Source organism: Theobroma cacao, chromosome 6, assembly GCF_053813885.1.
Source record: "Theobroma cacao isolate CCN51 chromosome 6, ASM5381388v1, whole genome shotgun sequence".
Lineage (NCBI taxonomy): Eukaryota > Viridiplantae > Streptophyta > Magnoliopsida > Malvales > Malvaceae > Theobroma > Theobroma cacao.
In genome coordinates, this window is record NC_142644.1 from 31,153,982 (window position 1) to 31,684,530 (window position 530,549).

At 37.1% G+C, this 530,549-nt stretch overlaps 117 protein-coding genes, 2 long non-coding RNA genes, 5 other non-coding genes and 6 pseudogenes across 170 annotated transcripts; 61 read left to right on the top strand and 69 right to left on the bottom strand.

Moving 5' to 3' along the window:
- The first annotated feature begins 4,994 nt into the window (after positions 1-4,994).
- LOC18597191 (WRKY transcription factor 6-like) lies at positions 4,995-7,647 on the top strand. Its single transcript, XM_007026072.3, has 6 exons — positions 4,995-5,467; positions 5,561-5,659; positions 5,775-5,939; positions 6,026-6,412; positions 6,505-6,618; positions 6,714-7,647. Exons 1-6 carry the CDS (start codon positions 5,126-5,128, stop codon positions 7,386-7,388), a joined length of 1,782 nt encoding a protein of 593 aa, XP_007026134.3. The 5' UTR covers positions 4,995-5,125; the 3' UTR covers positions 7,389-7,647.
- Positions 7,648-9,980: 2,333 nt separating this feature from the next.
- Positions 9,981-11,711, top strand: LOC18597193 (wall-associated receptor kinase galacturonan-binding protein). 2 transcript variants are annotated; one of them, XM_007026074.3, is made up of 4 exons: positions 9,981-10,717; positions 10,799-11,011; positions 11,230-11,271; positions 11,430-11,711. In XM_007026074.3, exons 1-4 carry the CDS (start codon positions 10,156-10,158, stop codon positions 11,555-11,557), a joined length of 945 nt encoding a protein of 314 aa, XP_007026136.3. In that variant the 5' UTR covers positions 9,981-10,155; the 3' UTR covers positions 11,558-11,711. The 2 variants fall into 2 exon arrangements, with proteins under 2 accessions (XP_007026136.3, XP_017979154.2); XM_018123665.2 differs by having other exon boundaries at positions 9,990-11,011.
- A 153-nt stretch (positions 11,712-11,864) lies between these two features.
- Positions 11,865-13,377, bottom strand: LOC18597194 (putative pectate lyase 16). Its single transcript, XM_018122682.2, has 3 exons — positions 12,643-13,377; positions 12,459-12,562; positions 11,865-12,371 (listed from the first exon to the last, which is right to left on the bottom strand). Exons 1-3 carry the CDS (start codon positions 13,369-13,371, stop codon positions 12,017-12,019), a joined length of 1,188 nt encoding a protein of 395 aa, XP_017978171.2. The 5' UTR covers positions 13,372-13,377; the 3' UTR covers positions 11,865-12,016.
- A 928-nt stretch (positions 13,378-14,305) lies between these two features.
- LOC18597195 (stigma-specific STIG1-like protein 1) lies at positions 14,306-14,764 on the bottom strand. The gene has a single exon (XM_007026076.2). It carries the CDS (start codon positions 14,762-14,764, stop codon positions 14,306-14,308), a length of 459 nt encoding a protein of 152 aa, XP_007026138.1.
- Positions 14,765-15,954: 1,190 nt separating this feature from the next.
- LOC18597196 (uncharacterized) lies at positions 15,955-16,708 on the bottom strand. The gene has a single exon (XM_007026077.3). The coding sequence runs from the start codon at positions 16,686-16,688 to the stop codon at positions 16,218-16,220; it is 471 nt and encodes a 156-aa protein (XP_007026139.3). The 5' UTR covers positions 16,689-16,708; the 3' UTR covers positions 15,955-16,217.
- Positions 16,709-23,103: 6,395 nt separating this feature from the next.
- On the top strand, positions 23,104-24,404 carry LOC18597197 (FBD-associated F-box protein At5g22730-like). Its single transcript, XM_018122878.2, has 2 exons — positions 23,104-23,898; positions 23,982-24,404. The coding sequence occupies exons 1-2, from the start codon at positions 23,104-23,106 to the stop codon at positions 24,402-24,404; spliced, it is 1,218 nt and encodes a 405-aa protein (XP_017978367.2).
- Positions 24,405-24,693: 289 nt separating this feature from the next.
- Positions 24,694-25,415, bottom strand: LOC18597198 (uncharacterized). The gene has a single exon (XM_007026079.3). The coding sequence runs from the start codon at positions 25,391-25,393 to the stop codon at positions 24,923-24,925; it is 471 nt and encodes a 156-aa protein (XP_007026141.3). The 5' UTR covers positions 25,394-25,415; the 3' UTR covers positions 24,694-24,922.
- A 3,412-nt stretch (positions 25,416-28,827) lies between these two features.
- LOC18597199 (FBD-associated F-box protein At5g22730-like) lies at positions 28,828-30,243 on the top strand. Its single transcript, XM_007026080.3, has 2 exons — positions 28,828-29,670; positions 29,764-30,243. Exons 1-2 carry the CDS (start codon positions 28,828-28,830, stop codon positions 30,241-30,243), a joined length of 1,323 nt encoding a protein of 440 aa, XP_007026142.3.
- Positions 30,244-33,939: 3,696 nt separating this feature from the next.
- LOC18597200 (FBD-associated F-box protein At5g22730-like) lies at positions 33,940-35,260 on the top strand. The gene is made up of 2 exons (XM_007026081.3): positions 33,940-34,704; positions 34,787-35,260. Exons 1-2 carry the CDS (start codon positions 33,940-33,942, stop codon positions 35,258-35,260), a joined length of 1,239 nt encoding a protein of 412 aa, XP_007026143.3.
- An 868-nt stretch (positions 35,261-36,128) lies between these two features.
- LOC18597201 (stigma-specific STIG1-like protein 1) lies at positions 36,129-36,719 on the bottom strand. Its single transcript, XM_007026082.3, has one exon. The coding sequence runs from the start codon at positions 36,686-36,688 to the stop codon at positions 36,215-36,217; it is 474 nt and encodes a 157-aa protein (XP_007026144.1). The 5' UTR covers positions 36,689-36,719; the 3' UTR covers positions 36,129-36,214.
- A 1,275-nt stretch (positions 36,720-37,994) lies between these two features.
- Positions 37,995-38,560, bottom strand: LOC18597202 (stigma-specific STIG1-like protein 3). The gene has a single exon (XM_018122879.2). The coding sequence runs from the start codon at positions 38,537-38,539 to the stop codon at positions 38,144-38,146; it is 396 nt and encodes a 131-aa protein (XP_017978368.2). The 5' UTR covers positions 38,540-38,560; the 3' UTR covers positions 37,995-38,143.
- An 817-nt stretch (positions 38,561-39,377) lies between these two features.
- On the top strand, positions 39,378-40,610 carry LOC18597203 (cytochrome b561 and DOMON domain-containing protein At5g35735-like). Its single transcript, XM_007026084.3, has 3 exons — positions 39,378-39,752; positions 39,844-40,098; positions 40,191-40,610. The coding sequence occupies exons 1-3, from the start codon at positions 39,492-39,494 to the stop codon at positions 40,482-40,484; spliced, it is 810 nt and encodes a 269-aa protein (XP_007026146.3). The 5' UTR covers positions 39,378-39,491; the 3' UTR covers positions 40,485-40,610.
- Positions 40,611-41,003: 393 nt separating this feature from the next.
- LOC18597204 (Putative pyridoxal phosphate-dependent enzyme, YBL036C type) lies at positions 41,004-43,158 on the top strand. The gene is made up of 7 exons (XM_007026085.3): positions 41,004-41,357; positions 41,499-41,565; positions 41,833-41,879; positions 42,049-42,136; positions 42,424-42,557; positions 42,644-42,742; positions 42,838-43,158. Exons 1-7 carry the CDS (start codon positions 41,067-41,069, stop codon positions 42,910-42,912), a joined length of 801 nt encoding a protein of 266 aa, XP_007026147.3. The 5' UTR covers positions 41,004-41,066; the 3' UTR covers positions 42,913-43,158.
- Positions 43,159-43,290: 132 nt separating this feature from the next.
- Positions 43,291-45,703, top strand: LOC108662624 (Tetratricopeptide repeat (TPR)-like superfamily protein). The gene has a single exon (XM_018123976.2). The coding sequence runs from the start codon at positions 43,334-43,336 to the stop codon at positions 45,566-45,568; it is 2,235 nt and encodes a 744-aa protein (XP_017979465.2). The 5' UTR covers positions 43,291-43,333; the 3' UTR covers positions 45,569-45,703.
- Positions 45,704-47,643: 1,940 nt separating this feature from the next.
- LOC18597205 (peroxidase 29-like) lies at positions 47,644-49,101 on the top strand. The gene is made up of 3 exons (XM_088807702.1): positions 47,644-47,878; positions 48,067-48,424; positions 48,516-49,101. Exons 1-3 carry the CDS (start codon positions 47,663-47,665, stop codon positions 48,911-48,913), a joined length of 972 nt encoding a protein of 323 aa, XP_088663828.1. The 5' UTR covers positions 47,644-47,662; the 3' UTR covers positions 48,914-49,101.
- LOC18597206 (glycosyltransferase BC10-like) lies at positions 48,951-52,850 on the bottom strand. 3 transcript variants are annotated; one of them, XM_018123978.2, is made up of 11 exons: positions 52,685-52,850; positions 52,297-52,577; positions 52,096-52,212; positions 51,901-52,001; positions 51,717-51,788; positions 51,466-51,547; positions 51,024-51,104; positions 50,593-50,634; positions 50,267-50,326; positions 49,917-50,063; positions 48,951-49,587 (listed from the first exon to the last, which is right to left on the bottom strand). In XM_018123978.2, exons 2-11 carry the CDS (start codon positions 52,567-52,569, stop codon positions 49,408-49,410), a joined length of 1,155 nt encoding a protein of 384 aa, XP_017979467.2. In that variant the 5' UTR covers positions 52,570-52,577; positions 52,685-52,850; the 3' UTR covers positions 48,951-49,407. The 3 variants fall into 3 exon arrangements, with proteins under 3 accessions (XP_017979467.2, XP_017979468.2, XP_007026150.3); XM_018123979.2 differs by having other exon boundaries at positions 52,297-52,592; XM_007026088.3 differs by having other exon boundaries at positions 52,297-52,597.
- Positions 52,851-53,340: 490 nt separating this feature from the next.
- Positions 53,341-60,731, bottom strand: EMB2369 (tRNA synthetase class I (I, L, M and V) family protein). Of its 2 annotated transcripts, XM_007026093.3 has the most exons (21): positions 60,215-60,731; positions 59,754-59,898; positions 59,601-59,657; positions 59,036-59,155; positions 58,831-58,935; positions 58,485-58,708; positions 58,331-58,397; positions 58,095-58,249; positions 57,619-57,883; positions 57,310-57,504; positions 57,135-57,214; positions 56,730-56,792; positions 56,489-56,570; positions 55,964-56,041; positions 55,791-55,892; positions 55,497-55,669; positions 55,206-55,383; positions 54,879-54,956; positions 54,176-54,307; positions 53,701-54,066; positions 53,341-53,584 (listed from the first exon to the last, which is right to left on the bottom strand). In XM_007026093.3, exons 1-20 carry the CDS (start codon positions 60,613-60,615, stop codon positions 53,824-53,826), a joined length of 2,943 nt encoding a protein of 980 aa, XP_007026155.3. In that variant the 5' UTR covers positions 60,616-60,731; the 3' UTR covers positions 53,341-53,584; positions 53,701-53,823. The 2 variants fall into 2 exon arrangements, with proteins under 2 accessions (XP_007026155.3, XP_017979311.2); XM_018123822.2 differs by lacking the exons at positions 55,206-55,383; positions 55,497-55,669.
- A 2,617-nt stretch (positions 60,732-63,348) lies between these two features.
- On the bottom strand, positions 63,349-68,784 carry LOC18597208 (lysine-specific demethylase JMJ26-like). The gene is made up of 13 exons (XM_007026095.3): positions 68,539-68,784; positions 67,250-67,803; positions 67,044-67,153; positions 66,854-66,953; positions 66,419-66,551; positions 66,278-66,341; positions 65,479-66,175; positions 65,037-65,366; positions 64,314-64,724; positions 64,103-64,175; positions 63,929-64,014; positions 63,726-63,845; positions 63,349-63,639 (listed from the first exon to the last, which is right to left on the bottom strand). Exons 2-13 carry the CDS (start codon positions 67,796-67,798, stop codon positions 63,556-63,558), a joined length of 2,757 nt encoding a protein of 918 aa, XP_007026157.3. The 5' UTR covers positions 67,799-67,803; positions 68,539-68,784; the 3' UTR covers positions 63,349-63,555.
- A 538-nt stretch (positions 68,785-69,322) lies between these two features.
- On the top strand, positions 69,323-70,381 carry LOC18597209 (NAC domain-containing protein JA2-like). Its single transcript, XM_007026097.3, has 2 exons — positions 69,323-69,895; positions 70,147-70,381. The coding sequence occupies exons 1-2, from the start codon at positions 69,344-69,346 to the stop codon at positions 70,201-70,203; spliced, it is 609 nt and encodes a 202-aa protein (XP_007026159.3). The 5' UTR covers positions 69,323-69,343; the 3' UTR covers positions 70,204-70,381.
- Positions 70,382-71,039: 658 nt separating this feature from the next.
- Positions 71,040-72,857, top strand: LOC18597210 (uncharacterized). The gene has a single exon (XM_007026098.3). The coding sequence runs from the start codon at positions 71,238-71,240 to the stop codon at positions 72,360-72,362; it is 1,125 nt and encodes a 374-aa protein (XP_007026160.3). The 5' UTR covers positions 71,040-71,237; the 3' UTR covers positions 72,363-72,857.
- A 188-nt stretch (positions 72,858-73,045) lies between these two features.
- On the bottom strand, positions 73,046-78,946 carry LOC18597211 (hyperosmolality-gated Ca2+ permeable channel 1.2-like). Its single transcript, XM_007026099.3, has 12 exons — positions 78,521-78,946; positions 77,944-78,273; positions 77,521-77,673; positions 77,234-77,369; positions 76,528-76,629; positions 76,229-76,348; positions 76,045-76,125; positions 75,403-75,743; positions 75,073-75,318; positions 74,160-74,484; positions 73,840-74,073; positions 73,046-73,629 (listed from the first exon to the last, which is right to left on the bottom strand). Exons 2-12 carry the CDS (start codon positions 78,255-78,257, stop codon positions 73,366-73,368), a joined length of 2,316 nt encoding a protein of 771 aa, XP_007026161.3. The 5' UTR covers positions 78,258-78,273; positions 78,521-78,946; the 3' UTR covers positions 73,046-73,365.
- Positions 78,947-81,465: 2,519 nt separating this feature from the next.
- LOC18597213 (chitin elicitor receptor kinase 1-like) lies at positions 81,466-86,323 on the bottom strand. The gene is made up of 12 exons (XM_018123625.2): positions 85,328-86,323; positions 84,443-84,476; positions 84,321-84,328; positions 84,040-84,198; positions 83,504-83,700; positions 83,280-83,369; positions 82,968-83,064; positions 82,717-82,868; positions 82,542-82,633; positions 82,304-82,442; positions 82,102-82,200; positions 81,466-82,011 (listed from the first exon to the last, which is right to left on the bottom strand). Exons 1-12 carry the CDS (start codon positions 86,121-86,123, stop codon positions 81,847-81,849), a joined length of 2,028 nt encoding a protein of 675 aa, XP_017979114.2. The 5' UTR covers positions 86,124-86,323; the 3' UTR covers positions 81,466-81,846.
- Positions 86,324-86,459: 136 nt separating this feature from the next.
- Positions 86,460-87,860, top strand: RBCX1 (Chaperonin-like RbcX protein). Its single transcript, XM_007026104.3, has 6 exons — positions 86,460-86,713; positions 86,820-86,914; positions 86,999-87,116; positions 87,233-87,249; positions 87,331-87,393; positions 87,480-87,860. The coding sequence occupies exons 1-6, from the start codon at positions 86,563-86,565 to the stop codon at positions 87,561-87,563; spliced, it is 528 nt and encodes a 175-aa protein (XP_007026166.1). The 5' UTR covers positions 86,460-86,562; the 3' UTR covers positions 87,564-87,860.
- A 55-nt stretch (positions 87,861-87,915) lies between these two features.
- On the bottom strand, positions 87,916-93,469 carry LOC18597215 (malonyl-CoA decarboxylase family protein). 3 transcript variants are annotated; one of them, XM_088807324.1, is made up of 16 exons: positions 93,188-93,466; positions 92,926-93,014; positions 92,743-92,833; positions 92,527-92,653; positions 92,242-92,425; positions 91,411-91,555; positions 91,217-91,307; positions 91,025-91,083; positions 90,873-90,950; positions 90,589-90,672; positions 90,022-90,203; positions 89,261-89,389; positions 88,987-89,059; positions 88,593-88,678; positions 88,262-88,346; positions 87,916-88,139 (listed from the first exon to the last, which is right to left on the bottom strand). In XM_088807324.1, exons 1-16 carry the CDS (start codon positions 93,269-93,271, stop codon positions 88,107-88,109), a joined length of 1,620 nt encoding a protein of 539 aa, XP_088663450.1. In that variant the 5' UTR covers positions 93,272-93,466; the 3' UTR covers positions 87,916-88,106. The 3 variants fall into 3 exon arrangements, with proteins under 3 accessions (XP_088663450.1, XP_007026167.3, XP_017979117.2); XM_007026105.3 differs by having other exon boundaries at positions 92,242-92,431; positions 93,188-93,464; XM_018123628.2 differs by lacking the exons at positions 87,916-88,139; positions 88,262-88,346; positions 88,593-88,678 and having other exon boundaries at positions 89,043-89,178; positions 92,242-92,431; positions 93,188-93,469.
- Positions 93,470-100,005: 6,536 nt separating this feature from the next.
- Positions 100,006-108,996, bottom strand: LOC148762296 (transcriptional corepressor LEUNIG_HOMOLOG-like; annotated as a pseudogene).
- Positions 108,997-109,737: 741 nt separating this feature from the next.
- SRF8 (STRUBBELIG-receptor family 8) lies at positions 109,738-114,930 on the top strand. 2 transcript variants are annotated; one of them, XM_088807529.1, is made up of 16 exons: positions 109,738-110,231; positions 110,697-110,839; positions 110,931-111,002; positions 111,100-111,165; positions 111,255-111,326; positions 111,432-111,503; positions 111,951-112,022; positions 112,129-112,194; positions 112,273-112,338; positions 112,427-112,734; positions 112,925-113,178; positions 113,278-113,549; positions 113,678-113,813; positions 113,934-114,073; positions 114,185-114,341; positions 114,472-114,930. In XM_088807529.1, exons 2-16 carry the CDS (start codon positions 110,763-110,765, stop codon positions 114,622-114,624), a joined length of 1,983 nt encoding a protein of 660 aa, XP_088663655.1. In that variant the 5' UTR covers positions 109,738-110,231; positions 110,697-110,762; the 3' UTR covers positions 114,625-114,930. The 2 variants fall into 2 exon arrangements, with proteins under 2 accessions (XP_088663655.1, XP_017979382.1); XM_018123893.2 differs by having other exon boundaries at positions 109,739-110,231; positions 110,697-110,829.
- A 901-nt stretch (positions 114,931-115,831) lies between these two features.
- Positions 115,832-119,593, top strand: LOC18597219 (O-fucosyltransferase family protein). The gene is made up of 10 exons (XM_007026113.3): positions 115,832-116,365; positions 116,552-116,641; positions 116,769-116,868; positions 116,960-117,021; positions 117,135-117,223; positions 117,476-117,596; positions 117,697-117,840; positions 118,000-118,334; positions 118,461-118,701; positions 119,145-119,593. The coding sequence occupies exons 1-10, from the start codon at positions 115,937-115,939 to the stop codon at positions 119,451-119,453; spliced, it is 1,920 nt and encodes a 639-aa protein (XP_007026175.3). The 5' UTR covers positions 115,832-115,936; the 3' UTR covers positions 119,454-119,593.
- Positions 119,594-119,682: 89 nt separating this feature from the next.
- ALE1 (PA-domain containing subtilase family protein) lies at positions 119,683-123,567 on the bottom strand. The gene is made up of 10 exons (XM_007026115.3): positions 123,383-123,567; positions 123,033-123,177; positions 122,538-122,935; positions 122,305-122,400; positions 122,123-122,192; positions 121,619-121,901; positions 121,167-121,507; positions 120,804-121,071; positions 120,436-120,708; positions 119,683-120,354 (listed from the first exon to the last, which is right to left on the bottom strand). The coding sequence occupies exons 1-10, from the start codon at positions 123,562-123,564 to the stop codon at positions 119,942-119,944; spliced, it is 2,469 nt and encodes an 822-aa protein (XP_007026177.3). The 5' UTR covers positions 123,565-123,567; the 3' UTR covers positions 119,683-119,941.
- A 552-nt stretch (positions 123,568-124,119) lies between these two features.
- On the bottom strand, positions 124,120-127,149 carry LOC18597221 (chromatin remodeling protein EBS). The gene is made up of 5 exons (XM_007026117.3): positions 126,883-127,149; positions 126,100-126,442; positions 125,932-126,000; positions 125,698-125,833; positions 124,120-124,409 (listed from the first exon to the last, which is right to left on the bottom strand). Exons 1-5 carry the CDS (start codon positions 126,980-126,982, stop codon positions 124,383-124,385), a joined length of 675 nt encoding a protein of 224 aa, XP_007026179.1. The 5' UTR covers positions 126,983-127,149; the 3' UTR covers positions 124,120-124,382.
- An 813-nt stretch (positions 127,150-127,962) lies between these two features.
- On the bottom strand, positions 127,963-131,428 carry LOC18597222 (Ribosomal protein L4/L1 family). 2 transcript variants are annotated; one of them, XM_007026120.3, is made up of 9 exons: positions 131,273-131,428; positions 130,768-130,922; positions 130,624-130,685; positions 130,131-130,257; positions 129,566-129,714; positions 129,175-129,282; positions 128,965-129,084; positions 128,618-128,791; positions 127,963-128,361 (listed from the first exon to the last, which is right to left on the bottom strand). In XM_007026120.3, exons 2-9 carry the CDS (start codon positions 130,871-130,873, stop codon positions 128,260-128,262), a joined length of 948 nt encoding a protein of 315 aa, XP_007026182.3. In that variant the 5' UTR covers positions 130,874-130,922; positions 131,273-131,428; the 3' UTR covers positions 127,963-128,259. The 2 variants fall into 2 exon arrangements, with proteins under 2 accessions (XP_007026182.3, XP_088663187.1); XM_088807061.1 differs by having other exon boundaries at positions 130,768-130,942; positions 131,273-131,415.
- Positions 131,429-133,405: 1,977 nt separating this feature from the next.
- Positions 133,406-138,749, bottom strand: STM (KNOX/ELK homeobox transcription factor). The gene is made up of 4 exons (XM_007026123.3): positions 137,993-138,749; positions 137,313-137,556; positions 134,473-134,717; positions 133,406-133,940 (listed from the first exon to the last, which is right to left on the bottom strand). Exons 1-4 carry the CDS (start codon positions 138,368-138,370, stop codon positions 133,737-133,739), a joined length of 1,071 nt encoding a protein of 356 aa, XP_007026185.3. The 5' UTR covers positions 138,371-138,749; the 3' UTR covers positions 133,406-133,736.
- Positions 138,750-144,415: 5,666 nt separating this feature from the next.
- Positions 144,416-147,598, bottom strand: LOC18597225 (plant UBX domain-containing protein 4). The gene is made up of 4 exons (XM_007026125.3): positions 147,223-147,598; positions 145,455-145,740; positions 145,141-145,236; positions 144,416-145,008 (listed from the first exon to the last, which is right to left on the bottom strand). The coding sequence occupies exons 1-4, from the start codon at positions 147,372-147,374 to the stop codon at positions 144,622-144,624; spliced, it is 921 nt and encodes a 306-aa protein (XP_007026187.3). The 5' UTR covers positions 147,375-147,598; the 3' UTR covers positions 144,416-144,621.
- Positions 147,599-148,357: 759 nt separating this feature from the next.
- On the top strand, positions 148,358-149,093 carry LOC18597226 (uncharacterized protein At4g22160). 2 transcript variants are annotated; one of them, XM_007026127.3, is made up of 2 exons: positions 148,358-148,848; positions 148,937-149,093. In XM_007026127.3, exons 1-2 carry the CDS (start codon positions 148,403-148,405, stop codon positions 148,983-148,985), a joined length of 495 nt encoding a protein of 164 aa, XP_007026189.3. In that variant the 5' UTR covers positions 148,358-148,402; the 3' UTR covers positions 148,986-149,093. The 2 variants fall into 2 exon arrangements, with proteins under 2 accessions (XP_007026189.3, XP_007026188.3); XM_007026126.3 differs by having other exon boundaries at positions 148,359-148,854.
- A 2,437-nt stretch (positions 149,094-151,530) lies between these two features.
- Positions 151,531-153,202, bottom strand: LOC148762297 (uncharacterized). Its single transcript, XR_016026998.1, has 4 exons — positions 152,979-153,202; positions 152,133-152,361; positions 151,873-151,933; positions 151,531-151,771 (listed from the first exon to the last, which is right to left on the bottom strand). It is a non-coding gene; the product is annotated as an uncharacterized LOC148762297 (long non-coding RNA).
- A 1,279-nt stretch (positions 153,203-154,481) lies between these two features.
- Positions 154,482-159,620, bottom strand: LOC18597228 (P-loop containing nucleoside triphosphate hydrolases superfamily protein). 2 transcript variants are annotated; one of them, XM_007026129.3, is made up of 14 exons: positions 159,283-159,620; positions 158,648-158,796; positions 158,203-158,364; positions 157,829-157,959; positions 157,577-157,721; positions 157,192-157,463; positions 156,914-157,038; positions 156,777-156,820; positions 156,437-156,568; positions 156,218-156,295; positions 155,540-155,622; positions 155,332-155,454; positions 154,956-155,016; positions 154,482-154,859 (listed from the first exon to the last, which is right to left on the bottom strand). In XM_007026129.3, the coding sequence occupies exons 1-14, from the start codon at positions 159,398-159,400 to the stop codon at positions 154,680-154,682; spliced, it is 1,803 nt and encodes a 600-aa protein (XP_007026191.3). In that variant the 5' UTR covers positions 159,401-159,620; the 3' UTR covers positions 154,482-154,679. The 2 variants fall into 2 exon arrangements, with proteins under 2 accessions (XP_007026191.3, XP_017979412.1); XM_018123923.2 differs by having other exon boundaries at positions 158,203-158,374; positions 159,283-159,612.
- A 1,545-nt stretch (positions 159,621-161,165) lies between these two features.
- Positions 161,166-162,620, bottom strand: LOC18597229 (serine/arginine repetitive matrix-like protein). The gene has a single exon (XM_007026133.3). The coding sequence runs from the start codon at positions 162,438-162,440 to the stop codon at positions 161,385-161,387; it is 1,056 nt and encodes a 351-aa protein (XP_007026195.3). The 5' UTR covers positions 162,441-162,620; the 3' UTR covers positions 161,166-161,384.
- Positions 162,621-164,531: 1,911 nt separating this feature from the next.
- Positions 164,532-165,156, top strand: LOC148762298 (uncharacterized). Its single transcript, XR_016026942.1, has 3 exons — positions 164,532-164,613; positions 164,903-164,961; positions 165,058-165,156. It is a non-coding gene; the product is annotated as an uncharacterized LOC148762298 (long non-coding RNA).
- A 3,677-nt stretch (positions 165,157-168,833) lies between these two features.
- LOC18597231 (pyrophosphate--fructose 6-phosphate 1-phosphotransferase subunit beta) lies at positions 168,834-173,461 on the bottom strand. The gene is made up of 16 exons (XM_007026135.3): positions 173,124-173,461; positions 172,782-172,943; positions 172,549-172,670; positions 172,137-172,190; positions 171,948-172,054; positions 171,739-171,844; positions 171,525-171,588; positions 171,221-171,309; positions 170,831-170,962; positions 170,508-170,678; positions 170,288-170,403; positions 170,078-170,189; positions 169,845-169,929; positions 169,428-169,472; positions 169,229-169,297; positions 168,834-169,131 (listed from the first exon to the last, which is right to left on the bottom strand). The coding sequence occupies exons 1-16, from the start codon at positions 173,314-173,316 to the stop codon at positions 169,055-169,057; spliced, it is 1,704 nt and encodes a 567-aa protein (XP_007026197.3). The 5' UTR covers positions 173,317-173,461; the 3' UTR covers positions 168,834-169,054.
- A 2,869-nt stretch (positions 173,462-176,330) lies between these two features.
- Positions 176,331-176,986, top strand: LOC18597232 (transcription repressor). The gene has a single exon (XM_018123015.2). It carries the CDS (start codon positions 176,346-176,348, stop codon positions 176,811-176,813), a length of 468 nt encoding a protein of 155 aa, XP_017978504.2. The 5' UTR covers positions 176,331-176,345; the 3' UTR covers positions 176,814-176,986.
- A 599-nt stretch (positions 176,987-177,585) lies between these two features.
- Positions 177,586-180,546, bottom strand: LOC18597233 (uncharacterized). Its single transcript, XM_018122681.2, has 6 exons — positions 179,932-180,546; positions 179,578-179,730; positions 179,264-179,437; positions 178,624-179,132; positions 178,286-178,496; positions 177,586-178,167 (listed from the first exon to the last, which is right to left on the bottom strand). Exons 1-6 carry the CDS (start codon positions 180,512-180,514, stop codon positions 177,740-177,742), a joined length of 2,058 nt encoding a protein of 685 aa, XP_017978170.2. The 5' UTR covers positions 180,515-180,546; the 3' UTR covers positions 177,586-177,739.
- An 819-nt stretch (positions 180,547-181,365) lies between these two features.
- On the bottom strand, positions 181,366-184,333 carry LOC18597234 (uncharacterized). The gene is made up of 7 exons (XM_007026139.3): positions 183,680-184,333; positions 183,437-183,586; positions 183,199-183,315; positions 182,924-182,965; positions 182,290-182,834; positions 181,991-182,201; positions 181,366-181,907 (listed from the first exon to the last, which is right to left on the bottom strand). Exons 1-7 carry the CDS (start codon positions 184,263-184,265, stop codon positions 181,480-181,482), a joined length of 2,079 nt encoding a protein of 692 aa, XP_007026201.3. The 5' UTR covers positions 184,266-184,333; the 3' UTR covers positions 181,366-181,479.
- A 1,007-nt stretch (positions 184,334-185,340) lies between these two features.
- On the bottom strand, positions 185,341-187,655 carry LOC18597235 (uncharacterized). The gene is made up of 7 exons (XM_018122699.2): positions 187,524-187,655; positions 187,276-187,428; positions 187,034-187,153; positions 186,903-186,944; positions 186,304-186,815; positions 186,000-186,213; positions 185,341-185,894 (listed from the first exon to the last, which is right to left on the bottom strand). The coding sequence occupies exons 2-7, from the start codon at positions 187,337-187,339 to the stop codon at positions 185,470-185,472; spliced, it is 1,377 nt and encodes a 458-aa protein (XP_017978188.2). The 5' UTR covers positions 187,340-187,428; positions 187,524-187,655; the 3' UTR covers positions 185,341-185,469.
- Positions 187,539-188,099, bottom strand: LOC148762299 (uncharacterized). Its single transcript, XM_088807681.1, has one exon. The coding sequence runs from the start codon at positions 188,097-188,099 to the stop codon at positions 187,539-187,541; it is 561 nt and encodes a 186-aa protein (XP_088663807.1).
- An 852-nt stretch (positions 188,100-188,951) lies between these two features.
- Positions 188,952-192,212, bottom strand: LOC18597236 (Plastid-lipid associated protein PAP / fibrillin family protein). Its single transcript, XM_018123795.2, has 3 exons — positions 191,387-192,212; positions 189,916-190,111; positions 188,952-189,468 (listed from the first exon to the last, which is right to left on the bottom strand). Exons 1-3 carry the CDS (start codon positions 191,869-191,871, stop codon positions 189,154-189,156), a joined length of 996 nt encoding a protein of 331 aa, XP_017979284.2. The 5' UTR covers positions 191,872-192,212; the 3' UTR covers positions 188,952-189,153.
- An 877-nt stretch (positions 192,213-193,089) lies between these two features.
- Positions 193,090-194,662, top strand: LOC18597237 (Tetratricopeptide repeat (TPR)-like superfamily protein). The gene has a single exon (XM_007026142.3). The coding sequence runs from the start codon at positions 193,097-193,099 to the stop codon at positions 194,495-194,497; it is 1,401 nt and encodes a 466-aa protein (XP_007026204.3). The 5' UTR covers positions 193,090-193,096; the 3' UTR covers positions 194,498-194,662.
- Positions 194,663-195,779: 1,117 nt separating this feature from the next.
- On the top strand, positions 195,780-197,378 carry LOC18597238 (uncharacterized). Of its 3 annotated transcripts, none has more exons than XM_007026144.3 (2): positions 195,780-196,170; positions 196,379-197,378. In XM_007026144.3, exon 2 carries the CDS (start codon positions 196,449-196,451, stop codon positions 197,064-197,066), a length of 618 nt encoding a protein of 205 aa, XP_007026206.3. In that variant the 5' UTR covers positions 195,780-196,170; positions 196,379-196,448; the 3' UTR covers positions 197,067-197,378. The 3 variants fall into 3 exon arrangements, with proteins under 3 accessions (XP_007026206.3, XP_007026205.3, XP_017978196.2); XM_007026143.3 differs by having other exon boundaries at positions 196,392-197,378; XM_018122707.2 differs by lacking the exon at positions 195,780-196,170 and having other exon boundaries at positions 196,324-197,378.
- A 6,156-nt stretch (positions 197,379-203,534) lies between these two features.
- On the top strand, positions 203,535-205,275 carry LOC18597239 (1-aminocyclopropane-1-carboxylate oxidase). Its single transcript, XM_007026145.3, has 4 exons — positions 203,535-203,727; positions 203,810-204,036; positions 204,142-204,475; positions 204,770-205,275. Exons 1-4 carry the CDS (start codon positions 203,620-203,622, stop codon positions 205,058-205,060), a joined length of 960 nt encoding a protein of 319 aa, XP_007026207.3. The 5' UTR covers positions 203,535-203,619; the 3' UTR covers positions 205,061-205,275.
- A 2,034-nt stretch (positions 205,276-207,309) lies between these two features.
- On the top strand, positions 207,310-207,447 carry LOC148762300 (small nucleolar RNA snoR111). Its single transcript, XR_016027253.1, has one exon. It is a non-coding gene; the product is annotated as a small nucleolar RNA snoR111 (small nucleolar RNA).
- A 74-nt stretch (positions 207,448-207,521) lies between these two features.
- On the bottom strand, positions 207,522-209,790 carry PFA-DSP4 (Phosphotyrosine protein phosphatases superfamily protein). Its single transcript, XM_007026147.3, has 5 exons — positions 209,249-209,790; positions 209,050-209,143; positions 208,118-208,175; positions 207,992-208,035; positions 207,522-207,892 (listed from the first exon to the last, which is right to left on the bottom strand). The coding sequence occupies exons 1-5, from the start codon at positions 209,464-209,466 to the stop codon at positions 207,707-207,709; spliced, it is 600 nt and encodes a 199-aa protein (XP_007026209.3). The 5' UTR covers positions 209,467-209,790; the 3' UTR covers positions 207,522-207,706.
- Positions 209,791-210,347: 557 nt separating this feature from the next.
- LOC18597242 (E3 ubiquitin-protein ligase COP1-like) lies at positions 210,348-217,131 on the bottom strand. Of its 2 annotated transcripts, XM_018123359.2 has the most exons (14): positions 216,386-217,131; positions 215,591-215,668; positions 215,122-215,277; positions 214,134-214,487; positions 213,499-213,656; positions 213,265-213,330; positions 212,848-212,926; positions 212,171-212,326; positions 211,933-212,031; positions 211,751-211,855; positions 211,457-211,636; positions 211,195-211,305; positions 210,950-211,120; positions 210,348-210,555 (listed from the first exon to the last, which is right to left on the bottom strand). In XM_018123359.2, the coding sequence occupies exons 1-13, from the start codon at positions 216,779-216,781 to the stop codon at positions 210,953-210,955; spliced, it is 2,106 nt and encodes a 701-aa protein (XP_017978848.2). In that variant the 5' UTR covers positions 216,782-217,131; the 3' UTR covers positions 210,348-210,555; positions 210,950-210,952. The 2 variants fall into 2 exon arrangements, with proteins under 2 accessions (XP_017978848.2, XP_088663145.1); XM_088807019.1 differs by lacking the exon at positions 210,348-210,555 and having other exon boundaries at positions 210,643-211,120; positions 216,386-217,129.
- Positions 217,132-221,729: 4,598 nt separating this feature from the next.
- IM (Alternative oxidase family protein) lies at positions 221,730-225,059 on the bottom strand. 2 transcript variants are annotated; one of them, XM_018122482.2, is made up of 10 exons: positions 225,009-225,059; positions 224,768-224,918; positions 224,475-224,667; positions 224,266-224,359; positions 223,889-224,004; positions 223,576-223,684; positions 222,919-222,987; positions 222,470-222,541; positions 222,339-222,386; positions 221,730-222,083 (listed from the first exon to the last, which is right to left on the bottom strand). In XM_018122482.2, exons 2-10 carry the CDS (start codon positions 224,911-224,913, stop codon positions 221,854-221,856), a joined length of 1,077 nt encoding a protein of 358 aa, XP_017977971.2. In that variant the 5' UTR covers positions 224,914-224,918; positions 225,009-225,059; the 3' UTR covers positions 221,730-221,853. The 2 variants fall into 2 exon arrangements, with proteins under 2 accessions (XP_017977971.2, XP_017977972.2); XM_018122483.2 differs by having other exon boundaries at positions 225,003-225,031.
- A 1,050-nt stretch (positions 225,060-226,109) lies between these two features.
- On the top strand, positions 226,110-229,374 carry MRB1 (transmembrane protein, putative (DUF3537)). Its single transcript, XM_007026156.3, has 5 exons — positions 226,110-226,783; positions 227,482-227,931; positions 228,023-228,323; positions 228,415-228,540; positions 229,008-229,374. The coding sequence occupies exons 1-5, from the start codon at positions 226,382-226,384 to the stop codon at positions 229,019-229,021; spliced, it is 1,293 nt and encodes a 430-aa protein (XP_007026218.3). The 5' UTR covers positions 226,110-226,381; the 3' UTR covers positions 229,022-229,374.
- Positions 229,375-230,044: 670 nt separating this feature from the next.
- On the bottom strand, positions 230,045-230,494 carry LOC18597245 (non-specific lipid-transfer protein A pseudogene; annotated as a pseudogene).
- Positions 230,495-231,590: 1,096 nt separating this feature from the next.
- Positions 231,591-231,947, bottom strand: LOC148762301 (non-specific lipid-transfer protein AP10-like). Its single transcript, XM_088807698.1, has one exon. The coding sequence runs from the start codon at positions 231,945-231,947 to the stop codon at positions 231,591-231,593; it is 357 nt and encodes a 118-aa protein (XP_088663824.1).
- Positions 231,948-234,012: 2,065 nt separating this feature from the next.
- On the bottom strand, positions 234,013-234,384 carry LOC148762302 (non-specific lipid-transfer protein 1-like; annotated as a pseudogene).
- Positions 234,385-238,093: 3,709 nt separating this feature from the next.
- Positions 238,094-238,450, bottom strand: LOC18597248 (non-specific lipid-transfer protein AP10 pseudogene; annotated as a pseudogene).
- Positions 238,451-240,137: 1,687 nt separating this feature from the next.
- Positions 240,138-240,509, bottom strand: LOC148762303 (non-specific lipid-transfer protein 1-like). Its single transcript, XM_088807682.1, has one exon. It carries the CDS (start codon positions 240,507-240,509, stop codon positions 240,138-240,140), a length of 372 nt encoding a protein of 123 aa, XP_088663808.1.
- A 1,397-nt stretch (positions 240,510-241,906) lies between these two features.
- LOC18597250 (RPM1-interacting protein 4-like) lies at positions 241,907-243,611 on the top strand. The gene is made up of 4 exons (XM_018122986.2): positions 241,907-242,090; positions 242,354-242,848; positions 242,963-243,166; positions 243,315-243,611. The coding sequence occupies exons 1-4, from the start codon at positions 242,067-242,069 to the stop codon at positions 243,348-243,350; spliced, it is 759 nt and encodes a 252-aa protein (XP_017978475.2). The 5' UTR covers positions 241,907-242,066; the 3' UTR covers positions 243,351-243,611.
- A 1,468-nt stretch (positions 243,612-245,079) lies between these two features.
- On the top strand, positions 245,080-249,357 carry LOC18597251 (EH domain-containing protein 2-like). 2 transcript variants are annotated; one of them, XM_007026163.3, is made up of 16 exons: positions 245,080-245,226; positions 245,313-245,392; positions 245,738-245,806; positions 245,900-245,957; positions 246,247-246,302; positions 246,392-246,434; positions 246,519-246,580; positions 246,807-246,920; positions 247,129-247,231; positions 247,329-247,378; positions 247,701-247,829; positions 247,916-248,167; positions 248,251-248,330; positions 248,412-248,538; positions 248,622-248,765; positions 248,853-249,357. In XM_007026163.3, exons 1-16 carry the CDS (start codon positions 245,142-245,144, stop codon positions 249,036-249,038), a joined length of 1,638 nt encoding a protein of 545 aa, XP_007026225.3. In that variant the 5' UTR covers positions 245,080-245,141; the 3' UTR covers positions 249,039-249,357. The 2 variants fall into 2 exon arrangements, with proteins under 2 accessions (XP_007026225.3, XP_007026226.3); XM_007026164.3 differs by having other exon boundaries at positions 246,395-246,434.
- An 868-nt stretch (positions 249,358-250,225) lies between these two features.
- On the top strand, positions 250,226-252,019 carry LOC18597252 (tropinone reductase-like 3). Its single transcript, XM_018122985.2, has 6 exons — positions 250,226-250,405; positions 250,694-250,810; positions 250,948-251,082; positions 251,301-251,426; positions 251,515-251,616; positions 251,696-252,019. Exons 1-6 carry the CDS (start codon positions 250,262-250,264, stop codon positions 251,843-251,845), a joined length of 774 nt encoding a protein of 257 aa, XP_017978474.1. The 5' UTR covers positions 250,226-250,261; the 3' UTR covers positions 251,846-252,019.
- A 345-nt stretch (positions 252,020-252,364) lies between these two features.
- LOC18597253 (tropinone reductase-like 3) lies at positions 252,365-254,238 on the top strand. Its single transcript, XM_007026169.3, has 6 exons — positions 252,365-252,595; positions 252,783-252,899; positions 253,106-253,240; positions 253,480-253,605; positions 253,698-253,799; positions 253,898-254,238. The coding sequence occupies exons 1-6, from the start codon at positions 252,452-252,454 to the stop codon at positions 254,045-254,047; spliced, it is 774 nt and encodes a 257-aa protein (XP_007026231.1). The 5' UTR covers positions 252,365-252,451; the 3' UTR covers positions 254,048-254,238.
- A 645-nt stretch (positions 254,239-254,883) lies between these two features.
- On the bottom strand, positions 254,884-257,774 carry LOC18597254 (Ubiquitin-specific protease family C19-related protein). Its single transcript, XM_018123633.2, has 4 exons — positions 256,895-257,774; positions 255,728-255,883; positions 255,402-255,613; positions 254,884-255,210 (listed from the first exon to the last, which is right to left on the bottom strand). The coding sequence occupies exons 1-4, from the start codon at positions 257,633-257,635 to the stop codon at positions 255,018-255,020; spliced, it is 1,302 nt and encodes a 433-aa protein (XP_017979122.2). The 5' UTR covers positions 257,636-257,774; the 3' UTR covers positions 254,884-255,017.
- A 3,979-nt stretch (positions 257,775-261,753) lies between these two features.
- Positions 261,754-265,679, top strand: HT1 (Protein kinase superfamily protein). Of its 3 annotated transcripts, none has more exons than XM_018122642.2 (4): positions 261,754-263,083; positions 263,792-264,247; positions 264,962-265,222; positions 265,422-265,679. In XM_018122642.2, exons 1-3 carry the CDS (start codon positions 262,667-262,669, stop codon positions 265,208-265,210), a joined length of 1,122 nt encoding a protein of 373 aa, XP_017978131.2. In that variant the 5' UTR covers positions 261,754-262,666; the 3' UTR covers positions 265,211-265,222; positions 265,422-265,679. The 3 variants fall into 3 exon arrangements, with proteins under 3 accessions (XP_017978131.2, XP_088663170.1, XP_007026235.3); XM_088807044.1 differs by lacking the exon at positions 265,422-265,679 and adding an exon at positions 265,307-265,400; XM_007026173.3 differs by lacking the exon at positions 265,422-265,679 and having other exon boundaries at positions 261,757-263,083; positions 264,962-265,400.
- Positions 265,680-268,754: 3,075 nt separating this feature from the next.
- Positions 268,755-269,745, bottom strand: LOC18597256 (uncharacterized). Its single transcript, XM_018123722.2, has one exon. The coding sequence runs from the start codon at positions 269,599-269,601 to the stop codon at positions 268,972-268,974; it is 630 nt and encodes a 209-aa protein (XP_017979211.1). The 5' UTR covers positions 269,602-269,745; the 3' UTR covers positions 268,755-268,971.
- A 920-nt stretch (positions 269,746-270,665) lies between these two features.
- On the bottom strand, positions 270,666-273,861 carry LOC18597257 (putative carboxylesterase SOBER1-like). Its single transcript, XM_018123721.2, has 6 exons — positions 273,535-273,861; positions 272,717-272,769; positions 271,805-271,928; positions 271,600-271,721; positions 271,036-271,143; positions 270,666-270,953 (listed from the first exon to the last, which is right to left on the bottom strand). Exons 1-6 carry the CDS (start codon positions 273,803-273,805, stop codon positions 270,864-270,866), a joined length of 768 nt encoding a protein of 255 aa, XP_017979210.2. The 5' UTR covers positions 273,806-273,861; the 3' UTR covers positions 270,666-270,863.
- Positions 273,862-274,866: 1,005 nt separating this feature from the next.
- Positions 274,867-275,928, bottom strand: LOC18597258 (mediator of RNA polymerase II transcription subunit 11). The gene is made up of 3 exons (XM_018122688.2): positions 275,772-275,928; positions 275,566-275,682; positions 274,867-275,347 (listed from the first exon to the last, which is right to left on the bottom strand). The coding sequence occupies exons 1-3, from the start codon at positions 275,823-275,825 to the stop codon at positions 275,165-275,167; spliced, it is 354 nt and encodes a 117-aa protein (XP_017978177.1). The 5' UTR covers positions 275,826-275,928; the 3' UTR covers positions 274,867-275,164.
- Positions 275,929-276,036: 108 nt separating this feature from the next.
- LOC18597259 (mitochondrial pyruvate carrier 4) lies at positions 276,037-278,259 on the top strand. Its single transcript, XM_007026177.3, has 5 exons — positions 276,037-276,194; positions 276,943-277,041; positions 277,239-277,291; positions 277,604-277,677; positions 278,065-278,259. The coding sequence occupies exons 1-5, from the start codon at positions 276,140-276,142 to the stop codon at positions 278,114-278,116; spliced, it is 333 nt and encodes a 110-aa protein (XP_007026239.1). The 5' UTR covers positions 276,037-276,139; the 3' UTR covers positions 278,117-278,259.
- A 556-nt stretch (positions 278,260-278,815) lies between these two features.
- On the bottom strand, positions 278,816-281,919 carry LOC18597260 (golgin family A protein). Its single transcript, XM_007026179.3, has 3 exons — positions 281,400-281,919; positions 280,024-280,197; positions 278,816-279,215 (listed from the first exon to the last, which is right to left on the bottom strand). Exons 1-3 carry the CDS (start codon positions 281,766-281,768, stop codon positions 279,069-279,071), a joined length of 690 nt encoding a protein of 229 aa, XP_007026241.3. The 5' UTR covers positions 281,769-281,919; the 3' UTR covers positions 278,816-279,068.
- A 1,176-nt stretch (positions 281,920-283,095) lies between these two features.
- LOC18597261 (Formyl transferase) lies at positions 283,096-285,438 on the top strand. Of its 2 annotated transcripts, none has more exons than XM_088807084.1 (5): positions 283,096-283,763; positions 283,997-284,108; positions 284,334-284,510; positions 284,654-284,780; positions 284,983-285,438. In XM_088807084.1, exons 1-5 carry the CDS (start codon positions 283,379-283,381, stop codon positions 285,016-285,018), a joined length of 837 nt encoding a protein of 278 aa, XP_088663210.1. In that variant the 5' UTR covers positions 283,096-283,378; the 3' UTR covers positions 285,019-285,438. The 2 variants fall into 2 exon arrangements, with proteins under 2 accessions (XP_088663210.1, XP_017978101.2); XM_018122612.2 differs by having other exon boundaries at positions 283,101-283,763; positions 285,011-285,438.
- Positions 285,439-285,981: 543 nt separating this feature from the next.
- On the top strand, positions 285,982-286,096 carry LOC148762304 (small nucleolar RNA snoR109). The gene has a single exon (XR_016027315.1). It is a non-coding gene; the product is annotated as a small nucleolar RNA snoR109 (small nucleolar RNA).
- A 410-nt stretch (positions 286,097-286,506) lies between these two features.
- On the top strand, positions 286,507-289,322 carry ATCES1 (Alkaline phytoceramidase (aPHC)). Of its 2 annotated transcripts, none has more exons than XM_018123480.2 (3): positions 286,507-287,152; positions 287,789-288,134; positions 288,460-289,322. In XM_018123480.2, the coding sequence occupies exons 2-3, from the start codon at positions 287,881-287,883 to the stop codon at positions 288,971-288,973; spliced, it is 768 nt and encodes a 255-aa protein (XP_017978969.2). In that variant the 5' UTR covers positions 286,507-287,152; positions 287,789-287,880; the 3' UTR covers positions 288,974-289,322. The 2 variants fall into 2 exon arrangements, with proteins under 2 accessions (XP_017978969.2, XP_017978968.2); XM_018123479.2 differs by having other exon boundaries at positions 286,510-287,218.
- Positions 289,323-289,788: 466 nt separating this feature from the next.
- CDS2 (cytidinediphosphate diacylglycerol synthase 2) lies at positions 289,789-295,612 on the bottom strand. 2 transcript variants are annotated; one of them, XM_007026183.3, is made up of 12 exons: positions 295,452-295,612; positions 293,904-294,094; positions 293,497-293,750; positions 293,216-293,367; positions 292,796-292,937; positions 292,377-292,533; positions 291,637-291,684; positions 291,459-291,545; positions 290,827-290,955; positions 290,663-290,719; positions 290,233-290,316; positions 289,789-290,119 (listed from the first exon to the last, which is right to left on the bottom strand). In XM_007026183.3, exons 2-12 carry the CDS (start codon positions 293,976-293,978, stop codon positions 290,033-290,035), a joined length of 1,272 nt encoding a protein of 423 aa, XP_007026245.1. In that variant the 5' UTR covers positions 293,979-294,094; positions 295,452-295,612; the 3' UTR covers positions 289,789-290,032. The 2 variants fall into 2 exon arrangements, with proteins under 2 accessions (XP_007026245.1, XP_007026246.1); XM_007026184.3 differs by having other exon boundaries at positions 293,904-294,089; positions 295,452-295,606.
- Positions 295,613-300,224: 4,612 nt separating this feature from the next.
- LOC18597268 (umecyanin-like) lies at positions 300,225-301,627 on the top strand. The gene is made up of 2 exons (XM_007026191.3): positions 300,225-300,599; positions 301,138-301,627. Exons 1-2 carry the CDS (start codon positions 300,428-300,430, stop codon positions 301,515-301,517), a joined length of 552 nt encoding a protein of 183 aa, XP_007026253.3. The 5' UTR covers positions 300,225-300,427; the 3' UTR covers positions 301,518-301,627.
- Positions 301,628-301,665: 38 nt separating this feature from the next.
- Positions 301,666-306,803, bottom strand: RAP74 (transcription initiation factor IIF subunit alpha RAP74). 3 transcript variants are annotated; one of them, XM_018123365.2, is made up of 10 exons: positions 306,568-306,803; positions 306,352-306,487; positions 306,061-306,219; positions 305,505-305,650; positions 304,992-305,362; positions 304,298-304,410; positions 303,489-303,617; positions 303,008-303,223; positions 302,655-302,906; positions 301,666-302,043 (listed from the first exon to the last, which is right to left on the bottom strand). In XM_018123365.2, exons 2-10 carry the CDS (start codon positions 306,439-306,441, stop codon positions 301,951-301,953), a joined length of 1,569 nt encoding a protein of 522 aa, XP_017978854.1. In that variant the 5' UTR covers positions 306,442-306,487; positions 306,568-306,803; the 3' UTR covers positions 301,666-301,950. The 3 variants fall into 3 exon arrangements, with proteins under 3 accessions (XP_017978854.1, XP_017978853.1, XP_007026249.1); XM_018123364.2 differs by having other exon boundaries at positions 306,352-306,803; XM_007026187.3 differs by lacking the exon at positions 306,061-306,219 and having other exon boundaries at positions 306,352-306,803.
- A 1,840-nt stretch (positions 306,804-308,643) lies between these two features.
- Positions 308,644-312,891, top strand: LOC18597269 (fumarylacetoacetase). Its single transcript, XM_018123699.2, has 14 exons — positions 308,644-308,953; positions 309,249-309,327; positions 309,542-309,600; positions 309,693-309,817; positions 309,954-310,028; positions 310,202-310,277; positions 310,366-310,465; positions 310,560-310,619; positions 311,042-311,112; positions 311,237-311,299; positions 311,487-311,551; positions 311,761-311,857; positions 312,377-312,502; positions 312,612-312,891. Exons 1-14 carry the CDS (start codon positions 308,750-308,752, stop codon positions 312,672-312,674), a joined length of 1,263 nt encoding a protein of 420 aa, XP_017979188.2. The 5' UTR covers positions 308,644-308,749; the 3' UTR covers positions 312,675-312,891.
- Positions 312,892-313,057: 166 nt separating this feature from the next.
- BAG5 (BCL-2-associated athanogene 5) lies at positions 313,058-314,433 on the top strand. Its single transcript, XM_018123700.2, has one exon. The coding sequence runs from the start codon at positions 313,177-313,179 to the stop codon at positions 313,828-313,830; it is 654 nt and encodes a 217-aa protein (XP_017979189.2). The 5' UTR covers positions 313,058-313,176; the 3' UTR covers positions 313,831-314,433.
- On the top strand, positions 314,433-317,037 carry LOC18597270 (mannan endo-1,4-beta-mannosidase 6-like). Its single transcript, XM_007026193.3, has 5 exons — positions 314,433-314,834; positions 314,928-315,125; positions 315,276-315,398; positions 315,733-315,944; positions 316,369-317,037. Exons 1-5 carry the CDS (start codon positions 314,433-314,435, stop codon positions 316,778-316,780), a joined length of 1,347 nt encoding a protein of 448 aa, XP_007026255.3. The 3' UTR covers positions 316,781-317,037.
- A 363-nt stretch (positions 317,038-317,400) lies between these two features.
- LOC108662610 (uncharacterized) lies at positions 317,401-318,067 on the bottom strand. Its single transcript, XM_018123652.2, has one exon. It carries the CDS (start codon positions 317,829-317,831, stop codon positions 317,526-317,528), a length of 306 nt encoding a protein of 101 aa, XP_017979141.1. The 5' UTR covers positions 317,832-318,067; the 3' UTR covers positions 317,401-317,525.
- A 2,252-nt stretch (positions 318,068-320,319) lies between these two features.
- Positions 320,320-322,778, bottom strand: LOC18597273 (acyl-CoA--sterol O-acyltransferase 1 pseudogene; annotated as a pseudogene).
- A 383-nt stretch (positions 322,779-323,161) lies between these two features.
- LOC18597274 (Ubiquitin C-terminal hydrolases superfamily protein) lies at positions 323,162-327,289 on the bottom strand. 2 transcript variants are annotated; one of them, XM_018122953.2, is made up of 10 exons: positions 327,175-327,289; positions 326,346-326,708; positions 325,988-326,232; positions 325,580-325,664; positions 325,278-325,463; positions 325,027-325,194; positions 324,710-324,928; positions 323,971-324,139; positions 323,670-323,844; positions 323,162-323,577 (listed from the first exon to the last, which is right to left on the bottom strand). In XM_018122953.2, exons 2-10 carry the CDS (start codon positions 326,676-326,678, stop codon positions 323,484-323,486), a joined length of 1,674 nt encoding a protein of 557 aa, XP_017978442.1. In that variant the 5' UTR covers positions 326,679-326,708; positions 327,175-327,289; the 3' UTR covers positions 323,162-323,483. The 2 variants fall into 2 exon arrangements, with proteins under 2 accessions (XP_017978442.1, XP_007026259.1); XM_007026197.3 differs by having other exon boundaries at positions 327,140-327,281.
- An 812-nt stretch (positions 327,290-328,101) lies between these two features.
- Positions 328,102-330,768, bottom strand: LOC18597275 (Immunoglobulin E-set superfamily protein). 2 transcript variants are annotated; one of them, XM_018122956.2, is made up of 6 exons: positions 330,409-330,768; positions 329,849-330,131; positions 329,658-329,724; positions 329,100-329,318; positions 328,890-329,014; positions 328,102-328,393 (listed from the first exon to the last, which is right to left on the bottom strand). In XM_018122956.2, exons 2-6 carry the CDS (start codon positions 330,110-330,112, stop codon positions 328,319-328,321), a joined length of 750 nt encoding a protein of 249 aa, XP_017978445.2. In that variant the 5' UTR covers positions 330,113-330,131; positions 330,409-330,768; the 3' UTR covers positions 328,102-328,318. The 2 variants fall into 2 exon arrangements, with proteins under 2 accessions (XP_017978445.2, XP_088663559.1); XM_088807433.1 differs by having other exon boundaries at positions 329,849-330,764.
- Positions 330,769-332,390: 1,622 nt separating this feature from the next.
- LOC18597276 (sulfate adenylyltransferase subunit) lies at positions 332,391-333,704 on the bottom strand. The gene is made up of 3 exons (XM_007026201.3): positions 333,456-333,704; positions 332,892-333,113; positions 332,391-332,760 (listed from the first exon to the last, which is right to left on the bottom strand). Exons 1-3 carry the CDS (start codon positions 333,636-333,638, stop codon positions 332,539-332,541), a joined length of 627 nt encoding a protein of 208 aa, XP_007026263.3. The 5' UTR covers positions 333,639-333,704; the 3' UTR covers positions 332,391-332,538.
- A 2,609-nt stretch (positions 333,705-336,313) lies between these two features.
- Positions 336,314-340,079, top strand: LOC18597277 (SWIB complex BAF60b domain-containing protein). Its single transcript, XM_007026203.3, has 6 exons — positions 336,314-336,992; positions 338,021-338,132; positions 338,249-338,420; positions 338,524-338,711; positions 339,043-339,187; positions 339,765-340,079. The coding sequence occupies exons 1-5, from the start codon at positions 336,469-336,471 to the stop codon at positions 339,166-339,168; spliced, it is 1,122 nt and encodes a 373-aa protein (XP_007026265.3). The 5' UTR covers positions 336,314-336,468; the 3' UTR covers positions 339,169-339,187; positions 339,765-340,079.
- An 87-nt stretch (positions 340,080-340,166) lies between these two features.
- LOC18597278 (uncharacterized) lies at positions 340,167-341,756 on the bottom strand. 2 transcript variants are annotated; one of them, XM_018122960.2, is made up of 6 exons: positions 341,453-341,756; positions 341,087-341,344; positions 340,842-340,953; positions 340,661-340,742; positions 340,495-340,546; positions 340,167-340,394 (listed from the first exon to the last, which is right to left on the bottom strand). In XM_018122960.2, the coding sequence occupies exons 1-6, from the start codon at positions 341,492-341,494 to the stop codon at positions 340,254-340,256; spliced, it is 687 nt and encodes a 228-aa protein (XP_017978449.2). In that variant the 5' UTR covers positions 341,495-341,756; the 3' UTR covers positions 340,167-340,253. The 2 variants fall into 2 exon arrangements, with proteins under 2 accessions (XP_017978449.2, XP_007026267.3); XM_007026205.3 differs by having other exon boundaries at positions 341,087-341,756.
- Positions 341,757-341,836: 80 nt separating this feature from the next.
- Positions 341,837-345,174, top strand: LOC18597279 (ER membrane protein complex subunit-like protein (Protein of unknown function DUF106, transmembrane)). The gene is made up of 8 exons (XM_007026206.3): positions 341,837-342,102; positions 342,193-342,286; positions 342,575-342,694; positions 342,799-342,847; positions 343,107-343,206; positions 343,344-343,405; positions 343,585-343,643; positions 344,707-345,174. Exons 1-8 carry the CDS (start codon positions 341,951-341,953, stop codon positions 344,809-344,811), a joined length of 741 nt encoding a protein of 246 aa, XP_007026268.1. The 5' UTR covers positions 341,837-341,950; the 3' UTR covers positions 344,812-345,174.
- A 2,353-nt stretch (positions 345,175-347,527) lies between these two features.
- LOC18597280 (uncharacterized) lies at positions 347,528-349,117 on the top strand. Its single transcript, XM_018122961.2, has 2 exons — positions 347,528-347,681; positions 348,341-349,117. Exons 1-2 carry the CDS (start codon positions 347,667-347,669, stop codon positions 348,791-348,793), a joined length of 468 nt encoding a protein of 155 aa, XP_017978450.2. The 5' UTR covers positions 347,528-347,666; the 3' UTR covers positions 348,794-349,117.
- Positions 349,118-349,731: 614 nt separating this feature from the next.
- UPL5 (ubiquitin protein ligase 5) lies at positions 349,732-354,433 on the bottom strand. Its single transcript, XM_007026208.3, has 3 exons — positions 352,333-354,433; positions 350,713-351,302; positions 349,732-350,371 (listed from the first exon to the last, which is right to left on the bottom strand). Exons 1-3 carry the CDS (start codon positions 354,176-354,178, stop codon positions 350,108-350,110), a joined length of 2,700 nt encoding a protein of 899 aa, XP_007026270.1. The 5' UTR covers positions 354,179-354,433; the 3' UTR covers positions 349,732-350,107.
- A 2,334-nt stretch (positions 354,434-356,767) lies between these two features.
- Positions 356,768-356,839, bottom strand: TRNAG-UCC (transfer RNA glycine (anticodon UCC)). Its single transcript has one exon. It is a non-coding gene; the product is annotated as a tRNA-Gly (tRNA).
- A 445-nt stretch (positions 356,840-357,284) lies between these two features.
- LOC18597282 (F-box protein CPR1-like) lies at positions 357,285-360,036 on the bottom strand. Its single transcript, XM_007026209.3, has 3 exons — positions 358,794-360,036; positions 358,302-358,381; positions 357,285-357,618 (listed from the first exon to the last, which is right to left on the bottom strand). The coding sequence occupies exons 1-2, from the start codon at positions 359,999-360,001 to the stop codon at positions 358,342-358,344; spliced, it is 1,248 nt and encodes a 415-aa protein (XP_007026271.3). The 5' UTR covers positions 360,002-360,036; the 3' UTR covers positions 357,285-357,618; positions 358,302-358,341.
- Positions 360,037-360,642: 606 nt separating this feature from the next.
- Positions 360,643-363,372, top strand: LOC18597283 (inositol transporter 4-like). Its single transcript, XM_088807083.1, has 6 exons — positions 360,643-361,163; positions 361,262-361,332; positions 361,409-361,744; positions 361,816-361,923; positions 362,066-362,671; positions 362,819-363,372. Exons 1-6 carry the CDS (start codon positions 361,028-361,030, stop codon positions 363,290-363,292), a joined length of 1,731 nt encoding a protein of 576 aa, XP_088663209.1. The 5' UTR covers positions 360,643-361,027; the 3' UTR covers positions 363,293-363,372.
- Positions 363,373-364,113: 741 nt separating this feature from the next.
- On the bottom strand, positions 364,114-366,278 carry CPR1 (F-box and associated interaction domains-containing protein). The gene is made up of 3 exons (XM_007026211.3): positions 364,823-366,278; positions 364,550-364,652; positions 364,114-364,425 (listed from the first exon to the last, which is right to left on the bottom strand). Exons 1-2 carry the CDS (start codon positions 366,001-366,003, stop codon positions 364,613-364,615), a joined length of 1,221 nt encoding a protein of 406 aa, XP_007026273.3. The 5' UTR covers positions 366,004-366,278; the 3' UTR covers positions 364,114-364,425; positions 364,550-364,612.
- Positions 366,279-368,761: 2,483 nt separating this feature from the next.
- On the top strand, positions 368,762-371,912 carry TDT (tonoplast dicarboxylate transporter). The gene is made up of 6 exons (XM_018123064.2): positions 368,762-369,314; positions 370,014-370,491; positions 370,572-370,615; positions 370,702-370,797; positions 370,892-371,405; positions 371,492-371,912. The coding sequence occupies exons 1-6, from the start codon at positions 368,889-368,891 to the stop codon at positions 371,524-371,526; spliced, it is 1,593 nt and encodes a 530-aa protein (XP_017978553.2). The 5' UTR covers positions 368,762-368,888; the 3' UTR covers positions 371,527-371,912.
- Positions 371,913-372,996: 1,084 nt separating this feature from the next.
- On the top strand, positions 372,997-373,627 carry LOC108662574 (Cystatin/monellin superfamily protein). The gene has a single exon (XM_018123067.2). It carries the CDS (start codon positions 373,142-373,144, stop codon positions 373,508-373,510), a length of 369 nt encoding a protein of 122 aa, XP_017978556.2. The 5' UTR covers positions 372,997-373,141; the 3' UTR covers positions 373,511-373,627.
- An 833-nt stretch (positions 373,628-374,460) lies between these two features.
- On the top strand, positions 374,461-378,817 carry LOC18597287 (Mo25 family protein). The gene is made up of 11 exons (XM_018123066.2): positions 374,461-375,024; positions 375,306-375,467; positions 375,618-375,736; positions 376,212-376,286; positions 376,565-376,658; positions 377,009-377,068; positions 377,386-377,454; positions 377,580-377,678; positions 378,041-378,085; positions 378,203-378,305; positions 378,398-378,817. Exons 1-11 carry the CDS (start codon positions 374,905-374,907, stop codon positions 378,472-378,474), a joined length of 1,023 nt encoding a protein of 340 aa, XP_017978555.1. The 5' UTR covers positions 374,461-374,904; the 3' UTR covers positions 378,475-378,817.
- Positions 378,818-380,101: 1,284 nt separating this feature from the next.
- VTC4 (Inositol monophosphatase family protein) lies at positions 380,102-382,949 on the top strand. The gene is made up of 12 exons (XM_007026217.3): positions 380,102-380,304; positions 380,435-380,490; positions 380,612-380,662; positions 381,011-381,091; positions 381,222-381,325; positions 381,410-381,494; positions 381,600-381,654; positions 381,751-381,794; positions 382,017-382,085; positions 382,164-382,264; positions 382,340-382,396; positions 382,652-382,949. Exons 1-12 carry the CDS (start codon positions 380,292-380,294, stop codon positions 382,746-382,748), a joined length of 813 nt encoding a protein of 270 aa, XP_007026279.3. The 5' UTR covers positions 380,102-380,291; the 3' UTR covers positions 382,749-382,949.
- Positions 382,950-383,143: 194 nt separating this feature from the next.
- Positions 383,144-385,629, bottom strand: LOC18597289 (Auxin-responsive family protein). Its single transcript, XM_018123065.2, has 3 exons — positions 384,463-385,629; positions 383,792-384,046; positions 383,144-383,708 (listed from the first exon to the last, which is right to left on the bottom strand). The coding sequence occupies exons 1-3, from the start codon at positions 385,072-385,074 to the stop codon at positions 383,376-383,378; spliced, it is 1,200 nt and encodes a 399-aa protein (XP_017978554.2). The 5' UTR covers positions 385,075-385,629; the 3' UTR covers positions 383,144-383,375.
- An 8,584-nt stretch (positions 385,630-394,213) lies between these two features.
- LOC18597290 (ARM repeat superfamily protein) lies at positions 394,214-397,274 on the top strand. Of its 3 annotated transcripts, none has more exons than XM_007026219.3 (3): positions 394,214-395,706; positions 396,110-396,200; positions 396,737-397,274. In XM_007026219.3, exons 1-2 carry the CDS (start codon positions 394,381-394,383, stop codon positions 396,170-396,172), a joined length of 1,389 nt encoding a protein of 462 aa, XP_007026281.3. In that variant the 5' UTR covers positions 394,214-394,380; the 3' UTR covers positions 396,173-396,200; positions 396,737-397,274. The 3 variants fall into 3 exon arrangements, with proteins under 3 accessions (XP_007026281.3, XP_088663554.1, XP_007026282.3); XM_088807428.1 differs by having other exon boundaries at positions 396,743-397,274; XM_007026220.3 differs by lacking the exon at positions 396,737-397,274 and having other exon boundaries at positions 396,110-396,704.
- A 282-nt stretch (positions 397,275-397,556) lies between these two features.
- Positions 397,557-399,756, bottom strand: INT4 (inositol transporter 4). Its single transcript, XM_018123686.2, has 6 exons — positions 399,621-399,756; positions 399,446-399,516; positions 399,028-399,363; positions 398,843-398,950; positions 398,139-398,744; positions 397,557-398,030 (listed from the first exon to the last, which is right to left on the bottom strand). The coding sequence occupies exons 1-6, from the start codon at positions 399,754-399,756 to the stop codon at positions 397,557-397,559; spliced, it is 1,731 nt and encodes a 576-aa protein (XP_017979175.1).
- A 3,024-nt stretch (positions 399,757-402,780) lies between these two features.
- Positions 402,781-407,094, top strand: RABA5A (RAB GTPase homolog A5A). Of its 5 annotated transcripts, none has more exons than XM_018123118.2 (5): positions 402,781-403,022; positions 405,083-405,166; positions 405,459-405,604; positions 405,742-406,196; positions 406,488-407,094. In XM_018123118.2, the coding sequence occupies exons 4-5, from the start codon at positions 405,794-405,796 to the stop codon at positions 406,820-406,822; spliced, it is 738 nt and encodes a 245-aa protein (XP_017978607.1). In that variant the 5' UTR covers positions 402,781-403,022; positions 405,083-405,166; positions 405,459-405,604; positions 405,742-405,793; the 3' UTR covers positions 406,823-407,094. The 5 variants fall into 5 exon arrangements, with proteins under 5 accessions (XP_017978607.1, XP_088663354.1, XP_017978606.1 ...); XM_088807228.1 differs by having other exon boundaries at positions 405,091-405,268; XM_018123117.2 differs by having other exon boundaries at positions 405,091-405,166.
- A 508-nt stretch (positions 407,095-407,602) lies between these two features.
- On the bottom strand, positions 407,603-411,410 carry ACR11 (uridylyltransferase-like protein). Of its 2 annotated transcripts, none has more exons than XM_018123116.2 (10): positions 411,064-411,410; positions 410,475-410,541; positions 410,256-410,384; positions 410,033-410,127; positions 409,178-409,262; positions 409,040-409,099; positions 408,716-408,771; positions 408,375-408,480; positions 408,187-408,304; positions 407,603-407,899 (listed from the first exon to the last, which is right to left on the bottom strand). In XM_018123116.2, the coding sequence occupies exons 1-9, from the start codon at positions 411,204-411,206 to the stop codon at positions 408,218-408,220; spliced, it is 828 nt and encodes a 275-aa protein (XP_017978605.2). In that variant the 5' UTR covers positions 411,207-411,410; the 3' UTR covers positions 407,603-407,899; positions 408,187-408,217. The 2 variants fall into 2 exon arrangements, with proteins under 2 accessions (XP_017978605.2, XP_007026289.1); XM_007026227.3 differs by having other exon boundaries at positions 408,187-408,255; positions 411,064-411,406.
- Positions 411,411-411,786: 376 nt separating this feature from the next.
- Positions 411,787-413,207, top strand: LOC18597295 (putative yippee-like protein Os10g0369500). The gene is made up of 3 exons (XM_018123122.2): positions 411,787-412,133; positions 412,235-412,343; positions 412,817-413,207. Exons 1-3 carry the CDS (start codon positions 411,991-411,993, stop codon positions 412,898-412,900), a joined length of 336 nt encoding a protein of 111 aa, XP_017978611.1. The 5' UTR covers positions 411,787-411,990; the 3' UTR covers positions 412,901-413,207.
- Positions 413,208-413,920: 713 nt separating this feature from the next.
- On the bottom strand, positions 413,921-418,263 carry LOC18597296 (RNA-binding (RRM/RBD/RNP motifs) family protein). Of its 2 annotated transcripts, none has more exons than XM_018123113.2 (5): positions 417,863-418,263; positions 417,568-417,702; positions 417,026-417,248; positions 414,940-416,134; positions 413,921-414,478 (listed from the first exon to the last, which is right to left on the bottom strand). In XM_018123113.2, exons 3-5 carry the CDS (start codon positions 417,245-417,247, stop codon positions 414,465-414,467), a joined length of 1,431 nt encoding a protein of 476 aa, XP_017978602.1. In that variant the 5' UTR covers position 417,248; positions 417,568-417,702; positions 417,863-418,263; the 3' UTR covers positions 413,921-414,464. The 2 variants fall into 2 exon arrangements, with proteins under 2 accessions (XP_017978602.1, XP_017978604.1); XM_018123115.2 differs by having other exon boundaries at positions 417,026-417,270.
- A 2,923-nt stretch (positions 418,264-421,186) lies between these two features.
- On the top strand, positions 421,187-425,247 carry LOC18597299 (Tetratricopeptide repeat (TPR)-like superfamily protein). 2 transcript variants are annotated; one of them, XM_018123623.2, is made up of 4 exons: positions 421,290-421,827; positions 424,143-424,287; positions 424,599-424,720; positions 424,822-425,247. In XM_018123623.2, the coding sequence occupies exons 1-4, from the start codon at positions 421,484-421,486 to the stop codon at positions 425,075-425,077; spliced, it is 867 nt and encodes a 288-aa protein (XP_017979112.2). In that variant the 5' UTR covers positions 421,290-421,483; the 3' UTR covers positions 425,078-425,247. The 2 variants fall into 2 exon arrangements, with proteins under 2 accessions (XP_017979113.2, XP_017979112.2); XM_018123624.2 differs by lacking the exons at positions 424,599-424,720; positions 424,822-425,247 and adding an exon at positions 422,142-423,574 and having other exon boundaries at positions 421,187-421,827; positions 424,143-424,275.
- A 170-nt stretch (positions 425,248-425,417) lies between these two features.
- On the bottom strand, positions 425,418-428,359 carry LOC18597300 (putative serine/threonine-protein kinase WNK11 pseudogene; annotated as a pseudogene). Its single transcript, XR_016027058.1, has 2 exons — positions 428,181-428,359; positions 425,418-427,409 (listed from the first exon to the last, which is right to left on the bottom strand). The product of XR_016027058.1 is annotated as a putative serine/threonine-protein kinase WNK11 pseudogene (transcript).
- On the bottom strand, positions 427,488-427,578 carry LOC148762305 (small nucleolar RNA SNORD96 family). Its single transcript, XR_016027275.1, has one exon. It is a non-coding gene; the product is annotated as a small nucleolar RNA SNORD96 family (small nucleolar RNA).
- Positions 428,360-432,768: 4,409 nt separating the features above from the next.
- Positions 432,769-435,074, bottom strand: LOC18597302 (zinc finger CCCH domain protein). Of its 4 annotated transcripts, none has more exons than XM_088807099.1 (8): positions 434,943-435,074; positions 434,811-434,846; positions 434,651-434,732; positions 434,094-434,519; positions 433,852-433,998; positions 433,606-433,713; positions 433,192-433,300; positions 432,769-432,856 (listed from the first exon to the last, which is right to left on the bottom strand). In XM_088807099.1, exons 4-7 carry the CDS (start codon positions 434,458-434,460, stop codon positions 433,296-433,298), a joined length of 627 nt encoding a protein of 208 aa, XP_088663225.1. In that variant the 5' UTR covers positions 434,461-434,519; positions 434,651-434,732; positions 434,811-434,846; positions 434,943-435,074; the 3' UTR covers positions 432,769-432,856; positions 433,192-433,295. The 4 variants fall into 4 exon arrangements, with proteins under 4 accessions (XP_088663225.1, XP_017978879.1, XP_017978878.1 ...); XM_018123390.2 differs by having other exon boundaries at positions 433,238-433,300; positions 434,635-434,732; XM_018123389.2 differs by having other exon boundaries at positions 434,635-434,732; positions 434,943-435,073.
- A 48-nt stretch (positions 435,075-435,122) lies between these two features.
- LOC18597303 (tRNA (guanine(9)-N1)-methyltransferase-like protein) lies at positions 435,123-437,031 on the top strand. Its single transcript, XM_007026245.3, has 3 exons — positions 435,123-435,603; positions 435,779-436,138; positions 436,609-437,031. Exons 1-3 carry the CDS (start codon positions 435,202-435,204, stop codon positions 436,816-436,818), a joined length of 972 nt encoding a protein of 323 aa, XP_007026307.3. The 5' UTR covers positions 435,123-435,201; the 3' UTR covers positions 436,819-437,031.
- Positions 437,032-437,367: 336 nt separating this feature from the next.
- Positions 437,368-437,439, top strand: TRNAT-CGU (transfer RNA threonine (anticodon CGU)). The gene has a single exon. It is a non-coding gene; the product is annotated as a tRNA-Thr (tRNA).
- Positions 437,440-437,846: 407 nt separating this feature from the next.
- On the bottom strand, positions 437,847-441,168 carry SCL13 (SCARECROW-like 13). The gene is made up of 2 exons (XM_018123383.2): positions 441,019-441,168; positions 437,847-440,018 (listed from the first exon to the last, which is right to left on the bottom strand). Exon 2 carries the CDS (start codon positions 439,720-439,722, stop codon positions 438,076-438,078), a length of 1,647 nt encoding a protein of 548 aa, XP_017978872.2. The 5' UTR covers positions 439,723-440,018; positions 441,019-441,168; the 3' UTR covers positions 437,847-438,075.
- An 8,229-nt stretch (positions 441,169-449,397) lies between these two features.
- Positions 449,398-450,204, bottom strand: LOC18597305 (NADH-ubiquinone oxidoreductase). The gene is made up of 2 exons (XM_007026248.3): positions 449,952-450,204; positions 449,398-449,773 (listed from the first exon to the last, which is right to left on the bottom strand). The coding sequence occupies exons 1-2, from the start codon at positions 450,103-450,105 to the stop codon at positions 449,610-449,612; spliced, it is 318 nt and encodes a 105-aa protein (XP_007026310.1). The 5' UTR covers positions 450,106-450,204; the 3' UTR covers positions 449,398-449,609.
- A 4,218-nt stretch (positions 450,205-454,422) lies between these two features.
- On the bottom strand, positions 454,423-455,478 carry LOC108662467 (uncharacterized). The gene is made up of 2 exons (XM_088807683.1): positions 455,182-455,478; positions 454,423-455,091 (listed from the first exon to the last, which is right to left on the bottom strand). Exons 1-2 carry the CDS (start codon positions 455,476-455,478, stop codon positions 454,423-454,425), a joined length of 966 nt encoding a protein of 321 aa, XP_088663809.1.
- A 2,307-nt stretch (positions 455,479-457,785) lies between these two features.
- LOC18597306 (uncharacterized) lies at positions 457,786-458,469 on the top strand. Its single transcript, XM_007026249.3, has one exon. The coding sequence runs from the start codon at positions 457,897-457,899 to the stop codon at positions 458,299-458,301; it is 405 nt and encodes a 134-aa protein (XP_007026311.3). The 5' UTR covers positions 457,786-457,896; the 3' UTR covers positions 458,302-458,469.
- Positions 458,470-459,301: 832 nt separating this feature from the next.
- Positions 459,302-460,706, top strand: LOC18597307 (major pollen allergen Ole e 10-like). The gene is made up of 3 exons (XM_007026250.3): positions 459,302-459,479; positions 459,577-459,828; positions 460,469-460,706. Exons 1-3 carry the CDS (start codon positions 459,356-459,358, stop codon positions 460,501-460,503), a joined length of 411 nt encoding a protein of 136 aa, XP_007026312.1. The 5' UTR covers positions 459,302-459,355; the 3' UTR covers positions 460,504-460,706.
- Positions 460,707-462,388: 1,682 nt separating this feature from the next.
- LOC18597309 (CASP-like protein 2B1) lies at positions 462,389-465,133 on the top strand. The gene is made up of 3 exons (XM_007026252.3): positions 462,389-463,087; positions 463,194-463,326; positions 464,689-465,133. The coding sequence occupies exons 1-3, from the start codon at positions 462,864-462,866 to the stop codon at positions 464,938-464,940; spliced, it is 609 nt and encodes a 202-aa protein (XP_007026314.3). The 5' UTR covers positions 462,389-462,863; the 3' UTR covers positions 464,941-465,133.
- A 704-nt stretch (positions 465,134-465,837) lies between these two features.
- Positions 465,838-471,308, top strand: NAR1 (ferredoxin hydrogenase). Its single transcript, XM_018123867.2, has 11 exons — positions 465,838-466,219; positions 466,474-466,547; positions 466,834-466,987; positions 467,569-467,755; positions 467,943-468,069; positions 468,805-468,982; positions 469,099-469,148; positions 469,222-469,393; positions 469,638-469,764; positions 469,892-469,983; positions 470,664-471,308. Exons 1-11 carry the CDS (start codon positions 466,097-466,099, stop codon positions 470,814-470,816), a joined length of 1,437 nt encoding a protein of 478 aa, XP_017979356.2. The 5' UTR covers positions 465,838-466,096; the 3' UTR covers positions 470,817-471,308.
- Positions 471,309-471,384: 76 nt separating this feature from the next.
- LOC108662381 (uncharacterized) lies at positions 471,385-472,809 on the top strand. The gene is made up of 3 exons (XM_018122616.2): positions 471,385-471,887; positions 472,252-472,405; positions 472,617-472,809. The coding sequence occupies exons 1-3, from the start codon at positions 471,633-471,635 to the stop codon at positions 472,667-472,669; spliced, it is 462 nt and encodes a 153-aa protein (XP_017978105.2). The 5' UTR covers positions 471,385-471,632; the 3' UTR covers positions 472,670-472,809.
- Positions 472,810-472,913: 104 nt separating this feature from the next.
- On the bottom strand, positions 472,914-475,300 carry LOC18597311 (structural maintenance of chromosomes protein). Its single transcript, XM_007026255.3, has 5 exons — positions 474,623-475,300; positions 474,258-474,476; positions 473,879-473,977; positions 473,554-473,658; positions 472,914-473,441 (listed from the first exon to the last, which is right to left on the bottom strand). The coding sequence occupies exons 1-5, from the start codon at positions 475,151-475,153 to the stop codon at positions 473,217-473,219; spliced, it is 1,179 nt and encodes a 392-aa protein (XP_007026317.3). The 5' UTR covers positions 475,154-475,300; the 3' UTR covers positions 472,914-473,216.
- A 515-nt stretch (positions 475,301-475,815) lies between these two features.
- On the bottom strand, positions 475,816-477,040 carry LOC18597312 (serine acetyltransferase 1, chloroplastic-like). Its single transcript, XM_007026257.3, has one exon. It carries the CDS (start codon positions 476,921-476,923, stop codon positions 475,952-475,954), a length of 972 nt encoding a protein of 323 aa, XP_007026319.3. The 5' UTR covers positions 476,924-477,040; the 3' UTR covers positions 475,816-475,951.
- Positions 477,041-479,147: 2,107 nt separating this feature from the next.
- On the top strand, positions 479,148-484,750 carry ADA2B (ADA2 2B). Of its 5 annotated transcripts, XM_088807689.1 has the most exons (14): positions 479,159-479,523; positions 479,657-479,735; positions 480,481-480,536; positions 481,307-481,485; positions 481,770-481,835; positions 481,981-482,106; positions 482,194-482,269; positions 482,505-482,568; positions 482,652-482,698; positions 482,843-482,947; positions 483,211-483,421; positions 483,548-483,758; positions 483,903-484,169; positions 484,387-484,750. In XM_088807689.1, the coding sequence occupies exons 2-14, from the start codon at positions 479,683-479,685 to the stop codon at positions 484,576-484,578; spliced, it is 1,653 nt and encodes a 550-aa protein (XP_088663815.1). In that variant the 5' UTR covers positions 479,159-479,523; positions 479,657-479,682; the 3' UTR covers positions 484,579-484,750. The 5 variants fall into 5 exon arrangements, with proteins under 5 accessions (XP_007026320.3, XP_088663817.1, XP_007026321.3 ...); XM_007026258.3 differs by having other exon boundaries at positions 479,148-479,735; XM_088807691.1 differs by having other exon boundaries at positions 479,148-479,735; positions 484,284-484,413.
- Positions 484,751-485,474: 724 nt separating this feature from the next.
- LOC18597314 (uncharacterized) lies at positions 485,475-488,219 on the top strand. The gene is made up of 5 exons (XM_007026261.3): positions 485,475-486,248; positions 486,480-487,090; positions 487,301-487,488; positions 487,708-487,771; positions 487,861-488,219. The coding sequence occupies exons 1-5, from the start codon at positions 485,630-485,632 to the stop codon at positions 487,900-487,902; spliced, it is 1,524 nt and encodes a 507-aa protein (XP_007026323.3). The 5' UTR covers positions 485,475-485,629; the 3' UTR covers positions 487,903-488,219.
- Positions 488,220-488,378: 159 nt separating this feature from the next.
- LOC18597315 (uncharacterized) lies at positions 488,379-493,857 on the bottom strand. Of its 4 annotated transcripts, XM_018123421.2 has the most exons (7): positions 493,484-493,857; positions 492,687-493,228; positions 491,028-491,122; positions 490,823-490,939; positions 489,893-490,708; positions 489,388-489,607; positions 488,379-489,228 (listed from the first exon to the last, which is right to left on the bottom strand). In XM_018123421.2, exons 2-7 carry the CDS (start codon positions 492,970-492,972, stop codon positions 488,753-488,755), a joined length of 2,010 nt encoding a protein of 669 aa, XP_017978910.2. In that variant the 5' UTR covers positions 492,973-493,228; positions 493,484-493,857; the 3' UTR covers positions 488,379-488,752. The 4 variants fall into 4 exon arrangements, with proteins under 4 accessions (XP_017978910.2, XP_017978909.2, XP_017978911.2 ...); XM_018123420.2 differs by having other exon boundaries at positions 492,687-493,857; XM_018123422.2 differs by lacking the exon at positions 493,484-493,857 and having other exon boundaries at positions 491,028-491,114; positions 492,687-492,813.
- A 726-nt stretch (positions 493,858-494,583) lies between these two features.
- LOC18597316 (uncharacterized) lies at positions 494,584-495,537 on the top strand. Its single transcript, XM_007026268.3, is given in 3 exon segments — positions 494,584-494,764; positions 494,767-494,882; positions 494,884-495,537. Coding segments are annotated over 3 exon segments (582 nt in total). The 5' UTR covers positions 494,584-494,724; the 3' UTR covers positions 495,310-495,537.
- A 387-nt stretch (positions 495,538-495,924) lies between these two features.
- Positions 495,925-497,763, bottom strand: LOC18597317 (TPD1 protein homolog 1-like). The gene is made up of 3 exons (XM_018123009.2): positions 497,487-497,763; positions 496,744-496,851; positions 495,925-496,483 (listed from the first exon to the last, which is right to left on the bottom strand). Exons 1-3 carry the CDS (start codon positions 497,572-497,574, stop codon positions 496,146-496,148), a joined length of 534 nt encoding a protein of 177 aa, XP_017978498.2. The 5' UTR covers positions 497,575-497,763; the 3' UTR covers positions 495,925-496,145.
- Positions 497,764-500,403: 2,640 nt separating this feature from the next.
- Positions 500,404-501,228, top strand: LOC18597318 (uncharacterized). Its single transcript, XM_007026272.3, has one exon. The coding sequence runs from the start codon at positions 500,506-500,508 to the stop codon at positions 500,869-500,871; it is 366 nt and encodes a 121-aa protein (XP_007026334.3). The 5' UTR covers positions 500,404-500,505; the 3' UTR covers positions 500,872-501,228.
- Positions 501,229-502,458: 1,230 nt separating this feature from the next.
- Positions 502,459-503,470, top strand: LOC18597319 (uncharacterized). Its single transcript, XM_007026273.3, has one exon. It carries the CDS (start codon positions 502,598-502,600, stop codon positions 503,333-503,335), a length of 738 nt encoding a protein of 245 aa, XP_007026335.3. The 5' UTR covers positions 502,459-502,597; the 3' UTR covers positions 503,336-503,470.
- A 2,834-nt stretch (positions 503,471-506,304) lies between these two features.
- Positions 506,305-509,444, bottom strand: LOC18597320 (putative protein FAR1-RELATED SEQUENCE 10). 2 transcript variants are annotated; one of them, XM_018123861.2, is made up of 5 exons: positions 509,275-509,444; positions 507,922-509,025; positions 507,394-507,837; positions 507,216-507,306; positions 506,853-507,103 (listed from the first exon to the last, which is right to left on the bottom strand). In XM_018123861.2, the coding sequence occupies exons 2-5, from the start codon at positions 508,939-508,941 to the stop codon at positions 506,985-506,987; spliced, it is 1,674 nt and encodes a 557-aa protein (XP_017979350.2). In that variant the 5' UTR covers positions 508,942-509,025; positions 509,275-509,444; the 3' UTR covers positions 506,853-506,984. The 2 variants fall into 2 exon arrangements, with proteins under 2 accessions (XP_007026336.3, XP_017979350.2); XM_007026274.3 differs by having other exon boundaries at positions 506,305-507,306.
- Positions 509,445-510,172: 728 nt separating this feature from the next.
- On the top strand, positions 510,173-511,325 carry LOC18597321 (two-pore potassium channel 1-like). The gene is made up of 2 exons (XM_018122883.2): positions 510,173-511,065; positions 511,190-511,325. The coding sequence occupies exons 1-2, from the start codon at positions 510,173-510,175 to the stop codon at positions 511,323-511,325; spliced, it is 1,029 nt and encodes a 342-aa protein (XP_017978372.2).
- Positions 511,326-515,909: 4,584 nt separating this feature from the next.
- LOC148762306 (uncharacterized) lies at positions 515,910-516,803 on the bottom strand. The gene has a single exon (XM_088807123.1). It carries the CDS (start codon positions 516,349-516,351, stop codon positions 516,064-516,066), a length of 288 nt encoding a protein of 95 aa, XP_088663249.1. The 5' UTR covers positions 516,352-516,803; the 3' UTR covers positions 515,910-516,063.
- A 3,005-nt stretch (positions 516,804-519,808) lies between these two features.
- MAP70-5 (microtubule-associated proteins 70-5) lies at positions 519,809-523,769 on the top strand. Its single transcript, XM_018122573.2, has 11 exons — positions 519,809-520,039; positions 520,580-520,665; positions 520,890-520,955; positions 521,043-521,216; positions 521,307-521,477; positions 521,568-521,723; positions 521,826-521,972; positions 522,236-522,307; positions 522,412-523,014; positions 523,121-523,269; positions 523,476-523,769. Exons 1-11 carry the CDS (start codon positions 519,940-519,942, stop codon positions 523,492-523,494), a joined length of 1,743 nt encoding a protein of 580 aa, XP_017978062.2. The 5' UTR covers positions 519,809-519,939; the 3' UTR covers positions 523,495-523,769.
- Positions 523,770-525,402: 1,633 nt separating this feature from the next.
- On the bottom strand, positions 525,403-527,870 carry SVR7 (pentatricopeptide (PPR) repeat-containing protein). The gene has a single exon (XM_007026285.3). The coding sequence runs from the start codon at positions 527,728-527,730 to the stop codon at positions 525,628-525,630; it is 2,103 nt and encodes a 700-aa protein (XP_007026347.3). The 5' UTR covers positions 527,731-527,870; the 3' UTR covers positions 525,403-525,627.
- Positions 527,871-530,549: the final 2,679 nt, after the last annotated feature.

The following is a 530,549-nucleotide window of genomic DNA, read 5'->3' on the forward strand; positions in this document are numbered from 1 at the left end:
AAATTTGAGACTCTAAAAGTCTCAAAGATGACTTGTCCGTAATAAAGAATAGCTTTCAGGTTCTTGTACGAAAACCTTGAGCCTGCCCTCCTATTGGTTGCAACTTGATTTTAGTATTAATGGTTAATTTTGTAACGATATGGACCTAAGCGGGTTTAGATTTAGAGTTACCATATTTTGTATATTAATCTTGTTGATGTGTTTACAATACAATAATTGCTCGTCTTAAATAGGTCAAATTTCTAATAAGATTATTTTATCTATTTGTATAATTCGTTGATAAATCTATATAATATAAATTTATACAAATTAATCATATTTATATAAAATATCAATTGTGTCATATCGTATAAATTTAATCCAATTCATTTGATTAATCATTTTATATTTGTATCTAATCATATAACTATTAAATACTTTATATTTACATAACATGATTTAAATACTTTAACACTGATTGTGATGTTTAATTGGTAAAGATAGTAGAAAAGGTGTGAATAGTATAGTATTATATAATTAACTTATATTAAGATATTACACTCGAGTATTTAATTTATTAATTGATGTATACTTTTTTATTTCAAAAATAAAGTTTCAATCTTCTTTTTTTTCAATTATTAAAAAAAACTTACCTTAAAGCACTGTTCTATGTATTTATATTCTTATAACAAAAATTTAGCCCTATAATCATGGTTGTCCAACCTAACCACAGACCAAATTTCTACGTCATGGAAGTGAGCCACGTGGGTAACTTCAGATGGTCAACGTAAATCTCAGTCAACTCTGTCTTTTTTTCTCCATTGTTGATTTCATTTTTATGTTTGGTTTGAAATTTTTGATAGTTTAGAGTGAAGGGGTGTTGACATCTGACATGCTTTGTTGGCTGCTTCCCTAAGCCGCATTTATATTACTAATAAATGCCCTTTCTTCCTTCTTTATTTTACTATTTCCTTCTGTTCCCCAATCACAAAGTTGATTTGGAAGTGCAAACAAAGACTGAATAAAAAATTAAGTAAACAGGATTAGAATTTAATACTACAAAATACAAAAATTTAGTAATTCTGTGTAAATTTGTGTTGTCGTGTGGTACTCTCTGTTTAGATAAAATATTTATAATTATATGAATAAATATGAACATAACATAATTAATTAAATATATTTATATTTATAGTTATATGAGTATATCCATTAACCCATTAAGTGGTATTTGATCAAAAGTTTGATGTATATTGAAAAATATATTAACTTAATGATAATGCTGTGAGGGCTTTCATATCTTATACCATTACAGCAAACTCAAGCAAAGATTTTGAGTTTTAAGTTTTATAATATATATTTCTTTTAAAAAAAAATCTTTACATCTACGTACATATATATATATATATATAAATTTATCATAGAAGGGGTTTGAATTTAAATTAAGTTAAACATATTAACATATATTGATCGGCATGCGTAAAAGAAAGAGGTGTGTGTATATATATATATATACTTTAAAGCTGTAAAGTAAGACCAAGCAAAGTTTTGGTGCGAGAGGACTGAATCAATTGAAAGAAGAACATGGATTGTCGTTGATCTTTGAAAGAGGAGCGTAAATGTTGCAATTAGGAAGTATTACCTGCACCCGTTGACTACTACTAATATTTTGGACGTGAAAGCAACATTACTTTGGACAATAATTGACACTTTTTTTATATCTAAAAAAACTTGTTTAGATATATTTCGAGTTGATTCATGTGCTTGGGTGCAAGCAAGGGAGGTAGGAAATGAGTACCAAGGATAATGATTCAGCCCAAATCAAAGCGTGGGGGGGAAGGGAGAAAATTCTTGTACAGTTGCCTAAAGCTTGCAAATAGACTTATCTCTTTGGTCCTATGTCTGTGTATTTCGTTAGAAAATTAAGGAGAGAAATAGCAAAGGCATGCAACTAGAGTATTATATTTACAAGTTTCCAGTTATGAAACTCTGAGACAATTTGTAATTTGACCTCAATTTGGTTTTGGTCTGCCAAAGTAGGTGGGTTTCAGTGTGTTTTCTTCACGCACGTCTGCAGAGGGAGGCGCCTTTTTCTTTTGGTATACATCAGACATAGCTGCCATGTATAATTACTCTTGACTTTGATCATTGTTCGCAAAACAACCAGTTGAAGAGAGAAAGAAAACTTGAACATTTCCCATAGGTAGAGACGCAGGTTTTGACTATAGGAAACCGAAAAAAGGTGAAAAGAATAGGATTCACATTTGACGCAATATCCTTTCCGTACATAATATTCATATATTTTCACTTTAATTACAAATGCCGATATCTGATTCCTTGATAATGTATAAAATGTATACATCAACAGTATATTAAATATAAATTGACCCAAAAATAATTAAATCCAAACGTTTATTTATAGGCACGTTTTAAAGCTGTGCCGATAATCTAAGCTTACTATGAACAAAACACAGCTTTTTTCCTTTGTAAAACTTTTGAATGGAATCTTTTTATGGGAATATTCCCTTTTTTTCCCCTTAATCTTCTTACTTTGGGCGCCGTATGTTGACAGAAACCTCTTTACTTTGATTCTTTTTCTTCTTCTCGTTTGCGAATTTCTCAATAAGACAATGCCCATGCATGGGAATTTTGCTCGGCGTACTGCTTGCTGCATTCCAAGTCCAACCCATGAGTTTGGCTAAAGATGGGAAAATTCTCACAGAGAAATAGATAATAGACATTTTGCCGTACGATATCATACCAAAAAAAGGTGCAATTAAGTCCTTGGAACGAATCAAATTGTCAAATATATGCCGACGCCTTTTCCTTTTGTTTTTCCCCATTCTTTGATGTTGAAATGTCCGTCGGGCAAGTCACGGTAAAGAAAAGAAGCTACCCAAAAGGCACCATAAAGGAGAAAAAGCTATCCAATGGATGTTAAAAGAACAGTCGACCACATTTAAAAGAAGAGAAAGCCGTGGAAAATTAATATATTTTTTTGGGGTGAAAAAAATAATGCAGGTGAGAATCAAACCATGCACCTAATCTCCTTGCAATTATGTAAGTGTTTTTGATTCTTGCAGCCATTACTTTGTTCTTTTCCTTGTTGTCGCCATCATGCGTCTACATTTTCATGACAATTGGGCAGTTTTAAAAACAGTGGAAAAATATATCCAAAAAATCATAAGATTTTTCTACTTAAATTAGTCCTATCAATTGCACTTGAATATTTAGTTAATTGATTGGTACATAATTTAAAAAGTAAGATTTTAATTAAAAAAAATCCAATTTTGTTATAGATGCGCTCATAACTGTTTAATTTTTTAAGATTTTTTTTAACTGTGTTTTAATGTATAATTTTAATATTGAAACATTTTTTAAAAAATTAGAGAAAATAATCCTACAAAATTTTTTTTATTTTGAAAGTCACGATCGAGTAATATAAATGTAAAACGTTAAAAATTATTGAAGTAAAAAGTCGGATTAAAATATAAATAGTTAGGGAAATTTTTCCAATGAAAGGTGGAAGTTTATATGGTTTTCTTGCACGATATTATCATTATTTGAGAAGGAAAAAAAATAGAAACAAGAAATATATTCAATATTTTTATTTTTTTCAAACAAGTTATCTATTTATTCTTCATGAAAGAAATAATGATCACACATGCCCACAGTATGGATCATGAAACCAACATTTTGATTGGTGGAAGTAAGATTTTTTTTTTTTTGGTTTTTTAATTTAATAGTCAAAATGATATAAATGAAAATGACTCACCTTGAGCTTTCAAAGGACTTGAATTTCCCTATTTTGAAGTTGACATTGATTTGGCCATCTTCTTATCCTTCACCACAAAAAATAAAAGAAAACAAAAATGAAAGTTCAAAGAAAATTTTTTAGTTATGTGAATTCTCGAATTCAGACTAATTATCGATTCGTCTATATATATTTATAATCGGTTTATTTATTTTGTTGTGAAAACAATTCATAATCTCTTTTATTTGAACACTTTAATTGTAGAAATTTTCCACCTTTGATTGAACTTGATGTTCTTTATGTAAAACTTGAATGAAAAGGAAAAGAACTGCAAGTTATATTAAATGAAATAAAATAAATAAATAAAAGAGATGAAAGTCTAAGCAAATGACTCGGTCCCACCGGTAAGCAGTCAACAGAGATTAGATCTGAAACGTGGGAGTGGTGATGCTACGTGGGGCCAAGGAAAGACCAGGACACTGTCCCACCCGGTCACCGGTCACAAGAGAGCCGGGCCGTCAAATTCGTTGACTTGGCTTGGAGCTTCCCCCGCTTTCCCCCCTGCTTTGGTCTTTTTTAATCACGTGGAACGCGCCGCACCCTTCGGGACGGTGGATTTCTTTCTTTATTTTGCTTTTCCTTTGATTTAAAGAACGAGTCAAACTCTTTCTTGACGAAATGTAGACGAAACCTCTCTCTCTTTCCTCTCTGCCCTTTTCCCTACTTTCCACCGCTCTTCGGGCCTATCCGTAACCGTTTATAAATAATCTTAAATTAATAATTTAAGTTGAGTTTTCGATATTGATATTATTAATAATTTTATGATTAATAATATAGATTTAGATTTTTGACTTTGATATGAATCAGCTAAGAGGAGTGTTTGTTCAATTATTTTCAATTGATTTTTGATATCCAAAATTTATAATTGAATTACCCGAAAAAACTAAATATTTTAGATATTGAAATTTTAATGTTGATAGATATATGCTACTAAAAATGTTACTCGAGCTTTAAAGTAAGACAACTAATGTACAACTCTTTACGACTAATTTGGTCAATGGTGATGGCCCCAAAATGGAAATTTACTCTACATTTCTAGTTTCTACAAGGTGAAAGGTGGGACCGGTGCCAGCTGGCAAACTGACGCACCATCTGACGTAAAAACAATATCAAATCCCATCAATTCCTGAGAAAAATCCAAAAATTCTATCAGTCTATCTGGTCTACGTTCCAAACCCTTTTTATAGGCGAGCCCATTGCACCGGTAAAAGACTTCACAAACACATACATTCAATCTCCCTTCTCTCTCTCTCTCTCTCTCTCAACGCCATCTTCCTCTTCTTCCAAGCTCTCTCTTTTCTTTCGTCTCCTTGGGATTTCTTTGGGTTTTTATTTATGGACAAAGGATGGGGGCTTACCCTTGATTCTGATCCTGGAACTAAATTCTTCCCCAACAAGACCAACTCCGGAGGACCTTTCTTCAGGTTGAAGCAACAGCGAGACATGTTTCAGTTCCCCGTTAGCCTTGCTGGCTTCAGGGAGGACCATCAGGGCACCTCCTCGTCCTCCTCGCCTTCTGGTCAGGAGAAGCGACCGGTGGCTGTTGATGAGGTCGATTTTTTCTCTGATAAGAAAACCAGGGTTGTTGTTGGTGGGGATGACAAAACGGGTACTGTCAGCGTCAAGAAGGAGACTTCTCATGGTGAAGCCGCTCCAGGCTCTGATTTGGATGTAAATGTAAGTGGTTTAAAGAAACCATTTCCTTTGAATTCTTTCACAGTTAGACTGAATTATTGTTTGATATTTGTTTCTTTTTGTTCTAAAACATAGACCGGGTTGCATCTTCTCACTGCTAACGCTGGAAGTGATCAATCAACGGTTGATGATGGGGTATCGTCGGATATGGAAGATAAGCGAGCCAAGAATGAGGTAAGAGGATGATACTAAAAGTCTTTTACTTTTTCTTTTGTTTGTTGGTTCTTTTTGAATCGACAAGCCCAAAGAATCTTGCCCACTGAATGATTTTGTTTCTCTTTATTTTCAGCTAGCGCAATTGCACGTGGAGTTACAACGTATGAATGCTGAAAACCAGAAGTTGAGAGACATGCTTAGTCATGTCAGCAACAATTACAGTGCTCTTCAAATGCATCTTGTTACCTTAATGCAACAGCAAAGGAATCAGGGAACCGAAAGCACCCAAGAACATGAGGTAATTAATATTCGATCTTTCCATATGTATATATATAATATCAGTGTTAATTCAAAGAGCTGACTTGAATTCTTTGATGTCTTCAGGTTCGACAAGGAAAATCTGAAGAGAAGAAACACGACGTGATAGTGCCTAGACAATTTATGGATCTAGGCCCATCAGGCACAGCTGAGGCAGATGAGATGTCTCATTCTTCATCAGAAGAAAGAACACAATCAGGGTCGCCTCCAAGCAACGCTGAAATTGCATCCAAGAATTATGTCAAGAGCAAAAATGAGATTTCTCAGTTTGATCAGGAGACTTCTAGTTTCCGAGATGGCAAGAGAGTTGGTAGAGAAGAAAGCCCGGAATCTGAGGGCTGGGGTCCTAACAAAGCCCAAAAGTTGAATCCTGCCAAGCCAGTTGATCAATCCACTGAGGCCACCATGAGGAAAGCTCGTGTTTCAGTTCGAGCTCGATCAGAAGCTCCCATGGTATGTGTTACTGCTTTAATCACTTGTGAAGATTTGATTTGAAGTTATTGTCAAATTGTTGTGAAACTAATTGATTGGTTAAACCGATACAGATCACTGATGGATGCCAATGGAGAAAATACGGACAAAAGATGGCAAAGGGAAACCCCTGTCCTCGAGCTTATTACCGATGCACTATGGCAGTTGGTTGTCCTGTCCGTAAACAAGTAGGTTCCAATCTTTTTTACTTAATGGAGTCTTATTTTGAACTTATCTAGATTTCAAGGCCTGAAACTAATTCGTTTATGATGGTAATTCTCAGGTTCAACGCTGCGCGGAAGATAGAACAATCTTGATAACAACTTACGAGGGCAACCACAACCACCCTCTTCCTCCTGCTGCGATGGCAATGGCATCAACAACAGCAGCAGCCGCTAGCATGCTGCTTTCAGGGTCGATGCCCAGTGCAGATGGGATCATGAACCAAAATTTGCTAGCCAGGGCAATCCTTCCATGCTCCTCAAGCGTGGCAACGATTTCAGCTTCTGCTCCATTCCCAACTGTAACATTGGACCTTACACACTCACCAAACCCTTTACAATTCCAAAGACCTCCCACCCAATTCCAAGTCCCTTTTCCAGGCCAACCCCAGAACTTTGCGTCTGTAGCAGCCCCTCAATTGCCTCAAGTCATTGGTCAAGCACTGTATAATCAGTCAAAGTTCTCAGGCTTACAGTTGTCTCAAGACATGGGGTCTGCACAGTTAGGCCACCAAGTCCCACATCCACAACTGCAGCAGCCTCAACAGCCCACACTGGCTGACACAGTAAGCGCTGCCACGGCTGCCATCACTGCTGATCCCAGCTTCACCGCCGCTCTCGCAGCCGCCATCACCTCCATAATTGGTGGTGGTGCTCACCCAAATAGTAGCAGCAACACTTCCAACAACAACAACAACAACAGCAATGCCAACACCACCACAACCAGCAGACAATAAAACTCAGCGGTTTTTCCGTGGAAAATTAATTAGAGACAACCTTTTTAACCTCTTGTTATTAATTTTTTTTTCGATGTTCTTTCATTGGGGGATGAGAAGGAGATTACATGTTTATATTTTTTGTACTTTGCTGTGGGAGAGGGGTTAGAATACGTACACAAGCTTCATTCTTTCTTATCATTGTTTCACTTTTGAATAATTTCATTCAGATTTTCTCAAAGTAAATATACAAAAAACATGAGCATAATGTCCTTTTTCAGTCTATCTTGTTCTATTCTAATCTCAAACTTATCTTCCAACTGCAACGAAGAAATATCTTCACAGCATAATACAAGAAAACAAAAGAATAAGACAACGTTATAATTCCCACAAGGAAACAAAACCAATAATTTCTCATCTACGTGGAATATTCTCTGTTCCCAAACAAGTCAAGAAAATACGGCTACCACTCTTTGACACGTAAACCATTTGTACTGATGAGAAGAACCTGAGGAGCTTAGACAGACGACTTTGGAATGAGACTTCCAGGCAACAACGTCTTGCATTGAAAGAAACAAAAACAAAAGCAAAATGGGGATGGGATATGGGGTCAAATTCGTTCAATGAAGAAGATGTTGGACGGTAGTTTCGTGGGATTGGGGGGTGGCGTGGGGTGTAATTATTTTATTAGACAAACTCAGATACGTTTGTTGACTTTCCGTGCATCCCAACTTGGTTGATTGATTGACATCAACCATGTGTTTGAATATGGAAACACTAAGGAACGTGGAACTTTGTGGGTCGCACCGTACCTCATCCACCGTACAAGTATAGTCTTTCTTACGCTATTTACTTTGGAGTTCATCACGCCCACATGCTTCCATGTGAACGCAGCCCTGTTCATTTATTGCCTCTTCTTCTCTTTCGGATGTGTTTCCATTCGAGGGAATTTCAACGGTGTACTTGTGATCATTCAGTATCGTACAAAATGGGAAACTTCTTGTGTATCAATTTGTATAATGCACATATTAATGAGGGTTTATTCAATCATTTACATCGTTGTCTCGACCTGTTATGCAGCAGGTCTTGCTTACATGCAAAGGGAAGATTAAGAGAGAAGCAAAAAAACCTTGAACAGATGCCATAAGTCTCTTTGATTTAGCCAGAAGCCACTTCTTCCAAGAATTCCCTCCTTTGATAGAATTCCAGCAGGATCTACACACTGATGATCCTTTATTGAAGCTATTCACATTCACTAGCCGAGTGAAGAAGTTGGACCAGATTATCTGCCTTTGTATTTTCCGACCAATTTTTTTTTAATGTTTATCATTTAGACTTGAATGAATCAAATAATAACAATATTGATTTGGGATTTATCATAATCTTTTTATCGAGCAAATTAATATTCTAAACACTAACGAAAGGATTGATTCAATCAATTAGATATTGTTTTTCTCGATCGAAAAAGATCTTAAATTTGAATACCAAGGACCGGTCGTTGAAGCTCTCTGTATATTCACGGATTTTAAATCTGTATTAACAAGAAGAAAGAGTATGAATATTTGAATAGTATAAATGGCAAGTATGGGCATGAATTCAAGCCGCCTAGCTGGTGTGTTACTTTTTGGCTTCTCTCTCTCTCAAGTACTGGTCATGGGGAAGACAATCAATTTTATCATGTCACATGAAGTGTGCTGGCGTTTGTTTTTTCAAACTAGTAATAAAGTTTTGGCAACTGCGTGCATGCATTCCGTGAGGGCATTGGCGATTTAGGTTTCAAAGATTAATATTTAAACTTTATGGATAAAGGTAGCTGTCATATGTTATAATAATTTCAAGGCTCCATATTGAATGTTAGACTTAAGTACAATATAGAAAACTAGATTTATTTTTTGGTCATTAATTAATTTCTCTTTTCCTGTTACTTTTTTCTAATTTGACCGACCATGTTTTTAAAGAGTGAAAATTGGCATAATTCATTTAACACATGTTTGTAACCGGAACATGTATATAAAAAGAAAAGAGAGTAGTGCAATTAATTATATGTATATATGTTCTTTCAAATAGAAAAACAAAGAGTTCTACCAAAAAGGATTATATAAGGAAGAGGGCTACCTTTCCATGAAAAGAGAAGGAGTAGGTAAAAATTGTACTATATAACTACAAGTAGAATGGGTACATCACCATACCATTTCACCGAGGTTTTTCACTTACACTGCAAAGGGCCCATTCTTGTAAGGTTAGCGGTAGACTTATTTCAAAATAAGAAGTGTCCTAAGGCCCAATTGTTGGTCAGGGTCCTGTCCATGAAGGAGGGCTTTAGCCCAATATGCTGGAACTTTCCAATTCCTTTCCTGGTTTAGCCTTGGACATGAAAGTGAAGTAGGTTCACTTGCTACAAGCACTGCAGGGTCTTGATTGTATATAATTTTGGTTGAAGTTTGAAAGTAATCAGAATAATGCTGGAATCCTGGGTCCTTCAAAAATAAAGTGATGCTAGAATCAAACATCCTGCAGTCTGCTTTAATGACATTCACATGCACATCAATCATCATGTAGTTCTGGTATTCTCAAAACCTTCATAAACCATAAAGCACAAAAGCAAGGTATATGTCAAGGAATACAAAAGAAAAAGGAAAAAAAAGAGAAAAAGACTATAAAAGAAACAAACATATGTTCGACAGATTCTTTCTCTGTCATTGAGACTGCACTTTATTTTATCTCATAGATTGCTGACCTTAAAACAAATCCAAATCCCACCAGGGAAGCTAAAATAACTTCCACCATAATGGGTTCCCTGATCTTCATCTACAAACCTACTGTATCACAGCATAAAATTTCTTCATTTCTCTGGTTATGGTCCTCAATCATTCCGTTCTTATTTCCATTTCTTAGCCTGATAGAAGCTCAAGCAAGCCTTTGTAGAACCACTTGTGGTGATATCCCTATAAACTACCCTTTCGGGATTGATGATGGATGTGGCAGCCCTTATTACAGGCACATGCTCGCCTGCTCCGACACTGGAAAGCTTGAACTCCGAACACCCTCCGGCAGATACCCCTTACGCAGCATTAGTTACTCTGATCCTCATGTTCTCGTCACCGATCCATTTATGTGGAATTGTCAGGATGGTGATAACTTTCGTCCGACTAGGCCTTTTAGCCTTGACACGAGCACACATTTCTCACTGTCCTCTCAAAACGACTACCTCTTCTTCAACTGCAGTGAGGATTATGTGATTGTTGAGCCAAAGCCTATCTTCTGCGAGAGGTTCCCTGACCGGTGCGATTCATCATGTGATAGTGCTAGTTATCTTTGCAGGCATTTACCTGAATGTGCCTCCGCGCTAGGTGGTAGTTCTTGCTGCTCTTACTACCCCAAAGCAACAGAATCCTTGAGGCTGATGCTGAAGTATTGTGCTTCGTATACAGGTGTGTATTGGAGAACTGTTGGTACAAGTGCTGACACTCCTTATAACCAGGTACCTGAATATGGAATTCGGGTTGATTTCGTTGTTCCGGTGACTACACACTGCCTTCAGTGTCAGGATCCATCCAAGGGAGCCGGAACATGTGGATTTGATACACAAACACAGAATTTCTTGTGTCTTTGTAAGGAGGGAAACGTCACCTCCTATTGTAAAGGTATGTTTTAGGGCTGATATGGACATTCTTAGATTTATTAGGAAGTAAGATATATATCACCATTGAAATTTCTTCTCTGTTAATTACTTAGGTACTTCTTTTTCTCTTGACAAGGATGTTTAGCCTTGACAGGAATGTCTCGCCATGAAATGTTCTTATCATTTTCTATTCAATCACACCTAATCCCCTTAATAAGTTGATTTTAATCCATTTTGCAGATCATAAAATTTCTGGGCACGGAAGGGCTGGAGTCATTGCAGGTGAAAGTTCTATACTTTGATTTAGCATTTTGCGTTAATAGTGCTAAACTGCTAATGATCGGCGGCAATTAATTAAAATAAATATGATCTAGGTGAAGAGCTTGTATGTAAAAATACAAGGATTAGGCCCTTTTTTTTATGATTTCTTATTGTTGCAGGGACTGTAAGTGCAGTTTCAGCTGCTGGAGCCATAGGAATTGGGGCTGGTATTTGGTACTTGAAGAAAGTGAGAGCTAAAGCACCTGTAACATGTGGGGTTCAAAGCAATGAGAATAGGCTTTTCTGAAGAAGTGTGAGCAAAAGTGAAAGCAACCTCACCTTTATTCTTTTCGTATTTTAGTAATCTTTTTGAACTTTAAGGGGAAACCTCTTTGATGGCTTGTCTGTTCTTTCTTTCTTTATAGCAATAGAAATTTGAGAGAGCTGAGGATTCGCTGCGATTTTGCTGCCATTTCTTCCTAATTAAGCATCTCTAACTTTCTTTATTTGGTTCAAACTGAACCATTGAAATAAACTATTTTATACTATAAGTAATACAAAAGACAAAAGTAAAAAAAGAGGAAACAAGAGTAAAATAATGTCTGCCGCACAAGTTTCATCATCCCCATTGCTTATATGCCATAACTCTCAGCTCCAAAGAAGATAATGGAGTTTAGAACTTTGGAAAACAATTGTAGAATGGACACCGAGAAAGAAAGAAACAAAAGTGGATATGCAACAACAGGAGGGAAATGAGTTTAAAGTTTTAGCATGCTTTGCCAACAAGACAGCGTAAAGGACCAGCATCAGATGTTAAAGCAGGAACCATGTATCCTGGAGCAGCTTTGAACGATTGAGCTCGAGTATAACGAGGAGCACAACTTCCATAGCCAGATGGAACAAAATAAGCACCGTTCTTAAAGACATCCTTTGAAGACTGCCATGTCCAATTTCGCCAATTACTTGCTTCTCTCTTGGTAACCTCCTTGGAAGCAGAGTTATCCGGAGCTATGAAGTAGTTTCCTTCGCTGAAAATGGTTGGATTGGCGCTGCCACCGATGGCGTACATCTTCCATTCATCATACCTGTTGTTGGCAACATGGGCGTAGCCTATCCTGACCCTGCATGCCATAGCCAGATTATTTTTTTATCAGGAAAAATGGTTAGAAACTATAAGTAACAGCAACTTTGAAACCTGTCTCCTTTACCTTGGCATCCTCTCAATGAGTCCCTCGCCAAACCGGTTAAAAGCTACCGTAACTTTCATAACTTTGTCCGCAGTGAATTTGTCACTGTGTCCTAACAACATCACCTGCAATTGGACATGATTAATTGGTTAAAAGAAGGCTAATGTTTGAATTACATCAACACAGGGAAAATCATAATGCTGACTTTATCATGTTGAGTGAAATAGTTATTAGAGATTGTGACAGCGGTCGAAGCACGAATGACATCAATAAGGCCATCGGCAGAACGGGCTAGGTAGCAGTGATCAACCCAAATGTTGGAAGATGCAAAAATGCTGATTGCATCTCCATCACAACCTCCACGTTTCCCTACATGCGTAGGGGAGCTCCTGACCATGCCAGCTTTCCCTGGCTTGCAATCATAAATGCTAATCCCATGTATTATAACATTGGTAACACCTTGAACTGTTATGCAGGGTCCGTATGCAATCTCCACTTTAGCCCCTCTGCCATCTATAGTCTTGAAACTATTCACAATCAGTTCATTTTTGAGCGTGATAACCATATCTCTGGCGAAAATGATCCAAAGAGGACTCGTTTGAATAACACCATAACGAAGTGTGCCAGGTGCAGGGTTGATGGGGTTATCGTAAGGATTTGTAACTACGTATATTGCTCCATATTTCCCTCCTATTGCTGCCTTGCCAAAGCCTACCGCACAATCGGCCAAGGCCCTGCGATTGGTAGCCCAATTGGACCTGGTTCGCCAGCAGGAATCTATTACATTCATAACTTTCTTAGGAGCAACGCTGGGGACATAGTCTGCTAGTGGTTTCGAGGTGTAGCCCTCTAGTGAATAAGCTGCTTGCGAGGTCAAAGCAAAATTTGACAAAAGAAACGAAAACAACACGAAAGAGGTAAGGGAAGCGGCCATGGCTGAATTGGGTTGTGCAATTTGAGACATATGGGGCACAGAGAGAATTAAAGTAGACAAAATCTTGTGGGAGAGATAAGTAGGTGGCACACACGATTCAAAGGGAAAAATAGTTTTTTAGTTAAGTTTTGTCTGGTAAGATTTCATTTGCTACACAAGACATGGTTGCACGAGCCTAGGTTCATTGACTTTTGCCAATGCTAATCATTTTTCGTTCAGTTTCTAGATACGGGGAAAATATAAGTAATTAGTATATAAGATAAGGACAGCTTTTTAAATTATGAAAAAGAAGTACGAAAAAAAAATCTTTTTATTCTTTTAATGTGTTTTTTTGTAAAGTTAGAAAATTTTAATTATATATTTGATGGATATAAATTTTTTAATGAAAATTAAGAAGAAAGATCGATGATTTCAAAAATGAGAAAAAAAGCTCATAGTATGAATTACAAAATGATATAAAAATCTATAATACCTTGGATTCTTGTTTTATTTAGTTTGTCCATGAAAGTGTTTGTCTTTTTTTCTAATTCATTACTTACTTTTTCCGAAAGTTATATTAATTTAAATTAATTAATTAAGTGAAGAAACGTAAATTAATTTTGACGAAGTTAAATTAATTATGTTAACACTCCACAAGTTAACTACATATAATCTTTCTTATACAAAATTAAATTTAACAAACATTAATTCTATGTATAGATAGTAAGTAATTAAAAAAATTAAGATTTATTCCTTAATTAAAAATATATAACTTTTATTTAAAAAAGTATTGGTACATGCTTAATTTCATCAAACATAATAAAACATTACATATGGTGAGCAAATAAAAAGAGTAACTTAAACATCTGCCATCACACCAATGGTGCTTCTTCCTTTATTTATTAGAGATTTTTAGCTAATTTATCCTAGAAGGCTTGAGGTCTGCAGCCAATTTTCATGCATAGCTGCACATCCCGTAGAGACAAGCGTTTCCATTACCACAACTGTTGTTGCATCCGCCACAGTGCTTCGAGTTGGACAGTGGGTTCACGCACTTCCCTTGGCAGCAAATCTTTGAATACTTACACTTCTTCCCGCACTTCCCACAGTTGAATCTGTCTGTCTTCAGGTCTACACATTTTTTGCTGCAGCAAGATGGACCCTGGCTGCCCTTGGTGCGACAGACCTTGGGGTTTTTGTCGCATGTCAATGCAGCACGAGAAGAACTCTGGGCAAGGAATCGACCTGCTCCTCGGATGGAGGTTGGCACTCTGTCCGAAGTTTCAGTTGCATTCTTATCATCACCATTGTTGAGGAATGGTTCTTCTTTTGATGGTGGTGTGCTGGCGGAGAGAGCAATGGCGCCCAAGGCCATCACCATAGCCAACATAAAGAAAAGCTTGAGGGATTTCATTGTTTAGGATAAAGAAGCGGTGAATTTGAATATGAATGCTTTTGGGATGGAGAAGAATGTAGGCCTCAAGGGGTATTTATATAGAAGAATCGAGAAAGAAATTGCATGCATGGTATATGAATTCATGTGCGGGTTAGTCTAATTCAACAGGCAAAGAAAATCGAAGTAACTGAAATTAGGCCTCTTGAATTAATAGTTAGCAATTCAACATTAATCAGTTGAAATGTGGGATGAGTAGCTAGGTAGGCAAATCTCCTCTTTGCTGTCGATTTGGTAGTAATTTACACTTCTCACACAGTTTGTTACCCTTTTTTCTGTGGTCGGGCAATTGAATTTGCTCTGTTTTTTTTCAATCAAAATAGTTGTAAATTATCTATTGTAAAATGAAAATTAAGCTAGCTAGGATGGAAATATATATAATCAAATTGTATACAATAGATCATTGTCATTACCCTCTGACTGGTAAGTATATTCATGATTTTTCATTTGTTTCAGGCCTCCTAGCTGTTCTATATGTCCAGAAGAGAAGCTAGTTTTCCACAAATTCCTTCAGGTCTGAAGTTTTTGGAAGAAATTTCAATTTATTCTAAACCCTGTCCTTACAACATGAAACACCCAAGATGAAAACAGGGTATGACCTTACAACATGAATCACACCAGAAAAATGAAACCCTAACAATGGATTGATGAGGGCACGAAGCCCAGATGAAAAAACCAGCATGAAACAGAAAACAATCCAATGACCATGAAGTTGCTTAAGCCAAGAAAAGGAAGGAACGGCAGTAATAGATCATCATCACTTCATCAGCATCAACACTTAGAGAGCTTAAGTAGTATCAGAGCAGCCTCGGGTACGGGAAAGATAATACCAGTTACATACAGATCATCTTTGCTCAATGTTAGAGAGACCTCATACTATATATATAACTCAAAATTGAATGAACATTCCCTACAAAAAAAATTGTAGTTATATTATTTAGATCAAGACTCTTTGTTTAGTTGTTTAGAGCTCCATGACATCTTGCTGTTGGCTTTGCTCACCATTAATAGTTTTATTGGTATATGATTAAAAGTTTTTTTTTATTGAATTAAACCTTTTTAGTATAGACTAAAAATATTCATGTATCTTATAAATATTTGATTATCCTTGTCAATCGATAAATCTATATGCATGTCTTAGATACATATAAGAAGAAGCAATTTTACTCCTTAAATTTAAAAATTACATAAAGAATTACATCCGTATTCCATATATATTGTACCAAGAATATTGTATACATGAAATCATTGAAGCAATAATTGAATTAAAAATAAATCTACATCCGGTGAAATTAATCCGCCGAAATGTGATGGCTCACCCTTATCTATAATTCAATTGCCTGTGACATAAACATATATGCTAGCTTGATCATTTGATCAAAAATTCTTGAAGAAGGTCTGCCGAAGTTGGTTTCTATGCGTAGCTGCACATCCCATACAAACATTTGCTTCCTTTGCTGCACTGATTATTGCAACCCCCGCAGTGTCTTTTGTGGGACATTGGGTTCACACACTTCCCTTTGCAGCAAATCTCTGAGTACTTACACTTCTTACCACACATCCCGCAGTTGAGCCTGTCTGTCTTCACGTTCACGCATTTCTTCTTGCAGCAATCAGGCCCCGGACTGCCCGCCACACGGCAGACTCTGGGGTACTTGTTACATGTCATCACGGCCCGAGGTTTCTGAGCAAGAAACCGGCTTGCTCCTCGGAGAGAAGTTGGTTGTTCTTGGCCGTCTGCCGACGGGAGAAGATCATCAGCTACTTCGCTTGCATCATCGTCATTGTCAACGAATGGTTCTTCTTCAGATGGTGCTGCGGCGGAGAGAGAGATGGCCGAGGCCATGAGCAAGGCCAACATCAAGAAAACCTTGACAAGTTTCATGGTTTGCTTTGATTGGGATCGATAACTTTTGGTTGTGGAGCAAGAATGGAGCGATCTGAAGGTATTTATAGAAAAGAATTTTTGGATGCTTGACATGTAGAAAACGTAAACGAGTTGCATGGGTTCGTTTTCGTCGATGCTGTCATTAGTGGGATGGTCCAATTCAACGGCATGCATAAAATAATGAAGTAAACGAAGTTAGGCCTCCCAAAGAAAATTTATACCGCAAAATTAGGCGAAATATTTCATCCATTTCTCCATCACTTCATCAGTTTCTCTATTTCTTTTTCTGCTGAATTGTTGACAAATTTAATTTGAGATTAATTGGTTCTTGTATATATAATCCATACGTTAATTAATTTAGAAAAAAAAATGAATAAAGAGTGTCGATCCTTTTTTTGAAATTAACGTAATTATTCTTAAAAAAGACATTATGCATGCTTAACTGTGGACTTTTTGATTAAAGAAAACATACAAAAGGGCGCCGTTAATAGCAGCCAAAATATTATAGTAAAGAAGAAAGGTAAAGATGCAATGCGTGAGAGCTTCCTTATATGAGACCGCCATAGATTTCTTTGCTCCAAAATTTTCCATCTGAGCTTACAAATCTGTTACAGAAGCACTCTGCTTACATTTCAACCTTTGACTTGTACGCATAAAACTAACTTTGTACGATTGATTGCATCTCTTTGACATTGCCACCAAGATTAGACATTTACAAACAAGAATCGAAGTCTCTTACCCAAAACATATATCATGGAAGAGATTTAAATTTTATTTTTTAAATAAAAAATCATGTATTAATTAATAAATTAAATATTAAAATGTCTTTTTTATGGAAATTTAATTTTTTTTGTTACTAGAAAAGTTGCATTCTGATTGTTTACGTACTGAATGTAATTCGAATGACAGCATTTCAATCCAAAAATTCAGAGTTACCTTGTAATTGTTTGCGTGCTGAAAGTAATTCGAATGACAGCATTTCAATCCAAAAATTCCCCACCTGGAGCTTGTGCCATTGGAAAGTTCTGGTTTTTTAGAGGAGATGATTTTTTTTTTTGCTCAAACAAGTTGCATTATTTTTTTTTTAAAGATTAAGATTCATTCAGAAAAAAAAAAAAAAGAGAAAATCCTCCTCCATAGAGCAAAGTAAGCCGGTGATTTGTACCCTATGCCTGGGAGCACAAGCAAGAATATTAGCCAAATCACCATGACTCCTCACACAAAAAACCACAGAAAACCCCTGCCTATACAGAATTCACAAAAGACCACCCTGGAATATATCCACAAAGTAAATATCCCCACACCCTGTGAGTATTCACATAAGCCCTTGCCAGGCTCAACAAAAGGAACCCAAACAAATTAAAACACGTAGATTTACACCATCAAACCAAGCTATTAGTTCTCCCATCAGGCCAGAAAAACACACACGTCAAACAAGTGGTATTATATTAATTAAAATGCCGGTAAAAAGTCTCACAGTTCAAATTCTTTATCTGTTACTAAAAACATTTATCAGAAGGTACAAAGAATCCCCTTCTGCAATGCCAAAAATTATTAAAACTCGGCCAAGATCCTGTCCAAGAGCTTTATGCTTGATGTGAAATGGCCAATGGGGCAATGGTAGCAATACTTCCATTTTATGAAATCAGTTACTATTGTTAATGCATTGTGTAGACACTATATTTTTAGCTATTGATATTTTTTTTTTTATCTTTGTAATTTTTTTCATTTATTTTGGATTATTAAGTCCAAATTTGAAATTGAGCTTACATTGCTGTTAATGAATTTGGGTTTCATTGGACTTAGCAGATTAAATGTTTGGATCCATTAACAAAAACAGGCCCAAGTAATGGATTTGAAATTAAACTGAATCAAACAGATTAAAAGGAACTTAAACCAGCAAAATCAAAATTAAAACTAAACAAACCCAAGAATATTCTGGAAGCTAAAAATAATAGTGAAATGAAATACGCACCCTGCCAGGCACCAAGAGCGCCTTGCCAGACGCGGAAAAATCGCGCCTGGCAAAGGCGCTCACGCTGCCTGGGAAATGGGTATAAAAACCCCACTGTAGCAGCAGCAAAAGGAGAGAGAAATTTTTCAACAAAGAAAAAAAAAAAAAAAGCAATAACAAAAGTGCCGCCGGTTAGGAAAGGAGGGAGGGCCTCTAAACGGTGTCGGACGGCTGGGGAAGGAAAGACTTTTCCTTTTCCCCAAGTGGTGCGGTTGGAGCAGATCATTTGAACCCATGCCGGACCGGAGGCAGCCCTTGAAGCCCAGTGGAGCTTGAACCCATTTGGAGCAGTGGGTTCATTGAATCGTTGAACTTGTGGTATATTAATTTTTTATTTATTAGTTATATAATAGTGTTATAATAGTTTTTTTTTATATTGTCTGAAATTTATGTATATGAAAAGTAAAATATATGAAAGCTAAAAATGAAAATCTTTAACGTAATAGATGCTAGAATTAGTGAGTTAAATATATATAATAATAATAAATAAATGATAGAAATGGGCCTTTAAAAATGAAAAGGAATTGAAAATGAGAATAAAATATATTTGTCATAAATGAAAATAGATCCTATAGGCAAGAAAAAAAGGAAATATTTATAAAATAAATTTATTTAGATACTTGTAAATATAATAAATATAAAAATGCATGATACAAATAATTATATAAAAAATGAAATAGTTATCTTGAGTAATCTGATGATAGAATTTCATCCAAAAAATGTAAAGAGTTACCTTTTTCGGGGTGAATTTCTTAGATGCGAAGTTCGGGATGGATTTTTTTCGAAGCATTGGGATAAATCTAAACTCTATACTTCAATATCTATTAACTCAAATAATCATTTTTTTAAAAAAATGTTATAGAAATAAATTTTTATAATGTTACATTTTAAATTTAAATTGATATAGTTAGTTAATTAGCTCAAATAAACATCACTAAATAAAACTAATTTAATCATTAAAAATTAATTAATTGTTTATTTGATGAATTATATAGTTAAGTAAAATATATTAATCCATAATGTTAATTAAAGAATATAGATTTGAATAGAAAACCCTTAAAAAATGTATATAATAAAAAATAAAAAATATAAATATAAAATATAATATTAATAAATATAAACAAGGTAGTAAATTATCCTAAAATATTAGACACATTATTTCATGAATTACGAATCAACTAAATTTATAAGCTCGTTCATGTAGATATCATTGATAATTTTCGCCTATCATAACATGTCACGTTTATCTTGTTAATGAGACGAGAATTTCGATGATGGGATTTCCTCGAAGAGCTCGTAGAGATGAGTTCTTTCGGGGATATTCTTACGTGAGGAAAACTTCGAGACTTTACTGAAGCGTTAGGATAGTTTACGAATAATTTTTTAATAAAAGATTATCGCTCTCATTATTTAAAATTGAACAAATCATGACATCATTTTATGACGACATCATTTTATGACTGCATCATGTGCATCCGTGACACCGAATAAAAGATTCAATTTGCTAATATAATAAAGAATTAGTTAATAAATAAGGATTAAGAAAATATAGAAATAAAATAAAGGGTAGGCTACAATAGGATAACTTAAGGTTAAATAGTATCGTTCGTGGAACAGGCGCCACAGGGTGCTAAACCTTTCCCGTGCGTAATTACACTTCAGAACCCATCTCTAAAAAAAATCATAAATCAGTTCTCGTTCTTTCAACGGATCTAAAATTAATTTAATATTTCGTCGATTAGAATCGAGTTAATAAGTGACCAATCTTACCTACAAAAAGACGATTGGTGGCGACTTCGAACCTATTTTTATTTTTTCACGTTATACGATTGGGTTCCTAGACTTACTCGTTATGACATATTGCATGTTATAATTTGAGTAATCTAAGTCTCTCCTTTCCTTTCATAGACTTAAATTTCTTTTACAGTTTGTGACATTTAAAATAAATAAATAATGAAAATGTGTAAATCCAACATTAATTGAAGAGTGATAAAGTATATGCTATAATTAGTGGCATATCCAGGAAAAAAAGGATGTCATATATTAATTCGCATTAAAACTGACAGGTTTGCATGCTTAAACAGTGAACAGCAAGGGCCATTAATGGCAGCCAAATATTGTAAGAAATAATTGGCATCAAATTAATAAGACAGGTCAACATGCACTGCATGACCATTCTCTTACAAGAGACTTCCATAGATTCTTGTCCAAGTATGCCAAGATATCCAAAACTTCTATCTTAGCTTACAAATCCGTTACAGAACCACTCTACTTACATTCCAATCTATCTTCGACTCGTAGGCACAAAAAAATTTGTACAATTAAATTAACATCTTTTTAACATAATTTTCGATTCATAAATCAAACTCGATCCATCTTAAAATTTCGAATAATAGACAAATAAAGAGAAAATAAATCAAGTTGATTTTGAGATCTATAAATTACTTTCCTAAATGATTTATTCTTTAAGTAAAATTGATGAAGATGGTTATGTTAAATTTTATGTATATATATTTGATGAAACAATTATTATTTATTTTTAGTTCCTAAGAGTGGGACAGAGATTTAAATAAATATCGTAGATTTGTGCCACCGAAATTTAAATTTAAATAATAATTTTAAGTTTGTGCCATATTATTTTTTCTTTTACTTAAAAAACGGGTATCTTTTCGTAACATGACAATACCTAATCATGAATAAATATGAAAAAAAAAAACCATAAATGCATGTAAGGTTTTCTTGATAAATAAATATAAACATAACTTTTCACATAATAAATAGACACAACTCTTTAAATCATTTTCATCGATAAATATACTAAACTTTTGTTTCTTCAAAATACCAAATACTTGTCCAGCCAAGTAACGTTCATTGCTTACAGGGTTTGCCAAAGACAGATCAAACAACAACAACAACAACGTTGTTGAGCAATCTTACAAGGTAAGATCTTGGTTTAATCCTTTTATCTAGAACACAAATCAGAACGCAACTCAGTGTTTCTCTTTGCTAATGATTCACAGTAAGACTACTTTGAGAGGCCGACACTGTCATCCAAAATCAAAACCCTCGAACTCATTTTTTTTCCCCAAGGTAATTCGATTTGGCTAATATATATATGTCCCTTTTGTTTTATTTCGATGAATGGATTTCCAAAAGTTTTGATTTCTTTTTATTCCTTTTTGTTAAATCATTTTTAATCATATAATCATTGAGGTTAATTATACACTAAACAGTAGAGATATATGTGTTATGCTTTTCAGCCATTTCTTGTTTTTGGTCCTACTACTCCTGTTTCGTTCTGGCAGATCCTGCTTTTTCAGCCATTAGTTGAATCCATTTCTTGTTTATGTCTTCCAGCCATTTTGTTTGCTGTTCTCTCTATGTATACAGAGTTTTATGCTGTTGCTATAAGCGGCTGTTTTGCTCACTTGTACTGTCAATGATTTATAATATATCTCTTTTCTGACTGAGAAAAAAAAAACAATAGAAATAAATTCATAGTGTTTTTCATTAAGAAAGCTATATATATATATATATATATACACTCTTATCGTATCCCAAAAGGGCTGTATATATGGAGATTTAGTCCTTAATTTTTTATGAAGAAAAGTTTTGATTTTTAGATTCATGTGAAAACTCTTTTTCATTATATAAATCTAATTATATCTTATTCTTTTTTTTTCGAAATTGATTTTATTGACCACCTTACTTGAACAGGATCTTATTCTAAAATTTTAATATGAAATCTGATATCTGTTTTTTTTTTTTTTTTTATGAAAAGTTGATATATAATTTTATTAAAAGATTGAAAGGGTGGAGAGTCCATTCATACAAGGCTAATAGATTAGTAAAGAGTCACATGAATAGACACAACTTAAGAATTTTTACAAAATCGCTATAAGCCCTCTAATGTGAAACACTTTTTCTTTTATTAATCTGTCAATCATTGGACTTGGTTCTTTGAAAACGTGTTCATAGTAAATGTCTTGGATTTTACTAATATAGTTTTTAATAAGGTTGTAGTTGAATTTTGTTTTTAAAGGAGCACGATGTTTGTTGGTGGTCCATAGAATCGTGTTTTTGGAATCACTTCCTATGATCAATTAGTAGAAATTAACCCAAACAAAGAGATAAAAGAAAGAGTTAAATTAATTATAACCGTTAGGTCATTCTTTTGAATATATTACGTGAATGCTTTTTAAATTTTAATTTTTTGTATAAGATAGTTATAATTAATGCAAAATCCATACACTTGTGGAAAGAAATAAATGGTTTGAAATGTGACAATCCAAGTATTTCTTAATTATTAAATACATTGTGGCAAGAGGAATTAACATTCAAGCCAAAATAATTTTATCCTGTCTTATTCGTTTTTTTTTTTTTTTTATGTCACATCAGATGGAAAGGGGATGTGATAGAATAAGCAACCTGCCTGATCCACTTCTTGAACACATCCTCACCTTTCTTCCAACGAAGTATGCAATTCGAACCGGTGTTCTGTCAAAAAGGTGGAAAGATTTATGGGTTTCACAGCCCTACATTTCCTTGAGCCATGATGGATTAATTGGTAGAATAGCCGAATTTAAAAATTTATCGGTCCGTGACCGAACAGTAAAAGTTTCAAAGTATAAGAACTTCTTCAACAAGGTCTTGCTTCAACCCCAAGCAAAAGTTAAGAAACTTCAAATTTCAGCCCCAGAAAGACTGGAGGCTCTGGAGTTTAATAGATGGTTTCCAGCTATCATGAAGGAAGGTCTTGAAGAGCTCGATCTCGACTTTGCAATATTTTGCGATGCACCAGTGAGCATCTTAGCTGTATGCAATACCTTGGTGACACTGAAGTTGGATTTTGGAGCACTTTCAGCACACAAATTTCCCAAATCCTTCTACTTCCCTACCTTGAAGACCATGCAGCTATGTGGTTTTGTCTTGGCCAACAACTTCACCCATCAACTGCTGCAATCCAAAAATCTCGAATCTTTGATCTTACCCTACTTTATGTTTGACCTTATGTCGCGTGATTCGGTGCCAAATTGTTCTGATCAAAAGCAAGCTTTGCCCAATCTTAACTATGCTCAGATGAACTGCCCTTACACCTTCCGAGGGGAAGATAGTACTCGCTCCTTTCTGAAGAATATGATTAATGTGGTGTCCAATGCAAAGGATTTAAACCTATCATTGTCGATCATGGAGGTAGGTTTGCCACTCTTATCATGTTTTGTTTCTCCACTGCATTGATTATTAAGAATTGTCTTGTTTTTCTTTCCCTTGTGCAGTATTTAGCCCATGATGATCTGCCCGAGTTCAATAATCTTAAGCACATCAAACTTCACCTTCAATCTTTTCACGTTAGAGCCATGTGTTACATACTCCAAAAGGCACCTAACCTCGAATTTCTTCACATAGAGTTTGTTCGACCTTATGGCAATGAGCCATTGATGCTAGAAGAACTGCGTTCTTGTTGTTCACGAGCAAACCTGAAGGTAATCCAAATGACGAATTTCATTCTAGAGGAAGATCTTGTTCTGGAGCTTGTGCAATTGATTTTTGAAAGTGCTGGTTCCTTAGAGGGTATAGTCATTGAGCTAGTTGAACAACCTAAAATGAATAACTTTCTGCGATGCCAGAAATTGTTAAAACTTCCAAGACTATCCGAGTGCAGTATACTGCATCTAAAATGGGACTCTAATTACTCTTAGTAGCTTATTACCTTCGTTAATGACATTGCATGTTGTAATTCATTTCCATTTTATCGTGGTTTGTGGTATTTTAAGAACATCATTTTATTTTCATTATTGACTTAAAATTCTCAATATAATAGTTCAAAACTTTTTAAAATTTTTTCAAGTCTGCTTTATGAATACTTTTACTTTATATGTTAATATATATATGAAAAGGAGAGAGACATCACACTATATATATCTCAAAATTGAATACCAAAAAATAGTTATATTATTTAGATTAAAACTCTTTGTTTAATTGCACAAAGAACTAAATAATTATATTACTTAAATTTAAAAATTGTATAAAGAACATCTATATACGTGAAATCATTGAAACCATAATTAAAGTAAAAAATCAACGTATATTTGGCGAAATTAATCCACCAAATTGTGATGGCTCACCCTTATCTATAATTCAATTGACTGTGACATAAACATATATGCTAGCTTGATCATTGGATCAAAATTTCTTGAAGGTCTGCTGAAGTTGGTTTCTATGCGTAGCTGCACATCCCATACAAACATTTGCTTCCTTTGCTGCACTGATTGTTGCAACCCCCGCAGTGTCTTTTGTGGGACATTGGGTTCACACACTTCCCTTTGCAGCAAATCTCTGAGTATTTACACTTCTTACCACACATCCCGCAGTTGAGCCTGTCTGTCTTCACGTTCACGCATTTCTTCTTGCAGCAATCAGGCCCCGGACTGCCCGCTACACGGCAGACTCTGGGGTACTTGTTACATGTCATCACGGCCCGAGGTTTCTGAGCAAGAAACCGGCTTGCTCCTCGGAGAGAAGTACGTTGTTCTTGGCCGTCTGCCGACGGGAGAAGATCATCAGCAACTTCGCTTGCATCATCGTCATTGTCAACCAATGGTTCTTCTTCAGATGGTGCTGCGGCGGAGAGAGTGATAGCCAAGGCCATGAGCAAGACCAACATCAAGAAAACTTTGACAAGTTTCATGGTTTTCTTAGATTGGGATCGATAATTTTTGGTTGTGGAGCAAGAATTGAGCAATCTAAAGGTATTTATAGACAAGAATTTTTGGATGCTTCACATGTAGAAAAGGTAAACGAGTTGCATGAGCTCGTTTTCGTCGATACTGTCATTAGTGGGATGGTCCAATTCAACGGTATGCATAAAATAATGAAGTAAACGAAGTTAGGCCCTCCCAAAGAAAATTTACACTGCAAAATTAGGCGAAATATTCCATCCATTTCTCCATCACTTCATCAGTTTCCCAACCCTTGCATAGTTTGCTTGTTAGAGTCTGCGGTTGAATTGTCTTTTCATTGAAAATTGTTTTCCTTTTTCTGTTCAATTGTTGACCAAATTTAATTTGAAATTAATTCGTTTTTGTATACATAATTCGTACATAAATTGATTTAAAAAATTAAATGAATAACAAGCGTCGATTTTTTTTTTTCAAAATTGACGTAATTATTCTTAAAAAGACATTATCCATACATTTTAAGTTAGCATCAACAGGGACAGTGAACTTTTTGATTAAAGCAAAGATACAAAAGGGTACCGTTCATAGCAGCCAAAATATTATAGTAAAGAAGAAAGGTCAACATGCAATGCGTAAGAGCTTCCTTATATGAGACCGCCATAGATTTCTTTGTTCAAATATGTGAAAGAAATCCAAAATTTTCAATCTTAGCTTACAAATCCGTTACAGAAGCACTCTGCTTACATTTCGGTCTTTGACTTGTACGCATAAAACTAACTTTGTACGATTGATTGCATCTCTTTGACATTGTTACAAAGATTAGACACTTACCAACAAGAACAAAAGTCTCTTATGCAAAACGTTTATCTCTGATTTTGTCAAATCGTTCCTTATGAAATTTTTTTTTAATAATTTGAGAAGAGAGATTCGAACCCTATTCTTTAAGTAGGAAAATTATACACCAACTAATAAACCAAATACTCGATACTCGTTCCTCATGAAATTTGATTCCCTTTTGTTGCTAGAACAGTTGCGTTCTAGTTGTTCACGTATGTTAATTCCTGAAGCTAATTCGAATGACAACATTTCAATCCAAAAATTCCCCATCTTGAGTTTGTGCCATTGTTATTGGAAAGTGCTGGTTTCTTAGAGAAGATAAATTTTTTGTTCTCAAACAAGTTGTATTATATTAATTAAAATGCCTGTAAAAAGTCTCACAGTTCAAATTCTTTAACTACTGTTACTAAAAACATTGTGAGCTCGAAGAAGAAATAGCTGCAAAGAACTTTGTGATATTCCCAAAAAACAAAACAACTTTGTGATAATAGAAATAGTTTTAATGACATTAATAAGATATACTATGTTTTTTTAATCAGAAATGATAAATAATAACCTAAAATATTCTAAAAAGGACATTTTGCATGCACGCTTAAACAGTGAAAATCAACAGGGCCAGTGAACTTTTTAATTAAAAGGGGTGCCATCAAGGGCAGCCAAATATAGTAAAGAAGTAGTTGGCATCAAATTAAGGAGACAGGTCAACATGCACTACATAACCATTTTCTTACACGAGACTACCATGTACTCTTTGTTCGAATATGTCAAGGTATCCACAATTTCTATCTTAGCTTACAAATCCGTTACACAACCAATCTGCTTATTACATTCTAATCTTTGACTTGTAGGCACATAATCATTTTTACAATTGATTAACATTTTAATTTTTAACTCATCTTCGATTCATAAAAAATATTCGAATCTAAAACTTTCAAATACTAGATAAACGAAGAGAAGATAAATCAAGTTGGTTTTGGTTTTGAGACGTATAAATTATTTTCCTAAATACTTAATTATATATTTCAAGATACATCAAAATTTCAAATTATTTGAAGTAAAATTAATGAAAATTGGTTACGCAGCTTATATGTATATTTGATGAAAAAATTATTATCTACTTTTAGTTCAAGTGGTAAGAGGAGGCGGAGAGTTAAATAGAAATCTTAAATTTGCGCCACGAAGATTTAAATTCAAATATAAATCTTAAGTTCGCGCCATATTACCTTCTCTTATAAAAAAAAAAAAAAAACATGTATTTGTTCATAACATAATAATACTTAATAAATAAACATAAATTTAAGTTATTCTGGATAAATAAATTGAAGCAGGACTTTTCACTGGATAAATAGACACACTCTTTAAATCAATTTCATCTATAAATACTAAACTTTTTTGTCCTCAGAATACCAAATACTTGATCCAGCCAAGTAACGTTCATTGCTTACAGGGTTTGCCAAAGACAGATCAAACAACAACAACAACGTTGTTGAGCAATCTTACAAGGTAAGATCTTGGTTTAATCCTTGTATCTGGAACACAAATCAAAGCCTAACTCGTGTTTCTCCTTACTAATGATTCAGAGTAAGACCAGTTCGAGAGGCCGACACAGTCATCCAAAGTCAAAACCATCAACCTCATTTTTTTCCCAAGGTAATTCGATTTGACTAAATATATGTCCCTTTTACTTTTTCTTTTGTTTTATTTCGATGAATGAATTCTCAAATGTTTTGATTTCTTATTATTCTTTTTGGTTAAATCATTTTTTAATCATTAAATCATTGGGCCATACAGTAAACAGTAGTAATAAATTCATGGTGGTTTCCATGAAGAAAGCTATATACTTGATCGCTTCCCAAAAGGGCTGTATATAGAGAGAGATTTAGCCTTCAATTTTTCATGAATCAAGAAAACTTTTATGTTAGATACATGTGAAAACTCTTTTTCACTTCTAAATCTAATAAAATCTTACTTTATAATTTTTGTTATAAAATCTGATTTTTTTTTTAAAAAAAGCATATATTCTGATCTTTTTAATCTAACAAATTGAAAGGACAGGGAGCTCATTCATACAAGACTAAGAGATTAGTAAAGAGTCACGTAAGTAGACAAGAACTTTACCAAAAAAAAATGATAAATTCTTTTGAGAGAATCTTTATTGCTAATCCGACAATTATTGAGTTAGATTCTTTGATAACATGTGATCATAGGAATCCGGATTTTATTCATTCAGCTTTCAATAAAGTTGTAGATGAATTTCATTTTCAAACTAACATTGTGTTTGATGGTGGTCTATAGAATCGTATTTTTGGAATCATTTCCTATGATTAATGAGGAGAAATTTATCTAAATAAAGAGATAAAGAAAGGTTAAGTTAAACATAACCGTTAGATTATTTTCTAGAAAACATTATGTGAATGTCTTTTAAATTTTAGTTTTGTCAAAGGAAATAAATGATTAGAAATGTGACAATCCAAGCAATTTCGTAGTTATTAAATACATTGTAGCAGGTGGAATTATCATTCAAGCTAAAATAATTTTATCTTCTTTTTTATTCCATTATTTTGTTACTTCGAGTATTTTATTAATTGGTACAAAGTTCATGCAGATCATGTCAGATCAGATGGAAAGGAGACGTGATAGAATAAGCAACTTGCCTGATTCACTTCTTGAGTATATCCTCACCTTTCTTTCAACAAAGTATGCAGTTCGAACTGGTGTTTTGTCAAAGAGATGGAAAGATTTATGGATTTCACATCCTTATATTTCATTGAATGATGACGGGTTAATCGATAGAATGGCTGAAAGTAAAAATTTATCAATCAGTAAGTGGAAATTTTTTTTTTTGAAGAATGAGATCCGTAACCGGAGAATTAAAGTTACAGAGTTTATGAACTTCCTGGACAAGGTTCTGCTTCACCCACAAGCGAGAGTTAAGAAGCTTCAACTTTCGTCCCAAGAAAGACTTGAGACTCCTACATTTAGTAGATGGTTTCAAGCTGTCCTGAAAGAAGGTCTCGAAGAGCTCAATCTCAACTTTGGAATATTTTGCGATGCACCATTGAGCAGCTTAACTACATCCAATACCTTGGTGACATTGAAGTTGGATTTTGGAGCACTTTCAGGACATGAATTTCCGATATCATTTTGTTTCCCTAACTTGAAGACAATGCATCTAAATGGTTTTCTTTTGGCCAACAACTTCCCCCATCAGCTACTGCAATGTCGAAATCTTGAATCTTTAATCTTACGCTACTTTATGTTTAATCTTATGTTGCATGATCCGGTGCTAGATTGTTTTGAACAGAAAGAGGCTTTGCCCAATCTTCTCAATGCTCAAATGGACTGCTCTTACGTGTTTCGCGGGAAAGATAGCGCTCGCTCTTTTCTGAAGAATCTGATTAATGTGATGTCCAATACAAAGAATTTGAACCTATCATTATCTATCATGGAGGTAAGGTTTCCTCTCTTTCTTGTTCTATTTGATTGTTACTTCATGGCATTGATATAAATAAATAATAGTCTTGTTTTTCTTTCTCTTGCGTAGTACTTAGCCCTTGATCGAACGTTTCCGGATGATATGCCAAAGTTCAATAATCTTAAGCACATAAAGCTTTACCTTCAATCTTTTCATGTTGGAGCAATGAGTTACATTCTCCAAAAGGCACCTAACCTCGAATCTCTTCACATAGAGTTTGATCGACCCTATGGCAGTGTACATGATACAGGGATGCTAGAACAGTTGCGTTTTTGTTGTTCAACTGCAAACTTGAAGGTAATTCGAATGACGAATTTCATTCTAGAAGATCCTGTTCTGGAGCTTGTGCAATTGATCTTCGAGAGTGTTGGTTCCCTAGAGGATATAGTCATTGAGCTGGTTGAACGACCTGCAATAAATAACTTTCTGCAATTGCAAAAATTGTCAAAACTTTCAAGACTATCCAAGGATAGTGTGCTGCATGTGAAATGGGATTTTGGTTACCCGTTACGCCTTTTGTTACTTCCTTCATCAATGGTTGTAAATTGAGTCATCTATCTCTCTTTTTCATGTTGTAAGCTTAAGCTCTCAAGCATCTATAGTCTTGAAACTATTCACAACCAATTCATTTTTGAGCTTGATAACTATATCTCTAGTAAAAATATACAAAGAGGACTTTGAGCTACAATATGATTCAAAAATACCTATAATTATAATTTTGAGTTATAATATGAAAAAATAACTTTTCATATCCAAATTTTTAAATAATGGTGTTTTTCATTTGTTTCACAACTTCTAGATTTAAAACTATTTTTCCAAATGTGACTTTATCAAAAGACATATTTTTCCCCATAAAAAATCATTGACAATCCAATAATTACAACAATCATATGTGACATAACTTTTCAATTACTATGACTTTCTAATAATCACAACTTTTATATGCGTCGTAATGTTCTATGTTTAGAATGTTGTAATGTTTTCTTACATATAATAAAATACCAACATTGATTGAATAAAAAAAATCATAACTTTTCATACAAAAAATATAATTTTTTATTTATAATTTTTCAGACAAAGACTTAATTTTTCAATTTAAAAATGCACAAAAAAATTATTTTTCTTTTTTAATGCTGGTGAAGATGTCAAAATCATCTGAATTCATTTTTTTTTCTTTTTTCAACATGGAAGATATCTTCTGAATTATTAGCCTTAGCATAACCAAAAACGACACCGCTCTAGTGGCAAGGAGAAGCTTGCAAAATACGGTGCGTTTCGCAATGGAATTCATTAAACGTTATTATAAGACAAAAAAGCAAACTCTACATAAGTGTTTGGATTAGGCAACAAACATCAAAACAGGAAATATAAGAAAGAAGATATGGTCATTGAATTAGTATAATTATGTGTACATGTTCCATGACAAGCAGGCTTGTCAGGGCTTTGCCATGTAAAATTATTTTTCCCGAAGATAATTCGATTTAGCTAATATAATTAGTGAACATATGGAGAAAAAAAGTTTCAGTAAAGATTATATATTAATTAGCATTATACTAACATATACTTTTCTACATTGTATTATTTAAAAAATTTTAGGTGAAATTTAAATGTTTTAAATATTAAAATAAATAATATAATATATATCATTTCAATTATTACAATGAAATTATCTCATTTAATTATTCGCATTACAATGAGATCATCTCATGCATTTGCCTATGATATAATCATCCATAAATTTACAAAATTAAGTTAAGTTATGATTGGTTTAGAGAGAGTGTGTGTGTGATGGCCCAGGCCAAAGCAAATTCTACTTTCATCATCTCGACACACCAAGGATTGGGAGGTAGAAATTCTTTCACCAGCTAGCATAGAACATGTTACCATGATCCACCCCCATATTGACTACAAAATCTGTGAAGAAATTGGCTTCTCTATAAAGATAGACGCTGATATTGAATGAAATTTTTTTGTGTTCAATTGTTGTAAATTTAATTTGATAATTCTTCGATTTTGTATAAATTGTTGACTCATAAATTGATGGAAAAGATATACCAATGAGAATGCTCGATTTTGTTTTCTGAAAAATTGATTGGATCTAATATATATATATACTGAGCAAAAAAAAAAATAATAATAATAAATATATATATATATATATATATATATATATTTGAGTTATAATATCTCGTATTCCCATCCAAGAGTCCAAGTAAACTTTGTGATGATAACATAGTTTTAATGAAAACAGTAAGACATGGTATATATTTTTTTATCAGAGACTATAAATAATACACTAAAATATTCTTTAAAAAAAGAGAGGATTTTTTGTACCCTCAAACAGTTAAAATCGACAGGCCAGAGCCAGGGCCAGTGAACTTTTTAATTACAAAATGATAAAAAAAGGGTGCCATTAATGGCAGTCAAATATAGTGAGTTGGCATGAAATTAAGGAGACAGGTCAACATGCAGTGCATAACCATTTTCTTACACGAGACTACCATGTACTCTTTGTTCAAATATGTCAGGGTATTCATAATTTCTATCTTAGCTTACAAATCCGTTACACAACCAATCTGCTTATTACATTCTAATCTTTCACTTGCAGGCACATAATCATTTTTACAATTTATTAACATCTTAATTTTTAACTCATCTTCGATTTATAAAAAATATTCTGAATCTAAAGCTTTTAAATAATAGATAAATAAAGAGGAGATAAATCAAGTTGGTTTTGATTTTGAGACGTATAAATTACTTTTCTAAATACTTAATTATATATTTCAAGATACATCAAAATTTCAAAATATTTGAAGTAAAATTAATGAAAATTGGTTACGTAGCTTTTAAATATATATATATATCTTAAATTCGCGCCATCGAGATTTAAATTTAAATAAAAATATACGTTCGCGCCATATTACTCTTTATCATTTTAAAAAAACACGTATCTTTTTCATAATACAATAATACTTTATGAATAAACATAAATGTAAGTTTTTCTTTATAAATAAATATAAATATATCTTTCATTTGATAAATAGACACAACTTTTTAAACCAAATTCTTCTATAAATACCAAATACTTGGTCCAACCAAGTAACGTTCATTGCTTACAGGGTTTGCCAGAGGCAAATCAAACAACAGCAACCTCGGTGAGCAATCTTACAAGCCTTCCTGGTAAGATCTTGGTTTAATCCATTATCTATCATACAAAAACTTTTTATCCATCCTAGTAACGTTCATTGCTTACAGGGTTTGCCAAAGACAGATCAAACAACAACAACAACGTCGTTGAGCAATCTTGCAAGGTAAGATCTTGGTTTAATCCTTTTATCTAGAACACAAATCAGAACCTAACTCGTGTTTCTCCTTGCTAATGATTCAGAGTAAGACTACTTTGAGAGGCCGACACCGTTATCGAAAATCAAAGCCACCAACCTCATTTTTTTCCAAGGTAATTCGATTTGGCTAATATATATATATGTCTTTTTTTGTGTTATTTCGATGAATGGATTCCCAAAAGTTTTGATTTCTTTTTGTTCCTTTTTGTTAAATCATTTAATCATTTAGGTTTTACACAGTAAAGGTATATTCATGGTGTGTTCCATCAATATATATATATATATATATATTCGATCACATCCCAAAAGTGTTGTATATATTGATTTAGCCCTCAATTTTTCATGAAGAAAACTTTTATTTTTTAGATACATGTGAAAACTCTTTTTCAGTTTGTAGATCTAATTATATAACTTTAATATATTGGTAAAAAGTCACGTGAATAGATAAAAGTTAAGAATTTTTACATAAATTAACTCGATTAGCTCTCTTAAGCAGAACAATTTTTGTTTCGATAATCTATCAACTATTGAGTTTGATTCTTTGAAAATGTATTCAAAGTAAATGCCTTGGATTTTACTATTATAATTTTTAATAAGGTTGTAGATGAATATTATTTTTAAAGGATTACGATGTTTGTTGGTGGTCCATAGAATTGCATTTTTGAAGTCACTACTTATGATTAATGACTAGAAATTTATCCAAACCGAGAAATAAAGAAAGAGTTAAGTTAGTTATAACCGTTAGATCATTTTCAAAAAAAAAATTGTAACGGTTAGTTTATTTTTTTTAAAATATTATGTGAATTTTTTTCCTTTTGAAAAGCATATATATAATATTATGAATAGATTGCAAGCTAATATCTTATCCTATTCTTTTCTCTCATCGTTTATGTTAGATCAGATGGAAGGGGAACGTGATAGAATAAGTGACTTGCCTGATTCACTTCTTGAATACATCCTCACCTTTCTTCCAACAAAGTATGCAGTTCGAACCGGTGTTCTATCAAAGAGGTGGAAAGATTTATGGGTTTCACATCCCTATGTTTCCTTGAGGGACGACGGGATCAATAACCAAACAGTTAAAGTTTCAAAATTTATGAACTTCTTGAACAAGATCCTGCTTCACCCCCAGGCGAAAGTTAAGAAGATTCAACTTTCATCCCGAGAAAGACTTGAGTCTCCTGAGTTTATTAGATGGTTTCAAGCTGTCATGATGAAGGATGATCTAGAAGAACTCGATCTTGGCTTTAGAAAAATTTATCATACACCTCAGAGCAACTTAACTGTATGCAATACCTTGGTGATATTGAAGCTGGATTTCGGAGCATTTTCGGGGAACAAATTTCCGAAATCCTTTTGCTTCCCTAACTTGAAGACCATGCACCTAAATGGTTTTCTTTTGGCCTACAACTTCCCCAATCAACTACTGCAATGTCGAAATCTTGAATCTTTAATCATTCGCAACTATATACTTGATCTTATGTCTCATGGTCTAGTGCTAAATGGTTCTGATGATCAGAAGGAGGTTTTGTCCAATATTAGCAATGCTCAGATAGATAGCTGTTACGGGTTCCACGGGGATGTTAGTGATCGCTCCTTTTTGAAGAATATGATTAATGCAGTTTCCAATGCAAAGGATTTGGACTTATCATTGTCTATTATGGAGGTAAGGTTGCCATTCTCTCATGTTTTGTTTTTCCATGGCATTGATTATAAACAAATGTCTTATTTTTCTTTCCCTTATGCAGTACCTTGATCGAGTGTTTCCAAATGATATGCTGGAGTTCAATAATCTTAAGCACATCAAGCTTTACCTTCGATCTTCTCATGTCGGAGCCTTGGGTTACATACTGCAGAAGGCACCTAACCTTGAATCTCTTCACATAGAGTCTGATGGACCCTACGGTAGTGCACATGATGCATTGATGCTAGAACAGCTGCGTTCTTCTTGTTCGAGTGCAAACCTGAAAGTAATCCGAATGACAAATTTCATTCTAGAAGATCCCGTTCTGGAGCTTGTGCAATTGATTTTCGACAGTGCTGGTTCCTTAGAGGATATAGTCATTGAGCTGGATGCACGACTTGAAATGAATAACTTTCTGCAATGCGAAAAATTGTTGAAACTTCCAAGATTATCCGAGGATAGTGTACTTCATCTAAAATGGGAGTTTGGTTACTCCCATCATTACTTTGGTCACTCCCATAGTTACTACCATCCTTGAATGACATTGCATGTTGTTAATTTTTTCTTTTTGAAAAGTAAAATTTCATTGGAATCAAGATTAACTCTCCCTACAGATAATATAGAGAAGATTTGAAGTCTTTATGCTCATACATGTAAGGCATATAGACTTAAAACCTCAACGTTGCATATACAAAAATCTAACATAGAACTGTCTCCTGACACCATCAACAAAACCCCCAGCCCATAAATGTTTACAATTAAGCCAAACAACACACTAAGGCACATAATGCAATCTAAACACAATCTCAAAAATTAGCAACATACAACTCAAACTTTACACATTGTCAGATAACCACATCGCATTGCTTGTTGTTAACTGAGTAATCTATCTTTTCTTTCCATTTTATTCAATGGTGAAGGTTGTGGTATTTTAAGAAAATCGTTTTATTTTGATTATTGACTTAAAATTCTCATTATAATTGTTTGTAACTTTTTTAAATTGTTTGAAATCTAATTTACAAATAATTTTTTTATGTGTAAATATATATAACATTTATTTTTAATAAAAATTAACTAACTAACAGATAATGTTATGATTAGTTGCATAACTAGAAAAAGTTTTCGTGTGATCATATATTAATTCGTATTATACGCATGCATATTTTTTTATATTATTATTACAATAAGGTTATCTAATGTGTTATAATTCCGTTATTATTTTTCTTATTTACCTTTTATTTTGTAAAAGAAATATTTAGATACTCCCCATCTCGATCATAAAACAATAAATATTCTTATACCAATACCAATAATTCATAGCATCAAAGTTGAGATGAGACCAAATGAATTATTATTATTATTATAACAACTTGGATTCCAGTATATATGAATTTTGGAAAAAGTTCATCAAAGAAACAATAGTGATGGACTCTTGCTGAGTTCCTTAGCTACTAATAGATGATAGAATAAAAGAAAGCAGAAGCCAGCCAGCCTAATTAGCATAGCTGCACAGCCCATAAAGGCACGAGCTTCCCTTCTTGCACGCGTTGTTGCAGCGGCCGCAGTGGTATTCGTCAACAGATGGGTTCACACACCTCCCTTGGCAGCACATCTCCGAGTAGCTGCACCTCTTGCCACACTTTCCGCAGTTCCCTTTGTCTGTCATCACGTTGACACATTGCTTGTTGCAGCAGTCCGAGCCGGGGCTTCCCCTGGCGCGGCAAACCGTGGGGTACTTGTCACAGGTCATTCGAGCTGGTGCCCGGGGCCCATCAGCAAGGAAACGACCAATTCTTCCCTGATGATAAGATGGCTCCTCAGTTTTGGGCAAGGGAAAATGATCATTGGGGTTCTCCTCATTCGTAGTTGAATGTAGTTGGGCAACAGTTTGCACCGCTGACAGGGTAATGGCCAAAGCCACTATGCCTAGTCCTAGCCAGGTAAACATAATCTTTGATGATTTCATAATGAAATTAAATGTGCTTAGAGGAAGAGAGAGTGGGATATAAAGATATATTCTTTTGTTGTTCGGAAATGGAAGTATGGTGAAGTATTTATATGCAGAAAACAGGGGGATAAGAACAACTATTTCCACAGTGGGTGTCATTATCAGTAGCTCAATGTGGAAAGTTAGGCACACGATTGAGAATCATATTTGAAATATGTTGGGATCGAAAATTGGAAAGAGGAGTAGAACCAAGAAATTGCCTGGAAAAATATACATATATCGACTCATTGAAGCTGCAGACGAAACTTCCCTATTAAAACTTAGACTCAAATGACATCTCTTAGGAAAACAAATATAAAGTATATATAAGGATGAGCAATTTTCGGTTCAAATTTAATTAACTAAATTAATTGAATAAATTCGATTAAATTGATCTACTAAATTAGATTGTTTAATTCGGAGGCAAGTGTAATTAAATTAATAAATTCGAATGGTTTCAATTTAATAAGATTTTATTGGATTAATAGAATTAAATGATTCACAGTCCTAAACCTATTATATAAAAAAATTGGACTTGAATGCATCATACGATTAATATGATTAATATTTCATTTTCGATCGATTCAGTTAAAAAAAATTCTTAATTGAATTAATCGATTTAATCGTTTACTCATCCCTAATTAATTATATATCCCATATATACCAATTAAATCAATGCATGATCAACTCTCCTCTGCTAAGAAAAAAAAAACTTCCAAGCCAAATTTAGTTGTCAAATTTGGAAGAGTTACTCAACTAAGGGCATTTCTTTTCGTGGCCAAATGAAACCCCATAGCCCACGTTGCTAAAATTCCTAAGGCAAATGACTTTCCGTACTCTGATTTAATTCAATCTGTTAAAGAAGCACTTAATTTTTTTTTTTTTTGAGAATTGAGATAATAAATCTCTTATTTTCCTTTCCTTTGATTGATACCATACGCCTACCCTTTTACATTTCTATTCTGATTTTTAGTTTTGACTTCCAGTTTTTCCAATTTCCAATTCCTAACATTTGGCCAGTGTTTGGCCCTCCTGCAATGAGGATTTTGAATATACTTTTCATTAAGGAAATTAAGTGCCAATTTTCTTTCTCAAGTGCACCCACCGGTAATGTGTTTCTCCCCCCTTTTTAATAAAAATAAGGGTATTTAATTGAAAATTTTAGCCCAATGTCTGGCAAAATGTCTTAGGAAAATTTCCCATTATAAATCTCTTTTTCTTTCTTGTCAGTTTATTCCATTCCCACGCTACCTTCTGAAACATTAATATATATAGAGGATTAACTAAAGCATTATGCTTCTTAATCGATATAATTACCATGTGCTATATATTTCGTTTAGTCAACACAATACCCTGCATGTTCTAGCAAAAGGTTTCATGTGTGACGAAGAACATGTAAAAATTGTAAGGTAAAAAAGGAATATAGCAAAGAAATCAAGCATAATTGCACATTCCGTAAACACAGAATTCGCCCTTTTTGCACCTCTTGTTGCAGCCACCGCAGTTTCTTTTGTCAAATGAAGCATTGACGCATTGCCCTTTGCAGCATATTTCACCATACTTGCACTTGTACCCACACATTCCACAGTTCATGCGATCTGTCTTCACGTTAACACATCTCTTCTTGCAGCAATCGGGTCCTGGGCTGTTCGTCAGACGACAGATGCGAGGAAAGTTGTCGCATGTCACATTGGCTTTGAGGTTCTGCTGAGCTAGGAAGCGGCTCAGCCCTCGTAATGAAGTTTGTTTTTCATCAAAGTCAGCTAGACTTGTTGCAGCAAGGATAGCAATTGTTGCTGAGAGTGTGAAGAAGATCGTCAGCAACTTCATTGCTGTGTTAATGAGGGGGAAAATATGAGAAGCTGGTGTTGGGATTGGTTTATGGAAGGAGATGGGATTTTATAGACATGTTTGGAAGAGAGTTGACATTAGGAAATTGAATGTACAAGTTTTGCTTTATGGTGTGTGGTCTTAATTCAATTGACTGCTTGTAAATTACTGAATGTCTCTGAAATGAAATCAATTGATTGGATGTGAAGAAAGGATGCTTCTCCCATTGATTATGCATCTCCATTTCAAGTAAGATGGAAAACAGTTCATATAGTACCAATTTACCATTATTCAGTTAACCCATCAATGAATTTAGCCACTTGCTTTATCAAACTTTTAACCAAAGGAAGATGAAGAGAAGGGCATCCTTGAGACCTATAATCAGGTCAAACATATTTAATTTCAACCCCCCACCATATCAGATTCAATTCATGGTTTTTGAGCCTAGTGAGCCTCTTCCACCATTGGCAAACTCCTAGGCTTTTAACTTCAAATCAACTTTTTGAAAGCCAAGTTTACATGTTTGATCAGTTTCTTCACCTATTGCCAATTATGCTTTAACAAACTTGTTTGGAAAAAGAAGGGAACAGAGAAAAGCATGTGGAAAAACTAGCTAGAAAAGCAAAAGCCTGCTAAAGATGAGAACAATATCTTATTGTTTGATGCTATTAAAGCTAGACATGATTCCCCAGTTTGGTAAGAAAAGCACATATTCTAGACAAGCCAATAGTACATAAAGTGAAATGTTTGTACATCATAGATGTGAAACAAGTTTCGATTAAGACTGAGAATCCCATATAGTTTATAATAGCACTGCAACTATTCTGTTAGTGGGGAGCAAAAGAAACTGTTTTCATTGATTGCTGTTCCTATCACAATTCTAACAAGCAGCTGAGAAAAACAGTTTTCAGAAATTGATATTTATTGTCTTCCCACTGAATATATAAAGATCATGACCTTCTATTGCCTTGTATTTCTCAGTTTGATCTTTCCTTTGCCATCAATCTCTGCCCAAGTTTCTGTATGCAATGAGGAGCTCTCTTTCGCAACATTGGTTGGAAAAAACCAGGAGTGGCAAGTTGACAGAACTTTGTCAGATATGGAGCACCAGATACAAGCTGCTTCAGTTCAGAGCACGGAAACTGGAGCAACAGCAGGCCTTAGACCATGGAAGGGTCAAAGAACCTTGCGTCACCGGCATCACCTAAAGAATGTATGTAAAATTACTGAATGTATATAGTCCCTTGTGGAGATTGTAATTAATCAAACAGTGCATGAAAATGATTTGCATGAGACTCTAACAGGTGCATGGCATTCTGAACATCTTGGGATGGGGGTTTCTATTGCCCACCGGAGCAATAATTGCCAGAAATTTCAGAAAATTTCCTTTGAAATGCAATGAATGGTACAATCTATACGTCCTGTGTCAAAGTTCTGGGTACATAGTTGGTACAGTAGGATGGGGAATCGGCCTATGGCTGGGGAATTCTTCAAAACAATACACTTTGAAGACACATCGCATTCTAGGAATCATCATATTCACATTTGCAACTCTACAAGTAAGTGCAGACCTCCTCCTTTCTTTCCGTTAATCAAGCAACAGATTCAGCTTAGATTTTCATCCCACCAAATTTTCTTGTTGTGGGTTCAGATGTCAGCCCTGTGGCTGCAACCAAAGGCAGAAGATGAATGCCGCAAGTGCTGGGAGATATACCACCATCTCCTAGGGTATGCACTGATTGTTCTCAGCATAGCCAACATATTCCAAGGGATCAGCAATGTCAAAAGCCATGCTGCAGAGAAATGGAGGTGGGTTTACGTTGGGATGCTCATTGTTTTAGCTTCAACCGCTGTAGCATTGGAAATATACAGATGGATCAAGTCCAAAAGTCCACAGCAGATGGCATTTGATGAGAACGAAATCTATGCTTCAGAACAAATCTAAGCTCTCCTTTGTGTATACTTTGGCAAGAAGCGGAGGAATTAGGATCTTAGCCAACTTTAATCATTTTTCAGTGACATTATTCAAAATATTTATGCTTTCAATAACAAGGGAGAACCCTTTGCTTAATTTTGTAAATTTATTCCATGCTCTAAGAAGTGGTAATACTAATTTAAAATTAGAAAGTCTATATAGTATTAATAATTAGAAATGTCAAAACTTAAATAATATTTAAAAATGAGCATTTGATTGGTTCGGTTTTATAATATCAAAAATCAAAATGATTAAATTTTTATAAAAATAATTGAAACTGATCTAATTATAATAAAAAATAAAAAATAATCGAAAATTACTTTTTTCAATTTGTTTAATTGGTTATTTCGATTTAAATGAAGGTATTTTTGAGGTATATTTAAAAAATATTATTAATATTTATATAAATATATTTAAAATATATACTATTCATGATCCAACGCACCGCATTATCCCAAGCTTAAAACGCAACCGTCTTGCCTAATGTTGACGCTGAACTGAGGAAAAGGAAAGAAAAAGACAGCGAGGGAAACACGATCACAAGAAGCGCTGATGAACAATCCAGAAGAGTGCGAGGCCAACGACCTGCAACAACGAAAACAACAAGAACCAGAGATGGCAGCCTCATCGGCGGCGATGGATGGGGTGGCAGCAGCGGCTATCCGGTCTGTACTCCAGAGAGTCCACCAGGCCGCTGAACGGTCGGGTAGGGAATCGCAGCGGATCCGCGTGGTTGCCGTCAGCAAGACGAAACCCGTCTCTATCCTTCGCCAAGTCTACGACGCTGGTCATCGCTGTTTCGGAGAAAATTACGTCCAAGAACTAGTCGAAAAAGCCCCTCAGGTTCTTTTTTTTGTAAAAGCATCGAATTTGTCAGTGTTTGTTGCATACAAGAAGTGATTTTCTGTTCATTCATTTAGAATGAAAAACACCAAAGTTAGAGACCTTTTTTGTTATTAACCGTTTTTTATTGTGCAATTGCAGCTTCCAGGTGACACTGAGTGGCATTTCGTTGGGAATTTACAGAGCAATAAAGTGAAGCCTTTGATTGGTAAGAAAGATTCGTAGATGGAAATTCAATGCTTACCCTTTTGTTCTAGGAACTAAAACAGTTGGAAGATTAGTACTACTTTCTTTGTGGGTTAACAGTGTTTTGTTGATTTGGGATTTGAATCATGTTCACATCTTAGTTTATTAGTTTAAAAGCTGCCCCTTTTTCATGCATGTTAGAAAGAGAACTTCTACTTCACTTGGTTTTCCTTGTAGTTCTGGAGAGAAATGTGTGGATTGTATTAACTTATCATTCATTGTTGTGCAGCTGGAGTGCCAAACCTTGCGATGGTGGAGACTGTAGATGATGAGAAGGTAAGTTAAGGTGTTATAAAGCACTCTGTTCCTACATATCAATAATCATTATGGCATAACAATTGATTGATAATGTCGAGAACATTGGTCATAATGCAGTCAAATATTTGTTCTTTTTTTCATCACTCATCAGTCATCACTGAGCACCTTGCTTTTTCTTTTGTGCCAGATTGCAAATCATCTTAATCGTGTAGTTGGCAGCTTTGAAAGAAAGCCTTTGAAGGTCTTAGTCCAGGTGAATACCAGTGGAGAGGAATGTAAGTTTATTATATCATGTTAGCATCAAATATAATGTTGTAGTATTAAGGGTTGCATATTCAAACTTATTCCCATGACTTTGTTATCGAATTTACCAGATAAAACTGGTTGTGTTTTTACAGCCTTTATTTCTATACTATGTTCTATATGTATGGTGCTAGAAATAGTAGAAAAAGACTCTTGATCATTGGAGATGAATATGCTGTGTGATTAGGTTGCTTTCCTGTAGTTTACTTCCTTCAGTTAGTGTGTTCTGAGATTATTGCTCTGCTTCATATCATTGCAGCAAAATCTGGTGTTGAGCCTTCAGGTTGTGTGGAACTTGTGAAACATGTTAGTTTGAACTGCCCGAACCTTCAGTTTTGTGGATTGATGACAATTGGGATGCTTGATTATACATCAACCCCAGAGAACTTCATGGTGGTTGCCCTTTCTATTTTGGTTTTATCTTTACTTCTTTTTGAGTGTTTCTTTATTTTTCTTACAAGACAATTTGATATTGGCAGACATTAGCAAATTGCAGAAGTGAGGTCTGCAAGGCACTTGGAATACCTGAAGAGCAATGTGAACTATCAATGGGCATGTCTGGTGACTTTGAGCAAGCTGTAAGGATTATTTTCATATTACTATCTAGCATTACATTCTTTTAAATGGGCAGGAGAGACTGTTCATCTAATGGATTCTCTCATTGTTTTTGCAGATTGAAATGGGCAGTACCAATGTCAGAATTGGATCAACCATCTTTGGGGCGAGGGAATATCCAAAGAAAACATGAAACTAGCTTACTAGTTACATGACAAGCACGTTCCTTTGATCGTCATTGCATTGTTATAGAAAGGGTTGTACTCAACTCGATCCTCAGGATGTTATTTTTTACACTGGGTTGATGTGGTTCAATCCCAGCCTGTACGGTGGTTGTAACCATATATTGAAAATGAGAAAGTACACTGATCTTGGAAGCCATGGAACTTGTTTATTCCATCCAAATGATGCTAATAAACTGTATTCAATTGATCTGAAATTCAATTCTTGTAGTTCAATTGAACATTTAACCCTCTGGCTTGGTGTAGCGTTTACCTTACTAACATGATGAAACGGGTATAAACCATGAACTAGACATACAAGCAAAGAACTAGTCTTTGTAAAACCTTCCCAAGATTCAACTTTGGGTGCCTTTCAAAAAGATAGGATGAGTGATGAACAAAATAAGATCCGTTCCTACCAGCAGCACTAAATCCTTCAATTCCATCATCAACAACCTCTCGTCACAAGGGTCCTACCATGAAGTCCTCGTCACCTACACGACCATGCTCAACTCTAGCACTCCTGACTCCTACACGTTCCCCAGCCTCCTCAAAGCGTGCACGTCTCTAAACCTCTTCTCCATTGGCCTTTCCGTACACCAACAAGTTATACTTCGTGGGTTTTCTTCAGATTCTTACACTGCATCTTCTTTGATCAATTTTTACTCGAAATTCGGTCACACGAAACACGCTCGCAAGGTTTTTGATAAAACGCTAAACAGAGATGTTGTTCCCTGGACTGCCATCATTGGCTGCTATGGTCGTGGTGGTGACGTGGGCAATGCGTTTTCTATGCTTAATGAAATGCGATACAATGGGGTTGAGCCTAGTCCGGTTACTTTCTTAAGCTTGCTCTCTGGAGCATTGGAGGTAGCACAAGTGCAGGCTTTGCATGGATGTGCGGTTTTATATGGCTTTGAGTCCGATATAGCTGTGGGAAATTCGTTATTAAATGCGTATAGTAAATGTGGGAGCATTGGGGAAGCAAGAGGTTTGTTTGAATTGATGGACCAAAAAGATAAAATTTCATGGAATTCTTTGATTTCAGGTTATGCTCAGTTAGGGAATGTTGAAGAAATTTTGCAACTTTTATATGCAATGAAGATAGAAAATATGGGACCTGATCAGCAAACTTTTGGTTCTTTGGTTACTGCTGTTGCAGCGCAGAGTACGCTTGATATAGGAAGGGTGGTGCATGGGCAGATTTTAAGAAGTGGGTTTGATTCAGATGCGCATATTGAAACAGCACTTATGGTTATGTATTTAAAATGTGGGACAACTGATGCTGCATATCAGATTTTTGAAGGGGTATCACAAAAAGATGTGGTTTTATGGACAGCAATGATCTCTGGGCTAGTGCAAAATAATTTTGCGGACAAGGCACTGACAGTTTTCTATCAGATGATGAAGTCAAGAGTAGAGCCATCTACTGCCACCCTAACTAGTGCTCTTGCTGCATGTGCACAGTTGGGTTCTTTTGATTTAGGGACCTCCATCCATGCTTACATTTTAAGGCATGGATTGACAATAGACATTCCAGTCCAAAACTCTCTGGTTACCATGTATGCCAAGTGTGGTCATTTGGAGCAAAGTTGTGCAGTTTTTGAGAGGATTAATAAAAGGGATTTGGTTTCTTGGAATGCAATAATTTCTGGATGTGCCCAAAATGACCATTTATCTAAAGCCTTGTTCTTCTTCAATAAAATGAGGTTAACCCTTCAAAAACCTGATTCATTAACTGCTGTCACCCTGCTTCAAGCCTCTGCATCTACTGGGGCTCTCCATCAGGGAAAGTGGTTCCACAACTTTGTAATTAGAAGTTGTCTTAGGCCATGCATCTTGGTGGATACAGCTCTGGTGGACATGTACTGTAAATGTGGTGATTTAGACGCTGCCGTTAAGTGCTTTAGGGTGATGTCACAACAGGACTTAATCTCATGGAGCACAATCATTGCAGGATATGGTAGTCATGGCAAAGGGGAGATGGCTTTAAACATGTATTTTGAGTTTCTGCACTCTGGAATGGAACCAAATAAGGTGATTTTCCTTACAGTTCTCTCTGCCTGCAGTCACAATGGGCTTGTGGATGAGGGTCTGAGCATATTCCAGTCAATGGCTAGAGATTTTGGGATTCAACCAGAACTTGAGCACCGTGCTTGCATTGTTGATCTCCTTTGTCGAGCTGGAAGGGTGGAGGAAGCTTACAACTTCTACAAGGGGAACTTTTCAGAGCCCGCTGTTGATGTTTTAAGCATACTCCTTGATGCCTGTCGGGCAAATGATAACCTGGAACTTGGTGATGTTATTGCCCAAGATGTCATCAGGTTGAGGCCTGCAAGTGCAGCGAACTATGTTCAGATAGCACACTGTTATGCTTCCATGAGTAGATGGAATAGCGTGGGGGAAGCATGGTCCCAAATGAGGTCTCTTGGCTTGAGAAAACTACCAGGATGGAGTTTCATTGACCTGCATGGTACAGTTACTTCATTTTTGTCTGGTCAAAATGCACATCCAAAACATGAAGAAATAGTTGCAACACTGAAAACTTTGAGCTGGGAAATGAGTGAAGTGTGCATGAACTTCAAGATGCATCAAATTCTTGATATATTCTTAGAAACTCAGTCGTAGATGAATGGGTTTAATGAGAAAAATTGTCGAGTATTTTAAACATAAACTGTTGGCAAAGAGGTCTACAAAGAAGATGTTCCCTATTCTGCTTCCTTGCAATTAATCAGGATATTAAATGCCTCTGAGTGCATTCACTTGGTCAAAACTGAACAGCAACAAGATTCTCGTACTCAGTTGTTCAACTTCCGTGAACAGGGAGAGAACAGAGAGATGAAAATGACACTGGAACACAACAAAAGCGGTGACAATGGCAAAGGTTAATATGTACGACAGGACACATTATGGGACTGTACTGGCAGTGAAGTAAGGTTGGTATTTTTGGCTTCAATGCTTCTAAACCCAAATAGGTCTTTTCTTTATTTATTAGGGATCATAAATTTCAATTTCTACTGTCAAATTGAAGAACATTTTAGCGTTCGGTGGTCGGGTAGGAAGATCGAATTAATTTCCAAGGTTGGAATTTACTGATATAGTTCTGTATTCTAAAAAATTAATTGCAGTAATAAATTAGTCTGAAACATCCACACACATGAGGGCTAAGACTTTTTTCCGGGGTATATGGTGAATCACATGTAATCCTTTCCTTATTTGTTATACAAAATTGGATGTTGCAATAACAGATTTAGAAAGTTTTCCCCAACTGTCAACTTGTTTTGACCCTGTGCTGGGACAAATTTCCAAGCAATGAGATTAGGAGTGTGCAGCGGTCAGTTGCAACCGATGCAACCAACCGCCACCGTCGATTTTTGTAACCGACGGTTGCTATTTGCAACCGTCGGTCATGCCAATTGGCCTCGTCGGCTGATCGGCTTTGCTCTCGGGGGGACTCCTTCCCTCCCGAACCGATCGAATAACTGGCCGGTGATTGTCTTGGTTTTCATGGATGGTGGAAGTATAAAAATGTCCCTCATTACATACTTTCCCTTTCGCTACCCATAAGGGTAACAGAGTAAATTCGTCCTCAAAAACCCAAAACTTACCTTTCACTTCTGCAGACCGTTGGAGCCTAACTCTCATATTTTCTCCCTTTCCCTCGACAGCCCGACGCCCCTTATTTTCTCCTTTGCCTTGCCACCTCCTGCCTCTCTAGCTGAACCCTAGGCCAGCAGTCGTCTCATACAGTCATATTGGTGCCTATTACCGGTGCTTCTCACTCAAATCAAATGGAGCCCACTGTCTCCTAAAATCACATCGAAATCGATCTACCCGTTTATCGCAAAAACCGATCGAAATCGATTTTGAGGGGGTTGCGGTTCGATCGATTAATTTGGTGAAAATTTTTGATCGATTTTACGAAAAATCGACTAAAACCAACCCACAACCGACTTTGCTCACTCCTAAATGAGATAGAGACTTGAGGTACGAGGCATGATGGGCCTCCAAGGCCACCTAACACAGACCCACCAAGCTCTAAATTTGTCAAAACTCGGAAGAATCAAAAAACTGTCACTCTCCAGCAGTTCAATCCAAAGGAAATTTTCTTTCTCAATTGAATTTTTTTTTAATTTAGGAAACAAGATTCGAATGATATTCTTTAAAATAAAGAGTAGAAATAATCATTGTTATAATCTCTAAAAAAAAGTGGTGAATTTCACAATTCATATTAGTTGTTTATTAAAATACGATTGAATATTTAAATATTCATATCATATTTAATTTATGAGATTTTTTTTATTAAATAAAATCGTAAAACTCGATTGATATATAGCATGATAATCACCATGTGCCAAATGCACAGTCTAATATTTTCTGTATGCATCTTTAGGTGATAGGGAACCTTCTAGTAAAATACCACGCACCTGTATAAATATAAAAGTATACATTGCATATATTTTTATACAAAGATTTTCTGGCACCGAAGGTACAAATGGGGATCACTTGAGGACAGTTATTGCATATCAGAAGTTGAATTTTGGGCCCAACCTCAGTAATTGCATTTGAGTCCTTGCTTTCTCAAAAAGCCATTATTATAATAAGCAGGATGGAAGGTAAGGTCAATCCCTGTGCTACGTTCCCAGAATCACATTTTTGTATATTAATATTATATTTCATTTGCATTTGCCTACTTCAGAGACTGGGGGTGGAAAAGAGAGGATGAGGAACACTTGTTTTATGTTGCTTCTGGGAACAGCGTTAGGGGTAGGGATCTTGGTTGGAGTTTGTAAAGCTCAGCTTGCTTATGACTACTACAAGTATTCATGTCCGAACGTGGAGAACATTGCGAGAAAAGTTATGCTCGGGGTTGTTTTGACCGACCCCACTGCACCGGCTGCTTTCCTCAGGCTCTTGTTTCACGACTGCCAAGTTCAGGTATTTCATGTCTTCTTTCTTCTAACCATCTAAAAAGCCTTGGTTTTAATGGCTAATGGCGATCCATGGTTCTTTCTATCTACTCTGGGTCGAGAGTCTTGGATGTGCTAACTGTGCCAGTCAACCTTGACCCCAAAGCTTCTTCGCAGCCACTTAGCTCACTTTTTCTATTATTGGTATATTTACAGGGATGTGATGCATCAATCCTGTTGGATTCTGGAGCTCTGAAAGGCAACTCTGAAGTTGTTTCTGGAAGGAATTTTGGCATTAGAAAGCTGGAAACAATCGAGTATATAAAATATATACTCGAAGCAGTGTGTCCAGGGCAGGTCTCTTGTGCAGATATCATTGCCTTGGCAGCCAAGGAATCAGTTTCACTCTCGGGAGGACCCAATATTCAGATCCCTCTTGGAAGAAAGGACTCTACCACTTGTAGTCGCCAAGCAGCTGATACCCATCTTCCTTCACCTGATATAACAGTCGATCAACTACTCAACATCTTCATGTCTAAAGGCTTAAACCTCGAGGAATCAGTTGCCATCATGGGTAATGAATCAGGCCGAGCTTCAGTGAAAGCTAGAAAGCTTTTCGTTTTATGATCTCCATGATTGTGACTTTGCTAATGTTTTTCTTGCAGGAGGGCATACCGTAGGAGGTGGGCACTGCATAAACATCGCGGGCAGATTATATGGTCGACATCCTGACGACCCGATGAATCCTGGCTTTGAGGGCTTGCTCAGATTGTATTGCCCTACCAAAACTCCACTAGCCAACCTCACCATTGTGCCCAACGACAAGACTCCCTTGATCTTTGATAACCTGTATTTCAGAGATGTTTTAATGGGAAAGGGCCTCTTCACTGTTGATTCAAGCATTTCCAGAGATCCACGCACTGCACCCATAGTCAGACAGTTTGCTGCCAACGTTAACCATTTTTTCCAGGTATTTTCTTCTGCATTCGTGAAGCTATCTTCCTCGAATGTCCTTACGAAGGAAAAGGGGCAAGTTAGAAGGAAATGCAACCGAGTGAACTAAGAAAACAAACGATAAACAGTAGCATTCAATCCCAAAATAAGTGTAAAGCTTAAGTCATGCTAGAACATGACTAACTAATATTTAGATAGGCCAAATGCTGGTGCTGTTCATTTGGAATATCTATAAACATTGTAATTATGGAGTTGTTACACTAAAAATAATTATAGAAGATGTCATAGAATTGTCAAGCTTTTCCTAGCATGTGAACAGTATGATCAATCAGACTTCTCCGAACATTTAATTGGATTATGATACTGCTCCAGCAATGGTGTATCCTACTCCTGCAATATCTCTGATCTTCCAACTCTTTATCTTCTGAGTCAAACAGCATTATCTGAGTCATGATATTCTGTTTTGAACTAAAAGCTATTCTGCGTATATGATAGTGTGGTATATCAGCAAAACTTTAGCAGGCATTCTGCTTGCCACCCGACTTTCATTTTAGAAGTTGATGAGCTGAGAGTTAGAGTTGTTCAAGAAATTGTGATTGCAGATCATGAGGAATTGCCTAATAATGCAGAGGCTTCGAAGGGGCCAACCACCCCCTCGCTCAAGAGGCGCATGGCAGCTCCTCGGGAGAATTTCCTTGCAAATAAAAAGCAGGGAACAGATGTAGAGTTAGTTTGACACCACTCTGTCCGGAATTCACTCTCATAGTACACATGGTTGATATCCTGTTCAATTAAGCAACACAATAAAGCATTAGTAGAAACTGGGGACATAAACATGCAAAACAAGGACCCAAAAGAGGGGCCCAATATGAAATAAGGTTTCATTCAGTAAATAAATCAATCTAGAGAGATTATAAAATCAATACATCATCAACGGCTAAGCAAACTTGAGAATCATAAAGATCAAAGCTTAACTAACAAGACTACTTAAAATTTTCTATTTTTTGTTGAAGTAGAAGAATTCATATGAAAAAATATCAGGCCAATACATCCTATAACTTGTCCCAGGCCATGTAAAAAGCAACAAACAGTAGACGAGGCAAAATGATAACCTTTATTTCCTTTATTTTTTTTGGGCTTGCATCTGCATAGTTGAACATAACAGGATGCCAAGCTTTGTTATCCATTTTTGCGGCAGACTGATTCCACAGGGTATAGGTCAGTGTTCTTCGTTCTAGTTCACCTTCAAGCTCACTCATCTAACAAGAAGAGAGAAACAAGGACTAATTAGAACACGTGGTTCCAAATATAACAAATCATGAAAAGCCAAATATAAGACTGAAGAGACCAATTTTACTTATTCAACAACAGAATTCGACTAAGACCATTAAAAGCCAAGAAAAAAAACCATAAGATTGTGGGGGAAAGAAAGTAGGAATAGGACAACTGATTCATTACTTACCGCAAACAATGTCTGCACGTAATGTTCATCTGGGATACAATTGTGCTGCTTTTGAAGTTTCTGCCCAATCAATTAAATAGAAATTATCAACACATTATCAATCACAATATCTGAAACAACACTGAAGGGTATTTGCATAACTAAAGAAAAGTACACCACATACAGAAATCAGATCTCTCTACTAAATCAAAGATGTAACAATAACATAACAAAGAACACTAAAACTGAACCTAATAATTTTAGCCCCCGATTCTCATTTCAAAGAGGTAAAAAAGGCTGTGACCAGTGAGCCCAGTTGCATTCATTAGGGGATTGAACTCACTTACAATATTCAGCTTTCCTTTACCAGTGTCCATAGGAGGGCGTCGCTGCAAACCAAGAAGCAAATCCAAATTTCAGATTCAAGCTCTGTATGATCCAATTTATGAGCACATGATAACAAGAAATTGAAAAACACTAATAGGGAGTTGTGTATGACATCAAGTAGACACCCTAGAAGACTATTTTAGAATAAAGTTTCCTTTTTACCTAGCTTTAATTTGTTTGATAAACATCCACAAACCCTCAGTAAGCAATTCAGTAGATCAACAAAAGAAGACCTATATATTATCATAGCATTTATGCAGCAGCACTACATGCCAAAGAAGAAGGGGAAAAATGACCTCTAAAAGGAGATTCATTGTGGATAGGAATATTTAGCAATAACAAGGACCGATGTCCAATTGAAAATGCAATCATTAGACAATCAACTGCATACCTTGCAGAATTTCTTAAAGACTGGAAGAACAACCTCATCATCTACGATGACTTCTGCATGACTCCTTAACAAAGAGATCCACTGCGAATACAAGTGAAATTCAAGTGACACAATAAATAAGTGTACTGAAGCTCATACAAATGCACAATGATGATGACACAAATATGAGCAATTCATCCATTTGGCTGCTGAAATAAGTTGGCTCTGAAACCAGGACAAAGAGGCAAATAGCTTTTTAATGCAACAGCAGTTCTCAAAGTTAGAGCCAGTTATACGGAACACATATGATAGATAAGAGACAAGATATTCAAAACATCCTCTGTTTCAGACAACGAATTAGACAGGGCTTTTAAGAGGTTCTTTTAAAAATTTGAAGTCTGAGATCAATCCACCTTTCCTTTCATCTTTCTTAAATGTAAAATCATAGCACAAAATAGATAACCTGAGATCCTTTTCGCCACTTCTCCTTCGGTATAACAGGAGACATTTTTGGGTGGTAACGCCCATCCTTTGCATCAAGAAAGCTGCAAAACAAAAATTTAATTTCTTCAAATAAAGACCAGAACCAGCTTAAAACAAATACAACTCCTTTTCTTTCTTTCTATTTTAATTAAAACCATAAGCACAAAATTAAAAAATAAAAATAAAAATCAATGCTTGGCACCTCAAGAATGAAAAAGGCTCGCCATCTACCTGTCCACGAAACTCCTAGAAGAAGACATCAGATATCTGTATATATAGCTGAAGTTGTACAGAGGGACACAACTGCACAAATATAAATTTGTCAAATTGTTATAAAAAAATACTTTTTATTCAATTAGTTATAATAAGTTAAACCCAGAAAAAACTAACTAATTTTAAGTTAAACAATACAAACCTGTCAGAGAGAAGAACAAATCTTTGATTTGCTGGATCCTCAAGAGCAGATTCAAGCAATAATCTTTCTGCTTCTATCATACTCGATTCTCCCCATATCACCTGCAACGCACGTGACATACACTTATTGAAGCTTTGACCAATCAAAATTCTTATTTTTAGTTGTTTTTGTTTTTCGTTTTCAGCTAGTAATCACCTGAATGCTATTAGTCAATTGCCGATCGTAAAAGAAAAGCGACCGCGTAGTCGACTCGTCGAACACGAAGCCAGGAGCCGAGTGTATATAAATGGAGAAATTGGCCACGTCAGCATTCTGTAACAAAGTCCCCACATCAAAAATTTGCTGAAATTTAGCAAAAAGGAGTAGGAAAAAGGAGGGGAAAAGAACAGAACTGACCTCGAAGAAGCTGCCCCAGAGAAAATCGAGAGGGAGGTTGAAGCGGGCAAGGAAGAGGAAGGCGATCTTAGGGATACCGTCGAACGTACCGCCAGAGATTCGAGATCTCACGCGGGCGGGACGAGACAAAGAGTTCGGGGAAGAGAGGTCGGGCGAGAAATGAAGTCGCAGGAGAGCGACGAAGCAGAGGGCGACGGAGAGGAGGATGACGAGTTTCCAGCCCAACCAGAGGACTTGGCGCGCTGGTACTGGAGCTGGGAGCTTCTTCATCATGCTTCTTCCTGCGACCGATCACACTTGGCTTAAAAAAAACACCATCTTTCCTATTATTATTACCAAAAATCGATCAAAATTTATCAATTCAGCAAGAGAAAGGGAGAGAAAGTACATTGAACGGTCTTATAACCGTTTTGACCGAGACAGACAGGAAAAAGAAGGCATTCAGAAATTGTGTGTGGAGTTTTCCTGCGGCTGGCTGTCTTCTTCTCTGGTCCAAATGCTGAACAGGGAAGTTGGGAACCAAGTACATGTTCTCTTCCTTACAGACAGACCGCCATCTCAAACGTCACCGTACGATTATTTAAACTATATGCCTGATTTTGGGCCAGTTGTTGGGCTGGTCGGCGGCCCATCCCCATTTAATTGAGTCAGAAGCTACACTGTGCACTCAAAGAATTATAATTTATTATTTTTTGGTCTTTATTTGTTTTTTTTTTAATTTTTACAGAAATTAAGATAAAAATTATTTTAAATTTTTTTATAATATAAATATTCAATACTTTTTAATATAAAAAATAAAAATACATCGAAAAATAATTCAAATACTTAAGAGATTATGTGTAGTTTGCTTCTAAGATTAAACCTCATATTTTAAAATAACAAATTCAGATAAAAAATCTTGAAGGTTCAAAGGACCCTCTATGATTTATGTCCTGTGTCACAATTTAAAAAAAAAAATTGTGAATCTCATATCTACTATATATTAAAATACTAAAATACATTAAATATTTAAATATTTATATTATTTTCAACCTATGAGACATATTTTGTGGGATAAAACTGTGAAACTAAAACTGATAATACTTTACAAGTTAATGTACCAAGAGTATGATACAAACATGTGATTTTCAATTTATTTTTGTCTACAAAATTTCTGGGACATACAATTTAAAGATCACTTGTTGATTATATACATGGATGCCCAACCCAAAGATACAGGTACAATTATAAGCCTTTTGCCACAGCCGGTAACTTCTTACAAGCAGACAATCCTCCAGGGAGCTGTTTCCTGAAAAGTAGAAGGTAAAAATGTTCAAAGCTAGTGCAAATGCAATCTGTTTCTTTTTCTGACTTCTCTCGTGTGCAACAATGGAGAATTTGATTAAAGACATAAAGCACTCGCACCTCTACTTTTTGACATTTGCATTCTGTTTGCAGGGTAGATGCCAAGTTGGAACAGCAAAATGACAATGTGAACTCAGAGCTGTTTCTCTGCACCTAAAAATGTGGGGCACATGCCTGTGAGGATTATTGGACGCCCACCTTGACGTTTTGACGATCCAAGATAACATTTAAGATCTTTCCAGGAACAAAGATTTTCTTTTTGATAGGTTTCCCATCGAGATACTTTGAGAGTTTCTCGTCTTGTGAAGCTAATGTGAAAGCATCCTCCTCTGAACATCCTTTTTCAACCTGAATTGTACCCCTAGTCTTGCCATTTATCTGGACCGGTAGGACAATGATTGATTCCTTCAAGTATGTAGGATCAGCCTGTCATCGGAGCATGAACGAGATTATGAGGTGATCACACCCCCACTGTCCTACAGGAAGCGACCCTACAAAGATAAGCTGTGAATATAACTTGGGACAGAAATTATACCTTAGGGAAGGGCGCATATGCTATTGAATCTTGATGACCAAGGCGAGACCAAAGCTCCTCGGCCATGTGAGGTGTATATGGTGAAAGCAACAAGACAAATGCTTCGATAATGGATTTCGGATGTTTATCCCACTAAAGATGTGAAGACCAAAAAACAAACAAAAAATCAGATCGTGAATGAACAAAGTCAAGCAACAAACAAAAACCTGGTAAATAATGGAAGAGGCAGTCTTCCAGACATCACACAAAACGTGGTTTAACAGGATGTAATTAAACACAAATTAAAGAAAATTTTCCAATGCTTTGCCCATAAGTGTGAGCTTTTGCGAAGTAGTACCTAAACAACTTATGTAGGTAGATCACAAGCATGTTCAACTTCACTACAGAACGATAGATTGCACATTCTAGGTTTAACATAAACCTGACTACCCCCAATGATATCACAAGGTATTTAAAAGCCAACAAAAAACTATTCCTAAGCAATTGCATATCAAGCTCATTAAGAAAAGGAAACCCAGGGAGGAAGAGCTTTCTAAAATGAACCTCCTCCAGACTCAAAAGAGGACTTCCAACATTATTAAAGTATTCATGTCATTCATTCCATGTGTACTAAAACCAGTATAAGCTCTGCCTTGTACCATTTAGATAATCAAGAAAGAGACAATAAAAAACATCAAGCTCCAATTGTACAATGAAATAAAACCTTATATGCTGCATTAATGAACTCCATCATTGCAGAAATTCCAGTGTTGAACCTTGTCCCTTCAATTTCCTCTGTAACCTGTGAACAAAAATTAATCATCAGTCAGAAGCTAATAAGGAATCTTAGGTGTCAAAATTCATGTTACTTGTGCACTCCTAAACTGATGAAATACCCTTAATGGGCACATTGACAAATATGACCTAATCTGGACAAATTCCTGGGTTAATTTACTCAAAGGCTTTGAGCACATTATAAACCACCTTTAGTCCTGCAGCTAGTGCATATTTCTTTGCAGATACGACAAAGTCATAGTGTGTAGAAGATAACCTTAGCTATGCATTTATGGAGAGCACGAAGCTGTTCCATGGTAGGTTCCTCATCAGTAACCATAGTTCCATCTCTAAACATACCATGAGGTAAAGGTGAGCCAACAATTAGCCTCCAAGTTCTTCCCAAAAAACGATGGACTCCTTCAATGCCACTAGTATTCCATGTTTTTGAGTCTCTATAAGCATTATGCAATAAAATGCACAAGTATGTCAAGAAGGCATCTTTGTTGGTTTCCATCTTTATAAATAATGATTAAAATATACTAAAATAAATTCAACCAATGATTACCGAAATGGTCCCATGAACATTTCATATAATCTAAGAGAATCTGCACCATATTCAGCAACGACATCATCAGGATTGACGACATTTCCCCTACTTTTACTCATTTTATGAGCACGTGCAATCAAACAAATGTTCGGGTTATCTTTCAACACAAAATATTCCCCAGACTTCACAACCTACATAAGGATTCACCAAATATGACAAGATGAAATGCCAGAATTGATAAGCCTAACTTTGATACTAGTAAATGAATAAAAATAGAAAGCAATTCATAGCAAAACGTGTCAAAGAACATACTCTTTCCTCAGGAATGATTTCTTGAAAGTGTTCACCCAACTCATTAGCCGAGTCTGCAGATATATAGTTTCCATCTGTGCCTTTGCAAGCCACATATTGAACCTGCCACTCCAACCATGAGATACGCTTCAAATGGAATTTTCACTTTACTATGCACAAGCAAGTATACTTACTTCCCCAAGAATAATTCCCTGGTTTATGACACATTTGAAAGGCTCTTTAGTCGATACGACACCAATGTCATACAGAACCTGATACATAGAATTAAATACAGAAGTATCAGTAACATGTAGAAATAAAATTAGACAGTTTTGCTCCCACTCTTACACAGCCCAGAATCGAGTTAGTACTGCGTGCCTTGCTGGATCCCTACCGGAATCTGCCAGCCATATAAGACAGCAATACCCTGGCTCGGGAGCACTAAGCTTAAAGACACCCCATCTTTTAGGTTTAGGCTCTAAATATGTTAAATTGGACCCTATGCTAGCCCAAAACAATCAGAATTAATAGCAATCCTGACTGTCTTTCCATAAGGTAGACATGATTTTCATTTAAGATAGTAACATGCATTGGAAATACAACAAAAACACATGCTAAATCATGTTCCATAGACAGTTCTACATGTAAAAGTGGCCCATGGCAATCCCATTGCAAACTTTATGCACATAATTTACAGAAAAGACAGAATACAGACTAACCTTGTGCCAGAACCTTGAGTAAAGTAAATGGAGAACAGCATGCTCAGCACCACCAACATAGATATCAACTGGGCTCCAATACCTGAATGTAGAGATATATTTAAGGAAAGCAAAGAAACCAAGGCAATAAAATGCACACAAAAAAACTTTCTTAGGTTCTTTACAAATACCTAACAAAGAAAACTTAAATTTCTTAAGAAAATTTTCTACTTAAATTAATCATATCAAAAGACAATCTTACATTTCTTTTGCCTTATCGACTAATTCTTTGGAGTTTTTGGGGTCCATGAATCTCAAATAGTACCTGAACAAAGATGGAAACGGTATGAGGGCTCAATATTTCCACTAACTCATATGAATTTGAACAATTAAAGACTACATTAATTTCTACATGAAGCCAACAAAAGAATTCTCTTACATGTCAACAGAGATTCCCAACTGACCTGTGTCGTATTCCTCAACTTTAACTTTTAGATGACCTTTATTCTTCAAAATGATATTCTTCTTTCATTTATCTTATTTACCTCTTCATGTGAAGGATCTCAATGTTTCCAAGAAGAAAAGAAAAAAGGGTAGAAGAGGCAACTACTGCAGAGGTAGTTTAATTATAAAATGGAACTACAGATGGTAATAACAGGTACTTTACCAGCAAGAACCAGCCCATTGTGGCATGGTGTTAGTTTCTCGTGTAGCTGGTTTCCCAGATGAAGGATCTATGGTTTTAACCTGAGATAGATGAATGAATCTGATTAACGCATGACTAAGCATATCGCTAGTACAAATAAAGGATAGGAAAAACAGAACCAAGAAGTAAGATGTACCCATGACACTGCTTTGGACAGCGGTGGTTCCCCTGTTCCAGTTGGAGTAAAATCATCCAATTCAGGAAGGGTAAGGGGCAGCTCAGTTTCAAGAACCGGAATGCTCTCACCACTATCAGCCAAGAAGATGACTGGGATAGGTTCTCCCCAATAACGTTGCCGAGCAAAAAGCCAGTCCCTCAACTTGTAGTTCACCTAACAGATAAAAGTCTAACTGTTTAAGCAAAGAACGTCATAAATTATGCATAATTACAATCAAATCCCTGGCTTTCACTGACAAACAAGTTTCAAGTGACCAAGAAAAGGCACCTTTTTCTTCCCATTTCCAGTTTTCTCAGCCCACTCTATAACTTTGTGAGCAGCTTCTTTGCTAGAAAAACCATTGATGTCAAGGCCCACCATCATGTTGGAAGAATTTATAACAATGCCTTCTCCTGAATAAGCCTTCCCAGACTCAATGCAACTTCCAACATTGGGTGTCACAACCCATTTGATTGGAATAGTATACTTTGAGGCAAACTCATGGTCACGAGTATCATGTGCAGGTACAGCCATAATTGCTCCTGTTCCATAACTGCACAAACAAAAATATGTATGTTTCTTGCATATTGATAAAATCCCCAAATACTTACTAACAGTTTGATTATCTAATTTGCATAAATATCAAGTAATCAACTGACACAGATTCTGTTCTAGACAAAACAGACAGATGGACAGCATAAATGCGTCAACCAACTGATAACAGTCATAAAAACATATGAAATGGGGAATCAAGTAAAACACACCTTCCCAACACGTAATCTGCAACCCATATTGGAATTGGTTCCCCATTTGCTGGATTTTTGGCATAGCAACCACCAAAGACTCCAGTTTTCTCCTTCTGAAGTTCAGTCCTCTCAAGATCACTCTTTCTCGAGGCAATGTCTTTGTATTCCTCCACCTGTGTTGTAAGATTCATTGTCTTCAAGTTACCAAAATTACTAAAAGAAAAATACAGGGTAGCAAAGAAACAGTAACATACACTTTCGCTCTGTTTTGCGGATACTATTGATGACAACAGGGTATACTCTGGTGCCACAACTAAATATCTGCATACAGACAACTGGTAAGAATAGATCATTCTCCAAAAACTATTATTGAAATAAAGACACATAGGAATAGAGTGCGAGAAGTACGTTGCACCAAAGATGGTATCAGGCCTGGTAGTATAGACAGTAATTTTCATGTCTGTTTCCCTTCCATCACTGTCAAGAACATAAAATTCCATTTCAGCGCCCTCTGACCTCCCTATCCAGTTCCTTTGCATTTCTTTGATACTTTCAGGCCAGTCAAGTTCATCCAAATCTTCAAGAAGACGATCGGCATAAGCAGTAATTTTCAGCATCCATTGCTGCATTGGCTGCTTGGTAATAAACAATGACACTGTAAAATTATAAAACATTCACAAAAATTGGGAATAAGAAAAGTATTTTAACTTGGGAATATGGGCCACCCAGCACACAAATGATTAAACTAACATACCTTTCTGATAACAGGATGACCCCCACGCTCACTCACACCATCCACAACCTCCTCATTTGCAAGGACAGTACCAAGAGCTGGGCACCAATTAACCGGTACTTCAGCCTGAGCTCAGAATTTGACCAACCAACAGACCGGGCTTTTGGTGAGGATGTACAAAATTAATAATAGGAATAATGAACTCGGAACTAGTCATAAGCAAAACCTGATAGGCCAATCCTCTCTTTAACAACTGAAGAAAGATCCATTGGGTCCATTTATAGTACTCTGGTTCTATGGTGGATATTTCACGATCCCAGTCATATGAGAAACCCAATAATTTAAGCTGCAAGTAAATAATTAGCGTAAGAGGTTCAAGCTAACCACAAAGATGATTGCAAAATTGGCAGAGCTATCAAACTAACTATCTAAGGTGATCAGAAATTGGCAGACAAACAAGCTACATATTATGAAGACAATTATAACCTCTAAGGATGGTGCTATCCAATAATGGCAAAAGGGCTGCAAATGACCAACGGGGAAGCTTCTTAAATGGATTGTATTTATAACTCTCTGGAAGTGGGAGGACTATGACCACACATTATCATTCTTTTTCTTTTAATAAATACATTATTAAATCCTCTCTCCAAATCTAGTTGATGGGAAATAACCATTGAAGCTAACCAAGATGAAACATAAAGATGTGACTTTTAGAATCTCTACTAAAAGCAATTCGTCATACAATTTCACATACATTTGGTCTCCAAGTACAAATAATAAAGAGTAATAACCTGGGAACGAAAGCGGTTAATGTTCCTCAATGTTGTGAGTTTTGGGTGAGTTCCAGTCTGCGAACCACATTATGAAAACAATTAATAAACTAAAAAAAAAAATCATGACATTGCAAAATGTTGAAAATCAAATATCATGATTTCAACTCAAACCTCAATTGCATATTGCTCAGCAGGCAAACCAAAAGCATCCCATCCCATAGGATGTAACACATTGTAACCCTGCATGCGTTTGAACCTCGCAAGAATATCTGTGGCAGTATAACCCAGTGGATGCCCAACATGTAACCCAGCTCCACTGCATCATTTCCATCCAAAACTTTTACCACAAGGCTTCACTCAGAACAACCAAACAAAAAGGACAAAAAGGGACCAGTAAACAGAATGCAACTCTCAAACGACGCAGTTCCCAAAACCCAGCATATTTGTCAAAGGAACTCAAAACTATGAAATTCAATCAACTAAACTGCACAAACATAAACTGTACTAAATAAAAATGGGTTATTGCCAAAAGTGTTTTAAATTCACAAGTCTTGGGAAGTAAAAAATAGAGACCACCAAATTTTTTGAAAATAGTACAAATAAAACGACTATAAAAATAGATAACAAAGCACCTGGGATAAGGGAACATGTCAAGGACATAATATTTGGGTTTAGAAGTGTCAACATCGTCTGGTGTACGGAAGGTTCGGTTTTCCTCCCAATAACGCTGCCATTTGGGCTCAATTTCGTTAAAAGGATATGCCCTTTTCACCACCACTGACTTCTGTTTTTGCTCCTCTTCAACTTCACTCACTGAGCTCCTGATCCTACTTCTACTAACACCAAAACAACCATGGGCTAAAAGGGTATGTTTCTTACAGAGAATGGAAGCAAAAGACGATGACCTTCCAATGTGGGCGGTGATGAATTTTCTTGGAAATGGAAGTTTTTGACCGCTGGAAAAGATTAATGTAGGGTGGTGAAGAGGAGGAGAGCGAGGGAATGGTTGAACTTTAGCATGGGTTATGTTCATTTTCTGGTCATAAATCAAGGTTCCAGGAAGAGGAGCAAAGAAGAAGAAGAAGATTGAAGAGTGGCAAAGGGTTGAAAGAGGGAACAGAATCGGGATAATGTTGGCGGTTAAACTGATTGGTGGTTGTTCTTATTCTCGTTGCTCTTGTTTTGATTTGGGCCTCAACATCTTCAGGCAGAATTTTCTGGGCTAGCACGGGCTCTGTTTCTAATCATAAAAAGCCCAGCCCGTATTTCCATTGGATCGGGCTCGTTTAAAGATTTTTAAATTACATAATAAGGGCTGAATTTTTTTTTTCTTTTCATATAAGGGCTGAATTACAAGAATTCACCTTTAAATTGTGGCAATACTACCATTTTAATCAGTTTTTTTTTTGGTCGAAATAAAATATAAAGTAATGAATGACAAAATCAAATGATAAGGACTTATTTGAATATAATAAAAAATAAAAACTTAATTACATAAATAGACAAACTTCAAGAGATTTTATTATTCAATCCCTTTACTTCAACCATGTCCCTTTATGCTCTTCTATATTGTTCTTACCTTTTTTTCACTTTTTTCCCTCTCAAGATTGGGTACTACTCAACCCTAGTCGTAGAGCTCATCGGGCTTCATACCATCAAAGGCGTCCTTGGTGATTACTTTGAAAATTGAAAATGCAATTTTCTTGGTCACACTCATAAATTGTTATGCATATTAAGCATAATTATAGGGTATTCATTAAGGTTTGTCAATGACATGGGATAAGGGATGTTTTAAAGTGATATTGGCTATGGACAAACAAACTGTTGTAGAGGTGATTCGAATGGAAACATATAAACAAAATGTTAATTCAGATTTGACTTTAATTATTAAAGATCTCTTAAGAAAAGAATCGCAAGTCAGTATAAGTAAATATAACAGGAACATATTATTTTGATATAAATATACTATTTTTTATCTTTTTTATAAATATGATTATAATTTTATACAAGAATTACTTTAAATTTAAAAAGTAAATTAAGCAATAAGAAACCTTTATGAATACAATAGCTTGGGATTTTTATCTTTGGTAGAACTCAATTACTTGTATCATACTCCTTGAATATAGGAATATTGCAAACAACCTAGTAGGATTCTAAAAAGAAGGGTAATTTTGTCATCTCATAAAATCATAAAAACCCTAACCAATGATTATTTGCATATAAAAGGGCTTCCAACCCTTTATTATTTTGTATCTAAACCTTAGAATGAGTAGGTTAGAGATCTAAGACCTTTCATGGGAGCTAAGGAGGAAAAAGAGTAGTGTTCTCTTTGTATAGGGTTTGGAAATGTTGAAAAGGTAAGTTTTATGCTTTTTAATTTTTTTTTTAAATTAGAGAAGGAGATTCGAATCTTATTTTTTAAACAAAGAGATCATATATTCTTTTGAAAGATTTTAATTTGCTTGCTTTGTACTTTTGTAATGTTGTTTTCACTATTTTAATTTCTTTCTAATTTCCTTTTAAGATTACATGAATTTTCATGATGAATCCATGAAATTTTTTCTTAGAAATTTGCAATATTTTGATCTAAAAATAAGTTATGTATTACTTGATTAGGTGAAAGTGTCGTTTATTTTATATTTGATAATAACAATGATGCACATATATGCAAATACGTACACACATACATGCAAACAAAATTTAAATATTATTTTTATTTAATTATTATTGTATCACTTATTTGATATTTGATGGTGACAAAGATACACATATATGTATACAGGTACATATCTACACATAATACAAACATAAAATTTTTATATATTATTAATATTTAAGTATATACGGTACTTGAACATTTGGCTCATTGATTGGTGCATGATCCTTTGCCTAGAGAGCAGGGTTTGAATCTCGTCATCCAATTATAAAATATATATATATATATACATTTGAGCATTTGATTCATTGGTTGGTGCATGATTTTCTATCTAAAGAATAGGATTTGAATCCTTTTCCCCTAATTAACGAAAAGTGTATATTATTAATATTTAAATATTTTTGTATCTTGTTGCATAATACAGATATATGCATACATGTATATACAAACATAAAATTTAAATATTATTAATTTTTAAATATTTTCGTACTATGGTATTGCTGATACATATGTATGCATACAAAGTACATACCTACACATACGTACAGACATAAAATTTATATTTTATTAATATCTAAGTATTTTTGTACCACTTATTTGATATTTGATGGTGTTGATATACAAATATGAACACACTACATACCTATACATACATAAAATTTATATGCTATTAACATTAAAGTATTTTTGTACCACTTATTTGATATTTAATGATGACTACATACCTACGCATAAAAATTATATATTATTAATATTTTAATGATTTTTGTTATAGGTATTGCACTTGAATCTTTCTTTATTGATATTTTCTTACTTTAAATTCGAAATATTTTCAAAAAATTTGACATATAAACGAGTGAGAACTTTTACAAGCGAGAATAGGCGAGTTAAAGGATTGTCAAATGTCCACTATGCTATTTATTTTTCATTTGTGAAGTTGGAAATTCTTGTATATAGAATAATATCTTATTTAAATTTAATTATAAATTTAAAAATTTTACAATTGAGTTAAAGGGTTGTTGAATATCTATTATGTTATGATTAACTCGCTTGTGAAGTTTAAAACTCGTGTCAGGATGGTCACGAGTAAATAAATAGCAGCATGAAAGCTGAAAAAAATTATATTTACTTACTCCAAGTGCCCAAAAAATTTACTATTAGGTTTGTTTCGAGAGTCGAATTTTCAAAAACTTATGCCCGGGGCACGACAAAAAGATATGAGCCCATAAGCTTACAAAAGCTAGTATCCGACCCAGATAGTCTTTGTTACTCGACCAACATAAGGCCAAGTCGGATTGTTGCAGGTTGGAGAAGCTCTCAAAGGGCTGAATTCGGAGTTGATACCAGTTCTTCTAGTTCTTTGATAGCTCGTTCTACTCCATAAATTATCATTTTCTTGATCTGCTTACATGGAAATGAGGTTTAGCAAGAGAAATAATAGAGATCAAAGACAGCAAAAGTGTAATAACACCGATGAAAGGATGTACCTCAAGTTTGTCTTCTCTGGCTCTATGGTTCTTGGGAAGCTGGCGGAACTCCTCAGTTAAACGCAGGCACTCCTTGATATTCTCCGGGGACACGAAGTCCACAGCAACTTTTGTGCATGACTGCGGAAACACAAACAACGATGAGAGACTGCAAACAGAGTTGTATGAGAACATATAATGAGGATATATGAATGTATTAATACCTTCAGATTTCTAACTTGGTGTGGACATCCAGCAGGAATAAAAACAGCTTCCCCAAGATGTTGTTCAAACGTCCATGGCTCAACTCCTAGACAGCACAAAATCATTCATATAAGGAACCCAGAGAGTCAATGAGGTTTTATATTTAAACATGAAGGTGCATTTCTTGTACTAACCAAATTCCTCCTTCAGTTTCCTTTTGTGCTCCATAGTTAGGTAAAATGATTGGTCGTGAATTGGATGGATTACCTAGTCATAAACACAACCATTAACAATTGCAGAGCATTTGAGGAAAGTCTAAGAGGGGACAGGAAATCTCAGCCTTCTTAAGGAAGGATAAGAGCTGCTAACTAAAAGAAAAATCTTAGTTAGATGCTTATAAATTACCTGTTCAACTGGGGAGCAATAGGTATGCCTGAATTCTTTAGAGTGCTTCCTAAGATAAGCCTCCAGTTTAGGAACATCCTCCCTCCTAAAAATGTCCCACAGGGCACCACCTGTCTCCTTTCTGCTGGTGTAGAGACCTGGAATTCTAGCTCCAAGTTCATCTGGGGAGGCATCAAGTATGTTATTATCAGAGTAGTGATCTTTCTGATCTCTGATTTCCGGGGCATCCATCTTATTTTCCAGATCACTACTTTCTGCATCAAGGCCTTCTTTAATTGGATGCTTGTCTAATCTCTCTCTCTCTAAATGTTCCTTTTCATCCTGTGCCTTGTGTTTCATTTTCAATTCTTCTATTGCAGCAAGTTGCTCTTTGCTTAAGGCTACATCTGCAATATGTGTCAAAATGTTTACCTACACCAATTGATAATAAAAAAAAAGGTCATTAGATGTAATAACAAGTAGTTGCATTGAGGTAGAAAACAAAGCAGTGTATGAAGAGACAGTAAGTGAAGAAGTTCTAAGAAGATAATCAACCTATATATTCCTATATCTGAACAGTCGCAACATGAGGCAACCTCATACTTTTACTCATACAATTGATAGACAATTGTATAACTGAAACTCATTCGTATGACCAACATGCAAATACATGTGCAAGGATAAAAGCAAAAAATAATGAGTATAATCTTAGGCTACTAGATTTTGTGGCTGATTAAGGCATACCGCATCTGACATGTCACAATGAAGCTTCGTCACAGAGTCCCCTCTTCCAAGCTCCTCTGCAATCCCATAAGCAATATATGTTTTTGGCCCCAAGTCTGGTTTCAGGACGCCTGGTGGCAACTTCACAGCAAGGTTAAGGATACCGGACCTAGGATCACTGTATTCTTGAAATGGCAATGCACTAATAAACTCATCACAATGCCGAGGTAAAAGATCCTCAAACTCATTAGATGGGGGCCAGTCCTTTAACTTGAGCATCTCAGGCCAGAAGTTATCATATCTTCTCCCTTCCATATAGCCTTTGAAAAATTGACGCGTATTAATTTCCACCTGTATACATATATTGACAAAATCAGACTTCAAACCTAACCTAGCCATAAAAGAATGCTTGAGAAAGAAAAAGTAAGTGGTCTAAAAGCTGGGAGGGGAGAACAGAACTAACCTCACAGCCAGCTAGACAATCAATAGCCTTAACTTCAGACATATCCAAACTACTATCTGAATCCACTTTTTCACATAAAGCACGCCACGTGACCATTGGTTCCCAGCTTAAACCAGTTGAATTTGCAAGAGCATTCTGAACAATAACCGGTTCACCTCTGGCCCAGTGCATTTGAAAGTGAGAAAGGTCTTCCCCTTGAATGTCACTTGAAGTTGGAGAATATAAGCAATTGTCGTTAGATCCTTCTCTAGAGGCCACCCTCTGTAATGTCTCTCTTCCTGATACTGTACATTCATCCTTCAATATTCCTTGTCTAGTTTTGCAGATGCTCAACATTTCCCCTCCCTTTGCTTCCAAATTTGATATCCATCCCACTGGAAGGATTCGTTTAAGCTCCAATCTGCAATCACCACAACCACCCATTTCTCTTGGAGGACAAGTAATACTTCCATCATTATTGGCTTTCCACTGAAGTGATGGCTCAGACTGAGCCTTAGCTGATTCATGAAGATAAGATTCTGGTAAAGGGTCTCCACCATGAATATAATTGTAACCTCTGTTCCTGTATTGATATGCAACTTCATCTCGGGTAGAAAGGCTTCCCTCCCGAATTTCTTGACAACAACTAAGACAGAGTTCATATGAACATTTTGGGCAGCTACGATGAAGGTCAAAGATCGAAGTTGCACAGTGGTTACTGTTCCAAAGAGATGAAAAAGTGGAGAGATGATCAATGACATTTTGTGAATAACAGATACAGTCACATAATAAGTTGTATGCTTATGTAGAGAATGCTTACCAATAGACACGCTCATCATTACAACAAAAACTCTCTGGTATTTCAACTGCAGATGGCAGCAACCCTAAACAGAGAACCTTTAATCAGAAACTAATTGAATTTCATAGAGTGCTTGCAGCCACAGTTTGGAAAAAGACATACCACGAATGTCAGCCTCAACCTCTGTCTCCTGATTTTGCATTTTGCAAATTTGTTTCAGAAAGGGAAACATTAACTCAATCAAGTATTTCAGATGCTTAATCTTTTCCTGATCTGTGATGTCCCTCTTTGATGTCTGTAGATTAGGAAGAAAGAATTATTAGGTGACAAAAATTTTGGTATTTCCCTGGCCCATGCTAGGAAAAATTTTAATCAAGTTTAACAACCTAAGAAGCAAAGACATTAACATTTACGCACAGCACCACCCTGATGAAATCTGTACTAACATATCAAGATCCTTTCTCTGTATTCTAGCAGGAACACTAGTTATCTTGGTTAATCTGTTTACCACACCATTTAAATAGACAGTTTGTCATAAAGAATACACCTGCGGCCTATACATAATTCAATTCTGGTTACTTAAAGAGAAAAATAAACCTTAATCAATCCACTTGAGTGCAAACAGATGCTGCAATTGCAATTCCTGCAACAAGAAGGGCACTGCTCTGCAATTTTTTCTTCTGGTATATGGGGATACCTGTAGACACCACAACCGAAAAAAAAAATGAGAGAGACTTTAAGATTATTAAAAGTCAAATATTTAAGCCCATTAGGTTAAAAACGTTACCATTGTCTGATACAATGGATACAATACACTTTGTCTTCACATTTCATGCACGGAACAACAATTCTCCTTTCAGTCATACACTGATGACACTTGAACTTATCTCTCTTGGCCTGATTAAAGCAAAATTCTGATAATTAGTATTTGAGAGAGTTATAAAAGCAAGAAAAGAGAAATTTCAGTTTTAGAATTAAAAAGAAATAAAATACCTTAACATTTTTCTTTGTGCATCTATCACTGCTGCTACCATCACTTTTCAGATGTGACGACAACGACCCTGAAGATGATGATGACAAAGACGATGAAGAATGCAATGAAGCATCAATAGGATCACAGTTATTCTTCTTAGTCTCCTTAGGGCTTTTTTTGATCATCACACTGTTTGAATTTCTGCTTTTGCTTCGTGCTTTCACGTTCATAAACACAATAGCTTCCTCATCCCATCCATCTGATACATCTTCCTCCTCAGAAGTAGTGATCTTGTCTACTCCATTCCAATGCCTCTTAGGAATTTTCTCATCCTCTAAGAATTCAATTTCTTTACTTAGCTTTCGCTTCTTTGATGGATTTTTCGTTTGTCTTGATAATTGCCCTACATTGTCCTTCCATTCAGATATTGTCCTTTTATTTTCACGGTGGACTATCACAGGCTTTCTTTTCTTTGATGCATGCCACGAACTTAAGGGTTCCTTAATTATCTGCATACTTTGACCAGTATGACAGTTCAACCGCTCTTGCTTAGCAATCACCGCCGCCATTCTCACTGCAGAGATAAGAAAGTTAACAAAGGCAAGATTATATTTTATCAGAACCCAGCAAAGATTCTTCTTACTATAATACAACTAATGCTAATCAAACTTCAAAGAATTGGCATTCTTATTATTCTTTTATACGGAAAAAACTATTCATTAGTATCACTCAAGGAATGGAAAACACAGAAAAAGTGTAAATATCTCGTATACTTTCTAGTAACCACTTTCAACAAAAACAATGGATACAAAAGCAATTAAACTCAATAGATTTTTTATATATAATCAAAAGAAGCAGCAAGCAACCAACAAACTTAACAAAGTCAGCCATGGATTCAATGTGACTATCAAGCCAAACTCCTGCATTATATCTATATACATTGTCTGGAGAATTACTATACACATAAACCAGCTCAAAATCAACAATCAAAAATCCCAGCCTAAAAACTCAGAACCCTTTCACATAAGACAAAAACAGATGACGGAACCAGATGCGTTGACTCAGGTCAAGTCAGCTGAATTATTCGTTAAAAACCCAAAAATATCATTCAAAAAGAAATATCAATGTGGATTAAGATTCATCAACATTCAGAAAATTAATATCAATTCGAACATCAAATTCAAATTCAAATTCTTTCACACGTAAATCATTACAAAAGAGAATACCAAACAATAAGAAAAAATTGAGATTCTTTAAAGAAAACCAAACGGGAAAAAAAAAAGTATCGATCAAAGCGTCTGAGACTGACCTGTTCGGCGAAGACAGGAGAAGAAGAACAAGAACCAGCAAAGAGAAACGCACGCAGGCTGGGATTAAAAAAATGGGGTTAATTCTTGGCAGTAGGATTGACCAAAAAATCTCTTTGAAAGCGATCGACCAATGCAATTAACAAAAAGAAAACAAACAGACGAGATGATTCCGAAGAACGAAAATTTACGTTTATAAATAGAGAGCATTGAAATAGGTAAAAGGTGAGTTACGTTGGGCCTGGGGATTTTGTGAGAGAGTGGATCTTCGTGGACGACCTGTTTGTTTAGTAAACCACGCTATTCCAACTAAGATTTGGATTAGACACGTCAGAAATTCGGAATTAAGAAATAAAGATGACTGTATTTAAGGATTTCCTTTCTCTTTTTTTAATCCATATTTTAAAATAATTTATACTAAAAATTAATATAAAATACATCAAAAGTAAAATTTTTATCTTAAATTTTTAAAAATTAAAAAAAAAAAGATAAGAAAAAGTATAATTCAAATTTCCAAAAATTTTAAAAATCATGATAAATTTGGTTTTTATTTATAAAAGGATATAAAAGTTCGCTTTAAATATTAGCCTTTTTGGGAGGGAAAATATATGGAATGTTCTGAATATTCGGTGGCAATTAAAAGAAATCATTACTTGTATAGTAAGTAGCCATGCAATCTCTCTCTCTCTCTCTCTCTCTCTCTCTCTCTCTATATATATATATATATGTATATCTCAGTGCTGGGTTTCTTGATTAAGAAGAGAGAAAAGCTTGTTCTTTGATGGACTGCGGTTCTCCGATCCATCAATGACGACAGAGGTTGCACTTAAATCTTTGTTTTCTTCAATCGAAGACGAGCTCTTTATCGAGTACCATACTCAGTCAACGACCACAGAGGTTCCAGTACTTGATGGCGAGCCGGACCTGGACTACTATTATGATGAATCAATGATGACAATGGTTCCGTGGGGTTATCGGTTTGTTCCGACGGATGAGGACCTGATTCTCCACTACCTCTCCAACAAGGCAAAAGGAGAGGCGTTACCTTGTCAAGGTATCACCGACTGTGAAATCTATGGTGATGAAGACAAGGAGCCATGGAAGATTTTCGGTCGGACCTCAGCCGAAAAGTTCTACGTGTTCATCAAGCTGAAGAAGAAGGGTAAGGGAAAAAGGATAGAACGAAGAGCTGGTCGTGGGACATGGAAAGGTCAGAGAACCGATCCTGTAATGGATTCTGAGAATAACCCTATAGGTTTCAAGAAACTGTTCGTCTTTGAAATTAAAGATGAGGATTCCAACAATGTCAAGCGATGTCATGGACATTGGTTGATGTATGAGTACTCACTTCCTACCGAAGTAAGTTTCCTTTTTTTACCACGTTGTTCCTACTTGTATAAAATCTGATATATTTAGAAGGTATATGATCAATCTGATATTGGGGGTTTTGTACATTTTTCACTGCTTTTACAGATTGAATTTTGTGATAGCTTTGTGTCTTGCTTGCCTATGATTTGCTACTATTTTACATTGATATGTGATTTTATTATTATTATGAGAACATTTATGCAAGTTGGACAGCACTAATTATTTAAATTTTTTTCTTGTAGACTGATTATGTACTGTGTGCCATACGCAACAAACATGCAACAACAAAACCGGCGTAGAGGCAGCATTGATACCTGAAACAAGAGTTTGTTGTTAAAGTTACTTGCAGCAAAGGAGGGGACAAGTTGGTGTCAGTACTGAAGGGGTATTTGATGAACTGGGTCTTAATGTTGTTCAAGCAAGAGCAACCATTTCTTTTATATAGAAGCCATTGTAGTAGCTTGAGACCAGACCAGTCAGGAGCTGGATAATTTTAAAAGCTTCAAGCTAAATTTTTAAATGATAATTTTTTATTAAAATTAAAAAATAAAGTTCTTTTTCTGGAGTTAAGGAAGAGCAAATGAGGAAAAAAAATTCATAAATGAATATTATAAATTGAAAAAACTAATTAATTTTATATATAAAAAATAATTATTGGATACTATTAAATACTTATTATCTTCAATTTTGTGAGAATTGTAAAGTAATAAAAAATTAAAATTTATTAGATAAAAAATAAAAAAATATATCATTTTCTTAATTATTTTGATTTTTATATATTTTTAAATGAAAGCCTTTTTTATTCAGCCTGTCACTAGAATTGACTGGTAATTAATTAGTGGGCTGAATCTCAGTCAATGACCCTTTGAATTACTTGGGCCAAATTCTGACCCTTTAAATTCATCTGAAATGATGAGCCCATCATTTACAATGAAAAATTCCAAATATTTATAAAAAGAAGTATATTATAAAATTCACAAATTATAATATTAATTGTACAATTATAACATAAATATAGACAAGCTTATCTAGTGCCATCGACCCTTGGTTGCGCCTTCGGTTGCTATGATAAAGACTATGGTTCCTTTCGCAGTGAAGGGTTTTTGTGAAGGTCAATTAAAAATACTGTTTATAGAATTAAAAATATAATAATTTAATGTTAATGAAAAATTAAGAATTTATATTTTAATAAAATAAATAAAATGATTTTAAAAGTTGTTGCAGTACTTCCAAAGAAACATTACCCATTTTCGGCTTTTTGCTTATCTTTCATCTCTTCTCCCTCCCTTCTCTGACGTATTTGCTTTGTTGGAATTGGAAAAAAGAGTCTCACATGTTCTCCAAGGCTCATCTATTACTCAAACTCCGGTGTATTGTCTCTGCCTCGAAACATCAGTTGTCAACAGTCACTGCTGTTCGAATTACCGCCACCTATTCGACGATATGCCAAAACCAAGCTGAAAACCATACGGAAGCAGCTGTAGAGCCTCCGAGGGACTCTGCGGAACTTTTCAGGAAATGGGGTTGCAGCGAAAATGATTTAGGGCAGATCTTTTCTCGCCAGCCTGCTTTGCGCCATGCTCAAGTTGCTCCCCTTTTATCCAAACTCAAGTTGCTCAGTGACTTGGGACTCACCGCTTCCGACATTGTTACGATGATCAATTGTCGCCCTCGTTTCTTTTGTTCTCGTATCAATCATTGCTTCGACGAGCGGCTTGATTTTTTCCTGACGCTTTTCGGGTCACGAGAAGTGCTGCGTAAAGCCCTTGTTAGGAACCCTTCGCTTCTTACATATGACTTCCACGGCACGATCAAACCAGTCATTGCGTTGTATGAAGAAATGGGCATTGCCGGAAATGATTTGATTGCCATGCTCATCTCGCGGCCCACGTTGATTCCTAGGACTTCGTTTAATGACGAGAAGATGGAATATATAAAGAAAACAGGGGTTTCAAAAGGTTCCAAAATGTATAAATATGTGGTTGCTCTCATTGGCATCTCGCGGATTGAGACTATACAGGAAAAAGTGACGAACTTGGAGAAGTTTGGGTGTTCAGAGGACGAGGTATGGAGTCTTTTGGGACGGTCTCCCCTTATTTTGACGCTATCAGTTGATAAGGTTCAAAGGAACATGACTTTTGTTGTGGGCACCATGAAGCTCTCTCCAAAACTGGTGCTTCAGTACCCATTTTTGTTGTTCTGCAACCTGGAAGCTGTATTGAAGCCACGGGTATTATTGGCTGGGAAGCTAAAGGACATGGAGCTTCACCCACAGATTAAGGGAGCAATGATGTTGAGGGCACTTAGGATGAAAGAAAGTCGATTCTTGAGTGCGTTTGTTACATGTCATCCAGAAAATGTGGCCACTGAATTGCTAGAGTTTTATAAACATGCTAAATGTGTCAAACGATTGGCGGAAGCCTCAAAGATGAAAGTGCGTAAAGGATTTCCCTTTTGATCCATGGATGGTGACAGAGGCTTCATTTGAATTTTGCTTTCTTTGAAGATGAGCTCTTTATCAACTACAATGTCTTCGATGATCACTAAACGAGCACAGAGGTTACACTTGATCAGTTTTTTCGAATCGAGATCCGATTTGATGAGGAGCTGGAGATTGATTATGTACTCTGTGAGATTCGCAACAGAACTGGCATAGAGGCAGCATTGATACTTGGTCGGGCACTAACAGCAGGCCCGTATGCTGGTAACAACTGCAATATGGGACTGTATCTGATGCAATAATGTTATGCTGCTTTTATAGACTCCGCAACTTGTCTGAGATTTTTTCAGGCAATTCCTTAGGTGGGGATATGCTGCTTTTATAGACTTCATAGCTTTTCTATGTAACTTCCTTATTGGAGGCAATGCCTCCTTATGTACTGATCCATATTAATCAGAAACCTTCACAGGTAATTAATAAAATTCACATATGAATTAATACCTTTTGAATTAATATCGATTCATCCGTGAGTGATCAGACAGTCGAACAATGGTAAATAATGATATTCTATTTGTATTATTAATTGTATGTATTTATGTGTACATATATACACATCCATATCATTTGTTCAACACAAGCATCACCATAAAAAATTCTTTATGTTTAGACAAAACCTCCATAGATCAACATCAAATATGTAATTCTTTGGCTTTAAAAACTAAGAAATTCCTTTAATTGCACTACTGCAAATTCATTAGTCAACATATCAGAAGAAATCTCAAACAAATAACCTGCACAATATTTACTCCATCATCCTCTAAAAGGCCTAATATTGGAGTTCTTTCCATTGATAGCCACAAAATTCACAACTTGTTCTCTTCACAGAGTCTCAAAAGACCAACTCGTCCCTTTGGGTACCTCTTCTTCCGCTATTTACAGTGCCACCCTCTTCACTTCATGATGTTGCTCAGAGTCTAATATACAGTATAGTGCCAACACCAACTCGTACTTTGTACCTAATTTAGGGCTCTGAATGTTCAGGAACAGCCTCCGGCAACGATGGTGAGGATGCACCACTAATTCTGCTAGGCACTGGTGTGTTCCTTCGAGATTGGCGTTTTGTGGGGACCAACACACTCTCATTTTCTGACTTAAACATAAAGTCGTCGCCGTCATCATCATCTTCCTCTTTGAAAACTGGATGGACATATGCATTATGAAGATAAGGTTTCAAATTGAGGTTTGGTTCCCTTGCACGTTCCAAAGTGTCTTTCATCATTGCTTCCTGAAACACATAACAAAAAAACATAATGACAATGATAACAAGGAAAGCAAAGGTCAAGCAAATCATCATTATACATAATGTACATAGATTATGATGTGGCAGTCATTCACCATATTCATTAGAAAATGATTGAGATAAGAATAGCAGATTGAGAAAGCTTGTTACAAATTGAATCGTTTAAAACATATATAGCCCAGCAAAACAACAAACCTGTAGAGGATATCTAACAAAAGCAGGTTCATATCGGGCTTTGCAGAATCTGTAGAACCAAATGGTGAGGACAGCAAGAGCAATGAGAAATGGTGTTGACTGAGCAGCTTGCATTGTACTTAACAATCCTATGAGAGTGATTTGCGAGATAAGCAATGCAATTATAATGCGTCCATGGACATCAGGCCAGAATGCTGCAGCACTCTCATACTCTTGATTGTAGACATTAATGATCTACATTTTCAAGGGGAAAAAAAAATCAGACAGAAGCAAAGATTCATTTACCACTGTAAGGAATATTCCATATCTAAGTTCTTTACCTGATGACGGAAGACAACATAAGCTAGCCCAAAGAAAACTATAATGAAAGGAAGCAGAACAGGTGTGATAGTAGCATAAACCATGCCAAGTAGAAAATACAGTTGTATACGAGGTTCCCCGGTGTTGAAGCCTAAACTTCCCGGATCCATTGCCTCCTCCCTATCCTTTTCCGTTTTCACCAAGAAAAAATTCTTCAAGTGATAAATTATAAGTGGTTTCAGCATCAAAATCTCTGCTGCTATTCCAGCCCATCCATCGACCATGATGTAAGTAATGAAAAAAGTTGCTCTCATTGGTACAGCTACACCAATTGTCTTAGGAATTCTGCAAAGAAAATAAAAAGATGAAAAAAAACTGTCTATGTTGTAATGAAGCAAATTTCGACACCAAAAACAGAACAGAACAGTAAATGCAACCCAGACTGATGCAGCTAAATATATACAACTCCATCACAAATTATATACATTCCAACTTTTGAAAGGTATGGTACAAAAAATTGTAAACTTAGAAGTTCATCCAAGATTCAGGTCCATAAAGGAATTTCCTAATGATTCCATAAGAAATATCTTCACCCAGTGCAAATTAAATCCTTAAAAATCTAGCATATGGTTTCTGCTAAATAATATAAGTCACCTGCCAAAAATCTAGAAATATGCAATTTAGAAACCCATTCTATGCATAAAATTGTAATTACCCAATTAAACTGTAACTGAGATACTCTGTCTGAGTGCTAGATGGTTTCCTTGTAAATGTATCCACTTTGATGGAGAAACCAAACTTAATACCATTAGAACCAGTCAACTGAGAATCTATACCAAAAGCACTATCATCTGACACTAAGCACGTGAGGATGCATAAAAAGCAATTGCATCACTTGAAGCAGATATACAAAGATGAAAATGGAATACATACTCATTTGCTGATTGCTTAACAAATGTGTTTAGCTGTTCCAGTGCACTGCCAGCAATTACGCTGCCGAGGAATACATTCACTAAATTGAAAAGATAGTATCTAGTTGCTGATCTCCTCTCTAAAGATGATATTGATGTAAATCCTTCAAACTTGGACATAATCATCAATATAGTTGGCAGAAAAATGAGAAAAAGCTTCAATACGATACCAGGCAGAAAACCTTGGATTACCGATTTTATAAATTTTCTGCAAAGACAAAAGGGAAAATCAATGGTTATAGTAATGCAATCTAAATAATGACTCAAGACTTGAAACTAAAAAGGAACTCACATTTCAATTAGGGGCTTTAGGAATGGTGCTGCTTTCTCAAGGCCCTCAATGCTGGCCAGAGCTTGTACAGATGCAATTGGGATCATGAAAAAGAAAGTCAGGAAAAAGAATGCTACAGCCATGATCAGCCTCCTAACTGCTAGTGAGACGTATGGAATTGCCAGGTTTTGCCAATATACATCACGTGGCTCAGATGCCCACTCTGTTAACCACAAAGTTGGATTCCTGGATTGTTGGGTTTGAGCACAAACAGCTGCACCCCACCGAGATTTAAAGGAAACAAATGCTGCTGGCATTATGCATTTAGGATCTTTCTTAACCCTCTCTCTCTCTTCAGCTATCTGAATATGAAAATGAGCAATGCACATCATCACCCTTTGAAATACAAACGTGGAGGAAGACAAAATGCAATAACGCAAAGCAACTCATTTTCGATAGAAGATCATCTGATACAACAAAGACAGATATTGCTTCTTGGGGTAGCAGCTGTTTCTAATTTTGAAAGCTTAGGCTCAATAAACTAAGCCAATCTAGAAAATAACTGAGGCTTGGATGCAGCACATAAGAACAGGCTTAAATCTTATGAACAAGTAATAGCAAACAATCTCAAAAGAATGTGCAAGTTGAAAAAGAAATACTTACTTCCTTGGATAACTTCTCAATTTCAGATATGTGATGATCAATTGCATCAACTTTTTCACCCCGGAGCCCAAGAAAACCAGTCTGGTAGAGAGAATAAGCTTATCAAGAAATAGAAAATTTAAAGCAAAGCTGAACATCAGAAAGAGGCCAGCTCTTAAAGCAATGAAAGACTGCAGTAAGTTACCTTCATAAAAGGCCTTTTTGCACTATTTCTGGAATACTTCAGTTGGTAATAGTCAAGCCAATTCTGCTTACTTTTCCTCTTCTTCACCAATTTAGCAAGTTTGTTTGCATTGCATACCGCCTGCATATATTTTCAAGGAGAACTATATCGTAAATGAATTCCATAAAAGGCCTTCCTCATAAATCGTAAAATGAGTTCTATAATAGACATCTTTGGATGGGAAGTATGGGCAGTAGTATATTGACAAACTAGAAGAAGATACTATCATTATTATTATAATAAATGCAAAACGAACACACCTGATGTGTAAGATAGGTATCTGGGTGATTGACCAGGAAAAAATGCTCCACAGACTCACTGACAGATTCATCTGGATCTGGTGGTACATTCCTAACAAGTACCTACAACAATCAAACTCCATTCAGAAGCATTTTAAATAAAAAACCTCAATCCAATAATATTGCTCAAAGTTGAAGCACTAGCCCCTCAGAGATTTGTAATTTAATTAACTTTCAGCAGAAGAATACATTTATCTTCGTTTAACTGCAGTAATTCAACTAAACCACAATTGGAAACCAGAACACCTATCAAATGATATCATTAACCCTCAAGATCAGTATAATCATTAGCGAAATTCACCTTCCAAAAATGTGTCTATGCTCGAATAAAACAAAGTAATATAAAGGAAATCCCTGACTTCTTCAAAGTATATGGCAAATTGCAAATTCTGCATAGATAAACAACATTTTAAGGCCTAAAAAATCCAATAAATGATAAGTTGTTCCCACTTCTCTCAAGAACTTCACTTATGTCAACAAGATTCAAGTCAATGCTAACAAACTTAAAATGTTAAACAAAGAATTTCCAGAACGAAAAGCCAATCAACAAGAAATCATATCTCCTCGAATTTACGATAAAGAACAAATATTACATGGAAAATAATACATAATAATAAAAGTATATATTTAAAATTAATTTTAATAATAATGAAAAGAATGATCTTACAGTAAATTGGTCTGGCCGGCGTTTTTCTGATGCAAGAAATTGCAACCGCATAGCAGCAACTGTCTCATACTCCTTTAGCAACACATAGAATGTCCAGAAGGTAAAGGCATAAGCCACTACAATATGAGTCCAAAGCCTACAACACAGGATTAAATATTATTCCACAGTAATATTCAGTTATTTAGAAAAGAAAGAAAAAAGGGAAAAAAATGTTATAACACTAGAATGAGTTCATCTGAATTACAGGTTAAGATAAAAGAAGTTGGCAATGACAGAATATCTCCTACCTATCTGATCCACGTCGAATGTTTGAAATCGAGAGCTTATCAATGTCACTTGAAGTTACATTCTTCAGCTGCAATTCCAATGTTTTATTCGTGTAATTAACTGGCACTAAGACTGCCCATGCAAGGAACGCGATAGGGACAAAAATCTTTAGCCTGCAGGCAAAATAACAAGAGAGCAATCAGAACAAGACAACAGAATAAGATGAAAAATGATAAGGTGGTTCCATGTCTTCACAGCATAGAAACAAGTTTGACCAGCAAAGAAACACCACAAAGGTGAATAATTTGCCTAACATTAGCTAACGCATTTCATCAAAATTCCCATCATCTTAACCAAAAAAAGATGAAAAATTTCAGCAACGAAGCGATAAAGTAAAGCTAAACATGAAGAATTAAGATAACAGAGACGGCCTTGCAGCATACCCTATCAAGTAAATGCGCAAATAAACAGCCGAATCCAATCCAGCGTGTTCAATAAGCTCGGGTTCTGGCATTTTGAGTGCCTCAGGCATCCAATGCAAGAACCTCAAGTAGGAACGGAAATCCAAGTTGACAAATTTCCTCACAAATGCTCCAGACCCCGAAGGACTGCTTCTTAAACCCTTGAGATACCATTTCGGGAAATAAACCCTGTCGTTGAAAGGTTGAAGCCTCAAGATGGCAAACGCTAGAAAGAATACAACCGCACTTAGCAGATTAATGCCTGCTGCAACCCCTATATCTCCTAAAGTTGCCATCTATACAAAATATCCCCTGCATAAACAAGGTAATTCCAAATCAGGAAATCTACCAAAATCAAACAGTTAAACAGGAAAAAATCACTACTTTTCCGTATAAGAATAAAAAGAAAGTACATTTCACTAGTCAAAACAACTACTTTCCAAACAAAAAAGGAACTCAGTAACATATAACTATGCCAAAATTGGAAAACAAATCCAATCCCAATCACCACAAATCATCAAAAAGGAGCAAACATTCAAGCAGTAATAAAAATCCTCACTTGCTCCTATTTTTCGATGTCTTCGAGTGAAAGAAGGAACAATCTTTGGGCTCTCTAAAAAGCAAAAGAAAGTTTCTTTCTTGGTTTTTGCAGATCAGAAGTTGAATTAGGAAGTGTTCGGATCGCTTCAGAACTCAATCAAAGCAAGAACATTCCTCCGCTACTTGGCCAGGGAAAGTGAAACGCACGAAACCCAGAAACCAAAAAGAAATCCTTTCTTTCTCCTCGATAAGATAAGCAGATAAGAAGCCAAAGCAAAACTAAAGCCAGAAACAGGTATCGTGTAGAAGCCCAACCAACAAAAAGTAGAATATCTTACAATAATTCGAGGAAGTCTTTTTCTTTCTTTCAAAGATTTGTTCTGATCAAAAAGAGGACCCGGAAATGGTTACTACACTGTTCGTTTTGTTCGGTTTGGTTTGATGTTACGTTGTCCGTTGGGTCACTTTCTTTTATTGTCTGTATCCAAATCGACGGGTTTGATTTTATTTTTATTTATTTTTAATTAATGGGGAATGGTAGCCTTAAATGTCGGCAAGCTGCCACGTGGGTCTCCCAACGGCTACTTTGTATAAGAACAGGGAGATTTTGGTTTTGACTCGCGGTGGAGGGGCGTGGAGTCACGGATGAGCGAGATTTGAAGAGAATCCGAATCAATGGCTAAAGCGATTGATGTGGATTGGCTGTCGGCGAGTGTCGGATTGGGATTTTGGGTGATGTGGCCGCGTGGATATAGCGTAAGGTGCGTGGGTACTGTAAGAAGAGGACACATCAAGGATTTAGGTTGATGAGATTTTTTTTTTATGTAAATAAAAAAAATAAAAATAAAATCGAGATAAATCTCTTGTCATGTGGGTCACCGTCACAGTCGTATTGAGAGTTTGACACGTAGATTCTAAAGTAACCATTTATCCTACACTGAATTATCCTCAAACAAAATTTTCTATATTAAATTATTACAACTCAAAATCTAAAATATAATTTGATATAAAATAATTAACACATTTATTAAATAAATCAAATTAAATTTTGTATAACATCATAAATTCTTTTAAATACATTTAATTTGTATAAATATATATCATAAACAAAATAAACAAATCATATTATATAAATTGATATAAAATATATGAATTAAAACACAAAAATATCATGCTTATAAAGGTACAAAATACGATAATTTTAACTTAAATTTGGTTAACATTGCATTAACAGTTCAATGCTTAACATTGTTGCTGTGTTCTTGGTTACCCCTCTTAAACTTTAAGATTAGCTGGCAATAAAACATGTTTAGTTGAACATTGGGAATTTCCTGAAGCCGGCGGTGGGCAGGATGCCGAATGCAGGCCAACGCCGCCAATGAAAATGACTGTATGCATTAACGGCCAAGAACGGGATTTTGTCAAACTTATCCAATAGAGGAACGGGGTTGGTGCTTGGGCACAGAAAAGGTGTGTGTTGTTGCGGTGGATGCCGCGTTAAACCCGTGGCTAAAGCTTAGAACTCTTGAACGGGAGGCCACGCTGAATACCGTATGGCCGCACATTCAGAAATGAACAGCGGTCAGTTTACTTTGCTTAATTTCTAATTAAATTAATACCTAGCCATCCTCAAAGGATAAAATTTTCACATGTGCTGATTATTTATGTTCATAGTTCAATTAAGTCAAAAGTTTGTGTCATGGAAGCCAGCTTATTAGTGATTTCTTTAATTAATTCATTTTTTTCATTTGGATATTAATTAATTTATAAAACAATTTTAAATTAACTTTCGATATTCATAATTTACAATTGAATCGATCAAAAAATATTTTATATAGTGCTGATAACTAGCTTAATACGAAAGTAGAAAATTTAATTAATTTTTTAAAGTCAGAAGACTGTGTAATGGGAGCCAGCTTTTTTTCTTTCTCTAAAATGAATACCAACAAATTTCTAAATCCATGACTTGAGTTTGGTCAGGTGGAACGCTGCCTTTCTTTGATTCTAAGTTTTAACCTTATGCATGGCCAAAAAAACAGAGTTAAAAGCCAAAAAAGGAGAATATTTATATATGGTAAGGGACAGAATTTTCTTTTTAATTTGGTCAATAGAGAGAATCAATCAATAATCCCAAAATGTGCATTGTCATATTCAACAAAATAGAAAAAAAGATAAAAAATTTATCTTTTACTAGTATTTTTTTATAATAACAATACATTTAATAGTAAGTAAATGTATCATGAGTCTTGATATGCAGTCAAATTATAAAACTCAAAAATTAAAATCGAAATGATTTCGTTGAATATATATTTTTAAAATCCTACTTTAATTTTATATATTTAAAGATGAATCGAAAGAAATCTTAAATTCATAATCATCATACATAATTAACAAAAAATATCTTTAGAGAGAGAGAGATGTGATTACATAAAGCTTATATTCTAGCATTTGGGGGCCATATATGTCATATAATATTTGGTATGCCATCATGTCTTAATTGGAAGGTCATAAAGTATATACCATAATAATGGACTTTACAATCTGTGGGTTGGTTGGCTAGCTGTTCGTCATCTTCTTCCACTTCCTTTTCTTGGGCAATTTCTTTTTCTTCATTATTTGAGTACCCTATAGTGGTCTTTATCTTCATTATTTAAAGATAGAATAAAGAAAATGGAAGGGGAAACAGTATAAAGAGTAAGGAGGAAGACGTGAGATCATGTAGCAATGCTACTTAACGTTACTTGAGTTAGAATTCTTATATTTGAAAAAAGGACAAATCAATGGTTATGGTTCCCTTTCTATCTGTCTCTAATTCATTACAAAACAGCGATTGAAGAGACATAGCAGACCCACATCTGCAAATAAACACGTGATCTGCCCATCATGGATTTTTGTTTAAGCCTTTTTCAAGGAATGGGGTGCTTTCGATCTTGGGAATTTCGACATGAATGTGTCACTGTTAAGTTTGTATGGTTGGATTTTCTCACTCAAGAACATGAATTAATGATGCACAGACAGAACCGGGAAGTGTACAATCTATCGTTTAGCTCAACTACCATTCTCTCCAACCTAAAGTTCCTCTTCAAAACGTAGAGAAAATGGAGCGTATGTGTGTGTAGCCATAATTATACAAAGATTTGCTGACCACTTTTTCAATCATTCCTCAGCATATACATAGATTCCAGCAGACCCAAAATTTTTTCTCAAGGAAAAAGGAACAGGAATAAGTGAACTGAAGGTACTGTACAGTACTTGGATACAAGTATTCACACATGTCAAGAGGGATCTAAACGAGAAAAGGGTACTTCTATCAAGGTATCACTGGTTAACTCTGCGGTGGCTAAGCTACCTTCCTGGCATCAGGTTGATTAGAGCTTTGTTTTCGTACAAGGAGCCAACATCCCAATCCTCGCTTGAAGATGACAGTGCCATGAGTGCGACAACGATGGATCTCATGCTTGGCCTCAGCTGGGGATTTTCCTGCGTGCAAGCTCTGGCAAGACGTGCCATCTGGTAACCAAAAACGGACGTGACAGCTTGTTAGATTGATAGAGAAAATAAGTCCATACTATCATTTGCATACCGGGATCAGAATTATACCTTGCAGACTGCATCGAATGAGTAGTCATTGCCTAGCCTAGGGTCAACAAGTTTTTGCAGATCTTCTCTTGGATCAGGTTGATTGAGAACATCTTCAAACTGCGTATACATCAAAATGAATTAATCGAAACAGGATCATGGGGGGACTGGAATATAATACTAGTAACTTTAGTAGGGAAAGACAACTGATAATTGTACATACCAAAGCAACAAGTCCCATCGATTCAGTCACTTCTTCATTGGTCTTGACGATAGCTTCCCTGGCAGATATCAGTTCGAAGAGAACAACTCCAAAAGCATACACATCTACCTTTGGGGAAACTTCACCATACTGAGCATACCTACAGACAATGCCACATTGAGACAAACAAGTTTCGCATGCACGAAAGCCAAAAAATGATACTATATAGGTATGTATGTATGCATGTATTCATACTTACTCTGGTGGCATGTATCCGAAAGTACCCACAAGACGTGTTTGCAATGAATAGTTTCCAAATTCAGATAGTTTTGTCAGCCCAAAATCAGCGACCTGAGCACCAATATATACACCCAATTAGTTTGTAAAGCATCTGAGTCTATTAGTGTTTGCTATATAGAAATTTATTCAATAACCTTAGCACGAAAGTTCTTGTCTATTAAAATATTTGCAGACTTAATATCACGGTGAACGTAGACAGGCACAGTGTGTTCATGGATGTATTCAAGCCCTCTAGCTGAATCTAAAGCAATTTGCACCCTTGCTGACCACGGCAATGGATCTCTCTCTGAAAGAAAAACGTTTCACCAATAGAATTCGATTGGGTCCGAGTGAAAATAAGATGCTTATCTTGCATAATTGAAGTCATAAAACACTTGTTTCTCACCTCGCTGCTGGCGCAAATGTTGACTTAAATTACCATTCTCGATGAACTCATAGACTAAGAATAAGGAACCTTCAACACAGTATCCTATTAAACGCACCTGCATGAGATTTTGGTATGCAGTCGCATAAATGTTCATGATCACATTGATCAGATGATCAAAGACTACTTGAAATATTATTTGAGGAGAAACAAATAACTAGCAATCAAAGAAGAGTGAATCCTAAATGATGTCATAGTTCTACCAGTGCCATTGGTATAAGTAAACTGTTGTCCAAATAAGATATAGGAGGAGGCATATGGAAGGCAGAATACCAGGTTAAAGTGATGAACATGTGTTAAAACCCTCAATTCAGCAAGGAATTCCTTTGATGCTTGCATATCCATCTTCTTGATTGCGGCTTTCTGCATGACAGGAGAAAAGTTGGATTCATGATGGGACAAACTTAGTTTGCAGGTTTAAACATGATGATCCCTACAATAATAATCCTCATATCATGATCTAGGATTCTCTAAAATGGAAACTTAGGACAAGGTACCTCGCCTCTTAGTTCTGCAAGGTAAACAGATCCAAAGCCTCCTTGCCCGATCTTATTAGCAATGCTAAAGTCATCCGTTGCCTTGGCAAGCTCTTCATATGAGAACTCCACAGATTTGTCCACTGTGATACCAGTGAGGCCTGGAGAAGCAAAAAGAGCAGTTGTTTCGGAATTTTTCTGCAGGGTACTTCCGGAACCTAAATCATCAAGACCACAAGATACAGAAGATTGATCGCTAATGAGATGCAAATTTCAAGCTTGAATTTAGCTGTCCATTTTAGAATCAATGTTTTCACAAGAACTATGCAAAGATATTCATAGTAAACACTTGTGCAAAGAAACCATTTGTCTGCCCATCAAAACCTGACATTTGACAACAACCTTAAATAATGGTTACAATTAAACTATTGCCTCAGCATGATTTTCTGGTAACTTGTCCCTCCTAGCTACCTCACATAATTAACTTACTTCCCCAGTTCAAAGCAACTTTAGCTTAGAATATGCATCAACTGAATATAAAGAGAGAAAGCTCACACCTCCATGTTGAATGTAGTGGTCTGGGGATGCTTCTAGGAGTAATGATGCTTCCACCACTTTCTTCCTTTTGTAAAGGCCAGCGTATATACAAAATCCCAAAGTTAAAGCCCCAGCAACTCCTGCAATAGATATGCCAGCGATAACTCTACTCGAGATTCCTGGTTCAAATGCCACAAGTTAAGCTCAAGACAACATCAAGAGCATCCTTGACAAGCATACTTAAGAAAATCAACGCAAGAGGCTTGAACATTAATAACTAATACGTAGAGACTGATCCTACCAGTTGTGCTGCAAGACAGAAAAATCAGAACAACAGATAGAGTCATTAGATGAACTGAATAATTAAATGGTCATATTAGCATAACAATTCAGTCAGGCGAGACATGAAATACCATCTAATACCTGATCTTCAACGGTGGAAAGTTTCCAGTTTGGTCTGCAAAGGAATAAAACGCCCGGCTTATTAATGAAAACCATCTTATGATCAGAATGATACTCATTAACGTTATGACAGAAGAATCTCCACTATATTTCATAAGAGAGATACAAAGAACAAGAATTTGGCAATTGAAAATACCATAGCATATTCCAACATCATCTTCTGACAGGCCAGAATATTTTAGAATCCTTGGAGAACGACATAAATGATAATTCAAAGAGCAGCATTCTTTTTCTCCTACTGTTGTGCATAACTTAACTAATATCTGTATATATTCAAGAACCCCATGTTTAAATAGTCATTTGCAGGGGTAATTTTTCCATAGATTTCACTATCTGTAAACAGGGATTGGGCCACCACATTGAAAGTGATTATAGCATCATACCAAACCATGTCAGGATTGATTAAGGGAATTGTTCTTATTCAGCAACGGGAACAATGCATTAAAAAAATAACTATAATAACTAATGATTGGAAGGCGACAAAGCAACCCCGATCAGTGGTTTTCTCTCTCTGTAAACTCCTGAGTACTGTGGTTTCGTTGATTGAAAAACTTTAAGAAAGATTAATTAAGTTTAGACCATTATAAAATCTTTGTTATGATTGAAATCTAATCAAGTAATGCAACATACATGTACTTGTATGTATGTATATACGTATGGATCGAAATATTTTATCTGCCAAGAACAAGACAAAGTGCCGAGACTCATGCCGTAGAACAAGGGAAAGTGTCAAAACTCTGAAAAACTCATTCCGTGTTTGACAAGGCCAAGTGGCCAAGTGCCAAAGTGATCAGAATTTCTCCATATGACACAAAAATGCATGAAAAGCTTTGAAAATTGACTAACCTTTTGCCGGCACAAACAGGAGTCCAGTCCCCGCACTGAAATTGGACCCTGGATTGTACTTTTCCAGCAGCTCCGCGGATACGTTGGACTCCGCTGCAATGAACGATAAATTCTCACCTGGACGGAGAGGGTACGTCGTGAACAACCCGTAGTCTTTTGAGACTTGTCTAACACCACATGAACAGTTAACCGTAACATTGATCAGCATGTGATCAGGTATTTTCGTTGCATCATAAACGTTCACCCTACGCACCCAATCCGCCGTGGTCAGGTTAGCATACCAGTCGCTAGCAATCTTGTCGTAAGTATCACCAATCTGGGTGAAGTAACTAAAGGTGTGACCCAAAAAATCTCCATTCAAGCAATCGCAAGAAAAGGGTACGTTGATCCTGGTCCCCTTATCAATTTTATCCTGACTTGAAACATGGGGATTGTACAGAAGTATCTCGGAGATTTGCTGGTTAAAGATGGTGCTAATGTACGTGAGGTTTGATCCTTCCCATACATAATAAGAAGCAAAGGCAAGGCTGCAGCCAGTCCTACAGTTGGCTTGGACTTGGACGAATAAGTATAGAAGAGTATGAAATACTAGCAAGCGTTCTGTTGGTGTTTTCCTTTTCGAGAACATGACCACTTTGTAAGAGAGAGAGATGATCAGTTTGGGGTTTTGGAGATCATCAGTGATAGCAAAAGCCAAGAGGCGAATGGGATTTGTTGGTTTTGGCGTTTGGTATCTACCATGTAGGCGTATGACAGCTTGGTTTTTTGTTTGCTGTTGAATGTGGACCAAAGGCATTTAAGTATTTTTTTTTCAGCTTTGTCTATGATTCGTTTTCCTTGAATTCTTAAAACCATGTTTTTACTGTCAAAACCAAGTCATGTTACCCTTTTTTTCCATTTTTCCATTCCTCATCCCTTCGGCTACGATTTGCTTCAGGACTCAGTACTCAGGAGTCAAACCCAATAAGGGAATGGGTCCTGACAGATTGGTTTTCTGATTGTTCTGCCAAGACAAGTGACCTTTCTATGCCACTGCATATGATATAGAAGGTGTACTTTCCACGTGTAGATGGCAGATATTTTGGCAGTGAACTGAAGATATTTCAGTTCAAAACTGAGGTTTCAGGCTTTTAACTTGGGTACTACCGCCCAAATAAGAAGAGAGCTTATCCCAAAATCAAAGAAGCGACCCGAGGAGTCTAATCCTTCTTCACAGTTCGATATATCCATCATCCATGGAAACCCTTGCTGTTCTTCCACTCACTCAGCCCCCCTTTCTCCCTTCAAATCCAATGAACAAGGATACGGGTTTTCCTTCTTGGCCATGCAAACAAAGAAGCTCCTACTCTTCCACCCGCTTAAACTGCCAAAAAATGTTTGTCCCTGGTAAGTATTCCTTCCTCAAATCCTTTCTCTGTATGTATGCATTCTTGCCCAGGGTTGTCTTTTTCCTCTCCTTCCTAACTTTCTCGTGATGAGAGTCTTTATGAAGGATTTGGAGAGGCATCACCAGAGGCCAAAGCAAGCAAAAACCTCCACAATTTCTTCAACTACATAGCAGTTAAGATAGTCAGTGCACAGCTTCAGGTTCTTTTCTCCCTATTCTGGTTATCCTCTTCTCTATTTAGATGATTTCAATCTCGTAATAACCCGTTGATTTCGCCGGGGCAGAGCTATAATCCTGAAGCTTATAAGGAGCTGATGGAATTCCTGAATACCCACTCGCTGAATGATGGGGACAAGTTCTGCGCCAGCCTGATGAGGGAATCCTCAAGGCATAAAAGTCTAGGTAAGACTGCATGCTGCCCGTCTTACAAGTCAGAAAACGTTCCATATTCTTCATATATTTCCAGAATTTGACTGTTAATTAATGAGTTTGGTTTTCCATTTGCAATCACTTGACAGCCCTGCGAATCTTAGAGGTATGTTGCTGCAAAATTCTTCTTTTGTCTTCTACTTGATTCCTGCTTTGATTTGCTAAAGCTTTATTATGTTTCTCATAGGTCCGATCTGCATATTGCAAACATGATTTCGAGTGGGACAACCTGAAGCGCTTAGCTTCCAAGGTCAGAAAAACATTTTGTTTCTCTTTTGATATCATTCTGGTCCCTGTTGAATGGTTCAAGAATCGTCGGGGTTTCTTTTTTTTCAGATGGTGGATGAATCCAACACGAAACTCATGAGGGAATATGTTTTAGAAACCAGTCCTGCAACTGAAAAAGAAACCGGCAAGTAATCGGGACTCTCTACTCCGGGCTCATCCAGGCGTGGTTGGGCAGTTCCGATGTAGGAACCATTCCATAGAATCATATACAGAACCAGATTATTGTATTTAGAATATCCGGTATAATATACAGAACGAATCAAAATACGTATGGAAGTATTAGCTCATCCAGGCGTGGTCGGGCAGTTCCGATGTAGGAACCATTCCAGAGAATCATATACAGAATCAGATTATTGTATTCGGAATATCCGGTATAATATATAGAAAGAATCAAAATACATATAGAAGTATTACTTTATTCGAGGGAAATAGATTCTAAACTTATTCTTTTTGCCTTTTAAGTAAAAAATTATACATTTATCACTAAATTAAATGTTCGAATGTTTATAGTAGATAAAGATGCGTGTGTAATATCTACATTTTCCGAAGAACAGCAAATTGTAAACTCCGAATACACAGGTAGCAACAGCAAGTATCTTTCTATGAATCTTTGAAGAAACAATTATATAATAAGTTGGTGGCTGTAAAACCTACTTGCAATCTCCTTCAATCATCCTAATCTGTGCTTGATTCATTTTCCGTAAATGGCTGGAACCATAGCAATAGCAGAATCAAGCATGGAGGTATACGTAAGATAACCACTATTTAACAGATCAATGATTATCCATAAACAGCGAAAGTTCGTAATCTTGAATGCTTTTCTTAAATACCTGAACATATCGTCTTACATCAGAGGAACAATGGATGTGGCCTGAGCTGAAGTATGAGTGAGCATATTCTTCAATAGTCTCTGGCCTGCAGGTCATTACAGATCCAATAAAGTTAGAAATTCTGATAAAGTTAGAAACAAGATTTTGTTATGAAACTGTAGAAGTTCATTACAGATCCAATTTGCACATCTCTTGAGAAGCTATCGAATTGGGCAGTAATAAATTGGGAAGCACCATGAGAGAAATTAAAGTTTCTTCACCAAATGAGGTGAAAATTTTTCTAAAAAAGAAAAGACTGATAAACAAAAGCCGGCTGTGATAGAAAAATTACCTGTAGACATAGTTTACCATGATACCTGCACTTTGGCGTAGGCCTTTTTCTGATCGGTCAGCCATCCAGTTTATTCTTTGAACCATCTGTTCCATATTATTAAGTTATTAGAATCTGACAGTACAAATCAGTACTTGAACAAGAGAGAGGAATTCGCATCTTCAAGAACATGTGCTCTCTTGGTTCCCAATTGTTTAATCCGTTAGTGCAGCTAATTTTGTATTATAAAAATAGCATATCACTTATATAATCAATCTTTGCACCTAAAGAGATGACTGTTCCGAAAGAAAACCCCTCGTGAAACTATTTAAGTAGTATGGAGGAAGATCTAGAAACTATTGATTCTGCCGCCAAAAGGACTTTGCTGATCTATGATTGAAACTGCATTACATACCGCTCCATTCTGCAGATGGAAGTTTGCAACAGAATCTAGAGCTTTTCCTCTCTTTTTCTCTTGCAGAAGGTACCTAATTTTGAAGAATCAGCATCAATCAATTTTACCCGAAGAAACACAAGCTCCATATATTAAGTACAGAACCAATTAATTTGACTCCCTCCAGTTCCATAAGTTTCCATGTTTCAGTCCCTTGTACAACAAGAATTAAAGCAATTAAAGATGTGGCTACTTGGTCAAGATAATAGACAGCAATTTTATTGGAGAAATATACCTTGCACATAGCCGCATTAAAGCTGGTTTAAATGCTGAAAGCAATTTCGAGGAATTAGTCCAATCATGACTTGTAGGTGTCAGCAAGTTTAACATTATTTCCATGCCATTTTTTCCAGCAGCAAAATCCCTGTAACAGATTATGGCAATATGCACACTCCATAAATCACATTTCAGAAGCACAAGACTGAAATATGAGAAAGCCTAAATAGAGTAATACAAGATGAAGAAAGTATCTATCCATATTCATCTGTTGAAAACTTCTTGAAAAAGCGATAAGTATGCAAGGTTGAACAACAGCACGAAAAAATAAGAAGTGTTCTGGCGATGACAGGCTTTTGATCAATAAGGTTAGGAAATACAGACAAATGATAAATCGAACATACATGTTAGCAAAATCCATCATACTGTAGTTCCAAAATGTTGATCTTCCCTCTATTTAAGTAGTACCATTTCAAAAAATAATCTGAGTGTTGGACTATCACAGATTTTTCATGCAAAGCAATGAATCAATAGCTCATAAAATTTTCACAACTCAATGTGCTTTATTGTCACTCTATTACCTAAGAACCACAACAGTCACAAATAGGAGAAAATTATATGTAGGACAGGGCTTTGCTTTGTCAACAGCAGATGAGTCAACTTCCAGTAAAAGCAATATTCCAGAAGGCATGGAGAATGATTTGGTAACTGTTGATCTTCAGAAATTCCCTTCACACACACACACACAAAAATATCTGAATGAACACATATGAAGCTTACCCAGATGATTCTATGAGTCCTCTTTCTTCTTCTGGTTCAAGTAAATTCTCATAGAAAGTTAATCCAGATCTATCAGCTGATGAACATGATATGTCCTCTGCTTCACCAAGTTTCGATTGAGATGCCAACTTGGACAAAAGCCACTGCATGAATCCAGGGATAGGGCTAAGCGTAGCGAACACCTAAGCAGTAAGTGGAAAAGAAGTGTCAGTAAGCATGGTCTGAACCAAGACTTCAGATAAATAAACAGTAAAATACATGTGACTGTCAAATATTTGATAATATACATGTATCTTGAGTTGCAGATGCAACATGGTGCACTGATCATCCTGTATGATGCCATATTATATTATCGAAAACCTATTGAAATTCCTACTGTGTTCAAGATTGAACAAAGGCAACATACTAACTCATAATGCAAAGAGTTCAGTATAACCACCATTTTCAAAAATTAGAAAAAAAAAAGAAACTAATTAGAAATCACTAAGAGAATTCTCACTGAACACGCAAAAAATAATCTTGCAGCTCATTTGATTAAGTAATCTAATAAGAAAAAGGAGTACTTACAGAAATATGTGGCATATCTCTTTTCACCAATGTAATAACCCTTTTAATAAGAAACTTTCCAAGGTTGATTCCTGCCAAGCCAGGCTGCAAAAAGTCAGAAGTAGGAAGTCAGGTTCATGGAAACAGAATATAATAATTTAACTAGGAATAGTTCGTCAGTACAAGTAACTACACTGTATTATCAATACACCATATAACAAGCTGCCCTGATATCATTCTTTATGTTTCATGTAGTTAATATCATTTACAAATAAAATAGGTGGTGGGGTGGATAAAATTAGTACCTGAGTTGATGATATGGAGTAAAATAATGCACATGTTGCCTCACTTTCAAGAATGGGAGGGTGATCCCACAAAACTTCCTATCATTCACAAGAATATTAAGAACAAGAAGACAAAGGGGAAAAGGAATCTAGTACAGCTAAAGAGAATTGACCTGTATTGTCTGTGCTACAGCCTTCAAAAGTGCAACTTCAATAAAAATAAGGGGTTCACCTGAAATAGAGAACAGTTAGAGAGAGAGAGAGAGAGAGAGAAGAGGAAAGGTGGATTAAAGGCTAGTAAACATGTTCCCCCTATCCAAACACACACAAAACACACCAGGTGAACAGTGAAAGGAACTAGTTACCAGGTATGGCTGAATGAAAATATCCAAAACAACGACGACCAACTCCCAGCCTTCTCTTAAGATCAATAAGGTTGCTGATTGGATGCACTGCCTGGACAAATTATGGTTACTAGATAATACACAGGCTGCACCTTGCAAAATCTATATCCATGAGAGGTTAAACCTAATAAGCAAGAGGGAAAAGAAAAACAAACCTCATAAGCCACAATTTTCTCCAGCAAAGAAGCAGGATCATCCCATGTAATCTGATGGAGCTCTAAAGCAGCAGGACTAAGCCAAGTACTAAGCTTCTCCTTCAGATAGGAATCTAATGCTCGCAATGAGGAAATATTTTCTTCTCTGAAATTTACAAAAATTTCAGCTCCTTGTGTACATTTCTTTTAAATAAGTTTCAATTCTTCAATAAATTAATATACAACTGAGTTTTGAATACACAACAAGCAACAACACTAACCATAAACCGTATAAAGAAAATTTTTAAAAATTCAGCTCTTCTACTTTTTCAACCTTCTGGCATTCCAATTCCAAAAACCAATCCTGTTCATGGTAAAGGATTTTATAAAAAGGCAAATGCAAATTATCCAAGATAGCACTTCAACGAAGGTAATGATGTAGTCATAGCATCACCTAAACCTCCCACCAAAACCTAAGATATAAAATTGTAAAACAAGGAAAACAATATTAGTGCTTACTTTCTTTGCAAGAACCATGAGGCTCCATCCTATAAGAGCTCTTACCTAAACTCCACTCAAAGGAGAACAAGATCAATGCCCAAATGATGGACTATGATACAAGATCTCTCATGCCCTTAGGAAGTTCCATAGAACTTTAGTATGGGATCTGTCTTGATGACTTTGTATAAGAAATTAGAAGTGAAAAACCTCCTGAGCTTAGGATTTCTATAACATCCTTTTCAATTAACATGTTTTCAACTATTGATAAAAGAAGGTAAGATAAACGTAAGAATATGACGATCAAATCAAGATAAATTAAGGTGGAAACACGTAAAAGGACTATAACCTTACGCGAGAATAGATAATATATCAGCCCGAAGGATGGTCAAAACCTTCAGCCCTCCAGGGTGCGTGTTGAGTCGCTCAAAGAGAACTTCATACACTGGCTTAAGAGAATGTCTCAAATTTCTCTCTATGCGATAGAAAGTTGAAAGAAAGCCTTCATCTTCAACCCCTCCCGATTGAGCTTCATTCCCTGAAACTAGAAACCTCTACACCACTCAACTCCGCTAAACACGAAAATAAGTGTTCAAAAAATGAAAACATATTCAGGTGAAATACCAACAGTAAACTTACCACCAGGTAGCTGAAGTCCAAGATACTGTTTTATAAGTTCACGAACTTGAGTCCTGTTTAGATCATACTCTTTGGCAAGCGTCAGCAATAATTTGCGGCGGTTCTCAAAAGAAAGGCTAAAATAGCCCTGCATTATACCACATAACATTATCAAGCACTAACCGAAACATGAGAACTCAAAGATAATCACTAATCGCTTATTGCCTAATTCTTCACCTCAGAAAAATCATTAAGTACAGCATCAAGAACTTCTGTTTTATTCATTGATATAGCTGAGTGCATCGAATCTCGTACAACCTCGAACGACCTAGTTAACAACAAAAAAAGAATCCGAAACTTAAACTTCAAGAATTCTCATTTGAGATTGTATGCCGGGAATGCTTCGCAAGAAATAAGGACCTTTGCTTATTGAGTTTTTCATTTCCATCTTCAGTAGCATGCGGTGCTTGGTTTCCTTGAGAATTGGATAGCATTTGATTAACCTCATTCTGTTGTGAAATTAATTCAAACTAAATCAGCAAATTCTCCTATTTCTAATCACAAATTTATTAATCTCGTGATAAATAAAAATGCTTAATCAAACAATTCAACCAAACAGAGTACGATCAATCAAACAAGAAAAATTCAAATTAATAACAAAAAAGAAAAAGAAAAAACTTACAGATAGAGGAGAAAGAGCAAGCTTGCTTGGATCGTTGGGTCTCATTCTGGCTCGCATCAAAATGGCCAAGGCTTTCTTGTTCATTTCAATTATATACAAAATTAAATATAAAATTTAATTTAATTACCATAAGCGTTTAGTTTCCGCTGTGTCTATCCACACGTCGTTTTCCTCGAACCGCTTGACTCTTCCCGGCCAGAAACAGGGAGAAAGTGAAGGCGGACGCATGCCTTCACCTCTTCAAATCCGGGAAACGACAGCGTTTAGGACACACGAATTCATAAATGGTATTCAAGCAAAACGAAAACGGTCCAAAAATTTCGCTCCCTTAAAAGAAAAGATCAGCGAGGGAAAAACACAAAAACCCCGCGAAAGATAAAAAAAAAAAATTTACCGCACTCCTTCTAAGGTAAAAAGTAAAATATGAAGTAAAACATTAATTGATGTCCACACCAAGGAATTCAAGAGATTATTTCACATGATTTAATTTGATGGATGATGTTCAATTGATTCTTTCTACGTGCGAGAACTAATGACACGGTCTTGTCTACAAGCAAAAACTTCCTTGGATCCATCACTTTGTGTCCCAAGCAATCAATCAGTAATTAATTGTGTCCCAAGCAATCAATCAGTAATTAATTGTGTCCCAAACAATCAATTAGTAATTAATACCTAGAATGGAACATTAATCGAATCAACATATATTAAAAAAGTTTTTTTTTAAATTGAAAAAAATATACAAAATACAAAATTATTTATCAATCAATTAATAAATTAAATATTCAAGTATTTAAATAAAATATTTTAAATATATTATATATAATTAATAATTAAAATTAATATACATCGATTTTAAATTTTTTAAATTTTAAATAATTTAATTTTTAAAATTTATTTTTCGGCTAACATGTTCAATTAGGAATCATAAGTTTGGGCCACATGGCATTTGGGTTTACTTGACTGTAGAGCATAGATTTGCACCCATTTGATTGATTGGCCACGTTGTTCATATAATAAATTGGAGTAGGCTTTAAATCCTTTGCAGAATTCTCTTTATTTGTCAAATGTCAATTATAAAAAGAAGCTTTAGTTCCTTTTCCTTTTTTTTTTTTTTCTCTTTTTACCGTTGCGCCTAGTGTGGGTTCGGTGAGGTTTGGAGCCGTTGAACCTAACTGTTAAGGATTTTTCCTTACAAGGTAGCCTAATAAAGTTTACCATGACCACTTGGTCCATACCCCATATGTTTTCAAATGAATAGGATTGACTTAGATAGTCACCTCCTACTTCTTTTAATATAGTATTTAAAATTTTGCTTTAATTCAAAAAATTATAATGAATAATGACATCACATCACGTAATCAAAGAATTCTTTTTTTTTTTCTTGCATATTCATATAGATAATAATGTGTTTGCTTTGATTCGTAATGTTGTAATTTTTTTCTTCTTTGGAGTTTAATTAATTTTCTGACATAAATGGAAGGTTTGTAGTTCAATCTAATCTGTATTTGATTATTAAGTTTTGGAACCTTGGAATGACTTATTAAGTTGTTTTCTTTACTTATTTGTGGGCAGTTCAAGCGCTTCAGGTTATGTACACTGCATTGAACAGTCCTGCTAAGTTAACAAATTGGAAAACTAATGGCGGTGATCCATGTGGAGAGTCATGGAAAGGGGTTACTTGTGAGGGCTCGATCGTCGTTTCTGTTAGTGTATTTTTAAAATTAAAAGTTATTTCATATGATGAATAATTATCATTAACTCAAAAGTTATATCACGAAAAGTGATATAATATATCTATTAGATATATACATATTTTCATATGAATAGTTATGTCTCTTAAAAAATGACATTCAAAATTTAGAAGACATGTTAAAAAGACATCATTGCTTAAAAGTTAAAATGAAAAGTTATTGTTTCAAGTTATAACTTAAAGGTTATAATTTATGAGATGAATAGTTGTCTATTCATAAGATGTCTATTGAAACAATAACTATATCTAAAAAGTTGTGTTGGTAAAAATGTAAATATATCTTTTAGAAAAAGAGGTATCTTCATGAAAGGATTGTGTTCTTGAAGAAGAGACACTTGGAAGCTTATATAAAGGGTTTGTTGTCAACTATTTTGACACAAAAAAAAAAATCAAAAGCAAAACAAAAGCAAGAGCAAGATAAGTGTTGTGTTTTATTATAAACATAAACACTTAAAGCTCCCACCATGCAGAAGATATTCCGAATTCTTTATAATCTATTTGCTGCAGAAAGTTTGTTCTAAAGTCAAACAACTTTACAAACTCTCGGGTGTATCTAACGGTCTACCTCGTAAATGTAATACGAAAATTAGACGTTGGCTTCATTATATTCTTGAGACTATTTGCATTATTCTCCTTTACATACCAAGTGGTGGAGGTGAAATAAGTCTTAAAGATAGACGTTTATTTGAAAGGCTCGGCTTGAAGCTAATTTTGTTTATTCTTGAATACCATATAAAATCCCTCATAACACCAACAGTTTCTGTGTACAATAGTGTATATTTCAAATGTAGCCATTTGTTTTTGAAATTTTGAAGCTCGATCAATTTATGTTTTGGTTAATGGGTGGCTGTTGTTGTTGTTATAACAGTGATATTTCTGGGTTAAGACTTTCTATAACCATGGGATATTTGCTGCCATTGATGCAGCATCGAGATGATACAGTACCACCTTGCAAACACTATGAACAACAGTAGCAAGGATTAATGGCCCAGCACCCTTATAAAAGGCCTTCACGCCCTCAGATTTGACAACTTCTCATCATCATCCTTCTGCTTACAATATCTAATGGATGACAAACCAGCTTGACAGGAAGATCAAACGTAGCGTTTACTATAGCTCTGCCCAAATAAGTATTATGCAAAAAATAAACATTTCTTAACTGTTTAGGTTATTCCTGTAACCATAAACTAGATAGATGACATTGAAAAAGGATAGCAAAAAATAATGATGGTGGAGAGAGAAGAATACATATTGGAATGAAACTGTAGTTTAATAACATAGAAGAAAAAGAGGAAATTATAAAAAATAATCTTTTTTTATAAGAACATTTTAAAAATAATCATTAAAATAAATTTAACTGTTTTTAGCTATATTTAGTCATGACTTATAAAAACTCTCTTGAAACTATTTTAAATAAATTTAACCATTCATCACAATTTCTCCTTATTTGTGTTTCTGATTTCTCTCTCTCACCATCCTAGTCTCTCAAATTTTATCGATTTCTCTCTTCAGCATTCGTCTGCTATGCTTTCGATTTCTCTCTCCTGCATTTTTAGATTTCTCTTTTTTACACTTTCAAGACATTAAGCAATAGTTTTGATGTGCTTGAGTGGGTGGCCATTTGAAAATTTTAATTTTTAGGTATTTTTGGTAAAACTAAAACGGTAGAAAAGATCACAGATATTTGAAATAGCTTTTAATTGAATCAATTTGAGACCTAAACACTAATAAATTAAAAAAATTGAAATCTATAAATATAGGTTTTCAAAGGAATTTTTTTTTATTTTTAGTTGAAATAAGTGTTTTTGATAAGAAAATTTATGTTTTGATTTAAGAAAATATGTTAAAAACACTTTAATAGGTGCCAAATTGTCAAAAAAAAAATAAATGAAGAGAGTTGAGAGGATTTGAAGTTTTTGTTTGTAAGTAATAACATTTTAGATATGAAAGTGTAACAAAATATTTTTGAATATGGTGTGTAATAATAATATTTTTTTCAACATAGTATGTAACAATAGTATTTTTTTCAAAATGGCATGTAACAGCCTTTTTTAACGATGACATGTAACATGTTTTTATACATGGTGTGTAACAATAATATTTTTTTCAACATGACGTGTAATATGTTTTTGTACATGGCGTGTTACATATTTTTGTACATGACGTGTCACATGTTTTTGTACATGACATGTCATATGTTTTATGTTTCTGTACATGACGTGTCACATGTTTCTGTACATAATGTGTAACAACCTAACCATGGCATGTTACATATTTTTGCACATGACGTGTAACATATTTTTGTACATAGCATGTAACATATTTTTATATATGACATGTAACATCATATCGTATAATTTTATTAAGAGTAATTTTGTCCAATTTGATTAAAAATAATTAAAATTATAAAGAGAGTTATTTTTAAAAATATCTTATCTTTAATGGTTATTTTTAAAAATACCTCAAAGAAAAACGAAAAACTCTCACTGACCGAAACTCTCACTGACCCGTGTTTGGAGATACAAAGAGTGACGCCATGGCGTTAAAAGAGGAGATAGCACCTTCTCCACACCAAGCTGAGCAAGTGCCATTGTATATCCACGGAACATTCCAGCAATGCCATCTACTTTCCATGTTTTTATGCACACATCAAGTGTACCATTAAACTGCCAGCCGGTAGTTTTGACATCAGTTGCCATGCATGTTTGAGCATAACGCAATGGATAAGCAAGAAACAGATATACAGCTGAAGAAAGAAAATCCGCCAATTTTTTCTGAAAAGTACTCCACCGGCTCTCTTGACTTTTAATGTATTCATCGAATTTAACCTTTTGGACCTGTTGCACATAAAGGCGTAAAATGTTACAAAATACTAAATCATGAGAATAGGGCAGCTTCCTATAGGACAACTTTGGTGGAAGTTTCCTGGCCTAAAATATGTGTCGAGGCTTTTGGAATGTTGCCTCTCCAAAGGGAAAGGATACCTTCATTTCTGATTGTTCTGTCAAAGCAGTCAAATATTCCATTATATGGTTGGGTCAGCCGACCTGACCTGATCATCTCGTTCTGGTTTTGCATCAAGAGCTTCACACGCTCAAATGGAGCAAATGCTATCCTCAGAGTAACTGTTGCAGCCACCTCAAACAGAAAAGGGGCTGGTCCGGGGTCTGACCCTTTTTGCTGTGAGGGCCATCTCTATCTTTCTCCAATAGGGCACTTACAAACGTTGGTGTAGATTTCCTGTTCAACAGGGCACCATCCCCATGAAAATTTTGCACTCTTGGAGTGTAATTAAAATGTCTGACTGGGAGGTCAGGTTGCCAATGTATCTTTTGAGATACAGGTGGATGCATTGGCCCATGTTCCATGCTGCAATTCACTCTTTTAACCTGTAAAGAAATAACCATACGGATAAGATTTTCTTGGTTTAAGAACCCAATGAAGCACATTCATAAGGATAACGTATAGTTGAGAAGGTATTGCCAAAATACATATAAAAGCCTCAAAAAGTTTATGGACAAACTCATGTGTCATGTCTATGTCCTGTTTATTAAGAAGAAAGATGAGTAAAAACTTGGAACAAGGAACATGAAGCTCAATAGCATATTCGTCTTCTATAGAAAGAGAACACCAAAGGTTTCTGAATATCATCTGCACGGCAAACTATCCAAACGGAGACTAAGGAAAAGGAAAAATGATCAAGATTTGCTCAACAACCCTCTAACGTACCATTCTAGATCAACGTGATTGGAGCCAATTAAGATTAATTACTAGTATTCTCCTACAAATCAGCGTGTTAGCATTCCAAAACTACTTCTGCTTGGACAAAGTGTTAGGTTTCAATGTAGCTATCTAATAAAGCAAGAAAAGAACAGAACAGGATTGTGGCTTACGTATATGACCAAGAACCGATGCAAACATTCACTAGAAACTACAGAAAAGAAGAGAAACCAATATAATTCATGTCAAGAATCATGAATGGCATAACACAACATTTCTTTTCCTACCCAAGTAGGAAAATTTCACGTCCAACCCAAGAAACGAAAGTTTCGAAACCAACAATAAGTTCTCACATAAGATTCAAGTTCAGGAATCGAGTAAAGTAATTTAGCAGCTACTTACTCTGTTTGATTCTTGTAGAAAAGGAGAACAATAATTAGAGAAAGAAATGCATGTGCCCATGTTTTAGATTATTAACGTCCATTCAACAAGAACCAAAAAAAGGTCTAAAGAGAGGGATAATGAGAAGAGAAGCCAATACGAAGAAAGATACTACCAGTTATTACAGAAGAAATTGAGCAAGAAAAGCAGCAGAAAGATGGAGAAAATACCCAGTTTTCCATTTGAAGCATAGCTTACTTGCGCTGGCTGAAGTAGGAGAAAGAAAGGAAATGCATACAAGACAAATGGCCGTACAATGATATTCCTCGTGCTATTCATTCACAATTGTCCTGTACGGGCATGCTCTCAATCTGTCTTGGGCTAGATGAAGATGATGTTAATGGAAGTTACACCCTCAAATAACTTCGATGAATTAGACCAACCTTTCATGTTGACAAAGAACAGAACATCTTAAATCCATGTGCTAGTCTCTTTAGGACTTCATTGCTTTGAGATGAAAAAACGGAGTAACTTTCTTTTGAGGAGGTTAAACTATTATATGCTTTATTGGGCACAAATAATCCCCAAAACAACCAGTTTCAACACTCTTTCATTTCCTATGTAAAAGGAGAGGATCTAAAGTTCAAAACTTAGCCAACAAGAACAGAAAAAAAAAAAAAAAAAAAAGGGAAAAAAGCAGCATATTATGCTGCAGTTGTGTTTCATTCTTCTAACTTTGGTTGTAGTTTTTTCAGCCTGTAGGTAATATGATTAGATATGAGTATATAGTCCATCTATACTTTTCAATATTTTGCCACTAAAAAGGGCGCATCTTTCTGCTCTGCTACTTGTCTTGGCTGTTTACTCTACTTGCTGCTGCCATTAGCTTCTTCATTCCAAAAAATGCTCCGTATGTACACATGCCACTGGTTCCAGCAGATGCATGAATTCTCATGAAAAGACATCATTACTTCCAAAGCTTAACACACTGGTCATGGCTTGCGGAGGCAACCATTTCAGTCTGTAGAGAATCCGCCAGTGAAGAAATTAATCCCCTGTGCGCTTCAACTGTCCATGTTTTATTGCTCTCAAGTGGACTTCATAATTCAAGAGACTGACAAAATTCGAACGATTAGATCTCATGACAGAGGAACATCAAGCACAAGATCACAAAAATAACATCAGCAAAGATTACAACAGGCAGGCAGAGAGATATACTGAACATCAGGCCAAGACAGCAGTAGCTGTTTCAGCCCGTTGGAATTAGCCAACCTTGTGTTTTAATGCAACCAGTAGTTTCTGTTTAGTTTATTCTTAACCCCCTTTCCTGAATAAGAGGTTCACTTACATTTTTGTGTATATGTTAACACATCAAGACATGATAAACATCTATACCAAAAATGGCTTGCAAGCTAGTTATTACGTTTCCAGACATATGAGAAATAACCAGCATTTGTTGAGAATGCTGTATATAAACAGCATTTAGTAATACTGACAACAATAATATTTTGAATACTTTACCTGGTAGCCACCAATAACCAAGAGTAGTGAGTACACTGGATGAAATGTGCAGGACTGGAACTTGTTGCCTGTTGAACACAATTCGTGTATGCATTCCCCATCAATCATTGACCAAAGACGTGCACTGTCTTCACTGATGGAGGCAATATAGTTGCCACTTGGATCCCAGCAAATTGAAAGAACTTCTTTGTTATGTCCCTGAAAGAATACAAAATTCGTTCAGACGGTAGGGAGACAATGGACTTGGATGCATGTGAGCAGAGCTCTAATAACATATAAAGTGAATCAACCTTTAAACAGAACTGGGGGCTTGTCAGTCTCAAAATCAATTATATTGACAACATTTCCTGAAACAGTTGCAATTAACTTTCCTAGTTGAGGCTGGAATCTAACTTGTTTAGTAGCTCCCTGCAGTCAACTCACAAGGAAATAAAGGTAAGTGAAAGCAGGGTTTAGTTTGAGAACATAGAATTCTAATGGGGGTAACACCAGATGTAAGTTTGCTAACAACAAGTACCTAAATATTTTCCAAGAAAAATGAGCAGGTAAATAAAGCTAAGCCATGCAAGACAAGGAATATTTTGATGTTAAACTTCCTTTCAACAAAGATTTATTTTATAGAAAAGTATAAGCATTTAAAACTGAAAAATTCTGAAAAGACAAATTTTAACCATTTGCAATTTTTGCTAATAAGCATAAACTGCCTTTCAAAAAGTCTGCTGAAATGCATTGACAAGAAGAGACTTTACAAGAGATAGAAGCATCACCAAATTTCACAATCCACCACAAATTTCCAGGAAAATATAATTAGACATCCTCATAAGTATAATGTGATTTAATGCTGTATTATTCTCAAGAAACTAAGAAAACCAGGAACTTTTCCAATCTGAATTATAAGTAAACTTTGATGTTTCTGAGAAATTCGAACAGATACAAGGCTCAGGATCTGACCTTAGAAACATGCATGCAAGAACGTTGGTTGACATTCCACAACCGCATCTCATTATTACTATCACAGGAACAAAGGAGATCCAACTTTCTAAGATGGAAATCTAATGACAACACCTGTTCAGCATGCCCCACAAGCTTGCAAAGTGATTTGCTTGGCTGCATTAGCAAAGAAATGAAGACCTAACATTTACTCTGTGGTAAACAATTTTGGCTGATCATAAGAAAATAAGGGCAACTAGTCTGCCTGTCTATAACACCAAAAAAGGAAAAACAGCATCCTATAGAGACATGAATCGCATACAACGGCCTTTTCTTCTTCATTCTGAACAAGCAGGCAGAAATTTAGAAAAATACAAAATAAATATCTGAAGTTCCAAAGGAAAATGCTTACTTTCGTAGAATCCCATATTTTGACAGTTTTGTCAAAGGAGGATGTTGCAAATATAGTTGAACTTGGTTTTAAAACGAACTTCAGTAATGAGATGAGAATGGCCTTCTGAAGTTCTAACAAAATCAAGAGTTTCCATATTCCATATCAAGACCTGCCAGAAGAAAACTATAATCAACTCTAAGCCTGTACTACATATTGTGAACAAAAACCTGTATTACTAGTTGATACTACCTTCTTTTCATGTCCAGCACCAGCTAGAAACTTCCCATCTGATGAAAAATGGCAGCACAAGACTTTGCTTTTGCTTGAGTGAAGGCAACTAACCTCTCCAAAGGTGAAGCCTACACCAGTGATGACATATCATCGTGTTAGGATTACTGAGCAATATCTTAACTGCTATACTGACACAAGTGAATCCTTGCTGACAGAGTTCATGTTATTTTCATACGACCAAGCACAATATATATATATATATATATATATATATATATATATATAATATACACCAAGTTTGGTGGAAAGGGATGTGAGAGAAAGCTTTCATTGTCAATCTGGATTAGGGGGTACAACCAGATATAGTCTTCCCACGCTATTAAGTATTTTTCTGCAATACAACATGGTTAGGGGAGGCTAGCAAAGATTTGGGAAGTGCTTAGGCAGTCGGAGGTGGGTTGCACTTTCTCTACTGAATAAATCAATCATTATAAAGATTGATGTATATTATCTTCGTTTCCATTGCATCAGTACCTATTAAAGTAGACCTGCAAAGCATTTTTCTGTCTAGTCCTAAAAGAATTACCTTTTTGTTCGATTTCATTGGAAGGGTTATAACGGTGTCTTAAAACACTGAAAGGTGTGCTTGTACTATCAACATTATCATCATCATGGGACAGAAAGGATTCAACAGTGTCATGAATCATTATAAAACTACAATGCTGTTGCTGCAGCATATTATGTTGGTTTTGTTGTTCTTCAGTTTGCATCTGCTGGATCATCATCTGGTTCATCACCAATCAGTCACTAATGAGGAAAAGAATTATGATAGTTTTTTATAAATGAGAGTTAATGAGCTTCTAACAAATAAAACTAACAAACACTAGCATTCAAGTTAAATGTTACATGCAATTACTCCTCCAAGATCTCTTTATAATTTATGATCATCATATTTATTGAAGGGAGAGGGTTGATTCTGAAAATATTGTCATGCATCTCATCATGGAATCTTACAAAGGGTATCTACTAACACATCCATTAGATGCAGAATACTTCATTTTTACAAAAAATAAATAATAATAACCTTTTAAAGAAATCAACTGCCCCAAAAATTTTTAAGACACTGTTTCAAGTGACCTGTCTGTTATTCCCATTTATTTCAATCTTAGGAAGTTTCGGATTACGGTAATTGAATTTGGCAGAGCTTCCAGGAAAGGTAGGGGTCAGGTTTCTGGGCATATGTGACAGCCCTTGAGCTGATATCTCAGGTTGAGACTTCAATATCTGAAGTTGTTGCTGACAGTTTGATGCCTGAAAGAGTAAATTTAAATCTGATAGGCTGATATCCAAACCATGGTAAACCAGGCTCAACTACAGAACTGTTTGTGAAAGTTTAAGCACACTTCTATTCACACTAGGAAGGACTTAACATTTACTAAATCAACAAGATCACAAAATTGGTGCTAGCAAGGCTCCAAAAACAGCTACTTAACATGCTACTTACATCCAAAGGCCATCCATTAAGGGGTGCTAGGTTGATTGAGTCATTCAATCCTGAAAGAGAAAGACCATGCATCAGATATATCTAACATATATGATGTTACAATGCCAACAAAATAAACAATCAAGGCCAACACTGCGTGCATCTCCTGTCTTGTCAGAATAAAGCACAGATGAATAATTCATCACACGTCCTTGAATAGTATAGCATAACTAGAAATTGCAAAGGTCATGTGATACGATCAGTTTTGTCAGCATTAACACTGCATGAACTCAAATCAGAAAGATGGCCAAGCGAACCTGCAGTGTCAGGTCCAGTTGCTGGAAGTATGCCTTTCTGTGCCCCGTAGGGGGTGAGTGGGTTTACAGGAATGGTTCTCCCCAAGGTAATGCCTTGGCTGTGTTCCTGCACATTGATGAACATTTTATATTCACTGACATTCATAATAACTTGGTGCTCTTGTGAACACAAGTAGATACTTTAGAACATACCCTCTTAACTTGATGCAGGGCAAAATTTATCTGTTGTTGCTGACGGCTGATACATGAATGAATGTTAAAGAGAAAAACTTAACTCTCAATTTAGCAATGAAGCATATTACCATTCACCAGCATGAATGATCATGCATATACTTCCTTTCTTAATCCAGATCATACTTTTTCAATAGGAAAAAATTTTCCTATAATCGATTCTAGTTTCAAATTGCAGTGAATCATGAAATATTTACCAAAGGGTGAAACTCTTTGTCTATTAAAAAGTCGAGTATTTCCATAATAATATCTTAGTTTTCATAATAAGCTCTGTGCTGGTATAGGGGAAATAAAGAAGCCAAAGTGACTGTCAACTGATTGTAATTATACAAACCTTTTACTTGTTAAAATTAGAAGTTGCTGTGCGAGGTACGGTTATATATAAGATCACCCCAAAGCTAATGTTTATACATATTGCTATATATTATATGAATTTAATTTAATAATATCCAACCCTTTTATACTTACAGAATAATAAATGAACAAAACAAACCAATATTTCTTAATTATAAACATACAAATTATGAATGATAAAAAGTAACAAATAATTACAGAAGGATGAAATTTCACGTTAGCTCAAAATTTCAAGGAAAAGATTAATGATACTTATGATAATTTTCAAGGACTGGTATATTCTACGGTCTCAGCTCTGTCAAAATTGTTTTCAAGTAACAGAAACACATGATCCTAAGGACCCCTTTCGAGAGGACGCATCGATAGCTAATGGTACTTCAGAGAATGTTTTATGGAGCCATCCGGCCATTGATTATGTCAGGAAAAGACACTGCCGAGTCAGCTTCCAGCAGCCTTGCCAACCCTACGAGAGAAAGTGAAGGCGGACGCATGTTTTGACCTTTTGAAATCCGGGAAACGACAGCGTTTAGGACACACGAATTCATAAATGGTGTTCAAGCAAAACGTAAACGGTCCAAAAATTTCGCTCTCTTAAAAGGACAGATCAGCGAGGGAAAAAACAAAAACCCGCGAAAGATTAAAAAAAAAATTTACCGCACCCCTTCTATGGTAAAAAATAAAATATGAAGTAAAACATTAATTGATGTCTATACCAACGAATTCAAGAGATTATTTCACATGATTTTATTTGATGGATGATGTTTAATTGATTCTTTCAACGAGAACTAGTGACACGGTCTTGTCTACAAGCAAAAACTTCCTTGGATCCATCACTTTGTATCCCAAACAATCAGTTAGTACTTAATTGTGTCCCAAACAATCAATTACTAATTAATACCTAGAACAGAATATTAATCAAATCAATATATATATTAAATAAAATATATTTTTTTAATTAAGATAATCAGATACCAAATACGAGATCATTTATCAATCAAGTAATGAATTAAATATTCAAGTACTTAAATAAAATATTTTAAATATATTATATATTATTAATAATTAAAATTAATATATATTTATTTTTAATTAATTTTAATTTAAATAATTTAATTTTTAAATTTTTAAAATCAAATTAGTTAATATTTATTTTTCGGCTAACATGTTCAATTAAGAATCATAAGTTTGGCCCACATGGCATTTGGGTTTGGTTGACTGAAGAGTATAGATATGCACCCATTTGATTGATGGGCCACGTTGTTCACATAATAAATGGGGGAAGGCTTTAAATCCCTTGCAGAATTTTCTCTTTATTTGTCAAGTGTCAACTATAAAAAGAAGCTTTAGTTCCTTTTTTTTTTTTTTTCTTTTTTACCGTTACGCCTTGTGTGGGTTCGGTGAGGTTTGGAGTCGTTGAACCTAACGGTTAAGAATTTTTCTTTACAAGCTAGCCTAATAAAGTTTACCATGACCACTTGGTCCATACCCCATATGTTTTCAAATGAATAGGATTGACTTAGACAGTCACCTCCTACTTCTTTTAATATCGTATTTAAATTTTTGCTTTAATTCAAAAAATTATAATGAATAATGACATCACAACACGTAATTAAAAAAAAATTATTTTTTTTCATATACATGTCGATAATAAAATATTTAAATTTATAAAAAATATATATATATATTTATATGTCAACAAAATGGACCACCCCAACCCCCCTTTCCTTGGCATCGTCAATTTGAGTAAAACTTAATTAATTAATTCATCCACGCTTTTTAGGCGTTGGGTAATCGGTTCTGCCGATGCTTTACTAACTCCAAGGATAAATAATGCTTAAACTCGCGGTAGTTAGTTTGTGCTTAGAGTCAATCGTGCACGAGAATCTGATATTCCAAGAAGCCAGCTTTTGTGTACCTCAGAATAAGATTGGCCCTCATGTGCTCTACTGTTAATCCATATCTTACTTATAATCCAAGAAAATGACAAAACACAAAGTGGATTGCATTTCACAACTGGTTTGGATTCTTTGCTTCCTTTCCATCTACTTTTCAAATCTTTGCATTATGATTCTTTGTTCCCTTATAACCTATGAAATTTACTAAAATAAATTGCATTAAAAACAAAACATAAATTACACCTAACATTTTTTTAACTAGTACTTTATGAATAAATTTTATTCTGACAAAAAATTAAACTGTTAATTTTTTAATAAAATTATAAAAAAACCCTTAAATATTAATAAATATATTAATTTTAAATTAAGAGCATTTTGATACTTTTATTGAGTAAAATTAACAGTCTAATTCTCTATAAAAATATAATTATTTGTATGATATAAAATACTAATTAAAAAAACCATAAAATGTCGTATGAGAAAATTTAAAATCATGAGAAATATAAATAAAATTTACTCTAGAAAATTCTCTAACGACTAAAACCTAAAAACCCTTTTATCCTTTGTTTTCTACTAAATACAATCAGCAAAGGTTCGGTTTTTTTTTTTAAATTGGTATTTTTGCTTAAAATTAGAATGCGAAGGTTATTACGTTTTCCTAGTCCACTTTCTGTCTTATGCGAAAATTAGACTGCAAGAATTCCATTTTGTATATATAACTTCGTCCAACAAAAATTGAAGATTCTTAAGCTTTCCTAAATCCTAATGCATGTTAGCTCTAAATCAAGCAATAATTAAACATTAAGCCATTTAATGATTTTCTTCTTTTATGTTGAACTTTGAAAAACACGGTTCAACAAATTGAGTCACATTAATTCAATTTCTTCAAGACAAAACTATATATTAAAACTAATAAATCATTCCATTCCTATAATTCATTTTTATAAAATTATGAAATAGACCCATGGGAAGACAAGAAAAAGATTTGGACGTCCCAAACCAGTATACCGATCAAAACTTGAACCACATGTATTTTATGGGACCGACTGGATCGGAGTCGGTGGCCAATTGTGCACCAAAGAAAGTAAACAATTTGATGAGACGGCAGGTCCAATAGCGACGGGGGTCCCATCTTTTTCCCACCATACTACTGTCTTGCATTGTGTATCGTTGCCCACCGGCTTTCTTGACCAATCTACTCCATCGCTTTCTTCATTTTCTCCTTGATTTTGGACTTTGCCTCTTTTTATGCAATTTTTTCTTATTTTAGGACCTATATTTAATTTTGATTTAATATTTTAAAAAATATATAAATTATTTAAATTTAGTTTTATTAATTTATTATATTTAATTAAATTTTTATATTTTTATTATAAATCAAATAAACTCTTATACTCAATAACTTATTTAATAAAAATGACACTTATATTTTTATATTATATAATATTGATGTATATGTTGATATATTATAATAGATGATGACGTAATATGTTAATATATTATGATAACATGATTATATAATTTTTTTAAATTTTCATATCAACACCACATAAATAATATTTAATGAGATATATTTGTAAATATAATAAAAACAATTCACTTCCTTAGTACCAGCCTGAAACCTTTCCACGGCGAATTGTTTACAAGGAGATCAATTATTTGTGGATCTGGGGAGTGAATAGAGGAACAAAAGGGGCATGTTCATTAAGTGGGATTGTTCCCTTATTTTTTATATGGTTGAAGGAATCTAGGACAGATCACGAGCAGCATGTTGCTTTCTCATTGAGCCAAATATGGAATAAAATTTACAAGTCGACACAAGTCATCTCGATTCTTTAAGACCTTTGTAATTCAATTTGTCTAAGGAAAGATCGTATTTATATTAATCATTTTTTTTTGTCTTTTTTAATCTTTTTTTCATCTATTAAATGATATCGAAATAGATCGGTGTTCTCTACACGTGAATGAAACATATTTCCTATTGTCGTTGTCTAGACTATGGAATTGAAGTTTATTCAATTGAAGCACCTTAACTCAATCCTTCTAATATTGTCTACCATATGAATGATGATAACAGTATTTTATTATCAATAAAGGGGAAATAAACATTAGTGGGTTCTTCTTAGTTTACTCTATAGTATTAAATTCTCTCTTTTTTCTCTTAAAATTTTGCAAACTTTTGTTAGGTGAATGATTGTTCTTTTGCACATAAGTTGATGATAATTTTCTAGTGAGAATTATTATAAAAAAAGCAAAACTTAATTAGCTGGGTTCCCACCCTTTTGATCACCCTCTAGAAAAAGTGATGGAAAGCTTCCAAATCCAAAGTCAGAAAAGGGAAAGGGTTTGCTTGCTCCCCATGAGTTCACAACTGGACATTTTAGTCAATTTTAGAAATTCCTCTCAAACCCCACCCGCAAGTCTCAATCTGCCTGGCCAGGGCGCCAGGCTCAGGCTCAGTCAGAGCCTGGCCATTCCAGGCCACCAGGGTCCTGCTTCCCTGAACGAAAAAGTGGCAAACAATGGTATCACAGGCAATAACATTTTCACTTTCGGAAGATGGATCATGACATTTTTTACCTCCCTTGTTCGCGTTTTCCATCGTTGCCCATTCTTCTCATGCTAACAGCTACGTGCCATGGGGAAAGAAAGAAGAGAAAAGTTTCACGTTTATTTTACGAGTAAAAAAATTCAAAACAGCATAACAATTTGTCGGTTCATTCATTGTTATTGTATTTAAAAGATTGATCATCTCCTTGTTAAATTTAAATCCCTTTACCCACCTTCAAGTTTGCTTAAGAACAAAAATTTCACTTCCAAATAGTAGTCTTTTAAGTTGAGATTCTATTCAAATGCCAAAAAATTTTGGGTGATGAATTACAATATCAAATAAATTTTGATCATAATTCAGTCTAAATCTTTTAGAATTGCAAATAGATACTTCACTTCAAAACTTATAAAGGGAACGATAATTTACCCATTGATACGATCGCATCATACATAACATTGGTTGCCATATCAGTTACCATAGGACTCGTATGAAGATATGGATTGCCATATCAGTTACCACAGGACCGCGTCAATGGGGTTTAGCTAATTCCAATTTCCAACACTGAAACGTGGTAAAAGCGTTAGTTAAAGTGAAAGGGCAGCAAGCAGGACATACGGGGAAAGGGAACAAGCTAAAGCAGAGGATCGAACCTCGAAAGTGACAGTGAGAGAGAGCAAACACCACCTGAGAAGTGAGGAAATGTCAGTACCTCGCTTGCCTACTCTGAACCAATCTTTTCCCGTGTTTTATTGGTAGTGTACTGTTGATTTTCCTCGAAAGTTTTACTACAACTTTTTTTTGTTTTCTCATTTTTGGCCGACACAACACCCTTCACAAAAAATAATAAAACACACTCTCTCTTCATTACTAGTCTCAGGCTTCTAGCTTCAGGCTTCAAGCTTCGAATCTCTCTCTCTCTCTCTCTCTTTCCTCTGCCATCTTCTTTAATGGCGATGTATCCTACCACTGAGCTTTCCAACAACTACTGCGACTACCCTTTCTCCTCCTCCTCGTTCATCAGCTGTGCTTTTGCGTCCATGGTTCTCTACCATGTGCTTCATCTCACCTGATCTGCACCTCTGAACACAGCTAAAATCAACTACTACAGCTGCTACAAGACGAAATAACCAAAAAGAAAGAAAAAAACAACAAAAAGAAGCCAGGAATGGCTTACAATAACAGAGCTTTTTCTCTTTCTCTGACTCGTTTGCTACTCACTGATTTAGTCTTACAATGTTTGATCTTGGCTTTCACTCCAGTTCAATGCACCACTGATTCTACTGATGGTATTTTTGTTTTTCCTATTGTTTTATATTTTGTTTGGGTTTTTTATTGTTGTTTTAGGCATTGGCTTCCTTGATTTCGTTGCATGAAGGAGGTGGCGCCGAGTCTGAATTTTTTTGACATTTTGGGGTTAGATGTGATTAGTCAAGAAATGATCTTTGACTACTCTGCATTATTTTTTGATTGGAAAGTTTGATCTTTTATGCTGTGTCTGTTTGCCCAGAAAATGCGGGAAAATTTGGAGAAAAACTGTGTTTCCTTTGATTCCTAATGTTGTCATTTTATTCTTCTTTGGAAAAATGTTGATTTTTGTATTGAATTGCTAAAACTGTACAATTTCTGGATTTTAATTAATTTTCTGACATAAATGGAAGGTTTTTAATTCAATCTAATCTGTATTTGATTTGTTAATTTTTGGAACCTGGGAATGACTTATTAAGTTGTTTTCTTTACTTATTTGTGGGCAGTTCAAGCGCTTCAGGTTATGTACACTGCATTGAACAGTCCTGCTAAGTTAACAAATTGGAAAACTAATGGTGGTGACCCATGTGGAGAGTCATGGAAAGGGGTTACTTGTGAGGGCTCGGCTGTCGTTTCTGTGTACGAGAGTGTATATTTCAAATGTAGCTATTTGTTTTTGAAATTTTGTAGCTTGATCAGTTTATGTTTTGGTTAATGGGGGGCTGTTGTTGTTATAACAGTGATATTTCTGGGTTAGGACTTTCTGGAGCTATGGGATACTTGCTCTCTGATCTTATGTCTTTGAGAACACTGTAAGTTAATTCCATTGCTCTCATGTCTGTGTGTGCCTTTGAGAAACTCTTATTTATCACCTAATTACTTAATGTCTTTTTCTTCGTATTTTGTTAGTGATTTGAGTAACAATAACATTCATGATACAATCCCATACCAGTTGCCACCGAATCTTACGAGCCTGTAATGTCTCTGATTCATTATCGATTCTATTTTTTTAAGGATTATTTTTATTGCTTTGTATTAAAATGCTTGTTTGTTACATGATGCAGGAATCTTGCAGGTAACAACTTAAGTGGGAATCTTCCTTACTCCATTTCTACTATGGTTACTCTTACTTACCTGTAAGTGGCATATCTCAAATGCTATGATCTTTTGTTTACTCATCACACAATTGAGTAGCAAATCAAGCTTTCTCTCATTTCCTAATTCTCAATCTTTGGTTATAGGAATTTAAGCCATAATTCACTCTCCCTGTCTGTTGGAGACATTTTTGCTAATCTTGCCGACCTTGGGACCTTGTAAGAGAACTTAATTAACCTTGTATATTTATTGTAATCTATAAGTTTTAATCTATGTAGAATTTCTGTGATCTAAGCTGCTATTCCTTGTTGCTGTAAATCCTTTTGTATTCCACTTATTGCTCACTTATTCCAAATTGTTTGTAATATAAAACATTTTAAAGGTGTTGAAATCCGTCGATAATTAAAGCTTCAACTGGAAAATTATATTTGGATTTTGGTTCAACTTAAGGTAGTTTTGTCTTTCCTATATTTTAATTATGTGGAGATATTTTTCTGCAACCATATTGTTTTTGGATTGAATTCCATTAAGGATGAGTGATAGAGGGAAGCTTTGACTACCTTAATAACAATTAACTATATTCTGATAGGTACCTGTAGGCTGTTTTCTTACTAAATATTTTTCTAACCACATTATGGTTTGGGTACCTTTGCTTGTTAATACAGGGATCTTTCCTTCAACAATTTTAGTGGGGATCTTCCTAATTCGTTTAGCTCATTGAGCAATCTTTCTATGCTGTAAGTAAAGTGTTCCTTCATTCTCTAAGAGTAAAAAACAGGAGGAAAAATAGGGTTCAGATTTGTGGAGCTTGACCAAGTGCATTGATATCTGAATTTGTGGCAGGTATATGCAGAACAATCAATTGACTGGTTCCCTTAATGTCCTTTCCGGTTTATCTTTGACAATTCTGTAAGTTATTTTTCTCATACTGTAGTTGGGTTTTTACTCTCTGTCAGTCTGTTCTGATGCACCCAAGATTTTGAACAGAAATGTTGCGAAGAACCATTTCAGTGGATGGATTCCTCAAGAGCTTTTTTCACTCCCAACTTTTATGTAAGGCTTAAAGTGGCATTGCCACCAATTTACTTTTCCATATTTAGTTTATGCAAAATGTTTAACTTTGCTTCTGAAAATGAAACAGATATGATGGCAACTCCTTTGCCAATGGTCCTGCCCCTCCTCCACCACCATATAGTCCACCTCCACCTCGTAGATCTCATAATAAACATAATTCTGGATCAGGAGCTCGTACATCCCCTGCTTCGGATGGTCAATCATCAGATTCAGATAATGGACCATCAGCCCAACTTATTGTAGGCATAGTTCTTGGCTCTTTGTTACTGGTTGTCCTGGCACTACTTGCTCTTGTTTTCTGCATCCATAAAAATAAAAAGAAGGTGAGTGGTGCAAGAGCTTCAAGGGGAAGTCTTTCAGTTGGCTCCAACGATGGTAGGTTTTCTTCTTCATAATTCTGTTCTCTCAGCAGTTCTTTGACTTTAATAAAGCAATCAATTTTAACGAAATTTGTTGGCAGTATTGTTTCTCCCTCACGATGCTCTTCAAGTTCACTAGTAATTGGTGCTTACAACTCTCTAACATCCTAACAATGCTGGACCCATATTCTGCTTCATTTTTGCAGGACATACTGAAATGCAAGAGCAGAGGGTGAAAAATGTTGCTGCTGTAATAGATTTGAAACCCCCACCAGCAGAAAAATTGACGGTTGATAAGATGTCAAAAAATGGATCTCTAAAGAGAATGAAGTCACCCATCACTGCTACATCATATACTGTCGCTTCTTTGCAAACAGCGACAAATAGTTTTAGTCAAGAATATCTTATTGGTGAAGGTTCCCTTGGTCGTGTTTACAGGGCAGAGTTTCCAAATGGAAAGGTAACTTTAACTGTAATAAATATTTAATATTGAAGTGCTCTCACTAAAACCTAATGTTGGATAATGATAACTAATTATTTTTTATGTCATTTGATCTAGACAATGGCTATTAAAAAAATCGACAATGCTGCACTATCATTACAAGAGGAAGATAATTTTCTGGAAGCTGTCTCCAATATGTCACGCTTGAGGCATCCAAATATTGTTACATTGGCTGGATACTGTGCAGAGCATGGACAGCGTCTTCTGGTATATGAATATGTAGGAAATGGAAGTCTTCATGATATGCTGCACTTTTCTGATGATGGCAGCAAGACATTAAGCTGGAATGCACGTGTCAGAGTGGCACTTGGCACTGCCCGGGCTTTAGAGTATGTAATATGTGTACGATGTTTTTGAGTCTATCTCTTTCTCTCTCTCCTACCCATGGTGCAAACACATATATTACTGAGAATTTGGCTGCTTGCATGGCTTCCTTCTGATAAAGCTCTTGTTTCAGGTACTTGCATGAAGTGTGCTTGCCTTCAGTGGTACATAGAAACTTCAAGTCGGCAAACATCTTACTTGATGAAGAGCTCAATCCCCACTTGTCTGACTGTGGTTTAGCTGCTCTTACACCAAATACTGAGCGACAGGTAAAAATTTGCTTTTGACAATGAGTCATTGGTGAACAAGTTTTCATTCCAATGCTGCCTGTGAAGGGAAGTTTATCCTAGCTCGTTATTTATTTATTGGTTTGTTTCCATATTGGACAGGTTTCAACACAGATGGTTGGATCATTTGGTTATAGTGCTCCTGAGTTTGCATTGTCAGGACTATATACTGTAAAGAGTGATGTGTACAGTTTTGGGGTGGTGATGTTGGAGCTGCTGACTGGTCGAAAACCACTGGATAGGTAAAACCCATTTTCCTTCTCTAGATAATGATCTTTATATCTTGGCATTCTTACAATGCAATGTCTATCTGTCCAAGTAAATTTTGTTTTGGTGTATTCTGCATTGTTTAGTTCAAGGACGAGGTCAGAGCAATCACTTGTCAGATGGGCCACTCCCCAACTACATGATATAGATGCTTTGGCTAAAATGGTTGATCCTGCCCTCAATGGCATGTATCCTGCAAAGTCTCTGTCACGCTTTGCTGACATTATTGCTCTGTGTGTTCAGGTAAAGGAATTTACTAATGCTTAGGACAATATAGATTATCTTAAGAGGGGCACATTTAGAGAAAAGGGTTAAATAAAGGAAGAATAAGATGTAGAGTTAATGAATTATAAGTTCTTTTTTCTCTATGCAGCCGGAACCTGAGTTTCGACCTCCCATGTCTGAGGTTGTCCAAGCTTTAGTGAGGTTAGTGCAAAGGGCAAGCGTGGTCAAAAGGCGATCGAGTGATGAATCAGGATTTGCATACAAGACCCCAGATCATGATGCAGTCGACATGTCATTCTAAAGTGTCTGGTTGAAACTTGGAGCTTGAAAAAAACTGATACCTTGCAATCATGGATGCAACATGCTAAGGTGTAGGATGACTGAAGAGCACACAAGTTAAAAGAGAGAAAGCTCCTAGAAGAGAATCAAAATCGAGAATGAACCCAAAAAAAAAAAGTTATGTAATTATATCTCACACATCGTCACTTTAAACTTTTATAGTTTTACAGTGCAAGTATATAGGTGTATTATTGGACATCATGATGCACATTCACTGTTTTGCATCTTAATAAAAGAAAAAAAAAAAGTTTCCTTCAATTCAAGCAAAGTACATAACATTGCCTTTGATGTTGATTTGCTATCATGAGTTTTCTTGTTTTTAGTCCCTAGTCTTCCTCTCATTGCTGATTCTTTTCTGCAAGAAATTGCCAACACAAATTTGTGTCTGCCACATTTCCCATCATGGGAGAACCCATTGCTGTAGATGCGATTGGGGAAAGAAAATGTGACAGAAAAGGACAAATTTCGATTGATCAAAAGAATATAAAGAAACAGGTCGTACCACGTGCATGCTTGATCTTATGGTCGTGGAGTCAGATCACTGCCTTTTAGCCAAATTGTTTTAGCTTAAACTCTAAAAAAAAAAATCTTTGTATCAATCTAATCTAACGACCCAACACAATCACATGATAGTTGATACGGTTAAGTGTACTAGAATTTTTTTTAATTGTGTTAGTTTGTCAAATTATATATCACGTGGACAAAAAAAATTAATTGATATTAAATTTATGTTAGAGTAAAGAGTTTGTTTGAATTTATATCAAAGTTTAAGAGCTTGTTTGAATAGCAAATGATTAAGGATGCCTGATTAGCAATTTAACATGAGATTTATGGTATGGGCAATTGGCCATAGGCCTTCTTCCTCCATTTTGGGCTTCTCTAGGCGGAGTTACATGGGCTAATCAAGAAAATGGTCAGGTGATATTCAAGCAAAGGCTGGCCCATATCCATGCAAGGAAGATTTCTATTTGACGTTATTCATATATTTTTAATATTGGATTTCTATTTTCTTGGTGAGTTGAATTCTAGTAACAACACATGGTAATGAAGATTACTATGAATAATGATCCCTGATTTAATCCCAATGTTTTTAAGCAAACAGAGACTTTTTTTACCAATTTTCCGGGCCTCGTCACCTCCCACTTTCGGCACCACTTAAGTTGGCGTGTTTATCGCTATGCTGTCTTAAATAAGAAACCTGAGCAAACAGCCAATCTCTCTTTTAACTCTCGGCATTGGATTTCAAGGCTACAAACCTTAGACCCATCAAATCAATGTCTTTAAGCAGCAACGCCAACAATTTCCACAATCTTGCTCTTGAATCTAAACTAGACCAACCCAACATCATCCGAATCCCCGACAGGGTCGATCTCCGGTTGAGCCCGAGGAGTCGCCAAGGGTCCCCGAGTCAGTCCCCGCGAGTCGGCCCCAGCCGGTTCATGAACGGTGGAAACAGCGGGGCGTCATTGGTTGGAGCTGAATTGTTAGGAAAATTGTGGGGTGGTCGAAAGAAGCAATCGAAGAAGGTGAAGAGAAAAGGAGGGAAAGTCTGGTACCAGAGGAAGGGAGTGAAAGGACTTGTCGTGGTGGTTGCATTGGTGGGTTTGTTCTTCTTGGTCAATTGGTTTATGCTTTTGCGGTTACAAGACCACCGGGTCCGACTCCATGACAGATCTTCCAGGAACTCTTCTGTTTCGATTCAGGTAGTTCAACTCTCATTGGCTTTGAGAATTTTTTTTTTAAAATTACTGTAAAATTTAAGGAGGTGATTAATTGCACGGGTTCCGGATTAATGTAAGTAAATATTAGTAAGCGATGGAGATACTTGAAATTGTGTTCTCTGGGAAGAGAATTCTTTGCCGATTGCATTGCTTTTGTGGCTTTTGCAGGGAAAGGTGAAAAAGCTTAGTAAAGGGAAAAGGCAATATCATGGTATTTACGGAAGGATGTTGGCTTTGGCTGCTCATGCTTTGGCAGAGGTATTTGGATATAAGCATTGCTGTCTTCTGGTTCACTCCCTCCTATAATGAATTGCCTATTTCGATAATGTTTCTCTATTCTTCTTATTTTGTCTGTTTCCATTGAAAAAAGTGTTATGACACATAGGGGCAAAATAAACGCGAGCCAAAAGATTTATGGCAGGAGCCTGTGGTTCCTGCTTCTGCATGGAGACCATGTGCTGATCAACGGAACTGGGAACCTAGTGGTCTCTCTCTTTGACTTCTATATGTTTAATTCACTGGTGTATGGGTAATTTAACTAGTTCTCACTTGACATCTTTTGTTATTTTATTATAGAGGGGAAGAATGGATACCTTATGGTCACTGCGAATGGTGGAATGAACCAGCAGCGTGTAGCTGTAAGTGATTACATCATGTTTTTCAATCTCATGAATTTGCGTTTGGGCTGTAATCTCTTTTGGAGTTTAGTGCATATAGTTTCTCATTGATAGATATCTGCTGTTGGTGACAGGTCTGCAATGCTGTAGTTGTTGCTCGATTACTTAATGCAACTCTTGTTGTTCCCAAATTTATGTACAGTAGTGTCTGGAAAGATGTAAGGTGAGGATTGTTCCTTTCTTTTCTTTTTAAAATAATTTCCCTCTTAGTTTTTGATGATTCTTTCCCCTCAGAAGATGGATATTCTCTTGCATTTAAACATTTTGTGTTGTTTTTTCTTTTCAAATTATGCTGTAGATCTTTGCACACTGAATGAATGGAATTTAGTTTCAGATTAAATTCATTGTATATATGGAAATGACTACTATTTGCTCTACGTGGAAAAGTAACCCCATCGAATTTTCAATTTCATAGTCAATTCAGCGATATCTATCAGGAGGAGCATTTTATTAACTACCTGACTCCTGACATTCGAATAGTGAAGGAACTTCCTGAGGAGCTACAGTCACTAGATTTGGAGGCAATTGGTAGCGTTGTGAGTTTCTTCCTCTAGATCAAGTTCTGATTGGTTTCTGCTTGCAGCATTTGTTTTAGCATGTCTTATTTATGTAGTGATTGTTCAATTGATTTTCCAGGTGACAGATGTAGATATTACGAAGGAATCTAAACCAAGTTTTTATTTGAAAAACATTCTCCCTATCCTACTCCAGAAAAGAGTTGTCCATTTCGTTGGATTTGGGAATCGTTTGGCATTTGACCCAATACCATTTCAGTTGCAGGTAAATTTCTATCCTTAATATCTCATTCCATAACAAGCTCCTTTTAGTTGCTAGCTTTATTCCTTAGATAAATGTCATAATCAGTTCATGGTAATAAAATTGATGGGTATGCCCTTTTCTTTCCTACTTTGCTCTTCCTAATCGTGGGACTTCATCTAGAGACTTCGATGCAGATGTAACTTTCATGCACTTAAATTTGTTCCAAAAATACAAGAAACTGGTGCTTTACTCCTTGAAAGATTGCGTCGGCATTCAGCTCATCCAGGAGCATTGGATCATTTTCTTGTTGGTTCACGTGCAGTATCAGCCATGATTGCAAGGAGTGATCGTGCTGCAAAAGCTTCCAAATATCTAGCTCTGCATTTAAGATTTGAGATTGACATGGTAGCTCATTCTTTATGTGAGTTTGGTGGAGGTGAAGAAGAGAGGCAAGAATTGGAAGCATATCGACAAATCCATTTTCCTGCTTTAACAGAGCTCAAGAAGACAGAAAAGTATGCATAATTTTCAAGTCTTCTTCTCTGACATACCCATTTCTTTCTTTCATTGTAGTTTGGAGGAGAAGCATGAAAATATTGTTTTATATCGACATATGGATCAAACTGTTTTACTTTTTTCAGGTTACCTTCCCCTGCAGTGCTCAGGTCTGAAGGCTTATGTCCGTTAACACCAGAAGAAGCAGTACTTATGCTTGCTGCTCTAGGTTTCAACCGTAAGACTCATGTATATGTGGCAGGGGCACAAATATATGGAGGGAGAGCTAGATTGGCTGCTTTGACGAGCTTGTATCCTAACTTAGTTACTAAAGAGAATTTGCTTTCACCGAAGGAACTTGAACCATTCATGAACTTCTCATCTCAGGTAACAAAGTGGCATTGACACTTCTTTGTTTATTTTAATAAAAGAATTTAGGTTTGTGATTGGTACATTGATGAGCTGGTTCCTGGCCAGCCGGTCCTACCGAAATTTGAGTTTTTCAGAATTACTTTGATAGTAGCTTTTTCATTATCCAGAAGATGCTCAATGCATGTTTTCCAGGTTTTCTCCTGCGTTAATGATCTAAGTTCTCATATGGTTATATAAGTTCTGCAATAACAAAGCCTGTTGTTTGGAAATTATTCTATTAAAACTTTTTATATAGCATTTTCAGCACTATTTAGGTTAGGTTTCAAAAGATTTTAACATAGAAGCAATTTTAGTGATTCAAAATCGGTTCTCTTGATTGTTTATGCTCTTCTTAATGTTTGTTACTTTCATACTTGGTGTGAGTGCTATGATGTATGATGAGCTTATTTCATCTGTAGCTAGCAGCACTGGACTTCATTGCCTGCACTGCAGCTGATGCATTTGCCATGACGGACTCTGGTAGCCAGTTGTCATCTTTGGTATCTGGTTATCGAATATACTATGGTGGAGGGAGGATGCCAACAATACGCCCAAACAAGCGGAGACTAGCCGCTATCTTCATGAAGAACAATACCATAGAGTGGAAAGTGTTTGAGCAGAGAGTGAGGAAGGCAGTTAGGCAAACTAAACATGTCCAGAGTAGGCCTAAGGCTAGGAGTGTTTACCGGTATCCGCGGTGTAAAGAGTGTATGTGTCTTACAAATTAACATTCTACCATTTTTTAAGCATGTTAATTCTAATTATAACATGTAACATTCTTTGTTGTTTAACATGGGTCTCAAATCAAGCTATATGATTATTCTTCTATCTGTTGTGTGTAATAAAGGCAAGCATATTGTTCTTGGAACCTCTTTGAGTAGATCACAAAAGAATGAAACCAGATGATCCCGGACAGTATGCTTTTCCCTTTTGAATCTGAACATGACGATTCACTTTTCGACACAAAGTAATTCTTGTTTTAAGAACAATTTTCGCTGCATGAAGCTAGATGTTCTGTCTGTATGCATGAATCTCGCATGTATCTTCCAAAATAGGCTGTTCCCATTGTTAATTTATCATGTAAAAACGAGAGGAAAATATGGTATGATGTTTTTGCAGCAGGGGCTTATTGCAATACAGCAAATTTTATTAGCCCAGGACATAAACTCTAGAATGTAATATCTGTATAGAGAAAACAAGTTGTTTGAGTTTTCGCTTAAACAGTTGAAACTGGCCTAATCGATAATGGTATTCTCACAATGTGATTCAAACTTCCTGTCAATATAATTTCACCGAAGCTGAACTGGTTGGTTGATTGGATCGCATTGATTTCTATGTCCAAGTCCTGGGTTTCTTCCGGGGCTATAGCAAACCAAGGTGGATTCAGGGTGATTGTCGTCCCATTTGGTGGTATGGCTAAGCTGACATACGTCTCTGGTTTGGTTGCTACATTCTTGAAACTCCGCCTCACTGTTACTGATCTTTCAAGTGCAGATATTGTCACTGACGGTAGGTTCAGGTTAGCTGGGAGGCCAAGGGACCGACTGCACCATACTCCAGTGGCAGCTCTGATTGCAAACCGATCAATATTGGGGATCGAGCACAAAAAACTGATGTAATCTTCAAATTCTGCCTCAGGATAAAATAATAGTTGAGGTCAATAGAATTTGGAAGTGGAAGAGAGGTTAATGGGATAGTGACAGGGTTTACCTGATGACAATACTAAGCCTGGATCCATGGCACGACTTGGACTAACAAAGCCAGCGCCAGAATCAAAGTAAGTAGAGGAATACAAGCTTCCAACATCAGATCCTTCGGCCCTTATAAGCTCTCCATTATTATCAAACTTGGAGGCTGTGGTAGAGATTGCGGATGCTATCATTGACGGAGTCCAGGAAGGATACTTTTGCTTAATTAGTGCTGCTATTCCCGCGACATGAGGTGCAGCCATGCTTGTACCAGACAGCAGAGCGAAATTGTATCCTGATTAAGTATTTCGAGTCTGATCAACTCTTGTTATCAAAGCAATCAGAACTATATATGAATGAGCAAGAAGCTTGATGATCATGTTTAATTACCACTCAGAATGGGATCCAGGGCACTCATGGGGCTCCAAGCTGCCCAAATTTCATGTCCTGGTGCAAGAATATCGGGTTTTAGCACGTCAGCAGGGTCCTTGTTAATGTCAATGAAATCTGGTCCCCTTGAAGAGAATCTGCTAACAATGGGTGCTTGCCCACAAAAAGAAGCAACTCTGCCGTCTCCTATAGCAGCTCTTGCATTGAACTCCCTCACGAAGCCTCCTGCATCCCTATATGTTTGTTGTTCATAATATTGAGATACAATCTACAAACATAAGATGATGATTGTCTCATAAGATTGTGCAAAAGCCGGTTAAGAACAAATAGCTAATTGTTTGCTGTGGAATGACAAACTATTACCTTAGCATCTGCTACTTTTGGAATCAAAGTGCCAGAAACTGAATAGGGAATTGGTTGCGCAATGAAGTCACCGTAGCTTGGATTTGCTACTAGAACAAAACCCATGAATCCGAGAGTTCTTGCTGTGTCAATGATGGCTGTCAGGGTGGATGTCTCGTTGGAGAAGCCAGCCGAGAAAGTGCATATAACGATACTACCCCTCACTATATTAGGGTCCAATGCTTCTGGATATTGGCACTCTTCAACATACGGTGGAGTCCTTGGGAATGCCCCTTTTAAATTGACTGCATCCTTAGCCAGCACCAACTTATAGAGTACTGATCCATTTCCTAAACTTGGAGCTAGGAAACAGAAATGTTATCAATTTAAAGATTTCAACGAATCACTGTTGAAAGACTAAGAAAGGATGAAAAAAGAAATAAGTCTCCATTGATTTGACACTGAAACGTTACCTGTTAACCCCACACCTGAAATATTTTGACCATTTCCTAGGAGAAGAGAACCAATGTACCTCCTGTCTATCCTGGAAGAGGCCGCACCGACAGCCCAAGGGCTGTAAGACACCACTGTTGAAGGACCCGGACCCTGATTTCCTGCAGCCTGCACCACGAAAATCGCAGCTCTTCGTGCAAATAACATGGCTATGTCGAACATGCTCAAGAATGTGACTGTATCTTGTGGTGGCTCGTCTAGTCCAATGGAGAGCGTCAAGATATCGACTCCATCTGATACTGCCTGTAATCTCACAAGAAATTAACACATACAGTTATTCTGATTTTTTGCTATCTTTTCAGTAAAATCACCAACCTTCTCCATTTCCGGCCACCTGTTCCGGGGTGGATATCTATTAATATTGTTCATGGAAACACATGAAAAGCTAAAGTACTGTAACAGATCATTGCATGAAAGCATGCATCGTGTTTTTCAATTTTACTGATATGGAATTCAGTGCCTACTTGATCAATGGCTGCAACCACATCCGCAAGCGTTCCCACTGTTGGATAGATAGCCTTGTAAACAGCAATTCTATTCAAAAAAGAAAAAAAATCAATGAATATTGTTAGAATCATATGTTAGGAAGGTAATAAATTACTAAGAATAATCCATTTACTTGCAGCACAGAACTTGAAGAACACACCGTGCACGCGGTGCCATCCCACTGGCTCGCCCATAGTATAAGCCGTTCACAACCACAGGGACCCCAGCATTTCCAGCTGCAGTTGATGCCACGTGGCTAAAAAAAGCACAGTTTTTTATCAGCAGCGTTACAGACCAATGAAGACAAAGTAAATATGTAACAACCTACCAAAAAAGAAGAAAGAAGAAAGAAGAAAGATTGAGCCTTGTTTCATATATACATTTGATAATTACCTTCCATGGCCAACGGTATCAGACGGTGAAAGAATGTCCACTGAAGCGTTGAGAGAAGCAGCTGCTTGAGCTCCAGCTGAGAACAACTTGGCAGAAACTATCTTACCATTGCAAGAAAATGGTGGGAATTCAGGACCCGTCTCGCATGCACCAGAGAAATGAGAAATATTGGACGTGAAAGGATTGACTAAGTCATAAGCAAAGCTTGGGTGTGATGGGTTGATGCCTGTGTCGACGAAACCAATAACAATCCCTTCTCCTGCGTTTCTCTCTCCTCCTTCCTGTGCCCACACTCCTTCAGGTAACCCTAAGAACTGAGGGGTGTAGGTAGTCATCAATTTGGTTCTTCTATCTCTCTCAACCAGCTTTATTCCCGGAGCATGTTTTAGTTTCGTAGCCTGAAAATTTTCCCATAACAATTACCAACTGAGAAAAAATTTCTTGTTTCCCTTGTTCATCAGAAAGTTTCTAAGTGGAAGAGACACTAAGGCCAACCTGAGAAGGTGCAGTGTGGACAGCAAAGCCATTAAGAACGTTTGTGAAGCTGTAGAGCTTGTTATAGCTTCCAGTCTCTAGAGTGCTTTGCAGAACTTGATCGTGAGAGTCTACCAGCTTCTTGGCATGAACCTTGGAAGCTTCACTATTTGTCGATACAGAAAGCAAAAGCTGTGTTAATGGATAACGAATTTGAAGATCAAAACGCCATTATTTTATGCTCAAATGATAAGATTTACAGATAAAATTAACTTTCAATTTTCCTCCAATACGTTAAAGATGAATACGCCGCCTGCTGTTCCAAGAATTAGAAATGGAAAAGAAAAGAAGGCGATGATGCTCTTTATAACCTCTTGGGGTCAAATTTTCTGCCATGTTGGCGGGGTAGACTATCGCCATTGAATGCTACTGCTTCTCCTTCCATTAAAACTAAATATATAGCTCTCTCTTCTGCAAAAGATGCAATGAAACTCATAGAGAGAAGAAGAATTGCAGAGCTCGATGCAGCCAATGCAGCAACCCCATTTGCCATGTTTACAATGAAGGAAAATATGTGAATGAATCTTTCGGAGTGTGCCGCGTGTTTAAATACGAACGGTGATGGAGGTTTCAACTCTTCACAAAATTAAGCGCAAAACGAGTTCTTATCCACAATGTTAACGTGAGTAAAAGCTTTGTTCATGAGCTGTTAAGGGGGAAGGTTCCGCCCCACTTAAGAGAGAGAACTAACGGTTACCTTCCTTTTCTGCTTAGATTCAAAGTTAATGCGGCTGCAATTAAGTATTAAATGCGGTTTGTGCATGCTTTGGCCATGCCATTCACACCGAACCCACCGAGAAAGGCGCAATGCTTTAGAGAAATAACTGGAGAACTATTGGCAGAATTGCACGATTACGAGTCAATCAATTGCACCGCTTATTTTGATCATAATCTCTGCAACTCCCTGGAAATGCTTTTCTCAAGCTCTCAACAGAAACTTTTGCTTAATCAAATGAAGAATTGAATTTGGCTAAGGAATGGAAGGCGATCCAATCCTGGAGTAGAAGATAGTTAGCGCAATGCATAATCAAGAAAGGAGAGCAAAAGATTGGAAAGGTGGTACTTGAAAGTTTTTCCACTGGAAATATTGGTTCAACATGAGAGAACTACAGATCAATCCTCCTGCACAGACTTAATCTCCTAAACCTAACACAGATACAGATCTCTCCATCACATAAGTTACTAACAGCCACCAGTTTGGGCAAAGCACACAAACTCCTGCACTATACAACTCACACAACAACAGGCTACAAGCTAAACCTGCATAAGGAGTCTTCTCCTCTCATGCAACAAAATTTCCCCATGGTTCACTTATCTCTTCCTTCGTTTGGGCTCCACCTGGAAAAGATTGCAAAAGATGAGTACAGGCAGAACCTCAAAACACAATATAATTATTTTCAAAGCAAAGAATTCAGATTAATGGACTTTTCTCTGTATGAAGTGACATTTTTATATCAAAAATTCCCTCCAAACTTCATGTCTAGTATGAGATGATTGCCTACACCTCTCTGTGATGTTGTGCAAGCCCAATTAGCAAAAGTAATAGAGTATGGGCAACAACACAAACCATCTGCTAAGGCGCCAGGTAAAATGTTTGGATACATGTTCGTACCAATCACAGTATTGACCAGCAAAAGACACTGCCAATCCTAGAAATGTAATGAAATGGAAATAATAACCGTGCACACTGCTGGACAAAGACATGGAACCAATCAACAAATCAGGCACATGTGTAGGTATGAGTCAATAATATACCATGAGATATGGCAGGCAGTCAGACCAAATCTATATCAATAATGACTAGAATAGATAACCCTGCCGTATATGAACCCTAGCATTTTATCCAAAAAGCAGTAGCACTGAATAGAAATATAAGAAGAACCTGCATCTAACACCTCCCAGTTAAAAAGCATTGATTAAGGTCTTAGCATTCACTTCATCTTTAAATTGGGTCCTATAAGGTAAAAGCATGTGCATCAATTACCATTCCTTAAATGATCCCCTAGTAAATGAACTTTTCTATCCATTTATAAATAGTAGTACTAACATATACAACCAACATTAACTTAAGGATGTCCAGTAAGTGTAGTCTATATATGCTATACATGCCAATGTTTAGGAATGCATTTTCCAATTCATTGGCTTTATGAACAGCCCTGTAGCCCAGAATATAATTCGGAAGGACATGAGGATAATGGCACCTAATGAAGAATTTGCATGCTACTACTGAATACAATAAACTCAGTAAAACAAACATCCACATAGAGTCCAATATAAACCATATGGAAATCTAATAAGTTTTCAACTATTGTTTCACATTCTGCAAGAAATCAAGAATTCTTGTCATTGTTTCAAACAACTTATACGACTTAGCAACCACTATTTGATAATTGTTATTGGAACAACAATGTATCAATACCCTTTTCACATTGCATGTGGTTTGATGCATGTTTGCATAGGATGAAGATTCCTATTAATTGCTCCTTACATTCATAAACTTCCTCAGAGGATACCAAAAATAGAACCGGCAAACTGTGTATCACAAGGCTAGCAAAAACTGATTTGACTAAAGATATAAAGATAATTGGCCTTGAATCATGAGAAATTGATCAAAAAATGGTCTTACCTTGGCATCAGATGCTGGCGATGCATGAAATCCATTCTGTGATCTTTTGACATCATCCTCAGAACATTCAGAACACACGAAGTGATCCAACTTTTTGGCTTCTTCAATTGTCATGCCCACACAAGCAGGATGATACCTACAAGAATGATGAGGAAAACATTCCAGCAATCATAAAAATTATAGGGCAGGTGGCACCGGTAAATCATTAAAAGAACTATAGAATTAGAACCATACCAGTCCTTGCAGCCCTCACATTGCACCATAAGATCATCAGGGTTGTATGGCATCTCACATTTGCAGTACCTTCAAAACAGAAAGGCCCAGGGGCACCAAGATCCATCAATGCCATATTGTGAATAAGGAATAATCACGTTTCACAAACTAAGAGATCATACTACTCACACAGCAACTCGGTCAGGTGTAAAGGCTCCAGTAGCAGCTTTATACTCGAATCTACAATAGTAATCCTCAGCACCAACATTCTCAAGCTTAGTATAGTTCTTGAAAGAATGAACAATACACTTCCCTTCAATGGTGTGAGCACTCTGCACATCATAGTGGTCAGACAAAAACAGCTCCTTCACTCCATGGAACTGCCTCCTTCCTCCAAGGGACTCCTCAGGACGATAATACCACCGCACTCGAACCTTCACATTATTCCTGCTATCCACTTCAATTTTCTCAATTTGTGCCACATACGGGGGCTTACCGGTGTCCGAAGGACGCATCAGAACACAATCCCCAGCTGCAAAAACATCAAACTTTCACTCTTAGGCATCACAATTTTACATTTCTTATCATCTATCTACACCTCTAAAACACCCTTATATGCATATGCATTGATGTTAAATGCAATTTGATAGATGCATTAACAATCCCCAGTTGCAAAGCCACCACCTTTCCTCTGCCAACAGACTCATATCTTTCCACACGAATGCCTTTGAATCCATTAGACCCATTAACACACAAAAACCCAACTCCCTAAACAAACCAAAAATTCACTTCTTCACCCTCAAAACCAACGTTACTTAACATAATTGAAAATTTCATATCGATAAACACGAAATGCAAAGATTCCAAAATTCCCAGAAAACATTTTCCCACACCACCAAAGCAACTATTTTTTTTTTTCTAAAGGCATAAACGTATACGTAGACGTATATCTACAATGTAAAAAACATGTACCTCTGACAACTTTGTTGGTGCCTCTGATGGTGTAAGAGTCAAGGTCCTTCTTCCCTGGTTTAGGCTTGGTAGCAGAGAGCCCTGGTCTTGTTTTTGCCATGGGAAAGCTAGGGTTTTTCAGCTAAGGTCAAGATCAGGGTTTTACAGGAAAAAGTTGCAGACTCTTTTCCTTCAAAATGGTGAAAAAGAAGAAGCTTTTGAAGAATTAAGGGGAGAAAGAGAGACAAACCAAACCCTAAGTTCCCCTCATGGGAGAGAGCAGAGACAACTCAGACAAAGAGAGTACTCTCTGGAGACTATACAGAGCTTGAGTTACAGTGAATTTTTATTTTTATTTTTTATTCCAACAAAACAATGTGGATAATTTAAAACTGTAATTTTGGTGTAGTAATTCTGATTACCCAGGTAAGCATGGCAGCTAGATTTTCATCTCTCAGTTGTCTTTTTGTTTGGCTAATTAGATATTGCCACGTTCACATCACTGCAGCGAAGGATTGTCTTCATATCCTCTCCCATTTTCTTTCATTTTTGCTGTAATAGTTTCACTGTTGGGCTCCATCTTGAGACCCACACTGTCACATTTCAAACTGCTGGGTATGGAAAGAAAAGGAGGCCCATACTCTCTTTTCAAAAAGATTTATTCCTCTATTTTTATCCGTATGGAATAGATAATACCGAGAATTCCGACCATTTCAAAATGGGGTTCCCTATTTTTTTAATACAAAAGTTAACCACATATTGACATGATCATCCATAGAGAATAATGTTGAAATGAAATGATCCTTTCCGTAAACAGAACGTCTGTTTTACGCTTACAAACCTGAAAAATTGTTAGTAGCTAGAAGTAAAGTTTCTTGCACCTGGTACCATGATTCTACACGAAGTCGGCCCTTCAGGCCCATGGCTTCAACAGTAATGATTGACTCACAGGGGCTAAGCCCCCAAATTCTGTGAGACCTTTGACCTTTCATCGTCACTGGTCCATGTTTCGGGTACTAGGAACAAATGTATGTCGAGGAATGAAGAGTCAGCAGCAACACGTTTCCAGTGGAATGAAGTTCGTGTCAGAAATGCAATGTCTAAGGGCAAGAAAATTTATTGATTGATACCATGTAGGAGGAAAGTTACAAACTTGTCTTAGTTGCCGGAAAGTCGGCAGCACTGTGTTTCGGCTCACCAAATTCGGACTACAAAATTAATTGCTGAATGTGCAATGTTTGATACAAATGAAGTACACATCCAGCCATGCATTTGAAAGTTTTATCATAGACAACATACAATTGTTCGGGCTTCTCTTTTTCTCACCTGCTTCTATCAAAATGAAAGGCTGCCTATTTTGAGAGAAAACTAATGGAAGAAAAGGCACACGATTCTAGTTCAGCGGTTGATTGGAGTGTGCATTCGCTCAACGATCCTGTTAACAGCATCACGGGACATCACTAATGTGTCGTGCAGCAGGATGCCATAGACATTCAAGCCCTGGAAAACACATGCATACCAACTTCAGAAATAGCTTATTAAAGCACTCAAAAACACAGAGCAGTCCCCAAGATTAACATATCAATTTGAGGGAGATACTTAGAGCATTGGAATAAATTTAAATCCAAATCATCAAGATGACAGTGATAATAAAACAGTACTTCACCATGCCATTGTTGACAAAGGCAAGCCAGCAGTTACATTATGTATTTGGTAACAAAGGAAACATTGTATTTTTATTATTAATGCAACTTACAATTGATGGCAGCACATTGACATAATGCAGGTTTTGTGTAGCTAGCTTCAACTTTTCATTTATGGGGCCACCATCCACCAGAAGAAGTTTCTTGGTTTTCTCCATTTGATTTACATAGTTCACAATATTTTTGGTTTTATGAGTAGGGACCTCCAAATCCTCAAAGACAAGAAGCTGTTGAATTGTGCAATATTCACCAGTTAGGTTTCACAACTCAATTAGGACTCAAAAACATTGTAATGCATTCATGCATAAACGTATAAACTGTCATATTATAAAATGAAAATGTACTAAGAATCTGAACTGTTTAATACACAAGCCATACCGAATGGATGGTAATGACTTACCTTTCCTTCTGCAGCACTAGCAGACAGTGCAATCTTCAGTCCAAGACGTCGAACCTTCTTATTCAGCTTAATAGCATGACTTCTTGGCTTAGGGCCATGCATTGTAGCACCACCTCGAAACTGTTATCAATCAATAAAATCAATTAAAGGCCATAGAAAAAAGACTATATAGCTCTAAAACTTCTCACAATCAAAGTGCAGAATAATGACCTGGGGACCACGCAACGTTCCATGCCTGGCTCGACCAGTACCCTTCTGCCGCCAGGGCTTTCTACCAGTCCCACTAACCTCACTAATAGTTTTGGTTGAATGTGTTCCCTGTTGACCATAAAATTGGCATTAATTTTAATGCAATTTATGTTGAACATAAACAGTGTATAAATGTAGAAGAGCAAAATTAACACTACCCCTCCAAATGAAAAAAAGAAGGAAAGAAAAAAAAAGTTCCCTATTCATGAAAAAATACAAGGATAAAGAAGTAAGAGACTAAGAATGTATTAAATTCAGAACTTATAAGAATAGTCTGAAGATTTCATATGAACATCAAGAGGGCCCTACAAGTGTGTGCTTCAAGTTTCCCAAAAGGAGAATGAAATGGCACCTGTTGTCGTTTTGCAAGCTGCCATCGTACAACACGATGGATAATATCCTTTCTAATAGGTACATCAAAAACATCACCAGCCAAAACCATTAAGCCCTTGTCTTCATTATGAAAATTTGTCACTGGAATTACTAGGTCCTGATAAAGTCCTGCACGACAATACACTAAATCAATATATCACTGCTCCATAATTTAAACAGAAAAAAATACCATCAATCTATTTCTGCTATCACTGAAAGGCTTATAAGCTGAACTGATAGTTTAACTAACACAAGAAGCCAAATAGAAGGCAATATAAAACCAATTGCAGATATTCAGGTTCAAAGGTCGCATATGTCAAGATAATTCTTGTAAGCATTTTTACCACAAAAACAATTATATAGTGGCTTAGAAACAGCAACATTAGGCCTCAATCTGTGATACTCTTAAAATCAAAGAAAATTCTACCAGTTTCCTATCAAATTGTATTGGCTTCAAAAACTACAGCAAAATGAGAGTACAACTATCTCACTTTAAAGGCAAGCAGTTACTGTAGATAACGAATATGGTTTCTCTTTTATTATACCTATAGTACGATCTGGTGTAAGTACAGTCTTTGCAGACAGTAAATCAGATGGAAAAGCACTTTCAGCTGAATCAGGAGTCAAAATTGTAGTTGCAAACTTCCGACAAGCAAGGAAAGACAAACCACCCTGCACCAAATAAAATGTAGGACAGGCTCGTTGATAAAATACAAAACAGCCATGAATGAGAAGAAACAAGGGATTAGCATGTTAAATGCATAAACACAACATCACGATCAACAATGGAAAAGAGACTAAAAGAGCAATAACAGATTGAAAAAAAGAATCCAGAATTCCTATGATGTCTAGAGTAGGTATTTACCCTTCAACAGATACAAAAAAAAAAATATCCCTGCTTATTCTTCTAAATTAATAACAAGGATTTAATCGTTAACTAAGTAATCTAGATCCCTCTTCCTTTTTCCAGCTGCCCAACTGTTTATTACATAATACAATGCTAAATATCCTTTAAAAATAAACAGAATGAGCACATACCTTTGAAAAGCTAAAACATTCTGCATGAGGCAAGTTATCCCCAGAAATACAAGCATTCAAATCTGTAAAAACAAATACCAAGTCAAGTATGCAATCAAGATGAGCAAAATAAGAGAGTTTGACATGTTAGTATATTACTCTTACCAGAAGCTTGAAACGAATGAGATGGAATAGTTAGAGAATCCCAGCGAGCTAAGGCAGACAATGACCCAAAAGAACGTAAAATCCTTCTTGAGATCGACAAAGCCATACTCCCAAAACAAGGAACTACTTGATCAATAGCAGCAAGAAAAACTCACCTGTTCATAAAAAATCCGAACTTCATCCGGTTTATAAACTTAACTCAAGATTAAGTTCCATAAATTTAGCCCAAAATGTTAATAATACATTCATAAACCCATTTAAATCGAATACTTGCATCTAACACTGCGAGCACAATGTGTTTGATAAAATTCCATATACCAAAAACTAGGGAAAAAATAAAAGCAGCTATAGTTTCGTGAGGTCACATGAAGCTACAATAAAACCCAAAATGATGAGCAATTCGATTCAGTTGCTAATCAAATCGTTAAACATCTATAAGTATAAACTTAACAAATCCTTAATGTAAAAACGGAAGAAGCAAATGTGAGCTGAAAAGAGAAGTAACCATGAGGACGGACGTGGCAGAAATCTTGCCGTCGAAATCAGCCCGGAAAACTTTGGCCGTCGATCGTCCCGCCAGAGGCCGCCGATCTTTAAGAATGGAGGCAAAGACAGCGTGGGTTTTAGTCGCATCGAGAAATGAAAAACCCCTTCTCGCTCCTTTTTTTTTTTTTTTTTTTTCCCTTTTTCTCCTTATTTTTCAAATGTTGGGCCGAATCGAATTTTCGGTTTGGGCTTAAGTCGAAAGTTCTTAATGACATGATTTGGGCTTTTATTTAGACAAGCCCATTACATTAGTGAATGAATAATTTTATTTTTCTTTTTTACAAGATTTATACATCTATTTATTAAATAAATATGGCATGTAATTTCTTGAAAATGTCATAAACCTTTTTGTATATTCATGATTTTATTCCTTTTTTATTGCTAAAAAATAATTATATGTTTTTTTTCTGAAAATAAATTATATGATTAAGGGTTTGTTTGGTAATAAAAAAAAACAGAACATTTTTTCAGTATAAAATATTTTACAGAAAAATTTAATATTTTTATTATTTGGATAAATTATCGAAAATATTTTCTATCGTTTGTATATCATGTGGAAAATATTTTTCACCATCGCTAATGAAGTTTTTTAGTATTAAAGATGATAAATAGGGCGTCATTTGATTTTTATTAATTTTGAATCAAAATAAAAAATAGAGATGAAAATAAATAAAATAAATAATAATATTTTTAAAATATTTAACCTCGTATATATAACTATACGTAAAAAGAAGCTCATGCCTTATCTTTACACCACATCTGTGTGAAATTCCATTTGATTGACATGTTGTTGACCCACTAGATTGAAATAGTGGAAGCAGGATAGATGCATGGCCTATCAACCTGGCAGTAAATGCTGTTAGTTGCCTCGCACCTCTTTTGCATCCATGCGAAAGTGGACCATTTGTTCGTACTATTAGTATAGAACCCGATGCTTTTTTACTGGTAAATTATCTTCTTTTAAATGAAAAATAGTTTGCAGCAATTAAGTTGTTTGAATCCGGCTAATGATTGTTTATAGATACCAATTAAGCATGGTCGTATCTGAATATTTTATTTAATAATTAATATAATAGAATCATTTATACAATTCTTTAATTGTTATACAATGTTAGTTTATAATTAAAGTAAAATTTTAATTTTCAAAAAAAAAAAATATTTTATCACTTTTTTACCATATCATTAAAAATATCAATATTTATCAATTATATAAGACATTCAAAATCAATATTTATATATATATATATATTCATGAAATGATTATCATTGAAAATATTTTATTATGATTATTAGTAAATTTATTCAATTTATTAATGAAAATTTTAATTGCATTAATTTTTTTCACTTTCATAATATCGAATAATTTAAATATTAATCTATTTTAAAATTTTTTAATATTTTAAATTAAATATTAATATTTATCCAATCTATGTTTTGTTATTTTCTCTTAAAAATGTTTTATGTTACTTTAAACCGTAAGATATTTTTTGTGATCAATAAATTTTTTCCACTGCCTCAAAATATTTTACATTTAAAATCAATTTTTTACCTTTCAAGTAAGTATAAGTTCTAAACATTTTCTGAAAAGTATTTAGAATAGTTCAATTTCAAGAACCATTGAAATGTTTATTTTTATATTGAATATGCATGCCATTATTTGAATATCAAGTTATGAAGGCTTTTTCTTGATACTAATAATTACTATTGTAAATAAAATATTTTTTAATTATTTCAATATTTAGTTTTTCTTGGAAGGATTTTCATTTTGGCAAAACCTTGCTCATCCAAGGAGCCTTTTATCATGTTTGATATTAACATAAATCTACACGAATTAAGACAAAAACTTCAATTATGATATTTTATATTGAAATTTAAACAATAATATAAATGTTCACTACTTTTTAATATATAAAAGAGAAATATTAAATATCTAAACAAGCTTTATTTTGAAATATCTCAAAAAGAAATTATGAATAAAGGAAAAAGTGTATGGAGGGAGCTAAAACCATAATGTTTAGAGAAAAATCATCTAGAAATAGATTAAACAGGCGGAAATCAAATAACGAAAATTTGAAAGAGTACCATCTCCCAATTGCTCCCATAAATCATTTCATCTTATGCTTAATGTAACGGTTTGCTTCCGATCTTGATGCAGTTTACCCTTCCAAAAATAATATCTCATCCCAAAAGCATTTGACCAAACTATATGAACAGCGATACACTATTATATACTTTTTAACAGTCTGGAACTTATATATATAGAGAGAGCATAAATAGCCTCAGAGTGCATACAGGAGGTATGCATATGATAATATGACATAAAAATACCCTTCAAATTAATTATGACAGTTTGCATATCAAATGCAGTTGGCCTTCAAGCTTTTCCGGGTGGCCGCAGCAGCCGTGAATCCATGGTTACGTTTTTAGAGAAGTGTGGGAGAGAGATCCATGGGGAAGGGATTGCCCAAAACATTGTCCATGTAGTAGTGTGGATGGGTGGCATCCATTACCACAAACTGCATATCTTCAGAGGGCTTCCAGTGCCTTTTCCTTTGGTTGATGAACCAGTTGTTTATTTGCTTCTGATCCAGACCAGTAGACTCAGCAAGGGCAATCTTTTGAGACTCCTGTTGGCGGTGTTCAGTTTCACCACAGAGATCATGATTAACCAATAGCCATATCATTATCATACTGAAAAAGAATCCCTCATGATTGCATGTAAGCCATTTATTAACAAGAGTGTAATATGTTAAGCAAAGTTCTATATGCACAAATTAAGAGGCAAATATAAGTTTAAAATCAAGAGCAGTCTTGATAACAAGTTAATGACATGTGCCAAAGCAAAAGTTTCCAGTTAGCAGTAGTCCTTGTGTAATGTAATCAAGTCTTGAATCATGGTGAGCAGCCGATGCACTTCTAAGAGGAGAAAATGTTGAGAGGCAACAATCATAAAATGGCAGTAACATCTAAGGCACTGAAGATTATTAAAGGTAAATAAAGCAATCTTCGAAAGGTTTTTAAAGTCCATATCTGGATCTTCAAAAGGTTCATGGTTTCTCAGCATTCTCAGAAAGGAGGAAGCTTTGGTTTTGCTTTAGCATTTGCAATGCAGAAATAGATACAACAATCCATTGATAAGTTGAGCAGACGTGTACTTACTGATGGGTAAGGCCATTTGTAATGTCTACCCCACCAATCCAGCAACTGTTGTCTGGCTTCCTTAGGCAGCTTCCCTTTCTTCCTCTTCTTCATAAACTCCTGCTTCAGACTGCCTAAATATCCACTGTACTTCCGCAAAAGCTGACCTTTAAGTTCTCGATCTTCTGCAAGGGGATCTATGAAATTGTTGTTCACGTCAACTTCTTCCTCAGATGATCCATTCCTGTCAGCAGCTTCTCCACAAGCTGAATACAAAATGAATTGGTAAGCATCTCTAATGAAAATATATCTCCTTGTTATTACTCAAACCAGAACAAAATGGTGACATGTTACTTAATTAATCAAGATTTATAGTATACTAATCCCTGTGTCACCAGAAAAATCCTATTCTCTTGTCGACAAACGAATTCATTGAAAAATTAATGCAACAATCAAACCTGATAACAGTTCAAAAACTGAGCTAGCTAATCTCTATATCTAGTTCGTTTTTGTATTCTTGCCCTTGAGTATATGCTCAACAGAAAGTCTTCTACAGTACCTGGGTCACTAGGAAATCAATTTCTCCTTCATATAAAATACACACACTAGTGACTAATCTACTGTTAGAACCAAATCATCAGGATACATAATGTATATGATCATTTCATTAACATTGCCTTATTCGGCATAGAGGTTCAAGAATTTCTAGACAAACATGTTCTGATTTAGCAAAAAGGAAAAACGATTGAATAGGCTTTAAGTGCCTCAAATGCCTATAAAGCCAATTTGACCTTTCATGATCTATAGAGGGTGCTTTTTCAGGCTCATACTAGTTAGAAAAAGGTTTCCCCCCCAAAATGCAGTACCTCTAAATAATTCCAAAGGAGAAATTTAGCAAAGACAGTGATCACACCAAGATTTATATTAATGTCTTCAAGAAAATCGTCATCTGACTATTGGTATAAGATGAAAAACTTTTAACTCCTTAAGAATCAAAAAAGACAGACGAAAAAGATGAAACAAAAGAACAATACCTACCCTAAATCACCAAGGTTAATGAGGAGGCAGCATATATTTAGACGCTAATTTAAGAACTACCGAAATGCTGATTAAATTATAGAAACCTAAATGCCAGAAAACGTTGGAGGGGACTCTTAAGATGTGCTCAAAGCATGATATACGGCAGTATCTGAGAAGAACTCGTTATCATTGAGCATCTTGATTACAAAAAAGGTAACTGCATATCTGCACCATAAAGCATCTCACTCAACAATAACAATGACATTGGAGAAATATTAGTCTTATAGCTTAAGCTCATATAGGTTTAATTTGTTGCTCACCTGAAGAGAACACTCTGCTTGAGATTTAAATTACTGGAACAGTCACATAACCAATCATAAGGCCATAAAGATATAAAACATTCAAGCATGTAAGGTGAAGTTTGAATCCTACATGAAGCATGAAAATTAGGGCCAGAAAACAAAAGGGCTGCAGATTGCGTAAATTAATGTATCAGAATCAGAGAAAGAAAGAGAAGGGTTCAAATTATTTTCTTGAGGATAAATTTTGTACTTCAAAAAATATTCCAATTTTGTGTTAATTATATTATCAATGAATTGTAAATGCAGCCTCATAAAACAAAAATCTCGAATTTCTAAGTAAAAAAGTATGTGTCTGGAATAGACTAGTGCCATTACTTTACGAACAAAGTAATTCAAAATAATTAAAAAAAGTATCATCAAGCACATTTATGTAAAAAAGAAATCACCATGGTTAACTGCAGTCAATGGAACAAAGAGCTTTAGGTTTCAAACATATAATCTTCTAAGGACTTCCACTGCTCATGGCAAGTGCAGCAAGCATCTGATGATCAACGCTCTAAGAAGCACCACAAAGAGGTACTCATGAAGAATTCTAGTGGCCATTCATAAAACATATCCTTTACTCTCAAGAGCATCAGTCCCTATTTATGAACCTTTCTGCACTTCGCATTACCGTTGCAAGCAAAAATCCCCAAATCTGCGGTTGTAGTTCATGTATCTCTACACTCAACTTTGTAACCTAGGAACCCTAGTTTGATCTAACCCTAAATTCTTACAAATTCTAATAAATCAGTATCAGATCATAGATATAACGCTTGGTGTATATAGTTAAACCTCCTACGCAACAAGCATACAATTATTACTACATCATTGCAAACGAGGTGGGCTGTAGCCCCAACTAGCTGCAACATATTCCATTTCCGGTAGGTTTTGCAACCAAACTAGCTGATAGCTAGACAGTAGCCCAGAAATTTCCTTCTTCACTTCAAATTCTTCAATATAGCAAACCAAAGTTTACTGGCTTTTTCATTTTCCAGGATATACATCTCCTATGTTACAGCTAGCATAAGGTTGACAAGCCATTTCCTTCCATGGTTGAACTCCGAAAAGGTGGAAAAACGTGTCGATATGTAGCATACCAGAAGAATTCACAAGAAAGCACATCAAGAAAATAAATCAAAGCAGGGAATTATGTACTATTGTTTAGCGTGGATACCAAAGTTATAGTAAAACACTTCTATGCCCATTGTGAAAGGAGTAGCAAAATTTTAGGGGAGTATAAAATAAGATGTCAAAAGAGTTAGCAAGAAGAAAAAAAAACTTAAAACACCGGTCTGGGAAAGAAGCTCCCATTACAATACATTATTTGGTCAATTATTGAAGCTACATGTCCCAAGAAACATAGACATGCATGGCAGATTGTTTTAATCTTAGCAATAATCCAAAATTCATAACATGAAGCAGTCTGAAGGGTGGAGAGATTAAGAAAGCACAGGCACACATAGACAAAAACTAGAGAGAGAGAGAGAGTATTATCACCAGAACTCGGAGAGGAAACTGTGAGCGCTTTGAACTGGCACTCGACCCTTTGGAGGAAAAGCATGGCTTCCTTGAAGGGTTTGGAGAGCTCTTGCTCGTACTTTGTCAGCATCTCGCAATAAGCCTCCATGAACTGATCGAGAGCTGGATCTTCACCTAAGCAGCCGGTGCCAGAGGGACCCATAGTGGCGGCAGATGCGCATGCTTCTTCTAATCTCGCCACCACTTCAGGTGGTGCTCCTACCTGCTTTGGTTTTGTTAAATAATGCTTTCACTAGAAAAACAATGATCTCTCTACGCTATCAGGAACAAAAAATAAAAGAAAAAGGAAACTTAAGACTCATGTCTCTATCACACGTATATCTTACTCACAAAGAGTTCTGACCTCTCGCTTTCATGACAGAAAAATCTTCAAGATGCAGTAAAGCAAAACATGAGAAACTAGTTCGATGATACGGGTATAAAAGATTTTCCCTCTCAGCTAAAAATCGTTCAATGAAATGACACAAACAGTTAAGTGTGTCCACAAATTCAAAGAAAAAGAGGAAGCGATGAGTGCATGTTTTGTGTGTGTTCTGCTTGTGAGAAAAAGACTGGCCGAGAGAGTGTGAGGGAGAGAAAGGGAAGGTTTTATGGGCAAATGGGTTGCAGGTTTATGAGTCAAGTAATTTGGTTTTCACCTTTTGACAATTGACATAGGCCGCCAAGAGACGGTGGTAGTGAGGATGAGCCATGATCTTGGCCTTGACAGAAGAAGAGCTGCCATCGTTGGTCTCCATGAAATAACATCCGGTATTGTTGTTGGTGCTGTTGTTGTTATTGTTGTGATCGTCAAGAATCATGGAGGAGCCACTGCTGCTATTGTGGTTCTGGTCTTGATTGTTGGTGGGAGGTAGGGGAAGAAATAGCGAGTTTGAGTCTGAATTCGGAGGATGATGATGATGATGTTGATGATGAGGATGAGAAGTCATGAGAGGCATCATCGTCATAGGACATAGTCCATGACTATTGTGTCCAAAAGCTATCATGCAAGAAGTGCTATTGGAACCACCTTCCATTATCTCTCACTATCTTATCTTTCTTTTTCCTAGTTGTTTCACTTGGGGGCTTTGCTATATAACAACATAAGCCATTCTCTCTCTATCTTTCCTTCTTTTCTTTCTCTTGCTTTCTTGGTTTCTCTCTCCTACGCAATCCTTTTTTGCCCTAAAGATTGTTTTATTTCCAGAACTCTCCCGAGATTTATGCTACAAGAACCAGGCTTTTTACAGGAAAATCCTAAATAGTGATAGTAGTAGGAGTAGGAGCAGCAGCAGCCAGCAGCAGCAGCAGCCAGTCAGTTGTAAATGAAATGTGGGTTTTTACTCTCTTGGCTGGCCTGGCAAAGCCTGCTCAGATTTCCTTTGGAAAATGGGTGTTTATCTTTCTGCTCATTAACAGCATTAATTCTCACTTTCTATTCAATTACACTCTCTCTCCCTCTCTCGAGCTTTGCTCTTCTTTAGAAGAAAAGAAAGAAAAAGAGAGAATAGAGAGAGAGAGAGAGAGAGAAGGGTTTCTGTGTTTCAGTAGGATTGCACAGAGCGCACGCGGGGTATACAGAGAGAAAGGAAGAGAAAATAGAAGAGAAGGGCAGTGGTTCCATGCTATGTGTTGTTATCTTTGAGGCACTGGATGCAAAGCTTTACCTTCCCGATGAAAACTCTCCTCCCTCTTTTCTTGCACTGCCACTGCTGCACTGCCATTACTGGCAAACATTAGAAAAAGAGAGGAGAGAGATGGAGATTAGATATACTCCCATACTTATTTTATTTGTTTTTTCTCAGAACTGAAGAGAAATTAACAAGAATACAAGATACAATATAAAAGGGAAAAGAAAGACAGACGGAGAGAGAGAAAGAGAGGAACGATCAAATCGAGGAAGAGCCAAGAAGTCTACTAGTGACGGAAAGAGGGAAAGGTTTTTGGGGCACGGAATCACAGTTCATATACTCTTCTCTCTCTCTCTCTTTCTGTAGGAACTGTGCTCTTTCGCTCACTGGGTTTTTGATAGCAATCTGTCCACTCATTTGATATTCGCACTTATGTTGTCCGCTTCTTCCCTTCAAAACCTACCACACTTGTCAATACCAAACTAATAATTTTGACAGGATTTCTTTTCTTTTCTTTATACCCTTCCTCCCAAAGTGAAACACAATACAGTATAGTAATATACTATATTCTTAAATCTCTAGTTTGTATAATGGAAAAGAAAACTATACCCTGATTTGTGGCTTGGGGTCTGATGAATTAGGACATAGTTCAACGAAATTGTGATTTGTTTCTTGTTGGGTGGCTGCTTGCAAGCAATCTCTCAAAGGAAATAAAGCTTTCCAAAAGGTTCCTAGATAAGGGTCAGTGAAGATCAACACACTGGACAAAATCTTTTCCTAGAGATTTTAAATATCTCTTATACACTCATTGTTAGTCTCAGTCATAGCATCTAATCCGCAATTATTTAACATAGAAAAAAAGTTGGCTTCAACTAGAAAAGCTGGTAAAGCAAGTGGGACAGTCCGAATGTCTCTCTCTTTCTCTCTCTCAAATTTAAAGGTAGCCGTAGTAGCCCTCGCTAGCCAGCTCCACTGCCCCTGTGACTGTGAGGCACCATGGGATACAGCTCCAATTAAAGTTGAACAAATTGTCTCTTTTCCATTGTCCCCCTATGATGCACCTAATTGTTCTAACAGTTCTCCAATGTTATGCTATGCTCTTTACTACTTCTACTCCTAGTTTGTCACACAACTTTTCTGCAATGGTTACTAAGGATAGTACTGACTACCAATGCCTTTTTTCCAACGTTTCAGACTACGTACATCAATACGTATACATTAGGATTTTTCTTCATTTATGGATTTTACTGTTGCTTATTGATTTGTGCCGACTCCATTGATAAACTTGATCATCATGGCAAACATGCATGGAGTGATAGCTTTCTCACTTCATCTCGGCAACTTGCCAGGGTGTCTGATTGGTGGGCTACATTTTGGCTGCATGCTCTCATGACCAAAGGATAGATCATGTCGTGCATGATCAATCCAAATTGTAAGAACAGATTTGATAGCATTCCGAAACTTGTTCTGATTCTGCAATTTAAATTCAAACTCTTATACACTCGGAGAATCTTATAATAGCTTAGAAGTACATCGAAAGGGATGTATACTGCTGCAAAATAGCACTGATGTGCTTCTTCCAGGGAAAAGAAGCACCCAGTCCTTAAGTGCTGTGGTAGTAGTATTTATTCTTCCCGAGTGAAAAATGTGGAAAAACTTCAGTCGATCTACTGTCCATGCATAGTTGTTCTATAAAATCCTGGTACACATGGCACCACCTGCCGTGTCAGATTGCAAATTTCATTTCTTAACCTGGTGTTTGACGTTTAGCTGCATTGCCATCCGAGTCCCGCTTGGAACATGCCTGCCGGGTTTGCATTTTCTTTTTCAGCCAATAGAAAGAGCTCTATCATTCGAGAAAGTAGAACAATACAGACACACAACATATACCAAACTTTGCTGCAAAAGAAAGAACATAGGCAGACGCATGATTATTGATACATGAACCACAGCAGATTTTTCCAATCAGTAGGTAAGGTGGTAAATTCCATCGGGCTTAACAAATCAATCCGAGATTTGACCCTTCCCCCACTCAATTATTAAGCAAAATCAAGACAAAGGAAACAGTTTCTGCGGCCATACTTCAGGTTTTTGTGGTTTTTCTTTCCTTCTTTGTGTGCACAACACACTACAGTTCTCCAATTTGCATTAGTCTTTCCCTACAAAAGCCATCAAAGGGTTAACTTATTTGTCTTTCCCTCCTTTCATTTCAACATCTCAGTTAAGGGTTCGAGACTCCGAGTCAGGGTTAGGGTTAGGGTTAGGGGCCAAGGCCAGGGCTAGGGCTAGAACTTGAACTCGGAGAGAGAGAGAGAAAGAGAGGGTATAGTACGCGAATCCGTCACAACAGCGTAAGAATAAAAGCAGAAGGAAAAGAAAGAAAGAGGGTTAGAGAGACGTCACTGGTTGTGTGAAGTGAAGCAAGGCTGGGAGTGTGTGGTTGATAGTTGGAAGGCTAGCTCCCAAGCTCCTTTACAAGCAAAAGCTTTTTTTTTTTCTTTTATTTTCTTCCCTTCTGAATCACTTTACGTCATTTCCATCAACAGTTGCATGATGGGTAAGGTTTAAAAAAAAAGGAAAAAGAAAAGAGGAAGGAGAGGGGGGAGAGAAGGAACAAAACACCTGCTACTGCTGCTTCCTGGAGATTCAATAAATAAAGTTTTGAAGTTTGAAAGATAGATGGATTAGATGTTGGGGGTGAGAGTATATTTTCCCAACCTTTCTTTCTTTTTTCCTCTTGACCACCTTGTGTCATGAGCCCCTGCCCCCTTCCTTCAAAGGGCAACCAATCAATAAGCAAAAACACACCACCCTTTTTTCCACCATTATTGTAAGCTTAATTAGTTCATCTTTTTAAGTTTGTGTTATCTCAAAGCTATCATTAGAAAGATAATCCACTTTTTGAACCATATATAGCCATATATGAACCTTTTCTATAACATGCAAGCAATTAATCTGAAGGATGAGGATCATGTGGGAATGGCATAGCAGCCAATAGACAGGATAATTGAGGCTAGACTCTAAATTTTCCAATGATTCCTTTTGTTATCAACATCAAATGAAGTTGAAACACTTCATAAACAAAAAAAAAATTAGTGCTAGTAATGTAAGACTCAACTAAATATCGTACATGAACAGTACTCTATAAATTACGGTCGAATTTGGCTATGCTCACTAATAATCATATCAACTACTACATTCGATATATAAATTTTATTATGAATATAAACTCGAATTGTGACTTTTTTTTTAATATTTTTAAGATATTTTTGAAAAGTTAATTTTCTTCATTGAGTATTTTTTGTAATTATTTATGTTTCATTTTAATTAAATGTTTTATTTAAGGGTAACAACATTTGAAGTAAGTGTGGGAAACATGTAGTATGATATTATTTAGGGGTGAACATATGTAAATCGAATCGAATCGAACTGAGTTCAGTTTTTTCGATTCGATTCAATTAGTTCAGTTTTTTGCATAGTTCAATTATTAAAATTAATTCGATTTAATTCCAGTTAGAAAAATTTATAATCGAACTTAAATAATGGTATTATGGGGATTTTGTATGAAAAATAAATCCTAAACTTAATATCTTCTCTTGTTTAGTTCATTTTAAATTATATGAGTATCCATGTTATTTATTATAATTTTTATAATTTTTTAATATTTTTATAGTATTGATTTATTAAAAAAATACAATATAAATAAATATACAAAAAAATTTATCAAGTTCGGTTTTCAAAAACAGAATCTGACTAACCGAATTAATTTAGTTTCAGTTCATTCAGTTATTTGTATAATTTAGTTCGATTTCGATTATTTTTAAATGTGAGTTTAATTAATTCGATTATTAGATATCTAAAATTAAACTAACCGTTTGTACAATCCTAATAGTATTTCCCAACTTGATTGCATTCCAAAGCTTAAAAGTACGGCAATGATTTAACAATTTTAGTTCTCCCACCATACGGTCATTATTTAATCCTTTGGAAGGGTCGTCCAAGTGCCTTAAAGGAAGGATTAAGGGTTCAAACATCAAACCCAATATTTAGAATGACATAACTTGGGGACAAGGGGTAAAGGGGTAAAGTTTAAGCTTTGTACTTTGTTTCCTTTTTTAGTAATTAGCTGAAATATTTTATTATATATTGTTACGAAAAAAGTATTAAGTGTTTAAAAATAGAAATTGAATTTCATGTATCATGATAAATAAAAAATAAGACAAAAGTGTATTGAATCATTAATTAATTACTTTACTATTCTTCTTATCTATTATTTTCCCGTTAAGTGGGATCGTGGGAATAAATAACCATTTTTAGATTATTAAGTACAACTAATATTATTAATTTAATGCTAACTTTATTAACATTTATTTGCAACTTTTTTTTCTCCTTTTGGGCAAAGACAGCCATGTTTACTTGTTGAAGTACCAGTAGTATAAACCAAACTTTCACCTCATTTTTGGCACTTTCCTAATGAAAAGAAGATCATTAGTTAAGTGCTATCACAGAGGCATCCCACCTTGGTTACTAGGATAATTATAACAGTTAAACAAAAGCATAATCCCTGAGTTTGACAGCAAAGCAGCTTTTATCTTAATTATTATCAAAGCATTGTTCATGACCATAAATAGGATGATTATGATTAGAATCATGGGGTCAACTTGCAGAGCTATATTAGGGAATTCCCCTTTGGAGAAACAACTTGCCTTTCAGATCTCACCTTCACCACACAAGGAGAAATACCCCACCATGCATCCTTATCATAGCAAAGCAAAGCAAATCTTCTCAAGGAGTTGGATGACACTTGGACTGCTTAGGATGTGGATTTGACATAATAGATGTTTATTTTTGTATTTGATTCATAAATTTAAGGCGAATAATACAATAAGTTTTGACGATAACGCAACTTTTTATGTAGTGAAATCTTAAGAATGTATAAATCCTTGTTGTTTCTTTTCCCTATCAGGTACCTAGGTCATAGAGGCATATTTATGTTCTGTTTCATGACAAGACTCCTTTCTACCCTAATATACTGATCTCATTATTCAGTTTATGATATGGTATAAAGGCACCAAAACTCAAAGGACCATGTATCAGACTTGTGGTTCGTGGCTGGCACATGAGCGGGGGGGGAGGGGCCCTTGGTCGACCAAACCCGATTGCATAAATCTTTCTAATGGGGAAGTATTTGATAGTTCTGGCCGACATCTTGCTTTTTCCCTGTCCAATCTATACGCCACCATCAATGGAGATAAACATACTGTTGCACTCGTGCAAGGGTGAGATGCTAGACCCATTCCCCGGCCAAGCCTCTCCCCCTTTTTTACCAGAGCATCAAGGGTGGGAATCGCACATGGAAATATTGGTGAGCTTAAGAATAAAGTGCATATGGTATAGAAACTTTCGGCATGTATGTATCTGCTATCGATCATGTATTGGAAGAAAAATAGCTGCTCGGAATGTGCTTATGGTATCACTTCGAAAGCCAAAAAGAAAGGATTAAACAATTCAATCCAATTCAAACACAATCAGGCCATCAAAATCTGCTACCTGTATATAGTAATGGTTCATAACCGTTCAAGTTGTTGGATATTTTTCCAAGTGGTACAATAAGCAGCTTTAGTAATGACTAGATTGATACTTTCCATGCAGGCCAGCTAGAGTTTCTGAATGACCACGGAATTGGCAAGGCCTGCCTGCTCTATGGTTTGGGTTGGATCAGTAAGAAGTTTAGGAGGGAATCCCATTATCTGCAATTGATAATTTATCGCACTCCCTGGCCTAGAGGCATTGATAAAGGCACGGATGTCATCAACCGTCTGGTGGAAATTGAATTGGGCTATCATGCGAGTCCCATCAGCCAACCTAAGCTGAATTGAGGTTGATGGCAAACTTTCATCTACAACCACGGCAGGAGTAGGGTTTGGAGGAGTGTTGAGAGGAGTGGAACTGATGGTTGGTTCAGGAGCTGCCGAAGTACTACTGCTGCTACCAAGAGTTCTTCCTACACCCTGAAATGCTACATGGCGCTGTTTCTCTGGTTCCTGCAAAGAGACAAACATAGGCATGTTAAAGAAGGACATAGACGCAATTTTGAAGGTCCTTTCCATAACTTTCTAAATTCTACAAATTACAAACTTACTGACAAAAATAATGCTTATATGAGAGAGACTCACAGGGCAGTTCTCATCCCTCCTTATCAGATTGACATGAACAGCTGACCTTCTATCAGCAGGCTCAAGCTCTTTTGGACACTCAGACTTTCTGATGCTCTGCATTGAGATGCAACAAAGTTGTCAATATAACAAGGCATTCTGAAACACAACAAACAGTTAATGTCTGCTTAAAAAGTGAACATGTATAATGAAACGCCTTTTACAATATTGTTGCAGACTTTCACTCCAAAAAACACCTCCAAATCACATGTCACTTTATTTCTCTTCTTTAATTTTATTTCTTCCGTAGGTGTTAAAAACTTAATTGCTACTACCTCTAAGAAAGATGCGTTGTCAGGATCATCCAACCTCCTCAAAGGGCCATCATTTACAGTGAAACCATTGCTCCAGAAAACTATGTTGTGAATAACAGACTCAGGCTGCTGAGGTGCAGTAGGTACAGTTTCCCCTGAGAGTAATCTACCAGTTCCGGTAAAACTTCTTGAACTTGATGATGGACGAAGATGTTCAAGAGGCCCTTCTACAGCTCCCAGTTGCCTAGCTTGATTGAAAATCTCATCTACATCATTGTTCTTTGAAGGATCTTGAACAAGCATGCCACTGCAAAAATTAGAGTTATAGTTGGTCATCCTTAAGCATTTTATTATAATATCATAAATGGCACGTTTGGTATCTTTTTTACATGAACTCTGAGAAAGTTTAGAGTAAAAAAGGAAAAGGCCTTATCAACAATACCTAGAATGATAAATGCATATTTATAAATCAACCTGTTCCTCAACCTTGCATCAGATTTACAGATCAAAACATAGCATCTGGCATTTAACTGGAAATACATCCAAATAACCGGTACTATAGACATTCCAATACTTATCAATAAGAGAAGCAATCTTCTATTGCTAAGATGCAGCAAAACAGCACAAACTTCTTGAATGAAGCCTTATCAACTTTGTCTAAAAAAAATTTAATTTGAGATCATGCATGCCAGTACTGCATGCCATGGTAGGAATAAACTGCATCAACAAGGATAAAATTTGCTTGCAGTGAACTTTTGCGGCATAAAAAAGCTACAGATGATATACTTCAATGTTTATGTGCTTATTCAAACGAGACAAAAGAGTTACTTATTGTTCACCAAAATTTCCAAAGCCAAACCTTAATGAATGCCTGTCCCAGAAATAATTTAACTTGCACTCCATGCATAAAACCTCAAATTGAGCACAATACAAGTACAATAGAACTGTCTATGCAATTGCACAAAGTGATGCACATAGGCCAACTAAAATGCCTACAAGAGCATCACCAATGAGTAATGGCTGCCAAACTCGATCAAAAGAGTGCATACACAAAAACTGCCTTGACATAGTAAGACAGCTTATTAATATCCTTTAAAATCCAATATCTTGTACTTAACACTAAAGTAAATCAATGCAATTTACCCTAAGAATCAGTATTTAAAGGATTAATTCAACATGATCTACCATTTTGGGAAATGCAGGTTCTTAGATGCACTTATGTTAGGTTTAAGATGCTCGCAAACTTTCAAAAGAATGCAAGGCTGACCATCGCTTGGTCTCTTATAAACAGCTCATGTAACTTCATCAAGGTGGTCTACGAATAACCTCTCTCAAACTACCATCCAAAGAAAGAACAATCTACCATGCTTGAATGTAAGGCTTTGGTTTATCTTATTATCAAGCAGGCATAGGCTTCCCCATCACCAAAAAACTAATTTTCAATGTGAAAAGCAAAATCATAGCTCGCAACATTAACTCCTCAATCCCACTGACATCTTAAAGTCTCCCAACTAAATCTCCCCAAAGTACAAGGTGAAGATCTAAACTACTCTGGCAAACTCCCCTACTAAGTTCTTACTCAAATCTTCATCCAAATATTAAGTTCTTATCCTAATCGACATCCTCACTGCATAATTCCAAAGACAACAGCCAAAAGCTCCCCTTTTTCTTTGTAATCTTCAATTCATCCTCAAACATAAAACTTTAATAACTCAGCAATTCTTCAGCAACCCATCAAATAATTCGATGATAATAATAAGGGAAAATTAAAAAAAAAAAAAGAGAAGACCTTTTCTCGCCACCAGTGTAGTACTCCTGGGGGCTATCGGAATCGCTGTCGGAATCAGGTCCAGACCTTCGGTTCAGATCCGAGAGCGTGCGTATACCACCGGCGCGGCTGCTGCTCGACGGCTTCGCTGGTTTCTTGTCACGTGAGGCCATCGGTTTTGTCTGATTCTTTTTTCTCTGATTGAGAATAAAGTTTGGAGAGAGAAAGAGAGAGGAGATTATTCCCTGGCTTCAGCTAGAGCCTACGAGAAGAGTAAGCGTGATTATTTGTACATGGACACATGGACGGACGTGCTGTTTTTCTGATCTTTTGGAATCAGACTCACATTCGCTACATTTAATTCTCTTTTTCTTCAATCGGTCAACAACTCAACACTGGATCTTGTTGCTTTCAGCTTCCAGTGTCTTTACAGACATGTTGTCGGCTGGATTTTATCGTTGATTCGAAGCCCAAGGGCCTTGGACCTTTTCTTAAAAGATAATGGGTTGATGGATTCGCCATTAAAATGGGCTTTGAGCTTATCAGTCCATTTTGATCCAAACTTGAATTTAGACCCGTTAATCGATTCCAACTGAAAAAACCGATTGAAATCAAGTAAATTCGATTAAGTTGATTTGATTTGTTGGATTTTGATTTTAATCAATTATTTAATTTTATTTGTTCAGTTAATTTGATTGATTTTTAATATTTAAAAGTAATATTATAATATAAAATATTAAAAAAAATAAAATTGACTAAATCATCTAAACAATTGATTATTTTGAACATAAAGCAATGTGATTATTTTGAATTTAGAATGTAATTCGATCAGTTTAATTATTTTTTTATAAAAATTTGAATAATTAAATTTTTAAAATTTTAAATTCAATCAACAGAGTTAAGTAAAGTATAATTAATTACTTTTTGTTTCAAATTAAGCTTATAGGCATGATCCCATGAACCATGATGCGATCAACTCCTTTGAATTAGTTCTGTTATTTGATAATTAGGATCTTCACTTGGCTTAATTAATCACGTGCCAAGGACTAATCATGGAAACGTAGAAGCTTAGAATGCTTAAATGGCGGGCCCCGCCATGGAAGAAATGCTGACATGGAATCTGCTTCTGTCGGCCTTTACCAACCAGTTCCCAAGTTAAAACCACTGTCGCTGCTGTTCGAACCTTGCTTCGTTCCAGAGAATGGCAGATCCGAATGCTCGAGCAGGATTGAACGGGACGGGCAGCAGCGGCGAGAATCGTCTGAAGTACAACTTCGATGCTGGATTCTTATCCAACGCACGCCCCTCCGACACTCAGAACCCCGACGAAGAAGATTCCAACGATCCGCCGAGTCTTGATTCCGATAGCTGTGACTCGGAATGTCAGTCGACTCCGTTGGCTGATCTATCGGCGAGTCTGCGAGTCTTCTCCGATTCGATGCTTAGGATGGAGCTGGCCGGGATGGAGATGGTCAAGGCGATGGAAGCGTCGCGATGTGAGGCGGAGAAGCGGAGGACGGAATCGGAGGCGGAGTTGACTCGGATGATGCTGCGAACTCAGTCCCAGATCGCTTCGTTTATTGCGGGAGACAATAGGAAGAGGAAGCGCGTGGAAGAAGACGAACAACCGAGGGACTTCTCTGTTAGGTACAGGTAAGTCTTTAATACTATGCCTCTCTGGTTTTTGTTAAGTAATAATCGGCTCAGTTATCTCTTTCGTTGGTCATTAATACAGGCAAGGAGCTTTGCTGCTGAGTCTGCTGCAGTGCAACTTGATCTTTTGAAGTTCTAGTAAAATTCTAAAACTTTGTATTGCAAAAATGTGGCTTTTTCTTGTATCAAATCAAAGTGCAGGATGCAAATGAAGGTAAATCTTTTGAATCTTGACCTAATTACGTTATTGTGATTAAATTATTCGATTTTAATTAAAATTTTGTTTAATTTTAACATACACAAAAAACCCAATAATACTTGAAGGATGATTGAATAGAATTTAAATTCTGTCCTAACAGTTGCTCTATTTTGGATTCAATCCTTTGTTATTCTTATTCTTAAATAAAATTTGGAATAGATAAATTGTCTAATCTCTTAGACAAGATGTTTAACATTCATTGCTAAAATTCAAATTTAAGACTAAATTAAACTAAAAGATTAAATCACTTGATTATTTGTATTGGTATTCAATTATCTTGATCAAACATTAACTAAAACTTTAATTAAAAATGATAAATATAGTTTTTACATTTTCTCAATAAACGATGAGAAAATACTCGGATATGAACATGTTTAACTGGTGTCTATAAACACCCATTAACCGAATCTCAACAACTTAATTGTTATAAACCCAAAGAAAACATGGGGTTTTACGTAATTAAATAGCAATAGGAGATGATGAACTACTGGCAATAGAAGAGCAATCTAATCTATTATTTAAAATTTTATAATTGAGTATAAACTAACGAAATTGATAAAGAAATTCATAAACCTAAATAAAAGGAATGGAGATGATAAAAGGAGATGGAGACCTCAAGTGTGCACGTTTAGAGCAAAAGACCAAAAAGACCAAATTCAAGTCTCCAAACTCAACCAACCCACATGTCAAGCAAGCAATTGGAGCTTCAACCGACACAAAACTATAACATTCCGCGTGACGTAAAGATAAAGTATGAAAAGTTTTCTTTTATATATACGTGGTTAAATATTTTTAAAAATATTATTATTAATTTTATCAATTTTTATATCTATTTTTTATTTTGATATCAAATTAATGAAAATCAAATGACACAATTACTTTATAATCAACTCTTATTTATTATTAAAATATTTTTTAAGTTTTTAAATTTCAATTTATATTCGAATAAACTCTTAATTTTAAAATAGCAAGCGGCATTTTATGCTCGCATGACCTAAGATCTAACAAACTAATATGATCATTGTACAATTGACATAACTAAATGCATTGACCATGTCAATTGTCTACGTCATATGCCACATGTCACGATGACAAAACAGTATCAATTAGTATTGAGTTCAATGACACTTAATTTTCTATTACGATTAAGAGTTTATTTGGATACAAAATCAAAGATTAATGACTCATGTCAGTAGGATAAAAAAAATTAAAAGCTTAGTTAAAGAAATGGTCATTGTTTAAAAGCTTTATAAGATGTAAGTCTTTTTATATATGTAGGAAATGATTATAGTTAAAAATTGATTGAATTATGTAATTAGTTTTCGCAGTATTTTAAAATGATGGATCTAATCTCTAAACAATAATTTGTAAAATTCAATCTCTATACTTTTCAAAATCGACAATTAACAACATTCAAATTTTTTCAAAATAAATTTTATGTTTATGACGTCTTTGGATAGTTTCGACCTTCTTTTCATTTGGTAATAATATATTTCACTTAGTAACCGCATATTGGATAATTTCACGATAATATTTATAAAATCCATGTTAGCACTTGGTCATGTCATGTCAACATTACTATTGTATTATTCCTAAAATAATACATCAATATTGTCATATCATTACATTAAATTTCATATCAGCAAGAAAATATCATTTAAATACAATCAAACACTATATCAACATAAATAACAAATACAGTTAACAAATTATGGATTGACATTATTAATTTTGGAAAGTATAGGGATTAAACTTTTATGAATTATTATATAAGGTTTAAATTTACCACTTTGATAGACTATAAAGATTAATTGTATAAGTTAACGTAATAATTTAAAATAATAATGAAAAACTGTTTGTAGTTTGATATGGGATTTAATTCTTTTGGGCCAATGGATTTAGATTTGACAGAGTTTGGGTCAATATAATGTTAAACTTAGGTTTTATTAATTAGATTTTGGGCTCAAGACGGCCCAATAAAACCCTTCTTCTCGCAACTAAAGAAGCCTCGAATTTCTTTTTTATTATTATAAGTGTATTTTTTTGAAAAAAATTAGTAAGGTGCATACATGCAATATGGGCAATTTGACGTAGAGATAAATCTTATTTTATAAGATATGCTGTCCTATTTGATCCTATAGTTTAAGTATATATCTAATATGATTTTATATTAAAAAATTGTTTAATGATAGGCTGATGTAAGATAGCCCAGGACCATCGCTTCCTTTCCTCAAGGGACCAACTCTTTAGTTATAAATTCATATTCTTTTACTTTATTCATGTAAAATTTTAATTTTACATGATTTTATGACTCAATTGATGAGACCATATAATTTTTCGTTACGGAGTCAAGACTTACATGAATAAAATAAAAAAAAATAAAGAATAAAATTGACAAAAAAAAAACAAAAGGAAAATAAGCAAAAACCTACAACAACTCTAATTGAACCTTAATCATAGTAGTGTTTACAGATCACAGCTAAAGTAAGACCTAAAGAGAACTAACTTTTTGTTTGGACATGCATTCAAGGGGAGGGGAACTAAAGGATAGGCAAGAAAAATTATAAAAATCTGCAAGTACGGCTTCTGGATTTAGGTTTAGGTTTCCCTAATCTAGGTAGAGCCATGGCACTCTTTCTGTACTTGTCCTTGAATGAGCTGTAAAAGCCATGAATGGATGTAAATAGGCATATAGCGCAACATGGTAATGGTAAAGATAGAAACATATTGAAACTTGAGCCATGGAGAAGTATACATACCCCTGCCTGCTTTGCTAGTTCGCACACCTTAAGGGTAGTCAGATATGGCAATGACGTTCCGCTGAGTAAAGAGTGAGAAGCAAGAAAAGTCTTAATCTAAATTCCAAATTTATTATGGTTGAAATAAGCAAAGGAAAGGGACGCATGCATATGAATGGCAGAGGATAAATTATGTTTGCACAGCTTAGTAGAAAACTTTCATATGAAATAAAATATACATAACAGAATTTGAAAACTGAAGATAACAAAGTCAGACTTACCCTCTAAGTCGAGCAAGTTCACATATCTCACATAACTCAGAGTGTGATAAAAAACCACATACCTCAACATCAACATCTACTGCCATCAAACCACCAACAAAATGCAGAGATAAGCTCATCAACATCTACTGGCCAGAAATAGAAATTGCACATACCTCATCCACATAAGCTCGTAGCACTTCAGCTCCAACAAAACCAGCTAAAGCTCCCATCAAACCACCAACAACAACTATATAGCAAATAATAACAATCCTTATAAGAAAATGCACCCAACATGACATAAGCGCTCTATCTCTCATTCCCCTTGTTAGAAAGTTTCTAGGCAACCTGATCTAAGCATCAGCAAGAACCCTTAAACCTTCAATAAAGCACTGCTCAACCAGCACATAAATTTTTTTTTTAAAAAACAGCAATTATATGCACAAAGACAAAATCTTTCTCCGTATAGCAAAGTTAATGATGGCTTCTGGTTGTGTATGCAGGTCAAGGGCTGGAACTTTTTGTTTTTCTTTTGTACCAGCTGGTTGGTGGATTATTTTACGCCTTGTGCAGGTTGTGGGGTGGGATTTTCTGGGTTATTACCAGCTGATTGGGATTTCATGTGTATAGGAGAGTGTTGATGTGCACTCTTGTGATTTTGACGTACAGGGGATAGGTTGGGTTCGGTTTAGCAACTATAGGATTGAACTCTGTAAGAAGATTTTGCCTCCTAGTTACGTATGAATTTTCAAAAAAATAAAAACAAAAATAGCAAAGTTAAGCCAAAGCAATTTCAAATCTTCAACTTTATACTTTCATAATGCAATCAGAACATTGTCTTTCAAATTAAGACAGAGAGAAGCTTACGGTATTCGGCAGGATGTGCTTAGCGTGATGGAGCACGTGAAGGGATTAGGGTTTTAAGATAGGGGATCTTCCGCCATGACCAAGCAGTCCTTGCTAGTCGCTCCAAAACCGCCATTGAAGAGAAGTATGTCTTTCTTAGCGTCTCCTCTCTTGTGTTTGTTTCAAAGCGTCGAGTTCAGCCTCTCTTCCCTCGTGTTTGCTTCAAAGCGTCGAGCCGAAAAAAACAAAAATATAAATAATGTAAGAGACTTAATTTCGATGAAATTCAAACTATATTCTCTTTTTAATATAATTTACATCCTAGTCTAAATGTACATGATCAAATTTAATTTTACAATTCAGATCAAATTATACTCCTATCTAATTTAATCCAAATCTAAATATACTTAATCAAATTTAAGAGTTCAAATCAAATTATACTTTTATTTAATGTATATCCAAATTTAAATAAACTTAATCAAATTTAAGAGATTAAATCAAATTATACTTTTATATAATTTATATCAAAATCTAAACATGCATAATCAAATTTAAGAGTTCAGATTAAATTATACTCTTATCTAATTTACATCTAAAGCTAAATATACATAATCAAATTTAATAGTCTTGTGTTTTATCTGTTGATTTAGCCTACTTGACTCTAAATTATTGAATCGTAAAATAATAAATATGCACACATATATTTATAATATTATCTTAATAAAAAATTAATTATTCGAGTCAATATTAATTGACGTTTTATAACTACATTAACTATGATTACATAACAATTGATAGGTTAAATGTGTGGACAAAAAGTTATAATTGAAGCTGAATTTGATGATTTAATTGAAAAAAATGAGTATAGCATGGAACTTTATACTATTTAAACCCTTTTATATCTTTATCAAGTTGATATTAATAAGTGAGTAGTAAAATATAATGATTTATTTAGATTATAGTTTTATTTAAAATAAAAATAAAATATACCAACACTTCAACTTTTAATCATAATTTCACGCAAGTGTATTAATTTTCAAAATGAATACTTCACTCCAAACTTATGAATGACTTTAATGTTTAAATGTGAAATATTTAAAATACTTTTTTTTTTTTTTTCATTTTTCACTCTTTTCTTTCTTTTAAGACTGAGGGTAGCCGGTCAATGAGGTCAGGTAGAGTTTTTTTTTTTTAAAAAAATAATTTATAATTTGATAATTTTTAAAATTAATAAAAAATAAAATTATACTTCTAACATTGATATGCCATTAAATTAACGAAATTAATTAACAACTAAATTTATGCACCCAATAACGATATTCTTTTCGAGGTCAAGTATTCATTAACTCACCTAAAATTATGATTAAAAGTTGAATTTAGAGCTGACAAAGTTTGAACCAACACAACGTCAAACTTGAGTTCTATTAATTAGCTTTTGGGTTCAAGGCAGCCCAACAAGAACCTGTTTTATGTTCAAGATATTTGAATTTTCATTCTGTTAATCAATTTTAACTGTTGACACCGTTGAAGAGAAACGTTGATGTACATTAAACCTAGGAAATCTTCCGTTACGTACAAGTAGTCTGTTAATATTTTGCCTCTCTCGTTTTTGTTAGCAACAATGGCCACTTGTGTCCTGATCACTATCTAAAGGAAAAATGTATGTACAAAGATTAAGCGCAGACTGTAAATGATTACCATGTTTGTCTCTCTGTATATACTTTAATCAATTAGAACTCCATAATCTAAATGAGGTTTCTTCGTACGCAGATTTGAATTGTGGTTTCTCTGCTCTGCAACACTAAGTAGAGCCTTTCTGCGGTTCATGGCACTTTTGATGTATTCTTCCAAAGGCGGAAGAGACTTTTGTTCTTCATTTTTAGTTGCTTGTCCTCGAATAAGCTGTAAAATCCGTGAATGGAAGTAAATAGGCAAATAGGCAACATGGTAACAGTAAAGATCGAAACACATGGAGACTTGAGGGACGGAGAACTATACCTTCGATGCCCATGACCGCTCTGCTTGTTGGCATGCATCACGGATGTCCCTCCCAGACATTCTGGATATGCCAAATGGCAATGCTCAGTAAAGAGTGAGAAGCAAGAAATTCTTAATGTAATTCCAAATTTATTATGGTAGGAATAGGCAAAGGAAAGGGATGCTGTCAGTAGCAGAAAATAAGTTATGTTTGCAAAGCTTAGATATGAATGTTACAACAAAAGAAAAAAAGAAAGTTTAAGTGCTACTAGTAGAAGACTTTTAGATATGAAACAAAGCATACACAAGGAAAAAGAGAATCTTTTGCAACATATGTTTGGTGATAGTTGAAACAATCCATCTACTCAAGAAGTGAAGATAACAAAGTTAGACTTACTCGTCTGTGACTCGAGCAAGTTCAATTAACTCAGATTCTGTAAGGTGCTTTGCATACTGAGCTGCTATTTCCTGACGGTTTTGCTCATCAGGTAGGCCAAAGCCAATCATTGCATCAAAACGACTGAGAACATAAACGGTGTGATTCAGAAACATTTCGTCAGCTTAAGGTATAATTAGCCTCTGCATGAGAGACTGCATCTTCATACCTAATCAATGCAGGATCAAGATCTTGTTTTCTATTTGTTGCAGCAATGACAACTACTTTCTTGTCCTGTTCAAATCCATCAATCTGTAAAAGGAATAATACATTTTCATTATGGCACCATAATAGCATCGTTATTTAGGTCTCCAAAAAACTTACTCATACAAGAGAGTGGGTTGCAATAAAAATGGTTAATGCATAAAGCCTGTGTATGATAAAGACAAAAATATGATTCTTGGAATGCTTTCCATGGAGCATGATTAGTAATCAAACACAAGAGATGAACAAAAAAAAAGGCACAAATACTATAACATTAGGATTTCTTCTTCACAATCATTTCTTCTGTGATGTTTAAGCATCGTCTTGGATTCTGGCAATAGCTTACTAATCCATACAGCATAACAGTTCGGCAGAGAGACAGAGTCAATTACTAGCAGGCTGCAATTGAAATGCAGGAAATAGCCTGGGTTACTCATTTCATTAGCTTGCCTATTTCCTGCACGTAAATAGTCATTCCCTACTAGCTATTGCTTTTGTTTTTTGGGTAAAGGCCATTGCATGCTGGAAATAATGAGAAACAAAACTCTTAAAACCTAAAATAACCAAACGCTGATGTTTTTAACAGACTATTAAGAGGCTCATTTTCACTAGAAGCGGGAACCACCAGAAAATCCAGTTTCACCTGTCGTAATAGTACTGACAAAACTCGACGTGTAGCTTCATGAATTTCACCATCACGAGCAATGGCGAAAGCATCAACCTGTAACAGAGGCAGTCTTATCAACAATCTTACACAACTTTAATGCAAATTGACTTAAAGGTAACAGTGAGAGTATGGAAACCAGTGTCTCATAAATACTCAGGAAGGAGCTATGGATTAATCATTACTTGTTCCATTTACCTCATCTAAAAATACGATAGCACCATCTGGGAGCTGATTGGCAAGAGAGAACACTTGCCCCATCAAACGTTCACTTTCACCATAGTACTTTGACATGACAACCTCTAGTGGCACATAGAGCAACGGGACACCCTGCAAAGCATGAACATTCTTCAGTTCACTACAGATGCAAATAACACAATCTCCTGGAGACACCATCATTTTAATATGACTTATTCTACAAAGAATAAAGCAAATTATTATTCCAAGCAACATATATTATTTTAAAACTTTAATTAAGAATGTGTGTATGTTCATGGTGATTCCCATCAATGTTCTAGATTAAAAACTTGTTACTCACCGCCTGATTAGCAATAACACGAGCACAAGATGTCTTCCCTGTACCTGCAATATTTAAAATTTTGACAAAAATGAATTAGTTGAAAATTGCATTTTCAAGAACATAAATCTATAATTCATTTTCGGTTGAAAGCAAACCTGGAGGTCCTTCAAAGAGCACAGCTCTAGGTCTATTTGACTCAAATTTACAACGAGTCCCACGAGCAATATCATCATATACTTCAGGGCTATTTAGAGCCAGTAAAATTGTATCTTCTATTTCTCTGAGACAATGAAAAGTTATATATACATATATCTTATATTTTTCTGAAACACCATCTTTGCTTGCAAATCAAACAACTGTATGAGTTAAAAACCTATGTTTGACTGAAAATGAATCAACAAGGAATATAATAGTCATTGAGTTTTCTACGTACCGTTTTTGTTGATCATATCCAGCAATATTGTCCCATGATATCTCACTGTATGAGGAATTCTGATGTGGCGCATCAAGTCCATAAATTCTCACCCCCATGGCCTCCAAGCTAGCAATTGATTTTTCTGCAGATGGCATCTGTGAAGAACCTTCCCTTGGTTTTCCTACCCGACTCTTACTTTGTCCCAACTTTCCACCAGCTAGTTGTAAGACAGATACCAAGGCATCAAGCTCATTGGGATTCAAGCTTCCTTGCTTTAAAAACTCAATTTCCTATAACAATTTTGTACAGCTGATCAATCAGTTACTTTGTGAAACATAAAAAGAATAATGCAATCTCATTCATAGTACAATATTTTCAGAAACTATAAGAAATGAAGACCAACCGCTTTATCTGAACTTATAAGTGAATGGAAAATGAGGATGCATAAATTCCCTCCATCTCCATTCCTATCTACTGAATGCCCCTCATTTACTCCAGTTTCCTTCTGTTTCTCTAGTGGATTAAGTGTCAGCTGCCAAGCTACTGAACTGAAAGAACAAAAAGTTGGCAACACTTGATAACTTCACATAATTTTAATGTCAAAATAAGTGCAACAACAGGAGTTAAAACTAAAAAGAAGTTTATCATTGACAACCTGTCCCATGCACGCAATAGCATATCTGAACCACCACCACGCTCTTCAACTTTCAGTCCAAGATTGGAAACTAGGTTTGCAATCAATTGTGCAACTTCACATGAAGGAGGAATCTGGAACTTGATTGTAACCTATAACAAGTGTACTCCTATTAAAATGCTTGAGCTGGCCAGAAATAGCACAAATCCAGTTATACACATACTACCAATTTACAGATGAAAAAGAGATTTAATATAACAAAGAACGCACTATAAATCATCCAAAAAAATAAAAAAAAAAAACTAGTTCATTCACATGATCCACTCTTTCTAACCCATCAATCAGGGTAGGGTATCAAGAAAAAACAGAAATAAATTGAAACGAAATAAAACAACCTTTTGGCCCTTGATAGCAACAGTAAATCGTGGATAAGAACCAGATTTCATTCCTTTATCTTTAAGCAACTGTTCAATTCGCTGCCGCTCTTTCTTGGCAGTTTCCTCGAGGTTGACATGACTTGCAGGAGTTTCTGATGGAAGAGGAGGTTTGGCAGCAACCTGCAAGAGGCTGGTTTCATTTTAAAATCAATTCAAATAATGCAACTCAAATCCATCATAACAAGTAAAAGCTTATGGCACACATTCTGGCAAACACTTTAAGCATTGGAGAAAGGAAAGGTTGCTTGACATGTTAGAATTAACATTGAGTGAAGCACAGCATAGGTCAGGTGCTAATTTCAAAAACAAAAATACAAAATAGGCAATTAATAAAAGATGAAAAATAAAAATGCAGAGAGACATCGGCAACTATTCTCTGCCCAGAAATATTAATTGCACAAACCTCATCAGCTTCGGCATAAGCTGTTTCTAGCACTCCAGCTCCAAGTAAACCAGCTAAAACAGCTGGAAGCATAGAATATGACCCAGAAGAAGCAGCCGCCAACCTTAGCTGCTGGGTATCCAATATACATTTTAAGCATCCTGAAGAACCTGCATATGCCAACAGCCAATGATAAGAATCCTTAGAAGAAAATAAACCCCAACATGACATAAGCACTCTATTTCCCAATCCCTTTGCTACAAAGTTTCTAGGCAACCTGAACTAAACGTCAGCAAGAATCCCTAAACCTTCACTAGCAATAAACCACTGGTCCACCGGCATATATGCACAAAGAGAAATTGTTTCTCCAAATAACAAATTTAAGCCAAATCACTTTCAAGTCTTCAACTTAATATTTTCACAAAGCAAGTCCGCACTGGAAAACGTCAAGAATCTTGATTATCCGGACTTTCGTATAACATTTCAAAAACCACGTTAATCATCATGTAACAGTCAAATTTTATGAAGTAAACTCCTTCTTGACTAGATTGCAAACAGCCATATCTGATTCCTAATTTCCTCTCACCAAGCTTTTAAAACGTTTACTGATTACAGGAAACAAAAGAACAAATAAAGAGACACAAAGAGAAGCTTACGGTGGTAGAGAGCAGAAGGGAGGTCACGTGATGAAGCACGTGATGGAGTTAGGATTTTTGGAGAGGCGATCTTCCGCCATGAACGAGCAGTCCTTGCTAGTCGCTCCAAAACCACCATCGGCGAGAAACACGTCTTTCTCAGCCTCTCTTCAATCTTGTGTTTGTTTCAGACGATCGAACGGGACGAAGCTGACAGTCTACCCTAAGTCGGTGGTTAATTGGAAAGGGCTTCTCAGATGGCGACGTTCGGTGTTGCCAACTTCTTCCGCGGTCAGTTTCTTGTTCAACGAGAAATCTATACTACCCGGTAATTCCTTTTAGAAGGAAAAAAAAAAAACACTAAATGAGTTCATTTTTCAACCACCTAAATAGAAAGGTCTAATTAGTTAAAAGGAAAATCAATTAAAATTTTAAATTTCTACTATAATTAAATAAGTTTCTAAATTTTAATTTATACTCAAATAAACTCTTAATCTTGAAAAAAATTAATAGTAACCAAATCCAATTTTAATTTATATTTTATATTTACACATATAATCTCACAAACTGATATAATCACGTGATAATTGACGTAACCAAATACACTAACCTCATGTCATATATTACATATCATGTTTACAAAAAATATACTTTGATATTAGGTCTATAAACAATTATGTTAAAATTTTCCATAATCAAACTTAATTGATGTATAATTTATCATATTTACAAAAAAATGTTAATTGATATTAGATCTAATCGCAATTAATTTTTTGGTAAGAGTAAAAACTTATTTAAATACAAAATCAAAGATTAATGACGCATTTGAATAAGATAAAGATTAAAGACCTGGATAAAGAAATTATCATAGATTAACAGCTTTTTACTGCGCAAGTAATTTTAATATTATCTAAAAAATATCATACTTTGTTCCTTGTTGGTATGTGCTTTAAATTTTTTGGGCCGGCGAATTTAGAACTGACAGAGTTTGGGCCAACAGAGTGTCAAACTTTGGGTTTTAAAGATGTAGTGTACCGTTCGATCCTTTATTTTCAGAAAATATTTGATATATCTATTATAATGCTTTTCAATATATATATATATATATATATATATATATATATATATATGTTATGATATTTATATTATAAAAATGTTTCATGTAATATCTGAAATTTCATTCCGTTTATCAATTTATACCAAATCTTAACACCGTTAAAGAAAATTATTAATGTATCCATCATTTAATTAAAAATTGACACATACATCAATCAATTATATTAAAAGTATCATGTATGTATTAAAATCATCTTCGACGTTACATGACATTTCTTTAATCACATGTCGATTTTTGATTAGTTGATGGGTACATCACCAACTCTCTTTATTGATGTTAAGAATGTAAGACGTATTGTTAAATAGAATGTAAATTCTGATATCATAATATTTTTTTTAAAAAAATAGAAACATCACATTAGATATTTTTCATTTCAAAAATCAATTTTAAAAAACTATTAAAACACCTTTTCTTTTCTTTTTTTAATTTTTGCACTTTGTAAAGTCTCAATAGCAACAAATAGTATAATATCAATGCAAAGCCATTAGCTGCTGTACAACAAATAATGATAGGCCAGCCCAGGACCATGGGCCATGGCAGAACAAAATCTTTAAGCAAAAAGAATAATACCAAGCATACTACTAATATATTTGTATTCAAGATGTGGAAGATGTCTATGTATTCACATAAACCCTTAATCCATAATCCGTGATGAAAAATTAATAACTATTTAATTTAATATTAATTAATATTTTATGTATATATGATAATTATATTAAAGTTTTTATTATAAATTAAAATTTTATATAAATACAAGAAAAGAATAAAAAATAAAATGATAAAAAAGTGAAATAACTTTTTAGAATCGCGAGATTCGACATCTCTAATTAAAACTTAATCATAGTACTATTTAACAGATTACAAGTAAAGCAAGACTTAAAAGAGAACTAATTTTTCTGTTTACACAGGAATTCAAGAGAGGGGAAAAGCAAAAAGCATGAACAAGAAACTTATGAAAATCCAACTTAATAGTTGATTAAAAAAGGTTAATAATGATTAACACACTTTAGTAAACTTTTTTAGTGAAGAGATTACGCAAATTAAAAAAATTACTACCGCTTCCAACGTTAGGCCCGCTGCTTCTACCATTTGCGCCGTTGCCGCCGCTTCCGCTGCGGCTGCCATTGCAGTCGTCGCTGACGCCGGCAAGCATGGCACTGTTTTCATCGGTTCTACAACTCAAATGATGCCTGTACCCGATACACATTGGCACGTTCAAATTCAAAACCTTGGCTTTATTACCGTTTCCACCGTTACTAGGGGCGATTTTACCGCAACGCGTTTCGGTAACTTCTTTTTTACTGCCACTCTTTTCAGCGCTCCGAGACGACACGTCGAAGGTCCGGACACCAGAACCTCCACGCCGGACCTGCCATACGGGGCTGCTTCGGCCCAAGTGAACCCCTGCTCGACTGGGGCTGCTCGGCCACTTTCTAGACTTGGATTCACCCGCCGAGTTGCTTCGGGAACACGGGGCACTACTTACCTTCCGGGTACCCGCAGCCCCGGCAGTCATCCTGGGTCGGGTCCCGCTTGTACCCGAGGATCTGCTCCGTGAAAAAGGCCAAATATTTATATTCAACTCAGCTGGACTCGCTCCGCTTTGACTCTGACTCTTCTTCTCTTTCTTCTTCTCTTTCTCTTTCTCTTTCTCTTTATCCTTGTCTTCTTGATGTTTTGCTCCATTTTTGCCCTTTTCTTTCTTAAAAATATCCCTCCACCGTTTCGAAGCTGACAAGACAGTAATCGGCTCCGATGTTATAAGAGGGCCAGGTTCGGGTTCTGGGTCGGGTACAGGAGGTTCTGATGCCGACGAGTTTGGTTCCGGTCGTGGGCTCTCTTCGGGTTGTTTGTTCGGTATGAGATGGAGAGGTAGCAGAACGCCATTAACGAAGAGTTCATCGGCTGAGATGAGATCGGGTTGAGGAAAAGATGGGTTTCGGACCATCCAGAACTCGAATTCTGGTGAACTCGAATGGCTGCTCGTGCTGCTCCTTCTTCCACTGCTGCATGGTGATAGATTCCTGGCTTCTTTGTTGTTTACACTTCTTTGGGTCTCCATTTCTTTGGTAGAAAACAAAGATGGAGAGGGAAAAGGTGAAGAATTTGTTATGTTTTTGAGAGGAAAAAGGTGAGACTTTTTTTTTTTCTTTGAGTGAAGGACCAGAAAGGACGGGGACCCAACAGAGAAATAAACAAAAGAAAAAGGAGAATATGAGAGACAATGAGATTGAAAGAGAAAAAAAACAAAATTTTGTTTCCATTTTTAGCCTTTTAAGGCATTTTATCCTTCTTCATGGGGATGCAATTGAAAAGGACAAGAAAGTTAGGGGGGACTTTGAGAATTAAGAATTTTTGAGGGTCCATTTATGATTGTAAGAGGGAGCATGGGAAATTGTTATTAGAATCTAAAAAAGCTAATAAAAAAGAAAAATGTACAATTAGATACTCTAGCTATAATAATAAATGATATTTTAAGTAACATGGCTGCCATTTACTCCCTTCTAATTTTTCCTTCTCTATGATTAATTATTCTCTCCTTTCACCTTCAATAAATTGTCTATTATTATTGTCATTATGTTGCTAACATTAAAGTATAGATATGAGTGAGCAAGAAAAAAGAAAAAAAACTTTTTTCTTTAATCAACAAACTATAGATTTGTCTTCATCATATATACAATTATTAAGATAATTGCTAAAAAGGGTAATTTGCATTTATCATTGGTTATTGAATTATGACCACATTTACATATGGATATACATAGTTAAGTGGTTTTCTTGTCACGAGATATTGTACCAAAAGATCTTATTATTATAAAAATAAATAAATCAAAATGCGAAGAATTAAATAAATAAAATGGGTTTATTTAGAATATCCTAGCCGTTTGATCCTTGAACCTAGGAAGTTGATGTGCTAGATTCTGGATGATCATATCCTAAGAGGAGGAAGAAGAAGGTGATGTTAACTTGTGTAAATGAGATAGATATGCAAGTGGGTTGACCTATGTGCAAATATGGCCACTCCCCGAAGTAAAGAGTGATGTCATATCATGGTGGCATGTGGGGGAGGGTATTGGTGCTCACATTCATGGCGTCTCTTCATTATGTAAAAGCAGAAAAAAAAAAAGAAGAAGCTTAACCTCGAGCGTTGACATCCAGCATCTTATGTTCTTAATCTCCAAAGTTATATCCTTGACACGTGCTTTACACAGATCATAATCTCTACTTTGCTTTGGTAAAGTGTGAAACTTTTTTTGATTAAGAGACAAATTAAGCAATAATTAAAGCAATCCTTAAACGGGAGAGGACCCAAAGCCGTGTGTTAGGTAGTTCTCTCTGTCACAACTAGCCTATTAGCTGGCTTTCTTCTTTCTTATCCATGAGAAAGATTGGTCCCCTCCAATGGCGAAAGAACAATTAGGGAATGAAAATATTGATCCAATACGATTCCATTTTTTATATAGTTTAGGTGTTATAACACAAGAAAAAGAAACCCATTTTTTTTTTATAAGTAGATCGAAACTTGAATCTAAAGTTTTCAACGGATTCTTTTATATACATGACGTTCTAATTAAAAAAAAGTTTGGAAAATCAATATAAATACAATAATGGAACTGGTTGAAAATCACCAAGTACTTGAATGGATAGAAGGAATGTTCAAGTTTAGGAGGTCCCACGAAAAAACAATGAACCATGAATCTGAACCATGGATAGACAGAAGTCAAATGGTATTAAAGAAAAAGAACAAAGAGAGAGAGAGAGAGAGAGATCACACGGTTGAAACCATGCAAAACCATAATTGAGGCTAACAAAAATGACAATTTAGCCTGGACCCCAGGAGGGGGAAGGGTGATGGCTAGGTGGTTGGGTTGGAGGAGAGTGTGGTGTGATGGTGAACAGTGTGGGGACTAGGAATCTAGAAGGAGTAAAAGAGTGAGAAAGATTAAAGAGAATGGCTGAGATTTTTGAGAAGGATTTTTCCCCCCTTTGTCAATGGCTTTTTGTTTGTGACCAAAATGATGAGCCATGTGCAAGCAAGCGAAGTAAGAAAAAATTGCCTAAAGACAACACCCATTATTTCATTTGTTGAATTGGGTCCCACATATCTCCCCAAAAAGGACCCCATTTTCTTTGATGGCAGCTGCCTTGTTGCCATTGATATAGCTGTGCTTGCACTCTTCTCGCCCTATGGCGTCAAAGAGTATTGATTGATGATCCAGTACTGTCATGGCTAGGTGACCAAATTTATCTCTTTATTGTCTACCTCAATTTCCCTGCTTATTCATTCTGTGCTGAGAAAGGAAATCGGTTTATGCAATGTATAATCACAAATGTTTGACAATTTGATTCTTAGAAGAAAAAAAAAGAGGGTAGTATCAGATTAGAAATGCAATCGAATTAACTGTGAACATGCGGAGATCGGGCACGATTTTCAAGAACACGAGAACAACACAAAGGCATAAGATTAAGAATGCATTGAAATATTCGAGTAAAAGGGTTTCACTGATTAAAGCCATTCTTCAGTGTTGTTCATAGGTAGCAGAGCTTTTTCCAGCAGCAGTTCCGTGGCAATATTTGCATTGGTATGGTTTCCAGCTTTCCATGTTTCATGGGGTTTGTAGTAATAAAAAAAATATCTTCATCTTTCCCTGTTTTCCTCTTTTAAATCCCTGCAATAGGTAGGAGGAGCTAGAGTGCCCCCCCAGCAGCACCCTACAACAAAAAGTACAATGGCAAATTGGCACTGCGCATACGATGAGGATGCACCAAATGGACAGGTTAGCTCATTTATTATATCCATTGTTAGCATCAGATGGTCCACTGCCATTTTAAAAAGCTTTAAAAGGGTTAAGGTGTCGTAACTGTTTAATCTTGACATATCGAGAATGAGACATGTGCTGTTTTTATGTGTGTTTATGTCATGCATTAGATGATTGATATGTAATAGTTGTGATCTTGTACCTCTTTGAGAGAATGCATTGCCCTTGAGTAAGGCGACTTGATTAATATTCATTTTCCCATTCATGCTAATATTTACATATATATATATATATATATACTATAAGTTTTTTTTAAAAAAAATGAAAGATGATGGTTTTACTTATATAATTTTTTTTTATTGGATGATGTTATCTTGTAACGATTAAATGTTAGATTTCTTATGAGTTTATATCTTAGTTGAATTTCTTTATCAATTATTGATTAATTTTAAATTAAACACTTAACGTAATATCATATTCAAGTTTATCATGTTGTGATTATAACTTAGGAGCTTATTCATGTGCTAGGTTTCTGTGTTTCGCTTGTTAGTACTATATTGACATGTGAGGGGAAGTGTTCGGTGCTGTTGTCTCACATCGTTGGTTTTAAGTTTGATGCTTAACAACTTTTTTGCCAACTTTCTTTAATCCTGTTTAATCTCTTGTCAATGATTACAAACTCCCTAGAATGGTCCATTACCCAATTTCGGTATTTCAATCCTTTCACCCAATTTCCTAATTAGGCTTGTCATACAACAGTAAAAGCCACCATTGATGGTCAATGAAAATGAAAAAAAAATATACAATAAGAAAGGATAAATTTGCAAATTTTGTAAATTCCATCCTAATTCAATGATGAAGAAACAAAGTCCTCCAACAGTGATCCCTCAATGACAAGGTGTCAATTTTAGGGCTCCAACCTTGTTCTACATGGTCGCAACATCCTTAAATGTTTGAACCAGTAGACTAGCGGACAACCTAAGACAAGCTAGGATTGCAATAGATAAGAGGGGAGAAACTAGGACTGATACAGTCTCTCAGATCTTGAAAGGACTAGTTTCTGAATCTTCAGCGTGTCAGTGTACTGTTGGCTTGGAACCTGCAGGTGTCAGCGTGAGGCATGGCAAAATAGTTCTTCAGTAAAATCTTTATTTTATTGTAACTAATTGGGGAAACCAAGCACTCGGAATGCTACTAGAAATGCTAGTAGCATGGTAATTTTATAATTAAGATTGCACACGAATAAGGTATTTTAGCATAGTAATCTTAATATTTTAAATACATTCAAGCATAGCAGTTGGTTTATTGATTTGTATATTATCTCTTATTTAAAAAATAAAATTTGAATCCTCCTTTTTTCAATTACAAAAAAAAAACTTAATACTCTAAATAGTATTTGTTAAATATCCGACTGTGCAATCCTATCCGAAACAAAAATCTCTCGTCCCAAACCAAGGAGAAATGAGCAAAATCAGCCAAGGTGAAAGTTGAACACTTTTGTTTGACTTTATGTGAAGTGGAAAGTGGTATGGAGACAGTGGGGAAGGTGGTCCATCTTCTGAGAACTGTTGCTTTGATGGTTTCCCAAAACAATTGAAAGGAATTAACGTTTCTGAAGATTATCTATCGCCTTTCATCATTTATCCAAATGGCATGCCAAGGGGGAATGAAACCAAAACCAAGACTCGTTTTCCAGGCTTGGGGGGGGATAGAAAATATGGTAACCCTTCTTGATTCCTCTGGAGAAGAGAAAATCCAAAACAGGGTATGAAAAGTATTGTAAAAACCAAATCGCCATTATATCACTGTATTGAAGGGCAGCCATGAAATTTACAGAAACGGATACGTGCATTGTATCATTTCCTGCACACCAAAGAGAAATACTTGGTAGATGACATAAGAATTACTAGTGACTTGACATGACCTGTTTTATTCTCTGTTTTCTTTTTCTTTTTTTGGAGAGGGGGGTGTTGTGGGGAGTGGGATAAAAAGCTGATCTGTTATCAGATAGGAATTTTCGGTCATTGAAATTTAAATTTAGCATTAATATATACCACAAGTTATTTTGAATCCTTGCTATCACTTTCTGCTTTGATCATAGGCAGTTTCTGTAATATGTCACATTCTTGTAGATGGATTTTAAAGCCTAGAGTTCTTGTCTGCTTGCCTGACAAAAATCTGGACAATTTTCTTTTACAAAATTAATTAATTAATAAAATTAAACATCTTTAAACAATGTTCTTATCTAGTTACCCCCGAGAAGTCCCATGGGCAAATGGCAGGGACGTGAGACCAAAGCAGCCATGTTTCTGTACCGTATTTGGCTCATAGCACAAGGACCTTGGGCTTCACTCTTTTTCTTGTAAGGAGTAGTAAATTGCAAAATACTACTACTACTTCAAAGCTCCAGGACAAAAAGACAGGTATATTTTAAAAAGTTTCTATTCCTTCCAAGTCGTTTGCTTGTTTTATCATTGTCTCTTGCACAACTCTTCTGGATGGTTATGATTTGATGCTTACCCAACCAGTACTCTTTCCAATGCTTCTTTTCGAAATTATTTAAAATGCTTCACTAAATTGCGTGCTCTCTCTCTCTCTCTCTCCCCCCCCCCCCTCCCCCTTGTGCATGCGAGAAGAACATTGTGCAAGATGTGAATGCAAATCTCCTCACCATTTGACATATCTATCCTGAAAGCAAAAATTGCTTGATAAAGGTTATTTGGGACTCATCTTTCTTGCATGCACTTGGACTTATCTCCTAATTGGTTCAGAGAGGGAGGGCAAAGGTTCAAAGTTTTGGAGGGGTGAGAGCAACAAAATGCTTAATTCCATCATTTGCTAAACCGAGTCATGGGCGAAAGCTTTTGATACTAGTGGCATTAGGTTGGATCATTTGACATATGGTTCCATTTTTTCTATATGGCAAGAGGAAGAAAAACCCATTTTTGATTGTACTCTATTGGCATATATGGTATTCGGGTCGTTATAATTATGAGGATACATGCATGTGCCTGGATTATCTTTTGCATTTGCATGGTTGTCTTGTAGTATGGTTTGGGTCATCATTTTGCAGAGCTGGCTAAAAGTAACAAAGGATTATTTCGAGGTTGACCACTCTTTCACCTCTTATTTTCCACAATCCACGTGATGGGTTCATAAATAAGCAGTCAAGCAACCTCTCCATAGGCCAGGTAGAGCAGGGCAAGCAAGAGGTGCCGGCATAGCTTTCTCAATCTTTTGATTAGGTTGGGAATGATCCACCCCCTTTCCCTGGCACTTCTGGCTATAGTGCATGGCAGAATAATTTGATTGGATTGATGCTAACAGAGTTGCTAGCGATTTTGCCGAGGAGGCACTTTCACTCAATAAGACTAATGGTGGATTGGCTGATGTCCCACCAATCTGATAGATCTTGCAAAACAGGAAAATGGCGGCTGGTTCCTTGGGTTTGAATATCTGCTTATAGCGAGAAAGCAAACACACAGCAGAATCGGATATGTCGAGGAGAAAGCATGGGGTTCTAGAGAAAAGAATTTAGATTCCTGATAGTACTCATGGATGAGATTAGGTTGCTCATTCTGACGGGTGCAGCATTATTTCAGGTTTTGGTCTCATTCTGACATGGTTTTTTCTTTCATATTGAACCCTTTGTTTCGTTTTCCCTTTGCCATATATTAATCAATAAAAACATTGGAGAAGTCCAAACTCAAGTCCTTGATGCAGTAGATACTTGGTTCTTTAGAGCTTGAAAATCCGCACATGGCTAATTTCATATTCCAAAACCCACAAAAGTATAAATGTCAAAATTCTTAAAGACGAGAGAAAAAAGACCTTCACAAGCAAAACAGACTTTAGGTTTGGCCCGTTGTCTCTAGACACTTGAGCTTCTATTCAGGCAGTAATTTAATCAATAACTCTAAGCTTGAGCACCGAGTTCAAGGAGCAGAGTGTGGTTAACTGCATTGGAAACTGGCCCAACAAATTGAATAGGTCCTGCAACCAGAATTTCAATCAAGGAGAATACAAGTTAAAGATAAACCAATACTTCATTCAAAGGCAGTGAAAGCTCTATATAAAATTCATAACCAACCGGGACTAATGTAGCAATTCTTAAGAGCCCACTCCTCCCGCATGGAAGAAAATTTCTTGAATGGTGCACCTGAATAATGGTCATAACAAGTAACTTGCAGCTTAGTTTCGAGTTCGTCCAGCAAAGAAGCCAGAATCTAGAATAGCATATACAATATACAACTTTGGCAGATCTAACAATGTGCCAAAACAAATCTTACCTTCCAGTTCTACCATTGCCTTCTTGATCACAGGCTTGAATTTACCTGCAACACAGATACAATGTTTAATAAAGTGCTTGAATTATTGAGCAGGAACGTGGCAAAAAAGAAAAGCGCTGCTCATGAGGAGGTCAAGTTAATTTCCGAATACAAATTTCTTGCATAATTTAAAGCAGAGAATGGCTTGCAATGGCTGACCACCATAACCAGTGATGTTTTTCTTTTTAAATTACATTTTACTCGTTAAAAACAGCTATTCAGTTTCATTAAGTAAATGGTATGGAAAATTTAACCCAAGATAGAAGCTCAAGTGCATTCTATGAGTGTTCTTCACCAGCATATAGTGACAAAGGAAATGAGAATGAAAGTTCTGAAGGACACAGTTGTTTGGGGTAATGAGGTGAATAGTTACTATACCATGCCTCCTCTCCACATCCATTAATGATGTCAAAGCAGTCCCTCCCACAGTCCATTCTTCAACTGGGGTACCCAAATTTCCTACCTGTTGACATTATGAAATGTAAAAACAAAATAAGTAGCTCATTAGGTTTAAAAGCACAATGGAATATCAACGTCAACCCAGAAGGAGGGCTGCAAAAGGACAAGGGTTGGGTGGTGGCAAAAAGGCAGAGAAAAAGAAGAAAACAGACCGATGATATCAACCCTGTTTTTCCACTGTGGAGGAGAGCTCCAGCACCGTAGCCCAATGCGTAGCAGTAGGATGCATCGAAGTTAGTTGGCAAACCACATCTTCCTTCATATCTGCAAATTATAAATCGGAAAAGCAAAGATGTTGTCAGGATCAATCAAGTTATTGATCCCATAATCAATACACTCTACGGGTCAGGCTAGTCAAGTACCCAAAAAAGTGCGACTGTCCTTTAAACTGGCCTTTATAAGAGCCTGCCTGCTTCCTCGTGTCCAATTCAGTTTCGACCATTTGAATGAGCATTTTCTCCGTTTCTATTTTTGCAACCTAATGGTAAAAAAGGCAGAAAAATAAACTTTGATAGCAAACAAATACTTCAGACAAACAAAGTTCAGTAGAGGCACATCATTAGTCCATCACAAAGTAAATACCTGAACATTTCCATGCGGGTCTCTTTCAAGCATCAATTGTTCTTGGATTGCTTGAGGTAAGAACTCAAAAAGCTTTAAAGATTGATCAGTAAGTTTCTTTTTCCATAGCCCATTTTCATCAACAATATCATGAGCCAGAATTTCATTTAGTTCAGCAATGAGCTGCTGGACCTGGAAACACATAAAAGCAAATACATCAGTCAAGAAATTGTACACATATGCAGATGTCTGCAAATAGCAGAGCATTAGATTTCCTAAGTATAAAACCATTATGAGAAGGACATTCGATTTGACAAAATAGACCTGCAGATGACCAACGGTACCTCAGGAATGAAGTCAATGAGACCTTCAGGAATGAGAATAACCCCATAGTTGTAACCAAGTTCAGCACGTTTGCAAACGACATCAACTATGTAGTCTGTGACATTTTTCAGCGTCTGCTTCTTGGCAGCAACCTGCAACAAGATATACTCTGATCAACTTCAAATTTGTGTGGAAAGCTTTACAAAGTATCCTAGAAACTGTGGGCAACATTATTATCTTCAACCAATCAGTAAGAAACCTAAAAAATTCCAACGAATTCTCCACAGAGAATATAAATGCTAATAAACACAGAAAATGTCCCAAATCTATAGAAATGTGAAACTTCTTTAAACTTATTAGCAACAAGCAACAGAAGTTGTCAGAGAGCTAAGCATAGTAGAATAAAGTACCTCTTCTCCAATAATGGTAATGTTAGGGTGAGTCTGCAAAGCACACTCCAAAGTAATGTGTGAAGCTGCACGCCCCATGAGCCGTACAACTGCAGAGACAGAAGAATTGAACGGTGTTACCAACATAAATAATAGCACACTAGCTAGGGACAGAGAAATCAGTTCTATCCCTAACCACAGTTTGAATGGTATGCAGGTGTTTTACTGGTGTAAACAAGCAGACAAATTAGAAAAAGAGTCAATTTTCTGTGCATCACACAAGTATGAACCTTTTTCAAGAAATTTGAAAGCTGCAACCACTTACAATGATAATATTTTCCAGTTGATCGTGCATCAATCATGACGTTTCCAATCATTTCAGCATATATCTATATGACAGTAACCAAACATGAGTACACATCTAACCACAGTGGCATATACAACGAAAGGGCATCTAAGAGCTACTTGCATAAATGATCAAATAAAGAAACTAAAACATATATTAGAATTGTAAAATGTGAATGCAAATATAGCATTACCCTGCAAGCAGTGTCAAATCCAAAACTGGTTGGAACCTCTTTGCATTTCAAATCACCATCGATGGTTTTTGGGCATCCAATCACTTGAGTTTTCAAATTTTTAGTCCTGATTGACAAATTGAAGAAACAATGTCACACCAGGGAAGCACAGAAGGTATACTTTCCATCATTAGCTATATATCTCAACACAAAAAATTCTCTAATTATACCTGAAATTTTCGGCAAGGAGGCAAGCATTTGTGTTTGAGTCATCCCCACCAATAACAAGAAGCCCATCCAAATCAAGCTTCACCGCTGTTTCTTCAGCTTGCTTAAACTGAAAATCATACCCACTTGACTCAGCCACTATTAGTTCATAAAAACTCAATCACTTCCACGAATCATGCAAAGAATCTTACCTGCTCAGGAGTTTCAATCTTGTCTCTCCCACTACAGATCATATCAAAGCCACCCTGGTTAAAATAAACAAAGAAATACAATCAGTTGGGATCTCTGTTCTAAGGGTCAGCACATATGGATACATGCACAGATATAAAGCAAAAACTAATGTGCATAAGATGAACCTAGACTATTATGTAGGTGGCATGCCACATTGCCATGCCTTGTTCTTTTACACTGTTTAAACTGTTCCATTTCTCCAGAAAGAGCAACGTTAAGCTGAGGCTACTTTATCGTATACTCATACCTATATCTTTTACATGTTAATAATGTAGAAATTTCACACTAATTAACAATCAAAATGCCCAAAAGCTAATAGTTACTAACACATACACCTAAACAATCAGCCAAATAAACGCTCGCAAAGAATACCTGATTTCTGTAGGGGTAAATATAATCTGCAGTCAATTCTACGTATTTGCATTTCATGATCCCAGCAGGACCTCCCCTAAATCCATACAAAATGCTACCTTTCGCGCAATCCTGCAAGTAATCTACCGTCGCCAAAAGAACAAAAAGTTTTACTTCCATTCTCATATTTCATATCATAATTCTAGAAACACATGCAATGCTATTGAAACCATGCAATCGAGAAAAGAACCAACCGAAGATTCCGGAAATCACATTGTGACCTCCAGGTGCCTGTCCTCCAGACAAAACGACGCCGATCTTCAGTTTCTGATCAGATCCGATAGAGTCAGCTCCGTTTGGCACCAACATTGCAGATGGTTGCCCGAACAGATTTGGAAACAATTTCGCGATCTCATCTGCCAGAAAAAACAAATCCTCACATTCAAAAACTCAAACTTTTTTTTTGAGCAAAACTCCAGTTCAGTGAACTGAGCTAAAGACTGCTGCTTTACTTGCATGAAGATTTAGATAAATAAGAAATGGATCGAAAACAAAAACTAACAAGAAGAGAAGCGTAAGAGACAAGAGAGACGAACCAGGGTTGCCGGCGGCGGAGCTAGGCGGACCGTCGACGATTTTGAAGGGATTTCTGAGAACAGAAGGGAGAGGAAGAGCGTGGTCGATACGACTCGTTTGCACCTCACTGTAAACAGCTGCTAAACGTCCGGCAACCGGAGCGGTTTTCACGGTGGCGACATCGCCGTTATTAGTGACCAAAGACGGAGACATCTCTTTCACCTTGTGTGTTTGGTTTGGTTTGGTTTGGTGGTTTACACCCAACTCACTACTCTGTTTCAGTTAAGCCTCGCGAGCGTGAATCTATCAGATTTGTCCAGAGCTCGTACGCACGGTCGTTCTTAAGTCAAACTCAAGGGTAATAATGTCTTTTTAGGGACTGTTTACATTCCGGGCTTGGGAGACTCCGCCATGGAATAAGGTACTGATCCCTCGAAACGGCTGGGTATTTCGGGAATTTTAACGAACTAAACGACAATTAAGAACGCAGTTTCGTGGCCCAGTTGGCTGAAGATGAGGCCGGGTAAACATGATGATGGGGGGCTCCTGTCCTTACCTAACCTTCATCTTGGTAGGTGGGATCATCAGATTCAGATATATTAAACTTTTTGTAACGCTAAAAACCAAATATTCTAATATTCCATATCTCAAGGCCCTGTTTGGTACATGATGATCTCTTTCATCAGGCGATTTATTCATCCTGCTTAGATCATAATCGAGAATGATTGGATCACTTGTTTTATCTAATGATCCAAGTTTCATCTAAACCAATAAAAAAAATTATCACGAAAACATTTTAGAACAAATTTACTTTTGATGGTGCGTATCAGAACACATAAGTATCTACCTTTTAATATTTTTATTATAAGCCAACTTAAATGATCTTAGTCTTTGCATAAACATGTCAATAACCAAATGTTACCTAATAGTATTATTTATTTATTTTTTGAAAGAATATTATTTATTTATATAATAATTATAGGTATAATCATAGAGTAACATATTGCTTTCATCAATTGAAGCATCAAGTTTGTTTAAGTAGTTCAAGATACCCTTCTAGGCTCTTAGCTTTAAGAAAAGAAAAGAAAAAGCAACTCAGATACTCCTCAAGAATAATCGTTGTAGAACAGAATGTTTGATCATGAGCCATGAATGTAGAATCATTGCTGGAACTGGGATGCCATGGGCTCGGTAGCTCCAGGGAGGAAAACCCAAAAAAGTGGACTTCTTGTCCAATTCTTTTGAGTTGGTCCCAACATATCGGGGCTTATCTAAGTGTGGTTGAGCTTGTGACCTGGGTCAAGGTCTGATCTGACCCAAGCCCACTAGGTCTCGAATAGCTCGGGGTTGGTCTGTCTGTAGAGTTGAACTTTGATTGGAAATGGTTCTGACAATCTTTCCTACTGATTTTAATGGTGGGTGCTTTCTAAAATTAATATACAGGAACTGGGGTTCGTCCTAATTCATTACGAGTGTCACCAATGACGAGTGCATCTTTGTGTAGAAGAACGCTAAACAATGGATCACCACCGCCGCCGCCACCACCACCATCACCATCATCATATTTTTATGAGCAGATATGATTTGCAAAGCAATCTCGGGTGCATGCGAGGTCGAGAGTTATAAATAAAAACATTGCTAGAATGCTTTGGGTGTTCTTCAGATGGATGGCAATGGCATGCATGAGCAAAACTAGCTAGGTTTTGCCCCACCAAATCATCAAGACAATCAACTATGTCGGAATAACAAGGAAATAATGTCTGCCCCTAAGACCCAGAGCCTGATCCTGACAGCATACAGAAAAATTAAATGACACCTAAATAACGTGCTGTTGATGACAAACTGGAACCAGAATGACCCCAAGTGCTCAAATCTGGAAAGTTTAAAAGAACTCACCAAGTCCTACAGATAGGCAGCGTCCTCTTAACTTGAAGGCCAAAACGTGCTACTGCACTTTTTCTGTCCTTTACCCTGTTGCCCTTTCCTCTTTTCTGTACCGTGAACTCTGCAAAAGCCACGATTTTGATGAACATCCCAAGTCATTAAAATTCTTCTCTCTTTTCCTGTTCCCTGGTTCTCTCGAAAGTAACAAAAAATGTCAGGGGAACACCCTGTCTTTTGATTACGCCTAGGCTGAGGGCTTGGGCTTTACCTTTTTCAGATGATCATCATAGCAACATGTGCCATTGTGGCGTGGTTAATACCCAAATTTCTTCCATTAATTTCCTAGTAATTAAGGTCAGTAATTCATGATACACACAAATGATTATCACATGCTAAACTCAGAGTGTTTTTATAGTAAGTCTTACCCCTTTCATAGTTTTTCTTCTTTTTACCTTCTTTTCTTCCTCCAGGTCGAAAACATAAAGAAGAATCCATAAAAGAGATTCCGTCCAGCTAAGCAAATCTTTATCGGATATTATCCATAATTCAATTAGGCAACCGGTAGGCAGTAGAAGAATGCATGCATTAGACTCTGCAATTACGAGAAATTCAATTTAGTTCATCTAATCATTTGCAACCCAAAAGAAGAGTTGGAATAAAGTTAGCTAAGAACAAGTGGAAAAGAAAAGAATATGCTTTGTTATCAAAGCAACCGTCTTTTGTATATCATCAAAACCTGGACCCGTCTCATGGGGCAGTTCTTTCGTTTCCTATCACAGTATCTGATCAGGTTCATGGTAGTTGATCAGAAACTTTCTGCTAGCAGACTGTTTGCATCGTTTAGAATATGCTTCAAGTTGATGATTAACACTTCTCTCAGGGCCGCAGCAGCAGCCATTGGCTATCTAAAGTCCTTGAAGTTCAGTTAGTACTCACTAGAGCTGATTCCCACAGGGCATGTGAAGCCAACCAGACCCTTTCTTTTTTTTTTGGCCATTTCTGACTTTAATTCTTATGATGGTAGCCTAAACTTTTGAAATAAAGGACCAATTTAAAGGTTTCATGGAGCCTGTCCTTTCCATTTTAACCGAAACTTTGATGACTAGGCCACCTAACACTACTTCTATAAAGGATAGTTCTATTAAAGATATATACATCATGATCACAAGCTCATTTAACAATGGAAATGTTCCCCAATTGCCTTCCAATCTAACCCTTCCAACCACCCCTAGTCTTTTACGTATTCATTGTCTCAAACTCAAGACACGATCATGCTTAACGTGACCCACTTGCCATTGTTCATAAATGATTATTTTGGCACAGATTTTCCTTCAAAGATCCATGCCTCATGCTTGAAGATGAAAGCCTCTAAAGAACACAAGAAGCAGAAGCTTCAACAGAGGGGATGCAGGGCCCTGTGTTGTAGTTGCAGGCTGAGTGTGTCTTCTTCAGAGGAAGCAGAAAGCTCCAATTCTGATCGGTTTGCATCCATATCAAGCCTAGCGCACGCCATGGTCCAAGAGAGGTTAGACCAAATGATCAGAGAAAGGCAGGAGACGAGGCACATAGAGCGGAGGCGGCAAAGAAGTGAAGGGACTAAATTCGTTGTTATGGTAGCCATGGAAAAGTGCTCTTACGATCCAAGAGAAGATTTCAGAGAGTCTATGGTTGAGATGATTATGGCGAACCGGATTCAAGAGCCCAAGGACCTTCGCAGCCTCTTGAATTACTACGTTTCAATGAATTCTGAGGAGTATCATGGGATTATACTAGAAGTTTTCCATCAGGTTTGCACTAGTTTGTTTTTATGTTGTAAATGCCATTGAAAACCAATGTGATATCTTTTCAGAATAACTGGTCTACTCTTGAACAATTATGAGCAATGTCTACTGCATGGGAGGACTGTTCATCTGGGATTTTTCTGTGACTCTGGGCTAAATAACTAAATTAGTATATTAAATATGAAAGCCTGCCCTGTAGAATCAATGAAAAGGTTATAATAAAGGACGAACATTGATCCTTTAGAAAGCAAGTACAGGAATTGTTTTGTTATCTATCCAGTGATTGCAAAAGTTTCAAAATTCACTGTTTCTGATAGGTACAAGGAGGATAAGAATCCAATCTCATCAATTTCAAATTAGGAAAAAAGACACTTAAAATCTGATTTGTTAAACAATAATCTGAAACAAAACTTAAAAATCTCTCAACCTTGAAAGAAAAACTATGAATATGGGTTTGAATCATCAGGGAAGGATCGCATGATGAAGTAACAGTCATGTTCTGTCCTTGTTTCTTCATCAGATGGGATCAAAGCCATTGAAAAAGGAAAAAAAAAAACGTATGCCCTTTTTGGTTGTGTAAACAAGAGACATCCCAGATTGGATAAATGATGGATCGAGCAGGCACGGGTTCCAGTTCGTCCCATTGCTTCCCTGGCATGACGGGTAGGCTCGCTAATAGAAATTCATCCTTTTCTGGTTTACCAAATCTGATTGCAGCCTGCAATCAGGTTATGCCGTTGTGTACATGTGTTGCTAGTTAGATATAGAAAATGATGCTAGTTGATGATTATCAAGAAAGAACATTGGTTTTGACTGCTTGTTTATGAATGATAAATCAAGCCAGATAAGTACATTGATTCCTCATGTGCTACGCACCAGACAAACTTGCAGAGAAATTAACAAAGTTTTGATGGTTTACACACAAAATACAAGGGTAATAAGCAGCAAAAAATAATCTTAATCAATCTTAATTAATTAGGCCTAAACCGGTCTAAATCCCAGTTCCCAGGTAGAATCGCCTGTATGAAGTCAACAATGCTTCTGATAGCAGCGACGGTGTACTCATAATAAAGAGGGAACTGAAACATCGCAAACACACAGATAGGAAGGAATGCAGCAGCATACGTGAGAGTTGCAGTCCACTTTTTCTCTAAATGAATAAGGAGCAAAATTGTAGCTGTGAACGAGAGCATGGTCGCCGTCACGGAGAAGAAGAGAAAGATGAAGCCAAGCATTAGCTTTCGAGGGAGAGTCCGAAGAAAATCATCGATCTCAAGGGAAGATGTGAGGACGGAAAGAAAGACCACCACTGAGGTCAAGGAGCTTGCCAGGCCTGCAACGTCCATGACAGTGAAGAAAGAATAGAGAGGTCTGTCGAGGAGAAGGGGTTTGCCGTTTGCTGCATATAGGATCATCAAAATCATTAATGCATATATATATATATATATATATATATATTTAACAATGTTTCTTTCAAGGAAATTGTAGCAAATAAATTCACCAACAAGAGGCCTTACCAAGGTAACCTCCTGGTGCGGTGTATGCTGCTGCGAAGACAACAGTAGCAACAAGGACTGCAACAGTCGAGCAAGACTGAGAGGTGTTCTTCACCCATTCTTGTGCAGCTTTATGTTGGTCTCCGTGCTTCTTGTTGAACGACTCCTTTGCAGTGAGATTCTCCTTGTTGCGGTGCATGGTATAATATAGGGGAATTCTATGTTGCACATCCTGCATATATATACAAAAACAACAATGAAATTCTTCTTCCAAGGAAAGAAATAAATTCGGATTATCAAGCAATTCAAGTTCAAATCTTCCTTAAGAATCAAACAAGGCTAAGTTAGAAATGGCTGACCTTGAACCATTTCAACTCCTCTTGCAGTTTGAGAGCGACAGTGGTGCTGGTTCCTCCAGTATAATATTCCATCACAGCAGTATAATGCAATATGGTGCAGCCATAATTGTCAATCCCCAAAACCAACCTGTGGCTCGCCTCTTTCTTCTGATTCACAAGATCAAAGATGTGGCTATGACGGTGCAGGATGGCAAGATGCAATATGTTCTGTCCGTTTTGGTTAACGTGCTCCACTGCTTGCGGGTACACCTCAAGTATCTCCTTAACAATCTCCTGGATCCCTGTCCTAGCTGCTGTAAGCAGCGGGGTATCAGGTAATCGACTTCTCCTCTTTGCTGAAGGAGCTGCCTCCATGTCTTCTTCCTCTCTGTCTAAGCAAATCAAGTTGTCCTCCTCTGCTTCATGGGGCTCCAACCACGAAGCATCCCTCCTCACCAGCATCCCCATCAATTTAACCGCTGATGTATTCATTTTCTTTTTGGTCCATAGCTTCTCAATGGTTTTCCATCCTATTGATATATATATATATATATAAACGTCATGCAAAACTTGGATTAGTTTTATTAATCCTGAAAAAGAAAACTACAAAAACCAACATGAATAATACGGAGTAAAAGGAGAGAAGGTATATCAATCGCACCCTTAGCGAGACATCTCCATAAACGGCGGTACATTCTCATCCTGAAACTTGTATCACTGATTTTGCTTGGCTGGCCGCGGCCGCGTTCCAAATCTTGGGTCCGAATTGATGAAATTAATGGATTAAATTTATCATCATCATCATCATCGTCATCGCCTAAACTGTCCGGAAGGCCTGCGGTAAATCAAGTGCAATCTAAATCAGTAGTTTTCAACAACCAAGAAAACGATTTGAAATGAATCTTTGAGTTTAAATCAAATGGAAGAACAGCGGTTCACGTTGGTGTGACATATATAAATAATTAGAAGACATACGATCATAGAGGAATTCTGTGAATATGTTCTTGCGAGAAGTACTCCTGAAAGCAGTTGGCATGCTGGCGAGCAGGTGAAGACATGTCTTCCCATCCTTCTCCATCTTGTAACTTGCTAGGTTTGGATCTTTGTTCAGTAACCATATAGCTGAATCTGCATTGAAAGCCAGAGATAAAACTGATGAATTTTGCTGAGTAATTAAGCAGCAACATAGCAAATATATGTTAAAAGCAAAGATTTAACTGTGATTTTGTTAGCATTTTGATTTAAGTTTCCACCACATGCATGCATTTTCTTAAGTTTTGTATCATCATATCCTAATGTGTAAGACATTGAATGAATTGAAATATATACCAAAGTTTTGGTAGATGACAGCAATATGAAGAATGGAGATTCCATCGTTTCTTTTGAAGTGATCATGAAGAGTTCCAACTTCTTCAATTTCTTTTGCCAGATACATAACCATCTTTGCGCTTCCAAACGCTGCAGCCCTATACAGAGGGGTTTCGCCTAAATTGTTTCGATCTGCTAATATCTCTTCCCGTTCGCGGATATCTTTCTCATGGACAGTGCTCGACCCGTGAGGCAACAGCAGTGTTCTGACCAAGAAATCTGCTGCTTTCACTTTCCCAGAGACGGCCACCTCATGCAGGATTGTGTTCCCATGAATGTTCTTCAACTTCAACACATCACGTTTCCTGGAGGGCGGCACCATTTCAAGCAGAACCCGAAGCAGTTCCTCGCTCCCTCTGTAAGCTGCAATGTGGAACACGGTATCTTTACCTGCCGTGATGGGCATGAACAGTGTATCATCAGGTCTGCAGCTGTAGAAGTTCTTCAGGGATGGGGCGTCATCTTGCAAGGCACTTTCATAGGGCATTCGTGTATGTTCAAAAACAGTAGCCATCTCTGTCTGGGTATCTATTTCTTTCTCCATATCTCTCTGTTCACTCTTGATGGGCTGCTTGGCTAGCTAGCAAGGTAGTCTTATGGTAGTCTGAAGCCTGGTTTTATAGATTGCTCTTTGCTTGAAGGAGAGCATATGGAAATGGTATCTTCACTTTGCTTAATTAGCCAGGCTGAACATAGAAAAGAAAAAGTTGCAGCATTCGTAAGAATGTAGTAAAGTGCAGAAGCACAAACAGACTTCCTCCTTGCAGATGCCGGAAACTAGAAACCACAAGCCAATCTTTATGCTTTCCTTTGTAAGCATTCACAACGATTGCCTCGCCCTTTTCAGCTATGTAACTGTGATATGTCCCTTTATCGATTGCAAATGTATGTAGAGGTTACTGCATTTCATATGGGAAGTATTTCTATTCATATAATAATTAGGTTTCAATTTAAAATTTTTACTCAATTTCTTATCTAATCGGTACTTAGGACGAACTTAGTGATATAATTGTCATATGCATGCATGATATAATGTAGGTTCTAATAACTTTGGTTATTTTATATTGTTGTCATGTATTTTCAAATTACATAACTCGAACTTGTTACGTAAATAATTTACTTACAATATTAAAATATTAGAAAAAAATTTTAAAACCCTTTATATTTATTTTTAGGAGGGAGGATGGAAATAAAATAATCTTGAAAGGTTGTGGTCACAATTCATGTACATTATTTAGAAAAGATAAACAAAACTTGAGTAATTGTTTTTATATTATTTTTTCAAATTTTTTATTAAAATTTTTTTTTATATATTTAATTCAACGATCGGTGTATGATTTCTTCTTAAAAAGTAACTTACACTTGTTACGTCAATATTGAAAGTACTAGAAAAAATTCAAGACCATTTATGTTTATTGAAGAACATCAGAGAATTCATACACCAATATTCAACGAAGCAAGAAGGGGAAGCTACACATGTATTGTTTCCAGAACTGAATGAGAAAAATTCTAGTCATTGGAGCTGGTCCATGAACCAGGTAAAATTTTCTTCATAAAGTCCAAAATGCTAGTGACAGCAGCCTGGAAGAACAGGTAGTACAATGGGAATTGGAACAGCGCGAACACACAAATAGGGAGGAGTGCAGCAGCGTAAGTGAGACTCGTGGTCCACTTCTTCTCCAAATGAACGACAAGGAAAATGGTGGCGGTGAACGTGAGAATGGTCGCCGTCACGGAGAAGAAGAGAGAAGTGAAGCCGATGGACATCTTCCGAGGGATAGTACGAGCAAACTGTTGCTGCTCGAGGGAAGATGTGAGGATGGAGAGGAAGACCACCACCGCGGTCAAGGAGCTCGCAAGGCCAGCGATGTCCATGACTGTGAAAAACGAGTAGAGAGGCTTTTCTGTAGTAAGGAGGACGGGCCGACCGCTTTGTGCTGATACCATGGACAAAGGAGTACGTGTCACTTGTTATGCCATGATGTATAGATAAAAATATAAAGAAATAGGAAGTACTTACCATGGAATCCTCCTGGTGCAGTGTAGGCAGCCGCAAAGACAACACCAGCGATGAGAACTGCAACAGTTGAGCTCGATTGACAAGTATTCTTAACCCACTCTTGTGCTTGTTTAAGTTGTTCCTCATGTTGCTTGTCGAACAACTCTTTTGCGGTGTGATTTTCTTTGTTGCGGTGCATGGTATAAGGATGGGGAATTCGTTTTTCCACATTCTGCAGAAAACCAGACAAGTAATTACACGAAGAAACAAAAATGGAAAAACATTCGTAAGAATTGATGATTGACAGAGATTAATCAAACCTTGAACCATGTCAACTCCTCTTGCAGTTGGAGAGCAGGAGTGGGTTTGCTTCCTCCATGATAATATGTGGTAACGGCGGCATGGTGCAGTATGGTGTAGCCATCGTTGTCAATGCCCAAAACCAACCTCTTCACCGCCTCTTTCTTCTCCTTTTTCACAAGTTCATAGATATTGAACTGACGGTGCAAGATCGAGACGTGTAAAATGTTCTGCCCATTTTGATTGACGAGCTCCACCGCTTGAGGGTACCTCTCGAGTATCAATCTCACGATCTCCATGATCCCAGTGCTGGCTGCAATCAGCAAGGGAGTATCAGGCGATTTACTCCTCCTCTCTGAGAGTGCAAGGTTCGTGGAGCCTTCTTCTGTTTTAGTTTCTGCCTCCTCTTTTACCTCTCCTTCTAAACAAATTGTGCTGTCCTGCTCTGGCGTATGGGCCAAAGCCACACACAAAGACGCATCCGCCCTCATCAGCTTCTCCACTAGCTTGACTGCTAGAGTATGCGTTTTCTTACTCGTCCAAATATCCCCAAGCGTTACCCATCCTATAACCCACAGATAAACATGCAAAAGAATTCCATTTTAAAGATCATGCATAAGGTAGTATAGTCAAATTAAGACAATTGAGCCTTACCTTTAGCAAGGTACTTGCAAATAGTCTGATTCATCTTAGAATCTGCAAACGCAAAGTAGGTTAAACTATGACGAATAATCTAAACTCTTAGATGATAAAAAGCTTGGAGAGATTGCTATGAAAAATCACAAGCTTAATTACATAATACAATGAGGAATCTGTTACAATCAATTAGTAATAAGCAGAGTGATCCTTCACTACTGACCAGGGCAACGTCTGTTTTGATAGTAAGTTGAAATTTTAGAACTTCATCCAATCTAAAACTATATCATTACCTACATAGCGCTTTAATAGATGGTGGATTTCGCTCAACTTGTCATACTCCAAATCATTGTTCTGACTTGAGGAAAGCAGACCTGCTTCATTATCATCATCTGAATGGCTCGGAAAGCCTGTAAATGAAACATACAAGCTAAATAATTGGTGCAAATCTCCAAAGTACAATAAGAAGATTCAATTCAAAGGATTGGAACCAGAACCAATAATGTTTTCTGATCGTGTTAGAATACTTACAATTGTAGATAAACGCCTTCAATCTGATCATAGGAGTAGTACTCTTAAATGCAGTTGGCATCTTAGCTAGGAGATGGAGAATCGTCTTGCCATTCCTGTCTTTGTAAGTTGCAAGCTGTTGATCCTTGTTCAGTAACCAAATAGCTGTCTCTGCATTGGAAAAATGCCAAGTAGAACTTTGAGTTAAAAACAAAACAATGATCATCATTACGTTGGTAAAATGGTGAAAACAGATAGAGATACCAAAGTGTTGGCCGATGACAGCACTGTGAAGAATGGTGACCCCATCATCTCTTCTGTAATGATCATGCAGATTTCCAATTTCTTCAGCTTGTTGTACCAGGTACTTTACCATTTCAGTGTTACCAAATTCTGCAGCCCTGAACAGTGGGGTTTCACCTAAATTATTTCGAACCCCCAAAATCTGTTTCCTGATCTCTCCAGTTTCTAGTTCATCAGCAACTGTTGGCACCTTAGATGACGACAACTTTGTAATCAAGGAATCTGCATCTTCAACATTTCCAGTGGAGGCCACCTCATGGAGAATTGTGTTCCCCTGAATGTTCTTCATCTTCAAGAGCTCGAGTCTCCTCGTCTGTGGCACCATCCTAAGCAGAACTCGAAGTGCTTCTTTGCTTCCTTTGCGCTGAGCTGCAATGTGAAATACAGTATCTTTATAAGCCGTGATTGGATCGAACAAGGCATCTGCAGGCTTGTCCTGGTAGAATCTCCTAAGACCACGAGCGTCACCTTGGAGGGCTTTGCCATAAGGTAGTCCTATGTCTTCAACTCTCTCCGTCTCACTCGCAATAGCTATTTCTTTCTCCATTTCTCTCTCTCCTTCCTTGTCAATCTTGAAAACCAGTCTCTGCCTTTGTTTTTTTTATAGACTCGTATTGCTTGAAACAGCACCGAAATGCATCTATTACTTTGCTTAATAAGTTGATAAAGCTAAATCAAGAAAAGAAAAGCTGAACCATTTATGAGAATATAATAAAGTTCAAAAAATGCACTGCAGAGTAAAGACTCCCGAAATTTATTTATATATGCCGGTACCAAGCCAACCAACTCGGGAACAATTCAATTTTAGTCTGAGTAAGGAATTTTCTTTCCCATTCTTTTTTTTTGGCTCCACCTCGCAAAGTTGATTATGCTTTGTTTGATGTTCACTTCTCTGCAAAGCTGGCATAGCAGTGTCAAAGGACTTTCGCTTTTCATTATTCACGTGGAAAACAAAGTTTTTTCTTTTCTGAAACCCAAGAACTATAACCAAGAGAAGAATTTGAGACGGAGAGATTGTGGAATAACAATCAAAACAACTGTAAGGATTTTTGAACTTTTGATGCATCGTTTTGGCCTGGTGGTAATGATTTCTTGGTTCCTTGAACTCTTATCATGCCAGGTTCAGGTCGTCCTGTTTCTGCTTGTTTCCAGGTTTAAGGCGCCTCTGCTTCTGTTTTAAATTGTTCAAGGTGGAAGATTCTTGCTTCCTGGTTTTACTCCAGGTGTTGTGCCCTGTTTTCGCAGATCCTGTACTGTGCCCTTTTTTGAGCATCAAGCTTATAGATTTTGCTGAGCAAGAAAATACAGTTTCACAGTGTTTTCTCTCTTTATCTGATACATTTTAGAGTTTTGAAAAGCAAATCGATTTTTTTTTGCAGACAAGAATAGCAGGGAGTTGTAATTATCTATCAAAACCCACAAATATTTAACCAATGAATACTGGAGCTACTCGGAGTTCCTGAAAGGTTTCTTTGTTTCTTTTAATCTAAATTACTCTCAAAACTGTATCTTGGAACCCAGATGAGGGTTTAATTTGGCCCACTGGACAAGCTTCAATCATTCACAGCAGGATGACGACTTCAGGTTACCTGTAATCCTACAACTCTAATGAAGAAATCAAATGAAACTTAAAGTTTTACTTCAACAGCGAGTGGTATTATTGAAGCTTAGTAGGGTACAAAAACCTACTAGAAAATACACCAATAAAATTCAATCCATAAATAAAAGGGCATTGAAACAGATATTGGTTCTTAATCATCTTTAATCTGAAGAAATTCCCAGTTTCCAGGTAAGTTCCTTCTAAAAAAATCAAAAATGCTCTTGACTGCAGCAACAAAGTACTCGTAGTACAGAGGGAATTGAAACAATGCGAATACGCAGATAGGAAGGAATGCAGCGGCATATGTTAGACTTGCAGTCCATTTTTTCTCCAAATGAATAAGCAGTAGAATCGTGGCTGTGAAGGTGAGCATGGTCGAGGTGACAGAGAAGAAGAGAAAGGTGAAGCCGAGCGAGAGGTTCCGAGGGAGCGTGTGACGGAAATCTTCAAACTCAAGGGAAGACGTGAGGATGGAGAGGAAGATCACCACCGAGGTCAAGGAGCTTGCCAGGCCAGCAACGTCCATGACAGTAAAAAACGAGTAGAGCGGTTTTTCCAGGAGAATGGGACGACCATCTGCAGCAAGCCATGATACAAGATCAAAATTTAAATGTAAATATGTTTTTACAACATTGGTATCATTACATTGAGCAGAAACAAGACTATAATTAGGTAACTTACCCTGCAGGAAACCCCCGGGTGCGGTGTAGGCAGCTGCAAAGACAACAGTAGCGACAAGGACTGCGACGGTTGAGCATGACTGAGAAGTGTTCTTCACCCAGTCTTGTGCGGTTTTAAGTTGCTCTTGGTGCATGTCCTTGAACAGCTGATCTGCTGTAACATTTCTTTTGTTGCGGTGCATGGTAAAATGTGAGGGGATTTGATTTTTCACTTTCTGCATTGAGGACACGAACAATTAGGACAAATCATTCTGAAAATTACTAGTAATGAATCTTGGGCTTGTGATTAAAAAGGAGGATATAACCTCGAACCAGGTCAACTCCTGTTGTAGTTTGAGAGCAGGAGTAGGTTTGGTTCCTCCCTGATAGTACTTGGTCTCGGCAGCATGGTGCAAAATGGTGCAGCCATCATTGTCGATCCCCCTGACCAGCCTCTTTGCCTCTTCCTTACTCTTTACGACTTCAAACACTTCGTACTTACGGTGCATGATGGCCACATGAAGTATGTTCTGTCCGGTTTTACTGATGTGCTCGACTGCTTGAGGGTACACGTTGAGTATCTCGTTCACAATCTCCCTGATGCCCGTGCTAGCCGCAATGAACAACGGCGTATCAGGTTCATCCGATTCCTTTCTCGCCGCTGCACCCTTCACCCTTTCTTCTTCTTTTTCCTTTCTTTCTAAGCAAATCGTGTCGTCCTCCTCTGGTTCATGAGGCTCAAACCAAGAAGCGTCAGTTCCCACTAGCATCTTCGCCAGTTTAACAGCTGATACATGCATTTTCTTTTGGCTCCACAGATGATCAATCATTGTCCATCCTGCGCACATATAAATTATATAAACAATTCACACAAAAAAAAAAAAAAAAAAGAAAGAGAGAGAGAAGAAAATCATTTAGTTCTTACCTTTGGCGAGGCACCGCCAAATGGCGCAGTACAACTTGAAGCCTGCAATTGATGGTTTCCATTTAGCTTTGATGAAGAAGATTCATAGTTAATAAACAAGAACTAGATAACCATTTTGCCAAAAAAATTACCTTTGGATCGATCTGATTGATTGAGACCTTTGCTTGGATCGCCATGCTCCAAATCCTTGTTCTGCTGATTTGATGGAAGCTGATCACTCTCATCCTCCTTACCTGGATCGCTTGGAAGGCCTTCAAACAAACAAGTAACGTCGTTTAGATGAGTGATGGCGCTTAATTTTGAGCTTAAATACTCTAGATCAAAGGAACGAGAGCCACAACTCCTTCGAGTTAATTATAATTAGAAAACATACAGTAATAGATGGCTTTTTTCAATATTCTTGTTATGGGAGAACCACTCTGGAAAGCAGTTGCCATGCCAGCCAGGATATGAAGACTTGTCTTGCCATTCTTGTCTTTGTAAGCGGCAAGTTCTTTGTCCTTTTCCAATAACCAAATAGCAGTCTCTGCATTAGAAATCGATTAGAATATCGAGTTAGACAAAACAAAAGAGTTATCAGAATTGATCGAGTTCAGAAATGGAGATGACAGAGAGACATACCAAAGTGTTGGCTGATCACGGCAATATGCAGAATTGAGACCCATCATCTCTTTTGTAGTGATTCTCAAGATTCCCGTCTCTTTCGATTTCTCTTGCCAAATACATCACCATGGTTTTGTTGCCATATTCTACAGCCCTGAAGAATGGGGTTTCGCCTAACTTGTTCCGATCCGCCAGTATCTCTCCCCGTTCGCGAATATCCCTTTCATCGTCTGATATCCCGTCAGAGAACAACAGCTCCCTGATTAACAAGTCTGCTGCTTTAAGACTGGCAGAGGTGGCAACCTCGTGGAGAATCGTGTTACCATAAATGTTCTTCATCTTCAACAGCTCACGTTTCTTAGGCCGCGGCACCATTTGAACTAGGACTTGAAGCACTTCTTCGCTCCCTCTGTAAGCTGCAATGTGAAATATGGTATCTCTACAGGCCGTGATCCGATTGAATAAGGCGTCAGGATTTGTCTGGTAGATTCCCTTCAAGCCTTGAGCATCATTTTTCAAAACTTTCGCATAAGCATCTCTCATTTCATAAAAGATTCTCATCTCTGGTCTCGAGATATCTACTTCTATCGCCATCTTTCTCTCTCTCTCCCTTTCACTCTAGATGATCGATTAAGCTGCCTGAATTGAAAGAGAATCTCATATCTATCCAAGATAAAGTTCACAATGACGGGTGTTTTATGCACTGATATTACTCGAAAGAGCAGCGGAAAGATATACATGGTATCTGTACCTTGCTTGGTTGCTTGATAAAGCTAAAAGGAGAGAAGAAAATTTGAAGAATTCCTGTGAATAGGATAAAGTTCAGAAACTGCAGAAGAACAAAAGCTTGCTGTTGCCGATTCCATGAACACAAGTCAATCATCTTTCCAGGACAAACGTACTTGCTTATGTTTTGCTTATGATGCTGTACTATGCACTTCATTGTGATTCACACCACACTACGAAGGAGATTTACACTTTTACATATAGCTGGCACCCAGGCCTTGCAGCAGTGGTAAAGAATTTCACTTTTCAACTTTTTTAGGCTTTTCTTAAATTAAAAACAAAAAGATTATGCGAGTTAATTATGAAAAATAAAAATCGTCTGTCTCACTTGATATCTCGATTAATATTCCTTTGAAAATCACTATTAAACAATAATATACTTGGGCATCTTAGGACCAGCCAGGACTGCTTTTCATCCTGATTTAGTCTGGACCCTGCAAATTATACTTGGGCAGGATTTTTAACCTTAAGACTGAAGGAAACCTAAGCCTTTTTCACCATGTTTTGAGTTTGAATTCCTATAATTCATGAACTTTCAAGTCTAACAGCATTTTTGGATTGTTGGGGGGGGGGAGAGAAAAGTTAAAAGGAGGAAACTGAATTCTGCGGGTTTGCGTTGGTGCTTTAATAGACTGAAAGCCTAAAACAGTGAGTGGAAGATAAGTATAAATATCTGCTTCTAGCATTATATCAGCTCTCACTTAGGAAGAGCAAGTTAGAATCAAGTCATATAACATGTATGCACACACTAGTTATAATCTGGCTGTACTAGAAACAGCTTTCTGTACCTTTACTGTCTTGGGCAGATTATTAATGAAAATACCTTACTAGTTGAGCAAAAAAAACAGATCTAAAGTTTAGTTCATGGTGTCAAGAGAGCACTGCCCTCCTTGATGAGCACAAAGACACTACCAGCATCTCCTCTCGAAATGCGCAGTTCTTCGTCAAGGTATGTTGTAAGTAACCATGATTCTGCATTGCTGTTTGATAACGAGAACTTCAATGGTGGTTGGCTGGAAATTGTCTTTGCAACAGAGGAAGCTGTGTCTTGCACAGAGGTGAGCAAGCCTTTAACAGGAGTTAGATCGAATCTTTGTCCCAGAAATTCCACATTTTCAGGTAAAACTATGGAGTCTGTCAGCTGGGGAGTTCCAATTATGCCTTCTTGAAACTTGATCTATATAGAACAAATAGACAAAAGAGCCATTTTAAGTGACATTCAGACCTCTAATTTCTTTAATGTATTAGCAAGCATAGCAGTTTCCTCTAATAACATAGTCCTGATTAAACACTATTTAGCTGCCTGTAAAAAAATATTTGGGGACATTCAAAGAGGAAAAAGGGTAATTCAACATTGTTTACTATGACATTTGAATTTAGAGATAGGTCCAGTTGCCATTATTATGGAGAAAATTCCAAATTTTCATGAACAAGAGATTGAAATTCTAAAACCACTTTTGCTTATTTGCATGAAGATGGCACAGAACCCTGCAGATGTGAGGAAAGAGTGTAAATTTTCACATCAAAGTTTAAACCTTTACGTTCCAAATGCTTACTGTGAGAGACAGAACCACTTCTCTAACATTGGTTTAACAGAAGAAAAATATACCCATAAATAACATACCTGCACACGCTTGGGGCTACGGACCTCAAATTTTGCATTTGTGCTAATTGTATTTGAGGCCAATGGCCCAGAGAACTGAACAGAGTTCTGCACAGTGAAACTTTCAGCATCAATGGTCTGTGATATTTCCTCCACCTTTACTAATGGCAGTTGACCCCTTGACAACAGTGGAAACAGACCCGGGAAAGATGTGTACCTGTGCCATAGTACAGTACATCACATATCAATATACGTACACTACTGCCTCATGAAAGAATTAAACAAAATGCTTAGAGATATAGCTGGGGTTTTATTTTCTGTTCCATTTTCAAACTTACTAATCCCTTTGTTATACTATCATATGCCGAGACCAATAACTAATAGCTGCATGATATATTAAGCATCAGTAACAAGAATCAATATCAACATTGTACTTTATGGCTACATCCAAGCAGAAAACTAGAAGAGAGGAGACGGGGAGTTTCACCCTGAGAAATGCCACAAATAGAGGAGAAAAGCTAAGTAACATTGATGAAAACAATCCCTATTGAGTAGCAGCATGAACTTCAACTACACATTTTTTGTCATCAGTTCATTTAAGAAGAAACAGACACACCCTCAAGCTTCATTCTATCCTTTTTGACCAAATTAAATGTTATTCCTGAAAAACATCTTTCAGCAACTAGTTTCGGATGTATAAAACACAGTGAAGGGTACTGCCAGGACATAATACATATGTATTAGATTGCCAGTATCTTATGCTGCTTGTGCTTTTAATCTTTTGGATAGTTTCTCTTCAGCCTCTTTCATAGGCCAGAAACAACTTGCAAATTCCAAGACAAACACTAATGCTTTTACAAACCAGATTGTTGTATATGTTCTTTTAGCTGTTTTACGTACCTAGATCCTAGTTAGTTCCATGCCCTCAATCCATTTACTCTAGCAGTCTATCCATTAGAATTAGAAGAACTGGCTGTAGAGTAGACTCAACAACTAAAAGGTAAAGGTGCAGAACGATTACGCTGATTGAACATCTAATCTTAATGAGATGTCCAAATTCATTGAATAGTACAAGAAAGAAACTTAATTAAACCGAAGTGCTAGACCATGATGTTGCCATAGCCGGTACTCAGTTATTGCAAAAGGCCTAACACTAAATCCTAGTCTAGCTCCTCTTTCAGAAGCACTTAGCAAAGCATATATCGCTAGTCTATTTCAGCTTGAATTATTGTACAAATTAATGCCCTTTCATTGCGAAGGACCAAGTCCTGTAAGGTTAGGTCATGCCATGTCTAAGCATAAACTTCATAACGTCAACAAATGATGGAATCTACTGTAAATACTTTGCCTTTAACAATAAAGATATGATTAACCAAAATTTAACGAGAATTTCTTTGCATTTCCTATTTCCAGGATAATAGTCTGAGCTACATATGATTCATAATTCTGTTTCTTTATCAACGTTTGGTTAGCAAGAAAGTAGAGAACTTACGCGAGAATCCATTTTCCATTGAGCAGAGTCAAAGCCTCAGTTGGTGCTGGGGTTGGGTTCTTGGCCTCGAGCTGAGTTATAAGCTCGACAATCTCAGCTCTGGTCTCACTGGTAGCTTTCAAGCCACGATTAGTCCCATAAAATGAATCCACCAAAGCCTTTTTCAAGCTATCGACTTCGGACACTTCTTTAGGCTTCTCCTCTTCTGCCACCGCCACTGCAGGACTCTCTGTCACTGGCTGCTCCTCCTCCTCCTCCTCCGCCTTGTCTGGGCCATACTCGTCATCGTACACAGCACGGACCTGAAAAACGGGCCTTTCCCGGACCGCTTTTAGGGTAAAAAATTGAGATTTCTTGATCAAATTCTGAGTCGGTTTAGTAGAGTTCTGAGGCAGAATTGAAGGTTTCGAGGCCAAGTTACGGCTTCGTGGAGTCGATAAGAAGGTCTTGCATGGAAATTGATTCAACTGAGAAACTGTAGCCATGGTTTTCTTTGGATTTTCAAGATGGAAAAACTCGACAGAAAGAAACAGGGAACTTATGAACAGAGAAATGAAAAACAGGGGAGATTAAGTAACAAACAATTCAACTTCGACAACTACCAGAACAAGAAACCACAAGGGCAATCACTAAACAGCTGTCGAAGACAAAGCTCAATGACCATTTTATCCTCGATTTTATGTCTCTTCTGTCCATGTTCTTGACACGTGGGTGAGTGGACTCTTTCCTTTCCAGAACAAAGCCAACGAAGAGCGTGTGAGGCTGGGAAGGAATTGGTGTTCTGATCGAATTCAGTAACTTTGTCAGGGCGGACTGCATGGGCGCACAATTGGTGTGGAAACTAACTCTGGAAGCTTCTAACGCTCAAATATCTCCCCCAAAGCGAATGAAAACAATACGCAAACTGAAGCAGAAATTACTCATCTTGTTTGCAAGCTTATCTCTACATAAGAATACATGGATGTGGTTTTCCCATATAGTCGAAGCCATACATTCTTTTGATTTTGATGACTGAAAGCATATGACATAAATTTTGTGACTATGTCCGAACCCAAGGCCAAGATGGGTATTAAAAATTTTATTCGAATTCATTTCCAATATGAATCTTTTATTATCATGTTCAATACTTGCCAATATTTGTATAAAATCAACCTGTTTACATCTCTACTGGCCTTCGAATCTATTGGGGGTTCCTTTTTTCTCTATATTTGGAAATTGGCTATAGGCCCCTTTCACAAGTAAAGGTGTTTACGGATTGGTCTTATATTCAAGTTTTGATTGAATTAAAGTTTATACTTTCGTCACCAAAGCGTTAAAATCACCTATAAATAGGTCTACTAACATATATTAAATGGATAAAACTGAATTTTAGTATAATCGAATTAGATTTATTAATTTTTTAGGTTTATAATTATGAGTCCATATTATCAAATTTGTGATTTTTAAAATTAAATTTAAGTTTATTTGATCGGTTAAAAAATTATTAATATAGTAAAATTTTATTTCATATTAGTATTTTAATATTTTAAAGTATAATATAAATTTATTTATTAATAAATAATTTAATTGGAATTGGATTGGATCAGGCTTTCAACAATCCATTGGAGGCTTCAATTAACATGTGACTAGAGGGCCCATTTGGGCCTTGTTTCTTCAACCGCAAAAATAGATTAAACCTGAAAGGGCCATGGTTGAAACCCAGAAAGGCACATGAGCTCTGAATCTCTACTCCAACACCTCCAACGCTTCATCCAACGCCCGAACCAAATCAAACAAATCCATTCCCTCCTGATCACCGGCGGCCTCCTCCTCCATAACCACTATAGCACAGCTTCAAAATGGAAAACCACCCTCCTTTACAACACCTTAATAAGAGCCTATCTCAACGTAAAGCCGTTTCACCATTCACTCTTACTCTTCACCCGCATGCTTGGACATCAAACACCCCCCAATTCCCACACTTTCCCTTCCCTTTTCAAAGCAGCCGCTGCTGCATCTCTCTCCTTGGCTTCCCTCACTTGCGCACCCCTCCATGCACAGGCCCTGAAACGCGGGGTATTAAGTGACCCTTTTGTGCAAACATCATTGCTTGGAGTGTATGCTAAACTCGGTAGGTTAAGTAATGCGAGTAAAGTGTTTGAAGAAATTTTTAACCCTTGCATTGTCGCGTGTAATGCAATGCTTGATGCTTTTGGGAGAAATGGCGATATGGGTTCTGCTCTTTTGCTCTTTGAGAGCATGATTGAAAAGGATGTGGTGTCTTGGACAAGTGTTATTAATGGTTTTGCAAGGAGTAAACAGTTTAAGGAGGCGATTCGGGTTTTCGAGAATATGATGGAATTTTGGGTGAAACCGAATGAGGCTACTTACGTTAACGTGCTCTCTTGTTGTGCTAATTCAGAAGGGGGAGGTAGTCTTTATCAAGGTAAGCAGATACATGGATATATGCTCAGAAATGAGGTAGTTATGACTGTTTATATGGGAACAGCGTTGATTGATTTTTACGGGAAGAAAGGTTGTTCAGAGACTGCCGTGAGAGTTTTCAATCAAATGTTGGTCAGAGAGGTTTTTACTTGGAATGCAATGATCTCCTCGCTCGCATGTAATGGCAGAGAAGAGAAGGCATTGGACATGTTTGAGAAGATGAAGGTGGAGGGAGTGTGTCCCAATGAGGTTACCTTAGTTGCTGTTCTTACGGCTTGTGCTCGCACCAAGAGAGTGGAGTTGGGTTCTGAACTCTTTCAGTCAATGTATTGTCAATACGGCATTGTGCCAATGATGGAGCACTATGGGTGTATGGTAGATCTTCTGGGCAGAGCAGGACTTCTGACTGAAGCAACTGAGTTTATAGGGTCTATGCCATTTCAACCTGATGCATCAGTTCTGGGAGCTCTTTTAAACGCTTGTAAGATTCATGGCGCCATTGAACTTGGGAATGAAGTTGGGAGAAAGTTGCTTGAGTTGCAGCCACGACATTGTGGGCTATATGTGGCATTATCTAGCATAAACGCTGATCTGGAGAGATGGGATCGTGCAGCTGACTTGAGGAAAGCATTGGTAGAGGCTCGAATCAGGAAAGTTCCAGCTTATAGCTTGATTAGTTCCATGTAAAGAGTCATGTCAAATGCAGTAGATGTGTCTAAATAAAACACATGGATTCTGCAGTAGAGATATGCTGCCGGTAAATATTGAAAGATTGGGATCTTTTGCATTGAGCCCCCATGGGCTCAATTGATTTAAACAATAATATATATCTTATACTAAATATTTGATTCATTGATTCGTGTACGAGTTACTTATATGTAACATTTGATTCATTGATACATGTAAAAGTATCTTTGCTCACAGTTGATGGTGTGCAGCATGAGGGCATTTAAAAAATGCATTATACTCTTGATCGTGGGCCATTAGCCAGGAGTTTTGGTCAGGGAAGTAAGAGAGATGCCCTGATTGATTTGAGCTTGATAGGCCAATCATTGTCTTAATTGACCTTAAAAGGAATAGAAAAGGCAAAATAGCCCGTAGGGGTTTGACACTAAGGGACAAGAATTTGAATATCATAACAAGAAATTTCTCATCAATGTTTGGTTAATGATGATTATGATGTGGAGAATAAGACGATCTTAAATAGTATTAAAGTTTGAATATTACCAGAAAAGAGGATCAGTACAACTCATATGAGCTTCACCTCATTACAAACTTATAGACACTATCACTACATATGGAGTTTGGACTTAAACCTTTAAATATATGAATAAAGAAATAGAAGCAATTCCAAGAGTGGATGGAGGATCACTTGCATCCCTAACACAACTTTTTGTACACCTCACGCAAATTAAGTTTTTGAGCCTTTTAAGGCTTTAGCTTTACATAATTAAATGGTATTACGGTAATAGAAGCAAGGGCTTATTTAAGTTAAAGCCACCCCTTAAAGTCTAAATTTGTAAAATTCTAGGAGTAAGCATTCAATCGGTACGACTTTAGTATTTTAAAAATCGAATTAATCGATTTTTAAAACAAAACATAATCAAAATATCAATTTCAATCAATTAACTCCCTTAAATTCAAATTTAATATAATCTTTATTCTCACCTTTAATTTGACAATTCTTTGTTTGATAAGAAAATGTTATCTTGCAACTAAAAATACGTAAGCAATATAAATTTACAAGTAACATAATCCCAAATTATTATTATTTTTGTTTGAATCACGTCCCACTTACTTGTATAGAAGTATCAATCAATTTATTAAAATTAATTAATTTTTAATAAATATTAAATTATCAAAGTAAAATAACGAAAGAAAAGCGAAGGAAATGTATTTTCCATGCATAATGAAACACTTGGTAAGACCTCGGTGGCCGCGCCGGCATCAGCGACCCTTTTGACTTGGATTGTTTGGCCGGCGAACGCCATGTCCGAATTACTACACAACAAAGACCTCACCTTTTTAACTAAATTCATCAAAATTAGTACTACCAATCTGAATAATTAAATCCTGAATCTCACCAATTAAAAATTAATCAAAGCCCAGAATCAAACACCCAAAGTTCTGCTCTTTGCTCCAACTCCAAGAAAAGCCATCTATGAGGAAGTAAAGAACCCTCCAAGCTCAGGGCACCCTCCTTTTCCTTTTTGTATGCTTGCTCTTCTTCTGTTTTGTCCTTTCTCAGTAACGGAGGAGTTACGCTCAAAACCTTGCAAAAAACAGCTTTTCAAGAGGCCGTTTTTGGTTTTGATTCCTTTAGTTCTGTCGTTTTCACCGGTGTGAATTCAACGCCAGAGGTGGGTTTCTCTTTATTGGTTTCAAGCATACTCACGGGACTTCCATGGCTTGCTGTGTGCCTCCCCTCATTAACAATCTTCACACCCTTTTTTGCTTTGCTTAAATATGTTATGTTTCTTCTGCCTAGCTAGTTGCTTTCTGTGTTTTTTTTTTCTTTTCTTTGCATTTGCATTGTTCTTGTTTGAGCAAAAAAATGAGTCAACTCAGTGTGATACTGCAGGAATCACTGCAAGGGGAAAGGGGAGCAAGGACAATCCTGAGATTTCTGAGAGAAGAAATGGACGGTGTAGATAGGGAAAGGAGGAGGAGGAGTTTCAAAGAACGGCTAGGATTTAAAATCGTGGGCTGTTGTGGCGCCACCTGGGGTCTCGGGTCAACGACCATAAGCGTTAGAGACGACGATGAAGTTGAAGTGGTAGAAGAGGAAGAAGCAGACCAACAACGGGAACAAGTAGAAGCGACGCATTCGGGTCATAATCCGGATCCAGGTTGCATTAACCCGTCTCCAGTTTCGTCGGGCATGAATCTGGCGGCGGCTTTAGCAGCCGAGAGACACTTTCGGGCAGCTCAAGAACCGGAGGGAGGTAACGCGGCTCCGACGAGTGATGGGCAGAGCAATGCGGGGCTCAGATCGCCCGGGACCCCGCTCAGGGTGTCGTTGATGAGGCTGTTGGAGGAGGCGGACGGCTTCTGCGGTGGTGGGGAGCAGGAGAAAGGTGGCGTGGAGATGGGGAGTGATTCGATGTGCTGCGTGTGCATGGGGAAGAAGAAAGGCGCGGCGTTTATCCCGTGTGGACACACTTTTTGCAGGGTGTGTTCGAGGGAACTGTGGTTGAATCGAGGGTCTTGTCCCCTCTGCAACCGTTCAATCCTCGAGATTCTTGACATTTTCTAAACAATCAGGTCCTTCCCCTCCCCCTGATGATTGCCATCATGATGATGATGATGGTGATGGTGAATGAATGATGATGATGATGATGGTGATGGTGCCTCGAGATGGTCAGACCTTGGAGGGTGAAGGTGAAGGGAATTTTGTCATGGGATTGGATATTCTATACTATTTACTGCTTGAAAATCTTATTTTACTTGAAACATTATTCTTTTTCGATGTTCTTTCCTCTCCTCTTTTGCCAAAAATACAGCAATTAGTGGTTAGTTAGGATCGACATTTGGAAATTTGAAGACTGTAAAATAGAGTTTATTTTCCTATTTCTGAGAGAGATCCTACTCTGTCCAAAAGTATCCAACTGTTCAATATTGTATCCATGGACCTTTTGATTCCAGCAAGTCCTGCAAGCAGGCTGAACCTGCTTTAATGGGCTTAGTCAAAAAAAGTTGAGCTAAGCTTTTTCCAATCATGCCCCAATTTGCCAGTGTAAAGGTCCAGTTTCAGCTCTCAGGGTCATGCCAACACCTAGTTCACTAGTTAAGACTCTGAAACAATTCAGATTCAAGTATTACTGGTTCAATAATGATGTGATACGAAATGGGGAATTACAGATTCTTTATAAGATCAGCTGGAAATGGAGTAGGACATCGAGAAACTGAAGTTGGCTAGTCAACTAAGTGCACCCAGGTTAACAAATACCAGTGAACAGTACTAAAGAAGAATCAAAGTCAGAAACAAATTTATAAATGAATGACCGGAAACTAAATGCATTGAATTAGTTTGGTATGGCCCAATTGGCCACGGCTTAAACATAGCCTAAGATACTAGAAGCGTCAACAAATTTTCTGTGGTATATGGTCCAAACGTGGCTCCACTACTGATGGGAAACGTTGGCCCTTCCATTTTTTAAAACCAGTCGATCAAAATGGGCTGTCTGTTTATGAAGTCTGGACTCTTGGTTGAGGTAGTTCCAGGTTAGAAGGGCCGCCGGCCCTTTGGTTTTAGCGAAGTCTGTGAGCCAGGTTGAGCTTGCTGCACTCTCGATGGCCTTGGTCTAATTCAGCTGAGGTTCAGAACTTTAGATTCTTCCTGTGCCGACATGGGCGAGTTCATAAAGAAAAAGCAACAGGGCTGCTGCCTTCTCCATGTATGTATCAACACAACTTAAACATCGATTGAGAAGCTAAAAGTTGATACTTCAACCTCTAGGTTAGTGCTTTCAGGCTTTGATTTGCGTCCGAAAAGGACTAAACAGAAACGAAACAAAGAAGAGGGAATAATCAAAGTCATAGGTCTGACAGGAGGAACATGAAATAATTCTGATGAAGCGTAAACTGATTGCATGCCACAAACGTGTGACGGCCATGGCCCCATCCCAACAGGGAAAGGTTAGGCAACTAGGTATCCCCCAGACAGTAGATAAGTACCAAGCTGAGCCCGGAAAAACCATTATGAAACACTGTGGGATAAACACGAAGGATCGAGGACAGGCATATGATTCTGATCGATCACGATCAAATAAGTTCTGAAATCGATGTTTTCTAGGAACATGCAATGGTAGTAACTTTCAACAGGGGGAAAAGAAAAGGGCTGTTTTATTTGGACTCAGTGGGGGTTCCGTTCGATTACGCATCAAAGATAACTTTCAGAAAGCCTCTTTTGCTTCCTGTAAACATCATGTGGCCTGAAGTAAGTGCATTATGGAAATCTCTTTCGTCTTTTACATGAAAACCATCATCGATACGTGCCAAAAGATGCTTCATTTGGGCGTATTCACAATGCATTTTTCCTACTATTTCTGTGACCGATGTTGACTGCAGTGTGAAGGCACTCTTTTGGTTCTTCGGAAGAATTTTTCTGTCCAAGTGTAGACATATAGCTGCAGAGAGGCAAAGTTTAAGATGTTGGCACCGTCTCTATAGCCATCCCCCCTCTTGACTAATATGCGGTTGAAGAATCAAAATCAAACTCTTTCTTCCCGGCACCGGCGCCAGCGCCGGACAGGACAATCTTTTGTTTTATGCAATTTTTCGAGACTTTTTTTGTTTCTGGAAAGGAGATCATTAAATTACATTATGATCTACCTGAAGACCTTTCAAGACCACGACGTTTCCTTTCTACTTTTTTAATGTTTTTGTTCGAGGGTATGATTATTGAATACGATGTTCCCTTAATGCATGATTAAAACTTGAGTGACAAAGGCGTGATTAGCATTAGATCATTAAAGGATTAAAAAACAGAATAAAAAAAAAAAAAGAGGTTGTAATAAAGACATTGAAGTTAATAAAAGAATCTAATCTCCATCAAAGACAAAGGTCAAATGTTGTTCGATGAAGTTGTCCGACCGAGGTTTACTATAAATAAAACCTTGCTCTAAAAGTTAGCATAAGCCGATTTACAAATCAGAACTTGTCTTCTTTCCATAAAGGGGACTAATAAAAATTGATTCAGTTGTAATTAAATCATGAGTCTTGCTGAAACCATTTCTGTCGTGGGTCCATTGTGCATAAAAATAATATTGGAACCAGATCAACGGTCCAAAAATGCTGAAACCCATCCGTTGATCTTTGATGAATATCTTGATTGGGGGACCCTTTTGCTGATTATCATCAAATTATTCTTCTTCCTCGTATACTCGTGTGGTTCACCAGTGTCCCATGGATCGATTAAATATATACTAAATTTTCATGTGAAGAATCCTCATTGGTTTAGATAATTTCAGCTTGTTTGAAGCAAAAACAACATCTAAAAATTATATATAGAATGGTAAAAAAATCTCCGATACTTCAAACTTTCATGTTAGGTTGGTATTTTCGAATTCCTTTCCTGTTAAGTTGGTTTTTAAAATTATAATGAAAAACCGCATCATTAATATTTCTTTCAAACATATTTTATAAAGATAAATTTTACTGTAAATGGATACGTAAAAATAAAAATTTCTTGTGATTGAGATTTCTCTACCCTTCTGTTATGCGAGGAATTCTACCATAACGTAACTTCTTCCCTCTTTTTGTAATACCCCTTTCACCGATAGAGAAAAGGGATTCATCTTGATCGAAATTATTTCGATCTTAGTGAATAAGTGAGTAGACTCTTGAACTTATAAGTGGTCATTTTTTGCATTGTAAACATGTTTTTTTGAATTGAAAGTGTGAATTCTTGAGACTTTTGATCTTTAATAAATATGTGCATGTATGATTATGATTACGAACAAATGTTTTGGCTCTTTTATTTTCAGGCAAACCCATACCTATTGGCACAAACTCGAAGCTAAACATGGCTGATATTTTATGTGGTTAGCAGCATATTAATTTGTTGGGGAAATAATAATACAGAAAGGGCCAAAGGGAATCTGATGGGGTCCACGTCCAGCATCGTTGAGTTAACCAAAACATGGCATGTGCACCCAAATACCTAAAGGAATGTCTCACAATTTTGGGGTCATTGTCTTTTGCAACCGTTCATGCACTGAATATACAGCACATTTTATGGGGGGAAACAACGGGAAAGCTGATACTGTGAAGGATATCCTTCCAAGTCGAAAGAAAACAATCTAATTTGAGCTTTGGCACATAATGAAAGGGAGAAGTACAGGTGAGGGTCGAAATTATTTGCAGACAGTGCCCATTTACCATACATCAGGACCATGGATATATCATTTGAAAAGATTGGATAACAACACAGAGAGATTTAAGTAGGGCAAGAAAAGGAAAGTTCATGGAACCTGGAACTTGCATCCTAGACCAATGGCATGTGCTATGTTTTTCTTCTGCATCCAGATTTTTCGAACTCTAGGTTCTTTCTAGTTCCTCTTATAAACATTTGGGATTCCATTGCATGAAGAACCCTTTCGATGATTAACAAAAATAACATGATAAAGCAAGTGGTTTTCATGAACTTTATTTCATCTCGTCCACTCCATTGCTATAGCAAGCTTTATTAAAGAAAATTACGAAGATTAAACACCCTTTTAACATTTTCTTGATGTAATTATTATATGTGTCTAGCCGTTGAATTCTCTGCATTTGTGCATGATGTTTTGAAATGATTGTAGTTTGATTTATATTCTTCCCTTTTGGCCTTCTATTTGAGAATTAGTATATGATTTCAAGATTGGTATTCTCCATTTGTAGTAAGCAATTATTGAGTTTATTCAAACTACTGTAAAAACTAATTCAACAGTGTATACATATATACCTTACAATTTTTTATCATGGAATAACATGGGAATGACTAGGTATCTGCCTCCAACAAAGAGAATTGAAATTTGTTTGCATGTGGTTGTCGTTCCAACGTCGAGTCTTCATTAGTGAGGACAGAGGAGTGGCATGCATTCCATCAATTAATTAATCAAACCCAAAGCAATCAGAGGGATTGAGGTTTGTAGGCACGGAGGAATATAAAGATGGAACGTTTGCATGTGACTGGAGAGATCCAAGGTGGGAAAAGGATCTGATAGGACACGACAAAGAGTCGCCGGAAGGCTCCAATTCTTCTTTCCCAACTATATATATATATATATATATATATATATATATATATATATATATATATACATGACAAAGAGTCACCGGAAAGCTCCAAGTCTTCTTTCCCAACTACGTATATATATATATATATATAATTATTTCATTTTTTATAGGAGAAAAGGCCCATTGTTTCCCTACTGTTGAATTTATCCAAACCCCCTGCTTTGGTTTTGGTAATACTTACCCGATTAAGAAGAACAAACAAAGAGTAAGGTTGTGCTTTTTCATTTAATTGAGCCGTACATATATATTAATGTCTTTTTTTTCGATATCCAATCTTAATCATTTATAACCATGTTAACATAAATTTAATGTATCTATACGTATATAATATCTTTTTTCTCGATATGCAATCTTAATCATTTACTATCATGTTACATACATACGTAAATTATGTGTGTGTATACGCACACTTCTATTTCTATGCATATTCATATGATTTGAATTGAATTGAGAGTAAGGTGCTCGATGCATCTTCCCATATCTCTCCTTGGGGTGAAAAATTTTGTCTGTCAGAAAAACCAGACCAGTTCCACTTCCAAGCAACGTAAAAGAACTTGTTGATATGTCATGTCTTCTTTTAAATGCATGCGCATGCAAAATCAAAGTTATCTTGCTTTTGTCCTGCACATTTGCTTTTGATTTGTCTCGCTCTTAAGTGCACACCGAGGCACTGTGTTAAACCCTTTTGTTAGTTCCACAGTCATCCCAAAGCCAAAGGCCCCCTCACCGATCTCCCCCTACAAAACCCATCTTTTTCCTCATCTCCTGCTGCCCTGTCTGCTTCCTTTTCTTTTATGGCATGCCTTGCTTTGCTTTTTCTAACTTTCGATATGATTTGATGTTTATTCCCATAATTAAGTTGAAAAAGATAAAGAAAACATGATTAATTAGAAAGGGTATGAACAACTCCATCAGTATTTCGAGCTAAGTATATGCCATTACTTCTACACACGTGTTCTTTGTATGCATGCATGCACATGCACATGCATTAACTTTTCGTAAAAAAATTTATTATAATTTTCATACAAATAAAAAAGAGAAACATTTAAGGATCGAAAAAAGTATATAATAGTTTAGAAGTGTGAACGAAATCTTGATTATATTGCCTTTTTTCTTTTAATATTTGGAGATTTTTTCCATCTAACTGAAAGAGACTAGAGAGAAAGATTAGGGTATAAGTAAGATTCGAAAAAAAAAAACAGCATTAAAGACAAAGACATATACTTGATTTTAATGCATGGCATGTCGAGTCACATCAAGTCAATATTAAAACCTTTTAACAAAAAAATTTATTGAAGGATTGATTCTGGCGGCACGTACGTGGGTTCGTCGGCCTCTTTCTAGCTCTCACCAAGCCTGTCTGCTAATCTTTAAGGTATGGCCAACTTGGCGAAGATGAAATAATAATCTATTCAAGATATTAATTCCCTTAATTTATATTTATCAGTATCAGGGACAACTAGGAGGTAGAGGACAGCATCACCTCTACCTTTAATGGATGCCCATTTGATCGAAGAATTTCCGAGATTGGTGTCAGGTTCTTGGCGATGGGGGAAAAGTAACAGGGGGGGCAAGCAACCCTCTCTCGGGGCTTGGTCAAGTACTGGGAAGAAAGCAAAGGACATGAACGAAGGCTACTACAAGAGTGGGTCCCTTCCCCGACCAAGAAAAGAAAGTTCAGATAAACTCGAAAAGAAAGAATATCACAGGTCACACACTGGATCATGGCCGTCGCTTCAGGACAAAACTAAAGATGGGGTTAGGGGGTCCAAACGAAATTACCAGCTCCACGAGTCCCTGTTCCCTCTTTTATTTTCCCTTGAAGATTATGGATTCTTTGTTTTACATTTTTTTTATGTTTAATCTTCCAAGTTCCCCACGCTTTCACCCTTTTTTTTTCCCCTGTTTTGCCCCTCCTTCTGTGCCTATAAATTGCACCCTTTCCCGTAGTCCCATCTCACACGCCTAACTAGAGAGTTAAGCATTATCCCATTACGGAAAACAACAGTAAGAATCGAGTTCAGACAATGGAGACCACTTTCCCTGTCATTGACTTCTCCAAACTCGATGGTGAGGAGAGAGGAGCCACCATGGAAATGATCAAAGATGCCTGTGAGAATTGGGGTTTCTTTGAGGTACTATAAGCTTTTCAAAATGTGTGTTTCTATGGTAATGCTTCTTGTCTAATTGTGTTTTTTACTCTTTTTTCTTGAAAAGCTGATGAACCATGGGATATCTCATGAGCTGTTGGACACCGTGGAGAGGCTGACAAAGGAGCACTACAGAAAGTGCATGGAGCAGAGGTTCAAAGAAATGGTGGCGAGTAAGGGTCTTGAGGCTGTTCAATTTGAGATCAATGATTTGGATTGGGAAAGCACCTTCTTCTTGCGCCACTTGCCTGAATCAAACATATCCGAAATCCCTGATCTTGAAGAAGAATACAGGTCAAAATTACAGACTTTTTGTTTTCACTTTCTTTTAAGCGGTGGGAGTGATGGAGAATGGCTAGCTTTTATGTGCTAACAAAATGGTTTCTTTTTTTATAACAGAAAGGTAATGAAGGAGTTTGCAGTGGAGTTGGAGAAGCTGGCAGAGCAACTTTTGAACTTGTTGTGTGAGAATCTTGGGTTGGAGAAGGGGTACCTGAAAAATGTCTTTTATGGGTCCAGAGGGCCAACCTTTGGCACCAAGGTCAGCAACTACCCTCCATGCCCTAAGCCAGACCTTATCAAGGGCCTCAGGGCTCACACAGATGCTGGTGGCATCATCTTACTCTTCCAAGATGACAAGGTCAGCGGCCTTCAGCTCCTCAAGGATGACCAGTGGATCGATGTTCCTCCGATGAAGCACTCCATTGTGATCAACCTTGGTGACCAAGTTGAGGTATAACCAAGCCGTTCACCCCTGTTGTTTTAGCACTAAAAGTTCAAATCTAACTCAAAACTAAAGCGATTCTTAATCAGATTCAGCATTTGGATGTTTGGTAATAATAAAATGGCCACTTTGCTGCGTACAGAATATGGAATATCATTGCAATTAACATCTCCATGTATAAAGCGCAAAAGCTTACTTAAGTGGAGCACAAACATGATTCCAGGTTTCCAGCAGGGGATTTCTTAGTTTCCAGGTTGATTCCGTGATTGTTTTCTTGTTGACTCTTTTGTCTGCTTCATACAGGTGATCACCAATGGCAAGTATAAGAGTGTGTTGCATCGTGTGATCGCTCAAACAGATGGTACAAGGATGTCTATTGCTTCCTTTTACAACCCGGGCAGTGATGCTGTCATATATCCAGCACCAGCTTTACTCGAGAAAGAAGCTGAGACATCCCAGTTGTATCCCAAATTCGTGTTTGAGGACTACATGAAGCTCTACGCTGGCCTCAAGTTCCAGGCCAAGGAGCCAAGGTTCGAAGCCATGAAGACCATGGAGTCAGCAGTTAAATTGGGTCCTATTGCAACTGTTTAAGTCCTTTCAGTGTGTGAAGAGAACAAAAAGCTTAGTAGTGTGTTTCTGTTAATAAGTTTAGTCTATCAGTGTGGAGCTTAGTAGTTTAAATAAGCTTAAAGCTTGGACTAAGATATCCTCTGTTATGATGCCTCGAGGCTGTGCTTTCAATGAGATGTTCCTGTTGTAGAAAGTAACCCAAATTTATCTGATATGCAAAATTGTCCTTAAGATTCTATTTTGGCTTTATTAGGCTCTAATAACACTTTTGTCTCTCAATTCCCGTCTTCCTGTTTGAACTACTTTGCGCTTGTAAGTTCTCTTTTGAACCCAACAATTTGCTGTTCCCTATTCCCTTAATTCCGAAACCATCATCAATGGTTCTGGTATTGATTACATTGGAGAAACAATATTAACAACTCATACTAGATTTCCAGCATTTAGACACCCCTATTTTGGGAAGGTGGGGGGAAAGAATTTGGAAGAAGAAAGCTGCAGTTGACCCCATAATAGCCAAGAGATCTCTATGAGCAACTGCTGTCAAGCAAAAAACCTCATCTGTCAACTTTTTGATCACCTTTCCCTCAGCCAATGTTAATTTTGTTTATTAGATCATAATCCAGAGATACGTACTAATCAGGTCAGACCTTCTGATATCCACATAATAATTCAACTTCTTTTGAGTGGAAAACTGATAGAATCCACTAAACCCAATGACAGGAAAGTTCTCAGCATCCCTAATTAATTTAACATCACGGAACTTTTTCGATTGCAAACTAACCACTAATTCCATTTTTTACGGTCTAGCTGTCACAATACACTTGAGAGATGGGAGGTTGACGGGTATACTAACATTTAAGCAGACGAAAGCAGATTGGCAATGTGAATGCAAAGGAACTTGACTTGTACCAATGTGAATGGGAGGAAGAAAAGCAAAAAAACCCAATCAGAACACATTCTGTCACGCAAAATGAGCATAATGGATACCAGAGTTCTATCTCTACCTTGGGACTGGCAGATTCAGGGGAACCAACATAAAAAAATTATCCCAAAGAGGATCTTCAATAGTTGGTAGTCGCAAAGATCCAAAAGGCTTTCAGGTAAAATAAACATGGTGTCACAATTTCCAACTTGCCTCTGCAATAGCCAGCCTAATTGGTATGGATGTAGAAAGGAAACAGCCAATCAGAATTCGAGTTCTTCCAATTTCATAACAGAGACAACTACATAGTAGCAAAACCAATCAGTAAGTAACAACAACCAGACATGGGCTGGCTTGCCAGTATCAATGGGGAAGAAAAAGAGGTAGCTAATGAAACAAGCAATATGCTCTGTAGGAGCTAATACTGTGCTCCTTGGAACACCAAGGTTGCAACTTGCACCAAAACAAAGTGACATAATACAGCTTAAGATTAACCACTGATGAACCAATGGTAGAGATAATAGGTTTTGAGGCAGTCTGTAAGAGTGAGTAAATTGGACAGAATTGAGGATATCCATAAAAGTAAAATCCAGAAGCAGGTTTAGGATTTGAGCTGTAGCTGTTCTCAAGTTTCAGAATACAGTTCCACCGCCCTCACCCCTTTTTTGGCCTAAGGCACATGTACCATGTCATTATAACCTACCAACATGTTTTTGTTGATCTATAATCATGTCAATCATACTCGATAACGCCTAAGCCTAGTTCGAGTGTCATCTCCCAGAAGGACAGCATGATTATGCAGCAGAAATGGTGAAGCTTTTGGAAATTAGGGTTGGTTGCTTTAACAAATTCCATCATCATCATCCCATTGTGTTCCTTTGCCCATCACTGCGAGAACCCGAACATCATTGTTTCTCTGCCCCTGTCCCCTGGTCAGTAAGAATCCAGAAGCAGAAGCATCAGTACTGTTTCTCAACCACTTGTTGGATTAGAATCTATGTGCTTACAGGCCAACAAATTTGCTTGCGGATCTTCAGCCTATTGAAAGCCCGAAACCCATGCCCACCCCCTGGTTGCCCATTCAAAACGAAGAAACCCATGCCAAAACTGTAAACACCCCTTTCATGAGCCCATGCCCCAACTCTTATAGCCCATTCAAACGAATGTCCGGTATGCACCCCATCCCCTAAAAGGGTATTTTGATAAATTAACCATTGGCTTGAACATCTAGGGTTCGTGCTCTATAAAAGCCACCCATACATGCTAACACCACCGCCACTCTGGTTTGCTTTTCAAAAGTTTTTGTTTTCTTCATAGTAAGATCTTTCGATGGAAACCTCTGTTCGGTTAACAGCAAGGAGGCAGTTTATATAAGACTGTCTTCTTCATGGGGAAGAACATTGAGGTATATCAAATTCAAAGGCCGAGATATCGTTTCAGACGTCATATTTTCTCCATTGACGATCTGGTTGTTGCTCGTCCACACTTCTTTCGTTTTACCCTTTTTCTTATTCTTTGTTTCTAGATTGAAATCATAAAAAATAGCGAACAACAAAGGGGTTTGAATATAATCTTTTTCTTAGAAAGGTAAACCATCCATGCCAAGTATCCGGAAAAGAAACAGGGGAAGAAAACATAGTATACTATATAAGATACAAGTTCGATTCAAACTTCGAACTCGTCTTGTTGGTTGGCTTTGTTCCGATTATGGCAGAAAAACTTTTAAACTGTCAACTGACGTTCTGCTATCTCTTTGAACATGAAAACGTTGTTGGTGAGTGCTTTAAGCTGGAAACCTCGAATCTCTCCATGAACCTCTGGTCGGACACCCTTGCTTTGGCAGCGGCAAACCGCTGGTACTCGTCAAAAATGGAAGACAAGCACCATCTCTGCACTTTTCTTAGGCATCCCACGAGACAACCAGTACGGTGCTGCAAAGGGAAAGCAATATATTGGTGAACCAATAAGTTGGGTAGAGAACTTAGGCAGAAATTTGCGAAGGTGGAAAAATGAATGGAGGGTCAAATTACCTTTCCTCGATTGCAGTGGATTAGCAGTGGGTGGTTCTTTTCATCTGGTATGAAAACAGACAAGAATATAAGCCAGATGATAAACAAGAAAACTAATAGGGTACAAGTGAAAGGGCTTTTTGATACCAAGGACTACTTTCAATGCTTCCCGAATTGTTTCCTCCGGAATGTTTACAAAAGGTTCCTGTACAAAGTATTGATCATCAATATTCAAGAATGTGTTGCTTCTTAAGATGCAAGATTTTGTCGGAAATCACAGATATGGCAGATTATATTTGGCCAATACCACATCAAGCCAAGCATTGCCCATACAAAATAATCCTTGTCCATACCAGGAGCTAACTTAAACCATCTAAAGCTAATCTTGGTTATATTGCTTTATTCTCAGGGCACCAATACACATCTATGAATGTAATATCATTTCTAAAGCAGACAGACAAGCATTTGAAATTGCAGTATTCTTCACCATAAACAGCCAGAATTGCAAATGTATGCAAACTACATCATGAATAATAGCATGACCGAACAAGAGAGATGCCCAGATGGTAAAGAGAGATATAAAGGGGGTTCAGTTTCTTGCCCCAGTCTGTACAAATAAGCTTGATCCCCATCATGTAACACAAACAAAACTTAAATTTCAGCAAGAACTAATTCCCCAGCTCCCCAACTAGGAAGATGATACAATAAAAGCAGCTCGAGGTAAAAAACTGCTTTAATTTTTCAGAGAGGGCTGATAATACAATAACTGAAGCACAAACAGCTGAAGTAAAAACTGCTGTAATTTTTTCAGAGAGGGATGATGATACAATAAAAGCTGCTTCATTTTCATCAATTTTTTATTTCTTATCCAAAGGGTTCTCAAACTACACGCTTGTAAACAGTTCATAGATCACCATTTCTGTGGATATAGAGAAAATAGGACTGGATATCAAATTCAACATTTTGATTTTAGATTAATGAAAACCACTTTCGAAGTCAAATCATCAAATGGAAATTGGTAACAGCCAGAGATTTGATCATGCTAATCAATAATTAGATGAAGAAAATCAATAGCAAACCTTGCAGCCATCGATACCGAATTGGAAAAGCCGGATTCCATTAGCCTTCAAAAACTCGTTATTGGCCTCTGGGTAAGGCTCGGGGCAGAGATATCTACGTGTGGGAAAAAAAAAAGAAAGCAATTAAAATTCAAGGAAAATTTCACGTTTGGTAACCAGCAAGGCAAAACAGGAAATTCCCTTTGATTAAGCAACTCACATAATCGAACGGAGCCCCAGCGATTCCAAGAAGCTAAAATTGGCGGAATCAGGGAAACCAGACCTGAAAACTCCATTATCGACCATAGCGAAATTCAAAGGAGGCACGAACAGCTCCTCCCCGTCCTTTTCACTATCATCTCCTACATCCGGCGGCGTCCTTGGCTGGGAGACCTCGATCGCCTCACTAATCTCTCCGTCAAATCCTTCGACTCTCATGTCTGCTTCGCGCCAAATATTTTGAAACCAAAACCCATAAAAAAAGAAAAGTTGAGGGATATGAGGGAATAGACGAAGGGGAATTTCAAAGAGCGAATCGAAAGAATATGCGAAGGATCTTCTGATTCATGAATCTTTGGGTGTCTGTCCCCCTTTTTATACAGTGGAAAACAACAAAGCAAAAGAGAAAAGATCGGATCCGAGGAAGACAGTGGCCACAGTGCACGGTGACAGGGCAGGGATCAACCCCTTTTTCTTTATTTACTGGTTCGGTTGTCCTTCTTCTGATGATTTTACGATTTTGGATGACAGAGAAAATATGGTGACGTGGAGACAAAAAAATAAAAGGTGGGCCGGTGATAAAGTTTTCCATTTCTGTCTCACGACACGTGATATTCGGATTGTTTTTTTTTTTTTTTCTATATTTAAAATTTTTAATTTATATTATCAATTAAAAACTTTAATCTTAATTTGATATTCTTAATAATGTTAATATAAAAATTATAAAAAATACCAAATTTTGTTTATTCTCTTTTTTTTTTATGGTATGAATTTTGTATTTTCTGTCCTTGAGAGAGAAAACAGAGTCGTGTGGCTGGGAATTGGCGTGGAAAAGCAGGGGATTCACCAGTTATTTGTGGTGGGGCGGTGGTGGACGATGATTAGTGGCAGGCCCATGTCCCCGGTTTTGGGCCCTGAATGGCAAGTGAAAACAAGGACTTCCACCCACTCTTAAGAATACTGGAACATGGTTTGCTGAAACAGTGGGTGGCTAAGGTCAAATCACATGATTCTCCTTCATCTGAGCAAAGAAAACTCTGGCCATGGTAATCATAGAGATAGAGGTAATAAATTTGCTTCGCTTTAAGCCTAAGAAGACATGAGATAACTTTTTTTTAGCCCATCTCAATTGATAAGGTAAGAGGAAAAAGTTTGAATAAAGAAGAAATGAGTTTGGAAACTGGGATTGGGTGCCTGCAACATCGTTGCCCTCGGGTCCATTTCAGTTCCCCTGCAGTCCATTTCTGGTAAGATGGGGCTTTCAGAGGATGAAAGCATATTACTTAAGGGAGAAAGTTTGGTGGCAACCTGAAATATAAAGAAATCCCAGAAGAGGTAAAACATAATTTTTTTTTTTTGTTTTATTTTCCTACCCAAAAATTGCCTAACATGGACTTTGCACTTGGAATTTAAACATTCATTTGGAAGCAAGAGGCAAAAGAAGGGGCAGTCTAATTCGATCATATTCTACAGACCACGACCATTACAAGCCAGAAAAGGAAAGACCCATCAAGACTCCATAGACATTGATACATAAAAACAGTAATGTGGACATTCAAGAATGGGTCTAGCAACTTTCCTAACCTGCCCATTTCACCTTAATTGACATGTACAAGCTAGTTTCTCGACAAACTAGCAAAAGATGCAATGTTTTTTCAATGGTGGATTTAGAAGAGTGATTTGAACTGCTTATGAGTTTTACCAATCAGGCTGCGAGAACAAGCACTTTGATTGTTCCTCGACTGTTTGCTGTCAGCATTGTGGGACTATCACTCTTCCAACATACGGCACTGATGAAGTAAGATCCGGCATCCTCTTCAGCATCAGCCATGTCAGAACCAAATCTATGCCAAGCTGCAGGTTTAGAGATAGCCTGCAAGAATCGATGTAACTACATTATAAACTTGTTTTGATGCCAAAACACCGTATGCCAATATGGTGACTAACCTTGTGGTAAACAAATACTTCATTCGTCTCGCTGCCACAAGCAATATACTCACTGTTTACTGTGAGACCCACAAAATTCTTCTCATTCATGTGACCTCTAAAAGTACGTAGCTGACAGAATAAAAGCAAAAAAGAGCAGTTTTAGTCTGGGTATTCTGGAAAGCTAAGTCAGATGGTAACTCCATAGACGTTCAGGTTGGATAAATAAAAAGTTGCAGTTAATAAACAGTATGAATTCCAGAATATGAGATGGTCTACTTACTGGTAAATTTTCTTTTACATCCCATAACCGCAGTGTACTGTCAGTAGATGCAGAAGCCAATTCATTGTTGGACAAAAATTTCACGTATGAAACAGCTTTCCTATGCCCACCAAACACATACAGCGGTTGGCTGACATTTCTCAAGTCATAATAGTGAATGTGATGATCAGCAGAACCGACCTGCAAATGTTAAAAAACCTTAACAATCCCTACTTTATTCATTATTTTGTCTGGAAGCGATTTTAACCAGTCAATGGAAACAATTATAGTAGAAAGTGTTTAATTAATACATACTGCAACATGAACACTGGATCCGGGATTGTACTTGACAGAACAGATGTTTGCTATCATGTCAATATTAAGAACACTCGCTTCTTGCTTTGTGCACCAAATTTTGACCTGTCAAATATAAATGAACTTAGTCTAACTTGCAAAACCAAGAACAAGCTTCGTCCAATGGAGAAAAGTCCTTTTACCTTGCAGTCATCACTACCAGATACAAGCATTGAAGGTTCAGTGCGAGAAAAATCAACACTCCAAGCTCGCTTTTCATGTTCCTCGTATTCCATCACACTCTGTAAAGTTAAAAACCATTTTATTGAAGATTATCAACTGTTAATGACTGGAGCATACACGATAACAGATATGTTTGTGCGGAGCAACCTGCAAGAGAATAATACATGGAGGCTAGAAAATAAGAGCTATCATTTGTACCTGCCGAGTCGTTATATCCCAGACAGTTACTATCCCATCATAATCACTGCTAGCAATATGGGTTTTTGTGTACTTATTCCAACTCAAGCAACTAAGCTTAGATCGTGTGGTCATTTCAACAATAGGACAGTGCACATCCGCTGGTTCATTCACAACCTGCAGAAAACGAACTAGTAAGTGTTGACCAGTTAAGCAAAGACCCAACTATATCATTAAAGGACACTAATACATGCATCATCATTGTAGAAGAATGGCTACCTAATAATGTTCAGGTGAAGCCTCATTCAGGAAAGTATATATTGGCAGATTAATCAGTCTCAAAATGGAATCACAACAATAAATAGCCAAAGATTTGCAAAACCAAATTTTATGGTTTGATCATTTGATCACTGCAATCAAAGCTACAGAAAATTACCTAAACAGGGTTAGATGGCAATAATCCAAAACAGTTGCATACAAACACCATGGCAGTAATATGCCAACTACAGAAACTCCATTATAACAAAAACTTGTAAGGGTTTAAATTTTTTAAACCAGAAGTAACTACATTATAGAACACAATGCATCCTCCTTATCATTAGTGCAACAAATCTCCTTTTTGAAGACGCTAAGACTATTAAAAATTTCAGAAATCATGAACTTTACCTAAGAAACCTAAAATATCATCCAATGCTTACCGAGGAAAACTCAAAAACCTTGATGCGCCTTGACACTCCAGCAGTAGCAAATAGCTCATCATCATGATCAAATTCTATGCTGCAAATTCATTAAAGTTGTTAGAAATTCTAAAGATACAGAGGGAGAGAAAAATTTTATGAATGGAAGTTAAAGATAATCATTGCTGTGTTTCTTCACAAAACTTCAAATTTGCAATTAAGTCTTGCCATATTATTATATCAATAAAACCACAAGAGTAATTATTAAACAAGTGCAACTCAAGATAGGTAAAACAAGTTTTTTCTTTGAAAAAAAGGGAAAGGGGTGTCAGAAAACATAACATAACAAAGGAACCCAAATTTTGTGCGACTATGACTGGTTAATGACCCTCTGATGAATATGAAGAAACTACATAGAATGATACACTTTTGACTCACCTTGAGACAATGTTAGCAGAGTGGAAAATATCACCATGCCTAAGTTCAGCAATGACTCTCAATCGACTAATTAGAACAGAAACGAAAAACAAAAAAAATAAGTATCTAAAGCAGAAAAGTACAAATATTACATAAAAGACAAGAACAGTGACAGGGCAAGATCCAGCACATTTTCCTGGAAAAACAAGATTAAAATTTTACAAATTGCAATTGCTAGTAACAAAAATTATGTACCTGTATCGTGTAAAAGTAGTTAACACAGACTCAAAATCCTCAAGACCAGGATTATAACCTTCTCTATTCATTGCATTTGGGTCTTTTCCTTCCTGTTTATGAAATTGTTTGGTCCAATGCCGCCGCTTTTGCAAGTAGCACTCTTGTAGGTCATTAAACTGTGGCAAGCGATACTTATTAAAAAAAAAAAAAATTGTGGCAAGAGATAAGAATTATAAAAATTCTGCCTAGAAAATAAATTTAGATATGATTTGTGAAGGATTGACTGGCCTATTTATCTGAACATAGAATATATGGGAAATATAACTCTAACAACAATGAGAGGTCTTCATTCACTCCATAAATCTGTTGAACAGCACGCTATAAAGAGTAGCTGGTCGACAGAATACCAGCACAAATAGCACAGGTCAGGAACTTAAAATCTCGCCATCACATGTTTCAAAAGACTGATTATGAACATGAGAATCCATTGGAAAGATTTAAGGACCTCCCACAAGAAGACTGTTAGTAAATGGACCTTTAATTGAAGGACCAAGAGACTCAGACCTTCTCACGATTATTAATCACCAATAAATACAGCATTACACCAGCCAACAGCATAGGTCAAGAAAATGAAAATATGCAAGGCAACTAACCTGTGCATGGACCCGCCTCTTTCTTGCTTCAGCCAATCCTGAATTAGTCTCGTACACTAAATCTGAACCACCATAGGCATCTTTACTCCTGATACCCTGTGAACTCGTTTGAGCTTTCACATCAACATTGTTCTGGAAACTGGCTGAACCCATCCAGCCTCGTAAATTGTGAGCACCAGACATGATGCTATTGTTATGTTCATCAATCAATGAAGGCGAGGTTTTTGCCGCAAAGGAATTATCAACAAGCATCCTCAGTTTTACCGAGCATCTCTCTTTCGCCCTATACAATTCTATGCTACGTTTCTCTACAGCATTTATGTCCTCCTTAATATATTGAAGATCATTTTGAATCTTCAATAAATAAAAAAAATAAAAGAAAACATATAAGACAGTTAGCCAAAAGATTAAGTAAAACTTGTTGACCCCAGAAAAAGGGAAAGTGTAATAACAGGCAAAAAGATTAATTTAGAACCACTGAAAGTACATTAAAGGAGCGAAGGTGCTCAATTTGATGCACCCAGGGAATATTACAGACCTAAAGCCAAAAAGTAGTGGTAATGCCATCTTTCATCTTGTGTCTATACAAACAATTGTAATTCAAGGAAGCATAACAAATTTAGGACTCAAATTTCTATCTGCTCTATCTAAAAGGTTATTTATATGATCATTTTATGACTTTGTAACCATTGACCCTTAGGTAGTTTTTTTTTTTTTTTCTCTAAAGACCCTTAAGTAGTTCATTTTCTTTTACATCAATATTCTTAACAGCTTCTAGCCAAGAATTCAGCTTCTGCATGCAATTATCAGCTCATGCAATCTAATAAATGACTGTGTCTAGCAATGAGGTTTAACTTTCAAAGGATTTGTCAACTAGAAAAGATAAGGAGATTTATCAACTAGAGAAAGTTTATAGCAAACAATCAAATAGTATATTTACTGAAAAAATGTGATAATTCCAGGAACGTATAAATTCAAGTTTAAGGACCTCATTAAGCTCTTCAAGCTTTTGCCTCCTTAGGCAGTTCAAGAAATCAAGTAGAATCTGCATGTTTGTCTCTGCTTCTTCTTGCTCCATCTTTCTCTTCTTGTCAACAAGTAGAGACAACAAGCCATCTAGCTCCTTAGCTGACACCTCACAACCCTGTCTAAGGATCACAAGGAGAATCGTTCTGTTAAATGAAATCAACTACTCATTATTAAATGCATGGAGAAAAGAGAATGCATCTATAGATGCATTTAAACAATTTAACATTGACTAATGATAAAGCCTGTTCATAAAGGAATTCAAAAAGATCCTTAGTAGTTGAACATTAATCATTCATGAATGTAGGGAATGTAAACAAATGCATAACCACATTGACAAGTTGATCAGGTTCAACATACAATTTAAACACAAAAGTAACTATCATGTTTAGTATTCCTTGCAAATAATTCTCTAATATAGTATAACAGACCTGCTGTATTGCTTGACGAAGATGTTCTACCGGAGATGCAGTCCTTGCTAATTGACGAGCAGAGGTTTTCTTCAGTAACTACAAAATTTAAAAGATATCATTAATAAAATTTAGTCTAAGTCTATATATACAGGGTAGCAACACTACTAAAGAAGTAAACAAACAAAAAACCCAGACAAAGCATAAACATGTATTTGCAATGTCAGTTGCATGAATGAACAACGGACAAAACTAAACATCATAATTGGTTGCATGAAGGAGACACGGAAAAGAAGTTTTATCCAGTTACTTGTCATGTTGATCTTTCCAATCACTTTACTATGAATTTGAACAAGCACCCAAGTAAGAGTCAGTTAAGTTCGGAAACTGAAAACAAGAATCTAGAGTACAAATAAGTAGGCTTTCCGCAATTTATGTACCCAAATTCACCACAGCTTAACCAATTTCCCCTAGATACCTAAGTCTAGAAAATCATGCCATAAAAATAAAGAACAGGGTAAATCATGTAACACTGAAATTAAAGCATCCCATCCATACAATGATGTCATTATTCAAATTAATAATAATAATTAAGCTATCGAGTTTCCATTTCTATAGGACTAGTATAAACCTGTCACTTCAACTGGAAATTTGCTAATACAGATAGACACTCTTTGATCAAGCTTCAATGTCCGTCGCATTAAAAATTTTATGATTAAATATTCTAGTTTTCAAGTGCCAAACAAAGGATCACCATAAATACTGATTAAAATATAAGCAAGATTGAAAAAGGAGGGGAAAAACAAAAATGCAAACCTTATTAAGCAAAAAATTAGGGAAGATATGACTATTAGTGAGATAATGAGAACAACAAGGACAATCGCTCTTATTTCGAAGATGAGTCAAAATGCACATATAACAAAAGCTATGACCACAAGCCGTCAGGAAAGCATCCTTGATTAGCTGCATGCATATCGGACATAGCATGTCCTTGTCCGCGTCAGCTTCCAACGCAGCCTCTTCCTTCGCTGCGGACGGCGGCATCGCAGGTGGAGAAGGAAGAAGAGGAGGGGGAGGAGGAGGAGGAGGAGGAGGAGAAGGAAGTGGAGCGGTCGGCGGAGGCAAAGGAGCGGTGCTTTCCGGCGATGATGGTGGTTGTTCGGATTTAGTTGCGGTGGGGACAAGTGCCCCACCCATTGAACTCTCTCCCATGCTTATACAGTCCTTTCAGAGTTTCTCTTTTCTTTTCCTTTTTTATCTTTTTTTTTAATTTAATTTCCGTTCGTGGAATGGAATTTGTGGTTGGAGTTAAGCGTGCAGCACCAGGAGCGAAGAATATAAAAGCTGTTTTGCTGGTTAGTTGGGGAGCTGGTGTCCGTACAAAAAGACAGAAAAAGAAAGGAAAAAAGAAATGTTTGCGAGAAAAGAAAAGAAAAGAAAAGAAAGGAAAAGAAAATGGAGTATGCGTTGGTGCAGGCGAGCGATTGCTGAGAAGAAAGAGAGAGAGAGAGGATGGTGAGGTGTGGGGGAAGAATTTGTGAGGGTGAAAAAGGAACACGTTGGGCGGGCGTTTTCTCTGATTCGTTTGGCTCAACAGACTTTCACAAAACCGGCGTCGTTTTCACATCCTTTTTGGCTTCTGCGAGCTTTCTCCCATTTTTAAATTGCTTTATTTTGACTCCACACACCCCCCCCCCCCCCCCCCCCCCGCCCCACTGTTTGTTCCGCTCTTTCTGTGGGATGGCAGTTTATTTAATGGGGTAAATTCTTATTTTTTTTTTGTAATTTTAATACTATTTAATTTAAATTTTTTTATATATAAAATAATTAATTAATTTTGAATTCAAAATATTTTATTAATTTTATATTAAAAAATTACTAATTTAATTTTTTGTAAGGACAAAATTTATATATAAAGTAATAATTGAGAATTATTTGTTTTATCTTCCAGAAGAACTTTATCTGAACTTTCAAATCAAGTTGTTAGCTGTTTTGTCTTTACTTGAACCTTTTGCATTCATGTAATAAATACTCTTTCCTTTGATTTGCAAAATATCTTCAACTTTGAATGAGATTTTAAATATAATGCATTAATTATGTGTAACTAAAAAAATATGCATTAATTATGGATTGAAGGTGCATTCAACCAATTTACTATATTTAACAGTAGTAGCAATTAGAAATATAATTGAAATAATTGTTGGAAAGTGATTCTGTTAATTTGATTTGATTTCTTATTTTTTATATTTTATTGATTAAAATAAATAAATTATTAAATTATATTGATTAATTTTTTATATTTAAAATTTATAAACCAATCAATCAAAAAAGTTATCATTACTAATATATTTTTAAAATATATTTTATATGTAAATAAAATATTATACATTAATTAAGATAGATGGTACATTAATAGTATCAATTTAGATAAATGTTAATTGATATAAATTGAAATAATCAATCTAAATCGATTCGGTTGATTCAATTCTATTTTTTCGCTTTCGATAATTATAATGAACAATTTCTTTTTCGAAAATTCGAATGAACGACTTATTAAGTTATTTTGATCGAGTTTGATATTCACAATTTAGAACCCAATCAATCAAAATTTTATCAATAATATATTTAATATATATATTTAGACTTTATTAATGAAATATTAAATAATATTTTTAAAGTATATATTAATATCATTAATAATATAAATCAATCGAATAGAATGAAATAAATTAGTGTCTATTAATTCCATATCAAGTATAATTCAATCAGTTTTAATTATTTTTTATTAAAAATTCAATTAATTTAAATTTAAAATCGAATCTGGAACTAATAATATATTTTGTATAGTTAAAATAAATTTTAATGGATACGACCATCAAATCAAGCATTGAATAAACGTGAAATCAGTTCAACATCGGCCTTCATTTCAAATCGGAAGAGCCTCCCTCAGCTGACTTAAGTTTTTGTGGTAAATCTTTAGATAATTTACACTGCGTATTCTTCAGTCTATGGCTGCGCGATTCCCTTCATCAAAGGCCATACGGGGTCAACCATGACTACGTAAAATCAAAAGGTCACGTCGTAATTAAGAAATGATATCAGCTGGGCGTTAAGACATCGTTGAACCTGTGGCTGGCCTCGGGATCACATTTCAAACGTCAGCGGGGTGCGAAAGAGATGCCGGCCCCCCGGTGTCTCCGACCCCAGCGATTGTGAGGTGAACGGGGCATGTTTTCACGTTCCAAGTCGTGTTACAGGCCTCACGTTGGTAGGCTATTAAGTTCTGATGGGATGCGAGAATTATACAGTAGGACGTAGGTGACATTGATTGATCTTTAGGCCAGAGCTTCAACTCTGGGCGATGGATTTCCGGTTAGAAATCGGAACACCGCAGGCACTCAGAAGACCAATCCAATCTAAACCATCGATGAATGTACCACATTTGAGCTTAGTCTACTCTTTGCATTAGCTTCTAGTATTATCTATATCTGTGAAATCGAAGAGCAAATTAGAACATTCATTTTGAAGAAAATTAAGGTTAGCATATTTCCATTTAAAATTATTTGAATTCAATTACTTTGATTTGATTGATCAATTCAATTACTTTGATTTGATTTTTTCAATTTTGATATTAATTAATTAAGTGAACAATATATCAATATATGATATTCAAAATATCAATCAAACGAATTGATTTCAATTATTTTAATTCAATTTTTTTATTTCAATATTAATCAATTAAGATAAATAAGATGTTCAATTTTCAACATTCAAAATTTATAAATCGAATGGATTGAAAAATCGATATTAATAATATATTTTTACATAATATTATTAATATTTTGAAATTATAAATATTATAACCGATTAAATGGATCGAATCAATCGATTTATGTCGATTTCACTATTTTATTAATAATATTGGGGTGTTGTAAATAAGAGAATATTCTTTATTTATTTCCAATTTGAATGTATAATAACTACCAAAATGTATAATATAATTAAAATAGTTAACAAGATATTTAAATAAAAAAGTGTTTTATTTTAAAATAGAATATGACTAGCCTAAAGTCCATAAATTAAATTAAAGGGAAATTCAATTATACTTATAATTCTAATGTGGGACCTAAATAATAATAATCTAATATCCTTTTATATCATTCTCCCTTAATTTGAGAGAAAAAAATAAAAATAAATTGTCTTCAAGATCCATATCTTCTTTGTTTTATAATTTCTCGACGCATCTTATCCCATATGTTGATCTTGTTGCTATCTTTTCTTTCTTGATATTGCTTGAGATTTTCTCACCGAATAGTAACATACTACTTCAATTTAATTGCAACAAGCTTCACATGTTCATTATAAACATATTTGAGCTCAAAAGCTTTTTTTGCTGTAAAAAGCTAGTCGAGGAAATAATCAAGGTGAAATCTTCCTTCAAACTCAAAAATGTCATACCTTGATTTCAAAATCTTTTGTAACAGTAGTTTTTAGGCGACATATAAATACTTCTTCATCAAATAATGATTGTTATTATCTTTATCTTCTCACCATATTAATCATAAACTGATTCTAATTCTTCCCAATCCAAATAATCTTCTGCATGTAACTTATCATGAAAATTAACTACTTCAATCTTAGCTCGCAACAAAATGTCTTGCCAGTGCTATTGTAAATCTTGTATTTGGCGATGTAATTCCTCAATTTCGATCTCATGATTAATTCTTTGACAATTTTGACATATTGCGACATTTTATTGACTCAAATGACAAATGACAATTATGGCAATGATGATGTGACGATGACATCAACAAAAAAAGTCGAAACTCGATAGCAAGAAAAACTCAGACTACAAAGCAAGTGATGATTATTTCGCTTTGATACCAAATTGATGTCAAGACATCAAAATCGTCAAAGATGAGATTAAGATTAAGGAATCACATCATCAAATTCAAGATCGACAAGAGCCACATGCAAGACATGATGTTACTCAAATCAACAACAGTAACTCCTGAAGATGAACTCACAAATCAAGCGACAATAGTTGGATTAAAGGATTGGTTACTACACGCCCTTGATTTCAATGGTGGAGGAGTCAAAATTGAAGTAGTTGATTTTCATGAGAAGTTACATGCGACGGATTATTTGAATTGGGAAGAGTTAAAACCAATTTATGATGAATATGACGAGGAGATAGAAGATAATACTAACTCTTTCCATCATGAATCGTTCTTTGATGAAAAAGTACTTATACGTCATCTAAGAATTGTTGTCTGTCACTAGAGATTTAAGAAAACCGTCACCTAAAAACTGCTACTACTAGAGACTTAGGAATCAAGGTATGACATTCTTGAGTTTGAAAAAAGACTTCACTTTAATTTCGATGGTGAATAACAATCGTTAAAAACATCATCAAGGTGAATAATGGCCAAAATTCCATTTTAATTGCCAAAGAAAAAGATACTAGAACCTCTTGCTAAAGAGTCTAGAGAAAATAAACGCTTTTGCTTATTTATAAGAATATTCTTTATTTATTCTCAATTTGAATGTATAATAACTAAACCTAAAGGTGTTTTTCACAATGCCATAATTTCAAATCTTAATAAAACTCTACTTTTAGTTATCCAATACACTATAACTTCTAATCATCTAATGCAATTAGAGTAATTAACAAGAAATTTAAATAAAATAAATACTCTATTCCTAAATAGGACATGATTAGCCTAAAGCTCTAGTACAAGTAAATTAAATAAAAAGAAAATTTTATTATAACGATAATTCCTATGTGAGACCTAAATAATAATAATAATAATAATATAATAATATACTCCTGTATCAACTCTAGCCAAAACGAAGCTAATCACTCAACTCAATTCGTTAGTCAGAAGCCAAATTCCAATTTGACCATTGAAAGCTTTGCTTTGGTCCCTCCAACAAAACTTCAACATTGAAAAAGTACTATTAGTAATGATACATGCCGAGATTTTAGCTCAACTCCAAAAAGCTTGAACTCTGAAAATCAAACTGCATCACAGTTAAACCCACCAAAAAATGAAATCACCATGAACCTATTGCTATTTGTGCTACACAGGCTTTAAGCATGTCTAACAGGACACCTTTGTGTTAACCAGGGAAAAAATAGCCAAATTACATTAAGAAAGGTGTGAAATCAAGACTTTATTGACTAATCAAGGGCATATATTGGAGCTATGTAATTTTCTTTTTGTGTATACATCTCTATCATTATATGTGTAGATTCACATGAAGTTCCTCATCTATTACTCTCAAATTTCTTCCTTTTGCTTCACTTGGGATGGTGTCAAAGATTTCTTTATACAGTCTACAATACCTTCACAATTTGCTTCAGGAATCATGCAGCCAGGCATGTCTTCAAAGCCATCAACTGGATACGAATGAGGCGAGCGAAGGTTTCCATGAGTCTGGCAAGCCTTCATCGTCTTACAATGTTCAGCTTCATCGTCTCTGATGTTCACAAACACATCATACAAATTCTCTGGGAAAGGACATAAAAATTCAAGCCACTTATGTCAATATACATCCCACGCCCAACTCTTTACAAACAAAATTCCTAAAGTTTCTTGTTGTATACCCTGTCAGGCCATCATTTGTCACTTAATGGAAGAATGGTCTTTATAATAGAACAAGCGGACTCGTGCAACATTCAAACAGATATATACCTCATTGGAACACATATAGGGCATTTACAAGGGGATAAAAAGAAGAAAAGGAAACAAATCTTGTACTTTACCTATTTTCGGTCTTCGTGAACAGGGAGCTCTCTCAGTTTGAAATTCATCTGGGCAGAAATTTGGAGGAATTGTTAAACCCATATGACATATTAAAAGACTTGAACCATGCACTGTCAAAAGAAATACTCACCAAACAAGTACAAGTCACCTCCGGTGTAGTACTTTATAGCAACCTCGGGAGCAGGCTTCTCTTTCAACTCCTCTGCAAAGAAACAGAAGGTACATATCCGTTCAAAATTGGTAAAATCAGTTAAAACAATTATGAAATGAAAACCTATTATGCTGACACGGTGAAGATCATATTTGATTTGATGCAACAATCTAAAGACTTGTCGGAAAGCCCCAGTCTAACCGACTTGGTGGCCCTCCAAACTGCCCCTGGCATGAGAAGTTGCAAATCCAAAGAACCCTAGTATACAAAATGGTTTGAGTCGTAGCATCAGAGGTTACACAGCATACTGTTTACTTATGAAAGATAATTTGAGACTGAATTTTTTTGTCAAACTTGTGTCAAATGATACATGTGCAAACTGCAAGCTAGCAAAGCAAGACAAACAACCAGAAATCTGTCAAACTTACTTCCTTTGGCCCTGATAAATTTGTCATAGGTTTCAAATGCATGGCTCTCTACACACTCAGAAAAGTGATCTGCAGTAGTCATGAAACCAAACATATTAAGATAAGCACCGTAGATAAATGGAAGTGAGTGAGGTTCAATCAAATCACCTACTCTACAATGCTTATTTTCGGGTGTTGCAGGCTTCCAGTTAAGTGACCATAAAACAGGATGAGAAAAAAAGGAGAAATTTCCAAAATATGAAGCATTCTTTCTTTATGATGAATTCACAAGAAAAGCAGCCAACAGAGTAGAGCTTGCATGCGTTCTAATGGAGCAGATGTAAAGACATGTAAAACCATCTCTTCATTCTCTATTTTGTCTCTTTCTTGTTAAACCAGTAAAATAAGTTGACGGTAGGGCAGCGGACTGTAGGTTCTATGCCAAGAAAGACTACCAAGTTCGTTGGCACCTTTAGTATAAATAACTACTTAAGTCCATCAATAAGTTTTCCATACTCACTCATTACAGTATATAATGGTTTTAATTGAACAGGAAACATCCTTTTATCATTCGGGAAGATGGGGCTAGAAGAATCCCAGAAAGGATGTGTGCGCAAAAATGTGTGAGAGAGAGAGTAAGGGGCAATTATCAAGTAAAATCCACATAATTGTACTTACATGCCATTCTTGGGCTTATCGCATACATGAAGACTGTCATAATATAATAAAAAATTGCTATATGCTGAGCAAGGAACCGATCAAACCACCAAGAATTGCCCCCTAATTCCTGCAACCAAAATGCTATATGTTATGAAAAGTTAAGTAATTGGAACACATAATTACAAGAAAGAATGATCTCTCCGCATTTGTTTTTTTTTTCCCACTTAAAGCATCATCAAAGAAAGCATCCATCATCTTCGCCAATTATAATTTTCAATTCTCTCTTCAACTCATCTCATGCTCATCAAGATTAACCATTTTAGGACCTTACTTCCATGATAAGGAGGTGGTGCATCTCATTCCAGCTCTCAGCAAAATGCACTTTTAGATAGTCTGCTCTTCTCCACCAACCAAAACTCTCATACATATGCAGGACAGATATAAAGGCTGCCATAAGAACAAAAATAAAATAAAATGCCCACATGTCAACAAGAAAGTCTCGTTTAGTACATCCGGAAAATGAAAGATCATAACTGCAAGTTTAAGAAAATTTGCAACAAATAATTTCTCTTAAATGGCTAGAATAATAGATAACATGTTGCCCCTTATTCTACTAAAATGTATACTTTATAGAATAAAACCTCTAATATTTACAATGAGAAGAGCAAGAAAATATACTATGAAAAGAAACAAGTGGAAGTCACTGACCGAAATAGGGAACTCTTGCAATTGTTTCCAACACAAAGAATCTAGGATAATCTCTGTCATGGTACAATGTATCAAGTATCTTTATCACTGAATCCTGAACAAAACGTTCAAACAACTTCAATAACGAATGAAATTGGCTGAATCAATAAGCTTGGGTCACAGTAATTCCAATAAAACTGAACAGAATCAAAGAGAAAGTTGAATTCTACCGTGAGGAAGACATTCACGGATTGTTCAACCTTGATTACCCATCTCTCCAAATCACTAGATGATGAATTGGCACGCGATTCCCATCCTTCTTCAACCTCATTTCCTGGGAAACCCTTCGTCCGAAATGATTTTTCCACTACAACCTCTTCTTCGTCTTCTTGCAGGAGTGTTGCTTTGACTGGATACAACTTCCTAAAAATTCATGCAAATAAACACGCATGAACGAATTGTTTTTGAATAATTATAACAAATTTAACATGGTGAAAACGATGAAACTACTCGAACAAATTACCCGGACAGCGGTCGATAGGAAGGGGGAGAACTGCAACGCAAAGGGTTTTGGTAGTTGGAAGGGAGAGAGGTTCTAGAGTTTCTAGCTCTGAAAGAGGACGAGACTGAGGTTGCAAACGCCGCAGAAGAGAGACTCGCCGTCGTCATTTCTCCTGCGTGTTTTAAAAAATAAGACACTTCGAAACCGAGAGAGCAAAGTGGCAAAGAGCGATGAACAAAAGTCAGCGGAAGCCTACTTCTACCTGTCGTTTGGTAGTTCTTCAAAGAAAGGCGGTTTGGGTGCGCGCATCTTCTTGTTGCTGCCCGTTGTTTGCAGCAGTTAATATCATCATGGGCTTTGGTTTGGCAAGTTTTTGGGTCCATTCATGAACAGAGCAGGCCTTTTTAAAAGCCCTTTCATTTATTTTTCTTCTTTAATCAAACGAAATCTTAATAAATAATTGAGATAAATTATTATCAACTCGATTTGTTAGGTATAATTTTGATAAATTAATTTAATAATAATACTTAATACATGCTGAATTTGATGGCAGGAAAGTGTATAAAGGGGAATCAAAAGTTTCAACTATTATACATGCTCTGAAATTGTGGATTAATCTGATTGGAACAGATCAAATCTTTACATTAGCATAATTTACATAAATATTGTATTAGCATATGAGCAGTAGACAAAGATTTCTTGAAACGGGGGAGTTTCCACTTGTTTCCCCATTGGACCAATCTTGAAAGTGACATGGTTCTAGGAACAGCTGTAGCTGAGATGTGTCCCTGTTTCTCTACTTGGAGAGAGAGAAAAACATAAAACAATCCAAATTCAATACGTCAAGGAAGGTGATGTAGGTGGGATTGATTGAGGCAATAGATTTCACAACCAAAATCCCTGTTCTATGCGGCTATATGCCTTTCTTCATGGTCATGCGAATTGACTTTCATTTCATATTTTTTCGTGGCCCAAAAGCAAACGAGCATGTGATTTCAGCCCCTGTTTAATCAAAGTAACTGGCTTTGTACACAAGGTGCCCAACTTTTTTGACGGGGCAAACTTGCTTTTGTCAAGTAAAATCTCATCTTGTATGTTCCCTTGATCCACGAACTTCAAATGTGCCTTGCGATTTTCACGTTCTTGATCTTTCGACTGAACTAGTAGTCAACTATGGCTATCTCACAGCAATGGGCTAACTTTAAAAAGAAGAAAAAATAAAGAACATACACCCTGTTTTCCGAATCCCAATTGACAAGAATCAAACCAAGTAAAACTGAACTTAACCGACCTGAAAGGTAGTGCCTGTCTTTGACAGTCGAACTTGATAAAAAAGAAGGAAAGATCAGGGGCTGTTTTGTCCCCCATGATGTGATCCTTAGCTTCAACAATCACTCCCAAGATTGAGGTAGCCTTGAATTCAGAAAGACTCCAGCGACTGGTCTGTCATGCAAGGGTCCCACGATCAACAAAACCAATCATGCAGTCATATTAAAATACAACTGTACACATATATTAAGGGACAGTGAAGAGAGTTGAAACAGCAGTTTTTCGTTTCTTACTCATTCAAGCGATCATCTTTTTTATGTCATCCTCTCAGGCTCGGAATCTGACTTTAGCAAAGTTCCCAAAGCTATGGAAAGTGAAGCGCAGTCTTCGTTGTCTAAAAACAGGGCAAATCCAGGCTACATAACTCAGGAAGGACTTGAACTGAAGAGCTTTAGATTATGCCTCTACTGGGTTTGTCTAGATCAGTCCAGTTTGTGGAGAGTTGGTCTCTCCTGGTCTGTCTTCTTCGTGCTCGCCGTTGGAGTTCCAATCGTATCCCACTTTGTTCTCTTATGCTCCAACTGCGATGAGGAGCATCAAAGGCCTTACGATGGCTTGGTACAGTTATCTCTCTCTTCTTTTGCAGCGATTTCTTTCATCAGTTTGTCTTCTTGGGCTCGAAAATATGGAATCAGGAGGTTCCTCTTCTTGGATAAATTGTGTGATGTCAGTGATAAGGTTCGCCAAGGATATGCAAAGGAGCTTCAGGTGTGTTCCTTGGGCAGATTTTCCCATTCTTTTATATATATATTTTGGTATATATATTCAAGCTCTCTGCGTTGAATTCAGCTTAGGCAGTTTGGCATAGCCATTTCCAAATTCAGCCTTGTTCTTTCTGATTTTCTGATATCTTGTAGACGAGCTTTGGCAGCTTCTAAACAGAGCTGGTTTTGGGCAGAGATTTGGCCTTTTTTTCTTTTCAATTTTAGAATTCATAATTGTGTTTAATGCTAGTTTTGGGCAAACGAACATTTTGTTTCCTCTTAACTATAAATACGAAATATTGTGATCATCAGACTTTGGAAGTTTGTTAGAGCATTCTACTTCTGGTATTGCAGAAGAGGCCAATCACAGTATTTGATGGATGGGATTGGGAAACAAACTGAATGCTTGTCTCTTTCTTCTGAATCACAGGAACAATGCTATATTTAATGCAAAAATGGAACTTTTAGTTCTACAACTAAAAAGTATGTTCTGATGCTTGTTGGTAACCAGCAGAAAAATGGCATTGCTGCATTTCTGAGTCATTAAAATCCGGGAAATGTGGCATTTCTTCTTCTAAAAGGGGGTGTTTGAAAAGGGAAGAAGTAGGACAGAAATCTTGTTCTACTTGATAAATCTGATCTAAATCATTCAACAATATATTTCATGGTATCATCTAAAATGTGGACATCTGATATTTGCAGAAATCAATGAAGCTCCTCTGTATATTTGTCCTCCCATGTTTTGCTGCCGAGAGCGCATACAGGATTTGGTGGTATGCCACTGGAGCCAGCCAAATTCCATACCTTGGCAACTATTACATCAGTGACATCATTGCCTGCACATTGCAGCTGTCCTCGTGGCTTTATCGAACATCCATTTTCATCCTAGCCTGCATTCTCTACCAACTGACTTGCCATCTGCAAATACTTCGGCTGGAAGACTTTGCTCAAGTTTTTCAAAAGGAAACTGAAGTAGGTTCAATCTTGGCAGAACACCTCAGGATAAGAAGAAATCTTCGGATCATAAGTCACCGGTTTCGCTTATTTTTATTGTTGTCACTGGTGTTTATCACTGCAAGTCAGTTCATTGCTTTATTCATGACCACTCGGACCAGTACTACTGTCAATTTCTATGAGGCTGGAGAACTTGCAGTAAGCCACTAATTTCTAGTGGACAGAAAACTACAGTTTCAAGACATTCTTAAATGTAAAATCCATAATTTTCCTGTGGTGATTGGTGCAGTTATGCTCCATAAGCCTGGTGACAGGACTCTTCATCTGCCTGAGGAGTGCAACAAAGATCACTCATAGAGCACAGTCTATTACGAGCCTTGCTGCCAAGTGGCATGTCTGTGCCACAATCAACTCTTTTGATGATGCTGATGGTGAGACCCCCACAGCTCAGATTGTTTCTTCTCAGATGCTTCCAGCTGGTGTTGATTGGGAATCAGAAGAAGAAGAAGATGGAGAGGATGATTTGGACAACACAAATCTAGTGCCCATTTTTGCACACACAATCTCTTTTCAAAAGAGACAGGCTTTAGGTCAGTAGGAAAAAACCATCCTTTTATTCATTTTTACTCCACATATATTTTGCAGTAATAGTGCTAATCAGGTTGCCAACATGTGTTGCAGTGACATATCTAGAACACAACAGAGCAGGAATTACAGTGTTTGGATTCATGGTAGACAGAACAGGAATCCACACAATATTTGTGATTGAACTAGCTTTACTGCTCTGGCTGCTCAATAAGACAATAGGTATTTCTTATTCTCCCCTTTTCATCTGTGAGTGAGAGTGAGAATAATTTAACCAAAGAGAAATAAAAGATAAACAGAACTTGTTTATTGATTCAAAAACTTCTGCATATACTGTTGGCCATGAAAGCAAGAAGCAGGCCCGGAAAATGAATGCTGCTATTGATATGGTTTCATTTTCTAACTGCTGCATTCTTTTAAGTTTTAAGTGAGAGACATCTAAGAGATCAAAAAGTACAAGTTGCCAGAGATCAAACTATAGATAGTGTTGAAGCATCCTAAAGCTATTTCCTGGCCATTTCCCTATTTGAAAATAAGGAAGTTCAACATTTTCTTGAAGTAAAAATGGAATGCATGTATACATATATAGGAATCTTACAATATATCTAGATGTTTCTAGCATTTGACATTTTGGTTTATGCCAAATTAATATTCTTCATATCCCTAACTTTTCTACAACCGTCTGACAGCAAATTTGACATGAATACCCTACACCTGGGAGAGGGCTTAATGCAACATCGTCACTGCTATCAGCTTGCAAAACTGCCATGTTGAAAGCTGAGAGGGTGATGCGTTATCTCAATTTGCCTGTTAGACAGCAATAAGCATATTACCAAACAGAACAAAAGGGACTTTTCAACTGGTGAACAAGACTCTAATGAAGAAGCAAATGTCAAGTAGCTAGTACGAGTTAATATCTGAACTCAAGCATCTTGATGTGAATGTTTTGGTCCTTAAGCAAGCCATGGTATAAATTACTTGTAACATTTTGCAGATTATGTAAAGTTACTTTGGTATAGTTTCCTAAGTTATATAAAGAGTCCAGCTTTCTGTCAACATTTCTGTATCTTGCTGAAGTTGCTCATAGCAATATGCAATTGTCATTTTGTTGATTATGGAGATGATAAAAAATCTGTGTAATCAGTTTTGCTTTACAAGTTCAGTATGCAATTGGAGAGAATGCTAGGCAAAGGCTAATGCCCTGGTTTTGTGAACCGATCATTGAAGCTGACAGTCCTCAGATCAAAGCCCTGCTTTTGGCTACATTTTTGTGATGCTGCAGAAAATTGAGTAAAAAAACCAGGTTGCCAAGACCGTAGTTAAGGGCCGTGTATGCCTTTTGAATCTCTTGCATGAGTAACAAGCTAGTACCAACTTGGCCAAATTTTGAGTGTTTAATGATGTTTAGAGTAGAGATATCAGAAAATTTTCAAGAAAGGATCAAACAATTGGATTCATAAATTTTCTTGTTCATATAAATCATATGACAGACAAGAAGCTAATTAAATTTTCCCACTCCATAGGAATTCTTGTTTGAAGTTATTGCTGCTCCTCAGGTTTTTATTTTTGTTGGCAGCAGCACAGCTCCATCTCCTCAGTGCACTTCCTTTGCCTATGTGATGCTGCACGTTCGAAAGCAATGAACATGAGCAAGTTCTATAGTTAAAACACAAGGTGTCAATGCATTGAAAAAACTGAAACAAAAAGCAACCAGAGTCGAGAATTATTACGTCGCGCAGTTGACAGAGGGGTCGATGGGCACGGGAACGGTGACACCACACAACCCAGGAAGCAGCTTAGCTTTCTCAGGTTTAATCCCGTAAGCCGGGGCATTCTTTTCAAAGCATTCGCACAGGTCCCTGCGTGCTTCAGTGGTGCTAGCTGCAGCCTTCACGTCAGACACACCTGTGCAGCAAGGAGCAGTGGGTGAGGGTGCCACAGCGATCAGGAAAGGCCGGCAAGGGATCAATTCCGTTAGGGCTTGCTGGCATGTCATTCCATGCACGGAGCTTGCAGTCGAAACCAAAACCACTAATCCAACAACCCCAAGATACCAAGACAAACCCATGGTTTTCTTCATTTCTTTGTTGAAAACTGCAGAAAGAGAATAAGAAAGAGATGCTTGACTGTGTATTGGCCTTGGCTCCTTGGTACTTATTTATAGGGATAACTCTGATTCTACCATTAAAGCTGAGTTAATACATCATCAGTAGTATTTCCATTGCCACTTTCTTCTTGTCAGAGACTGTTTAGTTACGACAAACAGTTTTAACTCTACATGGTTCTTCTATTAAGTGTTCTGAGTTGTAACATCGTATTGTGATTCGCCATCTTCTTAACTCATTGAATTTCTTTGACCTGGGGACATTACAAGGTGGCCCTGTTGATGCAAAAAGAAACGCCAATACCACCAAATATCCGTTTCCTTCATTTTCTTCTTCTGTTTCCTATGGATTTTTGTTCTTTTCTCTTGTACAAAATTCTCTTGAACTCTTTTCTTCTTCACTTGAGCTGCCAGCGACATAACAATGAGGTTAATAAATCTACTTCATTTCATAATATTCCTTCCGGCCTTAAATGTTTGTCTCTCTTTAACTTTTAGAAGATTAAGATAAAATTTCAATAAAAATGGAACATGCCGTTTCATAATATTTCTTCCGACAGATTTCCATTTTGTTAATCAGATTGCATTTCTAGCTGCTTCATGTTCTAAGATCTTTCAAGCTGACTGGGTGGAAATTAAGGCCCGAATTCGGCTAACATTTTTCAGATGATGCAGAAGAACAATGTTCTCATAGTGAGGAGTAAGACACCATCGAGCGCAGGTTTCCATGACAGTAGTTGAATGGTTCTTAACAAAATTATGCTTTTGAAACATCTTGCATGATTAGTAGCTAGTATCAACTGGTGCAGATTGAGAATCTTTTATTGTTGAGGTTTGGTTAAAGATTTCAGAAGGATTTCAAGGAAGGATCAAGCACTTCCATTCATAATTTTCTTGTTCGTACATAATAGATAATCAGCAACAAGAGAAATAAAAATCTTCCACTACATGAAAATATTTCTTTTTCTTTTTGAAGTTACTGCTGCTCCTCAATGCAGTATTCCTGGTGGCAGCCGCGTAACTCCACTCCTCGACGCATTCTCCATAGCCTAGTTGATACTGCACGTTTTCAAAAGGAAAGAGCATGAGCCAAATTTACAGCCAAAACAAAGCTGTCAATCCATTGAAAAAAGACGAATAAAGTTTAAGCAGGGCGCAAGAGAAAGTGTTACGTGCTGCAGTCAATGTTGGGATCCATGGGCACGAAAACAGTGAGACCACAAACCTGGGGAAGCTGCTCAGCCTTGTCAGGCATCACCCCGAGAGCTGGGCCAGCCTGCTGAAAGCATGTGCACAGGTCTCTCCGTACTTGAGTGGTGTTAGCCGCGGCGTTGACGTTGGCCATAGCTTTGCAGCAAAGAGCGCATGGTTTGTATGCAAAACCCGTCAGGAACTTCTGGCAAGGCATCAACGCCATTATGGCGTCCTGGCATGTTATTGCATGCACGGAACTCGCAGTTGCAAACAAAACCACTAACCCCAAAACGCCAAGAGACCAAGACAAGCTCATCAATTTCTTCTCCATTTTTTTGCCTTTGAGGATTACTGCAACAAGAGAATAGAACAGAAGTAGATGCTTGAATTATCGCAAAGACCCTGGGTTGTGGCATTTTCGACTTGGTACTATATATATAGGGAGAACTCAGGTTCTACCCTTGGTGTTTGTGCTGCAATTCAAGCTACCATTAAATTTTGAGTACCAAATCCAAGTTATAGATGGTAAGTCACATCTCCTATTTTGGTATGTTCTCTTCTCCATTCATTGCAATTTATATCACTTGTGGACCTGAAAATGTGGCCCTAAATCTGCGTAAGAAAAGGAAAAGGAAGGTTGGTCATATACTTCATGCATGTAATGATAACAATTTGAAGAGATTTTGGGAAGAAAATTCAAAAGAAAGAAGAACACAAGATCAGAAAAGAGAGAAAATAAAGAACTGATGAATTCAAGAATTTTGGGAAAAAGATCCGCACAGCTAATATTTCATTATAGTATTTATATTGCTAAAGATAAAGCTAAGCCTTGGCTATTGTGCTAAACCAACTAATCTGTCCTGAGCACAGAAACAAATGCCATTGATTTCTGTGCTTCAGCAACGGTAGCAACGGCTCAATCACAAAGCTAAGTAAGAGTAACAATACAAAGATAAAAGGGCAAGACATAATGCCGTATGACTCCACACCTAAGCTTTAAACAAAGAACGATAGCGTTTAGAGAATACAAGCTTTAAAAGAAATAAAACTACATCATTTAACTGAAGCCTTCAATCTTCATAATACCGTTGGTTCCCTCCAAGCTTCAATTGCTTCTAATTTTCATTATCCAGCAGACTCCAAAACAGAGAAAAGATTAAATCTTCAACACAATTCCTCCAGATGTGTATAAGGATATGATGATTATCTGTATATAAAGCATGCAGCAAGGACTACTGAATGAAGCATTGACTGCTCCTTGAAAGGAACTGTATTATTTTTTTCTTTTGCGAAAGAAGCGAAATCACCCTTTTTCTGCAATTCATTTGTGGAAGAACTCTTTGTTCAAAGAGATCGCATTACATGAAGAATTCGCGTTTAATAAATTTATTACTTACAATTCAATGAATTTTTACGTAAATTTGCTTATCATACATAGCCACACTGTGCGAACATATTAACACTATTAATTTTGACTGAGCAAAAAAAACACGATTAATTAATTAATTAATTATATTGTTCAATTAAGGTGCTTTAATCCATTTGATTCATTGACATGATTGTCCCTCTGATACTCTTGTGCATTGGTGTCTTTCTGATGTGGTGTTTTGGCTGCTAGGTTTATACTTACAGGCAGGTTGTGCTTTTCATGGCCCTGTGTTTTTTATCCTGAGGGTGTCTGCAGAACCTGGTTCATCACTAACTCTTCTGTTGGGGCTGTTTTTTGCTTATCTACAGGGTGATTCTTTTGTTCTCTCGGGTTGTTATGTGATGAGGGTGGGACGTCGATCTCTTGGTCTGGAATTGTTTGTTTCAGCTGGTAAGTCTTTTTTGATCTCATTGCAACCTGAGCTTGTGTATATTTGCTTTTCTCTACTTATGGCTTAAGCAGAGTTCCTGCCTTAATCGGCAGCTTTTGTAAAGCCTCTCGTTAATGAAATTATATCTTAAACTTTCAAAAAAAAAAAAAATTAAGGTGCTCTAATGATCTCTTAATAGGTGGAAAGTTTTTATCTTTTTCTAATTCATTCCTTCCTGATCTTGTCAAGCAAATTGGGTTACGGGCCTTTTCCATGGAAGATAAAGTAAAAACACAATTTTGGTTCATGTTGAGTTTCAAAGGTAGAGATTATCAGAAAATTTGGGAGAATTACACTTATATTTCATGTGGACAAGAAAGAAAATAAGTGAATTCTACTAGTTCAATATATAGAAGAGAACTTTTTCAAATTTATTGCTGCTCTTCATGTTTGATTCTGGTGCCGCCATACCTAATGGATGCTGCACATCAGTCAAGAAATCAAAATCGGTCAATTTCTTCATAAGCAATCAAGAGAATACTACTATCAAAATGAAGTGAAAGTAGGAGATGATGAGTTTCCGCAAGGATTAAGAGATTACTTCTTGCAATCATCGGCGGAGGGAGCAAGCGGTACTGGAAAGTTGAGATTACAGTACTTACTAATTTTCTTAGCTCTATCAGGCTTATACCCGTCGCGCACCGCAAGCTTGTGAAGACATTCACAGATGTCCTTGCGGGTTTGGGGCTTGGTAATGCCGCCGTCTGTGTTGGATAAACCTATGCAGCAAAGAAAGTTGGGCCTGGCTGCTTGTCCCACCAGGTAGGGCTTGCAATATGGTACGAAATTCACTATGCAATCCTAGCATGTTGCCTCTCTATCTGCATGCACAGGGTTGGGAGTAACCACCAAAAACACTAACCCCAAAACCCAAAAAAAACAAGAGAAACCCATCATTTTCTTCTCCATTTCTTTGTAGAAAATTGCAGTAAGAGAATAAGAAAGAGATGCTTGATAGTTAGTATCCGCCTTGGCTCCTTGGTACTTATTTATAGGGATAATTCTAATTCTACCATTAAAGCTGAGTTAATACAACATCAACAGTATTTCTATTGCCACTTTCTTCTAGTCAGAGATTCTGTTTAATTACATTAAACAGTTTTAACTTTATATGGTTCTTTTAACAATTGCTGCAAGTTGTAACATCTTACTTTGATTTGCCATCTTCTTCACTCATTTGATTTCTTTTGCACCGTGGACCTCACAAGGTGGCCCTGTTGTTAACAAAGAAAAGCAAATACCACCCAATACCCGTTTCATGCATTTCCTTCTTCTGTTTCCTATGGATTTTTGTTCTTTTCTCTTGTACAAAATTCTCTTGAACTCTTTTCTTCTTCACTTGAGCTGCCAACAACATAACAATGAAGTTAATAAATCTACTTCATTTCATAATATTCCTTCCGTCTTTAAATGTTTGTCTCTCTTTAACTTTTATGAAGATTTAAGATAAAATTTTAATAAAATGGAAGGAGTAATAGTTTCCTAAGTTGCATAAAGAGTCCAGCTTTCTGTCAACATTTCTGTATCTTGCTGAAGTTGCTCATAGCAATATGCAATTGTCATTTTGTTGATTACGGAGCTGATAAAGAATCTGCGTAATCAGTTTTGCTTTACAAGTTCAGTATGCAATTGGAGAGAACGCTAGGCAAAGGCTAATGCCCTGGTTTTGTGAACCGATCATTGAAGCTGTCAGTCCTCAGATCAAAGCCCTGCTTTTGGCTACATTTTTGTGATGCTGCAGAAAACTGAGTAAAAAAACCAGGTTGCAAGACCGTAGTTAAGGGCCGTGTATGCCTTTTGAATCTCTTGCATGAGTAACAAGCTAGTACCAACTTGGCCAAATTTTCAGTGTTTAATGATGTTTCGAGTAGAGATATCAGAAAATTTTCAAGAAAGGATCAAACACTTGGATTCATAAATTTTCTTGTTCATACAAATCATATGACAGACAAGAAGATAATTAAATTTTCCCACTCCATAGGAATTCTTGTTTGAAGTTATTGCTGCTCCTCAGGTTTTTATTCTTGTTGGCAGCAGCACAGCTCCATCTCCTCTGTGCACTTCCTTTGCCTATGTGATGCTGCACGTTCGAAAGGAATGAACATCAGCAAGTTCTATAGTTAAAACATAAGGTGTCAATGCATTGAAAAAACTGAAACAAAAAGCAACCAGAGTCGAGAATTATTACGTCGTGCAGTTGACAGAGGGGTCGATGGGCACGGGAACGGTGACACCACACAACCCAGGAAGCAGCTTAGCTTTCTCAGGTTTGACCCCGTAGCCCGGGGCATTCTTTTCAAAGCATTCGCACAGGTCCCTGCGTGCTTCAGTGGTGCTAGCTGCAGCCTTCACGTCAGACACACCTGTGCAGCAAGGAGCAGTGGGTGAGGGTGCCGTAGCGATCAGGAAAGGCCGGCAAGGGATCAATTCCGTTAGGGCTTGCTGGCATGTCATTCCATGCGCGGAGCTTGCAGTCGAAACCAAAACCACTAATCCAACAACCCAAGATACCAAGACAAACCCATGATTTTCTTCATTTCTTTGTTGAAAACTGCAGAAAGAGAACAAGAAAGAGATGCTTGACTGTGTATTGGCCTTGGCTCCTTGGTACTTATTTATAGGGATAACTCTGATTCTACCATTAAAGCTGAGTTAATACATCATCAGTAGTATTTCCATTGCCACTTTCTTCTTGTCAGAGACTCTTTAGTTACGACAAACAGTTTTACCTTTACATGGTTCTTCTATTAAGTGTTCTGAGTTGTAACATCGTATTGTGATTCGCCATCTTCTTAACTCATTGAATTTCTTTGACCTGGGGACCTTACAAGGTGGCCCTGTTGATGCAAAAAGAAACGCCAATGCCACCAAATATCCGTTTCATTCATTTTCTTCTTCCGTTTCCTACGGATTTTTGTTCGTTTCTCTTGTACATAATTCTCTTGAACTCTTTTCTTCTTCACTTGAGCTGCCAAAGACATAACAATGAAGTTAAAAAGTCTACTTCATTTCATAATATTCCTTCCGGCCTTAAATGTTTGTCTCTCTTTAACTTTTATGAAGATTAAGATAAAATTTCAATAAAAATGGAAGGAGTAATAGTTATTTGGGGACTCTAGGTGTGTTTTAGGATGTAGATATTTACAAACAGAAAATATAATATTTTTGAATGAAGGATCAAATTCAGCATTGGCTGCTCCATAAGGAAAAACCCATAGTTAGTTATTAAATTAATGCAACACTAGCATGGTGTCTAGCTTCTAATTGTTTTCACCTGCTTCATTAGTTTTGAGCAAAAGGAAAATCTTTTTCTACATAATTAGCCACTTTTGGGAGCAAGTATCCACTTAATTTGCTTGTCAAAAATTTGGAAAGACCAATGATTGGATCATATGGATGGTAAACACAAAACTTTGATCTAAATCATATCCAACACTGTATTTGGGTGTATCATCTCAAATGTGAACAACTAGTTATTGCAGAAATCGATGGAGCTTCTCTCTATGTTTGTTTTCCCTTGTTTTGCTTCTAGTGAATTTGGTGCACTTTCGGCAACGTTTACCAACTGACTTGCTATCTGCAAATACTTCAGCAACAAGGGTGCTCTGATGTGAATCCTCCCAACACCGCATTGCAGACTAGCAATGGCCTGGACCCTGCATCAGAGACTAATGAGGCTTTGGGCACTGCAGAACTGACAAATGAATCTGGTAGCAATTCAACCAGGCAGCGCAGGCCTTACTATGGCTGGATCTGCAGTGCTGATGAGAAAGATCTTGTGGAGCTAACACCATTCAGCTGTAAGTTCTTTAGCATGAAGCTAAAAAGAGAGGTATATATTTACTGGGATTTGACTTAAAAACTCTGCTTATGGAAATTCAATGGAAGAATATATATATATATATATATACACACATATATAATTCATGGTTGGTATAGAATGTAATCTCGTCAACAATCAGATGAATCCAAATTCCATTTCTCAGCTCGAAAAAAAGGCTTGCTCAGGTTTTGTATTTCACAGATGCTTGATCACACAGATTTCCATTTTGTTAATCAGATTGCATTTGTAACTGCTTCATGTTCTAAGATCTTTCAAGCCGACTGGCTGAAAATTAAGGTCTGAATTCGGCTAACATTTTCCTCAATGTTCTCATATTGAGGAGAAAGACACCATCAAGTCCAGGTTTCCATTACATTAGTTGAATAGTTCTTAACAAAATTATGCTTTTGAAACATCTTGCATGATTAGTAGCTAGTATCAACTGGTGCAGATTGAGAATCTTTAATTGTTGAGGTTTGGTTAAAGATTTCAGAAGGATTTCAAGAAAGGATCAAGCACTTCCATTCATAATTTTCTTGTTCATGCATAATAGATAATCAACAACAAGAGAAATAAAAATCTTCCACTACATGAGCCAATGTAGTACTGCTGCTCCTCAATGCTGTATTCCTGGCGACAGCCGCGTAACTCCACTCCTCGACACATTCTCCATAGCCTAGTTGACACTGCACGTTTTCAAAAGGAAAGAGCATGAGCCAAATTTCCAGTCAAAACAAAGCTGTCAATCCATTGAAAAAAGACGAATAAAGTTTAAGCAAGGCGCAAGAGAAAGTGTTACGTGCTGCAGTCAATGTTGGGATCCATGGGCACGGACACAGTGAGGCCACAAAACTGGGGAAGCTGCTTAGCCTTGTCAGGCATCACCCCGAGAGCTGGGCCAGCCTGCTGAAAGCATGTGCACAGGTCTCTCCGTTCTTGAGTGGTGTTAGCCGCGGCGTTGACGTTGGCCATAGCTTTGCAGCAAAGAGCGCATGGTTTGTATGCAAAACCCGTCAGGAACTTCTGGCAAGGCATCAACGCCATTATGGCGTCCTGGCATGTTATTGCATGCACGGAACTCGCAGCTGCAAACAAAACCACTAACCCCAAAACGCCAAGAGACCAAGACAAGCTCATCAATTTCTTCTCCATTTTTTTGCCTTTGAGGATTACCGCAACAAGAGAATAGAACAGAAATAGATGCTTGAATTATCGCAAAGAGCTTGGTTTGTGGCATTTTCGACTTGGCACTATATATATAGGGAGAACTCAGGTTCTACCCTTCATGTTTGTGCTGTAATTCAAGCTATCATTAAATTTTCAGTACCAAATCCAAGTTATAGATGGTAAGTCACATCTCCTATTTTGGTATGTTATCTTCTCCATTCATTGCAATTTATATCACTTGTGGACCTGACAATGTGGCCCTAAATCTGTGTAAGAAAAGGGAAAGGAAGTTTGTTCATAATTTTGCTTTTTTTTTTTTTAAAGTTCAAATGTATTAAAAATCTGAAGAACATCAGTTCTCCATCAAAATAATTTTGCAAGGCATGCTCCTAATTACAAAAGACATTGAGGGATGGCATAACAAAATCACATAAAGGGTCAACCCCCTGTACACGAACCAGCATAAAACCCATCCTGTACAACACACAAAATCAACCCCTATAGACAAAAGGTGTTAGAACTCAGGAATATACACAGTGAACTTTCTAATCTCCTGGGCTATTCCCAGGAACAGACAAAAGCGAAAGATATCCCTTCGATAAAAAAAAAGAGGCTGCAGCAGAAATAAAAAGGCATTTTAACTACTGCTTCCTTCTAATGTCACAGAACCCCTTTGCCCTTCTCCCCAAACCGTGAACTACTCTATTTCTCTCCCTATGTAAACTCCAGATGTGTTTTAGGTTATGATGATTATCTGTGTATAAGCATGCAGCAAAGACTATTGAATGAACCACTGACGGCTCCTTTAGAAAGAAACGCAATCACCCTCTTGTTTTTTTAATAAAATTTGTATGTACATCTAAAGATGTGGTAATACATACATACATACACTGAAGGCATAGATTTACATATGTTTCTTGGATATTTCAGCTTGCTTTGCGACTTTGCTTGAAGCATAAAAGAAGAGAAGCTCAATATATGGAATCACTTGCTCAAAATCTTAAATGGGTAGGAAACCTTGAGCATGTTCTTTGTTAATATATTTTTTTCAACAGAATAAAAAATCAATAATCTTAATCTACGTCAATCCATTCATGAAAGCACTCGTTATAAGTGTTTGTATTACACAAGTGATTCGTGCTTAAACAAATTAATTACTTATAATTAAATAGGTTTTTACGAAAATTTGCTTATCATTTATAATCATATTGCACGAACATATTAACACGATAAATTAATTATTTTGTTCAATTAAGGTGTTTCAATAGTCTCTTGATAGGTGGAAAGTTTTTTCTTCTTGATCTTGAGGGTACGGGCCTTTTGCATGCAAGATAAAGTAAAAACACTTCGGTTCATGTTCAGTTGCTCATGCCAAAAAACAGATTGAACTTGTAATGCTCTCAGAGGTAGATATTAATAGAAAATTTGGGAGAATTACACTTAAATTTCATGTAGACACGAAAGGAAATAAGTGAGTTCTACTAGTACTATAGAAGAGAACTTTTTCAAATTTATTGCTGCTCTTCATGCTTGATTCTGGTACCGCCAAACCTAATGGATGCTGCGTATGAGTCAAGAAATCAAAATCAGTCAGTTTATGCAATCAAGAAAATTACTAATATCAAAATGAAGTGAGACCTGTAGATGACGAGTTTCTGTAAGGATTAAGAGATTACTTCTTGCAATCATCAGCGGAAGGAGCAAGGGGCACTGGAAAGTTGAGATTACAGAACTCATTAATTTTCTTAGCTCTGTCAGGCTTATACCCGTCGCGCACCGCAAGCTTGTGAAGACATTCACAGATGTCCTTGCGAGTTTGGGGCTTGGTAATGCCGCCGTCTGTGTTGGATAAACCTATGCAGCAACGAACGTCGGGCGTGGCTGCTTGTCCCACCAGGTAGGGCTTGCAAAATGGTACGAAATTCACCATGCAATCCCTGCATGTTGCCTCTCTATCTGCATGCACAGGGTTGGTAGTAACCACCAAAAACACTAGCCCCAAAATCCAAAAAAAACAGGAGAAACCCATCATTTTCTTCTCCATTTTTGCTTCCTTGGAACACTTGGGGTGTGTGTGTGTTTTTTTTTTTTTTTTTTTGGCTCAACTGGAAGACTTGGGTACTGTTATTTGCAGTTTGGAAAGAACTTATTTATAGGGCTGTGGCTGCTGAAATCATTGAAGAACAGAATTACTCCATCAATGCACTTAACTCATCTATAGTTGTCAATTTTCATTTTCGGAGAGTCTAGCTAGTTGTGTAGGTTAAGCTTACCATCTAATTTAGTTGTTTGAGTAGAATCCCATCTGTCATTAATTAAGTTTCCAGAAAGGATCATTGATTCTAAACCTAAGATGGTGTTCTTTATAAGGATTTGCATGGTGGCAGTGGCTTCTTCCTTTGGGAATTTTTGCTCCTTCTCTTTACACATCCTTCCTAATAAGGTTTCACAGGTGGTTTCTGATTGATGAAGCTGTTTCTCTCTCTCTTTCTCGTGTTGGCATGAAGACCAGAGGGATCACATAGAAGTGTGAATTGATGAATTTTTTATTAAAATTTAATTTAAAATATTTGTCCTCACTGATCATACATCCAGAACCCGTCCATGTCAATTATGTACGTGTACTCCACGCCGTAGATTCCATTCTCCGGCAGACCAGAAGTAAAATACAACAGGGTGAAAGCCAAGGGAAGGACAAATGGCTTGATTCATGCGAACAGCATCATTAATAAAATCAAAACATTCTCATTCCTTAATTTTTTTTTCCCTTTCTTAAAAGATCCAAAGCGGAAAAAAATGGGGATGTTATTTAATTCTCATAGCTGTAATTTTTCGAGATTGATTTTCATTGGCTTTTGGCTTTGTTACCATCGAATCATTGTCTGAATTTGGGAAGTCTTTTGACTCCTCGGATTTTCCGGAAGTCAAAGCTTGCAACTTTCATTAAAAATGTCACTTTTACATTCTCCGGTCCTTGAACGGTTTTCTCTGAAAAAGAATCAGAAACAACTCCTTCTTATCACTCTCATCCTCCATGGCTGTAAGCACGTTTCTTCTTTTGTTTCAACTTGTAGAACGTTTCTGTTTTTGAATACTTTTTGTCTGCTTGAATTTTTCTTGTTTCTTCTGACGTGCATGCTGTTTATCACTTTCCCCTGTTTCATAAATGCTTTACCAGAAACAACTAACCTCTTAAGAGATAGGTTAAAGATATCACGTGCCTTCTAGGTGGGGTTTGATTCGGGAGTCGGGGTATGATCTCACTTTCAAGAGTTTTTAGTTCATCTTGCCCAATCCTGGAAGATGTAGAGATGGTTGAGAAGTTATTACAACCTTCAGATTTTGCAGTTGAGGATGTTATGGCAGAAGTTGTTTATTTATTTGTTTCAGATGACAAGGCTGAGAGTGGAGAGCGGGAGAGTTAGACCCCAGACCCTGACCATCCACTATATTGTTTTTATGATCATTTGACAGTAAAATTAAAATTTCCTTTATCCCCAACAGTTTTGGGGCAAGGACATGACCCCTGGAAAAGAACTGTCAGACTTTGTCATTAGATTATTCATGTTTAGATCTGTGTCTTGTGTTCAGACAGGGTAAGATGGACATGTCTCATGTACAGCTGGTGAGTCCATATGAGGATATGATTAAACCATCAGTTTGATCCTTCTGCTAGACTGCATTTAGCACTCTTTTTTTTCTCTGAATCAATCTCTTGGACAGGCATTCCCTGTCAAATTGTTTTTCCCCTCCATCTTACCAGAAATATACATGTCTGCAGTTTCAGATGTCTAGGGATATTAAGATTGAATAATTTTCATTTGTTCTTTTATTGGTATACTTTTTCCAACATGGTGCTATCTGTAGTAATTTTTATGCTTGTCACAGCGCTCGCATGTGCCCAAATTTGGTGACTGGGACAACGATAATCTACCTTACACAGCCTACTTTGAAAATGCTCGCAAAGAAAGAGCCGGCATAAGGATGAACCCGAATGATCCTGAGGAGAATCCGGAGGCCTTCATGTATACTGGGGGAGGCCTGGAAAGCAATTGTGATTGCCAGCCAGTTCAGGTTCCTCCTGCTGCCGGTTCTCAGAAATCCATTCCAGCAGATAAAAACCACAATGATGGACACAGCAGGCAGAATGCTCCTAACAGAAACGGTTCTTATGATTATCAGAAGAGTGTAAGAAGCCATAGGAGCATGGCATCAGAATCTGGCAGTGAAAAGAGCAACTCTGACCATTCACTTCTGAGGTTCAGTCATCGACGTGCAAACTCTGGCCAGAAGAAAGGTCGGGTTGGGGGAAGTAGCTTCTCTTCATCTGTCTCAGGACAATTTACACACAGAAATGGAAGCTACCAATCTGATAACAATAGAGTTAAGTGTTCTGCCCGAACGTATTACTTACCTTATTGCCTGCCAAGCACAAATTATTCCCTTCATCATTGCAATTTTTTTACCTGACTCTGTTTGGTTTCATCGGATTAGCAGCATCGTAGAACAGCATCAATACCAAAATTTGGGGAATGGGATGAAACTGACCCAACATCAGGTGAAGGGTATACTGCTATATTTAACCAAGTGAAAGCGGAGAAGCAATCTCCAACTTCCAAGTTCCCAACAGTGCCTCCACAGCAGAGCAATTACTCAGACTGTTATCACAGTAAACCTCGAACTCCTTCCTTTTGCTCAAAGGTACAGTCAATAGACACTGCAAGTTTAAACAAACATCGAATTGAGACGGAAAAAGAAGTAGAATTACCAGAACTTTGATCTTTTTCACCGCCCCTTCCTAAAATTTACTCTCTCATTTAATAGTACCTGTTTGTTCTGGATCATGCAGGTATGTTGCTGCTTGTTTTCACGTGGAAGTGACTAACAGACATGGAATGCGATTGCTTTTTGTGTCGCACTGGCTCCATGGGAGGATTTTCATGTGAATCTTGATGGGATTCCCACAATTTACACTTGTCTAGGATGCCCTTCATTCAGGGAAAATACCTTGAATGCCTTCGTTTTGAGTATTTTAAAGCACAATATTATTATTATTGTTATTGCCTCTCTTTTTTCCCAATATTTTCTCTTTTAATGAATTATGACATTACATTCTTGGGAAAAAAAATGATTCACAACTTGTTTTTCTACTGCGGGGTAATTCGTAATTGCCTTCATTTCAAATTGTTGAAGGATTTTCTTGGTAATTAGACATGGGCCAGGCTCAGGCCAGTCCCTTAAGAGCTGGATCCACATTCCTCGCCGGAGTGATTAGCTGCTCTCTAATGGGCTCCACTCCTGAGCTTCTATGCCTAATGGCGCCCCAACTCAAACTTTAAATTAAGCTTTCCTAGTATGAAGGCACGCTTATTATGTTACGGATCTGAAGCCTTTGAATATATAAATAATTAAATAAAAGCTTTTTAACTCCTATTATATTTTTTTAAAATGTGATTTCATGATAAGTGACATCAGAGTAAATTTAAATCTTTATTAATATTGATGTGAGATCCTCATGAAATATACAAAGATCGAGATAGATTTGAATTAGAGTAAAAATCCATAGATAGATTTAAATTAGTGTAAAAGTTCATGCAGTAAAATAGAATAAAATATTACGAATCCTAAGTCAATAAAAAATGAGTATATATTAAGTATATAAACTTTGACTTTCTACTATTTATCAGGCATATTATTTAAGTTGAAAATGTGAATATATATACTTATACTTTTCATAAATCAATCAAAATTAAACAGATAGAAGTTCAAAATTAAAACACAATAAAGAATTCAATCACTAGAATCTTAAGATTAAGACAAATTAGAGAAATAAAAATTCATTAAAAATGATTTAAATTCAAAAAAAAAAACACACACGTCTTTATCTAGTAAGCTTTAAAAAAAAAAAACCTTAAATAGTAAAATGAACTTTTAAATTATCTCACAATAAAACTTTTATTTTTTTTTATTCGTATCATACAAACCTTTAATTCCAAACAAAAAATTAATACTCATCAAATTTAATATCAATTGATATTTTTATTCACATGACATATAACGAGATTATGTAATAATTGATATAATTGTATTAAATATTTATTTCATGATTGTCAATTTTTTGTTAGAAATTATAAAAGTAGATAAGAGAATTTTAATATAATAAAAATTTAATTACATAAATAGATATAATTCAATTTTTTTAATACTTAAATCAATAAAGAATTAATGGTAAAAGCAATCAAGGCCAAAGCATTAGAATTTAAAAAGAGAAAAAAAAGAAGGCAGCAATTTTGATAAGGTAAAATAAAATTTCAAAATTTGAAATTTATTAAAATCTTGCTATCCTATGTCCATCCATCTTGAAAACCGACAATAGCATGATAATCCCATGGCTATAACCCCATCTAATCAATTCCAATCGTTTGAAAGCGACGTTGCCAGCGCAGCAATCTGGGAAAAAAATGCAAAATACATCCTCAAAGCGGCATCGTTTAACCTCTGAAAGGCTCTAATGAAACGATGCCGTTTTAATCCTTCCCATCAGTTATCCCCGAGCGCCAAACTTGTTATAAAAGAGGGAAATCAAATTTAGGAAACCACTCTCTCTCTCTCTCTCATTTTTATTTATGTTTTTTTCAATTTCAAATTTCAAAACCTCAACACTGTTAGCCTGAAAATGGAGGCAAGTCCAATCCCGATCGGATCGTGTTCCAAAGAGCACCAGAAGATCTACAGAGATTGGTTCAATGTCGCGGATTCAGGTTTCTTCCTTTACTTTTCTATATTCTTCAATCATTTTTTTTCTTTTTTGTTGATTTCGACCGTGAAATTGCTTTGATTATGATAGATGGAGATGGACGTGTTACTGGAAATGATGCTACAAAGTTCTTCTCCATGTCTAAACTTTCTCGTCAAGAACTCAAGCAGGTAATAAAAACTCGTTGAGAAAGAGTAGTCATGCTTCAGTAAAAGCTATTTCAAGTTCATTTTAAGTGTTATTAGTAGTACTTCTGAAATCTTGATTTTGGAGAGCTTCGTTTATTTGCAAACTACGAACTGAGACGGGGCTTGTTTATGATTGGCCTCCCTTGGAATATGTAAATGATTTTTGGAATTATAAAAGACAGCTTGTATATTTGTAGATCTATGGAAACTTTTCCTTTCACTAGATTTTTCTTGTTAGGATTAATTTGCCCTTTTAGTGTTTGATCAGATTATGATTGTTTTTGAGTTCACGTTGTTCACCGTTTGTTTTTCCTTTTCTATCTTTAGATTTGGGCGATTGCGGATTCTAAACGACAAGGATTTCTAGGATTGACAGAGTTCATCGTTGCTATGCAGGTTGTAAAATGGAATGGAGTATTTAATTAAATAGAGATTTGATTTTTTTTTCTAATATGTAATTTGTGTGTTTGAATTTTTGTTGATTTTCAGCTGGTTTCTTTGGCACAAGCAGGAAATGAACTAACCTCTGATGTTCTTAAAAGTTCAGGCAAGTCGGGAATAACCTACTCTGTTTTGCTCTTTTGTCATTGTTTTGGTATCAATTTGACAAAGTAACACAGAGTCACAGACTGATTTACTTACTTCAGAAATTGACATGTGATGCTTCAGAATTGTTACATTTCTCAAAGTAGTGATTTTTTTTTTTGAAATTAATGCTTATTTAGGTCAAAACGTAGTATATACCGAAGATTTGTGGAAATATATTGCTATTGGCTCTCTTGTGGCCTTATTCTGGTTATTTAATCCATGTTGATGTGTACTTTCGTTTGTTCCAGTTGATGCAGAGAATATTAGTCTTCCTATAATGGAAGGTTTGGATGCCTTAGCAGTGGTAAGGGATGTTCTTTGTTTCGCCTTCTAATTTTAATTACTTGAGTTAATTTCTTAGTTTTGATAAATTTCATTGCTCTTTTTTCCCAGAAGAGCAAGGATTCGACAACCAATGGGGAGCCTGAAATGAATGGTTAGATACTATACTATCTTCAAGTGTTTTCCATGAGGTTGCTCGATTGCGCTTTCATGAGTTAGCTTACTGTTAATGATGCAGGAACTACTCATCCCCAAGTTCCAACATCTGCTAAATGGTTTACTTCAAAGTCTGCAAGAAAGGTAATCTCTCGGTTTCTCTTTGCCCTTAAGGGTGTTTGTCTTGCCTCTAGGTTGACTTGCTCATGCTGCACTGTAACCTTTTGCATCACAACACATCCTGGTTGTGATGTCTTAACTTTTCACTATGTTAACGTGTTGTACAACTTCTTAAGCTGCATCTGTTTGTAAAGATGTCTTCATTTCAATATTTTGCTTGATGAGTTTGCTTTCTCTGTTTATTGCTTAGACACCTGCAAGCGCAGTTACCTCAATTATTGATGGCTTGAAGAGACTTTACATTGAAAAGCTAAAGCCATTGGAAGTTACCTATCGATTTAATGATTTTGTGTCTCCTTTCTTGGTAAGTGAAATATGCTTTGATTTTAACCCCAAAAAAAAAAAGTTTGTGCTTTTGTTTATCAGTGAGAGATGTTAAACTTGAATTGAATGGTTCCATCTCTGTAGATTTTGAAGCAGAGTATCCACGTGCCACTGTGGCATTTCATATTCTCTTACGCACAAAGCATTTCATTAATGCATTAAATTGATTTGTGATTTTTTCCATGCAGACAAACAGTGACTTTGATGCTAAACCAATGGTTATGCTTTTGGGTCAGTATTCAACTGGGAAAACTACATTTATAAAGCATTTGTTGCAATGTGATTACCCAGGTAAGTTCGAGGCATTTATTCCCTTTCTCTTTCCTATAAACACGATGGTAGTTGATTATGATGTGTGCTGAGCTTTTCATCATCATTCTGTTGACAGGAGCTCATATAGGACCAGAGCCTACAACTGATAGATTTGTGGTTGTAATGGTATGTAAAGCCACGTCTAAGTTTTCTGGTTTTGAAAGTGATTATATGAGTCAATGTGTTCTAATACGTGTCATTGATTGCAATACTTGCTTTTGTATATAATATCATCCTGCGTATAACCTTTCTGAGTGGCCATCACCATTCTTGTGAGATCTGTTGGCACTATTATGTACAATGTCAAAAAAGTCATCTGTTTACATATTCTTACGCCAAATGAGTAACCTTCACTTGGAAGGTAATGGTTTGTAGTAAACAAAAATCTTACTACAATATGCAGTTTGAATGTTGTAAAAGATTTGTAATGTTTCTTGTATATTTCCAGAATGGACCTGACGAAAGAAGTATACCTGGGAACACTATTGCTGTTCATGCAGACCTGCCATTTGGTGGCTTGACAACGTTTGGAGGAGCGTTTTTATCAAAGTTTGAGTGTTCTCAAATGCCACATCCAGTGAGAATTATTGAGTTTTTCTTTTACTGTTTTCATATTGATTATATTTCAGTTTACTGTTACTGATGTCATTGTCATGTTTGCAGTTGTTAGATCAAATAACATTTGTTGACACTCCTGGAGTTCTATCTGGAGAAAAACAAAGAACACAACGAAGTTATGATTTCACCGGTGTTATATCATGGTTTGCAGCTAAATGTGATCTCATCCTTCTGCTGTTTGACCCGCACAAATTAGACATAAGTGATGAATTTAAACGAGTAATTTCATCTTTACGTGGTAATGATGACAAGATACGCGTTGTCCTGAATAAAGCACACCAAGTTGATACCCAACAAGTACGATATTCTGTTCCATTTTTCAATTGGCAGACTTCTGTTATTGTTACATTCATTACAACTCACCAACTTCATATCAACAGCTAATGAGAGTTTATGGAGCTTTGATGTGGTCACTGGGAAAAGTTCTGAATACTCCAGAGGTTGTGCGTGTTTACATCGGGTAAGTTTATTTTCCTCAAAAAATTATTTCACTGGACAGTTTTGGCTAGTGATTAGGTTCTAATCTATCCTCTCTTGGTAGCTCTTTCAATGATAAGCTCCTTAATGAAGCTGCCATTGGTCCACTGGGGCAAGATCTTTTCGAGAAAGAACAAGATGACCTTCTCAAGGACTTGATAGACATTCCAAGAAAGGCTTGTGATCGTCGGGTGTGTTTCTCTCCTCTTCATAAATATTGTTCATCATGTTTAGTTATTGTTTATGTGCATGAAGGGTAAATGCATGGTTGCAGATCAATGAATTCGTGAAGCGTGCTAGAGCTGCAAAAATCCATGCTTATATAATTAGCCATCTCAAGAAGGAGATGCCTGCTATGATGGGCAAAGCTAAAGCTCAACAACGACTTATCGATAATCTTGAAGACGAATTCGGGAAGGTCTTGCTCTGTTTCATCTCTTTGTCGTCTCATCTTTTTCCTTTCATTTTCATTCGTTTTTCACTCCTAGTACTTGCTCGCAAACAGGTGCAACGAGACTTCCATCTGCCGGCCGGCGATTTCCCAAGCGTGGAGCACTACAGGGAGGTGTTGAATGGTTACAGCATCGATAAATTCGAAAAGTTGAAACCTAAGATGATACAAGCTGTAGATGATATGTTAGGATATGAAATCCCAGAGCTCCTGAAAAACTTCAGGAATCCTTATGAATGAAGCTTGAGGGATCAGAGTGGCGAAAAGAAGAATATTGCTTCTGTTGCAATATTCGTAGCTTTTGCTACGCTTTAGCCTTTTCTTATTATGCTTTTCAGGCGTGTTTTCATCAAATTAAATGTCCCTTTTGTCAATCTATTCACTGCCCGTTCATCAGACTTTGGAAAAATTCGACCCTTGGAAATAGTCCAATAGAGATGACAAAAGAGCGATTCAATTTTGGCATTTGAATTGATCTAGATGTAAGATTAGACTGCCATGCCTATGACCAGTTCTGAGGAAAATGTTGCAGTGCCTAAGTCGGCTCTGCCATGGTCAATCTCTTGAAGGTTTTTTTGTAATTTAGCAAATTAATTAATGGGTTTAGGTTATTTATATGGGAAAAAACCATGTCAAAGTAATGTGATTCATTTAAAATTAACAAACAAACAAACAGAAAGGAAAAAAAAAAAACAAATCTGAAGTCAGATACTCTTAAGCATGTGCGGGATAACACCACTTGGCAAAACTGCATGTGTAAGAAAGGAAAAACCTATTAATTTCTTTTGACAGAAAAATATTGAATATTTATATTTTTTCAACGGTCAAGGTTTTCCAACAACAGCAAAAATCTTCTGGTCAATAGTTGAAAAGGTATATTATTAGAAACAAAACTTTTTTTGACTTTACGATTTCGTTATATAGTCTCTAGTTCAAATTTTTAATTTAATTGAGATCCTAATATATCAGTAAAGAGTAATAATTTTGATATTATATATCACGAATGAGATTAGTAAAACCAGACTAATTAGTAATTAACATACTAGTTGATATGTTTACCAAAAAATATAAATGAGCATACTTATAATTATTTTCTTATGAATATGCTTTAATTTCTTGAATAATATGTTACAAAAATGATAATTTCATATTTTTAAAGGGGTAACGTTTGAGATTATTATTATTATTATTGTTTCTATTTACTATATTATCTGATCATATGAAAAATAATATATAAAATTTATAAAAAATATATTTTTTAAAATTTGTCGTTGTCTTAAAAGACAGTGTATGCCTTTTGACTAGTGTTTTTGGTTTTTTTTTTAAATTTTTTATTGGGGTGATTTTTTAAAGAAATAATCAGTAAATATTTTTAAATAATGGCGGGTTGGTCTTCGACAGAGGTTTTATATAACAGAAGATGGGAGAACACTTTGATTTTGCCATTGCAGAGTTGAAGGAAAATGGAGAAGATGCAGAAGAAGATAGCGAAAAGATTTGAAGGCAAAGTTGCAATCGTGACTGCTTCGACTCAAGGCATCGGTTTCGGCATCGCCGAGCGGCTTGCTTTGGAAGGTGCCTCCGTCGTCATCTCTTCCCGCAAGCAGGTTCTGATCTGATAAAAATCTTTCTACCCTTTGATCTCTTCTTTATATATTCAAAGGTTTAATCAGATGGATTACATGCAACATCACAACCATTCGTCGAGTGAGACTTTGTAAATGATCGTGGTGTGATCTGTGAATTGTAATAAGATTCTTTTTTGGCCTTTTACTTGTTTGTGCTGTTTCTGCTGCAAGCTGCTGTTTTTCTTGCGAAACAAACAGAAAATTCACATGATAATAGTGATTTGCTTCAATTGTTTCTTGTTTGATTTGTTTTGAATCTACCTGCAGAAAAACGTGGATGAGGCAGTTGGAAAGCTTAAAGCTAATGGCATACAGGTTTTGGGGGTCGTTTGTCATGTATCCAATGCGCAGCAAAGGAAGAATCTGATAAACAAGACTGTTGAGGTTAGTCAGTGAAAATCTTGGATTGTAATACGATCAGTGACTATGAAAAATAAGCTAAACTTGAGAATTTGAACATTTTCCCTTTGATATGATAATCGTAGTATGCCATTTTTATGAGATGGTGGATTTGGTTTCAGAAATATGGAAAAATAGATGTGATTGTATCAAACGCTGCTGTAAATCCAGTTAACATGCCCTTGCTGCAAACCCAAGAATCTATTCTCGACAAGCTATGGGAGACAAACGTCAAAGCATCCATACTTCTTCTGCAGGTAATTGACTCCTCTTTATGAAGATTAATGTCGGAAACAAAAGGAAAATAGTTAAAGTAAACTGTTGTTGTTGCATGATCTGGCTATTCTTTGACACATTTTGCATCCTTACCATAGATTAACCCTCATAGTTTACAGCAGGGTCACTTTCCTGAATCTGGTTTTGTTTGACTTGACAAGTTTGGAAGGTTCATAGCCTGTTTCCTTATGCAATGCAGGATGCAGCTCCTCATTTGCAGAAAGGTTCGTCGGTTATATTTGTTTCTTCACTTGGTGGATATCAACCGCAGCCTTCCATGGCAATGTATGGGGTTACCAAGACAGCCCTTCTTGGCCTGACCAAGGTTAATATATTCAAAAGAATTCCACAAGTTTTTCAGGGATGTTCTGTTCTTCTTATAGTCTCCCTTCCTCTCCATCCCCTTTTTCCAGGCTCTCGCTGCTGAGATGGCCCCTGATATTCGTGTAAATTGTGTTGCCCCTGGTTTCGTACCCACCCGCTTTGCAGCATACATCACAGCAAACGAGACCACAGTAAGTAATAATACAATCTGGCATCTTTTGTTCTGCCTTCAATCTTGATCTGAAACCTGGAATTTGGAATTTGTTGCAGAGGAAGACCTTTGAGAAGACTACCTTACTTAACAGGCTTGGCACTCCGGAAGAAATAGCTGCTGCAACTGCTTTCTTGGCTTCGGATGATGCATCTTATATTACAGGAGAAACTTTGATTGTTGCAGGAGGAACCCCCTCTAGACTGTAGTTAATTTCCTCTTCGTTATTACTCTCCCTCCCTCCTTTATCAAATCTTCCTTTGTCCTTTTAATCTCTGTATTCAGTGTGCTATTCCTATCACAAACATTTGGTTTATTACCCTTTGAAGTGGAACAACTTCACAGGAAGATTAATAAATGCTGGATCGTTTCCTTTTTTTTTCTTTTACTGTATTAGAATTAAAGTATGAACATTCAAAAATTTCCTTACTTTATTCAACTAAATTCTTCAATTTTCTTGTACTATTAACTACAATATGGTAGTCCATATTTTTGATGTCTATATAACATATAATCTGATAAGTTGATGTAATCATATAATAATCGGTGAGTAATGTGACGGTCCATGTGATTAAATGCTTCCATTACATCAATTATAAAAATATTAATTAACATTTTATTTAAGATTATTAATTTTTTATTAAATTTTATATTTTTATTTAAATACAAATAAAAAATTAAGTGCGGTTACAAATATGATAAATTCATAGCAAATTTTTTTATTCTTTAATACGTGTACGGTAGTTTATTAATACTGCAAAAGCCGAGGTCGGAGGGAAGTAAAGGACAAGCTAAGAGGATAACTCTTCTTGGAAATGAAGAAGATGGAGATGAAGGGTAGGAGGAGGTTCGAAGGCAAAGTCGCGATCGTGACGGCGTCGACTCAAGGCATCGGCTTGAGCATCGCCGAGCGTCTCGGCTTAGAAGGGGCCTCCGTCGTCATCTCTTCTCGCAAACAGGTTTCCTTTTTTGGGGGTTTTTTTTTTTTTAAATTCTCCCAAGCTGCAGCTTTTTTAATCGTTGACTTTGTTCTTTCGTTCTAAGAGTATCAGGCTTCGATCTCTTTTGCCTTGAAAAAATGAATCTTTGAAGAATTTTGGTTTGAAATGTGAGGATGGGTGTTTGTGCTTTTTGGTCTGCTTGTAGAAAAACGTGGATGAGGCAGTTGAAAAGCTTGAGAAGAAAGGGATTCAAGTGTTGGGTGTGGTTTGTCATGTGTCAAATGCACAACAGAGGAAGGATCTTATTCGAAAGACTGTTGAGGTTAGTATTTGATCCTATGTTTTTCTGTTCTTAATAACACAAATTTATCATTTCCTTCCGTACGATTCTCTTCTGATATTGGAAATGAAGAAATGCAATCCAACAGTAAAGTTCAACAGTGAGTCTGTTTATATACAACGAACAATTCTTTTTGAAAGGTTGTAGCAGGAACTTCTTTAATTTAGGAGTTGGTGGTTTTGTTTCAGAAATATGGAAAGATAGATGTGGTTGTATCAAATGCTGCTGTAAATCCAACGGTAGATCCATTGTTGCAAACCCAAGAATCTATCCTTGACAAGCTATGGGAAACAAACGTGAAAGCAACTGTGCTTCTTCTACAGGTAAATCACTTTGGGTGAAGATAAATGTTAGGAAATAAAAGAACATATATGCTTTAGGGTAGCATATATTGATGTACAGGTTATTGTGATTAGATTGTTGGTGGTACATCGTCTGGCTATACCATAGTTTGCCATTGCTTGCCATAGCGATTTACTTGGTCACTTTTCCGGAATCCGTATTTGTTAAACTTTGACAAGTATACGAGGAAGGGCCATGACGACTTCCTTATATATTGCAGGAGGCAGCTCCACACTTGCAGAAAGGTTCATCAGTTGTTCTTATTTCCTCAATTGCTGGCTTTCATCCGCAGGCTGCTATGGCTATGTATGGAGTAACTAAGACAGCCCTTCTCGGGTTGACCAAGGTTGGTATTCTGGTCCATTCCATTATATGCTATGAATTCTGCAAACCATCAACTCTTTTTCATCTTCTAAGCATTACCTGAACATATTTTAGGCCCTTGCAGTTGAGATGGCCCCTGATACTCGTGTAAATTGTGTTGCTCCTGGCTTTGTTCCAACCTACTTTGCAGCATACATCACAAAAGATGAGGTTGTGGTAAGTGAATATGTGACTTCTACTTTGGGCTCCTCTTGCCGAATTGATGTCATTTGTCTGTCTTGTCATGGACTGAATTTGAAATTGAAATGTTGCAGAGGAAGGCTGCTGAGGATCAGACGCTACTTCAAAGGCTTGGTACCCCGGAAGACATGGCTGCCGCAACTGCTTTCTTGGCGTCCGATGATGCTTCTTATATTACAGGAGAAAATCTTGTGGTGGCAGGGGGTATCCCCTCTAGACTTTAGTATACCTTTCTTTGTTGTAATGCCACCCCTTTCCTTTGTTTTCAAAAATAATAAGCAATGCGAATACAGACCTCACTCATCCGCTTGATTCATGTAGTTGGTTCGCTATTCCTATTACCAGAATTGCTATCTTTACTGCCAAAACTTTGATACAAAGATCAATAAAATCAGGAGCTCTCGTCTTTAATTTATTTACTAGAGTCGAACTTGAGTTGTAACCTTTGCAAATGAAAAGTTCCTTAGTTCTTTTTTTCTTAAAAGGTAAATAAAGTTAAACGCCTGTGATCATGATGGTATGCAAAGAAACAATGGAAACAGGCACAGCATTCTTTTCCTTGGGCAGTTGGGTGCGTGTCCCCTTGGAACCCTGAGCCTTGAGATTTCATTGCAGGCAAGGGAAAAGCTAAGGGAGAAGGAAGCAGTTATACAAGATGTCAAATCAGCCAAGGAATATCTGGAATAATATTTAGCATATATACCATGAACGGCAGGAGAATTCTTGTATATGTTACAATATTAGCATATCTACCATGTAATTTATCAACACTGCACATGATTCAAGTGGAAAACATGTAAAAACTCAGAAGACAAAATACTTTACAGAGGCTATAAAGAAACCAACCATTTCTGAACCCCTTAAGGGTTCCTCTGCAACTTATGTACATTAACTCAAACTCATGGATCTTCACAATACAACATATTCTAGGTTCAGGCAAAAGAAAATCCTCCTTCCCCTAATGTAACTCAGTCATAATGCTGAGGCATGCTGATTTAGGAGTAGATTATCCTTGATTATTATGGGATTCCAGTCTTGCTGTTATGTGTCTTCTACCCCATTTGCATGCACTTGATTAGCAGGAAAAGGAAGACAGTAATATGGCACTGTGATATTCCCACCTTTTTCCATCCTTAACAGTATTTACTTGTGACGTCCAGTTGCAAACAGAATCTAATACGAAATGCGATGTAACTACACAGGGACAACATCATCATTCTGATTATCATCACAAGTTAATATAAGACCTTCAACATATGTTGGGAGGAGGCACCGGCTCCATTGACAGCCTGTTGAGATAGGTTCTGATGGTGGAACAATCATAAGTACATTATCATGGCGTCGGACAACCCCCATCACACTTACAGTGCTCCCTTCTTTTATGTAACTGTGTCACAACAAACGTCCTCTTTATCAGAACAGAACTGAAATTATACTCAGATGTTTCAAAAGGCTTCAATAAATGAAATCATTAATTTCCAAATTATTTAAAGCTAAAGTCTACAAATCCCACAAAGATGCAACTGAGGTGCGGAAAAAATCACCATGATACTACAAGCAGAACAATAAATGGCATACCCCTCCTTTAGGCGCATTATACGGTCATCACTAGAGAGATTGCGCTCTGCTAGCCAGCGTAAAAAGCTTGGAGATAAGTCCCTGTTTTGCTTTGTTATATCAGCTACAGTAGCTGGTTTGACAAATGGAGCAACCTTAGCTCCATAGCCTGCTTTGACTAATGCTCTTAATCCAGATTGGAAGTCTGATATGTAAAAATCAGCAACATATTTCTGTCCACAATAAAAAAGTTGCCTAAGAGAAAATTCACTCAGAAGCAACATTTCTGAGTTTGCCAAACAATACTGATAGAGATTCTGAAGATTTTTCTAAGCCAAAACAAATACCTCAGAATGTCTACATCCCCAGGAGAAGCAATGATGTTTAGGGTTTGCGGATTTACCACCCCATCCTTTATACTCGTACAATTCTGTGGAAACGTATACACATCTGGGCACCCTCTGGTAAGATGACTCCAAAGGAATGCTGCCACAGGTGACAACCTACAATAAGAGTTGAGATTTAATTAAACCTATAGCAAAATCAAAATATAAGAAATAAATACTTGAGTGTCTAATTATTGCACATCAATTTCAGGTTTCATCCTTTATTTCTTCTTTAAAACCAAATAAGAAAACCACTCCAATTCGAAGTAGACAAACACCAAAACAACAAGACAATGGCAGATGTTAATGGTATTCATAGGCTTCCAATGCCAATATGTGCAGTTCCCCACAGGCAATGCTGTACCCTACCAGTGCATTTGGCATGTGAAGCATGCCTTCCCACGAGCCCACAATCATGTGCACATGTGTAACTCCTAATTAATGATCAGGCACGTTGGAAACCCAGAACCATAACTACCCCATCTTAAGCTGAGTAAACCAATCATTGCTTCTATATTGCAAAAAAATAAATATGCCTCGAGATCAGAATTACCACCAGTACATCAATTAGCTATACTTGGTTCAGCAGGGAACTCGAATAAAGATCATATGACATCTCTAGAATCAAGGAACAGCCAACTGGTTCGCTCAGTATGCTGCATAACCAAGATTTTACTAGAACGACAGGTAGAATAAAACAACCATTTACCCCACCAATATTCAAATTGTTTCCAGCAGAGAACATGTATTCCACACCATCAAGAGATTTCCTTTCAGCTATAGGAACAAGAGCCTTTGTTTGCAGAACAAAATAGATAGTTAGACACCCACATTTAGTATTCTCACCTAAAATCCCATGATTAAAAGTACCTTAAACAAATACCGAACCGAATCCAAACATCAAATCGTTAACTCATCTAACAAAAGAAAAACCAACCACCCCCCCCCCCCCCCCCTCCCCTGACAATAATGACAAATGTGAATTACCATATTAGACATTTATCTAAATGGCAATTAAAATGACAAATCAACACGCATCAATTAATGCCGAATATGTTTAGAGCAGTTTTCAGTTTCCACAAATAGAAATAAAGAGTAAACCAAAATATAACTTAGTAAAAATTTTACCCCTGTAACTTTCACGTATTGGCCATCAACAGCACCTCTAAGCTCAGCATCCGGGTACCTCCTCACGTACCCCACCAAGCCTTTCCTTCCCCAAATACAATTCCAAAGTAATCCCAAACCCAGGGGCGCCACCACCGCACCCACCGCCCCAAGAACCACCACCTTCTTCACGGCCACCATCAGAAACGCCCCCACCAACAGCCCCATCACCACCACCACCATCACCACCCAAATCACTGCCTTCGACACCCTAAATCCAAACCTCATCCCTTCCCCGAGACTCGTCACCCCAGGCCCGTACCCTGCTTTCCCCGACGAGGCAACCGCTTGCTCGGCCTGGCCGAGCTGCCCCGACCTCCTGGGACCCGAGCTGAGAGGACCTGAGGTGATGAGCCCGGTAGGCTGAAGAGGCATGGGCCCGGAGGATTTCCTGATCGGGCCTGAGTTGGACCCAGATCGGACGGATCCACTGTTGGGCTGAGAAGAAGAGGAAGTACGTGAAGGTTGCACAAGTTGCTGCTGCTGCTTGGAGTTGGGATTCGAAGAAGGTCCGTTGGATGAGGACTGATCAAGCACGGGGATGTCGAACATTTTGCCCAACTCCCCGGATTTTTTAACGTCACCGCCTGTGTACGGTACTGCCCGCAACGACATTGTCGGTTGCCTCTCTTTCAGCTGCTCCGGCCTGCCCGACACCACCAGCCCACTGCTCAGCTGGTGAGACTGAATACGAGAACCCATTCTTCCTCTTTTCTGTTTATTTATCTTTGATATGAAAACAAGCACACTCAGAGAGAGAGAGAGAGAGAGTTTGGGGAGTTGCAGAGAGAGTGGAGAGTAGTGGGAGTTAGAGTAGGAAGAGTGGGGAGTGGTAGCAGGATGGAATGACGAAAACGAGTTGGCGGAAACGCCGTAATGGCATGTGTGTCCTTTTCTCTTTGAAATGGCGGTGCGCTGTTCGCTGTTTGAGGCTTTCGGGAGGGTTGATGTGCCACGGCCCGCGGGTCCACAGCTTTTACTAATTTTTTTTTTGGCCTTTGTGAATTTACTTTTCCATCCTTATCCTCTAGAAAGAAGCTCGATGGCTACTCTCCAATCACGATTTGCCATGCCACCATCGTGTCTTGTTACGGGATTATTACCTTCTTTTCAAAAAAAAATTTATTTATGTTACGGTGAAGAGTTATCTACAATAAGCTAGCCCTTCACTCAAATTAAATAATAAAAATAAATTTTAATTATTTTTATATGCTTTATTAGTCAAAATTAAGTTAACAAATTCAAAATAAATTCGATATTTAGACTATTTATAAATTAAAATAAATAATTTATAAGTAATACATACACTAAAAATTAAAATAAATATTAAAATATTTATTGTTTATAATCGAATTCATACCTAATATTTATTCATACTATTTATTACCATCCTTGAGAAGGAGACAAGATTATAAAGTGATGATGAATGGTAAGTAAATAAGTATTCAAAACAATGTGAAAACATTTAAGTAGAATTAGGTTATTATTGAATTCGGATGGAGTTTAATTTTGTAAGTTATCATAAATATAATTTTTAAATAAATAAAAGAGTTTGAGTGTTAATTAAATTTTTATAAGATATTATTTATTAGGATTTAATAAAATATAAAAATTAAATTTTATATAATAAAATTTAAATACAATTACCTTATCTTGGCTATGACTACATGAGAGGTAAAATTGCCTAAAAAGGGAAGTAATGGTGGTTATCATGTGTCACAGTCAAAATCGGTGAGCAGTGGTCCCACCCAAGAAAGGTTGGCGATGAGGTTGATTGGGTCCTACAAGTTAGATCTTCTCTTGCCAGAAGATCTGCCGGTCTGTATCATTTCTTTCCGCACAATCATTGAACGGTTAGGATAATCCAATCACAATCACGACCCCAATTCTTAATTTTGGCATGCTTAAGGCGGGTCCACCTCCTCCTGCCCACTTGCATTGCATCACTGCCACCGCTCGAGTCTACTAGTACTAGATCTACCCAATCAATTCCAAAAATAAAGTCCATTTTACTTGTCTAGTTATACAACATTACACTTTTCCTTTAAAATATTTTTTTTTCTCCAATTTCAAATCCTCATTTTTTTTTTCAATTTTACAAAAATTAAGATAAAAATATTTAATTTTAAAAGCAATAAATTAAAAAATTAGACGAAATGAGCATTATCATATTTTATATTAAAAAATAAATTTTCGATATATGTATTTAGCTAATTATCTATAATTGTAATACAAAGTTCCTAAAATATAGTAATAGTTTGCTTGATAGACAAATGGTAAATACCCAAAATTAAATGCATATTTATCATTATTTAGCGACGGTAGCCAATGAGTGGAAGTGCTGATTCTTGTCACAGATTAAGTGGTCGGTAAAGAGTCCGTTAGAGACAAAACCGGTAGATGGGTTTGTTTGGGATGGTTTTTTTCGGTTTTCGGGTTTGATGTTTTAGCGACGATCGTACACGAAGGGAATCGTTAAGGGACAAATACGGCAATTCACTCTTCACACTCGTCGGTACTGATGCAGACGGGCATCCAAGGTCTATGAGAAGATTGTTGCATGAAGGACAAAAATATACTTGGAAATTCAACAAAAAACAAAAGAATTGAAGTTTCCTTGCTTGTTAGATTTATTTTAATTTTGATAAAGGTTAAAAGATTTTCAATTATTTGATGATCTGTTCTTTTTTTTTCATAAAACCTTGTTTAATTTCTTACGTAAAATAATATATAAGTTTACATTTAATATATTATCTGTTTATAATTATAATATTTCATTTTATATCTTATGTGAATGTTGACTTATGTAAATGTTTAATTTAAAAAGAAAGAGTATCAACAGATGAAAAAAGACGAAAAAAGCTTAGTCCTGAAAACTTTTAGAGAGAGAGAATGATGATGTTTAATTTTCGTAGGCAAAAGTGCCCTCCAGGTATGAAACAAAGATTTCAAAAATCCTTGCAACTTTGGAGGGTTTCGTCGTCTTTTTCTCATTCTCGTGGGGTAAAGCCAAAGTCATGAAAAAGTCACTTCATGATTCTGTTCTCTCCCCCCCCTTCCAAAAAGAAAGCATCATCTCTCCCTTTACTTTACTATGGAATCTTGTTTCCTAATTCCTCCCATTCTTGTCAAGAATTTCAATCTTTGATTTTGCAGTATAATAACATAAATTCACTGCAAATTCAATACCAATTGATATTTTTCTATTCACATGACATGTGACGTAATTTGATATCATAATCTCGTAATTATTTTAATTGTCACGTTATATACCATGCAACGTAAACATATATGTTAATTTTTTATTAAAATTTTGAATGGTAAGACTTAGAGTTTCATGAAAGACAAGCATCTATGGTCCATTTAAAGAATCTTGAAGAAAGATGTGGCAAACTTATATTAATAATTTCATGATGGGTGATGAATCAAAGCAAAATGGACCACAAGAGTTAGGTTTGGGGATTGCAATTATGGGCCAGGAGGGGGCAAAATGTTTGAGAGTGGATAAAAGGGGCAATTTGTCAGGGATTGATGAGTGAGCAACAATTAAGCAAATTGTATAAAGGTTGATTATCAAGTTCCTATTTAGGAAACACCTCTGACTTTGGCTACTAATTAGTTTTAGTCAATCAGATTTTGAGTGTTGGGACACCCCATTTCCAATTCCTTCTCAAAAATCTAACCCCATTTCGTATTTTTTTTGGATTAGTATCGCTTTCTAATCTTTTACAAGAAAATGAGTCGAGTCTAAATCGGGTCACGTCAGATCAGGTCGATGTTCTTTTATTTTCTTAAGTTTGATTACAACGAAATCATCAAAGATTTGGCATGTTGTAGTTCTATTTTCTTTCATTTCCCTTACACATTATAATAATAAGTATTTGTTGGAAAATATTTTTTTAAAAAATGGAGGAAAAAAGAACAAAAACCCAAAGTCCAAAACCCTTTTTGCAGGCAAAGGCCCAAAACCCATACCCATTTTTGCTTTGGACTCCTTCATAGTTCACCCTGTTGATCCAAGAACATGACTTTCCATCAAATTGGGTCGTGTGCTTCGGAAATGCAATGTCAAGAACCAAACTTGGAAGAAATTTCAAAAGGAAAAGCTTGCATTTTTTTTGCATTACTTTTTGGAAAGAATGTTCTTCTTCTTTTTTTTTTTTTTTTTTGGTATTTCGACTTAGCTTACAAGGAAGACCAGAAAAGGGCACACACTAGGGACTTCCATAAGAACAGAAATGAAGCAAAATTAAAGGAACATTTTCTATACACCAGCCAGCTCAAACAATTCCCCCAATCATTGTTAATCGTTGTCACAAACGATCATATCAATTTTCTTTTTTAGTTTTGGAATAAAGTGAGGATTGGGTGCTTCAGGTTGAGCATATTTCCAGGGTATATCCACCCCGTCTTGCTTCTTTTTCCTTGGTCTCTCCAGGGTGAAATTCTGCTGCCATGGTAAAAGCTGCAGGCATGAAACAGAGCAGAAACTGGAAATGTAAATTTTGCTGTTCCTTTTTGGGTTCACAAGAGACCAAACTCCTGTTATCTACCACTTGCCAATCTTTTTTTAAACTTTTCGATGATGAAATGCATGTAACATCGTAAATCACATGAATTTGGAAACCAGCCTGGGGAAATATCTTGTCAAAGAAAAGAAAACTAGCAATTCCTGATAATCATTGAAACGACGAAATTTACAGGAAAAGGGGGGATGGAAACAGGGAGATTTCCATGATGAAACCGATGATCGGGTGTTGTCCAATTTGGAGGTGGAGCTGTGAAATCACTTTGGATCGGATGGCGAAGGGTGTGCCTCGTGGGAACTCATGGTTTAACCACATGGACCAGCCACTTGTATGACTTTTGGGTGAAAAACATGTTGGAGAAGGAGCATTATCTTTAAAGGCCGGGCATATATCCCACCCAAAGTTGACATGCAATTGCAAAGCGTAATGCATGATCAGGAAATGAAAAACTTTGCCACTGTGGCCATTTAGCATTAATGATGCAAATGGAAAGAGGGAACAGAGACACAAACAGAAACATAGGGAGTTGGATTCGCTCGAGGAAAAAGCTCTCCGTCTGTCTAACTATCTATCTCTTTCGCGTTCTCTCTCTATTTTTCTCGAAAGTCTTACTTTCGAACCGAGCAATCACGAGATACCCTTGAGAACCCTGCTTTGAATTCATCTTTCAGCTGCTAAACGATCTAATCTCCTGGTCCTATTAGAAAGAAGCCGTGAAAACTTGCACTCTCTTTTCCTCTTCTCTCTGGAAAATCTGCATTTCCATGAATTTGCTCTTCATTTGAACCTTTTTTTCCATGAAAACATGAAACCCCACAATCACTTTCTCTACTTGTTATTCGTCTATATGCATCTCATTGCGCTTCCATGAAATTCTCTTTGCTTCCATCTCTGCTCTCAACTATAAAGTCGGTGAAATGGAAACCTGTAGTTTGGTTCTTTGTCTCTGTTATCTGTGTCAAGGACCCGGAGGATTCTCTTTGAGCATGTCACTCTTTTGAGAAATTCATGAAAACCATTCCCTCTTTTCCACTCTTCTACCAAACCCATGTTTTTGAATCAGTTCATGCAGTTCCTAAAATCAATTCACACATTCAGAAGGAAAATACCTTTTGACTGTTTGTTTTTACAGGATAAAGTTTCCTGCACAATTCCTTAAACCCCTTATCACGTAAAGGGCTAACAAGCCAGACCAAAAGCTTCAATGGGAACCTCTTGTTTCCATGCATTTCGCCTTCGAAAATCGAAAAGCAAACATTTGCCAGCCCCTTCCTCATCAAAAACACAGTTGAATTCTGATATGGGGAACATGGAAAAGAAGAGATTTGATAGCTTGGAATCATGGTCAATGATTTTGGACTCTGAGAATGTGGAGACTTGGGAAGTTTCAAAGGACGATCAAGAGGAGTGGACTGCTGATCTTTCTCAATTATTTATAGGTAACAAATTTGCCTCCGGAGCTCAGAGTAGGGTTTATCGTGGAATTTACAAGCAGAGAGCTGTTGCTGTGAAAATGGTGAGGATTCCAAACCACAAGGATGAGACTAGAGCCAATCTTGAACAGCAGTTCAAGTCTGAAGTAGCTTTGCTCTCACGTCTCTTTCACCCCAATATAGTTCAGGTAACTCTTGAAATCGAAATATGCATGGCAAGAATGTTTTTCTGTCTGAATGTTTTGAAGATAATATACAATTCTATGAATCTTTCAGTTTGTATATTCATGTCATTAACTGGAACTTGTCTAGTTGTTTGATGAATGCCACGCTGCATCATAAGAGACTGAGATCGTGAAACTACTCTGTTTGAACACCAAGTTCTCATGAACTTTGTATCATGTAAGACATGGTCTCAGTCGTCATCTCAGCTTGATGCATGGGAGAATGAAATCTGAAGACAACTCTGTTCCTGCACTAAATTTTGTGAAATTCTAGGAAATTTTTTCCCCTTAGCCTGCATTTCCTTTGGGAATTGTATTGGTATTTATTGTTTATCAATTCATCTTACTTCACTATCTTTTCAAGTCTAAATAAAACTTGAATCGTGAGGCAATACTCTGAAGCTGATAAATGTCATAGTGTATGGGCCCTTAAAGCCAGATCATTTAACAAATCCTTTTAGCACTTCAGCTTTCATAGTTTACAGCCTTTCTTCATGAGTTTCCCGAGTTTCTGTTCGTTTAATTTTAGATGGTTGTTAATATCCTAATCCGCGGTCTACTTTTATGCTTCTTTACAAGAATATTTGGACAAGATGAGTAAACTTTCCTTTTATTTTGGTTAAATGGATCATAAGTAGAAGCTTCTGTTGCTAAAGTTTATCCTTTTGACAGTTTATTGCTGCTTGTAAGAAGCCACCTGTGTACTGTATCATCACAGAATACATGTCACAAGGGACTCTGAGGATGTACCTGAACAAGAAAGAGCCATACTCACTTTCAACAGAAACGATACTGAGGTTAGCTCTCGACATATCCCGAGGAATGGAGTATCTTCATTCACAAGGTGTGATCCACAGGGACCTCAAATCAAATAATCTGCTTCTAAATGATGAAATGCGGGTTAAGGTGGCAGATTTTGGTACATCCTGTCTAGAAACACAGTGCCTAGAAACTAAAGGAAACATGGGGACTTACCGCTGGATGGCACCAGAAATGATTAAAGAGAAACCCTACACTAGGAAAGTCGATGTGTACAGCTTTGGGATTGTATTATGGGAGCTAACAACAGCTTTGCTTCCCTTTCAGGGAATGACCCCTGTGCAGGCTGCATTTGCTGTGGCTGAAAAGGTTAGATATATATAGCAAGATTCAAATTCTTCCTTTGTTGTTTGGGACTGATGCTTCTGGTTTTTTTGCATGGATTTCTCTGGCTTTATTGAACCTGCTTCTGCTCTTTTCCAAACCATGATTTTTTGGTGGGCATAAGATTAAGAGTCAAGTTGAGAGATTATGATCCTATTGAAGCAAACTAGTTCCATGGATGATTTATTAAGTGCTTCTTAAAGTTTCTAGTGGATTCAATAAGAGCTGCATTAGACCCCTTTTTCAGGCCATTAGATTACATTTTGAAGTGCTTCCAATAAAAGAAAGTTAAACACTTCTCATGCATGTTTTCTTTATTGAGGTGAACTGCTCGTAATCTTAGCCTGATAAAACCTCTGGCCACCTAGTACTTACAAAGCTATTCTGTCTTCAGATTACATAGGGGGGAGGGGTTAAATAAGAGATTTAAGGAACAAATAGTACCATAGGAAATAGAATTTGAAAGGTATATGCCACATGAAACGGAATTTGAATTGAAAATACTGCACAATCTCTTACTTTTTCAGTTATACCTAAGAGAACATGAGGTGGGTTCTTACAGTACAGTTGACAGTTCTGTTATTGTGCATTTATAAAAGCCAGTTCCTGCTGCTTAACCTTATGATGCATCAAAGTCCAATTCCAATAATGCAGAGACTTGATGGTAGTTCCTCTAATCTTTATACTTTGTGTTGGCAGAATGAACGGCCTCCACTGCCGGAGAGTTGTCAGCCCGCACTTGCACACCTCATAAAGCGCTGCTGGGCAGCAAACCCCTCAAAGCGGCCAGACTTCTCTGACATTGTTTCTGCCTTGGAAAGGTATGATGAATGTGTTAAGGAGGGCCTCCCATTAACTTCCTACTCAGGGCTGGTCAGCCGAAATGTCATTCTTGAACGGTTAAAGGGATGTGTCTCTATGAGCTCTTCTATACCTGTACATGCCTGACTCTAGTAGAAGGTATCTCTATTCGTCTTCCCTCTTTTAAGGTCAAGATTACTTCATAATAATTTGTACATAGTTGATGTTCTTTCAATTATCTAGGGCTGGAGGGTGCTGCTGTCGCATTAATATGAGTTACATAGAGTTGATTTAGGTTTTGAACCCACTATTCTATTGTTCCCCCCTTGATTAATCATTTTCAATGTTTGGTATTCAGCTTTCACTAAGAAATGACTCTATAACGGAAACAATATGAACAGAATAGCTTCAGTGATAAGTAAGTTTGATATTGTCTCTGATCGCATAAGTTGGAGCTATGATCTAATGGTGGAATCTAACTTGCTCAGCTATGGCAAGACCCCTCCCTGTGATCAAAAGGGGTAGAACCTTGGATTCCTTAGTGTAAAATGATACTGTTGTTTCTATGTTTTCCTGATTGATGAACCATTTCTCTTAAAGAGAATTCCCATTTTAATCGTTGCATTATGATTTCTAAAATGTTGTTCTGGGGGAAAAAAAATCGATCACTGATTTTATCAAGGCTTTTGCCTAGCTGCTGCCTTGCTTCGAAACAGTTGAAGATAAACAGATACTCCCTGCCAGGGCTCTGATTTACCTTCTCCGTTGCTAAAGAAAGGAGGAGAGAAGCCGAAGTGATTTTTTAACTTCAATTACAAGTGAAAAGAGAAATCTTCTTCTTCACCCTCTATATCCTCAGCCTAACCTTGATGATTAATCATGATCCTTCTCCATGAGAGATTGCATTTGTTAATAACATAGTGTTCAGCAAGTCTTCTCCTTGTGTTTAAAGGGTCTTCTTCTTTGAACTAATAACTTCAAAAAACTTCGCAACTATTAAAAGAGAAAGGTTGGAAGAATCAAGATAGGCTTAGGTAGGTGCTGCCTGCAAGTAAACGATCTTAAGCATTCTGCATATATCACATCCATGCCATTGAGAAAGTAAAAGATACTCAAGCTACCCTTGAATTACTCTAGATTATGATATTCTATATATATAAAAAAGAGTAAATTACAGTACTTATTATCTTGATTATCTGCATGATATATTTGTGTGTAAACGCGTGCATGTTACACATTTTCTTAACCCTTAATTTACGTCTAACATCATCCTACAATAAGTTAGAAGAAGACCAAATATATATTTTGTTTTTAACATTAAACTAAGACCACCGTGTGAGATAATGACCTAATGGAGATTCAATGCTTGATGGATTTGTTATTTTATTCTCTGTTTACCCATCTTGGGAGAGAACGATTCAAACGCGGCTGGCTGACTTGGAAGAGCCTTTGGGTCCCTCTACACATTCAAACCTGAAGTGGCAAGAAAAGCCCGGTTGTGCTTGTAAACCTGGTGGACTTGGAAGAGGCTTTGTGGACCAACCTGGTGATGCTGATCTCCCCTAGAATACGTAACTCAAATTAAGATAAGATCTTTGACCCTTGACTCAGTCCACACTGGTTGTGTGTTTCCCACGAAAAGTCAATTTCATTTCCTTGGATTGGTGCTCACTTAACTGAGTGAATTGACAGCCCCAAGCTATGGGGATTTAAATTTTGTTAATCAGGACCCTGTCTTTCACTTGCCTGTTTCTTAGGACTGAGTCTGATCAGGATTTGAGCAGCAGACACTCTAGCACTCTGCAGTCTGCAGTGTGCACTGATCTCATCTATCCCACTCTTGTTATATGTTAAACCTTTCTGACCAACTTTGTTTTCTGGGGAAAACGGAACCCATAGTGAAATTTTGGAGTTATTCTTGTGCAAGCAATGGAAAACTTGGAAATGACACTAGTAAGATACATCAGAATGGGATCTTAGAAAGGAGCATAGCTTAACAATGAAAAAGCTTAGTTCCATCATTGGAATGGCCGAAGGCAAGGAATTTGAGGCTGCAGACAAAACATAAATGACAAGTGTAGGGTGGTGTGGCTGTAATCAGAGCGTGGCTTACTTAGGAGAAGGGGAATATGTGCCATAGGGGTCACCGAGACCTGAGCCAGTTGTCCCTTCTTTCTGTATTTATTGGCCAAAAACACAAAGCACGCAGATGCGGTTCTCTAAGATACCACTGTTTGCTTTACTGTTTATATAATTTAATGCAGGGGAAGAGACAAGGACATGCCCAAGGAGTGCAAACTTTCATATAGTATAGCATAAAAACAAAAAACAAAAGATATTCTCTTCCCCTTTTTGACTAAATAACTCCCACACCCTCTAAGCTTGGTTTGAACATTTTTTCTTTTGAAAATTAACTTTGATTCATTGCATATAAGCTTGGTTTGAACTAGAATTTTGAATTTGACCCATTCCCTCTGCTTTCCAATCTCGCCTATAAATCAAACTTAATTATAGTCATAAACAATGTAATCATATCTCATTAACATAATTGGAACAACGTTTAGTGTATTCATAGCCTTTCTGGTAATATTCCATCACTTACACTTAAATAGACTACCATTTCTCTAAATGATCACAATAGTGACATGTATCGCATAAATGCCATGATACACCCCTTTAGTTCCATACATGCTTGTGCGGTTCATATTATATATGTCAATGATTTCTCGAACATGGTGGCTAAAATCTTTGTCGCGAAAGGAATGATTTGATCAAACACGCGAAAAATGAAAATTTTTAAAAGCTAATTTGATAAAAAAGATATAAGAAAAACAAAGAGAAATATTTGATAAGAGTGATAATAACCAAATTTATCACATTTGTGGAAAGAATAGGTGGCCTTGGGGAACAACGAAAAGGGGTTTGGACTGGAGTCATGAGTGGGGGCACTTTCTGTATATTATTTGGGGGCACTTTCCTTTAATCGAAGCTTTACTTTTGCCGACCTCGTTGATTGCCCACACCCACACAGGGACACTTGCCTTCATTTTCAATTGCTGTCTCCTCCATGCATGTATGCCCTTTCTTTTTCAAGTCCCTAAACAGCCGCTCCCTTGCTTCACTGACTTTCGTTCACGATTTGGACAAAGTCTAATGAACTTCAGCGGAAAGATTACGGTAATTACACATTCTGTCCGAGGATTTCCAGCATTTTGGACAAGCTTTGGTGAACACTGTCGTTAAGAAACCACCATGGTTATTGCTTGGCACTGTCATGTTTTCATGCTTGTAAGAAAAGATGCTGAGTGCTGCTAACCCTGGCGGCAGGGAGAACATGTAAAAGGAAAGAACATTTTCTTTTATCTTGTACGGATCATCATATACTCAGCAAACATAGAGATTGCAGGGCATTTGCAGTACTGAGAATCCCAAACTGAGTGTGATGAATCATGCATATGGCCAACTCTTAACTGAATTCAATTTTTTGATTCCCCAAGAACATTCACAGGTACAAAATGTTCAAAGAAATATGAAGGACAACAGAAGAAAAGGTCAGAAACACAGAACACAAGGAATCAATTTGCTTCACAGTGGGAAAAATGATAAATTTGTTACCAAAAGTTCCACGGATCATGAGTCGATAACTAATCTGAATATGGTATGTTTTATACAGAGAGCTTAAGCTAGAAAATGGAAGGACAAAGATAAAAATCTTTATCAAAAGGGGTTGCTTCAAAAACAACAAAAACATGATGATTCAAGATTAAACTACCCATTTTTACATTGCAAAAGGGCATAATATACAAATTTAAAAAGAGAGATAAGAACTTCTCCTTTTTTCTCTTTCTCTTATGAAGAGGAAAAAGCTGGAGCTAAACCACCTCTGTTCCTCGATTCTGGGTCTAAATTCATTGGCCCCAAACGTTCCAAATCCTCTCTCCAATGAAGTTCACAAAGCTCCTTACTGAACCCTTCTCTGTTCCTTCTTCACCATCATCCGCACAAACTTCACCACTACTGCCAATGCTACTGCTACTGGTACTCTCTTCCACGGATTTCAACTCACTCGAGTCGTCCTTTCTTAAACTCAACTCGGGTCTTTTCAAACCCCCAGAGCCATCAGCACCACCGCCTTTCTTTTTCCTGTCTTTCTTGCTCTTTGCCTTCTTGCTCTGAGCTAATCCATCTTCAAAAGCATCTATAATCTCGTGAATCAACTGCCGGTTCGGCGATGAGTCCCACCTGACCCAGTAACTCATGTAGCACCTGAAACAATCACAGGTAAAAAGAGGAGGATGATCATGATCGCTGCTGCTGCTGATGCTTCGTTTAGTCGGATTTTTATGGGTGTTTTTGCGGTGGCTTGAAAAGTTGCCAAAATCGTTGTTAGAACAAGAGATGAGATAGGCCAAGACTTCCCTGTCGTCAGGGGAAAGAGCAGCTGCAAGGGTTAAGATGGTGGCAGGAAGGAAGGACAGATGATCGGTTGTGATTGGTGGTGACGGATGGACCGTGCCTCTACGGTAGAGCTTCTTCATAGTTGAATTTGATGTTGATCAGCCAGAGAGACACAGAGCAGGAGAAGTACTTTATCCAACAGACAGGACTTCAGAAAGAAAGAACAGAGCTTTAGACTTTGAAGGGCTGATGAGAAATTATTATTCCCTGGCAGACGGAGAGAGAGAACATTGGGTTGGTGACGTAGTTTATGGGAACCTTGGGGTGCGTTCGAGTGCGACGCGGGTCATAACAAGTGCATGATGACAATCATCCAGAGTGAGAAAATCTGAAATCTGAATCACGTTGGTCTTATTCGTCGTCATTTGGAGTTGCAGTTGGGCAGTTGACGCGCTGATGTGATGGGACCTAATCTCCCATTTGTCCCTGCACTGCCCCGCCCCTCTTTACACGTCAATGTAATCAAATGAGGTTGGTGGCCATGGCATTCCCGCATAGGTCCGGCTCTACGAGGGGCTTGGCCCAACCATAGACCCAGTGCACTACACAGAAGCCCCGTACTTCCAACTTCGATGAGCTAGGATAAAAAATTCCCAGTGCCATACTTGTTCAGGATGGACAAGCCGAAAGCCATTATACCAAAGCTTGAAGGATCCCTAAGGCCTAAGGTCAGGTCTGAATGTTCTTGAATTTTGACTAGGCACCATATCCTAATTGGATAAACTAGTCACTAGTCACAACCCAACATTAGCCTCTCTTCCTTCAATTTCTGACAGATAAGAAAATATTGACAATTAATTAGCCGCGTAGGAATATCCCACGGGCCACGGCACAACATCTCTTCTTCCCTCACCTCTTCTCCTAACCTACAATGTCAGTTTAAGCTGATAGAACTTGTTGGGAAAGTATCAAGTTTCTTTAACATAATATAAGAGGTCAATGCAGATAAAAAAGTCAGGCTCTTTCATATGCATGATGAATAGTGAATTCCCTGCTGAATGTGAAGTCAATGCCAGTATGGTTGTAGCCGGTAAGAGGCATTTCAGGATATCACAGAACTTCGTCTTCTTTCTTGCGTAAATCAAATTTATATGGAAAGTAGGTAATATTTGTTATGAAAGCGAAACGGTTAGATCATGGATGCTTCTCTGCAGTCGAAGTTTAGAAACTTTTGTTTTAAATAAAGCAACAATACAGAAGTTGACTCTCAACTTGTAATAACCAAAATCTGAAACAATATACTCAAAAGTCACCCTCCCTTATTTTATAGTATTTAATTAATTAACAATTTCACTCAAAGGAATGACAATAATCCGATACAGTTCTTAAGATAATCAAACCTCTATGACGAACTCTGTAGACGAGTCTTGATCCATGATTCAAGGAACTGCAGCTCCTCATTGCTTATTGAATGGCCAAGACCAGGATAAGCCTACAGAATCATAGATGATAAATTTTTGCAGAAGCCATATATAAATGCAACAGAATATCAGAAAAATGTGTAGGATACATACCTTAAACTCACAGCTTACTCCTGCTTGTTCAAGGAATGGGGGCCCTGCTTGTCCAGCCTCAAACAGCACAGTTCTGTCAGCCATTCCATGAGACCACAAAATAGGTGTCTGCACAAGTTTCAGGCCTCACACCATTAAACCAAGAAAAAGTTTTTGTAAGGATATTTCATAGTAGTGAGAAATTCCAATACAGACAGGTTTGTTGTTCTGGAAGAACTCATAATCTCCGAAGGACTGACAGTAGATAACATATATCCATCAAAACATAACAGACACAGTTAGCAATTGCATCCCCATGGATCAGAATGCTAAAGACAGTTTGTAGAAGCTGATACCTATTAGTTAGTTAGATATTTCACACGTGCAAGTGTTCTATCTGACAAATATCAATTAATTGTCAAGCGTTGAATGCAGAGAACAGAATGCTTTCTCTAAACCAAGGCACTAAGAGCCATTATATATCTAGTTTAGAGAGGCAAATGTATCATCAAGCAAGACAGGAAAACCAATTGGGGTAAATTATTAAGTGAACCAGATACATTAGGTGTATTTGAATAAAGGCACCTTCTTTGCATCTTCTGGGAATTTTTTAATCATTGAAGAATTGAAAGGAACCCATCCACTAAAGACTGCACCACCTCCAAGCTTTTTTGGGTACAACAGGACACTAGCTAAGGTCAAGGCACCTGAAAAAGGTTGTAATAATTAGCAATATCCCACAAGTAATGAAATGTATCAATCTTTTGTTCCTCAGATCAAAGCTTCCTACCTCCTTGACTAAATCCACATACAAATACATTATTAGGATCTGTCCCAGCAGCTATTTCCTTGTCTATCATTGTGTGCACATTCTGAACTGCTTTAAGAAGATCACTTTCATCTTTCGGAGAATCCTATACATATAAACAAAACAAAATTAATACCTTACATGGAACCAGCATCACTATAAGCAGAGTATCCTCATCATCATAAGAACTCAAGGGATTCAAATGGAAACATCTTTCATCTTAAAACATGTCACAGAAAGTAATGCAGAGTAAAACCAACTTGGAATGAAGGTTATGAACATTGAAAGAGTAGAATTTAGGTTCAGAAAACAGGCTGACAGAAAAATCTTGGAGCTTGTACTTGTGGAAGCTTTGCATGTTGTGTTTATATTACGTCAACGTAGAATTAATGTTGAAAGTGAAAAGCTTCTGCAAAGTGCCATATGTGTTATTTTTGAAGAAAAAATATTCAGTCAATCATTAACCATAATAATTCCAAGAGATCACATGGTTGCAACTTCATGGTCCATTACATATTCAGAATGTTAATGTGCCACAAAGCCCACAACTTGTAATGGGTAACTCCAACTAAGCATGCATGCATAAACATAAGAGTCAAGAAAGAAATCAATGGTTGGACAATAAAGACTAAACATCATGTAGCCGCATCAGATACTTTTAGAATTACTAAAGCTATAATATGCAATAATGAGGCAATACCACCAAAATTCACTTGCACTTAAGTGTAGGTAAGAAACAAAAAGGCAGAAAAATCCACTTGGAATTAACTATGAAATGAACATAATTTTGATTTAAAGAATATGAATGATATTTAAATGAAATCTGAAAGAGAAATGTCCCTGCAGTATATCAAACAGATATAAATGAAAATGAGGAAAACAAGCATAACTTACAGCTGTCACGGGAATCTCATGGATGTCAAACCAAGAAGGCATCCTCATTCCATCTGCAAGGTGAAGGAAACTAGTAAAGAAAGGCATGACATAAAAAAAAATCCATCAGGCGAAGAATAAATGCACTATCATAATGAATAATACTTAATTGCCTGTCCTGGACCATGTCATTCTCTAAAGAATAAACCTAAAGTTGATTCATGACACTAGTTATATCGTCTGAGGAGTGATATACAAAACTTTAGGAGAATCTAGCAATTTGTTACAGTATTAGAACCCCAATCCATGAGCCATCAACACACAGTCAAAAGTTGAACATAGACTCTAGTATTGTGACTGATTAAAAGCAGAGACCATCTCATTCATGACAATGCCAATTGCTAAATTCCCATCCAGCTCAAAAATAAACGTGACTAAGAAAGTTTTCCACAGCAATACCAAAAGTTCATGAGGCAGTTTTGACATTGAAAGTATACGTAAAAATTGAACCATCCGTTTTGCTAGGAATTTCTTCTTGTTAGCTCTACTTCATTCTCTCTTCTTAGCATCAAATTAAAACCGGGTTTTCGTACTTGATCCTTGTCAACCACTCCAAATGTTGTCAGTATCTACCACAAATTACTTCAAAATTATCCACCTTAATCAGCTGTAGTCCGATTTGCCCAAAATTTCCCACGGTATTCACTGCCATAAATTACACTGAAACTCAAACTAAGCTAAGAAAAATCAGACCGATACATACCATTTTCATTCAAAACGCAAAACAAAGTCAACAAGCAAAATCTCAAATCGTCATAAATGTATACAATGAGGCTTACAGTTGCAGGTGACGGCGTTTTCACGAGCAGAAGGGAAAGACCATTTGGTGTTTCTGAACTCGGGAGACCTGAAGAGGGTCTTGATGGGTTCATTGGCTGGGCCAGAGTCACCTAGCCCGTGAAGCCAAAGAACAAAGCTTCGAGCAGCCATGGAGTCCGGCTTTCGAGAAGAAGACAGGCGGCTCGGTTGGAAAAATAGTACGAAGATGATGGTGCTACCGAGGGTCACTGCGAGAAGAACTGTCGGCTTCTTTAACAACATAGGCTGCATCTCCGGTCTCCCATGCTGACCCTTTTGTTCTACAATTTCTGCAAACTCGGAAAGTAAGTGAAAAGACTAGAACCACCCCAACGATTTTGGAATAGCAACCAGCAGCCAAGCCCAATTTACCAACCAGAAGTTAACTGTTCTCTGACTCTGAACTAACTAGCCCAGTTGTCCAGTGAGCCTGTTTGTGTTGTTTGGTCTATTGGGCTCTGTTCTTGATTCTTTGTCTCTCTTTAATTTTATGAAAATTAAAACAAAAATTTGGTATTTTAATTGAGTTCTCCTACTACATTCTTAACAAAATATTGCTGCATTTTTTAATGGGATCCATCCAAGAAGTCAAACAAAGTATGAATAGAAAGAATCAACTCAATCAAGTCAAATTTCTTTATAAAGTTAACACCTTTGCCACTCTAACCCTTCAGTAGAAGAGAACAAACATCTTTTTTTCCTTGGTTTTGTTAAGCAATAATAATTTATAGCCCTCTCCAGCACTGCCATACAAAACTGAAACCCTCTGAAAAATGGAACATGCTAAATTGAACTTTGCATGTTGCTCTCTTTTTTTGTACAAGAGGAGTGTATTATAGCTCTGGATGAGGCTCTATGGCACAAATGCAAGGCTCATTTTCCAGCTTTCAAGTTCTTGATACTAACTGAAGAAGCTCACCTTTGCCTGCTTACGTTACTCCACATATTCTACATTGATATGATAACCATAGATTTCCAGATGTTGCGAGGGGCATTGTTGTTTACTTAATCCATCTTTATAAGAGTTTTGAAAGATTCGAGATGGCAGCAGGTGGTGCCAGAGCTAGACAAAATCAGATGGAATCTCATTTCTGTTGGTAGTGAGCGAAGCTCAGTGATCTATTCTAGTGAATAGTGAACATCTGAATTCACAAAAACAACAACCAAACCAAATTACTAAACTATGGACGAATCACAGCAATCTAAGCAAGGTGGCTTTGTACGTTCCACTTGGATCCACTGTGAAGCCCCAAACCAGAAAGATAAAAATATCTATCACACAAGCTTATGACAGCCTCCAAATTGAGACAGAATTTAGTTTGAGGTAACCAAAAAGAATAGAGAAACTTTTGATTACCGGAGCAACAAAAATGAATAAGAAGAATTCAACAAAGGATACAAGAGATGAAAGTTAGTGAACTTTGTTAAAATGAAAGTACATATATGACATAATATTCAGCTTTGTCATGCTGTTAATTAAGACAATTCCCTAGTAAGCTTTCATGGTACCAAAGAAAAGAAACCTTCTTGTCTATCTTGTCTGACTAATAAGCAGCCTGTCTAACTCCTGCCTGAAAAAAAACATGCAATCCAACTCCTTGCATTGCATCTTCAAATGGTACCTTCACCTTGATATTCATCAATGGTTTGTTTCATTGCATCCAACTGAGAGAGCACGTATTCAAGTTTCTTGCAACAGATTTCATTCGATATCCTTGAACTATAATCACACTTCTCAAATGGGCGGTACTCACAAGCACTCTTGATTTCATCCCTCAATGTCACTTGGATATCCTGGTTTTTTTCAAAAAAACAGAAATTTGCACATTATTTTAAAAATTCCAACCCCTAAAACTACAACTGGTGCTCCAATTCAATCTTTAAGAAACACTCAACAGCTCAAAATAACAAGTTAACCATAATTTAGATCTTATCAGGCAATTCAAGCAGAAGACAGATACAACAGAATGAAGCTCAAAAAAAGATGTAAGAAATCTGGGGAAAGCAGAAACCTTGATCATCTTCATGAATTCACGGCAATGGTTGTTAATGAATTCTTTCCTGGGACCCGTTGGGTTTGCGAGTTCATCCATGACACCTCCCGCCAGCTCCAAAACCCTAACTATTCTCTGCATCTCCAATCAAATCACCAAAGCTAATTCCTTTTTATAATCAATTTTCATTAAAGAAATGGGAAATTTGAGATTAATCAAATTACCTTCTCCACATTTTGAAGCCGCTGCAACGAAGTGTTCTGAGTGGGAGAATCCATGGAACCTTGGCTTCTTCAGTTTTCAGCGGGGCCAAAATCACACCTGTGTAAAGTCAGAATTTTGGAGCAAAGCTCACCATAAGGGGTTCAATACGCGCCGTTTCTGGCTGCTCTACTTATATAGAGAACTAAACACCGTCATCAAGAGTCAAAAGGCCACAGTACGCACGTGGCAAGACTTGATGCATGAACTATCACGTGCAGCACATATAAGCTACCAATCAAGATTTACTGAACCAAAAAATTAAAAATCCCTTTTTTTTTTTGTTAGACCAAAAATTCTGTAGAGAGAAGGAGAAAGAGCTGAATCATCCATGGCGTCCTCCAAGCTCCAAGCTCTATGGAACCACCCAGCCGGACCCAAAACCAGTGAGTGGACTCGCTCCCTTGTTTTAATCCGATAATTCATATAAAAGTCCTCGTCTTGATAGATCCTTTATGGTCATTTACTCGATTTGCTAAAAAAGGAAAAGTCTCAATTCGTCTCGTTTTGTTTTTTCATAAATCGTTTTTCTCGGCGACAAGATCGGTGCTTTGGGTCTTAAGATTTTCTATGAGCTAACGTTGGATGTTTTGCTTCGATTTTAGAATTTGGGTCGCTGAAGTTCTAAACTGTCGTTTGATATTTGGATTTCTCTTTGATCTGTTTTTACTAGAGGTATGAAACGTATAGCCTGATAAGGTTTTATACTTTGATGGGTAAAGAAAACTAGTAATGGTGATATTTTTTTATTTATTTGTATATGTTGCTGAAGATTTTAATTGGTTTCAAACTGAGGCTGCTACCAGAATATAGATTTGGTGCAAAGAGTTGAGCTTCCCATAATTTGAATGCCCTGATAGATTCACTTCTTCTAAATACCGAACTCAAGATTTTGAGTTCTCAAAAATTATATGATAACAAACAAAGCCATATAGATTCTCAAAAATGGAGGAAGCTAAGATAAGCTGAAGGTTGCACCATGGAGAAAGAAGAGCAATATTCCATGAGTTCATGACATTCGAATATGAGGATAGGATTGAATTTATTACATACCGAGTGAAGAATGGTTGGCATTTAGATTACAGAATCGATGATTCTTAGAGTGTGCATAAACTAATGGTTGTTTCATTGCAGTTCACTTTTGGGCACCAACCTTTAAATGGGGGATTAGCATAGCCAATGTAGCAGACTTCTCTAAACCACCTGAAAATCTTTCCTACCCTCAGCAAGTTGGTATGTGATGGTTTTTGAGCTTTAATGTACATTTATCAGTGCGTTGCACATGTCTCACTGCCTTTTGTTGTACTTTCATGGGTGCTGCTGTATATTCAGGACTTATTTAATTTCTTGTATCAAGTTTTGACGTTTTTACTTCTACATCAAGGTGCAATCCTCTTCTAGTTTTCTGATTCTTGTTATCTGTTACCCAGCGGTTACTTGCACTGGAATTATCTGGTCGCGCTACAGCACTGTAATCACTCCTGTAAGTTTGATGATTGATTGGACTACCTGCCTTCTAACAATCCAGAAATTTAACATTATCAAGAGAAATATGTGAAGAAAACACGTGTACATGCAGATTCATACCCTATTAGAAGAAATAGAAAAGAAAAAGAGCTGGGGTGAGATAAATGGAGATGAAGGATGTTTATTTGCTCACCTAGATCACTGCCTTAATACCAACCTTTTTTCTTCCTTTTACACTTCTCTTCATGATTCGGCTCACAACATAATTTGTACAGTGGAGATTTGGGTTGCTTTTGTTTCTCAGTCCTTCCTTGATTCTAAACTGCAGAAAAACTGGAATCTCTTTAGCGTAAACATTGTTATGGCAGGAACGGGCTTATACCAACTAGCACGAAAAATACAGTGAGTCAACTCAACTAGTGATATCTGTTTCCCCTCCTGTATTCAAACTTTTGCAGCATGCTTTGGATCTATTGGCAGATCAAGCAAAGAGATCTTTCTTATTTCAATTTTTTCAACAAATGCTTGTTTTGATATGTGATGTATGTCTGGCTAAATTATATATACTTCCTCTCTTCCACCTTAATGATGATGTTAACTAAGAACCTGAAACCCTAATTGCCTTTTTATGTAAAATCATAGGCTTCTATTCTGTAGACTATTGAGAACTTTTCACAAACTTCGTTTCCATGATCTTTCCTCCATTCTCTTGCTTGGTTGTCATTGCCGTTTATTTGATATGGCTGCCCTCTGATGCACAATTTTATATGTTTTTTTCTCCATGTTCAGGCATGACCACTTTGCAGAGGCCAAGGCAGAGCCAGCTGTTGTAAAAGAATGATGACGAAATCTTCCAAACTCCTTTTGTTTTCTGGGGAAATATCAGTCATTTTGCTTCCTTGTTTTGCAGTTAATTAAAGTTCAATTGTCCTTGACGCTTGCCTCTGTGGCTTTGAATTATTCAAGCATACTCTGTTGTGAAAATTTGTTAACTTCTTGATGATTGTCATTCTGATTTTAGAGCCATCAAGAGATATTGAGCAACTGAACTGTTAAAAATTTCTGATTGAGTAATAATTACTGCAGATCATTGGATTGCTTTGCAGGCTTCGATCGTTGCAATTTAGTAGATGAAGCTTGACTGAGAGTTAAATCTTTCTTTCTTAATGCTGCTTTGGGTAAATCTTATTGTTGCACACAACTGTTAATGGAGTCAACGTGCCAGGTTCTTTGCCGAGAACCAGGGCATTTTCAACCAGTCTTTGCTTGTGCTAATCCATGAATTTAACCCAAATCCCACTAGCTTAAGATACCCTGCCATTCTAATGAATTTGACCTGCTATACACACTCCAATACATTTGGTAGGCACGTCACCAGAGTACCGTAACAGCTGGGTCCATTTTGATAATGGATACAAAATATTCAGTCAGAAATATTTCCATAAAAAGCTGTTGAGAGAACCAATTTAATCTGTGTGTCCAACATATTCTGTCCCAAGGTGTCCTACAAAACCAAGGGGTGAGGGGAAGAACAATATCGGATGTCCAACAAAAAATAGATTGTCACTCTGTTCTCAATCAATACAAGTTTGCAATCAGCTCAGCAGGGGAGTATCAAGACTAAAAGTACATGATAAGCCATTTGAATGCATTTAGCTTAAGACAACCAACAGCAAGATAGAAGGCCGAAGGGAAAATTGAATCTCTAAAAAAATATGCGTAAACAAGTTGGCCAATATGTCTACTTGTCATCTGCATCATTATATTAGCTGAATCGACCTGCACAGCTACACTCATCTCCCGACGTTGCTTGATTTCACTCTTTCCAACTGTCCATCGTGTTTTGATTTTGAATCAGATTCACCATCATGGGCTGTCAAACCCAAACTCAAATCCAAAGTGCTTTCATTCAGATCTTGTCGTACTATTTTATTATCCTCCTGAGACAGAAAATTGAAGTTAAGCCAACAGTAGAGGGAAGCCTTTCAACTCATAAGGGCAAATTTTCAAAGTCATTCTTTATATGGATAATCAGTAGAAAATGAAACTATTCCTTGTAGCATTCCAAAATTAGTATAGACTTTTGTCAGTTACATGAAAATAGTGCTACAAAAGTGGAGGACCTCTAATAAATAGTCCCCATTAAATTGACTTCAGTTTCATTACTATCTCTACATATCAGTGTGTTGGAATGCCACTTATGTATTAGTTTCTTAAAGAACTCAAAGCAAGAGTCCTCGTTCTAAACCATCCCTGCCCCCCCAAGGAAAAGTGATGCCGGGCGTTGTAAAGACACCTGGGCGTTATGAAAGACACTAATCGTGGCGAGATTAAAAACCCCACTAAGGTAAAAAATAGCCAAAATCCCACTTTGGTTGGCTAGGCCAAAGATACTAAAACCTCTTACTCTATAAAAGAGCCTAGAGAAATAAGCACTCTTACTTAAAAAAATATTATTTATTAACTCTCAACTCTGAATGTCTCATAACTAAGCCTAAGGATCCTATTTATAGTATTATAGGTCCAAATCCTAATAAAACTCTACTTCTAGTTATCTAATACAATTAGAATGATTAATAAGAGATTTAAATAAAATAAGTGTTCTATTCCTAAATAGAACATGACTAACTTAAAGTCCTAATACAAGTAATAGAAGAATTTTATTATACCTATAATGCCTAAATAATAATAATCTAATATTATACTCCTGTATCAAAAAGAGATCTAGAATGGCAGTTAGCTACTCACCTGACTTTCTTCCATAGGTACATCATTAATGTCAGGTTTTTCATCGAAACCATCATTCCTGGAGGTTGGCTCTGGTGCGCTAGGGTCAGCCTCGCTTTGTTTAGTTTCATCATCAACGTTTTCGTCAGCCTCATTTTCTGCAGCTTCTTTTTTCTGTTCCTCTAGCACAGCAATCTGCATGTGGAAGCAGTCAAAGTAATTATATGTTCACAGGATCTGATTTCAGAGTATCCTAGAACTTATTTCCACCTAAAATTTGCTATATAAAGCAGTTTGGCAGACCTATCAATGTTGCCATTTTCAGATTATCTAGTCCAGAACTTTATATAGAATTACAAGTACTCAAAAGCATGTATTCTCTGTGTTGATATGAACAAAGGCATAAACATTGTGCATCACGCCCATGTGATAATTTGACAACCCAAACAACAAATTGTACAATGTGCATTTTAACGGGAAAATGGCGCCAAGGCAAGACTTGTGATGCCAAATGCCAAGTGGAATAGGTTGTCAGTAAGATTTTCATATGCCATGTGTCATGCTAATATTCTTTCACATATTAGACGAGATCCGATAGTTTTAAGCACTACTACAACCACGCACAACTTAAAAGCAAATGCAAAGGATGTGGTTAGAGTTAAGACAAGTCAGAAAAAAGAAATGGGAGATAAGTATCAACCCTCTTCCTTTTTCTATCTCCGCTCAAACAGTTTCACTATCATTATATTCTTGGTTTCAAAAGATTTCCAAACCTCAGGCTGCAATCTACATATCCTTTATACATAATTTCCAAATTAGCTATGCAATTAAAAATTTTCTGACAAGCAAGCAACAATTCCAGGTAAAGATCTTTGGTAATTATAAAATTGACAAGAGTTAAGCAAGAATGAAAACTCTACATGGATCCAACCCGGTGCAAAAATAAGTGAACAACAATTTTACGGGGAAACATTCATCCCCTAAATTTTCAGTCAATGATCAAAGAAATAGACTATAATAAACATGATATAGGGTCAACGTATAGGAGTAGCAAAAGCTCAATTACCCAGCTTGGACTTTCTCTCTATCCGTCAGTCACATTAGTCTTAAAAAATCCTAAAAATCCTTTTCTTTTTTTCTTTTCCACAAGCTTTAAAGCATCCACAGCAAGGTAACTCGTAGTTCCCTTCAATCTAACCACAAAAGAAAACCCTCAAGACACTGTTAACCCAAAACCCCAGCTCACGGATCGAGTAATTTCAAATCCTAATTCACACTAAAACCCCACCAAGCAACTAAACACACTAAAAAGAAAGCAAAAGAACATATACGCAGATATAAAAACTCTGTATCACATCCCAACATCGAAATTGATGAAAACCCAAGGAAGAAAATACCGGAATGTATTTAAATTTCCGCCTCGGGGGCTCCTCGGGCGCCGCCGCAGCATCGTCCTTGGAGGAACTGTTGTTGCCATCGTTGGAATTGTTGTTGGTGTTATTGCCGTTGTTGTTGTTTTGGCTTTGCGAAATTGGGGTCCACTTAAAAAGGACGAGATGCGAACCGTTATTACCGTTAGAAGTACCATTGCTGCTGAGGTGATTTTGAGAGTGATTACTGTTGCTGTTATTGCTGCTGCTGCCGCCGTTGTTAGATGGGGAAACGTGGACCCATTTCTTCTTCCATTTCCTTACCGGCCCGGTGAACACCGCAGCCGGTCCGTACCGAGTGGAGGACCGCCCGAGTCGAGCCCCCACTCCTTCCATTAACTCGTCCGCGTTAGATCGGTGGCGATTTTGCCGTGACTCACCTCTCAATTAAAAGGGAATTTTCTTTTTTTGTTTCTCTCTCTCTCTCCCTCCCTCTCTTTAGATCTCCTCTTCTTTCTTTCTTTCTTTCTTTTTTTCACAAGCAGACAGGTGGATCGATTTCTTTTGGGCATTTTATGTTTTAAAGTTCGGGTCAAATCGGGTGTTGCTAGTCCACGGTTACTACTTAAAGGGCACATCAGAACCGTTCAAACTGCGGACTGGCTTTGTTTTGGTAATTTTATTGCTTGTTATTGTTGTGTTGATTCTATAATGATTGGATGGTCCTTTCCTATTGCTTGAAGTCATTTTCTTCTTCTTTTTTGGAAAGAATTCTCCTAGTTTTTTGACCATTTTGTGTTTACATAAAAATTTTTATTTTCAAAAAACATATTATATAAAAATTCAAAAGATATAATTATTTTAATTTAATATTTAGTGATATGATTTATTTTATTTTTTTAATAATTAAATTAATCGATACGAAATCACGTAAAATTTGATATCAAATTCAAGAATTGACTTTATATACTAATAGAAATGTAATTACAATCTTTGTGTTCATGCATTCTTTGAAAAATAGTTTGGATTAACGATCTTTTGTTAAAAAAAATCACATTAAAGAGATAAATAACCCAAAATTAAAAAATTATTGTTATCATTATTTCTCAAGACACTTCTATTTAATTTAGATGAATTCGATAATTAATTAATCAATAGGTATCTAATTTAAAAAGGTGAAGTTTGGTTTTATGATATTAAAAAAATTAGCTTTAAGAATCTTGCATTTTATTTTATTAAATTAAATTTGAAGTAGATGTGTTACTTAATCCCTCAAAAAAATAAAAGTAAGGTGCTTTATATTTTACAAATGTTATTCATTTGAGGTTAACACAAACTAAATATCGTATAATTGTTCAAATTGCAAACTACTTGAAATTGAGATAGGTGTTGCTTCACATTTTGGACAAATTATCAATTAAAAATTTCATTTTTAGGTGATTTTTTTAAAATAATTATCTTTTGTTATTTAATTTATCAAATTAAATAAAATTTTAAAGTAATATTTATAGTTTAATCCGTGAAGAAAATTAAAAATTAAATAAACAAAATAAAAATAACAAAATTAGGAAATAACCCAATTACTATTGGTTTGACCCAAGTATACTGGGCCTAAGTCCAACCAGACTGGGCTTAGAATGGATCAGGCTGGCCTTCCTCCTCCTCTTTTTTTTTACCTCTTCATATTTTTAAAAACGACGCAGTTTCTGCCGCGCCTCCTTTTTTCTCTCATATTCCCCTTCTTCTTTCTTCATTCTTTGGCCGCAGCTGCCATCCCAACTTTCTACAGTCGCCGGCGACAGGTTTCTTCTCCCTCTCTCTCCTTTTTCTCTTCTTTTCCTTTCCCTTTTTCTGCCTCACACCGCTGCGGCCGGCGGAAGGGAATCTCTCATTCACTCTCCGTCTCTTCCTCTCTTCTCTCTCTAGCAGCCTCCAAACTCTCTCTTTTTTTTTCTTTTATTGTAATTTTTTCTGGTTTTTTTTCACTGGATTTTTGTGAACTTTTAATGGGAACGCAAAGCTTGTTTTATGGGCTTTGCTCAAAATCAGTAATCCCATCACCAAAAAACCCGCGAAATTCATTATCTTCATCACCACCTTCTCATTCTTATCCTTCTTGTTTCATTAAATCGAAATATCGGGTGTCTTTTAGACCCCAATGTTCCCCAGCTTCACAAAGGTTAAGGTCTCTAAGCAGGTTAGAGTGTAAAAACAGTGTAGAAAAAGTAAGCAATGTCGTTTCTGAGAAGGAAGATTCAACAACATTGATTAAGCGGAAAAGGCTGGCAGTTTTTGTCTCTGGTGGAGGCTCAAATTTCAGGTCAATTCATCAAGCATGCGTTGAGGGCTCTGTCAATGGAGATGTTGTTGTTCTGGTCTCTAATAAACAAGGTAGTTTTCACCATAACTTTGTAGTTCTCTTCTGCAATTCACTAGAATGGTAGTGTTCTTACTCTAATTTACAACCCACGATACCCTTGATAGAATCATGCTCATAGGCTCTGAATCAAATTCATATATCTTTGGTGGGTGACTTGCAATTTTAAATGTTGAATCCTTGAGCTTGGTAAAAAATTTTCTTGGAACTGTGCGAATTATATATAATTCATTTTTTGTGATGGCAGCTTGTGGAGGTGCGCAATATGCCAGAGATAAAAACATCCCAGTTATTTTGTTCCCAAAAACAAAAGATGGACCCGATGCTCTGTCTCCAGATGACCTTGTTAATGTTCTTAGGTTGAGTTCTTCTTTCAAAAACTAATTATTTTGAATCTGGCATTTGTAAATGGATTGTTATCGTGTTACACGTAGTCCTTCTATGATATTGAACTGTTTGATGTAATGTAATCGGAAGGAAACTCTAGATGAGTGTGAAGACTTGGAAGAAAGTTTCTTTGCATTTTCTTATTGCTTTCAGAATTGGTAATCACTTGTTCATGTATGATGTTTTATCTTACTCAGGAGATTCGAGGTTGACTTTATTCTTCTGGCTGGATATTTGAAACTTATACCCGTGGAGTTGATTCGAGCTTATCCCAGATCAATATTTAACATCCATCCATCTCTTCTTCCAGCTTTTGGGGGCAAAGGCTATTATGGTATGAAAGTGCATAAAGCAGTTATAGCTTCTGGAGCAAGGTATATTTTCAGTATTTAGTTTCTTTTATCAAGTATTCGTTTTCTCTTTTAGTCTACTCTGTACCTATTGAGTTCTTAGTGGCACGGTGAAATTCATCAGCCCTTTGTAGTCAAGCTTTCTTGCTCTTTTGGATTTTGGTTAGATACTCTGGTCCAACGATACATTTCGTGGATGAGCATTATGATACGGGTCGGATACTTGCGCAAAGAGTTGTCCCTGTGCTTGCAAATGACACTGCAGAAGAGTTAGCTGCTAGGGTTCTTCGAGAGGTAAGGTGATTTTATATGTTGAAAAAAGATAACTAGTCATTAGCCAAAACCTTTTTGCTGCCATCAACTTCACTTTGAATACATCATGAGTAGATTTTTCCAATAGTAAACTGCTAGCAGGACAGTGATGAAATTAAGTTATGGCTACTATCAAGCTCATGCTCCTGCACTGCAAATAAAAAGTCCATTCTGGATTTGGCAGCTTTCTTATGATTGTGTGGTGCTTATAGGAGCATAAACTATACGTGGAGGTCACATCTGCTTTATGCGAAGACCGGATAGTTTGGAGAGAAGACGGTGTCCCTCTCATTCGAAGCAAAGTAAACCCCAAAGAATACTACTAACAGGATAATATCAATAGCTGCTTCTCATGTTTCAGGACGGGTAATTCCTGTTCTTTTTTCTTCTGAACCTAAAACTAGAAACCTTCCCGTTACATTACTGAAGAGCCTTGCATTGCATCTGGTAACTGCTAAGTGAGTATGGCATGTATCAGGATCTTTAAGCGTTCTTCAAGATGGGCGGAAGTTCTTGTTTATTTGCTCAGAAGTTGTTGTTCTTTAGCAAATGTAATAGAATTCAGGTTTTTGGAAAATAGAACTTGTCTGAGGCAATATTACATTTTATTTACTGGTAATAAATAGAGCATTTAAATTCATTTTTTTCCTTAAATATCAATTGAATAAGTGGAAGGATTAAGTTATATCGGTATAAAATTAACTATTTTTACATCATTTTATAACTTTATCTACGATTATTTGTATAGCTATATATACATAAAGATTCAAATTAATTTCATATTTTTATTACATGGTTGGAGAATATTTTTTATTATATCGAATAAATAGATGATTTAAAATTTAACTAAAAATCATCCAATTTTTAGTTATGCTCGATTTATCTTGGTAAGATGAGATGCGTCACACTAGATCACATCTCCATCCCCTAAAGCGATGTGCGGCTGGGATCTTTCCTCCTTACCCCCCCCCCCCCCACCCCCGCTTTCATTTAGATTTTTCCTATATAAACATAAAGCCTCTAGGGTTTCATTCAACGCAGGGACTCGATGGTTAGCGTTTCGTTCTTCTGTTTAAATCTATTAAAAACGCTTTTTTTTTTTCCTTTTAAACTTAAAATGGAAGCTACATGTACCAAGGGAAGGGTGTGAATGAATAGTACCCTTGATCTTGACCTGCCAAAGCGGCTGTAGCTAAATCGAATCAAACATGGCTGAGAAGCTAACTGGCCGGTTGTCGTGATCGGTTTCTTTATCGAAATCTCCGTCGACTAATCTGCTTACCGAGCTTCTTACATTTTCCCTTTTTTTCTATTAATCTCTGTACTTGAGAAGGGGAGAGAAGAGTGGAATGGCATAGGATTTAGCCTTTTTCGTGAGGCCCTTCTCTTACAGCGAAAAATCGGTCACCTTCCAGGCAATCTGCGTTTGCTTCTCTGCAGTTTTGCGTCAATCGGTGACTATATCCATTTCTTCTTCCTTTCTTTCTTCGAAAAAAGATTTGTAAATTAATTTGACAAAAAAATGGTGAATTCGAATTTTTTTGGAAAATATTTAATTAAAGTTATCAAAATCATTTGTGATGATTTAATCACATGAATAAATCAATGAGTAAATCATTTTAAATTGAAAAAAAAAACCATATATAATCGAATGGTACAAGGTTTTTGGATGATCTACGGACCTAAAAGATAATATAAAAATTAAAAAAGTTATTATTTATAATCGGATCGGATTCGGATAACAAATACTTTCAATATTATCAAATTCTAGGGATTGTGGACATGAATTTGCCAGTGTTACAAGTTTTAGATGAGCAATGGAAAACCCAGATTTTTGCCTCCAAAACTGGATTTAGAATGACCAAGTTCAATGAACCAATGATTATATCTTGGTACGATGATTTCTGATTGAAACGATTTTCATGACGAAGGTTAACTAATCCATAATTGTTGTCAATTGAGTCTGATGCTTCCTTAGCATGAGCTTGTGCACCTAAGCATTTGAACTAAGTCAAAGCTAATTGGAACTGCTATTCCAGCTTGGTACATTGAGAGGAAGAAAGCTTATCTTGCTGTCAATGGAGAAAAGCTTCCAACTTGCAGCAATGAACCTGATCCTTGTCCATCAACAAGAACAAGATGCCCTTTTTTTCTAATCTAGATTAGAGTAAGCCCATTTCAGGATTTAGGCCTAGTTTCAATGGTAATGGGCTTGCCTAGTTTCAAAGGCATCAACCCAAAAAAGCAGCAACAAAAAAAAAACGAAAAAGGAGTATCTCTCTTTCTTTGCCTCGAATGCTTTAAAGCCTAAAACGGATTCCCAGTCATCCCTAGTTTCTTTTTTCTTTTGAAGGGTAAACTTTGTTTTCTTTGTTATTTAATTCCAGCAGAGAATAATGAGATCTATCTCTGCTAAGAAGGTTCGATTTTTCTTCTTCTTTTTCTGTTTTTTTATTCCTTGTTCAGTAAATTTCTGACTCAGTGTAAAACCAAAATTTGATAGATGTGGTTTGTTTTGTGTTGGGGAAGTGATTGTTATTCAATTTGGGGTAAAGGGTATTTGTAATCTGGGATCTTGATATATCCTCGTACTGAAATTGGAGTGTTCTTGTTATAGTAGCGTGATGTAGCTGAATTTTTGGATTTAATTGCTTAAAGGAATTCTCGAGTTGTTGCGATGTCAATGGCGGATAATGCTTAATATGTAGCTTAAGCAATGGAAATCTTTGGGTATTGGTAAAAATGAGACCTTGCTTAAGCTTCTTGATCAGTGCCTGATTTACTTAATGTTCAGCTTATGTATTTTTTGGTTTTTAGATTGAATATCATTCATTGCAAATTTGTCGATTTGATCTTTATGGTGTTGCTTATTTCTTTCTCCTTAGCTTAGACAGAATTGTTTCCCTTAACTTATGAAAGGATGTAATTATGCTGTGTTTCCATTTATTTCACCAATGCTTCATCATGATATTGGAACTTGTTTTTTACAGGATATGGTTTTGAAGGGTTTATGAGGTCTGCAGCATTCTGAGGCAGGAGATCAATTGAGTGTATTCCCCATTGTATGCATTTATAGCAGAGAATGGCAGATGGAATATCAAGCTTTTGGGGACCTGTCACATCTACTACCGAGTGTCGGGAGAAGAATTATGCCTACTCCTCTTATATCGCAGAATTTTACAATACCATATCAAATGTCCCAACGATTCTTTTAGCACTCATTGGCCTTGTAAATGCTGTAAGACAAAGGTTTGAGAAAAGGTTCAGCATTCTTCATGTATCTAATATGATACTTGCCATTGGAAGCATGTTATACCATGCCACCTTGCAAAGTGTGTAAGTGACAATCTTGGCTATTTATTCTGTAGTTCAGAATTTATAGATAGTTGGCTGATCTAATGCAATATTTTTGCTTTATGCTCTGACTTCAATCATTTTGGTGTATCAATTGATAATCATGTGGAATAATGTTTTGTGTGATTAAAGAGCTCATGTGGAACTGGAAGGTGTAAGAAACAGTTTTCTTGACATGCGTGCTTTACTTAGACATAGAATGCATCAATATGTATTTTTTCCCTTAAGCTGTAGTGGTATCTAATTCGGGGATGGTAATTGTTTGATTGATTTCCATATGAAGAAAACTACTTTAATTTATTTCCAGGCAACAACAGAGTGATGAAACTCCTATGGTGTGGGAGATGCTTCTATATATGTACATCCTTTACTCTCCAGATTGGCACTATCGCAGCACAATGCCCACTTTCCTTTTTCTCTATGGTGCTGTTTTTGCTGTCGTTCATTCCGTTGTTCACTTTGGCATTGGCTTCAAGGTGCATTATGTGATTCTCTGCCTTCTCTGTATCCCGCGAATGTACAAGTACTACATTCACACCCAAGATGCCTCTGCTAAGCGGCTTGTGAAGTTGTATACGGCAACTCTTTCCCTAGGTAGTTTATGCTGGTTCTGCAATCGTGTATTTTGCAAACAGATATCAAGATGGCCAATCAATCCTCAGGGTCATGCCCTATGGCATGTCTTCATGGGTTTCACTTGCTACTTCGCAAACACGTTTTTAATGTTCTGTCGTGCTCAGCAACGGGGATGGTCCCCAAAAGTTGTCTATTTTATGGGCATTCTCCCCTATGTGAAGATTGAGAAACCAAAAACTCAATGACAAATTGAGGAGGAAATTCTGCAGTATAGTTTTCCTTTCCCCGCAGTTGGAGGTAGGCAAGAAAAGCAATGACAAGGTCAGTCTAAATTTTTTGTTCATCTGAATGGATTGAAAGGATGATTAATGATCCAAGTTTTCGGTCAGGATTTCACTGAAATTTACTTTGTGCAAGTAGAAGATGTACCATATTTAAATCCTTTTGTTAGATGTGTCTTAATAGTTAGGTTTGTTTTTGTGGAATGTGCAATGCTGAGGATAAATTTGCCATTGGACACTAGGCAAATTATGAATTTTGGTTCTGTTAAATTCTTCTTGAATTTGGTCATTAATCAAGCTGAAATTTCCTCTTTGGCTTGTTGTAGATTGTTTATATATTCAATTTTATTCAACCAAGCTATGAATTTTGCATTCACGCTTCTCTTATGATGCCTTTTATGAAGGTAATTTGACGGCATTACATACAGATCAAAGCACCTCTGGTTTCTCCTTGCCTTATGTTGATTTGGTTCCAGAGTTTTCTTCCCATTTCTCTCCTCAAATGGAAAACACACCATTTCTGGATTCAATAAGCTTTTCGACTTATTTGGGCATGAATGACCCATGCACATCTCTTGGCACCAGTCAAGTTGAAACAGATTGAACAAGCGATCTACATCAGAGACCAATCTGGCTTCCTGCCCAAGCAGTTTAATCTAAAACATGCCAAATCCTAGAAACAAAAATGGAAGGGGGGGATCAACAAGTTGAAGCTACTGGTTCAAGCATCAACCTCATCAGAATGATTGGGCTTGTTTAGCTCTTTGCAATACTCAAACTGATGGAAAAAGAAAATTATTTGGCTTAAGGTTTCATGTATAATAATTAACAAATAATTGGCTTAACATACACTATACAGAGTGAGGGCATAAAGAATACCTCTTGCCTAAAAATATTTGAATGGTAAAACAAAGACAACACCATATGCAAAGCACTTTCTTTTCCTCCTTTGTTGTTACACCACCATGTACATTACATGCGGGAGAAAGGAGGTAATAGCTGGTACAGAATTAGGCCACATATTTAAGAATGTCCAAGTCTTTCCTGTAAGATCTGCCCAAGCTTCACGAGAAGAGTTTGCTGCTCCTCAAAAGTAAGGTTTGTCAATATCTGCATCGGAACAAACACTAAGTATAAGCACAGGTATACTTATAACATTTGTTGTTATGAACCTAAAGTGAAAACAGGATAGCATCAATAAGCATAACACTATAGATTTTTACCTGGTCCAAGATAATTTCGACCGAGATGCCTTCACGCACAATAAACGACTGGTGATAGATATATGCAAAGACCGCCATCACCATCTACATTCAATGACCCGATAAGTCAGTGCTTGCATGGACACATTGAAGCAACATTCTAATAAAATATTTCATCAAATACAACATACAAAGACATTCAAGAAGTCATCCCTAAATTCATTAAAACTTCTCTCTAAACAAAATACAGATAATCATGAGATATGACTCTTCGAGTTCATAGTTAGAAGACTTGATTGTTTCGAATTATTCTGTTGAAAACAGTCCAATTAGGACTTTTACCACTTACAAACCTCACACGGCTATAAGTAAATACAAGAATTCTTTTGTAAACAGGCACCAGATTTAATTGAAAATGTTGAACTACAATAAAAAAGCCTCAATTTCTCACCTGGCAATCCATTCTATCTGTAATTCCACCATGCCCAGGAATACTATCACCAAAATCCTGTAGCAATATCGAAAGCAGGAGTTAACAGAATATACTTGAGTCAGAATCTCAAAGAAAGCTATGCAAAAATATGTATGACATGAGAATAGGAAAGGAGTTCACACCTTGATTTTAAAAGCTCTTTTGAAACCACTTGCGAAAAAGCCCCCAAAAGGTGCTATGATTGATGCAAACAAACCAAGGCATAAAGCATGCCACTGAACTGGCAGAACAGAGATCTCTTTCGAAGGAATCTGCAAAATGAGAATAACAAATAATGGAGTTTAAGGTTTCCATTTTTGAATGGCAACTAACTTTATTACCTAACCCTATCCTGTCCCATCAGCAACCTTCATCGTCCATAATAAAGTTCCAGACCTAAGAATTTGACCACAAGCTTTAAAGACACCCAAGCACTTTGAGTTGGGGTGATAATCATTCAACTAATTGGCATTGCTGAAGACACTAAAGATTTTTAGAAGGCTTAATATATGGAACTAGAAGGAATGGGCATATGGCATCTCATCTGCTGAATGGTTAATTTTTAAGTAAGAATCTGCTGACTGCCTGTCAGAATTCAAACATCTGGTCTTTTCCCTTTAATTAGGGAGTTTGGAACCATCAGACTAGAAATTCAAAGTGACATACTTTTATGGGAAAGTTAAAAAGCAATCCTCTCTTTTCAAGAAAACCAAGTCATACCAACTGAAGGCATAATTAGGGCAAAAAATTCAGATAGAATCAAATGTAAGCTTACCCATTGACTAATCCATCCTGGTAAAGTATAAGATTCTGCCTTAAACAATGGACCTGGGTCACATTGAAGCCAACCAGTTGATAAATCCTGCAAGCATAACCCTCACACCATAAGTTTTCGGAAAAAGGAATTGGCATGCTTCTTGAAGGATTAAGCGTAGGTTGAATCCAATAATTACCTTCCTTGGACAGGTTAGCCACTGGAAACGACCCATGATATTTGCAAGCTGCATATTCAAAAACTCACTCCATGTTTATGAGTGCATACTAGCATGAAAATATATACATAAAACAGAAGGCACATAACACAACTTCCTCAGTTCCTTTAAAGGTTCATGTATTCCCATTATAGGAGCACAGTGCAAGTTAGAAAAATGAGAGTTTATTCAGCACCACAAATCAAGGCATTAGCATTAGATCTTTGGATTACAGGTTTAGGATGGACTTTCACATGCATGCCTAAGAGAACAAGTCGTTTAATAAATCCTTCACAAATGATCATTGGGAAGGATGCTCGTCACTGAATAGGCTCAAAATTTAATCTATTAAACTGGTCCAGACATGTAAACTATCAACCATGACTCCTAAAGCTGATACAATGCAGACAAGAAAAAGGAAATAATAAAGAAAATGACAGGCCACATAACACAACCAGTAAGAAGGATCAATCATATTGCCCACATTAAAAGTGCTACATCTGCCATGCAAAACATAAGAACTGACTAGTACTGCATTAAGCTTTTCACAAAGAACCTGGTTAACTTGAATATTTATATAGTCTCCTAGATTATTGCATTCTATTTGACATGTGTAACTAGTGTATTTCCTATCTAGTGATGTAAAACTGGCAGAAGATAAATGAAACCCTAATCACAAAGAAGATGGAGTCAACTCCAAAGAGGAAAAAAATTGTGCTCACCATGAACGCAGAGATGATAGTCGTGACAGATGCTCCAATAAATCCCTCCCATGTTTTCTTTGGAGATAATTTGATTAATGGGGTTCTTCCAAAGAAGAAACCAAAGATATAAGCAAAAATGTCATTGATAACAATAAGTGATGCTGGAAGAAGAAACCTGGAAAAAAAATTACTTCCCTGGGTTAAGCAAAAAGAAGAAGACCAAAAAGAGAAAGAGAAAGAGTACAGTCAAAAACCAACAACATTCAATTGATTGCATAAATAGCTAGAAGGTTGCAGATTACAGTTTACCAATGAGACAAATTACCAAAATGAGACCCTTTTTATTTTTTCTTTTTGACTGTGTACAAATGGATGTGCACATCTGTGTGCAAGTGCACCAGGTAGGCAGGAAGGGTGCTTTAGAAGAGAAGAGTTACCAAAAAATTCCTTCAAAGATATTGGCAACAGTAAAGGATGACTGTGTGAACACCACAATCAGAATCATATGTGTCCATGCATACTGGCCAAATTGATACTTGTACATCTTCTTCTTCAATGTAAGAATAAACCACATAAAACCTGATCCCAAAAACCAAAAAACAGTATAAAGGATATCAGTATTCAGTGGTTATATGTAATTATATATAAAAGGGAAATTCAAGGTACAATCACCATAAATAACATGTAAGAAGAACATCAATCATATAAGAAAATAATATAGATATTTACAGAAAAAGAAGACATCTATTCCCACTTTGCTTGAAATTAAAATTTAGGATATCAATTGATGAATGCTTGACATAATTATTCCTTCATGTCTTTAAGTCAAAAAACTTAAACCAATATGCTTAACCAACCTGCAATGTATGAGAAGTAACAGATAGCCATATGATACTTGATAAGGCTGCTAACAAACTGATACAAAAATTTATCTGAAGATACAGTATTGACGAGTGGTTGACTGAGAAGGCGACCATACACAAATAACATTGCAGTGAAGAAGAAGTGCCTGCACCCATAAAATAGAGATGAATACATTCTAATGAGACGCAAGCAGAATGCTAGTAAGATTCAAGACTAATTTGTATGACATGAAAAATCTTGGTTGCCATATGAATGGTAAAAGCAGTATTCTCACCAATTTAATAGCCTAAATCCTGGAAGATGTGTATCTTCATGTGCTTTCCTGAGTAGATTGAACAGCTCCTTTGCCATATATATTTGGATAACCACCACCATAGCTGTGATATAGAGATGACCCATGTAGACAATTAATGCAAAACCCCCAATCATCCAAACAGTAGAGTATGTCCGAATCCACATTGATTTGTATTTGTTACGATCATCAACAAGCAAATTTCCACCATTTGCTTTGCTAGGTTCTGGAACCACCTGATAACATATTTGAATTTAAAGGAGTATAGAAAAAAAATTGCCTTGCTTGCAAAGGGAAAGTCTCATTTACAAATGCGACAAAACAGCAGCTATGACCATAAACATGAAAAAGGAACTAAATAAAAACACATCAGCAGTTGAGTAACCAACCTCATTGGATCGTTTACGGTGCCGAATCCGAACGGTAGCAGCTGATGGGGGGGCTGTATTATTCTCCTTTTGCATGGCTCTTTACTTTTGATGTCAATTAACAGAAACACACATATATTTGTATTGCAGGAAAATTTGATGCCTGAGCTACCAAACTACACACTCTTAAAGAGAAGACAACCAGGACTGCACTGAAAGAAACATGATGAATTCTATTAAGACAAGTGACATAAGGAAGATGACTTAGCTTAATGCAAGGATGGAATCTAGGAAACCATCACAGTGACAAATTTTCAGCAGAAAAGCAGTAATCAGCTAGTTGAAGAAATGACACATAGCAATAAAGCATAGGCACACAAAAATCTCTTACATATGCATGCAGCAAACAATTCAGTCATGATAATCACTTCAACCTTTTTTCTGGAACATACTTCAACATTGTCTAATCCCGCACAGTGAATGAAAAGTAAAGCCTAACATTCGCAATGCCTAACCATTAAAGCTAATAAAAAGACATATCATAGACAGAAAGCACCTGCTGATTGAAAATATGCTACCTTGAAAAAATATGAAAATTCCATCCAGGCCAAAATCATGCACATCATATGTCTTTAGGTATTCTTTCATTCAATCCAAATCTTACCCTTTTTATACCTTACAGGACCCCCTACTAAAGTTGTTCTCACTGGATAGTCATCTGAACTAATACAACAGACCAGTACCCCACACGACACATTCTCATTCAAGGAGCTACCTCATTGTCAACCCCCCTCCCCAAAGAAAAAGGCAAAAGAGAAAGAACAAAAACCACAAAAAAGATCTGTTTTATTTTTTAATGGAAATTGAAAGAAAACCATGGTTTTGGAATTAGATGCTCCACTCATATTTTTAGACAAATAGTGATATTCCAACAAGATGAGAGCACCACAGAAAGTGTAAGGTGGGAATACTTGACAAGACCACATCTTTATTCCTTCTTTCAGCTAGGCAATATTCAAACCTTAAACTACTCTACATAAAAATCAGGCACAAACCATGAAGTGAACTTTTTGATATTGAAACACAACTTTTGATTAGGTCCAAACAAGAGTTTCATGGATTCAACCATAACCTAAATATATAACAAACATTTAACAGAAAAAAAAAAAAACCAACCCGACGAGAAAACGATACCTAATCTAAGAAAAAAATTGACCAATTAGAGAATATATACTACTCCCATTGAGCTTTCCATGACCAAGATTTAAACTTTCCTATTCCAGTTTCCACCAGCAAGCTTAAAAAAAAAAAAAAAATAGAACTTTACTCAAACTCTTAAGCTATTTAATTACCAAAATCTATAGAAACTGAATCAAATAACACAAACCCAGAAAAAAGGAACCAACTAAACTTAAATTTAACACGTTAAAAAATGAAAATAACAAATCTGAAGCAGATAGAAACTCATTTTCTTGAACCTATAAGATCGAAAGAAAAAAAATTTAAAAGCTTCAAATATATAAGAAAGTACTATATGAGCAAGAGAGACAGAGAGAGAGAGTTGGAAACCTGGGTTTAGCTTTCCTCGCAGTAAAAATTCGAAACCGGCATGAGAGGTGAGAGCAAGGGAAAGAGTGACAGATAGAGTAAGAAAGAATAATAAAAGAGTGAGGACGCCAAGCAAAGCAAAGGAGGTGACTTTTTTGGGTTACTAATTTTCTTGAATATTAAAACAAGTATTATAAAATTATTATTTATAAAATTAAAAAAAAAAAAACCAAACAAACACTGTTCTCTTTTTTTGTACTTGAAAAGGAGAAATGCTAGAAAGACAGCTGTTTCAGATATAGGTTTGATCACCTTTTTTCCACGTGGACAACATGATTCAGGTCATACATGGAAAACTTGTTATTGGCTGAGTTTAAATTTTCGACCCCTCTACTTTTCTAAAATATCATCTACATCCAAAAAACTTTTAACTTTGTGGCTAAATTATTCTTTGTTCTGTAGTCCAAGTTACATATCTGTGTAAAGTTAAGAAGAAGTATCAGCAAAGTCACATTCAAACAATCACTGCAGGCTTGCTGGAAAGATGTACCAAATGTGAAGAAGATTTCACTATACCAATCCATCTTGAAAATGGACACAGGAAGATGCTGCCTGGTGTAACTTCATGATTCTTGGATTTTTTTTCTTACTTGAACCCTTCTCTTAATCAAATTTGGTAACCCAAGAGTTCCAAAGTTGACTGATTTTGATATTCAAATCCTGCAATGTCAAGGGCTATTTTTTGTTGAAAAGCAAACACCACACAGCTCACATGGAGAATGCTAGTTACAATCTGTCCCACTTCATTTTTCTATCTTAGATTTAGTTGGATATATGATTATTATTTGAGTATACTTGTATCTGTGGACATGTATAGCAACCCACCTGCTTTAAACAATCTTTCTTATATCTGTCGGAAACCTTCAAATTGAGATACCCGAATACAAACTGGCAAAGAAACAGAACAAGTTACCCGCTAGATTTGCATTTCTAGGTGCCTTAAAGATGGAAAACGTTTGGTTTGTTTCTTTTCAGACTTTTTGGTTGTTTGACTCTTTCCTTAATGGAACATGTGTCTGCTATTGGCAATTGAATTTTGGAGTTGTCAGGGGAGAAGATAGAATCAGTTAGTCCATTTAAGGCATAGCTGCAGCTGCCAAGATAACTGCAGAAATGGAAGAGCACATGGGAGAATCTAAAAATTCTTAATGAGGTCAACTTGCCTGGAAAAGATATTGATGAGTTTCTGCTCATCCCAAACTAATTTCATACCAAAGTTGAAGATAGAATATTAAATATCTGGCTGCCCAAAGATATAAAGATATGGCAAAAGACATGACATGTTCCTGGTTAGAATTGCAGAATAGGTTCACATTCCGAGAGCGTTACTAGCAGCATGACATCAAGACTTGCAGAAGCAAATGGCGATACCAGCATTAAAGAAAGATAGAGCAAAGGGCAGCATCATAGGCATTAATGCAAGCAGAAGATTTTGAGGCTCTGCTAAAATTGAGAAGCTTGTTCCTGTTTCCAAGCAATTCTACTTTCATACAATTGGTAGGGAAGATGCATGGAAATTTGAAACACCCCATTTTTTACAGAGAAGGAAATGTCACATCTGCACCCATGGAAGTTCTTCTCTTTTATCCTGTGTGATTCTGTTGTTTTTCTTCCTTGATTTTTAGTTATTTTCTGGAGTAAGCAGCACCAAGCTCTAATTGGTTTGGTTGCTTCTTCCTTCTTCACAATGTACAAAACTGAAATTTTTCTTGGAATTTCACATTTATGATCTAAAAACAACATTTGCACCTAAAAATTGTATGAACGCTCTCTTGCTCGATGATGTTCTGTCATTAGGTGTTAGAACTTGTAGTCCTCACTTCTTCCTTAGGCATCGATTCACCATCGTGCTAGACATATAGATGTGGTTTTAAGCGGCTAATCTTTCATGATTTGTGTACTTTGCAAAATCTATACCTCTTAAACTGAGATTGGAGCCCATTATTGCTGCCGCATGCCAAAGATTAGTTGTCTGTTAGTTATGAGATGGTACTGCTCGGTAGTCCAAGAATGTGGACCAGATCAGTAATTTTGAACTAGAGTTTTGAAGAAGGAACAAGGGTTAGTAACTCACGGCCATGGCTGATCTTTACACTCCGATCAATATTGAGCAATAGCTGTTCTTAGCTCATGAGAAGCAACAAAACCAATAATCTTGATGGCATCTAATTAGTCCAGTCCTGTGGTATTCTTTGGCCGGGTTTGTGCTTTTGTACTCTTGCAGTTTGTCAGTCAAAACAGTAATTAAGACTCCATCTGTCCATCTTGCTTAAGCAAAGTCCAATTGGCAAACTTAGAAGCAATGATCCGTAAAATTTTCCAACTTTATACATGGTGCAGCCGCAGTCCATGGATGCTGCCATGCCCAAGAAAACAGATAAAAGGTACCTGTCACAATTAGTCTCTTCATAGAGCTCCATATGGGGTAAGTGGAAAACTTTCTTGGATGAGTCTATATCTCAAATGCAGCAGAGTTTTCGTTTGTTCCAACTGTTAATTTTTCATCAGACAAAAATGGATATCAAAGACCACTGAATCCTCTGATTCCATAAATGTGGAGAGTGTGCTTGTCGTATTGTCTTGTTCTTGAATGATCTTAACTACAAGTCACCTTGCTTTCATCACTGGTTTTTGACTTTTTGTCAAATTAATGAAGTTGGATTCGAAATTCTTGTTATATTAGAGATGATGAAAGATCAATAAAATTAACAATGATCATTGACATCCCTCCCTAGATTTCTCCGTCTTGATACCCCCCTTTGCTGTATATAATCTCCTCAGAAATACTAACCCAAGCTCTCCCAGTTTTGCTAATCATCCATGCTATTTGTCATTGGTGGTTTTATTTCCGAAGGAGAGGTCCAATGGGAGCAAAAGTAAGCAAGCACTCCAGTTCAAAGCGAGAAGCTAAGGCATTGAGTTCAAATCATAGATCATCCATAATTGAAGAGATCAAGCCCGAGTGCTTGAACAAGAGGTAGACGAAGACGAAGAAGAACCAGAAAAGACAGCTGCAATCACCAGAGAAGAGGATTATAAAGGTGCCGAATTTGACTCTAGAGGACTGGCTATTAGCTTCTCCCGGTCCTGCACGAATGAAGCCTGATTGTCTCAATGGAGGCGAACTTTATGTCTTCAAACACTTCTCTACAAAGGTACATCTATCTTCTTCTAGAGCTCCCCAAGCTGTTCTCTTCACACCAACAGACAGTTTCTTCGTGGATCTTTCTTCAGGAGATGCTTCGTGTTCGTCGTTTAGCAGAAGCCAAAGTGGGAAGTTGAAGAAGAAGGTGAGCTTTAGGTTGCCTGAGGAGGCTGACATTGTGGTATTTTACTCACCGGCGGGGACATTTGGTGGTGATCAAGGATCCTTTTAATGTCTGCTTCCTCCTGCAGGCCTGCTGCCAGACATTGATCTTTCCTGGTGTTTCTTGCTTGATAATGTAAATGGTCAAAATCTTTCTCATAATCACCTTCTCTTACAGGAATTACATGTATAGGACTTTGGTCCAGGTCTCTTTTAAGAGTTTAATAACCATTGGCACCTAAGCCTATTGCCATCGGATCAAAATGGATTAGCTCGATTCTCTGTTACAAATGTTTCATAAATTAATTATTGTTTTTGGGATTCTTGTTATTCTTGTTTGAAGCTTGAAACTGGGGGTTAAGGGAGAGAGAAGAAAAAGACAGTGTAGGTAGAGTACTGCAGTAGAATGTAGGGGGCGGCTGGCCTTTAGCTAGAGTTCAAAAAGGTGGGGTTGCAATACCACCTAGGCGGAGCTGCCGACGATGCGGCAAACCCCAGGCCTAAAAAAAGATAAATGGGACCATGGGGTTAACAGATCATCTCTAGCTAGCTGGATTCCAAGGGAAAAGATTAAAGATAATCTGCTTCGCCAAAACCCTGAAAAGAGACAAACAGCAGAGATGACAAACGGAAGTTACACGACTCAATATATTACTCAAACATGGCAATGACATTGACAAGGCAGAGAGCGATTTCTCTCCAAAAAAAAAAACTTGGGGTGGCTCATTCTCCGCCATATACGTATCTATACTTACAGATGGACAACTGGAAAACTTTGGTTTGAAATCGTCTAACCACGATTCTTTTTCTATCTTTGTCAGTTCTTCTGTGATGCTTTCTTACGTGGAAAGCTGATATGTCCACATGCTTTCAATCGTAAAACCCGAAGGCAACAAGCCAATAAGTAAAACATTTCATGCTTAGAAGATGCTACCATGTACACCAATTTAATGCATCCATGGCTATGGGCCTGTGGTTTATGGCAGATGTTTGGTAAGTAAACTGTCGAAAATTATTTGGCCTGTTAATGCCGTACTGTTGGAATGGGAGCTGACACTTTCCATCTCGTGAATCTAAATGAGAATCTAGAAGAAATAAAGAAAATGTTTTTCGTATTGCTTTCCAAGGTCCAACATCAACCATTCCCTTTCATAATCAAATCTCATATGATAATGTATGCAATTGCAAAGTAATGAAAGTAGATTGAATAACGAACATTCCCTTTTGTTTTTTCCCTGAAGAAAAGCTGAAACAATGAAAGAAAGGGAAAGTTCTTGTTAAGGCAAACAAGTTCGCGTAGAATGGTAGTTGTTGGTTGTTACTCCATGAACCATGGTGTGCAACTTTCGACCAACCATAGGGTATGGTTGTCACTGGGGATGAAGCCAAGAAAGAGATTGGGCCGTGCATGGAGAGCCCTCCAAGACCTCGAAGAGTGGGTACTTTCAGATAAGTTTTGTGGGCTCACACCAACCATTCCTCTTGTCAGTCTGTTTCGTGTAGGAAATTGCCTGGAAGCCTTTCCTGACCGTGCTAAAAAGGCGCCCCTTTCTTGCTTAACGAACACTTCACTTCTTCCTTTCTTTCAGTCTCAAAGAAGCAGCTTTCGCAGTTCCCCTATTCAGTGACGATGGCTATCGTGAAGATGGTGATGGCTCTGGTTATCATGGCAGCGAGCCTTGGAGGGAAGTGGGTCGGAGCCCAAGTGCACCATGTGGTCGGAGGTGACCGTGGGTGGGACCCTTCCTCTGACGTGGCATCTTGGTCCTCGGGTAGGAGCTTCAGGGTCGGAGACAAAATCTGTAAGCTTCTACTTTACTCTTTTCAATGAGCCTAGAAAACATTTCAGCTCCTTCTTTCATCCTGTTCGCATCTGGTTGTAGCTCTACCTTTACTGATTCGTATCAAAGGGAAGGGACTCGTTCCCTACTCCCATATAGTAAAATATGTAGTAAAGTAGAAATCTGTTCTCCTTCACCATTTACCAGCACAGCCTTAACCTATAACCCAACTGTTTCTTACTAGCATATATGCTTTCCTGAAGAAAATATGAATGGATCAATCTGTAAGCCGCTCTGACCCACAAATGGAAATCCTGACAAAGAAACGTACCATTTAACTTTCCGAGAAAACTAAAGAAGAAAACCCAGAGATTTTCTGCCAGGAGCTTAATGCTTAGCATTTAGCAAGTTAAAATTCCGTACTTTTCTCTGTTTCTTGAGAAAAGTAGGTAGCAAGTCTTGGGGTTTACATTGTTAATCTTTGAGACAAAATATCTTGGTTTGTACTTCAACTAACATTCACGAGGATAATCCTGGGTCTTATCAAACTGTTGGGCAGGGTTCGCCTACTCTGCAGCACAGGAGAGCATCATTGAGCTCAAGAGCCAGGATGAATACGAGTCGTGCGATGTAAGCAACCCCATAAGGATGTACACAGACGGCTTAGATGGAATCCCATTGGATGGGGAAGGGACCCGATACTTCGTAAGCAGCAAGCCTGAGAGCTGCAAGAACGGCCTAAAGGTAAACGTGGAGGTTCTGCCTTCCGGGACCGCTGTGACGGAGAAGCCCAAAGTTGCAGCGTCGTCAGAGAACTCCATTTCGACCATGGCTGCGGCGGCGCCCACTACCCCTTCCGGATCAGTTAAGATTTACGGAAGCTTTTTGTTGTTATCGGTTGCGCTTTGGCTTTGCCTTATGGCCTCCTTCACCTTTTAAGTTTCAAGCTATGTTTTGTTTACCTAATGCTTTCAGAGTTCAGATGTAAAAACTCGCATGGAGCTTGAAATGTTGTTCTACTTTTAATCTCTAAATGATTTTAGTCTCAATGCCTTAGCCATTTTGCGGAAAATTTCGTAAGTCCCAATGGCAAAATGTGAAACTGTAAATTCTGGAAAATACATGTTGGTATACAACGTTCAGGTACCCGTCTAAAAATTCACAAGAAAACAGAAAGCCTGCTTGCTTAAAAGGATAGACCAAATCTCCCCTTACCAACCCTTCTTTCTAGCCTTTTTGCTGAAACAGGGATCATCCCTGGCCAAATCAATTTCCAGAAAATGCCAGCCCCACCATTTCTTTCCCCTCTCTCTTGAGAACAGAGCATAAGGAATTGATTATGGCACAAGGTTAAAACATGGAGATCCAACCATTACTTATCTCTCAAGACGACGTAGTTATTAGGTCCATTCGTCTTTTGTATCTTAGAAATTCGCCTAAGAATATCTGCGAAAGCCTTCTTGTCCTGCACCAAAGAAATTTATCAACTTTGAGAGAGTAATACGTCAATATTATTGAGAACAATTTCTTCTTTAAAAAAAAATTAATAGAGAGTAAGAAGAATGTATCATCCATTGAAAAGAAAAACAAAAGTGAGACTGAAACAAATGCATAAACAAACTGAAAATATCTTGAGTAAAATTTTTCATTTTTCTATTTTATCTCTCGAGTAAAGTTGAAGGGCCTATCTTGCCTTTTTGGTCTAGTACATCCTACTGCAGTTACTAATATGCAAGCACAAACCTATTATACAGAAATGTTTATTCTTCTAAGATGGAAAGCAGATTTTCTATCTTAAAGAAGGATGCGGTTTATTCTTCTAAGATGGAAAGGAGATTTTCTATCTTAAAGACAGATGTGGACACTCTGAAATTAAAAAGAATCTAATAACAATATAACAACTATTTACACATTGCACGTTACTATCAATGCTGAATCTATGGACATAAAGGATCAAGTGATTATAGATTTCAGCAAACACATCACCATAAATATTAAACCAATAAAACGAATAAGTCACTTTCAAGCACCAAAAAAGCAAAAAAAGAAGGTTGGATTGTGGAAAACAAATCATACCTCCGGAGATTTTAGCCTAGCTTTAAATTTAGCAACAAGATCTGAGGTCGTTACAGGTGCCTTTTGCAATAAAACGGCCCTAATTTCTTCTTCAGTTACAGGTCCAGCAGTTGATGCTGATCCTGCTTTTGCAGATGATGATGTAACAGCCGATGATGTTGATCCAGCTTTTGCAGATGATGGTGTGCCTTTGGGAGGCACACTGCCTTTGGAAGCAGATGCGCTTTCCTCTTTCACAGAAGATTTTGAATCCTGTCCCTCAAAAGTACAAATTAAGTTACAACGTAAAACAAATTTCTTCTTAACATATCTACAGTTGCAAAGATGCAAGTTTATGAGCTTTAGTAACATACAGTTTCTGATTTAACCTTCTTCAGAGGGGTACCATTAGATGCTTTTGTATCATCACCATTTGCTTTTCTCTTTCCCTTTGCTGACTTAGATGCAGTTGAAGTTCCCCGAGCAGAAGCTGAAGATGCTGGTTTCATTGGACTGTTATCAGCAGGTTCTTCTTTAGGTGCATCCTTCTGTTTAGAGGCTGGAGCAGGATTAAAGCTCATATCATCGTCCTGGAGAAGAAAAAAAGAAGAAAAAAGAAAAACCCTCTTGGCATAAGCATAATTGGAATAGACAGCGATTCTCATAAAAAATTTCACGTAAAATCAGGCATCTGATCAGTTAGATCTCTCTTATTAAAGAAGAGATAACATATGCACTATAACTATACAGAAAATGGTCAACAAGAATGAAATAAAAGAAAGCTACATTATTCTTATCAGCTTTTGTTAGCTAATAAAGTTTTACAATCAACCAATAGGTATCTTAAAAACTTACATCGTCATCGTCATCATCATCATCTGCATCTGAATCATTAAGCCCACCAGCTTTCCCTAGTAACTTCTTCAACTCTTTTCCAGACTTACTCAGTCCTCCTTCCTGCTCTTCATCCTCCTCATCTTCGTCCTAGAAGAAAAAAAAAATTATCTACCATTGCTATAAAGGAGACCCAAAATTCCAGTCATTATGATGCTTTATAAAATGATACTAAAAGAAATATCATCCTAGCAACAGAAGTAGATAACTGTTTTCATGAAAAAAAGAAACGCGCACACACAAAATGCAAGCATTTACTAGCATAGCTTTACTCTGAATCAGGTGTTCAGTGAAAATCCAAATGATGCATATGTGCAGCAAAGTTGTGGTAGTAAAGCAGTCTATCACCAAAGACAAGATAACTCTCAAGCATAGATAATCTTGCATTATATCGCTTCTTGAAACTGAAAAAATTTACGTTCATTGGCATTCTTTCAATAGATTCTTCTGATACCAAAGGGGGGAGCCTCTTTTGGACGTTTATAAGATGGTCTCAAGAACTTGTGTTTATCACAGTACTAGATTTTCTTTATGATAATCTCACTTTCCTCTTAACCAACTGTCACAAAATAAAATCTATGCAGCCAGGTTTTGAATAGATAAATTATAAACTGGGTGGAATGATGTCCCATCCACTACAAAGTTGCTAAAGGTTTTCATTGTCTTGGTATATTTACGAAGTTTGAAACTGATTCTGACAAGACAAACAAGATCCTAGCAAGGCAATGCTACCCTCAACTTGCAAGTTTAATAAAACATACAAAACAGACCTCCTTAATTTCCGGAGGAGCAGGAACTTCTGGGGCCAGATCCCTTTCCTCAGGTTCATTACCAACAGCTTCATCATCATCAGTGAATATTTCTTCATGCTCCCAATCATCACCTAAATGAAAACGCACATAAATAAACCAGGGATGAAATCACAAATTCTGCTATCAGAAGGGAAAAGCTAGGGACCTTCATTGTTAGATGTGTATGCATGTGCACATCACTAAGAACAGCATTGGCATATACCTTTTCAGGTAATTCTGTTATTCAATTAGACATATATTGGGAAAAAAATTAGAGGAATCCAATCCATAAAGTACATTCAGCCAAGCCTTAAACCACACAGTTCTGGGTTAACTACAAGGTACAGAAATGCATTTTAACCATTTATTCAAAATTATGGATAGTCAAGGTCCAGTTAATGGGAAAGCCCCATTCAGGAGAATTAATTAATTGTCACTATCATCTCTCACTATATATATATATATATATATATATATTTATTATTATTATTATTATTTTTTTTTTTTTTTTTAAAGTTGTCTTCTCACACCATATTTAAGGTATATTTCACTGCTAACTTCATTGGCCTTCTGGTTTGATTTGGAGGATTAAATGAAATAGTGAATAAATCTAAATGACAATTAACAAGAAATAGACCTCACCAACTAAGACATAAACATGACTAATGCTCACCCTTCTCAATATCATCATCATCCATATCAAGATCACCTCCCCTTGGACCTTCTTCATCATCATCACCACCTTTTTTGTCGAGTCCAAGCCTATTCTTTCTAGCTGCCTCCTCTTCTTCATCTTCCTCTCCTCTATCTGATACATGACCTTCATCATCATCACCAGTTGGTTTTTTACGCCCCTTACCACCAGCCACACTGTTATCCTTGTCATCAAACTTCTCCACTTCGCCAAATGCAGCAGCTCCATTGTTTGCAGCTTTCATCATCCATCTCTCATATCCATCTGCAGTCTTCCTCCTGTTCTTCATTTTTTCTTCTGCTTCTTCCAATGTAAGTTGTTTATATTGTGCAACCTTGTTGAAATTGTACCTGTCAAAGAGTGCCACAATTGAAAATCCCATCTAACAAGTATCAAATGTAGCAATATTTCCACTGCAAATAACCTATAATAGTGCAGTGGTGGCAACAGCTTTAAATACTCAAAACAAACAATTAAATATGCCATTCATACCAAGAACCAGCCGGAATAGCTACAAATTCCTTTCCTTGCATCATAAGCAAGTAATAAGTTGCTGACTGTGAACCTTCCAGATGGCCCTGATACTGAGCCTGGCCTGTTTCGTCCTCCAACATCCAAGGTTTGTTCTTATATTTTTCCTAAACAATATGAATCAACAATATTGACGGTCAGCATGAAAGGAATGAAGGGTATAAACTATATCAGTCAAGGAAAAGGAGAATTTTTCTTCCTAATAATATAGATTTTACTTATTATATTGCTGTAATCATCCACTGTGGTTGCGCAAATGAAAAATATGATGTTATACTCTACTCCTTACCCCTACTTCTACAGCAAGCAAAAAACATTACATGCCAACAGAAAAAATATTGGTCTGGCTTTGAAAATAGAGAAAGAACTCCATAAAACTTTCTTTAAAGATATACTTTTCAATGTTCTCACCCTTTTTCTGGAATTTGGAGTATTCACCAGAAAATTTTAGCTATCTCGTGTTACAGTGAAAGGTAGGAACATGCAAGCAACAGCTGATAAGTATAAAATCAAATACCCGCAAAGGATCAGTAAGTTGGCGTCCTTGCAGTCCTTCTTTTTGCAGAGACCATTTATTCTCAGCGTTTTTCTTCTTTGAAAAACTGGGCAACCCACTCATAAACCGACCAATAAAGAAGTTCTTGTCGGTGCTAGGACTTGGTCTAACATTGTATTCCTAAATTAAAGAAAGAATCCACAAATTACACTGAATATTTACTAATCTAATTTCAAAAATTCTATTCACTAATCAATCTTAATTACTGCTAAAACTGTAATAGAAACACGAAGGCGAAAGAAGAAGACGAACACGGATCAAGCGGGTAACAATGGCGCCACATTCGAAGCATTTGCCTTGGTTCTCTGCCATGGTTTTGCCACACGTCACGCACAAGGTCATGTGCTTGCAGTTGCTTCCGTACAGATCGACGGTAGACCCGCATCCGCTACATGACGACTTCAACATCAGATCAAAAGACATCTTCCAAGACGAACAAAAACAACGAGGCTAGGGTTTTAAACTAACGTTTCAAAAAGAAAATGAACAAATCAAAACTATACGCGCGTTTTTCCGAGTTGATTGACAATCAAAGAACATAAGGAAATGGATTCGATAGAGAATTTAATTCGACGATTCTTGTATCGATGTAAGGCAAGAAACGAGAGAGACTCCGATCGATGGAGTTCTTGATTTGGGAGATACAGAAGGACGAGGATCGAAGTAGCGTTTCCCTCACGAGAAGCGCGTTGGACACGTGTGAAGTTTTGATGGCCCGTTTTATAATTTAACGAACTTTTGACTTTGGATAATTTAACTCATAATTTAAAACCTTATTACACTTTCAATATCTAATTATATTCGATATAATATATGAATTTTTATAGTTTTTCGTTGATATCATGTTGTATCATACATAATTAAATTCGATATAATATACGAATTTTAAATAAATAAATATTACTATATAATACTAAATATTTTTAAAATTCGAATTATAAAAATATTCAATAGAATCTAAGTAGGGTTGCTTGTTATCACTTAATTACCCATATTATGTCAATTTTTCTTCATTCTAAGTTAATACTTGTGCTAATTTAATAAACAGAAAACATAATTGATATTTTATTAACAAAATTGCCACAAAAAACCAAAGAACAAGCTCTTCACACATTTTTAGAAATTGAATGGAGGATAAAATATTTGATTCGATATCATATCCATAATAACATAAAATAAAAAAATCTCAACAATTAAAAAAACAAAAGAAAAGAAAATCTCAACATGGGATATTATAAAAAATACTACATCCTTGCATTTTTTCCCTCCATTTTTTGAATTCGGTTTTTGATAATCGAATTAAACTAACCAAATTTATTCGGTATATGATTTTTCGATTACTACAACTATTTCGGTTTAGTACATAATTTTGAAATAGATGATATATTATTTTCTTCAATATCATATCCATAATAACACTTTTATTTCATTTCCTTTTTGCATGATTAGCTAGTTTATAACACAATCATGGTAAAAAAACTAAACAGTACATTAAGATATTTTTATATTTAAAATAAAAACACTATAAAATAAACAAATGCATTAGATAAAATGAAAATATGAACAAACTTATTGACAAATGGAGAAAAGAGATTGGTAGATAGCATCCCATCTCTAAGTTGGTACATAGAAAATAATAATCAATTAAAAAAAATTTAATGGCAAAAAGGTCCCTAAACTATGATCATTTCTTCAGTTAAGTCCCTAATTTTTTATTTATTTAAAAACATGCTCTTAATTTTTTTATTTATATCCAAATAACTCCTTAATTTTAATTATAAATTAATCTTTATTAGACTCAAAGCCAATTGACATTTCTTTATCCATATGACATATGTCATGGGCAATTAACATGGTTGATACATTTGGCCACGCCATTATCCCACGTAAACATAAAATCAAAGATAAACCAAAGAATTATTTTTTGAGTAATATTATAACTAAAATAATAATAATAATAATAATAATAATAATTAGTAAATTCATTAGTATCATTAATTATATACAATTTTAATATAAATAATATAATTAGTATGGATTTTTTACACACCACATCTATCAATGTCCTTTCACCCTTGCATAAAATACTAAGATAACGATTAATGTTTTGTTATGATTAAGAATATATTTAGAAATAAATTAAAATTTTAAAATATGGTTACATGCAATAAAAAGTTAAAAATTTAATTAGAGAAATGATTATAATACAAATAATTTTTACTATTTAAGTTTAAAAAAAATCTAGCACATATAATAACTCATGACGTCAAAAATAATTTATTATTAAAATTATGGTATCTTTAGTCTATTTTTTTGTTTTGATCGAAGTTATACTATAGTCTATTTTTTTTTTAATTTTTTAAAGAAAAAACTTAGTACTTGCAAATATAGGTTAATCTTCATTAGGAAAAGCGGGTAGGTAGACTCGTGCTCGTCCATAACAAGGCTTGTGATGGCAACTACCATGCCAAATCCCATTTATTTAATTTAATAGTGTTAAATTAATAAAATATGATTAGCAAACATTAAGAAAATGACCATGGATAAATCAGAATCATGGGAGCTCCCTACTACAAATAAGTGAGCAAAGACCTCCGCTTCACTCGCATCTGCTTCGCCCCAAGCTTTCAGCGACTCCGTTTCCCAAGTCATGGCTTTGAAATCGTTCATCCAAGTCCACCCCGACTCCCATTTCCCCATCCAAAACCTTCCGTACGGAGCGTTCAAACCCGAACCTGCTGCACCGGTCCGCCTCGGCGTGGCAATCGGCGACTATGTCTTAGACCTCTCCGAGATCGCCAAAGCCGGTCTATTCGACGGTCCTATGCTCACCGGCTCCGATTGCTTCCTTCAGGTTCGTACCTCGTCGCTTACTTCATGTAATACGACGTCGTTGATTTCCGCTCGGTAGTTAGGTAGCTCAGTTTAGAAATGGCAGTAGCAACAGGAATCATAGAACTACAGATTCTTTTTTAAATCGTAACCGACCAGAAATCCGGTGATTGCAAAAATTCCTTGTTGCCTAATCCGCGTTACGATTACTGAATCAAGTTGTGAATAAGATTATGAGTTGTTGACGTTGCTCTTTAGTTAAGAATTTTAACTTGTTTAAGTCAACTGATTGCAAAGTTGGTTGGTTTTGGTGTCAGGCTACTCTCAACAAGTTTTTGGCGCTGGGACGGCCTGCTTGGAAGGAAGCTCGTGCTACACTTCAAAAGCTATTGTCAGGTGTTTATTGTAACTTCTAGTTGTTGATTGTGTTCTAATACCCTGCTTTTGTTTAAACATGGCAAAAATGGCGGGTGAAGGTTATAGCATTAGAAATACTGTTGAAATTGCAATGTTATGGTCCTTCAAATGCCCAATATAGTTTTCAGCTGAAATGGAAATTCATTTTTGAGAATGGGAAGGGGGAAAATTGACGATTATTTGGATCATGCAGCTACGGAACCAACCTTGCGTGATAATGCAGACTTGAGGCAGAAGTCACTTGTGCCGATGGTAAAAATATAAGCATGAGTTTGAATATGTAATCTGCGTGAACATGTTTATTTTCTGTTGTCTTAATGTTTCGATTTATTGTGAACCTTTAGAGCAAGGCAGAAATGGTTCTTCCTGTGGAAATTGGAGACTACACAGACTTCTTTTCATCTATGCATCATGCAAAGAACTGTAGCATCATATTTCGTGGACCTCAAAGCCCAATTCCACCAAACTGGTATGCTGATTTTGAAAGTTTTGACAAATGAAGAGTGATGGCTTATTTGAATGAAAACGTTTGTGTGTCAAACCTTATAGATCCTACCTTCTCTCATTTGGAAATTTTATAAATCATGGGCATTGTGCACTTTCAGGTTCCATCTTCCTATTGCATATCATGGACGAGCATCATCTATTGTCATCTCTGGAACTGACATTACTAGGCCAAGGTGAGAAGTTCAATTACTTATTCCTTATACCTTAAAATTGTGGTAATTATTGCTTGGAACTTCAGAATTTCTGTTAAAATGTTTAATTATTGTTTAAAATTTGTGACTGGGATACTAGCATAACTGTCCTCTCAGCTTTAGATGCTAACTGGCTTAATTCCATATTCTTTTAGGGGTCAAGGCTATCCAGCTGGTGACTCTCCACCATATTTTGGACCTTCTTTGAAGCTAGATTTTGAACTTGAAATGGTCAGTCTTTAGTGTTATTGTTATTTTTCTGTGTCATTGTACCTCAGCATGAATTATTCTCTTATATGGTTTCTTACCAAGCTGGCAGGCTGCTGTAGTTGGTCCAGGAAATGAATTAGGGAAAACTATAGATGTTAATGAGGCAGCAGATCATATCTTTGGACTTGTCTTGATGAATGACTGGAGTGGTATGATTACCTATTGTTGCTACAATTCAACATCCTCCTCTTTTTTTCAATAAAATTTTCTTTACTATATTTAAAACAAATTTGGTTTTTACAGCTAGAGATATTCAGGCATGGGAATATGTTCCTCTTGGACCCTTTCTTGGGAAGAGTTTTGGTAAGAAAACCATAACTTATTCCTTTTTCTTATTCATCTTTTTTTTCAGAGTTCAGGCTACAAGGAGTATATCTGATTAGGCAGTTACTGATATGTGGCAAAACCACAGCTTTTTTTGAAAGGGGGGGTCAAAATTAATGAACAAGGTAATAAAGAATTATAGAATCTGATATAAGGAAATGAAGCTATCATATTTGGAGTAAACTGGTCCATGTCGATAGAGGTCCAAATAACAAACACTAGGAGATCTCTTAACCATCTTAAGCTTGGGGAGAAAATATTAGATAAACCAAGGGAAGTCATGGACCCAATTGGGCTAGATAGGTATCGCTAATGATGCCTGTGCAGGCGCTCTATGTTCTATTTAGTGATTCTCCAGAGGCTGTTATAGCGGGAACTTACTTTTTTTCCTCATCTTTTAGGTACTACAATATCCCCTTGGATTGTGACACTAGATGCTCTAGAGCCTTTTGCATGTGAGGCTCCTAAGCAGGTAGGTATCTGTATTTGTAGTCTTAGATCTTAAAGGCATTTGAGTTACTAGCTTTTTTCCCTATTTTCTTTCATGGTGATTATACTTAATGCAACTAGCTAAAGATGCCTGTTGTGCATTGCAGGATCCCCATCCATTGCCATATCTGGCAGAGAAGAATTCCAAAAACTATGATATTGCATTGGAGGTAGATCTAGCAACTTAGTGCATATATCTCATTGGTTTTTCAATTCTCTAATTATCTTCTTCTATATTGTTTTAATGGAATTTTCCAGTTTGCCATAATGTTTTTGTAGTAATATACATTTTTAAGCTGAACTGCAAATACTTGAACTTTTATGAAATTCTCAAAGTGAGAAGTTTCTTGCTGCTAGGTTCAAATTAAACCTTCCGGACAAAAGGATTCTAGTGTGGTTACAAGAAGTAATTTCAAGAACCTGTAAGGAGTTCCACTTCACCGGTGCTCTTATTCTTTTGAAAGTTCTTTCAGATGAGAATTGTCTTTTCCATTAATGATGTTAAGAATCAGTGAATCCAATTGCCTCTTTCTATGCAAAATTTGATGTCTGCATCTCTTTCTATACTATTTAATATGCTGATTTGCAGCTTTTCAAATGCGTCCTGACTTTTGTAGAAATTTTATGACAGATATTGGACGGTGACCCAACAGCTTGCACACCATACAATCAATGGTTGCAACCTGAGGCCAGGCGATCTCCTTGGAACTGGGACCATTAGTGGGCCTGTATGTTTATTACCTACCTTTCACCTTTCTATCCTTTTGCCTTTGTATATATCTACCAATTCACACACAGACACACAGAGGTAATCATGTATTTTTTTTATGCATTAGAAATTTGTTTGCCCTGTGGTGTTCTTTTAATTTTTTCTGTAGAAGACAGCCAAGTCCGTTCTTTGGATATAACTTATGTGTTTGCCTTGAGATGCTCATTTAGGCCTGTTTCTTAACGATAGATTGTGACTACTAGAGAAGGAAATTAATAGGCGAACAAAAACATTGACTTATATTTGGCATTCTAGTCGGTTTTTTCTCTGCATTAGAATGGTTGTGCTACTAGACTTCCTTGTTCGAGTGAAACATATATTGTCCTTGAATATTCCAAGAGTTTCTGCTGTAGTGTTGATCATGTTGCTTGCAGGTATGTGAGTTACAATATAACTGTCATCAGGTCCTGCTGCATCTATTTTTAAACTCTTTTGTTCTTCCTGCAATAACTGTGAACGAGTCTTGTATTTTGAGCAGGAGCCAGACTCTCTTGGATGTCTGCTGGAACTAACATGGAATGGACAGAAACCATTGTCATTAAATGGGACACCTCGAAAATTCTTAGAAGATGGGGATGAAGTAATCTTCACCGGTTGCTGCAAGGTACTTTCTCTGCTCCACTTGGGTTCCTAAACCAAGGTGCAAACATATTTGAACCTTTGAAACATTTGAAGTATTAGAGTAATCATGTTTAAGTTTGAATTCTATATAGGGAGATGGTTACAACGTTGGTTTCGGAACCTGTGCCGGTAAGGTTCTTCCGTCACGCGACTGAGGAAACCGTTGTTCGATGGGGATATAAGAGGGAGTACATGCCACTCACGTTGCCATTGTTGGTGTTGAAGAAATCTCACTGGAAATCCTCAGAGCTGAAAATGGTGTGTTTGCTGTATTATTTATTGATTACAATGTTTAACTTAGTTGTAGCAGTTGATGGTATGCTGGAATTGCTTGATACTCTCTTCCTCTAAATCATGCCCCCTTCTTACCTATATTCACATAGAAGGAAACCATGGCTGATTTCAAATTAATATTTAAATTAAATTAATCGAATTGAATTATTAACGCTAACCCCAATAAAGGTAGTCCGTTCGTCAGAAAGCAAAGTCTGGGTCCCTTTGTTAAACGGGCGATACTCGGCTCGCTGATGACGCCACATATGCGTATTAAGACCGTTCAAGAAAACATAACCGTAACTGACAGCACACGATAAAGGCTTCCATCATACTACAATCTTCACTGTCACTTTCTCTGTCTGTTATTCAGCCAAACAAACCATGAAATCCTTTCGCCAATTCAGCCATTTCGGCTACTCATCGTCGACCACCGTCACCTTTACTTTCCACGGTGACCACTCCGATTCTCCTCCTCCTCCTCCTCAAGAATCCAAAGAAATCCCCGTCGAGACCCCTGTCCCAATCACCGTCCACCTCCCCCAGGACATTGCCGCCGCCAAGATCCAATCAGCTTACCGCGCCCGCGTTATCCGCAACCTTTACAAGCAAATTGCAGCCGTCAACTCCGAGGCCGACCGTCTCCAACTACTAATCCAACGGCAGGAAACGGTTGACTCCATCCGGAGCGACGACCGGGAGAAGCTGAGGATGAACGAGACCTTGATGCGTCTCTTACTGAAGCTCGACTCGGTGCCGGGGATCAATCCGACGGTGAGGGAAGCAAGGAGGAAAGTGAGCCGTAGGGTCGTGGAGTTGCAGGAGATCGTGGATGGGATATCGGGAGCAAAACTTGACGGCGATGACGAATGTTTCGGAGCGTGGGGTCCACGTGGGATATTTTCGATGAGGGATTGGGATAAAGCGGTGGAGGAGATGGAGGAGCGATTCTGCAGAGAGCGAGGTGGTCCGGAAATGGAGAGGTTTTGCGCCGAGTATTTGGGCTTTAGATGCTTACAGAGGTTTCTTGGCGAGTAGTATTACTGGTTTTAATCGTCTGTTTTGCACCTTACTGTATATTCATGTGTCCACGTTAATCCAAAGGCTTCGTTTAATGTACAGGCAAAAATTTTGCAATATTTAATCTCATAGCAAAATAAGAAATGTTTTCTGAAAATCATGTTAATCAAATTTTTATTGTTTTAAAATGAAAGTTTTTAGGCTTAAATAACAAAAAAAGAAAATGTCTTAATTACAATTTCGTGATCACATAATCACATAATTCAAACATTAATTTTTTTTGACGTATTAAAAGTTTGTGTAAAAAAAAAGAAAATTTTTAATATAAATTAAAAATAAGAATTTCTTTTAATGTAACAATGAGATAAAAACTAAACTATTGATTATTTAGTAATATAAAGAGCTGAGGTGGCGCATCAGGGCGTTTTACGTGGCATATGATAGGCGACGACTCACTTATCTTCCCGTGTACCGGAAGACTAACTGATTATAACGCATCGTCGGCAGACGTGCGATTACGAAGAAAATATTTAAAATTTAAAAGAAATAAAAAGGAAATAAAATGAGCCACAATAACAGCTGCCTACCGCGCGCCCACCAGGGAGAGACATACAGAGAAAATGGAAGCAGAATGGAGAGACAAAAAGCTTTATCCTTTACTCGGCATTCTTTTGCTTTCGATTCTTCTCTACCTCAACTTCGGCAACACCAATCTCATTAGTTTTCCGATCTCACGGCAACCCCGGTTGGATTTCGTGTCTGCAAACTCTACGCATTTCATTGTCGTCAACGGTGGTGGTGCTGCGGAGAATCAGTCAGCCGCCTACGTCAACGGATGGAACTCCTATTGGCTAATGCAGGAGAGCGTGTGGGGTGGTCCGTCGAGATCGAGGGTGTCGAAGATGCTCCAGAGAGGCGCCCAAATGGGGTTGACCGTCTGTAGAACTTGGGCCTTCAGCGATGGTAATGGACCTAATGCCTTGCAGATCTCTCCCGGTGTCTTTAACGAAAGAGTCTTTCGGGTTTGTCTTCCAATTTCATTTGCTTATTGTTATTTATGTATACCCTTTTGCTCATTCTGTTTGATTTTTACCATGTTTCATGAAATGTGACAGGGATTGGATTATGTGATTGTTGAAGCAAGGAAGCATGGGATTAGATTGGTTCTTAGTTTGGTGAATAATTTGAATAACTTTGGTGGGAAGGCTCAGTATGTGAGATGGGCACAAGAAGCTGGAATTAATGTTTCTTCTTCAAGTGATTCATTTTTTTCACACCCGATGATTAAAGATTACTACAAGGCTTACGTTAAGGTACGCTGCCGTGGTCCATGGTTATATTCTTCAAAGCTCTTTACTATGAAGATAAATATACAAAGTTAAATGCTTTATTCACTATACGTATGCTTCTTGTTTAGCTGTAGCAATCAAGTTAACTATGTGTTTGCATTTTGCATTTTACAGGCAATTTTGTCTAGAAAGAACTCCTTGAGTGGTGTGAAGTATTCTGACGAGCCAGCAATATTTGCTTGGGAGCTGATGAATGAGCCCCGGTGTGAGTCCAGTTCCTCTGCTCCCATTCTTCAGGTGAGCTATAAAACTCGCATTTCCATTATTGTGTTACTATGTGTTTGTAATCTTTTGCCTGAAGAATGGTTTAGAGGGTTCTTCCTTTTTTATCTCTAGCATCAGTAGATTGTTATGATTTTCTACCTATGTTAAGTAAAGTGGTGTTCAGTATCTTGATATCTAATATAGCTTATTGTGGATACTCTGCACTTCTCTTTTGTTGTTTCTATAGTTTTTATTTAGTCTTGGAATTCCTTGTTCTAAATTCATGTGTATGGGTTTGTCTCGAACTTTCAGTTTATTTTTTCTGGATCTATTAGAATATTATTAATTCTATTAGCTTGGAGCACAGGCATGGATCACTGAGATGGCTGCTTTTGTCAAGAGTCTGGATCAAAAACATTTAGTGACTGTTGGACTTGAGGGGTTTTATGGCCTCAATACGACTAAAGGACCGGAAGTAAATCCTGGGGAGTGGGCAGCCTCACTTGGATCAGACTTTGTACAGAACTCAGCAATCGAGAACATTGACTTTGCTTCAGTTCATGCATACCCTGATAGCTGGTTGTTAAATTTTACTTTTGCTATGATTTGATAATGTCGTATGAATGTTTTGTCCAATTGTCTGAAAATGTTGTTTGCTACAATAACCAAGGGTGATTGCTTTCCCTTATCTCATTTGATCTGATTAGACCAATTGGAATACATCACCATGCATTTTAGAGAGCTTTGGTTGATACAGCGATAGAATTTCAACTTATGGAAAAAATATCATGTGATTCTTTCCGGTCTGTTGAGGTCTATCAGAGATGGCTCTAGCATTTGGACTATTACTACATCTCAGAGGCATATGTAACAGCCTAGATGGTGATGGATCAAGTTGGTGTCATAGACCACCTAAGTGCATATTTCATTGAGCATTTTCATCTTCTATTCATTAAATTTCAATCTTTATCCCTTAATAACGTATGTTGTATATGTATTGTAGGATACCACATGCTGATTTGGAAGAAAAGACTCGCTATCTTTCCCAGTGGGTGGATTCTCATATAAGCGATGGGGATCAGGTGCTTAAAAAACCGATTCTCTTCACAGAAGTTGGCTCTTTGGTGTATGTGAACAACCAAAGCATAGCTGACAAGGATATTCTATTAAAGACCATGTACGATAAAATTTATGAGTCGGCAAAGAAGAGGCAAGCTGGGGCAGGGGCCTTAATTTGGCAGTTACTAGTTGAAGGAGTGGAGGAATATGGTGACAGATTTTCCTTCATAGCATGGGATAAACCCTCCACCTATAAACTGATACTAAGGCAATCGTGTAGGCTTCAAAGCATTTTCCCGAAGAGCAGTCAGAATAGGAAACTTAGCAAGGATCCTTGCTCTGGTCAATTACCTTGACAACAGTTTATTGAAGAGTTGGAAACAAAAACACCTATAACCTTCCCTCGTTTTGTGGAGAAAATAGTGTTGATACTCAATAGTTGTATATTCTTGAATTTGTAAAGAAAAACAAGTGGTAGATTAAAATGGAAGAAATGTGATTATTCAGATTTTAGATTAAGACATTTGTATTCTTTCAAAAACTGTGTATGTAGAAAATCCATTGTTTGCTAGTGAGCTGCCAGGCATCTATAACCAGATGGTTTCCCCTGCAATTCATATTCTTTGTATGTATAATGTTAAAATACACACAGAATCTGATTTACACTGAATTTAATGATTAATTTGCTGTTATTTGATTTATTTGCTTTGTGAAAGAGCTTTTGGGCTAGCCTTCCTTGTTTAATTTTCAGGCATATTCACAATTATCATGTATGATGCTGCCAGCATGACCAGCCTGAAGGGCATCTTGTGGTGGGGCAAAAAGAGTCCCCAAGCATCTCTGGCTATCTCAGCCGATCGGGTACCATGCCTTCCTTCAGTTTTAGATGCATATTTTTAGCTTGTAATCTGTGAATTAGCAGGTTATCATGTAATAAATAAATATTTTCTCTTATCTGTGGTTAGTGAGCTTGAACTTCATGCAAATCAGACAGTAATGAACCAAAAATACAGATTTTCCAAGAAACAGGACACTGCAAGTTGAGTAGTTTTTGCAATAGAAAGCCACAACTAATGGAAACCTACTTGGATGGGGAGTCGTTCAAGCCACACAACTGCATTTGCACCGTGACATACACTTCTTGCAGTCAGAAAGTCTTGGCTTCCCACCATTGCAGTCACACCGGCTGATACACTTTGACCTGGAGGTTCCACCCCACAAGCACCGTGCCATGCAGCGTATAAGCGGCACACATGAAGGACAACCGTATTTCATCTGGTCAAGGATGCAGGCTTTACATCCGCTGCCGTTGGATGGGCATGCCAGAGCTGGAGAAGCCATCGAGCATAACATCAGTAGCATCATCAGGGCCAGAGCTAAGGTAGGCAGCTTCTTCCCCTCCATCATCTCTTCTTACTCTTTGGCTATTTCCCGGTGTACCCTTTTCAACCTTTTGTCAATTTATAGAGCCTAAGCAGCAGGCCAAATAATGCAGAGCAATGTTTTCACACTGTGAGCAGTGTCCGAATTTTAACAGCCATTTGATGCAAATCTTGTGGTTACTGAAGTCTGAAAGCATGTGTGAAAGCCAACTCTCTTTTTCTAGTATGGGTTGCTTGCTGCTCTAGAACTTTTTCTTCATTCAATTAACTCATTGATTGCTCGCTGCCATGTCTTGGTTTGCACAACTTCTCATTATCTTTTCCTTCCTCTGTGTCTTCACGAGGTCCAACTCAATCCTGACAAGCGAGCCCTTCCAGGCTCTGGTAAGTTGGTAATGCAAATAAACCTTGCCTGGTCCTCAGCCTGGATTCAATACCTCACCGCTACAATACTCAACAGGTGTCTACCTTTGAACTCGTTGTGTCAAAGTTTACACAACACTAATAGGTAAGAAATTGTTTATTTTGATTAATTGAGACTCACCTTAAACAGAGTGCGAACATTTAAATATCTAATCATATTCTAATTCACAACTCTCTTTAGGACTGTACATTTGACAGTAAATTGCTCAAAATGTACCCTTGACACCCCCCTCCACACACACAAAAGATTATTAAAATTTTAATAGTTTTAAATTATTTGATAAAATTTATAGTTTTTTAATATAATTAATTAAATTAATTAAAAAACTTATCTTATACGTAAAATTTGAAGTTTTTATACTTTAAAAGAAGATTTGATTAATGCATGTATTCAATTATAAATAAGAAAGTTAATTTAAATTCATTCGTATCAACGTCGATGATTACTATGTTAAAACGTAAAAGATAATAATTAACCAATGTTTTGGTTAAACATATTGTACTTGAATTGCTTAACCAAGGCAAAAACATAGTTAAGGAACCAAAGAAGTCAAAGCATAGTCCAATTCCAGGAACAGTAAAAGATAAAGGTAGAGAGACTATCATCATCTTCTTGTGTCTATATACAAACTATTCGATGAAATGAGTTTGAAGATTTGCCTCTGCGAATGGACGTTTCTTGGTTATTGTTGCTTTAATCGTCCCTTGTGGAACAGGAGAGCTGCCCCAAAGAGAATTATCAGAGACTTACAAATCCTCCTTCCTGTATATCCAGTGCGTATTTTGTCACAAATATGGGCAGCCTGCATGCCAGCCTCATTGGCATCTCTTCTGACATGTTCAGTTCTGGATTCCTGGAAAGCTTTCAGCCTGGCTTTCGCTTCCTCCAAAAGATTTCCAACAAATGATGACCCTTGTGAATTTAACTGCAGCAAAAGCTTCGATCACTAGCGATTCCATCCACCATTTCCATTGCACCCATTGCAGCACTGATTACACCCACCAACACAGCCGGCCCAATGGTTCAATGATATTGAGAGCTCCATCAAAATTGACTTTTGACAAATCTCATAGGTGGCAGCTTCCATTTTGGTTGTTCGCTGCTCCTGGGCCCGATAAGCAAGGTAATTCTTAGAAAAGTTACTGTGATATATATATATATATATATATATATATATATATGAGGGCTTCTCTGCTCATTTGTTCTTAATCCCTGCATTTCTACCATCCCCAATAGCCCAACTCACTGCTAGACCTGGCATCCTGAAACCTCCTAATTTGATCCACTTTGTTAATTAATGAACCACCTGTGTAAGCCAATTTCAAAACGCTGGAGTACCTAATTCGTACTACTGGACCAATCCCCAGTCAGAAATTTCACAATTTGAAATGACATATTCTTAACCAAGTGAGTCTATATTCAAAACAATAAAAGATCGACCCAACCCCGCCGACGTGCATGGGTTACCATATCTGCCTACTACCTTATCTTCACTCCTGTCATCTACTGTACCTGCATCGTCTGCTTCCCTATAACTCCCCTTACTTCTCAGCATAGAAACTAATTAACTCCCATTACTTCAGCCCAATTATCGTTGCCATCTACAAGCCATGTCTTTTTAACAAGATAGAGCTTAGCATAACTTGATGAAACTTTATACTTTCTCTCGTAATTTGGAAACGGAGAACTCAAATTGAAAATTAAGTCCAAACTATCAATCTTTCATATCGGGCATGTAGGCTTAGACTAGCCATCTCATTAGCCTCAAAAAGTAGGGGCTGCACCATGTGTTAAATACAATTAATTCACCTTAATCACTACTGCAAGTAGTGTAAATTTAGTGCAGGCCTGCCGAGGGAGCAAAGAGATCAACAAGGTATATGAATGAGGTGCATGTTGAAAGTTGAGAGGAAGAAATCAATGTGAGAGAAAGAACTCAATGGCGGAGGCAAGCTGGAATTTGATCAATCCGTTCAGTCTGCTGTTGGCTTCATTAGGATACTGTTATTTCTTGCTCACTAGAATCCCATTAGGCATACTGAGGTTCATGTTTCTCCTACCCATCTTCTACCTCTTCTCCATTCTTCCCTGGTATTTCCCATCCGCCTTACTTAGAGGGATTCTATCTTTCTTTATCACATGGATTGCTTCTTCCAAACTCCTCCTCTTTTGCTTCAACCAGGGCCCTCTCGTCCACTGCCAAAACTTTCCCGATTTCATTGCCATCTCCATTCTTCCCATGAAAATCAAAGAACAACCAACTTCTTCAAGATCGGTAAGTATTCTCCTTCTGCTACTCAAATATTATGTCTGCAAAGCGATGCATGCTCCAGGAGCCATATCCATATATGTAACCCTGAGCTTTTGATTGATTCAGGCCATGGGGCGGTACGAGCCCGTCCAACTTTTCAACAAGCCTTACTTAGCAACATCCTTACAAGACTTCTGGGGCAGGAGATGGAACAGGTATGCGTCGAATATTTTGAGGGAAACTGTCCACAAGCCGACCCGAAACATGTTAACGAGTGTTGTTGGGGTTGGGCCGGCCAGGGTGCTGGCTTTGATATGCTCCCTCGTCGTGTCTGGAGTCTTGCATGAGATGCTCTTTTACTACATCACGTGTGGGAAGAAACCAACATGGGAAGTCACCTGGTTCTTTGCTCTCCAAGGATTGTCAATGGCGTTCGAGGCTGCGTTGAAGAAGTGGGTTCGGACCAAGGGTTGGACAGTTCACTCTCTAGGTTCAGTCATATTGACGTGTGGGTTCGTCGTGGTCACGTTTTATTGGTTGCTGGTTCTGCCGGTTTGGAGGGATGGACGAAATTCTTGTGATTGTTAACAAATTTAGTTTCTTTCCTTTCTTTAGAATTTTGCATGAGCTCAAGCAGTCAAACTACTTTAATCTGATTATACTCTTTTTATTATAAAAAAAGGCAAATAAAAGAGGCCAATAATGCAATAGGCTATGAGATTTGGATCCTTTTAATAAATAAGTAAGTAAATCCCCAATAAACTGCCACTATGTATTTTTTAATTTTAAAGAAAGAGGTGAAGAGATCCTGATTTAGGCTTTTAGAGTTGAAACTGGAAAGTGGTAATGGCTAACGCACTTACATTCTTAAAAAACGCGCCAAGAGCAGCGTACTCTTCAAGCGCCCTTTCGTCGGCTTTGATCCGTAGAAGCTGTGGGAAGAAGAGCCAGGAGCCGGTTACCATGATGAATCCAATGGTCAAGGGAGTAGAAACCGCCGTGGGCAACCGCAACTTGTCCCTTAACGTCTTCTTCAGAGCAATCTCGGCCATCAAACACCCTCCGTGGAGGAGAAAGAACCACGTGATTTCCCATGTGGGCCTCACGCGTCCCAGGTAGTAGAAAATGAGCTCGTGCATGACTGCCGACACGACGAAAGACCCGAAAACGGCGGGGAGCGGAGCCCATTTGCGACCAACGAGACGTGCGCCCATGTTGAGCACAGGCTCATAAACGGTCGGTCGTAGAATGCTGGTCACCATGATGTTCCATCTCCTGCCCCAAAAATCTTGCAAAGAAGTTGACAGATACGGTTCATTGAATTGTTGCTCCAGCTCGAGACCCAACATGGCTCGAGCCAGGGCTGCCACCATGGCCAGGATGATCTCCAGACAAAAGTAAACGTGACCACAATACAGAACCAACATGAACGTGGGGTGGATATACTCGCTGTAGTCATATGCACGAAGCAACAATGCCAACAGGAGAAATTTTATTGCATAGTTTATTGGTGATTTCTGGCCTTTTTTAGGCTTGACCGGTCCCGGGATTTCCTTGTTTTGGCTGTCTAAGGTCTTTTTGAGAGAAGGGTTTTCTTTGTTAAGGCCATTTGGATGTGATTTTGGAGTTGGGTTGTGTAGGATTTTGATGGGCAAACAAGCAACAGCCAGAAAACGAAGCAAAGAGAGCGGTGGGGATAATGGGCCTTTGCCAAAGGCGAAAAGCAAGAGCTTGAAGTTTCCAAGCCAAGCGATGAAGAAAGCGGTGGCACCTCCTAGATGTAAGGAGGAGAGATTGAGAGGGAGGAGAACATACAGGCAGACAACAGGTAGCAGACAAAGAAGCCGAGCAGTTCCTTTGGGGATTATCTTACCTATGGCATAGCAGTAGCTTAGAGAAATGACGACGCAGAGCCAAATCTTCATGAAGTTGTTCATCTCTCCGCTCTCCATTTCTTCTCTTCTTCCCTATCTCTCTCTCACCCTCCGTTGCTGAAGTACTCTGAGAAAGAGTGGCAGAGCTTCTGTAAATCCCAAAATGGCTTTAATATCTCTATGGGCGGTTAAAGTTATGGCAACCCTGTTCTAGTTTGAACCAGGTTTTCCATTTTATGGTGCGGGCATTGATATTTGTCACAAGTCAATGGCTCAAATTCTCTGTTTTGTCAATTGTAGGCGACAACGTTTTCATTTTGTTTCTGTCAGTATGAATGGGCAAATTCTAGAATCTAGAAGAGACATCATGTGCAAGGATCCAGGAGATGAAGCAGGGAATCAGCTACAAGACATGTTAAATGAGATCTGTGAGGAACTTTGGACGGCCTGGGTTCCTTTATTTGCGCATATAGGATCTGGTTTTTCTCCTAAAAAGAACAAAATTATATTAAAAAATTGTTAATTTTTTCTTTTAAAAAACAGAGAAAAATATCATCACTTTGCTGAAATTTGACCCCTTTTGAATGCCAGTGTTGGTAAGCAGTTGCTGGTCTCTGACCATGAAGGGAGCGTGCATGGGTTTTCAACACCTTTTGTTTGTATATTCTCTTGTCAAGTCTGGCAGACTTGGAGAATCATTCTAGCTATGTGCCAAATTTTTTATTTAATTTATTGCACGTCTTAACCTATTTTGTATCATATATTATATAGTTTGTTACAATTTGATTATTTGATTTATGTTAAGATTGTTTGTAATTTAAAATTTAAATTGAGATATTATTCATTTAATGACTTTACAATAACATTCCCAATAAGTAAACTAGCAAAAGGATTACATCCCAAATGAAACTGAAAACAGGGATTGGCAGTTATCTTGTTTCTCCAAAACAGCAAAATAGTTGTGTTAATTGGTCCCCTGAACCAAGGCAGACAACCAGTTTTGTAACCGCAAACCAGTCACTCAAGAAGCATGTTTCTCACTTGTGTCACTTCAACCAGTTGCAAAAACTTATCTTGATGAACCGAGGAATCATACACCATCAGCATCGGCTTGTCGAATCCTCTATCCTACTGTTGCTGCTCGTATATCTGCATATAAGCTTCGGACAGTGCAACCATCTGAGGAAGGGTTTCAGAAACATGCAGATCTTGCATCTCATACCTGTAAACATGAATTTTCAGATGCACCATCCAACTATTTGTAGCATTACCAGTTACCACTCAGAAAAATGAAAAATTATTTTAGAAAATTACCATAGTTCTTCTGACTTCCGCTGTACAAAGACCCTGTAGAACCCCTCGTCAGGCTTACCATCGTGAACAATATTAGCAATCAGATCATACTTGGTGCGCAACTTTTCATTCTCTTTGGTTGGTGCTGGCAGAGGAATGTAGTCCTTCAACTCCAGGTTTTTCACAGGAAAGTTCACTGCAAAGGAGAAACATCAAGTTAGCATAAAGTGACAAAACCAAACTAGGTCCCGTAAGATATAGTGATTAGATTCCAGAGATTGATCAAACGAATTCTAGATATTTCCAAGAACATAAAACTCACCCAATGTTGGGTTCTTTTCTCTGAAGAAATTATTCCTAGTAAAGCGGCCCATGTGAAGTATCAAGTACTGTGGCAATCTGGTGACACGATATCTCATCCTTGCTGGAGGACGAACTGTAGTTGTTACAGTTTCACCATCAAACTTCTTCAGTATATTGAACAGAGGAACCTGAAACCAATCACAAACAATGTTTATCCAATAAAGTTGGTTTTTTATTTTATAAGAGCATTTTCCTTCATTCTATCTGATCAGCAGAGCCAACCACTGAATATTTAAACACTATTATTAATAAAAAAGGCATTTGACTTTGTCTGCTCAATCAACATTGACTTGCATAAGCCTCTCTTGCCATTCATAACCCCCCTATGGTGCATGTGTCATCTAAATTATCAACTAGACTTACAATACTGGATGTCACACCTGATAAAGGAGTTTACATATTATTGGTCGCAATGGCCAATGATGCCTGTTAATATGATGGATATGGGTTTAACTGTGTGGTTTTTTCATGTTTAGCAACCATTATAAAGTCACTCAAGGTGCATATCATGCGAGAGAGGGAGTGGGGAGGAGGGTATAAAAGAGCTTGAATAGGGGAATCTTATGGACACATTTGTTCACAATTCGAATCGTGCACCACCCTCATTGAAGCTAGCAAGCAATGTTCTTTTTCACACTTTCCCACAAATGTCCAGAAATGGATGGAGAAAAAAAAAAACCCAAAAACATGTAAAATACCTGAGGTATTATATTTTTCTCCATCACATCTTTGAAAAGAGGTGGTTCTGGCAAATCCAATCCAAGCATCAAAAAGGACATTCTGTAAGTTTCAGCACCAACATTATGCTTCTCAATTGCACCATCTGTAATTTTTGGAGCTCCATTTTGTTCCTCACCACTTTCTTTCTTCTCAGTGATAGCTTTGTTCTGTGTCTCTTTTACAACCTCCAATTCCCCCTATTATACCAAAGTGTAAAATAAGCACAAAAAATAACTTTAACAAGATGCCAAAGCATAAAATAACAACTTATTGAGTGCAAGGTTTTAATTAGAACCTGAAAGCACTTATGGATGATGCTGCTACTTTTCTTTGAAGTTCTTAGATTTGCATGCAGTGTATTGAGAAGCCATGACATGAATTCAACAGGCTCAGACTGCACACCTATCCGAAACCGTTTTTTACTGGCTTTCATAACTGCCTGTAGAAACTCATGAGGGCTAACCTGTTGACACAAGAAATTTGGAAAACCATGAATCCAGGGTGTTCCAGAACCATAATCTTGCAATAATATAAGCATGCTCTGACCTGTCCTTTAAAGTTTCGAGCGTGCCAAATCTTTCGTGTGAGTTCCCCAAATCGATGAACAAGTGGAGATTTACAGTGCTGGTAATTTTCAGGGATAAGGAAAAAGTTCCTTAAGGGAGTAACTCTCATTAAAGATTGAATTGTGACATTGACAAAATCAGTCTTTTGAATATTATTCAGCCCCACCTGAAGATTTGCACGAATAATGAGATCATATTAAAACAAAAGAAAGAAAAAAAAATGCAAGTTCTTAACAATTCTCTTAAATATGTGCCTTTGACTTTGAGAACGAAGATGAGTACCATTCCCGGAAGGTAATCTGAACCATCAAGTGCTCTAGACCATTGCTTGTTCTTGTCAAGTTGTTCAACTTGTTCTCTGGTAAACCTGCAAATATGGAGCCCAAAAATATACTATAAAGTGCTTGAGAGTGAAGACCTCTTATTATCAACCACTAAAGATTACTATAGATCAGAACTATTTCAACTTGTTAGCTAAAAGCTCTACAGAAAACATGAACTTTGTGCAAGCTAGATAATCCACAGTACATTACAGCACAAAGTGCGTGCAAGCTAGATATCCAGAGAACAATATGAAGCAAATGCACATATGCATGCATGTGCAGGGAAAAAATAAGCTAAAGGGAGGATGAAGAATGAACAGAAAAGGAGAGGAGCAAGTAAAAGCAATCAAGTAAGATGTGAGTAAACCTTGGATTTAGAACATGGCGTATATCATCCAATGATGGGTCATTAATTTCATACCCATCGGGAAGACAATACACCTTCTCTGTTCGAAGATTGATGTAGACATGATGTCCTGCTTCTAGACTATGAGTATAAGCATGGGACTTCTTCCCTCTTCCTTGGTAATACTTCCCACAGACCAGGCATGCATACACATTCAAATTTGACAAAGAGACCGAACAAAACCTCTCAAAATCAAAATCCAGCACCTGTGAAACAAAATTTGATAACCATTTGACAAATTTTAGAAGAAAAATAAATCCAAGTAACCTACAATTTACATTCCCATTCAAGATTCAACACTTAAATTAAAGTTATTTACCTGGCGATTAACAGTATCAAGGTAAGGGCAGTCTCTTCGTACTTCAACCTGGCGATTTTGCTTCCCCAGAAATGATCCTTGCCCATATGGATCATCACTGTCATCTTCATCTTCTTCACTTTTAACTCCCTGACCATTCCCTTCTGACCTTGCTTCACCATCTTGTTCTCCACCGCCTACGCGACCCAATGCCCTCCTTTCATCATCTTCATCATCATTGTAAGGCACAAGTGGCTCTTCAGAAGGTGAAGATGGCCAATCCACAACTTTACGCCGTTTCGAGTCCCCTCTCCAGTCTTCACTATTACCATCATCCCTCTTTGTTTTCATCATTTCCCCCTCCTTCACTCTCTCGGTTTCCAGCTGTTAAAACACAATAGCTTTCATCAATTAAATTAAATCCTCCAAAAATCTTCCATTTGCGTTTATTCCACTAACATATATGAAAAACCAAAAAAAAAAAAAAAACTGTTCCTTTTGGACGCTAAGCCGGAAAACTCATATTTTCAGCTCAAATAGCCAATCATCTAGGGTTCTTATCGAGTACCACAAAATAAAATCGAAGCAGCAGAATAACGAAACCTCAAAGTTCAATTCTTCTCTCATTTTTTTCCTAATTCGTGCTTTGTTACTTATCCAATTTCAATCATCCAGCGAAGAAAATGTGTTAAAAGGAAGATACAAGGAGATTCCACAATGATTAACAAGGATTTTCAGCAAAATAACATCAGCAACGAAGAAAAAGACTACACATTAACACAAACAAATTACGAAAAAGAGCTCAACTGGCGAACCTGATCAGAAATGTTCTACTCAAGCCAGAAGCTACCTTTAATCATTTACTGAAAAGTGTCGCCGGCCGTCGACGTTTTGAGTACACGAGATTAGTATTTCGGGGTCCCTAAGGCGGATCTGGCTTTGAGAGAGAAGCTTGATTATCCAATCCAATCCAATCAAAATGTGAATCTTAAGCCCAGTTTCATATCGGGCTTTAAGCTGTGCTGATCCGTTCGTTAGAAAATTTGGGCTTTGGCACATTTAAAATTTTGGATTAGTGCATATGCATTTATTTATTTTTGAATTTTATATATGATACATTATCAGTGTATAAGATTTATATAGTATTAGTGAACCAAATATTATCGTTTCGTTTATAAATAAATTTAAAAATCAAAAACTCTCGGAATACTTATAATTTTAATAACATTTATGTTGAAAGACTTTTTATTTTTTATTTTTATAATTAATATTTCAGTATCATATGTAGACATTAAATCAAATACAAACTTAATTATGGAAATATATTGGAAGAAATACTTCTGTTTCTTAAATAGGTTTTTTCGAATTAAGTGAGTCGGCTTAAGCAAAATTTTCAAATTCAGTCTCTTTTATGATTTCGGGGTATTTTTTTCGAAACTTAAACCCCGTTTTGCTCCGAATTCAAGGAATGTAACACAAAAAAAAAAAAAAAACAAAAAGGCCCAAGATTTTTGGCGCGAAATGAAGCCATTGGAAAAGAACAGAAACAAAGCAATTGGTTGAGAATTAAGATAAAGAGATGGAACAAGATAAAGTTAAAGGGACATGCTTTGGCTTAACTTTAACTTTCACTTTGAAGGGAAAAACAACAAAGGATCCAATCATGGAACGAACCCTTTACTTGCATCTTGTTTAAAGTTCCAACTTTTTTTTTTTCCTTTTTCCATTTGTTCACTACAAACTTGGTTACTGCCATGGCAGGGTATGAAGCTCAACAGGGCCAAAGCTTAAAATTTTTTATTTAATTGATTCCTACTGAATGAATGTCTAACTGCAAAGAAGAAGATTAATTCTTTTCATTGTGTAGATGATCAGTCTCACCCAGGATGGATGGCAAATAAGAAGAAAGGAAAATGAATTTATGGTCACATCTAAAGGAGACTTGGGCACACAATGGAGTCGGAGCAAAGCAAAGAGACTGGAGATTTCGTGGTCTATGATTGCCATTCTTTGCGGATGTCGAAGGTGTAGTTTATCTCCAAGTAGCTCTTGTTGTCATCATCAGCAAACTGCACACCAGAAGGATAAACAGAAACGAAATCAGTAAGGGTTTACAAGTGAAAAATCTCAGGATGGTGCAAAGGTTATCAGTGATTCCATGTCTAGAACTCATCAGATGACCCACAAGTTTGAATCTGTAAAACCCTGGCTCATGAAACATGGATCCTGACAAACTCATTAATGGGATCCTATTATCAGCAAGGCATAGGGAGGGGATCATTAATTTAGCCTTGCTCAAGAACCTGAAACGATTGGTTTGGAGCCATTACTGAAGATGGTGACAGAATCAATACTGACTGATAGTGAAATTGGATTGCAAATATACATTTTCCTCTCTTTTTTCTTTTGGTTTTCAAGGAAAATGACTGCAGGGCCTGCAGAATTAAAAGAGACACCATCTAACAAAGTAATGATAACAAATTAAGTCTTAAGCTCGTCCTGGTAAAAGCACAGCAAACCAGTGTAAAAGGGCTAAAGAAACACTAGAACAACTGTCGAATTTACCTTACTTCTAGCTGAGTAACTTCCTCTAGCGAACATTCCAGATGGAGTTGTTTCTTCAGGCATTTCATGAGTGTATGGTTCTGCTTGGGGACTGAAGGTTCCAAGCATCTCTTTAGTGCTATCCACTGTTACAAGAAGACATGGTGAAGAACATATCGAATGTAAACAATCCTTTTCAATGTGAACAAGAGAGACAGAGAGAGGAATTACCCTTGACACCAGTTTTCCAAACCGTATTAGTGTACTTGAGACCGGATACAATGTTGTTGCTTACTTGGAATGAAAATTGCAGGCTGTATTTGCTACCTTCTTTTAAGGTAAACCATAAACCTTTGGGCTTTCCATCCTCTGGAATTGGGAGTACCATATCAGGCCTACCAGGTGATTTGATTGCAAGGCTCAGGATCTTAACATCTGGTTCCAGAGTTTCTGTGCCATCATAAACAACAGAAGAAAATGTCAGGATACAAAGAAAGCCCCAGTTCATTGAAACTTTTCTTTTTTCCCTTTATCAGATTGTAAGGGGATTGCAGGTGGGGATGAAACAAGCAAGAACCATGTTTGTCAGAAATACATAATTCATCTTAAGATTAACTGGCAGCAATTTAGAATTCAAAGAACATTCACTGACAATACATCTGAAAGAGCCAACATAATCAGCAGAAAACTGCATAGCAAGATACTGAAATTCAACATTTTTTGCAAACAAATTGAAATCCTTAAGTTTTAAAGAACAGAAATGAAAGACAAGAGAAAGAAAACTCAAACCTCCAACGGACTCGAAATCCACAGTCCCAAGAAGTTGTTCCTTCCACCTCCTCAAGCTCTCATCATCCTGAATCCTCAGAAAACAGAGAAGAGTACACACAAACGATATTTCCAAAGAAAAGAAAGAAAAGTAGAAAACCAATGAAAGAAAAAAAAACCTGAAATGTTAAGAAAGAGACAAACCAACCTACCTTATCCTTTTCGAGTTGTTCTTTAAGGGTGAACTGAGGGCCCAACTCAATCTTCCTCTCTTCGTCATCATCTTCATCCTCAGTTGGACAAAGAGAACTCTCGCTTGCTTTCCTAGCGATTGCAGGGTGATGTTCTACAACGTCACCTTCGTTTGGAGGCGTCTTTGGTTCTGTTTTTGTCTCAGAAGCTTCACTATCATCTCTCCCGTCCTTGTCAAACCCCATGCTTTTGGAACTTGAATCCTCACCAACCGCCAAAGACATCAACACCCCATCAACAGTTCTACAGGAACGGAAAAAAGAGAGAGCTAATGCAAGAGAAAGAGGTTAAACTCACTCACCGAACAGAAGGAAAATATAATAACTATCAAGAGTTGCCCAAAACGCAAAAGAACAGAAAAGAGAAGCCAAAAAAGCCCACTGGGAAGAATCTCAGAAGAAAACAACAAAAAGATGAGGGAACCCCAATAAAGAAAAATAATAGTAGTATTGCTAAAAGATTATATCGGGTCAAAGAATCCCAGAAAGGTAAACAGAAACCAAATATCAAGAAAACCCACCAAAGGAATAGGATAACCCTTCAAACAAGAAAAGATACCAAGAAAAGAGAGAGAGAGAGGATAGCAAGAAAGAGAGAGATGGGTTTGTTGAGGAAAGTTCAAACAAACACTTGAGGAAACGGTCATGTGGTAATCCGAGATTATGTATCATGAAACAAAAAAAAAAAAAAAGAGAGAGGTGGCGAGATCGTGAAGGTCACTCCTGCACTAGCTTCCACGAAGACCACGATTCGAGGAGGGGCTTTTCATTTTAGTTTTCTTATTTAACAGACACACTTGCACACAAGAGACAGATATAGAGAGAGAGAGAGAGAGAGAGAAAGAGAGGGCGACAGCCTAGCTAGCCTAGGATTGGGTGGATGATGGATGCCTTTTGACCTCTTCTCCTGGGTACAATGATTGGAATAAAAGGAAAAAGAAATTTGAGTGTTTATATATATAGCTAGCCTATGAATCCTTTGTTGTTTTACCTCGGTCGTAAGCACCCAGTTTCAGACTTTTTGTTCTTGCAACTCTGAATCAACTTTCCCAGTCTTTCACTGGTCGTTCTGAATTTCATGTACTTTCAACCCTTGAGATAAGTTTGTCAAAAGTCTTTCTATGACTTAAAAGTTTTAGAATTCCAATTCATGTCTGACATATATTACTACAAAGACAAGAGTTTTGCACTAAGGCTAATTCACACACTTAAAAGAGACAATTCCCACAGCTTAAAGTCTCGATTTCAAGTTGTTAATGGTGAGGAATGTTGGCATAACCATGGAAATTTATGATTCGGAAAGTAATCAACTGTGATTGCATTTAATAATTGATGGACTGATGGGATGAATTCATTTTGGGGAAATTTAAGCCTGTGAAAAGGACCCATAAGAATGATTAAGCCTGATTCATGGCGGAAATGCTCCTCCATGATGTAATAATTTAATTTATTCTAACTCATAATGCATCAAGCAGAATCAATTATGCATTCTTCCAGAAAGACCCAATTCATAATGCATAACAAATAGAATATACTTTATGCTGTTTCTTCCATTCTTCCCATTTCTCACCCTTTCCTTTCCTTTTCTGTTTGTGCAATGTATTCTCCTTTTAAATGACCTCATTCATTCAACACCTGCACTGGCAAGGAGAAATTCAAGTTTCAACCCATGAATTCAATGATACAATCTTCAAATCTGCAGGCTTCAACAAATACCTATTTAAATTTCATTGGATTCTTCGGCTGAGATGGAGGTGGTTGTGCAATCATAATAGATATTTTTGAAGAACACAACTAACTTGCTTAAATGTGGTATTGGCATATTTTTCCAATGCAACAAGAGATTTTTGAGCTGAACAACTGACTGTCTGACTATATGTTTCCCTCAGCTGAAATTCTAGCTGGTGGAGACATTAATAACGGTGGTCTACCAGTAGTCCATGTCAAAGTTAAGCATGGTAACCAGGACATAACAGCAATAGCCTCAATACTCATGCAGTTCTACCTAGGTCTAACAAAAAAACATGGGAAATTAAAGCTTGAATGATAGCAGAATAACATCTTACCCCTCCATCCCGTATTAAGCTCTAAAAGCAGCCCAGGGCCCAAGGCTAGAATTTTCATAATAGTGCTGGAATCTAAAACAACTCAGATTCAGAGTTTTGATTTAAGCACATTTACAGATGTTCAGATGCAAGGGAGAAAGGAATTAACAGTCAGCAATTCAGTAAGTTTGTCAAATAGTAACCCTGCAGAAACCAGGAACGAATTTAATTTTCATACCATGAATCTTGTGAAGACAACCCTCAAGTGTCTATGGCAGGGGGGAAAATTAAGGGGAGAATTCCGAACTCATTTCAATATTTACAAACAGACAACATATTTCTGTTTCATTAGCTGTTCAAAATGCTGATGAAAGTTAAACTCATTTCCAAAATTCTGTGACTGAAGAGTATAAATATAAGAAATACAGTGAATTCGGTAAAGAGAAGAGACGCATAGATTCTTAATAACCTTTCAACTTCCATCTCATTCATTAACTTTCACGAAATGAAAAGGTGTTTCTGGATACTGCAATTCAAATGCAATAATCATTGCCACACAAGCCACATGCAGATCGACGAATTGATGTCCAAACCTGTAAGAAAATTTCAATTGCTTCCCCATTTTTTCAAAACATTCTCTTTAGCAGAAACATAACCATGTGTTTCCTTGTTTGACATATTACAAGAATCAGGAGGACCATCTGCATTTCTCTTTCCCAGGATTCTTGATGTTACATAAGTTAAACCACTTCTTGTTCCTCGCAAAGCATAAAGCAGCGGATTGAAGACGACAGCCAGCATCAGTTCGCCCTTTGCAATTATAAGATACTGCAAATGCAACAAAGAACAATGTTACATGCCCGCCCAAAACTGAATGGAGTGGCAGGGACAGGGACAAGGTCTATCTATATATCATAATATGTAAAACCATTTCAAAATGGCAAAAATAAACATCATACCATGACAATAATACCCAAAACGGCTAGACTTGTTTGTTGAGCTTCTTGCCAAAAATGGTCATCATTGGACCAACCAAACCTTCCACCCCATCCAAACCAACCTCCACCGCCAGCATCATCCCCACCACCTGCTTCCTCTCTTCTTTTAATTTCTTTGTTCCACTTCTCAAATTCACTCTTCTTTCCCCCAAGTGCACTTTCTAATGCTTTCCTAGCTTGTTCCTGCAGCCATACACAAGGCAAAGATAAGCCTAATCAGGAAAATGCACATTAAACATGAAAAACAACCATACTTCTATCCAGCAATTACATACACAACCAAACAACAAATAGACTAAATGTACAAATTCATTGACTGCTACTAGTTGATAATTGTCACAATCAGGCATTGTGATTATTCATTCTCCTAGTCAAACTATCAGCTACAAAATGATAGACAACCAAGTTCCAACTTGCCTAACCAAAATCGTCGTTCATTTCTTTGCTGATGCAGCCAAAGCATGAACTAATTCAAAATAAAAACAGGATAAAGGTTGGTAAATGTGCAGAATTCCGGTGGTTTACCTCTCTGCGATTATCCGAGAAAAGGCAAGAAAATCTGCCGTTGCATTTGAGATTCTGCAGGAGGGAGCTCCAGTTTCGGGCAACGTTTTGACTGCGCGCCGCGTTGAGAGAGCGGAAGCCAGGTGATTCGGGTCGGGTCGAATACGATGAGCCGAGAGGGTTTAGGTTTAGAACTTGCGCCATTGTTTTTGCATCTCCCGCCGATTACGAAACGCCCCCGCCCTTCTATATCCGTCTCTTTTCTATGCCAAAAGCCCAAGCCCAAGCCCAAGCCCAACTGTACTGATCTTGAATCTGTGCAATTGCTAACACCTATCTCGAATTTTCTTCCTTCGGGGTTTCCCTATTTGAAAATTGGACGGACGGCCTACACTTCCTCCACTTAAAAATAAATAAATAATTAGTAATATTTGATTTGTGAAATTTTTTTATAGGAAAATTAGATAGAAAACATTTATACTATTACTAGCCAAAAATCTATTTTTAATTATATAAATAAAAGGATCTTATATTTATTTTTTTATTTTTTATTAGTATAAAAGAGTAAAAGGCAATGGAGAATGGAGGAAAGCATTTGGTGGCACACCATGGATTTCAATTTTTTTATTAGTATATAATTATATATATGTGATAATTAATTTATTTTATTTATAAATGTTTTCCACCAAACCTCGACTCTTGATGCAATGATTTCATCTTCCACTTAAAATATTTATTTTTTTAATGAAAGGATTACGTGGTCGAATCAGTTGGGGTGTAAGAGGATTATAGGATAAGATAATTCCACAATGTATTCCACATATATTTAGATATTTTGTCATAACAAATATAATACTCTTTCTGCCTGAGTCTCTTTTGTTTATTTTTTTTTCCCAAAATAAATGTTTGTTTCGGTATTTAATATTTTTATATTAGAAATTTATTTTTATAATTTGTTAATTCTTTCTTATTAAAAAAGTATTAAGTATCTATATAATTAAAAAATTTTAATATAAAACACCTCAAAAAAATTGTCTTGATTTTCGTAAAAATTAAAGAGACAAAAAAAAAATCAATCAATACTCTTTTCCTTCTTAAATTATTTTTCTCTTTTAATTTACATGAAAATTGTTAAATTCATAATAAAAATATTAAATATCTAAAAATATTTTGTTTTTAAAACGTCTCAAAATGAAATGATTTACCAAATAAATGAGGGGGAAAAGTATGAGATTACTTAATAATGATGAAAATGCGGGCATTGTTACCGGTGTCATTCCTCGTCACTCCCCACCTTTTGATTGCAACTAATATATACATATCCCTATCCTCTGTTTGCTTTAATCGTTCTCAGCAAAGTAGGCCTGTTCCCGCATTGAAAATTTACGCCCTCAATTGGAATAAGTATATTCCCATCCTGGGATAATTCTTGGTCGGCAGGGGAACCGGTTCCAGAATAGGAATCAGTACCGTGTTTGGCTTCTTTCGTCTCTCTTCCCTCCCCACCTACCTGCACCTGCACCCCCATGCTTTTTCTTCTTTTTGGTTGAATCATTCTTCTCTTGTTTGCATGTTGTAGCCTTTTTCATGCCATTGCGTTCGGGAGAAACATCTTTCTATGAATAGAAATTTATGTCACTTAATTATCATATTAAAAAGAAAAAGAATTTTGATTTTTATAGATTTGATTTCATGAAATTTATTACGAACAATTGACATGACTTCACCACGGCTATAAATTTTTAATTCATAATAAATGCAAAAAAATTGATTTAAATAATTTAATTGGATGATAGTAACTTTTATTTATTTTTAATAATTTAATAAAATTAAATTTAATTCATTAACTCAAAGAAGAAAATCTCAAAAAGGTCACCAACCCTTCTTGAAATCCATCAATGTGGGTTACCTATCTTGTTTATGCAAGAAATTAACTCCGCACCTAATATTAAGACAAATACAAATGTAAATCTTTTTATTTTTTGACTATTAAAAATCGAGTTATTTAATGATTGAGTCATACTAGAATCTACAATTAATGAATTAGATATGTACTATTAACAATGATTATGAACGTATTAAAAGTAATAAATAAATAATATTAAGGAAGAGATTAATAATTTATTTATAAGCCTCAATTTTGATTTTATTATTGTTTTTGTGTAGAATTTCTTTTACGTCGAGAAAAAATGTGATTTGTACTTAAGGCAGGATAAAGGATAAACCGAAGAATTCTCAGCCCTTAGATCAACCGATTTTTGTCTTCCCAGCTCCCCAACAACATTCCACAGTTGTTGACCCACCCCCACTACACTAACCCTTATCCGACGGTGCAGGTCAAAAGACAGGAAATCGGAGGAACTCCTCATCTACTTTATTGACCAATATGCCCCGTAACTTCTTTTCTGATGTAACCCACCTGGGAAAGAAAAGGTAGGCATTGGACTTCAGGGTAATATGGTAATTTGGCCGGAAAATCCCAGTTCTGTTCTGTCCCGAAGGACAAGACAGTTCCATCTGAGTTCAACTTTATTTTTTTTAAAGGATTTTTCATCTTTATCCATTTGTCCTAATCTTTTTTCCTTTAATTTAAAAAATGGATACACCTGTTACGTCAGGGGAAGTTACAGGTTTGCCCTTGATTCACCTTGGCATTATTCGTTTGAACCGAGAATAAACAAAGGTCAGCCTTGTCATTCCATGGTATTCAAAGCGAGGGAAAGAGGAAAAGGATGGGAGCAATTTGCGGAAGTACATTTATACCCCAACCAGAATCCTCTCTAGAGGATACGATCAGGGCACAAGCGTCTTTTCAAAATGAATTTAAACATAGGGATCTTTTCGTCAGTTAATGAATATAAAGAGAGAGCCGTAGAGAGAGAAAGAGAGAGAAGGGAAGAGAGAGAGAGAGAGAGAGAGAGAGAGAGACAGAGAGGGAGAGAGAGAGAGACAGAGCAGAGAGGGAGAGAGAGAGAGAGAGGAACGTTTCCTTGTGTGTCCGTTTTTTTAGTTAGTATTATATGAAGGAGGAAGCATGGTGTCTGACCAAGAAATAGCAAGAGGGTTGGAGGCTCTGCTCCGGCAGTCCGACCCGAACGCCACCACCACGTTAAACGGTGTCGTTCAGCAGCTGGAAGCGAAGCTAGGGCTCGACCTCTCCCATAAAGCTGGCTTCATCAGGGACCAGATCAACCTCCTCCACCCTCGCCAACCCCAGGCTCAACCCCCTCCAAAGGACCATTTTACCCTCCAACATCATCCACAATTCCATTCGCATCAACACCAACAATTTCCTCTCCATTTTGCCCTCCAACATCACTCACAATTCCCTTCCCACGACCTCAACTTCCGCCAGCACGCTCCGCAGCCTCAGCCGCAGCCGCGGGCTCCGCTTACGGCTCTACCACCGCCGCAGGTTCAGCCCCAATTGCAGCAGCAACAGCAACAGCAACAGCAACAGCTGCAGCTGCAGCCGCAGCCGCAGCCGGCTGTCACGAAAGCCGAAGTCTTTCCCCAAAATGCAGCCGCCATTGCCACCTCAGAAGTGCCTAAAGAAAGGTTTGCCATCTTTTTTTCTTCTTCCTATTTTTGCAGGAATTTCTTGGTTTAGACCTTTTTCCTTTTTGGATTTGGGGGGGTGGGGGGGTGATATGCAAGAAATGAGGTTCATTTTTAGGGTTTTGTAAATATGATTTTGAGGGTTAGACCATTTATCCTTTTGTTGCAAAGGGTTAGGCCTTCTTTTACACGTTTTGTGCAACTGAAGTTGGGGTTTTCCTGCCTAAGTGTTTGGAGATGTGAAGTTAGGGTTTTTAGTGTAATTTTTTTTCCTCTTACGAACTTAGGGCTGCTTTTCTTCGTTTTGACAAAATTTACGATTTCTGGTTTGGTTGAAGCTGTAAATGGCATGGGTTAGTAGCTAATCCACTAATAAATTTGTTCTCAAATTAAAAAAATAATCCTATCATTAATATTTTATTTTGAAAATTCTTTCTTCTGAGAAGGTTCATAATTATGTTGCTGCTTTTGAACTTGGTCTTTTTTTGGCTACGGAAAAATTTTTGGTAAGGGCAGTTTATAATGATAATAAGTTGTTCAACTCTGACATCCTTTGAGAAAAGTTTTAATTTTTGCTCTTCATTGTGAGTAAAACTATGAAAGTCATGGATATGTTCCAAGTTTTTACCAATTCTATTACTAGTTCACAGTGCTGAGTGAGTGCATGTTAGGAAACGAAGCTTCAAAACAATTTAATTGCCGGCTTTTTTCCTCTTAATTTTTTAGCAGAGTCATCATTTTGAATTTAAATTCTTATGGATTTTAGCTTAGCTGAGCTAATTTGAATATCAGGTCAGTTGTTGGCTATGTTCTTTGGCGCTGATAAGTTAGTGGGTTAGTGTATTAGCGTGCAGTACCTATGCAGACATATCTTGCTTTTGTTAGCTTTATAGTCAGCTTTACTAATATTCTATGCAACAAGATGAGAATTTGACTATCGGTCTCAAATGTTTTATCATGTTGTAGAATGGGGATTATAAGCTTCATTCGATGACTGAAGTATTTGTCTGTTTATAATGTTATTGCAGTGCTCCAGTTGGAGCCAAAAGAAGAGGTGGGCCAGGGGGACTGAACAAAGTTTGTAGTGTTTCACCAGCACTTCAAGCCATAGTTGGTGAGCCAGCTTTACCAAGGACTGAGGTTGGTTTCCCCAGATTAACCAAGATTGCAGTAATTTTTTTTAGTCAGCAGCGTTCTAAAGTAAGTTTTCATTTCTGGGTATTGCTATTCTAAAATATATGCTCTGTTTGATTTAGATTGTCAAGCAGCTGTGGGCATATATAAGGAAGAATAGCCTCCAAGATCCAAGCAACAAGAGAAAGATAATTTGTGATGAGGCCTTGCGCTTGGTGTTTGAGACAGACTGCACTGACATGTTCAAGATGAACAAACTGCTAGCAAAACATATTACCCCACTCGAGCCTTCAAGTATTTTTTAATGCAATATGTGCTATATATGTTTGTTCTGTGATGACTTGGATTTGATGCTATCTTCGTTTCAATTGGTTAATAATCTTGCTAATCGTTGCAGAGGAGTCAAGTCAAGCTAAACGAGTGAAAGTAGATGTTGAGTCCACAACTGAAAGTGTTGAACGAGGTCCCAATCCTGTAATAATATCTGAAGCACTTGCCAAGTTTTTGGGTGCTGGAGGAAGGGAGATGCTAGCAACGGAGGCCAAAAGAAGGGTTTGGGAGTACATAGAGGTTAATCGTTTGGAGGTGGGTGGGTGGTCCACAAGTTTGTGCAACTGTTTCCATTAAACTTTAGGTTTACTCTAGCAGCTTAAATACTTAGTCTTTGCTCTCAGGTTTTTGTACTATTATTGTGATTGACATGTTTTCTTCTTATGTTTCGACCACCCTCTTTCCCACAGATAGAGGTTGTTTAGCTCAGATTTTGGGAGTTTCTACTGCTTTTCAGAATTATTTGTGGTTTTATTATATTATCTTGTTTTATTTTATTGTGGCTATACTGGTAGACCATCAATAATTCAAATGTAGTGGAAGAAATACATGGTATTAATCTTCTAGGAGCTTTCTATTGTTTCAGGATCCATTAAATTCAACGGTGGTACTGTGTGATGCTAAGCTTCGTGAGCTACTTGGATGTGAAAGCATACCTGTGATGGGGATAGATGACACACTACTACGTCATCATTTATTTAAGCACTCCTGAGATCTTGTAGTGTTGACTGGTCAGTATAAATGCTTCAATGAGTTTCTTTTTATATCTGAACATGCTTGCATGATGCATCTATATTGACCCCAAGATCTTAGGATTCTTTCTTCTCCACCTTACTACTTGTCCTTATCATTTGCTTGTCTTTTGTTATGACATCTGGTTTCACTTTCCCGGTGTTTTTCTTTCCTCACCAGAATAGCAATAGAACACTTTATTCATGTTGCCTTATTATTTTAGTTATCTTGATTAGATGAACACAGTTATCAGGTAGGCAAAGTTTGTTGGTTACCATTTGAGTGAGTAAGAGTCAGTCATGAGGTTTTTAGTTAATTTGACATTTCTCATTTGTGAGTTTCTGTAGACTTGTCTGATACTCTGATGTTCTGATTTAAATATGGGATTTGTGAGTTTGTTTGTTTCTGGAACTCCTTTTATTAAATTGTTTTTGTGCAAGCCTTTATGCCATCTCTCTCTCGTTTCTATTGATCTCTCCTTATATGTTAATTTGGACTTTCACATCAGTCAATAGGTTCTTATGTAAGGTCTTCTCTATGTTTTTAATAAGAATGGCTCTATCTTGTTTCTTGCAGGGGCATGGGACCTTGGTCATCTGCTTATCTCTGATGGTAGAACAGATAGTGAAGACCTTTCTCTTTTCTACTTGTTCCTTTATGTTTTTTGTGCATTGACTTCTTTAGATGAGAAGCTCTACACTAGTTGCTTGTTTATGGTCAGAATGAAAATGTAGTAGAATGGGCCCAATGGCAAGGATATTTTGTAGTTATGCCATTTGCCCGGATCTAGGTGTACTTGTTTATTTTGTTGTAGACCTGTCTTTCCAATGCTAACCTCAAACTGAACTGAAGGAAGTTGTAATGGAAATATAAGTTGTTTTAACTTCTCAAGTTTATGCATCTTAGTTACATGGTTTGGAATGTTGGCTCTAACTTTTACAGGTAGAAGAGATTTTATAATGCAATTCAATTACAAAATTCTTGCCCATAAAAGCACGTCAGAGAACAATTGAATGATAGCCAAAGAAGAATAAGAAGCATCCTCGGGACCCTTGTATTGGGGATCTAATACAGCTTTGAGAAAAGCAGAATAGCAGATAAAAACAATAGACCTAGTAACGCACAGAGGGCTTTCTTTTTCCAGGCTTTGGATGATACGCCAAAGCTTATCTTGTCCACCATGGTCGTCAGATATACCATTGTTTTCTGCAGAAAAATGATTGGTCGATTCTAAGTTTCAAAAATGTCTACTCAGCTAACATTTAACATCCTGAAAATATTGAAGAAAACTTGAAAGATCACTTACTACCCTGAAAGGCTCCATATGAAGGAGTGGTTCCATGAACATTTCCACATTCCTGAAATATTTGGCCAGATGTTAGCATTGCAAAAGGACAAAAGGAAAATGTGAAAGGTGAACGCTTAGCACTCGTCGAGTGCGTATTTGGCCTTAGCTTGTGGTGATGCATTACCTTATCACCACTCTTCCATGGTAGATTTGGCAAGTGTAGAAGCTGAAACCCTTTCCCAAAGGCATATGAGCTTTATTCCACTCTGCAGATAAGGCAGATGAGAATTTTTTGACTCAAAAACTCTGCTAGGAATCTTAAGTTAAGACCATATTATATTGGAATGTTGTAAGGCAGGGCAAACCTAATCTCCAATGGATACCAACAACCATCCCATCATGCAATGTTGGTTGCACCACAAACTCGATGTGATCTCCCAAAAACTTGATCAAAGATGCAAAAAATTCAAGCACTTGCTGCCAACAGGAAAGACTACCTATGTTAAGATTTCGATGGTATGTTTAACATGTATAAAAGCTTCCAGGAAATCAAGTCTTGAACTACCTACGATTGCTTTAAAGAAAGTTTAAGCTGCATGCATGTACGTACCTTTTTTCCTTGCAAAGGTTGGAAAGATGAGAAGAAATTGCAGATGCATCGGCATTCATCGTCAATGATATCAGATAACTCGCGTACGTTTTGGTTCTTGATCGCCGAGTAAAGCTTGAGAACTGTCTCCAGGGCTCCCGAATCTTCCTCTCCTCCTGGATCTGAACTCTTTGTCTTGGCATCTAGTGGCACTACAGACAGGCCTCTCCGTCGTGTAGGATAACTCGCCGGAATTAGGGATTGCTTTACATGTCGGGACTGAAACTTGCCAGAAACAAAAGTTATTCCACGAAGATTCTGATGACGGGAAGGTTGATGGTGAGTTCTTTCTTGGGAAATGAGTAGAACTGGGTTTGAGGTTGCTACCTGGTGGTTGTATACAGGAGCAGGAAAAGAGACTGAACCCATCTTGGAGGTTTGATCGATGACTACAAGATCGAAGCTCAAGCAGGAAAAGAAGGTTTTATTATAGAAAAGGGCTGACAAAAGGAGAGCAAGCTCTGCCTAAGAAAAGAATGAAACGACTGCATTTGCAAGTTAAGGATCTTCTTTGCAAGTTGCTGAACTCATGCAACAGGCTGAAAAACTTCAACTACACATGTATTCCTGTAAATTTCTTTAAAGAGGAAGGTTCGGGTAAAGAGATCAAATGTTGCGGGGCGAGTTGTGTATTTTCCAAAAGTTTGGGCAAAATTGTAAATATATTATTCTTTGCCGGTAAAATAGAATAACTAAAAAATTAAGCGGGGCGATTCAACGAAAAGAACATACAAGCGATACGACAGTCGTGAAACGAGAGAGAAAACAGAAGCCCAAAAGCATTGTTTTCCTTCGGAGGAGCAAAGATCAGAGTAGAATCCAGCGATGGCGGAAGATCTGGTACTCGACACGGCGATCAGAGATTGGGTTCTGATTCCTCTATCGGTGGTGATGGTCCTTATCGGCATCCTCCGCTACTTTGTCTCCAAGCTTATGCGGTCCTCGCAAGTTCCCGATCCTAAGATCGTCAAAGAAGGGCACGTCTCCTACAACTCTATTTTCTTTTTAAATTTGATAAATAGAAAGTAGGTCTCTGATTCACTGATTTTCGATTTTCTACTTTGCAGGCAAGTAATTGTTAGGGCTCGGAATTTGCGAGCTGGCGCTAATTTCATCCCTCCCAAGTCGTTTCGCTCTCGTAGGGTTTATTTCAGCAACGAGGTTTGCCTTTACTTTTTTTTTTTTTTAATTTTTTATTACTAAAATTGAAAATTATCGGTATTCAAATTTGTAGATTTTGATTATTGGAGAGCTTCTTATGCTAATTGAGTTTGTTGTTCGAGCTTAATCTTTGCATTTTATTCAAGTTCTGATCAAACTTTCCTAAATTTAGTTCTTTTGTTGAAATCAAATTGGAATTAGTCAAGACGCTGCGGTTGTAGCTAACGTTACTGAGTTAAGAATTAGAAAAAGGAGAAATTTAAGGTTAGTTTTGTTGCACTGTGGTAGGAAAATGGATTGCTGTTTGTTCCCAAGGGCCAGGCTCAAAATGCGCAAGCACAAATGTTCTCTGACCCTAACATGGCTATGGACATGATGAAGAAAAACCTCTCAATGATTATACCTCAGGTATTTATTATGGTGCATGGACACCGTCAGTGTTCTTATGCTTCTGTGTGATTGCTTATGTTAGAGAAACTGACTGTTTTGGGTAAACTTATGGTTGCTGTCAGACTCTCACTTTTGCATGGGTCAACTTTTTCTTCTCTGGATTTGTTGCAGGTCTGGTTCTTTAACTCTATTTTAGTTCCAAGATTTCTTAGTTTTTCCGTTTTAATGCTACATTTGAAACATTGAACTTGCAAATTCATTTACAAAAGTTTAACTTTTTCTTGTTACTAATCAGATTGGCTTTGTTGGTGATGGACACATTCTTTTGTTGTGTTGGACCCAAATTCTAACTTAGTTGATCATGTTGGTGTTGTTATGATTATTGGTAATGTGATTTCCTGTTCTATTTTGCTGTCTTCCTCTCTTGCAGCCAAAATACCCTTCCCATTGACCCAGAGGTTCAGATCAATGTTGCAGAATGGTATTGACCTTAGCACAGTTGATGTGAGCTATGTTAGTAGCCGCTCATGGTACTGGTCTAATTTTGTATATAATAAGCTTTCATATTTGATTTTATTAATGTTTTCTTTTCCTCCGAGCTCTTATATTTATGAGGGACTTTCTTGGCTTATTACTGCCAACTATTGACAAATTCTTTTATTTCCAGGTATTTCCTCAATTTGTTTGGTTTGAGGGGTTTATTTAGTCTGATTCTAGGAGAGGAAAATGGTTAGTATTGGATCATGAACTTCCTGTTATGTTTTTTATTATATTTATAATCTGCAAAGTTAATTGTTTCTTTCAAAATAACAACACTACAAGGCTTATATGCAGTTCCTCTTTTTCTTTGATTTATCATGTATTTGCTGGCTTTAATCATGTGAAATTATGATTTTTTTTTTTTGCAGCAACAGATGATACGCAGCGTATGATGCAGATGAGTGGATTTGGCTTTGATCCAACAAAGGTATTGATTCAATCTGTTCTCAGTTGACTGTTTCATGCTCAAAAAGTTTCAGGTGTCTAATTTAATTTCACATGGTCTCATATTCCTCATCAGCCTGTTCTTTATCTCTTTAATGGAGATTATTTTCCCTAAGTAGCATATGTAGGAAGCAGTTAGGTTAGTTTATTTCATTTGAGAGACTTATGCTGTTAACAATTTGGTCTTATGCTAATTTGAAGTTCTTTTTGCAATTATCTAAGTAGATTCCTTAGGGTTCTCTCAGTAGGTAAGCTTTGGGATAACACCCTAAAGGGTATTGAGTAGGCAATGTAGTACTTATAGGCTGCAGCCATAGAGAATGAGTGCTTTGCTTTCCAGAGATTCCTTGTGTTTAGAACTTAATTGGTCAGTTGTTTGTTTACGATTGAGGTTGGGGTGGCATGACTAGCTTATCAATTAAAAATGGCTCAGGGGGGGAAATGGGCATTCCATTCCCCAAGGATGGACCCAACACTGCCGCCATCATTACCACACCCGCATTCTTTTGTTCTTCTAATGTGGCTGCTGTCTGGGCTGCCAGAGTCAAATAGGTTTTCCTTGATTTGTATGTGGGGACTCTTAATCATTTCTAAGTATAATTCCTTAATTAAAAATTTATGTTTGCCTTTTTCTTTTTGAGGCATTATTATGAGTGACCGACTTTTGAGGCAAGGGCTTAGTTTTTCTCCAAACTTTAGAAACCTCCCATGCTTTTGGGGTTTGATATTTACCTGTTGAGAATCCTTGGGATCGGAATTTCAGCTGATGCTTTTCCTCACTTTCACCTGGGGGTGTCCCCCTTCCCTTTTGCTTTGCTGTTGGACTAAATTAATCACAAAAATGATAAGAATTGCATGCAACTTTTAGTTCAATGAAGATCAACACGCATCACTGTAAGACATTGTCTTTTTATTGCTTGATATATGGTTTACATGTTCAAAATACCATGTAAAGAAATTACAAGATCAGGCTCATTCGAGGGTTTACTATTTTCATTTCTTAACCTTGCATGCCTCCTAACCCTTTGGATTTCCCTTCTTATCAGAGCCTGGGTGCAGAGAAAGACGGTCTTGACATAGTCCAACATGAGTGGGCACTCCCTAAATTTGAGCATCGGGCTGAAGCAGTGTTGAAAAAACTCATCAGGTGAACATCAGGAGCCTATAAACAGCTGTCAAAAGGGATCGTCCACAGGTGCTTCAATTGAAGTTTCCAACCCATGTTAGTTGAGTCCTGCCTTGACAAACTTGCTGAACTCTAAAGGATGACAAACCTGTAGAAACCATGTTTAGCGTATTAGCTTACGATCCAACTCTCCGAGAATCAAGTAGAAAATTTCCATCTTCCCAATTTTTATGGCTTATTATTGATGTTGAATCTTTCTTTATCGAACCTAGCGAAGGATGACTTAGTTTTGAACTCAGTTGTTTCGAAGAGGGACCATTGATTGGATCATTATTTCCCTACAGTTTGAAGTCTTATAATGCATTTTCGCGCCTGTGATTTTTGATTATTTTCTTGATTTTTAGGGAAAATTATAACTGATGATCATCATATTGTCTGAAATTATCAAGACTCTGAAACATTACTGCATTCGGCTTGACTTTTGCTGGTGGCCCGAAACTTCGGATACTTTCATACCTCGTTGGCCCATGTCGTGTCGAGAGGCTCACTTCAATGCCGGCAGAGGCCTTTCTAGTGGACCAGCTTGATTGCAAGATTTGAGCAAAAAACCAGAAAAAAAGAAGAGGAGGGGGGTTCGCCAGAAAAGAGAAAGAATAAAAAAGGGGCAGGTAATCTGTCAAAAAGGCAAAGTTGGCCATAACCCCTTTTCCCCTGGGCCATTACACAGCCTGCAAATTGCTTTCTTCAAAAAAGGCAAAGGGTCAAGCAAGCAGCCAGTAACTTTGGGCACCAATGGCGGCCACAGGGGGTTTGGCTACGTGTTGTTGTTCAAAGGGACAGCATTTTTGAATCATAACAAGAATCTGGAAGAAAACTATAAAACAAAGGCCTCGGCTTCACCCATGGACCCCCTGAAAACGATGGAATATCATCATCAAATCCCCTGTTTCAAAGATCAACAGATCAGCAAATGAATCGGTAACATGTAAAACCAAACACTAGGAGTCTAGGACCCGAGGTTGTCCCGGCATGGAGCATTACATGGTACCCTGTTCGAATCTGTACAACAGCTCAAACACTTTGGTGGGTCCTTTTGATTTTCAGGGGGACCCATCCTCCTCACTGTCTTAACACTTTTCCATCATCTTCCCTCCACTTTTACAGGGTAAATTTGCAGTATTTGTACCATAATGGTAAAAGATATTTACAAAACCAATCCTGTCTTCCCACAAAACTAGGTGGACAAGAACAGTGATTCCTGGCACGAATCTCGATGCATCACATCATTATCATCTTCATTGGCGTCCAAAATTTAAGTTAATATGGAGATCCACGATGAATTATAGTACTCCTGTAGTAGTATAATTCAAAGAAATTAAGGGGGTGGGGGAGGGGGGGCTTTATACGAGGACATAGATCAGAGGATGACAGTGATCATGCGTGGCAAATCTGACGGCCCAAGAAGTGGGCCCGGCGTCACGAGAGTCCGACCTGGAGACCATCAGTCATGGGGCCTACTTACCAAGGGAGGGTGGCGGTTCCCAAAAGGGGAAGGGGTGAATCAGTGGGTAGAAAAGCGGGCCACGGCAGCAATATTTTCAATGGAAGAGTGGGGTCACTTTCGTTCGGATGGGCAATGATCGCAGTTTGGTGTGGGCAGGGTCCCCCGGGCTTTTAGCTCCCACCGTCCTAAAACTCTCTGGGTTCTTGTTTTTGGCTCACGTCCACACCACCGTCACCATACCCCCATCAATCAGCATCATTTATCAGGAATGTGGTAGGTGAAAATAAAGTAAAAAAAAAAACCTTAAAATTAGCTAAAAACTGTTTGACCCCGACAGTGAAACCGGTCCTGTTTTTACACCCACAATTATACCAATACAATCTAGTAGATTTGATCGACACCCAATTTCATTATTGTGTATAGCAACAAGGGTGGCAATTCAATCTCTTCTTTTTTGGTCCACCAAATATTAGCGCCAATTTTCTTTGTGTACTTAATCATTTAGATTATGAATCAGACTACAATTTATTTGTTTGTTGTACAATGGTCGGTTTGTGCTTACTAAGCTATGACTGTTGAACATAAAATAAGACAACAAATATCCATCTACTCCATCCAATTGGCTTTTGATGCACTCAAAATGTTAAATCGAATTTATAAAAGTTTTAAGTTTTTTAATATATATATTCTCTTCGTTTTTAAATATTTGTTTCACGCAAAAAAAAAAAACTCAAAGAAATAATGCGTAATGCGTAAATAATAATTAATTTATGGAAGGGTATTTGTCTTTTAAGTTTGCAAAAGCTTTTATATGTAATTTGTATGATTACAGGTATATATTATGGCATTTTAAGTAAAGCTTAGTGTTCTCAAGACCCCAAGAAACTAAAGCAAAAGAAATGGCAATGCCTTATAAGAGAACATGAAAGCATGATATGGTCACACAGAGAGACCCACTCAAAAGAAAGATATGATGCTGATACAAAGAAATGGCCTCCACCATTTTGCCATTTGCCAATTCATTGTTGTTATGTATATAATTCTATCTTAAATTATACCCAATAGTCTTATCTAATTTATTACTTTATCAAGAAAAAAAAAAAAAAAAGCAGAAACATTTACAACTAGACAATGGCTAACATGAGACGCCAGATTGCCCAAGATTCTTTCAAATGCTCTCATCACCCTGTTCATCTCTCTCTCTTTCCTCCAATTCTTTAATGGAAAGGCCAGAGCTTTCTCGTCTCTATATATAGCTCTCACATTCATCATCTTTTCACTACTACTCTTTGCTCATCTCTAGCTATTCGTTTCTTCTTTCCAATAACTTCTGTGTTTCAAAGTTTCCCCTTGCAATATTTCCTTTTGCTTCCCAAATGGCCAGTGTTGAGGTAATCAAGCTAATCTTTTTTGGGTTTATACTGATCTTGCTTTTCTGTTTTTTCGATATCCCGTTTGCATGGATTATCATATGATAGATCATCCAATGGTGCAATGTGCGATTAAGTTTATTGTTTTGGTTATAAAGAATCCTATCTGATCTCGCTCGAAAGAGATGGATCAGCCCTTCAGCCCTGATGGGGTTGATCGTATCTGGTTGTTCTATTGCATGCTCAACGGTATAGAGTCCATCTTGGGCTTTTTGCCGAAGCTTTGAGCAGATTTTCAGATTTCGTTATTGTAGTCTTGTGATGTTAATCAATCTAGCCGGAGTTCTTTCATAAGGTTGCAAGCACAACTTGTGATGCCTGCCTGATGGCGATCATCATTCTTCGCTTGTAGTTGATTATCAGTGACCTCATTTTCGTCCTTCGAAAACTTTATCACTGATCATACTTGTTCTACAAGGTGATAACGCCTTCAGCATGCTGATAGGGCCGGATCCTATGTATCTTTCACTAGCTAGCTTCTGAATCCTTTTCCCTAATGTTCTGTAATGAAACAAAACTACATGCTGATCAACTTAAGTAGACAATATTGATTTCAATGCTCTCAATGATCGACTCAAAATTTTCGTTCTGGAGTAAAATGGTTTTTTTGGGCCTTCCAGGTTCAGCCAGCTGCAGCACCATTGCCAGAGAACGAGGCAGCAGAGGTGAGCAAGGTTGAGAAGACACCCAAAGAGGAGGCAGCAGCTGCAGCACCTGTGGCTGAGTCAGTGAGCGCCGAAGCACCAGCTGCGGAAACGGCATCCGATGCCCCTGCTGCAGAGGAAACCGAAGCTCCCAATGCTAAAGCTCCGGTGGCTGAAGCTGATACCAAAGAAGTTGTAGAAGAAGCCAAGGTTGAGGAATTAGAGAAGCCAGCCGCAAAGGAGACAAAGGAAGAGACCCCGGAGGTAAAGACAGAAGCAGTTGCGGAGGAGGCCAAAGTGGAGGAGACCCCAAAGCCCACCTCGGAAGCACCTGCTGTAGAGGAGGAGAAACCGGCTAAGGAAGAGAAGGCAGCTGAAGAGGAAGAGGAAGCCAGCACCGAAGTTCCTGTTGAGAAGGCTGAGGAATAGAGCTACTCTACGGAGAGAAGGTGGCATAGTTTTAAGGCTGAGGGGCTTCTTTATTAGGTTTGCATGTTTACTAAAGCTATGGAGGATGTGGATGAGGAGTTTGTTTCTTTCCTTTCCTTTCTTTTGGGGTTTGATATGAAAAATTTGGGGCCATACCAGGTGGATCAAACTATGGGTTTTACATTTGGGAGGAAGTTGCTTTGAAGGGCATGGAATATGTCTTTGTTTGGGTTGCAAGAAAAGAGTCGAGATGAGTTTGGTATTGGGTGTGATGAGATGTAATCTCTATATTTGCATAATAAAGATATTAATTTGGACTATAAATATATTTATATTTTCGTTTAACCCCAATTGCGTCTTGTTCGCCTTGGCAATTAGTACATTAAGGACCCGCCTTCTCATTTCAAGGTTTCCTTCTACTAAATTTCATTATAAGCTTTCTACAATTCAGTTTAAGCTTGAGTTTAAGCATTTTAACATACCCGAGCATTTAACTCATTGGTTGATGCATGACCCTCTGCTTAAAAAGTAAAATTCGAATCCCCTTCCCTAAATATATATATAAAAAAAAACATTTTGACATCATCATCATCAAGGTATTCGATTCCAATTTGTTGAGCTTGCCATGGATTAGTCTTATTCATCACAAATGTATTCAAATATTTCGAGTCCCCATTAATCTTTATCAAAAAGCAAAATCCGATGCCACATCATAGTACAATTACTATCCTTTTTTATAATTATTGTATTACACGATATTGATAACTATGATATTACTCAGGGTGCAGCAAGGCACGTAACAAAGTTTAACTGTTTGTAAGATGTTTGCCAATCTCGATCGTTTCCTACAACAGATTTCAATCTGATCAGCATGAATACTTCAACATTAGTCCGAGTTCTAAATAATCTATGATATATGTGACAAAGAAAGAAAAAAATTTCAGAGACATGCAGATTTAGACTATTTAAGAGGCTTTCTGTGAGTCTAGACTCTAGATGTCATTGCACAACTGTATAAATACAAGAAAGCTGCCTGAAGCTGATGCCCAGCAAAGTCCATGGAAGTGAGCAATTCTTCCATCTTGCCCCCTGCCTTATTTATGCTATACACCTATATAAACAGTTAATTCCAGAGGAGAACCAGAAAAAAAGGCAATGACATCTCATGAAGGAAAGACAATTAGCTACATCACCTTCTTGCATAGTCTAATGATAAAGCAAGGCTATAACCTGTACAAGCTCAGTACAATTTTTTTTTCTATGTGCATTCAAAAACCCTTTTCCACCTCAAAATGCAAATGGTAACCAATGTTTTTACCAGGTACCGAAGCTGCAACCAACATGTTCCTGAGTGACAACTCTAAAACGTTTTTGCATTTCAGTCATGGAGGGATATGGTGGGAAACACAACCGGTAAAAGCAGGTATGAGATGAAGGAAGACGCTCATGGGGCTCTGAGGACTTGTAAATGTAAAGCCGAGAGGCTAAACCACGGAAACCTTCAACTGGAAGATTCTTTACCGAGGTCCAGAAGAAAAGAAGCACCTTTCTCTGCTCCGCTGACATTTCCCGAACAATCTGCAACATTTTTGAACATGAGAAAGTACATTATTGAGGGAAGAAAAGTAAAAACCTATAGGTTCATAGGACTAAGTGATAAGACAACTATAGCTATTGCACATGTCCCACTTCATCCCCGCGCTTTTATCTATTGCCATATTATTAATTATGGTTGTTGTCAAAGCCTGAAAAATCGGATAATAGTAAAGTGCTAAAGAAATCATCTAACAACAGTTTCATCACTGCTTTAACCTCATTCAATATTATCAGGATCATTTTTCACAGCTGAAAATTATGCACCATAACTACTTCTTGGGCATTATTAGCCACGATTAAAAAACAATCCTGTAAGTCCATACCTCCCAGAACCAGGTTATTTGAGGATCATTTTCTCTGTAGCCATTATACTCAGTATGTGCCTTCCAGTCTTCAACGGAGATGGGACTTTCACTTCCATATAGCATCCAATCAAGGTCCTCAAGCTCTAAACTTTGGAAAAAGAACTTCTGGAGCCTTGAGTTAGAAAGAATATGGCTGAAACCTTGGGCAAAATGGTATACCTGTTCAGAAATGGATGTTACAAAGCGATCCCGAATAAGAAGATTAACATATTCCTGCCTATTCCTGCTATTTACAACAATGCTTTTCCCACCAGGGCAGAGCTCCATAACCCTCCTGGATCCTAACTCCTCAATTTCTCTAACAAATGTCAGTCCTAAAGCATCTGAATCAATAAACTCAGCATCCATCTCCAGAATCTTCTTGCAGCTGCTATACAGGCATGGATCTGCCTCTCTTATATCTTCCAAAGATATATGCATTCCAGCCAATTGTAAGAAAAACACACGATCAAAGACAACACCAACTTGCACTTTATGCATCAATGCCAAAGCAATCACACGGCCAGCGAAACTGAAATACTCAAGGTGCAAAGGATCCACCCTAGATGCTGCATATAGAAAAACACATAAGCAACATATACCCTGGATCACAGTAAAGGAGGAAATCCTCATAAGGTATTATATGGTCTTTGCAGACTATGCTTTTAAAATATAAAATAATAATAAGATTTCAACTTTTTAATGGGAAAAAAGCACCAAACAGAACTGGGTTTCAGTCACAATGCCCCAAAAATTGAATCAATATCTTGATGCCATCAGTATTATCAAGATTGGAAATAAGTCATAGGCCTCATTTAACAAACGAGCAAGTATAGAAAGAAACATGTGCCAAAAGAAAAATGAGTTTAGTGCAAAATTCAGGAATGTTTGAACTACTCAACACTTAATCGGATTATGAAAATATCTCTTTACATCATTTAAGAAAATCTACAAAGTACACTATGCACCTATAAGAGGTAATTCGAAGAATTTGGGTAACACCACATATCTAATGTATAAATAGTTCCCATAACTAGATTTTAATGTCTCTATCAAAGTATCAATAATTTCACTTGGTTTTACATTCTGCAAAGCAAAATTTTGATGCACTATTTCCGTGTTTCAAGGCATATCATTTCACATGGGTTTCTACTTGTGCTTCCAATCATACTAGTCCCAGCACATAATATAGCCAGTACAAGCTGCAAAAGGCAGTCCTCCAACTTTAGAACTAACACAAGCTGTGCTTCAAGAATCTTACCTTCTACTACCTCAAACCATGTTTATAAAAGAAACAAGGGAACACTGACATCCGAAAAGTGACAAATATAGTGAGCAGAACAAAGTCTTAATAAAAAATTTTCTCACTTATCAAGCCCTCTAAAGTTCATTCTGTTCATATTCTATATCAAACATCTAAAATACACAAACTCTAAACAAATCTAATAACTACCTCAGAAACATATTAATTATTGCTTGTAATATTATTTCACAATGAGCTTTGAGAAATCCTATCTCTCTTGCACCACAAGGACTAAGAAATATATCATCTCGAGGCAGGATGGTAATTAGAGGTTTGGAAGTTCAGAGGAAACTTACCTGGATTAGGAAAAAATCTTCTACGGTCATTTGAGCAAGGCACAAAAAGGGCATTCTCTGGATTGAATATAGCTTGGCATACCAAGAAAAACCACTCCCTCAGTACACCAGGGCCAGTAGCTTCTTCATTTTTAAATTCCATAAATAGACCAGCATGTAGTGATTCAGGCTCAGCACGAGCAATGTATTCAAATGATTCTGCCAATAATTGAGACCTGTCAATGAGCATCTCATGCAATTCCTCATAATCTTCTTTTACCTCTTGAAACATCATCATTGCCAAATGCCTCCTAGATTCAAAATCAGTGACATCCTTATGCTCAAGTAACCATCGATTATCATCAGTTCGCCTCGCAAAGCTAATAATTAAAGAACACAACGAAGACTTCCTATTCCTCAAAACCATCCAAAACTGCTCTTCAGCACCCTCATAAAGTTTTGAGATGCCATTCAGTTCCTTCAAAATGGCAAGATACTGAGACGACCCGGAATGAACTACTCCACCATCCCTGCTTCCTCTCACAGCAAAGTTTTCCTCCATTCTAACAAGGCATTTTTCCATTTTGGCCAACAAATCATTAAATATAGCATGAAGAAACTCAATCTCCTCCCCATAAGGAGGAAGGTTGTAATCCTTCTTTTCCCAGTCAACTGATATCGGAATACGAAACCCCACTTGCTCCAAAATAGCAGACCGCAAAGGGTTTAAGAATGCTGTGAAATCCCTGACATCACTTGATGATGGTCCCCCGCTAGTGGTAGAATCTATACTACAATCCAAATCCTTAGATAACTTATCAGCCAACTCACTAACAAAGGGGAAAATCTCTTGCATGACAATCGACCCTTTAACCTCTCGCAGCACTAAACCCCTGGAAGTGCCAACAGTTTCCAACAACGACCCGAGTGTACTCCGGCACATCGCATACAAACTATCCTCGTTAACAACCTTCCTAAGTAACTTGCAAAACTCTAACACTATTGGTGCACAATAAGAATGCAACTGTTTTGATAATGCATTCCGACACGAATTTAAGAAATGTCTTATTGAAGAATCAGCACACTGCTTATTACCATTAATCGGAGACATATAAAGCATTACCATAGCGGCAGGAGCAGAAGATGCCATAAATATGTGCAAGTGAGCAGGGGCGGAATCGTTGTTGTCCTTTGGAGTAATTGTGAAGAACTTGATCAAGCAATCTTTAATGCGTTTGGTTGAGGAAGGGACTGATTCGCCTCGGCAAAGGCGGCAAATGAGGGAGATCATGTCGTCCATGACCTGCCAGGTCTGTGGGTGTTCCGTCGATCGCATACGGCCAACGAGTTGTAGTCCGGCGTCATTTTGGATGGCGCAATCGGCTAGGGATTGCTCCCACTGGAGCTGTTTCCCGCGATAAATTAGGCGCTGCTCGATCACCGGAATTCCGGTCATCAGCTGAATCCTTTCGTGGAGGGATTTCACGGTGTCCTCCGAATTAGCATGGACCACGATGGTGTTGCCCTCCGAGATCATCCGGATGAAGAATTGGAGACGGGAGGAGGAACACGAGGCGGACGATGAGGGAGCATCGGATGAGGAAGGGCGGGAATCGAGGAAGGAGGCAGGCGAGGAGGAAGAGGAACCTTTCGACGAGGGCTGAACGGCTGTGATCGGATGGCTTCCTTGATGGTGGAGATGGTGGTGGTGATCGTCTTTTCGCATTCTGACGGGGACTAAGGGAGCCTCATCTTCGTCGGCTTCGTCGAAAGCAAGGGCATAATCGTCAAACTTACGCTTGGAAGACAGACGGTGATCGCAGCCGTTGCTGAATTGATCAACGGCGGGGGATTGGAAGAGAGACATTGGACGGTGGGGGCCCCCAGCCTGCTACGGTTGGGGAGAGAGCATGGAGAGATGGTCAAGAAAGCGGCCACCAACACACACAAAACAAACCGAAAGGAAAACCCTCGAAACTAAAAGGAAAAAGGAAAAACCCTGGCAAAGGTTAGATATACAGTGAAAGGAGATGATTATATGGAAACAAATTGAATGCTCGAAAATGTCGTCTCTCGCCCTATAAACGTACAGCCGTCATCACCCAAGAAGCAAAGACTGAAATCTTACGCTATTTTTTTTTTCCCTTTTTTTATTCCTTTTCTCGTTCAAATTTACCAAATTGGGTTGCTGGGTTATTGTTTCCTGCGGACGGTCGCACCATGTTTGATCTCCCATCACTTTTGACGGCTACGATGTTAATTTAACTCTTCTCTCTTTGAATGCATGGATTGGATGATCTTTAAGTTTGCTCACTTGATTTGAGTGATTTTAGTAAATTAAATTCAAATTTTATAAATATACATAAAAATAAACGAATTATTTGATTAAAAATTATATTTCATGGTAGGTGACTTTATTAGTGAATTAATCTAATCAAACATTTATCGAGGGAATATTTGCTTATGATTGTTTATGAACAAATACGTTAATTTAATGTTTTTTATATACATACATATATATATTTATTGAAAAAATATAATTATTAAAAGCTATAATTTTATAAAAAAACATTATGATAAAAATTAGTCACAAGAAATTATGGTGATACTCATCTTTACATAGCAAAAAAATAGTAATTATGGATGTTTTTTTCTTTTTGGTTACAATAGAAAAAGTAATATACATTTTAATATTAAAAAATAATAATTAAAGAATTTGAAAAGATCGAAGGGGCCATGGCCAATACGTTGCACCTTGCTGCCTAATCTTTCTGTCTTTTGTAATTAGATGCAATGGTAGTTCATACATCAAATGTTCGAATCATACCTTTTTTTCTTTAATGTAATTAATCACATGGTCTAGGGTTTGATAAAGTCAAAATCACCTATTTGAATGAATCAAGGATGGAAAATTATAATAGAAAAAAAAAGAGAGGAAGTATTAAATTAATCAAAATTTACGATCCTCAAAATTAAAACAAAATTGAAAGAATATCTAAACAAAAAGGAAGATTAGAGTTAAATTCTTTTAATTGGTCGAAGATTTATCAAACTCAACGAATTTTTTCGTTCGGATATACTTTTTTCCGTCTCTTTTTAATTTTTATTGAGATTAAGATAAAAGATTTTGATTTTAGTGTAATTTATTTTAAAGTTTAAGAAGTTTTTTTTTTTTAAATACAGATGTTGAATACTTTTTAATAGAAAACTAATTTATAATATAAAAACTAAGTAACAGAATTAAGTGTTTAAAAGCCGAACAGAATATATTTTGTTATTTTATTATATAATTCTGACTCTATCAAGTGGAAAGATAAGAGTAAGATAAGATAAAGATGAATCTTTTATATACAGTAAAAACACATGTAGCTTTGGCGTAATTTGGAAATTAACAGGAAAAGCTTTTCCAGCTTTGGTTTTTTATTAGGTTTACTGACCGAAGCATGATCGGTTATCAGCGATGGCACGCCACTGGAAAACATAATTGAGGAAATTGGACAAGGGGCTCCTAAGTGTTTGCTTTTCAGAAAAGTGGATCATTTACTTGTAAACAAATTTGTCGGTTCGTCCAAGGATACTCGGGAATTTAGAAATGGAAGTTGAATTCATTTCCCGTGAATTTAATTTCGGGATTGGTTAATTACCCCACAAGAATCCTTCTCGAATGAATCAGAGTGGCAATTTGCAGACGGAAAGAAAGGACCATTGGCTTAGCTGCTTCTGGGTTGCTTCCTTCTCCCTGCTCTGCCCCAGTCTCACAGTGTAAAAAAGGAGTCGTAAATCTCTTATATTAGGATACGATTGGGTATTTAGGTGTTATATCATCTACAATCAATGAAGAACTTTTTACAAGACAAAATCGTAGAGTCTAATGAATTAAAACAGATAATATTTTGCAGTCAAGCAGCTACTCTCTTTCAATTTCCTGGTTAGGCAGTAAATTTTTATGTAGCTTTGCATTCTTTCTCTTTCCTGGTTGGACAGCAATTTATGTATAGCTTTACATTCTTTCTCTTTCCTGGTTGGACAGCAAATTTATATATAGCTTTACAGGCTTTAAATTTGTGCTATTTCTGGTTTCCTTGCACTTTCCCTAAAGAATCGAAACCCGAATGAGCTGAGGCTAGTTGTAGGCTTGTGGCTAGTTTTGTCCTATGCCATTGCCATTTCCTTGGTTTACATTGCACAAAAGGACATGCAAGTGTCATGTAAGGGGGAAACAATAAGAAGGGAAAAAAGGGTTTTTTTTTTTTTTGAAAATTAAAGGGAAAAAGGGGTTTTTAGGCGAGGAATTTGTCTTACGAGCTTCGCTGGCTCCATTGCTCGTTGCCAATGAAGGATTAGCTACGTAGAAAACATCCCTGATATCAAACCTCCTAAAGAGGCAAGCTAAAGGATGAGGATCTGCTAGGTATATCTGCATATCAGAGAGCAAGAAAACATGATATAGATTTAATGCGTTTGCCGGGAGTCGAACCCGGGTCTATTGCTTGGAAGGCAATTATCCTAACCGTTGGACTACAAACGCTGGCTGAGGCTAGAACGGCACCAAAAATTTCACAGGTAGAAATGAAGAACATTCTTCCATGGTGAGCTCTGTTGTAGGCCTCCGCTATGGCTTCTTTCATTGGGAACACATGACTCATGAGTTAGCAGGTGGTGGCACAGTGGCAGCATTCTTGTGAGAGTGAGTTCCTGTAGGAACAAGACAAAGGTGAATGATGCTTTTCAACATTGCAGCCGGATAAATAGTACTACTATCACACACCCCTTGCTGCAACAAAACCTGATGACATCAGTTTTTCCATTTTTTTTCTCTGCCCAAATTTGTCTCTCATGTAACATGGAAGTTGAATTCCCCCCTGGGAGGAGGTCCTGATTTCTCTATTTCTTCTTTATTAATACAAGGGAAAGGGGGAAGTGACTGAGGTTGGAAGTGATCAAATAGGGACAGTCAACAACCAGCACAAGCATGCTTAAACTGCTACAAACTCTCGCGTGCTCGCATTGCACCTCAATATACAATCCAGATTCCTATACAAAAGACTGTTCTAACTTTTAATCTTTACATAATACATATAATTGCAAAATTTAACAGACAAGAAAATACATTAACAAGGTTTACAATTTCTCAAACATCAAATCTTGTGCAGAAAACAACACTACTTAGCCAAAAAGAGCCACCAACACAGATCAAAAGCCAGAGAAAGTATTTTGATTGGAACTCGGTCTGTCTCTCTTCAAATAGCATTTTGCCGCTTGCTCTTGTCTACACAGCAGCTGACTTCTACAAAGGAGTCTGAGACTCTGAGTCAAAGACATGACAAATGCACAGAATTAATCACTGTTTTTGAATCGCCTTCTAAGATGGTTTCAAAAATGACAGGCTTTTAGCTGGCAACAATGCAACGCAGGGCATTGGTGTCTACCACTCCAGAAGATCCGTGGGACATTCTCATTGATGTTTTGAAACTAGTTAGATTTGATGAGGTTCAAAGAGAAATGCTTAAGCCATATACCAAAACCATCAAAATTAGGCAACAAACTGAATTTTTCTATGCAACAACGAGAAGGCTCACAAATAGCATTAAACTATGGAACTCATAAAAGCAAGTTCAGCACAGATACAAAATCATAAGCAAATAAAATTTATTTAATCCACCAGGATAAGGAGGCTATCCACATTCCATACCAAAGCACATCTTTTCTCATATTAGATATTGTTGCCATGCACAAAAGAAGAGCACTTCATTGCTCTAAATGGCCTAAATAGACCTCTATGTAGCAACAAATTCGATGAATAAATTACTCAATCCTGCCTCTTTTCACTATTTGAGCTGGGATAGTTAATCCTGCATCAATCGCTACACATAATTTACCTTAGCTACTTTAATCAAAATTAAAAAAATCCTCTTAATTAGAACAACAAGTATAAAGACAATGTGAAACAGTCGAGAATTTATTTCAATTGAGTGTAGAAATCACAGTACCTTTTCCACTCCTGCAGCCATTCTTCTCTTTTTCACTTGACTATAACACCAATTTGAACCCCTCTGACAAGAAATCATCCCTAAACGAATCCAGAACATATTCATTAGACTAAGTTGCATAGAGGAACCATAACAGTGATTAGTTATTAATACACTACTACTTGCATAATGGGCTACCATTTGTCCATAGCCACTTTTACATGCCAATTCCAATGGTAAAGTGACTTACCCTCCCGCCTTTCATAGGATCTCACCCTTTTAGGTTCAAACCAACAGGACTCATGCTTTTCACAAAACCGCACTTCCTAACATAAGAAACTTAGATTGGCGTTTTCAATTTTACTAAATGCCTTAGCCTTATTGTATGATTCTGTGCCCCTAATTATACCAAAGTAACTACTGCTAAAATGATCAAATGGTATGGAAACAAAACAGATACTGCAAAAGAAGCAAAATTTCTTATGTCCTAAGGGAGGGGAGAGGTTTGCTTACATTTTCTGGATATCCCCATTGTCCTCTCGATTAAGTTGCCTTCTGTTGACATAGAGTGAAACAAGGCTTTGCAAGCAAATCTCTGTTTCACAGGAAAAGCGCATATCGTCGAACCAGACATCATTAGCTTTCCTCTCCTTCAAATCATACCAGAAATGATTCATACTATTGTGTTCCAACAAAACTTGATCACCGCTCCTTGAGTAAGCCAGAGGCTTCACATACCTCAAAGGACCAATCACCTCTTCTCTTGCAACAGAAAATAGTCTAGTCCAAGACTCCTTTAACCCATACTCCTTCATCACCCAAAGATCAACTCGAACATCATCATAATTAGCTATTGCACATAAACATCCTCCCAAAACTCCCACATCCAATTGAAATCTCTTATCTATGTATTCGGGTTGTGGAATTTCCCTGTACTTTTCAGCCGCTAAATCCAACGCAACAATTACATTTTCCTCGGAAAGTTGAACTTTATGAGTCAGAACCCAGTGTAAAGCTCCACTTGCAAAAACCCCATTGACTCCAGGGAACGAAAATATACAAGGGATATCTGGAATTCTTCTCCACGCAAGTCTCTTCAAACTGCAAATTTTAACTTCTGATTCCAGAGCCTTACCATCAACCCCGCCAAGCTGCATAATTTTAACCACTTTGTAATCATCAGAAACAGTGTCGTAACCGAATCCGTACACGTAAGCATTACAAGAACTCAGAGAAGGTAAAACTTGGTGCTTTCTAGTGTACGGGTTCCAAATAGCCATGTCTTCCACTATGTTACGGATACAGAGCAAGCCGTTGCAAGAACCCAAGATCTTGACTCCATGGTTGTAACTCATCAAAGGGTGCTCGAGCTTGGCAAAAGGGCCGAGACAAGCGAGATCAGCGGCGTAAAGATCGGAGCTTTTGAGGATGAGGGTGTGGTTAGTACGCGACTCGAGGGAGTGGCGGAGGTGCAGCTTGATGAAATCAGGATCGCCAATCAAAGATCGCCACGCCTTCGAAACGCATCTGAGACGGAGCACATACTTAACAGGTAAACGGCTGAGTATGTCGGCGATTAAGTCGAGTGGGAGATTCCCCATCATGTTCTGGTTTTCTAGGTCTGGTCTGACTTCGCGTAGGATAGACAATGAATGAACATCTAACAGTCTGCTTGTGTTTACCTGCCCCGATTTACACGATGAGACCATAACAAGGTCCATGGTCTATGACCAATGACATTTTTTTTTTCTCTTTTTTGTCTTTGTTTTTTTCGTAAACCGAAAAATCTCAATAACCAATGTCAAAATTCGAATTAATAGATAATTGGATTAATTCTATTGATTATCGATTAAGTCAAAAGACATAAAATGTAACTTAATATTCAAAATAAAACATAGGAAGACAGGTAATGGCTTTCATTGTTAGGGAAACTTATGTTTATATCCTTTATTTGTTCTCACTCTCAATTTCTTCTTACAAGTAACAAGCATTCCTTCATTTATTTCAAGTTATTAGCATGTGATTACAATTTCATCAAACTACCATGAGCTTCAATTAACTTTGTCTAGAATAGAAGAGAATAATGGAGGAGTACGTAGTACCCTTCTACCTTTCCCTTTGTTTAATAATAACCAATGTGTTTCTATTTTAGCTATATATTTTTATCTTTTCTTAATTTCCATCCATCTTTTTCTTTCTTTTTCCTTCCACTACTACAGTCGTTCCTCAGGAATGAAGCAAGTCTTTATGGTAAAAGTGTTCAACTTCAAACTTTTAATTCAATTTACTAAAGAAAAGTGAGCTGTTAGTGGGGGAGTGGGGGAGGGAAGAGAGACTTGGGCTTGAGCCTAGGGGGTGCTCCTGAAGCAGGGAACAAAGTTGAGAAGCATTTCAGTTTGTCAGGGTTATTGGTTCCTTAGTCCATGCCTAATCATTTAGGAAACCTAATCTTTTATATCAACGAAAAGGAAAGAAAAGAAAAAAAAGAAACCCTATCTTCAGCAAATATAGTGGGACAGAAGCATAGAGTGTTTGGCTCATTGGTTAGCATGATCCTTTAAATCTCCCGTTTCTCAATTAAAAAAAAAAACCATATTTGGCATAAGGTTTTGGAATTTGATGTTTATCCATTTGGTTTACAAGGAAACACTTCGCTGGAATATCTTCAGCAAATATAAGTTTTATTCTGCTGGGATTCTGGCAATCAATGTCTGGAGAGCAATTTTCAATTTGCTTACTGTGAGAAAATGGTGGAAGGTGGTGTCGTGAAAGCCGATACGACAGAGTTCAGCGAGTGCTGGAAGACGACATGGAGGACTCCTTACATCATGCGGCTTGCTCTTTCGGCCGGAATTGGAGGGCTCCTGTTTGGTTATGATACAGGTAAGATGACAGAGATGAACTCCACGAGGTAAATGATCTCAGACATTCTCGGACACATGTCTTGATTGTTACTAACATAAATCATTGTGGGAGTGCAGGAGTTATTTCTGGTGCACTGCTTTATATCCGGGAGGATTTCCAAGAAGTTGACAGGAAAACATGGCTACAGGTTTGATCCTTTTTGTTAACCTTCTTTTATGGTTTCCGGGTTACTTCATATGTTTTTCTCGTGTTGATTTTGGCAGGAAGTCATCGTGAGTATGGCTGTAGCAGGTGCCATTTTTGGTGCCGCATTTGGAGGATGGATGAACGACAGGTTCGGGAGGAAACTGTCAATCCTGGTTGCTGATGCTCTATTCTTCGTAGGTGCCATAGTCATGGCTCTCGCCCCAGCTCCATGGATGATTATCCTTGGAAGAATCTTTGTTGGTTTAGGAGTCGGAATGGCTTCAATGACTGCACCTCTTTATATTTCAGAAGCTTCCCCTGCTAGAATTCGAGGTGCACTTGTTAGCACAAACGGTCTGTTAATCACAGGAGGGCAATTTCTCTCCTACCTTATCAATTTGGCCTTCACCAAGGTAAGTGCCAACAAACACTGAAATTGAAAAATTATCCCACGATTTTAATTTACAGTAAAATTGTGCTCCAGGCTCCTGGAACCTGGCGTTGGATGCTTGGAGTAGCAGGGGCCCCGGCTGTGGTTCAATTTGTCTTGATGTTGTCACTTCCTGAGTCTCCTAGATGGCTTTACAGACGGGTTAGAATCTTGTCTTGATTCATGTAATAGTTAAAAGAAAAGGATAATGTTTTGTTTCTGCTGCAATTCATTAAGTATATGAATTTGACAAAATTTCTTGTAAGATGAATAATGATATGAATTTCTCTGGCTTGATGTCCAGGATAAAGTAGAAGAGGCCAGGTCCATCCTAGAGAAGATTTATCCTGCTAATGAAGTTGAAGATGAATTAAAGGCCTTGAAACTCTCTGTTGATGCAGAAAAGGCTGATGAGCAGGCCATTGGGGACAATTTTATAGCAAAGTTGAAAGGGGCTTTAGGCAATGCTGTTGTCCGAAGGGGACTCTATGCTGGGGTGACTGTTCAGGTGGCACAGCAGTTTTCGGGCATCAACACTGTCATGTACTACAGCCCAACAATAGTCCAGTTCGCTGGATTTGCTTCAAACAAGACAGCAATGGCGCTTTCTCTGGTCACTTCTGGTCTCAATGCTGTCGGCTCTATTGTCAGTATGGCTTTCGTCGACAGATATGGCAGGAGGAGACTCATGATCGTCTCCATGTTTGGTATCATCTCTTGCCTCGTGGTGTTATCGGTTGTGTTCTTTCAAGCTGCCAGCCATGCCCCCAAAATCAACCAATTTGATTCCACCCACTTTGCTACAAATGCTACATGTCCAAGTTACCTTTCAGCTCCCACTCCATCATCATGGAACTGCATGTCTTGCTTGAAAGCTGATTGTGGCTTTTGCGCCAATGGAGCAAATGAGGTAAGTATATTTATCTTTTGACACCACCCAGCCTCACCAAGAACTGTAAATGTAACAACCACCATTCAATCCGACTAGCTGAATCTTGTTAGAAAAGTATTATGACAACTTCAGATTCTGATATTGTTTATTGTTCTCTTTGTTCAGTATTCTCCGGGAGCATGCTTGGCAATGACCACAGATCTAGAGAATTCATGCCAGGGAAAACATCGTACTTGGTTCAAGGATGGTTGCCCGAGCAAATTTGGGTTCTTGGCTGTAGTTTTCCTAGGATTGTATATCATCACCTACTCACCTGGAATGGGAACAGTGCCATGGATTGTGAACTCTGAGATTTACCCACTTAAGTACAGAGGTTTTGGTGGAGGGGTGGCTGCAGTTTTTAACTGGGTCTGCAATCTCATTGTTAGCTTAACATTCTTAACCCTGACAAAAGCTCTTGGTTCCTCTGGCACATTCCTCCTCTTTGCTGGGTATTGTGTCATTGGACTGATTTTCATCTACTGGTTTGTACCTGAAACCAAAGGTCTGCAATTTGAGGAGGTTGAGAAGATGCTGGAGTCTGGTTATAAGCCAAAAGCATTCAGGAGGAAGTCCAAGAGTGACAAACAGTCTCCCTAAGCGCATGTGTTCTTCTGTTGGCAAGTGATTCAGTATGTGTTGTTCTTCAATAAAATGTAAAAAATCCGGAGTTAATTTTATTTGCCGTTGTTGGCTTCGTGGGTGAGCATCATAGAAGAAATTGAAATGAAAATCCATTCCTCACAAAATAGAGAAACCTTTAACTTTAATGGTACTTGCTATCAAAAAATTTTCCCAAACTAAAACCATGTGCAAGGCCACCACCCAAGATTAATCTGGATGGTGGCTCCTTATTCGAACGTATGTTTTGGAGGTTCCATCTTTTTGTTAAGGGTTGAAAATGCGAATCCGGGACAAGAACCATAAGCAAATACATCATGCCAGGGAATTTTAGCTTATTCTTAAAACATAATAGGGGAAGAATCTGGAATTGATAAGCTTCCTGTATCCTACCAGGCAAACAAAAGTCGAATCAGAGTTAGGGTAAGAAGAATAGTGTACAAAAAGTCCTGCAACAGGAGATAAGGACAGATGCAGAGCTAGATGCCTGATGGAAATACATGTTACACAAAGTGGGTCGTTCAGTCCGAATCCGAGGTTCATCTCAAGAGTAAAGACAGCTGGTTGTACTTCAAACAAAAGTATCTTTTCTAAAATGTTAATAACTGCGTGAAATGTTCAGAGTGGGTACACTGCGGCAGACGGAGGAATCAGAACAGATCAAAACTGTGGCTGAAAGGTCTTAATGTCCCTCGTTACAAAAAAGCTGAGCATAGAGACTCACAACCATACTTGTACCATTCTCATTGACCCATGAATGCCAAAAACAAAAAAATAAAAATTTGCCAGTCACATTCAGATGAAATAAAAGCAGTTCACCTTAATAAAAGATAATATAAAATCTGTCAAAGCTGTCATTGAAACACCCTATTTTGTTTGATCTGCCAGATATGTGGCTACAAATCCTCTTCTGAAATTATCCACTCAATCAAAACATTCCTTCCTGCAAGCTAGACACATGAACCCACTTTGGACCCATGTCAAAGAAAGTTCAGGGAATGCTTCAAAAGATTGCTGATCCGCGTTTAAACCATTATCTTCAACCTTTTTTGCAGTCGTAAGTCAACTAAGTTGACCTCAAGTCAACCCTTTGGGAATCAAGCATCTTGGTCCTTCAAGACATAGTTATACACAAGTCAATTTCCTCCATTTAAAAAATTTCTAAGTCCAGTCAATCAACAGATATATAAATATAGAAACCAACACCAGTGAGCATTTAAAAACATAAACCGGTACCTTTATAAGCTATTTAGCTTCTCCTGAACTTTGCTCATATTCTATTTGTTTTCTTGATTTTGATTATAAAACCAATTTGAATCCTTGTGACAGGAAATCATCCCTGGAAAAAGGAAAAGGAAGAAGCAATAATAAGCATCAAGGTTGCCGCTTTCAGAATGACTTACAGGTGAGCAAGCCAAACTTAATTCATAGCCGTTTCCCTGTAGGACTGAAGCAATCTAAGAATCAATTCTGTGTCTAAAGATTCAACAAGGTCGTGCATCAGTTTACCTCTTCTTTCTATTTCGTTTCTTCTGTTCTTCTCGTTCATTTTGCTTCTGATTTTCCACTCTTTTCCGGTCCTCTATTGGAACCAGGCTTCCTACATAAACCTCAGCACCAAACGAAGTTGAACTACCACCGATCTTCACACTCCGCATCTTCTTACTTTGTAAATCGTACCACATAAACTTTTGATTGTTAATCTCCAACAGAACCTTATCTCGATACTTGGAATATGCTAATGGCCTTAGAAATGTTAAAGCGTTAATGGCTCTAGTTTTTTGAACAGAAAGCAACCTGGTCCAAGATTCTTTCATTCCATATTCCTTCATAACCCAGACATCAACAAATTCTTGGTTATAATTACAAACAGCACACAGGCATCCGTCCAAAGCAGCCACATCCAACAGATAGTTCCTGTCAGCACACTCAGGCTGAGGCACTTTAACAAACTTCTCGGTCGTAAGATCGAAACCAACAATCCTGCTGGTTCTCATTCCCAATTCAATTCGTGGAGGCATCACCCAATGTAAAACCCCACCAGCAAGCACACCATAGCCTCGCCTATGCAAAAGATGGTAAAAAAATTGAAACATGAATCGAAGATAATGCGGAAGCTCAGTGATTTTTCTCCAAGAGTCATTCTTTAGACTATAAACCTTAACCTCGTAATCGAAAAAGTAACCTTCATCATCTTCCTCGTCATCCTTATTAAACTGTGCCATTCTCACCACTTTGTAATCATCAGTTTTAACATCCTGTCCGAACCCGTAAAAGACATACCCAGACTTACACGATTCGCCTGGGGGAGGATCAATCTGGGAAACAGGCAATCTACGGAACTCCCTCGTTGAAGGGTTGTACAAGGCGAGACTTTTCTCGGTCATACGCAACGCAAGGAGTCCGTTACAAGAACCAAAGGCTTCCGTCCCGGCGCCGTTACTCAAAGGGTATTCGAGCGGGATGGCGGTATCGAGGGCGTCAAATTCGACGGAATAGAGATGCAAGCCTCTGAGGATGATGTTGAGATTTGATCTGGTTCGGTTGGAACGATTCAAGTGGGCTCTGATGAAATCCGGATCATCGATTACAGAGCAGCATGGTTTAGACAACGATTTGAAACGTACCAGAGTCTTCACCGGGAGGCGATAACAAACGTCGGTGATTACATCCATCGGAAGCTTTGACATTTTCTTTCTTCTTCCAGATGCTTTTGGTACGGTGGGTAGGTTGCCTTTAGGGATTTTGGAGGATTGCCTACAGGAAATCGTGACTTAAGAGGAAAGCAGTTCACGTACAGCGCGACAGGTGGTGGTGAAGGAAATGACAGCAAGGCCAATTTTAAAGGTTAAAACGTGCCCACTGATTCTATCCCATTAAATATAACATAACACTTAGTTTCCCGAAACATCCAGGCTTAATTAAATATGGGACTAAAGCGCAACAGAGAGAACATGAAGAACAAAGGAAATGAAAAATAAAAAAATGTGCAGATTCAGAGTAATCAGACAAGGGATGCGGCGAATTGGACTAAAGTCAAGAGAGAATGGGGATGGATTGACCCAACATCCGATTTTTGTACCTTCGTGTCTCGTATCCAATATGGACCCACAACTCTTTTCAAATCGTACTTTCTCAAAACAGTAATGATGAGAAAAAAAAGTCAATCTTTGTGTTTAGCGGATGGGTGAGAATGTACATGGGCGAGCCGAGGTTGCAAGTGACCCTTTTTGAAGCAGCCACAAGAATTGTTTTGAGCCCACCATAGTCAACTCAAGCAGAAGCAGGGCCTCTGGACAATGAGCCCACAACCAGGCCGCCACCCTGATATTTGCGTGCCAACTTGATATCAATTCAGAACATGGTTTTCAATCAATTCCTTCGTGAACGGTTCCTCAAAGTTTCACCTTTCAACATACAAAAATGCAAATTTGAAATCCTAAATCTTCCTTGAGGAGGTTTGCAAACCAAGAAGAAATGATTGAAGAACCCAAAATCTTCCTATAGTTGGTTCGATTGGGGGCATCGTGAATCCGTGGCAGAAGCAAATGGAAATGGGGTTATATGGAAAGCAAGCAGAGAGCTGTATGAACAAGTTTCTTTTCTAAAAAAAGCAATTAAAATAAACTTAATCTTATCAAAATGTGCAGATAATGGTAATGTCAGGGTCAACCGGCCAAGCAATAATGACAAGCTGGCACAATAAGGATTACTATTATTACAACATTGAAAACGTTTGAACGATTCATGGAACAGTGTTTCACCCACCTGTTTTGAAAAGTTTTCATGGGAGGACATCTATACGTCATGGATAAGTCATTTCCATATAAAAGTACTTAAGTAAGATTTCATTTCTGCAAGTAACTCAGCCGCCTCTCATGGATTCAAAACTCTAACACTGGGTAGTTCTGTTGCTTAAGTTGACCACATTTATGATCGACTTTTGCAACCTCACTGTCCCTCGACCTCGATTAGAATGTTTTTGCACTGAAAATTTTACTGTGATATATGTAAAAATGATGATCAGTATGTATAAGAAAACAGATGACCCTCCAATTCCAAAACTTGATCAAAATGAAAGCTATTCATGCCATTTGTCTTTGCTGAAAATGAGTTTTGGATTCTTTTGCTGCCCAATTGCTTCTTTTCATTGGGACCCTTTCAAGTTTTTGATTGATCTCAAAGATACTAGGAATTCAATCAGAACATCCCATGTGTAAAAGCTGGAAGAGCTTTAGGTAAAATGTTGGGGGTAAGGGGATGTCACTTTCACTCACACTCCATTCAGGATGGGCTGTTGCGGCCTGCGGGACCATAAATTGTTTTCCAGCGGGCTGAATTATTAGAATTTTGGCCTAACATCAACTTCATCCACCACATACTCCACACACGTCTCCCCCTTCAACTATTTTCGGATTCCTCAGATGAGCCTTTACCAGGTAGGATGGTTTTTAGCAGTTGGGTGCTGGGTCCTCCCAAAGGCTTTGGACGTTTGTCATTGATTGACAATTATTGCAGTGTAGGGGTCGGGCGAATACCATTCTCTCCTCTACTCTGCAAGGTGAGAATTGGTCTGTCTTCACAACAGGAAAGGTAAATTCTTTGCACATTTATTTACGAGAAAAGAATAATCTTAACAGGAACATATCCACAATCTACGTGATCCTCTCCAGGATTTTTGTTATCTTATTAAAAGGCTGCCCTGTTGCAGAACCAGATTGCAGTTTTGAACATTGTCCTGAACTAATGTTTCTAACCTCAACCGCAAACGATGGCGAGCTATTCATCAAGCAAAGGAAAGCTACTGATGTATCAGATCTTCTCTCCACGTCAAGATATACATACGAGGATTTAACCTCTATCTGACCGCAGGAATCAAAACCTAAAAAGGGTATCACCCTTTCACAGCCTGAGAAGTAATCTCCCAAAGAGATGGCTACAAACCGTGTTTACATGTCAGCTTAATCTTTATCATGTAAAATCGAAAACTGCCACTTATAAGAGTAAAGAAACATCACTCTCAGGTCCAGGAAACATTATCATTTCAAGCATGGCAAAAAGAAAAAGAAAAAACTGTGAACATCTTGTCTGACTGGGGCACTCCATTTGTCTATCTCCTTTGCTTATTAACAACTCACCGCATCTCGACAAATTCTACTAATCCCAAATGTTTATCTGTGCAATCGGTTGACATTTCAAAAAATTTTAAGATTATCCCAATAATCAATCATGCCAGGATTAATTTACTACCTCTTGAAGTAACTTATGGAATAACGATATCCACGTGGCGCTGTTGATGACCTATTGGGCCTATCCTTCCAAAACTTTTCCTTCGTAGAAAATGAATTAATATCTGAATCAGTCCCGTTTTGGCAATAGCTTAATTACATGATTAACATTAATTAACTATGTTCCAAATATAATAAGAATGAGAAAAGCAAAGTTGTCCACAACTTCTCTCAACCCAAAGTGTCAGATATAAAACAGACCTTGTCAGAGCCTCCATTTTCCACCTCTCCGGGTTTATATCCCATTCTTGCCTACTGTTCTTACATCTCCTCTGTTCGGCGAAAAAATGAAGGGCAATCACGACTCTGATGATGATCCGAAAAGCCCACTTCTCCCTGTCAATGATCCAGTCGAGCCGTCGTCACGCTCACCCTTTTCTCTCAAATCCTTAGTCACACTTAAAAGTTTGTACGTCCTTTTAGGGCCCCTTTTGTGTACCGTTATCTGCCTCTGTGTCAAGTTTGATGGTCCCGTGGCCAGCCGAAACATGTTAGCGCTTCTGGCGTGGGTGTTTGCTTGGTGGCTCACGGAGGCTGTGCCCATGCCGATCACGTCCATGGCACCTCTCTTTCTGTTTCCTCTCTTCGGAATCGCTTCCGCTGATAGTGTTGCCCACTCTTACATGGATGATGTGATCACCCTTGTTCTGGGTAGCTTCATACTTGTTCTTGCTGTTGAGCGCTACAACATTCATAGAAGATTGGCCTTGAATGTAAGTTATACTTATGAATTTATTCGTTTTAAGTATTATCTTTCTCTTCAGATTGATTCATTGTTGTTAAAAAATTGGCGTAGCAGTAATCCTTAGAATTCCTCAAGTCTGGTCTTTTGGCCTTGAAAGTTTATAGCAGAGTCTTTGCTTTCGGGCTTAAAAAATGAATGAAGTTATGCACTTTGTGCTGCCCCAACACCCAACAGTACCGCCCCAACATTTTTCTTTCCGAAGTTGATATTCAAAACTATAAGATCATGGTTTTTGTTCAGATATCAAAGCTCCAAGTTTGGCATAACGCCACAGGAACTTGTACGCATGAACTTTACATAAATTGAAAGGAAACTTCATTGGTAGGATTCAAAGTAGAAAAGCTTAAGAGTTTTTGAATTATTTGAGCAATCAAACGAAGTAAAACAGGAAACAATATAAAAAGCCATTTTCTTGTTGTACTGGTATACTATTCGTCGGGGCAAGCACATTTTTTTATCTAAAAAATGTGATAAATGGTGTTGTTGGGGCCATCAATATTTGACTTTCACCGCCACTTAGAGACAAGCAAAACCCTCTCCCTCTTTTGGCTTGGACAAGCACTATTTTATCCGTGGTAATGGTGATCCTAGAACTGTAGAACATGTTAGCTGAACGATTTGAGTGGACATTGCTCATATGTCATTATCTCAATTGTGGGTCACACAGATCACTCTGCGGTTCTGTGGGGATCCGGTTAATCCACCTCTCCTCCTGCTCGGCATCTGTGCCACCACGTTCTTCGTCAGCATGTGGATGCACAACGTGGCGTGTGCCGTGATGATGATGCCTGTGGCCACGGGGATCCTACAGCGCCTGCCAGTGGGCCCCACCCGGTCCACCCTTGTTGGCAACTTCTGTCGGGCTGTCGTTCTCGGGGTCACGTACGCCGCTCCCATAGGGGGCATGAGCACCCTCACCGGTACAGGTGTCAACCTGATACTGGTGGCCATGTGGAAGAGCTCCTCCCAAGAAGCCGACTCCATCGGTTTCAACACGTGGTTCTTTTTCGGTTTTCCGTTGGCTTTGTTGATTTTCTTCGCTTTGTGGGCCATACTTTGTCTGTTGTATTTGTCTAGGGGCTCTAGCCAGGCCCTCTCTGCTTACTTGGATAAAGCCCACTTGAAGAGAGAACTCGACACGTTAGGTAAGAAGCCCTGGTGACTTTATATTCTCCCTTTCAAACTTTCTTCAGGCTGATCCAAGTTTTACATGTGGTGTGAGCAGGTCCAATGGCTTTTGCTGAGAAGATGATCTTAGCTGTCTTTGGGGTTCGTCCTTAACTACTTTATTTTCTCAAATTAATCACAGTTATGTTCATGATGTCGTTTAAATTAATAAGAGAAAGGTGCTGCAGATGCTGATAGCTTTGTGGATGACGAGAAGCATAACAGAAGACATTCCCGGATGGGGAGCTCTCTTCAATGGCCGTGTAGGCGATGGGACTGTCAGTGTGAGTAAAAAAAATGAGAGAGACTTGCTATTAGAAGAAATTTTGTTTAGTCAAATTCGATGTGATTTGAGTTTATTCTCAACCATGCATGCAGGTTATGATGGCTACCCTTCTGTTCATAATTCCAAACAAGAAGCGAAAGGGAGAGAAATTGATGGACTGGAACGAATGCAAGAAGCTGCCATGGAACATAATTCTGTTACTAGGGGCTGGTTTCGCCATAGCCGATGGCGTCCAGTCTAGCGGGCTTGCTGATGTGTTATCGAAAACTTTAGATTTCTTGGAACAGGCTCCATATTTAGCCATTGCCCCTGCAGTCTGTCTCATTAGTGCCATCATCACTGAATTCATAACATCAAACGATGCTACCGCAACCCTGTTGCTTCCACTTCTGATTCAAATGGCAAAAACCATGCACGTCCACCCGCTGCTCCTTATGATTCCAGGTGCAGTTGGATCACAATTCGCCTTCATGCTTCCAACTGGAACTCCTTCAAATATTGTTGGATTCACCACGGGACATATTAATATCCAAGACATGATCAAGACAGGGCTGCCGCTCAAGATTGCTGGCACCGCAATATTATCCTTCCTAATGCCTACGCTTGGTAAACTATTCCTTCGTATTCCAATTATCAGTTTCTTTAGAAAAGAAATGGTGGGGTTTATAATCAGTCAAGTTTTGCTATTGCAGGTGCTTATGTTTTTGGAACAAACGGAGTTCAATAGCTGCAAGGCAGACTGTGATGTCCGTGTTGTTGGTTTAGCTAATATAGTAAAATTCATTGAACCAAGATGTATAGATCCAGCACCAGTTGTGTACCACCATGAGATGAATATTTGTTTGGCTTGGCTCACTATGTCGTGAGCGATCCCAAGAGGAGTGGGGAGAATTCTTGAACTTCTCTTGTTCCACCCCCCACCAACACCGACCCTTCTCGTTTTGCTGCTTATGTATTCCATTTGCTTCTTTTTTCTTTTTTTTTTCATTAGTTATATCAAAAGTTTGTCCATTTAGTGACATATACCCTGAATTGTGTTGGTAGACAATGGCCTCGTATGAAAACTAACAAAAACTTCAGCAAAGCAAAGCAAGCCAAAGGTTTTCTGTCAAAGCAGAAGAAAATTTCATCATAACCATATCGACTAAAGATATCTAAAAAGAATCGCGTGTTAGTCCTGTAGGGGAGCAGCAGCAGCAGGACATCCGTTGGAATCCAAGCATTCCTGTCTCTCCTAGAGCGGGGTTTCTCACGGTCTGCAGTACTAAATATTAGTCGTTGAGTAGGAAAAGTATAGTAGCAGAAGTTATTTCAATCATCCATGTCTGTCTCTGGCTGCGGCCATAGATGCTTTGCATAAACACGTTTATATAATATCAAACTAGAAACTGAAAGAGTAGTTCCCTGTTGGGTCTTTTCTTTATGACAGTTTCTGATTTTGCAGCCAAATCGTTCTTAAATCAATCAGAACTCTTCTTTGTTTTTAGTCAAATTGCTCGATCAGCTTTGTTAAAACAGCCTAAAGAATGTTGCTGACAAGCCTCTAAAGTTGTAGCAGTGTGAGAATTGGAGCATTGATGTTTTCTACTTGCTTTGATCTGATACAAAAACTTACTACTAGTCGTCTGCCAAATATCCTTTTACACTGTCAGGCAATTTCTTTGCTTTCTTCCAGGTTTTGTTTCTTGCTTCTATGGACAATGAAAGTGTTTCTCATTTCCTCCACTGTCACCGCACCTCACCTAAGTCATTGATTTTGGGCCACCTGCCTACCTCCATGTCTAAAACTAAGAAATGTAGAAATCCACTTTTTTTTCTTCCAAGGTGGGCTACAGGCCTCCAGCACCCACATGGGGACATGGTGGCCCTGGCCTGGAGAAATTCACCTTCAGCCCAGTTCCCAAGTCCACGGTCTGGGACCCACCTCCATCTTCTTCCTCCAATGACTTTTCCTGCAGGACTGGCAGTTCCAGAATCTTCCTACACTGCTTACCATATCACGTGTATCCCACTCTTGCTGTTTGATGAAATCTAGCGGCTCCGCTCGCGTAATTCATGTCGGTGGGCGCCAGTTTTGGGCTCCGCCCGCGTTACCGCGTGGCTCGACCGTGATTTTCTGTCAACGTCAAGGGCAATCATGGATTAAAGTTATACCATGATCCTTATCCCGTTATGGACCGTTTCCCACTCCCCACGTACCTTCGCAGTGACGGATACGGGATTACACCTATAAATTCCAAACGCCCAAAGAGTGTCCGGGACGACTGCAACGCCCAAAGAAAAAGCCTTTTCGAGAAAAACCAAAAGAAAATCAACGGACGGTTACAAATTTTGCCGAGAAAATGCAGCAAAATCAACGTTTCCTCACCCTTTTGCTGTCCCTCCTTTTCCTTCATCTCATTTTCTCCGACGCCCGGAAGGAAAAGGGTCCTCTCCTCGGAGGATGGACACCGATAGAGAACATCAAGGACCCGCACGTGACCGAGATCGCGGAATTCGCGGTGTCCGAGTACAACAAGCAGTCGAAGTCGAGTTTGAAGTTGCAGAAGGTGGTCAAAGGCGAGACGCAGGTGGTTTCCGGGATGAATTATCGGCTGGTTTTGAAGGCGACGGATGGAGGATCTGCGACCAAGACGTACCAGGCTGTCGTTTGGGAGAAGGCGTGGCAGAATTACAAGAATCTTACCTCGTTTAACCCTGTCAAGGGTTGATTATACTTACAACCTAGCTAGGGAAAGTTCACGTTCATGTCATCGGGTCTTTTTTATGTTCGGTACTGTTAGACTACATGGAGAATAAAACGTCACTGAGAAATTGCTTTGCCTGTTTCTTTTTCTTTTCCATGTTCTGCTAAGTTCTATCAAACGCATAGATTCAGGATCGCTTCAATAAACTAAAATCCAACATGTGATCCGAGGGACACGCAATCCTGTCTGCGACCGAACATGATGCGATAAGATCATGTGAGTGAATAAATACAAAAGGAAACTTGATTATTTCACTCTTTCTCGGCTCAGTGACAGAGATGCCATGACTGGAAAACACTCTGCACTTAAAACCAGGGATTTTATACTAAAAGAAGAACATAACTTGAAGAAAATTTATGGGGCTCTTTAATTGTGAAGAAGTGGGTGCAAGATGGAATTACCATTAATGGATTTAAAAGAGAGAAAAAGGAAGGAAGCATGCAGAAGCTGTGTGGGGTGTTCTGGCAAAGCGTTGAATGAGTGGGGAATGCATGTGAATGTGAAGGTGGAAAGGGGAGGATTTCTTGTGGGGCTGGATTGCAATTGCAAGGTGGAAAGCACACAATCGAAATGTAAAGTTTTTTGTTTCCTCGTGGATCCTCCTAAGGTCATTGCTTTCTCTTCTTTTTTTTCTTTTTGTTAAGTAAACTTTTACGTAATAATAGCAAATTTTTTTCACATTTCTTTGATAGGTACTATATCTCCGGGTACATTATCCATCAAGCAACAAGAAATGGTATTATTATCCAACAAAAATCAAACCAATCCTTGGTTTTTAGTACTAATTTTAGTGGTTGGAATTACAAGGTCAAGCCTTAGGACTATTTGTTTGTTTGGATAAATGGAAAAGCCCTTAATTAGGAGTAAGGATAGGACCTAAGCCAAATCACCAAATAGTCCCGCTTCGGTTTACGTGGCAATATATCATTGGTTATATTTAATCAGCGACGTCTTTTAGTTAGTGTGTCGGTCCCCACGTGAACAGAACTCAGCGGAACCCGCCCCAGCACATATAGATAAAGAACAGTAACGACCAACAGTTGAGTGATTCATGTAAAGGGAAATCCCGAAGCTGAGCGGAGCCGTTGGATTAATAGTAATCAAAACGGCGGAGAAAAGCCAAACCGAACTGAAGGAAGAAAAAAAGGAAGGAATAAGAACTGGAAGTGAAACCCTAAGAGAGAGTGAGGAGTTTGGGAGGGGATTTTTTCGTTTTTGTTGAAAGAATAGGAACCTGTGTTTCGAAGCCAGGTGGTGCGGCGAGCAGAGCCGTCGCGCAGAGGCTTTCGCAAGCGGCTGCTCTACCTGATACAACTGCTGCTACTGCAAACCACCTTGATAAGTCGTCGTCTACCAAGATGAAGGGGCTTTTCAAGTCCAAGCCGCGAACTCCTGTCGATATCGTGCGGCAGACGCGTGATCTCCTCATCTATGCCGGCCGCTCCCCCGATAATCGTGAATCCAAGCGGGAAGAGAAGGTCTGCTTACTAAAACACATTTAGTTCAAGCACATTAAAATTGTTTCGGATTGGTTTGATTGCTATTCGACTTTTTTCTTTTCGTTGTTGATTTGCATCGTTTTTTTTTAATCTAAATATTTAGGAATTTTGGCTTGGATAAGAATTCAATTGATCAGAGCATAGGATTATATTGCTAATGATTTGTGTTGATTTTGTAGAGCTTGCTCAGTTATTTGATTTACTGACGGTAGCATAGGTGCAGTGTCTGATCCTTATATTTGATCGTCATTTTGATGCAGATGGCCGAATTATGTAAAAATATAAGGGAGTTAAAGTCTATTCTTTATGGAAATAGTGAATCTGAGCCAGTCTCAGAAGCTTGTGCACAGCTGACTCAGGAGTTCTTCAGAGAGAACACGCTAAGGCTCTTGATCACTTGTCTTCCTAAATTGAACTTAGAGGTAACCAAATGGCTATAAATTTAGATGGCTTAACTTACAAGGAAAAGTTTAGATATGCAAATTTTCCTTAGCAAGAGTTATTCTTGCAGCAGTGGAAGTTTATCACCCTTGTTGTTTCTATGATAATTTGACAAATTTCTTCGTTTGCAGGCGAGGAAAGATGCAACTCAAGTTGTTGCAAATTTGCAAAGGCAACAAGTGCAGTCACGGTTGATTGCTTCTGATTACTTGGAAGCAAACATAGATCTTATGGATATTTTATTAGCAGGGTAAGTGGCAATCGGAAAAGGTTTGCTGAAGTTATGATTACTTTGTTCTATTTTTCTTCTATTTTATTTTTCTCGTTGGATGTTGAAGATTTATGTAATAATTGGTAGGTTGATTTTCTATATGACTTTATTAGCACCTTGGATCTTTGTTTCTCTGCTCTTTTTCTCACTGTGTCAAGTCCAGAGAACTTGGTGCTAGAGCTAAGATGATGATAAGTTTCTGATGGTTTTCAGTATTCTGTTTTCTTCTCTTAGTTAAGGAAAAGAGAATGTGTAGGCACTTCTGTTACTGGATTCTACTTATTGATCCAATCACATGCGTGCCAAACATTTGCCTTGTTTATAATGGAGCTATATGTCTAATATATGGATGATATGATTGATATGATCTATTGATTAGGCTGTGATATTGAGCTTTATTTTATAATCCATCATTTTATCACTTTCTTCTGATTCTTAAATGTTGTCTATTCAGTTATGAAAACACAGACATGGCTTTACATTATGGTGCGATGTTGAGAGAATGCATACGGCATCAGACTGTTGCAAGGTGTGCATAGTCAACCAAGTTAATTTATTCCTTCATGAATTTATTTCTTGTCCTTTCTTTGATTATTAATGAAAAATCCAAGTCATCTCTAGTTCCTCTATCTAATCAGCTAGTGTTTCCACCATCTTTGCAAACAAGAGGCAATCTCGTTCATTATTTCCTTTTGAACATTTTATGTCATAGAGAGCTTTACCTCCTAACAATTTTTAAAAGATAATCTTCAAATTAATTGAAGATATATTATTGGTTGTTAATGTCACATTTCATTTGATTTACAGGTATGTTTTGGAGTCACAGCACATGAAGAAGTTTTTTGACTATATACAACTTCCAAATTTTGACATTGCTGCTGATGCTGCTGCCACTTTTAAGGTTGAGTATTGCTGATCAAACTATGTTAAAATAATCTCTTTTTTCTCTCCTTCTCTGCCTGTCTCTGACTGTTGCACTTCCAAATCTGCATTTGTCATTAGTATCTAGTTTTAGAGTTTCAGAACAGCATGTTGTTTGCTGTAATTTTTGAAGTAGGAACTTGATTTACTTTTCAATTTTAGCAAGTCTTTTTTCTTAAAAAAATTGTGGTTTGATGTTGAGTCATCCTCTCATGAGCTTCCTCATCTTCCTCCCTTCTTTCTTTAGGGTTTTTGAGTTTTGTGCTGACTGCTGGGTTTTTGAGTTTTGTGCTGACTGCTGGTGTCCTTTAATGTCTTTTTTTCTTACAGGAGCTCTTGACAAGGCATAAGTCCACTGTAGCTGAATTTCTTTCCAAGAACTATGAGTGGGTAGGTGTTGCTCCTTCATTATAAATTGTGATGTTTCGTTGTTAAATGTGATCATGGTACTTCAATAATTATGTCAGCTCAAGACTACTACGAGTACTTATTTCTCTCTTTCCATTACTGTCAGCCTGTAAATTGTTCCATTATAATCATTTTATTAGCTCTTTCATATTTGACTAGATATTTTTGTCTTATGGTTTTAAATTGTATGCTACAATAGCTACATTAAGAGTCTCTGAAAATCTTCTTCATGCCTCTTTTTGTGTTGGAAATTTTCATTCACTAGAGCTGGATGAACTCAACCTTGTTTGTTGTTTCAGTTTTTTGCAGATTATAACTCAAAGTTGCTGGAATCTAGCAACTACATAACAAGAAGACAAGCTGTCAAGGTATGACATAAAAAAGAAACAGAGAGCATCGGAGTGATTATTTTTTAATTAAAACAAAAGCTTGGTGCCTTTAAATATGTTTGACTTCAGATCAGTATTTTTAATCATTTTTCTTAATGTTACAGCTGCTGGGAGATATTTTGTTGGACCGCTCAAATTCAGCTGTCATGACGAGATATGTGAGCTCAAGGGATAATTTAAGGATTCTTATGAATCTTCTCCGGGTATGATAGTTCCCCAGATTTCATGATTTCATGTTCCATTCTCCCACATTATTTTGGAATGATCAAATTTTCTGAGTGTGATGTCTAGATGTTATTTTAGTCTAACAACATAAGCTATCCAACTTGGCCTCCTGCATGTTTTATATGAAGCTTTAAAAATGAAATAGCACGCACAAGGAGTTGCTATTGTCACAAATGTCATGCATAAGTTGTCAAATATTGTTCTTTGTTAGTTTATGGTGGTAAATGTTAAGCATAATACTGTCTTATAGCTATCATTATCCCAGTGGGTGCAACTATTGCGATTTTTCTGGTCAAGTATTAAACTTCAAAGGCTAAATAGTGAATTCATTTATTCACAGGAATCAAGCAAGAGCATCCAAATTGAAGCTTTTCATGTTTTCAAGGTATCATGTCAAATTTCTTTCTCCTCTTGGGAACATCTAGATGCTTTGTTGTTTGAAACATTAAATTGCTCTCTCTTTCCTTTGGTTATTTACATTCTTTTGTCTATGTTTCTACAGTTGTTTGCTGCGAATCAGAATAAGCCTCCAGACATTGTTAGCATACTTGTTGCAAATAAAAGCAAGCTTCTGCGTTTGTTTGCAGATTTCAAGACTGATAAAGGTACAAAAAATAAACACATATAACATTGTTTTTCGTCATAAATTTCTAGATGTGGCACTTTATTTATGGTTTTCCTGTTTGATGTCTTGCAGAGGACGAACAGTTTGAGGCAGACAAGGCTCAAGTCGTGAAAGAAATTGCTGCCCTTGAGCCTAAAGACCGGCCATAGTAAGCTATAGTGTACTGTAATCTCTCTGTTTTTTTTTTATAATATTATTAAAACAAATTGACTGTGAATCATATGTAGTGTTCTCCTAGTCTTTTAGAAGGATGCATACTATGTAAAAAAAGGCTCTTCTTTTCTGTTAGCCTTTCTTAGAATCTGTGTTTATCATTATCTGTACTTCTCAATGTTTCGGATGTATGCCCGATATAAGCGTCTATGGACGGAGAAAGACAAAGGTTCCTGGTTTTTTTGGGAGGGTGAAGCGTGGGGAAGATAAAATAATGTTTATGAAATGGGAAGATCAAATAATTCTATGATATGAATTTATCAAGATACTTTGATTCAACTCTGCATTTGTGGTTTCAAATGCTTGTTACTTGCTGTTATGTGTTCTGAACTTGCTCGTTGTTTCTAGTAATTAATAAGAAAGAAACAAATAATATGTTATTATTCAAAGTTTGAAGCAAGATTGGCTGAAATTCTTTGGTATTCAAGGGCTGTATTTTCAAAACCAAGGGAGAATCCCTTTTTCCACGATACAAGTTTCCAGCTCCATGTAGAAAGGTGAACCCGTCGTTCAGAGGCAATCAATGAAATCACAAAGAACTGTTTGTCTTTCTTATGGAAACTCAATGATCACCTAAATCAAATCAAATCAAACACCATCAATTATTAGGAAGATCTCCTGTAGGAATGTGCTCAGCAACATTGGTGTTTTTTGGTTGAAGTTTCCTGAAAGCCCTCGTTCCCTTTTAGTCTTTGGCAAGGTTGAGAATAAGACAGGCGCCATGGGGCCATGGGCAGAGGTTGTGGGAAACTTCGCAAGATTGATGGACCATTTGCAGTACCTTTTACAATCCCTGGTCAGTGATTAGCCTAATGCCTTCAACTTTTGGAAGAGGAGAACAGAATGGTTATTTTCTGTTGGTCGGTGAAGAATGAAGAATGCAGGTGGAGCCAGGGTAATGGAAGTCATGGATATGGGCTTTTCACAATCACAACAAGGTCATGTGATTCTGTGATGTGAAACTCATTGGCGTCACGAGTCAAAAAAGAGACGAGGAGAGAGGAGATCAAGTGAGTAACGGCACCCGCACAAACATTGGGTCATTTGGCACATTGGCATATTCCATGGATCTCCTCCTCCTGTCCATTCTTCAAAGTTGCTACACCATATGCCCCAGATTCCCTTTGAATCATATTCATTAGAATTTCTTTTTTTGGATATTTATTATCACGAATCTCATAGAAGATGAGATTTTTATAAATTTTTATATATTTTTTAAATAAAAACGTGAAATTGACATTTACAACCCATCTACAGTCAAGCAGGCTAGTCCCTTCTAAGTAATATTATCAAAAATGTATGGCATGATTAAGCAGCACTTTCATTCAGTTCCATCAATATATAAATACGCCTTGGTTTTTACTTTACTAGTTAAGAAACAGGGAAGTAACACCAAACCCCACGTTGAGACAAACCAAAACCAGTGAAAACATGACATATCTCTCGATCGTGCTGCTGTGTAGATTCGCCATATTAGAAAGGAATGTTTAAGTTTGAATGGTACTTATAACGTGGATGACGTGAAAAAGATAAAAGTAAAAACTAAAATAAGAAAAGATGAGAAATCCGGGGGCATTTGTTTCTCGCAAATTGTGCATATAAACCCGACACATTGTCTCTTCTTGTTTAATGCTTTGCTGCTTCATGTGCTACGTCAAAAGCCCTTCCAACTTCAATCCAATTATTACCCCAGAACCACCAATCCATCGTTGATCAACGCTTCTTGCACTTTCTCTTCACAAAAGGATTTAACATGGCTGACAATGGTAGGTCCCCCCAGTTTTCTTTTCTCTTCACTTTTTACAAATATTATTCTTTAGATTTTCTTTGGGTTTATCTGGCTCATTTTCTGTGGGGGATTTTGATCTCTTGTTCTGTAAATTCTGTGGATTTCAGGTTCTTTTCAAGAGTTCTTGGCCACTGCAGTCGATGCAGCTACGAAAGCTGGCGAGGTTTATTCAAGATTCCGTTTTCTTTTTTCTTTTTTCACATTTTGCTTCATTGATTTGTTCATTTTGATTCTCTTACCGTGTATTCTTTTTCCTTTTTCTTTCTTCTTTGCTGATTTTGTAGATAATCCGTGAAGGGTTTTACCAGACCAAGCATGTGGAGCATAAAGGCCAGGTCTTTCTTTTATACTCTCTGTGTCTCTCAAATTTTGATTAAACCACGTTTTGTTTTTCACTTGAAGTTTTCCCATCTCTGGTTAGCTTGCCATGAAATTCATGTATGATAAGGCTGTTAAAATCATCAATGTTGATGGATTACTGGAGGTTCAACCAATGCTTTCATTGGTTAATACCAGAGTAGCAGATGACACTATGTTGTTATCTAATCTTCCTAGAGGTTCTTGGGTTGATTTCATCTTTTAACTCTTTGAATCTTTTAAGTTCTGACAAATGTAAAAACTGTTACTTTCCAGTTTAGAATTGAAAATGGCTTCTTTCAAAGTTTCTATTTATCTAAATTCAGGTGGATTTGGTTACGGAGACTGACAAGGCATGTGAAGATCTTGTATTTAATCATCTCAAGCAGCATTACCCCTCTCACAAGGTTAGCATTTTTTATGTAATTCTCTACGATGTATCTATCAAGATTCAAAATTTGTGCTTGAAAATACAATCTAGCTGTCTCAGTAGTGAACCATCTTTTCTGATTTGCTGTAATTGCCATTTTATTGTAGTTCATTGGGGAAGAAACTACTGCTGCTTGTGGTACATCAGAGCTGACTGATGAGCCTACCTGGATAGTTGATCCTCTTGATGGAACAACTAATTTTGTGCATGGGTTATAGTTTTTCCTCGACTTGTGACTTGTGTTTTATCTCATATATTCAGTCATTTTGATGTTTCTATTGTTGCAACCATGTAGGTTCCCCTTTGTCTGTGTCTCCATTGGTCTTACAATTGGAAAGGTTCCTACGGTTGGTGTTGTTTACAATCCAATAATGAATGAGGTGAGAATTGCTTTTATGATAACGAAGTTTGCCAGAATCTGGAGTTGTGTCTTTTTTTTTTTGTCCTATTACATGTTAAATAAACATTACTTGGTTTCTGTGCAGCTCTTTACTGGTGTACTTGGAAAAGGTGCTTTTCTCAATGGAACCCCTATAAGAGGTGAATCCAATGCTCTTGATATATAGGTCTCAAATTTCCTTTCAACTGCTAAGTGAATCTCTAAAAGCTGTGTTCTTTTGTTCTAAAATTTTGCAGTATCATCTCAAACTGAACTTGTGAAGTCTCTCCTTGCAACAGAGGTGTGAACATTCTTATGTTCTGAAATTTCAAACCTAACTATTTTTTGTTTGTTGGATGAAACTGAACTTAATTTTGCCTCCATCTTCCGATCCTGTGTTTCAAAATATTATCACATTATTGCTAGCAGGTTGTTAGCAAATATTGTTAGAGTAATTGACACAACAAAGTTGTCCGTCTTCACAAGCATGTAAGTTTTGATTAAATTTTGTCCTTTCAAGCAGGCTGGAACAAAACGAGATAAGTTAACTGTGGACACTTCTACAAATAGAATCAATAGCTTACTTTTCAAGGTAAAAGCAAAACTCTGCATGGATTCATTCTTTTGTTACAGTGTGTTGAAATCCATAATGACTTCCTCTGATTAACAGGTGAGATCTCTTCGGATGAGCGGTTCCTGTGCATTGAACCTTTGTGGAATTGCATGTGGAAGGCTTGACCTGTTTTACGAACTTGGATATGGGGGTCCATGGTATGCTTTCAATCGTGTCGATGTTTGAAGTTTGGTATTTGGTACATGATTGACTCTGTCTGCCTCTATGATCAGGGATGTGGCAGCTGGTGTTTTAATCGTTAAAGAAGCTGGAGGCCTTGTGTATGATCCGTAAGTACATAACATAGTCAACTATGCACTCTTTCTATTTTCTTCCAAATCTAATAGGGTGAGATGAGAAGTTAATGGCTAGAAGTAGCAGCCTTTCACAGTATGCGATGTGAAATTTCTGAATCTGAGTTAGAAATTGTAGTATGATGTTAATAGTTTTTGTTTATCTAATGTTAGAACCAACATACAGAATCTGTTGAAGCCTGAAGTTCATAGTTATGTTGACCATTTCAAGGTTTTTCACTTTGCGATCAGGTTTGGTAAAGAGTTCAACATCACAGCTCCACAAGTAGCTGCTTCAAATCCATCCCTGAAAGATGCATTTGTTAAGGCTTTGCAGCAATCAGAATGAGGCAGCATTGATAATCTACATTCATATCATATATTAAGTTGCTTTGTTCTTGTTGTCACCATCATCATGTGGTTAGTTAAAGACACCTGTTTTCGGGAGATTGTTGAATTTGAATAGGCGTGGTGCCAGATTATTTTGTAGAATCCAATTTGAGATGACAACTCCATGATTGGCAATATAAATTTGCTTTTCTTGAATTAATGGATGGTAGTAGTACTTTTTGTTGAGCTTATGATATACATGCCCAGCAAGGATCTTTGCATCTTTTCCAAGATTTTGCAGGGAAGTCTGATTCAAGCATTATAGCACAAGCTGTTTGAGAAACATATATGAGTATATAAGAAATGTATACTGTATAAAAGTATATAACAAGGAAAAGTGTGTAAGAAAAAGTATAAAAGAAACAGACAGATGTATCCTCCAGTAGCACATAGAATACAATGTACAACCAGAGTTTCCTAGAACTACTTATGGTCTATGAAAGAATAACATCTAATCCTGAAATCCCTCAGAAAATCTCGTACATAAATATAACTGAGGGTGTAACATCATGCCTGTCTGAGTAAAAGAAAAAAGGAAACAAGAGAAACCCAAAAAAGCCAGAGAAGGTACATAAAGCAAAAGTTTCTAAGCCTGCTGTGGCCTAGCACCACGGCTGTTAACCCCATTTCCATTTGCACCATTGACGCCATGAGGCATCTTTCCAGCACTTTCTGACCTTTTCCTCCTAACCACAACAAACCATGTGTAGGCTTCCAACATGACAGCATTGAAGGCCAAAGCCACGATGACACCAATGTAAGCATTCTTCCACTTCTTCTCAGGTTTCAGGATGTCGAATCCCTTGAATATGTTGATGACACTTAGGATTATGACAGTGTATCCCACCAAATGGTGGTAGATGTTCCAGTAGAATCTGAGTTTGTGGTCTGGTTTTGGCCTTAGAAGCAAAGCAAATACCTAAAACCAAATCGAAAACTCAGTCAGTACACACTACATTTACCAAACTCAGTCAGTGAGTTTGTATCTGTGTTTTTGAGTACCTGAAGTGTTGCAAGACAGAAAAGGATGATCCCAATGGTTCTGTGAGCATCATATTGAATGCCAGGAGATTCACTGCCGAGTTTGAGACCGGTACCCCATCCAGCAACACCAACAACATATGCTGAGAACTGACAAGAAGCGTGCAAATAAAACCATGCAGGATCTGCAGATTTGAATACCTTCAAGTACCTTGCTATTATAGCACCGATAGGCATCAGGATACCCCAACTGACTGTGTTTAACACCCCATGAATCTGAGATATTTATTGCAAGGAATCTGTAAGTCTCCAGGTTTGATTAAATTTGATTGCCAAAAGTAACAATTTATAATTTGCTTTTCTAAGTATCAGTGAATTTTACATCTGAACAGGATCTTAACGCTTTAGGTAAATCAACAGAAGAAACTTTCTTATCCCCTGAATCAACTTTCTTGTCAACAACAAATAAAGGAATACCATGAAATCGATTAAATATTTCAAAAACAGAGTCAGCGCAGAGCAGCCTAGAAACAGAAGTGATCCATTGTAAAACAGACAATCTAGAGATAACTAAGCAACACCGATTCAAATTGAATAATCAGATATATGGAAAAAGAAGAGATAAGTAAAGAGAGAAGTCTGTAAAGCACATCTATTTTGTTCGTATTCATTAAAGAAGGTCATCCACTTACGTTTCGCTTTCTAAGTCTTGAACTTCCTCCACCAGCTGCTCCAGCCTCACCAGAGACCAGATTCAAGGTTCCCATAGACTGAACGTTGGCGCCAGAAGTAGCATGCATCTGTGGGGTGTTCCCAGAGAGGGCACCTTCTTGCCACACTTGGTTCAGAGTAGTGCCATTATTGGAAAGTTCCAAGGTAGCAAATATGATAATCTCACTGTTTGCATACGTCGCGGATAAGGCCGAGACGTCAAAGCTAAGATCACCCTCTCGCAGCTGGGTTTGGTATTGAGTGATGGGTGATTTGTAGGCTCTCATGCTTCCATCGGTCTGTTGATAGGCAACAAGTGCCTGTGAGCCGACCATGCCTGTTGAGGTCGGGTTTATGGCCCATGCAACCCATCTGGACGAAGTGATCCCCGTGTGCCTGTAGGCAATCTCAAGCTTTCCTGACGAGTCATAGTTATAATGAAGAAAGGAGTTCAGGACAGGAAGATCAGTGCATGACCTGAAGACGCGGTTGCTAGAGAAGGCATACTTGGCACAAGTTTGTGCATTGGATGATAAAATCAAAGACACAAAGAGAGAGAGAGATAGAACAAGTTTGAACAACATTCTTGCCATGGCGACCAGGTCCCTTAAACTGAAAGGGACTGCAATATGTTTCCCTGACAGATGATGGAAAGCGTTTCTTTGCGCAAAGGAACCTCCAAGACAACAGAACAGATGGAACTAAACAAGAAGATACTTTGCAAGGAAGAAAAGAGAAGGGGTTAATATAAGAGAGGGGGCCCCTTTCAAAAAAAATATATATATAAGAGAGGGGGAGGGTGATGTTGGGTTGTTTGTTGGTCAGTTTGATAAATTTTTATCATATGTCGAATTTGGACAACTACGAAGTTTGATCAGAAATCAAGTTCATAAAATTTATACTAATATGTATGTTGCTTTTTTCTTTTCTGGAAAGCGCTGTTTTCACACCATCTGTTTACCCAACCTTCAACAACATTTGACGAATGTCTTTCAATAGGTTCCAACTTGCATGGAATTGGAGGAATATATCTTCTTCTCCAACTATGGCGTATGTCAATGCCACATGTAGTCATTTGACATACATACATACATACATACATATGGCATGATCTGGACTATAAGACTACAATCCACAATGGGTTTATTTCAGAGCTACAAAAAGGTCATAGTAGTAATTCTATAGAGTGGAACAGATGGTCAACTCGAACTTAAAAATGAAGTTTGCATACTCCTGCAGATTCAAATCTTTTAAGTAGTATATTTTATTCTCACGTTCTGATGCGTTTGTCATGGTTCAAATTTACAAACCCTGGTTGTCAAACACGCTACGCGGGGAATTTAATTAATGGTTGAATGCGAGTCTAGGTTGGAGCATTTGGGACCATCCGAAACGAGTCAAAAGCTTGAACCTAGAAAAATGCCCGGTTCCCAGACCTGATTAACAAGATCAAAGCAAGAAAAAGAGGAAAAAGCCAAAGAGGAGGGGATTTGTTGGGGGTTAGGTATGAGGTTGGAGAGATGCTTCTCCCAGGTCAAAACGACTCCAACCAAATCCTTACCAGCCGCATTCGTGGCACCATAGGGTCCGTCCCTTCCAGCGAGCTTCACCATCCAACATTTCGCGGCCCAAGGCCAAGAGGGTACCTACTCCACCACCACCGCAGTCACCATTTGCATTCGTCCTGGCCTAGTTTGCTGCTGCTGCTACAGTTTCTTGTCATTTCTCCATCACCCTCTTCCGTCATGTTTGAAAGTCCGTTCTGAATTAGTTTAAAACATAAGGGTGTAAAACTTAATTGATTAATCTCCTTTGTCAAACCAACTACACGACATAGTCAGAGGATTATTTGCGCTAACTGCAGAGTTTGTGATGTTTCTTTGGCAACATTTCTGCTTGTAATTGGAAGCCAACGTCAGTTTTGCCTCACAGTTGTTAGACACTAAGCTCCCCATTTTCTCATTTCAAGCGTCCTTGTTTTCTTTCTTCCTTTTTTTTCTCTCATATGATATCCCTGCAATATTTTCTTGGTTATGTTAATAGTTGGACAAAACCACGAAACATGTTGTTAGAATGATGTCATTACATGAACTGTTTAGATACAATAAAAATGCTTGTTCTGTCGTCTTGAAATGAGGTCCAAAGCAAATTGATTCAATCGTGGACAATAATTTACTATCTGCATTAACAGTAATGGTAACAGTCGTTGCAGAAACTAGAAACCTTGGTACTGAAATTCCAAGGCAAGCATGCGTCAGGGGGCCACAGAACAAGTCTTTTTCTCTGTATTTTGATTAAAGACATAATTAGAGAAAAGCTGCTTTCATAGCTTCTATTGCAGCCAATGAGCATTCCAGCATAGCTATACAATCCTATATATGTGTGTATGCGTGTATCATGCCAAGAGCTTCAAAATAATTAGACAGGGTGCTTCTATGGTCGGAGGATCCTGAAGAGCTCATTAACATATGCGCTGCACACCTCATTAGATTAATTTTTTCGAAAAAAGATATGGTCTCGTGACATATACATATTAAAATAACATTTCAGGGTTTAAAAAATTAAACTCCCCTTTTCGAATCCTCGGCAGTATTTGGTATGTTCTTTCGCATTAATCCCTTAACTTCGAGCTTTGATGTTAGACAGTACCTCATTTTGCATGTGGAAACGTATTTCATCAAGGTCTTTATCAATCACCGAAAGTCATATTCAGACGTCCTTTCCTTAGCTAGCTTCCCACCGTTCATCCCAGTTCACCTCCCCCACAAACTTCTCCCTCGTCCCCTAATCGAGTAAGACTTGAACAAGCAAAATACAAACTTCATAAAGACAGCATCGAGTATGAGGAAGAACTTCACCGGAAGAAGAAAACAAGAGATACGTAAGTATTTGATGGCTGCCATGTTTGCTGAGGTTGGTGAGATTGTGACTAATGCGAATTTAAGTTAAAACAAATCATAGGGTACTCGTCCATTTTTCATTACTCGAAAAGATTATTATCTGAAACCAAAGCTTGTATTGGTAGTGTGTCTTTGTTTTGTTGACCAAAATAGGAGTTAAACGGCTTTCGTGTAGATTTTATACAAATTGATCTTTCTACAATCCAACGCCCATAGATTCCAACTCTTCACCCACCCCTTCTATTTTGTGCCTATTCTAACGTCTCTCTTCTTCTATCACTGTGGCTTCTCTACACTTCCAAGAAACCTAAGAATGTCATAGCTTTCCTTTTCTTTTCATTTTTTTTCCCTATGATCAATGTTTTATATATGACACTAGATTATTCAGAGGCGAAGGCATAATCATAGATGGATTGTTGTTCTTCGAGTCGTTTGGTATCAAGAATAGTTTCATTATTTTTAAAAATTTAATAAGTAAGAATGACATTTTCATATTTAATAATTCAAACTATTTTTTTAAAATGTTGCCTTATCATGAAAATGTCATTCTCATAAAAAAAAATGTGATTTGCATAGCAACAAGATGCAAAATTAAACTTTTCCTTTGTAATTGAAAAGTTACGAGATATGATAAGTTCAAGATAATCGTTTGAGGTTTGAATTAATTTTTTTTTTTCGAGTTTGAAATAATATACTAATTTATAATTTTTTTTATAGTATTCTATTCGATATTAATTTTTGACGTGTTTTAAAAGTCACTTATAGTAAAAATAATCGAGAATTTAACTTAATGATAAATATATGTACTTAGATTTACATCCAACCTAGCATGTTTAGGAATGATTATGGACTGACCCGAAATGTCTCAAATCAAAAGCACACGGTGGTTGAGTCCATCAATCGTGGACCTTGCCCCTCCAGGCCCACACCTTAGACTGTGGCTACATTTCACTTTTGGAGTAATGAGTGGTCAAAACGGGACCAGATGTGATCAACAAAAAACAGTTTGGACCATGCCTTAGCCCTTACCCTCGGCCCAATTGAGCGAAACGTTTAGGACCACACCGAGCCTGAGCTGGTCCAAAAGATCTCTACGCCTGACAAAGCAGGGACCCTGGTGAAACCCATGACGTCACCTAGAATTATTGGCCTCTGCCTAAAGTTCAAGGAATACCAGTAAATATCAAAGGAAAAAAAAATGGATATGGTGAGATTTGCTTTTTATTTGGCGCAATGGTAAGGCCAACGGGTAGGTGCTTAGTGCTGAACCGAGGGGGCAAAGGGTGCCATGGAAGTGGTGCGTTTTTCACCACCCATTTGGCCATTTTCAACCTAGAAACAGGCTGGGCCATGTCCATATCCATGGCTTACATATGATCCTTAATTGAAATGGTAGTAAATTTACCACCTTAATCATAATAAAACCTTTTCACTTATTATCAATTGATTTCAAATTCAATATCCGTTTTAAGAACTTAACATTTACTATGAACTTCTTCTCGTGACGTGAAAGATATTTAAATATAATAAAAACTCTTGAATTATTGTCCAGTAATTTTAAGTTAGATACGGGGAAATAACCCACCCGATTCAAGAGTCAAATATCCGTATCAACTTTCCATATCTATCACCATCAATCCTATACTCTAGTTTTATTTCCCTTGTTTGAAGGACAAATGGCTTTTTCCCTCAAAAGTACATCCATCAGAAGAAGTCCTACTCACCGCTCCCACCCCTCAGGATAATGCCACATATATATTTAACCCTTCTTCTTTTAAGTCACCTAGCAAATTTGCTTACGAATGTTTTAAGAATCTTCCTCCCACAAGGGACAAGTTGATTTTCAATGGAGAATTTTTAGAGTAAACGGAGGATGTCATGGGGGTTCATTTTTTTTTTCCCCATCTTTGAATTTATTCAGATGTGCAGCCAAAACCGACCATAAAGGGCGAATCATTCACCTCTACCGACAGACAGCAAATCTGCCTTCTCTCTTCTTTCGCTAAATCCACTGTGTTACTATGAATTTACCATGTTTGAATGAGTGGTTTGGAAGTTGCTATCTAACAGTACTCCTACAGGGTACAGACCCAAAGCTGTATACGTCAAAGGTGCATGTTTCTTGCATGCTGCACGTTAACCATTTTTTACTTTAAAGTTTTTACAGAGGGAGGGAGTGCTGATATATATATGTTAACATCGAAGCCACAGTTCCTCTGTCAGCAAGCACTATTAAATTCATAAAGTAGGGTTTAGTTGCCTTTGGTTTGACAAAATTGAATGGATTACATTTAAAGCTAGTCATTATGACTTTGTTATGGTACAGTTTTGGCTGTGTATTACAACCCCGCAGGCAGATATGACAGAGAGAGAGAGAGAGAGAGAGAGAGAGAGAGAGGGAAAACTGAGATATCGTTTCATCTGGAAAGTTGTTACTGGTCTTATCGTTTAGCTAATATCCCAAATCCCCATCTTCGCTATTGCCAGTTGACTTTGTCGATTTTCATCTCAACTTCATTTAACATTTTCAGTGGGTTTAATCATCATGAATGTCAATGCTTTCAAACACTTGAGATCTTTGCCTGGCAATGGTGTGATGGTGAGAGTAGAGAGGGCAAGTGTGGCCGTGATTTATTTGCAAGTTGGCTGCCGCAGTTTCCAGTTTGCAGAGCCCAATGCAAACCTTGAGGATATTTTCCCTAACACGGATTCAACTCGTTATTTATGAAGGATCAACAGCCGCGGTAGTCATGACGCCTCCAATGGAAAACTATAGGAACAGTATTACCCACAAGGCTGTAATTCTTTCCTCTAATAGAAATTAATCCCGAGAATTCGAAGTTAGACCCGTATAAACATACATACATACTTACTATTCCCGTCTCGTTCCCTTATGTTTTTTTTTTTCTATTATAAACACTCAAAGATGATGAAAGTGACAAACAATCATCCAAGTGATAATTATCAAAGTCTAATCCTCTCGAGTATACGATGTATTCGTGTGACGATCACATAAACATAAATAATAATCAATTTTTCTTAAAAAAAACAAAAGTAATATCTTCCATCAGCTTAGTGGACGCTTTAATACAAGGTTTTTGAACAATTCAAAACCCCACTCGATTGATGTCCAGATAGTTCTTACTTTTTCTTCATACGAACTCAAAAGAAAGGTAATCACAGAAAGTAAAACAATTGCTCATGGTGACCACTTGTCCTAAATCCAAAAAACCATTTACGAGTCTGCGCAGCCATCATGAATCTCACCAAAAAAGATATTTACTTTTAACAAAAAGAACAGAGTAAAAGTTTATGTTTATATATTTTTTTTTTTGTGGGGATAATTAAAGGGGCCGAAAAAAAAAAGGAAAGGAAAGTGCTGGTCTGCGTGTCCGGCCACCGTGGTTCATGGTCCATGGTCCATGGTCCCTGGTCCATGGTCCACCTAACCTCGCTGCTCTTAGTACAACTGGCCGATGCAACTTCTCTTTGTCAAATCCGCGTAATCATGGATCACGCTAGGTTTTTAGTTCAACTAAAATCATCATCTTCTTATCACGAAAATAATAATTAATTATTTTTTCCAAAATATCTTAAAATAAAAAGTTTTTTGAAACACGTAATATAAAATATATCAAAATTAAATTTTTTATTTTAATTTTTTTAAAAAGACAAACAAAATAATAATAATAAATGCGTTAACTTGCCATATAATTATTACTTGTATTTGTTGTATAACACGTAATGTCAAGGCTAGTGTATTAAAATAATTTAATAATTCATATATATTTCATTTTCATGGGAATTGTTAAATTTTGTCTATATTATGATCAAATTATAAATCACACAATTTTACCTTGTTTGTTTGTAGACTTTTAAAATATGGTAGACTAATTATATCCTTTGAATAATACTATTAATATTATAATAGTAGATGCATTTATTTATTTTTATTTTTTATAATTAGGAGAGAAAGATTCGAACCCTACTCTTTAAACAGAGGGATTATGCACCAACCAATGAGACAAATATTCAGATGCAATAGATGTATTTATTTGAACTACAAAATTGATACCTTTGACAAGCTACAAAACCAAGATTAATTTAAGTAAAGACTTCGAATTACTTTATAATTATTCGAATAAGTAAATTAAATGTACAAAATCTGCTCGGCTGAATTTGGAGATGAGACAAGATTATTCAATTATTCGAAAAACCAACAATAAATTAACAAAACTTCAATTGCATATTTTATTTTCAATTTATATTAATTAATTGTGTTACGAGAAGAGAAATTTCGTGTTTTTAATTATAATTACATGTAGGGACAAACACAATCTTTTTCAAACTTAAATTAATGAGAGTCGTTAGGGTGCTAAACAACTCAGCATGTTGCATGATAAAGCAACAAAAACATAAATTAAAAAAAATACCAAAAACCACAGTCTGCCCCTCTTCTTCTTTGGCTGCAAATAAAATAATTAGGACTAAGTAGTATATCTACTAATATTAATATTAAAATTAAAAGAGTATGCATTAAGGGAAAGATTATTCAAAACGTACGTAAACATATTATAGTAGGGTGACAAGAAATTAAATAAATAAGGGGGCTTTTTTAGCTTTGGGGCGGCTACCTAATCCTAAAGTTTTGCCTTATGCAGCGAAAGAATGAGGTAGCGTATTAATGGAGATTAGAGATTAGAGTGAGTGAGCTAATCAAAATTAACTTGAGGAGACTGGAAAAATAATCAAAGGGTTTTGGTGAGTAATTTGATTTTGAATGTTGAAATTCACCTCTACGGACAAACCAACCTCCATTCATCTTGTTGCCAAAATTTATAGTAGTTGACAATTGTACATATTCGCATATATAAATGTAATTATTTAAAGATTATTGTATTTTGTGTCTTAGATATATCGATATGCTTAAAACATGATAATTTTGTATTTTAAACCAATTAAATTATCTTAACTCGTATATGACAAGTTTAACTCGTTTAATTAGTTGTGTTATCATGTTAATTTATACGATTTAACTTGTTTAATCTATTTATAATGTATATGTAAATAAATTAATTGTGTTTAAATGAATTTATTATGCCATAACAATTTAATTTGATCTGTTTAATAAATGCATTAATTACATTGTACATATTCGCATATATAAATGTAATTATTTATACTCCACACATGCAGTTGATGTGGCTTATTGAGCATTTGAGTTAGCAGATGGCATACGTAAGACTCTAAGGGCGTGTTTGGTTGAAAGGAATAAAATAATCATTGTTCCTCTATTATCATTATCGAGATAAAATTATATTTAATTTAATGGAATAATTATTTTAAAAAGAGCTTGAATAGGCATTATCAAGACTTCTCTTGATAATAGTTATTTTGAATTATTGAAAATAAAAAAAAAAGTTGATTAAACAAAAATATTTTTTTACAATTTAAAAAATTACTTTATAACATAATACTAAACATATTTTTCTCTCTCTTTAAATACAGAAGATATAAAATTTTTCACTTCATTTAAAAAAAAGAAATGAAAATATTTAAATATTATTTAATATATTAATATTATTTAATTATAATAAATATTATAAATAATATTATTTAATATCATTATTTGAAAATAATAAATGTAATAAAAAATTATTTAGTATTATCTAAATTTAATGAAGAATATATTTTATCTTTTAATATTAAATATTATTTAATTATAATAAAAGGTTTAATTATCTTATAATATAAAATATTATTAAATTATAATAAAAATATATTTATATTTTAGAAAAAATGTTTTTTAATTATAGTAAAAGGTATTTTGATTTTATTACTTAGAATATTTTTATCTTTTAACAAAATAAATTTTTTAATTTTATTAAAAAGTATTTTTATCATTTACTACTTATTCTTTAATTATTCTTAAAATTATTTTTATCAATTAATCATTGAAATAAATCATCATAATAATAATTTTTGTTTTATTATATTTTTATAAATTAAAGTATATAATAATTTATTTTTATAAAATAATAATTTTATTCATTTTTTATTTTATTCCGTCGACAAGCGTATCGTAAAGTTATTCTTGTTCATCGTACTTTTGCTCGAAAACCAGAAGCGCTCTCGCCGTTTGATTTCGATCCGACGGACACATTTTTTCTTCATCCCACGAAAATTACATGAAAAGCCGAGTTGGCACCACGTGTCCTCCATGCCTCATGTTACAAACTGTAAACTGACTCCCAATGCAGAAATTGCAGTAACAGCCTCAAAATTTGTTAGAAGTAGTCACTGAAGCCATTCAATTTCAATTTTATTCAATTCGGTCATTAATCTATTGGTAATGAAGCCATGAAGAAGAATACTTAATTAATAACTCACGGCACATAAATTATAAGAGAATGACCCCCCAAATAGAAATACACATAAGAGAATGGGCCATACGACAATTAAAACTAAGTTGAATGACCATCGTAGAATTTACCCTTTTTTGAAATAATAGCAGGCGAGCGTGGAGAGAAAAGTTTTTTTACCGTGGGGTCAGCACTTTTACGATGGTGAAATTCGCAGCCACAACAGGGTTGAGTTTCAAAAGCGATGACCACCGTCACATCTACTTTACTTCGCACCATCGTAGAATTTTTTTTAAAAAAAGATCAATGTCTTGCTTTGGGCCCACTGGAAATGACCTGACAAGACCAGAACTGACCACGTGTTATTTTTTCTAGTCCGTCAATGGGTTATTTTATTTTATTTTTTCACGGACGGTGACTATAGTTTTACCCCCCAGATACCAATACCACCCGACAAAGGCAAATCCAGGCCATAAAATCGAACCTCGGCCAGCCTCACTCTTCTCCACACACTCTCTCTCTCTCTGTCTCTCAATTCCACCATGAAGTGAAGTTCTTTTGAAAACCATAAAGCAGTTGCTGAATTGCATTGATTACTGTTAGTAGTTCTTAAGGTTGTTTGTTTTTGTTTCTAGAAATGGTTTCTCTGCAAGATTCTCACTCGAATTCGAACCGGTTTCCGCTGGGTCGAAACTTCTACGCACCGGGTTCTGCTTCGACCACCAAAATCCACCGACACACGGGGCGGTCCATGCGGACCGTACGCTCCAATCTCTACCAAAACGACAACAGCAGCTGCTCCTTCACCAGCTCCGTCCCTGAGAGGTCTGGATTCGTCTCCGAAAATCTCACGGAATCCGTCATCGACATGCGTCTCGGAGAGCTGGCTTCCAAGAGCAAATCGGTTAAGTCTGAGTCAGAAAGCGAGGGCTTTTTGGACATTTCCCAAGCGTTCAGTGATTTCTCGGCCTGTAGCAGCGATATATCCGGTGAGTTGCAGCGGCTAGCGAGCTTGCCGTCTCCCGAAAACAGGTTGGGAAATGAGAATAGTAATAATGGAGCTGAGCCTGAGCCGGAGCTGGAGCCGTGTCACGGCTTTCTGCAAAGAGAAAACTTCTCGACTGAGATTATCGAGAGTATTTCGCCAGAGGATCTTCAACCGACCGTCAAGATCTGCATCGACGGCCTCCAATCGCCGTCCATTGCGGTGAAGCGATCGGCTGCGGCTAAGCTCAGGCTACTAGCTAAGAACCGCGTGGATAACCGTGCGTTAATCGGAGAATCAGGTGCGATCCCTGCTCTGATTCCGCTTCTACGAAACAGCGATCCTTGGACTCAAGAGCACGCAGTGACTGCGTTGCTAAATTTGTCACTTTTCGAAGCGAACAAAACACTGATTATAAATGCTGGAGCTATTAAATCGTTAGTGTATGTTCTCAAGACAGGAACTGAAACCTCCAAGCAAAACGCGGCATGTGCACTTCTGAGCTTAGCTTTGATTGAGGAAAACAAGACGTCCATCGGAGCATGCGGGGCAATCCCACCACTGGTATCTCTTTTGATGAATGGATCCAACAGAGGCAAGAAAGATGCACTGACGACCCTTTATAAGCTCTGTTCGGCCAGGCAGAACAAAGAAAGGGCGGTAAGTGCGGGTGCAGTTAGGCCTCTGGTGGGGCTGGTGGGAGAGCAAGGGACCGGGATGGCAGAGAAGGCGATGGTTGTTCTCAGTAGCTTGGCGGGGATTGAGGAAGGAAGGGAAGCTATCGTGGAGGAAGGTGGGATTGCGGCACTGGTGGAGGCGATCGAGGATGGTTCTCTCAAGGGGAAGGAGTTTGCGGTGTTGACACTATTGCAGTTGTGTGCTGATAGCATAAGGAATCGTGGGTTGCTTGTTAGGGAAGGTGGGATCCCTCCTCTTGTGGCGCTTTCTCAGACCGGGAGCGTTAGGGCTAAGCATAAGGTAATTTTAGTTTATATTGGTTGACTAGTGTTTGAATCAAGATAAAGAAACAACTGTTTCTCAAGTACCTTATTTTTTTGATTGATTGCCTGAGGATAAAGTTGAATGCTTGATAATCACTAGATAGTAAATAGCTTGTTTCTTGTTCCAGTGCAGTTTGTGGTTGACTGAATTACCTGATTTATTAACATTACTCGTTATTAAGTAGTTTCCCTTGGATGATCAGAACTGAGCATTTGCTTAGAGTTGCTGAGTTGTTATCTACACTGTACTATGTAACATGAGTGTATCTACACAATGCTGAGTTTTGCATCAATTGTATCCATACATTCTTGTGTTCAAGAATAAGTAATATTTGCTTCATATTAACTGCTGATGTATTTGATAAATGTTAATTTTGCAGGCTGAAACACTTCTTGGATACCTGAGAGAACCAAGGCAAGAGGCTTCCTCATCCAGTCCTTAGAGAAGACGATGTTTAATTACTGATAGAGGTAATTATACTAGGTTATTGGTTTCTTTTTTTTTTTTTTTTTGTATATAGGGAGTGTTTTGATGGATTGTACAGTGTGGTTGAGAAATTTGGGAGAATGATTGTACAAGTAAAAAAGAAAAAATTAGGGGAGGCTAGTGTGCAAGAGACTGACTTTTTAGATGTATGATTTTGACTAGGTTTTTGGGGTTTTTGTTTTTACCTTTTTCCATCTTATTGACTTTTGTTCTCAATGGTGGAATACCCGTTTGGCTTGTGGGTTTTGGGTTATTTTCCTTTTGTTTTGTCTAGGTGACCCAAATTCTATTGCATAGGTCTACTGAGTACTGATTGTCTGTTTTTTACATAGTGAAGATGAGAGTTCGTTGATATGCTCTGCCTCTGAGCATTTTTTATTGCTTCTTGTTCCATCTTGTAGCTTGAGCTTTATGTGATAGAAACAATTGTGCGCAGGTTTTGCATAAAGTTAATGTAAAGATCACATATCATATCCTCTTTTTTCTTATACTTTTCTTGATCATCTGTGTGCTGTGATAGATGCAGTAGTAAACTTCTGCTGGTCGATAACTATTTTCCCTCAAGTTCTCTGATGCCCATAGCATGTTTCTGCATCAAACAACTGAAATCCTGCGGTAGGAGGAATGGTTCGGTATCTGGTTTTCTTTCCTTTCCCACTATTTTCCCCAGTTACCAAGAGGAATTATGCATTATTGTTGAGGGACTGAATTATAGCTTTAGGTTGATGCATATTGAGGCATGGTAGGGCCCTTGATCTGCTCCTATTTGGTGTAAAGGTTGTTAAATCTGCTGTGTGCTACCTTCACCATCTGTCTGTCCTACTTGCATACATCTAGCAATGCCCGCCAACCGGTTCAACCCCACCAGAGATATATATGTAAATTTGAATTGAGAGCATAACTATCCTTTTCATTCCTTGTCGTTATTAATTATGCATTAGCTGGCAGAGCAGGTGTGTTTTGCCCCCGCTGTGTGAAGGATTGCTATTTCATGGTCAAATGTATGCATTTCATGTAATTATGAGACCCAGTTGTCGGCATCCGTTGTGGTTTAACCAGTTTGTCTTTGGGTCGCACGGATTGTTTATCAGTATGTTCTTCATGGACCAGAGATGAATTGGTGTGCACCTTAAAGACAAAACTCTCTTCCCAGCCAAAAGCAAAGTTACTTTGAAGAGAAAGAGGAGGGAGAAGAGTAATACTAGAGTGAAAATAATACGATTGTAACTGAGTTACAAGCTTATCAATGAAAGTAAAACCGGTTGAAGAGCTATGAAACAATGTGGTCCTGTAAAAGACGCAGAGACTAACGTTACTTGCCTAACAAAACTACTTTCGTCTCAGGCATTACCGGTGTCGCCCTTTGACCTGGTCCTAAATGCTTTAGGCTTGTAACCAACCTTCAGCATCTCCTCAACCTCTTCGAACGGCAGTCCTTTGGTTTCAGGTACAAACCAGTAGATGCAGATAAGTCCAATGACACAAACTGCAGCAAACAGGAGGAAGGTGCCAGCGGAACCAAGAGCTTTTGTCAAGGTTAAGAATGTCTCGCTGACAATAAGATTGGACACCCAGTTTGCAACTGCAGCCATCCCTCCACCAATGCCTCTGTACCTTAGTGGGTAAATCTCAGAGTTCACGATCCAAGGGACAGTTCCCATTCCGGGGGAGTAGGAAATGATGTAAAATCCTAGGAGAATGACTGCCAGAAACCCAAATCTGCTTGGGCAACCATCCTTGAACCAAGTACGATGTTGTTCCCGACATGAACCCTTTAGATCTGTGGTCAATGCCAAGCATGCTCCGGGGGAATACTGAACAAAGAAAAGAATAGATCAATCAAATTGAATTGGTTAAGAGTGAGGCTGGGAATGAGACGATTGATATTGAATCGCTCTGAGTAAAAAGGTAAAGATACTTACTTCGTTTGCCCCATTAGCACAGAAACCACATTCAGCTTTCAAGCAAGACATGCAGTTCCATGATGCTGGATTAGGAGCTGAAAGATAGCTTGGACATGTAGCATTTATAGCAAAGTGGGTAGATTCAAATTGGTTAATTTTGGGAGAATGGCTGGCAGCTTGAAAGAACACGATCGATAACACCACAAGGCAAGTGATGATGCCAAACATGGAAACAATCATCAGCCTCCTCCTGCCATATCTGTCAACCAAAGTCATGCTGATAATGGAGCCAACGGCATTAAGACCAGAAGTGATCAGAGAAAGGGCCATTGCTGTCTTGTTTGATGCAAATCCAGCGAACTGAACTATCGTTGGGCTATAATACATGACAGTATTGATGCCTGAAAACTGCTGAGCCACCTGGACAGTCACACCAGCATAGAGTCCCCTTCGAACCACAGCATTGCTCAAAGCACCCCTTACCTTTTCTAGCAGACTGTCCCCGATCGCATGCTCATCAGCTTTTTCAGCTTCAACAGATTCTTTCAAGGCATTCAACTCATCTTCAACTTCATCAGCAGGATAAATTCTTTCTAGGATGGACCTGGCCTCCTCTACCTTGTTCTGAATATCAACAAAAAATATATTGTTATCAATATTATTATTGTACAAATTTTGCAAACAAATATTTGCTGATCGAATCAATCAGGACAAGATTTAACCTGTCTGTAAAGCCATCTAGGAGACTCAGGAAGTGACAGCATCAAGACAAATTGAACCACAGCGGGGATTCCAGCGACTCCAAGCATCCAACGCCAGGTTCCAGGAGCCTGAAACACAATAAACTAATATATCAGATAAAAAAAGAGAAGAGAAATTTTAAATTGCTGTGATTATTACCACTTACATGGGTAAAGGCCAGATTGATTAGGTAAGACAGAAACTGCCCTCCTGTAATCAGCAAACCGTTAGTACTAACAAGTGCACCTCGGATTCTAGCAGGGGAAGCTTCTGAAATATAAAGAGGTGCCGTCATTGAAGCCATTCCGACTCCTAAACCAACAAATATTCTTCCAATAATAATCATCCATGGAGCTGGAGCGAGAGCCATAACTATGGCACCCACAAAGAAAAGAACATCAGCAACCAAAATTGATAGTTTTCTCCCGAACCTGTCGTTTATCCATCCTCCAAATGCAGCTCCGATTATAGCACCTGCTACAGCCGTACTCACAATGGTTTCCTGCAAACCAACAATTTATCAACATTGTTTTCTTTTTTCGCCTTCTGCTTTCCGTTGAAGAAGGTGGTAAAGATTATCTAACCTGTAGCCATGTTTTCCTGTCGACTTCTTGAAAATCGTCACGGATATAAAGAAGGGCACCGGAGATTACTCCTGTACTCCGACAATGATTGTATAGTATGTTAGTAAAATAAACCAGACATGTCTGATTGAGTGACTGACATCATTTTTACATTGTAGAACACACATCGTGTTACCTGTGTCGTAACCAAACAGAAGCCCTCCAATCCCAGCTGACAGTGCAAGTTTCATAATGTATGGAGTCTTCCATGTTGTCTTCCAGCATTCCGTGAACTCTGTCTTATCAGCTTTTGTGACGCCACCTTCCACCATTTTTTAAGACAAGGCAAACCTGCAATTTTCCCTTCGTTGAACAGGTAAGAAATATCTATGTATCGAGCTTTATGAATTTCAAACAGCCTGCAGAGAAACAGCGACAGAAGAGTTCAGAGTTGGAATGGAAATCCTTTCTGATGGACTGTCAAATTCCCGAGAAAATTTTCCCGACTTCAGAGGTGGCATTCAAAATTGCATAAACAAAGAGAACTAACAACACCCATATTCTCTATCTTGCTTAAACCAAACTGCTAATCAAGATTATCCACAGTTAATTTAAATATGGGGTTCACAACCTCCTTGATTGACCAAGCCGGATAAGGAAACTGATTCTTCGGATTGTTAGGTAAGATTTTCTATGTTACCACATCGTTCCAAAATGTTTAGACACAACAAGGTAACCTTGAGCAATCAAGAACTGCATGTTGTTCGAATTTTGAAAATTTTTGTAATTTTGATACTTACTGTTAAGATTAAAAAGTAAAACTTGATTAACTGATAGTACCTATGATTACAAAACTTTTCAAAATTCGAACATATCTGATAGTATTTTTTTTTATTCCGAAACAGGCAGTTTTTGATTGCTCTTGTTGTGTCCAAACATTTTCCGAGCAATGAATTATATTCAAGGAGGTCGTGAACCCATTTTTAAATTAACTACGGATAGAAAAATTCATGAACTTCCATCAACTTTTCGTCAACTTCCCATAACACAGTCCATAAACAGAGTAGAATGTAAAAAACAACTGTAAGCTTACCAAATGACTCTGTCACAGATCTGGGTCTAACGAAGCTGATAATGCAATGAAGGTTTGCATTTTGTTCTTTTTTTGCTTTGACTTTTAGGTTTCCTGATTCTCTACTTAAAAATGACTTCGAAATTCTTTTCTATCCTTATATAGTAGATGTTGACAGACTGCTAGCAGGAGTTTGGAAGACAATCCGACCTGGAAAGGGCGATCCCAATTCTGTTTATACTGTTCCATTGTCTTTAATTAACTCTTCTGATTACTATATTTAGAGTAGTAAAAGTAGTTCTTTATGAGGTTCAACTCATTTTTCTCCATTCGTCATCCCATTTAAAGACATTGACAGTTATTGCAGTCTTTGTTATAAAGTGATCTTTCAATCTTCTTTTGAGATTAAATGCTCTGACATGGATTGGTCGTTGAGCTTTTTCCCAAAGATTTTAATGCTAGATCAGCAATTCTAACAAAATCTGTCATAATTTTATTGGCAAAAACTTAAAAACTCCAAATACGTTTTAATAGTAGTACCATAGTTGCGGTTTTGTTGTTTGATTGTGCTTCGGAATAGTAAAGAACAAAGAACAATATCCCTCACTTTTCATCATTTTAAGCTATTAACATAATCACTAAACCAGTGAACTCGCAAGGTTTTGGTTTTTTTTTCCTCAATATGTAACCCTTAGACATTCATTAACTGGAGGTGAGACTGTGAGTAGCTACAACTTTTGCTCATCTGCCAACAGATCAGCAGCAGACAGCAGAGTGAAGGGAAGGCCTAAGTGCCTCACAACAAGATTACAAGATAGAATGCCCAGGGCAGCAGGCAGAATGGTTGATATTTCAGTTTTTGCCTGGAGCTGGAGGAATGGAGATTTTTCCATCAGACAAGGCCCAATTGTAACACATGTACAGTAAACAAAAAGAAAATCCCAGGTCCAGTTCCAGGATTGACAGCATTGTGTAGCTCACGACAACTATTGGTATCCCAATATCTCATCAAACTGTCGGTAGCCTATTTTATACCATGCAGGCCCTGAACTTTGATCTCGGCCCTTCCTTTTCGATGAGAAAAATTTATGACCATCTATTTTCTTTACTCTGATACTTTCTCCGAATCAAACAGTCCAATCCTGTCGGCACAAAGTTAAAAATTTGATGCTACTGTTATGGATCCTATGTTCTTGATGGCTCAACTACAATGAATGCAACAGATGAAAGCAATGATTTTCCATGTTCAAAAAGTCAAGACTATGAATGGTGGTCCAGTTAATTTTGGGGAGCCAAATATTGCGTTTAACCACATGGACGTGGCCAAGTTTCTGCTTAGCTGCTTCACCTGCTGCTGTTGCAGCTCAAGTTCGTGTATCTAGGCAAATAAAACTGGCAATGGCAGCGACGTGGTATGGGGGTGGGTCCTGGGCGCTTCCGTACCGCTGCAGCAACCTAACTACAAGGCCGCCGAATCCCTCTGCTGCATTTCAAGAAGGTTGACGACTGCAACGTGCCACAACCCACAAGCTTAGTCTTTGTGCAGATAAGGCTACTGCAAAATGATAAATGTTGACTGAATATAGCTTTGCTCTAGTTTTCCATGGCCCCTGCCATTCACACCAACATGTCAGCAATAGGCCATATCATGATCTGTTTTATATGGGCAAGGTATAAAGAACAACAAAAAAAAAAAAACATATATTCCTCTTTTCAACACTTCGATTTGATGGGCATCTCTATTCTCAGGATTAGCCTTAGGCCATGGACTCGATATATTCCTGTTTCATTTCAACTATAGTTTTTGGATGTGGTTCTATTACAACTAGATTTCCCTGAGCAACTTGTTCAAGCGCCGCAGCAAGCACATGTTCACTTCAACATCATTTATTTTTCTGAAGTTGATATCATTTTTCGAGTTGTCAGAATTTAAACAGTTTAGATTATTTCAAACAAATTATATTACGTGAGTCATATTAATTTTATATTTATATACGATATCAATTTGTATAATAATATTTATATAATCGTTACAGAACAACGAGTTTTATGACATTTCATAAATAAAGATATAACTTTTGACATAGATTAGTATCTGTCACTTGTATCTTTCTTTTCTTTTTTCATGTATATTTTGAAGTTCTATCATTTTCTTGAAAGCAAAAAATAACAGAAAATAGAGTTGTACTTGGGTCCATAGTCCAATTATGGAACAACACAAGGCCCAAAAACTGAGCCCAGGAAATTAATGGCAGGCTAAACCGGCAGCCAGAGTAAATGCAAATCTGGGGTTGTCTCTGCGCTCCCTCAACTCCCAAGGAAAAAGGCTAACCCTTATTATTTTTCAGAAAAATGAACCGTTAAAATTCTGTTCATTATTGTTCTCTAAGGGAATCACGTTACCAAATCATTGTTTTCTTTTATATGAGATCCATTCTTAAAGGTACCCTTTTAGCCCTTTGATTTGATCGTTATTCTGAGAGAGAAAAAGGGGTGCAGGAAGCCTCTGAATTCTCCTTGTAGCTGGTGAGTGTAAAGAAAAACGATCTCTTGCTTTAATTTTTAGGGCCTTAATTTTGTATATAGTATGTGTTAATGACTTTGATTTGCCTTTATCTCAGTCATTACTAATTGGGTTTCTGTTTTACTTGTTTCTGGATCATTTGTCAGTGTCGTTTTCTCAATCACATTTTTTGTTGTTTTTGTTTTGGTTAAAAAAGGATTCTTTTCTATGCCATTGCTAAATTCATCTCGTTAATAACGTAGAGGTCTAGTGATTCTATATGGGATTTAATTATATTATCATTTGGCCTATGTGATGCTTAAGTTGGTGGAATTTTGAACTTGAGTTTACAAGCTTTTAAATTTTGATAATATGGAAATTCAATTTTGTAGCTCTATAGTTAATTGATTTGGCAATTTGAGACTTAGTTAGAATGGTTGGTGATACTCGGTTTTTGTTTTTGATGGCAAGAGTTGAAAAACCGGTTCAATATGTGAACTTGGTCGAGTGACTTGTTCCAGTAGTTGAGTCACCTGCGAATTATAAGATTTGACGGTAGTTTGCTTGGTGATTGAAGTTTATAATGGCATCATTGATGGCAAACTGATTCTGCATATAGTAATAATTTGATCTCACTTTTTTTTTTTTTTTTTTTTTGAAAAGAGAACTGGGGATTTATAAGATTATAGAGGACTCTTCCATATGTGTGATTGAAGTCAAAACATTTACACATTTGATGTTTATTACACAAATTTACTTTCACCTTGTAGCCTATATCAATTGCCTACTGTATTATGTTACAAAATTTACTGTACAAAATTCCTTTATAAAGGGAAGTAGAAAATAATTTTAAAAAAGGGAACTAAAAGAACAAGCTAGTATTATCAGGCTAGGCAGAGCGTACATGTCACTGTGTGGATCTATGGTTGAGCACTTCTCTCCTAGTTAGGCCAACGACTCACTGAACCTATCCTTTCTCCTCTTGAAATGATGAGATAAAATGAACACAATGCAAAATCTTCACCGTGTAATAACAAGCAAGGAATGCCACTAATCCCGCAACGACCGGGGTGGATTTGGAAAATATCTATGAACTATCATGTGAAGTAGCGAAGCTAACACCATCTTTCAGATGGCTGATTGATGCTGACTGATTGATCTCACTTTTTGACAACAGACACTGTACTTTGTTATCAGGAGCATATCTTAATTTCTTAAATCTTTGATTGTCGAAATTGATTTACTTGGCTTTATAATTTATTTTGTGGTCTGGCTTTTTCTAGTTTTTCCAATCAAGGTTTCTTTGTTTCAGTGAAGTTTCATGAGCAGTTTGTGGCAGTAACATTTTTGAATCTGTAATTTTAACTCTTTAAAAGGATCTCCTATAAAGAAATTTAAAGAAAAAAAAAAGACAAAGAAGAAAACCTTTTAAAAACTGAGTTTTCAGCATCTTTAATGATAAAGACAAAGAATAAGACAAAAAACCTTATCAAGAGAGTCCCACATTAAAGGTAAAAGCAAGAGGCTTCGTTTATATATGAAGTTCTATGTTGTTTCTGCAGCTTGGTCCTGAGTTAATGTTCAAAAGAAATATTATTGAGCTATTACATGTTATCTTGTAAAGTCTTGTGCGTAATTCATACATATTGCAATACTATCAAGCATCTTATATTGGTTGCAGATGATCTGTTATGCATGATTAATTTCTTGAAGGTCGTCATGGCTATAAATATGCTGTTGTAAGAGTGTTATCAGTTCTTGGCCTTCCATTTCTGGCATCTTGTTTTTGTTATTTAATGTCTCTTATATTTGTAACTTTAAAGTTTGTACAAAAACCAATGTGATGTTTTACTGGTTAAGAGGAAAATGTGACATAGGAATCTTAAGTGCACTGGTATTTGGGATGAATGCATCAGGCTTCTTACATGAGATGTTTCTATTTCCAACCACAAATTGTATTGAGTCTTGTTTGAGACTTCTAATTTGCATTTATGAGGTTTTCGGTATCCTCTAAAGTAACAACTTGTCAAGAAAATGTATTTTGCACTAATGATCTGACATTTATCTTATGTCCTTGTTTGAGCTTCAAAGGTCTAAGTGGTCAAGGGAGCTTAAGTGGATTTCATGTGTCAGGCAAGGTGGAAACAAGTTCAGAGGAGGGATAAAGGTACCCTCCCTTGCCTTCTAAGGATTCTGTGTATAAGACCTTAATGAGAAGCAGATTAGTTGTTGACTTAATCAGTTAACCATTTTACCTTTTAAAATTCAGGTAAAAATTTGCTTATATTGAACACTTTAGCCTGACACAATTATTTTTCCCTTGACCTTAGCAATTTGTATATTCATTTATGCTGATTGATTATATGTGAGGATCCTCGTCTTCTGACTAGTCATTGGAATCAGTTGCAGCATTTGCTAATGGTTTTAGTTTTTCCCTCTATTTTGTGTTGTCACTGCAGGAAACTTAACCTATTCACTAGGACGAGGATTAGTACTTAACACATAGAAAGTTCAAGATAGATTTACCCAAGTTGCAGAATGCAGAGATTGGAGTAGAAGTTAGTCCTTTTTAATCAATTGACCCAATATTTGCTTCACAAGATAGGTATTTTCTCAGATCCTGTATATAAGCAATTGCTGAGTGGCACTTTTGTACTTTATATACCTTCCCTGCCTTACAAGTTTCCTTTTCTAGCTGCCTTTGTTCTTTTCTTCTTGAAACCTGCTTTTGTTCTTGAATAGGATAAGGTTAGCATTTCTTAGGTGATAATTTGAGTTCCAGAAAAGAACCTGAATGCAGTATGCTATTCATTGTTGTTATGGTTCTATAGAGTGGCAATCCTTGGGAGGTTGGAAAATGGCTTTTGTTTCGGAGGAAGAGAAAACTGAGGATTATCTTTTCAAGATTGTACTCATTGGTGATTCAGCTGTTGGGAAATCAAATTTACTTGCAAGATTTGCTAGGGATGAGTTCTATCCTAATTCAAAGTCAACCATAGGAGTAGAGTTTCAAACCCAGAAGATGGATATTAATGGGAAGGAAATTAAGGCGCAGATCTGGGATACGGCTGGTCAGGAGCGCTTCAGGGCTGTTACATCTGCATATTACCGAGGTGCAGTCGGAGCTCTCCTTGTGTATGACATCAGTAGACGACAGACTTTTGATAGCATTGGTAGATGGCTAAATGAACTTCACAGTAAGAACCATGACGAACTTGTGTTTTCTTGATTTCTTTTATGATGCACTTGGAAATCTTCTCAACGCAAATTTGATTTCTATGATTTATCAAAATTCACCTGTGTTCATAATGGGTTAATGTTATTATGGTTTTAAAGTAACTGTTAGCCATGTTATGGTTAGTAACTATATGGTGTTTCCTTCCATTGCCTTCTTGCCAATATTATAGATTTGTTATTTTTGGCACCTGATGGCTAAGTATGTAGCTGTGATGAACAAAGGATTGACTCGTGCTTGTCATTTGGAACAGCTCACTCTGACATGAATGTAGTCACCATTCTAGTAGGCAACAAGTCAGATCTCAGGGATGCCAGGGAAGTATCCACTGCTGAAGGAAAGGCCCTGGCAGAGGCACAGGGGTTGTTTTTCATGGAGACATCTGCCCTTGATTCCTCTAATGTAGCAGCTGCCTTTCAGACTGTTGTTAAAGAGATCTACAACATATTGAGCCGAAAAGTTATGATATCTCATGAGCTCAAGAAGCAGGATGCTTCATTGAACGGAAAGACTGTGGTGTTACACGGGGATGAGACCCAACAATCTGATACAGGGGCTAAAAAGGGTGGGTGGTGCTGTTCATCCTGACGCCACAGAAAACATAATCCTCTCCTCTGCTTACATTTTCTGGTTCTCCGGCCTGAAGTTTCCACTGGAAGTTCCTGATATTTCTTCTTCATGTGTTCATTTCTTGATGCCGTTAAAATGTCTACTTAAATAACATTGGTTTTTGTTTGTTCATGGTTCATCTTGCGGTGGCTGAAGAAGAGACTTCATGGAGTAACAAATGTAAATGAACTCGAGGGGGATTGAAAGGGAAAAAAAAGAAATCAAATGATATAATTTTTCGAATGCCAGCATATTTCATTTGCTTTGTTTAGTCATTAGTCTACTCAAATGTTGACATGTTGAAGGCTTTGGTTTCTTTGTTTTCTGCCTCCCCGCTGTTTTCCTTAAACCCCAATTTCCTGGAAGTATTTTGTTTTCTTCTGTGATGTAAGGCGACGGTGATTTACATAACATAATCTACTTTTTCTGGGATAATTCAATGATAAATCGAGTCAATTCCCCATAATAATCGTTTTCTCTTCTGGTAAAGATTTTACATCAATCAAATGTCTTAGGTTGTTGATTACCAGCCCAGCAATGTTGCTGCCTGCCTAATCTTCTGCATCAGCTGTAGCAGCAGATAAGACTCTAGGACGGTGGGAGCTAATACCTGAGTTGACACTTACAGCAACAGATTTTAATTCATGAGTTGAAAAGAAACCTAAACCTTGCCTGAATCAAGGGTGCAAACTAGGGAGTTTATGAAAAATAAGAGAAAAAATCTTTAGAAGGAATCAAGCAAAGAAGATACTCAAAATGTAGACCATAATAGAGTCACATTTGTTTGTAAGATTTATGCACTAGTCATGAAAACATTAAATAGAAATCAATATAAAATATCATTGCAGTAACAGGCCATCATAGAATTCCTACAAGAGATTATTGCGAAGAAGAATTCTGAAATTCACCCCTTTGGCAAATTGAGGTCCCTGGGGATAATTCTATGATCAAATGATGTATTCCCCTAAACTCGGCTATGTTTATATTGGTGGCTCAAAAACTCGCCTCCTCAGTAGTCGGACGCCTCAAGAAATATCGCAAACTATTAGCAAGAACCTGCCAGATTTCATATACCAAAAACTCATAAGCACATGTTGGCAACAGCTCATTATGCTTTTAAATGATGCCCACAGCAAGCACCTAGCATGTAGGCCCCACCCAAATGACTGATATATACAAATAAGCCCTCCAAAATTTGTGGTGACTTTTATATTCTTTAGAAAATCAAAGGATCTCTACCATGTGCAATTTGGGGTAGCATGTGGACTAGGAATTATTGAAGTTTTAAGTCAGAATGGAACTGGTTTCACATAGGCCAGATTTAGGGATATTGTGCTTTTTACCTGCTGCAGAGGCTTGATGATGGCTTTGCTCTTATAGCTGACGTGAAACTTTGCCTTTGCCAACAACCCCTAGGTTGCAAAGGTAGAAAAATTTAATACCACTGGGCGAATACCAATCCTTCAAGAGGGAAAAAGAAACTGAATAGATAATCCTAGTTCTAGATGAATGAAAGAGAATAACTGATCACCTCAGTGTCAAACTCCCCAGATTCAACTGCAATGTTGATGTCAGTAATAATTTTTACAAGATCCACCAACAACCCTGGTCGATCAGCTGTTTCGACATATAGCAAGCTGAACCAAAATTCTTTTAGAAAATAAAATCATATGGAAATGAAGAATAACAAAAGTCAAAGCATATCATCCCTTTCATTTATATTAAACAAGGATCATCACGCATAGGTGGCAGAAAATTTTAAAGATGGGGTCATAGGCTATAGTCTTAAGCTATCAAAATCGCAAGGGCATGGATTGTATTGTATAAGGCTATAAGCCCCAGCATGTAGAGAGAGACCCAAGCATCCATTACCTACGGTCAGGACCATCATCATTGACGCTTATGTGGGTTGCAATATCCACATCAACCTGAGGAATTCCAGCAGAGCAAAATTTAAACCAAGATTGATGTGGGATGTCATGCTCAGCTCAATGATTGATGGACAATTTGTAACAATTATAATCACTTGCATCAATCTCACTAGCAAGTATGAAAAATATCCATTGGAATTACAACAAATGTCAATATAACAGTCTTCTTGTGACTGCTTAAAGCTTGTATCAACAAACATTCAAGATAGGAAAATGCCTGAACTCAGTGGGTGAGAAGAAAAGATAAACTGTGTAAGAGGAATACCTTTTCTTTTGGTGGCTCAACACCAAAAGCAGCACCCATTGCTAACTGAGAACTTGATTCCTGACCACCAATTAACATGTCAATAGGCTTTTACTAGGAGATTCCTCATCAAGAATAAAGAAACGAAGAGGTGATTACTGGATGATACTCAAGTAAGTTGTTTATAATCGTCAAACGAATTGCCTCAAGTAGTTCTGGTTCTTCTACTTTCCTTCCAGTACTCCTACAGAAAAGCACCACCACTAAATTAGTAAAATTGAACTTAAGATAGCTGTTAGAACAACTGATACATAATATTCAATTTTCATCTGAGTGTCTTTTATTAGCTGCAATTTAATTCCAAAGTTGGACTTATCGCATCTGAGTGAGTTTTTACTTCATGAATCAGAGAAAGAGATTCTTCTGAATGGGGGAAAAATTCATTCCCCTCCCTTTTATGAAATTCTTCTGAATGATTTAAAAAAAAAAAAAAATCAGAGAAAGAGATTCTAATTGCTTTGCCACAATAAAAAGCTTTTAATTCAAGGAAATGAAGAGCTACACCCCTGCCCAATCATTCAATCATAATGGTGATCTACACTTTTGGATATTCAAAACCTATTGACTATACCCTCTTGCACTCCTTGACAGATACAATGTGTTACACTTATCATACAATTTTCACATTTGAGTTATTAGGAGTACATACAGATACATCTTTAATCACTTTCAGATGCTTCTAAAGGGATATGGGGTACTTCCCAATCTCACTTCAAAATAATACCGTCCAAAAATTATATTAAGTACTTATCATTTTCGTAAAAAGGTAATTAATGACAATTGACTTATGCTGAATTATAGGAGTATTAACCACAAACAAGTCGAAAATTACACTCATTAACTGCAGCTAGTTAAATGTTACAGAAAGTGTAAACTGCTAGGAAAGTTTGACGAGTTATTACCAAGAACCATTCAAATGCAAGTTGAAAACAACTTAAAAGTCATACAACTTACGCCTTAGTGATGGCAAACGTGTTGTGCTTCCCAGATGAATCCAGATATACGTTTGCTTTAACAACATTCAACCCAAGATTTTTAAGTGCATTCATCTGCAATTCATTCAATAACAGTTAGGTTACACACCAAAAATTCTTATCATACAAAATTGGGAATTCAAAATTTCATATGAAAAGCAAAATATAGATTTATTTAAAGCAGTAAGTAAATGGCTTTATACAGTATCAAGAAGAGCGCCAAGGCGATCGCCAAAGGTTACTTCCACTAAAGTGACGTCTGGATCAGAGTCTTGGTCAATTATAACTTTGGGGGTCGGAACTGTATCAGTGTCGCCGAAACTTCCATCATTCTTCAAACAAACAACCATAAGAGATGGAACTTTAGCCAGTTAATATGTAATTAACAATCAACCAAATATATTACTGCTCATCTTCCATACCTCTACAGCTGTGGCCGATGGTGTGGCTGGTGGAGTAATTCCCATCGTTGAAGATGACAAACTGACACTGTTATGATTAAAACTCAAGGTAATGTAGCTTAGAAAGAGACTAGGCATCAAGATTCAATTAAACCATTATACAAGTTAAGTGCTAGCAAGTGCAAATCCAGTTGAAGAGTCGCAGTAGCAATTGGAGAAACATTTAGCAGGAGACAAATAGCTGCAATGTGCTTTTATCTATTGGCATAAATGAAATAGACAAGCTAATTAAACTGGTATAAGCAATATATCTGATTCAGTTCCTTACAAAGTCACTCGTTTGTTCTACTTGGAGATACCCTCAAGATGCATAAAAAATCGAGAAAAAGGAGCTAATTACACATATTCAGTTGAAATTAACTACATGATTGAATGAATTTATCCCGGAGATTTACAAATGCATTCAAGCTTTTTACTTCAAGCAGCATAAAAATCGTCCAAAAGAGTTTCTAAATAAAAAATTTCAGCACCCAGAAAAAGAAGTATCCAAATATAAAAAAGACAGAAAATAAACAAAATTTTAGAAAGGAATTCGATTAAAAAAAGATACCTTCTTTTCCCAAGATCGTTGGGTGGTCTGCTGACAAAGACAGCACGCCAAGAATGGTTTTTGAGTTCAAAGACAGGAATTTTATTAGTGTTGCTGCTAAAGTACACTAAACAATTAGCAGCAGAAGCCATAGCCACGGCCATTCCAACAAAAGATAAAAGAAGGACCTGCTGCTGTAGCTACAGGAAAGAAGCAAAAGGAAGAGATAGAGTGATCAGAAAGAATCAGCAAAACGAAAGAAGAATGTGACAAGTTTCGAGAAATGAGAGTGGGCTCTCGTTTTATCCGCCATGAGATAGAGAAAGGGAACTCTTTCTCTTCCTTTCTTTTTCGAATTGGTTACAACCCAATCCTTTTTCCATCCTGCATATTATCTCCAACGTTAAAACGGACGTTTCTCTTGTCCGCAAGATTTACAAAGGCGTGTTTGTTTCCGACATTACTAAGATGATTCGGATGCAGCTATTTCGCATCAATGGTGGATTATCCCGTGACTAGTTTCTGTTTCGTGAATAATCTTTTTCTTGTAATTTTCAGGGTGAAAATCTATGGTGATATCCAAACATGCCCTTAAATGTTGCGGAAGCGACAATACAAATTTTAAAGCCTGTAATGATCCAACTGCTCATTTCCACGTTAGCACGCAACCATCCCATACAATGGCGAAAGTACCCTTTGTCTTTTCCAAACGACACGCGGCGCTATCTCGATCGTTCCTGTCCGAATGGACTTTTTTGGTCGGAGAACCCGAGTGGAACTCGGTCCCGAAACTTTTGTCAAAACGCAACGTGAATAAATTGGATTTTCCACCGATTTCAAGAACCGAATGAAGAAAGTCAGGTTGATCGGTTGATTGCAGACCAGGGAATCAATCGATCGAAGAGAAGAACAGAAAGAGAATCGAAGGAATCGGGAAGGATCGGAGGGATGGGGAGGCTGTTCATAGAGACGCTGAGTGGGGCGAGGATCTTCAAGTGCAAATGTTGTAAGGTGGACTCGGCCTCCCACGACGACATCGTTTCAAAGGACTTTCAGGGTCGTTTTGGGCGTGCTTATCTCTTCCGCAATGCGTAACCTTGTTTTGTTTGTTTTTTTACGCTTACCAACCTCTTTTTCCAAGTTCATTGCTTTTTACACGTGATGGGAATTGATACAGTTGTATCCCTGGCAGGGTAAATATTATCCTGGGGCCGACGGAAGAGCGAATGTTGTCGAGCGGATTGCACACAGTCAACGACATTTACTGTAGCTCTTGCCAGCAAATTCTGGGTTGGAAATATGTAAGCTTTTTCAGTTGTCCAATGCAATACAGTTTTCGTTTTTTGTATTTTCTTTCAAGATTTCAACTGGAAAATATCAAAAGGAATTGAATTTGAACTGGTATTCCAGTATGCCAAGTGCACTCCCATGTTTATCTTCAGCTTTTGATTGCGTGGGAAGCTTCTAATCGTGGCTGATTCAACAGCATCTCATCAAAATAGGTTCTTTTAAGATTCAAATACGGCAAAGGGTAGTAGTTTTTATTGTCTCATGTGACAAATTCAAAAGCCTTAAACTTTGATGAACTTTAGAAACAGGCAAGAATTTAAGTGATTGGTTTGCTTATCAAGGATTTGGTGAAGAAGGAAGGAGGGATTTCATCTTGGCCTCATTTAGTCTATATATATATATATAAGTTGTGCTATCTGTAATGTGTAGATTGTCTTTCTTGGTGAAAATTTATGGTATGAACTTCAAAGTGCAATGTTTGCAGGAGAAGGCTTATGAGGAGAGCCAAAAGTATAAAGAAGGAATGTTCATTCTTGAAAAGGAACGGATGTTCAAGGAGGGCTGGTGATAATGCCCTTGGAACAACAACAAGAAGAAGATATTTCAGATTGTCTTAGTAGATGTACTCTCGTTGATGGTGAAGGTTATCATGCTTGCAGCTCATGTTACCACTCAACTGAAGATCATCTTTTGAATTTCTTTTTTTGATACCATCATTTTACTTATACAATGTCTTACTATGCTAGTTTTCGTGCATTGTGTTTGCTGACATCATTGAGTTCTTGGTTGTGTTGTTCTTTTTCTCTTTTTGCTTGGAAAATGTTTTGGTAGTAAAGCTTTTGACAACATAGATTGAATGAACTCTTTACACTAAACAGTTTCTCCTCTGAATTATTTGTGCCTGTTGTGAGCATATGTAGGAAAGTGCAACTGAGGAGTAAGAGAGGTGAAATGTAAATGAAGGTAAAATATTTAGTCCATTAGATTTGGTCACAAGGTGGAAACTGGAAAGCAGTAGCTCTCTTTATGTTAAAGGAAGAATGGTTGTGAACCGTTGCAGAGCTATCCCAACAAACAAAGAGAATTAATGGCCAGTTCCCAGAAAGAAAGGACCACTCGGTGATAAAATCCCTAATCTTGGGAGTTGAAGGTGGTGCAGCCATGAAAGGGACTATAAGAGATAAAAGAATGACCACACATTCAGGGAATTAAGATGACTCACCAGGTGCACTTGGTGATATACTCATGACTGATTCAGATCAAGTCGTGACTCCAGTGGCTGCACCTTGGTTTATATCTTCTTCTTTTCCCCCTCAAAAAAAGCTAGAATGATGTCCTAAAAGCAAAAGACTTACGTTGTACTCTGGCATGATGGGGGCCATAAATCAAGTAGGAAAGGCCCAATCCTAATTACAGATCAACAAGATCTTGCCCCCTGGCTCTTCAGGCTGGCAGCACTCTTTTGGAAAATGGGAACAGATAGTTCCTTATCTTCATGTGAAAGAAGCATTGGGCTATGCCTTGACCACTAGTTTTTGTCGAAATTTCGAACACCACAGGGAATGGCAATCATGACTGAAGAAAGAAATTACACTAACAATAAATCACATTTTGTAGCACCTTATTCGAGGGGAACCCGAAAGAGAGTATCCCTCCAGAGTTTTCACAATGTAAATACAAACCAAACATCTCATTACAATCTACAAAATACAAGAGCCCAGCAGCTTCACTGGATATAACAGCAGAAAATCGAACAACTCTAATGCAAAAGAAGAGAAAAAAAAAAGAAAAAAGAAAAAAAGTCTGCTCTTATATGTATCGTCTCTGTCACCAAGAGATGCATGATACAATAATCTGCGTATACCCACAATCTGATTTTACATCTTAATCAATCCCGGTAAAGAAAACCTGTATTGAGAAGGAAAAAACTGCAAGCTCAAACGTTACATGAATTCTTTTTAACTGATCTCTATAACAAGTTCATCAAAACAGGTGAACCAAATTAGCTCTACTCATATTTTCATATAAAACTGAAATATCTCACTGAGGAAAATGTAGAAATCAAGTCATTCACCCGCTTCACCAGACAAATTTCCTACAATTATGTTTTTGACATCATATCATCACAACTCCTATGCAGCAATCCCTGGAAAAGATGATGACCAAGAGAAAATGAGCACGACCGATATCAACTAATAACTGAAAAATAGGGTGTGTTCGTTACTAACTATGTATGTTGACATTTATTCTTGGAGGGAAGGGATCTACAGATATCAAGTTAGATGTATTACCTGGTCTACAGAGTAATGTTTTACTCAATTTACTAGGTAGTGTTGCAGTCTAACATGCATGGAAAACAAGGGATATATGTAACTAGTACACAAAATTTATGAAAGGGCATGTACTATTAACTTGCAACTATATACATTGCAAAGGCAAGTTTTTACTGGAAATTAAATGTTTTTGGCCCAAAACTAGTGCACATTCTGTCTGTTGATGCTTATTCTTTATCATGAAAGATGCCAAGCTGTTAATAGGTGCAAGAACATGGCAAGATAAATAAAGGAGAATAAAGAAAAGTAAAACGGCAAAGCAATGAAGTCATACCTCTATTTGCCTGCCTATTGGTAACACTATAACCACCAATGTAATCAGCAGAGTTATTAGTCATAACATCTGAACTTGCATCTCCCAGCCCAAAACCAAAAGAACTAGACCGCTCTAGGTCTGAGGGTGAAGATCGCCAAGTGGAATCCCCATAAAATGAACCATTTTCATAAATATTGGCATAAGCCCCGTCATAACCACCATTTGAAGCACCATGGGTTGATAACTGAGCAACATTGCTGTTTCTTCCATAGCCTATCCCTCCTGATCCAACACCAAAATCTCCACTTCCATATCTAAGATTGCCACCATTATAAGCAGAAGCAGCACCTCCACCTTGACCTAAACTAGGAGAGGAATCCCAAAGTGCACCTATGCTGCCAAAAGAACTCACTCCTGAATTCCCACTTCCAGAGCCCACAATGGCACTAGAGGTTGTGGAGTTAGTAGCATAGTTAAAACTTCCATTTCCCCACATATTTCGACCTGCTGAGTTTAAGATAGAACTATTTCCTCCACTGCCCCCACCATATCCAAAGGGGCTACCAAACCTGTTTGAATTTCCATTAAATGAAGTGTACAATCCCCGTCCATAGCTGAGGTTAGAACCAAGGTTTGAGCTTCCTCCGTAGCTTGGACTCAAATTTGACTCAAAATTCAGTCCCATCCCATAACCAGGACTCAATGGAGGAAATCCACTCCGACCAGCAGTAACTGGACTAAATCTACCTTCCATTCTAAAACCATAACCTCCAACTGAACTAGTATTATAACCCTGCATGTAGCCATTAAGGAAGCTATTGACTCTACTCAGACCAAAGTTATACCCACCTAACTGGTTCCGACTTGGCCCCGGAGATGATTCTTTGGGGACAGCCCGCTTGACCTCAACCATTTTTCCATTGAGTTCATGAAATGTTCTCTGCAAGACTTTATCGACAGCTTCCTCTGAATCATAAGTAATGAATCCAAAACCTCGTGGCCTCTGAGTGTTGTGATCATACATCACAACAACATCTGTAATTGTACCAAACTGATCAAAGTACCTCTTAAAGTCACTCTCAGTGACTGTGGATGCTAAGCCTCCTACAAATATCTTTTTTGTGCGAGCAGGACCAGGTGATCCATGAATGCTAACATTGCTCTTGTTTAGTATGTTCTGGTCATCCCTAGGAACTGCCTTCTTTGCCTCAACCTGAAACAGTGAACCAGAACATAGAAAAGTTTAACATAGTTTCAGTTTGACAACATAAATCCTAGTTTCTCAAGCGCACAACTCTTTGAAGCTTAATGTAGACAGGCACCACCTAAAGCTATTTAACTTTCCCAAATTTTGTATTATGGATCCTGGAAACTTATACTCTTTGACAATTGAGGAAATAAGAAAAAGATGTAAAACCTATTACTTCCCCATGATACCAATTGTAATTTTGCACTGCTGTAGATTCTTAAGTTGCAAAGCCATCATCTCTCGGATGGTAAATAATTACGGATGGTCCTTTAACAATTAGCAAATTGTGCCTTCTGAATGCATTGACTCATCTCAATGCAATTGTAACAAGAAAATGCATGTTATTTCTTCGCATCAATCCCTCTCTTCAAAAACAAGCATTCGGTCTTTGTAAAATTCTTTCTACAACTAAAAGTAATATCCTGCTGGTGATTAAAGCGGTTGACATTGATAATGTTCAGTATCTATCACCTTCTTTTGCCCTCAAAATGAAAATACATATTCCCAGAGTAGTTCTCACTCAATAGCAACATGTTTCCAAGCAAACCTCACAATGTACAAAATATGCTCCAAAATAGAAACTTAAGCTGAAATGATCTTTAATAAAACTAATACACCCTTTAAAAAACTCATTTTGTAAGTCCTGTTTTAATCAAATAATTAACCAATCATGATTTAAAAAAAAAAAAAGAAAAAAGATAATATTAATGGTCGTCAACCTGCATCAGGACAAGAAACTTGCTAATTCTAAACCTTTGAATTGTATGTTATAATTCATGACACAAAGCAAACCAATAAAATAGTATCTATCAGAATTCATCATGTTATTAGAGAGTTCAAAGAGCAGAAACCTACAGTTCTACCATCTATCATGTGCTTTTCCATAACAACTCTTTCTGCAATAGCCGGGTCAGCAAAAACAACAAACCCGAATCCGCGAGCACGACCAGTAGCCCGATCCCTCATTATCACAGCTTCCACAACATCCCCAAAAGCTTGAAAATACTCTCGAAGACGGTCCTCATTTGTGTCCCAAGAAATCCCACCAATGAATAGCTTCCCAAGCTCCATTTCCATTCTGAACAACAATATCCAATAATCTGGTTCAATGGAATCCCAAGCAATCAAAAACAAAACGAATAAACAATCGCATCATCACCTTGTCTCAAAGAAAAATAAGAATCAAGTCTTCTTCTAGACCAATCAAATTAAATTCAAGTAGAGAAGAAAGCAAACATCGGATCTAGAAGTCGAGGCATAATTATATGTAAATACCACCAGATATGATTGAGGCTTCGCTTTCGTAAATTTTAAGGCAATACAGAATTCAACAGCATGTCTTAAAAAACAATCCACCATAAAACATCGTAATGTAGATTAACCAAAGAAAGCTGTACCTTGCCAGAATACAGAAATCAAGCAAAGCTTGGTTATTTATATCAAAATAAAAACGACCGGGTGTTGTTGGATTCAATCGAAAAGCATGAGACCAATCACCGATCGATTACCAACAAACCAACAATCCAGGATTCCTAAAAACCAAAGCAAAAAAGGATCCAACTTTGATGAGAAATGAATGAAAGATCCAATACCCAGAAATCATTTACAGCAAAATAATGAAGAACACAAAAGAAAAACAAGCTTTGCTGGTTTCTTTTTTCCTTTTTGAAGGGACAATGATATTAACCATACCAGGGAGAAAAAACCCAGATGAGAAAGTAAGAGAATCTAAGATCTGAGAGGAAGCATAATAAGAAGAGAGGGCTTAAAGGCCCTCCTTTTCCTCTCTCTTTTTTCTTTGTTTTTCTTCCAATTACTGTTTTTGATATCAATGGGTTGTACAAATATATTTATATGTGTAAAATGAATGGATTTTATGTATCAAACAGAGACGCAGGGAGATGTGTGAGAGAAAATGGATTTGGATCAAAAATGGATATAAAAAAAAAAATTGTATTTTTTGTATTTATATATTTTTAGACGAGGGAGAGAGAGAGAGCGTATAAAGGAGAGAGGGCGAGAGAGAGAGAGAGAGAGAGCCTTGGCTACCCTCTCGTGTAAGAAAGTTACAAAGGAGACGATGGGAAGATGGTGACTTTCCAAAGTTTGAGTTTTGATTTAAATTCCCATAATAACATATACCAAACCCAAACCCCAAAAAAGTTTGATTATTTCATTTCCATCCCTTTATTTACTACTATTTCCTCCTCCTTACCATTCATCACACACCATTCTGCAATTACACTCCTGTTCTTACCATTCACTACAACCCAAAATATTTCTCTCTTATTCAACAAATAAATAAATAAAAAGGTTGTTTTTCTTTTCACTTTGGCTTTTAGTGTGCTGTTTGAGCTTGGAGGCTAACAGATTAGGTGGTCCATACATTAATATGGTCCATTGATTTAATAAGGTTTTTTGTGTTAATAGTTTCAATATATAGATTCTTCCTATGTTGTTAAATTATGAAGTAAATTTTGTTTTTTCACTTTTCCATGTATGCATTGTTATCAGTTGATGGATACAATAACTTTAATTTTGTTTGAAAATTCAAAGAAAAATGAAAATTCACATGGGTTGGTAGAATTAAAGTCTTTTTCTCCTATTATACAAGTAATGATTCACACCTTAATATCTAGTCAATTCAGAATCATGAAAATCAAACAAAAAGAAAATAGAGAGAGAGAGAGAGAGAGGGAATTTTTCTTTTTTAAGTTTAATGGTAGATTTCTTAATTTTTTTTCTGAGTGCATGTAAGTTATATTTGACTCGAATTTTATCTATTTTGTTTAAATTAAGTTATATTTTATATATTTTCTAACACAAGACTACAAATTGAGTTTGCTTCACCAAGAGGCAAAGGATGAACTGTTTTCCTCTTACCAAATACTGAATAAAAACTGCTAAAGATTTATGGTACATTTAAAGAAATAAGGAAAGTTGAGAGGTGAAAATGGGAAATAAAAGAAAATCCCATAGGTATTTAATTTTGTGGATCACCAAAAACAATATGTTGGGCAACAGATAAGATTGGTGATTACAACAATAGCTTTGCAACCCAACATTCATTATTATTATTATTACCATTAAAAAAATGGATGAAGAAAAGAATTAAGAGGTGGGGGAGAGAAGTGTGAAAGACAGAAGGGATTGCTTGGGCATCCGAAGAAGGCAGGCAGGCAGGCAGGCAGGCAGGTTAGGAGGTTTAGGGTTAAAAGATTTTAGATTCATCGAACATAAAACATATGGAGAGCACAGAGGGGGAAGTGCACATGCATGACGTTACAGCCTTACAATACAAATTTGCCATCACCTCCCCAACAGCCACATCTGCCCTCCCTCCCTTCTCTCTTTCTTTTGCTTTTAAAATTCAATCTTAATAAACAAATCACCTTCCCATCCGTCCTTTCCTTATACCCTTTTCCAGGTTTCTCATCCTGCAAGCCAGGATTCGTATATCACTACGACCCATCACTCCGCTGTTAAATCTCTATCAGGATTTCAACTCCTTCCACCTTCACTCCCTCCCTCCCTCCCTCGCTTGCACCCACCCTTTTCTTCATTACTTTGATAAATTACGTGTAATTTCAACTTTTTTACAATGTTTTTCTTCTTCAATTAACATCCTGCGACTAACTCTTCTCTTCACGAAGAGTTTTAAGGGGTTTTCTCCTAAACGATAAGAGAGTAGGAAAATTTGAGGATTTGGGGTTGATGAGGAATGAGTTGTTTATTGATTCCATTTAAATAATAAGAATGATTGAATTGGCTTTTGGACAATCTCATATGGGATTATGCGTTGAGGAATTCAGACATTCTTAGTGGCTGCCAGGCAATTGGTCTACATTATATTACTTCTAAATTATATACTTAACTTGATCAATTACTTTTTTATAATTCAAAGAACAATGCCAATGTTCATCGTTTATTTAATCTTTTTTTTTTAATTTTTGGCAATACAAAAAGAAAGAGGTGATTGTAGATTTTAGCTAGAAGCTAAATGTATATTTAATTAATATGAGAATTAATTCTTAAATTTGTATGTATTCGATGGGATTTCCTTCATAATTTATAAAAAATTTCGATAAAAATATAGGTTTTTTTTATATATATTTTAATATTCTTAATTCATCAATAGTAATAAAAAAAATTGAAATTAGTGTGGTGAAATTGAGAGAAAGGCATTAGAGTGTTGAAAAAGAATAATCAAAGGAGGCAAGTTGAGATCCAAAGATCCCTTGCCTACAAAGCATGCCTCCTACCTCCCAGCTAAGACATGCCTTTCGGGTGGTTGTATTATTAGACTAATGCCTGGCATCATCTACACATCAGTATTTCTTTTTTCCCTTCTTAATCTTTCCTTTCTATAATACCAACATTCATGGCCCTTGACTTTTCATTTTTTTTAAGAAAAGGGACTAGGTATACTAATGGTAACAACTAAAATACCCATTCATTTTGAGTACTTAAACTCAAATTCGATTATAATTTAACTACTCATACTTTATCTTGATTTTATATATGAAAACAATCTCGAAATAAAAAAATTTATATTATTATCAAAATTTTACCCAAACGTATGACCGATAATAATTTTATCATCTGAACTCAATTATAAAATATTTTAATAAATATCCTATGAAATTATAAAATTATATATACATAAAGAGGTAAAATATACATGTACTAGTAGTACATGATTATATCACATGGAAGACAATAATTATGTAGGAAAGAGGTTCATATGTCCACCATCTTTCCATAAAAGGCCTCATTGTGCAGCAAATTAAGATTGATAAATGGGAAATGAAAAAATGGGTTTGTTCCTTTTGAACAAATTAATCAATAATCCTAATCTCAATCATGGCCCAAACAAGGAAATGAGGAAAAAAAGAAAATAAATTCTTATTGATAATCATTTTTTTTTTAATTTTTCCTCTATTGGAAAGATCATGACAACTGAAAAGAAATGGGCGAAGTAGAGCGTTTGGAGAAAGTACCAAGTTGAATTGTTGATGGCAGATCTTTTGATTTCCATAGAGGTGAGTGTATGTAGTATCGAATGTAGAGGAGTAAAACTCGAAACACCCCCCACAAAACATAAACGCTAGATTAACGCGAAGTTGGCGGATAAATTAGATTCTGTGTCGCTTAAACCCTAACCCCTCTTCCCGCCTCTTTCCTTCTCTCTCTCTTTATGTCTTTGCTTCCTTAAACCCTAAATTTAGTAGCAGCCATGCCAGATTTCACTCTTTTAGCAGAGCAAAGCGCTTGAACCTCTCCATCTTGGACTATTATTTCTCAAAAGGATCGATGTTAAGTACTATTTCAAGGATGAAGTCCATGATTTTTCCTACATTTTCTCCTCCCTCTCTCCATTTCCCCAAAACCATACCTTTTGCGTTTTTCTCTTTGGCCTCGAAAGAACCCAATCTTCGCAACCTCCCGACGCTTCAGAATCCGAAATTTCTTCACCTAAAGCCCACAATGCCTTCACCCGGAACCCCGATTTTTTCAACCCCAAGTCGAAATCTGCATACAGAGACCTCACAATCTTCTTCACCGTGTGGTGAGGTTCACGTGATCGTAGGACCCATGTTTGCTGGCAAGACAACCACGTTGCTTCGCAAAATTCAATCTGAAAGCAGCAATGGCAGGTTTGAAACTTTTTTTTTTGTCTCCCGCGCTTTTAGTTTATGTCATATAATTGGGTTAAATTCCGTGCTTGATGTTATTCAGAGTTATGGATTTAACTTTTTTCTGTTAATTTTATAATTTAGATGAAATTTTGGTCTAGGGTTCCTGATGAGGTGTTTTGTTTGTAAATGTCTCAAATATATCTCCCTAGCCGTCATTATCTTTTCTCTTTTTTTTTTTTGTTTCTTAATTTTTTTTCTAGGATGTTTAGTTCATTGGTTTGGATTTTGCCCACTGCTGTTGGATGATCGAATGCAATAATAAATATTCCCAGCTTTCAGGCCAAGCCCCGTAAAAACTACATACAACTGAATAAAGCTTTAAGGGGTCTTTGTTTTGCGGGAAGACTGAGTGAAGCTGTGGGGCTACTATGGCGTACGAGATTGAAAGCAGATGCTGGAACTTATGCTCTTCTCTTGCAAGAATGCATATTCAGGAAAGAATATAAAAATGGAAGAAGAATCCATGCACAAATGGTTGTTGTTGGATATGTGCCCAATGAATATCTGAAGATCAAGTTGTTAATATTGTATGCAAAATTAGGGGATTTAGAAACTGCCCATGCTTTGTTTGATAAGTTACTAGAGAAAAATTTGATTTCTTGGAATGCAATGATTGCTGGGTTTGTGCAAAAGGGTTGTGGAGAATTTGGACTTGATCTCTATTACAAGATGAGAAAGAATGGTTTAACACCAGACCAGTACACCTTTGCATCTGTATTTAGAGCCTGTGCCTCCTTGGCCACACTAGAACATGGGAAGCGAGCACATGGGATCTTGATAAAGAGTCCTATCACGGAAAATGTTGTGGTCAGCAGTGCCCTTATGGATATGTATTTCAAATGCAGCAGTCTTACTCATGGTCATCAGGTATTTGATGAAGTAGTATATAGAAATGTTGTTACTTGGACGAGTTTGATATCTGGATACGGCCAGCATGGAAGGGTTATTGAGGTTTTGGAATCATTTGATAAAATGAAAAATGAAGGTTTTAGACCAAACTATGTTACCTTTCTTGCTGTTCTTTCTGCATGTAGCCATGGAGGCTTAGTGGATAAAGGTTGGCACTATTTCTTATCAATGACAAGAGACTATGGAATGCAACCGAGAGGGCAGCATTATGCTGCCATGGTTGATCTTATAGGCCGTTCTGGAAAGTTGCGTGAAGCTTATGAGTTTATTCTTAACTCATCTTTTAAGGAGCACCCGGCCATATGGGGTGCTTTGCTAGGGGCCTGTAGGATTCATGGAGATATAGATCTGATAAAGCTTGCAGCAGATAAGTACTTTGAATTGGACCCTGAAAATGCGGGAAAATATGTAGTTTTGTCTAATGCTTATGCCACTTTTGGTTTTTGGGACAATGTGGCCTCACTTAGGAGGATGATGAGGAATTCTGGGGTCAAAAAGGAGCCTGCTTATAGCAGGATTGAGATTCAAGGGGAGGTTCACTTCTTTTTAAGGGGTGATATATCTCATAAACATTCTGCAGAGATTTATGAGTTGATCAAATTAATGACTTCCATCTTAAAGGATGCAGGCTATGTTCCTGATATAAATGGCACCTAAAATCCTATGTACCACTCTTTATTGTGGTGTCTTGTCAAGAAGCAGGGCTGGTTGAGGGTTCTAAAAGTTCTTCATAATTTAATCTTAGACTCTTAGCCTGTGGTGAAAAATGTACTGAATTTGGGGACCCTGTTAATAGGTAAGGCATATTAAATATACTGTTGTATTTTATGTGCTGAAAGTTACCTGCTGTCTAAATATCCCCATTGACTTATACATGGGAATGTGATTGGGAAGGCTCTTAAATCTTCGGCAAACTAATCTGAAAGCAACATGGCTTGTTGTTTGAACTTATAACTCAGTATTAGGTGACAGTCAGTAGTACTATCAATGGCTTAATTCTTAAATTCAATTGCTTGATTGATGCATTGATCCCACTTGGTTTTCTTGTTTAATTCTTCTATGTTGTTAAATTTAGGTCATGATCTGGTTCTTATTTACTGTCATGTTATTGTTGGTAAGACTATTACCTTTGGCCAAAATCGTAAACATAAGATTACTTATTTTACATTGCTATGCTTTCCTAGATGTTTTTAAGATATCAGTTTGGTATTTAAATGTTAGTATTCAATGAGATTTATTTTCCAGGTACATCTATCCTATATTATGTGCTGGACATTTTAGTTAAGTAATAGGGCTACAAATGTTTAGAGTGAAAAAGTTTTGACTGATTTTAAGGTATTACTTTCTTTCTATTTGCTATGCAGAACTGTGGCTGTAATAAAATCAAACAAAGATACAAGATATGCATTGGATTCAATTGTGACACATGACGGCATGAAACTGCCATGTTGGGCATTGGCAAATTTATCATCATTCAGACAAAAAATTGGTCCTGACACATACGATCAGGTTTGTCATTTGCCAGCATCAAAATTTGATGCTTTTTGTCATGCATAATGACAACTTGTTGCATGAACATAAATTTGTTTGTTTGATTGGTATCAAATAGTGGGGAGTTAAAATATTGTAAAGATGCCTTTTACTAAGTTGTGGTCTCTGTTATAAAAAAAAGGCAGAACATGTCCAAGAGTGTTGCTGCCAATACTTCATCTTCATTTGAATGTGTATATATGGCCTTTTTGTTGTAATATTCTCTTGAGCTTCACTAGTCTTGTGGGGATTTAATGTCAACTATACTCATGACCTAGTGCATGTAACAGCTTGATGTCATTGGCATTGATGAAGCTCAATTCTTTGAAGACCTTTATGACTTCTGCTGTGAAGCTGCTGATCGTGATGGCAAAACTGTGATAGTTGCTGGGCTGGATGGTAACTATTTGAGGTATTATTTGATCAACTTCCATTTTTGAGCTGCATGCTCCTTACTGGATTTATATATATTCCTACTGCCGCCTTATGGTTTAATCCAAATCTTGCTGGCAGGAGGAGCTTCGGATCTGTGCTTGATATCATTCCCCTTGCTGATTCTGTCATGAAGTTAACTGCTCGATGTGAACTTTGTGGGAAACGTGCTTTTTTTACCTTAAGGAAGACTGATGAGACACAAACAGAACTGATTGGAGGAGCTGATGTCTACATGCCTGTATGTCGGCAGCACTATGTCAATGGGCAAGTAGTCATCGAAGCCACGAGAAGTGTCTTGGAATCTCAAAAGCTCCAATGTGGCTCTTACACGTAGTTCACATGATCTTGTTCATTAAGATATTTGGTCTTCCTGAAATATTATGGTTTGCGTGGTCCTTACAACATATCGTTTTGGTGAGTGGTTGGTGACAATCTTATACCTCTGGTATGGGATGTAAATGTAATTGGATTGACAGGGAATTAATATGTGCATTCTTATTTAAATACACTTATGTAGCTTGGTGACATTTTGTCTCTACGTAATGAAAATGCTGTAAAACTTGGTCATCATAGTCTGTCATTCCTGGAAGTGACTAAATTTCACCACTTTACTCTTCCTGAGAGCACCAAAGTCCACCTGACAGTTTTGCAATAACATTCAAAGCAAAGAGTGGAACTTCATCCATGCCAGAGAGTCAACAGACACTCATATTTTGCCAACTGATATGCACGTGAATGAATATTGTTGTGAAATTATCAGAACAAACTCGATAGGTACGTACAAATCAAACAAGTCAGATTATAATTTCCATCAAGAACAAATACAAACAAAACAAAGTTGAAATGAGGCCCTAAGCTGTTCATAAAATGAATGTAAACGCCGATGAAAAGAAAAAGAAAAGCCCTAAGAGAGCAGTAGAGTAGAGTCTGGATTAGCTTAGAATCGTCAGAAAGCCTCGTCGTAGTTTTCATCCTGGTCAAGTCCATGAAAGAATGAATCTGCGAGGAGCTGGGTTGCAGATGGTCTCTCCGATTGCTTCACAAGACACTTTTTGATAATGGCTTTGGCCTTCGGATCCTTCACCTTGTCGATCGCCTCTGGCATCACCCCTGCACTCACTTTCTTGTAAATTTTTGCAATGCTATCGCACTCACTGTAGGGCAATTCCTGAGTAATCAACTCCAGTAAACACATCCCAAACGAGTATATATCCACAGCCTCCGTGTAATTCTCCTCGAACAGTTCCGGAGCCATGAACTCTGGCGTCCCGATCACCGACTGGGCAATGTGGTTCTTCCCAACTACAGTTGCGAATCCGAAATCACCAATCTTGATTTCTCCAGCATTACCGTTGATGAACACGTTGCTGCAATTGAGATCTCTATGGATTATGCAGGGCTCATGCATATGGAGATACTCCAAGCCTTTGAGAATTTGTCTTGACCACATCTTTACCGCATTGATTGTTACATAACGGCGGTGCTTTTTCCTGTAATCTCTCAAATTCCCAGACGTGCAGACTTCAGTGATGAAGTTCAATCTGTTGTGTTCGTAGTCGGTCCAATAGCTAAACAAGGAAATAACGTTCTTGTTGTCGAGCTTTGCTAGCAATCCAACTTCAGCATATAACTTTTTAATAATGTAGTCATTGTCCATAAATTTGGTTAAAGAAATCTGATTCCAAGCAACCTCTCGGCCCTCTTCTTGATCGAATGCGCGGTAAACTTGCTTGGTTGCACCTGCACCAAGCAAGTCAGGATACCTTCCAAACCTGCCCGTTGGATCAACCTCTACGAATGGCTCGACATCCTTGTCGGATGAACCACAACTACTTAGGTCTGACATGTTGGATTCCTGAAAACCTTAGAAGCTCAGAACAGGACTAGAAAACACCCAAGAACCCCAGAATTGAACAAAAACAATAGCTTATGATAGAAGATCAATGATGATAGGAACTACCGGGATTAAGAAGACCATGTATTTATATGGGAGGGGAATCATAAGTATACCATGATCTGATTTGGAATCCTGATTGCTTCAGGATTTGCAATTGTAGGTAATTGGATTTGATTAGAAAAGTTAATTATACTTTCTTCTTCGCCAAAAAGTTTAAAAGTTCAAAGCCAAAAGAGAGTTAATAACTCTTAATATAATTGTTAGTTTTTCTACCATGGATTCTAGAATTATGGTGTTCCACTCCAAGCAAGATAAGCTATGCTTAGATATCATAAAATATCAATGTAAAACCATTGCAAATCATGGCTATGGCTAAGAAATCTCTTTAGCTCAATTCAGCAACAAAGACAACAGAAACAAGATTATATACTCCATTTTTTCGTTGATAAAAGTGCACACCAATTTACAAAATTGTATACTATTCTCCATATCCTGAGGACTGAGAGCAGATGGGTTTACAATATTTACAGAATTTTCCCACAACAATTTAGAAAATAACCCTTTCTTGCATCAGATTTACAGGCTTCTGTTGTTTAACCCAAACTACAGGCTTGATTGTGTGCCCTGTACAATTTGGGGAAGCCTCGTTTATGTTGAAAGGAAACATTGCCAGCTCCCAATTTGAGGAAGACTATTTAAACAACCTCGTGTGCTCAGCTCGTATGCTGCATCTGAGACACTGAGAATCCTAAGCAATTGCTGCTTTAAACTGCATAAACATTTTTGCTATTAAGATCAAGAAAAAGCATGCAAAGTTTTCTGAAGTGGAAAGCATTAATTTTTACAAGGGCCTCAGAATTGCAGAATGACAGCAAGGCTTGAGAAGCCATTCAGTCCCGAAAGATGGTGTAATTTGTGATTGGTATCCTCATGGGCCACAATTTTTAGAACACCCCAATAAGCTAAAACATGAACATGATGAAAAATAATATGCAAAAAGAAGAAAAAAACAATGTAAGCCTCATGGCCAATCCCAAAGAGGTAAAAGCAGCAACGCCGCTCCACAAGGCAATGGAATATGAGACTGCCGTCGACGGAGGAGCTCCCCGGAAGGAGGACCATCAACGTCGCCGTACATTATTATGTGACGTTAACTTTGGAATATACAAACATAATTCTTTCGATTTGCCCCAAACACAGAAAGGGATTTCGATCCCCCGTCACACTCACACTGGCATCGGTAAAAAACAAAGGAAATTTTGTAGACATCTGGATGTACGTCTCATGGCCAGTCCCAGATGGTAAAGGCAGCGACGCTGCTCCATAAGGCGATGGAATATGAGACAGCTCATCGACGGAGGAGCTCCCCGGAGGGAGGACCGTCAACGTCGACGAGAGTTTATATGTGACGTTATCTTCGGGATGTACAAACAAGATTCCGGTTTGCCCCGCTTCATAGATAAGGATTTCACATCCCCCGTCACGGTAGATCAAAATCAAAAAGGAAGAAAAGAGAGATGATTATATTTGAAAAGCTTACCGGACATGGATCGACATGAAACCAAACCGAAGCTCATGTTTTTCAAACACAGACAGACATAAACTCTATACTTCTAAGCTTAAGTGTTCATATGATGCTAAGAATTTTCTCGTGCGGCAGCGAAGAAGCTGTTCTGGTGGATATTTGTAGGGTACGTAATGTCCATGGGTGCCGTTGGATTTGCATCTGACGGCTATGCATGTTTAGTGGTCGCCGCTCGCGTTGGATGCTAGGGTTTGCTTTTGCATGACAACATATTGGACCATGGAGGCCCAACTGAGAGCCCAATAGTTATTTATTCTGTACACTTTTTTCTATGATATATTAAGTGTTTGTTTGGCTTATTTTTTTAATTTATTTATTTATTAAAAATAAAAGTTAAGTTAAATATAAATTTTAAAAAGTTTTTTAAAAAATAATTTTTTTAAAATAATAAAAATTTGAAAAAAAAGCTTTTGAAAAAGTTCGTGTGAGAGAAGCTTTTTCTTCTCTTCTTTTAAAAATGTAAGAGAATTTTTATTTTTATTTCAAAATATTCTCATCTGTTAAATACAATTACAATATTATCCTCTAAAAAAAATACATTTTATGATAATTTTAACTAAAATTATAATTTATAAAAAAAAATTTATCAAACAATTTTAGCTTAATTTTAAAAGTTATTATTTTTCATAAGAGTTTCATAATAGCTTTTAAGTTAGAAAAAAGTCAAGCTAAATATGTTATAAATAAGAGTTTTACTCATTCTTTGGCATATAAACTTCTTTACTTAAGTATGAATTGGAAATAAGGTTTAAATAACAAAAATTTCCTAAATTATATTAATTTATGCAACAGAATCTTTATACTTTTATTATACTAAAATAGCTCTTATCTCTTAATTTATATCTAAAAGAAACTTTTGTTTTATTGTTTTATTTTATTAATATAAAATCTTAATTCATAATAAAAATTTAATGATCTTTACATTTAATATCAATTGATGTTTTTTGTTCATATAAAATCTTAATTTGTAATAAAAATTAATGATTTTTGGATTTAATATCATTTGATATTTTCTATTTATATAATATTTGATGTGATTTAATAACATGAGCATGTAATAAAAATTTTTTAATAAAGATTTTAGCTATTAAATATGACAATGCTTTGATTGAGAGTTGAACTCAAAGACCTCCCGCTTACTAAACGGGTGCTCTAACCAACTGAGCTATGACAGCTTGACGGCCCAAAGTCAGAGGGCTATCCTTCCATGCAAAAGAGAGTAAAGCTAGTATTTAGTTGATTAATGAAACGATAAATGAAGACACTGACCGGAACAATACGAAACCAATGACCCAATATGTATTGATATATTTATATATACAAAACAAAAAAACACCAAGTTTATGGAACCTGGTTGACAGAGAAATGAAACTTTTCTCTCCTTACCAACTAGATAATCAAATCATACTAACACTAATTAAACATATATAAGTAAATAATACACGGTCTCATGAAGCATCAATAACAACAGATGATGCTCTTCTGTCGCAGCCGAAATCACTTTTAGTTAATTGGGACATCAGCGTTGATCAAACTGTGGACGTTCCTCCCATATCCATGCTGGAGAGCATCGAGATGTTCTTGAAGTTTGGTCTTCAGTTCTTGATAAAATGAATTACCAGCACGCTGAAAGGCAAGAGAATGAGCGGCATCAGAAAGATCGTGTAAATTGATAATTACATCTTCAAGCTTCAAATTTGAAAGAAATATTAGGTTTAAGGACTATAGATGCATGAACCAAAAAGCCATCATCTCCCTCTGACCACTGTCATTAATACCAGTTATGTAATCTTAGCTACAGATTCAACCAAAAGTAGGAAAAGGGAAAAGTTTAGTTTCTGTATGCATAGCCAATGCTGTTCATCAGGAGCACTTCCTGAGATCTGTGTTTGATGCATCAATTGCTAACTCACCATATTATCACAATGGGTACTCTCAAGCCTATCCTATTAGCTTCTCATATTGCAGTTTCAAAAGGGTACATACCTTCGAGGCTTTCAATGCTGTTTGCACCACGTAGTTGCCATACTGATCCTTGGCAACTTGCAAAAGCTGTTTGCTCTCGAGGAGCTCCTTGACCACGGGATGCATCCCTCTAGAGTTCAACATCTTTTCTACTACATGACTTCCGGCTTTCTGCATGGATAATTTCACAATGTGGCCATTTAGTTGAGCACAAATCTCTTGGATGATGTCAGGGTTGTCAAGCTCCACGACCTTCTGCAGAACATAGTTCCTGAAATAGTTCCACAAAACTGATTAACGTTTGCACTTTAAACCATGATGTTTCTTTTGGGAAGAACAATGAGAGAAGTGATGTTTTACCCTGAAGGATCCTGAGAGAGGTACAGGGAATTCTTAGCGATTACATGTAAGAGGGCAATTCTGTGTAGACCTCTGATGTTGTCTATGAAGTAGTTTAAAGATATACATCCCCGTGCATTTACAGCAAGCTTGAGACTCTGTTCTATGGCTGCAACATACAGTAACTGCCACCAAAAAAGGGTAAGTGAAAAAAATAATTGAATGTAAAGATTCAAAGCATCTGCAGAACAAAATAGCAGAAGCAAGAAGTTTCACTGGGGTAAAAAGAAGCACAATTACCTCATTACTCCTAGTATCAATGAGGTCTACACATTTCAATATAACACTTGACCCAGTTTGGCTGATCATCAGCTCATAGAATCCTTCTTTCAGAGCTGCTATCACTTTAATAATGAGAGATGATTTCTTGAGCAATTCGATGAGCTTCTTAATCGAGCGTGAACTGCCAGGAAGCAATGCCATTGATTCAGAAAATTAATGAGTATGAACAAAAGAACAAATGATAGATAATGGAAAGGTTGAGGTTGAGGTTGAGGATAGTTACCCAGTTCTAGTTTTTGATGCAGAAATAATACCTCCAAGCGGGGCGTGAGAAGTTATCTTTTCTATGATCATACCCAACTGGTCGTCACTACATAATTTAATTAGCTCTGCAAAGACATTATGTCCATGTTGGTTAATCATCAGCTCGAACATGAAGTCAATGACGCCTTCAAAGATCTTATTGGTAATCCTCGGTTCCTTCAAAGATAACAGATCCTTGATAATGTCTGAGCCATCCTGAGTCAAGGCATTCTCAATAATGATTGTGTTCATCTGTGGCAAGTGAGCATGATCTAGGCTTTGTTGAAACCAAAAACCACCGGGATTCCCAGCAGGTCTGCCATTGTCAAAACCATAGCTCACATTACTTCCACCCTCTGCGATTGGCTCATGTTGAAAACTAGTTGGAGAAGTTTGACGAGCAAGACCAGAGAACAAGTTGAAATTATTGTTAAATAAGGAATCTCTCCCTACTGATGTCCGATCCGTGGTCATGGTCTCCCCTGACCGGTTTCCTAAAAAATTAAACCATCGATTGTCATCCTCTATAATCATATAAGAACTTCCATGGCAAAAAAAACCATAAATATGTCCATGCAAAATCAAAAGAAACTGGAAAACTCACCGTTAGAAGTAGAACTATAACCATTAAGCATAGCTCTTGCAAAAGATTGATTGGAAGGCAAACGAAGAGCATTGTTGCCCGGATAAACACAAGCGCTATCGTTCTCAACCCCTGGATTCAAGCGAAGATTTTGAAGAGAAAGGGAGAGATTATTGTCGGGTGAATTTGAACGCAAAGAAGCCTTCAAATTCTGGCTATCAGAAGAAGAAGAAACAGTGTTCTCCATGGTGAATCTTCAAAGGAAACAAAGAACTTGAAGTAATCAAGATTCAAGAACGTTTGGCTATTACGGTCTATATATATATATATTTTAGTATTAGTGTTTCACTATGTCTAGGAATTCGGGTTTAGAAGTAAACAGCAGTTTATTTTAGAAGGTGAATTCTTGTAGGAATAGGAATATGGTAACTAACTAGCAAGAAACCAAGAAAAGCAAAGACTTTATTTCATAGTCGAAGTTTGATTCTTGAAACCCAAGTTTTTTATAGAATCAATGTTTCCTGAACCAGAGCGGAGATAAGTTACAGAGGTGGAGGGAGAACTCAAAGAGCAAAAGTCGGTTCATGAGTTTCTTCAAGTTCAGTTCAATGCCCGACGGTGAATCTCTTCTTCCCCTCGTTTCTTATTGTGTCGATAGTGTTCAAGACGCCATTAATCTTCTCATACAAAGCTCAATTTTTTGGAATTTTAAATTTAATGTTCCTTCTTTTGATTTTGATGGTCATTAGTTGTTTTTATTCTCTTAAAATACAAAAGAAAATAAACTTGGTCTATGTACAACCAGAGCCTGATCCAAGTGAAGGAAGCGAGAGAGGTGATAGTACCATTACCAATAAATAAAAAGTCAGGTACAAATTTTGGAGGGCAGGGGGATTGGAAAACAGTTAAAAGATGAAGAAAAAATGTACAAATTCTATATTGTTGCTCAAGAAATAGGATTTGCAGAGAGGGAGCAAAACATCATATATATATATATATTGCTTTCACCCCTCTTGAAATGTAAAAATCTAGTCCTATCAGATGGCTCTTCTCATCATCATGCAATTCTAATTCTGAATATCCCTGACCCTCTTTTCCAGCGAGTTTTCGACATCTGTGATGCTCCTCTCTGCTATTGCAATCATCTTTGTTCTCCAATCTGCAATCTCGTAGGATAACAAGGTTTAGTTCAAATCCTGTATAGTAAAGTTATCATGCATTGTTAGTTAAGATTTGTTCTCTGAATTATAACTAAAGAGACAATAAGCATGAGACCCGAAAAGGAAAATTAAATGATAGCTAACCCAGTTCCTTAAGCCGTGATTGCTAACAACTTTAAGTTCATACAAAAGTTCAATCTATTTCAGACACATTACATAAAAAAGGTACAGATAGAAAGTTTTGATGTCACCACTTGGATATGCAATGCAACAACACAACAATATCAACTATATGAAAGAGACCGAAAGAATAAACTCAGTGTAATAAACTTACAAATCTTCATTTGAAAGAATCTGGGGAGGAGCCAAACAAATTTCACCTTTGTATATGATTGATTAAAAAATGGCTGTCTGTCTTCAGTCGTACAACAGAGATGTTCACCCTAAACATAATACCAAAAACTTGTGATTATCGTGTAATTCTTCTTGTTGAACCTACTAAATAGCATCATAAAAACAACTAATATTAGTTTATCAGATATGCCACCAAAAATTATTGTTTCTGAAAATCATCATCTTCAACTCTAATATTGTTAAGCTGTTTGAACTTTCACACATTATGACTTATCAAATGAGTTTCTCCCGACAGCAGACTCTTTTCCACTACATTTAAGATTGCATAATGAAGTTCAAAATCATGGACAGCATAAACTTTTAGCACAGTTACATTAAAGATTGCCTATCTTACCTTCTGTTATGCTTTGATGGCTTTGGCTAACAGTCTCTTGCGCAGCAGGATTTAGTGCCCGAGCAAGACGTTTAACACGATTTAGTCGCAATCCTCTTGATACTAAACCTGAACAATGATCTTTGATATATAAATTTCTAATTTGAAATGGGGTAGTTGATGTATAAACGGTTCCAGAGGTACATTATCAAATAATTAACATTTATCTCTATCCATTATAATACTAAGATGACTTATTAAACTTACAATCAGAAGCTCCATTTTCCCTCATCATTCCACCCACTGCAACCCCATCACCAACAGGATCATTCATTGCTCGTGCCAGATGTTTTATGCGATTCAAACGTACCTTTCCAGGTAAAATAGCTAACTTGTGAGCCGGGATTTCCAAACCTGTTAAAAAGGAGCTAGTAAGAACATAAGACACAGTTTATCCTTCAAGACATCACAAAGATTAATTATTTAATTGTTAAGTGATGGGAACTGACTCTGGCAGCTTCTTGTGTCCGGCATTGGTCTTTCTTGTCCATGGTTGGATCCGACAAGCCCCGCAGCAGCAGCAGCAGCATCATCAAAGTGAGGACTAACATCTGAAACACAAGTTGCGGCGTTGCTCAAGGACAATTGAACCGAAGAAATGCTCGTTTGTTGAAGTTGAATCGGAGGTGCAGGGTTCAATCGAGCAGTTTCAGCTCTCTGTCTCCGCAGCTGATAGTTTCTCCGGCGTCTTGCCAGATGCTTTTCTCTCTCCTCAAGGCTCATAGACTGCCTTCTCTGACGGTCCCTTATACGACGACGTTCTCTCTCTAGCTCCTTTCGCAACTCTGATCCGCTTTCTAACCCTTCCATCATCATTCCCCAACATCCAACAGAACCACAATCTTTACACTAATTCAGAAGCCAATCAATTTTTTCTGCAAAAAAAAAAAAATCCAAATTTTGACTTAATTCCTGTGATGGGAATACTATGAATTATTCCAAAATCATAAATTTAATAACTGGAGATAGAATTAAGAGAAAGAAAATTACATTTGAGAGAGCTAACCCGAAATGATTAAGAAGCCATTAAATCATGGTTTTTTTCCATCAAAAGGTGGGGAATTTGTGATCTCAGGAATGCAATAGCCCTTCAAATTCAACTGATCAAATTTTGTTCAAAGAAAAAAGCAGAATAATTACACCAATTGCAAAAGGAAAAATCTAACCTTGATGGCGGACTTGATCGTAAGAAGAAGAGAAATCTGGAAAACAAACAAAGATCATAGACAGAAGGCAAAGGTAAGAATGGAAATTGGAAAAACAAAAAAAGAAAAGATGAGGTTTTTGCGGCAATTTACCAAATGAAATCGGATTTTCTTATATTATTTTTGGGATTTTGAGCTAATTACTCCTGTTTCGCTTCTAATTAGGCAGTGTTACCCGTTTTTACCTTTTTGGTTCTTTTGGGTTTGGATCCGAAATCATGATACGCAGAAAGGGTATGCGTTTTATATTTTCTTTCTCGTGTTTGTTTTTGTCTTTTTCTTTTTCTATCTGTTCAAACAATACCCTAAACCCAAAGGGAAAAAAAAATCCAGTCCAGAGCTAAACTCGACGATGGAGGCTGCACAGAAGGAGCAGAACAGCGAGGAAAACACTTCCAATCCCCAGCCTCAGCCTCTATCGAAGAGCGCCCAAAAGAAGCTCCTGAAGCAGCAGAAATTCGAAGCGAAGAAAGCAGAGAAGAAAGCATGGATGAAAGAGCAAAAACAGAGGGATGCAGAGAGGAAGCGAAAAGAATGGGAGGAGAAACTGGCTGGCCTAAGCGAAGACGAGAGGCTGAAACTGATAGATTCAAGGAAAGAATTGAGGAGAGAAAGAATGGAGAAAAGATCGGAGGAAAGAGGGCAGAAAATCGAGAGACTGACGAAAGCCAAAGAGAATGGCCAAAACATTGTCGTCGATCTTGAGTTCTCTCATCTCATGACTCACTCTGAAATCCACAGCCTCGTTCAACAGGTTGTTCTTTATCAGTAACTGATTGATTACTGTTTCAAAGTTTGCACCTTGGCCTTGCTCTTAATTGCACTTCTCTTCTTAGCCCATGATCAAAGATGTGCTTTTGTTCAATCCTTGTTGTTATATTACATTACATCAATACCAGTATATCTTATGCTGTTGCTGAACCCTGCAGATTATGTATTGCTATGCAGTGAATGGAAGAAGCAGTGTCCCTGCTCACCTCTGGTTGACTGGATGTCAAGGGGAAATGGAAACTCAGTTGCGAAGGCTACCTGGATTTGATAAATGGATTATTGAGAAGGAAAAACAATCTTATATCCAAGCGTTTTCAGATCAGAAACATAACTTGGTTTATCTCACAGCAGATTCGGAAACTGTGTTAGATGAACTTGACCTTAGCAAAGTTTATATTGTTGGCGGATTGGTGGACAGAAATCGGTGGAAAGGTATAACCATGAAGAAAGCAGAGGAGCAGGGAATTCATACAGCAAAACTCCCCATTGGAACTTACATGAAGATGTCCAGTTCTCAGGTATGGTTGGTCATAGTACACTACACCACTTTACTTTCTTTCGTCAGTCGATTATTGGGGTCGAAACAGAGCTCTGCAAATCGAAGTAGGTCTTTAAGTTTTCTACTGTTGGTTTTCTGTGGAATTTCTTATGCAATAATACATTAGAAAGCTTGGGTTGAAAGGCATTTATGGTATTACTTTAGCAGTTGTAATCAAAAGGATTCAGTTAGCCTATCTACTCAAGTCTCTAGGGTTATATCCTGGAAACTTTATATTTTGGAGATTGAATAGCTTTATAATTGCATGCTACTGCTTTCTTTCAAAGAATGCTGTGATGTAGTGTGTTGAATATGATTTGTGATGATAGTCATGCTTGATACTTCACTCGCACAGTAGTTTGGTTTTCAAACAAACAAACAAAGAAGCAAATGTTCTCTGGTTTTATAAGTTTTTCTTCCCTGACTAGCATTTCATTCCTATGTGTGCAGGTCCTAACTGTGAACCAAGTTATAGAGATACTCCTCAAGTTCTTGGAGACAAGAGATTGGAAAGCTTCCTTCTTTCAAGTAATTCCTCAGAGGAAAAGATCTGAAGCTGATTCAGAAACCTGTCAAGAATTAGATGGAGAAGAGTGCGAGGAGGATAATGATGAATCTGAGAGGAAAAAGAAGTGCATTGAAGAACCTTCTCATGACTAGAAGAGCTCGCAGAACTAATGCTTATGTTGACCCTATCCATCTTGCACTACATGGAATGTCTGTACAAGTGGAAAAATCATTACAAAAGAATTTATTGTTTTTGAAGTTCCATTCTTTGCCCCCTCCAAGTACCTATGATGGTTCATGCATTCCAAACCTGAATGAAACCTGCAGAAAAATAGGCTTCCTTGTGGATGCCCACTTTTGATCAAAGCTGCATATGCAAAGACAACCTCTTTGTCCTTTGTGAATGAAACTGGAAATTGTTACAGCAATCACATTGCATTTTAAGGCAATAACTTGCTAATGTAAGTTTTAATGTCCATCCACCTAGGATATAAAAAAGTTGAGTCAACTCATACTTTATTTTACGAAATCTCAAACTGAAATTCAATTTGAAAGAGTGATTTAAGTCACTTGATTCTAGTTCAATTGTGGTCATCTCTATCAAGATGGGCCTTCCTCCTCAAATTCTCAAAATGGGTCAACTTTGAAAAGTGACCCGATTAGAGCAAAAGGATAAGAGAAATTGGGAACTGCAGGTCGCCGGCTTCCATAGCATAGTGGTAGTGCGTTCGCTTCGTAAGCGAAAGGTCGCGAGTTCGATCCTCGCTGGGAGCTTTTCAATAAAATTTTTTTTTCCAACAAATAAAGAGATTCCCCACTTACTGTATCTCCTAATGCTCAAATCTTCTTTTAAAATTTCTCTCCTCTTAGCTTGGTTATCTCTGATTTAAATAGAAAGTATAGCCGCAAAGCTTCCTTGAGTGGATTGAATTTTGATTGACAAGTTGCCGAATGACTTTCTCTTTCTTCCATTTTGGAGGGATTCGAGGAAACTTACAAGGTGGGATTGGATTTTGATGACTCACAGCTGATGTAAGTGATGTTTTAAGGTAAGGTAAAGGTCAACTCCCTTGAGGTTGCAAAGCATTGGTTTAAGATTGGATGTGGGACATTGATTCAGTGATTGATGTGAACCAGCGTCCAGAGGTGAAAATGATAGTAGAAGAACAAATGAGCTGGCATTGGAACTGGAACCTATCCTTGTTTCATTTCGAGATGGACAATGGTGATATACATGAAAATATTTGCAATTCAAGTCCCTCGACTAAAAGCTATCAAAAGAAGTCTAAGCTCATATTTCTATTAATTTACAACACCCTAAAGGCCCATGCTCTAAAAGAGAAATCTTAACAAAAGCATTTTGCGCAAAATTTAACAGTTTTTCATGGCATCACTGTCGGTATCAGGCTTTCACCTCCACGCGGAAGAGGTGGCCATAGCTCTGTTTATCCAGCCAAGATAGAGAGCCCCTTCTCTCTCCTCAAGTCTATAATTGTTGTTGTAGTCCTTCAACACATCCCTTACAGCCATAGTAACTGAGGAACTCAATGGATATGGAGAAAAACCAGCCATGGTGAATCTTGACCTCCACTTTCCAAAAAGTTCATGCCTTTCCACCCTCTCAGGCCCCTCGCAAGCAATCATATTCACAATATCGCGAGCCACGCAGTGCTGCTCTGCATTGATCCTCTGCTTGTCATCTCTCGAACAAGCTACATCTATGGATTCAAACATAGCTGTGTAATAATCCAGTGTCTCAAGGTACCTTGAAAAGAATGGGGATGTGTTGGTATTGGACTCTTGCTCCACAAGAGTGACAATCTTGGGCAACAAACTCTTCACCAACCTCAACAGTCGATCTCTGTGATTCCAGGTGCTTACACTCTCATCTGGCATGTGATGCAACACATATGGAAAATTCACAGCTAGAGCTTCCCCAGGTTGAACCTTAAGATGCTCTAATTGAACCTCACAACCAGACATGGCAGCATCATGAAACTCAAATGGCACATTGTACGTCTTAGCAAATTCTGATAGCCTCTGCCCCACAATATTAAGTCCCCCACCTCGAGCATGATTTGACTGAGAATCATCAATACCAGTTATACGGATAGCCGGGGGCCCACCAGGGCGTTTTGCAAGAGCTGCGATGAGGAACATCCACTGGGTTCCTTGTGCTATTTGGAAATCAATGATGTGAATTTTTGGTTCATATTCCATGACTTCCCTGATGACAACATTAGCTGATGTGTATGCAAACTTCCAGAACGGACAGACCTTGAAGAGAATATGCATGTAAGACATTAGTTCTGAGCTTGTTGGTTCTTTGCATTTCAGGGCTTTGTAGATACTACTCCCTGAGGATTCCAACCTTGCTCTAAGCCCTTCCAGCACATAAGCACCCAATCGTTGGATTGGTTCCCCAGACACTGAAACCATTTTCTCCAAGACATGCATTAAACCTGCCACTGTTGGCATATCACCCTCATGAAGTGCTTGACCACAGGCAACGAGAACCTGTTTCAAGTCTAATCTAGGGATCATTTCCACCAGTTGATTGCAGTTAAAGCTTGCCATTGAAGCAGCTTGGTGGGCTCCACTACTGAAGCAGCAATTGCAGCTGTCTATGACATCTGATTCAGGTCCCAACAAGGAAATTTCCAGCTCCCTCAGCTTGTGCTTCCATTCATTGCCATCATCAACAACAGAAGATCCACTGAATGGTGATCCATAAGTATTGTCAGGGGAATGATGAGGATCAGATAGGTATGATTGAGAACCTTGTGGGGAGAAAGGGCTCCTGCTTGATGAGATGCTTACAGCAGAAGGGGAATCATAGACAACAAAACCAGCAGTTGCAGTGGATGATTCCAGGGTAAAAAATTGATCCTTGTAGGTTTGAAAGGAAACACTGGTTCCTTGGCTCCCAACATCTGAGCATACATTGTTGTCTAATATCTGAATATGAGGCAAACAAAGTGCCTCCATTTCCTGAACAGGTTGGTGATACAGCCTACGGATACAGGCTGAAGTTTGGTGTTTCTGAGATGTTTGCATCTCAGCCCAATCCGCTTATCAACCTCCTCCAGAAAACTTTTTGTTACTGACAGATGTTTGCTGTGACAACAGAATTCTTTTGGTAATGGTAACTCTTTCTTCTAGTAGCAGCAGTTGCTTGATAGAGCAAAATTACTCTCCAATGGAAAAGCTACACAACATCAATCAAGAGATTACAATGGTTAAGCAGCCAACTAGCCTTCGTATGAAGATAAAAATAGTTTGATCCTTGGCATCGATGCTGACCATCAACTGCTTTAGTCGTGCAAGGAAGAAATATCAAAGAAGAATACAATCTGCCAAAAGAAATCCAAGAAAATAAAAGAGATTAGATTATGCAACTAATGGAAGCCCAATGTACACAATCAAGGGGTATTAAAAGTCAGAGAAAAAACAAGTAATAACCAAAGGAGCCTACATGGAGAAAGGACTTGAGCTAAGAGGAAAATTTTCCTCTATGCAACTTTCTTTTAAATTAAAAGTTAATCAACCAAGCACAAAACAGCGATCATAAGATAATCAAGTGAAACAACATAGCATAGCAAGAAGCCAAAGATTAGCGATTTGGACTCACAAAAAATTATATGAGTAGTAAAAAGGCAGCAAGAATATATCTAAAAATATGTAATTAGAACAATTTATACTATATAGGAAGCCTCAAAATTAACATATCAAGTTTGACACCAATTCAAATCTCCCCCTAGTGAAACGCTATAAAGCTTAAAGGTTATAGGCCAAAAGGTGACAAGCAAGCCAAAAGGGAATTGGAACAGAGAGAGAAATCAAAACCAGATGCAAGGCATAAAATTTTTGACCAGTAAAATAATAAAAAAAAAATCAGCTTCCAGATTCATAATTCATTCAAATCTGCAGGATAGCAAACAGTTTGAAAGTTATAACTACTACTACCAACTCTATTAAATCACTTATAGACAAAGATTGATTTTTTTTTTCTTTATTACTTGTGGGGCAAGAACAAAGTTTCTTCCTATCTCATCAAAAGGCCAAACTTTCATTTTCTACCGCAACACCTACCAAATGAATAAGTTACTGATGGAATACGAAACACAGACAAAAAGAGAATCATTTTGATTGATTAAGCACTAACCCTTATCCCCCAATTCATGAATTATCATGAAAAAAGAAAACCCAACAAAAATCTTGTATTCAACTCAAACAAAAATGATCCAACTCCCACAACCTCTCATCGCCACCACCCAGGAAACAAAGAACAGAAGAGAAAACGAGAAGGGGGTTGTCGTGATGAATCGACCAAGAGTTAGGCGTTAAACATACCTTAGTCAACAATCACCAGCCTATGTCTGGGTTCCGCTCTCTGAAGATTCTTCTTCAACGAGCGTCCTCCGGTTGTGCGTCTGTCTCCAAAAATAATGGCTTTCTTTATTTATTATCATCGTAAATTCATGGTGGAACTTAAATATATATTTATATAGTTACGAATCTGGTCATTTTACCACCAGTTGCCCTCAAAACTTTCTTCTATTTACAGGACTGCCACTGGGGTAAAAAAACACTTCTGGCCCCGCTTGGTGACGAAAATAGGCTCTAGTCGATTACAACGTGTGGCCCCGCCGTGTGGGTCAGTAGTCGGGAGTAAGCAAAACCGAGTGTGACTGTGACTCTCTAGAAGGTTAGAAACGGGAAACTACACACAAAAAGATTCCATCTTTCTTCCTTCTTTCTCTTTGCGGTTTGATGTTTAATGGATTATCAACAGTTCTCATCACACGTTTTCTGCTAACCACACACAACTCAACTTCATTGACTGTCACCGAAGTAGAGCTTCTTCCATGAAATCTACCTTTAAGCATTCAAAATTTATTAACAACAAATAAAAATAAGAAAGAAAAGAAAAACTTTTATTTTTGGTGCTCTAGCTCATTAATAATAATCTAAGCGAGGAGTTCGAGTAGAATTCGAATATCAATAGAAATTTAGACTTACGGGATTCATTGAATGATTACAATGCCTTACTTAAATAGATACAAAGTTTAGCTTGGTTTTCATTTTTACTGTATAGTTCGTGTGGATGCTTTGCTAGGTGCAGGTCAACATTTACTCCTTGAAGCTACGGAAGCATGGCGATGATGATTGATGGGCGTGGCCCTGGAGAAAGGCTTTGAATTTTACAAGTAAAGATTGTTGAAAGTGGAAGAATAATTGAACTTCGTGGTTTGTCCACGCTGAATAATTTTTGGTTATTAGTACGTCATCTTGAATATAATAAATCTATAGTTTACTCTATATATCTTAATCCTCCTTTTTTTTTTGGAACAGTAAATATATAGAAGAATTCATTGATTAAATTGGCTCAATTTATTTGACTATCTAAGTTGGTTTTTTTGTCTAAAAGTTATGTCCCAATATACACTTTTATGACCAGAACTCCAAATATAAGCCAAAAAAAATTAATTGCCCAAAATTCAAAGAGTAGCTCTGTGTCAACCAGCATATAAAAGAAATAAAGACAAAAGGAACTATTGGATGATCAATGTCAAAACAAACAAATGATTATAAATAGTCGTTGGTGCCAAAGGATAATACATAGAGTCAAAACCTATGAAGCCTGCAAACGTATAACAACAAAAATAAAAATTAGTAAAACCCTCATTTGGTCAAATAACAACGCCTTCAAACTTCATAGCTGTAGAAGAAGGTGGGCGCCTTAGCGTCATCCAATTATGATCTACGAAAATATCTTCAGATTTCCAGTCTTTTGGGTATAACCAAAAGACTAAATACAAACTGGCTCATCTTATTTTGATTTATTGATCAGAACTTTTTCTTCTTTTTTTTTCAATGTCATGTTAGGTTCTCTGTATGTTACATCAGAAATTGAAATTTATATTTTTGAGATTTATAATTTCGATTATTTATATTTTAATTTGTAGAGTCAAAGTCTAGAAATTGTTGCAACATAAAATTATTTAATAAAGTAATGTATTTATTTGCACGTGATTTTATACTAATTCGTATGAAATAAAAAATATTACAGTAGTGGCAAGCTGTGACGAAAGGGTTAACATTAACAAAGCCGTTAGCGTCAGATTGGACAGACGCGACACCTGAATCAACACAAACCATGGGCGGGCGCTTTAGGATTTAGGACGCGGTTTCGTTCAATGAAAACGGAGGTCAAATGGCACTTGCGTCAATCCTGCCAACAGTGAGGGTGTTTCCGAGATTCCGCGTCTGCGCGGAAGCTTGGCACTTGGCAGGTCTTTCATTCCTCGAAGCAACCCGACCTTGAATTCTTGGTTATCCTCCTTCTAAACCTTAAGTATTCCAATATGCAAATAATTCTTTATTGCACCATGACGTGGCAACCGGCGACAGGTGCCGTCCTCTTCACTTCATGGAGCATTGATAAGATCAGCTGCTCCCGGGGTCATGGTACGACATACAAACTATTCGTCGTAGTATGTGTATAGTTGTCAATATTGTATGATATATTTTAATCAGACTCATGTTAGCCATATTTACTTCCTTTAGAAGTTTGATTCATCCAAAAACATTATTGCTGTTACTTCGAATTACTCAAGGTTTGCATCTAAATGGATTCAAATTGTTATAATGATTAGTTGGTTAATTCAATAAAATGATTGAGTTGTTACACTAAAAATGAGGTCGAGTTGAATACAATTATTAACAAATCGCATATAAATTATTTATTTTCATTGTCATATTAAAAAAATTTAAATTTAAGATTTAGACAAATAAACTTTTAGAATTAGATATTTAATGATATGATATAATTATACCATATCATTATCTAATTCAAGATCTAATTTGGTATTGACATAAAATTAATATTCAAAATCAGCTTAATTTGTGATGTCTTACTTGAAAATTGAATTACTCCAAAAATTTATTTCTTTTGGTTTTATGCGTTGATGTGTTGTGTTTAGCGTCTGGAATGATGATACACTTCGATGACAGAAAGGTACAAAGTTTTCATTTAGAGGTGCTATATTTGGAATCTTGCAAAATGCATCGTCCCGGTCTGTTTTTCCCAAGTTATATGATCCGCGGCGGCCATTTATGGTGTAAAATCAAGCAGCCAATGAGGTGATGTCACGTCAACCGTTTTAGTGGATTGTCTGGTCTGGTTCTTGGTCCCTTACCAACCACCAGCTAGCATTGCCTCTCAATGCTGACCAAAAGAGCCAACAGTAACCTCTCCACCACCGTTTCACAACCTCGTTTTGCTCTGTGTGATGGGGCGTGTAACACGTTCAAAGGCTGTTCTTTTTTCATTTCCTCTCTGCTTGGATTTTTCGTTATTAACAGCAATTATGCAAACAAACAAACAAATGTCTGCAAAAGCATGACAGCATGATACTCATTGATCATGTGAGTTAATGGTTTAATGACTCAAATTTGAGTTAATGCGAAAGCCAAAGACAGACAAGAAAAGAAAGAAAGCATATTAAATGTGGATAATGTAAAAGAAGTTGTCGCAAGAATATATAGTTTCACATGCTGTGTTAAGTTCTATCCATTTCAAGTGATTAACAATAGTGCATATGTGTGTGGGTGGTCTGCTAGAAAAATAAAGTAACCACAGTTGCATCAAAATGTACAGTTAAAACTAGGGTTTTTGAGCATAAAAGTGAGCACCAGCTTTCTCTTTTATATGATTTCGTAGAGGGGGGTGGTTACTTTGGATTTATTTGTTGTACATGGAAGATTTGATATTGATGTTGATAAAGAAGTGAGAAAAAGGAGAATCTTGGTGCTTCCTTTTAGCTTGTATCTGCTTTAAGCAAAGCGGCAGCCAATCATGGCCCCATTTTTCTTATCCTGAATGCCTCGGCATGAAGGCGAAAGGTGAGAAAAAGTATCAGCTAAAGTTACAAGCTGCAGCTTGGGGATTTGGGTTGAGTATCAGGATTAAACAAAACCCTGCTCTTTTACCTAGTAGTAGAGCCTAGAGCAAATCTATAACTTGCCATTCATCAAAGTATGGTATTGCCTTTTCTGTTGTGCTTGCTTGTATCGGATTGTTAGTAACACTTAACATCATTACAAAAGCTACAAGTTCTAGCGCCCAATGATTAAGCTGCAGACAAACCCAACTTGGATAGCTGAAAAGAATTATCCAGGAATTGAGTGAATTTCTAGAACTGGAAACTAGCTTTCACATCCCAGTTGAAAGAATGTTTTTGGACGGTATGCGGGGAAAAAAGAATGCAGATGTGGGAGATCTCTACTTGTTCTATTCCTATGCTTTTCATTTTATTCTTCTCTAATCTCTTTATCTGCTCTGAAGCCGTCCCTGCAATTGGAAAGGTGTCGGCAACAGAATTATGACAAAAATCAAACGTAGGGGGAGGGGGGTGGTGGTGGGCATGGAATATCCGTACCATTCCCTCTCCTCCCATAGCAGAATAAATTTACCTGAATGGAATATTCCCTTTTATCACCACAGACATGAACAGATAGGCGGTTAGTTCATTGTGGAGATGAATTAACAATGGATCTTGGGTAACAAATCATGTCGGATGAGAATTATTCCAAAGTTTTAAAGAATTAGTATTCAATTCCAACCAAAAGGTACTGTTTCACCGACCACAGATATATAATTGGCATTTTGAGTACACAGCACATGGCGTCAGCAAGAGGGGGACACACACAGCTTATATATGCGTCAGGTGGGGTACTAAATCAACGCTGTGAGTGGTGTGCAAGACCAGATACTTAACTGGTCCAAATTTTTTAATGGACATGTTTAATTAAGATATTAATAATGGATATCTTATTGATTAACGTTGCTTAATTGTGAGTCTCGGGTAAGAGAGAGACCAATGAAGATTTAGCTTTAAAGGGCATAATAGGATTCGGACTTGAGGACGAGGTGAAACCATGGATAAATAATCTATAATATTAAGCATGTATTAAGATATTTTAGTCGATTTCTACCCTTCAAACACTTTCTGAATTTTCTCGAGTTTTGTCTTACTCTAGCGACTCCCTTTCTCTCTCGTTTGGGATGGGATGCGAATCAAAAATGTTAATGGTGACCCAAGTTAGCATTAGCAAGCATTGCATCACTTTTGGTCTTTGGTCTTTGGTCTTGGGACGTGTGTGGAATAATCTCTCCTTTCTGCCAAAGAATAAAGGCCAAAACCAAAAAAGGGGGCTTCAGAAACAAGAAGTGGTGGGATGAGGTCACTTGCTTCTTTTACCAGGAAAGAAAAGGGTTGGAAAATTTTGAGTCTAACAGGAAAGAACTGCACCGGTCGACGGTTGAAAATTAATCAGTCGTCACCAACTTTTCAAAGCACCGTCTAGACGTAGGAAACGAAATTCAATATCAGGCCACAAGACAAGTAACACCTGTTTTGTTCTTTGTTTGTGCGAACAAAACTATTTTCTATCCAAGCCCAATAAAGAAATCCAAATGGATTTATTGCTTATTTCATCAATTGATAAGTTTTCTACTTAAATAATTTTTCCATTGCCAAGAAATAATCAATCAAACAAAATTTAAAAGTCAAACAACATTAATAAATCATACATGAATATTAGAATAAACACATATACTATCTAAAACAATGAAAGGGTAGTGAATAATGCCTAATCAAGGCTTAATAAAGAGAGGCGGCAAATGGGACAATCTTGTGTTTTGTGCCGCCATTGGAGAAGGCAGTTGTCATGATAGATGTGCAAGCACGGTATTCGAATGATTCTGGAACCCACAAGCAGACTCTCCAAGCAAAAAGCACATTTCAGAATCCCTGCGTCTTCTGAAAGCGTGAGTCTCTCCAACTCTCCGATGATATCTACTTCCACCACCACATTAGCTCCAGTCCATCTATTTGAGTGGTTAACTAAATTAAGCACTTGACGACTATTTCTAATCGGTAGCTACGACGAATTTCAGAATGTTGTAAAAGTTGGTCGACATCCTTAGGTCACACGATTGCTGGACTTGCTTCAAAGTTGTGCCCTTTGTGCAAGAATCTCCACACAATTTAACCAATTTTCTTATTTGTGTTGTGTATACGTTGTTTCTAGAAAAGGGGCTTTGGTTGTGGTGGAGGCAGTGATTGTAAGTTGTTGCAGGGGAAGCATTGTCGTCAACTCTAGCCCTGAGACGAACTTGAAGAGGTTACATGCTTGGAATTTTGGTAATTTGTTTGATGAAAGTTTTTCAAGGTTTCAAAGACAAAGCTAAATCAATTTGTATTAGGATTTGGAAATTTTTCCTTTTTACAATCATATTAGGATTTTTTTTTGAACATGTCTTACAGCTCAAAGTTGGAGCCCATTCATATAAAAAGAAAAAAATTATTTCTTTTTTATAAAATAAAAAATAATTTTAGTAATATAAAAAATAATTTATATTAATTATAATTATACCAGAATTAGTATTCAGAATTTTTTCCTTTTTACAATCGTATTAGGATTTTTTTTTTAAACAAGTCTTACAATTCAAACAGAGCTCAAAGTTGGAGCCCATTCATATAAAAAGAAAAAATTTATTTTTTTATACAAAATAAAAAATAGTTTTATTAATTTATTGTCGCTCTAGCCCTTCACTCTCCAGCCTTCTTAGTGGGCCAGAATGGGCCTTTAGGTAGAGCTTTTAAAGGGTCTCCCGGATGGAATTTATTGGGCAGAAAATGTGGGCCCATCCTGACCTCTGTTGCAGTCCGAACTCTGAATGTCCCCTACTTTTGGGCAATTGGATATAGAGGCACTCAGAATAAATAACTAAAATAATGTACTACACTACATTTAATAAACATATAATTTCCATTAATTTATCTTCCTTAGGAGGTCATTGAATTAAAACAATATTCGCTCTTTTTGTCAGAAAAAAAAAAGGATTATAACAGTACCCATCTCTTATTTAATAATTTATACATATTTTATTTTTCTTTTGGCTTATTGTGGAGAGAATGAGGGAGTAAAACTTTTTCTTTCTCATTGTTTCCTTGGTACCCGAGGATAACATGGAGGAAATGAGGGGCTTAGGGCTCGGGTACAGCTTGGAAAATTGAGAGAATGAAATTCCTTGCTTCGCCTTGGAGGACAGAAAAATTTTATGGGTTTCCTTTAACCCGAGGCTGGCTAGAAAGAAAGCAATGAGATGGAACAACATTTGAAAGAAAGAAGCAAAGAAACGGTGGGGGGAAACAAAATTCAATATCAAGAACACAAGACAACTACGCTTTTGTTTTGTTCTTTCTGTATATAAAATCCTTTTCTAATCTTCATCAAAAGAAAGAAAGGAACACCTTGTATCATGAAAGACTAGATACTGTTAAAAATTGGAAGCAACCTCTGTGTGCACACATGAGTCGGTGTAAGCAAGCAGCCCTTTGAGTTTAAGACCATAAGGTTCACAAAGTCAATCATCAGAAATCAATCTCCTAGAATGCCAACAACTTCAACTGTCAAATGATGCAAACATGGTATTCATGCTAATATCTTAAAGTCTACCGATGGTACCCCGTCTTTTATGAGATGGCTCATCCTGCATACTTGGGATGAATACTATTCTATAAAGAGAATCCTTCTTCAAGACCATATCTACTTATATAATACATCATTGAAACAAGAAGTTATTAACAGTACACCATGCAGATACTCTGATATTGCACTATCATTAATGTTAGTCGATACTTCAATATTGCATTCTAGCATGGTAGAATTGAATTTATTTCCTAAAGTTTAGTTCATCATCATACACAATCTATTTAATTCATATCAGGATAATTAAGTATAACAAGATGTCCTACATAGGGAGCCAGAAGCCTGAATAGAGGATTGAGATGTTTCTCAGCATCAATGACCATTTATTTTTGTCAAATCTGTTCTTATTTGTGTTTTTAAACAAAATGCAATGCATAGGCAAAATAGAACTACAATAACTGTTGAAACTATGCGCTTTGCCAAGCAGCGAAAATCCTGGCCTCTTAAACCCTCAAGACCCAAGTTTTGCAAAATCTTAAACCAGGGAAAAGAGGCTCCTCTATTGATGTGGCATGACCCAAAGAGATGGCCGAAGTTCAATTTCTCAATACTCCAAATTCATAACAAAGAGCCAATGATTGTATCAGTCCAGTTCAAAAGAACCTATTTAAAACATTTCTATGCATGATAATGAATATTTACCACTTTGAATGTTTTTAGACATAAACATCAAAACAGATCGCCCAACATCCTAGAGACTACAATATCAGCAAGGAGACACAAGTTGAAAAGTCTCAATCTTTTGGCCTAAGAAGTGAAAATTGTCTTTTTCAAGCCCTCCGAAAAGAAACTAATATTCAAAGAACTATGGGTTATATGCTTACAAGCTATAGTAGTGTATAACACACTTTACAAAGCTGATTTTAACTTTGAGAATAGCATCATAGAATGAAACTAATATCACAGAATTTGGATGAAAGATTAAGTTTTATGTCTTCTTCCAAACACTTGCACTATCAACTAAAATATTTGCAATTTAAATTAACTTGTCAAGAAAAACACAGAAATGATTACTTGAATGTATGTCTTATTTATGCTGTAGACAGAATATCAGTTTTGTACTGATCAATTGCACCCCAAACATGAATGCAGTCATAATAAACTGAAGTTCATTCAAACGAATTGCATTCACCAAAACAACACAAAAAGAATAAAAACAAGGTCGGTGCCTTCTAACAAACATTGGGATAACACTCCATTTCATTTGGATTTTAAGTTGCTTTTTAAAGCCTTTAAAAATACAGCAGTAAGACAAAAGCCTTGAAATCAGCAACACGAAATCAGCTAAAGCAATCTGATTATTGACAATCATTTATCAGCCAAAATGTCTTTGACATAAAGGTTTATAACAAAAATAGGGACTGAAAGGGAAAGAAAGAAAGCTAGTTTTTGAATCCACGTTTCTGGTAACGAGCAACCTCACCCTCATTAGGGAAAAATCCCATGAGTCGACCCGCTGAGTTCTGGTAGGCATACATAAACCCTCCCATAAGCCCTATCAGCCCTCCTGTCACCATTGATGGCCCTTTTAATCCCGGTTTTATCCCTGCACCAACGAATACCAAAAGGACCAGAAAAGGGTTTAAACTTTAAACTCATAACGTATTTCCATTTCAATCAAATGTACAAAAGAAATTATATTCTGGGAATAGACCCAATTGCATTTCAATGTTAGAAATTACAAAACTTTTGTTATTATGGTATGTAGATAAACGTAGTGTTACCAGAGAGGTATCCAACGGTGACAGAAACGCCAGTGAGAGTAACGAAACGGAGGTAATCGAGGGTGTTGAAATTGCCAACGACTTTGGTAAAAGGAGGGTTTCGATCTATAACTGGGTACTCTGGTTTTGCCGAAGCTGTTATGTCTGTGTTCATCTTTGATCTTTCTTTCTTCCCCTCTTGCAGGCGCTGTTGCTCTGGTTGTTGTTGCTAAAGTTCGATGACTCTCTAGCCAAGACAAAATGGGAAAACAGAACCCCCCCCCGGTCGGAGGAAAAGGTGCTTCTTTTGTTGGGCCATAAGGTTTGGGCTTCTTAAAACACTATGTTTCGGATTGCTTTGGGGTGGGCTCATCTCTTGCATTTAGGCCTAAACTCCTTATTCCAACATGTTGCTGCCATTTTAATTTAGAGACATGCTGCTCACCTTAGATTGCTGTTGTAAGTTGTGAAGAGAATATATGAGAAGAAAGCTGAAATGGTTGAAGTAGGAATGCTATGAATCGATGAAGAAGTTGTGACGATTAACCAAACCAATTGAAATTATACAAGACTATGGACAATTTGCCTGTTGCATGTCATGTTTTGGTTAATGACAGTGTATCAGTTTCTAATATTGAACTTCCTTTTGAAAAAAAAGAAGTCTTAGATAAGCTTCCTTCATGTCGTCTTATTCTACTCAATTACAATTAGAATTCTTCTTGTTCCCCAAGTGTCAAGAAAACTCAATGCAGCTTTGCAATAAATACTTGACAAGAAAGGAAATTGGTAAGGCCGTAAGGGGCTTACTTTTCTAATTACTGAGTTCTTTAGTTGTGAAGAACTTGCAATTTAATATAATCAAAGAATCAAAGAACAGAAAATGGGAAAAAAAATTCTGCATATTCTCATAAAATGAAATAGTCAGAAGCCAGCTATTTATAGTGCTAGTAGAGTTTGTAATTCTAAACAACGCATAAGGCTAAAAACGTAAAAGAACTGTAAAACAAATTATTTACAATAAATAAATAAATTTATACTCTTCACTCCCCCTCAAGATGAGTATTATGTATGTTAATAATACTCATCTTATGCAAGAGAGAATGCAATGGTCCAGGTTGTAAAGCTTTGGTGAAAAGATCTGCAAGTTGGGACTTGGTCGGAATGTAAGATGGATCAATTTGACCTGCAGCTACCTTCTCTCGAATGAAATGACAATCCATCTCAATATGTTTTGTGAGCTCATGAAATATAGGATTCCGACAAATATGAAAAGCCGATTGATTGTCACAAAATAATTTCACTGCACATGAATGTTCAATATTGAAGTCCATAAGTAAATGCCGCAACCAAATCACTTCACAACAAGTTGCTGCAATTGCTCTATATTCAGCTTCAGTAGAACTCTTTGCTACCACACTCTGCTTTTTAGCTTTCCAACTTATCAATGAGTTTCCCAACAGTATACCAAAACCAGTAACTGATCTTCTAGTATCTGAGCAACCAGCCCAATCACTATCACTATATGCTTGTAAGCATAAATCATAATCACTAGAAAATAAAATGCCTTGACCAGGAGTTGCTTTAAGATATCGTATTACTCTGAAAGCTGCTTGTAAATGAACCTCACTTGGCTTGTCCATATACTGAGAGACTATGTGAACAGCATATGAAATATCTGGTTTTGTAAAAGTAAGGTACAAGAGTCTTCCAACCAACTGTCTATACATAGTACTATCTTTCAATTGTTCTTCATCTGTGGCCTTTGTCAATTTATGATGATATTTAATCGGTGTAGACACTGGTTTAGATCCCAATAAACCATATTCTGTTAAGATGTCCAGAGTATACTTTCTTTGACAAAGAAAAATTCCCTTGCTAGACCTTCCCACTTCTAAGCCAAGAAAATACTTCAGTTTCCCTAAGTCCTTAAGCTTGAAATTAGAACTCAAATGGCCCTTAACATCATTAGTAAGATCCATTGAAGTATTGCCAATCACAATAGCATCCACATAAACCAACAATGCAATGAATTCCCCTGTTTGAGTGGTCTTGGTAAACAAAAAATAGTCAACTTTGGATTGCTGAAAACCATAAGCTAGTAAACAAGTGGTAAATTTTGAATTCCACTGTCGTGATGCTTGTTTGAGTCCATACAACGACTTATTCAACTTGCACACCATCTTACCACCGGTAAGACACTCCCCCTTAAAACAATACCCTTGTGGCAGCTCCATGAAAACAGTTTCATTCAAATCCACATTCAAGAAAGCATTATTAATATCAAGCTAAGTAAAAAACCAACCTTTAATGGCTGCCAGCGCTAAAAACAGCTGAACAGTGGTATGTTTCACCACAGGACTAAATGTCTCTTGATAATCAAAGCCTGCCCTTTGATTATAACCCTTGGCTACTAATCGGGCTTTATATCTCTCAACAGAACTGTCAGCATTTAGCTTGACCTTGTAGACCCATTTACAGCCAATAACATGAGAATTAGGAGGTAAAGGTACCACTGTCCATGTCTCATTCGCCTCCAAAGCATCTAATTCAGTTTGCATAGCCTCCCTCCATTGAACATGTTTTACAGCTTGATGATAACATGTGGGTTCAGGTATATGAGACAAGGCTACTATAAAAACTTTATGATCAGGTGAGAGTTGATTACTAGACAAATATTTGGTGATGGGATATTTGGTAACAAAATTGGCCTATATAGGAAAGGTACAATGATAAGCCTCAAGGTATTTTGGTGGGTGTCTTTGTCTAGTACTTTTTCTAATATTGGATGGTGAATTATGTGAATGTGGTTCTTCAGCAAGTAGAACTATAGGTTCACTCAACTCAGGTAGATTAGCATTTAAATCAGGCAAATCCATATTGAAATAGAAGCAGAAGTATCAACAACAGAATCAAAAGAATTATCAGCAATAGGAACAGAATTATTGTCAGATATTGACGGAGAAGGAATATCAACAAAATGTGCATATGAAACAATTAAAGGATGGGTAGGTAAAGAAGCATCATGAGAAGAAGACAAATCATAAACAGAACGTGAGGTTGATTGATGTCGCTGAAAAGGAAATATTGATTCATGAAATATAACATTTATAGAAACAAAGATACTATGTGTAACTAGGTCATAAAGCTTGTAACCTTTAATACCTACTAGATATCCAAAAAAAAATACATTTTTTAGCCCTAAGTTCAAACTTCTTTCTGTTGTGTGATAAAGTCGATGCAAAACATAAAGAACCAAATACTTTAAGATGTGAATATGAATGTGGTTTATGAAAAAGCTTTTCAAATGGAGTTTGATCATGTAAACTTGGTGTGGGCACCCTATTTATTATATGAGTAGCAACCAAACTTGCATCACCCCAAAATTTTAAAGGAAGATTAGCTTGAAATAAAAGTGATCTAGCCACAACTAAAAGATGCTGATGCTTTCTTTCAACAATACCGTTTTGTTGGGGGGGGTCTCAATATAAGAAAGTTGGTGCACAATTCCCTTAGAGCTAAAAAAATCAGTAAGATTAAATTCTGAACCATTATTTGACTTTATTTGTTTGATTGAAACATTAAATTGATTCAAAATCAGATTATAAAATGTAGGCAAAATCATAGAAACTTCTGACTTGTACTTCATTAAAAAAATCCATGTAAACCTAGTGTATTCATCAACAATGGTAAGAAAAAACTTATGCTCTGAAATTGTAGAAACTTCATATGGTCCCCAAATATCAACATTTATTAGTTCAAAAGCAAATGTAACAGAAGGTACATGAATTGGAAAAGGAAGCCTTTTCTGTTTAGCAAGTGGACAAACATCACAGAAAAAATTTTCTGTACATGAAACATCAAGGAAATGTTGATGAATCTGTTTTATTTTCTTAAGTGGAATGTGCCCTAATCTAAAGTGCCACAAATCAAAAACAGTAGACAAACTATTACAAGAATTAACAAAGTGAAAAATTACATTTTTGTCTTTTTGAAACTGTGCAACTAGTTGTGCATCCAACTCCTTTTGTAAGAGATATAAGCCATCTCTCACTCTAGCACCCCCAGTCACTTTCTAGGAAACTAGATCATATATAATGTAGTACGAATCAGTAAAAAACAAATGTTGTTTCTGACACTTTGCTAACTTGTTAATAGAAATTAGGTTGAATTTAAAACTTGGTACACACAAAACATTCTCTAAAATCAAATCTCCTAATTTTGTAGTGCCCATATGGGATACCAAAACATTTATTTTGTTTGACAATTGAACAAAAACATCATGAACTTTCCTATATGCAGTAAAATTTTTAAGATTATAAGCTATATGATCAGTAGCACTAGTATCAAGTATCTAGGCATCACTATTCAGAAATGAACACATTGAAGCAACAATACTATTTACAAAAGAATATGAACAGAAATCATTAAAGGAATGATAAGCATGATTGAAAGACTTACCTGCCACGGTTGAATTTACCAAAGCAGTTTTACTCTACTGACTGGATGTTGTAGGAGTATCATATTGATTGATTGATGGTTGTTCATTGATGAGAGACAGCAGCTTATGAATTTGATCCTTAGAAAGGCCAATTTGAGACATCGAACCATTGATACCCTCATCTCCAGCTTCATTAGACTTGGTTACAGAAATCACATTGTTGGCAGAATAAGATTGACTTCTTTTATTATTGCCATTAGATTTGTTCTTATTGAACTTATAATCTACAGGAAATCCAATCAGTCGATAACACTTCTCCTTTAAGTGACCATTCTTTCCACAATTTGAGCATAAAAAATTAGATTTTCCTTTTGATTTTTCACCAGCAACTACTGATATAGCAGCAGTCTCACTTAATGGCTGAACCGTGACATGAAAATTCCTCTTATTTTCTTCTCTTAAAACAAGATTATATGCCTCATCCAAAGATGGAAAAGGCTTCATCATTATAATCTGTGATCTTATAGTAGAAAAACTATCATTCAATCCATTTAAGAATCGAAAGATATTATCCTTAGCCATCTGATCAACAAATTCCTGAAAACCTCCACAAGTACACTTAGGTAGAGGGCGAAAGCTACGCAACTCTTCCCAAACAAAATTCAACTCAGTAAAATACAGATCAACTGATATAATTTCTTGAGCAATGCCATTAAGTGTGTGCTGCAGATTACAAATTCTAACATAATCTGGCAATGAAAACCTTCATTTTAGGTTTTCCCATATTTAAGCCGCATTACTCATATAGAAAACAGTGGAAGCAATTGATAGTGTTAAAGATTCAAGCAACCAGGCAACAATCAAATTATTGCATCTTATCCACGGCATATACAATTTGTCAGTAACTAAGAGTTGAGGAATCGTACCATCAATAAACCCTAGCTTATTGCGAATGGACAAAGCAAGATAAAATGACCTATTCCATGCTGAGTAATTCGTTGAAGTAAGCTTCGGAGTAATCGAGATTAAATCGTGATGATCTGAGTGATGCACAAAATAAGCCGAGTGTGGATCGTCCAAAAGAGAAATCCCATGTGCTGACTCGGCCATAGCAATTCACATCAAGAAGATATTTTTCTCACAAAAATCAAAATACAAAAAAAATCATTAAAAAAAGCCTCAAGAAATACAGATCTGAGCAAAAAGAACCAAACCCTAACAACAGTCGATTCCCAAACAAATCTGCAAGAAACAAGAAAGATTAGATCAAGAATCTGGAACGATTGATTTGATAAACCGATTCACACACAAAGCCCCAAATAATATGCCAGAAAATGCGACAAAGGATCGATGCTCCCAATGGCTGAATCGATAACAAAACCCGATCGCAATCCTTGAGATAAGCACTGTTACTATAATACAAGGAGAAATATGAATAGGCCTACAAGAAATCAAAGAAAAAATAGTTCAGGAACCCCGGATCAGAGCTCTGATACCATGTGAAGAACTTGCAATTTCATAGAATCAAAGAATCAAAGAACAGAAAATGGGAAAAAAATATTCTGCATATTCTCATAAAATGAAATAGTCAGAAGCCAACTATTTATAGTGCTGGTAGAGTTTGTAATTCTAAACAACACATAAGGCTAAAAACGTAAAAGAACTGTAAAACAAATTATTTACAATAAATTAATAAATTTATACTCTTCACTAGCCTCATGAAATTGCACTGCTTGGCCAAGAATATTGCAGCTACCGTACAAATTTTGGAATAAACGCAGTACATGCATGGTCCATGAGGAGGAAGTTAATGTCTATAGATTTGATTTCCGGTTAAGGTTAGATTTAGTTTTCAAGGGAAAATCAAGCATGATCTGTTCAGCTCATCCATGGTTTACATGTCTTTGAAGGCATAGAGTTCAATTCATTGATTGTTTGGTTCATACGAATTATAAGCCACTTAACATTCATTTTCATGAAGTTATTTTCCCTAAACTGAAGTAGCAAGTTTCCTCTGATTCACCATTATCAGAAAGAGGGCAGAAACGAATAGAAGCATAGAGCCATGGTTTCTTGCCCTTTTTGCCATTGAGAATTTCTAGTGAAAGTAACCATTCATGGTTGGTCCAAACGGGCAGATTCTAGCAATATTCCACACAAATTCAGCCAATTATATCAGAATCCAGCCAATGATGAAATAATGAGTTACTTCCATGTTATTGAGTCCATCCCTCGCTAGTTACCAATGATTCAGGATTGAGTCCATGCTGGTATCCTAAAAAGAAGGTCCAGATCTGCATGTTATGGAGTTGCCATCATGTAGTAGTGAGAATCTGCTCTATCATTCATTCTGGAGGGGCTGGTAATTGGTCAGCGCTTTTTCCCACTCCAATTCCTGAAATTCCAAGCATAGGTTGTTAAACTTAAAGCCTTAACTTATATATTGCTGCTGATTCTATCTAGTTTTATTTAGAGTTCAGACATATTTCCAGACGCTTGTGCTTCATTGCTAGGTGTGTGAGCTGCGGGATGTCATCAACATGGACAAGGCTAGCTACATGTAGCCACTTAGTAGGTGAAATTATTTTATGATATAAATTAACCTTTAGTGCGAAATGGATATAATAGGAATATCAGCAGCACGCCTTGTCTATGGCCCCATATTTCTTTTCAAGCCACTCTTCCAAACTTCGAAGTTGCAAACTAATACAAAATAAATAATGGAGAGAGGGGGGTGCTTCTGCTGCATAGTAGAAGCATCCAATCCCAACACTGTTGGCATCTGCAGCTTTCATCTGAGCATGCCATTCCCTTCCAAAAACTTCAAGACAAAACATATCTTGAGAGAGAGAGAATGTTTGTATGTCTGTCTTTGTCATACATTATTGTACAATCAAAACATTATGAGCTCCTAAGATTATTCCCTATTCTGAACCTTGTCTTTTAACCCTCACACCGCCCCCACCTCTGTGCCTTCTCTTACCCTAAACAGTTAGCTAAGAATGATGGTCTCAAAGAGCGAAGTTTTGGAAGTGGAAAATGGAGATTTTAAAATTCATATCCTTTGCAAAACCCCATCATCCCCGAAGCTATAAACAGGCTTTGGGGGCGAGCTGATAGAGCATTCCCCAATCTATTATTCCTCCAAACAAACCCTTCCATGTGCTAGTTTCAACGTTCTTTTGGACTCTTCTCCCCACACTTTTTCTCCTTTAGCCTTGCTTTTGCCTCTTCTCCCACATACACTAACCAAAGTACTCCCTTAGATTGGCCACACAACCTTTTCTTTTTGGACCTTTGCCGCTTAGCTGCCGATTCTATTCCCTTTTTTAAATCATTTAGAATTTTATCGGACAACTAAATGCCTTCAACTAATTCAAGCATACCATGGTAACCATGCCAACACCCTATAAATACACATAAACCCTTTCAAGCGTTCCTTAGAGTACTTCACCTACACCGCCTTTCTTGCATCAGTAGACATTGCTCGCTATAGCTAATTAAGAGCAAAAGATCATATCTTCTCAAATGGGTAGGGAAAGCATTAATGATCCTACCATTGTTTTTCAATCATCCATTGCTCTACTGCAGGAGAGGTTCAGGCAGTTGCAGAGAATGAAGGAGATGAGAGAAGAGAGGGAACTACTAAGAAAGCACGCTGAGCCTAAACAATGCAACCCCACCTTGCCTTATGAGCCATCAAGGTTGTTCTTTCACTTCTTGCCACCAAGGTCACCACCTCCTCAAGTACCTTTCTCCATCTGGTCTGGTTCACAACACAGGTGTTCTGGTACTGATTCTCAGTCCACGGAGGCCCCACTTTTTGAGAGTTTATTGCCCACAGCCTCAAAGATACCTGATTCTATGCATGTCTCTCAGAACAAATTCGATGATTCGGATTGTGATGATGTGGATACCTCCCTTCACCTGTAAACAAATTAACCCATACTTCGTTTGGTGCTGTAATAGTGAAAGAGTTAGTGATATTATTGTAGTGATGGATATCATCCATCGAATATAATTAATTTACCTTCCTGTTTGTGCTATATGATAATATGAAGCTAGCTATATATAATTAGCTGATATTCCAGCTTTTTGGCCTCATATACGTGCTACTCTTGGTCATTTCTTATCACTGTCAAAAGGCGAAAAAGCCAAGAGCAAGTGCCATGTTTCTGTGATTTTTTTCCCGTTGGCCAATTTTCGGATGCGTGAAACAGTACTTTTCTTAATTTAGAACAAGCCTAGAGACTGGAGTTGATCAGAATTATTACTCTACCAATTGTCTAGATGGTTAAATCCAAATATACCTACATGGTACTAAGATTTAAATTTTAACAAAACGGTAATGATTTTATACACAGCAAATCCAAATGCCGTGTTGCGGTCTAGATGCGGGCTCCATGGACTGCAGAAGATAGCTATTCTGCATTCATCTTGAGCTATCTGCAGTCATCACCATGCGTGCATGTGAATCATGTGAAGGGGATTTCTGTTGATTATTGCCATTTTTCATCAAGAACTCGATATTGTAGAATTTGGGGATACTATAAACATGTATGCCACCTGACGTGCCACTCACGCTTTGATTGAAACGAACTGTTGGGAATTACAAAAGGAAGATCTAACGCTTTTTCTCTATGAGTTTGCTTCAGAATAGGGACAGTTTGATGCTCAAATTATTTGATATGTCCCTTACAAGTTAAAGCTTAAACACATAAACTCTACTCTGAACCGAGTGTCAAAGTAATGGGAAATCCTAACCAAAAAAGTTTAAACAGTTCTGGTCCATTTTTGCGTTGTCATGAAAGTTCCCAGATTGGGAACAATCCAGGTAGTTTGACCATTCCAAAACAAAGATTGTATTCTTAATCGTAAGATGGAAGGAACATAAAAAGAGAGGAACCTCTACTTTGACAAAAGCAAAGAATTCCTTCTCAAAGCTACTTCATCTATAGCCATTAGCTAGCTACTGGTGGTACGGCAAATGCCCAACCTTCTGTCTTGGATACACACGTCTGCAACTCCCCCTGAATCAGCCACAATGCCGTCTGCCTTACATTGGACTCTGCTTGCTCTTTGCTTTGTTTCTTTAATTTTACAGAAGACAGGTAGTGCCATAGTTAGTGACTTTACTGATCTTTCCATGGTTGTTGATCGTGATCAAGTAAAATTAATTTAGGTCTATAAATTTTTGGGTCATGCTAGATGCTCAATTCAGGGAATGGTGCATAGCTGATGAGCAAACTCCTGACGATGAGTTGCAGAAGGCCCTTGATTGGGCTTGTGGGAAGGGAGGTGCCGATTGCAGTAAGATACAAGTGAACCAACCTTGTTATCTTCCAAACACTATAAGGGACCATGCCTCTTATGCCTTCAACAACTACTATCAGAAGTTCAAGAACAAAGGAGCAACTTGCTACTTCAATTCTGCTGCCATGATCACAGATCTTGACCCAAGTAAGATCATAATCCTATCACTTTTTTTTCTTTCTTTTAGATTTAATTCGAATCGAGATTTCTACTTAAACTCTCATGCTACTTTTACCACATGATTTATATCTATTGGCTTTTCCTATACTTAACTAATTACATTAGTACTAGATTTCTATGTACCAAAAAGGATACATGTCAGTACTAGATTACACTCACATCCCTAAGCTGCAATTCTGCTTGATCATCCTATAATTTTTCTCATCCTTTAGACTTAGAAATTTTTGGAGATGGCCTGCATAAAGGGTTTTAAGAACTTGGTAATTGAAAGTGATTCTTTAATGGCTGTTAAGGAAATTACAAAGTCTGAGATTTGTTCATGGGAGTGGAGTAGTTTGGTGCATTATATCGTTTGTTCAGCTGCTGATTGCTCTAAATGCCAGCTCATTCATACCAGGCAAGAAGACAATTCTTTAGCTTATGCTTTAGCTAGTGTTACATGCCTAAACCTCAAGAAAAAATAAAAAACAGAGAAGTTGTAGTAATTACGACTAGTGCTCAACTTTATATGATGTGGCTGCGTGGGAGGGTTTGGCTGTTAATTGCCCGTTTCAGCAACTCTATTCTAGCTGCTACTGACTATTCCGATTTCTTTCTTTGTTGACAGGCCACCATTCATGCAAATTTGTATCTGTTCCCTAGGTGGAGGCCAAAGTCTTTGCAATACACTTGTTTCTGTTGGAAATTTACGCGTGATCTCTTACAATTTTCAGCAGAAACATAACATAAAATACTAGTTTTTCTTTTACTTTTTACCCTTTCCTCTCCTGTTTCAGACTTGTAATTTTCTTTCCTGGTGTGTGTTCCACCATTCAATATGAAATCTGGTTTTGGACTTCCTCTCACCTTGAGAGATTTCAACTTCCAAGCACCATGGTAGTGCTTTCTTTCCGCCCCAACTTATCTTAACTGAATACCATGCTCTCCTGATCTCCTTGGTCTCTGTTATCATCAACCAACAACCATCCATCCTGGAGATTTCCTGGATATGGAGGCTAAGCTTCTTGAGCAGTGTCATTTCAATTTTCAACGAAAAAGACAAAAGATTTAATATCATACGCATTTATAGAAGATTGAAGAGATAGATTTAGTATCGTGTTGCTCACAAACCAAAAGATCCTGAAAGTATCCCCATCCAACGAATGTTGATACATACTTTTTCAATTTCTTCACAGTCTCTTTCATCACCTTGTATATTTCACATGGCCAGACCCCAGATGTATATATGAAAGATAAAAATGCAGTGCTTTTGCATTGCTCACGTATTTCATATGGTTGGACAAAGTATGGCCGATGTTATCACTATCTTCTTCGAAAGTCCAACCCCACCTCCACTGGAATTCAACTTGGTTTTCAAGCCAACTTTGCAATTAGTTCTGGCAAGCAAATAAAGACAATAAGAAAAGATACAAAGGAGTACTGTATGCATCGAGTGATCTGGGACTTACTCATGAAGAGAATAATTAATGAAGGTAGAAACCAAATGCTGTTGAAGACAAGCTGGAGGATATACCAGTGGTCAAAATCTAGATGATTGTTTCGTGTAAAATGATTACCTTGATTTAGTTGCTTTAATCATAAATTCATAGTTGAAACTTATATTTGCATTTGGATTTTTGTTGACTTTAATCAGATATTGAGGGGAACGAGTGAGAAAAAAAAAGAGTAGAAACGTGATATGTATTGTTGGCGGAAGATCTTTGTACTCCTATCAGCTATGCACACATCCTAACAATGCCAAATCAATGGATAAGAATGAAAAGACAAACATGCGAGATTCCTTTCCTTTTACCTTCCGGCAAATGGCAATGGAGGAAACAAGGTTGTAAAAGGAGGGGTAGCTTGGGCTAAAACTGATGGGACAAGGCTAGCCACTTAAAGATTGACATTTGAATGGAAATCAAAATACAAAGTTGCTTTGCCTGCTAATGGAATGCAGTAGTTAGGAAGTGGATTTTCTCGGAGTTAAAAATCAATGGAGCCATCCTCTCATCCTACAAGCTTTTGGCATCAGCCGGACGTATCCATGACGCGTGTTGGGCTCGAATTATTGCATTGAACAAGTGTCCTGGAGATGGAGATCTTGCTTGGCTCTGCTGCAAACCAAAGGCAGTCCTCGGCAAACGCTGCTGAAAGGCGCGTGGTCTTGTGAGGAAGTCTCCTCCGACGACTTCCGAGTCCTTACATCATGGGAACATGTGGACGCAAGCACATCATCAAGTGAGTAAAACCAACCAACCAAAGACCCCACCACGAAAGAAGAACCAAGAACCTAACATCAACTATGCGACCTTTAATCATTTGACGAGCTTTCCTCTTGTGTGTTTAGATTCTTCTTTTTATATTTCCTTTGACAGATTGTTTTATTACTAGCTTTCAGACGAAGGAGAGTTAGTTTCCGTTGTTTCTTTTTAAGAGTGGTCTATTCAAAAAGAAATGGGGCCACGCATTAAATTCAACCATCAGCCTTGATCAGTGGGGAAGGATTTAAGGCACTCGCTTACCTTATCTGAACCTTTTCTTGGAACAACAAAACCGTTGCCCCTTCCTAGAAAAACAACTCTAAAGAAAGCATCCCTGTTGCTTCTGTCTCTCTTTGCCATAGTTTCATTTCTCTTCTTTTACTTTCCCACATACGCCTTAAATGCATGGTTAATACCCGTCTGTGCACAAGATGAGGTGCCCTTTGCCTTGAGGCCTCGTGCGTTTTGAGAGCCTCTAACTTCTGACCACACTTGGCACTGGGCAGGCCTCAGTCGTCCAGCAAAGCAAAACAAAACACCTTTTTATTTCCTTTTTTATAATTACAGAGAAAAAAAGGGGTACCACTCATAAAGTGGGGAAGGCCATTTACTCTTTAGACTATAGTTTGGCGCAGGCCTATTTAAGCAGTCGGGGTGGTTGCCTGATTGGTTAGGTGTACGTGCTTTGTGCTTGAGAGTTTTGTCTGGGGCTGGTCTGTTTCTTCCTTCTCTGTGGAGTGTTGGCCTTTTGGCAAGAAGATGAATTATTTGGGTGTTGGTGTTAGTCCTGGGAATGTCCCAGTATACCATGCCACTAATCTGAAGGTGATTGATAGGAGAGTGAGAGTTGCGGAGTTGGTTTTGAGGTGTGTGATATGTGTCTTAAGTGTTCTTGCAGCTGTTCTTGTGGCAACAGATACTCAAGTCAAAGAAATCTTCTCAATTCAGAAGAAAGCTAGGTTTACAGACATGAAAGCTCTTGTGTAAGATCCTCTACTCTCTGGCTCTCTCTAGTTTACCCCTCCGAGATTGAGCATCCCGTTGGTTTCCATGTAAAACTCATACCTTTCTTGCTTTTCTTGTTCACAGGTTTTTGGTGGTAGCCAATGGGGTAGCTGCAGCCTACTCATTGATACAAGGGGTGCGTTGTGTTGTGGCTATGGTGAGAGGAAGTGTGCTTTTCAGCAAGCCTTTTGCTTGGGCCATTTTCTCTGGAGATCAGGTACTGTGCATTTCCTCCATAGCATACACGGAAGAGCCTAAGAGCTAATACCCTGCATCTTGTTCAGCTAGTAGTTGTAATTGGTAAAGTTATGTTTCGGGTTCCCAGTTGTCCATATCTCTAAACTTGGTTGAAGGGTTTCATTGAGGCAGACTACCCCATTTACATGGATTTAGCTGATTGCATGCTAACTTGCATCCTTAGCAGAAGGAGATAAAAAAAACATTGTAAAACGGCAATTTTAAGGGCGATAACAAAATTTTTAACTGGAGTAGGTGCAATAAATTGAAAGACAACAATAATTTCCCCCTTTGTTTTTTAGAACGCTAGGCTTCCACCAAAAAAGAACAAGTCAAGGTTTTTCGTACATTAGCATTTAATGTTCAAGTTAATGTATTCGACAGGGTGGTAGCCTGGTAGGTAATTGATGTTAAGCCTGGTAGTCTTGAAAATCCTTGCAATAGCAACAGTAGTCTGAGAATGTAAGCAGCAAATAATGATGAGGGGAAGATGAAGATCATCAATGTAAAGAAACAACTATCCTACCAAACAATGAAATACACACACACACACTCACACGTTGCAATAAATATGAAATAGGCCTTCTGAAATTCATTGAGTGCTTGTTGCGAGCTAAACCAACATGAGTGGACTTTTAAGTCTTGCATAAGAATTAAGAGGAAAGGCAGGTCCTTGGTGTTGTTGTATGGAATTTATTTCTCATTCATGATATAGTCAGAATGCAGCTAATTTTTCATCTCCTGTTGTTCTACGTAGTAAATAGACGGCTAATGCTGGATCTTAAATGTTGGAGCGTAAGCTGGTATGAGAAAAACAATGATTTAATGCACCAGACAGAAGCCTCACGCGGTTTCGAAAATCCAACTAACGCTGGTGTGGAAAGAAGAAAATCCTGTCGCAAGATGCTAGCTAATAATGTATATTGAAAATAATATTGTTAATATTCCATGAATATCTTGAGAATTATGTTGTAGTCAGACTTTGCAGGATTCAGCATGGTATGTTGGGTTCTTTTGATTCTAATGCATACCTTAACAACCTCCCAGCTCCCCCTTCTTTTTTTGACCATGAGGATTATTTGAGGGAAGGATAGAGGAGGCCTGATTTGGTGCCATATCAGGGCCAGTTATTTCGTATAACCTGACCTTTCGAGCTGATTTTAATATTTATCAATTATCACATACCTGGAGAGAGCTGATATGGAGACCATTTTCTCTGTGGTAGCACCATCTAGCCTGAAAGAATGCTCGCAAAATGCTATTACTTTAATGGTTGAAAACACATGTATATTGACCGGAAGTGAGCATCTAATCATTAACATATCATGTTTTTCTTTTGCAGGCCCTGGCATACTTGACTGTGGCTGCTGTGGGAGCTGCTGCACAGTCAGCAGTGTTTGGCAAGCTCGGGCAAACAGAGCTTCAATGGTTGAAGATATGCAGCATGTACGGGAAGTTCTGTAACCAAGTTGGGGACGGAGTAGCAATGGCACTGCTAGTTAGCCTTGGCATGGTGGCCCTATCTTGTATCTCCGCTTTCAGTCTCTTCCGCTTGTATGGCAGCACCAAAGCCAGGAACAACTCCAGGAGGTAGAAACTCGGGTGCTGAAGTTTTTAGGTAGCCAAACTGCCTTGTTTCACAGGCTCATTCCTCAAGGTTCTGTAATATTTTATCTTTGTTATATATTATAAAGAAAAAAAGTGGGCTTTATGTCTCCCATTTGACAATAAATCAAAGGCTGGATTCTGTAGAAATTAGAACTTAAAAAGTCCCTTGGTTTCTTTCATGCGTTCAAGCAGTTGAAACACCATGAGACACCTAATCAATGAATATAGGTTTCAGTTGAAACACCATGAGACACCTAATCAATGAATATAGGTTTCAGTTGAAACACCAATGGAGTTAGCTGCCTAGCTTTCCATCTTCCTGAGGAACAGAGCGCGTCCTAGAAGGCTAAAAAACCAACAGGCTTAATGCCTATCTATCTATAGGACTATGATCAGTAAATGAGTTCATGGTGGTGGCCTGGAATAGATGCTTGCTCAGCTCTTCACAAGCACAACCCTTTTGAAAACCAAATTAATTGAATTATATTTTCGAATTAATTGATTTAATTTATTAAAATGGAGTAATATTATTATGAGATAGAAGATCTAAGCATGGTCTCCTCTCCTTCCAAATCAGAATCAAATTGAAACTTAAAAAGGATTTCTTTGTTTTAATTTAAAGTTCTGTTTTTTAAGACAGACAAGATAGAAAGAGAATTTGTGTTTGCTCGTACTGGTGGACCGTGGTCGACACGTGCCATCGAAAGCTTGGGATAACATCAAATACAAGCATATCTACCGACAAAAGGAGAAACTTGAGATCGTATTGGACAATCCTACCACATCAATAACTTTGACTTTCATCTTTCCACACAAAGCTCGAATCTTGTTGGCTACTGAACACGTAAAACAACCTCTGGTGATTCACAGAATCAAAAACTCCCAAACAGACACGCCTTTGCTCGACCCCTCACTCCCTCCCTCCCCCGGGTAAAGTCACCGCCTTTGACCTACCAAACGATTCCAAAACTACTGTTCTCTTTCAAGCTCCGTAGAAAACCTAAAGTTTTTATTAATTTCTTAATAAAAATCCTTAATTTTATTATAAAACTATTGATTTGCGAATAAGCTCGCAGCATCAGGTATCGATTTTGGGGGATTGAATTTAGGCGGTTTGTGTATAAGAGCTGAGAAATTAAGCGATGTCGGAGAAGTTTTCGCCGACTCTCAGAATCGGAGATCTCAGCGATTTCATAGCTCCGTCTCAAGCCTGCGTTGTTTCTCTTAAAGGACTCAAAGCAACCCCTAACAAGCCTGAGCCTCAGGTACTTGTACTTTTGGCTTTACTTCGTTTTCTTTCCTCAATTATCAATCTTTTGTTTAGGACTTTTGCTAAATTTGATGCGAAATTAGATGCAAGAATTAGTTTTTGGTTTGTAATTTGGTATTTTGATATTAGTTTTAGCTGCCGCACAGAAGCTTTGTTCTACTAATTATCATATTACTTAACTGTAGAAGAGAATACATAAATTTATTTGCTTTGATTAATTTTTACTTTTTTTGAATTACTTTGGTGAAGGCGAGGGTTTCAACTGTTAAGAGTCAGCAAGCTGAACCAGTAAAAATTTCACTTAAGGACTGCTTGGCATGCAGGTAATATTTTCCTCTGTTTTTCACTCATGATTCTTGTCTTCTAAATTGCTTATGTTTTGCATTGGATGGAACTTTTGTGTATGTTTTAAGGCTACTTCTAGTTCGTGCCAATTACAATCAGAAATAATAGATGAATAGGAGCTACTAAAATGAGATAAAACAAAAAATGGTTGTTGAGTGCCTAATTTATGACTTTCCAATTGTTTTCTTGATAAGTGCTGCAAGTTTTTATCTATTGTTACTTACATCAAAGACATCTTTGTAAATTTTTTTTGCGATGGTGCAGCGGCTGCATAACCTCAGCAGAGACTGTAATGCTTGAGAAGCAAAGCTTAGATGAATTCCTTTCCAATATTAATAAAGGGAAGGCTGTTATTGTATCCCTCTCTCCTCAGTCAAGGGCCTCGCTTGCAGCTCACTTTGGCATCACTCCACTACAGGTATGAAAACATCAGAAACTGTATCCCTCCCATTTTCTTCTTGATTTTTTCCTTTTGGGTACATATGGTGGCCCACTATATTCATTGCTAGGTGAGAGAAAAATGCCCCTTTCGGTTTTGCTGCTCATAGGTGAGGAAACCAATCATTGAAGTGCACCAAGTGGGTGCCAAACCAAGTACAAGTCCAATCCTTTTAGAGCATGTGATTAATAAAAATCTAATGCATCATCTACTTTCATGTGCTGCCGCCTGTTAAACCAAAAAAGAAAAGTGTATAACCAAGTATCCAAGGGCTTTGATAGTGGCATTTCTACTCCCTGACATGCTCTTCTGTTAAAGAAACAAAAGCCAGAGAGGGTTAAATCAATCAATTTTCTCTTACCACACAAGTTTTCACACCCCTCTCAAACTTGTAATTCCTTTTGATTAAATCTGCCACAACCCAAAAGATTCCCCACATCTATGAATTATTTATAGTTTTTGTGTTTTCATTTCTATCGAAGTGCAAGAAAGGTCACCTAAATGTTATTTAAGTCATTAGTGCATGCTTCTAATTATGGAAGGTCTTTTCTTATATTCAGGTTTTCAAGAAACTCACAACTTTTTTAAAGTCCTTGGGAGTAAAGGCTGTATTTGACACTAGTTGTAGTAGAGACTTAGCACTGATTGAAACTTGTAATGAGTTCATTAGTCGATATAAACAAAGCCAAGCAGCTGATGACGCGAAAACTAAATCCTCACTTCCAATGCTCTCCTCAGCATGTCCAGGTATAGATCTGCCTGAAAAGTTTGGCAATCATTTAATAGCATCATTCTCTCCCTAAAACCCCAACATTCTAATGCACACGAATGTGCATTATGTATGGAAAAGATGACTATCGCAGGTATGACATAATAATATATAGGATTCTTGTGACCAAAAGTGTTGTTTCTGTGCATCTTTCTCTAATTGTAGGTTGGATATGCTATGCTGAAAAACAACTTGGATCCTATATCTTGCCATACATATCCTCAGTGAAGAGTCCTCAGCAATCAATGGGAGCTACTGTTAAGCATCATATATGTCAAACAATGGGTTTCAGGTACTGTCTGTTTGATGTTTTACACATCTAACTTGAGCTTCGTTTTGGTCATGATTGTGCTATGAATGAACATTTCTGCTAGGAGAGGCAACCTAACACTTGTAATCTATTCTGGTAATTGCTATTTGGCTTTTAAATTTCAGATGAATTGCATGAGTAGCAATTCTTTGAAAGTTTCATTCTTTAAGAAAACTTATAGTATCTTGTTAAGTTCAGTGGTTACGACTGAATTACAACATACTGTTTACCGCTACTAAGCTTCCCATCCTTCTAATGCCAGAAAAGAAACTAGAAAGGGAACAGAAATTTGATCATACTGCACACAACACACACACAGACACACACACACACACACATATCAGAAGGAAAATGGAATATAAATGTGTAGTGTTTGTTTGTATGTATGTGTATGATGAAGTCCTTTTCATAGCCTTTATTATACCTCCAAAATAATGAGAATGAGCAAAGGATTGTTAGAATTGCTATCTTTTGACAATTGTTGGTTATAGAGCCTATCTCCACCCTGTTTTTTCTTTTTTTCCTCTATTTAAGTGCAATTAAAAAGTAGGTTTTCATCTATAGGGTGACATCAGCAGGGCCAATCTCCACTTGGGATCTTATGAAAGCTTCTAGCTTTATATCTTTAAACTATTCAAATATTGAAGGAAATGGAGAATGCCAAAACTATATATTATCCTTAATGCTTGAATGTATATTATTCATTTTACTTGATAGGCCGGAGGAGGTTTACCATGTAACTGTGATGCCATGTTATGACAAGAAGCTTGAGGCTGCCAGGGAGGACTTTGTTTCTCAGGTGGGATCTGATGATGGAAGCCATGCAAATGAAGGTGTTTGTATCACAGAGGTTGACTCAGTCTTGACATCTGGAGAACTTTTAGATTTGATACAGGTGAAGTCAGGGTTTCACTTTATTTTAATTTCTATGTGCATTCTAATGTAACAGTTTTACATTGTTTATTTGATGGCTTTTTTTTAAAAGAAAATTTAGTTGGTTAATTTTTGCAGTTGAAAGAGGTTGATTTTAAAGCGTTGGAAGAGTCGCCTCTAGATAGAATGTAAGCACCACAATAATCCTCCTTAAAGCAACCCTAAACCCTACAAATGAAAAATATTGCTATCGTTCTACAGGTTGACAAATGTGGATGATGAAGGACATCTTTATGGGGTCTCTGGAGGCTCTGGAGGTTATGCGGAAACTGTTTTCCGATATGCTGCAAAAGTTCTCTTTGGAAGAGAAATTGATGGCCCACTGGACTTCAGAATTATAAGAAATCCTGATTTCCGAGAATTGACTCTAGAAGTAAGTTGTGCTTTTTAATTTGATAGTATTTTGTTAGCATTAAAGAAGTTCGAACATAAATAAAACATGTACTTGAACCTGAAGAGGGCCCGTTCTGTGATCTCAGTTTATAAGGGCTGCATTCTTGATGAATTAAATCATGGCTTTATTTATTATTTAACACATATGGTTGAAAAAATTCATGGCAGCAACTTCATCGCCACGTTGTTCTTCTACTCTAATATCCTGACAAGCTACAATGTAGGTGGAGGGTAGAACTGTGCTGAAATTTGCCCTATGTTATGGCTTCCAAAACCTGCAAAACATCGTCAGGAAAGTTAAAACACGGAAATGTGATTATCAATATGTGGAGGTCATGGCATGTCCTTCAGGTTTTTGTTTCCTTGTTTCCTTTTATTTTGGATATTGAATTGGTTTTGATACATTCAGTTGTAACTTATTATAAGATAATGGAAATCCAGGTTAGGCATAACAGTTAGGTATGGTTAATATATGTAGGTTGTTTGAATGGTGGAGGTCAAATCAAGCCAAAGCCAGGACAATCTCCAAAGGATTTAATCAAATCATTGGAAGCCATTTACATGGAAAATGTGAGTTTCTGTCTTGAGTAATACATTTATTCTCAAGAATGATTTGTGTCATCATTTGGAAACACCCATTTATAATGTTAAGCTGTATTAAGCAATTTTTTTTTTTGTCTCAGGAAATTCTGTAATTTTGAGCTGTTGGTTCTTTGAATCAAGTAGTGCCTATACCATTAGTATTTATGTACATGTTATCATCTTCCTTGAGCATATTACTGATTTGTGATATTCATCCTGTGATAAACCATGTGGTCAACCTTACATTTACAATTGGTTGGATTCAACTGTATTTAGGTTTTATGCACTTAATTTGGTATTCTTCTAATTTTGGGTTTGTATTGTTCCTCAACCTTAGTTGCTGTATTAGCATTGGTACATTTGTATTTGGTAGAGTAATGAACTCTCCATGGTTCACCTTGATTTGAATGTTTGTTGCGGATTAAATGGTCAATTCCATTCCTAATAGCACTTAGTAAATCTGATAATTCATCAAGCTAAATATTTCATTACAACAACAATTGAAGCATGAACTATGTTTGCAATGCTTTACTGCTAAAAGTGAACTGATTTCAAATGCTACATGAAGCCTAATGTTTGCATGCATATACACTCAAGCTCCCTTTTTAAAAATCTATTTGAATTCTTTAAGAGTTCTGCTTTAATTGATTCTTCTGTATGCCTTCTAGATTTTGGAAGCTGATCCTTTTAAGAACCCTCTGGTGAAACGCCTGTATGATGAGTGGCTTGAGCACCCCGGTTCAGAAAAAGCTAAAAGGCACATGCACACAGGATACCACCCTGTTGTAAAAAGTATCACAGCACAGTTGCACAATTGGTAAAGACTCTCTAGCATCTGGTCCTGTCCAACATGGGAACTTCCTTTTGTTGTCTCTCCATGAGTTTCATGTTCTCAGCCGTGGCACATTGCTGCCGGTCTTTTGCTCCTCTGAAAATTGCATTTGCAGGGAGGCCAATTTTGATAGAGTAAAGAGAGAATTTGTTTGAAGAAAATTGTTTTATCATCACATAGTTATCTTATGTAAATGCTCAGTACTGGACATTAGTTAGACCAAAAAGAAAGAATTAATTTATGCTCTTACTTTCCTTTTTCCCCCCTTGATAGTAGCCTCGGTTTATTTTTTTTTTTTGGTCCAAATGAAGTCCCCTTTGATATGTACATGTTTCTTCTTTTATTCAATTCAGAACATGCTATTCTTGTTTTCTGTATAATCAATCAGGTTTGGGGGCTGCCTCTACCGCTACAATGTTATTCACATGTAAGGATTCTTACTTAATGAAGGAAAGTGACAAAATTCATGTCTTTGCTTTAATTGGGTTGAGATTGATACTGTATATGTATCTTATCATTTATGAAGATCGTTGAACTGTGGGTCTCTAAAGATTTGCACGTTAACTCCTCGAGCAAGCAGCTTGGCAGGTAACCAAAATAGCAGGACGAGCTGCTTTATCAGTCAGAATAACTTGAGGCCTTGAATTGCCAAGGAATTATGAGCTTATTATGCTAAAAAGGTTAAGGGGAGGCATAGGTTAGAAAAATCTGTTCTGCTAAAAGAACAAAAATGGAAAGCAAATAATTAAGGAAAAAGCAAGCGTCCAACCACTGATTTTTTTTTCTTTAAAAGAAATCTTCATAAATGGAAGGAAAGAGGAAGAAAAAGGAAAAAATTCATTCATTTATTGGCAATGCTACTCACCAAAACTTGTATTCAAAGAGTCGGGGCAGTAACCGTCCCACGCTCCCTTGTAACCACGTACGTATAGAAAAGCAGGGACAGCAGTCCCACGTTTTCCCTATAAAACGACGGCTGTCAGCCCCCTCTTCTTCTTTCTTCTCTCTGTCTGACACAAACCTCGCTGCTTCAACCAACGCAAAACAACATCTAGAAATGGTGAGTCTCAGGTTTTTGTCTTCATTTATCTTCTGTTGTTTTCATGACAACGTTATTGAACTGATCAAATATCTTCTGTTCTCGGTTGGAATTGCCTTGTATTTGTTCTCTCTCTCTTTTCCTTGCGAAACAGTGTTTTTTTATTCTTTTTTTCCTTCGATTATTATTATCAACACGAATTCATGAGACGGTATTCGTGATTGATCCCACTGCATGTTGAGTTTTCCTGCTTCTAATCTAATCTGTCTTTGTTGATCCCATTAAATATTCTGTTGCATAATGCACACCAAAATCTTTTATCAAGGAAACCTTGGAAATATCGTGGCCTTTGAAAATGAATGATTTGTGACATTGCATTGGACAGACTACCTCAAAACGCGTTGCGGAAAGGAGGGTTGCAAGGTTTCAGAAGAACATCTCAAGGAGGGGATCCGTAGAAAGTTCAACCAAGAAGGCATATGGCTACCCCGTTGGCCCAATTCTGCTGGGTTTTTTTGTCTTTGTGGTAGTTGGATCATGTATGCTCTGTTTCTGCCTTTGCTTCATACTAGCACAGTATTTTGATAGCAACTCTTCATGTCATTGCTTGTTTTTGCTCTTTGCATTCTTCATTGCTCTGCAAAAAGGTTTCTGCGGCAGAAGATTGATCTGTTTGGGATTTTCGTGCCGGATACCATTTAGTTACACATTTTGCTTGAGGAAGTGATCATTTTTTTTTCTTTTTGGCAGCTCTTTTTCAGATAATCAGAATTGCTACTAGCAAAGGCAAAGGCATGGCTTGAGGAGCTGATGAAGAATAGGATGGGGGAGGTCCTTAAATCATGTAATGAGTTGTTAATTTGGCAAAGTAAAACAATGTCGTAGAAACTGATGTTAAGACATCTTGCTTGCTTTTAATAAATTCTGGCCTCAAGTTCTTGTATGGTTTTCTCATCTCTTGTATTCCTGAAGGCTTACAAGGTTTTCTATTCTATCTTTACAACTCAGATCATACGTAGGAGCTGCAATAGTTTGAACTTCGAATGCTTGATAAAACAGTTTATTCTATAAATTTTGAAACGAAAATTACATTACGACAACATTTCATTGACATTACATTGTAGCCCCAGAACCATAGCGCATCCTGAACATGGATTAACTTGACAAATATCTTCCCTTATTGATGCGCTTAAAGCATTCCATATACACCTGGGGCTAACAATTTTGACTCAAACCAAAACTATGATCCATAATCCGACACGACAAAAAGGAGGGGTAAAGGGGAAAAGGGAAAGGTGAAAAATTGTAAACGAGATGAAATGAATGCTCAACTGACTTGCTACCATGCAATTAGAAAGGTTTATGATGCATTTGCTTTCGGTATGAGCCTGTACTTTCATCTGATCTGCGATTGGTCCGGGCCATGGAGCTTCCTCTATTGGAATCCTGGTAGCAATCTGAACTCTTGGACAACTTCTTGCTGCGAGAACTGAATCCGAGCTCAGTGAACGTTTGTTTATTGTTCTTGGATAAGGATTCATTATGTGGTGAGTTAAAGCCTATCTCATCGAATTCCTACAAGATGTTCATTCAAGCAACTATTACTCATGTAGGGGATGCCTCCTGTAAAAGCACTAACTACTAATGGAGATGAACATCATTAAAAGTTTTAAGATTGTTTGTATACCTTGGACTTTGTCTTGGTATAATAAGGTGTTAAACAGGGATTTAAATCTTCGAGGAACAAGTCATCTGGACTACCAGGAGTTGTCGCATCGGCAGAACTGAATTCCTGAAAATGTTGTTCAATATATTAGTACCAGTAGAAGCACTGAAGTCAAGAGTAATGACCTCCTTGGGTCACATGGCTTTCCTATTTTCCAAGCTATCAAGACTAGAATGAAAAAGAAAATAAACTCAGTTTCAGCGGATAGCAACTTAAGAATGAAACCGGTCCTTGTACTAGTGACAGGATAGGCACTAACAGTATGATATCGTATCTAAATTCTTACCAAAGAATCAGAAGGCTCTTCTCGATCATATCTGGGTGTCCTGGGAGAGCTGCCATGCCGCTGGTGAAATGCCCTGGCAGAATACTTATCTGCCTTCACCTGTTCAATTGTATGTTAACATTAGGAATCCTTGTAATGGTTCTTACTTGATATGGATTATGATAGATATTGCTTAGTAAATTTTATTCCATACATCAAGCAAATTAAGCAAGCAGATAATACCAAATTCATTGCATTCTCTTACATAGAAGGTTAAGACTTTTATTTCAAGGAAAGTCTTAGCAGAAATCCATCCTTTTGAACAAAATTTTATAATAATAATCATTAATTTTAAACATATGTCCATAATTTGAATGCAGTGTTTGTTTGTGAGGATTACCTGAGCAAGATCCTGTGCAAGGCATTGGAGCTGTCCTGTGAGAGAAGTGACCTGTCTTTGGAGAGTTGGGATTAGCTGTTTGGCTTGTGTCAGCTCCGAACCTTGCTTCTCTACAATTTCTTGAAGTTGAGAATTCATGACATCTGGGAACAGTATTGCACTCTTCAATGACTTAATTTCTTCTCTCTGCTTCAAGCACAAATCTTTGAGCTTCTCAACCTGCAAATACCGTCTATATGAACATCTCAGGCGTTCAAAAACAATGGCGTCATTGCCTAGAATTCAACCTGGCAGATTTTGCATTTCCTAAAGATAATTAATTAATTAACTAACACAAAGTCAGGGGCGCAAGGGCTGATCATCACCTCTCTGTTCTTGTCTTGGAGCAGAAGTTTGAGCTCAGCAATCTCCATCTCCTGATCTTTGTTGGCACTCAAGAGCTCCCTCTCACTTCTCAAAACCATGGCCAACGTCCTGGTATTCCCTTTAACCTCTGTCAAGGCCTTCACCTCCTTTTTGTCGGCAGACCCTTTTCCGAACAGCTTCCTCTGCAACGCTGTGAAAGCAGCTCCCTTCCTTTCAGCCTTCTTGAGATCCTCAGCCAGGACATCGGACGGAATGACCAGCTGCCCCTGCCCAATCGTCTTGTTCGTGGATTTCTTGTCCATAAATCTCTTCACCATGCTCGTCAGATTGTTGTCAGCCTTGGTTTTGCTGCGGCTGCCCGGACCTACATCCAACGGCTTTGATTTCACGAGAGCTCGAGAGGAAGACGAGGAGGAAGAGGATTCTGGCCTCCGAGAAGAGGACTTGTTGAGCTCCATAGACGACGAGGGATCAGAGAAATGAGAGGAGGTGGAGGAGCGTGCATCGTACGACTTGTAGCGCGTGGCCATTTACACCAACACGAACAGCAACTCGGCTGCCTTTGCTCTGTTGAGATTGCGGAAGTGTTTTGTTTGGTTGAAACTGGTAAGTTCCAAGGTTGTAAGGACTCAGGAAAGGAAGAAGATTTTTGTTAGAGAATTTTTGAATTTTGATCTGTAATGAAGGCAAGTGCTGACGTGGGCTGCGTGGCGCTGTCTGAATTCAAATTCTTGATTGGCGTGATAGGCGCGGGCAGGGCCTTTATGGAACTCCTCTGCCTTGTTTTAAATTTTTGGCCTTAACTTAACGTTGATTTTTGCATTTTTATCTCATTTTAATCTCAGATTTTGATCTAAACAAATATTTAAAGATAAAAAGAGAATGATTAATTGAAAATAAGTCAAAAATTTCAATTTCTATGCTTTGTCTTGTCTTTCCCGATTTAATCATTTGATCTAATGTAAAAAAAATTTAAATGTTCTCCATAAATGAATTTCAAACACAATATTTATATCATTGAAATAATAATAGCACTAGTTTAAACAACGATAATTACATTTATTATAGCAAGACCTTGTTCCTATCTATTGGAGTTGTAATAAAAAGTATTGTCCAATTTAAATTATGTATGAAATTACCAATTAGGCTTATTAATTAAGACAAAAAGGCTTGTCTATTATATTTTAGTTGATTGGCAAAATGCTTATTGACATAAAATTGCCTTGGGGAAATTTTACAGAGTAATGGGGAACATATGAATGAGTGGAAACAAAATTCTACTAGTACTAGAAAGGTATAGTAAATCAAATCAGGAGTAACCAGACATTTCACTGGTGTGAGTGTTCTCTGTTTGCCTGAACGGTCGGGGTGGTAAGTACTCTAGCAGGATTTCCTACTGCTGTACTATGTGGTGGCACCTCCTTTAGAACTAGTGAACCTGCACCGATTTTAGCCCCTTCTCCGACTCTGATATTGCCCAGAATTTTGGTTCCCGCTCCTATCAGGACTCCATTACCGATTTTGGGATGCCTGTCTCCCAAAACTTTTCCTGTACCACCTAATGTGACATTGTGAAGAATGGTGACATGGTCCCCGATCACTGCCGTTTCTCCGATCACAATTCCGGTGGCATGATCGAGTACTATTCCCCGTCCAATCTTCGCCGCTGGGTGGATGTCTACTGCAAAAACCTCGGAAACCCGACTCTGTATTAGCAGCGCCAAGCTTAGCCTACCCTGCGACCACAGTTTGTGTGCCGCTCTATGAGCTTGGCAAGCTTGGAACCCCTTGAAGTGTAGGAAGCAGTGGACATAACTGATGCAAGCAGGGTCACGCTGTCTTGTAGCCTTTGTATCATCACTGATGGCTCTCTTGATCTCGTGATCCTGAGCAAAAGCTTCCAAGAAAACCTTGAAAACTGCATCCCTGGAAAGAGTCGAATTGCTCAGTTTCATCGCCAGGTGGTTCGCCAACGCAATTTCCAGAGAACTGTGTGACAGTACCAAAGAATAATAATAATTCAACAAGATAGGCTCCTGTTTTGCATCAGATTGAGCTTCCTCCCTAATTTTCACCCACAGATCGTCCTCGTCCTCGTCCTCGTCACAGGGACAGACTGTTGTATCCGGAATTTTCACGCTAACCCAGTTGATTGCTCTGCATGAAACAAGATTTGAGAAACTTGGTCCGCATACTTTGGCAAACCTGCAAAGGGAACAACAGGCTAGGCGTTCGCTGGATCTTAAGCGACACCACTTGTTGGCAGGTTCACCTTTCGGATTGTCGATGCATGCTGCCATTGACTTAGAGTAACTTTGAGAGACGGTGCTTGGCTGAGACTGTTGATCTTAATTAGTTAGCAATAAACTGCCGTGAGGAGAGTAACGATACTGCAAGGATTATATATATTAGCTGGAGCTCCATACATTATCGATTGGATGAAATGACAAGAAACTGCTTGGAAATGAGACGAAACAAATAAAGTAATGCAATGAGACCAAGGTGTGGAAAGAGTCGAGAGAACGATGACGTTTGGAATGACGATGGAGGACTCCTTGTATGGTCTAAAGGATTCAACATTGACGAATGAAAGGAAGCTGCTTGGGCCACAAGCCAAGAGCCAACACGAACAAATTAATCAATATGGAAAACGAAATTTCAAGCAGGGCCGCTTCCATCTTCTCTGTTAAGTGTTTTTTTATTTATTTATCCCCTTTTTTCATTTTTCATTATTGGACTTTGTCGGGCCCTCTATCTCTGTAGGAGAAACAACATGTCATGGGTCTTGAAGTTAAGTTTGAGTCCGAAACTGGCTCGTAATTAGAGTCATAGAGTTACACCTTTGCTTATGCTTTGACTTTGTGGTCAAGAACATGTGGACCGTTTTTTTATTATATTAGAATATAACATTGCATATATATATATATATATATACACATATATCATTTGAATGATTTGTTTTACTTTCATACTAGGTTTCATCCCTCCCTCCAATCCCTTCCACGATCAAATACAAGTTCAATAGCATGAAGAGCTGGACAATGAAAAAAAATGGAGATAATTTCAAATTAAATGATATAAAAAAGGTATAGATTATGCATTTATAGTAATGAATCTACACTCTTTTCATTTTTGCTTTTGATAACATATTATATGTCAAGTAGTTCAACAATCGTTAAAACGTTGTTAATATATACATTAACGATCGTAACATATGAATGAAAATAAAATTCTGTGATAACGATCGTTAGATTATACTTTTGTAGAAACTTCAAGTGAATCTGTAATTAGATGGTAAGACACCCAAGAAATTTTATTACATTGTCTTGCTCCATTGACCCCCCAACCAAATTCAAGTGATATAAATAGTTTTGTTCATGCACAAAACTCTCATTGTCTAAATTCTCATCCTCTCTTCCCCTACAGTCTTCTTCTTGCTTCACTTGTTCTTCTTCCAGCAAGTGCTGCATCATCACATGCACATACACTCTTGAGAAAAAACACTTCATCCTCTCACTCTAAAGATTATGTCTACACCTCCAGGAATGCCACCATCTTCATCTGCAAGCGAGGAGCCTGCAGAAATGAAATCCACTCCGAAGTTAAGTGATGATGATGGTGATCAAGGGTCGATGGCTGCAGCACCAACCTTGGTTGCTATGGAGATATCAATCCAAGGGGTTGATGTCAACAATGAGGTTTCGGAGACCGCAGTGCTGATATCAGGGCCTGCGATCAACGAGAAGCCTCCCGTGGCCAAAGCAGCAGGATCATCAGCTGCACCTCCTAGGAGGAGAAACACTGTAGGTACGCACACATAAACATATATATATATATTTCTTTCTCTTTATATATATATGTCTACTTTAGAAAATCATTTTATTGGCACTAAATTAGAAGGCAACACTTAAAAAGAGATAAAAATTAAAGATTGTTTAAAGCTTTAACCAATAATTAATGACACTTTTAAAGTTATGTATAATTCTTTTTTATTTTTTTTATTGTCTTTGTTTGATTTTCATGAATAAAAAAAGTTTTGGTTTCAATGTAATTTATATTAAAATTTGATTTTTTTTAATAATATATATGTTTAATGATTCTTAATATGAAAAAGTGAACAGAAAAACTCATGAAAAATAAATTTATAATATAAAAGGTAAGAGTATTAAGTGTTTAAAAAAGAAAAATGAATTTATTTTGAGAAATATCAAAGATAAAGAAAGAAAAGAGTATGTTTGTTTTCTTTCATTTGAATGAATTGTGTATTATTCTTTTTAAACAATGATGAACAAGTGTGATTAAACCACAAAAGATGAAGGTTTTGATCATACGATTTTCACTAGGAACTTTTATTAAATAGTTGGAATTGGTACAATTAAATTGTTTTTGTTTAATTAAAGTAAAATTATAAAATTATAAAATAATTTATTTTGTTTCATAGTAGTATCAATTTTTCGTTATGATTGAAAAAATTATTTAATTATAAAGTAAAATTTAAAAATTTGTTGGAGTTAACAGAGTAAGTGGACCCAAGAGAGAGAAGGGGCTGGGGAAGGGGAATGGAAAGAAATCTGTCGCTGTTTCTTTCCTAAACAAAAACACTTGCCTTTTAATCCTAGCTCCCATAGTTAAGAGCTATAAGAACCAGACAGAACACTAAAAAGGGAGAACAGGCGAAACTCAGCTGTTTCTGTTTTTTGTAGATATGAGTTTGTTGAAGGCATAAAATGCTGTCTGGCAGTATGTAAATCAGCTGCCAGTGAATTAGTAGACTATGTTGTACAGATAGAAACAAACTCAACTCATTCAATTCCGAATCCTGATAAAAGATTCAAAAAATCTGAAAGAATTTATGAATTTGAGCAAAACCCAATCAAATTCCATCACCCTTTTTTGTAAGGTTGTTTTACTTACCAAATTTCCTCGTCAAAGTTTTACACTTTCCTGAGAAACTAGGGTTCAGTCTTGCTGTATAAATACCAGGCTCTGCTTTTTGTTGCTAGTAAGCAAAACCGAAACACTTAATTATACAGGTAAACGGGAGCTCGCTCAACTTCTAATGGGTCGTTCTCGCGGGAATTTTCACTCTGCTGATGAGGACCCCACCCAGAGGTTTGCCTTCTTTTCCCATTTTTCTTTTTGAAGAATCATTGTCTTGAATTGTATAATCGTTTCAAAATTATCTGCATTTGAGCTTTGCATGCTGAAGGGCTAAGATTACTTTTCAGAAATTTGACATGTTGGTTTGAGTTTGAACTGTTACATTTTTAGTTAGTTCATTTTTGAGTTGGAAAAAGGCACAAGGGGCTGCTTAAGATGTTTTCTTAGCTGCACAAATACGTTGCAAGATGGAAATTCAACTCACGGAATTCGTTGCTACAAATAATTTGAGAATAAAGTGATAATGTGAACAGAGGCTATGATTAGGAATAATGATCATGTGTTTATTTACTACGACAGTCTCGTATGTAGAATTGCTGTTATGAATTGATTTTTCTCTTGTCTCCTCCAGTTGGTGTTGATAGATTTGATTAATCTCATCTGCCATTTAATTATAAAGGATTGTTTCATTAACTATAAGGTTTCTTTCTTATGGGGAATCCTAAATACTCAGAATCTAATCTCCTTTATTATGGTAATGAATGTTTATGATTACAAAGGACGGAGGTCTGTTGTGTTGCTCTCGTTTTGACAGCTTTCAACATTTTTCCCCTGTGATTGTGTAACAATTAATGGTTACTTGGATTAGCAGCATCTGTTTCTTTATGTTTCTTATTGTGATATAGTCGGTTAATGAGTGTTTTACATATCTCTTTTTGGCATGCTTCATTTAAATACCCATTTTCTTATAACGCAGATCAAGGAGAAAAAAGAATGCATCTGCTGGAGAAAATTTAGAATCTTCATCTTCAGGTACTTTTCCACCATTATGTAGTTTCAAAAAGCAGCCCCTCTCAGAGTGAATTTTGCAGTAGAAGGATTTTTTTATGGTGCAATAATATGACAACCTGAAGAGATGTTTAGCTCATGAACCACCATATCTGTGTTTTTATCTGTGGATGAAAATTTAATACTAGTGCTATCATGGTGACTGTTAAGGGCCATTTTCCAGTGCAATGATAGAAGTCTTTGGCTACAAGTCCAGTAGCTGTTTCAAGAAACAACACTGGCAATTTTATGAGGGAAATAAATTGCTAAATGATTGGAATCTTTCCAGATCATCCCTTCTAGGACCTAGTGGGACCATAAGTGGGTACAAGACCCTCTGAATGTGGAGAGTGTGCAACCAGAGACATAGTAAAGTTGATGCTTCATATCACTTGGTTGATATTCTTTTTTGCAATATTCTATCTTTAGTTGAGACCTGGCTAGAGTTGCTAAGAATTGACCTGTAATTCTGCCCAAAGTGGCTTGGCTATGCATATATTGCATGGGTAAAAGTTCTAATAAATGGTTAGATGCTTATTATTACTATAAGATGCTATATAGAGGGCATATTACTGGTGATTTTGTGATTATTTAAAAATTATAGGCCCTTTATTAAGAAGCCAAAATAATTATGTTCTTCAGAGTACTCTTTTACTCTTTACTATTAAGCCTTTAGAGGTAATTGTCGTTGTTCATTCACAAGCTATTGTGACCTTTTTTCGTTTTATTTTCCATTTATATCCGTTTGGAGCTAGGTCAAGGAACAAATGATGGGAAAAGGGCTTTATACCACTGCAATTATTGCAACAAAGATATCACAGGAAAGATCCGTATCAAGTGTGCTGTGTGTCCTGATTTTGACCTATGTATAGAGTGCTTTTCTGTTGGTGCCGAGGTTACACCTCACAAAAGCAACCATCCTTACCGGGTCATGGTTAGTAAGAGCCTTCTGGAAACATCTTTTTCCCTTCCTGATAACTTACTATGTTGTCAAGTTATTTGCTTGATTTTGTCGTTAATGAATAGGTTTTAGAGGAATTTTTTACTATGCTGGAGAAAATCTGTTAACCAAATCTTTTACATTCATTTAGCAGTGTTGAAGCAATTACTATTTCATGATTTTAGTTTTTCTTCCTTATTTATTCTGCATTACATACCTGTTGTTGTATCTTCCGTTTTGTTATGATTCAGTGCTGACAACAGAGTCCTGATTAACAGGACAATTTATCTTTTCCTCTTATCTGTCCTGACTGGAATGCAGATGATGAAATATTGCTTCTAGAGGTATTTCTATTTTCATCTTCAATGCTAAAACAGTGACGAAAGTTGTGTTTGATCCTTCTTGATTTGTTCAGTACTGCATTTCATTTCATATGTGGAATAATTAAGGTAATCAATCTTGATTCTGTTTTAATTTTCCTAATTCTAGGGAATTGAAATGTATGGCCTCGGAAACTGGGCAGAAGTTGCTGAGCATGTTGGGACAAAGACTAAGGAAAAGTGCATTGAACACTATGATAATGTTTATATGAAGTCCCCATTCTTTCCTCTTCCGGTATGAAAGTTTAAAACTGTCAATTCTCGTTGTAGTTGTGCCTTTTAATGAACATAATTAAGCTTTGACAAATTTATTTCTCTAAAGGACATGTCTCATGTTGTTGGAAAAAATAGAAAAGAGCTTCTTGCAATGGCTAAAGGGCATGGTGAGGACAAGAAAGGTTAGTGTCAATTTTCAGTTATTTTCCTTTTTATAATCCTCAACAATATGTTCTTTTCCTTTTTGCTTGAAATTATCATGTATTTATGTGGTAGAATAATTCTTATCTCTAGACAAGCTAAAAAGAGTGAACATGGTTTGAGGCAAGCTACACGTGTCACAGAATTTTACGTAATTATAGATTGATTCCTTTTCTTAATGCAAATTCTTATCAGTAATTTCTTTGAATGTCTCAGGGTCTTCAATGCTTGGGGAGCTTACAGTGAAAGAAGAATCTCCTTTCTCTCCTTCAAGAGTCAAGTATGACTACCATTATCCTCTCTATTTGTATCATCTTTGTTCACCTTTGCTATTTCTTATGTGAATTTTATTAATATACCCAGAGTTGAAGGTGGGCCTTCGGGCCGATTACTCTCTGGCTTAAATGCAGGTGAGCCTTGATTTATTCATTTTTTTTTTGCCTGCTGGAAGATTCTTCATTTATTCATAGGTAGTTGTGATTTATACAATGTGTACACAATTAATCTCATCATTATGAGCCTTGTGTTCTCTGTCTTGTTTCTGCAAACTTTAGATGTAGAGTCTGGGGTACGTTCTAGCAGCAGCAGTACAACACCAGCAGCTGTTAACAAGGCATCAAACATGGCCCAGGTTAAAGATGGCAATGTTAAAATGGAAGGTCTGATATCATTTACTTTTTCTGAGTTCCCATTTACTATCATTATTCCAGTAATGTATAGCCTATGTGCCACTGAGCCATTTGTAGTTTCATGCATGCTAAGAACTTCTGGTACGGTCAGGCCGGCATGATGACCAATTTTGCATTTATGACCCAATAAATCAAAGTTTAATGTTGTCATCCTAATGAGTCTTCGACTGTCTCTGAGTGCATTCTGAACACTGCTCCTGGTGCTAAGTAAGCTGATTGTTATTGTCTTGTAGATCCTCAAATGGACAGAAAGGGAAAGAAGCCTAATTCTTTGGGAAATGATGGTCTAGTTGAGTTGAGTGGTTACAACCCCAAAAGGCAAGAGTTTGATCCAGAGTATGACAATGATGCTGAGCAGTTACTGGCTGAGATGGAATTTAAAGACACTGACACCGAGGAAGAGCATGAGATTAAGCTGCGAGTGTTGCGTATCTATTCAAAGAGGTAGGTAGCCTCAATATATTTGTTAATTGATTCCCTTTTAGATTTCTCAGAAAAAAAGAAACTTTTTCCATATTAGTTAATAGGAAGATGTTCTTTACCTCATGGCTGAAATACATTTACTGTCAGGCTGGATGAGAGGAAGCGTAGAAAGGATTTCATACTAGAACGAAATTTGTTATATCCCAATCCTTTTGAAAAGGACTTAACTCCTGAGGAGAGGGCACTGTGTCGACGTTATGATGTCTTCATGCGCTTTCTTTCAAAGGAAGAACATGAGGATTTGCTTCAGACTATTGTTTCTGAGCACCGCACTTTAAAAAGAATTGAAGAACTCAAGGTATGATTTATGCCTGGTATTGCTGTGTTATGGCCCACTGATTTGCTTGGCTACTTTCTTCTTCCTTCCTTTCTACCTCATTTAAATATGCAATCTTCATAATATTTTCATTGATTGCTGTTCACGGGAAATAATTATGTACAGGAAGCCCGAGCAGCTGGTTGTCGTACATCGGCTGAGGCAGATCGATATCTCGAACTAAAGAGGAAAAGGGAAGCTGAAGAGAGTTCTCATAGAGCAAAAGATGGTGTCCACGTTAACCCAAGTGGGCAGGGGGGCCCAAACTCATTCATGGCTTCGGAGTCTGTAGCCAAGGACTCAAATTCAAGACCAACAGCGCAGGCTTCTTCAAGCTTTGCTACTGATTTGGACATAATGGGATTTAGCGAAACACAACTACTGTCTGAAGCTGTAAGAGTGTTGTTCTTAATTTCTACATTTTCGTCTGTGTTTTAAACGATAGCATTCATAAGTTACAGTATTGGTTGTTGTTTGTAGCTGTTGACACCCTCAGCCTTGATGCAGGAGTTTGCTTGCAATCTGCATGCACTCTTATACTTGAGTGTAATTTGGTTGGAGTCATTTAACTGATGCCCATTTGTGTTGATTGACATGCTGGTTGTGGCAGGAGAAGCGGCTGTGCAGTGAGATTCGTTTACCTCCACCTCTGTATTTAAGGATGCTACAGATCATTTCGGAAGAGATCTTCAGTGGCAATGTTACCAAGAAATCCGATGCTCATCGCTTGTTCAAGCTGGATCCAAGCAAGACTGATAGAGTTTACGATATGCTGGTCAAGAAGGGGATTGCTCCACCATGACTTCCAATTTGATCTCACATCACATTGTTTAGCTTCTACTGCTTACTAGCAGTAACATTTCCATTTCTTGAACTCTATTTATCTACTAGGACCTTTGTTTGCATTCACCATGTTTATGTTTCAGAACCACAGAAATTATATGAAATAACAGTCTAGTGTTTGTTGCATTAAACATGGAGTAATTTGAAGTATTGTTTACCGTCCTACAGCTCAGCTGTGTCAATCCATGGCCACGAGTTAATGATTACTCCTATCAATCTATAACTTTTGAGAAATATCTATAAATAACTTAGTACCATTTATGGTTTTTTTTTTTTTTCATTATTGGTGTTGATTTAAAACAAATATCAACAATTTTTTTTTTATAGAATCGTGATGTGATGCTAATGAATGAATAATATTTGTTTATTCTAAAATTATAAGATTACGTGTTAAATATCATTAATTGTCAAATTAGTATTACCAAACATGTTACAGAACATTTTATTATTGATGTCAAAAGATTATATATGATTGTTTATTTGTGATGAACTTATAATACATTATGGTCCTTGAGATGACCTTTGTCCATAATATTTTTATAAATGCATATAATTTATTTGTCGTTAATGATGATTTACTTATTTTATAATCATTGCTTTCTCCTTTTTTATGAAGGCAGTAATTTTGCACAGACACTAGAATATATAACTACAACCCATTGCTTTGGTAATTGCTGCCGACATTGCAAACTGAAGGACAGATGCATCGTTTTACACTGTCCTTCGATTTGACGATCATTTCTCAAAATTTTCAAGACTTGCCACCCCAAATTTGACAAATTTGAGTTTAATATTTTATAATAATAAAAGTTAAAATGTGAAAATTTATTTATGCTTTGTTAAAGACTGTTTACGATGAATTGGCGTGAGAGTTCTTATAAATGGAAGCGACCTTTACCAATTTCCCAGGCCACCCCGCTGTACGCCGCACGTGCTCTGTGGTGTTTTGATAGGGTATAAATTCAATTCCAAACCGTGGAGGAATAGGGAAACGTGGTTACACAGAAGAGATGGGTGAGATGGATGATTTTTTTCATCTTCCCGCCGCTTCCTCCCTACTTAGAAAATTTCTGTCAAAGGAGGAAGACGAGATGAATATGAGCAAGAGCGACCTTTCCACTACCTGTCTCCTCAAAAAGGCCTCCATCGTGCGTTCCATTCAAGAGGGAATCGCCAATGGATCAGTACCTGAAGAAATTCTTGATTCTTTGCTACTAATCGAACAAGTCGACCGCAAGCAGGGCCTCCCCGTCTTTGACTCCATGAAGGCTGCCTTTTGCGCGGTTGCTCTCCACTGCACTCTAGCGTCTTTGACCCGCTCTTGGCCCTGCTATTACGACGCGGTTCAGAGGATTTGGAGATCTCGGATTCGAATTTTGGAGGATTCCGCGAGCAGCGAACTTGTTGGGCCTGATTTAGACAAGTGGAGAAAGGAAGTCGAAGCCGCTCTTTGGGATTCCGAAGCGTCTCAGACGTTGTTGCGGATCAATACTCGCGGTGACGCCTTGCGCTGTCTTAGGGTTTACGTTGACGAGGCCCGGTCCTCGATGAAGCCGGCCTTCCTTCGATTGACATTGGCTGCTTCTCCAGCCAGTGGTCGTCCTCACTGTGGCACTGACAAAGGGAAAGGTAGGCTTCTATTCTCTTTTCATTTTTATCTACTAGTATTTGCATAATAAAAGCTTAGATTTTTGTTGGTCTGAGAATGTATAAATGGATTCATCTCTCTGTGTTTATTTTGCTACAAATCATTGTGCTTACATTTACGCAGTTAAGTTTAAAGTGTGGTGATCTTTGTCATAGTGTGTACATTATTTTGCTCCAGTTAGCTAGGTCAAGTGCATATGTTTGGTTCTGCAGGGATTCTAAGAGTGAATCCACAAAGAAGATGCAAGCGTGGTGTTCCCCACAGGCACTATAAAGGACCTGTTGAAATTGCTGACTCAGAGGAGGAGCGACCGTCTTACAGTAAATTTGGCTCCTTATCAACTTCTGAAGTTAACAAAGTGCAAGAGGCACTTAAAACCAGTACAGCTGACTTGCTAGCTGTAGTAACTGATCCCCTCCCCAAAGTCTTAGAAGTGGCTGAAAAGGTTGCATCTGAAAGGGCTGGGAAAACCTTGCATACTGAAGCCATTCAGGGAGATGGAAATAAGAATACAGATGTTCCTGCAACATCTGTCAATCCTACTACGGCATCTGCTCAAGCTAAGAGGGTAGCATCTGACACAGGAGGGGAAAATTTGAGTGCCAAAGCCATAGTGGAAGACCACAGTAAGAAGGGCAAGGGGGTTGCTTCTCCATCTGTCAGTCCTACTAAGGACAAGAGTGATCCTCCTCCATCTGTCAATCCTACTACAAAACCTGCTCAAGCTAAGGAGGGCAATCATGAAAGTCAAGCTTCCATCCATCAGAATGAAGTTCCTAGACCTAGCTTAATGGAAAGGAATGGCACTGCTCGCACGTATCAGGTGTGTATTTGAATGTGCGCCGTATTACTGAAATCAATTTTTGCTTACCAGCCTTGATAATTTTTGTAATCTTGGAATGAGTTTTTACCATTATCTATAATGACTGCATAATAACACGTAGGCAACTTAAAAAGATAAATTACATAGATATAACTTTTTTGCTGCAGTGGGAATCATATGTCTAATCTTACTTGTTGATTATTTTTTTAGTGGGAGGATTCAATTGATGGCTCTTCTCAAGAATTATCTGGTGGTTCAACCAGATGTCGCTTACCCAGTCCCAAGATAAAGCCTGCATCGCCACTGAAGGAGTATGAAATCAAAAGGTGGGTAAGGAAGAGAAAAATAAACAGGTGGAGCTTACATGAAGAAGAAGTTCTGGCAGAGGCTGTGCGCAAGTAAGTGATTAATGTTAAGGAAAAAGTTTTCAAAATCTGTTAAGCGTGTTATACTGGAGGTCCTGCATTCATTATTTTGGTCTATAATCCTCTTATGATACTAGATATATTCTGAATTTTTATTTAGTAGTTGTTGCTGCTTGTTAACAAATATGGGATTAGAATTACTTTTGTTAATTTATAACCTTGTTTCTTATTATTGTTCTTTTCAAAATGAAGGTATGGATCACATTGGTCTCAAATTTTAAGAGCCTATCCTCAAGAGTTTATGAATAGAACTGCAGTAAGTATGTTACAAGTTTATATGTAGCTTTTTTCTTTGGTTCTAAAAATGTGTCCTCTATTGATGTAAGATGCATTATATTTGCTCAGGGTGATCTTAAGGACAAATGGAGAAATTTGACTGGAAAATGATGCTTCTGATCATAGTTGTGCTACTTTTTGTTGGTCTACTGAAGCAGCCTCATTTAGCATTTTGAGTTTTACAGCCATTGTGTAGATATGTAAGGAGTTGACCGTCGTTTTTTTGTAAAGGAATGTAACTGTCACCACTGTAGGACTCTTTGAGAGTGGTGTGTACATCAGGTCTAACATTTTGAGTTTTACGGCCATTGTATAGATATGTAACAAGTTAACCGTTGTTTTTCGTAAATGAATGTAACTGTCACCACTCCAAGACTTTTTGAAAGTGGTCTGTACTGCTGAATACAAATATAAGTAGGTTTAACAAATGGTAAAGGTATATTACTGTAGTGGAATGTTTAAAGCTAACAAGACTCCAGCTATGACTAGAGGCTTTGGAATTAGTGATAGTGATATCTCTATTACAAATGATGTGGTGATGGGATTCGTTAATCATAAGACATTTGGAATAAAAGAAAACTGTTGGATGCACATCCAAAAACCCATTGCTTTTCTCTTTTTTCTTTTAAATAAATCTTAATTTAAATATTTCCATTAGGTTCTACAAAATAATCTCGAAGTGAACCTTTACAGTTGTAACTATACCTGTAATTCATCCCTAATCATGAACTTAGCTACACCGACTTTAAACAGATTATATTCACTCTTGAACCTAACATATTTTGACCTGATTTTGAGCCATTAAATTCTAACTGTTTCTCTATACAGTTGTTATTATCCCAAAAAAAACTAGAGATCATCCTTCACATGTACCTATACCTATTGTATCATGTTCACAGCAACCCAAAGAACCACCTCCAAGCCTCACCCGTCGAACCTCCATGTTGACCAAACCAACCACTCACTCCACAGTTCGGCATCTCTTGTTGGCAGATTCGAACTCTTCCTCCAAAAATGACTCACTCTTGTTACCACCATTGCCTTCATTATCAGAATCTTCTTTCCCCTCGACATAAGCAGCCCCTCCACTTTCCTTACTTCCATCTTTATCATTGTCATGAGGTCTCTTTTCCAAACTCATTGCATTCATGTCTTCTGGATCATCACATGTGGCCGGCCAGGGTAATTCCTGTTCATCTTCTTTAACAGCTTCAAGTTTTGAGGTGGTGAGAGCCTTGTGCTCCATTGATGCAATGCTACCACAGCGAGATGCTTCCACCATAGCCGAGCACGTTGAAGGCTTCATGCTAGGACTGATATTTGAAGATAGATAAGATAGTATGTCTGGCCTCCCATTTATATCGACCCATCTGTTATCAACCCAATCTTTGGAAATTCTGCTATTCTCCCTCTGGACAGTCAAAAACTTATCTTCACCTATTCAGATAATTACCATAATTGATTAATGACGGTATAACAAATGCTACATGGTTAGGTACATAATAAAGCAGAGATGAGTATTTCATTTTTGTTTTTTTTTTCAAAAGAAAAGATCTTTTAAAGGATGAATACATCATGTCTAGCCGTGAAGCATACCAGGGAGGTAAACTTGCAGATCATCATCACCGCAGATGCCAATTCTAGTTGTGACACCTTCCCACCATCCATCACTCCACCACAAGTCAACTGCTGCTCCAATCTCAATTTTAAAAGCTGTAGTAGTATCCTTGGGAGGACAGGGCCGGATTGTCAAGCGGCCTGGACATCTCATTCCAAGTTTATCAGGTGCTGCAACTCTGGAGGCAGGGATCCATTCCTATATGTAAGAACAAATTTAAAAATATATATTTTTTCTTTTCATATCAGCTCCTAGATAGGGGGAGTGACAAAAAAAAAGAGAGAAAAACTCTAGTAAGTATGCCATTCTTGCATTCTCAATTTTCTTTGCACTTCTTATCCTAAATATACCGTTTTCTCCACATTTCTGACAGTGGAAGGAAAGGGTATATATTCCACAAACTTGAGAAATGTATTTTTCTGGAAAACACAAGATCACCGTATCATTGTCATTATTATGCGTCTCATTGGGAAATTTGCTTACCTCTAGATTACCAGACCCATCAGCATCCTGCACATCATCATACTGAACTTTCAAATGCTTCTGAGATGATTTCAAGACCTTGCACCTAAACCAACAGCCTCGAATGCCACTATCATGAGAAAGCAGCTCTATTTTCTCATCCACCTTGAAAGAGAGCGGATGTCGGGGCTGTGACACAATACCCATTGTTTTCCTTGAAAACCTTAATTTCAACTTTGGATATGTTGGTTCACATCTCATAAACTCATATGCAGGGACTGCGACTGAATTTCTGCCACCAGAACCACTTTCAAGTCCAGCTTGCCCCTCACAACTTCTATTTCTCTTAGCAGTTACCCTCAGAGAATCATCAAATGTCAGCGCTTTCTTATCTTCCTCATGAGAATTACGGTTCTTGCCCGTTTGCTTAGGGACAACTGGCCCATCTAAAGAAGAGAGAATTGCTTGATTAGAGTATCCCCGTAATTTGGTAAGAGTGAAGGGCTTGACCTTGTTATTCTTAAGCTGCCTAAAGCACATATGGACAGCCAATTGTGAAGTCTGAGGGACAACAGCTACACATTTCTCATAATGTATAGGAGTCAGGACTGTTGCAAGACCATCAACACACTCTGCACTGATAACTTGAACATTAGGTGTGATGAAGACTTCTCTAGGATGAGGATTCAGCTGAGGAATGACACCTTTGACTTCTCGATTGTGATGAAACCACCGCACTTTCACCTTCTTCTGCCCCTTCTTATCTTCATACATATCTTCCAAGTATCCTAGGTAGTGATTTTCTTCTTCAGCCATTACAAAAACAAAACAGTGAACCTGGCAGAAGGGGAGAGGGAGAGAATAAATCTTGAATACTTGAAAGAGGTTTAAAAATAGAATTTATCCCAATAACCCGTAACAAGCTTGCCACTTCAATATGTTGGTACTTACAGCTATGGTGGTCCCATTCCTGCAAAAAGATGAATAGTGTTTCAGCTGTTTCGCACAAATCCAAGCAATGCCAGACCACTCAATGTCAGAATTTTGCGCTTTCAGTTTCCTACCAACCTGAGTTTGCAATAAAACTTTTCAGTTCTAGAGATAAAGAAGGGGATAAAATCTAGAAACAGCATAAATGCCAACGGGACCTGCATACCATATGATGCGGTAAACAGGTTCGACAACCAAGAGGTCCAGTCATTGATACTTCAAAAGATCCAAAACCTTTTATAGAATCATCCATCTGCAAATCTGCTTTAATAGGATTAGACTTTCTCAAGATTTTCACAGTAGTTGTGGCAAGCATCATTTAAGAACAAATGTTATTAAGCTTTTCATCTATGATTAAAAATACAACAAAAAAATCAGAAACAAAAAAACCAGGCTGCCGACCAGGATATAACGGTAGCCCCTTCTGCCAATTGATTAGTGACACAAATATCAAAAGTTATCGTTTATTCGACATTGTTCTGAGCACTACGTTTAAAATGTAATAATGCGTCAATAAATTATGAGCATATATTCCACTAATTCAATTAAAGTAACCAGCCTCAATTGGAAAACCTTGGTGATATAATCTCAGGTAATTAATTTCTACACAAAAAGGTTTCTCAACTAAACAAATGAAATTGCTGCAACGATGAAAGCATCTCCAACATTTCCAGAGAAAAGTACACAACATCTAGAATGTGATTACTTTAAACTAATGATTGCCTTCTTATGAACAACATAAAACATTAACCAGGAAATGCACCCACAAAAAATGTAGAAGCACTCCACTCTCACTAATTATATATGCCAAGCACATGCATTTTCATTGTATGCATACACAAATGCAGCGTCCATATGAAGTCTTAGATCCTAGATTTTCATACACAAATCGTAGCTTGAGTTGGAAAAGGGTGAATAAATAAATATCTATTTAAGCAAGAAACGAAGCCCTATTTTCGAGATTAGTGTATAAAATTCAGAAAAGGTAAAAAGAAGAATAGAGAGATCTATCAAGACAAGTTAATTTGACGTGTGCCTGTGTGAGAGAGAGACATTGGTAAATGAATAATTTTAAAGAAAATTTAATATGTACCTAAATCCTTAAGCGACAGGACTTTGCAAATATATATTAACTTGAGTCAATCAAAGATATTGAACAAACATACATCATTTGCTTGGATGTAGAATATGAAGGACTACGAACTACAAATTCATTATATCCTTAACAGAGATAGCAACTCCAAGAATGGTCATGCTGGAACAGCCCAAAAGATTGTGCCCATGCAGCTTGAAAAATTTACTGGACTCCCTCTAAGTTTAAAAAAAAAAAAATTATTGAACTTCTAGAATTTTCTTAGCCTTAATATTTCAAATTTTAAATGCTAAACAATATTGTGACACGCTGGCAGCACTGCAGAATCTACCATATTCCTACATATTATCTTCCAAGTGCTGGTCTTTTCCATATGAAGACTATAACTTTCTAGATATAGCCCCAGTAGAACAAGGCATAGCCTAGTGGTAGCCACACCTTTCCTGGTAAGTAGTAAACCAAGTTCAAAACTTCAATATCATAATTTAGGTACTAATGCAACACAACATCATATAATCCAAAAATGTCATCCATTGATAGCTAACAATGACATATAGTTCATAGTATTTCATACTCTCAAATTCGTTTTTCTTCCATAAGGAAACTGTCCCAACAATAGTTCAGGATTTTCATGTCAGGTCCAAATCACAGAACTAAAGAACTGCTACGGCTACTTTTCATCTTTAAAAAAAAAGATTCATCATTTCCGAATGAAGGGAGTAAATAAAGTACCTGGCAGGGGCCGATTCATTGAGACCAATGATTGCAACCATTCAACAACTTCCCGCCTTGCTCGCCATTTAGAACTGGCATTGATGAACCCATGGGAGCCATACGCCTGCAAGAACTCACCGGAAACAACATACATCATATGCCTTATGCTCCTCTCTGTACCTACAACTGCAAGCACTAAAGGGCCCGACGCTTCCTTCAAGTAGAAGTGAACTACACGGTTACCGCGTTCTTGGCATATAATGTGCTCCTCCCAGCCCACAAAACTATAATTATTCTCAGACATTTTGATTGCAGAGAGACCTCAAAGGAGTCAACGTGACTCCCTTTTCTCACATTAGTTGAAACTACCCAGTTTTAAGATTTTGATGTTTGAATAGACCGCTATAGACCCAGCTGTGTAAATACTGAAAAGTAATCGAATGCCTTAGACCCCAAAAACGACGGAATTGGACAATGCTCAGTTGATGAAACTCGCCTTAGACCCAAAAACAACGGAATTGGACGATGCTCAGTTGATGAAACTACTGAAAGATCCTGCACTGCATCAGGGAAAAAGAAAACAAAAACAGGGTGTCAAGAAAAGATAACCGCACAAAACAAGGTATATAAAGGAGAGAATTCGGGTTTTGGAACCAAAATCCAAGCCAATAAACAAACTAGTATGCCTTCCAGCTTTAGCTTGGAAGGCCTAAAGCAGAGAGTTAATAGGCTTGAAAAGGAGGACTCAGACGGCATTAACCAGAAAAGAAACAAGAATTAGTCAGCACAGAACCAAGCCAAAATCACAACCCCACCCTTAAAAAAAGAAAACTTCAGTGGAAACAGGAGGAGTCAAAATCTTTGAAAGCTGAAAAGACTTTGAAGCGGAGAAAGAGGCAAAGAGAGAAAAGAAAAAAGAGCAGGATTTTGGTTATGGGTTGCCTCTTGGTTTGATTGAAGGCTGCGCGGCCCGTTGAGTGAAGAAAGGGAATGAGGAAAGATTACAGGAAGAGAGGGAGATGGCGAAAGATACGGAGAGAGAGAGAGAGAGAGAGAGAAGACAAGAGTCACAGACTGCAGGGGCATTGGGGAGGCCATGACATCTGGAGGGGAAGAAACTCCTGAGAAAAGAAAAGGGGCATAAACGGAATTTAATAAGCAAATAAATTGGTTTTGTGTGTTAGGGATATTCTTGTATGTGAGGCAGGCATGGTACTTAAGTATTAGTAGGATGTCAATGACTGCAAGCACGTCTCACTTCCAACTTTCAACTTTCAACTGCTGAGCCTGAGGTAGCCGCAACCCTGTTAGCTTCCTTCACATTTCAATCATCAGATTACGTTTAGGACTGCTTTGATTCCTTTGTTATACTAGAAATCTGCACAAAGAATGGAATGGAATGAGTCTGACTATCAAATTGGAGGGTCAAAATATGCTTTGAGATAGAGCAAAATTTATGTAGTAGTAGTTTGTGCTTGTTAACACTTGCACTGTATACTTCCACTTCAAATTACATTGAAAGATGGGGAATCGAAATCATGAAATATTTTACTAGTGTAGATGTCTTTCCTGTCGAGACATTATCTCAACCTTAGGTGACTTCCTGACCCTTTTTGCCCGCATTTCTTCAATCGTATATGTCCATCTGTTTTCATTTTCCTGGCACTGTTTTAACACGTGTAAAAGGAAAACATGCACAAAAGGGTCTGGATATCGCTTGGATATTATGCCCCGACCACTAATCTCAACTCACAATGACAGCAAAGACAAAGGGGCTCTGTGACTGATGATGTCTGCATGGCGCTAGACGACAGGCATTCTCTTTAGCCTTGTGTATAGTTCCGGTAGCTTTAGCTTCCACTCGATTTGGCTCTCTTCTTAGCCGCTTTAACAATAAAGCTATAAAAGGATAAGGCGTGAATAAAATGAAACGAATGAAAGTTCAGACCTCACACCAACCACACATTTGAGCACTGTAGAGCTATCCCAAGTCTTACCAAAAGGCTACAGCAGTGGTATTGACAGTAAGGTCCAAACTCAGCAAGCCTCGACGAAAATGAAGACGTCTACGCTCAGACTCCACATCTACCCCGCTGCCCCAAGGCACACCAACCTCACCACCAATTCCCCACTACTTTTCACCCTCTTCAAGCAGCCATTACATTTATCACATTCAAGAGTAACAACCATCATCTCAAGACAAATTCTGGGATATCCTCGGAAAACCAGTGTGATAAAGAAACCAGTGATCTTACTCTCACCGGAATGGGAAGAAACCCCCAAAAGAGAGCTTACTCAAGTTTCTTCAATTGGTTATTCACGGTTTGTGATAGTGGGAGCTGTTTCTATAGGTCTGGCGTTGCTCCTTATGGGAGCGGATGACCAAAAGGCTCTAGCCTTTGGTCCTGAAGGGCCATTAATGGAGGAGTTCTGGGACAATGTGAGGAGATACGCACTTTATGCTCTCACAGTCAGCACAGGGGCTATATACACCATCTTCCAGCCTATTCTGGAGTTGTTGAAGAACCCCATCTCTGCAATTCTTATCTTGGTGATCATAGGGGGCAGTATCTACATTGTTTCCCAAATACTTTCAGCCATGGTTGGAGTCACTGATTTTTCCTATAGCTATGCCTATTAATATGACAATTTTCAGCTGATGATGTTTGTTTCTCTTTGATCCTGCAAACTTTTACTTTCGTGCAATTGTTCCATTAGCACAACCTTAGTTTATCCTTTCGAGATTGCCTTGTCTTTTAGGTAGATTTTTTTTTTCCCTGAAAGCATGAAGATGTTTCTAGGTTGAATTAATCCTATCCGACTGTAGCAAAATTTCTTTTATCAGGATAATCCTACATGTTCTTTTCCATTTGCAAGTTGCAACCATGCTTTGTTTCCTTGCCGGCATTTTGGGTGGGCATGTACCTGGCCCGAGTTAGGATAGGGCTCGGCCTAAACATTTTAAAATTTAACATGTTTCTTTGCAGCCCAATTCATATTCCTCTTCAGGCCTTAATATGGTCCATTTTGTGTAGAAAAAAGCTCAAGGTGAGACACCCTTAAGATCAATCCTGTCAATTTAATGTGGTGCCATTACAAATTTTTAAAGATCTTTTTTTAGAGAACATTTTTAACACTTAAATTGTTCCTTCTCTCTTTAATATACACTCGTGGAATCATGTTGCATAATGTTAACTTACTCAAAATGCATCCACGGGATAAGCAGCAGGATTATCGAAACAAGGTCAATCAAATGTAAGCAAGGAATAACAGGCACTCTTAGCTAAACTCCCTTCGAGGGCATACAAAATTAATGTTGTTGCTCAACTCTCAAGCCCTGTTATGCTTGGTCTCTTCCTTACCATGCAAATCAAGTAGACAAATATTATACAGTACAACAATAAACATTATGCATATGGCCGGGTGAGCCTGAGATTTATAGTTTAAGGCATGGGGCGTTCAGTGTTCTGGCTAAGTTTAGCAGCAGGTGACTGATGTGACAGAGAGAGGGTAGCTAAAGCTATTTGAATATTCGAACGAGAGGCATTGTTCAGGGCCAAGAGCCTCCCCATCATTCACCAGGCAATCGTCATAGTGGAGTCGCCTGAATACCGTGGGGTTGATCAGCCTGACAGAGCTGAACCATCCGCAGCTGACGTGAATGTTGGAGATACTACAACCCAAGTCGGCGCACACGTTCACGATTTCAACACTGTATGATGGAATTCCATTAGGAAGCGGTGCCGTTGAGCCTTGCAATATCACAATGTCATCCTTCGTGCAGGCCGTGCCAATTCTATTAGCATCACCGCCCCCTACGTCCATCAGGTTTCCAAAAATTAAGAATATTGAGACATTTCGATTCGAAATTACTATAGAAGAAACCAAAAGAAATGGAGCTCAACGTGGAAATTGGAAAGCATTGATTAACAGAACACATATCTTCTAATAGTAATTGAATGTGACAGCAATAAAGTATGTTAATCAAGCTTTTTGGGACCAAAACCGAACTCAATGTTATAACATGATAACGCAGGTGACAGCACAAAGATATAAAGACAGATCCTACATATACCAGAGGACTGCAGCAGCTTCCGAGCAACGGCAGAGCTGTTTTTCTTGGAAAAGACCATCCTTTTAATGCTTGAATGACCCACCGCTTCCTCTTGGATTGACTCCACCACTGCACTGCTATTACTTGTCAATAAGTTGTATTCAGAATTAATCAAAATACTACTACTAATGAAGTTGAATTTTTGTTGACGAGTGCTTTACAGACAATCTTTAAGATTACTACATTATTTCTTTCAATACATTGAAAATCATCACATCAAACCCTATGAAATAAATACCGTATGAAAATAAGTGCCAATATCCAATTCCATTCATGATCATCAATAACCAAAAACAAAAGCCACAAATGAAAACTGTAGAGTCCTGTTGCTGTGTTTGAGAATGAAATGGTTTGCACTGCATGTGCATGCATGGTCATCTTGGCGAGAACTTGAAATACCCTTTTGTTATGTTATTTAATTCATTTACTAGGATTGAAGGAGGAGCTAGACAGAATTCAATACGATTCATATGAAGAAACATCAATGTCAATTTCTGGTATTTTTTTCCATCTCTTTGAAGTTGGGACTGAGCAAAAAGCTAAGGCTTCAGAATGCTACTGATCACATATAGTATTTCATACTAATATCACGAAAGAAGACTAAGAGTTTCTTTACATTTTATGCTTATTTAACAGCAAGGAAACATGGAAAAATAGGGAGGGGGCCGGGGGATGAACAGAGAAGGGAGAGAGATAGAAGTTACCAAAGAACAGTAACACCAAAGCCAAAAGCATAGCCACAAAGGTCATGCTTAGTCTTTTCTCATCAACGCTTCCCAGTGCACGTATCATTATGACCCTCTTCGCTTCCTGCTACAAATGTAGCAAAGCCAAGAAAATCAAAACACTGCACTTATGCGTTTGATCAGACCGACTAAAATGGTTCAACCCTGGGCACAAACTTGTAGTAATTAAAGAATATATAGATGAACTTGAGAGCAGTGAGGTTTCAAGTGACTATGGTGATGTAGTTGGGGGAGGCAGATTAACAGAACAAGCAACAAAGAAAAGCAAAAGCAAATCTCATACAGAAAGACCCGGAGCAGCTGCCGCTGAGACGAGTATTTATAACACCACCAGAGGGAGTTCAAAATCACCAGATTGCCCACCCTTTTGCAGGTTGCTAGCTAGTAGGTCAGCGTTATGTTATCTGCTGCTGGTCGTGTGGTCCTCCTTTTGACAACATGGAGAAAATCAAAATATATAAGTATATTGCCGTCGTCGTGCTCCTTTGACTCAAACACTAAATGCTAACTAGAGCTTTTAATTCAAGACGTGCTACTAGTTAAAGGAGGTGCACGGTTGATGGCAAAAAGTACTGGAATGTGTACTCTGTTTCCAAAACATAATTATGGTATTAGGAGGGGCTGAAGTAGAAAGTCAAGATTTCTAATTAAAGGCACAAACGTGCAACGTAGTCAAACACATCTTTGAGAAACTCGGCAAGAAATTAAGCTGCCTTGAGCCTTTACCCTTCACCCCTTTTAGGTTATATCAACCAAATGATGAAATGATTATTCATTTTCCGGTTTTAAGGCCCCATGTCTCACCATCTCGATCCCTCGATGAACCACCACCTGTACAGCTAATTCATGGTTAAAATTTGTGCGGCCTTATCAATAACTTGACACCGCCAAGAAAACAGTTGTCTTCCATTCATGCAGTTAATTAAGACTCGTAATATTAATGGAGCAAGCAAGCATGCATGCGTGTCACCCTTCACCTCTTTTTTGGTTATATATATTCACTCTCTGCAGACATTTCTGCATGCATGACACTTCTTTTATAATGTACATCAATCGCCTTAGAAAGTGATATACTGTAAAAATAATAGCAATAAATAAATGCTATTTATGAAGCCAATGCTCCGTATTAAAACAATTTCATTAATTAGAGTTAATGCAGCAAAGACTTTCACGGGACCGTACCGGCAGAAACTTTGGATTGAAATGGGCTAGATATTACCCTTTTCTTTTTCTTTTTCTTATTTTGGGAAACGTTAAGAACCCAACCTGGACAGTAAAAAGTTTAGTCTTACGTGTTATATATAGGGAAAAGAAGGCCGCCAAAAGCAGCAGGTGCGTCCTTTTGCAAGAGCGGCGTGATTGAATGACTTTGTGTGTTATCTTTCCTCGAACCTAGTCTCCTTAGTCTTTCACCCGCTCCTGTACGTGTACCTCCATGAAACCATGCACCACTGCCACTGCCACTGCCACCTCCATGGCCTCATCACATCATGGAGGTGGAAGGCCCGCGCCCCCACAATGATTTAATTGAGAATAGGACCACAACATAACTGGCAGCATTTTGGGTACTGCATACGACTCCGGCTTCTGCAATCGTGGGTGTGGTTTTGGCAGAGATAAGGATGGTCCAATCGATAACAATTTGACTTTTGAACTGCGTGTTCCTCAACCTTCATCTCAAATCGTCAAACTACTAGTCGTCTACTACTGCTGCTACATTTCATTAATCTTCCATGCTAATTCTACATCGAGAGCTTAATCTGCATTTTCCATGTTCTCCATCTGCCTTACTCGAGCCCAACCCATATTCACTAGTGATTTTGGCCCAATCCCATCGACCAAAATACTTGAATAATACATGCTATCATTTGTTTCCAGTGTCTTTCGTATGCATATATATATATGTATGATTGGACTACATATATAAAAGAAAATCAATTAGTCCATCTCTTCTATGTCAAGTTATTCTACTTATTGTCTTCTAGTGCTCAATGAAAGAAAATGTCTCTTTTAGCTCAAGAGATCTAAGTTACTCGTTAAAATTGTCTTGATTAATTATTGGCCTTAATTTAATAAAGTTATTATCTTGAATCATGTGAGTTTATACTCAACCATGTATTAATGCAATTTATATATATAAGACCCAAAACCTACAAATTTTATGACTCTTTTTTCCGTCCGCCTTATATATATCTTCCATCAATAATGTGAAAGGTTTATCATCCTAATCATTTTCCTTTTATGAGTTCTTGTTGAAACAAATTCATTAATTACATCTCTTTGTTGGACATAACTGTTATCCTTTTTCTATGCTATTCTAATTTATGAAATAGAGACATATTAACAATCGTATTATATAATTTTTTTAAAAAAAGAAAATTTCTTTTTTTATCTTGAATCTCATTAAATTAGCTAATCATGAAAAGTGATTCCATAAATATTCTTTTATAAGAAAGCGAGGAAAGATACATAATAACTAGTAATTATATGTTATATACTAAACAGCCCTTGATTTAAGCCATGTTTAAGGGTGAAAGCTTAGGCAAGAAGGCAGTTGAAATGATTAAATATGACGTCTAGGGCATGGTACTTAAACCACACGCAACTCAATCATGTTTGTTGATGTCATACACGAAAAGAGACGAGTAACCACTCCAAGGAGAGCATAGCCTGTGCTGGCACTCGATCTATATATATATATAATTAGACAGAACCTATATTCAATATACGAAAGCAATCAAATTCAAAGCAATCAATGCTTATAATTAATTTTGAAAAATCGTATGGGATTCTAGGTTTTGCTTGATGCATGTAATACGCAGATTTTGTCCCTTACGGGCTTTGTCCTTCACCTATTAATATATATATAGCTGCTGCACCTTTCCTTGATCATTGCCTAAATTAAAGCTAGCTGAGTTTCTCTGAAAATAGTTTGTCTTCTCTCATAAATAATAGAGCAGATAGAGGGAAGAAAAACATGGCTCTAAGATGGTTTGTTCATTCAGCATGCCATGTTTTGGGGTACCCAAAGGACGACCACCCTAATCACTTGCAGCACTGCAACAACATGGAAAGCTACCAAAAAGAAGGACATAGCGGTGGAGTCATTCGGAGCTCAAAGGTCTCCAACGGTGAGCAGGTGTCGACCCAGACTGCAGAAATGCATCTCTCGGGGTTCCAAATGCCTCTCCACTACCCTCGCTACACAAAAGCTGATTACGAGAAGATGGAGGAGTGGAAGGTGGACATGCTTCTGAGGGAATATGGGCTAAGTTTCAGGGGCAACCTCGATGAGAAGAGAGCATATGCAATGGGGGCATTCTTGTGGCCTGATCAGTATTGATCTTACTTCCTGTTCAAAACTTGGCAGATAAACATATTCGGTGTTTGCAGGGTTGAGAATCTTGAGCTAGCTCCATCCATAAATTATATATCAAGCCGCTGTAGCTGCATGCAGTTAATATCTTTATTAGTGTTAACATATTTGTGTCTGGTGGGGTCTTGTCATAATTAAGGGTGATGGGCGTGGAACCTGAATTTTGTTTAATGGAGTTGTATGATCTTAAGAATAATATTAGAGAGAGAGAGAGAGAGGGATCGAGAGCCTCCATAGATTTAATGATACCTTCACTGTTATCCACATGTACACTTACACGTATCTTTTCCCTCCTTGAGCTTAAATATATCAGTTAATCTCGTAGTTTTTTTCTTTCTAAATATATATATATATATATATATATATATATATATATATATATATATATATATATATATATGATACAGTGGATCATCTAGCTGGAGCTGGCCTGGATTAAATACCCCATGACCACCACAAACATGCAAGACCTTTGAAGAAAGAGGAGTAATTATTACACCAAATCAATACCACACACTAGACACGAATCGTCCTGTGTTGTCAGCACTTTAACTTGGTGAAATGATATCCCACATCAGCACCAAGATGAGTATGATCGTAAGGCGTTGGTGAAATTCATGGTAAGCCTGATAACTTCCTTATATATTTTGAAGGAAGCTAAACTTAAAAGCATTAGCAAGAACACATTAGAATAAGTAATCAACCTTTAATTTTACTCGAGCTTTGTCATGATCAATACTATTCATCATGCCTGGTTTTAGAACTTGGTCTTTCCACTCAACATTAATGTATTTGCTCTTTCTTTTTTATGAAACCACTAGGGAAATATTTAATCTTATGTACACTAAGCTTATATCACTTATCTATCTTAATCCATGATCAAAACAAAAAAAAAAAAAATCAATGACTTTAAACCTTGTTAACAAGAAAGACAAATGAAAAGGACTAGCTAGAAGAAGCATAATTTGGGACACTCAATTGATCAATTTGCGGGATAAATCCAAACCCCAAATTCTTTTTGATTGCTTATAACCAAGGGAGGAAAATTATATATATTAAAATGATTAAGAAGACATTTCTTATAGGCAAGATGTTTGTCCTGGGAAAGAGAGAGGGGAGATGGTGCTTCTCTTTGAATCACTAATTTCAAAAGTGGACCCTTAAATATATAATTATATCTATAGGGTCCACATAACACTTTCAAATTTGCACATAACTTTCTGGACCTTCGAATTAAGTCGGTAAAAGGTGAAGTCATTCTGATACAAGTAACATAGTGGTGACAGCTGCTAGAAGCTTCAAAGAAAGCAGATTCATTTACAGCATCTTCCATTACTTATGCCTCCCATTTCTATGAAGGGTGTATCACATATGAAATACGTACGTATGTATATACATATATGAAATACATTGGCAGAAGTCCTATTTACCTTGCTGCCCTTCACTTTGTTACAATCAAGATGCCTAATTTCGAGATTTCATCAATGCCAAAGCAAATTTGGGACTAGTATGAGAAGGGAGACACCCTTCATGTTCACTCAACAACACCCCTTCAAGTTCAAGCAATTATCGACCCAAGCACACAACATTCTAGCAAAGAAAGACACCATCCAATCATCCCTTCACAGTATTTCGCCTAATTAGGGCTCTTTCCTTTTGGTCACATATAATTATAATTAAACAACAAATCATCATGGATGAATATAAGCAGAAGATGAAGCTCCAAGCTGTTGGCAAATTATACCACAGAGACCACTTCCTTAAAAGAACTTTGCAGCTTGTTGTATCAGTTGCTTTGTTGTCGTTCTTCCTTTGCCACTCTTCGGGCTTCTTTGTGTTTCCCCATTCCTTCAGCGTTTACTTCTCCACGTTCCTTTTCTCGTTCTTCACCCACACCCTTGAGAGGAAGTACATGTTCCTCATCTGCAATGGAATCCTAGCATTTCTAGCCAAAAGCTCGGTGCCTAGCAGCTCTTCACCGTCAGAGTCTGATCTTGGTGCCCAGTTATCGACATCATCGACAAACTTAACCCAAACTAACGAGGTGGTTCCAAGATATTCGGATGATGGTGATAATGATGTACCTCTAGTAGCTGAAAGAGAAGAAGCAGAAGATGCTTACGAAAATGAGGTTGAGGAGCAAGGAGAGCAGGACAATATTGAGCCTTTAGGTAGAGTGGAAGGGAAAGAAGACGATGAAGAAAGAGAAAGTGAAGTTTCTGTGATTGTGGAAGATGGGGAATACAAAGAAGGAGAAAGTGGGTTGGTGATGCAAGAAGATCAGCACAAAGAAGAAGGTGCAGGAGCACCACTAGCAGCAAATGAAGACGTACCAAGCACAGAAGATTTAAACCAGAAATTTGAAGAATTCATAAGGAAAATGAAAGAAGAAATCAGGATTGAAGCTCAACAACAACTGATTGCAGTGTAATGCATATATTCGAAGAAAATAAAAATTATCTGCTAGCAACGTCAGTGATTTGGTCTCTTTTAAGCTGGCCAAAAGCTCCCATCTGCCTTTCATGTTATATGCAGTAATTACTTAATATCTAGATCATTTTCATCAGTCTGTTGCACTTGAATTCTCTCTTTACTGTTACTTTTGCCATTGTGTTTACTTCAAATTGCTGGACTGCAAATTTTTCTGCTTTTGATTTTGCTCCTTTTTCCAAAACAAAAGGGTAGAATGTGAAACAGTAGATCTCCAGGTCCAATTCCGTACGTTGAAAGTATGCAGTGTGGTGTTCTTTTTTTTGAAAAGCATGTCTTTATTCTTCCAATGTCAGATTGTCGTACCAAGTCTTCAGCCTGCCTGGCAAAAGACTTTCATTGACAAGAAGTCTGGTTTAGGTAAAATGCCTCTAGCCTTACAAAAGCTTAGCGCTGCACCATAACACTTGCTGCCTGACATAAATGTGGTGTTCTGTTGGGTGAACTGTTGTAGAGTTTAGTGAAAAATGCTAGAATGGACTACGATCTTTAACACTTGCTTCTATATAAAAATCAGGCAAGTCATACTAATAAGTTTGATTATTTAATTAATACGACTGACAGATTTGAATAATTAAATAAGGCGATAAGATGCTGATGCAATTACTTTAACAGAAGCAGCGTTCCTCCAAGACATTCTCATCTTGAAGATCATTGTTTATTAATTAATTTGTAATTTGTAAAGCTCAACCTGCTCCTTTAGTATCCTTTGCAATCAAAATTTGAGTCATATATAGCTCCTAACATCTTCATGCAAGAAGCCTCGGCAGAGGGAAAAAAACAGTAAAGAACAGAAACGTGATGAGATCTTAATGAGACTTTCTTATCACATGATTTTCTAAGACCCACAAAAGATAAGTATGACTGTATAAGTTTTCATTGGAATTGACATAAAGGAAAGCTAGATGAAAATTTTGAGAAGGAGGGGCGAAAAAATCTCTAATCAGCTGTCCAAACATTTGGTTTTCTTTAATTCGTACCCTATCGATCATTGTTTCATTATAGACAGAAATATTATGACACCAAATGAACCTGACATAACTTTCCACGTGCTTCCATTTCCTTCAAGCTGAGCATCCTCGATTGTAACTGCCACAAGTTCATGATCATAATCATTATAATGGGTTTCAGAAAAAGAAGAAAAAAGCAACTGCAGATGATCCCAGGTGAGGCCTATATTGATCCATCACAAGATTTCAGGCTAATATGAAAACCAATAATTAGATGTGATGATGGAGGAGTAGCTAGCCATGTACACCAAAAATATAAACTTCATGCAGGAAATTTTGAGCTTCTTGAGTCGATATACATCACATACATGTGAGAAAAAACAGACAATAATGAGATGTATAATAATTGATAGCAGATCAGTATTACCCATCTGTCATGTACTACTTTGCACAGTTGCAGACGAACAACCTTCAATGCGGTTCCGACACTCGTGTGGCTAGAAATATGCAGCTTTCATTTTCATTTATAATTGTGATACTTTCTTACCAACACCGTGGACAATGTCAGCACATTGGATGAATCATTTCAAATTTACATACTTGCATAGGCAGACCACATATGGAGGGAGGGAGATGTCTAGAAGGATCCCATAGTGGCGGGCCTCAATGAGAAGCATTGCAACAACGGGAAACATGTTCCATCTGTCTGCAAGTGGAGACAAAAAAGTGAGACCAAATAATTGTCAATTATTCTTGTGTGGAACAAGTTTAGCAGTCAAACCAAAACAACATTTTTATCGCAAAAGAATGCATAATTTCTTTTAGCACCAAAATCAGTACAATTTTGCCATACCTGGCCTGGCCTTCTCCATGGGGAAGGCATGTAATGCGGGTCCAGATAGTGCAGCTTGCGGGCTCCTCAATTGTGCAGAGCCAAGACAATTACTCAGGTCAAGTTGAAAACAAAACAATAGGAGAAATCAAAAGATGAAAGTAGCACAGACGATCCTGCTTTTCAAATGTTCCTGCAGAGACAATATCCTTACAGCTGGCTGCAATAGAAGGCTTTCATGTCAAAGAGGTGCGAAAGTAGAAGCAGTGCTAAGAGTAACTGCAGAATTCACGGAGAGAGAACAACAACTGTCATCAACAAATGGGAAGAAAAAACATATATAAAGATTAAACCGAGAACTCTCAAGTTGTATAGATTTGTCAATTTCTCCTGAAACTGCCTGGGATAGAACTAGTGAAAAGATCGTATAGAACATGATAACCCAACTTTCAGCGGCTTATGACTTTGAGATGCATTGGCAGATCAGTACCCCTATCTTTAGACCTGCAACATTTCCAGCCAGATAAAATACAACTTCATTTTAAATCCAAGAATAGAGCCCTCCATAGGAAGGAAATGCCTCATCCCCTAATAAGATGCCATAGCTCAGCAAGCTTCAACTCGGCAAGTGTCTTGAGACCAACAAACTCTGTATACTGTTCATCTTAATCTTCATTTTTACACAGTGGGTATACTGTTGCCTGGGTTTTAAAATCTCAAGGATTCAAAGGAAAAACAGTGAATATTTTTCAAACATTTCTGGAAGGGATTTATTCAGATATCCTTGGGATTAAGAACCACCATTACATTCCAAGGTCACAATGGAGATAACCACAATTGTTACTAGGATACTACATCTCGCTGGCAAGCCAATCCAGATTTATACAGTATTCTAGACTGATCTTCAAGTGCTCAACAAGTGTACTGTAAAAGCACAACGCGAAACTATTGTTATGATACAATGAGCTCCAAAAGCACAACTCGAAACTTATGCATAGTCTGAAATAAAATAAATATAACTATAGAAATGTACTGTAAGCAAAAAAGAAAAGAAATGGAGATTACACAAAAAATCTTTCACTTGATATGAAAAGAGCAAAGAAGCCAAATGAGAAGGCAGCAGCAGAATAAGTTCAAAACATAACTTAATTTGCTTTATTAGTTTAAAGATGGGTGGGAGGGCTGAAGAAAACATTAATGACATCTTACATTCACGCCACCTTATGAAATTTCACATTTCCTGTGTCCCAGTCTACATGTTTTGCATTCGTTCTTTCATGAAGGAAATTACAATGAACTCGTCAACAGCTGATCAACAATATATTCTCCAGCATATAGTTCTGATTGTCACTTATTCTCAACATAGCATCTCTTCTGTTGGAATGTAGAAATTGAGTGCATGCCGACAATGACCTGATTAGCTTCGTGGTACACTTTCTTTTAATTGGTTATTACTTTCGTTGATGAAGCATCAAGCAGTTCTTTTTACTCCGAAGAGCAGCTTTAACCACTCCATAATTAACTAGCTGGGGAAAGTGTAAAATCCATGGGAGCTCCATCACTCTCTGGCATATCTCTAACCTCATTGAGGAGTCTTGTGAGTTCCTTTGTCAGCTCCCTACGCATATAATCAGAGCGCTCTTTTGTAATTGATGATTCTGTAAATAGAGTTTCGGTTAAGGACTGGAATTCTTGAAACCATTCATCATCATTATCATGAACAGAATGATCATCATAAAACATCAGAGAGCTTTCTCTTCGCCATCTACTAAGAAAATATTTATCAGGAAGTTGAAAGTAGTTCTTATCTATAAATACGCGAAGAGCATGTCGGCATAATATTCCTGAAGACTCAAACTCCTTACAGGAACAGTGAATCTGTTCATCTTCTGGAATCCATATAACAAGACTTTCCCCATCAATCTTCCTGAAATGACGTACAAGATATGATCCATTAGCCATTTCAGATGCAGCATACTGCATGCTCGCTATTAATTCATGTTGTAGAGCATTGAAGGCAAAGGGTGTTAGAATTTGACGTGAATGCTGTTCAATAGGCAAGCATGTTTTCAAATGCATATGCTGCATTTCTTGATGTGGCTGGTTTTGTATATTGGCTGCAACACCAACCTGAAAAATTGAAACCAACTAAATAACAATTAACATATGACAAAACTCAGTTGAAGGATTACAAGAGAACACTCCTAATTAATATACCTGCTCAAAAAATCTACGTAAACTCGTTTGAGCACTGAAAATTCCTTTCAAGAATGCATCTACAGACTTTGAGTAGGTTGTTGTCACCATTCGAGCAAGAAAATAACCTCTCACATATGATTGTGCCCAAGAAGTACGAAGAGAGTAGAGTAAAGTAATGTGTTTATCTGAGCCAAGTCCAAATATGGAAACCATTTGATTCCATCGTAGTTCAAAATCCTCTGTACTCTCCAGACGATATAACGCATCAAATTCTGATTTAAATTCTGCATACTGAGATCCGAGTTGAAGAGGGAACCAGCTAGATACCTTGGGCAGTATGTTCCATATAGACATAACATGTTTAGTGCTTGGCAATTCACTTCTTATAGCATCTCTAAGCCCTGGATCAAGATCGGTTGAAATTGTCTGTGGACATCTCCCTTTCATGAAGCTGATAAATGTCTGCACCAAAAGGGAAAAGGGAAAATTGTAAAGAAGACGATAAATGAAAACCTATTTAATACACAGAGAACTATAGAAGTAAACCTGTAAAGCCCATGCAAAGGAGCGCATTGTTTCATCCTGCAATAGAACGCAACCAAAGAAAATTGGTCGGCCATTGTTGTCAATTCCAATCCATGCCCCGAAAAGCATATCATATGTGATTGATCTATAAGTGGTGTCAAAATAAACAACATCACCATACATGGTATATGAATTAACAGAGTCACCATACGACCAAGCAATGTTCTCAACCTTATCGTTCTCATCTACAGTATAATCATAAACAAAGTCTTGATCTGCCTCTTTTGTTGCCTTACATGCCTCAAGAAGTTCCATCGTATCATTTTCTCTTTTCTCGTTGAGCAAAGCATCATTTTCTTGAACCACTTTCTTCCGGTTTTGAACAAAATTCCTAACATCTCTCTCCAAAAAAGGCAATTGTCCACCTTGAATGCCCTTTTCCAACTCCAAAACCTTCACTATACGATGTATAGGAAACCCAGCTTTTGAAAGTAGCAAAATTCTCTCTTGATCTGCCTCATGAATCTTCCTATATGCAGGCAAGAGGCGCACCTGGTCATCTTCTAAAAGTTCATGATTATGAACATTGCTAAATTGTACAACAAACCATTGTGAAACCCCATCTATTACCTCCTTGGACAAATACATCTTTGCATCACATCCACACCGGACAGATTTCCTATCTCTATGGTGTTCCCCAGTAGGCTTTTTCCTCAGAGGTGCAAAACCAGAACGATAGCAAACAAAATCACGCTTATAAATACCCAATTGGGGGCTCAATCTGGACCTCTCTTTTCTAATTGAAAACCCATTTTTCCTAGCAAAATTCCCATAATACTCAAAGGCATCCTCATCGCTCTTAAACACCATCCCAACATAAGGAGCAACCATGGCTTCAGACTGAACCGACTCATTTTTTACCAGCTGGGATGATATGGATGTTTCTTCAGCATCCCCTTCATAAGTTACATAACATTTCCAGTCCCCACACGGGCATTGCTGCCTCCGTATCCATATGTTCTTTGATGGTACGGAAGTCATTATTTACAGCAAATTTGAAACATAAGCAAGTAAAACGAATGCCACTGCAATCCTAGACTCACCCAAAAGCTAACAGCATAAAACCTTCAAGAGACAATGAGTTAAACAATAATTAAAACAGCTCATTCCAGATAAGAATACACATACAACTAATTCTAAAGCAATCCACTTAAGCTAAGATGCAAATCTCATCAAATGGAAAAAAAAAAGTCACGAATTTGCTGTTTTAAGTCACAGTGAAAGTGAGAAAAAGAAAAGGAAAAAGAAAAAGAAGGGAAACTACAAATATCAAAATGTTAACAGAACTGTAGTTGAACAAATAGAAAAACTTACATAACAAAGTGGTTAAGCAGTGAAGATCAACGTACCACTGAAACTAAAGGAAATTGCTTTAACCCTTTTTCTTTTTCTTCTTCCTCTCCTTGTTCTTCTTCTTCTCCTCCTTCCTCTTCCTCTTCCCCTTCCCCAGCTCGTCCACTCCTTTTTCCATTTCCCTCGTATTATGAAAGATAACCTGAGAATCCACCGTCGGGCCTCTATGGACATGTTGTTGGGCCTAATGGACATAGTTGTTAGCCCAAAAGGTTAGGCCGTGTGATCAATGCAATTCAAAATGCCAGAAAAATGGCTTCAGGCCCACAATCAACCCCCTTTTAATATAGTTTCATTGTGAATGACGATTTCCAAGATTTTTCTGGGAAAACTCTGACTTATTCCAAGTCTATGGTATTGTGCATTCAATCCAATAGTCTAAAGAAACTAATCAATCCCTTTGCACCATCTTCCTGTTTTTTCTCCTATTCTAAACGCTACTGCTCCTATCTTTCAGGATCTTCCATAATTTTTTTTTTTTGCATGTTGATTGTTGTCACATCACCTTTTCCTTTTACAATCAAATTGTAGAAGGTAGCTTTCTTAAGTACGATAAACTTCTTCATTTTCCAATGTCTTTTTTGGTTTTATGTTCATTGGCATGGTTAAGTTCTGTTGATCTTCCTTGCATGGCACCATTTTACTGAATGAAGATACAAGCAGGGATTCAACTTTTTATTTCTTTGCTGTTTTCACTAGAATTCTTGGTTAAATCCTTCAACCTGTTTAATGTATCAGAACCTAAGATTTCTGGTCAAATTGTTAATTCAGAGCTTCCCATGTTACTGCAAATTAACTCTTCAAAATTTGCATTGTGCAAGGACATAGGGAGATATATGCAACTTTGCTGAAGATTCTGATGGCTCGTGAAGATGCTAGCCAGCCTTTGCTTTCGGCTATGACTGATTCTTCACTAAATGAGACAAAGGCCATCCAGAGAAGAAAGCCTCAGCGGCGCTCAATGGCTCCTTCAGAGAAAGGCTCTCAAGAGCAACAGAGGATCCCATCTGCTATAAATCCTGAGTCAGCACTTGTAGCACAAGAGGTTAGGTTCAAGTATGTGCTACTATGGTTGGCTTCCTATCTAGGCATAGGCACCCTTTGGTTCTCCCTCATCAGGAATCAGATTGATGGTAAGAAGACGAATGGGGTTCTCGATGCAATTTACTTCTGTGTTGTGACAATGACCACTGTTGGATATGGGGACCTTGTACCCCATAGCACATTGGCAAAGATACTTGCCTGCATTTACGTCTTCACTGGCATGGCTCTTGTTGGGCTAATTATAAGTAAGGCGGCAGATTACATAGTGGAAAAGCAGGAAATTCTCTTGGTTAGAGCCATGCATATGAATGAAAAGTTTAATGCAGCTGAGATTCTTATGGAGGTTGAAACCGACAAAGTGAAATATAAATTTCTCGTGACTTCACAGCTACTTTTGGTTCTTATAGTTGTGGGAATCAGCTTCTTATCGCTGGTTGAAAAAATGGAATTCATTGATGCCATTTATTGTGTTTGTTCCACTATCACCACTCTTGGCTATGGGGATGAGAGCTTCTCAACAGGAGTGGGACGCATATTTGCTATTTTCTGGATACTCAGCAGTACGGTTTGCTTAGCTCAGTTCTTTCTCTATCTAGCAGAGCTGTACACTGAGAGAAGGCAAAAAGCACTGGTTAAATGGGTTCTTACGAGAAAACTAACATCATCAGACCTTGAGGCAGCAGATCTGGATCATGATGGGGTGGTCAGGTAAGGTTGGCTTGCGACACAAATATGGATTTTTGTTTGCCTTAAAAACATTCTGTACTGACTGAAGTTAGCTAGGCACAATTTTCGTATAATGCTTATGTCTTGTCAATTCCCTCTATCACAGTACAGCAGAGTTCATCTTATATAAGCTGAAGGAAATGGGAAAAATCTGCCAGGAAGACGTTTTGCCATTAATGGAGAGGTTCAAAACTCTCGATGTTGATCACACAGGAACTTTGACTGCATCCGATCTGATTTGACCCTAATCATCTAGAGCTGATGACTCAACCCTTGCGTAATTTGCTAGTGCATCAACATTTGAGATTTTTCCAACAATTCCACGGCTTAGAGAGAGGGAATATTCTTTAACGTGAAACCGTTGTTTCAATCTGCATCTCACTTTTGCAGCTGCATATTAAGGAGCAACATATGCATAGTTTACAAATATAATTTATCAAGCAACTCCATCCTAAATGGAGAATTTATAATGGCACCAGATATACATACAGGTTCTCCTGTTCAAGCTTTTCAGCAATGGAAACAGCTTTGCGTTTTGGCCATCCCTTACGCTGACATCCTTCTGCCTGCTGAATTACACGTGCAAGGGACACATTACTTCTAACAATTCTCTGACTCTCACTTACTTCCCCAAGTTTCCTTCCTCCTGAGTTAGATGCCAATGTCGATTTCCTATAAGCTGCAGCATCTGCCACCCTTGAACCTCTTCTACTAGATTCTAAGTAGTCAGCATGTTCATTATCATTGGCTTCTCTTGGAGAAGCTGGTAGTTCAAAAAAATTTCACTCCTTCCTGCTTCAAGAAAATAACACTCAATGAAAAGCAGATACCTACAATTACGAAGCATAGAGAAAGCATTATTACTGTAACCATCATGTGAAGTAAGATTATCATACCAATTCTAAGTCTGGCTGCTAGGCGACACCAATAACAAGAAATCTTCGTAAATAGAGGGTTAAAAAGGGTTTTACTTTGAGTCTAAATAATATAGAACGCTTGGATGGTGGATCATGAAGCTACCATCTAGATGAGAGTCAGAGCATTGTTAGAAGATGCTAAAATTTCCCGTAAATAGTAACTTAAGTAAGCAGTTGGAAACGATTTTCATCTAAAGTATGGTACAGCTGTATGATCAAGGCATGCAAAAATGAGCATAATGCACACAAGGTTGCACCTGCACCAAAACTGACAGAGAGCAGCTTTCCTTCTTGGTATAAAAACTCTTTTAGACTACTAAGTTGAATCTTCTCAAGCACCTGCTACCAAATTTCTTCGATTCCCTAACCGTTTTTGACTAAATTCTGCCTTCCAGTTACCCTGATCAAATCAGCAGAGACTGTAGATGTTTGTTGAGGAGTTATCCCACCCAAAACATGTCTCTTCCTATCTAAATTTATATCTTTGATGATAGCAGTTTCAAAATCCCCTGACTTTCCAGCATGCAGATTTTCCAACCAAGCATTTGTTGACAAGCCTCTAGTGTTTTTACTCAACTCAACAAGCTCACCACCTTTCCCGGCTACATCTCTTCCCCCACATCACTTAGAGGCAAGGGGCTATGATGAGAACTCATATCAGCAGAAGAAACAGGCAATGTATACTGCTGATCAGGAGCAAAGCAGCAGTTAACCATTGTGATTTGTCATTTGACATCCTCAGTTGTTTTTCAGCCTCAGATAACGTTTTCAAAGCTTGGCGTATTTCTCCATATCTTCTTTGGACACTGGATTGCATAAATCTGTTGTATCAGTTGCAGAAGAAAAATAAATATTTAAACACAAAGAAACAATGAGTATTTCTCTATTTATTTATTTGCTTGTAATCTGTTTGGAAAGATAATGAAGTGCCTGCACATGCTGTAAGTGTGTTACGGTAAATTTTAGATGATTAGCTATGTATGCATGAAGGTTGTTGTAATGAGCATCTATGAACACGATAGCTGTAGCCTTTCAAAAAATAAAAACATGATAGCTGTACACGGTTTGATCCACTGCATATGCATACAAATCCAAATTCTAACCATATGCAACTTTTGGCTTGGATTGACGACAATGCTCCCCTTGCAACAACTTACTATCACCGCAGCAGCAACAACAACAAAATGTTAACTATTGACTGTTTAAAGTTTGATGGGATGTAGGGACTGTAATATTTACAATCCCATTCAAATGTGAAGTCCATAGGCAACTTGATTTGTTTCCTCAAAATTAATTGAAAATTAAGGGAAACATATGTACTATTTCAATTGAAGCCGAGTTTTTTTAAACAAAAATTTGGACTTACTAGTAGCTCTGAAAATGAGCTTTTTTTTTTTTTTTTTTTCATTTTTTAGGCTCAAATTAGCCATGTTTCAGGGGTAAAGTCCACTTCTTCTTGATATGTATAGGCCTTAACTTAGCCGAACTCAATATGCTTTTATGGCTTTTAAGCAAGAGAAATATAATTTTTGAAAAAGCGATATCAATATTTGAATGTTAAAATCACAAGTTTAATATGAAAAAAATAGCACAAATCTAATGGATATATATATATATATATATGTTTATTTATGGCTTTTAAATAAGAAAAATGTAACTTTTGAAAAAACGATATCAACATTTTCCAAGAAGAGAAGAAGCCGAAGGAAAGCTGAAGAAATCTTCCATCTCACCCAACTTTTCCATGGAACCCATTGCTGAAGGGTTTGAATTACTTGAATTGAGTTTATTCCCTCTCAATGGAACCCATTGCTCAAATTACTTGAATTGAGTGATATGTTAAATTGATAAAAGTCAGTTACTTAAAGAATTTATACCGTTTTAACTGGTATTATTGTAAAACATTATATACTATTTCAGATAATAACAGTTAGCTTAATAATGGCATTACATTATGGTTGCACCATTTAACTTGATTTTTGAAATTGAAAATTAAGAGAAACAAGAAATTGGACTGGACCCATTATAACACGGAAAAACGAGCTTTCTTGTCCATTTTTTGGACCCAAATTAGCCATGTTTCAAGGGTAAAGCCCACTTTTTCTTGGAATGGGTAGGGTTTAGCTTAACCGAACTCAACTATTTCAATGCTTTTGTGGCTTACGTAAGAGAAACCATAATGTAACCTTTGTTTGGATGTCAAAATTACAAGTTCAAACTTGAAACTTGTGCAAAAAATGACAGACAAATTTAATGGATACCTATCTTAATTATCAATTACAATAACACTTTTTTCAAAAGTTCTAATTCAGTGTTACTCGTTGCTCAAAAGCTCTGATCCACCCAATCAACTATGGAGGCTTAAGGCATAAGCTTTGAGCCCCTTCCTCCTTTATAATTATATAAACCTATCTATACAAGTTGTCTACTATCTTATTAACATGCAATAAAATCTGTTTGATAGGGAGACATTAAACTGGCAACTCTTACATCACATAGCTAGAATTACATACAATTTTTAAAGATGTTTGAGTTGCTTTCGTATTTTGAAGAGGCAAAGTAAGAAGATTACATCACAGATAAGGCAATATAATTCTAATATAATCTGTTTTTATTTTTATATGATTTATTATTAATTATAAATTTTATATTATATAAAAATACTTTTTATATTTTTTATAAATAAAAAAATAAAATTAACTTTTTTCTATTTTGAACAAAAGAATTTGTGGTTAATAAAAAATTATTTATTAAATACCTTTTATAGTTATTTTAATCAAAATTAGAACTTGTAAAAGTAAATTTACCAAATAGATTTAACTTAATTTTAAAAATTATTGTTTTTTATAAGAACTTTATAATAATTTTTAGACTTAAAAAAAATTAAGTCAAACAGACACTAAATATTGATTAAATACTATTTCACCTGTACAAGACAATAACAATCAGGTTAATAATGGCATTGCCATATATAATAAATATTATGATTATGGCTCCACCATTAACTTGATTTTTGCAATTGAAAATTCAGAGAAGCATATTCTATTTGAATTGTAGCAAAATTTGCTTAAACGAAAAATCGTTGACGGAGAGGGAACTTTCTTTTTTATTTTGTAGACCCAAATTGACCATGTTTCAGGGTAAAGCCCACTTCTTATTGGGATGCGTAGGCTTTAGCTTTAGCTTTAGCTTTAGCTGAACTCAACCTTTGCTTTTTTATTGTTTTTAATGCTTTTTGAGTAAGAGAAATCATCTGTTTGCTTTTTTGGATATTAAAATCACAAGTTTCAACTCGAGACTTGCATAAAATTGACAGACAAATTTAAGATAATTATTTTCTATTCAAAAATCTGATCCACCCCACCGGGTTTCCCAATGGCTATAGAGGGTTAAGCATAAGGTTTGAAACCCTTCCCCTTGGTTTTTGGCTATAGAGGGTTAAGCATAACCGTGTCTATTGCCCTTTGAGGGGGAGAATCAACATGCAAGAAATATGTTTGATAGGCATGAATGTGATCCTTAAAGCTAAACCATGTAAAAAATATCTTGTAAAAACAATTTGCTCACTTCAAGTTACAGGGCAAGGACAAATGAGAGACATAAAACATCATGCAGCTGGAATTGCATTTGCGGGCCGCTGGTCGGATCACAAGTTGCTTAGTTGATTAGAGAAAAAAAAAAAAAAAAAAAAAAGGATGGATTTGTACATGTTAGTGCATGGGCTCTTGGCACAACACAGGTTACCCCAACCTTACAGGGATCTATGATCCGATTGAACTCCTAAATTAAACATTTTCATGGACCAACAAATGAATTGAAGAATCAATCCATCACCTATTTCAGGCCTTTTTTTTTTATTCATTTTTTTTGGTTGAATTGCAAATTTAGAGGTCAGCGGAACAAAGAACATACATACAGAGCAGCCAACTGCATCTATTTATTATTATTCCGAAACATACAATTTTCAACTTCTTATTTTGGAAAGACAAAGTAAAAAGATTAGTGTTTAAACAAGTGCTATCTCATTAATACACAGGAGGAGCAGGTCCGACCCTATGTATGATCACTCAAATTTCTGAGCCTCCTCTGCGTGTTCTGGCCGGGCTGCAACGTAGTCCATGAGTCCTTGACCCGCCTTTTCACCATGAACTTCAGTTGCCAACTGCGAACCACCACCGAAAGCGATTATTGCCACCAAGAAGACAGTTGTAGAAGCAAAAAGAGGCCAAAAGTAGGTGAGAATCGTGAGCAGACGAGGGGCTACATATAACAGAAAGGCGATGATGAATGAGGCAAGGATTGCTATGGTGAAATGATATCTGTATTGGACCAGCTTTTGTTGGATATCCATTGCCTTCTTGGCTAAACAATTATTAATATCAAGGAAGGAAGGAGAATAGTATCGGCCCAACGAGTAACAATTTTGGTTCTCTCCCTCCCCTGGGAAATGCTGGTTTTCGGAGTTCAGAGTTGTTTTTAAACTTTGCTTTGTCCTTCTGTCTTGTTTTTCTTGCAAAGATTCTTCGTGTTTCCTAAATAATCCAACTCTGATTTTGGCTCTTCTTATCTAATTACTTGTATACCCTCTTCACCCTGTTCCTCCCATCGGCAAAGGTTTAAAACTTTAAACCCGAAAAACAGTTGAGGCTTAACTGTCACAACTGCCAAATCCCATCCATAAGAAGCAGTTAGCTAAAGTGCTAAACACTTGAAACCATCATCTTGGAATTCATTCAGAACATCTTTCTTCTGTCCCCCTTTTTTTTTCATTTTTTGTTTCCCCCAAAAGAGGGACAAAAGTTGCGAGCAAAACATGGATCAAACAAAGTAGAAAACCCGAAAGGTGGCTAGGGAAATCGGGCAAAGTGAGGGAGGAAGGGCAGGTTAGTCATTGCCGTGTTTGGTATAGATGCTTTGTCCACTTCTTGGATTGGTCGGTTGCTTTGTCTCTCAATCGAGTGGCTGCTGCTTTATGATGGAAACTAAGCCAAGGTTAGTACTTAGGAAAGGAAAGGCATATCTTTCTTTTCTTATTTTTCTAATATGCGGTGATGGGTTTGGCAGAAAATATTAGCTAATCAAAGAAGGAAAAATGAGTCATCCCATTCCCACCTGGCCTGGTTTATTCTTTTTCTAGGATGTTCACTAATGAAAAAGTATAACTTTGTAGGAGGACAATTGCTCTTCCACTAACTATTCTAGCCATTTATGAGGTTCACTTGCCTAACCGATATGAATCAAATTATTCCTCTTTTCTTATTCATTCTTAGTTCACCTTTTGTAAACAAAGAGTAAGATAGTCCTCATAACTGTTGAAGCTAATCTTCAGTGACCCTCTTTGTCAAATCCCGAGAAAACTAGATCTTCTCACCAAAACAAAAGAAGATAAAAGAGAAATGGATCCAAAAGAGTTACAGCAGGTATCAGCTAAGGCTTAAGCCTTCTGAATTCTGATAGGCCCTGGAACCAAAGTACGGACATCGGGCCTCACAGTGCTTGACCGGCCTGCAAACCAACGGCAGAATGGGCCACACAACCTCAAAGGTGGAGGCCCAGAACAGATCATGTCGAAAGTAAAATGGGCTTCCTTTTTGAAGGCAAAGGACCCATACCCTTTAAGACCTGACCTGACAGAAAGGCAACGAGAGGGATGCTCTGTCTAAACCCAAACTGATCTCGTACTTTGAGTTTGATCTGTTAGCCCACTTAACAGATAGCCTTGACAGCATTTTCTTCTCATTAAAAGATCTCAGGATGTAAATCCTTAACAAGAATTTGCTGTCTGGGTTCAAGGCAACCTAACAGATCAAACAGCACTCAAAAGATTCACCCTTTTGTTTATTGATCAGTTATCATTCATGTCAACGGCTCCATTAAGTTCACATAAGCTGGGACCCGTAACTACAAAAATGCAAGACTGCTTAACTACGAAAGCAATCATACAATAATTTACCTACTCAAACCTATCAGAAACAGAAGAGAAAAAAGAAAAAGAGACACCCCTGAAAAGCTTAGCTTGATCGCAATTCATATCACTTTCAAAGCAAGATTAGTGGACAATTCAATTAAGCTATGATTAACATCAAAACCCCCATTATCTTAATCAAAACCCCATTTGACTGTTTTGGTTCTATTCAAGTTTGGTTATGGTTTTTTCTCTACTTTAAAGGGTTTTCGGGTGTAGGTGGGGGCGGTCGAGTCTTCCCTTTGTCGCCTATCTAATCACCACGTAATATCTTAACAATTGCCAAATGGCTTATTGTGTGTAAAGCCTAAAAACAGCTGGAGCTCCTTGTATTTTTTCTCCCTTTACATATCCAATCATCATTCATACTTTTAAGCAAAGATGAGATGGAGACTGAGGGGTATATTTTCTCATACATACGAATGTGTTTGTTCTTTCAAGCCACTTTTATCACTTTCAGCTCGGAGTCACCAATACCTCATTAACTTAATTTGTTTCAATTCAAACTGAGGTTTGAGTGCCTTCCACTAAGTACGAACAAAACAAGGCCTTGGTTTGTGCAATATTTATCGCTTAAGTAATCGAATTACTCCAAAGGAGGAGCTTTCCATTAACGTAGACAGGATCATGACAAGAGCAAAATTCTCAAGGATTCTGTTCTGATCCTTCCACTGAGACTCAATCCCTTGTTTGCTCCAACAGAAATGGACAAAAGGGAAAAATAGCAAAGAAAAACTTTCTCCTTGTATCTTTTTGGAATTGGGAACTATTGAAACAAATAAAAATATTGCAGGGGCATTCATAGTTTCCCCACTTTAATTGTAATTCTTTCTTTTTCTTCTAGAAAGCGATGCTTTTCCATCCCCTCTTATTTAGTGACAGACATAACGTAAATGAGAAACAGTTGTTTTGGACAATTAATAGCAAAAATTACAATCAAAAACTGAAATATGTACTTCTACTTGTATACATGTGGTTAACATGCAGAACCATGCATGCTTACTCATATGTTAACATGTGGTATGGCATATCCCATTTGAGAAATGAGAATTCCTCCTTAGGAAGGGATTCAAAAGGAAAGGTAGATTATCAATGGTGGGAAAATGATGAAAAGAAAGGGTACCTTTCTGTTCTCACTCCTGTTGTTTTCTTTTTTTTTTTTTTGCTTAATTTTCCTCTTTGGGTACCCTAAGATTTATTTATTGTATGCAAATCGAAAGGCATCTATACGAAAAGAATGACAAGCAAGCATTGCAATTTATAAAAATGAATAGAATAATCTTGTCCCTCTATTATTAGGCCAGTTTTTGAGATTTATCTGTCATACACTAAGATTGCAGCAAATGGCACCAGCTAACACAGTTTCGGTACACTTCCTGTCTCCATCTCTAACCTTGGGGATACGCCAAATGTATTTGTACATAGATTAGGTGTTTTAAGGTTTTATTCTTCTTTTTCCTTTTTTTTTTTTTTTTGGTGATAGGGGATGGAATGAATATAGAGATTAGGTTAGGTGGTAATTAATGATATAGTTCATAAGAATATTGCAAAAGAAAAAATTTGCATTAAAGTCCCTAATAGAATATCATCATAAATCAGAACCGTTGAGAAGAATAATGGTTTTAATCTTAAATTGTTGGATTATCATTTAGTTAAGGAATTAAAATTTTAAATCATTGTCATGATAGTAAAAACAAGTAACCGTTACTGTCAAAAAGGAATGAAAAGAGCCGGCTAGGCCGGCTTTAGAATAAGTGGCTTTCAGTATTTGCTTAAGATTAAGGGAAGGCCATTCCTCTCTTTACGGTCAATTCCTTAAAGGGATGGACTCTCTTAACTTGTCTAGCAGAACCCCTTTATATTATTGCCTAACAAACCAAGTCTTTAGTTGTTGTTGTTGTTCTTGTTTTTGTTGCTGTTGTACTTGGTGTGTTCCTTTTCCCTTTGCCAGGTGACAAAACAGAAGCACAAAAGATGGTGGGTCACGACGAACTACTTGGAGGCGAAGAGCTTTCTCTTGCTCACCCTGACCCTGTTGTGTTAGAGCTCACCCGGTTGCAGAACCAACTCAAAGGTCGTTCAAGTTTGAAACTCTCACAAATTCTCTCTCCCTCTCTCTCACACACACAGACAGCACACTAGCACGTTCATGCTGATGTTGGTTTGGTGATAATGAACTGTTTGCATGCCCCCAGAAGATTGTAATTTGTCTGTCAATGGTTCTTTCTGAAAATTCTACTATTATGTTTTTCTCTTAGTTTAACGTAACTACCTAAGAACCTAGTGTTAACACCTGTGATGTAGAAATCGAATTTTGCTTCAACCTTTTTCTCAATGCTGTTCAAGTTGGAGGTAGCCTGTTGGATTAACGTGCTCAGTGCTTGCTAATAGAACAGAACATGAAAAACCAAGTGTGACAGAAATACCAGCCAAAAGAATCGTTTGGTTTTAATGGTTGTCATCTTCCATTTATATATTTGTTTCCATGTTTTTGTGCATTGAGTTGGAAACATGTTTTGATGTTTATGGTTGTTAGCTCAGAATTTCAAAGTAAGAAACGATGAATACTAACAATTTATAACACCTCGTTTAAGCATTTGGAATGTTATTCCAGAAAAGGACCGGGAGTTGGGAGCTGCTCAGGCTGAAATCAAGGCTCTGAGAGCAACTGAAACACTGAAGGATAAGGCCATAGAAGAGGTAGTGAAAAATTTTGAACGCAAAAAGAATCTGTTGAACTTGGATTTGATACACATGGAAATTTTATTACTAAATCAGAACAAAGTTGTGCAAAGTGCTACTGCTACTTAGTTAACAAGAATATATGCTGCACTTTCAGTATTGCAAGGGCTCTGTTGAATTATTTGAAACTAAGGGATGAAGTTTCTCATCGGCCTACTGAAACTATTTATTTCTTTTTCCAGCTCCAGGGTGAAGTTCATAAGTTGGATGAGAAACATAGGGTCACTGAGAATCTCCTTCAACATAAGGTGCGTCTAGTTCTGGTTCTTTGAGTGTATAACTCTCTACTTTTTTATATGTTTTAACTAGTGGTGCTCTTTTCCTGTTAAATGTAGAATCTAGAAATCAAGAAGCTGACAAATGAGAAGAAAGAAGCACTGGCTGCACAGTTTGCTGCGGAAGCAACTCTTAGAAGAGTGCATGCAAATCAAAAGGATGATGATGATGATGTTCCTATTGAGTCTGTGATTGCTCCTTTTGAGGCAGAGATTAAAATGTATAAAAACGAGGTAGGGTTGTGGGAAACCATGCACTGCTTTGAAAACATGACTCCAATTTTATCACTAGGCTCACTTTCCACTCTCTTTTTGGCAAATCAGGTTGCATTACTCCAGGAGGATAAGAGGGCTTTGGAACGTCTTACCAAGTCAAAAGAGTCAGCTTTGCTTGAAGCAGAGAGGATTCTGCGAAGTGCTTTGGAAAGGGCTTTAATAGTTGAGGAGGTTCAAAACCAGAACTTTGAGTTAAGGAGACAGATTGAGATTTGCCAGGCAAGTTTAGCATCGATCCCATTCTGCATTTGGTCATTAAATAGAGGGATTTCAATAATTTTAGCCAATCAAAAAATCTACCTTATGCAGGAGGAGAACAAAATCCTTGAGAAAACCAATCGCCAAAAGGTCTTGGAAGTTGAAAAGCTTAGCCAAACCATTCAGGAACTTGAAGAGGCCATTTTGGCTGGTGGGGCTGCTGCCAATTCTATCCGTGACTATCAGCGACGAATTTCTGAACTTCACGTAGGTGCCATGCTTGCATGCTGAGTTCTGGTCATGTTTTCTACAAGAATTATGATACTTTGATTCATAGAGTTATTAACTTTGAATGAGTCAATTGTTCAGGAGGAAAAGAGGACACTTGACAGGGAGCTCGCAAGAGTTAAAGTTTCAGCAAACCGTGTAGCAACTGTGGTGGCTAATGAGTGGAAGGATGAGAATGACAAAGTAATGCCTGTCAAGCAATGGCTGGAGGACAGAAGGTTGCTGCAGGTAATTCTTTCATAACAAAGTTCTTGGAAATTCTTCACATACTTATGCAAACAAATGCCTGTGAAATATGAAGAATTTCCTTTTCACTTTTAAGTACAACTTAACATCAATGCACATAACTACAAGATCAGAAATATAAGGATTATGAACCTTAAACTGGTAGTCTCAAACATAATTTATTGATCAACACAATCAAATGATCAAGGTACCATATATGATTAGTTTTTAACTTGTATTATTTAATTGAATTTCTTTATTTACAGGCAGAGATGCAAAGATTGAAGGATAAACTAGCTGTGTCAGAGAGAACAGCAAAGGCAGAAGCACAGCTTAAGGTGAACTTTAACTTGTTGACCAGATAGCTCAATTAAATCTTTGCCTTTTTCGCCTTGAATCTTGTAATACAATATATCTCAAGCTTATTGTAAATGTGCTTTAGGAAAAATTCAAGCTAAGGCTCAAGATCTTGGAAGATGGCTTAAAACATGTATCAAGTTTCTCAGGTAATCCTAATGCATCTTGCGGGTCCCCAAAACCAGAAAAGTCCAGCAACATCCTAGGGTTTTTAACAAGCAGCGGTGGACTAAGGAAGAGGTCTACCTCGCAGCCAAGGGGTTCCACCATCAGTAGAACTTCTATACTGCAGCGGCCTAGTGTTGAAACTGAAACAGCCAATGCTAATAATGGATTAAGACAAGTTAGCAACTTGAAAAAGAAGGGTGCATCAGGAGAAAATATGCTGAGAAAGAATTTGTGGACGTCTAGGTGTAAGGTTGCCGATAGTAGCGAGAAGGAAAATACAGCAATGAAGGTAAACACAGACATTAATATAAGTAAAGATGGCGACACGACAGGTTCGGCTGGAATAAAAAACAAAGAATGTTGCAATGAAGAGACAGAAAACAGAGGAAATGCCGATTGCAATGTTGAAGATACGGTTTCAGGATTTTTGTATGATAGGCTTCAGAAAGAGGTCATCAATTTAAGGAAGTGCTGTGAGGCTAAAGACAGCAGTTTGAATTCTAAAGATGAAGAAATAAAGGTGAAGCACCGGAATTTTCTCTCTCTCTCTCTCTCTCTCTTTCTCTCTTCTCTCTAGATATTCAATGCATGAGTTACTGAATCTAGTAAGATGTAATTCTATGCAGATGCTTATGAAGAAGGTTGAAGCATTCTCAAAAGCCATGGAAGTGGAGTCTAAACGGTTGAAGAGAGAAGCAGTAGCTAAAGAAAAGGAAAATGGATCAGCCAAAATGGATGATTCCAAAAAGCTAAGAAACATCAACTCCTCTAGAAGGTTCGTTCAATCCTAAAAATTTTCCTCCTCGTTATTCTATTATTTTTAACTTCTTAACTCTCGTTTAGATTTTCAATACACAGTGTATATATATGAGAAAGATATTTGATTGCAAATCTTTATGCTTTTACTGATACATTTATCAGTTATCATGAAATTGACATTGTTCATGATCTTGTAACACGTTGGTGGTTTGGATGTAGCAGGCTAAGCAAAACATCTTGAAGATTCCCATGGATGGTAGAAGTGTGTTGAAGAAAAATTTAAATTCATTTTTTTCGTCTTCCACGTCTTCTGATTTCAATGTAAATACTTAATGTTTTGTGCTGATGGTAGCTAGTTAAAATAAAGTTTCTGATTGATGAAATTGGGTTTGTAAAAGAAAAGGGTTGGGCTGTTGGTTGGGGATCTGAACTTGTAACATCCTAGGATGATGTCCAATTGCGTTTCCTGGTGCTTGAGGTTTGCATAAATGATAATCCAATATTATTCCCTTGGTTTCTTTTCTTCCTTTCCTAGAACTGTAATTTCTACTCGAGTGAATTGTGGAATCCGAACTGCAAAAGAATGCAGAAAGAGCAACTTGACAGGGAATACAGAAACAGGGGAAAGGTTAAAGAATTGTCTATGGAGAATCACATCAACACTTGCAATTGCTGGTAAAAGTCAGATTCTCCTCATACTATTAAGAGAACGAGAGCATTTGTTAGTGGCTATCATGAAAACTGTGCCAGTTCCATTGTCCATAGCCCTTGTCTTTGCCTTCTGAAAAGTTTACCATAGCCAATGTTTATGTACAGATAATAAATTTGCTGCCATGGTTCCAAGTTCAAACACAGAAAGCACTTTCGATTGATAGAATCATGACCTGCTTCTACAGCAGAAATCACAAAATATCAGGACGAGACAAGGTACTGCAAGAAAAATACGGCAGAAACCGTCTCCCCGGGTACTATCTGCCTCTTTTACAGAAATATACACTTCTCCAACCAAAAACTGGGCAGGGAGAATTTAACAGGCAGCAATCCTATATTGTTTTAAAGATCAGTCACCTCTGGAACGGCGGGCAAAGATGGCCGTCATTTTCGATCCCCTCGCTTAAAATTCCCTGGGGATCGGACGGCTATTTTCTTAGACTGGAACATCTTTGCATCTCCGAGGAGAAACTCAAGTTGCTGCCTGGTAATCACAATCTTTATATTACGTCCTTGGAAGCTTTCTTTCTTGATAATTTTGAGAGATATTGAATGGTCATGAGGCTGCACCAGATGTGGTGGGAGACAGCCAGCCTTCCCAGGTTCAAGTCTGGTCTTAGGAGGCAATGGCGAACGAGGCAGAGAATGTACCAACTCATAGCCATGGTAAGGGCCACAAGTGACCTTTTTGACTAGCTTTGAGGCTCTAAACTCCTTTTCTCCTTCACTAAAGATAAGAATTTCAGATTTCTCCGCCCGAGAGAGCGAAAGGTTTACGCAGTTCCCCATCCTTGGTTGATAATTTGAGTTAGGACCCTTGTCTACTTTATATCTTTCACGTTCGAGACAGTTTCGACGTGCAAGCCACCACTCCGCTCATTATTTAGTAATCCTTTTTCAAAATTTTAGTGCACATTGCATTACATTAATAGCAAGCATTACTTTGGTATGAGTTTTATACAGGTTAAGGAAATTGCAGGTCAATGATAATATTAATTAGTACAACAAGGTCAAAGAAGCTCCCTGGTCCATTGCATAACGATCAGCCTCTTCGAAAATTAAAATTCAGAGTAGGAAGTCAACTTCCTACTTATATTTGGCTCTATGGCCAGCATTCATCAAGTATGACAAACTCTTTTTAGCATTCGCATTTGACACTCGCTACAAGCATTTTCCTTTCATATTCATGTGCAACACGTCCATGCATACACGTTTTTTTTTTTTTGTCATCATTTGGTAAGTTGAAGCATCTTTCATCCAAACTAATATCCATTGTTCAGAAAGCTTGCTCCATTATCCAAGCCAAGGTGCTGTTGCTTCCGCAATTCAGTTTCTCCATGGACCATTGAGTTTTACCTCCTCAGCCACCAACTAATTCGATAGCTTATCAACAGCCAAATATGCACTTATTCTATGAAGATACTCAAGAATCATAGCATAAACAAAAAGCAATGGAGGGGATCTCAACCTCCTAAACATAGGTGACCTAACTTTATAATACATAAGGGTATAGAAATATATGCCGTCTCAGGGTACAAAATTTTTCCACTATCAAATGAGAGAATGCTAACATTAAAGGAGAAATTTGAGAAATGATACATTCCTAGACATGTAAATGCAAAGAACTGGCCTTGGTACAAACACTTATTGATGAGCACGCTACCTACGCAGCCACTAAGTCAGGTGAACTTCTTGACTCCAGCCATGACTTGGCAGCAACCTGTGTTGTCAAGAACCAGCCAACCTTGTCTGGGGCCTCATGGAATGGAGCATCTAGTTCCTTCAAATGTGACTCAAAGACAGTTGCCAAACCTTTGTCTGAATATTTGTGTTTTCCGTGTCCAGTATTGATTCCAAGCAACGGGGGAAGCTCCTCCCCAGACTCCAGTACTTTTGTCAAATCATTAATCCAAACATGAAGTGAAGTCAGAGCTGCTCCAAGAGACAGACTCTTAAGATTCAAGGACCATTGTGTTGGAGACCTAGACTGTACATCAGCATAAATCTCAAGTGAAAGCCCCAGCTCTAGCAGCTCACAAGCTCTTTCCAACAGATCTAAGTTAACACATAGATCAATTAAACAATTACAGTAAGCCTTCTTTACATCAGAACCAATACAATTGAAGAGTTCAGATGCTTCATTCTTAAAATTTCCTTGACCATCTTGCTCCTCTACCAAAAGTTTTACCACATGACCTAGTTTTGGGTTAGCCTTCTTGATGCAATCAGTCAGCTTAGCAAGTTCTTCTCTAGGTGTCTGCGTCATCACATTTAGAAGACAACCACAAAACCGATCATCTGGAGTTATCCCCAATTCCAAAACTCGATTAAATGTCCTGACAACATCATCAGTATGCTGGGCTTTCCCATAGCATTGGATAAGTGATGTCAAAACAAAAATGTTTGGTTCAAAACCAGCTTCCAACATCTCATCCACAATCCCCTCTGCCTCTGAAACTTTCCCACTACAAGAATATATGGTAATCAAAGATGAATATGTCCAACTGTCAGGCTTACAGGTCCCAGAATTTTTCATGTCTTCAAAAATTTCAACAGCTTCATCTGCATAGCCAACATCAGCACACATGGCCAAGAGAGTGTTGTATAGAATAACAGTCAACTCCAATCCCTTATCCTTCATCTCTTTATATATGTTAAGAGCATCCTCACCATATCGAGCTCTTCCATAGGCTCGTAAGAGGGCAGCATAGGTTGCCCAATTTGGTGAAAATCCATTGTTTGTCATCTCTTTGTAAATCGTCTTGGCCTGCCAAGGCCTCTTGGCTCTTCCCATAGCATCCAACAACGTATTATATATAACCACATTAGGTTTAGCACCTAGGGCCTTCATTTCCTCATAAACATTTAAACAGCCATCATAATTTCCAGATATGCCATATATTTTAATCAAAGTTGAAAAAGTAACAGGATCAATACGCCATTTTTCTGTTCTAGCACGGTCATACAAGTTGAAGGCCATATCAACATTCCCGGCCCGGCCATATGCATCAATCATAGCAGAGTAAGTGACATCATCAGGATCACACCCGTATATAGGCATTTTCTCAAACCACTCGACAGCCTTGTCGGGCAAAGCACACACCCTAGCACAACTAATCAACGTGGAAAAGGTAACGTTATCAGGCTTAACCCCTTTTTGAAGCATTTCATCGAACAGTTTCTCAGCTCCATCCAAATCCTTAGACTTTCTAAAAACCTTCATGGTGACATTATAAAGAATGACCTCTCTACTTGTTTTCTTTAATATCCTTTGAAAATGGTTAAGAGCAAGCAATGCAGTGTGAGGGTTTGACATGTTATTAAGAACAACCACAGCATCTTGTTCCAAAACATCGTTACCTAAACGACTCAAAACACTTAAAACATCATGTTCATTTGGATTGCAGGAATCCAAAGTCTCTGCTACTTTAACCAGAGAAGAGTACCTGGAATCGTAAGACAATTGCCTAAGCCTTGAAGCTCTGGGGCTTCTGGGATTGACCCAGACATAGCTTTTGGAAGAAGAACCGGTTTTGCCATCTGGGGACTGAGAATTGGAATGTTTCGGAGTGTTTTTCGTTTGGGTGATGGGGTCTTGCAAGGAGACATGGCTTATTTGGATAGAGGATTTAGACTGAAACGAGCAGGAAACCAGCCTTAAAGAAGGAGCGGTGCTTCTTGCAGGTCTCGGTTTGGGTGAAGCAGAAAGAGTGTGGCGGTCATGGAAAACAGAAGAAGGTGAAGAGCATAGATGATGATATGCCATTTTCTCTATCTGTTTGTTTAAGCTTTGGCTAACTCATAAACCCACCAGACAAGAGAAGAGAAGAGACGAGACAGTGCAGATTCTATCGAGAGGAAGGAGACTGCCATAATGGCCTTATCAACACGACACGACAGAAACCAGTCGTTGCATAGTCTTTTTTAGTTTTACCATTTTAGCCTCATAAGTTCCATATCGCCTTTGGCTTTGTTCATGTTTCCATCAAAAAGTATCAAAATATCTGCTACAACATTTGATGTCCATGGTTGTCTTTACCTTGGACTTGGTCGGCCTATGAATTTAATAGGCCTGTCAACCCAATGAAGGGCAAAATAGACTATAAGGCATTTTGGGCCAGGATCACTTGTTTCGCTTCAATCACCCTTCATTCATCAGGCTTTGGCCTTAATTTGCTTTTCTATTCTTTTGGTTCGGATTCATAGTTATAATAATAACTATTATCTTGAACGTAATCTATAATATCTATAATATACTTAAAAAGAGAAGAAGCATCAGTTTCAAAAATTGTTTAATAAAGTTAAATAATATTTTTAAAAAAGATCTAAAATTGTTCATGTAAATTATAAAGTTATGAACTTTACACGAATAATATACATGAGTGTCTTATATTTAATCCATATACAATGCACCAGTCACACTTTAATAATAATAAGAAAAAATTGTGAGAAACAACCTTCAAGCTCAATTAAAAAATATCATTTTTTATAATTTTAACTATTTTTTATCAATTTTTGACATGACTTGACAATAATACCCTTTAAATAATTTCAGACAAATTAAAATAGTTTCAATTTTCTCTCTCCTGCCATCCAGATAAAAATTTCAAAATTAAATCTCGATTTCTCTATCTGCTCAAATATGTCTATCTTGTCATCCAATTCGAAGAGATGACATCAAGCTCTTTCTTATTTTATTTTAGTTTTTGGATGGTGGATCTTGGGGTTACTAAGGACGATGAATAGCGATTTTGCTCATTGCTGGCAACGATTTTGCTCAAAGAGAAAGAATAGTTAAAGCATGTTTGTTGGGTTTTATGGTGGTTCACGGTTTTGTTGTGTCTGAGATTAGGATGATTAGTTTTTAAGTATTGTGAGACTGATTTTTAGGTATTGCGTGACTTAATCACTGTGTGACTAGTTTTTAAGCATTACGTAATTGGTTTTAGGCATTACGTGACTGATTTTTAAACATTGCGTGACTGATTTTTAAGCAATGCCTAAGTCACACAATGCCTTACTAACTAGTTACACAATGTCTTACTAACAAGTCACACAATGCCTATCAACTAGTCACGCAATGCCTATCAACTAGTCACGCAATGCCTTATCAAAAACTAGTCACTCAATGTCTTATCAAAAGCTAATCACGCAATATCTATCAACTAGTCACGTAATGCCTTATTAGAAACTAGTCATGTAATACTTTATCAAAAACTAGTTACGCAATACCCAAAGTCAGTCAAGCAATATCCAAAGTTAGTCACACAATGTCTAAAAACTAGTCACGTAATTTTCAAAAATCACCAAAACTACTAAATTCCATTTAACAAGATCAACAATTTCAAACAATACACCATATTCCATTCAACAACATAATTAATGAATATGAATGCTCAAAATGTTCAAAAGTTTTTCTTTATATATAAAAAATCACTCTAAAATGCTTAAAAATGCTCAAAATGCTCATAAGTTTTTTTCGTGCATCAAAAACTACTCCAAAATACTCAAAATGCTTAAACGTGTTTCTTTCTAGTAAAGAATATTTCAGAGATGAATAGTCTGGTGAGAAAAGCTCAAAAAATATAAGTCAGTTTGAGGCGCAAACCTAAACATACTTGACCCATTAATAGGTTTCGGGTTGAATTCTCTTCACTAAAAACAGTTAAAATTATGAGGAGGTCTATTGTTAAAATAAAGTTATGCCTAAGGCTTATTTAAAAAAAAAAAACTCTAATAATAAAACCAAAGTTATTATGATTCTAATGCTTGACGAATTCCTAGTTGCTTATGCAAAAAATAATGCTATCGTACGTCAGGAAAGAATAATACGACGACAATTGCTTGCAATCCATGCAACCAAAACCCCTGCTGCTGCTCTAATATTTCTCGCTTATCATTGTAATCAATTTGGTCGCTTGATGAGAACTTGAGTGGGGGAGCATATACTGTCACAGCCTAATTTTCGAGCCATGACCGGCGCAAGGGTCCAATGGCCTCAGCCCACTAAGTCCAAGCAAACCTACTTAATTGATCTTATACATTAACCCCTATTCCTTTAGAATCCAAAGCTTGGAATGTTCAAATACTGTTTCTTTGAAAACGATTCATAAAAACCCAATCATACAATCATAATGGCATCATCAATCATTATATACGTACATATAATTTGACAAGTAAATCTCAACATTTCACAACAAGTAGTCATATACACGTAATTAGAACTTGACCGTCAGCGGAGTGACTTTGGGCATGATTGCTAACATTTAATGTCAGGGTAAACCTACCGAGCAATGGATAGGGAGGGGCACCTCGTCTTAGGATCCAATCACCTTTGACTCAGAAATACCTAAAACATGAATTTTAAAAACGTGCGTACAAACTCAGTGAGTGAATATAGGAAGAGAACAAGCAACGTTAAGGAAGGTTTAGAAATCATGATACACGTATTTGAAAACAATGCAATTTAGTTCACGTTCTTATTAAAATCCCTCTATCAAACCCCTAGTTATTAAATCATTTCGTAATAAAGGAACCATATTTAGCATGGAATCGGAAAGAAAGGAAATTTTCAGCAATCATCCA

Bases quoted from the DNA above. Each gene is read 5' to 3' on its own strand.
- LOC18597205 (XM_088807702.1), top strand. From the start codon at position 47,663: ATGAGGAACACTTGTTTTATGTTGCTTCTGGGAACAGCGTTAGGGGTA. The intron at 47,879-48,066 runs GTATTTCATGTC...GTATATTTACAG, and splicing joins TTCACGACTGCCAAGTTCAG to GGATGTGATGCATCAATCCT. The intron at 48,425-48,515 runs GTAATGAATCAG...TTTTTCTTGCAG, and splicing joins GGAATCAGTTGCCATCATGG to GAGGGCATACCGTAGGAGGT.
- LOC18597199 (XM_007026080.3), top strand. From the start codon at position 28,828: ATGTCAGATCAGATGGAAAGGAGACGTGATAGAATAAGCAACTTGCCT. The intron at 29,671-29,763 runs GTAAGGTTTCCT...TCTCTTGCGTAG, and splicing joins TATCATTATCTATCATGGAG to TACTTAGCCCTTGATCGAAC.
- LOC18597277 (XM_007026203.3), top strand. From the start codon at position 336,469: ATGGTGTCTGACCAAGAAATAGCAAGAGGGTTGGAGGCTCTGCTCCGG. The intron at 338,421-338,523 runs GTATTTTTTAAT...TAATCGTTGCAG, and splicing joins TACCCCACTCGAGCCTTCAA to AGGAGTCAAGTCAAGCTAAA. The intron at 338,712-339,042 runs GTGGGTGGGTGG...CTATTGTTTCAG, and splicing joins TAGAGGTTAATCGTTTGGAG to GATCCATTAAATTCAACGGT.
- LOC18597278 (XM_007026205.3), bottom strand. From the start codon at position 341,494: ATGGGTTCAGTCTCTTTTCCTGCTCCTGTATACAACCACCAGGTAGCA. The intron at 340,743-340,841 runs GTTTGCCCTGCC...CCTTATCTGCAG, and splicing joins TGGTATCCATTGGAGATTAG to AGTGGAATAAAGCTCATATG. The intron at 340,547-340,660 runs GTAATGCATCAC...CAAATATTTCAG, and splicing joins CATGGAAGAGTGGTGATAAG to GAATGTGGAAATGTTCATGG.
- LOC18597210 (XM_007026098.3), top strand. From the start codon at position 71,238: ATGTTCTCCAAGGCTCATCTATTACTCAAACTCCGGTGTATTGTCTCT.
- LOC108662624 (XM_018123976.2), top strand. From the start codon at position 43,334: ATGAACAAAATAAGATCCGTTCCTACCAGCAGCACTAAATCCTTCAAT.
- MAP70-5 (XM_018122573.2), top strand. From the start codon at position 519,940: ATGGTGGGTCACGACGAACTACTTGGAGGCGAAGAGCTTTCTCTTGCT. The intron at 520,666-520,889 runs GTAGTGAAAAAT...TTCTTTTTCCAG, and splicing joins AGGATAAGGCCATAGAAGAG to CTCCAGGGTGAAGTTCATAA. The intron at 520,956-521,042 runs GTGCGTCTAGTT...TGTTAAATGTAG, and splicing joins AGAATCTCCTTCAACATAAG to AATCTAGAAATCAAGAAGCT.
- LOC18597274 (XM_018122953.2), bottom strand. From the start codon at position 326,678: ATGATGAAAACAAAGAGGGATGATGGTAATAGTGAAGACTGGAGAGGG. The intron at 324,929-325,026 runs GTTCTAATTAAA...TTGGTATAATAG, and splicing joins TCATCCATAAGTGCTTTCAG to GGGGAATTGGAGGTTGTAAA. The intron at 323,845-323,970 runs GTGAGTTTTATG...TCTCCTTTGCAG, and splicing joins AGAAAAGAACCCAACATTGG to TGAACTTTCCTGTGAAAAAC.
- SVR7 (XM_007026285.3), bottom strand. From the start codon at position 527,730: ATGGCATATCATCATCTATGCTCTTCACCTTCTTCTGTTTTCCATGAC.
- TDT (XM_018123064.2), top strand. From the start codon at position 368,889: ATGAAGGGCAATCACGACTCTGATGATGATCCGAAAAGCCCACTTCTC. The intron at 370,616-370,701 runs GTTCGTCCTTAA...AAGGTGCTGCAG, and splicing joins TGATCTTAGCTGTCTTTGGG to ATGCTGATAGCTTTGTGGAT. The intron at 370,798-370,891 runs GTGAGTAAAAAA...CCATGCATGCAG, and splicing joins TAGGCGATGGGACTGTCAGT to GTTATGATGGCTACCCTTCT.
- LOC18597268 (XM_007026191.3), top strand. From the start codon at position 300,428: ATGGCTATCGTGAAGATGGTGATGGCTCTGGTTATCATGGCAGCGAGC. The intron at 300,600-301,137 runs GTAAGCTTCTAC...ACTGTTGGGCAG, and splicing joins CAGGGTCGGAGACAAAATCT to GGTTCGCCTACTCTGCAGCA.
- LOC18597239 (XM_007026145.3), top strand. From the start codon at position 203,620: ATGGAGACCACTTTCCCTGTCATTGACTTCTCCAAACTCGATGGTGAG. The intron at 203,728-203,809 runs GTACTATAAGCT...TTTCTTGAAAAG, and splicing joins AGAATTGGGGTTTCTTTGAG to CTGATGAACCATGGGATATC. The intron at 204,037-204,141 runs GTCAAAATTACA...TTTTTATAACAG, and splicing joins GATCTTGAAGAAGAATACAG to AAAGGTAATGAAGGAGTTTG.
- HT1 (XM_018122642.2), top strand. From the start codon at position 262,667: ATGGGAACCTCTTGTTTCCATGCATTTCGCCTTCGAAAATCGAAAAGC. The intron at 263,084-263,791 runs GTAACTCTTGAA...TCCTTTTGACAG, and splicing joins TTCACCCCAATATAGTTCAG to TTTATTGCTGCTTGTAAGAA. The intron at 264,248-264,961 runs GTTAGATATATA...TTGTGTTGGCAG, and splicing joins CATTTGCTGTGGCTGAAAAG to AATGAACGGCCTCCACTGCC.
- CDS2 (XM_007026183.3), bottom strand. From the start codon at position 293,978: ATGCAAAAGGAGAATAATACAGCCCCCCCATCAGCTGCTACCGTTCGG. The intron at 293,751-293,903 runs GTTGGTTACTCA...ATATGTTATCAG, and splicing joins ACCGTAAACGATCCAATGAG to GTGGTTCCAGAACCTAGCAA. The intron at 290,956-291,458 runs GTAAGCTTACAT...CTCATTTTGCAG, and splicing joins CAGGATGGATTAGTCAATGG to ATTCCTTCGAAAGAGATCTC.
- LOC18597202 (XM_018122879.2), bottom strand. From the start codon at position 38,539: ATGAAGTTGCTGACGATCTTCTTCACACTCTCAGCAACAATTGCTATC.
- LOC18597195 (XM_007026076.2), bottom strand. From the start codon at position 14,764: ATGAAATCCCTCAAGCTTTTCTTTATGTTGGCTATGGTGATGGCCTTG.
- LOC18597208 (XM_007026095.3), bottom strand. From the start codon at position 67,798: ATGGCGGCGGTGATTGCTAAGCAAGAGCGGTTGAACTGTCATACTGGT. The intron at 66,342-66,418 runs GTATGTCTTTTT...TTCTCTGTTTAG, and splicing joins GGTTGAGGCTGACATTCGTG to GGTTGCTGCCATCTGCAGTT. The intron at 66,176-66,277 runs GTAAGCATTCTC...TCTTTGGAACAG, and splicing joins AATGATGAGCGTGTCTATTG to TAACCACTGTGCAACTTCGA.
- LOC18597203 (XM_007026084.3), top strand. From the start codon at position 39,492: ATGACCTTCTATTGCCTTGTATTTCTCAGTTTGATCTTTCCTTTGCCA. The intron at 39,753-39,843 runs GTATGTAAAATT...AGACTCTAACAG, and splicing joins ACCGGCATCACCTAAAGAAT to GTGCATGGCATTCTGAACAT. The intron at 40,099-40,190 runs GTAAGTGCAGAC...TTGTGGGTTCAG, and splicing joins TCACATTTGCAACTCTACAA to ATGTCAGCCCTGTGGCTGCA.
- LOC18597197 (XM_018122878.2), top strand. From the start codon at position 23,104: ATGGAAAGGGGATGTGATAGAATAAGCAACCTGCCTGATCCACTTCTT. The intron at 23,899-23,981 runs GTAGGTTTGCCA...TCCCTTGTGCAG, and splicing joins TATCATTGTCGATCATGGAG to TATTTAGCCCATGATGATCT.
- LOC18597295 (XM_018123122.2), top strand. From the start codon at position 411,991: ATGGGGAGGCTGTTCATAGAGACGCTGAGTGGGGCGAGGATCTTCAAG. The intron at 412,134-412,234 runs GTAACCTTGTTT...TATCCCTGGCAG, and splicing joins GCTTATCTCTTCCGCAATGC to GGTAAATATTATCCTGGGGC. The intron at 412,344-412,816 runs GTAAGCTTTTTC...CAATGTTTGCAG, and splicing joins AAATTCTGGGTTGGAAATAT to GAGAAGGCTTATGAGGAGAG.
- LOC18597315 (XM_018123421.2), bottom strand. From the start codon at position 492,972: ATGTCTGAGAATAATTATAGTTTTGTGGGCTGGGAGGAGCACATTATA. The intron at 491,123-492,686 runs GTACTTTATTTA...CTATTAAAGCAG, and splicing joins AATGAATCGGCCCCTGCCAG to ATTTGCAGATGGATGATTCT. The intron at 489,229-489,387 runs GTATGCTTCACG...TTATCTGAATAG, and splicing joins TCTGCAAGTTTACCTCCCTG to GTGAAGATAAGTTTTTGACT.
- LOC18597206 (XM_018123978.2), bottom strand. From the start codon at position 52,569: ATGATGAAGAAGCTCCCAGCTCCAGTACCAGCGCGCCAAGTCCTCTGG. The intron at 50,635-51,023 runs GTATGCAGTTGA...CTTGGTTTGCAG, and splicing joins TCTTTAAGAAATTCTGCAAG to CGACGCCCTCCTATGGACAC. The intron at 50,327-50,592 runs GTAAGTGAGTTC...TTGATTGGGCAG, and splicing joins GTAAAGGAAAGCTGAATATT to AAACTTCAAAAGCAGCACAA.
- LOC18597229 (XM_007026133.3), bottom strand. From the start codon at position 162,440: ATGGAGACCCAAAGAAGTGTAAACAACAAAGAAGCCAGGAATCTATCA.
- ALE1 (XM_007026115.3), bottom strand. From the start codon at position 123,564: ATGGCAAATGGGGTTGCTGCATTGGCTGCATCGAGCTCTGCAATTCTT. The intron at 122,401-122,537 runs GTAATTATCAAA...TGCTTTTTTTAG, and splicing joins GATACCGTTGGCCATGGAAG to CCACGTGGCATCAACTGCAG. The intron at 121,508-121,618 runs GTAACGTTTCAG...TCTGTTTCCTAG, and splicing joins TTCAGGTGTGGGGTTAACAG to CTCCAAGTTTAGGAAATGGA.
- LOC18597231 (XM_007026135.3), bottom strand. From the start codon at position 173,316: ATGTCTCCGTCTTTGGTCACTAATAACGGCGATGTCGCCACCGTGAAA. The intron at 172,944-173,123 runs GTTCGTCTCTCT...TTTTTCTGGCAG, and splicing joins CTCCGCCGCCGGCAACCCTG to ATGAGATCGCGAAATTGTTT. The intron at 170,679-170,830 runs GTACCGTTGGTC...ATGTGTTTCCAG, and splicing joins TCATTGACTTCATTCCTGAG to GTCCAGCAGCTCATTGCTGA.
- BAG5 (XM_018123700.2), top strand. From the start codon at position 313,177: ATGAAATCCTTTCGCCAATTCAGCCATTTCGGCTACTCATCGTCGACC.
- LOC18597204 (XM_007026085.3), top strand. From the start codon at position 41,067: ATGAACAATCCAGAAGAGTGCGAGGCCAACGACCTGCAACAACGAAAA. The intron at 41,358-41,498 runs GTTCTTTTTTTT...GTGCAATTGCAG, and splicing joins TAGTCGAAAAAGCCCCTCAG to CTTCCAGGTGACACTGAGTG. The intron at 42,137-42,423 runs GTAAGTTTATTA...ATATCATTGCAG, and splicing joins GAATACCAGTGGAGAGGAAT to CAAAATCTGGTGTTGAGCCT.
- LOC18597226 (XM_007026126.3), top strand. From the start codon at position 148,403: ATGGCAGATCCGAATGCTCGAGCAGGATTGAACGGGACGGGCAGCAGC. The intron at 148,855-148,936 runs GTAAGTCTTTAA...TCATTAATACAG, and splicing joins GACTTCTCTGTTAGGTACAG to GCAAGGAGCTTTGCTGCTGA.
- LOC18597269 (XM_018123699.2), top strand. From the start codon at position 308,750: ATGGCTTTGAAATCGTTCATCCAAGTCCACCCCGACTCCCATTTCCCC. The intron at 309,601-309,692 runs GTAAAAATATAA...GTGAACCTTTAG, and splicing joins AGAAGTCACTTGTGCCGATG to AGCAAGGCAGAAATGGTTCT. The intron at 311,858-312,376 runs GTATGTTTATTA...TATTTTGAGCAG, and splicing joins CTGGGACCATTAGTGGGCCT to GAGCCAGACTCTCTTGGATG.
- LOC18597320 (XM_007026274.3), bottom strand. From the start codon at position 508,941: ATGACTTCCGTACCATCAAAGAACATATGGATACGGAGGCAGCAATGC. The intron at 507,838-507,921 runs GTTTACTTCTAT...CTTTTGGTGCAG, and splicing joins CCTTTGCATGGGCTTTACAG to ACATTTATCAGCTTCATGAA. The intron at 507,307-507,393 runs GTATATTAATTA...TCAATTTTTCAG, and splicing joins TACGTAGATTTTTTGAGCAG to GTTGGTGTTGCAGCCAATAT.
- ADA2B (XM_007026258.3), top strand. From the start codon at position 479,683: ATGGGTCGTTCTCGCGGGAATTTTCACTCTGCTGATGAGGACCCCACC. The intron at 482,270-482,504 runs GTTAGTGTCAAT...TGAATGTCTCAG, and splicing joins GCATGGTGAGGACAAGAAAG to GGTCTTCAATGCTTGGGGAG. The intron at 484,170-484,386 runs GTAAGAGTGTTG...TGGTTGTGGCAG, and splicing joins CACAACTACTGTCTGAAGCT to GAGAAGCGGCTGTGCAGTGA.
- LOC18597314 (XM_007026261.3), top strand. From the start codon at position 485,630: ATGGGTGAGATGGATGATTTTTTTCATCTTCCCGCCGCTTCCTCCCTA. The intron at 486,249-486,479 runs GTAGGCTTCTAT...TTGGTTCTGCAG, and splicing joins TGGCACTGACAAAGGGAAAG to GGATTCTAAGAGTGAATCCA. The intron at 487,489-487,707 runs GTAAGTGATTAA...TTCAAAATGAAG, and splicing joins CTGGCAGAGGCTGTGCGCAA to GTATGGATCACATTGGTCTC.
- LOC18597305 (XM_007026248.3), bottom strand. From the start codon at position 450,105: ATGAACACAGACATAACAGCTTCGGCAAAACCAGAGTACCCAGTTATA. The intron at 449,774-449,951 runs GTAACACTACGT...TCGTTGGTGCAG, and splicing joins CACCGTTGGATACCTCTCTG to GGATAAAACCGGGATTAAAA.
- LOC18597213 (XM_018123625.2), bottom strand. From the start codon at position 86,123: ATGCCTTTGGTCCACATTCAACAGCAAACAAAAAACCAAGCTGTCATA. The intron at 83,065-83,279 runs GTATTCTGCCTT...AATCTCATGCAG, and splicing joins ATGTTCATCACTTTAACCTG to GTGCGTTTAATAGGATACTG. The intron at 82,869-82,967 runs GTGAGAAACAAG...TTTTTCTTTCAG, and splicing joins ACATTTGCGCCAGCAGCGAG to AGAGAGATCCATTGCCGTGG.
- LOC18597258 (XM_018122688.2), bottom strand. From the start codon at position 275,825: ATGGATTCTCCCACTCAGAACACTTCGTTGCAGCGGCTTCAAAATGTG. The intron at 275,683-275,771 runs GTAATTTGATTA...TTGGAGATGCAG, and splicing joins GGCTTCAAAATGTGGAGAAG to AGAATAGTTAGGGTTTTGGA. The intron at 275,348-275,565 runs GTTTCTGCTTTC...GAAAAAAACCAG, and splicing joins AATTCATGAAGATGATCAAG to GATATCCAAGTGACATTGAG.
- MRB1 (XM_007026156.3), top strand. From the start codon at position 226,382: ATGGAAAGTGAAGCGCAGTCTTCGTTGTCTAAAAACAGGGCAAATCCA. The intron at 226,784-227,481 runs GTGTGTTCCTTG...TGATATTTGCAG, and splicing joins GATATGCAAAGGAGCTTCAG to AAATCAATGAAGCTCCTCTG. The intron at 227,932-228,022 runs GTAAGCCACTAA...TGATTGGTGCAG, and splicing joins ATGAGGCTGGAGAACTTGCA to TTATGCTCCATAAGCCTGGT.
- LOC18597222 (XM_007026120.3), bottom strand. From the start codon at position 130,873: ATGGCTTTGTCGATCTCAAGAAGGATTTTACGTTCTTTTGGGTCATTG. The intron at 130,258-130,623 runs GTATGTGCTCAT...TATTTGGTGCAG, and splicing joins AATGTTTTAGCTTTTCAAAG to GGTGGTTTGTCTTTCCTTGC. The intron at 129,715-130,130 runs GTATAATAAAAG...ATTGTCGTGCAG, and splicing joins TACACCAGATCGTACTATAG to GACTTTATCAGGACCTAGTA.
- CPR1 (XM_007026211.3), bottom strand. From the start codon at position 366,003: ATGTCAAAGCTTCCGATGGATGTAATCACCGACGTTTGTTATCGCCTC. The intron at 364,653-364,822 runs GTAAACTGATGC...TCCTTTTTCCAG, and splicing joins AAACGAAATAGAAAGAAGAG to GGATGATTTCCTGTCACAAG.
- SRF8 (XM_018123893.2), top strand. From the start codon at position 110,111: ATGGCTTACAATAACAGAGCTTTTTCTCTTTCTCTGACTCGTTTGCTA. The intron at 112,339-112,426 runs GTAAGGCTTAAA...AAAATGAAACAG, and splicing joins TTTTCACTCCCAACTTTTAT to ATATGATGGCAACTCCTTTG. The intron at 113,550-113,677 runs GTATGTAATATG...CTCTTGTTTCAG, and splicing joins GGCACTGCCCGGGCTTTAGA to GTACTTGCATGAAGTGTGCT.
- LOC18597234 (XM_007026139.3), bottom strand. From the start codon at position 184,265: ATGGAGAAAGAAATAGCTATTGCGAGTGAGACGGAGAGAGTTGAAGAC. The intron at 183,316-183,436 runs GTAAGTATTCTA...TTTCATTTACAG, and splicing joins GAAGGCGTTTATCTACAATT to GCTTTCCGAGCCATTCAGAT. The intron at 182,835-182,923 runs GTAAGGCTCAAT...TGTGGGTTATAG, and splicing joins TTGCAAGTACCTTGCTAAAG to GATGGGTAACGCTTGGGGAT.
- LOC18597221 (XM_007026117.3), bottom strand. From the start codon at position 126,982: ATGGCAAAAACAAGACCAGGGCTCTCTGCTACCAAGCCTAAACCAGGG. The intron at 126,443-126,882 runs GTACATGTTTTT...ATGTTTTTGCAG, and splicing joins CACCAACAAAGTTGTCAGAG to CTGGGGATTGTGTTCTGATG. The intron at 125,834-125,931 runs GTATGGTTCTAA...TCATTCTTGTAG, and splicing joins TGTGAGGGCTGCAAGGACTG to GTATCATCCTGCTTGTGTGG.
- LOC108662574 (XM_018123067.2), top strand. From the start codon at position 373,142: ATGCAGCAAAATCAACGTTTCCTCACCCTTTTGCTGTCCCTCCTTTTC.
- LOC18597252 (XM_018122985.2), top strand. From the start codon at position 250,262: ATGGAGAAGATGCAGAAGAAGATAGCGAAAAGATTTGAAGGCAAAGTT. The intron at 251,083-251,300 runs GTAATTGACTCC...TATGCAATGCAG, and splicing joins CATCCATACTTCTTCTGCAG to GATGCAGCTCCTCATTTGCA. The intron at 251,617-251,695 runs GTAAGTAATAAT...AATTTGTTGCAG, and splicing joins TCACAGCAAACGAGACCACA to AGGAAGACCTTTGAGAAGAC.
- UPL5 (XM_007026208.3), bottom strand. From the start codon at position 354,178: ATGTCTCTCTTCCAATCCCCCGCCGTTGATCAATTCAGCAACGGCTGC. The intron at 351,303-352,332 runs GTAAGTTTCCTC...TTCTATATGCAG, and splicing joins AAGATTTTTTCCTAATCCAG to CATCTAGGGTGGATCCTTTG. The intron at 350,372-350,712 runs GTATGGACTTAC...AAAATGTTGCAG, and splicing joins AAATAACCTGGTTCTGGGAG to ATTGTTCGGGAAATGTCAGC.
- LOC18597275 (XM_018122956.2), bottom strand. From the start codon at position 330,112: ATGTCTTTGGCGGTTGGTGAGGATTCAAGTTCCAAAAGCATGGGGTTT. The intron at 329,319-329,657 runs GTTTGAGTTTTC...ATGATGGCACAG, and splicing joins GGATTTCGAGTCCGTTGGAG to AAACTCTGGAACCAGATGTT. The intron at 328,394-328,889 runs GTAAATTCGACA...TCTGGTGTGCAG, and splicing joins GTTACTCAGCTAGAAGTAAG to TTTGCTGATGATGACAACAA.
- LOC18597283 (XM_088807083.1), top strand. From the start codon at position 361,028: ATGGTGGAAGGTGGTGTCGTGAAAGCCGATACGACAGAGTTCAGCGAG. The intron at 361,333-361,408 runs GTTTGATCCTTT...TGATTTTGGCAG, and splicing joins ACAGGAAAACATGGCTACAG to GAAGTCATCGTGAGTATGGC. The intron at 361,745-361,815 runs GTAAGTGCCAAC...ATTGTGCTCCAG, and splicing joins TCAATTTGGCCTTCACCAAG to GCTCCTGGAACCTGGCGTTG.
- LOC148762301 (XM_088807698.1), bottom strand. From the start codon at position 231,947: ATGGAGAAGAAATTGATGAGCTTGTCTTGGTCTCTTGGCGTTTTGGGG.
- LOC18597309 (XM_007026252.3), top strand. From the start codon at position 462,864: ATGAATTATTTGGGTGTTGGTGTTAGTCCTGGGAATGTCCCAGTATAC. The intron at 463,088-463,193 runs GTAAGATCCTCT...TCTTGTTCACAG, and splicing joins ACAGACATGAAAGCTCTTGT to GTTTTTGGTGGTAGCCAATG. The intron at 463,327-464,688 runs GTACTGTGCATT...TTTCTTTTGCAG, and splicing joins CCATTTTCTCTGGAGATCAG to GCCCTGGCATACTTGACTGT.
- LOC18597194 (XM_018122682.2), bottom strand. From the start codon at position 13,371: ATGGCCGCTTCCCTTACCTCTTTCGTGTTGTTTTCGTTTCTTTTGTCA. The intron at 12,563-12,642 runs GTCAGCATTATG...GTCCAATTGCAG, and splicing joins ATTTCACTCAACATGATAAA to GTGATGTTGTTAGGACACAG. The intron at 12,372-12,458 runs GTAAAGGAGACA...TATGGCATGCAG, and splicing joins CTCATTGAGAGGATGCCAAG to GGTCAGGATAGGCTACGCCC.
- ATCES1 (XM_018123480.2), top strand. From the start codon at position 287,881: ATGGCAGATGGAATATCAAGCTTTTGGGGACCTGTCACATCTACTACC. The intron at 288,135-288,459 runs GTAAGTGACAAT...ATTTATTTCCAG, and splicing joins CATGCCACCTTGCAAAGTGT to GCAACAACAGAGTGATGAAA.
- LOC18597319 (XM_007026273.3), top strand. From the start codon at position 502,598: ATGGATGAATATAAGCAGAAGATGAAGCTCCAAGCTGTTGGCAAATTA.
- LOC18597250 (XM_018122986.2), top strand. From the start codon at position 242,067: ATGGACATGTCTCATGTACAGCTG. The intron at 242,091-242,353 runs GTGAGTCCATAT...TGCTTGTCACAG, and splicing joins ACATGTCTCATGTACAGCTG to CGCTCGCATGTGCCCAAATT. The intron at 242,849-242,962 runs GTTAAGTGTTCT...TCGGATTAGCAG, and splicing joins ACCAATCTGATAACAATAGA to CATCGTAGAACAGCATCAAT.
- IM (XM_018122482.2), bottom strand. From the start codon at position 224,913: ATGACGACGGCGAGTCTCTCTTCTGCGGCGTTTGCAACCTCAGTCTCG. The intron at 224,668-224,767 runs GTAATTTGTTCG...ATGAATTTTTAG, and splicing joins TCCTATCGACCGCTGTCCGG to GAAGTTGTATCCAGTCAAAG. The intron at 224,360-224,474 runs GTAGAATTCAAC...CGTTTTGTTCAG, and splicing joins CCGTGAATGTCTTCCTCACG to GATTCAGTGATAAAGATACT.
- LOC18597256 (XM_018123722.2), bottom strand. From the start codon at position 269,601: ATGAAGAAGCTCTACCGTAGAGGCACGGTCCATCCGTCACCACCAATC.
- LOC18597312 (XM_007026257.3), bottom strand. From the start codon at position 476,923: ATGGCAGCATGCATCGACAATCCGAAAGGTGAACCTGCCAACAAGTGG.
- LOC18597296 (XM_018123113.2), bottom strand. From the start codon at position 417,247: ATGGAAATGGAGCTTGGGAAGCTATTCATTGGTGGGATTTCTTGGGAC. The intron at 416,135-417,025 runs GTAGGTTTCTGC...TCACTGTTTCAG, and splicing joins ACATGATAGATGGTAGAACT to GTTGAGGCAAAGAAGGCAGT.
- LOC148762306 (XM_088807123.1), bottom strand. From the start codon at position 516,351: ATGGATATCCAACAAAAGCTGGTCCAATACAGATATCATTTCACCATA.
- LOC18597260 (XM_007026179.3), bottom strand. From the start codon at position 281,768: ATGGAAGGAGTGGGGGCTCGACTCGGGCGGTCCTCCACTCGGTACGGA. The intron at 280,198-281,399 runs GTATTTTCTTCC...TTCCACATGCAG, and splicing joins GGAAATTTAAATACATTCCG to ATTGCTGTGCTAGAGGAACA. The intron at 279,216-280,023 runs GTGAGTAGCTAA...TTTCTGTCTCAG, and splicing joins TACCTATGGAAGAAAGTCAG to GAGGATAATAAAATAGTACG.
- LOC18597279 (XM_007026206.3), top strand. From the start codon at position 341,951: ATGGCGGAAGATCTGGTACTCGACACGGCGATCAGAGATTGGGTTCTG. The intron at 342,103-342,192 runs GCACGTCTCCTA...TCTACTTTGCAG, and splicing joins CCTAAGATCGTCAAAGAAGG to GCAAGTAATTGTTAGGGCTC. The intron at 342,695-342,798 runs GTATTTATTATG...GGTTGCTGTCAG, and splicing joins TCTCAATGATTATACCTCAG to ACTCTCACTTTTGCATGGGT.
- VTC4 (XM_007026217.3), top strand. The intron at 381,495-381,599 runs GTGAGAATTGCT...GTTTCTGTGCAG, and splicing joins ACAATCCAATAATGAATGAG to CTCTTTACTGGTGTACTTGG. The intron at 382,086-382,163 runs GTAAAAGCAAAA...TCTGATTAACAG, and splicing joins TCAATAGCTTACTTTTCAAG to GTGAGATCTCTTCGGATGAG.
- LOC18597254 (XM_018123633.2), bottom strand. From the start codon at position 257,635: ATGGGTTCTCGTATTCAGTCTCACCAGCTGAGCAGTGGGCTGGTGGTG. The intron at 255,614-255,727 runs GTATTTGTTTTG...TATTGTGGACAG, and splicing joins GGGGATGTAGACATTCTGAG to AAATATGTTGCTGATTTTTA. The intron at 255,211-255,401 runs GTATGCCATTTA...GTTGTGACACAG, and splicing joins ATAATGCGCCTAAAGGAGGG to TTACATAAAAGAAGGGAGCA.
- LOC18597311 (XM_007026255.3), bottom strand. From the start codon at position 475,153: ATGGCCACGCGCTACAAGTCGTACGATGCACGCTCCTCCACCTCCTCT. The intron at 474,477-474,622 runs GTGATGATCAGC...CGGTATTTGCAG, and splicing joins TCCAAGACAAGAACAGAGAG to GTTGAGAAGCTCAAAGATTT. The intron at 473,659-473,878 runs GTAAGAATTTAG...CAACATTTTCAG, and splicing joins AAGAGCCTTCTGATTCTTTG to GAATTCAGTTCTGCCGATGC.
- LOC108662467 (XM_088807683.1), bottom strand. From the start codon at position 455,478: ATGGCCGAGTCAGCACATGGGATTTCTCTTTTGGACGATCCACACTCG. The intron at 455,092-455,181 runs GTTTTCTATATG...TGTAATCTGCAG, and splicing joins CACTATCAATTGCTTCCACT to CACACACTTAATGGCATTGC.
- LOC18597193 (XM_018123665.2), top strand. From the start codon at position 10,156: ATGGGTTCCCTGATCTTCATCTACAAACCTACTGTATCACAGCATAAA. The intron at 11,012-11,229 runs GTATGTTTTAGG...TCCATTTTGCAG, and splicing joins CGTCACCTCCTATTGTAAAG to ATCATAAAATTTCTGGGCAC. The intron at 11,272-11,429 runs GTGAAAGTTCTA...TTATTGTTGCAG, and splicing joins AAGGGCTGGAGTCATTGCAG to GGACTGTAAGTGCAGTTTCA.
- LOC18597289 (XM_018123065.2), bottom strand. From the start codon at position 385,074: ATGGCAAGAATGTTGTTCAAACTTGTTCTATCTCTCTCTCTCTTTGTG. The intron at 384,047-384,462 runs GTAAGTGGATGA...TAAATATCTCAG, and splicing joins CAAGACTTAGAAAGCGAAAC to ATTCATGGGGTGTTAAACAC. The intron at 383,709-383,791 runs GTACTCAAAAAC...ATTTGGTTTTAG, and splicing joins TCTGTCTTGCAACACTTCAG to GTATTTGCTTTGCTTCTAAG.
- LOC18597290 (XM_007026219.3), top strand. From the start codon at position 394,381: ATGGTTTCTCTGCAAGATTCTCACTCGAATTCGAACCGGTTTCCGCTG. The intron at 395,707-396,109 runs GTAATTTTAGTT...TTAATTTTGCAG, and splicing joins GCGTTAGGGCTAAGCATAAG to GCTGAAACACTTCTTGGATA.
- LOC18597306 (XM_007026249.3), top strand. From the start codon at position 457,897: ATGGGTAGGGAAAGCATTAATGATCCTACCATTGTTTTTCAATCATCC.
- INT4 (XM_018123686.2), bottom strand. From the start codon at position 399,756: ATGGTGGAAGGTGGCGTCACAAAAGCTGATAAGACAGAGTTCACGGAA. The intron at 399,517-399,620 runs GTAACACGATGT...GTCGGAGTACAG, and splicing joins TCTGTTTGGTTACGACACAG to GAGTAATCTCCGGTGCCCTT. The intron at 398,745-398,842 runs GTTAAATCTTGT...GTTGATATTCAG, and splicing joins CTAGATGGCTTTACAGACAG to AACAAGGTAGAGGAGGCCAG.
- LOC108662381 (XM_018122616.2), top strand. From the start codon at position 471,633: ATGGAAGGAAAGAGGAAGAAAAAGGAAAAAATTCATTCATTTATTGGC. The intron at 471,888-472,251 runs GTGAGTCTCAGG...TGCATTGGACAG, and splicing joins CAAAACAACATCTAGAAATG to ACTACCTCAAAACGCGTTGC. The intron at 472,406-472,616 runs GTATGCTCTGTT...TCTTTTTGGCAG, and splicing joins CTTTGTGGTAGTTGGATCAT to CTCTTTTTCAGATAATCAGA.
- LOC18597201 (XM_007026082.3), bottom strand. From the start codon at position 36,688: ATGAAATCATCAAAGATTATGTTTACCTGGCTAGGACTAGGCATAGTG.
- LOC18597198 (XM_007026079.3), bottom strand. From the start codon at position 25,393: ATGAAACTTGTCAAAGTTTTCTTGATGTTGGTCTTGCTCATGGCCTTG.
- LOC18597242 (XM_018123359.2), bottom strand. From the start codon at position 216,781: ATGGGAGAGAGTTCAATGGGTGGGGCACTTGTCCCCACCGCAACTAAA. The intron at 215,669-216,385 runs GTTTGCATTTTT...TAAATTTTGTAG, and splicing joins CTAATTTTTTGCTTAATAAG to TTACTGAAGAAAACCTCTGC. The intron at 212,032-212,170 runs GTACAAATGATA...TTAACTTTACAG, and splicing joins GGGATATAACGACTCGGCAG to AGTGTGATGGAATACGAGGA.
- LOC18597257 (XM_018123721.2), bottom strand. From the start codon at position 273,805: ATGCAGCCTATGTTGTTAAAGAAGCCGACAGTTCTTCTCGCAGTGACC. The intron at 272,770-273,534 runs GTAAGCCTCATT...TTCACCTTGCAG, and splicing joins AAACGCCGTCACCTGCAACT to ATGGAATGAGGATGCCTTCT. The intron at 270,954-271,035 runs GTATGTATCCTA...ATGATTCTGTAG, and splicing joins GAGTAAGCTGTGAGTTTAAG to GCTTATCCTGGTCTTGGCCA.
- STM (XM_007026123.3), bottom strand. From the start codon at position 138,370: ATGGAAGGTGGTTCCAATAGCACTTCTTGCATGATAGCTTTTGGACAC. The intron at 134,718-137,312 runs GTGATAATACTC...TTTTGTATTCAG, and splicing joins AGTTTCCTCTCCGAGTTCTG to CTTGTGGAGAAGCTGCTGAC. The intron at 133,941-134,472 runs GTAAGTACACGT...CACCGCCAACAG, and splicing joins ACAAATGGCCTTACCCATCA to GAGTCTCAAAAGATTGCCCT.
- LOC18597236 (XM_018123795.2), bottom strand. From the start codon at position 191,871: ATGGCTACAGTTTCTCAGTTGAATCAATTTCCATGCAAGACCTTCTTA. The intron at 190,112-191,386 runs GTAAGTTCTCTA...ACTATGGCACAG, and splicing joins AATGGAAAATGGATTCTCGC to GTACACATCTTTCCCGGGTC. The intron at 189,469-189,915 runs GTATGTTATTTA...TGTTCTATATAG, and splicing joins GTAGCCCCAAGCGTGTGCAG to ATCAAGTTTCAAGAAGGCAT.
- ACR11 (XM_007026227.3), bottom strand. From the start codon at position 411,206: ATGGCCGTGGCTATGGCTTCTGCTGCTAATTGTTTAGTGTACTTTAGC. The intron at 409,263-410,032 runs GTAAGTTGTATG...GCTTTTCTGTAG, and splicing joins ACGTTTGCCATCACTAAGGC to GAGTACTGGAAGGAAAGTAG. The intron at 408,772-409,039 runs GTATTCCTCTTA...GGAATTCCTCAG, and splicing joins TTGAGCCACCAAAAGAAAAG to GTTGATGTGGATATTGCAAC.
- LOC18597276 (XM_007026201.3), bottom strand. From the start codon at position 333,638: ATGGCGCAAGTTCTAAACCTAAACCCTCTCGGCTCATCGTATTCGACC. The intron at 333,114-333,455 runs GTAAACCACCGG...GTATGGCTGCAG, and splicing joins TCTCGGATAATCGCAGAGAG to GAACAAGCTAGGAAAGCATT. The intron at 332,761-332,891 runs GTATGATGTTTA...TTGCATTTGCAG, and splicing joins TTTTGGGTATTATTGTCATG to TATCTTATAATTGCAAAGGG.
- RAP74 (XM_018123364.2), bottom strand. From the start codon at position 306,522: ATGTCTTTTGATCTGATGTTGAAGTCGTCATGTAGCGGATGCGGGTCT. The intron at 306,220-306,351 runs GTTCGTCTTCTT...TCTTTAATTTAG, and splicing joins TTGTTACCCGCTTGATCCGT to GAATACAATGTTAGACCAAG. The intron at 305,651-306,060 runs GTATTTGATTTT...CATATTGTTTAG, and splicing joins AACTTACTGATCCTTTGCGG to GAAAAATATAAGAACAAACC.
- LOC18597238 (XM_018122707.2), top strand. From the start codon at position 196,365: ATGAGTCAACTCAGTGTGATACTGCAGGAATCACTGCAAGGGGAAAGG.
- LOC18597215 (XM_007026105.3), bottom strand. From the start codon at position 93,271: ATGAACAAGAAAGCCTTGGCCATTTTGATGCGAGCCAGAATGAGACCC. The intron at 92,834-92,925 runs GTCCTTATTTCT...GTTGTTAACTAG, and splicing joins GAAAAACTCAATAAGCAAAG to GTCGTTCGAGGTTGTACGAG. The intron at 91,084-91,216 runs GTAACTAGTTCC...TCTCTATTTCAG, and splicing joins TTTTCATTCAGCCATACCTG to GTGAACCCCTTATTTTTATT.
- LOC18597259 (XM_007026177.3), top strand. From the start codon at position 276,140: ATGGCGTCCTCCAAGCTCCAAGCTCTATGGAACCACCCAGCCGGACCC. The intron at 277,042-277,238 runs GTATGTGATGGT...TCTGTTACCCAG, and splicing joins TTCCTACCCTCAGCAAGTTG to CGGTTACTTGCACTGGAATT. The intron at 277,292-277,603 runs GTAAGTTTGATG...TCTAAACTGCAG, and splicing joins ACAGCACTGTAATCACTCCT to AAAAACTGGAATCTCTTTAG.
- LOC18597253 (XM_007026169.3), top strand. From the start codon at position 252,452: ATGAAGAAGATGGAGATGAAGGGTAGGAGGAGGTTCGAAGGCAAAGTC. The intron at 253,606-253,697 runs GTTGGTATTCTG...AACATATTTTAG, and splicing joins CCCTTCTCGGGTTGACCAAG to GCCCTTGCAGTTGAGATGGC. The intron at 253,800-253,897 runs GTAAGTGAATAT...GAAATGTTGCAG, and splicing joins TCACAAAAGATGAGGTTGTG to AGGAAGGCTGCTGAGGATCA.
- NAR1 (XM_018123867.2), top strand. From the start codon at position 466,097: ATGTCGGAGAAGTTTTCGCCGACTCTCAGAATCGGAGATCTCAGCGAT. The intron at 466,988-467,568 runs GTATGAAAACAT...TCTTATATTCAG, and splicing joins TTGGCATCACTCCACTACAG to GTTTTCAAGAAACTCACAAC. The intron at 469,149-469,221 runs GTAAGCACCACA...ATCGTTCTACAG, and splicing joins GAGTCGCCTCTAGATAGAAT to GTTGACAAATGTGGATGATG.
- LOC18597235 (XM_018122699.2), bottom strand. From the start codon at position 187,339: ATGGCAACTGCTTTCCAGAGTGGTTCTCCCATAACAAGAATATTGAAA. The intron at 186,816-186,902 runs GTAAGAACTAAA...ATATGTGCGCAG, and splicing joins TTGGCGGTGCCTCGCCAAAG to GATGGACAATGATTGATCAT. The intron at 186,214-186,303 runs GTTATATCCTCC...TCCTCAATGCAG, and splicing joins AGGAGTTGACCTGGTTCGAG to AAAGTGAAAAATCAAATCCC.
- LOC18597200 (XM_007026081.3), top strand. From the start codon at position 33,940: ATGGAAGGGGAACGTGATAGAATAAGTGACTTGCCTGATTCACTTCTT. The intron at 34,705-34,786 runs GTAAGGTTGCCA...TCCCTTATGCAG, and splicing joins TATCATTGTCTATTATGGAG to TACCTTGATCGAGTGTTTCC.
- LOC18597318 (XM_007026272.3), top strand. From the start codon at position 500,506: ATGGCTCTAAGATGGTTTGTTCATTCAGCATGCCATGTTTTGGGGTAC.
- LOC18597302 (XM_088807099.1), bottom strand. From the start codon at position 434,460: ATGATGATGGAAGGGTTAGAAAGCGGATCAGAGTTGCGAAAGGAGCTA. The intron at 433,999-434,093 runs GTCAGTTCCCAT...CCTTTTTAACAG, and splicing joins GGACACAAGAAGCTGCCAGA to GTTTGGAAATCCCGGCTCAC. The intron at 433,714-433,851 runs GTAAGTTTAATA...ATCATTGTTCAG, and splicing joins GGAAAATGGAGCTTCTGATT to GTTTAGTATCAAGAGGATTG.
- RABA5A (XM_018123118.2), top strand. From the start codon at position 405,794: ATGCAGTATGCTATTCATTGTTGTTATGGTTCTATAGAGTGGCAATCC. The intron at 406,197-406,487 runs GTAAGAACCATG...CATTTGGAACAG, and splicing joins ATGGCTAAATGAACTTCACA to CTCACTCTGACATGAATGTA.
- LOC18597228 (XM_007026129.3), bottom strand. From the start codon at position 159,400: ATGGTGGTTTTGGAGCGACTAGCAAGGACTGCTCGTTCATGGCGGAAG. The intron at 158,365-158,647 runs GTTTGTGCAATT...AGCCTCTTGCAG, and splicing joins CTTATGCCGAAGCTGATGAG to GTTGCTGCCAAACCTCCTCT. The intron at 156,569-156,776 runs GTGAGTAACAAG...CATGCTTTGCAG, and splicing joins GTGTTATTGCTAATCAGGCG to GGTGTCCCGTTGCTCTATGT.
- LOC18597270 (XM_007026193.3), top strand. From the start codon at position 314,433: ATGGAAGCAGAATGGAGAGACAAAAAGCTTTATCCTTTACTCGGCATT. The intron at 315,399-315,732 runs GTGAGCTATAAA...CTTGGAGCACAG, and splicing joins CCTCTGCTCCCATTCTTCAG to GCATGGATCACTGAGATGGC. The intron at 315,945-316,368 runs GTTGTTAAATTT...TATGTATTGTAG, and splicing joins CATGCATACCCTGATAGCTG to GATACCACATGCTGATTTGG.
- LOC18597282 (XM_007026209.3), bottom strand. From the start codon at position 360,001: ATGGACCTTGTTATGGTCTCATCGTGTAAATCGGGGCAGGTAAACACA. The intron at 358,382-358,793 runs GTAAGCAAACCT...GGATTCGTTTAG, and splicing joins AATGGGGATATCCAGAAAAT to GGATGATTTCTTGTCAGAGG.
- PFA-DSP4 (XM_007026147.3), bottom strand. From the start codon at position 209,466: ATGAGAGTCGAAGGATTTGACGGAGAGATTAGTGAGGCGATCGAGGTC. The intron at 209,144-209,248 runs GTGAGTTGCTTA...TCCCACACGTAG, and splicing joins CTGGGGCTCCGTTCGATTAT to ATATCTCTGCCCCGAGCCTT. The intron at 208,176-209,049 runs GTTTGCTATTGA...TACTTTGTACAG, and splicing joins TCGGTATCGATGGCTGCAAG to GAACCTTTTGTAAACATTCC.
- LOC18597225 (XM_007026125.3), bottom strand. From the start codon at position 147,374: ATGGCCTCACGTGACAAGAAACCAGCGAAGCCGTCGAGCAGCAGCCGC. The intron at 145,741-147,222 runs GTCTTCTCTTTT...TAATTTTTGCAG, and splicing joins TACACTGGTGGCGAGAAAAG to TGGCATGCTTGTTCAAGATC. The intron at 145,009-145,140 runs GTGAGTCTCTCT...GTCTCTTTGCAG, and splicing joins GGAGGGATGAGAACTGCCCT to GAACCAGAGAAACAGCGCCA.
- RBCX1 (XM_007026104.3), top strand. From the start codon at position 86,563: ATGGAAACCCTTGCTGTTCTTCCACTCACTCAGCCCCCCTTTCTCCCT. The intron at 86,714-86,819 runs GTAAGTATTCCT...GTCTTTATGAAG, and splicing joins CCAAAAAATGTTTGTCCCTG to GATTTGGAGAGGCATCACCA. The intron at 87,394-87,479 runs GTCAGAAAAACA...CTTTTTTTTCAG, and splicing joins TGAAGCGCTTAGCTTCCAAG to ATGGTGGATGAATCCAACAC.
- LOC18597196 (XM_007026077.3), bottom strand. From the start codon at position 16,688: ATGAAACTTGTCAAGGTTTTCTTGATGTTGGCCTTGCTCATGGCCTCG.
- LOC18597233 (XM_018122681.2), bottom strand. From the start codon at position 180,514: ATGGAGAAAGAAATAGATACCCAGACAGAGATGGCTACTGTTTTTGAA. The intron at 179,731-179,931 runs GTATATATTTCA...CTTTCAATGCAG, and splicing joins TGTCATCTACCAAAACTTTG to ATTCAGCTATATGGTTACTG. The intron at 178,168-178,285 runs GTAAGGCCTCTT...TCCTATATGCAG, and splicing joins CGCACCAGGAGGTTACCTTG to CAAACGGCAAACCCCTTCTC.
- LOC18597211 (XM_007026099.3), bottom strand. From the start codon at position 78,257: ATGGCAACTTTAGGAGATATAGGGGTTGCAGCAGGCATTAATCTGCTA. The intron at 76,349-76,527 runs GTGTGTTCGTTT...AAATATATGCAG, and splicing joins ATACCTATCTTACACATCAG to GCGGTATGCAATGCAAACAA. The intron at 75,744-76,044 runs GTAAGTATTTCT...TTTCATATTCAG, and splicing joins TTGAGAAGTTATCCAAGGAA to ATAGCTGAAGAGAGAGAGAG.
- LOC148762299 (XM_088807681.1), bottom strand. From the start codon at position 188,099: ATGGCGATAGAAGTAGATATCTCGAGACCAGAGATGAGAATCTTTTAT.
- LOC18597251 (XM_007026163.3), top strand. From the start codon at position 245,142: ATGGAGGCAAGTCCAATCCCGATCGGATCGTGTTCCAAAGAGCACCAG. The intron at 245,227-245,312 runs GTTTCTTCCTTT...TGATTATGATAG, and splicing joins GTTCAATGTCGCGGATTCAG to ATGGAGATGGACGTGTTACT. The intron at 248,539-248,621 runs GTGTGTTTCTCT...GCATGGTTGCAG, and splicing joins GAAAGGCTTGTGATCGTCGG to ATCAATGAATTCGTGAAGCG.
- LOC18597317 (XM_018123009.2), bottom strand. From the start codon at position 497,574: ATGATACGTGCACTGGGAAGCGTTGATGAGAAAAGACTAAGCATGACC. The intron at 496,852-497,486 runs GTAACTTCTATC...ATAGCAGTGCAG, and splicing joins TTTGGTGTTACTGTTCTTTG to TGGTGGAGTCAATCCAAGAG. The intron at 496,484-496,743 runs GTATATGTAGGA...TGATGGACGTAG, and splicing joins GAAGCTGCTGCAGTCCTCTG to GGGGCGGTGATGCTAATAGA.
- LOC18597287 (XM_018123066.2), top strand. From the start codon at position 374,905: ATGAAGGGGCTTTTCAAGTCCAAGCCGCGAACTCCTGTCGATATCGTG. The intron at 377,069-377,385 runs GTAGGTGTTGCT...TTGTTGTTTCAG, and splicing joins TTTCCAAGAACTATGAGTGG to TTTTTTGCAGATTATAACTC. The intron at 378,306-378,397 runs GTACAAAAAATA...GATGTCTTGCAG, and splicing joins AGATTTCAAGACTGATAAAG to AGGACGAACAGTTTGAGGCA.
- LOC18597303 (XM_007026245.3), top strand. From the start codon at position 435,202: ATGGAGGCTGCACAGAAGGAGCAGAACAGCGAGGAAAACACTTCCAAT. The intron at 435,604-435,778 runs GTTGTTCTTTAT...TGAACCCTGCAG, and splicing joins TCCACAGCCTCGTTCAACAG to ATTATGTATTGCTATGCAGT. The intron at 436,139-436,608 runs GTATGGTTGGTC...CTATGTGTGCAG, and splicing joins TGAAGATGTCCAGTTCTCAG to GTCCTAACTGTGAACCAAGT.
- LOC18597321 (XM_018122883.2), top strand. From the start codon at position 510,173: ATGGCTCGTGAAGATGCTAGCCAGCCTTTGCTTTCGGCTATGACTGAT. The intron at 511,066-511,189 runs GTAAGGTTGGCT...CCTCTATCACAG, and splicing joins GATCATGATGGGGTGGTCAG to TACAGCAGAGTTCATCTTAT.
- LOC18597237 (XM_007026142.3), top strand. From the start codon at position 193,097: ATGAGCTCTGAATCTCTACTCCAACACCTCCAACGCTTCATCCAACGC.
- EMB2369 (XM_007026093.3), bottom strand. From the start codon at position 60,615: ATGAACATAACCCATGCTAAAGTTCAACCATTCCCTCGCTCTCCTCCT. The intron at 59,899-60,214 runs GTGCTTTGTTAT...GAAATGATGCAG, and splicing joins GACATGTTCCCTTATCCCAG to TGGAGCTGGGTTACATGTTG. The intron at 57,884-58,094 runs GTGTGTTTTACT...TTGTTTGTGCAG, and splicing joins GCAGATTACGTGTTGGGAAG to TTATGGAACAGGAGCAATTA.
- LOC18597307 (XM_007026250.3), top strand. From the start codon at position 459,356: ATGCCCAACCTTCTGTCTTGGATACACACGTCTGCAACTCCCCCTGAA. The intron at 459,480-459,576 runs GTAGTGCCATAG...GGGTCATGCTAG, and splicing joins TTTAATTTTACAGAAGACAG to ATGCTCAATTCAGGGAATGG. The intron at 459,829-460,468 runs GTAAGATCATAA...CTTTGTTGACAG, and splicing joins GATCACAGATCTTGACCCAA to GCCACCATTCATGCAAATTT.
- LOC18597209 (XM_007026097.3), top strand. From the start codon at position 69,344: ATGACGACAGAGGTTGCACTTAAATCTTTGTTTTCTTCAATCGAAGAC. The intron at 69,896-70,146 runs GTAAGTTTCCTT...TTTTTCTTGTAG, and splicing joins AGTACTCACTTCCTACCGAA to ACTGATTATGTACTGTGTGC.
- LOC18597219 (XM_007026113.3), top strand. From the start codon at position 115,937: ATGTCTTTAAGCAGCAACGCCAACAATTTCCACAATCTTGCTCTTGAA. The intron at 116,869-116,959 runs GTCTCTCTCTTT...ATTTTATTATAG, and splicing joins ACGGAACTGGGAACCTAGTG to AGGGGAAGAATGGATACCTT. The intron at 117,224-117,475 runs GTGAGGATTGTT...TCAATTTCATAG, and splicing joins AGTGTCTGGAAAGATGTAAG to TCAATTCAGCGATATCTATC.
- SCL13 (XM_018123383.2), bottom strand. From the start codon at position 439,722: ATGCAAACATCTCAGAAACACCAAACTTCAGCCTGTATCCGTAGGCTG.
- LOC18597191 (XM_007026072.3), top strand. From the start codon at position 5,126: ATGGACAAAGGATGGGGGCTTACCCTTGATTCTGATCCTGGAACTAAA. The intron at 6,413-6,504 runs GTATGTGTTACT...AAACCGATACAG, and splicing joins CTCGATCAGAAGCTCCCATG to ATCACTGATGGATGCCAATG. The intron at 6,619-6,713 runs GTAGGTTCCAAT...GGTAATTCTCAG, and splicing joins GTTGTCCTGTCCGTAAACAA to GTTCAACGCTGCGCGGAAGA.
- LOC18597261 (XM_018122612.2), top strand. From the start codon at position 283,379: ATGGGAACGCAAAGCTTGTTTTATGGGCTTTGCTCAAAATCAGTAATC. The intron at 284,109-284,333 runs GTTGAGTTCTTC...TATCTTACTCAG, and splicing joins GACCTTGTTAATGTTCTTAG to GAGATTCGAGGTTGACTTTA. The intron at 284,781-285,010 runs GTAAGGTGATTT...TGGTGCTTATAG, and splicing joins CTGCTAGGGTTCTTCGAGAG to GAGCATAAACTATACGTGGA.
- LOC108662610 (XM_018123652.2), bottom strand. From the start codon at position 317,831: ATGATGGAGGGGAAGAAGCTGCCTACCTTAGCTCTGGCCCTGATGATG.
- LOC18597232 (XM_018123015.2), top strand. From the start codon at position 176,346: ATGAAAGCCTCTAAAGAACACAAGAAGCAGAAGCTTCAACAGAGGGGA.
- LOC18597299 (XM_018123624.2), top strand. From the start codon at position 421,484: ATGTTAAGTACTATTTCAAGGATGAAGTCCATGATTTTTCCTACATTT. The intron at 421,828-422,141 runs GTTTGAAACTTT...AAATATTCCCAG, and splicing joins TCTGAAAGCAGCAATGGCAG to CTTTCAGGCCAAGCCCCGTA.
- LOC148762303 (XM_088807682.1), bottom strand. From the start codon at position 240,509: ATGGAGAAGAAAATGATGGGTTTCTCCTGTTTTTTTTGGATTTTGGGG.